The 574,810-nt window shown below is 50.8% G+C and overlaps 4 protein-coding genes across 7 annotated transcripts; 1 reads left to right on the plus strand and 3 right to left on the minus strand.

The window, feature by feature from the left end:
* Positions 1-8,691: 8,691 nt before the first annotated feature.
* Positions 8,692-9,210, minus strand: ASCL4 (achaete-scute family bHLH transcription factor 4). The gene has a single exon (XM_062201984.1). It carries the CDS (start codon positions 9,208-9,210, stop codon positions 8,692-8,694), a length of 519 nt encoding a protein of 172 aa, XP_062057968.1.
* A 12,257-nt stretch (positions 9,211-21,467) lies between these two features.
* On the plus strand, positions 21,468-55,600 carry PRDM4 (PR/SET domain 4). 3 transcript variants are annotated; one of them, XM_062202961.1, is made up of 11 exons: positions 21,468-21,612; positions 25,218-25,351; positions 28,224-28,409; positions 30,217-31,011; positions 34,800-34,949; positions 36,145-36,263; positions 38,035-38,120; positions 39,319-39,446; positions 43,025-43,339; positions 45,729-45,897; positions 54,036-55,600. In XM_062202961.1, exons 2-11 carry the CDS (start codon positions 25,219-25,221, stop codon positions 54,346-54,348), a joined length of 2,394 nt encoding a protein of 797 aa, XP_062058945.1. In that variant the 5' UTR covers positions 21,468-21,612; position 25,218; the 3' UTR covers positions 54,349-55,600. The 3 variants fall into 3 exon arrangements, with proteins under 3 accessions (XP_062058945.1, XP_062058944.1, XP_062058946.1); XM_062202960.1 differs by lacking the exon at positions 21,468-21,612 and adding an exon at positions 22,298-22,449; XM_062202962.1 differs by lacking the exons at positions 21,468-21,612; positions 28,224-28,409 and adding an exon at positions 22,298-22,449.
* Positions 55,601-83,991: 28,391 nt separating this feature from the next.
* PWP1 (PWP1 homolog, endonuclein) lies at positions 83,992-109,234 on the minus strand. The gene is made up of 15 exons (XM_062202963.1): positions 109,060-109,234; positions 105,937-105,995; positions 105,622-105,803; positions 101,694-101,779; positions 101,499-101,595; positions 99,481-99,591; positions 98,543-98,673; positions 97,845-97,906; positions 96,223-96,319; positions 94,013-94,074; positions 92,562-92,673; positions 87,340-87,430; positions 87,122-87,243; positions 85,639-85,744; positions 83,992-85,005 (listed from the first exon to the last, which is right to left on the minus strand). Exons 1-15 carry the CDS (start codon positions 109,129-109,131, stop codon positions 84,896-84,898), a joined length of 1,500 nt encoding a protein of 499 aa, XP_062058947.1. The 5' UTR covers positions 109,132-109,234; the 3' UTR covers positions 83,992-84,895.
* A 25,611-nt stretch (positions 109,235-134,845) lies between these two features.
* On the minus strand, positions 134,846-422,425 carry ABTB3 (ankyrin repeat and BTB domain containing 3). Of its 2 annotated transcripts, XM_062202964.1 has the most exons (17): positions 421,219-422,425; positions 243,451-243,600; positions 228,669-228,873; positions 196,180-196,332; positions 172,999-173,164; positions 170,580-170,669; positions 168,552-168,653; positions 166,560-166,653; positions 166,306-166,441; positions 165,465-165,685; positions 163,792-163,970; positions 151,179-151,284; positions 149,794-149,896; positions 148,319-148,400; positions 142,092-142,160; positions 140,985-141,098; positions 134,846-136,921 (listed from the first exon to the last, which is right to left on the minus strand). In XM_062202964.1, exons 1-17 carry the CDS (start codon positions 422,357-422,359, stop codon positions 136,712-136,714), a joined length of 3,321 nt encoding a protein of 1,106 aa, XP_062058948.1. In that variant the 5' UTR covers positions 422,360-422,425; the 3' UTR covers positions 134,846-136,711. The 2 variants fall into 2 exon arrangements, with proteins under 2 accessions (XP_062058948.1, XP_062058949.1); XM_062202965.1 differs by lacking the exons at positions 228,669-228,873; positions 243,451-243,600; positions 421,219-422,425 and adding an exon at positions 196,471-196,676.
* Positions 422,426-574,810: the final 152,385 nt, after the last annotated feature.

Below are 574,810 nucleotides of genomic sequence, written 5' to 3' on the forward strand. Positions count from 1 at the left end.
CTGCTGGGCGACATTTCGGTCAGAAGCCTCGCTCCCGGTGATACACGGGGTCATTATCCACCTTTGGAGACGATAATGATCACTTTGGGAGCTTTGAAGAAGTATTTTGCTAGACAGAAACAGTTCAGAAAAAAATAAAATTTAAAAAAAGGTATTTATTTGAAAGACATAGTAACAGAGAGAGAGAGATTGATCTCCCATCCACTGGTTCACTCCACTCCCCCAAATGCTTGCAACAGCTGGGGCTGGCCCGGGCTGAGGGCAGGAGCCTGGAACTCCAGCCAGGTCTCCCATGTGGGTGGAAGGGGCCCAAGCACTTGAGCCGTCATCTGCTGCCTCGCAGGTGCATTGTAGCAGGAAGCTGGATCTGAAGCAGAGGAGCTGGGACTGGAAGTGGTGTTCTGACACGGGGCGCCGGCATCCCAAGCAGCCGCCTAACCCGCTGCGCCACCGCCCAGCCCAGAAAACTCTGGACTCGCACCATCTAACTTGGTTACAGCTGGGAAATGCTGACACCCTGAAAGTGGGTCAGAGGATCCTCTGGGGTCTCTTTTATGAGGACACTTATCACAGTCGTGGGGACCCCACCCTCGTGGCCGAGTCGCCTCCCAAAGCCCCCCATACCATTACTGTCAGGGGTGGGGTTTCAACAGAGGAATGTGGGGGACGACACAAGGAGACATTGCAGGCCTGTCACTCCTGCTGGCAGGAGGACAGGGTTAGGTGCAGGTGCTCAGGGTTGAACTTGGCCTGCCCCTAGATGAAAATCTGCCTGTGAAAGCAGCAGGTGCCCTCTCTCCCGGCCCGGATGACCTAAGGGCCTCCCAGGCAAACTCCTCCGGAGCCGGCTCCTTTTCCTGAGTGCGTCCTGCTTCTCCTGCCATCCCGAGAAATGCCACAAAGGGGAGGAAATTAGTACTGTTTTTGTCCCTCTTTATGGCCCTTGATCTAATGCGTTTGCCTTGACCGGCTGCCTTGCTGACAGTTTTCTGCGTGAGAAGGAGTCTCGTTTTAACGTCAGAAGCCACAGACCAAAGGAAATTAGTACACTATTGAGCACCCATCATTTGCTGCCAGGCTCTTGGGCAAGCTGGGCTGCCTCTGTTATCGTTATCTCACATAATGAATGCCGTCCCAGAGGATATTTGTGCAACCCTCTGGCCGAGTCATCAAAAACTGTTCATTCGATGCTTTTGCAACCAGCCAGCACCCAAGGAAGAACACCAAGCTTGGCCAATCGTGCGCACACAGCCTTGGCATTGTCTCTGTCTCCACCACCTGCAGCAGGCAGACCGGCTCCGTCTTCATCAACGACTTCAACACCCACCTGTGTCTGCGCTCATTCCCTTCCAACCCCCTGTTCTCCCAGGGTTCTGTTCTGTTCTGTTCTTTCTTTCTTTTCTTTTTTCTTTCTTTTTTTTTTTTTTTTTTTTGACAGGCAGAGTGAATAGTGATAGAGAGACAGAGAGAAAGGTCTTCCTTTTTGCCGTTGGTTCACCCTCCAATGGCCGCCGTGGCTGGCGCACTGCGCTGATCCAAAGGCAGGAGCCAGGTGCTTCTCCTGATCTCCCATGCTGGTGCAGGGCCCAAGCACTTGGGCCATCCTTCACTGCCTTCCCGGGCCATAGCAGAGAGCTGGCCTGGAAGAGGGGCAACCGGGATAGAATCCGGCGCCCAACTGGGACTAGAACCTGGTGTGCCGGCGCCACAAGGCGGAGGATTAGCCTGTTAAGCCAAGGCGCCAGCCTGTTCTTTCTTTTTAAAAAGATTTATTTATTTATCTGAAATTCAGAGTGAGAGAAAGAGAGGTTTTCCACCTGCTGGTTCACTCCCCAAATGGCCACAACGGTCAGAACTGGGCAGATCCAAAGCCAGGAGCCAGGAGCTTCTTCCGGGTCCCCCACACCAGTGCAGGAGCCCAAGCACTTGGGCCATCTTCTACTGCTTTCCAAGGCCACAGCAGGGAGCTGGATCGGAAGTGGAGCAGCCGGGACTGGAGCCAGCGCCCACATGGGAAGCTGGCCCTGCAGACAAAGGCTTCACCCCCTGTGCCACAGCGCCGGCCCCGCACCCAGTTCTTTATTCTCCCCGATTCCTGGCACCTTCCGCTGCGCTGAATTCAGGCTCCTTGACACCTCGTCACCACGGTGTCTGAATCAGCTCGACTTGCTTCTCCTGTAAGACCTCGGCGCCATCTTTGAGTCGCTGTATTTTTTTCCTCCAGCTGGGGCCTCACGCCGTCAGCTCGCCTCCTGTATCCCCCACGACATGCGTGGAGAGGGGCAGCCTTCAAGGATGCCCCAGCTTCTCACCTCCCACTGCATCTGTCACGTCCTTACAGAGGTCTCTACAGATCCTTAAAGAGCTCAACCCGACGGGTTCCCATCATGCTTAAGCTGCCTGACACCGCTGATGCACGGGCTGCCGTCAACCGTTCCCTTCTTATGACACCCCCTTCCCAGCTAACGGCTGTGACCTCATCCCAGCCTTGTTCTCCTTCCAGCTCCTCAACCTTAGCCCTCTCTTCCTCGGCCACTCCCGCCCGGGCTGTCCTCTCTTCTCACCAGTAGCCTCCCTTGCTGGCCGTACCACCTCCCATCACTTCCTAGTCTGGCTCTCAGCTCCGCAGGGCTCTTTGACCTCCCCCATGACCTTGAGGTCAGCATTTCCAGTGGATGAGGGCGGAAGTCTATTGGTACTTTCAGTTCAGCAGCACCAGGACAAGACCGGGAGGGAGTTCCCCATATATGGGACTTCACTGGCGCCATCTTTAACTTCTCCTTATCCCTGGGCCCAACCTCTGAGTTGCCAAGAGAACTCCAAAGAATTTATGGAAAAATAGCATTAAAAGTTATGTCTATTTTGGTGCAAAAACATTTTGAAAGGCATGCACAGTTTTATCATAATACTCATTTTCCAGGACTCTTTGAAGGTCCCTGGTGCCAGTTCTACCCCCACTGGCTCTCAGTCCACGCCTTCCTTTCCATTCTCATTGCCTCTGGCTTAGTGTAGGCCCTGACTTCACTTCCCCTCTCTATTATCCAAACACTGTTGGTCTGCTATTTCCTGCCGCCAAAGTCAAGTGATTCTGAACCACAGCACTGAACAATCCACCCTCTCTCCAAACCAATATGTGTGTTTGTGTGTGTGTATGTGTTTCTCACTAGTTCTCATTGGTTAAAAAACAAAGTCCCAGCTTCTTTAGCCTGCCTTTCCAAGCTGTCTCTGCTTCTCATTTCTAGTCTCCTGTCACTCAACCTCTACTCTGCACAATCCCCGCCTACTCAGCAACTTTGCTCCCCTGACCACAATTCTCACCCCATTTCTGCTTATCAAAGGCTGCACCCCCTAAAGCCGTTCCTCCTTCTTTTCTACTTGCTTGAAGCTGGGACAAGTCCCTCTTTCTCCTGTGCCCTCACAACAGTGTTTTTCCATTTGGAATCATTTGCACCCCTTGTACATTTTTTTCCTACTATTGAGCTGAAAGGGGTCTATTTTCCCACCAGTTTTTCTGATTACTCATTTTTTATTCAACAAAAAATTAAAACACTTGCTTGACTTATTTTTTATTTTATTTACTTATTGTTTTAGTTCATGTACTTTATTAACTCTTCAAACACAACTGCTTGTCTTCAGGTTTGTTGAAGCAGTGAGTCAGCCGACACTTGCCATAGTGTCTGTCAAAGTGGCTGGCCATGAAACATCCAACACCGGGGTGGGGTGTGGCACAGCACATTAAGTCACCACCTGGGACACTCATGTCCCATATCAGGGTACCCGGGATGGAGTCCTGCCTAAGCTTCTGGCCCAAGTTCCCGCTAACGCACACCCTGGGAGGCAGCAGATGATGGCTCAAGGACCTGGGTCCCTGCCACCCACATGGAAGACTCAGATGGAGTTCCAGGCTCCTGGCTTTGGTTGGCCAGCCCTAGCTGTTGCAGGCAATTGGAGAGTGGACCAACAGATGGAAAGTCAATCTCTCTCTGTCTGTCACTGTCTTTCAAATAAATAAATACTTAAAAAAAAAAAAGAACCTACTGGTCTTAATGGCCTTCCGAGGAAAAGGACTGCTTTGGCCATTCTCAGCCACCATACCGCCTCAGGACAGCCAGCTTGAGCTTAGCTTCTTGCTCTGTACTTACTCTTGGGAGGGGGAGTGGTGTGGGACCCCCTCCTTGGCACCACCACCAGGTCTGCATACATGCAGAGTGGACTCCTCTTCAGTGCGGTGGTCACGCTGCTTGTCCATCTTCCTTTGCCAAGTGGGAGGAGAAGTTCCTTCCTGATCCTGGATCTCATCTTTTCTATTGTCTCTGTGGGATCAACTCTGAGAGTAGTGTTTTCCCTGTAAGGTTTTTATGGAAATCTGCATCTTGGCCATCCCACCACACATGGCAGGTTGGCAAAAGCTTGCTTTAAAAGAATAAGAAAATCAAGCGTTATCAACAGCAACTACAACTAAGAAAAGAAAAAAAAAAGAGTAGGAGCCGGTGTCGTGATGTAGCCAGTGTAACCTGCAGTGCCGACATCCTATAAGGGTGCAGGTTTGAGTCCCAGCTGCTCTACTTCCTATCCAGTTCTCTTCTAATGCACCTGGGAAAGCAGCAGCAGATGGCCCAAGTCATTGGGCCCTTGCACCCATGTGGGAGACCCAGAAGAAGCTCCTGGCTCCTGGCTTCAGCCTGTCCTATCTCTGGCAGTTGCGGCCATCTGGGGACTGAACCAGCAGATGGAAGACCTCTCTCTCTCTCTCTCTCTCCCTCTCCCTCTCCCTCTCACTCTCTGATTGAAAGTCTTTCAAATAAATATATCATTCCAAATTGGAAGAAAAAAGAAAAAGAGTAGGCAGCAACTCCAGGGCTGGCTCATTGCAGTGGGAAAAGAGAAAGCCACTGTGCTGTGTGGCAGGAAGCAGGCACGCCTCGTGTTTGCCCAGCTAACAGTGCACCTGTCAGCCGCATGGCATGTTGGAGCTGGAGGAGGCATAAGATCGTGCAGTGCAAGCGTCGCGTGTCCTAGCATAGAGAACTGAGACCACAGAAGCTGGGGACTTGCCCAGGATCCCACCTCGGTGAGTGGCCAAACTGGATCCAGTGCTGGGACCAGGGCACACACCTTGTCCCACCCGCGACAGCCCCTGCTTCGCTCTCAGGGATGGGCTGTCACAGCATTCACTCATGGCTGTGAGCCGCAGGGAGTGTTCTAGAAGTAAAAAAGTGCAATCAGGGGATGTGGGCTGAATGGACAAGAAACCAGGCGGGATCTTGGAGGACGTGTAACCTCTTCTCCTTTCATGCAGGCTTCCTTTCCACAAAACGCCTCCCACGCCGCAGAACTCACTGGCAATGTATGCTACTCTTTTTGAAAGTCAAGTTGTTCTGTGGTTAATGAAATGATCCTTCACAGGAAAATGGAGAGAGAGAGAGAGAGAGAGAGAGAGAGAGAGCTCCCATCCCTTGGTTCACTCCCCCACATGCCTGTGACGGTTGGGGTTGGGCTGGGGCCAGAACCAAGAGCTCAGAATTAATCCACATCTCCCACCTGGGTGGCAGAAACTGAACTATTTGAGTCGTCTCTGTGTCCTCCTTAGGCCTGCATTAGCGAGAGGCTGGAATCAGGAGGCAGAGCTGGGACCCGAGCAGAGGTCCCAGCACAGAACACAGGCATCCTGAGCAGCGTCTTCACCGGGTCAAATGTTGGGCCAACATTTCAGAGGGCACCATTCCCGACCTGCGCTCCTCCTGGAAGCCATCAGCATGGCTCCAGAAAACTGCCTGTTTTTTTTTTTTTTTTTTCTCTCTCTAAAAAGATTAAATGATTCAGATGGGATTTTATTTTCTTTCTCCAAATCATTGCCTTATTCTCAGAATGGCTTCAAATAAAACCATAAGAAGGTTCCCAGCAACTTGGTTGATGAGATTCTCCGTAGCTCAGCCAGGAAGGTAACTGAGGTTTTCTCATTTTGCCCCCCTAATTGGTAAACAGACCTCACTTAGGTTGGCATCACCGCAACCCCCACTGGGAAATCAATCTTCCTGAAGACCAGACTGGATGCATTGCAGAACTGCGTGAAGATTTAATTGGCTAATGGACCAGACACAGAAAGAGCTGTTCCATCTTGCTAGTTCAACCCAAAAGGCCCTCGTTCTTAAGCAAAAAAGGAAAGCTTGGTCATGAATCATTGCCCAGCATTTACCTGTGCAGTCTGAAACAATGGAATCCCATTATAAGTCATCATTATAAATATTAGTAATTACATGTTTAACATGGATTCAGCATTCCACTGGTTGAGTCACGTCCCCTGGAACCCTACCATAGAAGGCAAAATCCTAAGAGTGTGACTACTCTGCCCCTCTTCTGAAACACTGAAGACCCCACACCAACTCCGCTTAGAGGTCATTACCACACCACAGAACCAAGAAACAGCCCTCTTCCCGAATAATGAGAACACCGCCCATGCAGCAGATGACCAAGGTCCTTCTGCACTTAGGGGGAACAGCACACGCTGGGAAGGAAGTTGAGTTGCAGGGAGGTTAAGTTGTGCTTGCTCAGTTTCCCAGGCAGCGAGTGACAGAACAAGAGGAGCATGGAGAGAGAGGGAGAGAGAAATCTGGGGCTTTGGGGTCGGATGGATGGAAGGCGGGTCTCAGTCCAACCAATCCTAGTTCCAGGCATGTAACCTCTTTGAGCTTTATTAGTCTCTCTGTCCTTACCATAAAATGTATAATAGTCACTCTGCAAATTTATGAGGATTAAGTAGGACAAAATGTAAAAGGCACATAACAAAGTTCCTGGCATGTTCACTGAACAATAGCTTCCCCAGCGGGTGCACCTGTAAAAAGTTCTCCTCGTCTATTTCCAGTCCTCTCCCCAACCCCCACTCCTCTCACCAAAGCTGGCACCACTCAAAGGGCCTATTAGAAAACAAATAGCAAAAGGAGGTTCATCTTCACATATCAACAAGGCGTTTCACTTATCTACAGAATTCTTAATTGTTTCTTTTTCTTTCTTTCTTTCTTTTTTTTTTTTTTTTTTTTTTTGACAGGCAGAGTGGATAGTGAGAGAGAGAGAGACAGAGAGAAAGGTCTTCCTTTTTGCCGTTGGTTCACCCTCCAATGGCCGCTGCGGCCGGCGCATCTCGCTGATCTGAAGCCAGGAGCCAGGTGCTTCCTCCTGGTCTCCCATGCGGGTGCAGGGCCCAAGGACTTAGGCCATCCTCCACTGCCTTCCCAGGCCATAGCAGAGAGCTGGCCTGGAAGAGGGGCAACGGGGATAGAATCTGGTGCCCCAACTGGGACTAGAACCCGGTGTGCCAGCGCCGCAAGGCGGAGGATTAGCCTGTTAAGCCATGGCGCCGGCCAATTCTTAATTGTTTCTTAGAGGGAGAAAACACCAAAGGATTTTTTAAAAGACTGGTAACAGGGGCAGACTTTGTGGTGCATCAGGTTCAGCCGCTGCTTTGAATACCCGCATCCTATATGGGCGCTGGTTCGAGACCCAGCTGCTCCAGTCCCATCCAGCTCCTTGCTAATGCGCCTGGGAGGCAGCCGATGACGGCTCAAGTGCTTGGCCCCTGCCACTCGTGTGGGAGATCCAGATGGAGTTCTGGACTCCTGGCTTTGGCCTGGCACAGCCCTGGCTGCTGCAGCCATTTGTGGAGTAACCCAGCAGATAAAAGATCTCTCTCACTCTGCCTTTCAAGTAGATGAAAATGAATACATAAATTAACAACAACAACAAAAATGGCAATAGCCACAGTTGGCTAAATAATTTCAATAATACCCTCATGATGATTAAAAAAAAAAAAGTTTGAGAATGTACCAATCCCAATCCATCCTCCATGTCCCACATCCCTTCCAACAGCTGGTTCAACCATCAGTTTTACTAAATCAGGTAAGTTTAGTAAAGTCACCATGTCACTTTAAGAAAAGGTCGCACAGAGTGAGAACTTCAAAGGAGAATGCGAAGAAAAGGAAAAATTTTTAAAGTTTTCTTACAATTCTGAGTCCTCCCCCAAAGAGATCATTAACAACCCAGATATTTTATTAGCCGCCAAATGCTATATAGAGTTTCCAGTGGGCGCTTGTTGGTACAAAGACATCTATCACGTGCAGAGGTCTTCTTGGCCATTCACATGTTCACATGGCCCAAGCATGAGCTGGAGTCCAGGGGCACGCGCTGGCCGCGTGCTCTCACGTACCAGCCAAGCGTCCCCGTTCCCCAAAGCAAGGCAATGAAAAGTCCACAACTCCCACAGGAAGCCACGCAGGAAAGTGTTCCTCTCATCCTAAGCAATTTTTATTTTCTTGGTGGCTGGGTCTTTTTCTGGTTAGGGTTTAACATCTCTGTAAATAATTTATCCACAAAACTGAGACATTCCAGTTGTCTTTGCCCAATCGTGTTCAGAATGAGGTGTTCAAGATCTGGGACAGTTTGCATTTCAGAAGAACAGGAAAAGAATTTCCTTAATAAGCACCTTGAAATTGCCAAGTACTAACCCATTGGGGGAAAGTCCCCCAAATGTCAAAATACCCTCCCTCCTCTCCCCGCCCCAAGCACGCGTGGCTTTTCCTTAAGACGCAGGCCTGGTGCAACAACCAGATTCAAAAGGCGCACACCATGCGAGCGAGCCTTACAAAGAGACCTCGCGCGTGCGGCACGCCGGGGTCCGCGCCGGAGCGCCGGGGCCTGCTAGCTGCCCGCCTCCTCCGGCTCGCTGCTGGGCGACGGCGCCGACGAGGCCTTGGACTCGCCGTCGCTGTTGCACTCGGCCCTGCGCTGCGGGGCGGCGGCCGCCGCAGCCTCCGGGCCCGAGGCGTGGCGCGCCAGCTGCTCCTGCAGGTGCTTGATGTAGCCGATGGCGGCGCGCAGCGTCTCCACCTTGCTGAGGCGCCTGTCGGCCAGCTCGCGGGGCAGGTGGTCCCGCAGGCGCGCGTAGCCCTCGTTCACGCAGCGCACCCGCAGCCGCTCGCGCTCGTTGCGTTTCCGCAGGAAGGCGGGCTCCAAGGCGCAGTCCAGCGGTGGGGGCGGCGACGGCCGCCTGGGCGCGCAGACCCCGTGCGCCCGCTCCCAGCACGCGGCGTCCAGGCGCCAGGAGACTCCCAAGTGGTCTCTTAGAGGCAGGCGGGGCAGGGTCCCTGGCGTGCCCAGTGGCACAGCGCGCAGGGGGTACGGCAGGGTCAGCAGTGCGGCCGGTGCACGGGTCTCCATCATTCGCCGACACGCACACAGATCACCCGCAAGCGCGTAATCTCTCCAGAGAGGACAGCGAGGCTGGTCCATCCAGACCGTCTGTCTGTGGCGAGCAAGCTAGGTTCCCGGGCAGGCTTCGAGGACGCTTCGCATGATTCCCCAAGTTCAAGGCACTCCTCGATTTTGTTTTAAAGATTCAGAGCGGAGGTGGGAGGTAGGGATGGAGGATCTCCCTAATCCACACTCCCAACCCCGGCTGCCCTCTGATCTTATTTCAAAAGAAAGGGGTCCCTCTCCGGGTCCCTTACCTGGATATGCGAGCGCAAACCAAACCCAGAGTCATCGTCCCAAAGCCACCACAGCTGCTCCGCGCCCGCAATCCACCGCCCTTGGGCCCCGGAGCAGAGCGCGGGGCGAGCTTCAGGCGTGGAGAAGAGCTCCTCCCAGGAACCCACAGGTGTCCGAGCCGCACGTCTCCCGGGAAATCAGAACGCGAGCGCCGGCTGCGGTTCCAGGTCTGAGGATGTGTTTGCAAACTTCCACTCGCGCTTTCATTCCTGGGCGGAGCAGGGAAGAGCGCATCAAAGCGCAGGCTGCTCTCTTGCGGTCGGAAGATGTGTGAGTCCAGGAGGAGCGCGAAACCAAACCTTTTCAAACCCTACTGACAGAGAGAGAGAGAGAGAGGAGAGAGAGAGAGAGAGAGAGAGAGAGAGAGAGAGAGAGGAACGGGAAATATAGATGCACTTTAGCCACAAGTACAAGGCGCGTCGCATTCTGTCCCAGCTTGGGTTTAACCAGGGCGCTTTGCGTACTTATTGCTACTTTTGAAGAGGACATCAAAAGACAGCGCGGTGACAGACTCAGCCAGGCAGTCATTTCTCGCAGTGCTTACTGTAAACACAGCTCAAACGCCGCTTCCCGACCCCTCCTAATCCCACCCAGGATGTAAGGACGCAGACTTTCCTTCGCACAGAGTATTTTTCCATTGTCTTCTTCTTGGTCGAATAAAAGGTATAATCTATTTTTCTCGCGGTGGGGGTGCAGGAAAGCAACCTGTGAAAGGTGGAGAGCCCCCGCTCCAAGGAGAAAGGATGACGGCTTTGAAGACTGGGCTTTTCAACACACAACCAAAACCCGAATCATTAATCCATCCGTGGCGGTAAAGGGCTTTGAAGATCAAAGGGTCATTAAACATCCAACTGTACCGGTTAATGTCAAAGAATGTGTTATCACTCTGAAAATCAGATTTCCTCTTCTGTACACCAGCACATGAAAGGCGTCTTTCCACTTTAAAAGTCCCACTTAAAAACCGGAGAAGACACCCCCTCCCCGGTGATCAGATCTTCTGCCTACTCTTCGGGAGCTAAGGGGTCGCCCTGACATGTTTTTTTTTTTTGACAAGTCCTGTGTTTCCCTGTTTACTCTAAGTGATCTGCCTGCAGCAACGGGGAAAACATCTCCATCAAGGCAAATGAAACAGAAATAATTATTCCTTTCAGGCCCAAGTCACATTTTTAAAAGGTGTAGCTTTCCCGACAAAGGTCATCCCAGCAAAGAAGCTGGATGTCATCAGGATTTCTCCATAAAAACCGGGATGTCGCTTTCCTGTTAGGAGAAAAACCCACCGGAGGCACAGGGAGGGCGCCGGACCTCACGGTGCTCTCTGGGGCCATGTGAAGGTTTTGACCTTAGGAACGAGAGGAGGGTAATGAGGTATTCTCAGCAAAGAGGAGCTGTATTTCCATCCCGGCATATATGTGTAGAGCGAAGAGCAGATGGCGGGAGAGCATTAGCAACCAGTTTTCATTCTCTTAAAGAGATTGCTGGGCCGGCGCCGCGGCTCACTAGGCTAATCCTCTGCCTTGCGGCGCCGGCACACCGGGTTCTAGTCCCGGTTGGGGCTCCAGATTCTGTCCCAGTTGCCCCTCTTCCAGGCCAGCTCTCTGCTGTGGCCAGGGAGTGCAGTGGAGGATGGCCCAAGTCCTTGGGCCCTGCACCCCATGGGAGACCAGGAGAAGCACCTGGCTCCTGCCATCGGATCAGCGCGGTGCGCCGGCCGCAGCGCACCTACCGCGGCGGCCATTGGAGGGTGAACCAACGGCAAGGGGAAGACCTTTCTCTCTGTCTCTCTCTCACTGTCCACTCTGCCTGTCAAAAAAAAATTAAAAAAAAAAAAAAGAGAGAGAGAGATTGCTAACATCCAGGGCAGGATTTGAAGAAGGGTGAATTGCTGGAAGCTTTTGGGATTGCAACTATTAAGATTCATACGGTATACATACATACATACATATATATGTATCTCACATGCCCTTTAATCTAATCTTCCCCCACAAATTTTGTCCTACAAAAACAAATGCACCATGAGAGACTTATATGTGCACTACTATTGATTGTGGCATCAGTAGTGATGAAAAACGGAAGTAGCCTGAATGTTCATGGAGAGGGTTAATCTTTGGAGGTTAATCTTTGGAGAACATGACACTATTGTTAGGAACAAGGAGTAAGATCTGTTGGCATTGCAGTTATCCATAATGAGAAAACGGAGTTATGTCTGCAGCAGGAGCAGAAAGCAAACACGTCGACATGCCGGGTAGGTCTTTCTGTGTGTTTGTGAGCGCACAGAGACAGAAGTGAAAAGTCAGACACTGAGCCCCGTTGCCTAAAAAATGGTGGCACTGTGGATGCGAGGGGAGGTTGGCTTTGCTTCTGGATCGCTTCACTGTTTCTTACAAGCAAAACCTATTGCTGTTTTCCATCTGCATTAGGTGAAATGTAATTTAAGATAATAAGGAAGAAAATGTAGTGTAGGACTCTCTGATCTGACCAGTGGGGTTATTGTTAGAATGTAAAGGTCTTGGAGCTGATTGGCTCCACACATAGCCTATCTCTGAAGGAAAAACATATCTGCAAGACTTTTCTTTTTCCTCCAATGCCACAATAAAAAATGGCCCGAGCTTGACCCTGCAGGAGTTCCTCTTGTAGGGTCCGAGCAGGGTGTGCGTGATGTCACTGCGTGGTCACAGAGAGCACCAGCAGGTCTTCCGATGGCTTTTGGAAAGCACGGATGCCCTGGAAGGAAGTGGCTTTCCCAGGGAGCGCAGCGTGATGTATCTGGTGGAGAGGAGGGGCTGCTACAGAAGAGATGGAAAGAGCAGGTGCCGAGTCCCGGTCGCTCTCCACTTCGTTCCGACTCCGGTGAGTGTTTTCCCCAACGTGCAGGTGTTTCTCCCAAGTCTGGCCCGCTCACGTTGCAGATGCGCGAAACCGCCCAGGGCACTTGTGCGCTCCTATCTGGATCTGCTATGGAAGAAACAGGGATCACTAACCCGCGGGCTCCACAGATCTCAGCTTATCTCTAAGGAGGAGGGAAAACTCGCACTTCTCCAACTCAGGCCGCTCAGCACCTGCTTGAAACACGACAGGTGAAGAGACGGAAGTCTACTCTCTTTGATGTGATGGCGCCTTACAGCTTTGGGTTTCCTTGGCTCAGGGCGCAAACCTTTCTGGTTCCAAATCTGCAATTTGCATCCATGACCACAAGAGGGAGCAGGGATCCGTGTATTCTGACTTCCTGTGAGACCTAAGATTTCTCAAAGCTGTAGATAGCTAAATCTCACCCTGATCATCCAAGGGGACTCTGTTCAGTGATAGCTCAGGAATGAACTCTTTGTATCATCACGTGCAGCATGCGTCAGATACAACTAAACAGCTAGATTCAGAAGACAAGCATGGACCACAGCCGGCATCAGGTTCATTTGGAAGGAAAAAATTGTGGGAAATATGGAATTAAAAGATAAGTTGATTTTGGTGCAAGTGGTTTTTTTGAAATCCATGCATACAAAAAGCCTCCAAAAGTTCACGAAGAAGGGCCGGCGCTGTGGCGCAGTGGGTTAACGCCCTGGCCTGCAATGCTGGCATCCCATATGGGCACCGGCTCATGTCCTGGTTTCTCCACAGCAGAAGATGGCTCAAGTGCTTGGGCCCCTGCACCTGTGTGGGAAACCCTGAAAAGACTTCTGGTTCCTGGCTTCAGATGGGCCCAGCCCTGGCAGTTGTGGCCATTTGGGGAGTGAACCAGTGGATAGAACACCTCTGTCTCTCTCTCTCTCTCTCTCTCTCTCTCTGTCTGTAACTCTACCTCTCAAATAAATAAATAAATCTTTACAAAAATAAAGAGTCTTCCTTCCCAGGGAAGGCCAAAGCATGCTTGTCCATCAGGCATTTATACATAAGTCAGTCCAGATTCGATTTACAAATCAGATAATTACATTAATATAAGTGATGTTGTTTAATGACATGGTTATATTTGAACTCTATCAGGTTTCCAGGGAAACAGCAGAAAGTTAGCTAAAGGTCCAACTGTTGGGTAGGACAAAAAAGTTTCACTAGTCCTTCACTTATAGCGGTACATTCTCTTTTAGTTTTATATTTGTCTATTTTCACTTTATCTGAGAGGCCAAGAGACAGAGAGAGATGGAGAGAAGTCATCCATTTGCTCTATTCTCTCCCCCAAATGCCGGCAACCACCAGAGCCGGGCCAGGTCAGAGCCAAGAGTCAAGAACTCGATATGGGTCTCCTGCGTGGGTGTCAGGGACCCAAGTACTTGAGCCGTCAAATGCTTCCCTAGGTTGTGCACCTAGGAAGCTGGATTGGAAGTGCGGGAGCCAGGGCTCCAGTGAGGCACTCCGGTATGGCATGAGGGTGCCCCAGGCAGCATCGTCACTGCTGCACCAAATGCCCAGCCACATCTCTTTTAAAGATATTATAAGGTGGGGCTGGCTCTGTGGCATAGCAGGTAAAGCTGCCGCCTGCAGTGCCGGCATCCCATATGGGTGCCAGTTCGAGCCTGGCTGCTCCTCTTCCGATCCAGCTCTCTGCTATGGCCTGAGAAAGCAGTAGAAGATGGCCCAAGTGCTTGGGCCCCTGCGCCCACGTGGGAGACCCAGAAGAAGCGCCTGGCTCCTGGCTTTGCATCAGCCCAGCTCCGGCTGTTGTGGCCAATTGGGGAGTGAACCACCAGATGAAAGACTTCTCTCTCTCTCTTTGGCTCTGCCTCTCTGTAACTCTGCCTTTCAAATAAATAAATAAATCTTTTTTTTTCTAAGGTACTATAAGGCAAAATGTATCTTTTTATTTTTTATTTGAAAGACAGAGTTACAGAGAGAGGTAGAGACAGAGAAAGAGGTCTTCCATCCGCTGGTTCACTCCCCAGATGGCCGCAGTGGCTGGAGCTGCGCTAATCCGAAGCCAGGAGTCAGGAGCTTCTTCTGGGTCTCCCACGAAGGTGCAGGAGCCCAAGGACTTGGGCCATCTTCCACTGCTTTCCCAGGCCATAGCAGAGAGCTGGATTGGAAGAGGAGCAGCCGGGACTAGAACCAGCACCCATATGGGATGCCGGCGCTTCAGGCCAGGGCTTTAACCCACTGTGCCACAGCACAGGCTCCTATAAGGCAAAATTTAAAGTCATATATATCTACAGTTGATTACTGTTTTTGTCTGTTCTTCTCAAACGTGATTCGCATCTTAAACTTGTCCATCTTCAGTCTGTTCTTTGAAGAGCTGGTAAAAACCCATCCTAAAAACCGCTTGAATCTTCCCCAGAGGCAAATTTTCAGTTTCCTTTCCAGCTCCTTCTCCCATCACTGTTGGGATTTCAGGAGGACGTCAACAGTGTTCTCATCGCTCCCTCTGGAGTTTCCACCCTCCTTTGTGTGTCGTTCGAGAAGTATGGTAGTTTAAGGTTGGTCCCTGGTGACCTCTAAATTGGCTTAGAACGCATCCGTTAAATTAACCTCAAAGTGTGGTCAACCCTAGGACAAAAATGCATTCATTCCTGACTCTATTTCCTGTCTCTGATGAAGACCATTCTTTCAAAAATTAGTTTATTTTGAAAAGCAGGGCGAGACAGGGAGACAGAGAGAGATGGATTCCTTTCATTGGTTTACCCCCAAATGCTCAAGTGCCAGGAACAGGCAGGAACCCAATCGTTGGAGCCTCCCACTGCCTCCCAGAGTTCGTGGAGAGTTAACCCAGAGTCTATTATCTGGAGTCGCGAGTTGGAGCCAGAACTCAGACCCAGGTGCTGCCATATGGGATGTGGGCGTCTCACCTACCATCTTAACTATTAGACCAAACACTTGCCCCTAATGAGGACCATTCTGACATGGCTGGCCAGAGGTTATGCAATCAAATAAATTGTCAACAGAATAATTCTCCAAACCCAGAAAAAATAGGCATAAATTAAAACCTTCCATCTGCTAGTTCACTCCCCAGATGACCACAATGGCTGGAGTTGCACTGATCCAAAGCCAGGAGCTAGGCGCTTCTTCTGGGTCCCCGACGTGAGTGCAGGGGCCCAAGGACTTGGACCATCTTCTACTGCTTTCTCAGGCCATAGCAGAGAGCTGGATCGGAAGAGGAGCAGCCAGGCTCAAACTGGCACCCATATGGGATGCCGGCACTGCAGGCGGCAGCTTTACCTGCTGCGCCACAGTGCCAGCCTCACTCATCGATGATTATGAAATGCAGTCAGGTAACCTCTGCCATGGCTGAGACCATCTCCATCCCCCCGGGAGTTCCCTTACGGCCCTGGGTAGGCGACCTCATCCCCTTAACTCGTCCCCGGCACCTGACCATCACATATCTGCTTTCTATCACTGTAGTTTTCTCTTTCCTAGAATTGCATAAAATTGGCCTCCTGTGATATGCAGTCCTTCGTATCTGCTGGTTTGCACTCAGCATCATGAGGCATTTGCGCTCCATCCGTGTGTCAGTCGCTCACTCTTTGTTGCTGAGCAGAATTCCACTGTACAGGTGCCTTGTAATTGTTATTCCTTCTCCAGCTGATGGACATTGGGATTGTTTCTGGTTTGGGGCTATTACAAATAAAGCTGCTATGAGCATTTGTGTACAAATATTTTCCTACAACCCGTGTCTTTATTTCCCTTAATACCCAGGAATGTAATTACTGACTTATATGGTATAAGAAATTGCATGTTGTTTCGTTTTTTTAAAGATTGAATTCATTCTATTTTATTTTTCAAAAAGAGTGACAGGGAGAGAGGGAGAGACGGACAGAGAAAGGGCACAAGAGCTGGCCAGGCCAGGCTGAAGCTAGGAGCCAGGAGCCCCATGTGGATCCTCCCACATGAGTGAGTAGGGACCCAGCGCTCCAGCCGTCATCTGCTGCTTTTCCAGGAGTTTAACAGGGGGCTAGCTCGGAAGCAGAGCAGCTGGGACTGGAACCAGCGCTTCATTATGGGATGTGGGTGCCCCAAGGGGCAACTTAACCCAAAGATGCTGCAAAATGCCTGTCCCTGCCAAGGTGTTTTCTAAAGTGACCCCAGCAGTTTGCATTGTCACCAGCAGATAATGAGGATCCCAGTTGCTCCATATCAACACTGACACTTGTTGTAGTTGGTCTTTATTATTACTGTTATTTGTTTATTTATTTTGAAAGTCAGTTACGGAGTAGGGAGCAAGAGAGAGAGAGAGAGAGAGAGAGAGAGAGAGGTCTTCCATCCACTGGTTCACTCCCCAGATGGCTACATTGGCCGGCACTGGGCCAGGCCAAAGCCAGGAGCCAGAGGCCAGGGGCTTCATTGGGGTCTCCCACATGGATGCAGGAGTCCAGGCACTTGGGCCATCTTCCACTGCTTTCCCAGGCAATTAAACAGGGAGCTGGATTGGAAGTGGAGCAGTCAGGACCCTCACAGGCACCCACTTGAGATGTGGGCACCACAGGCAGAAGCTTACCCTAGTGCGGCCACAGCACCTGCCCCTATAATTGGTCTTTTTAACTTTAGTCATTTTAGTAGCTGTGTTAGCTCACTGTGTTTTCATTTTATTTATCTGAGAAACAGAGCAAGAGAGACAGAGACTGACATTTCCCATCCACTGGCCCACTCCCGAAATGCCTGCAAGTCGGGGATTGTGCGGGAACCAGCCGCACAGGTGGCAAGAGCTGAACAGCCTGGGCCATCAAGGCTGCCTCCCAGGGTCTGCATCAGCAGGGAGCCGAGGTCAGAAGTCAGAGGGGTACTGAGCCCAGCCACTCCAGTGTGGGCTGTGGGTATCTTAATTGGCATCTTAAATGCTAGGCTGACCGCCCACACCCTTCGTTGTGTTTTGATTTGCATTTTCTCAGTGGCTAATGAAGTTGCACATCTTTTTGTGCTTAATTGCTATCCGCATATCTTCTTTGCTGAAGTGGGTGTTTAAATACTTTCGTCCCATTTTAAAAAATTTGATTACCGTTTATACCTCTGGCCTCTATTTTTGCTGAACTATGGAATTTTTACTAGCGGAACTCTCTCTTTAGTTAGTTAGTTTAGTTAGAATTATGTACTTAGTGGTGCATTAAGCCAGTGAGTATAATCTGAGTTACAAATGTTATCTCAGAAAGAAATCAAAACAAAAACAAGAGTGCCTGTGCATATCAGTTTTGCTACACATATAGTTTTTTTGTTTTTTGTGTTTTTTTTGTTTTTGGTCAGACTTGGTTCTAAATCTTTATCAGATTTTTAAGAGTGAGATACTACTGTGGCTTTAATGATTTGTGATTATTTTAAAATTTACTGTATGTGAGTGAAACAGACATCTTTTCATTTGATTGTTTATAGCCCTCGCCTATATTTCTGCTGAACTATAGTGTTTGTACTTTTTTTTAAAAAAATATTTATTTATTTAAAAGGCAGATTACAGAAAGAGAGAGAGAGATCTTTCATCAGAAGCCAGGAACTTCCTCTGGGTCTCCCACACAGGCGCAGGGGCCCAATGACTTGGGCCATCTTCCACTGCTTTCCCAGACCACAGCAGAGAGCTGGATCGGAAGTGGAGCAGCTGGGACTTGAACTGGTGCCCAAACGGGATGCCAGCACCGCAGGCGGCAGCTTCACCCTCTACTCCACAAGGCTGGCTCCTATATTGTAGACATTTCAAGACAATCAGTTTTAATGTTGATAAAGTTAGATTTGTCAATTGTTTTAGTGGTTTGTGTGTCCTATCGAGGTCACAAAGGTTTTCTGCTGTACTGGCTTCTGTAAGGATTTCAGTTTTACCTCCATGTTTATCTGTCTTGATTTTTATATACACCTCTGTGTGGCAGAGGCCACCCCTCAAGATCTGACCAATGAAAAAGAAACTTACCCAGGAAATGAAATGTGGTCTCTTTCTGCTTGCCTGGGAGTGCTCCAACTGTAACCTTTTCAGGTTCTGCCTGAGTAAAGAGCAATGGTGTTAACTGTTGTCAGACCTATAGCTTCAACTATGTACGCATGGCAACAGTGTATCAATTCCTGTGCCCCCCCATTAGAACATCCAATCAAATGTATGCATGTCGTCATATAAGGGACACACAAACTAACACATATATAAGAAACTAGTTCTCCTGGGCTGGTGCTGTAGCTCAACAGGCTAATCCTCCGCCTAGCGGCACCGGCACACCAAGTTCTAGTCCTGGTCGGGGTGCCGGATTCTGTCCCAGTTGCTCCTCTTCCAGGCCAGCTCTCTGCTGTGGCCTGGGAGTGCAGTGGAGGATGGCTCAAGTGCTTGGGCCCTGCACCCCGTGGGAGACCAGGAGAAGCACCTGGCTCCTGCCTTCGGATCAGCGAGATGCGCCGGCCACAGCGGCCATTGGAGGGTGAACCAACGGAAAAGGAAGACCTTTCTCTCTGTCTCTCTGTCTCCCTCACTGTCCACTCTGCCTGTCAAAAAACAAAACAAAACAAACAAACAAACAAAAAACTAGTTCTCCTTGTTCCTGCTCAGCCGTTTTGGATCTGAATCCCACTGAGTCTTACGCCAGCATAATAAGTTAAGGCTGGCCTTGGTGTCTTGTCTCTATTCATGTATCCGCTACATTTGAAATTAATAAAGCTGTTCAGAGGGGCCGGCACTGTGGCGTAGTGGGTAAAGCCACCGCCTGCAGTGCTAGCATCCCATGTGGGTGCCAGCTTGAGTCTTGGCTGCTCCATTTCCAATCCAGCTCTCTGCTATGGCCTGGGAAAGCAGTGGAAGATGGCCCAAGTCGTTGGGCCCCTGCACCTGTGTGGGAGACCCAGAAGAAGTTCCTGGCTCCTGGTTTCAGATCAGTGCAGTTTCAACCATTGTGGCCAGTTGGGGAGTGAACCAGCAGATGGAAGACCTCTCTCTGTCTGTCTGTCTCTCCTTCTCTCTCCGTGTAACTCTGACTTTCAAGTAAATAAATCAATCTTAAAAAAAAAAAAAACTGTTCAGAAAGAACAGGCAATAAAACCATAACACAGTCATTGATAGGATACGTCACCAGTCTCTAGGCCCCAGGTTGGATGTGACATTTCATGGCACACTGTCTCTCGCTGACTTCTGAAAATCTGACTTTGTTGATTTAGACTTCCATTTGTGTCAACAAGGAAGTAAAATCGAGGTGACCTGCCAACATCAAGGAGTTAATACCACTCCTGACTGTTGTCCCAAACCTTGTGCCTTTGCCCTTTCACATTAGATTGAATTTTATTAAAAATTTTATTTGAAAGGCAAAGTGACAGAGAGAGAGAGAGAGAGAGAGAGATCTTCCACCTGCTGGTTCACTCCCCAGATGGCGGTGGGTGGCAGGGGCCCATGTACTTGGGCCATCTTCCAGTGCGTTCCCAGGCACATGGCAGGGAGCCGGATGGGACGTGGAGGACAAGGGATGTGGCACCAGTGCTCCAGTATGTGATGCCAGCATCGCAGGCAGCCGCTAAGACACTGCGCCACAACGTTGGCTTCAGACTGACTTCAAAAATCCCTGGTCTGCACACTGTCACAAGTCAGGACCTGTGTCTTGTTTCGAATCTCTCTCTCTCTCTCTCTCTCTCTCTCTCTAAGTTTATTTATCTACAATGTGAAAGGCTGAGCGAGCGAGCGAGCAAGCGAGAGATCTTCCAGCTGCCGGGGCACTCCCCAAATGCCGGCATCAGTCAGGGCTAGGAGCCCAGAACTCAGTCCGTGTCTCCCACGTGGGTAGCAGTGGCCCGTCATTTGAGCCACCGTCCGTTCCTTCCAGGCACATCAGCAGGAAGCTGAATCCCAAGCGGAGAGGCGCTGGGACTGGAGACAGGCCCTCGGCCTTGCGACGCGAGCGTCTCCTGCAGCCGCTTAAGCGGCTGTGCCCCCGCCTCTATCCCCGTTTTTGGGCGTCATTCAATACATGTTTCTAAATGACAGGTTTCCCGGGACTGCGTCGCCAGGCCGCCTGCTGTACCCCCCGGGCTTGGGACCACTCCCAGTACGCCCAGCGGTTAGCAGGGCTTAGCAGGACACAGAGGGGAAGGAAAACAGGAGAAGGAAATTTGTACAACCCCCCCCCCCCCCGGACGCCATCGTTTAGGATGCACATCAGGGAAACTAGTCAGTCTGCAAGTGTAACATATGGCGGGAAACATCCGGGATAGAACCCAATTCCCCCTGGGTAACGCTGCCGATTTCCTGGGCTAAGTCCTCTATTTTGAAAATTTTGGGGTCTTCCGTGGACCCCTAGTAGGGGCATTCCACGACTGAAACCCCGAATCTGCGGGACTTAGAGGCCTCAGGACACACCCCGGCGTGCAGAGCCGCCCCGGCGGCGTCCCACAGCAGCCTCGGTCGCCTAGCAACCGAGGGTCGACCGCTCGGCGCTCGACTCGTCCGGGCCTGATCGAGAAGCGGCGCTCCGGCGCGAGCGTCTCCCGGCCGGGTCCCTGCGGTGCGCACGCGCGAGGCCGGGTCGGGCTGGGGGTGGGGCGAAGAGGCGCGCGCGGGCGGCTGGCGGGGCGCGGCGGGGAGGGGCGCGCGCACGGGGGGCGGAGCGGCGGGCGCGCCGAGTGGCTGAGGAGCCGGAAACGCGCCGCGGAGGGTGCGCTCCGGACGAGGCGGCGGGCCGGGCGGGGCCGGGAGGGAAACGTTAGGCCAGCGGCCCTCGGGCCGCGGGGGTCGAGCGGGCGGGGAGGACTCTCGGGCGAGCGCCGTCCGGATGAGGAACAAAGCGGTGGGGCAGGCGCGCGCGCCCCCCGCGCGGCCGGCAGGTGGGCTGCGTGCGGGCCCGGGCGGGCCTGCGGCCTTCGGGCAGCGGGGCCTGCAGCCCCGGGGGCGAGGGGGGCCGGGCCTGCGGCCCTGCAGCCTTTGGTGACCGCTCTTGTCCCCACCCACCCCAGGTTGGGCGGCCTCCGGTCCGACGCTTCCGCAGGACAGGCCTCGAGGGAGCCGCGGCATGCCCCAGCCCGTGGCGCGGTGCGCGCCCGCCGGCCCTCGGGCGACGCTGCGCGGCCCCGGGCGGCCCCGAGGACGGCTGGCCGCGGCTGTGCAGCGGTCGTAAGCAAGATGCGGTAGCACGTGAGCCTGGAAGGCAGCGCCCCATGCCGGTTCCCCGCCGCCCGAGCGCTCTGTTCTCTGACACTTGGCCCCAAGCAGGTGCATCACAGGTGGGTAGGCAGGTGGGGTCAGCGCCGGCGACATCTTGGGGAAAAGTACGGGGAACGACTGGCCAGGGTGGATGCCTTTGTTTTTGTTTTTGTTTTTGTTTTTTTCTTTTGGTGCCATTGGGAAGTTTACAGGTGCTTTTTGCGAATAAGTTTGTAGGAAGCGAGGACTCCAGAAACGGTTGGGTTGAAATATGAATATTTTTTCCAGATAGCCACGGTTTTATTGTTAGCTGGTCCACGCCTTTGTGCCTGTGTCTGAGTGTTTAGTCCTCTCTTTACCTGGATTCCAGAGTGGTTTTTAATCTCATCAGCACGCCTGGCTCTGAGTTTCCCTGCTGACCACGTGGCTGGGTTGATAGAGTGGGCAAATGAAGCCCTTAACTCGGCGAACTTCGTGTGGATGTTTTAAAAGCACCGTGAGAAACTGGGCCAGGACCCCTACAGAAGCAAAACAGAGAAATCTTTTTTTTTTTTTTTTTCCAGGACCCTTTCAAAGGCTGCAGGGTTAGAATGAGGAAGATCAAACATATGTTCCTTGAAATGACTGAAACTTGCATTCTGCAAAGTGGCCACATTTCAGTTAGCTTCTTACTCTAAGGAAAAGCTGTGGAGTCAGCGACTGGGGAAATGGCTACAGAGGTCAGTTAGAAAGGCAGAAGCTGTGGAAGTTTGCAGGAATGGTTTAGCTGCCCACCGCGTGATGATCCCAGACCTTCCCGGATTGCTTCTTAGACTCTGTGTGAGAGAAGTGGCTAAGAAGAGACGAGCGCCTTGGCATGAGAAAATCCTCAGAGGAGCCTGTGCTGCTTCCTCCTCATCCTCCGCCCGCTCTCTGGGGTACTGCTTAGTTACCTTTGGTTTGTGGCTGCTGAAGTCATCACATTTTAGCGACTTCCCAACCAAGCAGAAATCTGCTGAGCCTCTCACATTCAACTCTGGTTTGAACTGGTTTGAGAAGGCTTAGGAGGCAGCCTTGAAACACCATTTTGATCTTTATCTGGAGATTAGGTACACAGATGGATACTCAGAAGTTTTCTGAAGGGGGGGGGGGTTGAAACTAGAGACTTTGGATGGACATTTTAAAATGATCATAACCAATTTGTTGTAGGGCATTATGGCTCCAGTGATATTAGTGTTGTAGTTATGGGTGTAGCTATAAAAACATTATAGGAAAAGTCCATTTTAAATTAGGTCAAGCCCAGAACCTTTCAAAATGAAGGTAGGTCCGGTTTCTGTAGGCTACGAGGATTTGTTTTCATTGTTTGCCAGCCTAATAAGATGCTGCTGTGGTGTGCTGTCCCTCATAAGGTGCACCTCATTTCCTGTGTGCTTTTACCTGTCTTTCAGGTAAGGATGAGAGTTGGCATTATTCCAGCCAATCAGAGTACTTGAGAGGGCCACTTGTGACCTAGGTTGGCCTTGTGTTCTTTATGATGTCTGAGAGCTTAGTTTTATGACATAATGGCCAGGAATAAGGGTGAATTCTGTGGATGTACAGGAAGCAGGTGTGTGTGGGGCTTGACGTATACCTCACAATATAAAAAGGTGCTCTTGTGTTGGGACTGTGTGAAAGGCAAGATACTTCTGTGGTTTTTCTTTTCCTGATTGTTGTTAAGAGCTTGGGTGTCTTAAATGAGGTAGGTCTGGATTTAAATCCTAGCTGTGCCTCTTTACTAGTTGTGAGATCTTAGGTTGAGTTTCTTAGCGTCTCTGAGCCTTTGTTTCCTTGTCTTGAAAGTAGAAGGAAGAATCGTACCCACCTCACAGTAGTTAGGGAGGATTAGGAGAGCGAGTTACCTGTGAACCACTTAGCCCAGTGCCTAGCATGTGGTTAGGGTCATAAATGTTAGCTGTTGTTATTTTCAGGTTGGCTGGTTAATAGCATTGCCATTTTTTCAGAATTAAAAACCTATTTAGGGCCGGCGCCGTAGCTTAACAGGCTAATCCTCCACCTTGCGGCGCCGGCACACCAGGTTCTAGTCCCGGTTGGGGCGCCGGATTCTATCCTGGTTGCCCCTCTTCCAGGCCAGCTCTCTGCTATGGCCCGGGAAGGCAGTGGAAGATGGTCCAAGTGCTTGGGCCCTGCACCCGCATGGGAGACCAGGAGAAGCACCTGGCTCCTGGCTTCGGATCAGCATGATGCGCCGGCCGCAGCGGCCATTGGAGGGTGAACCAACAGCAAAAAGGAAGACCTTTCTCTCTGTCTCTCTCTCTCTCACTATCCACTCTGCCTGTCAAAGAAAAAAAAAAAAAAAAAAAAAAACCTATTTAGACTTGCTATCACTGCTGAGGAGTATGTAGTTTTATTTATTTTTATGTTTGAGGCAGAAAAAGCTCATGCCCACAGATTCACCCCCCAGATGCCTGGGATCTTGGAGGTTGTGAGAGGCCTCCTTTGGGTAGCCTGTTGGCTAGCCTCTCGGGATTAAGACAGCTCTAAGACAGAAGCCTCTCAATTCTGACTTGGAACACTTTTTGATAATAACCTCCGTAATGTTGTTTTCAAATCAGTGTTATTTATTCTTGAGACTTTTTTACAAAGGGACCTCAAAAAGTTTGTGGAAAATCGGCATTCTCTTTTAGCTCCATGTTTCCGTGAACCTTTTGAAAGCCCCCTGTAACTGCTGTGCAAGCTGGATTGTATAGAAAAGATTCCTCTATTCTTCAGCCTGACGAGTGTGGTCTGTAGATTTAAGCACTTTTGAAATGTGTTTTGCAGGATGTTCTGTGCTCTTCCACTGAACTGCTTCTTCCTTCCTTCCTTCCTTCCTTCCTTCCTTCCTTCCTTTCTTTCTCCCTCTTTCTCCTCCCTCTCTCTCTCTCTCAAGATTTATTTATTTATTTATTTGAAAGGCAGAGTTACAGGGAGAGCAGAGGGAGAGAGAGCTCTTCGATCTGCTGGTTCACTCCCCAGATGGCTGCAATGCCGCAGCTGCGCTGATCTAAAGCCAGGAGCTTCTTGTGGGTCCTCCCATTTGGGTGCAGGGGCCCAAGGACTTGGGCTATCTTCCACTGCTTTCCCAGGCCATAGTAGAGAGCTGGATCGGAAGTGGTACAGCTGGGACTTGAACCAGTGCGCGTATGGGATGCCTGTGTCCCAGGGTTAACCTGTACCACAATGCCAACCCTCATTATACCACTAATAATCTGAATCAGATTCATTATTGCTTCAACTCCTGGTAAGGAGTTTAGATCAGTTAAGGTTCTTAAAGTAGATTAAGACAGGCTGCCTAAAAAAGCAATGGTTTGAAGTAATAAGCTCTTGGAGAAGATAGATGTTGTCAAAGGGAATGCTTGAGTGATTCTAAAAAACGGTCATTGCCCGTGTGGTCTAAGCATTGCTTTATATGGTGTGCAGTGGATTTGGAACAAGACAGACCCCAGGTCAAATCCTGTTCCTGCTCTATGATGTTGACTGGAGATAGTTCCCGTCTCTGACTCCCAGTTCTTTGCTGGTTAGACTGTGACACTGGCTGTCTCCGAGAGTTGTGAGCACAGTTGCTCAAGCCTCTTTTCTCTATCCCCAGTGACTCAGGCTCTGTAGTATCTTAACACAGTCACCAACGTCATTCTGTTGCCTAACCTTTTGTATTTCTGTTTCCTAGGATGAATGAAATGAACCTGAGCCCAGTGGGGATGGAGCAGCTGACTTCATCCTCTGTGAGCAACGCCTTGCCAGTCTCAGGAAGTCACCTGGGGCTGGCTGCCTCCCCCACGCACAGTGCCATCCCTGCCCCAGGTAGGTGGTCGGGGGATCCACTGCATGGAGCCTGGAGGAAGCCAGTGCACTCTTAAGGGGCAAGGGAGAAGTCAGGCAGTCAGTCATGCAGGGCAGGTGGCCCAGAATGGAAGGAGGCGTCTGTAGCATCTGCAGTTCTAGGGAGAAGCGCTTGTTTCTCGTGGTCTCTTTTGGGTTGGTAGCCTTTTGTCCAGAGCTGTAGTAGACTTGGCCTTTTATCTAGGGTGACCCGTTTGGCGCTTACCTTGGCTCTCTGTCCCTGGATTAATAGAAGGGAATCAGTTAAAGTCACTCGTGTTCTGGGGAAGAGGTGATACCAGAGACAGCTCCTGTGTGGAAGTCCCCATGAACCTCAGTACTCAGAAGGACAGAGCAGGAAAAACTCATTCTTCCCCATCGCTGTACTTTTTTTTTTTTTTTTGGACAGGCAGAGTGGATAGTGAGAGAGGAGAGACAGAGAGAAAGGTCTTCCTTTTTGCCGTTGGTTCATCCTCCAATGGCCGCTGCGGCCAGCGCATCGTGCTGATCCAAAGCCAGGAGCCAGGTGTTTCTCCTGGTCTCCCATGCGGGTGCAGGGCCCAAGCACTTGGGCCATCCTCCACTGCCTTCCCGGGCCATAGCAGAGAGCTGGCCTGGAAGAGGGGCAACCGGGACAGAATCCGGCGCCCCAGCCAGGACTAGAACCTGGTGTGCCAGCGCCGCAAGGCGGAGGATTAGCCTGTTAAGCCATGGCGCCGGCTCGCTGTACTTTTAAAACCATTTTTTTCTGCCTAGTTTCATTTTCATTTCCTGTTAAAATGAGTAACCTGTTGATAAGTATCTGTGACATTGTAATAATTGGACTTAAAATAGGAGCTAATTCTGGGTGGTATTTTATGTATTTATTTTAAATTTTACCTATTTTGGAATCAGAAATAGAAGGGGGAAAAAGCGTGGAAAGCAAGTGAGTGTCCTCCAGTCGTCTGGCTTCCTCCCCAAATGCCCACAATAGCCCTTACTCGGGCTGAAGCTGGGAGCCGGGAACTCAAGTCTAGTTCTCCCGCCTGGGTGACAAGGACACAACTGCTTGAGCCGTCACTGCTGCCTCCCAAGGTGGGCATTAGCAGGAAGCTGGAGCCAGGGGCTGGAGCTGAGAGTCAAACACAGGTACTCCAGTGTGGGCCGTGGGCACCTGAACTGTCTTAACGGCGAGGCTAAGTGCAAGACTGATCTAAACTAGGATCACTTCACATTCCTTAAGTCCCGTAAAAGAAAATCTTTAAAATTATTAGTTGTTAATACAGTTGTCTCTTAGGCATTCCTTTTTAAAAATGTACATTTTTACTAAGGAGGAAAGCTTATTAAAAAATCATTGCCCCTCCAGGGGGCTGGCACTGTAGCACAGCAGGTTAAAGCCCTGGCCTGTAGCACCTGCATTCCATATGGGCTCCGGTTCAAGTCCTGGCTATTCTACTTTTGATTCAGCTCCCTGCGAATGTGCCTGGGAAAGCAGCAGAGGATGGCCCAAGTGCTTTTACCCCTGCACTCCTGTGGGAGACCTGGAAGAAGCTCCTGGCTTTGGATCAGCTTAGCTCAGGCTGTTGCAGATATTTGGAGAGAGCACCAATGGATGGAAGACCTCTCTGTCTCTCTCTGTAACCCTGTCTTTCAAATAAATAAAATAAATATCAAAAATGTAAAAAAATTGCCCCTGGTAAAAATATGCAAATCAGTACTGCCAAGTTGGTGAGTATTCATTATGCTACTTAGGCACAGTACGAGTCACTGCAGCTTTTGGCAAGTAGATATAATCTAAAATTTAAATTTATTAATTGTGAAGTGTAGACTATGAAAATGAATATGTACAGTTTTACATATGACTTGAAATTATTTTCCAAGTAGAAGCATAGCTGTGAAATTTTTTTTGAAGAAAATATTTTCATCTAAAATGGCAAACATAGGAGCTGGCATTGTGGTGTAGTGGGCAAAGCCACCACCACCTATGATGCGAGCATCCTGTGTGGGTGCTGGTTTGTGTCCCAGCTGCTCCACTTCTGATCTAGTTCCCTGCTGATGGCCTGGGAAAAAGAAGAGGATGGCCCAAGTGTTTGGGCCCCTGCCACCCACGTGAAAGACCTGGAAGAAGCTCCTGGCTCCTGGCTTTAGCCTGGCCTAGCCCTAGCCATTGTGGCCATGTAGGGAGTGAACCAGCGAATGGAAGATCTCTTTGTCTTTCTCTCTCTCTTTCTAACTCTTTCAAATCTTAAATAAATAAAATGGTAAATAAAGTTAAAAAAAAATGTCATTTACTCAAGGACTGCTCCTGAACACTTTATGTTCTTTGCATTGTTCTGTATATAATTTTTAAACTAAGTTTTTTCCTAAGGATTTATTTATTTATTTGAAAGGCAGAGTTACACAGAGAGCAAGCAAGATCTTCCATCCACTGGGTTCACTCCCCAGATGGCCACAATGGCCAGGACTGGACCAGGCCAAAGCCAGGAGCATTGGAACTCCATGTGCAGGGGCCCAGGCACATTAGCAGGGAGCTGGATGGGAAGAGGAGCAGCCAGGACATGATCCGTTGCTCATATGGGATGCTGGCTTAACATGCTGCACAACACTGGCCCTAGGTTTTTAATCATAGATGAAATGTTTTGTTGTGCAGGACCAGTATTGGCAACTGGAAGATCAACTTGACATTTTAAAAGTAACTTGAGAACTAATACTTTGTTTAGCCCTGTTTGTAGATGTTTTTATAACTCTATCTAGGGATAAAAAGGGCTACTAGGAAAGACTTCTATCCATTTGCAGAAACCTTTCTAGGAGTTCAGCCACTGTTAATACAATTTTTCAGTACTTTCTTTTTGAGAAAAAAAAATTTTTTTTGTAGGCCTGCCAGTGGCAATTCCAAACCTGGGTCCCTCCCTGAGTTCTCTGCCTTCCGCTTTGTCTCTGATGCTCCCGATGGGCATTGGCGATCGAGGGGTGATGTGTGGGTTACCTGAAAGGAACTATACCCTACCTCCACCACCTTACCCTCACCTGGAGAGCAGTTACTTCAGGACTATTCTACCCGGTACGTGTTACAGTTTGTAACTTCTCTTCTTAATTGAGTAACAGTTCTTCCTGTTTGTCTATTAGATATTAATCTCTTGGGGAGGGGAAGCTTTGTTTATATTTGTGTACTTTTCCTCTTAGGATGTGCATGTAACACATTACTAATGCAGTAGTTTGACTAAGATCATTTCTTCATTCACAGAAACATTTTCTCCTGTTCTGCAGTTATGCTTGTTGTTCCTACCAACTACCAGTCCTGCTAGGATGTCATTGTTTTTTAAAGTTTATTGAATTCTTTCTCTGGTATAAAAATATTATATATTCATTTCAGACAATTTAGCAAAGAAAGAGGACAGGGAACCACTCCCAGTCATCCACCCATCTTTTTTGGTGTACTTCCTTCTTTTATTTGGGTGTGTGAGTTTTTACTGTTTGTCATAACTGAGGCTGTGTCCTGGGGCAGGCATTTGCCATAGCAGGTCAGACACTTGGGACACATGCATCCCATGACAGAGTGCCTGGGTTGGAATCCTGGCTCTGCTTCTGATTTCAACTCCCTGCTCATGTGTAGGAGACCCTTTGTCTCTCTGCCTTTCATATAAATAAAAAACTTTAAAATACAATTTAAAGAAAGACCGCATTTTCCATACAGTTTTCATCTTTCCTTTATTATTATTATTTTTCTTTGCTTTTACAGTTGTTTTCCCTTGCTGGTTTGCACAGTTATCCTTTTTAATGACATGTTGCTTTCTATTGAATGGATATTTCCTGGTTTATTTTACAGTCTTTATTCTTGCGCAGTTTGTTTTTTCTAGGTTTTTATTATTATTGTAACTAATGCTCTGCTGAATGTCTTTGCCAATAATATTTGCACAATGCATTTACGGAAGATATTGCAAATGCAATTTCTTGTACAAGAGAACATTAGCATTTTTGTTCTTAATGTACACATTTTTCAAAGGGGTTTCAGCGATTTATACTCCCACTGGCTATGCATTTAAGACCATTTCATGGGGCTGGCGCCGTGGCTCACTTGGCTAATCCTCCGCCTGTGGTGCCAGAATCCCGTATGGGCACCGGGTTCTAGTCCCAGTTGCTCCTCTTGCAGTCCAGCTCTCTGCTGTGGCCCGGGAGGGCAGTGGAGGATGGCCCAAGTGATTGGGCATCTGCACCTGACTTCGGATCGGCGCAGCACCAGCCGTAGTGGCCATTTGGGGGGTGAACCAACTGAAAGAAGACCTTTCTCTCTGTATCTCTGTCTCTCTCTCTCTCTCTCTAACTCTACCTGTCAAATAAGTAAAAAAAGGAAAAAAGACTGTTTCACCACACTCTCAAAAGTACAAGTTTTCAAATTTGTTTCGTTTTTATAACACAGGTACGATTGTGACTTACTTTGAATACTTTAGTGTGCTGTGATAGTTTAATGAGTTGAAATTGATTAGATTTAACATATTTAAGTTTTATTTTCACATGAGACATCTTTTAAACCATTTTTCCTTTTAAATGGTTCTTGTAAAGCAAACTTTAACATCTTAGGACTCAGGAATTGCAGCCATGTATGTAGTAAAACAGTGTTTAAATGATTAATTTCCAGTCAGCTTCAAAGGGTTGTTTTTTTAGGATTTCTGAGTTTCAAGGTAAAAATTCAATTATGATATGTGTATGTTGCTGTTTATAAAGTATGTACATATTGGTTAAGGAATTAGGAGATTATTTTAACTTAGTTTTTATTTGTAAGGAAAATAGCTTATAAATAGCAACTTGAATTCCGTGTATTTAACAATGTGCTAACAATTCTCTCATGTCTCGCCTTTTCCATTTCTTAGGCATTTTGTCTTATTTAGCTGACAGACCACCTCCTCAGTACATCCATCCCAACTCTATCAATGTGGATGGCAACACAGCGTTATCAATTGCCAATAATCCTTCAGCGCTAGATCCCTATCAGTCCAATGGAAATGTTGGATTAGAGCCAGGCATTGTTTCGATAGACTCTCGCTCTGTGAACACACACGGCACCCAAAGTCTTCACCCCAGCGATGGCCATGAGGTGGCCTTGGACACAACCATCACCATGGAGAATGTTTCCAGGGTGACCAGCCCGATCTCCACAGACGGAATGGCGGAGGAGCTTGCGATGGATGGTGTTGCGGGCGAGCACCCCCAGATCCCAAACGGCTCCAGAAGTCACGAACCTCTGTCTGTGGATTCTGTGAGCAGCAGCCTTGCAGCAGACACTGTAGGACATGGTGGTGTGATACCTATCCATGGCAATGGCCTGGAGCTCCCCGTGGTCATGGAGACAGACCACATTTCAAGTCGGGTCAGCGGCATGTCAGACAGTGCCCTCAGTGACTCCATCCACACCGTGGCCATGAGCACCAACTCTGTAAGCGTGGCACTCTCTACCTCACACAACCTCGCCTCCCTAGAATCCGTTTCCCTCCATGAAGTTGGCCTCAGCCTAGAACCTGTGGCTGTTTCCTCCATCAGCCAGGAGGTTGCTATGGGGACAGGCCATGTAGATGTGTCTTCAGACAGTCTTTCTTTTGTACCACCTTCACTGCAAATGGAAGACTCCAATTCAAACAAGGAAAACATGGCAACCTTGTTTACAGTTTGTGAGTGTGCTTAGCCTTTCTCTTGTGGAAATGCTGGTATAAGGGGCTGTCATTCCTGAGAAGTTAGTCACAAAATCTGGCATTGACTAAGGAAGTAGAGAAAGCAACTAGACTTCGGAACCTCCGTTGTTTACACTAATGTGGGGCCTTTCCTTGAAGTAACCCACAGCATACTTCTTGTTTGCATCCTCCTAAAGAAAGGAAACATGAAATGGTCGTTTCTGTGTTTTACAGCTAAGCTTAGCTCGACAATGTAGAGAATTGTAGCGGTACACTTCAGTAAAGCTAGTCTGTGACACATCTTATATTTTTCAATATAAGACCCACAAAACATTAAATCATTTTTATTTTTATAGCCCTATGGGAAAATGTAGGTGGATATAAATGCACTTTTTTCCTTTGGTTAGAATGCATATAAATTACTGTAATTGGGCATGTAGAAGGTCTTTTTTAGTGGGCAAGGACAAGAATCATATAAAAACAGTCATCTGTTGGTGTCACTGTGTGTTTCATTCATGCAGGAAATGTGTTGTGCACGCCAACCTCTGTGATAGATGCTAGGGACAGAATGTTCTCCAGAGGCAGTTCAACCTGTAAGGAGTCCAGAGTCGTATGGGAAGCAGAGGGAAGTAAACAAGCTATTGCAGTACAGTGTAAGTGTACGATGGTTAAACGCTGTGCTCAGGTATCCTGAAGGGGAAGACCTGAACCCCAGGAGGTGATGTACCTGTTACCACCTTCCGTGTGTGCAAGGAAGATGCAGGCATTTGGGAGTCAGGAACACAGGAGTTATCATCCGTAAGACATAGAACTAAAGCAACCATGAGTGGTTCAGAATTTCTGAAGCATAAAAAGGGAGGTGATGAGGAGCGGGGTCACACAATGAGAAAAATAGGAGTCGGAATGCAAAGGTTCTCTGAGGACCAGCTGAGAGTTGGGGTTGGTTTCTCCTGCAGTGACTGAAGTTGCTAGAAGCATGTAGGCTGTGAAGGTGGTGCCGTCATTTGAGAGAGGAGTTTCTAGCCTGTAGTAGAGATAATTAGGATGAGGGAGAGTAGAGCATCGTTACAGAGAACTCAGGGCTTGTTGGTTAGATGAAGTGGCGGGGTCGGGGAGGTGGTGTTGAAAACCCTAGTTTGCGGCACGGGGTACTAGGTAGATAGGATAATGAAAGGTGCAGGATGAGGCGATTTTTTTAAGGAGTGATGGCGAGTCCGTTTTTAGACATGTTGATGTCAGTGTCTGTAAGATACCTGGTAGAGATATCTAAGGAAAAGTCAGACTCAACTGTGTCTGAACTCTAGCAGAGAGCTCTCTGTCTGGAAATACGGATCATCAACATTGAGATGTTAGCTATGACCGAGTAAGTGGGATGAAATCATCCAGTCACAGTGTGGACTGAGCAGAGGGTTAGAAATGGCACGTGCAGCAGCAGAGGAAGAGCCCCCAAAGCAGACTGAACAGGAGGAGGCTCAGGACAGTATGGGGCATTAACCTTTCAAAGTATCATTTATGATTTTAAAATATTTTAATCTAAGAATGTAATTAGTGTAAGGCTCATTAATGTAACAAAAGAGGTGGCCTAAATATGCCAGTTACTCCTTAAGTGGGTAAGCAGAACCTCTTTTTAAAATAATGTATAATTTACATTATGATATATACAATTTGATGTGTTTTAGTATATTCACAAGGCTGTGAACCATCTAACTTCAAAACATTGTAATCGGGGCTAGCGCTGAGGCACAGCAGGTTAAACCTTGGCCTGAAGCGCCGGCAACCCATATGGGCACCGGTTCGAGACCCAGCAGCTCCATTCCCGATCCAGCTCTCTGCTGTGGCCTGGGAAAGCAGTGGAAGATGGCCCAAGTCCTTGGGTCCCTGCACCTGCATGGGAGACCCGGAAGAAGCTCCTGGCTTCGGATCAGTGCAGCTCTGGCTGTTGTGGCCATCTGGGGAGTGAACCAGCAGATGGAAGACCTCTCTCTCTGTCTCTACCTCTCTCTGTAACTCTGTCTTTCAAATAAATAAAATAAATCTTTAAAAAAAAATTGTAATCACTCCTTAGAGGAACCTCATACCCATTAGTCACTCCCCATCCCCTCCTTTTCTCTACTTTTTTTTTTTTTTTAAGATTTATTTATTCATTTGAAAGTCAGAGTTACACAGAGAGATAAGGAGAGGCAAAGAGAGAGAAGTCTTCCATCCACTGGCTCACTCTCCAGTTGGCCGCAATGGCCAGAGCTGTGCCAATCTGAAGTCAGGAGCCAGGAGCTTCTTCCAGGTCTCCCATGTGGTTGCAGGGGCCCAAGGACGTAGGCCATCTTCCACTGCTTTCCCAGGCCATAGCAGAGAGCTGGATTGGAAGTGGAGCAGCTGGGTCTCGAACCGGTGCCTATATGGGATGCCAGCAGTGCAGGTGGCAGCTTAACACGCTATGCCACAGCGCCGTCCCCTCTACTTTTTTTAAAATTTATTTAAAAGAGGAGAGAGAGAGATCTTCCATCCACTGGTTCACTCCCCTAATGGCCACAATGGCCAGTACTGGGCCAGGCCAAGGACTTGTGCTTTTCTCCGCTACTTCCTCAGGTGCATTAGCAGGGAGCTGGATCAGAATAGGAGTAGCCGGGACTCGAACCAGTGCCTATATGGTATGCTGGCACTGCTGATGGCTGCTAAACCTGCTGTACTACAGTGCTGGCCCCTCCTTTTCTCTGTTCTTAGGCAACCACTAGTTTACTTTCTTTGAGGGCTAGCCTGTGCTCGATATTTCATAGACATGGAAACATGATGTGTAGCCTTGTGTGCCTGGCTTCCTTTACTTGGTGTATGTAGTATGTGTGATCTTCATTTGTGTCGTGTAACATGTATCGGTGCTTTCATTTTTATTGCTGAATAATATTCCATGACAAGGCTGTATCATGTTTCATGTATCCACTTACCAGCTGATGGACATTTGCGTTGCTTCCACCTGTGATCTGATGACTAATGCTGTTGTCAGCACTCACGTACAAGTGTTTGTATAGACGTGTTTTCAGTTCTCCTGGGTATATATCTAAATGTGGAGTTGCTGTGTTTAACTTCTTAAGGAACTGCCGGACTTGTTCCCAAAGTGGCTGTACCATTTTATTTTACATTCCTAGCAGCACCGTGTGAAGGTTCCAGTTTCTCCCCATCCTTGCTAATACATAGTTTCTTTTTTGTGATAGCCATCCTAGTGGGAGTGAAGTGACATCTCATTGTGGCTTTAATTTGCCTAGTGACTAATTATCTTACGCATCTTTCATGCACTTAATAATTTTTGGTATATCTTTGGAGAAAACACTGTTTTTTGCAGTATGAAAATTGAATTTGGAGATGGTTCCTTTTCTTGAGAGAATCCATTCTCATAGTATGATGAGTCCAAGGATTTTTTTTTTTTTTTAAGGCACAGTTAGAGAAAGGGAGAGACAGCAGAGATACCTTCCATCTGTTCACTCTCCAAAGACAGCAATGAACGGCTGGGCTGGTCTGAAGCCAGGAGCCTGGATCTTCTTCCAGGTCTCCCACGTGGGTGCAGGGGCCCAAGCACTTGGGCCATCTTCTGCTTTCTCAGGCCACAGCAGAGAGCTGGATGGGAAGTGGAGCAGCCGGGACTCAACCTGTGCCCGTATGAGACACTGCATGAGGATGCTTAACCTTCTATGCCACACCCCAGCCCCAGGAATTTGCATTTCAATAAGAAACCACATGATAACTGGTAGTCTGCTTGAAGGAAACATATTTGTGTCTCTTACATTTGCTCTCTGCAGGGTGTACTCTGTGTGACCGAGCCTATCCCTCAGACTGTCCTGATCATGGACCAGTGACTTTTGTTCCTGACACTCCAATAGAGAGCAGAGCGAGGCTTTCTCTCCCAAAGCAGCTTGTCCTCCGCCAGTCAATTGTGGGAGCAGAAGTTGGTAAGCAACTTGGAACCATAAAGCCCCATCAGGTCTCGTCTCTCTAGGGCAGAGTCATGAAAGTGGATACGTATAATCTCTGATGTCAGTGTATGGCGTAAGGTTGAGAGTATTTGTCTTGTCTGTGGTGAAAGTTTATCGGGAAACTCGACCTTTCTTAGAATCAAAATTGGATAGAGAGGATCTGGCCCAAGTCTGTGAAGACCTTATTTTCAGCTCTCTTGTTTACCAACAATTATTCTAACAACACTTGAAGCTAATTTCTTAAATGGAAACATGGAAATTCACCACTGTTGACCTTATAAAAGGTATATAAATTTATATATTCCTTAGGACTAAGGAATATGGCTGTTAGAATCTACTTACTCGTGTTTGAATTTAAAATGTCTTCTGAGTTACTGTGCCATTTCTTAAGAATAAGAAATTAGGAGGCCGGCGCCGTGGCTCACTAGGCTAATCCTTTACCTGTGGCGCCGGCACCCCGGGTCCTAGTCCTGGTTGGGGCGCCGGTTCTGTCCCGGTTGCTCCTCTTCCAGTCGGGCTCTCTGCTGTGGCCCAGGAAGGCAGTGGAGGATGGCCCAAGTGCTTGGGCCCTGCACCCGCATGGGAGACCAGGAGGAAGCACCTGGCTCCTGGCTTCAGATCAGCGCGGTGCACCGGCCACAGTGGCCATTTGTGGGGGTGAACCAACGGAAGGAAGAGCTTTCCCTCTGTCTCTCTCTCTCTCTCTCACTATCTAACTCTGCCTGTCAAAAAAAAGAATAAGAAATTAGGTATGTTGTTATTTCAGCTGCAGCTTTGGCCTAGGTTGTTTGACAGTGCTAAAGGGCTTAGATGTCATAGAACAGTGGTTTAAGCACTGAAGTTTTTAGAAGCTTGATTTACTTAATAGTAACTTCTTTATATTTTTATGGTGGAATGATTTTTTTTCTTCTTCCTTGTTTTTTAACTCCAAAATAATATATTTTAAGATATGGTCATATTCCTTATGTATAAAACTAGAATTTCAGGTGTTTCTGATATTGGTTCTTACCCTGTGTTTCTTCTGAGCCCCATTTAATCTGTTCATTACATGTTATATGTTCATAGGCTAGAACCACAAGGCTAACTAACTCTCAGGATTGCTGGCATATTAGTTCTTCAGATTCTTGCCTGTAAATTATTGATTGTGTACCTGGTGTCCTTCCACTGATAGGTGTGTGGACTGGAGAAACCATTCCTGTGCGAACTTGCTTTGGGCCTCTAATTGGCCAGCAGAGTCACTCCATGGAAGTAGCAGAATGGACAGACAAGGCAGTTAACCACATCTGGAAGGTCAGTATTGATGACTCTGTGACTTTTTGCTGTTTTTATTATGATGAGGTATAAAAAAGTGATAAAGTCAAAATTAGCTAGAGGGGCTGGCACTGTGGTGTGGCAGTAAAGCTGCTGCCTGCAGTGCCAGCATCCCATATGGGCGCTGGTTTGAGTCCCAGCTGCTCTACTTCTGACCTAGCTCTCTGCTATGGCCTGGGAAAACAGTAGTAGGTGGCCCAAGTCCTTGGACCCCTGCACCCATGTGAGAGACCTGGAAGAAGTTCCTGGCTCCTGGCTTTGGATCCGCACAGCTCCAGCCGTTGAAGCCATTTGAGGAGTGAACCAATGGATGGAAGACCTCTCTTTATCTCTGCCTCTGCCTCTCTTGAACTCTGCCTTACAAATAAATAAATAAATCTTAAACAGAACAAAAGCAAAATGAACTAGAACTGATAGGAGCCATTCACCTATTTTCTTTAATATTACATCCTTTCTGTTAGTCTTGGTAGCCAGATTATACAGTGATACACCAGCTGTCGAAAATAGAGGATTGAGTCTGGCATTGTGGCACAGTGGATAGAGGCAATGCCTGCAATGCTGATATCCCGTATGGATGCTGGTTTGAGTCCCAGCTGCTCCACTTCCAATCCAGCTCTCTGCTAGTGCTCCTGGGAAAGCAGTGGAAGATGATCCAAGACCTTGGGCCCCTGCACCTACATTGGATACCTGAATGGACTTCCAGGCTCCTGGCTTTGGCCTGGCCTGGCCCTATTGCAGCCATTTAGGAAGTGAACCAGCAAATGGAAGATCTTTTCTCTCTAACTCTCTTTCAAAATAATGAATAAATCTAAAAGAAGGAAGGAAAGAAAGAGAAAGAAGAAAGAAAATAGGATAAACTGTTTTAGTCTCCGTTTTGTGAGAAAATCCAATGGTTTTAATAATTTTACACATTTTAGTTAACTAATGGCATCTGAGGCCAAAGACTTTGTTTATATGATGACAATCTTAATTTTTTTTTTAAAAAAGGTTTATGTATTTATTTGAAAGGCAGGGTTACCTGAGGGGTAGGAGAGGAGGAGGTCTCCCATCTGCTGGTTCACTCCCCTTGTGGCTGCAACAGCTGGAACTGGGCCAAACTGAAGCCAGGAGCCAGGAGTTTCTTCTGGGTCTCCCACACGGGCACAGAGACCCAAACACTTGGGCCATCTTCCTCTACTTTCCTAGGCCTGCGCCTGGCACCACAAACGGCAGCTTTACCCACTATACCACAGCGCCAGCCCTGACAGTCTTATTTTGTAATCAACTAAACCATTCCTCAAGCATTCAGTTTGGGGGACAATTCTAGAATTAAAAGCTAAGATTATTTCTGTTGTTTTCCATAAACTGCTGTTCGTATGTTTACATAGAATCTCAGTCAATGAATTGGGAATGATGCTTGCAAAATTGAAGTGAGAGGAAGGTGAATCTTGTGATAATTGGAGAGGTAGGGTGCCACTGTCATAGAGGCCGTAACTTTGAGGTCCAAAGTAGAAGACAGAAGAATGCCTGGTCTAACGGGAAAAGTAATGGGAAGGCATGGTCCTCTGCCCATAGTAGAAATTCCGTTATCCAGTGTCTACTGCGTGGTAGGTGATGACAGAGGTAGGAGAAGTAGGCCAGTGTTTGGTCTTCTCCAGCCAGCACTTTATATACTGGAAAATGAGGAAATGAGATGATTACTGGCTTAAATTTACGTTAATATTTTATCACTGTCAGTTCATTTGACATGGTGTTTGTTTTCTGGTGACAGATATATCATAATGGTGTCTTAGAATTCTGCATCATTACAACTGACGAAAATGAATGTAATTGGATGATGTTTGTGCGCAAGGCCAGGTAAGAGTAATCTTGGGTGAGACAATTACCATTCAGATATTTTTCAGTAGGAAGCTTCATAGAAAGTAGGGAAGAGCCAAAAGAGCCAGTTTACACTGGTATCTAGTCATACTTCAAACCTAAGGCTTTTCACTTTCTTCACTCCGGTAGTGGTTGATGGAGAGTATAAATCAGAATAGAAAAGACTGACCTTTTTTTTTTACAGGCAGAATTAGAGAGAGAGACAGAGAGAAAGGTCTTCCTTTTTCCGTTGGTTTACTCCCCAAGTGGCCGCTATGGCTGGCGCATTGTGGCCTGCGTGCTGCGCTGATCTGAAGCCAGGAGCCAGGTGCTTCCTCCTGGTCTCCCATGCGGGTGCAGGGCCCAAGGACCTGGGCCATCCTCCACTGCACTCCCAGGCCACAGCAGAGAGCTGGACTGGTAGAGGAGCAGCCAGGTAGACTGTCCTTTTTTAAGAGCTGCTTATTCAGCTTACTAATGAAATAAAAATGATTTAATCATCATTGAATTTGCAAGTTGATGCCTTCTCTTTATATTGGCTATTAGTCAACTTCCTAGGCTGTTATTGGAGTGAATTCTTGTTCACCTAGCTGTTTGTCCTTTTATTTATTTATTTATTTATTTTTGACAGGCAGAGTTAGAGAGACAGACAGAGAGAAAGTTCTTCCTTCTGTTGGTTCACCCCCCAAATGGCTGCTACAGCCGGCGCACTGCACCGATCTGAAGCCAGGAGCCAGGTGCTTCCTCCTAGTCTCCCATGCGGGTGCAGGGCCCAAGCACTTGGGCCATCCTCCACTGCCTTCCCGGGCCACAGCAGAGAGCTGAACTGAAAGAGAAGAGCAACCAGGACAGAATCTGTCGCCCAAAATGGGACTAGAACCCAGGGTACTGGCGCCGTAGGCAGAGAATTAGCCTAGTGATCCATGGCGCTAGCCCTGTCCTATTGTTTTTTGAGGCTTTGTTTTATTTACTTTTTACTTCCAATAACAAACTTTATCTGACCGTAAAAGATAATCAGCTAATGTACTGAAGTAGGAATCTGTAAGTCCCTCCCAGTATGTAAGATAGGGAATTACAGAATGATCCACAGAGAATAGTTCTGTGCAAGCTTTCAATAAGGATTCTACTAGAAGGAGATATGATATTTCTAGTGTACATTTCAGAGTAAATATATATGATCTATTTAATGATATCTTAGGAACCGGGAAGAACAGAATTTGGTGGCTTATCCGCATGATGGAAAAATCTATTTCTGTACCTCCCAAGACATCCCTCCTGAAAATGAACTGCTTTTTTATTATAGTCGAGATTATGCTCAGCAAATTGGTAAGTTTTTCTTTTTTAAAAGATTTATTTTATTTATTTGAAAGAGTTACAGAGAGGTAGAAAAAGAGAGAGACAGGTCTTCAATCCACTGATTCACTCCCTTAATGGCCGCAGCAGCCAGAACTGAGCTGATCCAAAGCCAGGAGCCAGGAGCTTCTTCCGGGTCTCCCATGTGGGTGCAGGGGCCCAATCACTTGGGCCATCCTCCACTGCTTTCCCAGGCTCATTAGCAGGGAGATGGATTGGAAGCAGAGCAGCTGGGACCTGAACTGGTACCCATATGGGACATTGGTACTTCAGGCCAGGGCTTTAACCTACTGTGTCACAGCGCTGGCCCCAACATATTGCTAAGTTAGTATAAGATTTGTTTGTGATGAATATAACATAAAATCACCAAGAACCCAGAATAAAGTTTTGCTAATGATTTATATGTCAGCTGAGGTAATCATGAGCTTTGTGTAGAGGGACTTAAAAAGTTCATAGAAAATGGAATTAAAAGATAAAACTAAAAAAATATAGACTTTATTTCTCAATGTTAGCTCCACAAGTTCAGGGTCCTTCTGTAAGCAGTAGAAGCAGCCATTTAGTCCATTGCTAACGACTGGGCGCCCTAGAGCTTTTGCTGTGTCATTGCAGCTGTTTTATGTTAACTGAAGGGCAATGCACACCCTGGAAGCATTTTTTTCTAAGATTCAGGAACAAAAAGAGGTCACAGAGGTCCAGCTGGGGGCTGTAAATATCAGATGCCTAATGATTTCCCATTGACACTTTGGCAGAGTTGCCCTTGTTGAATGAGAGGAATGAACAGAAGTTTTGTCATGGTAGAGGACTCTGATGAAGCTGACCAGGAGGTGTTTTTCTGTGAAAATTTTGCTAACCTTCTCCAGGCATTGTTTAATAAGCAATTATTTTTTTTAAAGATTTATTTATTTACTTGAAAGTCAAAGTTACAGAGAGAAGGAGAGGCAGAGAGAGAGAGGTCTTCCATTCGCTGGTTCACTCCCCAGATGGCCACAACAGCTGGAGCTGTGCTGATCAGAAGCCAAGAGCCAAGAGCTTCCTCCGGGTCTCCCATGCAGGTGCAGGGGCCCAAGGCCTTGGGCCATCTACTGCTTTCAACCAGGCCATAGCAGAGAGTTGGATCGGAAGTGGAAAAGCCAGGACCCAAACTGGCGCAAATATGGGATGCCGGCACTTCAGGCCAGGACTTTAACCCGCTGCGCCACAGCACCAGCCCCTAATAAGCAATTATTTTTCTTGGTTCTCCAGAAAGTCAGCAAGCAAAATACCTGAAGCACTCTAACTGTTCCTGTCACCTCTGTTTTGACCACTCTGCTTTTGCCCTGATTAGACTACTTCTCCCTCTTGGTTTCTGTTGTTTTGATTGTGCTTTGTCATCAGGACGGTACTGGTAAAGCCTTGTTTCCCCTCCCTTTACAGTTCTCTAAAGAAATGCTTCAAGATCTTCATCCCACTTGTTTAAAATTTCCATTGAGAGCTCTGCTCTTGTTTGCGATTGATTTGGATGCAACAGTTTTGGCACACATCAAGCAGAAAGTTTGCTCCACTGTAATTTTTCAGACAGAATTGTGTAAGCTGAACCAGTTGATGTCTGCAGTGTTGGCTGTTGTTTCGACTTTTTATTGTTGGTTCTCTTCAGTTAGGACATGAACAAGATTAGTTTTTTCTTTTTCCTTTTTTTTTTTTAAAGATATATTTACTTGAGAGGCAGAGTTACAGACAGGGAGATACAGACAAGAGAGATCTTCATCAGCTGATTCACTCCCCAAGTGGCTGCAGTGGCCAGAACTGGACTGATCTGAAGCCAGGAGCTTTTTCTGGGTCTCCCACATGGGTGCAGATGCCCAAGCACTTGGGCCATCTTTTACTGCTTTCCCAAGCCATAAGCAGAGAGCTGGATCAAAAGAGGAGCAGCTGGGACATGAACCGGCGCCCATATGGGGTGCTGGCCCCACAAGCAGAGGCTTAAGCTACTCCACAACGCCAGCCCAAGATTAGTTTTCTCCTCCCAGATGGCTGTGGATGGTCTGCTGCTGTGGGGTTCAGCTTCTAACCTCAGCATTGTCTCTCTTGTTCCTTCTTCAAGTGAGCTAACCGTTTGTAAACTGTTGATTTTGGAGGGAGAGGATATTGGCCCCATAAACTTGGCACAAAGTATCAGTGATTGCACCAATTTTTTTTTTTTTTTCTGAAAGATTTATTTATTTGAGAGGCAGAAAGAGAAGGAGAGAGGGAGAGGTCTTCCATCTGTTGGTTCATTCTCCAGATGGTTGCAACGGCTGATGCTACGCTGATCCGAAGCCAGGAGCCAGGAGCTTCTTCCCAGTCTCTCATGCGGGTACAGGGGCCCAAGGATTTGGGCCCTCTTCCACCACCTTCCCAGGCCACATTAGAGAGCTGGATCAGAAGTAGAGCAGCCGGGACTTGAACCAGCGCCAATATGGGATGCTGGCACTGCAGGCAGTGGCACCTCCACCCCCCCCCCCTTTTATTGTTTTAGATTTATTTATTTATTTGAAGGGCAGAGTTAGAGCGAGGGGGAGACAGAGAAAGATCTTCCATTGGTTGGTTCACTCCCCAAATGGTGGCAATGGCTGGGGCTGCCTAAGCTGAAGCCCGGAGCTAGGAACTTCATGTAGGTCTCCCATGTGGGTGGCTGGAGCCAAACACTTGGACCATCTTCCACTGCTTTTCCCTGGCCACTAGCAGGGAGCTGGGTCGGAAATGGAGCAGCCATGACTTGAACCAGCACTCGGGATTTTGGCATCACAGATGGTGGCTTAACCCTCTACTCCACAATGCTGGCTCCAGTTGCACCAATTCTTCTATCTCAGCTTCACCATCAGTTTGAAGTTTGTTCCTCCTTCAGTTTTCGCAGAACTCTTGTTGTTCTAATAGGGGCTCTTTTCAAACCGATGTCTTAAGTTTTCCTAGTTCCTCAACTTAGATCCTGTACAAACATATTACAACAAGTTTGTACACATTTTGGTATAATACTTTTGAAGTTCCTATGTAGTTTTTTCATAATACATGTTTCCATGAATTTTTTGAAAACCTCTTTATATATGAAAAGCAGGCTGTTAGCCTTATATTTTCAGTGTTAAAATCTGTGAGGGTCTTCACAAGCCAATTGTTAGCAGACAGTATTTGTGAAATGATCTTTATGCTAGGACTTGGATTTGTGGCTTTGGAGTTACTAAGGCAGCTTTGCAGATGAGTGCCATTGAGATGAAGTTTGGTAAAGACAGCGAATTCCTGTGATTTGATTTTACCTGCATAACCTTTCTCTTTGTATCATGGTATTTAAGAGTTGGTGCTATAAAATCTAAATACTTTGGGAATGAGGCCTGATAATCCAGTATTTACTTTGTTCCTGGTTTCTTATGCAAAGACTCTGGAGATAGAGCATTGATTTTAGTTTTATAGGTGGTAGAAAAGTTAGAAATTTTGGTAGAAGGGGGAATTGCCAGCAGCAGTTGTTAATATTGAGAATAAGTTTTAAAACTTAAGCATTGGGAGACATTAAGTCTTTTTTTTTTTTTTTTTTTTTTTTTAAGGTGTTCCTGAACACCCAGATGTGCACCTCTGTAACTGTGGCAAGGAGTGCAGTTCTTACACAGAGTTCAAAGCTCATCTGACCAGCCACATCCATAACCATCTACCTAGCCAGGGCCACAGCAGCAGCCACGGGCCAAGCCACAGCAAAGAAAGGAAGTGGAAGTGCTCGATGTGCCCGCAGGCTTTTATCTCTCCTTCCAAACTGCATGTCCACTTTATGGGTCACATGGGAATGAAGCCCCACAAGTGTGATTTCTGTAGCAAGGCCTTTAGTGATCCCAGCAACCTGCGGACCCACCTCAAGATACATACAGGTAAGGCGTATTGGACCACTAGAGGGGACTTCTTGCAGCACTTGCAGATGCAGTAATGGCTTTGCAGAGAGATGGTATTGCAGCTGGAGTTGTGCTGTGAGCTCAGAGAAAGAGTCCAGGCGGCTGTTGGCAGGAACTCGCTGGGTGCTAAGCCTTAGTGAGATAACAGAAGTTCCTTTCAGGGTATTACTTCCAGTGACTAAGATGCTGCGTGTCCCAGGCATTGTTATCACCATAGTCGGAAGGTGCTTGGAAAAGGACAGTTAATCAGGAACGTGTCGGTGTGTTTGGGCTTAAAGCAAAGGGGATTCTGTAGGAGAACCTGAGTTTTCTGTTCGAGCTCACAGCTGGTCACACGCCAGAGCCTGTTTTTCTCCTTTGATCTCGCTCCATAAACACTGCCAAGATTTGGTTTTTGAGCTTCTGTTTTCTAAATCGCATGCAAACTAGCCCCCCCACCCTTTTTTTTTTTTTTACCATATAGTCTTCATACATACTGCAGAATAGCTGGTGAAGCTTAGTTTCTTGGTTGGATCGTTAGTTCTTTAAATCTTCAGAAAAAAAAGTTTCTTCCTCATCCTTTTGCATTAATCCTGAGTGTTTGACCGGAGAGCAGAGGATACACAAAAGCCTAAAATTCTGACTTTTAACAAGAGATTTGTCAAATCCTTTTCTTTTCCTTTAAGATTTGTTTATTTATTGAATGTCACCGTTAACAGAGAGAGAGTCGATCTTCCATCCACAGATTCACTCCCTGTATGGCCACAGTGACCAGGGCTGGCCCATACTCAAGCCAGGAGTCATAAGCTTCAGATTTCCTACATGGGTGGCAGGGGCCCAACCACTTGGGTCATCTTCCGCTTTTCTCAGGCCATTAGCAGTGGACTGGATTGGAAGTAGAACAGCTGGGACCCAAACGAGTGCCCATCCGGACGGGATGCCAGCATTTTAGGCGTTGGCTTCACCTGCTACGCCACAATGTTGGTTCCAACCCAACTTTTTAGAGAGATCCTGTTTCTGAGTTCTTGGATTTTTATTTCACCCCTGGTTTTTGAGGTCATGTTACATGTTAAAAAAGAGAGCAAGAATAAAAACATGTTTGCCAGGGTGGTCATTTGGCATAGTAGTTAAGATGCCTGCATCCCACCTTGGAGATCCTGGCTTGAATACCGGGTGCAGCTCTGGTTTTCTGCCAGTGCAGATCCTGGGAGGTCTCAGTGAGCCCCTGTGGCTGGGTTCCTGCCACCCAAATGGGAGAACTGGATTGAGTTCCTGGCTCCTGATGTTGGTCCTCCAACTATCGTGGGCATCTGAGATGTGTGAACCAGAGAGTGGGAGTGCACGCTCTGACTGTCTTCTCCCTGGCCTTTGTCTCTCTGCCTCTCAAATTAATAAATTAAAGTTTTTAATTTTGCCTACACAGTATGGAGAGTTCTTTAAAAACTGGAAGTAGAGCTGCTGTATGATTTTAGTAGTCCCACTGCTGGTTATATGTCTGAATGAAATGAAATAAATTATCAAAGAGATACCCGTACTACACTATTCATAGTAAGATAGAAAATCAAGCATCAACAGATGAATGGATAAAGAAAATGTCATATGCACACACACAGAGCAGAGTATTATTCAACTGCAAAAAATAATGAAATTTCATTATTTGCAGTAAAACGTTCGGAACTGAAGGTCAATATGTTACTTGAAATTAGCCAGATGTAGTTAAATATTTTCTCTCACACAGAAGTTAAGTAGAAGACTGAACATAATCTGATTACTACTGGCTAGGAGGGGTGGGAGTTTGGATAACAGGTACCAAATCGGTTAGATAAAAGGATTAAGTTCCTAATGTTACACAGCACCATGGGGCAACTATAGTTGGAAGTATCCTATTACGTATTTTCTCAGTAAACAGAAGAAAGGAGCTCAGGGGCTCCATTCACAAAGTAACAACAAAGGAAATGTTAATTATCTTAATTTGATCTGTACACATTGCAGACATGTATTGAAATATCATACTCTGCCCTATAAATATGTATAGTTCATATAAGTAAAAAGGAAAAAAGTTTGCCTGTAGACAAGTATTAGACTTCATGATTATTCTTTTGTTTAATAGGTAGAGCACCGGTATTATTTTTTTCAAATTTTATGTCAGCTGTAATAAATAACAATATGATACACACACATAAATTTAGGAGGTCAGCTTTATTAGCTTCTCTAGCTTTAGTTGCAGAATATGAATTCAGTGGTTCTGAGTGGCTTTCGGGAGACAGCCCTAGGGAGCGCCTTCCCAGTGTGAGTCAGCTCTGCTTGATTTCTGCCTCTGTTGCTGTCGCATGCCCGTGCCTGTGCCTGTCTGTGTCTTGACACCTTGATGACCCGGGTTCACTTGCAGGTCAGAAGAACTACAGGTGCACTTTGTGTGACAAGTCTTTCACCCAGAAGGCTCACCTGGAGTCTCACACGGTCATCCACACGGGCGAGAAGAATCTCAAGTGTGACTACTGCGACAAGTTGTTCATGCGGAGGCAGGACCTCAAGCAGCATGTGCTCACCCACACACAGTAAGTGGCCCTCCAGCCAGCAGCTTGCCCACTCGAGCGGCCCCGGCCACGCCCACCGCCGCGAGGGCTGGGGAGTGCTGACTTCGTTCCTTGGGAAACACTGCCTGTGACCCACAGAGCCAAGCAAAAATCAGGACACCGAGATCTTGACTATCCTGGAGGTGTTCACCATCATCTCATTTGTTTTTTAATTTAACAGATATTTTTCTGTACCTCCATGATGCCTAGCATTATGGTAGGAGGTAGAAATAGAGATTAAAGATGTGTCCTTGTCTTTATAAAGAGCTGGATGTTCAGTAAGAGAAACAAAGTAAGAGTGGCATCCTGTTGGTTGTTAGAAAAAGCACTGCCTACTGAAAGACCCTGGCAGAGGGGCACCTGTGCCAGCCTGGGGGGGTCTGGGACAGCTTCTTGGTAGCACGAGCTCAATGGTAAGGAAGATAAATCATTCAGGGAGGCCAAGAGGAAGGAGTCAGAATGGTGTTCTAGATGGGAGCGTGAACGCAGAAAGGACTGGAATTCAGGTGGCCATGTGAGGTTAGAACATCGTGTGCACGAGAGGGAGATGGAGAGACAGCGGCCACGTCATGGAGGGCCTTCGTCCTACTAAGAAAATTAACTTCATTCTGGAAACAGTGGGGAGTTGCTGAAGCATTTGCCATGCCCTCCACCACCCTGCAAACCAGGAACTGTTCTGTGCTGTGTGTGTCTAGTTGTGAAAAAACTAACCAGCCCTTAACGCTTTAAACCATTTTAACGTCATATTCAGTAGTGTTAGTTACATTCATGTTGTGCCAATGCGGAAGACGTGTTGTGAGATATCCCTTCTGTAGAGATGATTGTACCAGCAGGGCACAGGGTGATTGAGAGAGGACGAGGCCAGACATTTGGAGGGACCGGTTAGCGGCTCCTGGCACAGAGCCAAGTGTATGAAATGTGCAGGCTGCATTGGTCACAGTGGTGGTTGAGAGAAGAAACAGATTTTGTGGTCTCGAGTTTGCAACTTGTGTTAGAAGCAGCAGCCGTGTCGTCAGCCTCCGTCTTCACAGGAGCTTTCTCTTCTTGCTGGGGAGCCTGCGTAAGCACCGCCCTCATAGCAGCTCCGTGTCTGCTTCCTAACCAGGCCAGTCTCCTGGGGCCTTGGGGTGCAGACAGACTCTGTGGAGCCTTCCTCTGATTTATTTATTTATTTGTGAATTATTTATTTATTTGCAAGTCAGAGTTACACAGAGAGGGGAGAGGCAGAGAGAGAGAGAGGCCTTCCATCTGCTAGTTCACTCCCCAGCTGGCCACAATGGCCGTAGCTGGGCCATTCTGAAGCCAGGAGCCAGGCGCTTCCTCTAGGCCTCCCACGTGGGTGCAGGGGCCCAAGGACTTGGGCCATCTTCTGCTTTTCCAGGCCACAGCAGAGACCTGGATTGGAAGAGGAACAGCCTGGATTAGAATCCGTGCCCATTTGGGATGCTGGCGCCCCAGGCCAGGGCATTACACCACAGCGCTGGGCCCCGTTGCCTTCCTTTTGTTAGCAGGAAATAATCCCCTCATGGAGGCCCTGCTCTCATAACGGGGAAGCCTGCTCACCTCCCTGGTGCCCCCTCCTGCTGCAGCTGAGAGCTTCAGCCTGTGTGCTGAAGGGGAGCGAGCGTTCAGTCCCGAACACTGCTTGGTATAATCACATGGGGAATGTGGAAAACCCTGGTGCCACTACCTCTGGGGACCTCCTAGCCTGGAGCGTTTTAAAAAGTTCTGCAAGTGACTCTAACGTCCAGCAGGGCTGGGAACCCCTGAGTTCTTCCAGTAGTAAGACTGCCTTGCACAGACTCTGCCGGCTGGAGACATTGCTTCTCCTTGAGTTCCACAGTTGATACGGTTTTGTGGGGAAGTTTTGCTTCATCAGGCTGATGTCAGCCTCTCTCCTTTTCATTCTGCATACACACCCAGAAGTCACACTTGCGTGTTCAGTATCCCTTTAAATCGTCAGCCTTTCATTCAGTTGATGGTCACCATCAAGTCCCCAATTTTTTTTTTTTAACATTGATTTTATTTGAAAGGCAGAGTTACAGAGAGGCTGAGGCAGAGAAAGAGAGAGGTCTTCCATCTGTTGGTTTACTCCCCAGATGGCTGCAACGGCCGGAGCTGTACCAATCTGAAGCCAGGAGCCAGGAGTTTTTTCCGGGTCTCTCAGGCAGTGCAGGGGCCAAAGAACTTGGGCCATCTTCTACTGCTTTCCCAGGCCATAGCAGAGAGCTGGATCAGAAGTGGAGCAGCCACGACTTGAACTGGCGCCCACATGGATGCCGGCACTGCAGACAGTGGCCCCTCATGTCCCCATTTAACTCTTCTTCATCAGACCAGATGTCCCTGGTTTCTGCCACTTACATCACCTCGGTGTGTGTCACAGTGGCGCCCAGCAGTGAGCACGGGATTCCAGATGTGATCTGTGCAGTGAAGAGTGATGGGGACTGGCCTCCAGTGACCTTGGCTCTGTTTCTTCAGATGATGCTAACTGTGCACTTACTTGCCTTGGGCTACATCAGCATAACACAGTGCAAATTCTGTTGGGATTAGTTGTATAATTCTTTCTTGACATTTACGTTGAGAATTGACTCCATCAGATACTGACCAACAAAAACAGTTGTCTTAACAAATGTGGATGAGGAAAAGCGGTAAGTAAGCCTCTTTACCAAACTCCCTCGCAGGAGAAGGAGTTTTTGCACTGTCAGAACGTAGCTATGTAAATTATATAACAAACACTGTTCACCCAAAATATGTTTGAATGGGATGCCAGGCTTCCTGTGGAGATCATTGCTGAAATTTCTAGATGTTTGTTTATTCTTATGGGCATTTCAAAGGAGATATAGCAGTGTTTTCATTTTTTCTGTTTTTCTTAAAAAGAAAATTGCAGCTCTAAATCCAAATACAACAGAAATGTATCTTCCACAGTGTTCCTGAGAGTGCAGCAGGGACTGGCACTGCCCTGCCCCAAAGAAAGAGAAACTTAGGAGCAAGAGCAGTGACGCCTGCTCCCTGGGGCATTTCTTACGGCCGTTTCATGCCTTTATGATACATTTCTGCAGCTTTGTGCATCCAGCCTTCACAAAGCAGTTCTGGGCTGGCGCTGTGGCTCACTAGGCTAATCCTCTGCCTGCGGCGCCGGCACCCCGGGTTCTAGTCCTGGTCAGGGCGCTGGATTCTGTCCCAGTTGCTCCTCTTCCAGTCCAGCTCTCTGCTGTGGCTCGGGAGTGCAGTGGAGGATGGCCCAAGTCCTTGGGCCCTGCACCCGCATGGGAGACCAGGAGAAGCACCTGGCTCCTGGCTTCGGATCAACGCGGTGCGCCTGCCGCAGCGGCCATTGGGGGGATGAACCAACAGAAAAAAGAAAGACCTGTCTCTCTCTCTCACTGTCCACTCTGCCTGTCAAAAAAAAAAAAAGCAGCCCTGATGCTGCTGGTGTCCACTGGGCAACTCAGCTGCACACGTCCAGCACTCAGCTCTTCCCCACAAACTTGGTTTCCCAGTCTTCAGCAGCTTAATGATTGGCACACCGTCCACCCAGAGGCTTAGGTCAGCACCATACAGTCATCCTTAACTTACCTTTCATTCTTTCATCATTCGACGGTCACTTTGTGCAGACTACTGGTGTCTCTTGTGTAGACCACTTCAGCAGGTCTGCCAGCCACACTGCACCTGCTCTCAGCTCTGTGCATCCACTCCCCAGCACGGAGACACACACCCCAGCAGTGTATTCTGTCCATACTGACAGAGTTCAGTTTAGACAGAGATCAGATTGTAGCCATCCGTGTTCAGTGCCCAGTGCTTCCCATCCTTTGTGTTGAGAGGTCTTTGCAGGGCCGGCGCTGTGGCGTAATGGGTAAAACCGCTGCTGTAGTGCCAGCGTGGCCTGGGAAAGTAGTAGGAGATGCCCCAAGTCCTTGGGCCCCTGGACCCACATGGGAGACCTGGAGGAAGCTCCTGGCTTCGGAGCAGTGCAGCTTCGGCCATTGTGGCCAATTGGAGAGTGACCCAGTGGATGAAAGACCTCTCTGTCTCTCTGTGCCTCTTGTGTGTAACTCTGACTTTCAAATAAATGCATAAATAAATTAAAAAATAAAAAAAAAAGGTCTTTGCCATAGTCTTGAGTCCCCGCATGATGTGGTGGTGTGCTTGACCACGTCTTCTGCTCCATCTTGGGGAGGCTTTTCTCCTCACACTCTGCTGTAGCCACACAAGCCCTCCTCTTGCTACCACTTGGATATGCTCAAACCATTGCACTCTTGGGGCCTTTGCACTGTACCGCCTCTGCCTAGAAACTTCTCCCACTCATTCCTGTGTGTCTTCCTCACTCCATTCAGGTTTCTGCCTGGATGTCGTCTCAGAATGGCCTTCCTTGGCTTCGTTTTCGTAGGCTATGTAACATTATGCTTTTTTGTTTACCATGTAGCCTCTCCGCTAGAACGTAAGCTCCCGGAGGCAGGGATTGTTTACTTTCATCCTGCAGCTGTAAAGTCTGCAGCAGTACCTGGTACACTCACACTGGTTACCTAGGACATAGGCAGTGGTACCTGGTACGTACTCACACTGGTTACCTAGGACATAGGCAGTGGTACCTGGTACGTACTCACACTGGTTACCTAGGACATAGGCAGTGGTACCTGGTACGTACTCACACTGGTTACCTAGGACATAGGTAGCGGTACCTGGTACGTACTCACACTGGTTACCTAGGACATAGGCAGCGGTACCTGGTACGTACTCACACTGGTTACATAGGACATGGGCAGCGGTACCTGGTACATATTCACACTAGTTACATAGGACATGGGCAGCAGTACCTGGTACGTACTCACACTGGTTACATAGGACATAGGCAGCGGTACCTGGTACGTACTCACACTAGTTACATAGGACATGGGCAGCAGTACCTGGTATGTACTCACACTGGTTACATAGGACATGGGCAGCAGTACCTGGTATGTATTCACAGTGGTTACATAGGACATGGGCAGCAGTACCTGGTATGTACTCACACTGGTTACATAGGACATAGGCAGCGGTACCTGGTATATATTCACACTAGTTACATAGGACATGGGCAGCAGTACCTGGTACGTACTCATACTGGTTACATAGGACATGGGCAGCGGTACCTGGCATGTACTCACACTGGTTACATACGACATGGGCAGCAGTACCTGGTACGTACTCACACTGGTTACATAGGACCTAGGCAGCAGTACCTGGTATGTACTCACACTGGTTACATAGGACATGGGCAGCAGTACCTGGTACGTACTCACACTGGTTACATAGGACCTAGGCAGCAGTACCTGGTATGTACTCACACTGGTTACATAGGACATGGGCAGCGGTACCTGGTATGTATTCACAGTGGTTACATAGGACATAGGCAGCAGTCCCTGGTATGTATTCACACTGGTTACATAGGACCTAGGCAGCAGTACCTGGTATGTACTCACACTGGTTACCTAGGACATAGGCAGCAGTACCTGGTATGTATTCACAGTGGTTACCTAGGACATAGGCAGCAGTCCCTGGTATGTATTCACAGTGGTTACATAGGACATAGGCAGCAGTCCCTGGTATGTATTCACAGTGGTTACATAGGACATAGGCAGCGGTACCTGGTATGTATTCACAGTGGTTACATAGGACATGGGCAGCGGTACCTGGTATGTATTCACAGTGGTTACATAGGACATGGGCAGCGGTACCTGGTATGTATTCACAGTGGTTACATAGGACATGGGCAGCAGTACCTGGTATGTACTCACACTAGTTACATAGGACATAGGCAGCAGTACCTGGTATGTATTCACACTAGTTACATAGGACATGGGCAGCGGTACCTGGTACATACTCACACTAGTTACATAGGACATGGGCAGCGGTACCTGGTATGTACTCACACTAGTTACATAGGACATGGGCAGCGGTACCTGGTACATATTCACACTAGTTACATAGGACATAGGCAGCAGTACCTGGTATGTATTCACACTAGTTACATAGGACATGGGCAGCGGTACCTGGTACATACTCACACTAGTTACATAGGACATGGGCAGCGGTACCTGGTATGTACTCACACTAGTTACATAGGACATGGGCAGCGGTACCTGGTACATATTCACACTAGTTACATAGGACATAGGCAGCGGTACCTGGTACGTACTCACACTGGTTACATAGGACATGGGCAGCGGTACCTGGTACGTACTCACACTGGTTACATAGGACATAGGCAGCAGTACCTGGTACGTACTCACACTGGTTACCTAGGACATAGGCAGCGGTACCTGGTACGTACTCACACTGGTTACCTAGGACATGGGCAGCGGTACCTGGTACGCACTCACATTGGTTACATAGGACATGGGCAGCAGTACCTGGTATGTACTCACACTGGTTACATAGGAGATGGGCAGCGGTACCTGGTATGTACTCACACTGGTTACATAGGACATAGGCAGCAGTACCTGGTACGTACTCACACTGGTTACATACGACATGGGCAGCAGTACCTGGTACGTACTCACACTGGTTACATAGGACATGGGCAGCAGTACCTGGTACATACTCACACTGGTTACATAGGACATAGGCAGCAGTACCTGGTACGTGTTCACAGTGGTTACATAGGACATAGGCAGCGGTACCTGGTACATATTCACACTAGTTACATAGTACATGGGCAGCGGTACCTGGTACGTACTCACACTAGTTACATAGGACATAGGCAGCAGTACCTGGTATGTATTCACAGTGATTACATAGGACATAGGCAGCAGTACCTGGCATGTACTCACACTGGTTACATAGGACATGGGCAGCAGTACCTGGTACGTACTCACAATGGTTACATAGGACATAGGCAGCGGTACCTGGTACATATTCACACTAGTTACATAGTACATGGGCAGCGGTACCTGGTACGTACTCACACTGGTTACATAGGACATAGGCAGCAGTACCTGGTACGTACTCACACTGGTTACATAGGACATAGGCAGAAGGTCAAGTTCTCATTTGAGCTTCACTGAAGCTTTGGACAAGTTACTTCATTGTGAATAACATTTCCCATCTGTGGAATTAAAAAGTTGGATTCAACTGCTGGTTTTCAGACTGCTCCAGAGAATTCCACAGGCTCCACAGATTCCTTGAGCGCCTTTCCCTGCAAGGAGAGGATGATAGAAATGTAAAGGAGCCCAAGATCTGGAACTCTCCACTGCACCCCAAACTCCTTCAAGAATTTCAACTGTTCTATCTGTTTCATACAGTCTTTTATTAAGACATAGGGTTCAGTTGCTTAAAAAAAGGATAAAAATTCCTGGCCTGTTTGCTCTAAAGTTTTCAGACGGGGTTTGCTCAAACCTTGACACTGTTGACATTTTGAGCTAGGTCATTTGTTGTAGGGCTGCCCTGGGTTTTGTAGGATTTCTGGCAGCATCCTTGGGCTTCATCCACCAGCTGCCTGTAGCACTGCCCCTCACCAGTTTGGACAGTCGGGTTTCTCCAGACATTGCTAGAAACATCCACCATGGCCAGATCGCTCCTGGTTGAGAACAAGTCGGTAAGAGGACAGAAAAATGACACTTTATAAAAGTGGTGTTAAGGGAAATACAAATTAGCACCATAATGAGATCCCTGCATGTATGTGCTGGCTGGTTGGCAGACCCTCCCAAGTTTGAGTCTGGAAATTTCTGGTGGGCGTCTGGGGCAACAGGAGCTGTTGCATGGCTGTTGGAGGCGTACGAGGACCCAGCTGCGTGGGGAGATAGTTTGGCATACCCAGTACATATTATGGTCTATTTGAGAATAATACACCACTGATACACCAGCTTGAATGAATCTCAAAAGCATCAATGAATGAAAGGAGCAAAATACATAAGAAATATATACAGGCTGCCTCATTTACATAGAGTTCTGCAGTGGCCGCCTCAGCCTGCGCTGTTTAGGCTGTGCAGACGCTTCGTAGCTCTTCCGTGCAGCTCCTGTGGAAGAGCCTGCCTCTGGAAGTAGGAGCTGCTCTGACAAAGGCCTGAGGCTCTGCAGAACGCGTGTGTGCCTCGGTTATCATTTGTAACCCCAACGCTAATGTTGTTTTGTGTTCCTCTTAGGGAACGCCAGATCAAGTGTCCCAAGTGCGATAAGCTGTTCTTGAGAACAAATCACTTAAAGAAGCATCTCAATTCTCATGAGGGAAAACGAGATTATGTGTGTGAGAAATGTACAAAGGCGTATCTGACCAAATACCATCTCACCCGGCACCTGAAAACCTGCAAAGGGCCTGCCTCCAGTTCCTCGGCACAGGAGGAGGACGAGGAGGAGGACTCGGAGGAGGAAGACCTGGCCGAGCCCGTGGGGACGGAAGACTGTAGGATCAGCAGTGCCATGTATTCAGCAGAGGAGTCCCTGTCTGCCCACAAATAGAAGAGCCTCTGTGGATGGAAAGTACAAAGGGAAAAACACATGTAACAGTTACCTACCACAGTGGCTTTATGTAAAACGGTCTGGGTCTCCTGTCCCGCCAGCAGTCAGAGCAGACTGGGAGCGGATAAAGCACTTACGGAAGTGTATGCTAATGAAACACTTTAAAGCAGATTGGGAGAGAGAGCATGTGTCCTGTTAAGTGTGGTTAGGGAGGAGAGTGTCAACTTTTGAGGTCTGTTTATGTGATCGTCTGGAAGCTGCCTTCTGCCTAGACAAGTCAGAATTATTCCACATCCTCCCACTGTTCCTTTCTCCTCCCAGCCCTGTGGCTGAGTGCGTGCTAAATTTGGTCTCCACCCGACAGCCATCCCAGTTGCTGATTGTGTTTGGGACTGTGGTGATCTGCGCTCATCCAGAACAGGGTGCGACGTGAGTGTAAGGGTGTTAGCCTTCACTACCGCGAACAAGCATAGAGCAGCACCTGAAGCCTTGCGAGTTGGCAGTGATCTCGCTTCCCAAATTTTCATCAGTCAACCAGTGGGCAGTGATGGAGAGAAAAGGAGAGACATGTGGCCACTACCCAGGACCGTGTCTTTGGTGGCAGCAGGTGAGTCACCTGGTTCTTGTTTCAGAGAGATCCTTAGAGGCGTGGTCATTGTCTCTCTGTCTCCAGTCAAGCCTCCAGCTGTTCACAGGGGACGTGGAGATAGAGAGCCCAGTTCATGCCTGCTGGATGGTCTCCTGACAGCAAGGACCTCAGGGCTCGCCTGACATGGGTGGTACCTCCATGGGAGGGGAAGAAGGGAATGATCTTTGATGTTCCCCATGGAAACTGTCCAGACACTACTAGAATGTTGCCAGGTCAAAGCTACGAATGACTCGAGGCGCACTGGTGCATTTTCGAGGTTGTCTGTGCTGAAGGACCTCACAGATAAGCATGGAAGATGCCACAGGATTTGACAGGTAAAGAAGGCCTGATGGCCACCCAGTAGGCCAGCTTTCAGCAACTCAGCCCAGTTACTTGTCCATCCACGCGGTTGCTGTGACTCACGTGCATATTCAGCTTTTAGCAAGAAGAAGAAGCAACGCTAAGAGTACAGGGCTGGTGGAACATGCTCTCCTGCTCAAGGCACACCCTCTGGTCTGGAGCAGAGGACTCTGGGAAGGTTTGCTGCTAATGTATTTATGGAATGAATGTATTTCATTCAAATCTGTATTCCTCTAGGAAGGATGAAATAAAAACTTTTTTAAAATACTGGATTCTTTTATAATCTCGTTTTGTGTAGGAAGGAGACGAGTGGGTTGTTTAGGGGAAAATCAAGTACAATTTGAGTTTCTCTAAGGTTAGGGCGGGAAGAAAAGTGTTGGCGTTGAGGCACAGGTGGAGAAACCATGGCTGCTTGGTTGGGACACTTGCATCCCATATCCGAGCGCCTGGCTTTGCGTCCCACCTCTGCTGCCATACAGCTTCCTGCTAACGCACGTGTTGGGAGGCGGCAAATGATGTTCCAGTACCTTATCCCTGCTGCTCACATGCGAGACCTGGATGGAGCTCCTGGCTCCTGGGTTTGGCCTGGCTGGGCCCTGACTGTTGGGAGCATTTGGGGAGTGAACCAGTGGACACAAGTTTTCTCTCCTCTTGCTCTGCCTCTCAAATATTTTTAAACAGAAGAAAGCATTTCATGAGTATTAGTGTTTAGAGATTGTGTTCTAGTTGTTCCTGTGCAATGTGCTGAGGCAAACTGCAGCCTCCTGCCCTTTCCCCAGAACAGAGGCTTAACTGCTTCCCTCGGAGAACTGCACGGCTCTGCAGCTGAAGGCAGGGGTGCTGCTGACACGGGCCCCAGAGCCTCGGCCAGCTCTGATGCCAGGGCAGCTCCAAGCCCAGCCGTTTCCTAGTTACCCGATGGCAGCTACCCCCGTTTCCAGGAAACCACGGGAGTGCTGGACCTACTTTCTTCCTTTATTCAGTAGCAGATCTAGGCTAAATTTCTTAATTTCTCAACATAGAAATGCTGCCTAAGACAGCGAAGCCTAATGTTAAAAAGGAAGCCTGGAAAACAGTTTTAAGTGAGACTGTAGTTACTGCTAATTATTATCAACTGTCTGTTCCATTGTGTACCTTAGTTATTTATTTGAAAGAGTTACACAGAGGGGAGGCAGAGAGGTCTTTCATCCGCTGGTTCACTTCCCAGTTGGCTGCAACAGCCTGAGCTGTGCTGATCCGGAGCTGGGAGCCTCTTCTGGGTCTCCCACACAGTTGCAGGGGCCCAAGGACTTGGGCCATCTTCCACTGCTTTCCCAGGCCACAGCAGAGAGCTGGATCGGAAAGGAAACAGTGGGACTCGAACCGGCACCCCTTTAGTTTTATTTTTGTAATAAGGTTTTAGTATGTATTCACAAATCAGTATAATGGCCAGTTTTAATGTTACACATATGATGAAACAAAAACTATAATTTCAGCAAAACAATGATTTTTACATAACTAAATCACCTGACAATTCAGCCTTCCATAATTATGGGCCAACTCTACCCTCTGAATAGACTAGTTTATCATCCTAGCAGTTTTCAATTGAATATTTTTTATTTATTTATTTATTTGAAAAGCAGAGTTAGAGGTGTCTTCCATCTGCTGGTTCACTCCCCAAGTCATGGCAAGAGCTGAGCCAATCCAAAGCCAGGAGCCGGGAGTGTCTTCCAAGTCTCCCACATGCGTGCAGGGGTCCAAGTCCCTGGGCTATTTTCCACTGCTTTCTCAGGCGCATTAGCAGGCTGCTGGATCAGAAGCGGTCCATCTGGGACCCAAACTGGTGCCCATATGGGAATGCTGGCACTGCAGGGGGCAGTTTTACCCACTACGCCACAGTGCTGGGCCCTATTGAATAGTTTCTTAATGCTTCTTTCTGTGACCCAGGACTTAAAAGAAGATCTGGCAGCTGGAACCAGATCACCCCAGGATCAAGGATGGCAGGAGTGGGATAAATGACCCCAGACATGATGCCCGGTCGACTTACACATTGTGCCATTTGCTTGCCTTCAGAGCGGTCTGGCACTCAGGGTCAGGTTCAGAGCCATTTGTGTCCTGTCGCATTTCAAATGTCCACTGCTGTGATACTGAGTAGGCTATGGGGGAGGAGGGTCAAAGAATCATTCCCAACAATGATATGAACGTTTCTAAATTTTTAGTACCAAGAATTAATTTCTCAAATGCAAATTCATAGAAGCTATCCAGCCAGCCACTAACAGATGCATGGGCATGTTTGTCATCGAAGAACTACTGGACTTACAAAACCACAACTTATATCTCATTTAAAAATTATTCATTCCCCTGTTGAGTATGCAGGTAGGTAATGGAGATGTGGGTTAAAGAGTTTTACCAGACACTAGGAGGATTCTTCCCTTTCAGCCAACATGTCCCCATTTAAATCACTTTTGCAAGTCCGGGCTTGTGGGCAGAGAGCAGTGGTTGAAAGCCCTTGAATATCCACGTTTCTGTGTCTCTGCCTGATACCAGAAGAAGTTCAGCTGAAGGCTGTTCAGCTGACTGAGGACTCCTGGGCGTAGCCACCGAGTCTCAGAATGCGGCAAGAGCATCACAATGCTGGGTGAACAGGGCGGACACCAAACGTACAGAAGAAGGCCCGGCCCAGGTGAAGACACGCAAGGCAGGGAAGACTTTAACAGAACAAGTGCTGTGCCTTCGTGTCTGCCGTGTAACAGGCAAAGAATTTGGAGTCTAGTAAGGCCTACAAAGCAACCGTGGGGAGATGGCGGAGACACGTCATCTGGCCATGCGGTATCGGCTTGCCGATATCCAGCCACCAGGACAGCCAGCGGCAGGTGTGTCAGGTGTGTCAGGTGTCACTAGTGATACCAGAGAACATGAAATGGAAAAAGCCTGGCTCAAGTGGGCGAAATGAAGGAACTTGGCCCTGGTCCTGGGCAATGAGATTGAAGCGCAAAACCAATAGGCTGAATAACAGAAAAGGCTGACAGCAAAGATTGTACTGACGTCGCCAGTGCTAGAGCAAGGAAGCTCCTTACCAGCGAAAGCCGCTGCTGCACTTCGTCATCATTCGTTCGCTTCTCCAGCTCCTCCTCCAAGTCATTACCCCTGCAGAGTTGGACATCTTGGTTCTATGCTCTTCTACTCGGGAGATAATGTAGAAGATGCAGGTGTCCCAACCAAGCAGCCATGGTTTCATCACCTGTGCCTCAATGCCAACACAGCCCCCTACGTTTTAATTTTTTTTTATTTTACCGTGAGGGTAGATGGCTACTCAGCCCTCCTGGCGTGTTCTCTCTCAGTTCACTCTTAGTTGGTCCGCGCACCTCACATACAGTGTTTTCAGCCTTCTCATTTCCGTTAGTGGGCTCTCTTGCTGTCCACATGGAGAAGCTTTGGCAAAGAGCCATGAAGAAGGCGGCTGTAGGTGGTGGTGGTTGGTAGGTTGGTTTTGCTTTTGTTTTTGTCACGGGAATAGGGGCAAAAGATAGGGATTGTTACCCACCACAGGCCACAGAGCAGAAACTGCCCAGTTTGGTCTCAGTTTTAATTTAAGTTGCAGTTAGTGCCAGCTGAGGCTAGTGTTAGGTTTTGGAACTTTTACCCACAATATTTTTGACATATATGCAAGTAAGATTTTGAAACCTCTGCTCCAAAGAGAATGGAATGAGGTTTCTTAAAATGAGCCTAATTTCTATATTCTTAGAGATTCACATACGTACATAGACTTTGTGATCCCGTTTCATACTGCCCCATTCAGGAATATTTTGTATAAATTAATGTTTTTTTCTTTTCATAGTATTAGTGGTATCATGGTCCCATTCTAAGCCCATTAACCTCAAAATTTGTCAATAGTCTTTGATGTCGATTCCACCTAGAGAGCTAACAGAGCCTCTCACGACAGAAGCCCCTTCTTATGTCATTAATCTTTGAAGAAAAAGAAATGTGAATATCTGTATCATGAAGATTTCTCTCTAAAGCAGGGCTTAAATTATTTTTGAAAAGTTTGACAGGTGTATCACATGAATTCAAATTTGCCTCAATGCCAGGAATTGTGTTTAGATAAGAAAAAAAGAAGCTTACTTTGATCTCAGGTAGACAATGGTTAGACTGCTTCGAGTTTGAAGTAGCTGTGGACTTTCAGACCCCCACGTGAACCGTGGGGATTGTGCCATACCTAACGCCCTTCCTGAAAGCCCTTAAAAACTTCCCGGCGTCCTGGCTGAAGGCAGTCGTCCTGAGGCAGCCATGTGCCGTGCCCAGTGTAAGTGGTCAGAAGTGTGGGGTAGAGCAGCAAACTGTGGCTGTACTCCAGCGCTGCCGCGTGCCGGCTGGAGTGACGGTGACCCCATCTCTGTGCCTCCGCCGCCTGTCTGTAGGAGGGGGTTGCTATTTCCCCCTCGCGGAGTTGTCCTGCGTAGAGCGTGGTGCACGTGAAGTCCGTGGAACAGTGCCTGGCGGGTATCAGAGCTTCATGACAGCTGCTATCCAAAACATGACGTCACTTTTGAACTGCGTTTCAAGTTTTTACTGTGCAAATTCTAGCTGTGCTTGAGGCTAGTCTCCAAAGCTTTTTTTTTTTTTTTTTTAAGATTTATTTACTCATTTGAAAGGCAATGTTACAGAGAGGGAGAGACAGAGATCTTCCATCTGCTGGTTCATTCCCCAGATGGCCATAATGGCCAGGGTGGGGCCAAGCTGAAGCCAGGATCCAGGAGCTTCTTCTGGGTCTCCCACATGGCTGCAGGGGCCCAAACACTTGGGCCATCTTCCACTGCTTTTCCAGGTGCATTGGCAGGGAGCTGGATCGGAAGTGGAGCAGCCAGCAACATAGCGCTTTACCCACTTCGCCACAGTGCCACCTCCTCCACAAGTTTATTGAGCGACTCTCTGGACTCTTGTCTTTTTCTATTACGCTTTCATGAATGATCCTTGAATCTGGGAACTTCTTGCCCACGGCTCGCCCATGTGGAGCTGTGGATTTCGAAGTTCTGATGATCCTGTTTGAGAACAGTAGTCCCAGGGGTCCAGGAGGCAGCTTCGCAGGCCGCACGGTCTGGTGGTGCTTACTGGCAGTTGTCAGTGCCCGACCCGGAGGGAGTTGGGGAGGAGTGCTGGGCGCTGGTTTGCCTCTGGATACCGCCTTCTCCTCAGTGTCTCTGAGGCTGTCCAGGCCTTAATGCTCTGAACATTTTCTTAAGTGAACTTGTGGATTGTTTTGTATCAAACAGGTCAGGTCTTCACCAGGTCCCTTACTCCTCTGATAAACCCCAGATTTCCTGGTGCCGATGATCTGAGACTGGCACACTTCCCCTCACACAGCAGAACCAAGTTCTGAGTGAGAGATCCCCTCTCTGCCAGAAATGTACTGTTGGCCGTTGGTTTTCAGATCCAGAGATCCAGGCTTTCAGAGCTGCCGTCATTTCAGATAGACATCGATCCATCCTCCCTCCCTCCCTCCTCTCTCTCTCTCTCTCTCTCTCTTTCTCTCTCTTCCTCTCTCTCTTCCTCCCTCCCTCCCTCCCTCTCTCTCTCTCTCTTTCTCTTTCTCTCTCCCTTCCTCCCTTCCTTCCTTCCTTCAGCTTTATTTATTGGAAAGGCAGAGTAACCAAGGGAGAGACAGGTCTTCTGCCCACTGGTTCACTCCCTAAATGGGGGACGACAGCTGGAGCTGGGCTGATCCAAAGCCAGGAGCCAAGAGCTTCTTCCGGGTGTCCCATGTGGGTGCAGCGGCCCAAGGACTTGCTTCGTCTTGCTTTCTCAGGTGAATTAGCAGGGAGCTGGGTCAGAAGTGGACCAGCTGGGACTTAAACCGGAGCCCATATGGGATGCCGGTGTCCCAGGCAGAGCTTTCCTGCTGTGCGCGTTGCCGGCCTCTGCATCTTAGTTGTAAATGATGTTCTACGTTGTCCTCACAAGATGAATAACATCGGGCCGGCTCCTCTGCCAGGGTCCTACTCTGCGCCTCCTGTGCCCATTGCAGGTGGCCTTGTGCTCTGCTGCCTTGGCACGCGGCCACACCGACAGGCAGGATGTTAGGAGGTGGGGCCTGGAGCCCTGCCGCCCTCTCCAGTCGGGCCTTCGCTGCAGGATGACGCTCTGTAACCTTGGCTCAGCCTCGGACCCTCCCTGTGCGTCCCACTGCAGGCAGGGAGCCGTAAGCACTGCCCTGTCCTCCTACTGCGTGGCTGCCGTTAGCACACGGCCCACAGGGGACAGCAGCTGATGACGCCTCGGTGGCACCTTAGTCTGCATGTTTCATTTTAGCATAGCTTGGACCTGCTGTCGTGCCGGCTCATTGCATCTCACTGCTCCCTAGCCTAGCTGCAAGAATGCGCTGGAGCAGCGAGATAGATCGCTCCGTGGGCCACTGCTCTTACGTCTTGGAGACAACTGGCGCTTCCCTATGAAAGGTGAATCGCTCAGGAGGGCGCGAGGTAACGTAATGTTCTGTTAGGGATTTCTTCAAGATGCTCCACCCAGGTAGAGGAAGCGGCCAGGCTACTTTCCACCTGAAATCCCTGGCGTGCAACTCGTGTGTTTCACTACAAGAAAAGCAGAATCTTTTCTTTGGGAAAGGACCATGTTGGACTTTAAGGGGTGGGGGCGTTCAAGAAAAGCACTGGCCTGCGGCTGGGAAATCCAGCGGCAAGCCGGGAGCCGTCGCTAGAATGAAGAGAACGCAAGCGTATTAAGCTCCCACTGTGTGTGAAGTGTTTCGTCTTCACAGTGACCCAGTGAAGTAGCTTTTGGCTTCCTTCTACCAGGGTCACAGCAGGGCACAGGAGTGAGCACCGTTACTAAGGTACAAGATCAGAATTTGAAGTCAGGGCCAGCGCTGTGGCGTAGCAGGTGAAGCCGCCGCAATCCCACATGGGCGCCGGTTCGAGTCCCAGCAGCTCCACTTCTGATCCAGCTCCCTGCTAATGGCCTTGGAAAAGCAGCGGAAGATGGACCAAGTGTTTGGGCCTCCACCACCCATGTGGGAGACCTGGAAGATCCTGGCTTCTGCCTTCAGCCTGGCCCAGCCTTGGCTGTTGCAGCCATCTAGCAAATAGAAAATCAATCTCTCTCTCTCTCTCTCTCTCTCTCTCTCTCTGTAACTCTTTCAAATAAATAAATACATTTTTGGAGCCAGCACTGTGGCACAGTGGCCCTGGCCTGAAGTGCCGGCATCCTACGTGGGCACCAGTTCAAGGCCCGGCTGCTCCACTTCTGTTCTGGCTCTCTGCTGTGGCCTGGGAGAGCAGTGGAGGATGACCCAGGTCCTTGGGCCCTGCACCCACGTGGGAGACCTGGAGGAAGCTCCTGGCTCCTGGCTTTGGATCGGCACAGCTCCGGCTATTGAGGCCAAATGGAGAGTGGACCATCTCTCTCTCTGCCTCTCCTCTCTCTGTGTAACTCTGACTCTCAAATAATAAATAAATCTTAAAAAAAAAGATGTAGGAGTTTTTGAATGCTAGTTATTATATAATAAATAAATAAATAAATACATTTTTAAAAAAGTAATTCAAAGGCTGGCGCCGTGGCTTAACAGGCTAGTCCTCCACCTTGTGGCGCTGGCACACTGGGTTCTGGTCCCGGTTGGGGTGCCGGATTCTATCCCGGTTGCCCCTCTTCCAGGCCAGCTCTCTGCTATGGCCCGGGAAGGCAGTGGAGGATGGCCCAAGTCCTTGGGCACTGCACCCGCATGGGAGACCAGGAGAAGCACCTGGCTCCTGGCTTCAGATCAGCGTGATGCGCCGGCCGCAGCGGCCATTGGAGGGTGAACCAGCGGCAAAAAGGAAGACCTTTCTCTCTCTCTCTCTCTCTCACTGTCCACTCTGCCTGTCAAAAAAAAAAAAAAAAATTCAAAGTCAAATCTCCTAGTTCTACCGTGCCGGCTCTGAGTGTGGTTATAAAAAGCCACGTTACCCTGGGGAAGTCATTCTGAGTCTTCCAATTGCTCAGTGAGACCTGAGAAACGCCCGAGACTGTGGGTGCCTGACCGCTTGTTGGAACACTGGGAGGAGGATTCTGAAAACACCAATAGGGAGGCATCCTGGCTGGCTGAATGTTTATAACCAAGGCAAAATCATGCCACGTCAGACTAAGCCCAATAGGTCTGAGAGAGTCAACAGCAATTCAAAATAGAAAAGACCAAAGACGGATCACAGTGGAGCCCCTAGCGTGGCTGGGGAGATGAGGGAAGGCTCCTTGGAGGAAGTGGCATTTAAGCTGAGCTTTGAAGGATAAATGCAAATTAACCAAAGAAAAAAAGAGGTTTTCCATAGAGAGGGGAAAACAGGGTCATTTGAATGCTAGAAGTCTCTATCCGGAGAACCAAACAGCACACTCGGCGGCAAACTTTAGACATATTTCCATGAGAAGGATGTGATGACTTCGCCCACACAGGAGCTGTTCCACAGGCACCACGAGACAAGTCACATAACCTATCCCTTTTGGCAGACGAATTGTCTTCCTATCCAGCAATGGAGAAAACTGAGAAGGTGTAAGAAGTGAGAGCTGAAGGAGGTGCCCAGCACAGAGAGAGCAAGAAAACCGCAGCGTCTCTTCTGTATCTTAGGAGTAACCAGCTGCAAAACACAGGCCGTGTGTCCTATTCCCCTGCGGGTTTTTTTTTTTTTTTTTAAAGATTATTTATTTGAAAGGTGGAGTTACAGAGAGAGAGGTTTTCCATCTGCTGGTTCACTCACCAAATGGCCACAAAGGCCAGAGCTGGGCTGATCCAATGCCAGGAGCTTCTTCCGGGTCTCCCACGTGGGTGCAGGGGCCCAAGGACTTGGGCCATCTTCTACTGCTTTCCCAGGCCATAGCAGAGAGCTGGATTGCAAGTAGAGCAGCCGGGACTCGAACCAGCGCCCATATGGGATGCCAGTGCTGCAGGAGGTGGCTTTACCTGCTATATGCCACAGTGCTGGCCTCTCACTTAAGTTTTAGAAACATAAAAAGGCAAGAATAAACCCATCAGCTGGTGAAGTCTATGGAAAGAAGATAAACGTCAATGAAAGGCATAATAGGCCAGAATAAATGGAAAGCTGTACCATGAAGCTAAATGGGACAGTGGTGATAACTGTAACTGTCTTTGTCACTATCAATTCAGTAACACCAATACCCCAAGCTTAGTAAGTTCAGTTAATTTGAAAAGCAAAGCATAAGAAAAGCCAGGAATTTTTTTTTTTTTTTTTTTTTGGAAATGGTAAACTGAGGGGAACTTGTCCTATTGGAAACTACAATGTTCTAAGGATATAGCAATTTTTAAAAATTGTTACTGGTACAGGAAGTAGAAAAGAATCCAGTAGTACAGACCACAAAGTCTAGAGTAACACATAAAAATTTGTCCTATAGTAGAAAGTCTGCATTTGGGGGCCAGCACAGTGGTGCAGTGGGTTAAACTGCCACCTGTGGCTCTGGCATCCCATACAGGTGCCGGTTCGAGTCCCTGCTGCTCCTGTTCCAATCCAGCTCCCTGCTATGTGCCTGGAAAAGCAGCAGAGGAGGATCCTAGTGCGTGGGCCCCTGCACCCACGTGGAGACCCGGATAAAGTTCTAGGTTCCTGGCTTTGGCCTGGCCCAGCCCCAGCTGTTGCAGCCATTGGGGAGTGAACTAGCAATGGAAGATATCCCCCTGCCCCCACCCTCCTGTCTCTCTGTAATTCTGTCTTTCAAATAAATAAATAAAAATATTTTTATAAAAGAAGTTGGCATTTCATCCAGTGGGGAAAGAATGGATCCATCATTAATGGTGTAGGGATAATTTGCTATCCACAGGGTAAAATGTAAAAATTTTTTAAAGATTTACTTATTTGTTTGAAAGGCAGAGTTGCAGAGGCAGAGAAAGAGAGAGAGAGAGAGGAAGTCTTCAATCCACCGATTCACTCCCCAGTTGGCCGCAACGGCCAGAGCTGCGCTGATCCAAAGCCGGAGCCAGGAGCCTCTTCCGTGTCTCCCATGTGTGTTCAGGGGCCCAAGCACTTGGGCCATCTTCTGCTGCTTTTCCAGGCACATTACCAGGGGGCTAGATCAGAAACGAAGCAGCTGGAACTCCAACTGGCACCCGTATGGGATGCCTGCCTTGCAACTGGCGGCTTAAGTGCTGAACGACAATGCTGGCCCCAGTAATGTCCACTCTTAACCTAGCTTTGTGGAAAGGGACACTGTTTGGCTGGGTGTATTTACTAGTAAAAATTCTTCTGGGAAGTAATTGGCAATATTAAAAATTTAGAAAATATATAATTTTTTTTTTTTTTGACAGGCAGAGTGGATAGTGAGAGAGAGACAGAGAGAAAGGTCTTCCTTTTTGCCGCTGGTTCACCCTCCAATGGCCGCTGCAGCTGGCGCACTGCGCTGATCCGAAGCCAGGAGCCAGGTGCTTCTCCTGGGCTCCCATGCGGGTGCAGGGCCCAAGCACTTGGCCATCCTCCACTGCCTTCCCGGGCCATAGCAGAGAGCTGGCCTGGAAGAGGGGCAACCGGGATAGAATCCGGAGCCCCAATCGGGACTAGAACCCGGTGTGCCGGCACTGCAAGGTGGAGGATTAGCCTGTTAAGCCATGGCACCGGCCTAAAAATATAAATCTTGATTCAGTAATTCTTGTGGAAATCTATTGTATGTAAATGCTCTCACATGGGCAAAAAAAGGTTTGAGGCAGGCATTTGGTGAAGCAGTTACACAGTCGCTTGAGATGCCCATATTCCCTACTGGAGTTCAGGGTTCGAGTCCCGGCTCTGCTTCCTGCGAACGCACACCCTAGGAGGCTGTTGCGTCCCTGCCACCCACATGGAGAGACCTCCATTAAGTCCCTGGCCTCCCACTTCTGCCTGGCCCTGGCCCAGCTGCTGTAAGCATTCGGAGAGTCAGAGGGTGGAAAATCTAAAATCTCTCTCTGCCTTTCAATTAAAAAAGTTAACAGTCACTTAACAATGTGCCTTGGAGAGGGCTGGTGCTGTGGTGCAGTAGGTTAATCCTCTGCCTGTGGCGCCAGCATCCCATATGGGTGCTAGTTCTAGTTCTAGTCCCAGCTGCTCCACTTTCGATCCAGCTCTCTGCTGTGGCCTGGGAAAGCAGTAGAAGATGCCCAAGTCCTTGGGCCCCTGCACCCATGTGGGAGACCTGGAAGAAGCTTCTGGCTCCTGGCTTCGAATTGGCATACCTCCGGCTGATGTGGCCAATTGGGGAGTGAACCAGCAGATGGAAGACCTCTCTCTCTCTCTCTCATTCTCTGTGTAACTCTAACTTTCAAATAAAGAAATAAAAATCTTAACAAAACAAAACTCGTGTTGAAGTTTAATCCCTGGGGTCTGGCACTGTGGTGTAGCTGGCTAAGCGCTCCACCTGCGGCGAAACCGTCCATATGGGCGCCGGTTCTAGTCCCAGGTGCTCCTCTGCTGATCCAGCTCCACCTGCGCGGGAGGCCCAGAAAAAGCTCCTGGCTTTTGATCGGCCCAGCTCCCGCCCTTGCGGCCACCTGGGGAGTGAACCAGATGGAAGATTCTCTCTCTCTCTCTGCCTCTCCCCCACCCCTAACTCTGCCTTTCAAATAAATAAATCTTTTTTTTTTTTTAAAGGAAACTTAATGCCCCTGGTGAGGTACCGAAAGCGTGGAGACTTGTTCTGACTGTGGTACTCGGAGGTGCGCTCTGTGGGGGGTCACCAAGGTTAATTGAGACCGTGGGGCGAGGCCCTAAGGCAGCACGACTGTGCCTTGTTAGGGGAGGGAGAGGCAGCTGGGCCTGCGCCCTGCTTGCCCCGTGCCGCCCGTGCCGCCCCAGGACTGCCGGGAGCAGCCCTGCAAGCCGCCGCCGGATCGGGGGCGGCCCGGCCTTCGGAACCGTGAGCAGAGTTAGCGCTGCAGGGTGCGGACAGACACCCTGACCCCGCTGCTAAAATCCCCCTTGGGCTAGAGGTACTCGTGCGGGACTTGTGCGGGAGCGGAGCGGCGCCGGGGCCTCTCTGTGCGGGCTGAGCGATGCCGGGGGCGCAGGGAGCTGGGTGGTGCCCTGGCTGTCGCTCGCTGGCGGTCGCGCCTGGAGCCATCGCGCCCTCAGCCATCCCACGCGCCCGCCGTCTCTGCTGCCCAACGCGCTCCTGTCGCTTAAGCCGGCTCTAGATCTGCCGGCTCTAGATCTGGTTGTCCGAGGATCGGGATCCTGATGATGCCGTGGCTCCAACACCGCGGGGAGCAGATCGTGGAGGAAACGGAGGCTCTTGAGTTCGATATCTGGTCCGGCAGCAAGGCTGCGTTTCCACGTGGGGGATGGGAGACGGAACAGACCGCGGCGCCTGGGGCTGGAACACGGGTTGGAAGGGCACCTGTGAGCACCTGTGGTGAAGAGAAAGTCAGTAAACCCAGCGGGACCGGAATTGTGCCCCTCCTGTCCTGGTATGGCATCCCCGGAACCCTTGGACACTTCTCCCCGATGCTTTGCTGTTCGTAGCAGATTCTTACAGTCCTGTTAGGGTAGAAGCTTTGCTTTCTAGGGTTTGACTCTGTAACAGTCCCCCGGGGAGTTTGGGGGTGTCACCCGGTGTTGGGCCCAGGCAGTGAGGAAAAGGAGAATGGGTAGTTACCTGGGGAGATGGCCACCTGAGTGTTCATTGCAGGAAGTCTGGGAAGCCAGCACCGCCTGTCAGAGCGGGGAGGGGGTTGGTGGGCTTGGGGAGCTGGTGCTCCTGCCTCCCAAGTACTGACTGCCAGGTGAGGACCTGCTGCGCTGGACCTGGTTTGAGTTTGCAGGTCCCGAGCGTGTCTGGTTTCTCTCTGGGTCAGTCCTATGGCTACAGATGACAGTGGTTCAGGGCAGCCCCGCAGCTGCCTGGTGTTCTGGTTTGGCCGATCTGTGTGCCAGGAGGTTGGTACGTTACCTATACGAACTGTGCCTCGGTCTTCACGTTGTCTGTGTCTTCTCTTTCACTTTGGCAAGTTACATCTGCCAGGAAATTGTCCAGATGAAGTCACAGAAGGGTGTTTTCAGTTTCTGAGTAACTAATGAATGCCCACTGATTCACTCCTCAAATGTCTGCCACAGCCAGGGCTGGGCCAGACCAAGGCCAGGAGCCTGGAGCCCCATCCAGATCTCCCCCGTGGGTGGTAGGAACTCACGCATGTGAGCCATCACCTGCTGCCTCCCAGGTGCGTTAGCAGGGGGCTCGGCTGGAAAGCGGAGGGGCTGGGACTTGAACCTGCAAGCTGATATGGATGCAGGATACCCGGCTGTGCCACAAGACCCACGCCCACCTCTCCCCACCGCCAGCACTCTGAGCGCCTTCATAATCCTTCTTCTGACTCCGGGGGCGGGCATTTCACCCACCCCCTTTCCTCTGGGTGCTGTCACTAAAGGATCACTGTGTTCCTTGTCTCCAAGGACACTGTGCTGCCTCGCTCTGTCCAGCCTCTCGTGCCCCTGTGTGGACACCTGTGCATCTGGCCATCCGTTGTCTCCATCACTTTCAGAGCGGCTGCTGTGGTAGAAGCCTCCCCTGAGGGCAGGGGCCGTCTGCGGGGTTGGGGTCCTGCGGGCGCAGGCATTTACTTCCAGCAGCTGGTGCTGCACAAGGGTCCCCTGGAGTCAGGGCGCTCACTGGTGTCCCTGTGGTGGCAGGGCCATGCCAGGAGTCACGGTAGCATCGCCCCAAATCCTGCAGGGGGCGTGCAGGTCTTGCAGCACCGGCAGCAGCAGCAGCCCCAGGTGTCAGCAATGCTTGGGCACCCACCTACCTCTTCTCCTCTCGTGCTGGGGGACACTGGAGTGAGCAGCGCCCTGGCCCTGGCACTGCAGAGTTCGCTCGCACCTGGAGACCAGTGCGCACAGGGGTAGTGCCAAGGCCCTGCTGCCAGGGGCTGGGCGCTGAGATGCACTCCTGTGCTCTTTGCTGCTGTACCCTCCAGTGGCGGGAGTCTTGCTCCTTGCTGACGCCCTCGGCGTGGGGAGGGGTGGTGGAGGCAGTCCCTTGGCTGCCCAGGAGCTGGGTTGTACCCAAACCTCGAGGCTCAGGGCCCTGCCCTGTTTTGTGGGTGCACCCCAGGCCTGCATGGTGCAGGCATTGTGGTGCTCGGATGCTAGGGCAGGTCTAGAGGCTCCAGCCGCCAGGACTGGCCGAGGATAGCGGCCGTCAGGCTTTGGGACTCAATGCAGCAGGCCCAGCACGCAGCTTCAAGGCCAAGGCCTAAGCTCCCCGGTCTGCCCTCCCTCCAGCAGCCTGGAGTCTTGTTCCACTGTCTGCTGAGCTTGGGGGAAGGTTGGTCAAGGTGGTGCCTTGGCTAAGGAGCATCCATAGTCTCAATCTGCAGGTGTTCAGGGGAGGACTTGGGCTGTGGGATCTTGTCCACAGGGGGCTCGGTACTGGATTTCAAGACTAGAATCTTGACTTCATTTGCTCTGCCTCCCGCAGGCATAGGGAAGGTACCTCTCCATGTTGTGCTCCGTGAAGCTGGGGAGGAGTGAGGTGTGGGTCTCCCTGCCTACTTCCGGGCAGATTTTCTTACTGTAGCACTAAAAGCAGGCCCTGTGCTCTCACCTGGCTTCCTGAGCTCTCACAGAGCTGGCTTGGTGGTGAATAGCTGTTTAAATTTATGTCTCTGGGGGCTGACACTTTGGTGTAGAAGGCTGAGCCTCTGCCTGCTGCACCAGCATTCCATATGGGCGCCTGTTGGAGTCTTGGCTGCTCCACTTCTGATCCAGCTCCCTGTTAATGCACCTGGGGAAGCAGTGGAAGATGGTCCCAGTGCTTGGGCCCCTGCACCCATGTGGGAGACCTGGAGGAAGCTCCTGGCTCCTCCCTTTGGCCTGGTCCAGCCCCAGCCATGGCAACCACTTGGGGAATGAACCAGCAGATGGAAGCTCGCTCTCTGTCCTCTCTATCTCTGCCTTTCAAATAAATAAGTCTGGAATAAAGATTGTTGTGTCTCTGTGGGGAGATAATTGTGGGATCCTCTGACCTGTTCTGCTTCCGCCTACTTTTTGCTTGTGAGATTGATAATGTGTGGTGTTCCTTAGTATTCTAAAGAATCAGGTTTTCACTTTGATGATTTTCTATACTGTTTGTTTTCTAAGACATTAATTTCCATGACTAGCCTTCTATCCACATTTTTGAGCTGAAATTACTGTTTGAACTTTTAAGTGGCACTTGAATACTAATTTTCAATTTTCCTGTTTATAAAATGCATTGTTACAAATCTTATACAGCATTAGTTACATCTTATGATTTTTAAAAAAGATTTATTTATTTGAAAGTCAGAATTAGAAGGAGAGCCAGAGAGAGATCTTGTATCCGGTGATTCACTCCCCAAAGGGCCGCAATGGCTGGAGCTGGGCCATTCTGGAGCCAGGAGCTTTTTCCAGGTCTGTCATGTGGGTGCAGGGGCCAAAGCACTAGGGCCATCTTCTGCTTTCCCAGGCCATTAGCAGGGGGTTGGATCGGAAGTGGAGATTCAGTCCAGCGCTCATATGGGATGCTGTCGTCAGAGGTGGAGACTTAACCTACTCCACAGTGCCCGCCCCCTTCCTGGTCCACTTTGTCATTCAATTAAAGCATTTTCTAATTTCTGTTGTGCACTCTCCTCTGACTCATGGTTTATTTAAAAAAGTTATATGACTTCCAAATATTTGGAAATTGTCTAGTTAATGTTTTCAAATTGATTTCTAGCTTAAATACTACTAAGTAATTTTAATTCTTTAAAATGTGCTGATGGTTGGGGCCGGCATTTTGGCACAGTTGTGGTAAGCCGCTGCTTGCAATGCCAGCATCCCATATGGGAGTGCCGGTTCAAGTCCTGGCTGCTCCTAGTCTGATCCGCTTCCTGCTAATGCTCCTGGGAAAGAAGCACAGGATGATCCATGTACCTGGGCCCCTACCACCCACATGGGAGCCCAGGATGGAGTCCCTGGCTCCTGGCTTCTGCCTGGTCCAACCCTGGCTGTTTTGGCCTTTTGGGGAGTGAACCAGGAGATAGAGATCTTTCTTTTTGTCTCTCCCTCCTTCCCTCTCTCTCTCTGTTGTTTTGCCTTTGAAACAAATATCTAAAGAAATTCAATACCTAGTTCATCGCTCTGCATGCTGTCAATTTTAGGTTCTATGTGCACTTGAAAAGAATACATATTTTGTTATTCTGTGTGTGCTGCGAATCACAATTAGACCAGCTTTATAATCAAGTTGTTTAGGGCTCTGTCCTTAGAGAGTTTTTTGTCTGCTTTTCCATCAGATGCTGAGAAATGTGTGCAAATATTGTCCATTCTGATTATAGATTTGTCTTTCTTTTAGTTCTGTCATTTCTGCTTATTTTGAAGTTATATTCTTAAAATTTATAAAACAGAATCTGTCAATTTGATGGACTCTTTTGTTATGGAAAGGACTATTTTTATGCTAATTTTTTTGACAGAGTTAGACAGAGAGAGAGAGAGAGAGAGACAGAGAGAAAGGTCTTCCTTCTGTTGGTTCATCCCCCCAAATGGCTGCTATGGCCATTGCTGCGCCAATCCGAAGCCAGGAGCCAGGTGCTTCCTCTGGGTCTCCCACACGGGTGCCGTGGGCCCAAGGACCCAGGCCATCCTCTACTGCTTTCCCAGGCCATAGCAGAGAGCTAGATCGGAAGTGGAGCAGCCGGGACTCAAACTAGCCGGCACTTGGGATGCCAGCACTTCAGGCTGGGGCTTTAAACCCGCTGTACCACAGTGCCAGCCCCTATTTTTACATCTTAAAGTTTATTTTCATATTACAATAGCTGCATCACCCTCATTTTAGTGTTTCAGTAGTATATAATTTTCTACTGATAGTCAACCTTTCTATTTGTATCTATTTAAATATATATCTATTTAAGGCTTTTATTTTATTTTTTTAAGATTTTTTATTTATTTGAAAAACAGAGTTAGAGAGGTAGAGCCAGAGAGAGAGAGAGGTCTTTCATTCCACTGGGTCTCCCCAAATGACCACAATGGCTGGAGCTGAGCTGATCAGGAGCCAGGAGTTTCCTCCGGGTCTCCCACACATGTGCAGGGGCCTCAGAAATTGGGCCTCTTTTACTGCTTTCCCAGGCCATAGCAGAGAGCTGGATCGGAAGAGGAGCAGCCAGGACTAGAACTGGTGCTCATATCAGATGCCGGTGCTTCAGGCCAGGGCTTTAACCCGCTGCGCCACAGCACTAGCCTCGTAGCATAGAAATTTTAACAGGCATCCCTGACTTTAAATTAGGGCAGCATCAACACCTTCCAAAGAATTTAAGATTAAATACTTATTAGGGGAGTTTAGGAGACCTTAACTTTGAGTCCTCTGATCTTTTTATGTTGTTAGGCATTTTAATTTTACAGACTTTTTTTAAAAAAAGGTTTATTTATTTACTTGAGGCCGAGTTACAGATAGAGACAAAGAGGTCTTCCATCCACTGCTTCACTCCCCAAATGGCCCCAGTGACAAGAGCCAGGATGATCTGAAGCCAGGAGCTTCTTCCAAGTCTCCTTTGTGGGTACAGAGGCTCCAGGATTTGGTCCATCCTCCACTGCTTTCCCAGGCCATCAGCAGGGAGCTGGATTGGAAGAGGAGTGACTGGGACTCGAACAGGCATGGGAAGCTGCCGCACAGGCATATGTTTAACCCACTATGCTTCAGTGCCAGCCCCTTTGCAGACATTTTATGCCCTACCTAGCACTATTTATATAGTTGTAATGTTAAATTTACTCATCTTGATCATCACTCTTTCTGGCATTTCCATGTTCCCATCTGGGATCATTTTGACTCTGCCTAACTGCATGTATTCCACTCCCCCCTTCTTATTTTATTTGAACAGGAGGGAGAGGAAGGAGGGAATTCATCTTCCATCTGCTGGTTCACTCCCTGAATGGCCGCAATGGCCTAGGCAGGGCCAGACTGAAGCCAGGAGCTGCTTCTGGGTCTCCCACTCGGGTGGCAGGGGGCCAAGCACTTGGGCCATCTCCCATTGCTTTTCCAGGAGCATTAGCAGGGAGCTGGATGGGAAGTGGGGCAGCCGGTACCCACGTGGGAGGCTGGCATCGCATGCTCTGGCTTTACCAGCCGCGCCGGCCGTTCCCACTTGTGAGCCGTGAGGAACGATGCTGCGGCTGAGCACGTGCACGTGGCACTTCGGCGTCTGTGTGTGCGCATGCCCGTTCTCTTGGTGTGCACCTGGGAGTGGAGCTGCAGGCCCGTACGTGAAGTTGTGTGGCTGTTTAAGAAACTGCCAAACTGTTTTCCAGAATGGCTGCACCACATCTCTTCTCCATACAGGAGCTTTCCAACGTCCTCGCCCACACCTGTCCAGTGTCTTTTTGGTTATAGCCCCCGAGTGGTGAGAAGCGGGGTCTCACGCGGCTTTGATTGGCATTATCCCCATGACCAGTGATGTGCAGCATCTTTCCAGGTGCTCACTGGCTTGATGTCTTTCATCAGTTTTGGAAAAGTTCTCAGCAGTAATCTTTTATTTATTCATTTATTTGCATGCATCTCATAAATACATTAGGAACATAGTAATTCTTCCCACCATACCTGCCCTCCCACCCACTCTCCCACCCCTACTGCTCTTCCCTCTCCTAGTCTCTGTCCTGTTTTTCATTAAGATCTATTTTAATTTAACATTTTATTACTTTATTTTATTTTTTATTTTAATTTTTTAGTTAATTTTTAATTTTTATTTATTTTATTATATTTTATGTTATTTTAGTCAGAGTTACAGAGAGAAGGAGAGGCAGAGAGAGAGAGGTGTTCCATCCGCTGGTTCACTCCCCAATTGGCTGCAATGGCCGGAGCAGCGTCGATCCATAGCCAGATGCCAGGAGCTTCTTCTGGATCTCCCACACAGGTGCATGGGCCCAAGTCCTTGGGCCATCTTCCACTGCTTTCCCAGCCCACAGCAGAGAGTTGGATTGGAAGTGGAGCAGCTGGGACTTGAACCAGCACTCATATGGGATGCTGGCACTGCAGACGGCAGCCTAACCTGCTATGCCACAGTGCCAGCTCCTATTTTCATTTAACTTTATATACAGAGGCTTAGTTATATTCTAGGTAAAGAATCCAATGCTTTGTCTGAGAAAGAAGAAGAAAACAACAACAAAACCTGTTTGCCAACAGTCCAGGCAAGTGCTGTTCAGTTACTGCATTTCGAAGGTGATTTCACTTTTTTTTTTCCTTTCCTCTTTGCCCTTTCTTCTCCTTTCTTTCCTTTTAGAAACTTAATTATCTTTAAAAAAGAACCCAAGAATAGTACATATTTTGTGAGCTATTAGACATAACTATACTTATGAAACACAAGAATATCCTCTACTTAATACATTAAAGGAAGTGATTCTTGAGAACAAGTTTTACTATTGAGTCTCATGATACAACCCTTTGAGGATAGAAGTCCTGCATGGGAAGTAAGTGCACAGTGACTCTAGTTGTTTATTTAACAATTAACACCCTTAGGTATGATGTCAGTGATCATCCGAGGCTCTTGATATGAGCTGTTTAGACTATGGAAGCCTTTTGGATCCACAACTTGGCAAGGCGATAAATGAAGTGGAAGTTTTCTCCTCCCTTCAAAGAAAAGTATATCTTTCTTTGATGACCACTTCTTTCCACTGGAGTCTGACCCACAGAGATCCATTATGTAGAACATTTTTTGCTACAGTGTCTTGGCTTTCCATGCCTGAAATGCTCCCCTGGAATTTTCAGCCAGGCCAGAATGCCTTAAGGGCTGATTCTGAGGTCAGAATGCTAAAGTGATTGTCATCCTATGAGTCTGCTTTGTGGACTGCTTCCCATGTTGGAGCATTCACTTCTTTTTAATTCCTTTTTTTTTTTTTTAACAGATAGAGTTAGACAGTGAAAGAGAGAGACAGAGAGAAAGGTCTTCCTTCCATTGGTTCACCCCCCAAATGGCTGCTACAACCAGAACTATGCTGATCTGAAGCCAGAAGCCAGGTGCTTCTTCCTGGTCTCCCATGCGGGTACAGGCGCCCAAGCTCTTGGGCCATCCCCCACTTCCTTCCCAGGCCACAGCAGAGAGCTGGACTGGAAGAGGAGCAACTGGGATTAGAAGTCGGTGCCCATATGGGATGGGCAGGCGGAGGATTAACCTAATGAGCCACTGTGCCATCTCCTTTAATTCTATTATTATTACCAAATACTTAGTCCTATTTACATTTTTTACCAACCAGCTTAAGGGAATTTGGGGTTCTATGACAAGTTTTTAAACTGTACCCCTAGAAGTAAGTCCGTATCATACATTTCACAATTACAACTTTAGAATCTTGGTAATTTTTCCCACTGTGCCTGCGCTCCCACCCATACTCCCACCCACCTTCTTCTTCCCTTTCTTATTCTTACTCTGATTTTTTACTAAAATCTATTTTCAATTAATTTTATAAAAATTTGGTTAACTCTATTTTAAGTGAAGAGTTCAGCAAATAGTATGAAAGAAAAAAAGATAGGATAAAGAAGAAGAAAAATAAAAACTGTTCAACAGTCAAGACAAGGACTGTTCAAAGTCATTGCTTTTCAAAGTGTCAATTTCCTTTCTATAGGTTGACTTTTAGGAGTTCTATTAGTTATTACAGGTCAGGGAGAACATACAGAATTTGTCCCTGTGGGACTGGCATATTTCACTAAGTATGATGTTTTCCAGTTTCATTCATTTTGTTGCAAATGACCGGATTTATTATTCTTATTTTCTTTTTATTGCGTGTAGTATTCCAAGGTGTACATATCCCATAATTTCTTTATCCAGTCTTCAGTTGATAGGCATCTGGGTTGATTCCATGTCTTTGCTATTGTGAATTGAATTGCAATAAACAATGGAGGTACAGATAGCTCTTTCATACACTGGTTTCATTTCCCTTGGGTAGATTCCCAATAGTGGCATGGCTGGGTCATATGTTAGGACTATATTCAGATTTCTGAGGTATCTCCATACTGTCTTCCATAGTGGCTTTACCAATTTACATTCCTAGGGGCCGGTGCTGTGGCACAGCAGGTTAACGCCCTGGCTGGAAGTGCCGGCATCCCATATGGGTGCCAATTCAAGACCTGGCTGCTCCACTTCCGATCCAGCTCTCTGCCATGGCCTGGGAAACAGTGGAAGATGGCCCAAGTCTTTGGGTCCCTGCACCCGCATGGGAGACCAGGAAGAACCTCCCGGCTCCTGGCTTCAGATTAGTGCAGCTCCAGCCATTGTGGCCAATTGGGGAGTGAACCATCAGATGGAAGACCTCTCTCTCTCTGCCTCTCCGAATAAATAAATAAATCTTTTAAAAAATTTACAATCCCACCAACAGTGGATTAGGGTATCTTTTTCTCCACATCCTCACCAGCATTTGTTGTCTGTTGATTTCTGTATAAAATCCATTCTACTTGGAGGTGAAACCTCACTGTGGTTTTGATTTGCATTTCCCTGATGACTAGTGATCCTGAGCGTTTTTTCATGTCTGTTAGCCATTTAGATTTCCTTTATTGAAAAATGTCTGCTTAAGTCCTTTGCCCATTTCTTAACTGGATTGTTTGCTGTTGTTGAGTTTCTTGATTTCTTTAAATATTCTGGTTATTAATCCTTTATTGGTTGTATAGTTTACAAATAATTTCTTCCATTCTGTCAGTTACCTCTTCACTTTGCTGAATGTTTCTATTGCAGCACAGAAGCTTCTAACTTTGTAATCCCATTTGTCGATTTTGGCTTTAATGGCCTGGGTTTTTTCCAGATTTTTTTTCCCCCATGAACTCTTCATCTCTGCTGATGTCTTGTAGGTTTTCCCCAATATTCTCTAATAATTTGATGGTATCGGGTTGTAGATTTAGATCTTTTGTCCATGTTGAGTGGATTTCAGTGAAAGGTGTAAGGTATGGGTCTTGCTTTATGCTTCTGCATGTGGCAATCCCATTTTCCCAGCACCATTTGTTGAAGAGATTGTCCTTGCTCGAGGGATTGACTTTAGCTCCTTTGTTAAAGTTAAGTTGGTTATAGATGCTTGAATTGGTATTCTGTTCCATTGGTCTATTCATTTGTTTTTGTACCAGTACAAGGCTATTTTGATTATGACTGCCCTCTGGTATCTCTTGAAATCTTGTACTGAGAGGCTGGCACTGTGACATAGAGGGTAAAGCCGCCACCTGCAGTGCTGGCATCCCATATGGGTGCCAGTTCGAGTCCTGGCTGCTCTACTTCCAATCCAGCTCTCTGCTGTGGGCTGGGAAAGCAGAAGATTGCCCAAGTCCTTGGGCCTCTGTACCCATGTGGGAGACCCAGCAGAAGCTCCTGGCTTCAGATTTGTTCATCTCCAGCCATTGTGGTCATCTGGAGTGAACTAACAGATGGAAGACTGTGGAGAAATTAGGCACATGAGGCAATTCAAAGATGGCGCCCAAAGGAAGTAAGGTGGGTGGAACACAAAGTTGTTTACCACCAAAGCTAATTGGCCATGCAACATCAGGGGAAGTGATGACAACTGATGATGACTGTATAGACATATGACTAGTCCTATAAAAAAATCACCCCACAAAATGATCTTTTTAAGTGATTGGTTGGTCCTTATGCCCTGCCCCAATGATTCTGCAGTTTTGTGCTTTAAAAGGCTTTGCTACACGTGCAATAAATGAGTTCCTGCTTGACTTGACTCCCCGCTGTGTCTGACAGTCTCCGGGATTGCGAGGCTGGGAAACGTGCGAGCGGCGCGCTTCTTTCCTCAGGCCCAGTCTATCCTTGTACGGGTGGACTAAGACCCTGCAGAAGACCTCTCTCTGCCTCTGCCTCTCTGTCTCTCTGCCTTTCAAATAAATAATCTTTAAACAAAGAAATCTGGTATTGTGATGCCTCTTGCTTTGCTTTTGTTGTAGAAGATTGTTTTAGCTATTCAGGGTCTCCTGTGTTTCCATGTGAGTTTCAGCATAATTTTTTCTGTATCTGAGAAGAGTGTCGTTGGTATTTTGATTGGTACTGCATTGAATTTATAAATTGCTTTTAGTAGTATGGACATTTTGACAATACTGATTCTTCCAATCCATGAATATGGAAGATTTTTCCATTTTTTTGTATCTTCTATTTCTTTTGTTAATGTATTGTAATTCTCATTGTAGAGATCTTTGATATCCTTGGTTAAATTTATTCCAAGGCATTTGATTTTTTTGGTAGCTATTGGGAATGTGGTTGATCTTAACAGCTCTTTCTCAGCCATGGCATTGTCTGTGTATACAAAAGCTGTTGATTTTTATGTGTTGATTTTTATATTCTGCTACATTTCCAAATTCTTCTATGAGTTCCAATAGTCTCTTAGTGGAGTCTTTTGGATCCCCTATATATAGGAACATGTCATCTGCAAAAAGGGATTGTTTGACTTCCTCCTTTCTGATTTGTGTCCCTTTGATATCGTTTTCTTGTCTAATGGCTCTGGCTAAAACTTCTAGGACTATATTGAAAAGCAGTGGTGAGAGTGGGCATCCTTGTCTGGTTCCAGACCTCCGTGGGAATGCTTCCAACTTATCCCCATCCAATAGGATACTGGTGGTGAGTTTGTCATAAATTGCCTTGATTGTGTTGAGAAATGTTCCTTCTATTTCCAATTTGCTTAAAGCTTTCATCATGAAAAAGTATTGTATTCTGTCAAATGCTTTCTCTGCACCTATTGAGATAATCATATGGTTTTTGATCATTTTGTTAATTTAATGTATCACATGGATTGACTTGCAAATGTTAAACCATCACTGCATGCCAGGGATAAACCCCACTTGGTCTACTTGAATGAGCTTTCTGAGTTTTTGTTGGATTTGATTGGCTAGTATTTTGTTGAGGATTTTTGTGTCTGTGTTCATTAGGGAGATTGGTCTGTAGTTCGCTCTGTTTGATCTTTTTCAGGTTTAGGAATTAAGGTGATGCTGGCTTCATAGAAAAAATTTGGGAAAATTCCCTCCCTTTCAATTGTTTTAAATAGCTTGAGAAGAATTGGTGTTCTTTAAATCATAAAATTCAACTGTGAAGCCATCTGATCCTGGGCTTTTCCTTGTAGGGATGGTCTTTATTACTGATTCGAGTTCCGTCTTGGTTATTGGTCTGTTTGGGTTCTTATGTGTTCATGGCTCATTTTAGGTGGTTGTATGTGTCCAGGAATCTATCCACTTCTTCTAGATTTCCTGTTTAATTGGGCCAATGGTGTGTCAATTGTTTATTTTTTTAAAACACTAGGTCTTCATTTTGTTTTTTTTTGTATTATTTTATTGATTTGATTTTGTGGATTTCTTTTATAACTTTAATTATTTATTTCCTACTAGTTTTGGGTTTGGTTTGCTGTTTTTCTAGATCCTCAAGATGCATTGACAGCTCATTTATTTAGTGCCTTTCCAATTTCTTGATGTAGGCACCAGTTGCTATAAACTTTCCTCTTAACACTGGTTTTACTGTATCCTATAAGTTTGTTTTTTTGTTTGTTTTTTTATAGGCAGAGTGGACAGTGAGAAAGAGAGACTATCCTATAAGTTTTGATATATTATCATCTTCATTTTCTTCCAGAAATTTTATTTCTCTTCATTCTTCAATGATCCACTGTTTGTTCAGGAGCATCTTGTTCAGTCTCTATGTTTTTACATATGTCCTGGGGATTCCTGAGTTGCTGATTAGCAACTTCATCCTATTGTGGTCCCAGAAGATATGGTATGATTCCAATTTTTTTTATTTGCTGAGACTTGCTTTATGTCCTACCATGTGGTCAATCCTAGAGAAAGTTCCATGCACTGGAGAGAAGAATGTGTGTTCTGTGGCTGTAGGATGGAAATCTCTGTAAATATGTAGGTCTATTTGGTCTATAGTGTTGATTTTGTTTCCTTGCTGATTTTCTGTCTGGTTGATATGTCCATTGCTGAAAGTGGGGTATTGAAGTCCCCCATTACTATTGTATTTGAGTCTATGTCTCCCTTTAGATCCATTAACATTTCTTTTAAATAGCCAGGTACCCTGTAATTAGGTGCATACACATTTATAAGTCACATCTTCCTGTTGAATTATCATCACATAGTGCCTTTCTTTGTCCCTTTTAACAGTTCAGATTTTAAAGTCTATTTTGCCTGATATTAGGATGGCAACATCGGCTCCTTTTTTGGTTTGTTAGCATGGATTATCTTTGCTATCCTTTCACTTTCAGTCTGTGAGTATCACTGGTGAGATGTGTTTCTTGTAGGCAGCAAATAGATGGGTTTTCTTTTTCAATCCATTCAGCCAGTCTGAGTCTTTCAAATGCAGGCCATTTGCAGTCAGGGTGACTATTGTTAAGTAATGACTTTGCCCTGCCACATTTCCATTAATAGCCCTATTTTTAAACTTTGTGTTTCCTTTGTGCATTTACTGGGCGATTTTCTACCTTCACCTTCTTTTGTAGTGATGTCCCTGTTTCTGTGTGTAGCATATCCATGAGCATCTTTTCTGTGGCTGGGTAGGTAGTGACACATTCTTAAAATTTCTGTTTGTAATGGAAGGTCTTTTTTTCACCTTCATTCATAAATGAGAGCTTTGCAGGGTACAGTATTCTGGATTGATATTTTTTCTCTTAAGACTTTGAATTCTCTCACCATTCTCTCCTAGCCTGTAAGGTTTCTGATGAGAAGTCTGCTGTGAGCCTAACTGGAGTTCCTCTGAATGTAATCTGGTGATTCTCTTGTGAACAATTTAGAGTCTTTCCTTTGTTTCACTGTGGAGAGTTTTACAATGTGTGATGGTGAAGATCTTTTATGGTCGTGTCTGTGAGTTCTATGTGCTTCCTGTTCTTGGATGTCCCCTTCTTTCTCCAAATTGGGGAAGTTTTCTGGTATTTCATTAAAAAGGCCTTCTAATCCCCTTTGCATGCCCACAAGAACTCCTAGGACCTGTAGGCTGCATCATTTGATAGTATCTTGTAGATTTCCAACACTGTCTTTTAAAGTTTCCTATTTTTTTGTTTTTGGTCTGACTGTAAAATTTTTCAGATTTGTCTTCTAGTTTGGATATTCTTTCTTCTGCCTCTCCTACTCTGTCAAGACTTTCCACTGTGTATTTTATTTGACTGATTGAATTCATTTCTAGTATTTCACCCTGATTTCTCTTTAATATCTCTACTTCATAGGAAAAATTTTCACTCCTGTATAGTTTTCTTTAGTTCGTGAATTTGCTTCTGATTGCTTCTAAGTAATCTGGTGATTAGGCTTCTGAATTCTGTTTCTGGCATTTCCTAAATCTCTTCATCTTCACCTTCTAGTCGAATTGTAGTGTTCCTTTGGGGGGAGGGGGTGGCCTTATAGTGTCTTCCTTATTTTTTTCCTTTGTTGTTTTTTTTGGCATTTGTGTATTTTTTTAAAAACTGTCTGGTGGCTTTTATCTTTGGTCCGTGTCTCTGTGGCTTAGTTGGGACATCTGTACTTCCAGTGAAAACCAAGAGATGTGCTCTGGGTGTGGCCAGGATGTTCTGTTCAGTATTCTAGGGTGAAGCAAGTATCCAATGTTAAGACCCCCCCACTGGGTTTAGTAGCTGTGCTCTGGTTATCTGGATGGAGAATGGTCACATCTGTTGGCGTGACCTGCCCTTCTCCTCACAGCTCTGGGATGCTCCAGCATTTGTCCCTGGTGTGCTCAGCACTCATTCACACTGCTTAATGAACTGCACATTTGATCTGTGGAGTCTTCACTGTGAGCACCGTTCCCTCTGTTACAAGCTGCTATAGCTAACCGAGGAGCTCAGGGCATGTGGAGACGTACTCTGTAGCTGCCCAGGGCCTAGCCATACTTTGTCTCTTATGCAGTTTTCTGACTCAGCTCCCATGGTGGGTTTTCCCTTCTGGTTAAGTCTTTGGATGGTGGGCCTGCAGAGCCCCTGCCCACTGGAGGCCTGCTCACTTCTTGGTGGTGGGGGTAGGATATTGCCATAGGCAGGGCTTCCCTCTCCCTCTTCCCCATTGCCAGGCAACTGGTTCAGTATAGCTTGCTTGGAGAGGGAAGGAGTCTTCTCAATTGTTGTGGCCCTCGCTGTTTGGGTGGGGGGTGGGGGGTGAGGCGACCCCTGATATTGCTGGGCACATGCACTGGAGATAGCCACCTGCCTGTGTCCTAAATAAAATAAAATGGTGTGACCCTTCTCCCAGCTGGATGCAGGCCTCTGCTGTAGCTGGGTAGGGGGGAGGTGTGCCACCCTCTTCCTGCCTCTGCTGTCCCAGGGGCGCCATGGGCCCGAGGACTCCCCTCTCACTTGGTCAGGGCCGGCGTTCTCCCTGGGCCCAGGCTTCTGCTTTTTTGGTTGCATATTTGCTCTTCTGGTGCAGACAGACCTGGATTGTATCTGTTTTCACTGGGTTTCCTGCTGTGGTTGTCCCACGGCTTTATCTTGAGCATGTACTTTCTCCCCTTTTGAAAGCTCATGTCCAGTGTGAGCCCAGTGTATGAATTTCCTAATAGGTCTGTTTCTCTCTTGGTCCTAATATGCTTAGTAATTTTTGATGGGATGTGGAAATCGTAAATGAGAAACTAGAAGCTGCAGACGAAATGATCGTTTCCAAGCAGCCAACCCTGGCCAACCAGAGTACAGACCCTCAGTCCAGCCAGACTGAGTGAGTTTAAGGCTGGGATTCAGGTTTTACCAAGTGGGCTCTACTTGGGTTTACAGTTTCCAAGGTGTAGTGTGGGTCAGAGTGAGAGGGGCCAGGGTATTTGTAGAGATCGTCCTCCTAGGGATCCCTAAGTTTGTTTTGATTTTTTCAGACTTGTGAGACTGCCGAATGTTTTGCTGGACCTTTCAGCTTCTTTATTTTTTTTGGTGACGTTTCTCACCTTCCACAACAACAAAAATGGGTAAATGCCTGGGAAGAAAACCAGCACACCATGAAGGGTCATCCTTGGTGTGCTCCCTCTCTCAGGATCTTTGTCACATCCTGGCCCTCCAATGACTTATAGATGTTGCCTACATTGTCTTCAGCTTCTCTTATTCTCCGTGTCAGAGCTAGAAATGGGAAGTAGATAACAAGTAATCTTTAAACTCCTGTTCTGGATGTTTGTACAGATATTTGTCTGTTTATAATTTACTTATCTTAAAGTCTCCCTTTCCATTTATTACATCAACTTTATTGAAAATGTTCATGAAATGGAATTGACTTTCTTGGAAAAATTGAGGCATTATGGTTACAGCTGTATAAACTGCTATATAAGTTATTTCTATTGTATAAAACAACTGGTCTCAATGAATTTGAATTCATTATAGCCTACTTACCTCTAGGGAGAATTTGTTAAAAGAAGACACTGCTTTCCCTTTGACACACATTGTGACTCCACGGCATTTCCACACGCCACAATTGTGACAAAGCCCTGGTGAGGAAAAGGCTGCGGCACAGAAAACCCACGGCTCAGGCAGACTCTCACCTAAGAACAATACACTCATGGGGTAGGAGGTGATGGGGAACGCTTTCCTCAGTCTGCCTTCTTTTGACTGCAGTCCTGGCTTGGGTCGGAGTCCTCCCAGTACCCAATGCCCAGGCCAGCACAGGGTCCAGATCCACTCTAAGCAGCCAAGTGGACTCAGAAGCATATTCTCTTGCCTCTGACCCCACCCCCTAGCCCCGGCACTTAGCATTCATCAGGCCTAGTCCTTTCGAGGTGGAAGTCAAGTGTCAACCGCACTTTACCATTTAACCAGAGGACTACAGAAAGCAGTACAAGTTCTTTACTTCTGACACATAACTGAGTCTTGAAAGGCCAGGAAAGATGCATTTGTAGAGCGATTCTTAAAACATCAAGTGTGAGATGGAGTTAACTAAGTTTAAATACATAAGAGGTCTCCCTCTAGCTTCCATTAACCATGAGTGATCCAGGGCTTGTTTTGAGAATCAAAAGCAAAGTCAAAGGAACCAACACTTCAGTCAGCTGGCCTTTCTGGAAAAAGAGGTTTTGGTGAACCTAAGTAGCTACACGTGTGACCTTCCACGCTGTTAGCACTAAGATGATCAAGGTCCCACTCTCCCCCTCAGGAATCACACAGGACATACCCACAATGGATTAGGGCCCGATAGCTCGTCTACCCCATCAAGTTAGGGTCGAGTGTCTTCAATGAGATCTAAAAGTAGTGCCTGCTACAATTCACACTTAATAAAAAGACAATCTGTAATTAGACTTGTCCCCTGTGAGGTAGAAAGCACGGACTACTTTTGCACATTAAGTCTCAAGCACTAGGCACGGGAACAGGCATGCAGTGTTGGAGAAGAGCCTGCCTCTTCTCTTTGGTAACCTGAAGGCCACGTCAGTAATGAACGGCAGGCCGTTTTTAATCAACTCAGTAGCTCACGAGCATTACTTTGTGAACAGTCAGGGGGGCGAGAACCGTGTTCACTCTCAGCCAAATGCCCTTTCCAGGGCCAGGCTCACCCATCTTAAGATTACAGGGTCTCCTCCTCTTAACAGTGAGAATAAGCATGTTTAAGGAGTTACTTTAAAAACCTTTTTATTCTCTTTTGAAGGGGCATGTCTACCCTCTGGCTGCACCCCAGGCAGGAGGCGCTGAGCTGTTTCGGTCACTCTGCACGGCGAGCACTTGGAGGCCGGCTTTCGGAGAAGCGCTGTGCTCTTCGTTAAGACTCCATGGGCGTATCCAAGCTCCTGCTTCCGAAAGGGCCGCTGCCAGGGGAACTTCTCGCGCTGCCGAGAACAAGCCGCTCCCGTCTTCCAAACGCTTCATTGACTAAAACACAGTAAGTGCTCAGGAAATCAGCAGTCCGTGATATAAAGCGACTACATGTGGAGAAGAGCAATGATGTCTCTATGCTGATTCTAAAAATAAACACTTAAGTGCCACTTTATAAAAAGAAAAGTAACCTGGAAGTGAATCCCCACTTGCAAGGGTGCTTTTTGTACTGTCTTCTCCTAGATTCATCTCAGCTGCTTTGATAATGGAGATCCTATCTCTCACAACAATGACTCTTTTATTCTACTCTTGATTACTTCTATTTTCTTTCTTTCATCTTTGCTCCTATCACTGACCAGCTCACCGTCTTTGTCTGTAGGAGAGAACTCTCAGATCCCTCTGCTGGGAGGGCGGAGTCAGGAGCATACAGTGTAGAGACCGCTCAGGGCAGGTGCACTCACGGGGTAACTGGGGGGGCAAGCGCCTCTCTGAGCCCTCACCACACGTCCCTCCAGCCTTCTTAGAACGTCTCTGTTTTCAGATCTTCTACTGGCATGGACAATGTGAAGACAAAGCTTTGTGTACATGAACACTGCAAACCACACGGGACCCTGTCTTGCCACCCATGTAATGTACGTGAGCCACACATTCTGCTGAGTCCTAGAAGGACTAACACAGAAAGATTCTCACCTGAAGAGACTGTGCTTATGTCCCAGACTCGAAGGCCTTCTTTCTGACCTCCAAAGGCGTAAACAAACGGCAGATCAGGGCAACAGGAGGAACAGAAGAGCACTCCCTGCGGAGAAAACAAAGTCAGTGACTTCGATTTTTCCTGAGAGCTCATTACTCTGGAACAGCACTCTTCCTGGTAAGGACCTACCCGAAAAGCTCCCCGAAACCAGCTCACAGATATTCCCCTGAAGCCCACGGTCAGGACCGGGATATTAGTGTGGTATGAAGCTGTTTAAGCTCAGCCCCATGGCCACCCTATGAGGACATGGGCATCCTCTGACCACTCAGGTATCTCACCATTCTGTCTTAAAGAGATTGCCACAAAAATCTAATGTGTATTTCCAAAACCTTCACTCTGACAGTGCTACCGCAGGGCACAAATAGTAATCATTTTTAGACCTATAATGTTTTCATTTTATGATAATATTGAAGTATGATGGAAAATATTAACATGAAAAAATGTTAGTAACTCAGTGAAATAACCACTGTATTTTAGAATACAATCTGTTGGGGGCCGGCATCCCATGTGGGCGCTGGGTTCTAGTCTCGGCTGCTCCTCTTCCAGTCCAGCTCTCTGCTGTAGCCCAGGAAGGCAGTGGAGGATGGCCCAAGTGCTTGGGCCCCTACACCCGCATAGAAGACCAGGAGGAAGCTCCTGGCTTCGAATTGGCATAGCTCTGGCCGTAGCGGCCATTTGGGAGGTGAACCAACGGAATGAAAACCTTTCCTCTGTCTCTCTAACTCTATTTTTTTTTTTTTTCAATTTTTTTTTTTTAATTTGACAGTCTGTTGGATTTGAAGATAAGCATGTTTTCTGGGCTGGTATTGTGGCATAGTGGGTTAAGCTACCACCTGCAATGCCCCTATCCCATATGAGCACTGGTTCAAGTCCCAGCTGCTCCATCTCTGAGCCAGCTCTGGTTTCAGCCTGGCCGTAACAGCCATTTGGGGAGTGAACCAGCAGATGGAAGATCTCTCCCTCCCTCTCTTTCTGTGACTCTGCCTTTCAAATACATACATTTTAACAATGTTTTCCGTAAGCTACCTTCCCCTGAGCAACTAATACACATGTACGTGATTTTCAACGGCTATGTGGTGGTCTGTAACCTATCGAGCTTAGTGCCTCGCACACAACAGGTGTTCAATACAGAAAAATTCCTGGTTCTTTTCTAAGCAGCAGGATTTCCTAGGGTGAGACAATGGCCGCTTCACCTGTGTCCTAGAGAAGCCCTCTCCCCCTCCTTTCTCAATAGCTGTTACTCATGTGAAGTAGAAACTGACCCTCTGAGCCTCTCTTCTCCCAGAATGGTTTGAAGTCCCTAAAACTCCCACCACAATTAACTTCCCAACTTGCCCACATTCTTTACTACACAGATTCCCAGAGAAAGACAAGCAACACAGGTGAGAAACAGAAAACTAAGAGACCCAGGGAAAGTCTTACCATTTTCATGTCCCGGGAATGAACGAGACTCGGCCTGTCTCCCAGTATGTCCCAGATCTTCACGTATTTGTCTGCTGATGCAGTCACAAGACAGCCCTTGATCTGACTGCTGAGATCAAGCCCTAAAAGGAAGACAATGTTAATTCAGAGACTCACCTTGAAATAGATTTACTTCCTCACAAATTAATAGAAATCAAAGAAATACTATTCTTACTCACCAGAGATTTCATCGTTATGTGCATTAAGTGTAAAAACCGGCTTGTCCGAACGTGCATCCAAATTATACACAAAGCCGTCATCCGTGCTGGCCTGCAGGGGTAGGATGGGGACAGCCACGCCACGTGACCACAGACTCAGCGGTGGACAAACATGCAGCGTAAACGTGACTTACCTGCGGAGCTGACTCAGGATTAACGCGGACAGAAAGAATTTACTTTTGGAAGAGCCATGTGTTGGCTCACATGGACCACCTCTGATATGTTCATTACGTAGGCAGATAGGCGTAGGAAGCTGTAGTGAACGGACTGGGACGGGACCCAGCCGTGTGGAAGCACAAAGCCGAGGGTAACACCCACAAGGCAGAGGTGACAGGCCCGGGAGTGGAGCATGGAGGGAGCAGGTTTCCACAGGTGGAGGCAAGAGGCAGATGCGCTAGATGTGCCGGGGACCATCTCCCCACAGAGAAACCAATCTGTAGTGCACTCATTCTTCAGGTTCCCAGCATGAGAGCCGAGAAGCCAGGAGAGATACCACAGTGCCTGGACTAAGTCTAACAGTGAGAAAAGATGCAAGGAAGGAGGCAGAAAAGGTGCCACTTGCTCACATCGCCCTTCCCCAAGCTTCACGCAGCGCATGTAGAGAAAGGTACCTTCCCCTCTGCTTGGGAGAGGCAGAGGGGGTTAGGCTGTCCTTACACCTGAAACTCAAAACCAGGCTGCTACAGCCCCGTGGCTCCTTTCCCCAGGCGACACCTGCAGACTGGGACTTCGGACTCTCCTTAGCCAGGTGGCCAAGGGACCACTCCATCCTCCCTCCCCCAACCTTCAGCAGAGCAAGTGTCCAGCCACTGGTGAGTGAGGCAGAAAGGTAGTTTAGGGCTGCCTTGAAGCTCAGTGTTAGGCCTGCAACAGGGGACCCAGCACCAGAGAGAGCCCAAAGGCCTCTATTCCCAGGCCGCACTTGGCAGACAGAACTTCTGGATCTGCCATGGAACCAAGGAGACCTGCATGCTGGAAGGACAAGTACTTCAGCCCACATCACTGGACCACCCCAGTCCCAGATGGGGACTCTTGGCCCCAGCAGCATCACCTGTGACTGGCTGCAGTGACCTTGGGCTCCAATCCACCTCAGCAGCAGGCTACCCAGAGTGAGATGGGCCTTGCTGCACTGGTCTTGGCAGACTGTGGCCTCGAGTGTGACCTAGCACACCAGAGCAGGTGGCCACACTACTGCTCATTTCACTCCTCCCCCAACCCTGGCAGTCTAACCAGTGATGTTTGCTTGGGGGAAGAAAGGCCAGGATGCTAAGACATCACACAGAAAGCTGGGGATGGTGCTACAGTGACCCTGCCCATGTCCCTGACAACATGGGAACCCAAGGGGTCCCTCCAGGACCCCAGCCACAGTGGGCTAAGGGCTAGCAATACCAGATCCCACCCTGAACACTGCTCCCAGAAGCTATGCCCCAAGCCCCCACTGCCGCTACCATCAGTTCCTGTGGGAGGACGAATACGGAGACTATACTGCAGCATCCACCCGGAAGCAGAATCTACACAGCCTACCGAGCAAACACCACAGCCACGTCTTCAGGAAAAAGCCTTTTACAATGGAAGCTACTTGCTGAAAATGAGAGCGATACCTCATCTGCCAGAGGTCAGGTATCAACGAGGGACACAAGTAGGACAAAGCAGGCACTATGATGCCCTAGAGGAACATGACGGCGCTTCAGGGACAGTCCAGAGGGAAGATGCAACGCCTCATAAAATTCAACACAGTGCAAGGATGCCCGAAGAGACACAAGAGAACACAGACACAGCTGAATGAAAACAGGAAAACAAAGCATGGCATGAACAAGGAATTCACCAGAGAGGGAGGGGGAAATCCTGGAAACCATCACACAGAAATCCTGGAATTGAACTCAGTAAGTTAAAACAAACAAAAAAACCCAAAACACAGTTCAAAGTCTTAACAGGCTAGATCAAGCACAAGAAAGAATATCCATACTACCCAACACGATTTATAGATTCAATACAATCCCCCCATCAAAATAGTAATTATATTCTTTACAGAACTACAAAAAACAATCCTAAAATTCATATGGAAGCACAAAAGAACCAGAATAGTTTTGAACAAGGTTGGAGGCATCAAAATGCGATTCCAAGACATTCTCTGTTAAGCACAACAACGTAGTACTCGCAGAAAATCAGACACACAGACCAATGGAACAGAGTAGAGCTCTCCCATGTGAATCCACACACATACAGCCAACTGATGCAGGTGCCAAAACACAGCAGAAAGGAGGCCTCTTCAATAAATGTGCTGGGAAAACTGGGTATCCACAGGCAGAAATCTGACACTAGCTCCCATCTCTGACTTCAGAGAAAAGTCAACTCAAAATGGAGGGTTCTGTGGCTGGCCCTGTGGCATAGTGGGCTAAGCCTCTGCCTGCAGTGCCGGCATCCCAAATGGGTGCTGGTTCATGTCTCAGCTGCAACGCTTCCATCCAGCTCTCTGCTTGTGGCCTGGGAAAGCAGGAGAAGATGGCCCAAGTGCTTGGCCTCTGGCACCTGCATGGGAGACCGGAAGGAAGTACCTGGCTTTGGATGGGCCCAGTTCTGGCCATCACAGCCATTTAGGGAGTGAATCAGCAGATGGAGGACTTTTCTCTGTCTCTTACCCTGCCTCTCAAATAAATAAAATCTTTCAAAAAAAAAAAAAAAAAAAAAAAAAGGAGTGTTCTAAGACCTGATACTATGAAGCTACTAGAAGAAAACAAGGGAAACACAAACACAGGTATAAGCAACAATTTTTTGGCTAGGACCCTCAAAACAAAAGCGAAAGAAACTAGACAAATGAGATTATATCAAACTAAGAAGATTCTTCACAGTAAAAGCATATGATCAACTGACAGAACAGGGAAAATATACCTGCAAAGTATTCACCTGACAAAGGATTAGTATCTAAAATATATAAGGAATGCAAAAAACTTATTAAAAAATAATCCAGTTAAGAAATGGGTGGAGCATATGAACATGCACTTTACAAAAGAAACACAAAGTGCCAACAAACATATGAGGGGAAAACCCAATTATGAGCCATCAGGGAAATACAGATCAAGGTGGGAGTGAGATATCTCCAGTAAGAATGGCTGTTATCGGGGGTTGGTGTTGTGGCGCAGTGGGTTAAAGCCCCAGTCTGCAATGCCGGCATCCCATACGAGCATGGGTTCAAGTCCCGGCTGTCCCACTTCTGATCTACTTCTCTGCTGTGGCCTGGGAAAGCAGTAGAAGATGGCCCAAGTGCTTGGGCTCCTGCATTCACACAGGAGACCTGGAAGAAGCTCCTGGCTTCGGATCAGCTCAGCTCTGGCTGTTGTGGTCATTTGGGGAATGAATCAGCAGATGGGAGACCTCTCTCTCTCGCTCTATCTCTCTGCAACTCTTTCAAATAAATAAATCTTTAAAAAAAATGGCTGTTATCAAAAATCACAGAAAATGTTGGCGAGAATGTGGAGAAAAGGGAAGGGTTATACAGTGTTGGTGGGAATGCAAATTAACAAAGTGATTATGAACAGTACGATGTTCCTCAGAACACTAAAACCAGATCTGATAGATCTGTGTGACCCAGCTGGCTCACTTCGGGGTATACATCTGAAGGAAATGAAATCACCTCTCGAGGTACCTTCACTGCAGCTCTATGCACAGCAATCAATAAAGTGGAATCCACCGAGGTGTCCACTGATGGATGAGGAGATTAAAATGTGGTAAATACTTGTAATGGAATATTATTCAGCCATAAAAAATAGTGAAATCCTGACACAGCAGAGTGGACAGAACTGGAAGATAAAGTGAAATATGCCAGACACAGAAAACCAAATGCTGCACGTTACTGCATGTTCTCTCCCAAATGTAGACGTTAAGGAGAAAATCAACCTGAACTTAGAAAGTGGTTACTAGAGCGGGGAACAGTGAGAAGATACGGGACAGAGGGAGAAACGGGATACAGGATAGAGGGGGGCTGGGGAACCAGTATCAAAACAGTGAGGTAGGAGTCAGCTCCAGTGGCCCACAGCACTGAATACAGAACTGGAAGAGCTGCTGGCTCCAACCTAAGAGGTAAGGACGGGGAAAGTTGAATTGCTGGTAGGCAAGTTTACACTGTACACCTGTGGGGAAACAGTATACTATATTCTGTAGCACATATAAATAATTTTTTTAAGAGAAAATTAAAAAGAAAAACAGCCCTGAGTGGACAGCAGAGGCCCAGTGAAGACAGGTAGCCTAGGTCTGGGCTGGGCAGGAGCCCAGGGAATGGGAGGAGCAGAACAGGAAGATGAGGGACGAGAAGGAACAGGCAAGGAAGGGCAAGCAAAGACGACAAAGGCCGGCCGCAGCAGTCCTGATGGCTGGGCGGCACAGACGAACGGAGAGGGCAGTGCCCTCCTGAGACCAGAGCCACCCCTCACCCCTGACTGCGGAGAGCCAAAGTACAGCCTGCCACTGGCCTCCCCGGCATTCCACCGCAGGTGACTGGGACCCGTCCCCCGGCTTCTGGTGCTGAGGGTGCAGCGGTCAGAGGACGTGCTCTTGGAATCAGCACTTCAGGACCTTTAGTAAATCTTTTAAGGAAGCTGCTTTTAGAAAACTCTCCGTCCTTGGCTGCTCTAGGAAAACTGGGAAACACGGATGCGTGACAGCATCGTGTTCGACCTCCCTTCCTGATCAGAGGTGGTAGTTCACTTCTTCATGGACTGACACATAACACCACATGCAAAATGCCTCTGTGCAGACAATAAGGGTGATTACGGAAAGGTTTCACCTGCTATTGGCATTGGGCAGTCTATTAATTACACAGGCTCATATTCTGCAGACCAGAGCGCCATTTACGTACGAGCATTTAAACAGAAGACTTTTTCACTGACTCAAGCCACTTAAAAAAAGCAAAGAATAAACTATATATTTCAAAATACACTATAAATAAAATGATCAAAAGCATTAAGTAACCATAAAATGTGGCATACTCTGATATGGTCAGCGGTTACAAATCATTTACATATTCACGTATTTCTGTGTGATTGCTAAAACATTTTTTCAATACTAGTACCCAAATAACTCAGACTATTACTATAGTAAAAGCTTTTCAGAATTTCTCCACAATGGAATTACAGAAAATAACTTGTTGGTAAACTGAAAAAGCCAAACAATAACATGCACACTCTTACCAAAAAATGACAAGGTGAGAAGTGATTCCAAGTCACTCTCTCAATCTGCCCGCTGAAGCGCCACATCCGATTGCTCTCATCTGGACTCCGGCAGTCATACAAAGCCACCGACCTGGACACATTCGGGCAAAGTTAGGCTCTGAAGAGTCCGGGCTTCAAGTCTCTTTATGTGTAATGAAATGGTAATAAAATAGTATGGCAACGTCAAGATTCTACTATTGGAAGCCTGCCATAAGGTTCTACAACAAGGGGCTGACTCTGTGGCACAGGTTATCTCTGCCAGCAGCACCGGCATCCCGTATGGGCACCGGTTCAAGTCCCGGCTGCTCCCTTTCCGATCCTGCTCTCTGCTATGGCCTGGGAAAGCAGCAGAGGACGGTCCTAGTCCTTGGGACCTTGTACCCATGTGAGAGACCTGGAAGAAGCTGCTGGCTCCTGGTTGGCTCAGCTCTGGCCGTTGCGGCCATTGGGGAGTGAACCAGCAGATGGAAGACCTCTCTCTCTGTCTCTCTCTGTAATTCTACTTCTCAAATAAATTAAATTGTTAAAAAAAAAAAAAAAAGGTTCTACAACAATGTAGAATACAATGGGTTGAGTTTCACTCACTGGCGGATTCTGGTTCTGTCCGTGAAGGCACTGGCGGCTCCCTGTGAAGGAGCTTTGTCCTTTTCCAGCTCCAGCCCTACATCCACAAGACTCCTGTTTCCAAAGTCTAGGGCAGCTTCTAATTCCCCTTCCCTGGAAGAGCAGAGCCAGACACCTCAAGTCTGAGCCACCCTTCTGCTCAACAAGTGGGAGACCAAGGGACACTTTGGTAATGCTGCTTGAACGAGAAGACTGTGGCAGTCCCAATCCTTCACCGCCCTGTATCCATGTCCTTTGTCACGTGACATGGATTTTTTCCCATAAAGGCAGAGTACATTTTGCCACCCTACGGACCCCTTGTTGGTCAAGAGAACAAGGCAGAGTGTACTGATCTTCGCCTAAGCCTCCAGGGCCCTCGGCAGCTCTGTTGTGCTTCCAGCTTTGCTGTGAGAATGAGCATCAGCCAGCCTGCTGGTGGCAGAAGAGTGAGGTCCCCTGGGCCCAGCCTAAAAAAGCCACAAGGAACATGGCTGCCAGTTGAGTCCAGGCCAGATTACCAACCTCAGAGATGTATAAATGTTTATTAGAATAAATGTTTATTGGTTTAAGCCACTGAATCTTGGGGTGGTTTCACACCAAAAGCTAACACATCCTCTAACAGTCAAACTGCCAGTTCCTACAGTTATGTTAGCAACACAGAGTGACATGCCCTTGCAGACTGAAAGGACACAGTGGAAAAGGAAAAAGTAGTGCTGTCAAGTTCAAAATGCAGACACAATAGTAACACTCCTATCCTATCTCAGCACCAAGTGATGCTTTTTGAATAGATTCAGAAGGATAAAAGCAGAGTGGTAGTAATAGCTTACTTATCATACGATCCAGATATCAGCGTCTGTGCTTCGAACGGATGAAACTGCAGAGTCTGGACCTAAAGCGAGGAAAGAGCAAAAGAGATCTATGCGCGCTCTGGGTAAAATTACCTGGTTTGTAGCAAGAACTAACTGGCAGTGTTTCTCTAAGTTCTTCTCTTTGAAATTTGGAACATAAATGAACATAAATGTCCTGCCTACTCAAAGCAACCCACACTCCCAAAGAAAAGCTGGCACTTGGAGTGAGGGCCGGCGTTCAGGCGCAGAAGGTTAAGCTGCTGCCTTTGACACCAGTGTCTCAAGTGGGTGCCAGTTCACCTCCCAGCTCAGCTCCCTACTCACGTGCCTAGGAAAGCAGCAGAGGGTGGTCCAAATACGTGGCTCTCTGTCACCTACGTCAGAGACCCGGATGTAATTCCAGGCTCTGGGCTTCAGCCTGGCCCAGCCCTGGCTGTTACAGCCATTTGGGGAGTGAACCAGCAATGGAAGATCTGTTTCTGCTGCTCTCTAATTCAAAAAAATTCTCTAATTTCAAATAAATAAATTAATTAAAGCTAGTGCCGCAGCTCACTAGGCTAATCCTCCGCCTGCGGGTCCCAGTCCCGGTTGGGGTGCCTGATTCTGTCCCAGTTGCTCCTCTTCTAGTCCAGCTCTCTGCTGTGACCTGGGAGTGCAGTGGAGGATGGCCCAGGTCCTTGGGCCCTGCACCCCATGGGAGACCAGGAGAAGCACCTGGCTCCTGGCTTTGGATTGGCGCAGCGCGCCGGCCTTAGTGGCCATTTGTGGGGGGTGAACCAACGGAAGGAAGACCGTTCTCTCTGTCTCTATGTCTCTCACTGTCTAACTTTGCCTGTCAAAAAATAAAAAATAATAATAATAAATTAATTAAAAAAAGGAAAAAGCTGGCACTTATGTAGCATTCCTCAAACAGGGTTTGGAGGATATGCTCTGGTGCCTCAAATGTTAAGAGTTGTTCAGAAAAAAGGGGGAGTGGCCCAAATTCCACAAGCGCAGAAGCCCACCAGAGTGCATGAGCAGATCTGACTCCTGAGGGGGTCTGCAGTAATGAATCTATTTGTTACACTTGTAATCTTTAATATCCTTGTGGGGCTGATGCTGTGGCACAGCAGGTTATGTCACCCCATCAACACCAGCATCCCATATTGGTGCTGGTTTGACTTCCAGCTGTTCCACTTCTGATCCAGCTCCTTGCTTACGTGCCTGGGAAGGCAGCGGGGGATGGCCTGAGTGCTTAGGGCCCTGTATTCAGGTGGGAGACCTGGACGAAGTTCCTGGGTTCGTTGCAGCCATTTGAAGAGTTAATCAGTGGATGGAAGGATCTTACTCCCTTCCCCCACCAACCATGCCTTTCAAATAAATCTTAAAAAAAATTCTTAAAAAACAGAGCACTGCGAAGATCCAATGAGACAACATGTGAAAAAGTGCTCTGTAAACCACAAACAGCCATACATAAATACCTGGGATTACTCTGTTCCAGATTCCCTAGAATCTCTTTTATCTAATAAATCACACTTTAGGGTGGGTGTTTGGTGTAGCAGTTAAGACACTGCTTGAGATGTCTGCATCCTATAACAGAGAGCTTGGTTCAACTCCTCCTAGCTTCCTAATCTGTACCCTGGGGGCGGGGGTGTGCAGCAGGTGATGGCTCAAATATTTGGGTGTCCAGCACCCACATGGAGGACCCAGATTGAGTTATGGGGCTGCTGGCTTCAACCTGGCCCAGCCCTTGGCTGCTGTGGGCATTTGAGGGGAATACCAGCGGATTGACGATCTGTCTCTGCTTTTCAAAAATATAAAATCTATGGCCAGCGCCATAGCTCAATAGGCTAATCCTCCACCTGCGGTGCGGACACCCCGGGTTCTAGTCCCGGTCAGGGTGCCGGATTCTGTCCCGGTTGCTCCTCTTCCAGTCCAGCTCTCTGCTGTGGCCCGGGAAGACAGTGGAGGATGGCCCAAGTGCTTGGGCCCTGCACCTGCATGGGAGACCAGGAGAGGCACCTGGCTCTTGGCTCCGGATCAGCGCGGTGTGCCGGCTGCGGCGTGCTGGCCACAGCGGCCATTGCGGGGTGAACTAACAAAAAAAAGGAAGACCTTTCTCTCTGTCTCTCTCTCTCTCTCTCTCTCACTATCCACTCTGCCTGTAAAAAAAAAAAAAAAAAAAAAACAAAATCTAAAAAATCACACACCTTGTCTGTGTGCACGGCCAGGCTAGCTGCTGGTTTTCCTACAGACATATCCCACAGAATCACCGTGTTGTCAGCTGAGGCACTTGCCAGCACGTTTCTGAAAAAGACAAGAACAAAATTAAGTAATCTTTTAAGAATTAAGAGCATTAAGTATAAGAAAGGGATTCCATTTACAATAGCATCAAAAAGAATACTTATGAATAAATTTAACAAAAGAAATGCAAGACGAATATACTGAACACTAGAAAAGATGTAGCTATTAAAGCATACCTACAGGAGTGGACAGCCACCCCATGTTCACATGCCGGGAGACTTAGTACCAGCACAGAAACACCACATCTACAGACTGGGCTACACACTCATCTGTAGATACAGCCAATCCCTTCCAAAAGCAGCTTTTAAAGTTTTCTATTTTACAGAAATGACACGTTCATTCTGAAATTCATTGGACATGCAAACCAGTCTTGAAAAAGAATAGCAAAGTCAGAAAGCTCCTGATTTCAAAACATACCGCACAGCTACAGCCACCACAATGTGGTCCTGGCATAAGGTCACACATGCAGAGTCCAGAATAAAACCTGCACATTTACAGCTAATGATTTTTCACAAGGTGGCAAAAAAATCAAGTGTTTAGTGGGAGAAAGAAGTCATTTTAACAATTCAAGAACAACTGAAAGTCCTCAGGCTGAAGAATAAAGGTGGACCTCACACACACGTGTGTACACACACAAGCTCAAAATGGTTACAGAGCTAAAAGGAAGAGCTAATACAATAAAACTCTCAGAAGGAAACATGTTGGGAGGGTATGAAGAAATTGGAATCCTTGTGTGCAGGGCCAATGGGAATGGAAAACAGTATGCTGGCTCCTCAAAAAAAATTAAGATTCACCAGTAACACTTTTGGGTACCCACCCCAAAGAACTGGGTAGGAACTCTTCACACATTCGTACACGCCCGTTCACAACAGCCACGAGGTGGAAGCCACCCAGGGGTCTGCTGACGGACGGATGAACACAACGTGACAGCTCCACACAGTGGACTACCACCCAGACTCAGGAACTCGGACACATACCACCAAATGGGGAACCTCGAAGACACCGCAGTAAGTGAAACAGGCCAGTCACCGAAGGACAACTGCGGAATGGTTCCATTCACAGGAGGCACAGGGACAGAAAGCCCAACAGTGGCTGCAGGAGCTGGGCAGGGGAAGGACGACGAGTGTCTGAGAGTTCCAACAATCCTGCACCAAAAGCCACTGAACCTTCGCTGAAGAGTGGTTAAAGTGACACGTTTTGCTAGATAGATTTTACCATGATTTAAAGAAAAAAGATCCAAGACTATGTGGATGAGATGTGAAAACCAAATGAAGTGATGACAATGTTTCCTGGGAAGCATCACAACCCTCCTGCACCGTGGACACTGCAGTGCACTGGTCTCCAGCGGTGGCGGGCGGCGTACCTGTCGCCAGACAGGAAGGCACCTGCTGTGCTGAGCCGGCAGCAGGCACTGCAGGAGAGGAAGGTCCGAGGGACACGGAGCCCGCCACCCAAGAAGCAGAGAGCAGGTGCAGGCAAGAAGCCGAGTCCCAGTGGCTGGTCTTCCAGTCACTCCAGTGTTTCTTACCTGATGAGCTTATTCCACGACAGATCAAGGACAGCACCGGTATGCCCTTCTGCTGGGGAACTCTGCAATAATTATTTTAATTACTTTTTGTATTCCAGTTCCTCCATCAGAAAACTGGTCGTCTGCAAGATTCTTTAAATCTTAAGATTACTGTTTTTGATTTTACCCTAAGTTGCTTGAAGAACTAAAGAAACTGTTTCCTGTTACTTTAGGTGCCCATTACAAAAATTCTGGATAGTGATGAAAGTATAATAGTTCTCAATTTAGGTGCTTTAAATTCTACAACTATCAATACTGCCTGTTACCCCTTAAACAAACCCTAACATTAAGAGTTACAGGAAATTAATACATGCATATTTAGAATTCTACATAGTCAGGGCTAAATAGCAATTTTCTTCAAAGATCAAAACCAGAATATTAGGGTGAACAGCTCCTCTCAGTGTGGGGGAGGGTCACATGCTGAGAGTCGGGTACTGTGAGGAAGAGTAACGTACCAATGAAGGTTTTATGCAGAGAACTAAGTTTTCCTGGAACTGGCTTTTTGAATGCAGCAATTACAGTAACTTCATCACTACCCAGCCTGTTCTACCATGAGCGACGGGAAAAGTCAACGCTCTTATTCTTCCCCGCCCCCACCCTTCACCAGTGAACTTATCTCCACCTGGCATTAGGGTTTAAATATCTTGCAACTTTTTTACCTTCTTCCCTTTCTTTTTCTTCTTTTTTGAAAGCTTACTTCCAAGTGTGAAGACTGGCTCTAAGGAGTCCACTATGTCCAGGTCCCAAACTTCGATAACAGGGGTCATGTTTCCCACCGCAATGTAATTTCCTATAGGGGAAGACACACACTCACGATTCCAGGAAGGCAGAAAAATGTCTTTACTGTCATCCATTCCACTTGTATTAACTGAGTAAGGGCTTAGAGCAGGGCTTCATACACACACACACACACACACTCATTCTGCCTGTTAACACGCAGAGTGCATTTCAGGTAGTTCTGGGTGGGCCCTGTCTGCAGGTCTAAAGGCTCACAGGCGGTGCCACTGCTGTGCTGCGGGTCCTTGAACCACCATAAACGCTACAACTCCGGGCCCAGTGCCCCCACTTCCTCCTTCCCAGGCTGTTCTGAGGATAAGGATCAGGTTACATCATGCATGTGAACAAACTTTAAGATGTAAGATGTCAACTTTACCAGTGATCATTACATAGCGACCGAGGCAACTAACTGTGCAGATGTGCCTCGGAGGACTAACCTGATTGTAAACAAGCTTCTTTGTTTCAGTTTACCTGATGTTTTTGGAACGGGTTATACCACCAAACTCTAGCTGGTAGCATGAGACACGGCATACCATTCCATACTGGGTTTCTATAGTTCTGTAGCCCACAAGGCTTTCAGGACCTGGCCTTCAGCCCACAGTGGAGCAGCTACCTCCTGGGCTAATCTCAAATGTGGAAACATATGGACCCGAACAGCAAAGTGATACAGTGTTAAGAACTATGTAACACCATAAAATAATACTAACTTCAAATCAGCAACAACTCTGTGAGCACACAGATAACATGAACACATCATTTATGTAGCCAGGAAAAATCAGAGGACTAAGGATCCTTGAGCAACGTTAAGTTTTCCAATTACCCGTAGAATCATCTGGACTCGGATCAAAATTCAGCCACTCTACACTCAGAGGATACGCAGACAACAGGATATCATGGTGCACGTAAAAAGAGTCTTCTTCCTGATTATAAACTGAAAAAGATTGGGAAGAGAGATTTTACTGCAACAGAGTAAGAGCCATTGGAAATCACTCAACACACAAAAGCACAGACTCTCGTGCGACACACTTCATGACATTCAGAGGGGATCATCATTGCTAGGGAAAAATTCTACACATCTAACATATTCTCAACATCTGGCAGGCGTCAAAGAGAATACTGACAGAGTGCACTGCACGCTTGCCAGGTGAAGGGGCTTCCAGTTCATTATGGAAAACAAGCACTCAGCAAGTGTCCACAGGAGTACTTACCAATTTCTATTTTATTTTCTAAAGGGCCAGCTGATTATAAGCCAAAAAGAATAAACAGAAGCAGCACTGCTTGCATCCGCAACTCTAAATACTTCTGCACCCACATGGGAGACCCAGAAGAAGCTCCTGGCTCCTGGCTTTGGATCTGCCTGGCTCCAGCTGTTGCAGTCACTTGGGGAGTGAACCAGCAGATGGAAGATCCGTCTCTCTGTCTTTCCCTCTCTCTGTAACTCTGCCTCTCAATAATTTTTTTTTTTAAATACAGTGAAATACTGATAAAATAGTCATGCTTTTTATTAAGAAAGAACAAATCACAAAATAAGTTCACTGTTCTTTTCTGAAATTTCTCAGCCCTCTGCTTCTGGGATAGACCCTGCGTTGAGCAGATTCTGTGTAACTTCCTATCACACCATTCTACAAGAGTGCATGCTCACGGGGAAGGTGGTCCTGAGAAAAACCACCGTACAGCTGGCGACGACCTGCTGAGGCATCTTCTGTTGGCCACGTCAGTACTACGCTCTGACCAGCTTCAGCGTACAACCTGGGGACTATTCTTGAACACTGATACACTGGAGCAATCTGGAGATTCCCCAAAGCCCAAATAATAAAGTACACCTATCAAGACCGAAGGCGGCAGGCCAGTATTAAAGTACAATTGTTTTACTGAACTTCTTTCCCAACATCTCTCTGATCCTGAGTTCAAAGGAAAAATAATAAAAAATTCTCAGAATGTGTAAAAATAACAAAAAAATTGAATTTCAATTTTCAAATACCAGAATAGGTCTTAAAAAGAAAACTAAGGGCCAGTGTTTTTTGGCTGCTCCACTTCCAATCCAGCTCCCTGCTAATGCACCTGGGAAAGCAGGTCCCTGTACCGATGTGGAACACCAGGATGGAGTCCCATGCTCCTGGCTTTGGCCGAGACCAGCTCCAGCCACTTGGGGTTGAACCAACAGATGGAAGGCCTCTCTCTCTGTGTCTCTACCTCTCTCTATAACTGTCTTTCAAATAAATACAAAATAAATCTTAAAATAAATAAACATAAAAAACCTCCATTAAAATTTTCCAGGGACCTATTTCCATAAAAATGTCAGATTCCAGCTGGCGCCGTGGCTCAATAGGCTAATCCTCTGCCTAGCGGCACTGGCACACCGGGTTCTAGTCCTGGTCGGGGCGCCGGATTCTGTCCTGGTTGCCCCTCTTCCAGGCCAGCTCTCTGCTATGGCCCGGGAAGGCAGTGGAGGATGGCCCAAGTGCTTGGGCCCTGCACCCCATGCGAGACCAGGATAAGCGCCTGGCTCCTGCCATCGGATCAGCGCGGTGCGTGGGCTGCAGCGCGCCGGCCGCGGCGGCCACTGGAGGGTGAACCAACGGCAAAAGGAAGACCTTTCTCTATGTCTCTCTCTGTCCACTCTGCCTGTCAAAAAAAAAAAAAAAAAAGTCAGATTCCAAAGTGAAATGTCAGGCTGCACGTGCTGAGAACACCACCCAGAAAACTGGCAGGCTGTGCAGACCACGTAGCCAACTTCAGTGCGGCACAGCAGGATACAGCACATAGATCCCTACCTGCTACTATCGGCACTTCACTGTCACTCAGAAAAGCTTTTCATGAGGGATTCCTCTCACTCACCATGCACCTCTAAATTGCACTGCTCCTGTTCAGCTCGACCACAAACGATGAGATTGTCAGTGGGTTTAATCAAGAAATCTTCACGTTCATATTGTTCCTAGGTGGAGAGAAAAACAGTCATTGGCTTGAGGCAGATACCCTGTAAGCTTTTCAAACACTTAAAAATAGAATTAGAAAAAGGATGTAAGTATTTACGGTATCTTTCAGAGTCACATACGGGTCTTGGTCATTACTCCCGTACACTGTCAGCCCCAACAGCGACTCCCCAAGCGTCTCAGCATCTGTAATAAGAATTGTAAAGTGACACGAGTGAAATGGGCACCCTGACAAGAACATTTTTTCTAAGACATCATCTCTGGACTCCGACCGTCTACTTTATAACTGATCCTGGGACACCCGCAGCGGTCAGAGGACACACACACAGTGAGCGGGAATTTAGACGCCGTTCATGTTCGACTTTGGGGCTCATTTCTCATAGTCTCGGAACTCACAATCCTCCAGGGAACGAAGTAAGCCTTTCAGAGAACAGCCGAACTCTGCTCAGAGCCTGCTCCTGGCTCCTTGCACTCAACGTGCTAGCGGGGAACCTTGAGGACACGGAAGTAAGACAGCCCTGAAACACGGAACCGACGCGGAGTAGAGGGCGGCTGAAGAAAGCACACCGAGACAATGGATTTCAGTTAAGCTGGCTGCTCTCCTGTACGTATTCTCAGAACTGCTGATGTGCCTTATGGACCGGAAAGAAGGAATACTGTACGCTTTTTCCTAAAAATGGAATTTTTCTTTTATGGTACCTGCACAAGGGTAACACAGAATAGACCCAGAGTTCACACAACACGAAAGGCACACTGAGCTGTTCAGGAAAACAGGTAAGGAAGCAGGACGCGTGGGTCCTGCGTATCCGACAGGCACGGGAGACGGGAACTCCCACGCAGCAGGAAGAGCTGATGTAGACGCCTCTCTGCAGGCTGGGCTGTTCCCAGCACCCCGGCCCGAACACAGCTCTGAGGGTCACGGGAAGAGCCCCCTCTGCAGCCTGTGTCTACTGAGGCACATGGGAAAGAAAGGAGGCTTGGGAGAGGCAGGGTGTCCCAATCTCAGCATCACCTCTCACCAGCTGCGGACGCCTCTGCACGCTCTCTCCTGTTTCCTCCTCAGTGCAGGCCCTCGCTGCCTCTGGCCCAATTTCAGTTTCCTACTCTTCCAGGAAGAGAGTCAGACACAACCCATTTGAGGCATCCAGGCCATGTCTGCACATTTTCATGCTAACTCCTTCCCTCAACTGCATCTCCCCTAGCGCAGACTCCCTCATTTCTCCTTACCTGCCCCTTATTTACTGATTCTCCAGTGCCCAACACAGCCCAGGTCTCCACAACCGTCTTCAAACGCTCCAGCAACTGCATGGGCTTCGGACCCCCCGCAGCGCTCCCCACAACCCACACAGGCCTTGCTTTTAAAAAGGCTTCATTAGGGAAATTTTCAAACATAAACAAAGGAGAGAGGGTACAACAAAGCCTCAATCACCAAGGCTTGGCAACATTTTCTTAATATTTTTGTCTAACCTCCTTTCCCGCCATCTTTGGGGTTTTATAAAGAAGTCTGAGCACATTATTTTACTCAACACTTCGATATGAACCTCTGACAGAAAGGGCATTTTTTGTGCCTGCTTACAACTATTTTATGTACTATTTTAAATGTTATTTTGTCATCTCCAGAAAGTCTAGCACCAGGCCAGATATTTAATAAAGCTGGTAGCTTCAGAATCAGGCCACTGAATTCTTGTGCAAATCCAGGCGCTTAGGAGAAGAAACAGAACGTCCTTAGTTGTTTCTACGGCGCGCTCGGAAGGCGGCTGTGCCCACAGGGCTGTGCCCTCCACCCACTGGGAGAGGATCCCTCACGAGGAGACAGATCAGACCGCAGAAAGCTTCAACACGTCAAAATAAAGGATCACATGTTAGTAGTATACTGGTATAGATTTTCTTTGGTATTTTATATATTCTCCATTCCATCATGGGCAGCACAATTTTATTTACCACCATTTGTTAACTAGAAATCCTTCAACATCTCCTTCCCACACATAATGCAATGGCTGTGAATTTACTTTGATTTTGAGAACATTTGTATTAGGAATTAATCTTTTTTAAAAGATGTATTTATTTATTTCAAAGAGCTACAGAGAGAGAGAGCGAGAGAGCGAGAGAGCGCGCTTCCACCCACTGGTTCACTTCCCAGATGGCCACAATGGCCAGTGCTGCGCCAAGCCAAGCCATGAACCAGGAGCTTCTTCCAGGTCTCCCATGTGGGTAGCAGGGGCCCAAGCCTTGGGCCATCTTCCACTGCTTTTCCCTTTATGATGTTAGCAGGGAACTGCATCAGAAGTGGAGCAGCTGGGACGGGAACCAGCGTCCTTATGGGATGCTGGCATTGCAGGCGGCAGCTTAACCCTTTAAGCCACAGCTCTGGCCCCAAGAGTTAATTTTTTTTCTTTTTTTAAGATTTATTCAAAAGGCAGTTTCAAAGAGAGAAAAAAAAAAAAAGAGCAAGAGAAAGATTTTCCATCTGCTGGTTCACTCCCCAAATGGCTATAACAGCCAGGGCTAGGAAAGGCCAAAGCCAGGAACTCCATCCAAGTATCGGTTGTGTGTGGCAAGGACCCAAGTAGTCAGGCAATTTTCTGCTGTTCTCCCAGGCCCATTAGCAGGGAGCAGGGTCAGAAGCAGAGCAGCAGCCTGGTGTTCCAACATGGGATGCTAGTGTCACAGTGGCTTAACCTGCTGTCCACGACACCACCGCAAGAGCTAATTTTTTAAGTGTTAGATCATCTGTTTTTCTAATTGTATAACTTGAGAATTGTTGATTCTAGCTGTCAGAGTCCTACCAGGCTCCACTGACACAAACTAACTGGGATTTTTAAGTTAAACCACTAACTTACTTAACCTGCTCAGTGTGCCAAAGGTAAAAGGCTACTTCCTAAATCCTCCATCTGGGTGAGCGCGGCCTGCAGTCATGTACACCGGAGGACCACGAGGTAAGCTCGTCTAGCTACAGTCACTGCCTGGTATCCATGGGGACTGGTTCCAGGACCCCTGCTGGACACCAGAATCCGAGGGTGCTCAAGCTCCCGTCACAAGTCACTTAACGACAGGGTTCCTCTCTGAGAAATACACTGTTAGGAGGTTCTGTCACTGTGTGAACATCAGAGTGTAATTACACACACTGAAATGGACATGATGGTGCTGCGCAATACCGTCTTTTTTTTACAGATTTATTTACTTGAAAGGCAGAGTTATAGAAAGAGAAAGATCTTCTATCACTGGTTCACTGATCAAATGGCTGCAAGAGGCAGGGCTGGGCCAGGCTGAAGCCAGGAGCGTGGATCACCCACTGCACCACCACGATGCGGTCCCGGCAATGTAATCTTATGAGATCACCACTGTATATGCAGACTGCTGGTGAGCTTTACGAGCGTATAAAATGGCTTGGCATCTGCATATCATCTGTGCACATCTTCCTGCGTATCTCACCTCACCTCTAGATCACTTACAACACCTAATGTAAATCGTTGTTGTATTTATTATTTAGGAATAAGGACAAGAAAAAAGTCTATATACCTTTAGGAGCGGTGCAGCCGCGTTAGGCCTAAGCACATCTGTGACCCACAGCTGCCTGGAGCCACCGGCGAGGAGTTAAGGACGAGGAGGGCTGACTGACTTTACCGTCCTGCCTCAAACAAGCAATGCACTCGGCTCATGTTTCTCACCCACATCATTTCCACAAGGCTTGCACATGAACTTACAGTGAGCCTCCCGCTCAGTCGCCTCCTTCTCTTCCCACCTGTGCTTCTCTTGCTAATGTCTCAAAACGCACATACTCTGAGAAATGTGGATGCAGCTGAGGCAAGGGCGTTTAGACACAAGTTTAACGGTGTCCCAACAGGCTCAGGTGAATGACACATCATTATATGATCCTATTTGTTTTTTCAGATAAGCGGGTTAGAGCTTATCTTCTAAACTCACTTAGGAAACAGGAACCGATTCTTAGACTGACACGAGGGACTACAAAATCTCCGAGGAAGGCTTTGGGGGCACCACGGGCTCGATCCAATGCACCGAGCTCTAACCTGGGTCATCCTCGTCATAGTTATCCAAGTCGTACTCGGCCAGCTCGTCGTCGTCCAGCGCCCTGTCGTCCTCTGGGTCACCATCCTCCAGCGGCTCCCTTGGGCGCGCCTGCGTGCGTGCACTCTGCACGCCATCGTCTGGAGGGCTGCCTGCCTCCTCTTCCTCGCTGGCACCTTCTTCTCTAGGAAAATGATACCAAGAAGGAAGAGAGAGATGGCCCAGGTGGCCCCTTCCGCGAACAGGCGCACTCGGGCATCAGACGGAGACACCCTTCAGCCGGACTCTGCTGCGGACTGCAACAGTCCTGTACTCACTGTAACTTTTCCTTCGCTTCAGCAATGAGACGTTTCACTTCTTCTTTACTCAGCTCTACCTGTAAGAGAACAAACACTGCATCACAACGTATTTGAGGAAGTCATCAAAAGTCTTTTAAAAAAAAACTTTACAACAAATGTACAATATAACTACAGAGAGCCCACTCAGAAGCAAGGCCAGGAGTCTGGTATGGTTTGAAGTCACCCACGTCCCAGGTCACAGTGCCTGGGGTTGATCCTGGCTCCTCTTCTAATCCTGGCTTCCTGCTACTGCACACCCTGGGAGGCGGAAGGTGACGGCTCAAGTACTTGGGGTGCCTGTCATCCAGGCTCCTGGCCCCACCCAGCTGCGGTGGGCATCGGGGAGTCACATAGCAGATGGGGCTGGGTGCTGTGGGTCATCAGGTTAAGCCATCTGGGGCACTTCCAATCCAGCTCCCCATTGCGCCCAGGAGACAGCAGACGATGGCCCAAATACTAGGTTTCTGCCACTCAGGTGGGAATCCCGGACCCTGGCTTTAGCCTGGCCTCGCCTTGACTGCTAAAGGTAATCAGGGAGTGAACCTGCAGATGAAGATCAATTCTGTCACTTTGCTTTTCAAATCCATCCATCCATCCATCCATCCATCCATCCATCCTTAAGGGAAAGAGGGAACCAGATGGAAGATCTGTTTCTGTCTCTACCTTCTGAATAAAATAAAAAGTTCAAAAAAGAGACAAGAAGCAAACATGAATTCAGACTTTTTAAATTTAACATCAATGGAGTTCTACACATCTGAAAACTAAGATTCCTTCACACCTGTTTAAAAATCAAGCTCAGCTGGCGCCGTGGCTTAACAGGCTAATCCTCCACCTTGCGGCGCCGGCACACCGGGTTCTAGTCCTGGTTGCCCCCTTCCAGGCCAGCTCTCTGCTATGGCCCGGGAAGGCAGTGGAGGATGGCCCAAGTGCTTGGGCCCTGCACCCGCATGGGAGACCAGGAGAAGCACCTGGCTCCTGGCTTCGGATCAGCGCAATGAGCCGGCTGCAGCGGCCATTGGAGGGTAAACCAACGGCAAAAAGGAAGACCTTTCTCTCTGTCTCTCTCTCTCACTATCCACTCTGCCTGTCAAAAAAAAAAAAAAAAAACAAAAACAAAAAACAAAAAACCTTAAAAAAAATAAAATAAAATAAAAAATAAAAACCAAGCTCACTGTACTCTCTACATCTTAACAAAGGCTGACTTGTAATCAGCTCATCTGGTCTTCTCCCAACTATCCCTGACGGCCCCTGGCACCCCTCCCTCCCTTCCCCGTAGCCATCCCTGCACTGTCCCGTTCTCTTCCCTGTTCTCACTGCCTCACATGCACTCAGCAGGCTCACCTCTCTGCAAAGCTCACTGAAATGATCACCTCTGAGATGCTTATTCCAAACTTATACTCCATTTCCATTTTTCGAACAGCCTGTAAGACTCCCCACGTGAACACGTTTTGTCTTAATATAATTCAATACTGAAATGACTCTCCTTACTTCAAAAACACTCCCTTCAGCACCTTTAAAACACCAGCACTACGCTGTCAATTGCATGAAGACAGAAACGGATTTGTCACTCGACAGCTGAGCACACAGTTCAGTGCTGGGTCTGCGGACGCAATGCCCCTGGTTATACAGAAATCCTCTTGAGAAAGACATCCCGCCGTGGGATAAATTACTAGTCCTCAACTTTCAGTAAAAGAGACTTTGTCTAACTTCTAAGTTTTCCTTCCTACGGATTTCACAGAATAAACGGAACCCCTTGTCCAACAATGGTTTCCAAACTGGTCTGAACATGACAACCACCTGGGCAGCTCTTAACAACTTCAGGCTACCCTCGGCCAAGTAAATCACAATAGCTTTGCTGGGGCACAGCCATCGTTTTTTTTTTTTTTTTTTTTTTTAAGCTTCCCAGGTGTTTTCCATGTGCAGACTCCCCTGGAATCACTCTCCCCGTTTTCAAAGGTGTGTGTCCCTTTGTGGTTTGCTACAGGCTTTGAAAAGTTTATCCACTTTTATTTATAGTTCTCTATTTTTTTTAAAGCTTTATTTACTTGAAAGGTAAGGTGAGGGTGAGAGACACACACACACAGATGGATTCTCCATCTGGTTCACTCCCCAAATGACTGCAACACCAAGAGCTGGGCCAGGGCGAAGCCAGGGGCCTGGAACTGTCTGGCTCGCCCATGTGGGTGCAGGGCCCAAGCTCTCCCAAGCGTGTTAGCAGGAAGCTGGGTGGGAAGAGGAGCGCCACGGACTCCAAGGGTCGGGCAGCCAGCTTAAGCTGCTGCGCCACAGCCTTCTCCCTCTTCAATAACGTTCCTCCTTCAACAATGGCTAACGGGCTAGTTTTCTGTCCCTCTTCGCTAAGCATGGAGCGCTGGAGAAACGATGAGCGAAACAGCCTGGGGGCCGGGTGGGGGGTGGATTTACCCCTTGGCAGCCTGCGTCGACCCCTCATCCCCCGACCTGCGCCCGCACAGCGCCCCCACTCCCACACCTTCCCCAGCCCGCCTGGCTGGCTGGCCCAGTCACTTCCTTCCCCGCACCTGTCCCCTAGGACAACCCCCCCCCCCCCCCAACACACACACAGGTCAACCCCATAAAGCCGGACCGCTCTGCCTCGTTCTCGCCCACCCCGGGGGCCCTGGCCAACGCCTGGCCCGCAGCCAGCACCTGGAATCCGCGGATAAATGCCCGAGGCCCCCTGCCCTCTGCGACAGGCTCAGTCCTCCACTCCCGGGGGCTCCTCCGCGGTGCGGCGCCTGTACCGCTCACCTCGTCTCCAGGGATTACTGCTGGAAAGGCCTAATTCGACTCCCGACCTCGCGGCCGCCACCACCACCGCTCCCAGCCCCGCTCCTCCGGGCGCCGAGCGAGGAGGCTGGGGGAGGCGGGGCCGCCACACCTGCGCTCCCCTCCCACTCCCGCCTAAAACCGCGCCGCTGCTCTGACAAGCAGCGCCCGCGGACGTCGGGGCAGGGGCTCGGGGCGGCGGGCCCATCAGGCCTAAGCCGGCCTCACCGAAGCGGGCCAGGGCCGAAGCTCCGGGTCGAGGTTCCCCGGGCGGGGCTCAGCTGGCAGGGATGTCTCCGAGCCGTCGGGCCTCACCTTGTCCGGCGTCTCTTTGGCCACGCCGCAGCGGACCCAGGCCACGCACGTCACCTGGCGGCTGCGGTTCATGGTCTTCAGCGCAGGGACGTCTCAGGTTAAAGACCTCGCAATAGCACGGGGGCCCACGGCTCACACGGCGGCCGGCACACTGCGGGTTCCTCCAGACCGCCGCTGGGGCAGAGCGCAGGCGCGGTCTCAGCTCCGCCCCCGTCGGCGCGCGCTTCGACGTCATCGAGAGGCGCCGGACCGGAAAGCAACAGGGCGTGGAATCCACGTGGGGGTTCCATGCTGTGTGGAGTGGCATGAGGCGGATTTTCAGAATATGTAGGGATCGGTGTGAGGCAGAGTTCCACCAATCTTTTTTTTTTTTTTTTTTTTTTTTTACAGGCAGAGTTAGAGAGAAAGGTCTTCCTTTTTCCGTTGGTTCATCCTCCAATGGCCGCTGCCCCGATCCGAAGCCAGGAGCCAGGTGCTTCTCCTGGTCTCCCGTGTGGGTGCAGGGCCCAAGCACTTGGGCCATCCTCCACTGCACTCCCTGGCCATAGCAGAGAGCTGGACTGGAAGAGGGGCAACCGGGACAGAATCCGGCGCCCCGACCAATCTTTATTTTGCTTGGAATTCCAGACTCCAAGCTGACAAATGATAGGGGTGTGTGTGTGTGTGTGTGTGTGTGTGTGTGGTCTAAAGCTTTCTCCAAAATGAGCTTGTCGATTCAAGGACATTCCATTCCACTTTCATATCATTGACTGTTACTGACCCACCTCAGTGTACACAGTGGTGGTGGTTAGGGTGCAGGCACCGTTTACAGTGCCGTAATTTATCACCTTGGTTACTTCCTAATCCTGTGTGCGAGGTCTTATTTCCCTTTAACACGCGGATACACGTTCGTGGATTTCCCCGAAGCCACACAGCCAGGCCAGTAAGTGGTGGTAAAGTCATACCTTGGGGCTGGCGCGGTGGCTCGCTTGGTTAACCCTCTACCTGCGGCGCCGACATCCCATATGGGCGCAGGTTATAGTCCCGGTTGCTCCTCTTCCAGTCCAGCTCTCTGCTGGGGGGAAGGCAGTGGAGGATGGCCCAAGTGCTTGGGCCCTGCACCCGCGTGGGAGACCAGGAGAAGCACCTGGCTCCTGGCTTTGGATCGGCGCAGCTCCGGCCGTTGCGGCCATTTGGGGAGTAAACCAACGGAAGGAAGACCTTTCTCTCTGTCTCTCTCACTGTCTGTAACTCTGTCAAATAAATAAATAAGTTAAAAAAAAAAAAAAAAACAAACACCTTGACAGTAGGGACTCCATTTGGGAAGGTACCCCCCCCCCCCAACACACACACTGTGAGACTCTGATCTGAAACCATGATCTAAAAAAGTCGGACGGTAGCAGTCCACTACATCACACTTGGCAGATCATAAAAACCCCCTATCATGATCACTCAAGCTTGGAAGTGGATAGGCTGCACCTGGGTTAAAGATAAAAATGTAATTTGTCTATGTCCTACATATGATTAAAATCAATACCTGGACTAATGTCAAGATTATAATTGAAATTGTTAAGATTGTAACTGGTATTGTTAAGATAATTGATACTAGTTTTGCATAGGTTTTAGGCCAGCTTGACCCCGGTAACCATGTATTCCCCTCCCAATTTTGCAGTTTTTGCCTTTATAAACCCTGTTGCTTTGGGCTTCAGGGTCGAGAGTTCTTTAGGGCATGAGCCCACTCTCCATCATCAATGTGTGGTACTCCTTTGTTTGCACTCGCTCAGGTACAACAGTGTAGCTAGGATACAGATCCATACGATGTGATTCCAGATCCCTGGCTGCTGCCAGCGTGGTGCTTGTCAGCTAGGGTTAAAGTCACCTGTTAGAAAATGTCAGTGGCTGGAAGGTTTCAGAATAGAAAAAATTTTTTTAAAAAAGATTTATTTATTTATTTATTTGAAAGGCAGAGTTAAGAGAGAGGCAGAGGCAGAGAGAGAGAGAGAGAAGCCTTCCATCCGCTGGTTTGCTCCCCAAATGGGCCACAATGGCTGGAGCTGAGCCCATTTGAAGACATGGGCTGGAAGCTTCTTCCGGATCTCCCACGCAGGTGCAGGGGCCCAAGCACTTGGGCCATCTTCCAATGCTTTCCCAGGCCATTAATAGGGAGCTGGATCAGAAGTGGGGCATCTGGGACTGGAACAGGTGCCCATATAGGATGTTGGCACTGCAGGCACCAGCCCCCAGAATAGAAAATTTTAAATTAGAAAGATCTGGGTTTTGATTGCCTCCTTGGCTGTGTGACCCTGTCTGGGTCACCTGCCTTCTGATTTTCAGGTGTCTCCTGCCTCTGAGACAGGCAAACAAAAATACCAGGAGAATAGCTCTGGGGCAAGGAAGTAGTGGCAAAGATAAACAGGCAGTTAGAGATCTTCCCCCATTGCACTGTCAAAGGGGGTGTCCAGCTGGGTGTGTGTGTGTGTGTGTGTGAATTTGAGGACACTCATAATAAATTTATCTTCTCATACAGTATTTTATTTGGTTCTCATAACACTGATGAAACACGACCAAGGTTGTCTCCATGTTAAAGATGAGGAAGCCAGAGGCCCCGGTGGTCATGTGCCTGAGCTCACAGAGCTGGGAACTTACAGGGCTACACGTAGTTCTGCTACCAATCCCCTACACTCAGCCGCATATCCTTGGTGCTCTGCTGGCCTGAGGAAGGACCCTCTCAGGACTAAATAGCTCATAGTTTGGGAAGTCAGGTTAGGTGTTCAGTGACCTTTGCCAGAGCCCCTCTTCTCTACACCAATCTGGGGGTTTATTTGCTTTTTTTCTGAGTGAAAGGTGGTTTGGGGGCTGGCACCATGGCATAGTGGGTAAAGCTGTCTGCAGTGCTGGCTTCCTCTCTGGGTGCTGGTCTAAGTCCTGGCTGCTCCACTTTTGATCCAATTTTCTGCTATTTTTTGGGAAGCAGTGGAAGATGGCCCAAGTCTTTGGGCCCCTGCATCTGCGTGGAAGACCCAGAAGAAGCTCTTGGGTCCTGGCTTCAAATCAGCCCAGCTCCAGCCATTGCAGCTATTTGGGGAGTAAACCAGTGGATGGAAGACCTCTCTGCCTCTCAAATAAATAAATAAATAAATCTTAAAAACAAAAACAAGGTGGTCTGGCAGTGGTATTTTTCAAAGATGGCAACAACAAAATTGTCCTTATGTTATTTTCTATCATCTTGGTATTCCTCTATCAAAGCATGACGTCTAATTCTTCCCACCATCCCTGAATCTGGGTAGGCTTATGACGGTTTTAACTAAGAGTATGACAGAGGTGACCCTTCCAAGGTTAGGTCACCAGTGGGCCGCAGGTTGGTAGAGTGGAGCCCTGAGCCACCACGTGAAGTCTGTGCTGAGGAAGCTAAACCACAGGGAGAGGACACATGTGGGTGCCCCGGGAGACACCTGCAGCTTTGAGTTCACTCAGACAAGAAAATGAGAGTGCCTTCAGGTGACTCCAGCGCCCAGCCATTGTCTTGTCCCCAGCTTCCAAGGTTTCCCAGCAAGACCTAGGCCTGGTGAGGGGATACAAGCCATCCCCAGCATGCACCACCCAGTCTTGACTGACACAGTCTGCGAGTTCAATAAAATGGCCATGTCAACCATGTGTTCACCCTTACATATTGTAGTATTACGGCATATCACACATCACAAGGTTTACTATTCAACTGGTTTTATTTATTTGAAAGGCAGAGTTACAGAGACTGAGAAGGAGACCTTACATCCACTGCTTCACTCCCCAAATGTCTACAACAGCCAGGGCTGGGCCAGGCCAAAGCCGGGAGCCAGGGTCTTCATCCAGGTCTCCCATGTGGGTGCAGGGGCCCAAGCACCTGGGCCATCTGCTGCTGCTTTCCGCAGGCCATTAGCAGGGAGCTGGATTGGAAGTAGAGCAGCTGGGACATGAACCAGCACCCATATGGGATGCCAGCATTGCAGACAGTGGCTTAACCTATTATACCACAATGGTGGCCCCTATGTTTTTAACCTTACACACTATATTATCATGGTATCACATGTAACATAAAGTTTACCATTTCAACCATTTTTCGTTATGCAGATTAATGGCCTTCAGCACCAAGTCACTAAGCGTTGAGGTCATTTTTCACACGTAGCAGCAATGAACAGGTGGGAATCTGTGCTGTAACTAGAACAGCGCATATGAGCTGACTCATTAACACCTGGCTAGGCTTTGTCAGGTGGGCTCCCTCGATGTTTGAGTCTGACTATGGGCCTGTCCTCCCTGGAGACACCCCCCTCCACCAATGAGCTGGTCCCTGTCTGTGTTGGTGCTGTCCCCAGCACAGTGCCTCATGCAGAGTGAGCACTTGATACATATCTGTTAAGCCAATGAATAAATGACAGATCGAAGGTGGGCCAGGACTCCGGTTATTTTGGGCCTGCTAAACTTACCCTTTTCTGCTGGGCTTATTTCTCACATTCTGCCACTTCAGCCCAAGCTGTGAGTTCTCTTTTTAAATGAAAATCCCACTGCAGCTGGCATTATTAGTTCCTTCTAACAAGAATGGGAAGAGATTGAGCTTAGGTAGGTCTGTTCCTAAAGCTGATTCTTGGGAACTGATGAGCATATTTAACTCAGAAAAGCGTCTTTGCCAGAGGCCAGAAAAAAATGTGCTCAGTGGCACGTTGGCTATATTTATAGAACGAAAAATCCCAGAGGACTGAACCCAGGCCCTGCCAAGCTCTCGTTACAGCCTCTCGCCAAGTGCCAGGTGTAATTAGGCTCATAACCATTATTTCTAATTGGCCTTCAGTGCTGGGATGAAAGCCGAGTCCACACTGCCCTCCTCCCTCGGTGCACTAGGCCCTGTGTCCCTCTGCTTACTCCACAGTATTACCTGAGAAGGCACTGGAAGACTAGCAATAGCTACCTGTTACAAAGCGCTAGAGATTTACCACACAACCCCGTATGCAAAAACAAGACTTTAGTTTTCCAAAACTGAACTTCACCCCCATTTTCACAGGACAAGAACCGTGAGGGTCTTGTTCCCACAGTACTGTCCACACCCAGCTGGGCAGCTGGAACCACCAATGCTAACGGATGTCTGTTGAATAATTGAATGACATTAGATCCCAACCTGAAGTTCAAAGACAGTGGGAAAGACGCCCAGTGTCATGTGATCAGGAACTCCTGGTAGAAGAGACTTTCCTTGGGGCCACACACGTTATCTGGTCGACATGCGTCTGGATCCCTTCCTTCCTCCGTCTGTCAGGACTCTTGGAGGCAAGTGACAGACAACCCAGTTCTAACTGCCTTAGGCAAGACATGAGATTTATGTGCTCAGATGACTCAAAAACCTACAGACACAAACGGCTTCAGACATAGCTGGATCTAGGGGTCTAAGCTGTTGTCATCAGGTGTGACCTCCCTCCCATATGGGAGTCTCCGTTCCAACGTCAAGCTTTCCCCCGCTGCAGGCTTGCTGCGTTCTTACTACCTGGGGCACTGCAGAAAAGCCACTTCCTTTAGCTGCTTCTCCTCATCTCCCCCCTCTCTCTGGTCCTGGAGTGGTCACCACCCGCTATGCTCCGGAGAGGCTGAGGTTTTGCTTGGCTAAGCCTGAGCCAGAGAGGGAATTAGCGCTGGTGGAACAGCACGTGGACAGAGTGGGGAAGGCAGGTGCCACCAGGGGCTGGGCTGACAGGAAGAAACATGGCTCATGACATCCATCATTCTCTCTGGCCTCTTTGCACAGAGCCCAGCAGACAGGGAGCTGCAGACACAGACCTGACACAGCCCTTCGCTCCCAGGGAGTTCAGACCACAGTGCAGGACCAGGAGTCGTCAAGGGAACATGAAGTAAGAATGGGCAAGCAGCCTGGCTGGTGTCCCCCTGGCCCTGTTCACCTTCCAGCTGCTGGACAACAGCTGGAGACTCAACCGCTTCCCTTCCCCCAGAACCCCTGGGGCTCCCAGCCCCTTTCTCCTTGATGTCACCACCATCACCACCTCTTAGAAAAACTCACTTCGCCAAGCGTAAGGGGCAACGTTCTGTCTCCTGTGGCGCCCAGTTAACTCTTCAGCATTTATCTTGAGGTGAAATGTCAATTTCATGAGCTTTCCAACGCAACTGCTGCCCTGCCAGTTTCTCTAGGTGGCCAGCTGTGTGGAGGCAGGGTCACAAGCCCAGATGTGAGTTGTAGCCATATGAACAAAGAAGAGAGAGAGAGAGAGGGTTGAGAGCACAGGGAGCCCGGGTGCAGGGTGACAAATGACAGTTCTGATTTATGTTCCAGGTCATTGGAGATCCTGAGTGTAGTGTGCTTGGGGCAGGGTGCAGGAGCGCGGTGAATGTATGAACTATCGGGGAGCGAAGGCAGCGATGGAAGGGGAGTAATTTCTGGTGACTTGGGGTAGGGAACTGGCAGGTGGTGGGATCGAGGGAAGTGGGAGAAAGATGCCTTCTCTTAATGGGAAGATCTGTAAAAAATTTGTGGCCATGTTTAATCTACCACGGACGAGGACACTGAGGCCCGGGAAAAGGAAATGATTGATCTAAGACCGTGCATCAGGTCGGTGGGTGTCAAGATGGGGAGCAGTGCCTGCGTCTCCCACCTCCAGCCCTGGGTGGTTCCTTCCACACCCACACAAGCCTCCTTGGGAAGGGAGGACAGAAAAGTATGCCCACGGTAAAGCGTGCCCCAAAGCCCTGGATCCAACTAATCAGTCACATCCTTGCCACCTCAATCCCCACTGCGGTGGCATCCACAGAGGTGAGGGGACAGGGAAACAGACCAATGGTTCACGAGAAGCAGAGGAGGGAGCGGCTGGGCGCAGGCTTTGCTCTCCTCCTCACGGTGCACCTGACATCGCTTCAAAGGATCCGGCGCATGGCTCTTGCCACAGCGCATCCAGGCCCTGGCTAACCTCAGTCGGCACACAGGTCAGGCCCAGTGGACGCAGCTCACGTTTGCCTTCTCCACCAAACAGCATCCTTCCCATCTCAGCATTTCCAGGGCCTGCCAGCGGCTCAACACCAAATAAAGATCTGAGGAAGGAGGTGTGACCGAGTGTAGGATTCAGGCCAAAGCGGGGAGGGGGTGGCGGCACTGGAACCAGGCACAGAATCCACACTCTCCTGAGCTGGTTTTCCGGAGGCTGCTCCAGAAGAGCTTAACTTGCAACACAGTGTCGGAGGCCACCGGACAAACCACACGGAGACACACAGCACTCAGTCAATTCATCACCACGTTTATTGCCTCGTCGCGTTCCAAGCCAAAGTAGGGGGCCCGGCGATGAGGGACTGGAGGCAGTCTCCCTAAGGAAACCCTTCAGTCTCCAGCCCCGAGCACACAGAAAGACAAGGTTATATACCCCAGACCCCATACAGATAACATTCATTGTGTGCAATCATGCATAGCACAGGAACAGAGCAAGTTTACAAAGTAGCAATGATCAGGGTACAAGCTCTGCAGATAGAGCAAAGAACATCATAGACCTTCATCAGAAGTCACATCCTGCCTGCAGGAATGTGGGATGAAAAATCTTGTGCCTTTGGCCATCAGGACAATAAGCGCAGGAAACAGGATTAGATAAGGGACAGCCTCAGCCTGCTGCATCTCATGTCGGGCCAGGGCCACTGGCCCCGACAACACAGCACACCGGAAGCCGCAAGAATGCAGGTGGAGTCAGGGCTTTGGGACCTAAGCTGGGCTTTCCTCATGCCAATGCTAACTTCTCTGCCTAGGGGAGGGGGCTGCCCTCATGTTCTCCATCTGGGTCTCCCAGGTGGGTAAGAGAGGCCCAAGCACTTGGGCCATCTGCTGCTGCTTTTCCCAGTTCATTAGCAGGGAGCTGGATCGGAAGCAGGGCAGCCAGAACTTGAACTGGCGCTCATACAGGACTCCGGCATCACAGGCAACAGCTTAACCCTTTGTGCCACGACGCTGGCCCCTGCCCCCATTTTCTGAATGTGCAATGTATGACGAGGCATGTTGTTTACATGTATGTGCTTTGCTACATCCAAGGTTAGCTGCTAACTTTGGCTAGAACAGCCCTGGCAACCTGTTTCCCAGGGAGCTCTGTCTTCCCACTAGCGTCCTGACTTGTCACAAGTAAACAGAAAGCTTTGCTCCGAGCAACTCCCACTTGGAGCCGATGAACTGGCAACACCGCAAGCGATCGATTGTGATCGATTAGACAATGGGAAGGACGGCACCTCTGGACCTGTGCTAGGGATGGAACAGCTGGAATGCTGCCGTGTCCGCGTGGCTCTGAGGGCCGCTACAGAGCCAGGAGGTTGTGCTCCTGAGGACAGGACCACAACAGGTGCTTGGTGAATGTCAGTCAGATGAGCAAAAATTCTCTGTCCCTCATTGAGGAGCCAGATGCCGGCTCCTTTCTTGAAAACACCTGCGAAGCCCTGCATGCAGAAGTGTGACTCCACCTAGTGGACACGCCAGGGCTATGCCTGGCTTGTGGACCTTTCTCCCCGACCTGTGTTCTGCGGGCTTCTCCAGGTGGCTGTTCCCGCTCTCCCTGTTGGCACAGACTGCTGAGAGTGGCAGCACGGCCTTGCAAGAGAGCAGGCACCTGTCTGGAGCCCTGCCATGGGCAACTGGAGAAAGAAGCTACTGCGGGTCAGAGCGGACCAGATAAGATGAATTGGTTTAGAGCTGCTGGTGTTGCGCAAGACACTGAACCAGCCATCCTAAGGCCTGCTACTCCTCTGCTGCGTGGCCTTGGGCAACCCCCTTGTCTCCCTGAGCCTCTGCTTTATCATCTGAGAAGGCAGGGGCTGGGATCAGACCCAGCTGTGATGACTGAGCCCCTCCCATGTGCCCCCGGCCAGTTCTCAGATCCCAACACAGCCTCACTCGGTGTGCGGGACCACCCTGCTCAGGTTACTGCTGAGGATGCTTGGGCGTTAGCTTAAGTAAGAAGCCCAAGGCCTGATGGCTACTAAGGGTCAAAACCAGGATTTGAACTCAGATCCGACTCCAGTGCTTGTACACAGGATCTGTGTTGTCCCAACCTTTACCTTCTTTCCAAAGCCCTCTGCGATTGTACACACCTGCCACTTGGTCTCCTTTGGGTGCAAGATGTGGCCTCTGGGGCCAAACTCCCTCAGTGTGAACCCTGGTTGTATTTATGTACAACACCCCAGGCATGTGACCTTGGGCAGATCGCTTAATAAACTCACTCCATTTCATTGTCCCCATCCATGAAACAGAATGACAACAAAAACATCTTGTAAACACACATCACCTAGAGCACTCTGCTTGTCCAGTCTGCTTTAACTATAAACAACAGCATAAACACGGAGATGTTTTAACTATTATTTTCTGCCTTTGTTTATTGCTCCTTATGACACAGTCTGAAAGAGATGTAAATTTAGACTCTTAATGTTATGTCCAAGTGGATCATGTTTATATTAGACACTACAAACTACAGGACTGAAAATTTTCTCCCTACATTTAAAAAAATATATTTATTTATTTGAAAGGCAGTTTCATAAAGAGAAGGAGAGAGAGAGAGAGATCTTCCATCCACTGGTTCACTTCCAAAATGGTCTTAAAGCTGGGCTAGGCCAGGCTGAAGCCAGGAGCCAGGAACTCCACCCAGGTCTTCCCTGTGGGTGGCAGGAGCCCAAGCACTTGGACCATCATCCGCAGCTTTCCCGGGCTCATTAGCAGCGAGCTGGATTGGAAGCAGAGCAGCCAGGACTCCAGCCAGCACTTAGATGGGATGCTGGTGTTGCATGTGGTGGCTTAACCCACCTTGCCATGAAGCCGGTCCCCCAAAGCCTTAACTTTCAGAGCCATCTTTCCTAAGAATGAAATGGTTTTTATCTATTGCTTGGTAACACAGCTAATTCGTGGCCAGTGCCGTGGCTCAATAGGCTAATTCTCCGCCTTGCAGCGCCGGCACATCGGGTTCTAGTCCCGGTCGGGGCACCGGATTCTGTCCTGGTTGCCCCTCTTCCAGGCCAGCTCTCTGCTGTGGCCCAGGAGTGCAGTGGAGGATGGACCAAGTCCTTGGGCCCTGCACTCACATGGGAGACCAGGAGAAGCTCCTGGCTTCGCATCAGCACAGTGCACTGGCTGCAGCAGCCATTGGAGGGTGAACCAATGGTAAAGGAAGACCTTTCTCTTTGTCTCTTTCTCACTGTCCACTCTGCCTGTCAAAAAAAAAAAAAAAAAAAAAAAAAAAAAAAAGCTGGCGCCGCGGCTCACTAGGCTAATCCTCCGCCTGTGGCGCTGGCACACCAGGTTCTAGTCCCGGTCGGGGCACCGATCCTGTCCCGGTTGCCCCTCTTCCAGGCCAGCTCTCTGCTGTGGCCAGGGAGTGCAGTGGAGGATGGCCCAAGTCCTTGGGCCCTGCACCCTATAGGAGACCAGGAGAAGCACCTGGCTCCTGCCATGGGATCAGCGCGGTGCGCCGGCCGCAGAGCGCCTACCGCGGCGGCCATTGGAGGGTGAACCAACGGCAAAAGGAAGACCTTTCTCTCTGTCTCTCTCTCACTGTCCACTCTGCCTCTCAAAAAATTAAAAAAAAAAAAAGAAAAAAGAAAAGAAAACCACAGCTAATTCATAAAACTGTCAGAAGAACCAGTGGCTGGAAAGGGTGACTGCATATAGCGTGTTCTGAAGCCTTTTCTCACAAGGTCCCCCTGGTGAGAGACAGCAGGAAAAAGCCACCCAGTGGGCACTGCCATTTAACAGACCACAGCGGGCTTGACAACTAGCTGGAAGCTCCAGGCAGGGGAGAGGACATTTGGGGTGGGGGCAGTAAACGTCTGCGTGAATGACTATCAGAGGAGGTCTCAGACAACATGGGGTTCTTAAGATGCCTGAACACAGATAAATACCCGACACATTTCGAGGGTCTTCTTCCACATCTGACTCCCATTCCTTTCCCAAGTCCTGACCCTATATATTGAGGAGTCTTCATGAAACTTGAAGGGGACGGCATTGGAGTGTAATGGGTTAAGCCACCACCTACAACGCCGGAATCACATATGGGTGCCGGTTCAAGTCCTTGCTGCTCCACTTGCTGGGAAAGCAGCGGAAGATGGCCCAAGTCCTTGGGCCCCTGCACGCATGTGGAAACCTGGAAGAAGCTCTTGGCTCCTGGCTTTGGCCTGGCCAAAAATCCAGCCATTGTGGCTATTTGGGGAATGAACCAGAGGATGGAAGATCTCTAATTCTGCCTTTCAAATAAATAAAATAAAAAGCTTATGGTAGGGCCGGCACTGTGGCATAGCAAGTAAAGTCGCCTCCTGCAGTGCCAGCATCCCATATGGGTGGCGTTTGAGTCCTGGCTGCCCCACTTCCAATCCAGCTCTCTGCTATGGCCTGGGAAAGCAGTGGAAGAAGGCCTAAGTCCTTGGGCCCCTGCATCCATGTGGGAGACCTGGGAGAATCTTCTGGCTCCTGGCTTTGGATCGGCACAGATCCAACTGTTGCAGCCCTCTGGGGAGTGAACCAGCGGATGAAGACATCTTTCTCTCTCTACCGCTCTGTAACTCTGACTTTCAAATAAACAAATAAATCTTTTAAAAAAGCTTATGGGAAATGTATATTATGAAATGATTATGCTTAGATTTCAAAATTTTTTACACTTAAATAAACTTGTCTTCCAAGTCTAGTTTTCCATGAAAGATATGAAGGGCCTTGGTATAGACTGTTTTTGGTTTTGTTTCTATTATTTATTCAAAAGGCAGGTACAGAGAAAGGAAGAGACAGAGAGAGAGAGGAGAGGGAGGGAGAGGGAGAGAGAGAATCTTTCACGCCTCAAATTGGCTGCAATGACTGAAGCTGGGCCAATCTGAAGCCAGGAGCTTCTTCCAGGTCTCCCCTGTGGGCGCAGGGGTCCAAGCACTTGGGCCATCCTCCTCTGCTTTCCCAGGCCATAGCAGAGAGCCGGATCAGCAGTGCAGCAGCCAGGAATAGCACCGGCGCCCATATGTGATGCTGGAGTCGCAGGTGGCAGCTTTATCCACTACTCCACTGTGCCCCACTGCCTTCCTTTAAAGCAGCCATGTGATGACAGGGCAGTGGGAATCCCCAGTCAGCCCGAACGAAGGCTAGGCCGTTAATCTCAAGGCTGGCATTGCTCTGGCCTTGAACTTGGAGGAATCCTCCTCATAGTTCAGCCTGGAGTCTGCAGCCCCAACGGCAAACTGTTCAGTGTCCTGACCCCTGCTGCGCCAACATCACAGCCGCTGACCTATTTCCTGGCTTTGCCAAGAATCCCTCATGCACTGGGCTTTCTCAGTCTTTCCTGTGTCTGCTCCCCAAGCATGCAGGTGTCTTGGGGGGGGGGGGCGGGAACAAGGTTGTATATTCAGGACACAGTGGAAGCAGAGCCATGGTTCAGCTCAGACTGGCTCATTAGAGCAAACTCCATTTTTAATGGCTGTCTCAGCAGCAGCAAGTACATGGCTCTCTTGTCCCCCCTACGGAAGTCAGAGTTGCAGCCGGGCTGCGGCTCTGCAGGATCTGGCCGTGAATGTACCTTCTTCATCCTTAGCAGGAGAACAGAGGTGGCCTCTGTTCATTAGCCTCTGTAGGGGCTTTTCTCATGTAGAAAGCTCTAGAGGGGCCGGTGCTGTGGCACAGCAGGTTAATGGCCTGGCCTGAGGCACTAGCATCCCATATGGGTGCCAGTTCGAGACTTGGCTCCTCCACTTCCGATCCAGCTCTCTGTTCTGGCCTGGGAAAGCAGTAGCAGATGGCCCAAGTCCTTGGGCCCCTGCACCCACATGGGAGACCTGGAAGAAACTCCTGGCTCCTGGCTTCGGATTGGCACAGCTCTGACCATTGCGGCCAACTGGGGAGTGAACCATCGGATGGAAGACCTTTCTCTCTCTCTGCCTCTCCTCTCTCTGTAACTCTTACTTTCAAATAAATAAATAAATCTTAAAAAAAAAAAAAAAAAAAAAAAAAAAGCAAGCTCTAGAAGCAGTTGGGTCTTTGAAGTCTTTCTCAGCTCTCACAAGAGACCCAAAGCCAAACCGCTCAAATTGTTCCCTGGGCTTGGCAAAAGGTACAAAGTCTAGCCTTGTGGGAAGGAGAGTGCACCAGGGAGGCCAAAGGTCACCTCTCCAGCGTGATGAACACTGCTGAGCCGCTGCTGGGGCGGGATCCACCTCGGGGGCACTGTCCCCAGGAGCTTTCTCGGTTGACCAACGAGTTGGAGGACCCAGGGGTGGGATCAAAGCTCAGATCAGAGAGTGGTGAAATGGGCCAGGCCCCTCTCTGTGTGCCCCAGCACCCTGCTGAGCGTGACTGAGGCAATGAGTGAGGTGCGGGGGTGGGGTCCCCGGAGGCTGTGTGCCCACCTCCCGCACCTCCTCTCACAGTGAGGGTGGCCTGGCAGCAGTGCAGTCTCCTGGGATGGGTCCGCTGCATGTCAGAGAGCACCTGCACCTTCTGCATCACCGTCTCCCCCCACCCGAGATAATCAATACCCATTAATCACCAGTGGATCTGAACCGAATCCTTACACCTGTATCCCCCAATCAACACTCACAGCACAGAACTACAGCTAGAGGATGCTGGCTAGCGTGCCTCAGCCTGCAGGTTTTCTCTCCCTCCCTGGGAGTTACTGAATGATCACACTGGGACAGCAGTGGAGAGGGGAGGTGCACCTGACTCTCCCCATCTCCCCTTAAAGGAGGCATCTTAGCCAATACGTGTGGCGCACAGAAAAGGCTTAGAGTCAGACCGGCATAGGTCCATGTTCCAGCTCTTTCTGGCCTGGCTGTTTGTGCCACAGTGTTTCTGTCTGTAAGCCAGGAATAAAAATCCTTACCAGGCAGGGTGGTGTGTGAGGACTGAGAGAATGCCCATGAAGAAGGCGGGGTGGGTGCCGTGCAGGTTAAGGCACCACTTGGGATACTGGCATCCCACGTGAGTGCAGGTCGGAGCCCCATCTGCTCTGCTTCCGATCCAGTTCCCTGCTATGGCCTGGGAAAGTAGAGGAAGATGGTCCAAGTGTGTGGGCCCCTGCACCCATGTGGGAGACTTGGATGGAATTCCAGGCTCCTGGCTTTGGCCTGGCCCAGTACTGGCTGCTGCAGCCTTTTGGGGAATGAACCAGCAGGTGGAAGATTCTCTCTATTCCTCTCTAACTCTGCCTTGCAAATAAATAAACCAATCTTTTAAAAAAGAGGAAGGCTCGCTGCGATCTATTGAAAGCTCTCGACACAAGAGTTTGTAAGAAAGAAAAAAGAAAAAAAAAAAAAAAAACCAAAAAGAAAAAAGAGGAAGGGAAGGGGTAGGTATTGCGGCCCAGTTAGGATGGTGATTGGGACGGCCGCACCCCGGATCAGAGTGCCGTGGTTTGAGTCCAGTTCCGCTTCTGAGTCCAGCATTCCTACTAATGCACACTGGCACGGAGAAGACTGAGGCTCGAGTCCTTGGGTCCTTGCCACCATGCGTGTGGGAGCCCTGGATTAAGCTGCAGGCTCCTGGTTTCCACTTGGCCCAGCCCCCAACTCTTGTGGGCATTTGGAGAGTGAACCAGACTAGATGGGAAGTCTCTCTACCTTTCAAATAAGTAAATGCCATTGAAAAACAAAGAAGAGGAACCAAAAGTATAAAGGGATGGGAAACACCCCAGCCTGCAGAGCACTGAAAGAGCGCACGATGCTTCAGTCACACAGAAGTGCGTGGTGAGACGAGGCGGCCTGGCACCCAGGCACTGTTCCGATTGCCCTGGGACATAAGGCGGCACCTGCATGACAGTCACATAGTTCAGTTCCCCACGCAAGAGCTCAGAGCCAGAGACGTCTGGGCCCCTGGGCTCCAGGGACCGAGGCTGTCAAGACAGTATCACGGATCAAACTGGAATCTGGGGGTGACTCTTCACGCTCCTCGGTGTGGCAGGCGCGTGGCTGCTAGGCTGCCTCGGGCGAGGTGGCTGATGGAGCTGCTGCCGGCCTTTGGGGACCAAGGCTGCTGTGTGTGTGGTTTAAGCAATCAACACTAAGACTGGTGGCAGCCAGCCCCAGGGCAGGGCCAATCCCAGCTTCCCTCGTACCTCCCTGCTCTTAGGGCCTTTGGTGAACACAACATTCTGCATTAGGTTTTTATTTATTTATTTACCTCTTATTTGAAAGGCAGAGAGACACCACACACACACAGATTCCATCTCCTCGTTCATTACTCAAAAGTCTAAAAACAGCCACGGCTGGGTCAGGCTAAGGCTAGGAACTTGGAATTCATTCTGGGTCTTCCACGAAGGTGGCAGAGACCCAAGCACTTGGCCACCACCTGCTGCCTTCCAGGGTGCGCATCAGCAGGAAGCTGGATTGGAAGAGGAGCCAGGACTTGACTCAAGCACTCTGGTGTGGATGGGAGCATCGCAAATGCTGTCTTGAGCACCTGCTCTGGTGTCCCGCATGTTGACAGGGCTCTCCCTCCCCCCACTGCTGGGAGAGGGTCTCTCCATCACCCGCTGTGTTGATGCAGTGCCAGTCCCATTCTGCAGATGGGAAGGTGGGGGCTGACAGGGAAACTCACCAGGCACTTGACCAAGCTGCGGTATGACTGTCTTTTCTCTATTGAGTCCTTAAAAAAAGTTTATTTGAAAGGCAGAGAGAGAAAAAGAGTGCGAGCGAGCGAGCTCCCATCTGCTGGTTTACTCCACAAATTACTGCCAACGGCTGGGACTGGACTGAAGCTTGGAATTAAATCCAGGTCTCCCGCATTGAGTGCCACGAACCCCATCACTTGGGCCATGAACAGCTGCCTGCCGGGGTCTGTGTTAGCAGGGAACGAGTCCAGAGCAGGAGGGGGGCATCAAACCCAGGCACCCCAACATAGGACCGGGCAATCTTAATTGCAAGGCTCAACACCTGCCCTGTTGGGTTCATTTTAAAACACGTGGCGCAGTGGGTCAGGCCACCACTTGGGATGCTGGCAGGACACACCAGAGCGCTACTTCCAGCCCTGGCTGCTCCGCTTCTGATTCAACTTCCTGCTAACACGCCCGGGAAAGCAGTGGAAGACAGCCCAAGTACTTGGACCCCTGCACCACACGGGAGACCTGGATGGAGTTCCTGGCTCCTGGCTTCAGCCTGGCCTGGGCCTACTTGTTGTAGGCATTTGGAGGAGCAGTGACCCGGTGGATGGAAGATCTCCCTCCCTGCGTCACTCTGCCTTCCCAGTGAATAAATAAGTCTTTAGGTGCAAGTCCACACCGCTGGGCTTCAATCTTTCAAAGTGCCCCGTTCCTAACCCGAGCGCTTGACTGAAATCCTTTTTTCCCCCCTTTATAGGAAAGGAGCCCCAGTTTTCAGGGACGGGACTGCTCCGAGCTCCGGTCTCTCTCCCCAGCTGGTGAGGCTGCGTGGGCCACGCCTCCTCCTGTGGATTACATCAGTGAGGACGATGAATCGATCGCTGTCTCACTAACACGATGAGGAATCGGCCGCCGGCTGCAGTCAGAGGCAGTCCCGGGAAAACGCGGGCTAGGCCATTATGGATTCCTCGTAGGACACAGCAGGGCTGAGAACCGTCTCCTGAGCCAAACACATGATTCCTATCAGACGGAGGCGGCCCTGCGTTCTAAGGGACTCTTTTTTTTTTTTTTTGACAGGCAGAGTGGATAGTGAGAGAGAGAGAGAGAGAAAGGTCTTCCTTTTTGCCGTTGGTTCACCCTCCAATGGCCGCCGCGGCCGGCGCACTGCGCTGATCCGAAGCCAGGAGCCTGGTGCTTCTCCTGGTCTCCCATGGGGTGCAGGGCCCAAGCACTTGGGCCATCCTCCACTGCACTCCCGGGCCACAGCAAAGAGCTGGCCTGGAAGAGGAGCAACCGGGACAGAATCCGGCGCCCCGACCGGGACTAGAACCCGGTGTGCCGGCACCGCAGGCGGAGGATTAGCCTGTTGAGCCACGGCGCCGGCCTTCTAAGGGACTTTTTAAGTCCATCCTTTCCAACTGCTTAGACCCAAGGAGCGGCCAGCGTTTTCTGGACACTTCCTGCTGACGTGCGCTGTGAATACATTAATTTCCAATCCGGTTCTTGTCTCCTGCAGAGCTAGAAACACTACCTGGACACTAACATCTGTGCAATAGGAGCAGGGTGTATTTAGTAATGAGAGAGTAAACGCACCTTCACGCGTGGGTGTGGCCCGCCCCATACAGAAAAACAGCCAACGCGAGTGGGCCGAAGAGCTGCCCGTAAATGACAGGAACCCGAAAACGCTACCTCTGTGGAGTACAGCGAGGGCCGTCCGCAGGAGACAGGACGCAGTGGGCACAGCAGATACCAGACTGACACAACCAGAGCCCACGGCTGGAGGCACGCTGTCTCCCACCTTGCACCTCTTTTATAAGGAAGTGGGCGGGCCCCCAAGCGGATGTACCGCCCCCGGGTGGGGTCTGAGCATGCGCCCTGGTCCTGGATGCCACAGTTGCATCCTGGGAAGGTGGGCGTATCAAAGAGACAGCGTCAATTTTGTAGGGCTGATGGATTTTTAACTCACCCAAACTTTAACTAGTTGGGCCACATCGCTGTGGTGCGGAACTCACTACCCCTTCATCTCATCTTTGGGACGCTTTTAAAAGACTGTTAGAAGTCCTTGTTCAGGGGCTGGCGCTGTGGCGTGGTGGGATAAGCCTCTGCCTGCGAGCCAGCGTCCCATGGGGGCGCCCATTTATGTCCCGGCTCCTCTGCTTCCGATCCAGCTCCCTGCTAACGAACCCGGGAAAGCAGCAGAGGGTGGTCCAAGTGCTTGGGCCTCTGCACTCACGCGGGAGACCCGGGAGAAGCTCCTGGCTCCTGGCTTCGGATCTGCTACCTTCAACTATAGCGGCCATTTGGGGAGTGAGCCAGTGGATGGAAGATCTCGCTCTTTGTCTCTCCTTCTCAAATAAATAAATAAATCCTTTCTTTAAAAAAAGTTCTTGTTCATGCTTAGGTGAAATGTGAACCCCTGGAGAATTCATCACTGGAACAGCTCTTCTCCCTGGGGCCATCCTGAGCCAAGTTACTTCTCATCTCTGCCACTGACGTCTGTGTGTGGTGCTTTTCTGCAGCCTGAACACCCCCAGTCCCGTAGCTGCTCCCTCACCCTCTGCTTATTTCCTTCTGCTGAGCCTGCCGTCTCTCTGGGACCCTCATCCAGAGTAGGGGCCACGGGTCCTGTCCATGGCCACCCATCATCTTTCTATACGCGCAGGGAGCCTGCAGCACCTATCCTGTCTCCCTAATGCAGCAGTGAAAACGGAAGCTGCCAGCCTCCCCTGCGACTATGACGCCTGGTGGAAGCATCTGGATGAAACTCCGCGAAGGGCAGGGCCTGAGGGAGCGGGCACTTCTGCCACGCAGGGCAGGTGGAGGCAGGGGCACAAGCCCCCTCCTCCCGTAGGCTGAGTGCCCCCTGCGGGAATAGCAGTGGTGTGGGTGGCAGCTCCAGCTCCAGGAGAGGCAGAGCTGTTGTGACTGATTTCTGTTTCAGAGGGCAGCGGAGCCAGCAGTGACCTCAGCAGGCCAGTGCTGGGCCCCGTGAGAGATTGCTGAAGGCGGCCCTTTGGTTTCTCAGCCCTCTCAGCAACTGGGCGAACCCTCCATTCTTTGAATAGTCCCCTTTCCTCTTAAGTTCTCTGCAGTCGCTGACTGCCGGCGGCCTTGTCTCACTCGGGCCCTGCACTGCCTGCCTAGCTCCAGCAGGGATCAGCCCAGAGCCATCACCTCCCTCATTCTAGCAACGCGGCTTCTGTGAATGCAGCCCGTAGCTAAACAAACTCTTCTAAGCACTCACACCCACAGCCGACTTCCATGAAACCACCCATCCATCGACATCCTCAGATAGAAGGGGGAAGCGTTCAATCCCTGGTCCCAGGGAGTTCTAGAAAGTCAGACTTTCTCTCTGATTCGTTTTCCAAGGGAAAACAAATATCTGAACTCTTCCCCCACTCCTCAAACTCCATCTTTAATGTATGAGCGTGAGGTCTTTGAAGTGCTGAGAAACACAGTCATTCCCTCGACAAGGAAAGAAAATAATGAGTAATTACAGATAAAAGCCTGCCACCTTTTCTTCCTCCCCACTCACTCATGCCCCACGGCACACAAGCGACAAATCTCAAGGTCACCAGCTGCTCCGCTCAGCCCTCCCCACAGCCAAGGTGTTTTGAAGTGAACATGGAGAGGACAGCTGGCGTTCATTCCTCTCCCTCCTCCTGGGTGTGCCTCCCTCTCCCACCAGGGCTTCGGTAAAAAAACCTCTGGACACACTCTTAAATTAAACACCTGCCAGCCCTCACTGAAGACAAAAGGAGAGGTTGGGAGCCGGCCCTTGGTCCAGCGGTTAAGCTGCAGCCTGAGGATGCCTGGGTCTGAGTCCAGGGTCACTCGTGCTGGTGCACACCCTGGGAGGCAGCAGATGATGGCTCCGGTGCCTGGGTCCCTGCCACCCATGGATTATGTTCCGGGGTCCTGGCTTTGGCTTGGACCTGGGTTGTGTTCCTGGACCTGGCTGTTGCAGGTATTTGGGTGGGAGATCTCTGTCTTTCTGCTTTTCAAAAATAAATCAATTACCATTTTTTATTTATTTTTAAAAAAGCAGAAGCTGGCTGCTTGATGCTGTAGAGGAGAGGCGGGTCCCTTAGGTATATTAGGGCGTCAGTAAGCACCCAAGAGAACCACAGATCTGCTGTGGACTTCTGTGGCTGACTGTGGAACGTGAAGGTAGCACGAGCTGTGTGTGAGTTGTTCCCTAGGCTGACTTCAGATGACCCCTTTGCCTAGGAACATGGAATTTCAAATGGTTTTCTCAGATGGATTGCTAAAATGTTTCCACTGTCTGAGTCAGAAAGAAAGGGTCACAGTGACCCTCAGGCTGAGGTTCTAGAAAAAAGCCAGGCAACAGGAAAACAATCACGGGTCCCGCCGGCAGCAGATGCGGTTTGAGATGCCTCTCTGATCTCCTCACTCTGCACCTCTGCCACTCAAAGAGTCGGCCCCGGGCCGGCAGCACCAGCGGTGCCTGGACACCTGCTAGAAATGCTGACTCCAGGGAACAGGCGGTTAGCCCAGTGATTTCCCACATTAGAGCACATGAGGTCAGTTCCTGGCTCCTCACTGCACCTTCCTCAGGTGCACACCCTGGGAGGTAGCAGGTGACAGATCAAGTCCCAGGCCCCCACATGGGAGACCTAGATGGAGTTCTGGGCTCCTGGCTTTGTCCTGGCCCAACTCTGGTTGTGGCTGGCACCTGGGGAGTAAAACAGCAGGTGGAAGCTCTCTCTCCTTTCTTTTTCTCTCTTAAATAAATAAATAAATAAAATGAAGTGTTGAATAGGGACAGGCATTGTAGCCAGATCCCCAGGGCTCAGGGGACTGGAGTAAGTTTGAGAAACACTGCCCAGTACCACCACTGAGGTGTCTGTGAGTCACCTGGCCATGGGAGGAGGGGGATTGATTACAGAGCTGGAGACCATTTAGCCCGGGGCAGCGGGAAGGGCATGGGCCTCAGGGAGTCATCTCCCCAGCCACTGCAGGTGCAGGCATCACAGAACAGCTTTTCCCCCAGGCGGCAGGCACTTCCCCTCCGTATCTGCAGCAGGAGGATGACCCTCCATCCAGCTCTCAGGAGACGTAAGCGGCTTCCGATCCAGCTCCCTGCTAATGAATCCGGGGAAGCAGCAGAGGATGGTCCAAGTGCTTGGGCCCCTGCCACCCATGTGGGAGACCTGGATGGAATTTCAGACGTAAGTGGCCAGAGTGGCAGCTGCCCCAGGCAAGCGGTCCTGTTCCGTACTTCCGTCATCCCCTCGTGTTTGGCTGAATGCAATTGGGACACAGGGGGTGCTACTGAGCAAGCTCGTGAAACACCCAGCTTCCTTGGATGAGCGTCAGGTGATAAAAGCCAGTCTCCTAAGGCCGCTTATTGTGCGGTTCCATTTATAGAACATTCTCGAAATGAGGAGACCACAGAGGGGAGAAAGAGGAGCAGCTGCCCAGGGTCAGGGAGTGGTAGAGCGAGGGAGGTCTTCATGGTGATGGATTAGTGATCGTGGTGGGAGCTACACGGACACACATATCGTGCCAACAGCAATTTCCTGCCATTGCACACAATTACACGAGACGTGGATGACGATGTTGTGGGAGGGGATTGGGGTGAAGGGTCCACAGGACTTGTCTCTATGGTTGTTGCATTTTCCTGCAAATCTATGATTCAAATGAAAAAATGAAGACTCCACCCAAATCTGCAAAAATCAAAAAGGAAATGGTCATTGTGTGGACACAAGCTAGTGATACGCCGTCTTTATAACATGAGAGCCTTGTTCTGAGGCTTTTCCTTGGCTTCCTTCCAGGGGCCTGTCTGCTTACCAAAGGCATCACTGCTCATGTGGTCTGTTTTTCTGAGCCTGCCTGGGTACAGTCTGGAACGTGGTCAGGCTGATGGCGTCACTGCAAGGTGCTAATACATAAAGGGACTAAGGGGAGTGCCACACGTCCTAGCCTGTGCTCACCATGGGGCCAGCATGGAGAAGAGGCCCGGCCAAGGTCGCCCTTGGGATTTGCTGCCCAGGACACAGCCCCTCTCCTCCACCAACCAGCCCCGTCTCTTTGCAACTCTGCATCCCAGAGGTCTGAGGTGACATTAAAATTCAGAACTCATCCGAAGGTTAACTCTGAACAGCAACATCCAAAGAACGTATCAGCGACGTCAGGGCATCTCTTTTAATTGCCTATTCACGCGGACAGATTGTCTTTTCATATTCCGAGCTAAACTTGGAGATGCGCCCTTTCGCAGGGCAAGCGTCTTAGCTGCCTCATCAGTACCAGGACTAAAGTGCAGTGTGATTGCTGAGCACGCGTTCTATTTTTTTTTTTTTTCTTTCAACCAGGCAGGAAGTTTAAAATCTGCTGGGTTATTTTTAAAGAGGGTGAAAAATAGGCATCGTATCAGCTTCCGCAGTGGCCCTGTCCAAAGGCACGTGCTGTAGTACTCATGGCCTCGGCCAGCCTGGTGCAATGCGGTTGGATGGGGAGAGGGATTTCTCAGTGGCTGGAAGGGTGGGGATGGTGTCCACAGCCTCAGGGTGCAGCACAGGACACGGGGGCTCCTGTGGGACCCGTGCAGTTGGTGAGGACAAGGACCTCGGGAGTTTTCTGGAGTTGACGTGGAGTGGTTTGTTCAGTGTAGGGATCGGTGACTATCTTCTCCCTCCCCACAGAGCCTTGGTCTGAGAGTTGGCTCTGGAGCCTGCTGGGTCCCCTGTGGGCCTTGGAGCTCAGACATGCACTGTGGCAGTGCATCATGGGAGTCTGGATGAGAGCCTCACATTCCTGAGTCAACAAAGAATTTGGAAGGGCTAACCCTGCAGCTGTCATACTGCTAAGAAAGGAAACCAGCTCAACTTGGCTTCTGTTAGACTCAATATTTTTTCATAATATTTTTACTTATTTGAAAAGAAACGAGAGAGAGAGAGGGAGAGGGGGAGAAAGAGAAAGAAAGATATCTTCCATCCATTGGTTCACTGCCCACAGCAACCAGGGCCGGGCTAGGCTGAAGCCAGAGGCCAGGAGCTCCCATCTGGACTCCCATACAGGTGGCAGGGACTCAAGTACTTGGACCATCATCTGCTGCCACCCACAGTGCCCAGTAGCAGGAAGCTGGATGGGAAGCAGAGGCGGGACTTGAACCCAGGCACTCTGATATGGGATGTGGGTATCCCAAAGCAGCGACTTAACCCACTGCACCACCATACTGACGCTGTAAAAGGCACTGAGCTAGGAAGTACAATTGCAAAGCAAGCAAGCAAACAAACAAACAAAAAAAAACCCCTCAATATTGGAGGAATAAACCCAAATCCTCTGGAATAAGCTATAAAATCCTAGAGAATCGAAAACCATCATGAGAACTGCTGTAGTAGAAAGTTCTAGAAATGAAGGGCCAAATCGTTAACCTTCCTTTCCTGGTGTGAGCTGTCATTTTTTTCTCTTTGCCCTGCTCGGTTTCAGAAGATGGGAATACAGTTTCTGTGCGCCTAGCAGTGGGGGAATTCATGCACAATGCCTCCTTCAATCCTCCCAACAACGCCATTAATTACCTAGAGTGAAACCCAACTTTTCCAAAGCGGAACATGAACACCAGGGAGAGTGAGCAACCCGTGCAGCGTTTCAGAGCCGCTCGGGAGCTCAGCAGGGTTGGAAAGGGAGTTTCCAGGTCTGTGCCGCAGTCTGAGGCTCAGAACTCAGTGCTGTGCCATGCGCGTCTCCTTGAATGGACCCCTCCCCCTCCAGTGCAAACATTCAGGAAACAGAAGGCCAGCATCAGTGGGACTCTGCCTTGGGACCTGTCACAAAGGGAGGCAGGGAACAACAGTGCACTATAGCCGGCACCGCGGCTCACTAGGCTAATCCTCCGCCTGCGGCACTGGCTCTCCGGGTTCTAGTCCCGGTTGGGGCGCTGGTTCTGTCCCGGTTGCTCCTCTTCCAGTCCAGCTCTCTGCTGTGGCCCCAGAAGGCAGTGGAGGATGGCCCAGGTCCTTGGGCCCTGCACCCGCATAGGAGACCAGGAGGAAGCACCAGGCTCCTGGCTTCGGATCAGTGTGGCACTGGCTGCAGCGGCCATTTGGGGGTGAACCAATGGAAGCAAGACCTTTCTATCTCTCACTGTCTAACTCTGCCTGTCAAAACAAACAAACAAACAAAAAAACAAAAGGAGGAAGGGCTGGGTCTCGGGCACAGTGGTTAAGATGTGGCGCTGGGATGCCTGCACTCCACATCCGTGTGCCTGGAGCCAGGTCCTGGCTCTGCCTCCACTTCCAGCTTCCTGCGAGTAGACACCCTGCGAAGCCACAGGTGATGGCTTAAGTTGTTGGGTCCCTGCCACCCTATGGGTGACCTGGATGGAATCCTAGGCTCCCAGTTTCGGCCTGACCCAGTCCTGGCTGCTGTGGCCATTCAAGGGGAGTGAACCATGGCTGCGGCATCTCATCTTCCCCTGTCTCTCTGCCTTTAAAATCTATAACGTTTTTAAGAAAAAGAAGGTCGAAATGGTAGGAAATGAGTATTTCTGTGACTTTCATCTGGGACTCAAGGTGGCAAATGCAAGGTGCGTGGAGGGAGATGAATCCTGAATTCTGGAGAAACCACAACTAGGGACACGAGAGAGCTTTCATGCCCACGGCCTGAGGTCAGCAAAGCGCCGTGTGATGAGACAGACTCTACAAGACAGCACCCGGTGCAGCAACGCTTCTGCCCGGGGCCATGCAGGAGAAAACAACGTGAGTTCCGAACGCTGCATCTGAGAACGCAGAGTGCAAACCGAATCACAGCCTCTCAGGGCGGACAAGACCTCAGAGGTCCTCCCTCCTCCACCCCTGCTCCGATGCCGGGATGCACCTGCTTCTGGTTTCTGCCTGAGCCCCTCCATCGCGGGCACCCATGATGCCCTGATCTCCATGTTGGGGGAAGGCTTCTTTGGAGGCGTGGCACACATACATGAGTGTAAGACCCGTTACCTTGGGGGTGGGCATGGGAGCGAGGCTGGGGTCTCTGTGCTCCCTCCTTCCAGGGTCCCACTGCGAGCGGCAGGCTCAGAGCGGGGTGGAGCTTGTGCAGGCTATCCCCTCCCTCCAAATGCTCAGGAGCCCCGGGCAGGCTGCGCTGAGCTGAGGTCTGAACGTCAGAGCCAGGCGTCAGAGGTGTAAAAGGCAGATGTCTCAGCATTCACTGTCTCTTCTTGAAAGGAATACATCAAGTGGCTTGGTCCTTGCACCCCCAGGCCACCCAACACTAACCCCACCTTCTGGTCTCCTGGCCTGGCTTGCAGTTCTGGCCCCTGGCACTTGCTGGCTTGGGTTGCTTCTTAAAGGAGACCCAGACTCCAACCACTAAGTAGGGGTGAGCAGGTGCTCTCTGCAGGGGGGCATGTCAGCTCGCTCTTGGCCTCATTGGCTCCTGGGGGCGGGCTGTCCCAGGGGCTGCCAGGGGTGGGGAACCTTATTTCTGCCGAACGCCGTTTGGATATGTATAACGTCATTCGCGAGCTGCACAAAATGATCAGCTTAAAGAATTATCCTGCTCTAGGTTTACCGAATTTGGAGTCTCGCTTGCAGTTGCCCTGGCAGGGGGTTAGACCACATGACTGCACGGGTCTTCCACAGCCTGTGGGCTGGGTTCCCATCCCTGCTAGGCCTGGGATGGGCAGGGCTATCCATCTCCACAAAGGCCTAGGCTGGTCCACGCTGGGTCAGGAGCCAGAGCAGAGAGCAGCTGGGCACTTTGATCCCAGGGACGATGACACCCAAGATAGCTGCTTGCTTCTCTGGGATCCGGCCTTCCACCCTCTCCCTCCCCCAGCACCAACTCCTGCTGGCATTTGGAGGCAGTGGGCACATCCTGTTGAGATCACTTGTTTTTCTCCAGTTCCCAGCCATCATCAGGGCACACAAATGACAGCTGAGCTCTGCCCTTTGCAGGCAAAATGGTGGAAGGAGGTACTAGCAGTGGCCTAGGTAGCAGGCAGCACCTAGCAGCAAGTCCCCTGCCGGATGGGAAGGAAATCTGCACGTGTCCCCTACACCTGTGTGCGGCGCACTGGGCACTGCGGCTTGGTCATCCCCCCAGCCCAGCACAGCAAGAGCTCCCATCTCTCCAGGGGCTGCGTCCCCTTAACTTTCTGCAGAGCCACCTTTGTCAACCTCTCTGACACCGAGCAACACCCTGCAGCTGCACCTGTTGGGCAAAGGGGCTCCCGGGTACCATACAAACAATGCCCGGCTTGGGAAAACCATTTCTTTTAATGGCAGAGAAAGCACACCAAACCCTGACAGCAGCCCCGCGGGAGTCGCTGCCCACCTGCTATAGGCCCCACAGTTCACGGAGAAGCAGGGCGCAGCGAGGGAAACCCGAGCAGCGTCTCTGAGGCAGTGGAGGAGGCGGGCAGCCGCTTCGAGGCTTGCGCTGTGACCTCCATGCTCCCGGGACTCCTCCAGGGGCAGCCTTCCTTCCTTCCTCATTTGATGGTCAGGGCTGGGGAGGTTTGCGCATGGCCGCATGGAAGAGAGGCCTTGCGGTCAGCATCCCAGGAAAGCCACCACTGCAGAGACACGTGGTGGAGGCCGGACTCGACATGGGTCCTCTGGCCAATGGTGCGGGCAGCGAGGACAGGAGATGAACAGCAGCCCCCTGGGGATCAAGGGTCTGGCACAACTTCCCCAAAGCATGCTGGGAAATAGAGTTATCAGCAAAACGTTGCCATCCCAGAGACTGAGAGTCGCTCTCCCCGGTTCTCCCGCAGGGTTCAAATGAAAGACGAGAAAGGAGGCGGCAACTCAAACATTATTTGGAATTATTGTGGCACTTCACCGATCTCTTTTGCTTATATATATAGAATATACGGCAGAGCCAACGGAATCCTGTCTATATCAACTCTCATTATAGACAGCCCTCTACTGTACAACCTCAGGATACAGCAGGAATCCAGCCCATCATACATGTCTTGAAAAATAATCTAACAGAGTCATACTCTCTGGCTAGTAACAAACTATGAACATCTTCTGAGAAATACAGAGAAAACTCTGGGACTAAGAGTACATTCTCTGGCGTGCTTCTCCCACCCCGCCCCGCTTAGCATCATCTATGAGTGCATTTCTGTAAAAGCATCCCAGCATCATTCGTTAATTAGGAAAAGAAGTGGATATGCGAGTTTCACCAAATGGACTTTAAGCAACAAGGGATGAAACTGCTTTTTGTTGTTTTTTTTTTTTTTTTAACCTTGGCAAAAATGAAGCATACACAACGTTCACAGGTTTGGGCCCATGCAAATGCGTGATTTGTCATGTGGGGGTGTTTTACTGGCACCCCGAAACCACAATTAGCATGCAGGCTGTTGTCAACTACTGAATAAGAGATAATTATTGGCAGTGCACCTCTTTGTGTAACCATAATCACTAAGGCAAGATTATTTCATCTTGTAGAGAATATCAGTAATATTTTGTCGGATGCATGTTTATACTGTGGACCTGTGACTCACTGTTTAAAAAGAAAGAAAAAACAAAACAAAACAAAACAACAACCCTGAAACACAGATCCCCAAATACAATTCAGTTGAAAATGAACCGTTACACTTTTAGAAATATATTTTAAACTACAAGACTGCCCTGTTTGTGTTATGTTTTGAACGTTTTAAAAAGCTCCCACTCCTAAAAACGTGTCAGGTTCACTCCTCAGTGCCGGCAGTAGCCTCATCCACCTGCTGCTGTGCTCGGTGCTGCCTCAGTGGCAGCCAGCAGGGTCCTTGCTGTGTCAGCCGAGGCCTGCCGGGGTCACAGCTAAGTCCTCCAACTGTCCACCTGGAACCTGAATGGACTCTAGGCCTCAGTCCTGCCGTTCCACGGGAGGTCCCTGGCACCAGGCTCCAAGACCCAGGGGCGCTTTTGATCGGGGTTCGCTTGGCTGCCCTGTGGTGACCTTCACGCTCTGACCGGATCTGCAGACCAATGGGATGTCCTTTGCTTTTCGACAGGAACACACGGGAGCTGAATGTACTCCCTCAAGAAGAAGCCGAGGCAACAGAGGCAGCTCCTTGGCCCAGCCAGAAACCGCCGCCAGGTGGAATCTGTCTGCGTTTGGGTGAAGAGAATGCAGAGAGAGAACGGCCAGGTGTGCCAGATGTGCTGGGTGCACCGGGCGGCTCACACGACGGAGCCTTTGGACGACGACAAGTGGATGGACTGAATCCTGATGGCCAACGTCCTCTGCAAGTCCTGCAGCACATCCTGGCCCGTGCCCTCGCCGCTCTTGTCGTACAGGAGCTGTTTGAACGCCTCGTTCTCGATGAGGACCATCATGTTTTTGAGGAAGTAGCCTTCGCAGTACGCCGAGAGCTCCGTGACACCCAGAAACTGTGGGGGAGTGGAGAGCAAGGGGGAGACCGTTACGCCTCGGGAATGCCCCTGGCCGTCTGCAGCCATCACAGTGGCACACACCTGACAGGCAGCTGGATGCGCACGGGGCCCTGACTCCCTGCTGTAGCCGCACCCCGAGGGTGTCCCTGTGCACCCCTCCCAGGTCAAGGCTGGAGCCTGTCCCTCCACTCCCTGGCCTGTGCAAGAGCAGTCGCGCCTCTGGGCATCAGCTTTCCAGGCTGCAAACGGAGTGGGGCTGACCCAGGAGGATTGTGCGGGCTGACTCGGACCCAGAAGGGGGATGTGTCACCTCTGAGCGGCTGATCAATGATCGTGGTGAGTGCGCTCTCTGTATCATACGAATGTTCACACCGAGGCACAGACTCCTGGAGATGGGAGAGAGCCCAGGGAATCACGCTGTGATCCTTGCAGAGTGAACCCTGCTCCTGGAGGGACAGGGTGCGAGGCCTCATTGTACAGGTGGCCACACCAAAGCTCAGACTTGCTGTGTCTGAGGCCGTGGACACGGAGAGCCTCTGCCCTTCCCTTGCTTACTTGCCCCTTGCTTTGGGGATGCGTCTCACACAGCACAAGGTAGTTCAAGTGCAGGATTAATAATCAGAACACACACTTCATTCATAATACGTGGAGCGACTTATTGAATGGTGACTCCATACCGGCTACTTGCCTTATTAGCTCTCCATGACTAATTACTGATAGCACTGGGACTGGAGCCCCCATCTTCTAGACCAGAGGTTGGCAAACTGCAGGCCACATCTGCCCCTTGCCCTGACCTGTTTCTGTAAATAAAGTTTTATTGGCACATGGCCACACCATTTGTTTACAGTCTATGGCTGCCTTTGTACCACAGTGGCGGAATTGGGCAGGTCCAACAGTAACTGGTCAGCCTACAAGATTGAAAATATTCATCTGGTCATCACAGAACATCTTTGTGCTGACTCTTGCCCTACACGATCCTTATTCCGGAGGCAGAGACCATGCCCTACTAATGTGTTAGGAAATTCTGATGAATACAGTTCCTGGGAAATAATAGATGCTCAGTAAACACTTGCAGGTGACACTGCTTTGCACACCGGTGTCCTTTCTGTCACACTATGCCATTGAGTAGCTGGACTGCATCAGCTGAGGTTCAAACTGTTGAGCCAGCTTAGAATAAGGCCAGTAGAGGTCCCAGGGTCTAAACGGCCCAAGACAGCCTTGCTAGGAAAAAAAGATGGCTCGGAGCACGTTTATGGGTTTCATTTCTCACCTCTATAAAACCCCACAGCTGTCCTGAGCAATTAGGTGCAGCAGAAAGACCATGTTGCTGGGGGCCTTGTTGGCGCTGGAACATGGCTGTTAGCACCGAAACGCCTGCACTTCCTGGAGGCTCCAAACCAACTGTTGGTTTCTTCCTTTTCCACCTCTTGTACTAAACTCGCCTCAGTCAGCAACATCATCTGCCAGGGTGAATCCATGCGCTGTGTGCTCATTAGCAGGTGCTTCAGTGCCCTTCCTACAGCGCTGTCCTCCATACAGATATCCCGGAGGGCAGATGCTTGCTTGGGAAACACTTCGGGACATTGCCTGGAAGGTGGAGGCCGGTGTTTGTAACAGCCACGCCCTGGCTGCACTGGTACAGAAATGAGAGCCTGTTCCTCTGCCACAGGTGTTCCCAGGCACGCTCACGCGGTGTCAGCTGCATTATTAAATAACAAGAGGTGTGGCACACGCTCCCTGCAGAGGAGGCTGGGATGCGGAATGTCGGGGCCTCGCTGCGCAGGTGACAAACCACAGAGCGCCACCTCCATGTGCAACTTGAGCGACTGTGGCCAGGGGAGGAGGACCAAGGACCACAAGGCTGCAGAGCCACCAGTTTCAGATAAAAAAGAAAAACTGCCGTGAAACCAGACTGTGGTATAACCCTCACCTACCCAGAATGCCTAGGTGTGCATGTCTGTGTGTGATGCAGACTGACTTGAATTTTTTCTTTTTTAACTGATGGCCAGTCAGAACATCCTTGACTGTCAGGGATAATTGGGACCCTTTCAAACATGAGGTCAGACAGTAGACACAGGGTTAAGAACTTGTGCACTGGAGTGGGACACATCTAGGTTCCAGTCTTAGCGCTTTGTTCCTGAGTATGGAGCCCAAAGAGTGGAAAGCAGAGTCTTGGGCAGGTATCTGTAGACCCACTTTCATGCAACAGTATCTGCAAAGGCCAAAAGGCGACCGCAACCCACGTGTGCATCAACAGGTGAACAGGTGCAACATAGCAGAGGCACACAGTGGAAAACAACTTAGCCCTGAAAAGGAAGGAAATTTTGCAACCACTACAACACGGATGAGCCTTGGTGACATTAAACTGAGTGACATAAGCCAGCCACGTTCCTAGGGGCTGGGGTCAGGGAGGGGGAGCAGTGGGGGGTGTTCATGCTGAAAGGATACAGTGTTTCAGTTTGGGAAGATGAAAAAGTTCTGGTTGTACAACAATGTGCCTACCCTGAACCCCACACTCAAAGATGAGTCCAGTGATACATGTATGTCTATTTGACCACAATAAAAAAACCTCTGAGCACTAGAGTGAGCTTCACCTCTCTGTGCCCCTGTCCTGGTGACGTAGGGCAAGGATGGCATTTAGCCAACAGGGTTGTGAGGCGGACTGAAAAGGAGACACAACACGACCATGAGCACGGGAGTCGGCACGTGCAAGGTGCTGGTGGGACACAGCAAGTCCCGTCTCAGGCACAATCTGCTCCCTCACGATGAACACATTATGTGTGTCAGTGGTCACTCTGGACAGCTACGGACATGGGTGGCCCGTGGACTGGGCTCCAGCTGCACGCAGGAAGGGCATTTACTTTGCCTGAGTTAATCCCTGATCCTCCCTAGCAACTGTTAACCCTCCTGTGCCAGGCAGAAGAAACAAAACGAGGGCTGGCATTTGGCACGGAGGTGATGATGCTGCGTGGGCCACCGCAGCCTATACCACAGTGCCCGGGTTCGAGTCCCAGCTCTGCTCCTGGTTACAGCTTCCTCTAATGCACACCCTGGGAGGCGGCAGGTGATGGCTCAGATACTTGGGTCCCTGGCACCCACATGAGAGACCTGGATTAAGTTTTGACCTCCTAACTTTGGCCTGGTCCAGCCCCAGCTGTTGTAGGCATTTGGGGGAGTGAACCAGTAGATAGGAGATCTCTCTCTCTCTCTCTGCTGTCAAATAAACAAAAAATAAAAAAATGAAAAAAGAAACAAAATGAAGTGGCACCCAGACAATTTTTATTCTCCTTGATGCCAGCCTCTGCTGTGAGCGGGTGCAATCTGTGGATCCCAAAAGCAGCTGTGAAGTTGGGCCTCAGGGCTGACGTCACCCAGGGAGCTTGTTAAAAACACAGATTTCTGGGTTCCCTGCTACTGCTGCGGTCATTGGAGGTGAGGCAGCCATAGACTCCAAGGAGCCCTCCAGTGCTGCTCACCTGTTCTCTACCTTGACCATATCTGAGAGTTACCTGGGAGGCTTAGAAAAAAATGCTACTTCCCAGGCTCCAGCAGGGACAGGTCCCGGGCTGGGGGTGATAAGCGAGTACCCAGGTGATGCTCACGTGAGATCAGTGTTGACAAGAAGGGTTCTATCTAGCACAGTGATTCTTACCCAGCAACATGCATCAGAACCACCTGGAGCACCCCCGAGGCCTTGGGTGGCCTCCCTGATAGGTCCCTGATGCTGACGCTGCTGAATTGGAGATCACACTTTGGGAACCACTGTTCTAGAACCTTCTACCCAAGATGTCACTCAGACCCGCAGCAGTGACATCAGCTGTGGAATCTGCATGCAGTGAGCATGACGTGTGTGCGAGAACACACAAGCTCTGTTTGCAAACAGCTCCTGGCTTCCTCCTTTCCCCATCCCCTGGAGAGCAGGGAGGGGTGGGAGGGACGACATTTCTGGAGCAGGCAGCAGACCCTGGAAAGCCGCCCCTGCCCAGGCTCGGTGGGAACTCCTGGCTTCCGTGCCTGGGTGTGCGGGGAGGGGTGGTGTGGTGGGAGGCGGCCCGGTTACCTTGGCGTGGTTGTAAATGTCCACACAGTTGTCAGTGTTGATGCTTTTCGCACAGATAATCTCACAGTGTCGCTGCAGAGCCTCCAGCTGGAAGAACTTGGCTGCAGACAGGAGCTGAAACCCACAGAGAGAGCCTGTGAGGGGGAGGGGAGCGCAGGAAGAGGGGGCTGCAGGGAGCTAAGCCCCTGTCCAGGCTGGAGGAAATACAGGTGGAGGGGTGTGTGTGTTATTTTAAAGTGCAAAGGCGGTGTCAGAGGGACAAGGCATAGTGACAAACTCTGTGGTGGGGAAGGTGGCAGGAGTGGTTGGCAAAGGGAACCAAATTTATGCCTGTGGCAGCAAGAGGTACCCCCAGATCTCTAAAGCTATGTCCAGACGTACGTGTGAATGGTGTTTTCTGTCGGGGTGGGGAATCTTTATTCTGCCAAGGGCTATGTTTGAGATGTTTGATCCAAGCTCCTTTGCGGAGGGTAGTTGAAGTGGTTTTTTTTTTTTTTTTTGGCTTCTGGTTCAAAGCTCCCGCCTTTGATCAGGAAACCTGATAAGAGTTCCACTCCTGGAAAGGAGCAGGAGGAAACTTGGCCATGGGCAGAAGGGAGCAGAAGCAAGGCCCCTGGAGGAGGCTAGGCCGGCACAGGGCACGGGACACTCAGTGGGCAGATGGAGGGTGCTGTGTGGGTAAAGGATGGGCCACCTCAGTGGGGCTGGGTAGACTTGTCACCTGCTTACAGCTTCTACGTCTTGGAAGACGGCGGTGTTGCGATTTGAGGCATGTTCACAGTATACAATTCTGATGGCAAGGGAGAGGATATTTTTTGATGATAGCATTTGCGTCCCAGCTCTGTTCAGAGCTAGCGCCAGCCTCTCACTTTTCAGTTTCCTTCAGCTCCCCCTAGGTTTAGTAAAATCTAACGCTGTGTCTTCCTCAGGGCTACTAGGTGAACTTGCACCCCAGCTCCTCCTCAAAATCCCTCCTGTCTGGGAGGACTTGGGAGTCAGGAAGGCGTAACAGGCCAAAGCCTTCATCCAAACAGAAGCCCCGTGGGGTCCCTGCGGACTTGGCCAAGAGGTGCCACTAGCCTACCGGGAGCCGCGTCGGGTCCTTACCTCCATGATCTCGTTGTTTTTGATGAGAAGTGACTCTGGGCCACCGTAGTACAGATACTGCATGACCAGCTGCAAGACAGAGAACAGGCAGAGCCAAGCGTCACCTGCCAAACTCTGGAGCATCCATTCCAACAGCTGCCCGACTCCACCTGCCCATACCCACTGCTGCATGGGAAGGCGTCCCACTGGGAACGGCTCTGCGGGCCAGAGCTTCCCTGACAGCCTGCCACGGTGTCTCCCCACAGTTTCTGGGCCCTGGTCACATGTCCACTCCCAGGGCCAAATTAAACCACCCCCAAGCTCTGTTCTTCATGACTGCAGGGACCATCGTCCTGGACTTCCCTGCCCTCAAGGCTGTACACATGGTGTGGTCTAAAGGCCTGCACCAGCAGGTCACTCCTCCAGGCACACAGCCCAGTTTGACTCGAAGCCTCTTGTTGAGGTCCCCAAGAGCGATTCAGGATCCCAGGGGAACACTGGTTCCTACCACAACTTGGCAAGACCCCAGAGGAAGCAGCCATCAGGGTTCAGGGCTCCAACAATTCACCTACAGTGGGACTGACACACATCCAACTGTTCTCTGTGGGACCCAGGATGCCCAAAAGATACACAGAATTCCTGAGCTTTGTAAATGGGGCTCCCTGGCATGGAATGAGGCCTATGGAAGTATTTGCTGTCACCCCCTCCCATGACAAGCAGGTGTTAATTTCTAGGGGTGCTTACACTCTCCAGTTTGTGCCACTTTCCACCATTCCTTGTTCTCTTGCACCTGCCTGTATGACAAACTGGCTTCACCTGCCTGGCTCTCAGGGGCAGAACCTAAAGGCCAGCTCTAGCCCTTTCTTTGGTACTTGTGAAATGAGGAGCTTGGATTGGGCTGTCCTCTACAGTCCCTTTGGGCTCGGACATCAGCAGACAGTGGTTAAGAGCAAGGACCCTGGGGTTGGGCTGCCTTAGTTTCTGATCTGCTCTGCTATTAAAAGCTGGGAGATTACGGGGCCAGTGTTGTGGCACAGCCTGCGACATCAGCATCCCATATGAGCACTGGTTTGAGTCCCGGCTGTTCCACTGCTGATCCAGCTCCCTGCTAACGCACCTGGGAAGGCAGCAGAAGATGGCCCAAGTCCTTGGGTCCCTGCACCCACATGGGGGACCAGGATGGAGTTCCAGGTTCCTGGTTTCGTCCTGGCCCAGCCCCAACCATTGTTTCCACCTGACAAATGAACCAGCAGATGGAAGATGTCTCTCTCTGTAACTTTTTCAAATATATATATGTATATAGTTTTAAAGATTTATTTGTTTGTTTGAAAGTTAGAGTTACAGAGAGAAAAAAGGAGAGGCAGAGAGAGACAAAGGGAGGGAGGTCTTCCATCTGCTGGTTCACTCCCCTATTGGCTGCAATGGCCAGAGCTGTGCCTATCCGAAGCCAGGAGCCAGGAACTTCTTCTGGGTCTCCCACGTGGGTGCAGGGGCCCAAGGACTTGGGCCATCTTCTACTGCTTTCCCAGGCCATAGCAGAGAGCTGGATCAGAAGTGGAGCAGCCGGGACTCGAACTGGCACCCATATGGGATGCCGGCACTGCAGGTGGCGGCCTTACCTGCTATGCCACAGCACCGGCCCCATAAATATTTTTTTTAAAAGCTGGGAGATCTGAGCTAAGGTAGGCTGTGTGTGACTGTTTCATCAGTTGTTGACTGGGGATAATAGTATCTCCTTCATGGGTTGTGATGTGGATTTGTGAAAGATCACACTAAACAGGAACCGAATGAATGTGAGTATTAGGAACATTTTTGAGCTGATTTCATTCTTTAATAAACGCTGGCTCCTTAATATCCGCTGAGGTTGAAAAGCCTTTCCCCAGATGCTTCTGCCACACACTGCCACTCCCCACATGCTTATCTGAGACGCTGCAGTCGTGTGTGTGACAAGTAATTAACAATGTCGCTTATGAATTTATTACAACACATTTCACACAACACAAAACGCACCTCTTTCAAGTGCACAGGACAGGGCTGTGCAGCTGTCCCCTCAGGAGAATTCTAGAATGGTTCTGAACACCCCCAAAGCAGCTTGGGAGCTCCTGGCTGCCCCCCAGCCCCAGCAGTGATATTTCTCACTGCCTGCTCTGTACGCCAGTGCCTGGTACCGTGCCTGGCAAACAGCAACGATGTGCCGCGTGCATACTTTCAACACAAACACGCATCCTTGCCTCTCTCTCATCTCCGCACCTCCAGGCACTGACTCTGGGCTTTCGGGGAACTCTCTCCCTGTTGCAGAGGTAATGGCACATGGCTGGTGGCGGCTGTAAAATCACAGCATTGCTGACCCTTGCTTTTCCATCTTGATGGGTCACGGGCATCTAAAACACCAACTCAGCCACGGCTGGGATCTGGGCCTTATTAAAACTCAATGCAGGGGCCGGTGCTATGGTGTGGTAGGCTAAGCCTCTGCCTCTGGTGCTGGCATACCATGTGGGTGCCACTTTGTGAACTAGCTGCTCCTCTTCCGATCCAGCTCTCTGCTTATGGCCTGGGAAAGCAGTGGAAGATGACCCAAGTGCTTGGGTCTCCACATTCACGTGGGAGGCCTGGAAGAAGCTCCTGGCTCCTGGCTTCAGAATGGCCAAGCTCCGGCCATTATGACCAGTAATGAACCAGTGGCTGGAAGACCTCTCTGTCTCTCCCTCTGTCTGTCTGTAACTCTACCTCTCAAATAAATAAATAAAATTTAAAAAAAATCAATGCATTCCCCTAGCACCCCTCTGTATAGAGGCCAAACCACCATGACCAACAGCCATAAAAATAGCTCCCCCCTCCCATTTACAAAACGCTCCTCCATCACGCTGCCCTATGTCTTCAAGGTTGGACGGTCAAGGTGAAGATCCTGGGGCGAATGCAGGTTCCAAGGGGCCTGCCCAGGCTGCCTGCAGACTGTTAGCATGAGCCCTTTCCGCAAGGGCCAGGGCCCAGGGCTGGGTACTGAGCTGTTTTCCTTGGCAGCTGCCAGCCCACCTGCAGCAGGGACTCAGGGGGCATCCGCGGCCTCCCGAGGACCCCTCTTCCAGGTGCAGCCTCTGCTGCTCCCAGCTCGCCCCTGCATGTGATGGTCAACAGTTCGTGGCGAGGAAGAACCCCAAATACTCTCATTTATTAAAATCCTCCCGTTAGCATGGAAAGGAAGTGAACAAGCCACGGAGAGTCTCCTCCTGGGCTGGGTTCAGCCCTCCCTGGCCAATTTCAAGCCACAACCGAGGGTTTTCTTCCTTTATGGGCAAAGAGTTGGGCCCCTGGGAGAGTCCCCGGGGCCTGCTAAATCTTCCCTTCCCATTACAGTCACTGGAGGCTGATGTGGCCAGGAAACCGTCCCCGGCCAAAAGCAATTATGGCTGTGGGATTCCTCAGGGCCCAGTCTTTCCAATATCGGCCTCTCATGCACCTGCTCTGCCTGGCAGCCATTTATGGGGCATGGCCTATGGGTCAAGTTCGGGGTGCAGGAGCTTCCCCATTAGCCTCAGGCTTCATGGTGCCAGAGCCCCCTTCATGAGCACTGGGGAACTGACCCCTCTCCAACACCGCCTTGCGTTTCTTGCCACCAGCACTTATGGGCTGTGAGAGTCCTTCTGCAGGGCTGAGCGATTTTAGGGAGGGTGCAGGAAGCCACTGCAGGAGCTGGGCAAAGGGGAAACAGGCCTGTGGATGTTGAAGGTGGTCCCACCTCAGGGCTCTAGCCTCCCCTCCGTTCATCTCTCCCTCACCCACTGGGGTGGCTCACGTGGCTGGTGTTGTCTTTGCAAATCTCTTTGATCCTTTCCTCAACCTTTAATTCAAAATAAGCTCCTCTACAGGGTCTGGTGCTTAGTGGGGAGGCGGTTTATCACCTACCAGCAACCCACTCTAACGCGGGCGCTGTGTACCTGAGGTCAAGTGCAGTGGTTTCGGGTTCTCCTCTTTGATCTCTGCAGGAGCCCGAGACCTAGGGGTGATGATGGTTAAAAACGAGGCTCAGAGAAGGGGAGCACCTTGTCCTTGGTTATTTAGGAAGGATTCTTTATTTTCAAGTTTCAATCATAACCAAAGGAATCAAAAGGTGGAAATTTAGGCACCTTAATGGGCTTTAGGGGCTGCTGTGAGGTCATGGTGCCTTCCTTCAGCCCTCTGAACAGTACAATCTTGAGACCCAGAGTCAGGTTGGCAGGAAGGACCCCCTGCCTGGCACCGTGGCATCCAAGGCCTGTATTATGTGGTCCCAAGCTGCCTCTTTAGTCTCCCATTCGCATCCAGACCCAGCCGGATGGGCTAATAATGACTTCCTCCTTCTGTGCCTTGGTTCATGCTGCTCCTCCCCCTGCTGAACTCTCTCTCCCCTATTAGCCACATGGGCAACCTGCGGCCCAGGAAGTTGGGTGACCCACCCGTAGGCTCATGACGGGTGCTGATTTTAAACAGGGAACAGCAGGGACGATCTGGCTTCCAAGCCCAGCTCAGGCCCTGTCCCCTTCCCCAGGAGCCCAGCACAGCCTGTCCCATCACCACTCCTGGAGCTCCAATCTCCTGCCAGCCCGCCTGATGGGCCATCCTTCCTGGGAACAACTGACTGCTAAGGATTCTGTGATCCTCATGACAGCTCCCCCAATGCCGTCCTAGTCATACCCGGCCAGGGGGAATGCGGCTGGAGCGGACCCAATCTCTCTGGCTTTAGGCGCCCTGATGGGACTCGGTACTAGGAATACAGTCGGGGACATGAGTGGCTGTTGACTGTGAGACTGTCGCTGCAGGGCAGGACCTGTGACCCAGGCGTGATGGAAGGAGGGAGAGAGAGGGAAGCTGCGGGGCCCCTCGGGGCAGCCGCACAACCAGAACCCAGCATTAACGCATCAACTTCCCTCCAAGGGAAGGAGGCCAGGACATGTAAGTGGGCTGCCAGCAGAGAGGCCTCCCTTTGCCAGAGGGGTTGGGGTAGGACCAACGCAGAAACAACAGCAGATTCCCTAAAAGTCCACTGTGTGTGATCATGCTGGCCTCAACCGGTTTGGGGCCCTCGCACATGTGGTTCTCCTTGCCTGGAAGGTTCTAGACCCCTTTCTCAAGTCCTAGGCCTTGCTTTGGCTCATCTCCTGAGTATAGCTCCCAGCACCTTATCTAGGAGGCCTCCTCCAGTGTCCTTGGTCTGAGCTGCCACAGCCCATCGGCTCTCGGCTGCCTGCCTCTCACGCACTCCACAGGGGACTGTAACTGATGGATTTCCCAGAGGCTCCCGCTGCCCGTGTTTGCATCCCTGGGAGAGGGCATCCCTCATCCTCGGTCTCCAGCCCCCAGCACAGCGCCCAGCCCAGCAGGCTCGCAGGCAGTGCTGTGGGCTGAGCAGATGGAAGGGGCAGTGTCGGAGCGGCCCGCACAACGCACCGCAGTGACGCCAAAGTTTGGGTGTGTGGTCTGAGCATCCCCTGGGGTTGTGTGCTGGAAGCTTGGTCCCCAGGGAGGAGGTGTGGTGTGGGTGGTGTGTGGAACCTTTAAGAGATGGGCCCAGTGGGAGGTCCTTGGATCAGCCGGAGGTGCGCCCTCAGAAGGGACAGGGGGACCCCAGGCGCGCTCTGCCTTTCTGGTCGACAGTGAGATCTTGTGCCCCTGCATGTTTTCCCACCATTTGCCACATGGCCCTCAGGCGAGCCAAGCAGGGGCTGGCAATGGCGTCTTCCTTAACTCTCCAGAACTGGAAGCTGGCGGCTGGTGCTGGTTAGGCCACCTGAGAAGCCGGCATCCCATGTCAGAGTACCGGTAGGAATCCTGGCTTCTCCACTTCTGATCCAGCTCCCTGCTAATGCACCTGGGAAAGCGGCAGAAGATGACCCAAGTGCTTGGGTCCCTGCACCCACGTGGGAGACTTGGATGGAGTCCCTGACTCTTGGCTTCAGCCTGACCCAGTCCCAGCCATTGTGACCATCTGGGGAGTGAACCCGTGTGTGGAAGATCTCTTCCCTTCTCCATCCCTTTCTCTCTGTCACTCTGCCTTTCAAATACATAGATACATCTTAAAAAAAGAGCTGGGTGCCAAATAAACCTTTTTTCTTTATAAAGTTCACCTGCCTCTAGTATTTTGTTATAGTAACAGAACAGGGACCAATGCAAGGGACTTTTGCAAGTGGGTAATCCCCTCGTGCAGGTTTGGAGGTGGCCGCCCGTGTCCTGCGCTCATCAGCATGGAGTTCTGGCCCACCGCAGGGGCTCACCTGGAAGATGGGGTACTTCACGTAGCCAATCTCTATGCAGGTGCTGTCGTTGGTCGGCTTGCTGGAGAGAAGTGCTTTGAACCTGAACAAGACACGGGAAGGGAGGTGAGGCTCGCACATGCATCGTGGCTTACACAACCTCAGGCCTCCTGATGGTAGGAACCTGGGTCGCTGGCTCTGAGACACAGCCCTGATGCGGCTGCAGCTTTCTGAACGAGCCCCCCGCCCCCGGTACCATACCAGACTCAAACCGGAAGTTCAAACTCGGAAGCCATAAACAGGGCTGTGGGCTGTTGTTTCCCAAAGTGGGGGGGCTGAGAGAGAATGGATGCTTCTGAGAATGCTGTCCAGCTTACAGGGCCCAGGGCATCTTCCCTGAGCTTAAGTAGGGCCCTGGCTCCCCTCTCCTCTGTGCCCAGGGAGCTTGCCCCCTCCCCCGGCTCCTCGCTGGATCTCAGCTGTTCCGGCGGTCCCAGGGGGTGACCTTGGCTTTCAGCTGCACCTCCCAGGCCCTCAGCCAAGCTCAAAGCCACTTGAGGGTAGAGACCCTGCTCCTGGAGCACGGTGATCCTCAGTGGTTTAGAAGAAGCTAAGATGTGGCTCCAACTTTCTTTTGTTAATTAAACTTTTACTTTGGAGACCACCGAGCCTCAAGTCCGAAGGAGGGGACAGGGCAGTAGAAGAGCTAGCAGGCACAGGGTGAGCAATTTCCTTGTCCTGTTGCTACAAGGTGCTATTGTCCTGGGGCCGGCGCTGTGGCACAGTGGGTTGGGCCGCTGCCTGCAGTGCCGGCATCCCATATGGGGTCTGGTTTGAGTCCTGGCTGCTCCACTTCCAATCCAGTTCCCTGCTGATGGCCTGGGAAGGCAGTGGAAGATAGATGGCCCAATTACTTAGGCCCCTGCACACATGTGGGAGACCCGGATGGAGTTCCTGGCTCCATTACAGACATTTGGGGAGTGAACCAGCAGATGGGTGATATCTATCTATCTATCTATCTATCTATCTATCCCTTCCTTTTCTCTCTCTCTCTCTCTCTCAATTCTGCCTTTCAAATAAATAAATAAATAAAATCTAAAAATATTGTTGTCTGTTCACAGCAAGGGACAAGGAAGGTCAGGACCTGTGTGCTTTAGTGGCTTCTGCCCATGTCTGTTCCGTGACACTTGGAGAGTGGCCCTCAAAAGATAGCCACCTACGGAGTCTCAGGTTGTGCACTGCCCAAGCACTCTGGCTGAGGAAGCCAATATCCAATCCAAGCTCTGCCCCTGGTGTAGGGATCTGCCCACCCAGAAAAAAGGAGCGCCTTGCTCTAGATCAGTTATGCCAGCTGCAGCCCTGCCCTCTGGAATCCCTGACTTAGGAGAAGATAATCTGTCTGTCCAGTGAGGAGCTGCCAAGACTGAATTTCAAAACACAGGAAGAGCGGCAGCCCCGGGCCCTGTCCAGCTGCCTTCAGAGCCGGCCACACGTACCTCGGGGAGGCCGTGAACAAGAGCACCCTGTGGGCGTAGAATGGCCTTCCTTCCACCAGGAAGGTGACGTCCGACATCTCTTTGTTGTTCAGAAAGTGAGGATCTGGAAGAAGAAAGGGGAGAGGGGCTGTTTCAGTGGAAAGCAGGGTGGGGTTTGGATTCCTCACGTGGAAAATGCCCCAAAGACAGGGGCAGCGATCCACCAGAGCGCACCCTCGGGGGTGAGACACAAGCCCAGGGCCGGCAGAGCCCGCAAGAGGAACGGCCATGTTGTCATGGAGATTCTGTTACTCACAGGAAGTCCTCCCAGCTCCCTTGTGGTTGAAAGCTGTACCTCCCACAGAGCCTCACCCACAGGTGAGAAGGGCAAACACCTGCCACCTGTCTCCAGCTTGCCACAGTCCCCACCACTCCCTAACGTTTCCCACAAAGAACCCATTTCACTCACTGATGCGCCTATAGAGAAGTCAGCGAGAGACCCTCGTCCCTGCTCACTCTTTTCTTGCCTGTCCAGCAGGTCCCTGAAGAATGTGGCAGCATCAGTGACCTTACCTTGGACTGCTGTACCGCAGATGGAGTCACACGGGCTCCACACTCCACTGACAGTGACAGGACCCCCGTTTTCTTTCCCAGCAAGTCCTTCGAGCCCCCCAGGGCTGCCTTTTTCCCCTCACTTGCTGCAAACCCTTAGAATCCTAATGCTTTGCCGGAAAACCAGGCCCTTTTCACGGCAGGTAGAAGAAATCTCTGTACATCCCGGGGGAGGAGGCTTCCCCTCGCCCATAGCTACAGGCAAGCAGATTTTATGCTGTGCTGTGGAGACCACCCGGACAGGCACTCTCTCTCTCAAGGGGGTGTCTGACGAGACACCCACACGGCAGAGACGGCTGCCTCCACCCCTGGCTCTGCTAGTTTGGTCGGTCTTCATAATGCACTGCCTCAGTGAGATGTTAATGCACACCTGTTCCTATGTGGTCCCCAGTAGGGGAACTTCTGGTAACAGATGGACGCCATAGGCCTGTGGCCGTGGCTGCTCCGCGGCAGGTCGCCTTAGACAGCAGAGTTGGGGTAAGGACCGTGGTGCGCGGCCTGGCCCTCCTTTAGAAGCTACCTATGCGGGATGTATGTGCGATGGGGAGGCGTGGGCTGGGACCACAGGCGAGTCCGCTCACCCGAGGGATGAGGTGTTGGCGGGTCTCCCCTTCCTCATACCCAAGGTAATACACCCAGACAGCTGATTACATGGTAAAGGAGATACCTGCTCTCTGGCAGCCTGACTCCTCTCCTTGGCCCTCAAAACTGCCCCCCCTTCTTTTTTAGGGCAATAGCTTGCTTGTCTCCCCGCCCCCAAACAACACCCCAAGCTGGCAGAGGGCACCACTCACCCAGGCGCGAGGTCTGCTTCCGTTTGATCTCCGTGAGCTTGGGGATGGGGTACGGCCCGTAGCAGTGCGTGAAGATGACGCAAAGCTGCTGGCTGATCACTTCGTTCTGCCAAGAAAGAGGAGCTCGGGTTACCAGGGCTGTTTGTGGCCTTGGCCTTGGCCGTGTCGCTGCAGGTATGCGTCCCACAGAGCAGGAGGAGCCCACATATCTATAGCAGGTTCCAAGAGCATGGCCCAGGAGAACACACACTCCAACAGGCCCTGGATCGACCTGTGCTGTGCGGCCACTACTTGTAGTGGACTCACTGATGAATGTGAAAGAACTGAATGATTCGATTCTTTGATCTTGCCCTAATCCACTGGAAAGCAGGGTGGAAAAGAGGTTTTTTCTCCTAACCCACCTTGATCAATGCTCTCAAATTCTGGAAGCGGCTAATTCTGCAGAAGTTAGCAAGTCCTTCTGGGCCTGGGACTGTGTGTAGGTGTGTGTCTTGTCACCTACAAGACCGACATTGAGATTCAGCTTTCTTATGAACAGGATCCTCAGGCTGACGCATGGCCGGATCCCGCCGTGCTCAGCGGAATCACTTTCTTTAACCACACAGGGAAAACAGTCCTGTGATTCTGAACCCCAGCTGCCCTTGTTTGCCCAGGGAGAAAGGCACCTTCTTCTGATCCATCTTGGCTCTGCATGTTTTTTCCTGGTGCCCAATTAATCTCTCAGCACCTGCAGGTGTGCAGGGCGCAAGGCATGCACAGATCATAGCATTTTCCTGCTTTTTATTGGGTAAAGAGGATTGAAACAAGAAACTAAAAAAGAGAGACAGAGAAATATTTACACTGAGTTATGAAAAAGTAGGTTGCAGCACAGTTTGTACCATGTCTTTTTGGAACTAAAACCCTATAAATGTCCTTGGATTGACAGCTATGTATAGAAAAAGGTCTGGAAGAATTGTTACTTTTTGGGAGAGGATGATGTATCTCTTCTTTTTATTTGTGATTTCTTCAATAAACAAGTTCTCCTCTTGTGAAAAAGGAGTAAGTATTGTTTTGATTTCAAAACACGGGTTTGAGAGCACAGTGATGTCACTGATTCAAGCTATTCTACTTTTAAAAAATGATCTGGCAGGGCTGGCGCTATGGCATAGTGGTAAAGCTACCACCTGCAGTGCTGGCATCCCATATAGGTGCCAGTTCGAGTCCTGGCTGCTCCACTTCTGATCCAGCTCTCTGCTATGGCCTGGGAAGGCAGTAGAAGATGGCCCAAGTGCTTGGGTCCCTGCACTGCATGGGAGATCCGGAAGAGGCTCCTGGCTCCTGGCTTCGGATCTGCATAGCTCCGGCTATTAAGGCCAATTGAGGAGTAAACCAGCAGATGGAAGACCTCTCTCTCTCTCCACTTCTACTTCTCTCTTTGTATAACTCTGATTTTCAAATAAATAAATCCTTAAAAAAATGATTTGGCACCATAGTGAATACATCTTCTAAACAGCGAGGGCGGGGCCAGGCCAAAGCTGGAGTCAGGAGCTCAATCCGAGTCTCCCAAATGGTTGGTAGGGACCCAGCTACTTGGGCCATTACCTGCTGCCTCCTAGGGTGCACATCAGCAGGAAGCTGGAGCCAGAAGTGGAGCAGGCACTCTGAATTCAGCACTCCAATAGGGAATGCAGGCACCACAAGCCATAGCTTAACTGCCACACCAAATGTCCACCCCCAAGCTATTCCTAAAGCTACTTCCTGGGCTCCTAAGGCAGAAGGGAAAAGCTTGGCTTACGAAAAGGAAACCAAATTCTCTGATTAAAGTACATAGATTCCAGAAGACACAGCACCAAGCAGGTGTGGCTGTAACAGCCAAAGCGTGTTGAGTGCTCCTCTCACTCAATGCTTGTAAAAGTGATCACCGTCTCATGGTTTAAGGCAGTGGTTCTCCAACTGTGGTCCCCAGACCAGCAACACAAGCATCACTCAGAATCTTGTTAGGAATACAAATTCTTGGTCTCACTTCAGACTCCTGACACAGAAACTCAAGGCTGAGGCCTGGAAATCTATACCCTGACAAGTTTTCTGGGGAGGCACTTGCTTCCTTAAGTCTGAGAACCACATGTTTCATACAATGACATTTCCTCCTGGGCTTGACCCAGGAGGAATTATTAATTAATTATTAATTAATATTAATAAATATTAATTTATTTCCTGTGGCCTAAAGCCCTCACCCCTCAGAGTGTGCTCACAGCCCAGCAGCAGCATGGGGTGGGAGCCTGGGAGGAATGTCCGCTCTCCCCCGCCCCGGAATCTGCATTTCAGCATCCGGTGCAGGCAAGATCCATGCACGTTCGTGTGTGAGAGGCACTGCACTGGAGGCAGCAGGATGGGCCCCTGGAAGACTGCATGTCCTAAGCTTGGGACTTGTGAAAATCAGGAGCTGCTCTGTGCTTGCGAATATGCTAACTTACATGGCACACAGGACTATGCAGGGGTAATCAGTCCATTTGAGCTGCCAGAACAGAAGACCACAGCCTGGGGAGTTTCCAAATCACAGAAATTCATTTCTCATAGTGCTGGTGTTTGGGAAGCCCAGGATCAGGGTGCTGGCAGAAACGATGGCTAGTGAGGCCTGGTGAGGTCTGGTGGGGTCTGGTGAGGCTTTCTACTTCACACACGGCACTTTCTAGCTCTTATCTCATATGGAGGAAGGGGCAAGGCAGCTCGCTGGCGTCTCTTTCTGAAGGGCACTGTTTCTGTTCACCAGGGCTCTGCCCTCATGACATAATCACTCAAAGGCCCACCTTCTGACACCATTAGTTTGAGGGTTAGGATTTCAATGTATGACTTTTGGGGGGACATGAATACTCAGGCCACAGCACCTGCTAGTTAGCTGACCTTAACATAGGAAGATCATTCTGGATTATCTGCGTGAACTCCATGTAACCACAAGAGTTTTAGAATAGGGGCAGAAGCCGGCGCTGCAGCTCACTAGGCTAATCCTCCTCCTTGCGGTGCCGGCACACCGGGTTCTAGTCCCGGTCGGGGCACCGGATTCTGTCCCGGATGCCCCCCTTCCAGGCCAACTCTCTGCTGTGGCCAGGGAGTGCAGTGGAGGATGGCCCAAGTGCTTGGGCCCTGCACCCCATGGGAGACCAGGATAAGCACCTGGTTCCTGCCATCGGATCAGCGCGGTGCGCCGGCCGCAGCGCGCCAACCGCAGCGGCCATTGGAGGGTGAACCAACGGCAAAAAGGAAGACCTTTCTCTCTGTCTCTCTCACTGTCCACTCCGCCTGTCCAAAAAAAAAAAAAAAAAAAAAAAAAAGAATAGGGGCAGAAGAGGACTTTGGAAGGGAAAAGGAAGAAGAAGACAAAGGTGTTGGGGCCTGGGAAGGACCTGATGCTCTGTTCGTGGCATAAAGACGGAGGAGCCACAATGGCTGCTTGTGAGGGGTGTGGGTGCCACCCTAGGGGTGCAGGGTGAGCCCCAGCCAACAGCCAGCAAGGAAAAGGGATCCCAGTCCTGCAAACAAGGGAACAGAATTCTGCCTAGAACCTGAATGAGCTTGGAAGCAATTCTTCCCCAAAGCCTCCAGGAAGGAACAGATCCTGTTGACACCTTGAGTCTTCCCTGGAGGCCCAAGACAGAGCAGCCATAGCTCAGCCATACTGTGCCTGGACTTCTGAGCCACAGAAGTTGTGGGCTGTCTTAGGCCTGAACTTGGTATCACTGTATTATTGCCCGATAGAAATGAATCGTACTCATCTAAAGTCTACATCTGTTGCCCCATACTTCCTCATCTCTGTGACCCTCAGTGTGCCAGTCCCACCACTGGCGCTCGGTAAGTACCTGATGATCACAGGACAGAGGAGACGCGACACCTGCCAGCACACGGAGTCATGAACACCACTGGGTCTGCTCTTCTGAAGCTCATCCTGTGAGTCCTGCTGGTGACTCAGCTCTGTAATCCAGGCTGATACAGGTGAGGAGAAGCCATGTTCTGGACTCCAGTGGCCACTGCGAGGCCTGAGCTGCCTGAAGATACTTCCGTGAGGCTGTGTGTGTGTGTGGGGGGGGGCTTAATTTAATTCAGCAGGCATTTATTAAGCATTGAAGAAGTGTCTTGCTCTGTGGAAGGAGCTCTATTGGCCCCCATACAATACAGCACGAAAGGCAAGGTCTCTCCTCTCCTATGTCCTAGACTCACAGCTTGCCCTCATCTTGTAACTTCAATATATATCATGTAGCCTGAGAGAACATGCATGCAGGCCAGCCAAGTTCCAAATTGATGAACCTTAACTATGTAAAGATGACTTGGGGGAAGCATAGCTTACCACTGCCCAGGTGAGGGCTGCACCTGCTGGCTTCCTTCCAAAGAAAGAAAGAGGGGGAAAGAGTAGGTTTACAGTAGAGAAATGTGACGGTCACAGCCCCAGCCATGGGTCAAGGTCACCACCAACAGTGCTAACTCCTACAGATGGGATGTGCCCTTGATGCAATGAGAATGGCACAGGGTCTCTGTGGCCCTCCTCCCCCAACTCCACAGGCCCCGTCTAACCATGAGCAAAAGCATCAGACATATTCCACTAGAAGGCTGACCCACACGATGCATGATTGACCTCTATTCCTCAAAACCGTCAAGGTCATCAATGATCAAGAAAGTCTGAGGAAGCATCACAGTGCAGAGGCCCCCAGAGAGATGACAACTACATGCACTGCACCATCCTGGACAGAATTCTGGAGCAGAAAAAGAGACTAGGTCAGAACTAAAGAAGGGGCTGGTGCTGTGGCATAGTAGGTTAAGCATCCGCCTGCAGTGCCAGCGTCCCATTTGGGCACTGGTTCCAGCCCTGGCTGCTCTGCTTCTGATTCCACTTCCTGCTATGGACTGGGAAAGCAGTGGAAGATGGCCCAAGTGCTTGGGCTCCTGTACCCACATGGGAGACCTGGAAGAAGCTCCTGGCTCCTGGCTTTGGATCAGCCTAGCTCTAGCCATTGCAGTCACTTTGGGAGTGAACCAGTGATGGAAGACCTCTCTCCTGTTTTTCTCTCTCTGTTTCTCTCTCTCTCTCTGCACCTTTCAAATAAATCTTTATAAAAAAAGAACTAAAGAAATCTGAATAAAGTATAGAGCTTACCTATAACACTGGAATGATATTGCTTTCTTAAGGAAAACCACTGTCCCAGACTCATGGAAGCTGTCAGTCATTGGGAGAAGTGGGTGAAGGGGCAGTTGGGAGTTCTGTACCTCCTCTCCATTTTTCTGTAAAACTAAAACCATTCTGAAAAAGGGAGCTTATTTTAAACATCTGTCCAATGAGGAGACAGGGTCGTTAGGATGAAAGCCCAAGAAGCACAGGAGAGAAGGGTGGAGGGAGGGGTGAGGCGTGGAGTAGACACCTGCGGCTTCCTGCTACGCTTTATTCACTCATCTCCTGAGGCTGAGTGAAGGGATACTTCTCTCCCACCAGCCAAGCTATGCATCCCCTCATTCATCACATCGTCCTGCTAAGGTCTACTGAGCACCCACCAAGTGCTACGCACCTGCTAGGCCCGAGAGCCGGGCCCTGTGCGGAGGGTTACGGTACTACACCCAACACCAGCACCAAAACTTCTGCTGTGCCAAGGCTTTCTCTGGCTGCTTCTCTTTCAGAGCCCAGAGCCCTCAGGACAAACTCCCCGCGGTGTCCTCACGGTCACTGGTGGGCCCTGTCCACGGCTCCTCCTCAAGGTGGCTCACTCTGGCTACCAGACACCCAAAAGGAACAGGATGCCCAGGAAGGCTCCTTGGAGGGGCGGTGCTCAGGAGTATCAGGGAGCCACGTGTGTGTGTGTGTGTGTGTGTGTGTGTGTGTGTGTGAGAGAGAGAGAGAGAGAGAGAGAGAGAGAGAGACAGACAGACCTGTTGGGCCAGCGGTCAGGCAGGAACTGTGACATGGGGAATCCTCTGGGGTTGGTTGGATCAAACCCTGAGGCCAGCAGAATGCAATGGACCCACCACGGGGCCCACGTGCTCCAAAGTGGGGGTGTGGCATCAGGGGGCTGTGCTGGGGCAGGGGCCTGTGTTCCTCTGAGCGGCACATTTAAGCACAGGGTTTCTAGGCCATTCGACTAGCTTTTAACCCCTGAGTCAGCAATTTCCCAATTTCAACGCGATCCTTATTTCTTAACATCCTAAAATGTTATGAAATGAATGGCAGCTTTTACGGAGAGGAAGACAAACCTCACCCCATCAAATGTACCCATCCATTTTAAACTCAGAAACATTAAATGTGAAAGAAAAACAAAACCCTGTGTTTCAGAATCAAGGTTGTGTGGAATTACAGTCACTTTTCAGGGACCCCAACATTCAGCTCCCCAAATCTGGCCCTGTCCACGGTGGCCCTTCCTCATGGAGCACACCTGGCTTCTCACGGGCAGTGCACCTGTCAGTGCTGACACACACCTGGGTAAGGGGAGAGCCAGAGGCTGCCCTGCCTGTCAGAGTATCTGGGACCAGGTCTCACTTCTGCTCCCAATCCAGCTTCCTGCTAGTGTGCCTGCAGGCAGTGGATGACAGCCCAAGTGCTTGGGCCACTGCACCCATGCGGGAGACCTAGAAGAAGCTTCCGGCTCCTGGCTTTGGATTGGCCCAGCTCTACCCGTTGCAGCCATTTGGAGAGTGAGCCAGCAAATGGCAGATCTCTTTCTATCTCTCTCTCTCTCTGCCTCTGTCTCTCTCTATAACTCTTTTAAATAAATAAAATAATTCTTAAAAAAAAAGGACGTCTCAGTGAACATCTGTACTATCTTTAGCCCAAGGAGCAGAAAAGGAGCTCCCCAGAGAGGCAGGAAACTCTCAGATGCTGTACTGCAGCCTAGCACCACCTTGCTGGCAAAAGCCACACAGGGAGCCCAGACTTCCACGCTCACCAGGCCACAGCTGGGCATTCCCCAAACCCCTGCTGAGATGCTATCAGCGATGGCCAAGCAGAGGCTGAGAATTTTGTCCCCACACCCAGTAACGAGGCACCTGCCTTCCTCTCCCGGAGGCCAGTGGAGTCCACACAGGAGTTTGAGCTCCTTATAGCCCTGCAGCCACAAGGAGTTCCTCCCAACTCCCCCTTGGAGAGTGAGACCCTCACCACCACAGAGACAGAGGGGACCCTGGTGGGAGCCAGACAGCCCCTACCTCAGGTGGAACCTGGACCTCTCCCTCACCTGGCAGTAACAAGATGACAGTCACCCTGCCCCTGTCAGAACAGTGTCAAAGAAAATCAGCAAAGCAGAGATCTAAGGAACATCCAAGGTCTCAGGAAATACCCAGGGTTCCCTCAAAAACCACCAGAAATGCCAAGGGCCAGGAAGATCGCAAAGCAAATGAACGAAGACAATCAGTCAAAGCCAGGCCCAGGATGAAAGAGGATGAAAAGACAAAGTATGGGGCAGGAGGAAAGATTTGCAAACCGCACCTCTGACCAAGGACTAGCAACTAGAACATATAAAGAGCTCTCAGAATTCATCAGCAACAAAACAGGCCAAAGACAGGAGGAGGCATTTCACCGAGTGAACAAGCACATGAAATGTGCTCAGTGCTATTAGTCATTAGGGAGCTGCAAGCCACAGTGAGACATCAGTACAGACCCAGCCGAACGGCGGAAGTGAGGGCTCCCAACGGCAAGGGTGCCAGGAGCTGGTGGAAATGATCAATGCTAAGCCACCCGGGAAAGCAGTTTGGGGGATTCTTTATAGTCTAAACATGCATGACCCACACAACCTTGCAGCAGCATCCCTGAACATTTACCCCAGAAAATTGAAGACTTACACTGACACAGAAACCCCTGCATGCTACTCTGGTAGCAGCTTTGTTCATAATAGCCTCAAACTAGAAACAGCGCAGAGGTCCCTCAAGACTGAGTGCTCAAACCGTGGTTCCTCCCACCACAGAATACAACTCAGCAACAGAAAGGAACAAGCTACGGATACGTGCCACGACCAAACGGCGCTGAGTGCAAAACATCCGATCTCTAAGAGTTGCCCACCACAGATCCCATTGAAATCAAGTTCCTGAGAAAAAGGCAACAGAGACCACACACTTCCAGGGCTATGTCATTCATTGCTCATGGAGGAACGTCCGTACGTTCTGAGGCCCTGTGCAATCTGAGCTTTGCCTTCCACATTCTCCTTTGTCCCTCAGCTCACTGGTCTCCTTCCTGCTCCAACACATGGAGTACATTCCGACCAACAGCCTTAGCACCGTGGGTCCTTCCCTTGCAATATTTTGGCCCCAGATCTCTGTTCAGGTGGAAGCATTTCCTGTTCAGGTCGTTTAGATGTCACCTTCTCAGGGCACCTTCCTGAGTATCCTGTCTAAATCAGATGCACCTGCTCCAGCCCCAGAAGGGCAGCATCGCCAGCTGCATTTTTTAAAAGAGCACTGATCATGTTCTGATTCGTGTTGCTGATCTGCTGCCTTGTTTACCATCTGCAAGCTCCAGGAGGAGAAAGAAGACGTCTTTCCCATGCCCACTGGGCGCCTGGAACACCGTGGGGTATGGGCATCTCCTGGATGAATAAAAGCCCCGAGGAATGATGTGTGGGGAAAACGGGCCAGGATTCTCTTTAAACAGATGTGTTGCATACATGACTCTGCTGTCTTGCTCCCCAGGCTGTCCGGAGACACTGAATTCCTTTGAAGACAACGTTTGCAAGTGGGAGGCAGAGACCACGGAGGCAGCGAGATTGTGAGTATGGGCCCAATGTGCACACCTTAGGGGTGGGAGAAGGCTATGAGATGGCCACTGTGTGACTTACCTATAGGAACTTTACTCTTATCCAACACTCTGATGAAACCATATGTTTGTTTACACAAAACAGAGACATGATCTGAACAGGAATCCTTCAGCAGAGGGCAAGGGAACTGGCCAGTGTGTGATGTCCCCAACAAGGACGAGGGCGGGACTTTGCACCTGCTAGCTCCCTACATTTCTCTGCCACCACCTCCAGGCAGTGTTCTCATGCTTAACTCTGGGAAATCTTAACGCCTCTTTCTGTACTGTGGATGTGTAATGCCACAATTCACCAGTAGGGGTGCCACTGAAACCCAGCAAAACTCTGCACACTCCCACCTTACTCTTGGATGGGCCATCCTTGCTGGACTGTGACTTTCCAACAAGAAGCTGCCCCTGCCCTGTCTCTGGCTCCCCGCACTCTTGAGGATGAGTTCAGCTGCCAGAGGGCTTGACAAAAGTCCCTCCTCTTCCTGTCGCCCAGTTGTTGCTGTCAGAGTCACTGGTGACCTCCACTTCCCCACTGACCTGCTCCAATCTCTCCACATCAGACACTGGAGCACTGGTCCGGGGTCTCCCCAGCCCTGCAGGCCCATCAAACACCTGCCTCCTTGGGCCTCCGAGGGTCTGGGCACCAGGTAAGTCTCAGGTTGCTTTGTGCTACCATTTGGACAACTGTAGTTACCCTGAGTGGAGCAAGGTACTTGTGAGCTGACCTGGGCACCTGGGCATTGCTCAGGCACAGTGGTTCAGCCATGACTTGTGTTGAGAATAAAAAAATTCAGTCTGATTTCCCAACAAGCAATTCAGCAAGGGATGAGGACATCACTTCTTGAGTCGAGGACAGCCTGCGTGCCCCACACTCTAAGTCCTTCTCCTGGTGAGGTCAGGTTCTGAGAAGTGTGTCCTGTCTAATGAGCTGTCATGGACAAACAAGCCACAGCTCCGGGCTAAAGGAAGTGCAACGTTAATGGCCTCTGGGAGACAAGGGCTGGGTGGGCCATCTCATGTCACGGGGATGCCCGTCATGTCCAATTTCTTAGCTTGGGTGCTGATGACAGAATGTTCACTTTGCAAAAATTCTGGGGACTTTTCTGTATGCATGTCAAGCTGCAAAGTAAAATTGACTTTAAAAATCCATCAATTAGGTTTTCTTAATACACAGGATCCCTCAGTACATTCGGGAATTTCCTACTATTAACTGAATGGAAGTTAAAAATATAGGAGCACTGGTTCAAGTCCTGGATGCTCTGCTTCTGGTCCAGCTCCCTGCTAATGGCCTGGGAAAGCAGCAGATGGATGGCCCAAGTGCTTGGGCCCCTGCCACCCATGAGGGAGACCTGGGTGCAATTTCAGGCTCTTGTCTTTTTTAAGATTTATTTATTTATTTAAGAGGCAGAGTTATAGACAGAGAGAGAGGTCTTCTATCTGCTGGTTCATTTCACTCCCCAAATGGTTGCAATGGCTAGAGCTGGGCCTATTCAAAGCCAGGAGCCAGGAACTTCTTCCAGGCCTCCCATGTGGGTGGCAGGGGCCCAAACACCTGGAGAATCTTCCACTGCTCTGCCAGGCACATTAGCAGGGAGTTGGATCTGAAGTGGAGCAGCTGGGACTCAAATTGGCACCCTTATGGGATGCCAGTGCTACAGGCAGGTATTTAACCCACTGTGCCACATTGCCAACCCCCAAATAAATAAGTTTTAAGAAATAGACAAAATAAGCCCTCAAAATGAAAGAAAACTAGCCCCTGGAAACAGTTCTAGTAACATTTCCCATGTAGATGGTTTCTTAGGTAAGTTTGGTGAAACCCCTTTTTATTCATTTATCTATTTTTAAGATGGGAGGGGGTGAGGCTGCTCCTGAAACACTTTCAGCAGGTTCTGCTCTAGGTGGACTTGCTGGGCTCATTATCCTAGTGCGGGTGCACCTGCTCCCCTTTGTGGTCTCAGCGGGCCTTGGCATCCAGCACAAATCCAGCCTGCACGGGGCCAGAGGTGCTGGGCTGAGGGTGGGCGCTAATGAGAGCACCTGGTGGGGCTTGCTCTGGACCTGGACCAAGCTACTCTTCCTTACTGAGGGGTCCCCCTCCCCATTATCCGGAGAAGGCAGCTCCCTATGCCCTCTGTACTGTGAGCAGCCTGCCAGCCAGGGAACCCACTCCACCCTTCAGCTCACAAGCCAATTCCCCTAGGAATTTGCAGGCTCCATGGCAGACCCAGAGTTCCACAAAGCCTGTGCTGGGGCAAAGTGGCCGGAGGGTTGGCTTTGGAGCTTGATCACCTGCTGGGCTCCATCCCAGCTCTGCTGCGTGTCAGCTGTGTGACTGTGGGCAAGCCATTCACCCTCTCTGTGCCTCAGTTCCCCCTCTGTTAAATGGGGTAAGAATAGTACCTCCTTCCAAAGCTGCCTGTGAGGATGAAATGAGTTCATCTTTCCAACATGCCTAGATCAGTGTCTGGCTTGCAGCAGAACAGAAGATGTGTGTTTTAGCTTAAAAAAATCCTCCTTAGTGTCTTGGGGTAGCTCTATATAAGGAGGCTCCGTGGTCGGGCGAGTTTGGGAAACACTCCAGTCCCTTGGTGAATTCGGATGTTCAGGCTCCACAGTAGAGACATTGGCAGAGCCCAGGGCTCTTCCTAGGAGGGGGTGGGGGATCTACAGCTGGCTGGTGCCTGTGGACCCTGCTGAGGGGTGGGCTTCCACAAAATAGCTGGAAATACCCCCCGGGGACTCCATCTTTACGACATCTGCAGAGCCCTCACCCTGTGCCAGGGACGATTCGAAGGCATCGACTTAGGGCACCGACTCACACTCACAGCCACTCCAGGACGTTAGTGCAATCATCAATCCCATGTTCAGATGGGCAAACTGAGGCATGGGGAAATTAGGGGCTCAGAAGGCCAGTGAAGGGCAGAGGCAGGATGTGAACCCCTGAAGTGTGGCTCCAGAGTCCCTGTACTCAACCTCTGCACCACAGTGGCCCTCGTGCCCTGCTGAGAAGCCCGCGGGTAGGTGACAGGCATGGTACGACCTCCTCAGAGCCTCTGGGATGCTCTGGTCCTCCCCGGTGCTTGTCATGTTCTCGGTGCTGGGGCATTGGCCTTCAGTGGGCAGCCAGGGGATGAGAGCATCAAGGTTGCGCATGCTCTGTGCTCCCTGTCTACACACCCAACCAGGACACAGAGCCCATGAACAGGGACTGAGGGTGTCCCCTGGGGTGTTGCCCAAGCCAATGACCCCAAAGAGATTTTTCAGAATTAATCTTGTAACAGTCCAAGGGCAGGCTGATATTCGGAAGGGGTGGCAGCATTTCCCCATCGCTGGGAACACAGGCGTCCCAAGGGGTGAATCCTAGGGGGGTTAGGCGAGGCCCAGCCAACCTCCTCTACCTGGAGAGCTTCTCCCAGGGTTTGTCTAGGGAGCCGCGTCCATTGCCCTCTTCCCATGGTCCATCCAGGCCTGGCCTCATCTCAGCACCTCCGGGAAGCCCAGCCTCCCTTTCTCCCTTCTGAGCTCTCACAGCTCCCCGTGCCTGGGTCACTCCATTTAACTCTGCTTTATAACCACCTCTCACCCTCAAGGGGCACGCCTTGCTGGAACCAGGGCTGCAGCTTTACCGCACGTGGTTTGAATTAAGGAGATATTTGCCCACGTGCCCCAGTGCAGCAGGACAGAACAGGTGTTCCACAAAGCAGCTGCCCCTCGATGACTTCACAAGGGACCACAACCAGCTGGGGTGGTAACTGCGGAGACCCCACGTGAGGGCAGCATCTGGCCATGGGTGGGACCGTTCATATCCATGTGCCCCTGCTCACGCCCGCCGACCACTACCACCATCACAGTCTCCGACCTCTCTCGTACCTTGCTAGCTTTCAAGATCTCAAACATCAGGGGCAGGCCTTGGGTGATGAGCTCCTCCGTGTACTCCTCCTCCTGAATGGTCTTGAACTCCTTGAGCAAGCACTGGATGAGGGGCCTGCGGTGCTGCTGGAAGGCGATCCGCAGAGACTCCAGCCACGTGTGCAGTGTCCACGGAACACCTGCAGCGGGGAGAGAGGAGCCAGGGCCCGGGGTGGGGGTGGAGGGGGTGGGAGGGGCCGAGAGGGGAAGGCAGGCAAACAACCAAAAGAGCAGGCGTGTTTTTATCTGGAAATAAAAACAGGGTGTTTTTTCTCTCCCCAGGACATCAGCAAATTATAAGGCCAGGGGATGGACTCTCAAGGAATAGAGCCAGGGATTTATTTATTTATTTCCTAAAAGACCTTTCAGAAGTTGAAAGTGAAGGTCAGGTGCCTTAAGTACGGGCGTTCACTGCTGCACGCAGCTCCCAGCAGCAGGTGCTGCTCCTTATAACACACACACACGAATCGTGTGGAATATCGGAGTTACTATGCACGCCGCTCGTGCACATCATATGGTTCTCAGTTCCGAGTTTGTTGTTTCTGGGGCAGTGAGAAGACCTGTCCAGGACCAGGTGATCTCCATGCCCGGATGAGAGCTGATTACACCTGCTGGTGGTTCTGGACAGGATGGACGTTTACGGTGGAGGAAGAAGACATGGGGAACTACTGTGGCCGCTCTCCTGGGCAGGACAGCGTGAGCACCTGCAGCCATGCTATAACATCTCCTTCTTGCCTTCCTTCCCTCAGGGGAAGCCTCCCCAGCAGCCGAGTGCTGGAGCTGGCTTCTCCTTGCTCGTGGTGATGCACAGGTGAGGGAGAGAGCATATCTCACTACTGGTGCAGGGGCCTTTTTTCTGCCAAGGGCCATGTGGCTATGGATAACATCACTCGCGGGCCATACAGAATGATCCACTTAAAAATCAGCCTCTTCTACGATTACTGAAGTTCAAGTCCTGCCTGTGGCTGTCTTGGCAGGGCCAAACCAAAGGACTCTACATTGGCATAAATGTCCCACACACTACACGGCCAGTCTCCTGGGACAGTCTCATCTCTGAAATGGTAGCAGAGACCTCTGCTCGGTCCTGAGCCTGCCTCCCTCCGCCATGCCCTGGGCCTGGGGGCTCACTGCTCCAGCCTGCTGCTCCTGCGCTGGGACGAACGCCTCCAGACTGGGGAACGCTGGGCCAGCCTTGCGGCCCCGACATGCACACGAGAGAGCTGCCCCTGTGCAGAACTCCCTGCGCAAGGCTTTGCCCCTGAAGCACGACAGTCAGCAGCGACTCCTCCACCACTGGGAACCACCTGGGGTGATTGTTAAATATAAAGATTTCCAGCCTTTCTCCATCCAGACCCTCAAGAGCAGAGCCTCTGGGTGTAGGGCCTGGCAATCTGTATTCAGACAAGCTCCCCAGGTGATTGGAACCCCTGACCCAGGGTTTAGAGTTTGGGAAGCTGCTGTCTATGGGGACGGAAGTGTTCCAACCAGCCATGGAGAAGTTCCCTGGCCCCCTTGGTGTGTGTGTGTATGTGTGTGTGCACATGTGTGTGTGCACGTGTGTGTGTGCACGTGTGTGTGTGGCCTGGAGCCGGGCAGCAGTGCTGTGTCCAGTGCTGCAGGGCGCCCAGACTGACCTATGCTTCTGATATCAATTGTGACATCCACGTAGCCGTGCTCAGCGCTGTGGTACATGGCCTCCCGCAGGGCCCTCAGTTTGGCTTTGCTGTTGCGGCTGGCGCACAGCGGGGGCGGGGCTGTCTCCGCCAGGTCAGTCCCCTCGGCCAGAATCTCCTCCAGGGACAGGATGTCACTCTTCTCCTTTTCTGGCTGAGCGAGCAGTTTGCGGAACACATTCCTGTCAATCATAAACCCAGAGAGGAAGACACTCAGAGAGGGAAGTGGCTGTGCTGGGGTGGGGGCAGGGTGGGCAGGGGGCGAGGGAACCACGGGACCCACTCCAGGGCCACGGTTCCAGAGGCCTGACCACGGGCGCTACATTTGGGGGGGCGGGGAGGAGATGGTGGAGGGCATGACCAGCGGTGTTTCCTCGAGGGCAACTTGGAGCAAAGAAAACTCTAGAAGGTTCTAGAACTCTGCATTCCCTTCTCAGTGGCTTTACTTGGGGTTATGTGTGATACAACCTGATGGGGGCAGGTCCTGTAGGAGGCTTAGAGAGGAAGTAAGCACACGTGAGGGGCCTGGTTATTTCTTAGGTGGTTTCTGCACACTTTAAGACAGCTGCTGTGACCAGAACTGACCGAGAGTCAGGTCCCGCCGGCTGGGAATGGACAAGGCAAGGTGGCCTGAGCCGCTAGCTGGGCACCGCTGGGAGCTGGCCCTCAGCAGCCGGCTGGCGGCGAACGTCTCTCTGCCTCTGGGCCCCACATCCAGAGATACGATGGGTCTGGGCTAGGCCTGGGAATCTGCATTTTTAACAAGCACCCCTCGGGACCTTTTCGGCCCATCCTAGCCTACCTGTGTCCGTGGGCTGCAGCCTGGCTGAAAGAGTTCATATCACCCTGAGGGGTTGTAGAAATTCCATTCCTGTACATGGTTCCTATCAGGGGGTCCGCACCACGCTCCAACAGCAAACTAACCAGCTCAAAATTTCCTGCAAGCCCAGAGAAGGGGGGGTTTGTATAAGAGAATAAAACAAAAATCGAGACACAGGCACACGAAGAGTCGAGGTGGTGGAGCCCCCGGCCGGGGCGGGGAGCAGCGGCTCTTACCTACGGCGGCCGCGAGCTGCAGCGGCGTTTCTGAGTAGTTCTCCTCCCCGGTCTCCACCGAGCCTTCCACCTTGGCTCCAGCGTCCAGGAGGAGCTGCGGACGAAGGGTGGCCATTTGTGTAAAGGACACGCACCGTGAGGGGCACCCAGAAGGAGCAGTGGAAGTCAGGGGGATGCTGATCTCTCCCCTCCCTCCGGGTCAGGGACCCCGTGCACAGGCTGGAGGGCAACTGTATCTTGGAGGATGACCCCAGAGGCGCCCCCCCACCCCCGGCATCCCCTAGAAGCCCAGGCTGCCCAGTGTGGCCCATGCACAGTAGCAGCAGCAGCAGCCTCAGCTGGGACTTGTCAGGACAGCTGCTGCTGAGTCCCACCCTGACCCGCTGCATGGGAGTCTGCATCCAGCGAGCCCCCCAGGGCGCTTCTCTGCACAGTTTCTAGAAGCACTGGGCTAGGAGTCCTTGCACCAGAATGCTGGAAGACCTTCTTGGATCAGGTACACAAAGCCTCAGGGGGGATCAGGGCGGTCTCTGCAACCATGGACTTGCTAGAGTTCTAGAGGACTTTGGGGACCCCCTCCCCCTTGTAGATGGTGCTGAGGATAGTTTAGCCAACGTTAAGTTTTCTGGCCAGCAAGATCAGTTAGTGGCAGAGGGAGCTTCCTCTGACTCCATTCTGGACACTGCCTGAGAGATCTGGGCTTCTAACAGGAGGCGGAGATGCTGTCCGAGCTGAATTTCACGGTCAAGGTGCTGGCGGCCTTGCTGATGTGAGAGAGGGCAACCTTCTGCCATCTTCCCAGCCCACCTAGGCCTACCTGGGGCCACAGGCAGGCTGCTGCTGCCGACTTGCTGTTCTCTGACTCACTGTACCAGCAGCAGGGAGGTGCCTGACCCCTATGTGGCTCTGCTTGGCTGTCTCCCATACCCTTCCTGATGTAAAGGCTGGGATGCCACTCCCATTGAGGGATGGCACCTGTGCCCACCAGGCCACCATGCTACCCCTCTTTCTTGGATTCCTCTACCAGGAGGGGACCGGGCACAATGTCCCATAGGCAGAAGCCAGCTCTCAGGGTGACAGGTCACACACTCAGCCTCCCGAAATATGACTTTGGATCTGTCCTAAGGATTCCTATGACCCAGGAAGAGAGCAAAGGATTCCTGTAAAATCCCAACATGGCTCAACTGTGCAAGTGACGCTGTTCCCTGCTCTGCATAAAAATTCAGAGGTGTGTGCCGCATGCAAGGATCTGAGTTCCCCGTGTCCCCGGAGCGTGGCGCTGGCTCTTGGGTCAGGTGTGGTCGCCGATCTGGATGTTGATCTCTCTTTTCCGAGGCAGTAAACAGCATGTTTAAGATCTAGAATGGTCTGGGCAGCTACTCACTGAATGCTAACTCTACAACAGCTAGAGAAAGTGCAACCAATGCACCTGCTTGCCCGGAGACCTCTGATGAGGACCTGACACCACACCTGGAGCTGTTTCTGTGCCGGGGGTCCTGCCTCAGACCATCTGGTTCTGATGCTCAAGAAGTGGGATCCAGGCAGGTGTTTTTGGGAAACCCACCCTTGGTGAGTTGAATGCTTCTTCCTGTTGGTTGCAAACCATTAGATTCAATGCAAACATGGGGGTCACACTAAGGGGAAGTTTTAAGTTATTGACACCGGCCAAGTCTTATGTTCACGGTACAATGACCAAAATGGGCAAATCCACAAAAAAACAGCTGAGGTCTTGCCCTAGAGTCATCAGGAAGAACTGAGCAGGTTTGCCACTCTGTGTGTGAGGCTGCGTGTAGGTACGTGGTAGTTTCATATTGGTAAAAGCCGGGCCCTACAGACTGTTACATATAATACATGATTGTGACTATGCTATATTGAATTGCGATTAACCAATATGAATCTCTTAGGGAATATGCATGCTGGGAGAGATATAGATTCGTGTTATGGAAGAGGTAAAATTACAGGTCAGATGTGGATAGTGAAATACGTTAATACCTGAACTACAGGAATATGTCCATGCAACACAGCAAAAGTCAGAGCCGTCCAATGGCGGGTCTCGGGGTGGACGGATGGATATTTATGAGAAGTACTGACAACCTATAAACAAATTGAAGTTATTTTCAAAATGTGACCTTCACAATACTTAGGCTAGCAAATCTATCTGTGGCTGGACACGCAGGCTAAAGACGATGTATGGTCTTGGAAGGTGCCTGGGGGAAACAGTGGTGAAACCAGGTAGGGATTCTCGCCTGGTGGATGCCCCCAACACCTCTCTCACTGGAACTGGGCGTCTGTCCTGCTTAGTGAGAACAGAGAGACCGGCCATCGCAGGCCACATCTTGGAGGTTTTCACCCATCGGAGCAGAGATCAAACCACTCGGTGATGTTGTGTCCTGTGTGTGATGGGGGCCCCCCACTTCACCCTTGAAGGTGCCTTGGAGAGGCTGATCTGGCAGTCACAATGAGCCAGCTCCCCTGCCCGCCTTTCCACTGCCTTCTGCGGTGGCCCTGAGCGCTACAGGACATCAGGAAGCCGGAGATGGCGCCACCATCCCAACCACACTTTTGCGAGGCAGCCTCTCAGGGGCTCGGCTGCCCAGGCAAGGGCGTCTGCCTTGAGCTTTCCCAGTAGGGCAGATCTTGGCTCCTCCGCGGGCGGAGTGTCACTGCCTACTCACGGCTCCCCCACGCTGTGTTCATGTCACTTCTGTAGGCTTCCTGGTCGACAAAAACCCGTTCGCTAATGGAAACCTGGGCACAAAACTTCCCCTGGAAACATTGCAAAAGAGCTGGCTGAGCTTGGTCCTCCAGGGTGGGGAGGCAGAGACAGTCCTGGCTGAGAGAGGCGGCAGGGCGGCTGGGGACTTGCGAGATGAGTGCCCACACGTGGCTCCTCTCCCAAACACCGCTGGGGGCCCTTTGATGGGAGACCCATGGGGAGGGTCAGAGAAGATGCCCACAGAGCCCCAGCAGGACCCAAAGCTGAGGACCCTTTGCTGGGGGCTGCCTGGTGCCCCAGGACTCATCACTGTAGGGATGTGGGGAGCAGATTTCCCATATTTTGAACTTGTCCCATCCACAGTGGTTCTGTATCCAAAACAACACCCATGGTCAGCTTAGCTTGGATTCACCTGCAACTCACTACTAAAAGCACAGTATGAAGACTGCCAGGGCTTCCAATTCTGAACTAAAAACAGAGTCCCCAGGGGTACTGACTGGGGGGGGGGCAGCACAGCTGCGAGGGACAGTGGGGTCTTCAGACAGCAGAGAATGTGGTTAAAAAAAAAAAAAAAGGTGAGCTTCACCTATGGAGAGCCTTGGGGAGGGACTGACATCAGCTCTCCAGCCTACGCTGGGCACTCTCTGGACCTGTTCCTTCCACCAGCCACCTGAAATGGGTGCAATTCTCTCCTCCAATTTTACAGATGGGGACAGACAGGCTAAGCCACTTGCTCAAGTGTCAAGCAAGCCTCCAGGCCGGTGGTGGTTTCAGCCCTTGCCCCAAGTCCATCCGGGTCTAAGGTGCAGCATGGGAGTGAGCCCTCCTGTCCCCCACTGCCTCAAGGGAGCTTTAAGATCCACTTCGAGATAAGGCACAGCAGCCATAAGATGAGTCAACCGGGGTTTGGTAGGGAGGGATATCTCAGCTCAGGGACTAGGGACAGTGCTCCTCCTGCTCTAGGTTAGGCAAAGATGCTCTATGGTAGCTGATGGCTTGGGAGGACTCCTTCCGCCCCATCGCAGAAGGAATGCACGCTCAGAAGCGCCAGGAGCCTGGGCCTGCGGAGCCGTGGAAACCCGGTGCTCCTTGCAACTATGCTGTTTGCTTTCCAGTGAGACAGACATGCAGGCGGCTCCCTGGAGGAGAGTGGACCGGGGCCTCGGGCTGGACAACCTCGGGCAGCAGCAGCAGCAGCAGCAGCAGCGAGGACTGAGGATGACCTAGGAGGACTCGCTGAGCTGAGGGCCCTCAGGAGAAAAAGCCCCCCCACCCCGCCTTGCTGGTGCGCAGTGGCCTCTTACCTCCACATTCAGGTCAGCTCCGGCATCCAGCAGCATCTGAACCATGGCCTCGTCCCCGCGGACGCAGGCGTACATCAGGGGAGTCATGCCCTGCGCGGGGTTAGAAAGCAGAGAGAGAATGTTTACAAGGCGGCTGTGCTTGGAGGGCGATAATCGATCGAGTGGGGGTAGGGGTGGGGGTGGCCGTGCGGGTGCTCAGAGTCCAACCCAGGGGGCTGCAGCCGTCCACAGCCTGGACACTGAAATGGGGCAGGGGGTGCAGCATCGGAGCCTCTAGGCATGGGTCTGGAGGGTTTGCATGTGGTAGCCGCAGGGTGCTACAGACCTAAGGGTGTTTGCTAAAGCGAGTGTCTGACCACCACTTGGCCCCGTGGGACCCTCCTGGCTTCTGCAGTATCATTAGCCCCTAACAAGTGACCATGGTCTCCTTGTCACTGTTGTCTTTCACAGCGCAACAAGCCCCCTCTGGCCAGCATCAAGGGCACTCCACCACTGCCTTCCTACCAGACATTACGCAAGCAAAAGGCAAGCAAACTAGGCGTGGCCTCCAGGAGTGCCAGCGGCTTGTTACAAACCCCACCCAAGGAAGGGGTGGAGCTTTCCATCAACAGTGTTGCAAAGGTGGCTACTTTGTTCACACTGCAGCCTTCCCTCACTTTGTACACCCAAGTCATTTCTGGTTTGATTAGAGCCCAAGTTACAGCCAAAAAGGTAATGAACTTGTCTCTGGGTCCAGCTGTGCAAGTAACTCAAGAAATCACAAGGGAAAATCATACTGCTGAGGACATAAAATTGAAGCATTAGAAACAGAATCCAAAGGTCAGTACACTGAGAAATTTCTCACATTGTTAACAGAGGCGTATGTGCCTAATACATAGAGAACTTTTTCAAATAAGGAAGGAAAACCGTACAGCTCCACTGAAAAGCGGGCAAAGACAGATGAACTGCGCACATGGACATAGCTGGAAGGGGTGTGCCAGGGAGCAAAGTTTCTGGGAAAGTAATGGACCACTCACTGGGAACCTTAAGAAATGCAAGGTGTTTGGATCACAATTTGCACGCCTAAGAATGAGAAGACTGAATGAAGATTCGTGTATGTTTAGCCTAGCATTGTTAATAAGAGCACTCAGAAACAACCCAAACATCCAACACCTGACCTATGGTTAATGACTAAGCAATCTGACCACTTGGTGTAGCCATTCAAAGTCATTTTTTAGGAGCCAGCACTGTGGCATAGCAGGTTAAGCCTCTGCCTGCGGCTCTGGCATCCCATATGGATGTCGGTTCGAGTCCCGGCTGCTCCACTTCTAATCCAGCTCTCTGCTATGGCCTGGAAAAGCAGTGGAAGATAGCCCAAGTGCTTGGGACCCTGAATCTGCATGGGAGACCTGGAAGAAGCTCCTGGCTTTGGATCGGCTCAGCTCCAGCTGTTGGGACCATCTAGGGAGTGAACCAGTGGATAGCAGCTCTCTCTCTCTCTCCCTCTCCCTCTGTCTGTAACTCTGCCTCTCAAATAAATAAACTTTTAAAATAAAAAATAACAAATCTTTCAAAAAAGAGAAAGTAGTTTTTTTAGACAGAATATTCAAGGACATAACCAGGTATCTTTAATAAACTGAAAAATGCAAGACATAATGAAGCAAACAAAAAATTGTGGAAATACTTGAGTGTGAGTGTGAATGTGCATGTGCGCGAGTTGGGGTTAGGGCTCCTCGGTGTTGCTCAAGACAACCATCAGCTGTGATGAGAAAGGCGCCCCCCTGCCATCCTCTCTGGAACCTGCTGCCCGCCCTGCCCATGTGAGGAGGAGCGCTCTCTGTCCCTGGGGAGTTTCCATCAAGGACTCCCACTGAAAACCGCTCTTTGTTTTCTCTGACAGTGATGTCTCCCACCTGCCCCTACCTGGGTATCTACCTCCTAGTGGGGGACACCACCGCCTCTCTCTGCACCCCAGTTTTGGGAGGTGCTGCCTCTCTCAAGCGGTCCCTAGTTTGGCTTTTGTGCAACTTCACCATAGCCTAAGAGCTTGGCGAGATGTGTCTGGACCTGTCCTGTGCAGCCACAGGCAGGCAGAGGGCTAATTTTAACCAGGCTGGGAAAAACAGACTTGAAGGACATGTGCTAAATATAAATGATGGCCATCTGGGTGATGACACTACTTCCTTCCTGCAATAGGCACACTCTTTTCTCTTTTCCATGTCAGCTGCAATGATCATGTGCTACTTCTATAAAGATGAACAAGTGTATTTTTGTAAGATATCTTAAAAACAACAAAAAAAGAAAAAAGAAAAAAAAGGCAAGCAAATACCCTAAGTCACCAGCAGGGGGAGTCCCTGTCCAAGGCCGGAGTGGGGATTCAGCAACGGTTTCCACCTTGCCCGAGGGTGGTACCCCTGGAGGAGACACTGGGACCCTCTACCTGTTCGCTCATGGTGTTGATGCCATCGGGCCCCAGCAGAGACACTGCCTGCTTTACCAGGTCCGTGCGCCCACAGTTCAGCATCCGGAAGCCCAGGTCCTGTTTAAACTTGGCTTCGATGGCCACCGCGTCCAGCTTCCGGGAGGCACAAAAGCAGTCGTCGGCCCTGTGGAAGGGAGAGATGGTCATGGCAGGTGCAGCGGCTCCCTGGGGGGCTGGTCCCAGAGGACCCCAGGAGCAAACCGCTGCGGAGGCAGCACGTGGCTATGCATTGGCTTGCAAGTGCGCTGCCTGTTCCTGGGCACCAATTAAAATGATGGCTTCCTGATGCCTCTTGCTCCCTTGTCCTTTGTGACTGCTGCGGATCTGTCTTGTCTCTGCTCTGTGCCCCCACAGGGCACGGACTAAGCATCCTGACGGCTGGTATTTATCAAATGCTGGCCACGTGATAGGCACCCTGCTAAACTCTTCACAGGAGAGAATGATTGAATCCCCACATAACCCAAGACGTAAGGATGATCATCACCCGCTCTGGTGAGCCTGGGGGAACAGACACAGGGAAGCACGCAGTGGAGCCGGGGTTTGAACCCAGGTCGTCCGTTTGGAGAGCCGGTCAGCGTACCTACTGTGTCCCCCTGTCCCTCACTCACCTACTCTTTGTCAGTTTACTTGTCTGACTGCCCGCGCTAGGCTGGGGACTTAGGAAAGCAGAGCCCTTGTCAGTGGCTCTCCATCCCAGTGCCAGGCAGCACACAGCACATGGCGGGGTGTTAACAAATAACCTAGAATGTGCGGGCTCTTTGTGTTCAAAATACACAGGACAGAGAACTGGCCAAGGAGAAGAGGAGACGAGGGTGCATTTGGCAGGGGGCAGGGAAACTGCCCGCCTCCCAGCCAGACAGGTGCACTAACGCCGCTGGGGAGGGGAAATGGAGGAGACTCATCAGAATCATGACGGAGACATCAACTCTGCTTGTAAAGGGTGCTGCTTCCTTCTCACAGTCAGCTGATCGGTTAATTGTTAAATCGAATCACCAAGCATTTGCTCAACATCTGTCCGTGCCAAGCTCTACTCTCAGTGCCAAGCACACAAAGTTACCAATGTCACCGTCCCAGCCCTGGAAGCACCTACCCGGTCATGATTCACTGTGGCAAAAGCAAGGTTGGAAGTTACCAGAGATGCGCACCATTCCAGATCAAATGCCCTATGGGAGTAGAGAGAAGCTGCACCAGAGCCTGGGACATGTAGCAAGGCTGCTCACGGGGGGAGGGGCACCCCCAGCTGTCTTAAATAAGGAGGCAGGAGAAGAGAGGGAGGAAGAACTTTGGGCAGGGCCAGTCTGAGCCGAAGCTTGGAGAGGTGACATGGCAGACCAGGGGGTTTCAGAGTCTCTGGGGCAAAAACCCGGAGGTTGCCAGCGCCGCGGCTCAGTAGGCTAATCCTCTGCCTTGCGGCACCGGCACACCGGGTTCTAGTCCTGGTCGGGGCACCGATCCTGTCCTGGTTACCCCTCTTCCTGGCCAGCTCTCTGCTGTGGCCCGGGAGTGCAGTGGAGGATGGTCCAAGTTCTTGGGCCCTGCACCCCATGGGAGACCAGGATAAGCACCTGGCTCCTGCCATCGGAACAGCGCGGTGCGCCGGCTGCAGAGCGCCTACCGCAGCGGCCATTGGAGGGTGAACCAACGGCAAAAAGGAAGACCTTTCTGTCTCCCTCTACTGTCCACTCTGCCTGTCAAAAAAAACCAAAACAAAACAAAACAAAAAAAACCACCTGGAGGTGGAATGTGCCAGAAGTAGAAGGTGGAGAGGTGGGCGGGGCTCAATTAGAGAGGGCTTAAGGACTTAACCCTTAAGGCTTCATACTTTACCCCCTGGAAGTCAAGGAAGGCTCTTGGGCAGGCAGCGGAATGACACAGTTGGTTGGACAACCCTCTGAGAGGATGGAGGTTGCGTTTGTGGGGAGCCAGCTCTCGAGACAGGTGTGTCCTTGGTCTGCCATGGGGTTCCTGAGTGATCAGTCATCTCTGATTGCCAGACTGGCCTGGCATTGGAATCCAGCGCTAGGAGATGCTTAAGCCCTTAATACCAGATGCTAGCAGTTTTCTTCTCACCACCAGGGGGAGCTGATGTGCAGACAGACTCCAGAGACCAGAGACCTGCCGCTTGATGTTGAGATGGAGTTTGACCTGCTCACGTTCCTCAGGATCAGGAAGCCAGGCCAGGCCTCCAAAGGCCTGTTCCTGTGATGCCCTGGGAGGAGCAGTGGAAGGTATTTAGGGGCTCCCCATTGACCAGGACCTGGACTCCAGGATGAAGACCTCTGTGTGGCAGGTGGGGGCATGGAGCCCATCCCAACACCATAGAAAACCTCTCCAGGGAAGTCGGAGGGTGACCCCATGGAGGTGAGGCTGGGACTCGGCCTGGTTTCAGATCATGGTACCAGCAACCAAGACGTGCCCTTCGCTCCCAGGGCCCAGAAAGGGACTGAGCCTTAAGGCTTCTTGGCTCAGCTCCTGGGGGCTTTGCACTTGGGTCTCCTGCAGCTAGGGTTGCCAGAGTCCACAAATACAAACACTTTAGAAATATCGCCTGGGACCCACTCATACTAACACGTGATCCATTGCTTCTTGGGAATTGTAACTGAGCATCCCACCTTTCATCTGGGAAAGGGCAGACTTCCCTGACGGGGGCCCAGAAGGGACATGAGGTGAAATCAGGGGTCCCTCCAAAGCGTGAGACCCTTGGTGTGCTGGGGGGATTCATCCAAGCTACATAGAATCCCTAAAATACAGCTAAGGAAGACGCTCCAGGCAACATGAACAGCCGGGGTGGGGTCGGGGGAGTGGGCCAGAGGACCAGGGCCAGACCCTACAACATCCATCACAAGGCTTCCAGGGAGATGATGGTGTTTGTCTGGTTTTGCTTTTGTTAGCTGTTTTTAGGGTTGTAGCAAAAATCCAAAAATCATGGTCCAAAATAACATTATGGAGTTTCCTCCATTTTCTCTGTTTTCTTTAGCAGTTTTAAATTTCAGGTCTTCCCCGCCACCCCACCCCCAATTTGATCTGAAAGGCAGAGACAGAGTAGTTGGAAGGAGACAGAGCTTCCATCTGTTGGCTCACTCCCCGAAAGCCTGCAACAGCCAGAGATGGATCAGGCTAAAACCAGGGGCCTGGAACTCAATCTGGGTCTTCCGCATGGATGGCAGGGACCCAAGTACCTAAGCCATCACCTGCTGCCTCCCAAGGTATACATTAGCAGGGAGCTAAGTGGGAAGTGGACGAGCCGGGACTCGAACCAGGTACTCTGAAATGGGATGAAGGTGTCCCACGTGGCAACCTAACCACAGTGCCAAAGGCTTTCCTCCCCAACTCCCCCGCCCCAACCAGTGTCAGGGCCTATGTTTGTCTTTAATCCATTTTGAGTTGGTTTTTGTATAGGGTGTGAGCTAAGGGGCTGACTGCACTCTTGTGCCTGTGGATATCCAGTGCCCCCCTCGCCAAGTACTGGAGAGACTGTCCCTTCTCCATTGCATGGGCCTGGTGCCATTATTCTTGTGCAGACCTGGGGGAGCCCCTGGGAGTCGGGAACCCCCTGGTCACACCAAGTAAACAATGGAGCTGGTTATCGAACATGACCAGCCACCCAGCTAGCAAGCCAAAGCAGGTGAGGAACGTTTCCTACAGCAATCTTGGAAAACAAGGCATGCTCTTCAACTCTGTTTGTCAGAGAATTCAACTCCACCAGAAAACCCCTCCTTGCAGACTTCCTGTAAACCCCGCTCGCAGCTGCACAGATTCTTTCCACCTCCCTGCTGTAGGCCAACAGGACAAGTGAGTGTGCCCTCCAGTGTCTGACTTATTTAGGCAGGAATCTATCCAGCCAGTCACCTGGGGCTTTTCCACGAGGCGTCCAGCTTTGTGGCTTTCCCTCCAAGTGGCTTTCAATGATGCAATAATAATAAAAAAAAATCCTGATCTATGTAAGGAAGAGGCGGTCAATTCCTGTGATTTCTCAAGGGGCCCAGCCCCGAGAGACTGGCTCAATATCTTCCACCACTCCAGGGGCATGATTTCAGAAAAAGGTTTTCCAGAAGGCTCGCGGGCCTGAGGACAGCAAGTGACTGTGTTGCGTCTGTGCTGGGAAGGATGTGCCACTGGCTTGGGCAGTCGGTGCGTTCTGTTGGTCCCTCGATGCCTTCTGAGTGAGAAATGCCAGCCAGGAGGCTCCACACACACTGCTGCCTTTATTATTTTTTGAAAGCTGTGCAGAAGTTATGAGCGTGAATGCTGACATCTCACTTCCTGGCTTCAAATCCCAGCTCTGCGACCCAGTGGCTGTGTGATCCTGGGGACAGTCACTTGGGGTTCTCGCTTGGATCAAATGAGCTTAGTAGTAATATCTTCCTCAGGGGCTTTTTGGGATGAGATGTGAGAATCCAGGTACAGTGTTGGGAAGAGTACAATGCTTCCCACAGCATTTACATGAAAGATTAGCGATGTCACATCAGAGCCATTATGATTGGTGGCAAAGGACGGTACGGACTACTTGGAAAGAATGCACTGTATTTGGGGAGCGGTGCTGTGGCATAGCAGGTAAAGCCGCTACCTGCAGCGTTGGCATCCCCTGTGGGCACCAGTTTGAGTCCCGGCTGCTCCACTTCAGATCCAGATCCCTGCCAATGCCCCTGGGAAAGCAGCACAGGATGGCCCAAGTGCTTGGGCCCCTGCACCCATGTGGGAGACCCAGAGGAAGTGCCTGGCTCCTAGCTTTGGCCTGGCCCACCCCTGGTTATTATGGCCATTTGGGTAGTGAACCAGCAGATGGAAGATTGTCTGTCTGTCTCTCTCTGTAACTCTGCCTTTCAAATAAATAAATCTTATAAAAATTGCACCGGCCGGCGCCACGGCTCACTAGGCTAATCCTCCGCCTTGCGGCGCCAGCACACTGGGTTCTAGTCCTGGTCAGGGTGCCAGATTCTGTCCTGGTTGCCCCTCTTCCAGGCCAGCTCTCTGCTGGGGCCCGGGAGTGCAGTGGAGGATGGCCCAAGTGCTTGGGCCCTGCACCCCATGGGAGACCAGGAGAAGCACCTGGCTCCTGGCTTCGGATCAGCGCGGTGCGCTGGCCGCAGCGCACCAGCCGCGGCGGCCATTGGAGGGTGAACCAACGGCAAAGGAAGACCTTTCTCTCTGTCTCTCTCTCTCTCACTGTCCACTCTGCCTGTCAAAAATTAAAAAAAATAAAAATAAAAAAATGCACCATATTTGGGAGAAGCTGATGGGGGGGGGGGGTCTCCCAAAAGTTCATCAAAATACATATGATGAGCAAAGTAGGCATGGATTTTAAGGGTTTTTTTGCATTATAATAAACTGATATTTAAAAAAATATATATTTACTTGTAAGGGAGAAAGACACAGACACAGAGAGATCTTCCATCCACTGGTTCATTCCCCAATGCCTGCAACAGCTGGGGCTGGGCCAGGCTGAAGCCGGGCAGCCCAGAATTCCACCTGGGTCTTTCACAATGGGTAGCAGGGCTCCAAGAACTTCAGGTTATCACCTGCTGCCTCCCAGGGTGTGTAGTAGCGGGAAGCCAGAATCAGAAGTGGAGCTGGGACTCAAGCCCAGGTGCTCTGATGTGAGATTCAGGTGTCCCCATGGAGTCCTAATCCCTGCACCATGAACTTATCTCTTCATTCCACCTTCCGTAAACTTTCTGAAGCACCCTCATACAAAGACACAGAGACCACAGAGCACTACAAGTGCCTCCCACGCTCTCAGACACCCTACACCCTCTCCAGCACTAACACTGGTAGCCCACAGCCTGCGTCTGCAATGAAACTTCACAGGGAGAAGACTGGAATCACTTGGCCCAGTGGGTGAGCTCCCAGCTGTCCACTGCCCGGAATATGTACCCATTACCACGATGGCACAATCCTAGGTCCTCTCTCCGAGGATTCAGGCCACCTCCAAACTCTAACCGCACAATCCTCCAATGCCAGGGCAGGTCTTTCCCGGCCACCAAGGCCTTCTTCAAAGATCCTGGAGCCTGGAACCCCTGGGCCCAGCTGACTGCGGCCTCAGTGACTGGGCCTGGGGTGGCTTCCAGGATTCTCACTTCCTGCCTGTGAGCGTCTGCTCTCACTCATCTGTGCTCCCCAGCAGGTTGGTCATCTGCACCTGAGCCACTTCTGGGGCCCCTCTTGGGGGCCTGGCTGCCTGAGGGGGTTTGCAAGAGAAGAGAATCCACTCTCCCCTGCTCACATGGAAGGTGCCAGAAGCTTACTGTGGCAGGACACGGGTTGAGGGCTTTGGCTGTGTAGGGGTCATGGAATTCCTTATACCTCCATTCCAGTCCAGACCGGATTCATTCCTTAGGCAGCCCCACTGTGCTGTCTGGATCCTGAGGACCCAATATTTGGGTTACAGTGTGGCTCCCACAGGCCACAGCCAGCTTGGCTGGGAGACAGCAAAGATAATAACAGCAATCAGAGACACACTAAACACACAGCTTCCCTGGCACACTATAGCTAATACAATCGTAACAACTGCCATTGGCAGAGAGCTTTCCACCTGCTAAGCACTTCACATACAATAGCACACTTAATCTTCAAAATAATCCATCCAAATGTGGTTCTGTTATACCCACTTTACAGAGGAAAAGATTGAGGTCCCAAAGTCATATATCACTCACTCAAAGGCACACAGTTCGCAGGTGGCAATTCAACTCCTGAGCCTGTACTCGGATCTTGCTTAAGGCCTCACAGGGACCCCTAAAAGGCAGGGGACACTAGCGTTCCCACTTTACAGATGAGGAATGAGGAAATAGATGCTAAGAGGAGCTAAGCATCTGGGTCCAAGGTCACTCGGCTCCTTCTCCTTCCACTGCAACCCAAACCCGCCTCACTCCGAAGACCTGGGCTACGTGAGCCCTGTATTTGTGTGAGTTCCCACATTGTACCCCAGTCCAATTCCAAATAATTTACTATGGCTGGGTATCTACTGCATGCCCCGCCACCCACTGGGGTGCAGGGAGCCCCAAGAGGTGACTTCTGCCTGAACAGGCTGGGCAGGTGCCAGGGCTCCTTCACCTCCACGTGCAGGGCTCTCCCACAGGGCACAGGAAATGACTATGATGAAAAAAACTATACATGTGGATGTGAGAGCACCAGCTACCAGCCAGGGCCTAGGGAGGTGCTGGGCTATGGCAGCCAAGGTGTCAGCCCTGGCTACCCAGAGCTGTCTTGGAAAAGGGTGTCAAGCCAGCTTCGTGGTTCCTGCCTTTCCTGTCTCAGTGGGCATTAACAGAAAGATTTATGATCCTCAGGAGACAGTGATGTGGATTCCACCCCCTGGAGACTCAGGGACTCGGCGCCCGAGGAGGAGCGCATGCCAACACGGGACGTCTCCCTCTGTCTCACCTAGGGCGGGTTACGTCATCAGCGGCTGGGCTTCTGCATTCTCAGTCATCACGTGCGGACAGCAGGGCACGGGGAGTAAGTGAGACCGTGCGCAGGAATCTGCTCTTGCTACACGGGGACACTGTCTGCGTGTGGACATCCCCTCGGAGAAGTGGGACGTGTATGGCTGGGTGTGGCGTGGGCCACAGCAGCCACCTGCGATGCGGGAGGAAGGTTCCGGAAAGTCAACACCCCACTCGCTCTTCAGGAACTCTGGGGAACCTCACGGTGGCCGTGAAACCACATGGAAACCAAGGGTGCCAAGGGCGGCTCATCAAGCGCCTTGGCTCTGATACAATGGTATGGCTGAGTGGAGTATGGTGTTGAGGAGGATTCTCAGGTCTGGCCAGGAGACAGAGAGACACCTGGGCCCCGGACAGTCCTGAGAGCAAGTGTGAAGGCAGGCATGAGGCCAGGATACCAGGATACGGGCTCTGAGGACTATGGCTATGTGCTTAGTCTATCACCCATTAGCTGTGCGACCTTGGACGAATCACAGTTCTGACAGCATCAGTCTCCCTGTGTGCACGATGGCGGGGTGGGGGGGCTAGTGGAGCTTTTGGGGGCCTCTCCCACTGGACACTCCTTGGGTTTACCACACGCTTCCTGACGCTCTTGCATTTTCCTTCACTGAGCAACAGTTCTACCCCGCCATGTTAGCGTCTCTGTGTTTGCTCCTGTTTCCTGCAAACACCCATTACCATGGCCGAGATGACCACCTGGGAAAGAACCGCACGGCACAGAGGGCTAAGCGTCCCTGGCATCCATGCTCGACTTCGCCCCTGTGGTCAGATAGAACTACCTGCTGTCGCTGAGTTTTGGCTGGCAGCATAGCCACCCAACTAGGGGCTCCACTGCCCAGACTGCATGGCTAGCTCCTTGTGGAAGCACTTGGGAGGCAGCAGATGATGGGCCCAAGTACCTGGGCCCCTGCCACCCACAAAAGAAACCTGGATGGAGTTTCTGGCTGCTGTTTCCTCATTCTTGGTACTCCATATACAATTCTAGTCCACAAACCACATATATAGGAGGGTAGGGGCTTTCATTTCCTAGAGCTAGTGACACACTTATGGCTCTTAGGGACAAAAGCATGACAGTGCACCCTGGGTGTGTCACTTGTGGTGCTTCTAGCCTCAAAATATTCCATTGGTTCTCAAATAATAGTAATAGCAAACAAATACAGCATTTACTATGTGTCAGGAATGATTCTGACAATACATACAAAACCCACATATAAAATAACCCACACATACATGTGAATGACTATATGTGTGTATGATACATTTAAATACATACACATATACACTCATTCATGTATATTCAAGATTTATCTAATCCCCACTTTAACCCTACAACATTGACCTTTATTTTTTTTTTATTTATTTTTTTAATTTTTTTTTATTTTTTATTTTTTTTGACAGGCAGAGTGGACAGTAGAGGGAGACAGAGAGAAAGGTCTTCCTTTGCCGTTGGTTCACCCTCCAATGGCCGCCGCGGTAGGCGCGCTGCGGCCGGCACACCGCGCTGATCCGATGGCAGGAGCCAGGTGCTTCTCCTGGTCTCCCATGGGGTGCAGGGCCCAAGTACTTGAGCCATCCTCCACTGCACTCCCGGGCCACAGCAGAGAGCTGGCCTGGAAGAGGGGCAACCGGGACAGGATCGGTGCCCCGACCGGGACTAGAACCCGGTGTCCCGGCGCCGCAAGGCGGAGGATTAGCCTAGTGAGCCGTGGCGCCAGCCCTGACCTTCATTTTTTGGAAGCTAGGAAACTTGCCCAAGGTCACACAGCCAGCCAGTGGCAGAAGTGAGACTCGAACCCAGGCAGGCTGTGGCCCACTCCACTGCCTGTCTGTGCTATCACAGGCCTTCCACCTTCACTTAGATTCTCATCAAATGCTGCCTGGGTAATGACTACGAGATGCCATGTCCTGGCATGGGCATCAAAAACAGAAGTTTCCAGCCAAGTTCAAGGTTTCTCTGCCATTATTTCTCCGGAGAGTGCTCTTCCTTGACCTCAGCCAACAAGACCTGCTTCCTACCACACATACCTTTCCCTGCGGCTTTCTTGCCCACATGCATGCGGCATGCCTCACTTCACCATCTCACCTCCCCACCTTGCCTTCCTTGAAGTCATATTCTAGAAACAGTCCTGTGAAACAGCTCCTGCCCTGCACAGTCCAGAAAGACGGAGTTGGAAGAGATCAGGCAGCTCAACTGCTGACCTCCCGAAGATCTGGAAACCGGAAGCCTGCGAGGGGTTAACTCGTTGGCAGATCACAGACACATGGCTTTCTTCTAGACTTGCGGAGAACTCGCCACAGATACCTCTGAGTCTACAAAGGGCAGCGATTCCCAACCAGGGTGCTTCCGTCCTGCAGGGGACATGTGGCAGTGTCTGGGGACGTTTTTGGCTGACACAGCGTGGAGGTGCTGCTGGTGCCTTGTAGGTTACTGTGCAGGGGCTGCCAACCATCCTACCACGTACAGAACAGCCTCCTCCACATTCGCAGTGGAAAGAACACCCCAGCCCCAGACATCAGTGACGCTGAGATTGGGAACCCTTGGTGCAGGGCAACAACATGCTCTTGTATCATGTCATATACACCAAGCAGCTCCCCTTACAGGACTGTGTAAGTGGGACAATACAATGGTGCCTCCAGAGCCAGACTGTGAAAGGTGAACCAGAGGACCACGTGCCCGACTCCATCCTCAACACACTGTTCCAGGAAAGCCTTCATCAAATCGCCTTTTACAGGCTTCCAGTCCTCCCACCGACGACTTTTCCTTCTCTTTTCTTTGGAGTAGCAAAAAGAGGAACAGAATAAGAGTGTTTTGGGTTAAGTCACACCAAGATCTCAATGCACCTCTGAAGGAAGAAAAAAAATCATATTATTTCAGTAAATGGAACACGTAATGACTGCAAAGTTCCTGGGGGAAAATCTTTGTCTACAACTTGTGCCCACTTGCTGTTGCTGCCGCTACAAAGCACAGAGAAGAACCAGCTCTTTAACCCCACCCTGGATAAAGCAAAGCAAGTGCGATTTCCCAGCCTCCTTGCTGCCAACCCTGTCTGCTTTGCAAGATGGACCAAGGGAAGTGGAACCCGTCTCCTTCTTAGAAGTTGATACCCAGTTGGTAGCAAAATCCATTGTCTTATTCCCCCACAAAACAGAAATGTAAAGCCTTATGTCAAAAACCAGAGACTGCCAACACCCCCGGGAATGAAATGTGTGTGCTCAAAGGATGACAAGGCCCGATGAGTTTCTGGCTTTGGCATTGTGGTATATTTTTTAAGAGTCAAAAACAAGGCCCACACACAGAGAAAGGAGCCACCCTAAGGCTGTGAGTCCCAGTGCACCCTTATTGGCAGACACTGGTTATTTTCCTCTGGAGTTCTTTATCTCCACGCATTATTGTAGGACTTGAATTCTGAGCTGGGTACATGGCCACCCAGATAAAGACTACATTTCCCAGATTCCCTTGCAGCCACATAGGGTCATATGACTAAGCATTGGCCAATAGGAAGTGAGGGGCAATGGCACCTGGTATCCCTGGGGCACTCTCTGCCCTTCCACCTTCCCTCTTCCTCTTCTAGACAGATGTACCTCTGCTGGGTGGCGCTGTGCAGTAGAAGGCAGCTACATAGGGAAAGCAGAGCAGCAACAGGGTAGATGCTTGGGTCCCTGACATCATGGACTACTTAACAGTGTTATATGAGGGAGAGTTTTAAACTCCTATTTTGGGGCTGGTGCTGTGGCGTAGTTGGTAAAGCCACCGCCCGCAGTGCCGGCATCCCATATGGGTGCTGGAGTCCCGGCTGCTCCACTTCTGATCCAGCTCTCTGCTATGACCTGGGAAAGCAGTAGAAGATGGCCCAAGAAACCTGGAGGAAGCTCCTGGCTCCTGGCTTCGGATCAGCTCAGCTCTGGCTATTGTGGTCATTTGGGGAGTGAACCAGCGGATAGAAGACCCCCCTCTCTCTCTCTTTCTCTGCTCTGCCTCTCTGTAACTCTGCCTTTCAAATAAATAAATCTTTTTAAAAATTTTTTTAAAAACTCCTATTCCAGGTAGCTTGCATGTCTGCTGAAGCTGATAAATCCATATCCTAATTAACCCACCCACAGTTGGTTTCTAAATTTCAACCAGTTCAGTGAAGCACACAAAAAGTGCTAAGTATATGCCCACTACTGTGCCTTGTGCTGAAGGTTCAAGATGAAAGCGTGCACACTGTCCTCCGGAGAATTCTAGAAAGAACAGGTGGACTTCTTTGTAACAAATGTCACTAAGAAGCAACCCAGCTCTGGAGGTGTGAGGGCAGAACATTCAATGTTACAACCCCCAAAGGAATTCCCAGGAACACCAGCCCCATAAAATGCTCTCTGATGGGGCTACAGTTTTTTTTTGTTTTTTTTCTGGTGAACCTTTTAAGCTCTCTGGGCCTCTTGGTATCTGTGTTAACTGCTCAGCTCTGCTACTGTGGTAAGAAAGCAACCAGACTCAACAGAAGGGCGTGGCTGTGTAGTCACAAAAGCAGGCAGCAGGCAGCTTCGGTCTGCACATCTCTGCTCTGTAGTGACAGATTTAAATAGCAAAGCCATCTCTTAGAGATTTACAAGAAACAACAAACAGGAGGTGAAAAGCAAAGAACTTTCAAAAGGCACCCGCTTGACTTCATTTAAACTAGTGTTCCAAAAATTGATTGAACCTTTTGTCTAATGTGTCTTAATATCCCAGAACTGGCCTTTTGAATGGACTGTTACAAATACTGGCAGAGGAATTATTTTAGGTGCAAATGAAATATAGTCGTACAGTAGCCACCTACAAGCTCAGGATCCAGGCCAGCTGAAGACATAAAACAGTCAAAGCACAAAGGCTCCTGTTCCTCCTGATTACAAAATCTCTTCCACCTTTGGCAGGAGCACCCAATCCCAAACTTGGCATTCGGCATCCCTACACACGCTTTATACTCTGTACTATATATTTGAGCTTCTAACAATACATGCACTGCTTTGCATGTTGGGAAACTGTATATAAATGTTAGCATTTATACAAAAATCCCTCAACTTGATTTATGTTTTGCACAATATTTGGAAGTTAGCCATGGAATGTAGTTCATTTATTTTCACTGCTCCTGGGCTTTCTGTGACATGAACATACCATAATTTATTTATCCTTCTCCAACACATGGGGAGCTTGTTTGGTTCTGTCTTTGGCTATTATAAACACTGTGTGTGTGTGTGAACAGCCTTGTTCATGTCACCTGTTTCTGTATGGGAGCTTCTCTCTAGGGTGTAGACCTCAGAGCAGACATACGTGTTTTCAAGTTTATTGGAAAGTGAGGCACCATTTAATCAGAGTGCTCAGGATGCTACAGCTTTGCTCCCATCTAATATTATCAGGCTTTTTTTTTGTCAGTCTTATGGATAAGAAGTGCATGCCTGGCTATGGTTTGGAGTCGTGTTTCCAGGATAACTAGCGAGGTTGAGTCCTTTGCACGAAGTTCTTGGCCATTCAGTAGAGTGTTTCTAAACTAAGGCTTCACAGGGAGCGTTGCCATTGGGCAAGGCTGACAGACACAAGGGGCTGAATTCCTAAGAGGAGCTGGGGCTGGAGGCTGAGGCTTTCAACACAAACCCGTGGGCTTGCAGAGCCACCTTCTCATGCCCATTGAGTCTCTGATTGGTGCTGTCTTTCTAGTAGAGGGAACACAGGCTTTGGGGGCAGATGGAGCTAGGTCAGGTCCCAGAAGGGTCCCATTGTCCACATAACCGTGGGCAGCTTTCCCAACCTCCTGGAGCACCCGTCTCCTCGGGTGTGAAGAGAAGAAAGCCCTTGGGGGGGCAGGGAGCTGAGTGGAGTGGAGCAGGAGAGACATCCAGGACCACACCTGGGTCTCACAGGACCCCCAGTTATTCCCGTAGGGATGTGAGAAAGGACACGAGTGAAATCACTCTTTTCCTGCGCCTGCAACCTGCCTCAGTTTCCCCCACGGGTCACAGCATAACTGCCATGGTGCACATCAAATGTCTCACCACAAAACTCTCTGTCTGTAATTCTACTGCTTCAATAAATAAATAAAATCTTAAACAAATAAAAGCCTGAATACTTTCTGGAGCTAAAAGGACCTTCTGAGATCACTGCTAGGATGGTTCTTCACCGTTTATAGGATGAGTTAATGAACCGATGAAAAGAAACTTGACTTTGAACAAAACGGCACACATACACCCAATGCTGTGATGTCTGCTCCTTCATTGTCACCGACAACATTGGCTTATGTCCTGAGTACATAACTCCATAGTGAGTGACTGCTAATAAGATAATGCGCTCATGTAACTAACCTTTCAACCTGGAGTTTGACATGCTTGCTGGCACACGACTCAATAAGCACCTTGGGCAGAAATTTAACAGACCCAAAAGTGGGTGAAGAAAGAAAAAAATAAACCCCTGTTTCCCAGGAAGCCACATCCCATATGGCAAACCGGAGCTGCAGCCCCGGTTTGGAAGGGAGCCCCGAATGCCATTTTAGTTCTCCGTGCGGTTGTCAGCAGCCAATGTGTTTCTGTTTTGCTTTTAACACTTGGGAAGCTTAGAGCAAATTCCAAGTGTTGGCAAACTGTCTGCCATCTGCAGTCTGGTTCCTGCCCACACCAGGCTGCTGAAACTGCTGCCACCAAGGGTGCCGATGGCTTCTTAGCGCCTTCCCATCAGTCCACGTCTTCTCCGCCGGTGATGCAACCTGGGGCTCTGGTGGTCCCTCTCCAGGGCCCCCTCTTGGCCCCCTCCCCATCTCCTCCGGGCTCTTCTCTGACCTCGGCTCCCAGGTGGGCTCCTTTTCATCAGCCCCTCCCCCAGGCAATCCCATCCACACCCACGCCTTCCACGGCAGCTGTCTGCCAGAGCGGCCATGAAGCCCTCTCTAGCTGCGCCCTCTCCTCCGAGCTCCACACCTGCACCAGCATTCTCAGTGGCCTCCCAGCCTCCCAGTGCATTCATGTCAAAGCCTTTTTGGTTTTTTATTTTATTTTTTAACATGGGAATCAGTTCAGGAAAAGTCTGTTCACTCACAGTGCACCCACCCTTTGCATCATTCATCCATTCATTCGTTCAACAAATATTCTTTGGGCCTCAACTCTGTGCCAGGCCCCACCATCCAGGAGCCAATTTCTGTCCCAGCCCTAAAGAGAGAAGGGAGCCACCTATCAGAGAGAAAGTCTTTGCTGTGAGCCTTTCTTCTGGAATATTCCATGCCCTCCATTTCTCCCCTAGCCTCTGCTTGCTTGGGACACAGTCCAGCCAACCCAGGCTCCGTTTGCCACCTACGCAAGTCCTCTTCTCCTCCTGCTGTCTCCTCCCACCGTGGCCTCATCTACGGTGGCAGACGCAGTACTTATGGATGTTCACCTGCTCTGGACATGGTTCAGAAACACCAGCCAAGGACGACCTTCAAAAGCCTCCGACTTTACAGAGAGGAGAATGCCCGAGCACACAGAGACCCCGTGGAGGCACTGGGCGGGGGGACGTCGGCTCCCAAACCGGTCAGCCTCGCCTTAGTGGCCTCCTGCAGCCCAAGGGCTCAGCTTCCAGCAGGGCGAAGGGCCCGCCTAATCTCAGCTGGGCTACACACCATGGCCAGGCGGGTACACTCCTGCCGTCCTGCCGGGTATTTATCTCCTCGCTGGTTTGGTTTGGACCTTCATGGTCCAGACTGGAAGGAATAGGGGCGACAGCTGTTAGTGACTGAGTCACTGGACACAAGCACCGTGCGAAACTGCTTGGAGATGATTTCATCAGACCTCCGCACAACCTCAGGAGGCGGGCGTATTACTGTCCTCACTTTACGGACACAGGGATGGAGGCCCAGAGAAGTGAGTGGCTTGCCTTAGCTCACACAGCAAGTAAGAGGTCCAGCCAGGATCTGAACCCGGGCAGTTAGGTTGCAAGGCCTGTGTCCCTAACCACTGTCCCCTGCGTCCTAAGTGGATGCCAGTGTGAGAACTTTAAAGCCCTGGTGACCCCGCTCGGATGCAGAAGGGTGATGAAGGCTCACGCTTGGATGGACAACGGACATTTTCAAAGCCAATTCCATAACCATGGGTTCTCATGCAACACCTGTGTGCCAGCTTTGTTAAAGCCATCCCTGGCTGCACCCTCTCCCCAGCTGGAAGCCTCACAGTTAGCTGTCAACACAAACATTCCACGAGAGGGGACAGGCGACCTGCACAGGCTCCAAACTCTGGCAGCCTGGCCCGGGGGCCTCCTACCTCTGTCCCTGTAGTGTTAGGGGTTGACTTCTGTCCATCGAGGTCGTAACTCCGCTCCCTGTGAGTGTGACCTTATTTGGAGGGAGGGTCTTTGAAGATGTGAACTAGTTGGGGTGGGGTCACACTGAAGGGGGCCCCAGTCTAATCTGACGGCTGTCCTTGTGTGAAGATGGAGATCTGGAGATAGACACTGAACGAAGACAGCAACGGGATGATGGTGGCAGAGACACGAGTGATACGGCCACATGCCAAGGAATGCCCGGGGCTGCCAGAGCTGGAAGCAGCCTTCTGTGCCTGGTATCCCAGGAGCAAGAGGCTTATGGAGCAACCTGGAGTGAAGGGGAGACAGGATCTGGAGCTGCACCTCCATCAGACATGTCCCTTGGCCGTGTGCACGCAGACCCCTGAATCCTGTGCAAACACGATGCTGAGCCTCCTGCACAGGCTTCGGAGGGCGCACTGCCCTTCCGCACCTGGCGTTGGCACTGCTTCTGGCCTCCAGAATGGAGAGACAATAAATGCCTCCTGTGTTAAGGCACTCAGTCTGCGAGACTTTGTTACAGGAGCCCTGGGAAACCGATCCACCCAGCTTCCCCACTCCCCTCCCTGGAGGCAGCCCTGGTTATCCATTTTTTATCCACTCTTCCTGAGGCAGCCCAAGCATGCACAGCAAATACCCATGGGTGCCCGCACCTTCTGCACCGCTCCACGTGGCTGGTTTCGCTTGAGAACACCCAAGGCCAGTTTCTTTATTGTGATAAAATATACATAACACAGAATGTATCATTTTAACCATCTCTCGGCAGTTCTGGGCATTCAGTAATTCAACACCATCCATCTCCGGGAGAAACTGTGCCCGTCATAGCCTCTTCTCCCAGCCACCAGGGCCAGGTGAGTCCTTGCCACCCCTCACCAGCCACATCTGTCACCAAGTCCGGCCACTTCCCCTCCTGTTCCCCTCGCGTCCTTCCCCATCGCTCTGACCGCACTGCCTTGCTTTCAGCCCAGCTGTCAGCATCTGCTCTGGACCAGTCGGCTGCAGGCTCGCCAGCCCCTGCCTGCCTTGGCTCATCTCCCACGCCGCCACAGCCCCTCTTTCCAAAAGAGGAATCTGACGATCTGATATCATCTCCCTCCCGAGGGCCCAGCCCAAGTTCTTTGGAAAGGCATAAGAGACCCTCTCTGGGCAGAACTCAGCCTTACTTGTGCCTCTGCATCCAGTTCCTAGAGACCCTTCCAGCACGTCTTCCACCTCCAGGCCTGCGCATCTGTCGTTCCTTCTGTGTGCACTTAGTGCTCCGAGGCCCTTGCCCTTCTCTCCTCCCTTCTCTACCAAACACTTTCCTGTTTATTCAGGATTCCTGTCACATGGTACCTCTGCATGGCTGTCATTTCTGGCTCTCTCAGGCTCAGGTCTGTAGTGATGGTTAGCAGAGCAGTCCCCATGGTTTTCTCAAACTACCAGGGGATCTCTCTGACCATCTACCACCCATCAAGCACACAGTAGGGCAGCCACACAGTAGGTGCTGTGTACATGCTACGTGCAAGGCTGTCTCATTAGCTTGGCTCCTTGAGCAAGCCCTATAGCCTGCCCCTGACCTTGGGCATGGGGGGGAGGGCAGTCAGGCTGAAAAGCGATCCCCCTGGGATCATGGCAAGGGCAGCTCCCTGGTTTTCCAGGGGGCACTCATGCACTGACATGAACACAAGGGAGGCAGTGGCCCCAACTGGGTCACCACCGGCCTGCAGCATGGACTTGGATGTGTGCTGGGTGGAGGAGGGGCTGGTGTGCCGTGGGGAGCTATGGGATTTGGCCAGGGCTGTGGGAAGATGAGGGCACCCAAGGAGAGAGGAGAGAACAGCTCCTGACTGTGGGAGGAGCTGAAGGGCTTCCCAGAGCCCCACGGAGCCAGGTGCAGGGTCCAGGTGCCCAGTCTCTGCAGGGGACCTTCTGTGGGGAGAGAACGAGGGAGTCCAAGGTCTGGATTCAGGGGTCTGCATAGACATGGCTGAGGGGCATGGCTGGTGTAGACGCGGCTCCAGATCCTCTCTCCCTTGTATCCCAGTTTTCTCCAGAAGCCCCTTGCTCCTTGGGATGCCAGGGATTCCTTTAAGGCAAGGTGGTGACTCTGGCCTTCCCCTTCTAGGTCCTGGCTCTCGGAACATGGAAGGACTGATGTCCACCCCCTCCCCCTTCCTCTGTGCCCCTCCCGCTTCTCTGGTGTTCACACTCTCGCACACTACCCTGTGCACTGTTTTCTAGTGTTGACCACCTGCCCCCAGGTCAATCAGGTGCCTATGGACCCAGGGATGGGAAGGATGGCACAGCCACCTTCCCTTACTGGATTCAACCAACCGAGCATCAAAAAGCATCCAGAAAAGAAAACTGCACCTGTGCCAATCAGGTACCAACTTCCTTTCCGTGTAATGATTCCCTCAGCAATACATTGCAACAACTATTTACATAGCATTTGCATCGTATTAAGCAGTACAAGTCACCCAGAGATCATTTAAGGACCACAGGAGGATGCGTGGAGGGTCTGTGCAAACACAATGCTGCTTTACAGAAGGGACTTGCACGCGGATTTGGGTTTTGGTATTCTCCATGTTCCCTGATGAATACTGAAAGATGTTTTATCGTTGGGCACCAAGGGTTGGAACAGGATCTTCTTCCCAAAGGGCCACGACCTTTTACCATGTGTGCCAGGCAGGCCATGGGTACCTCATACACATTTGGTGAATGAACTTGAACATTCAATTGTCATGTGGGGCTGCATTTCAGGTCAAGTTACGGTGGCACAACATCCACTTCAGGACCCAGTTTGACTAATAACAAACACACACCAAAACCTCCGGTCTCTAGAGGTGCCCAGGAGACCTGAGAAGGGTTGCACGCAGCAGCAGGTGCAGCTCCTTAAATCCATCCCACATCCTCTACTGTGGTTCCCCAGCCCATGAAGCTGTTGTTACTCCCCTCTGTACAGAGGTTACACGGAGCCCTGTGAGACAAGGGAGGTGATTTGACCTAACTGAGAATACCTATTAGGGGTCCGGCACTTAGTAGGTGCTCAATAAATATAATAAAAAAGTGAAACAAGAACGTAGCAACCTAAGTCTCCCGGGTTCCACTCTAATACTCTCTGCCTGTTGTTACTTTCAGGTTTTCTATTCTCAGCGCAAAATCCGGTTTGAAGCACTTGCCAAAATATTATCCACTTTCTGAAACGAGCTCCTGGGTCTAACGGCGCCCAAGCGCAGCTGACAGGTGCCATTTATCCACTGGGAGAGGATCTGAGAGCACTCCTTGCCACCTTTGTCTTCACACAGCCTTCACAGCAGACAAACCACCCCTTACCACCACGGGGGTTGTGTTTCTCAACCAACAGTTAAGAACACAGAGGAAGCTGCCAAGATGTACTCACTCTTCTTCCTCTCTTTCCCTTCCACTGCCTCCCCCCTCCTCCCACCACTCTTCATCTCCCAAAGGACAAGAATAAAAAGGGGGGCGGGGCAAATCCCCCAGGTCTAGATGAGCTGATACTTTAATTAAGGGAGAATAAATGGGTCACCTCTGACAGCTCAGGGAGTGCAGTCGCTTAGCACGCAGCTCCTTTTCAACACCTGATCACCATGGTGAGCTGCACTGTTGCCGAGAAGAGACAAAGCGGAGCTCCGGCAGAGGCCGGCCAAGGTCACTGCCAACCAGCGGCAGCACTGGCGGCAGACCTGGGAGTCCTCGCCTCTGCGTGCTCCGTCCCGCTGGGATCCATCCCGGCTGCCTCCCGCCACGCGACCTCGGCCAGCTGGCAGGTCATTATGTGCGCTAATGGTGCTGACACTCCGGCTGCCAACACCAACTTCCCGAATGTGTCACGGCACCCAAGTCCCCTCGCCTTTCCAGAGCTGGTTATTTAGAGAGGGAAGCTCAGCTCTGACGGAGGCAGATGTCAGAGCTCACCTGGCATCTTCTAAGATGAATGACGGGGTAGAGGACAGGGACATGGGGACTGCGTGTCCCTCCCCTTGCCCAGGTCTCCATCCTAGACTCGTTCTCTGCCTCTGAGCAGCTCCGTGACCTTAGACAAGTTCCATAAACTCAGGGAGCCTCAGCCTTCTTGTCTGTGAAATGGGATAATAACACCTGCCTTGAACAGCTGTTGGGGGTGGATATACAGGTGCCCAAAGGACCGCCTGTGTGAGCCACAGAGGAGATCCCTGCTGTCTATTTGCTGGATGCATGGATGAATACAGCTCCGGTGGTCCTGTTACTGGCACACTGGAGACAGCAACTTCTACTTGATGCCACATGAAATGAGACTGGAAGACGTATGTAGACATGTATGTGTGTGCTGACTAGACGGGAAAAATAGGCACTCTTTAAAAAAAAAAAAAACCACCTGGTTTATCTTCTCATGGCACTCAGTAACGAAACTTGTAAGTCTTGGATTTAACTATTGAGGGAAGCTAAGGGCATGCTCTGTTTTAGTATTATCTTTGAAAACCGCTGCCAAATTGGATGACCATTTCGCTGAGATAATCAGTTCATACGTGGTCCACACCCAATCCTCATCCAGGAGACGAATGAATCGAGAAGAGACGAATGAATCGAGAAGAGATACGTGGCCAAAAACAGCCCACGGACTGAAACAGCATGGCCCTTCTTTGCGCCCTTGAGTGCTCTGGCCTCTGCGCTTCTCAGTCTATCCCGCGTGCAGGGCTGGAGCCTTGGGCTGGCCAGCGCTGACATGGGAAGCCTCGGTGTGACCGTCAGCTGCATGTGCACGTGGCCCCTCTCCATGGCCTCTGCTGGAGCAGCGGCACGGTGGCCCTTGAGCTCAGGTTCAGCCCAGGGAACGGGGAAAAGAAAGTGTCTGGAGGAGGGTGTTCGGGTCCTCTGAGAAGCCTTGGCTAGGTCCAGGGTCGGAGAGCAGAGGGATCGCAGGTGGATCGACCTGGGCGGGCTTCACAGCCAGCTCCTGGCTGTCACCTAACAGCTGTGTGATGGTGGGCCTTGATCTCCTGCTCCGGAAACAGAGGTGGCTGCTCTCCTGGATAACTGTGCTTGTTTTGAGGCTTTCCCAAATTATAAAGCAATGCCAGGGCCGGCGCCATGGCTTAACAGGCTAATCCTCCGCCTTGTGGCGCCGGCACACCGGGTTCTAGTCCCGGTTGGGGCGCTGGATTCTATCCCGGTTGCCCCTCTTCCAGGCCAGCTCTCTGCTATGGCCCGGGAAGGCAGTGGAGGATGGCCCAAGTGCTTGGGCCCTGCACCCGCATGGGAGACCAGGAGAAGCACCTGGCTCCTGGCTTTGGATCAGCGAGATGCGCCGGCCGCAGCGGCCATTGGAGGGGGAACCAACGGCAAAAAGGAAGACCTTTCTCTTTGTCTCTCTCTCTCACTATCCACTCTGCCTGTCAAAAAAATAAATAAATTTAATAAAAAAAAGAACTTTAAAAAAAATAAAGCAATGCCAGGGTTAAGCCTTTGTTGCTATTTTAGGGGTGGTAGAGACTTGGGGATTCTGGCTAGCAGTGACCACTTCGTGAGCATTTCTCTCCTTCTTGGTGTTGCCTGTGGAGGTGGTTCGTGTCCATGTGTGCTCTGGGAGGAAGCGAGGGAGGTGCTGCATTTAACACCTCCACGTTACTCATGGGAAAGCTAAGGTCCAGATAGGTGAACCAGGTTGCCCGAGGCTGCGCAGCTAATTAACCGTGGTGCTGGGGTTTGGAGCCAGGCCATGGGCAGCTGGAGACCAAACTCCTGACCTGTAAGCTTGGGGTCTCCCCAGAGCATGACAAACAGGGGACGCTTTGTCACTCAGCATCAGGGGAACACCTTCCCTCCTCCCCGACCCAGCAGCGTCAGGCTACAAAGGCAGCCCCAGCTGGGGCTGGTGAGCAGGAGTGGTGGAAGTGAGTCTGGGGGTAGAGGCCAGCCTAGGAAGCAGGGGGCAGAGGCCAAGCTGCAGAAGCTCAGCCACAATGGACGTCTGCCTTGGCACCTCCACCTGCTAGGTGCCCTGCCAATGGCTTCCTTATCTGTAAAATGGGAAGATTATGCAACCTCATGAGGCTGCTGCAGGGTAAATTAAAGTAGGCAAGAAACGAACACACAGAGGGCTGGTGCTGTGGCACAGTAGGCTAAGCCTCTGCCTGTGATGCCGGCATCCCATATGGGCGCTGGTTCAAGTCCCAGCTGTTCTACTTCCGATCCAACTCTCTGCTATGGCCTGGGAAAGCAGTGGAAGATGGCCCAAGTGCTTGGGCCCCTGCACCCACAATGGGAGACCCAGAGGAAGCTCCTGGCTCCTAGCTTTGGATCAGCCCAGCTCCAGCCATTGTGGCCATTTGGGGAGTGAACCAGCGGATGGAAGACTTTCTCTCTCTCTGTGTCTCTTTCTCTGCCTTTCAAATAAATAATAAATCTTTAAAAAAAAAAAGAGAAAGAAATGAACACACATCCCTTGTTGGAAGGGGTATCTGACACATAGTAGGTGCTCGAGAAATGGCCGCTGCCTCTCTCCCCCTGACACCTGCTATTGTTCTGGGTGACAAGGTGAGGCACAGTGGCACAGCCAGAGACCACTTAGCGAGAATCCTGGAGGCAGAAACACTTGGCAGTTAGAATTCACATGTGGCCTCCACCATCTCCTACTCCTGTGGCCTTGGGTGTGTCACTCCCCCACTTGTTCCTCAGTTGCCTTCTCTTTGCAGTGGGCACAACAGCGCTTTGAGAAATGAACTCCTCTGTGCAGCAAACAGTAAATGGCAGCACTTGGGACTCTGATCAGCTCCTGTGTGCTCGAGTGGGCCCGCACACCCTCCACCTGCCTGCAGAAGGCGCAGCACAGATCCCTGCACCTGGCCTTGGGGTGGGGCTACAAGGGCCTGGGAGGGAGGGGCGGGTCCTCAGCAGGTGCATGGAATTAGAAAACAGCTGGCAGAGTTAGACAGCTGCACAGGTAGTGACCTGGGAGCCCACATGGTGCGCACACTGCACACACGCACACACACACGCACACGGCACACACTCAGACTCCACTGGATCTCTGTGCTTTTCACCTGTTCAGTCAGGTTATGACTCACCTGAGTGAGCTGTTTTATTTCTCTTTCTTTGGATTAAAAAAAAAAAAAAAAGCCAGCCCCAGCCTGGGAGTCCCTGGGTAGCCCAGGACTATTTCTCACCTTGATGGGGCCAGGTTTGGATTCAGGCATGAGCAGTGCAAGGGCTGGGGGGCTGGCTCAGCCAGCAGCGATTTGACTCTGCCAGGCTTGTCCGGGAACCAGGAAGAGGGAGAGCCCGCAGCGGGCTGCCACCCACACGGAGCCCCTTCAGCCGCGCCGCCTCCCTGGAGCCCCGGGATCTGCCCCTCGTGCAGCCCGCGTCCGCCCCGTGAACCAGCGCAGCGGCGGCCCCGGCGCGCCCCCCGCGCCCCCCGGCCCGCGCGCGGCCGCTTACCGGAGCTGGCGCGGCTCGCAGTCCACGCCGGGCAGCAGCAGCCGCGCCGCCTGGCGTACGTCGTCGCTGTCCATGGAGAAGCTGCGGCGGTGGCCGGCGTGCGCCACGGCCACCCGGATCCACTCCATCAGCGGCGGCAGCACGAGGAAGGGCCTGCGGCGGGAGGCGGGGACGCGCGGTTAGAGCGGCCATGGCGGCGGGGGCTGCGGGCCCGGCCCCACCCCCGGCGCGGCTCGCCGCGGCCCCCCCCCACCTCCCCACCCTGCGTCCCCCCCCCTCCGGAGCCCCTGCCTCTGAATTCCCGCGCAGGGGGAGAGCCTTTGGAGGCATCCGGACCCCAGTGGAGACCCCGGGGCGGGCGCTTGGGACTCTTTCGGCCTCAGTTTCCGCATCTGTAAAAGGGGGCAGTGTGTCCAGGAGAGGGCACGCTGTCACTACTCGGTGACTCGTATCCCTGGGGCGATCATGTGAACACGAAGGAAATGAGTCACTTAAAGCACCAAGCACAGGGTCTGGAGCCAGCAGAGAGCCCGGGGTGGCCTGGTGTTCTTGCTCTGGGCTCCAGGATTCCCGGCCCAATCCTGAGATGTGGCTCCCGTCCCCCCGGCCTTGCTCTCCGTCATCCTCTGGAGCTGTCCCAGGACTCAGCTCTGCCCAAGCACGGCGGGGCCCAAAGGCTGAGCGCCTGGAAAAGGCACTGAGAAAGCCGGGCCAGCAGCAGCCTCCCCTGGAGGAGGAGCCAGGCTGGGCGCTGGCCCAGGAGCGGCCAGCACAGCTGGGCTCTGAGGACCCAGTCCTGCCCCCGACACTGGGAGCCTCAGGTCCCTCCCGTGCTAATACAACCGGGGAGGGGGTCCAGCTTGTGGCAAGCCTGAACTGAGACAAGGCCTCTGACCCAACGGCAGCTTCCCAAACGTAAACCATTTGAGCAACTTCTTGCTTCTCCCAGACGCTGTAAATCCTGCCCTCTCGCGTGGGCATTCCTGGGGTGAGACGTGGGGGCGGGGAGCTTTTGAAGACTTGAGTCCTGTCCTAGGATTCGGACTTAGCTGGTCCAGGGTGCTGCTGGACACTAGTAGTTTATAAAACCTCCCCAGGGGGCTGACACTGGGGCATAGTGGGCTAAGCCTCCGCCTGCAGTGCTGGCATCCCATATGGGTACCGGTTCGAGTCTTGGCTGTTCCACTTCTGATTGAGCTCTCTACTATGGCCTGGGAAAGCAGCAGAAGATGGCCCAAGTCCTTGGGCCCCTGCACCCACGTGGGAGACCTGGAAGAAGCTCCTGGCTCCTGGCTTCGGATCAGCCCAGCTTTGGCCATTGCAGCCATTTGGGGAGTGAACCAGTGGATGGAAGCATTAGCAGAAGTCTCTGTCTCTCCTTCACTCTCTCTCTAACTCTGCCTCTCAAATACTTTTTTTTTTTTTTAAACCCTCCCCAGGTGAATTGCATGTGCTTCAGAATGCTCTGGAAGGCTTGTTAAAAACGCAGGTTGCTGGCCCAACTCCCAGAGTTTCTAATTTGGTGGATCAGAGGAGGTGCCCATGAACCTGCATTTTGTTTTTTTATACAAGGTATTCATTTTATTTATTTGACAGGTGGACTGACAGAGAGAGAAACAGATGTTCCACCTGCTGCTTCACTTCCCAAATGACCACAACAGGCTGAGCCAGGCCAAAGCCATCCAGGTCTCCCATGTGGGTGGCAGGGGCCCAGGTACTTGGCCAGCATCAGCTGCCTTCGCAGACACGTTAGCAGAGTGCTGGACTGTCAGCAGGGCAGCTGGGACTCCAACTGGCGCTCTGATGTGGGACGCCAGCATCACAGGCGGTGGCTCAAACCCGCTGTACAACAATGAACTTGGCATTTCAAGTCAAGGACTCACATGGGTGCTGCTGGTTTGGGGACCACACTGAAAGAGCTCTCTGCTCTAAAGGAACCTGAGAGGGCCTGGGAATGACCTGGCGGGAGGCGGGAAAAACGCTGATTCCCTGGCCGTGTCTCCGGATTGGCTGATCATGTGGGGGCCATCCCTGGCTGCGTCTCCGGACTGGCTGATCATGTGGGGGGCCATCCCTGGCTGTGTCGCCGGATTGGCTGATCATGTGGGGGGCCATCCCGGCAGCCGCTTCTGACTACGCCCATTTTACAGCTCAGGAAGATGATGTTTATTGTGGCTAAGGACCACAAAGCTATGACATCGCAAAAGCTTTGGGGAGAGATGGGAGGCAGCCTCCAGTCACTGGACTAGGTAGCCCGGGTGCTGTAACCCCAGGTCTTGGCATGCACCTGCTGCACCGGGGAGCTGATCTCGCCCTAGAGCCTGCATGTTCACTCCTGGCCATGCAGCTCAGTTCCCTGTCTGTCGGGCCTGTGGCCCTTTAACTATGCACACCCCACGTACCCTTCAACTCCCATCTCCCCCTGGTCCTTTCCCCCTGATAACTCCAGCCTCCATGGACCTCACTCCACGGGGCTCCCCTGGCCTGCAGTAGCCCAGCTCTGCAGTAGCCCCACAAAATATAAATTCCACGAGGGAGAACTTCTGCCACTTTGCTCACTGCTCCAGCTGTGGCCCCAGGCCAGTGCCTGGCAGGCTGCAGGACTTCATAAATATTTGTTCATGAGACACTCTGGTTAACCGATCTCTCACTGGGTGATGCTAATAAAATCGAGTGTGTGGCCCCGCGGCCCCGTGGGGCAGACTCCCGGGGAGTGTCTGCCCGAAGCAGCCTGCCGGTTAGGCTGTCTGTCTCGTTTTCCCGTTCTTTCCATCACCGAAACTGAATCAGACACTCAGTAAACACAGGTTGGCTTGCAATGGAATTGGATTCCATGGTCTCAGGTGAGGATTCGCTTTTTGTCACTGCGTCTCCATCTTGGTTGGAAATCAGCCCCCACCACCCCCCATCCCCCACCAAGAACTCCTCTCTGGGCAGCTTATCAGAGGCGCCCTGCTCCTGTCTTTCCTGGGCGGGGTGGCCCCCCACCCCCCTGAGCCCAGGTCCCGGGAGGGCTGGGGTTCCATCACAGTGCTGGCTTGTGGCTCCTGCCTTTTATGCTGCAGGCCCAGCGAGTCCCAAGGCACCCAGTCAGCTCCTGATGAATTCTGAAGAGAAGCAAAAAGACACTCCGCTGCCTTCCAAATAACACCTTTTCCAAGACAGCCAGCAAGGCGTGGAATAGGATATTGGAACCCCAGGAGTCCAGCTTCCTCTGGAATTTTCGATGTGCCTATCTCTCTTTCCAACACTGCCTTCTCTTTGCCCTTCTGACCTCCACAGTTTATAAGCTCATGAATTCTTTGCCAGTAATTCATTAAGAAAGCCTTATCTTGTCTGTTCGGGGGCGGGGCGGGGACCAGCATTCGTTGTGATGGGTTCTTTGGGAGAGTCTGAGACATTGCATTATCCTGACACACATTTTAAGAGGACAGTGTTCGCTGCCTGCTACTTGATTCTGAACTTGATTCGAGAACCCGGGGCTGGAAAAAGTTTCGGGAGCTCCTGTGGGGTCGTCGCTGGACGGCGGGCATCGGGACCGTGCAGGGAGCTTGTGAACACGGCATAAGTCCTCACCTCACACCTAGAGTTTGGGGTCGATAGGTCTTGGGGGTGTGGCCTGGGCATGCGCACTCTGAATTAAGCTCCTGCGGGAATTCTGGGCAAGCCAGGTTTGTTCATCCCTGACCCTGGTGATCTGAGATGAACAGGGCAACGGGTCAAGCCTGCAGGGCAGGCGTCACCCAAGCCTTCGCTCCCTACGGTGTTTGGAGAGGTACTGGGGTGGGACGGAAGGCTCTGGAAGGAGACAGAAATTCCAAAGTGATCAAGTTAGCGCAGGAAGGATGCTGAGGCCCAGGCATGGAAAACAGGCATGGATGAAAAGGTGCAGAGAGATCTGGAGACGAGGGATTGACAGGGCTTGGGGAGCTCGGGCACTAAACGGGGTGGTGCGGTGTGCGGGCAAACCCTGCCTTGGGATTTTGCAGCACCGCAGCCCAGCCCTGGGTCTGCCAGTAGCTCCCTGACAGACTCTGGCCTTTGTCCCCCCGTGAATGTCCTACCGAAGGGCACAGAAAGAGGCCATGGCTGGACTTGGGGAATATCGAATGATAGGCACATTCAGAGCAAGTGTGTGAAAAGATGAAACTCAGGATTAGGCCACAGGAGCACACTGATGAGATGTCATCTGGTAATGTCACTTATTAATCCAACCCTCCTTTCGGGAGCATCCGTACACCAGGCATCGTTCCAGGGGCTGGGATACAGCGGAGAACAGGGCTCAGCAGGTCCCTATCTCACAGAGCTGCTAGCCTAACTGGGGAGACCGATAAGAAACAGAAACGGGGCCCACGTTGTGGTGCAGCGGGTAAGCTTCTGATGTGACACCTGCTTCCCATACGGGAGCGCTAGTTCGAGTCCCAGCTGCTCTACTTCCAATCCGGCTCCTTGCTAAATGCACCTGGGAAAGCAGCAGATGATGGCCCAAGTACTTGGGCACCTGCCACCCATGTGGGAGACCAGGATGGAGCTTCAGGTTCCTGTGTGGCCATTTGGAAAGTGGAGCAGCAGAAGCAAGTACTTCTCTCCCTCTCTCTCTCCTCCCCCCATTTCTCTCTCTCTTTCTCTGTTGCTCTTCCTGTCAAATCAATCAATCAATCAATCAATCTAAAAAAAAAAAAAAAAGAAACTCAGAAACCAATGCATAAGAAAGCAATGACAAAATTATGTCCAGTGGTTCACTGCTGGGGTGTCAGGGCAAAGAATACACAAGGTTAAGGGGAGGCTGCTTGGAGGGCCTCTGTAAGGAAGTGACAAGACCTTAAAGCTGAGAAGGAGCCAGCCATTTCTGTATGTAGGGGGAGAAACATGCCAGACAAAAGGAACAGACCGTGCAAAGGCCCTGAGGCAGACAAGACCTTTCCCTGCCCTTGACAAAGACTTTCACATCATCATCTTCTCACTGTCCTTTCCCACCCTGGCGAGCTGGAGGGCTAGCGGCGATGGGGTGCCTAGGATATCTGTGAGGAAGGATCACTGTGGGAGGCTGAATAACGGTCCCCAGAGGTATCAGGGCTGAGTCCCTGGAGTCTGTGAATGCTGATGGCAAACGATTCTGCTGCTATAATTAAGAGTCCAGGGAAGGCAGGATGGTCCTGGGCTCTCCAGGCAGCTCCTAAATGCTATGGGTCCTTGTAAGAGGGAGACGGAGAGAGATGTGAGACAGAAGGACCTAACACTCACACAAGTGGCTCTGTGGCTGGCTTCCAAGTCGGAGGCAGGGCCCACAAGTCAAGGGAGGCCCGGAAGGCAGCTCCGGAAGCTGCAGAAGGCAAGGAAACCGATTCTCCCCTCCGAGCCGTCAGAGGACAGCACCTGCCGACGCCTGGGTTTGTGCCTGGTGCCCCTGGTTGTGGACTTCTATCTGCAGCACGGAGAATCAGGGGTGGGGTGGAGAATGAACGTGTGCTGTCTTCCCCCAGTAAGTTCATGGCCATTTGTCACAGCAGCCCGAGGAAGCCAAAGCAGTCGTGGAGCCAGGGTACTGACGAGGCAATGAGGGCCGTCAGGGTGGGTCCAGCAAAGCAAAGGAGCCTGGGACACACAGAGCCCAGGGCCAGGCATGCACAGAAGGGTGACCATGGGAAGAGGCACTGAGAGGGCAGCCACCTGCAAGCCAGGCTCCCGAACAGTGGGAAAACAAATTCCTGTTGAGGCAGCACTAGGCAATGGAGACACGTGTTACTGCAGATTTCAAAGAAAGCTTGGGCAGGGGAGCCCTCACCCCAGGATACCAGGCAGGTTTCTGTCTGCCTCTGAGGGGCTCCGACCAGAAGTTCACGCTCTGTAGGGAGCTGACAGTTTTGGGGTTGACGTCCTGCAATCAAACGGCAATAGTGGACAAGTTCAAAGCTGTTTGGAGGACATCCAGATAGAAGCAGGGTTAGAAGCCTGGACTTTGGAGAGAGACCGAGCAGGAGTCGGATTCCAGCTCCACATGCTGGCTCTATGACCTTGAACAAGGCTTTGCAATTTTCCTGCCTCAGCTCTCTCATCAGGAAAATGGGTATAACAAGGGGACCCAATTCAGAGCTGGTGGCTGACTAAATAGCACCCCCCCCCCCCATTCATCCTGATCTTGGCACCCGTGAGCGGTGTCTTACCTGGGAGACAGACTTTGCACACATGATAAAGGAAGAGTCCTGAGATGACCCAGAGTTCCACAGGTGAGCCCTAACAGCAGGCACAAGGTCCTGAGAGGGACCCCAGCAGGAACCGGCCTTGCAGCCTCCTGGAGGCTGAGCCCGCACGAGCTGTTTTGAGCCTGCCCATTTGTGTGAGTGCTGCAAGCAGCCACAGGGAGCACATCCTACGTGGAGCTCAGAACTGGGTGTGATGACGCACAGAAGCCCGGCGCCAGGTCCCTCAGAAGTGCTCCCCATCATCAGCTCTCATCAGCATCCCCTACACGGTGCTCAGCCCGGCTCACCCTGCTCCCGGCCAGATGCAGGCAAAGGCCTCGCCACCCGGAGCCACGTGGAAGGAGGTTGCTCCAGCCTTTCCTTTAGATACTGCATAGCCTTGACTTTCCCCGTGGTAGCCGTTCCCCAGGCTGCCTAGGGATTCGGATGTTTGTGTAGGAACCACGGCTGAGTCGCTAGGAGGCACTGCCCTGTGCTGGTTTCTATAGCAATGCTCACCACAGGCTCACCCTGAATGCAGCAGGAGTAAGAGGTGGTCCTCACTGGTTACTATAGCGACAGCCCTCCTGTCGGGCGTGGCCAGACAGCAGCCGGCTTGGATGGGAAGAACCAGAGGGTGTGTTCTGGGGCAGTGGTTTTGAATCCTAATGTGCTCACCTGATTTTGGGAAAATGCAGGTTCCGATTCAGCAGGTCTGGGGCGGGGCCCGAGGGTCTGCATTTTGAGTGATCGCTTGGCAGTGACTGTGACTGCGGGTCCACGGGACACATTCTGAGTCATTGAGTCCACAGGAGCAGCATCAGGACTCAAGCCAGAAAGCAGGGAAGGTGGCCGCTGGGGTGGCGTCTAAGGCGGGGAAAGTGGGACCACACGTGACAAAGCTTCGAGAGGGGCCCGAGGCTCAGGGAACAGTGGGCTGGAAGAAGGACCGTGTCTGCACCCAGAGCTCCCCAGGAAAGCTGGGTCAGCGCATCAGATTGACTGAGCCTAGTTCCCAGTCCGGGCCGAACCGCAAGGGTGGCTGGGAAAGCCAGCGCTGGTTCATCTCAGCTCTGGCCACAGGGGCGGGCTGCTCCTCCAGCAATGCTAGCGGACCTTTTGTCTCGGGGAGTTGATTTAAACCGAACCACCATTCCTTTGTTGGAAGGAGATTTCGTATCAGGAGAGTGTCTGGTATCATCTCAGGAAGCCTTGGGGTGCTGGCGTCCCGTGTCCGCTTGGCGAGGTCGCGGTACCCTGACACCTGGCCTCAGGGTGGCCCTGCAGCTGTTTCTCCCGATGAGATTTACATTGGAATTGGCAGAGGGTGAGTAAAGCGGCACACGCGCCACCATGCGGTGGGCTCCGTCCAATCAGCGGGATGAGTCTTAGGAGAGAGAAGACTCCCTCTCCCGGAGGAAGAGGCCATGCCGCCAGCCCCAGGAAGGATCTGAGGGTCCAGCCACATCACGCCTCAAGCCGGCTGGCTTCCTCTGAGGGTTTTACAACTGCCAGTTCCGTAAGTCTGATCTGTATGCGTGGACGTATGTGTATGTATGAAGAGATAAACCAACAGGGCATCTATCTATCTATCTACCTACCTACCTATCTATCCATCCATCCATCCATCCATCCATCCTCTATCAATCATCTCTCTATCCGTCCTTCTCTCTCCCTCCCTCTCTCCACCTCAACCCAATCCAGTTGGATCTGTGACCAACAGCCGCCTGCAATGGGATTTAATTACACGCACAGGTGCAACCTCCTGCCCCCACAGTTGCCCCTTCTCCACTGCACATGACCGTGGAAAACTTGGGGTGCTGCACTTCCCGACACTGCCTGGGGACCCTGAAAGGAGGCATCCTGGGGGCAGGTCGATGCCTTCAGGGCAAAGTAAGCCCTTTTGTACCCAGAAGGTCAAGTCCTCTGCACCTGGGGCAGTGACGTAAGTTGCCTGAAGAGGGCACTGGGAGATTTCTGCCGATGGCACCTGCAGGCCTGCAAGCAACCACGGAAACTTCTCTTTGGCTTCTTCTTACAGGTTCTGCGGGATGTGATTGAGAGGGCTGGGGGGCTAAGGCGTGGGTCCAGGCGGGGCAAAAATGGTCACCTCACAAGGCCGGTCTCCTCCTTGCCCACCAATGGCTGCACAGAAGGGCTGCTTCCCTCCCACCCTCTCCTGCTTTCCCAGGCTGTGGCTCCATCTGGCTTCTGCCACTGTAACAAACCACTCCACCCCAAATGTGGTGCCTTCCAATTGCAACAGCTGGGCCTGGAGGCCCCAGGTCCAAAGTCAAGGTGACAGAAGGGCAGCACTCTCTCTGTGCCTTGCCCGGCATCTGGAAGTCGCTGGCATCCCTTGGCTTGTGGCTGCATCGCTCCCGGCCCTGCCTGCGTCTTCACATTGCCTCCTCTCACTCCAGGAGGGTCCAATCTCCGTGTAAGGACACTTGTGATGGGACTCAGGGCCAGAAATCCAGGAAAATCTCCCCACATCAAGGTCATGTCTGAACCACACCTGCAAAGCCCCTCCCCTCTCTTTTCCTTTATAGTGAAGCTTACCGGTCTGGGGATCAGGACCTGGTGGCTCTAGGGGCTGCTACGTGGCTATGCACCTGGCACCTGCATCTTAGCCTATCCCCCTGGGCATTTTCTCACGAGGTGCTGGGTCTGGGGGGTGCTAGCTCTGAGCTGCAGGATGGTCGGCAGGCCCGGTGTCCTTTGTCACAGCCCACGTGGGGTCCGGGTCCAGCACACCAGCCCGCCCCCTCCTCCTCCCTAGGTGATTGCTATTGGCTGTGCCACAGTGCAGCCTGGCTTACAGGCGTGGAGGCCTCTGTGGTGGGAAGCTGATCTCCCAGGGGGTGGGGTGATGACGGGGGCCCAGGGTATAAACGGCCCTGGGAGGGAAGCCACAGGCTCTGCGGGGCTGGCCAGGAACCCTCCTCACAGCCTCGGGCACAACAACAGACTGGCCCAGAGGTGGCAGAGGCGACCCGGCTTCACTCCTGGGCAGAAGTGGCTCGAGAGGCCTCCAGGGGCAGGGCTCGGCCTGGGTCAAGGCCAAGAGGCAGAGGCCAGGATGCGCTGCCGGAGTCAGGTGCGCCCAGCTCTGTCTCTGGAATGCTCAAAACCGAAAGTCCGTCAGAGCAGCTTGCGGCCTCGCAAAGGAATCCACCGTGCCATCAGATCCGGGGCCGGTGTGGCAGACAGGGGCTGCTCCCTGCACACGCGTGAGCCCGGTCACCACCCCTGGCTAGCTGTGGGGCATTGGGCAAGTGACTTAACCTCCTGTGCCTCAGTTTCCTTGTATGTAAGACAGGCACGTGCAAAGGCCCAGCGGCAGGCTGGGGCGTGGTGCTCGGGAGGAACTCAGCTTGGTGTGACTGGATCTGAGCGGGAGGAGAGCGAGCTGTGGAGGGAAAAGCCCTGGTGCAGACCATGCTCAGAGGGAGGCAGGGGAGGCGCCTGGCAACTTCTGGACTAGAACTCCAAGTTCCCAAGACTTGAATTCTTCCTCAGTTGGAGGAATACTCGAGAAACACAGGATGGACATAAACTTGGGACGTCTGACAAGCAACACTAGGAATGGTAGACAGAAATACCTCTGAGGGGGCAAACGACGGTTAGCCCTGACTCTGCTTAGAGTCGATGGGGGATATTTTCACACCGCAGCAGACTGCCGGCTGTCTCTCTGCACTTCTCCTCTTCCTCCTTAGTAAAAGAAAACCGCTGCTCTTCAGCTGGGCTCACGACCACCCTGCCACCAAGATGACAGTGCTGAGCCTCCCTCGCTCTTACAACAGGGATAAGGAGAAGAAGTGAGACTTCCAGGACAGGCCCTAAAGGGAAGCTGCCCAACCTCCTCCAGCCCGCCTTTATTCTAAGGCATGGATGTGGACACAATGGCTGGTGCATAAACAGCCAAATTGGACCATGAGGTCATGACTAGTGTTTTAACAATCCTAGCACTATTTATTTTATTTCAATGAAAAGTCTCAAATTACACTCACTCATGAAAGTAGAGCAACAAGATAGATGACTCAAGATTTCTGGCCAATGCTTAAGTAGCCATTCCTATTCTGGCTTTTTCCTTCCAGACTTGGTTCAAAGGAAAAATGAACTATCTTGTACACACACCTGCTCTTTGGGTTTCCTGTCTCTCATGGCTGCATCTAATTCGGTGTGGCACTTCTATCAGTTCCCATATAATTTCAGTCGTCCTATTTATCTATTTTATCTTTATGCTCATGGCTTTGAGTTTCTTTCTGTTTACAAAAAATGTGTACAAAGCTTTCCTTTAAATGGTTATTTTCTCAGAACTGCACACTTGTGGGGCCAGCACTGAGGGTAGCGGGTAAAGCTGCCACCTGCAGTGCTGGCATCCCACATGGGTGCTGGTTCGAGTCCTGGCTGCTCTACTTCTGATCCAGCTCCCTGCTAATGGCTTGGGAAAAGCAGCGTTGGATGGCCCAAGGGCTTGAGCCCCTGCACCCACATGGGAGACCTGGAAGAAGCTCCTGGCTCCTGGCTTTGGCCTGGCCCAGCCCTGCTGTTATGTCTTCTGGGGAGTGAACCAGCAAATGGAAGACCTCTCTCTAACTCTGACTTTCCAAAAAAAAAAAAAAAAAAAAAAGCCCTGTGCACTTGTAACCTTGGGACTACAATCACTCTGAGGAGCACTCTTGCTAAAATATTTGCTACAATGAATTGTGTTCATTTATTTGAAGGTGTAAACAAAGTTATGGGAAGTTGAGTTTTGTCCATCAACCATATGTAAACTTGTAAGGACAGCCTTGAACCTCTTATAATCAGCCCAACCAACAAGAATAACTATACAGATGCTCTTGGGGCCAGAAACACACCTTGAAGTCTTTCTTCTCGCAGAAGTTTTCTTGCAAGCAAGCAAAATATTTAAATTTAAAGATGAACACATCAGTTTCCAAACACCAGGCAGAATCCGTCTGTCCTGCGAGCCCAAGGCGGAGGGCTCGCGAAGGAGGGGCCCAGCGCGGCCTGGGGCTGCCTCTGCTGTCCCCAGCGTCCTCACCCCCAGGCTGTGGCTTTGCGGAATTGATTCTAGTTCCCTTGTAAGAAATCCCTTGACCTCACAGTACCCTGCGCTCAGCAGCGTGATGGGATTGGCTTAAATTTACGCTCCAGCCCCGCTCAGTCAGAATCCTCCTCCAAACGCAGACTCAAGACAGCTAAGACTCCCTGGGCCATCGGTACTGTCACAGAATAATCTGGGCTCTGTGCCCGTCCATCTGGGCCTCAGGGCCTCCCCAGGCAGACATACCAGGGAATGGAAACTTAAAATAACAGTACACTATTTTGAAAGACAGAAATAACAATATCGGTAGAAGGAAGTTAGAAAAGCACCTTGGAGGGTGGCTTCCGGTGGAACCTTCCGTCCAGGAGAACTTTCCGCTCTGATGGACAAGTCCTAGGACTGTGCTGCCCCACGGGGTCGCCAGCGGCCTTGTGTGGCCCCCGGGCAGTGGAAATGCGGCTGGCAGGACGGGTTAGTGGCCACTCTACTGGACCACACAGTTCCATGGGCTATCTTTTGGGTCAGTACTGGTCCAGACAAAAGTCCAAGTTGATGGGTCGGTGCTGTGGTACAGCAAGTTAAAGCCTCAGCCTGCAGTGCTGGCATCCTATATGGGTGCTGGTTCCAGTCCCAGCTGCTCCACTTCCAATCCAGCTCCCTGCTAATGCACCTGGGAAAGCAGTGGAGGATGGTCCAAGTCCTTGAGCCCCCGCACCCACGTGGGAGACCCAGAGGAAGCTCCTGGATCCTGCCTTTGGATTGGCTCAGTTCCAGCTGTTGCGGCCATTTGGGGAGTAAACCAGTGGATAGAAGATCTCTCTCTCTCTCTCTCTCTCTCTCCATTTCTCTGTAATTCTCTCAAATAAATAAATCTTAAAACATATTAGATGATGAGTTAGACAATGCCTTGGTGGCCAAGAACCTCAACTCTAAATTTTGTACTCAATGGCAATAAGCAACCTTATGAAAGATTTTTCTGATATAGTAGTCTTCCTTACTTTTTAACTTTTATTTATTTGAAACGTAGAGAGAAAGAGCACTTGTCCATCAGCTGATTCACTTCCCAAATGCCTGCAGCAGGTGGGGCTGAGTCAGGGGGAAGCCAGGAGCCTGGAACAACATCCGGGTCTCTCTTGTGGGTAACAGAGATCCAAGTCCCTGCGGCATCACCTGCTGCCTCCCATGGTGCACGGAAGCAGCAGCTGGAGTCAGCAGCAGAGGTGGGACTCGAACCCAGGCACTCTGATGTGGCATACAGACATCCCAAGCAGCAGCTCAACCCCTGAGCCAAACGCCCAGCTCTTCCTTATGCTCAGCGGCACGGCTTTTGTACTGTTTTTTTTTTTTTTTTGGTTCTGTTATAGTTAACGCACATGGTGTACCTCTTTAAGTCCAGTTCAGCATTAGATTGGCTATAAATGATGGATAAATAAACACAATCTGTCTCAGACAGCCCCAGTGTGCCAAGGATAGCTGGGATAATAAAGACGAGAAGGGCGCCACGCAGAATGAAAGGGCTCCTTTGAAAAAGCAAGGGAAGGAAATGGGCTAGAACTGCCCAGTGACTAGAAAAATAAAAAAGGAACCCAGAGAAAGGAAGAGAAGAAAAGAAAAATCCCCAGGAGCCTTAAAAACCAAGGCAGAGACGGGGGAGGGGGGGCGGCAAAGAGGCGGCTTTGGGGCCTGCACAAAACCACCACGTGGCCTTGTGGCGGATTTATGAGCTGTTCGTGTGCACAAGCAGGAAGCACACGTGCACCTGGCTTCTCAGGCTGCCCTCTGCCGAGTCTGGGGGCGAGGGATATCAGCCAGGAAGGAAGCTCGTGGTTCTGATAAAAGAAAGAAAATCAGGAGAGCAGCACGTGGGCGCTACCCAGGAAAGGACTCCTGGAACACAGGGCAGCTCACTCTGTCCACACACACTGGAAAGGAGAGAAGGAGAGGGAGTGTGTTCCTACCCACCCACGCTGGCCGGTCCTACCTTTCCCGGGAGGATCCAATGGCTCCTCTCTCTCGTGCCAAGGAAGGGGTTGAGTTCTGGGGCCAGCCCTAGGGTGGCAGAAGAACCGCCATCCAAAGCTCGCAACCAAGGAAGCAGCAGAGCCCTCCAGGCTGGGCACTGCCCTTGACGGAGCTGGCGGGGTGCAGGGTCTGGGCTCGGCAGGGCTGCAGGGCTGAATGGGCACTGGATGTAAGGGGGGCGGCTACTGTGCAGATGTCACCCACCCCTTGACGCCTCTTTCACCCACAGGTAATGGAGAGCAAATGCGGTAACGGTGGTGGGGGTGGGGGTGGGGTGGGGTAGGGCAGAAGTGCAATTATATGAGAGATGTGCAGTCAGACACCGTCTTCTACATCAGGCCCTTGAACACCTAGGTCAAGGTTGTTTCAAATGTAAACACTAGGCTAAGAAAAACACAACATCATCAGGTTCAGAAAAAAAATAACTGGGCAACAAAGACACCACTAACAAGTCAGGGTCCTGCCCATTTCCCTGAAGTCCTTCTGCCACAACTGAGGCAATACCACAAGATGCCCAGAGGGGGAGCTCCTGCACCCAGGCTCTGTGCACAGGTCGAGTTCTTACTGCTTTACCCATTAGACCCTAACACCTGTTCTCATTCTGCTTCCAGCTTTCCAGCCACTCGGTCTGGCTGTAGATCCCTCTGCCCAGTGCTGCGATGAGTCCAAGCCAAAGCATTGATTTACTCAACTCTGAGTCTCCACTCCAAGTGCCTGCCTTCCATCTGTCTGGGTATACGGCCCCCTCCTATCGCCTTCGACACCACAGACCCCTTTTCCCACGCATGGGCTCAGTGGGGGCAGCTCCTGCACTGGGTGTGCCTCAGGCCCACACCCCAGGCTAAGCAGAAATCAGGCACTGGCCTCTCCTGGACTAGCCAGGCAGGCTGCAAGCTCACATCGCACCCAGGTCACTGCAAAGCTTGGGTGGCGGCTCCTGTGTCCAGATCACCAGCACAGGGGTCCCTGGGATGCAGGAGCCATGCTATTCTCCTTTGGCTCCTCTCTGTTGAGTGTCCAGGGCAGAACCTTTCATAGGAGCAGAGGAGACCTAATTCTTGTCAAGCTGCTGGCTGTTTCCAAGAGTGCCTGCCGTGCAGCCAGACACTGGTGTGTTTTAGTCCCCGTGCTGCCAAATAAACGAACCAATGGCCAATGAGCTCTAGCTGCCAATCAGGAAATGGGAAAATCTGTGCCCTGCAGGCTTGCCTGGTACGCAGAAGGCACTTGTAATTGACAGCTCATTTTAGGCACTGAACAGTTGCATCTGAATTAGGAATTGGAGTGGTTCTGGAAGCCCCAATGGGACAAAGTGGGAGTCCTGATGGAGGCTCCAGGGAGCAGATCTCTACGCTGCATAAAACTCCCAGGAGCTGCGGCTCGGAGGCTGGGACAGGAAGCCGCAGGGCTACTGTCTTGGTCGGACTGTCCCGTGCACAGTGTGTTGTGTTCACTGTTTGTCATGAGGTTGGACCAGATGACTTGGGGAGCCCCTCGGAACTCTCAAAGTCCAGCCCTCCTTATGTAATGGATTGGCCATTTAAGATAGGATTGCTGCATAGGGGCTGGCACTGTGGCACAGCAGGTTAATGCCCTGGCATGAAGTGCTGGCATCCTATACGGGCACCAGTTCTAGTCCCAGCTGCTCCTCTTCCAATCCAGCTCTCTGCTATGGCCTGGGAAAGCAGTAGAAGATGGCCCAAGTGCTTGGGCCCCTGCACCCATGTGGGAGACCAGGAAGAAGCTCCTGGCTCCTGGCTTCAGATCAGTGCAGCTCTGGCTGTTGCGGCCATCTGGGGAGTGAACCAGTGGATGGAAGACTCTCTCTGTCTCTACCTCTCTCTGTAACTCTTTCAAAGAAATAAAAATAAATATTTGTTTTTAAAAAAGGTAAGATCGCTACATTAGTTTCATGATCATTGCCTGATCTTAGTTTCTCTCTTCAATCCTTTGGCGTTGCCGCCGGGAAGAACACACTCCTGTGTAGACCTGCTCTTCTGGTGAAGACATACATGCCTTGCTTAGCCTGGCCACTGCTCGACTGGCACCAATCTATTCTCAGTCTCTCATGCTCCCATTCCACACCTGTCTAGCACTGCACACTTTGATCTCAGCAAATGCCCAGCCATTTCTGGAACATCCCGTGTGCGCCCATCTCTGCCCGTCTTCCCCCCAGCTGATGAACTCTTCTCTTTCTACCCGCTCTACCCAGTGGAGTCCCCTTGATCTCCCAGGGTGCCGCTCAAATGTCGCCTTCTCTGAGCAGTGTTCTCTGAGGGCCCCCCACGCTCCCAGCACAGTGAGCCACCTGTTCCCTGTGATTTCTGTAGCATTCTGTGCATGGTTCTAAACACCACTGATTTGTAGCATATTATTGCTGCACCCCATGCTTTCACCACCATCCCCAACCACACGGTGGGAAGGCGCATAAATTTTGGATACTCCAAAGTGGCCCAGAGTAGCGCCTGTCACTCCTCACTATGACCCTGGTATGAATTTCCCGGTCTCTTCCAGCTCCTCCGCTAGGCTATCAGCTTCACGCGCGCAGGGCTTTAGCCTGCGTTCTGTATCCTGCAGGTGTCCGATCAACTTTGAGTGAATGAATGGATGTTTGCTAAGCGAAGGAATGAATGCATGACTGTGAATTTCCTTGGCAGGAATTGTGGCAGGCTTCCCACTTCAATCTGGGGGGTGGTTCCCTGGAATGGCTGAGGTAGGCTAAGGAGGAAGATAAAAATAGCAAAACGTGTGGCTTGTTTTCACTTGCATTAGGGTAGGAATTTCACATAATTAAGATTTAATGAGAACCAGGCTTGGGTAAAAACTATGTTAAGACTTAGACTCAGGATCCTGCCAACAGCCTAAAATTAACCCCAGGGGCTCTCGAAGACTTCAGAGTGTGGGGGAGACAGAAAGGAAGGGCCAGCATTAGGTGCCTTTTCCTCCCAGGTTCATACGTTGCCTGCACCGGATCCACCATCACCATGAAAACCGTCCACGTGGCAAGGACTGGCAGGAGTGTCCCCGGCCACAGGGCCCTTGCAACGCGTGCCAAGGCCGTGCTAGGACCAGAGAGCAGAGGCAGACATGCTCACGAACAGGGCTGAAAACGGCCACGTGGGGCTGTTCATGGGTAGTCAGGGCAGACTTGGGATACTGCATGGTCCAGGAGACTCAATTTGTGTTTGTTCAGTTCAACTCAATTTAATTCAGTCTACCAGTTACTGAGCTTCTTTAATGGCCTTGCAGGATCTCAGCTGGCTCACCCTGAACTTCGCCTTCTACCACTCTCCCCCCTCACTCATGCTGCTCCAGCCTCCTTGGCCTCCTGGCTGGTCCTTGCCCATGCCAGGAATGCTCCCACCCCAGGGCCTTTGCACTGACTGTTCTCTCTGCCTGGTGAGAGCTTTCCTCAGATAGCCACATGGTTTGCTGCCTTTCTTTAGGTCTCTGTTCAAATGTTACCTCCTTAGAGAAATCTTCCCTGACCACGCTGCCTAAAATAGTGCCTTGCAGGGACCTGTGATGTGGTGTCACAGGTTAATCCACAGGCTGCACTGCCCTGGCTACTTCCCTGTCAACCCAGCTCCCTGCTAATGTGCCTGGGAAAGCAGCAGAGAATGGCCCAACCTGTGCCCACATGGGAGATCTAGACAGAATTCCAGGCCCCTGGATTTGGCCTGGCCCAGCCCTGGCCATTGTAGCCATTTGGGGAATGAGCCAAGATGTATTTATTTGAAAGGCAGAGTTACAGAGAGGAAGCGACAGAGAGAGACAGAGAGAGAGAGATCTTCCAATGGTTCACTCCCAGGAGCCTAGAATTCTACATGGGTCTCCCACATGGGTAGCAGAGACCCAAGTACTTGGGCCACCTTCTGCTGCTTTTCCAGGTGCTTTAGAAGAGAGCCAAACTGGAAGGGGAGCAGCCAGGACTCGAACTGGTGCTCCTAAGGGATGTTGGTGTCACAGGCAGTGGCTTAACTTGCTGAGCACAACACTGGCCCCAGTATTTAATTATTTATGCTTTTCCCCTTGCTGCCTTCTTTCGCACTAAACTCCAAGAAGGCAGCTCTCTTGCTTGGCATATAGTAGGTGCTCTATAAATATCCACCGAACGGAGGAACGAATAACTAAGTACAGCTACGAAACAGCATCAACCCTTGGTGATACTGAGAAGTCCCGGACCTCAGGGAGCTGCTGGTCTACTGTGAAAAGCACGAGAAAAGCCGCTCTCAGGCCCACCACCCACGGGAAAGCTCTGTGACAAGGAAACACACCCAGTCTTCTGGCAGACAGAAGTAGGAGTGGCCACGCCAGCCGCAAGTGAGGCCTGGGGGCGCTGGGGAATCCTGTCCTGAGCATGCATGTGGGAAGGAGGAGGGTTGGCAAAATGAATCCAGGCCGAGGGAGTCCGATGGGGACAGGTCAGGCAGTTCCGGGGACTCTGTGTGGCCGGGGGCAGCTGAAGGGGGAGGTGGGTGGGAGGCGTGCTGGAGGATGAGCCCGAGAGATGATTGATGCTCGCAGTGGCAGAGCCATTCACGGAGCAGCGGGCACAGCTTGGGGCCCTCAGTACGGAGCATCTCCTTGGAACAAGGGTCTGGGCTGAGTTCCATGGAGGATGAGGGATTCGAGGTCTGGTCCACAGGGTTCATCCCAGCAGGGGGGGGTCTGGCATGGCCACACGGCCCTGGCTTTCCGGGAAAGTCCCGGTGGCATGAAGTCCGCTCGATTGTCCTCCATGACAGGTGCATACGTGAGAGTGAGCTCCTGACTGCTGACCGGGGACAGTGACCATCAGGGAAGGAAGCGCGAGGCGGGCCGCCGTGCAAAGCGCAGGGTGACCTGGGATAACAGTGCCCTGGGGTCTGCCAAGGGAGCTCGAGGGAAGGGTCCCAGAGGCAGTGGAAGCTGCTGTGTCATTGCCACTGTTTTCAGGTTGGTCCTTGGCCTCACCCATTTGCTGGTTTCCTTGTCCCTCTGCGCAATGCCCTGCTGTTCGGGGTGGGGGCGTGGCCAGGGAGGGGTGGGCATCTGTGAATGAGGCTGAGAGAGAACAATGCCATCCAAGACTGCACAAAGGGACCGGCGGGAGTCTGAACTCAGCAGAGGGAAGGGGTTGGAGGCCTAGGAGCCGCCCAACCTCCACCCCACTGCTACCCCTGCCACCCCACCCCCACCCCGCCCTCCACCGGCCTCTCGGCCTGGATTCCGGGGCAGGCTTGGACCTGCCTGGCTGAATCATGACTGGATTCCTCCCACCAGAACGAAGGAGGCCTTCACAGCGCATGTTTCTGATTCCAATGGAAAACACAGGACAGAGCTAAATAATCCAGAATTACGAGCCAGCAAACACGAGCATCAGGCCAACCCAAACCTGGGACTGGGGAGTCTTCCTCTTCCAGACTTGGCCAAGTGCGCGTGCAATGGAATTGGCACAGAGGGCGAGCTGACAGCTTGCCGTTGGAGGGAGCTGGCACGCTCTGGCTCATTCTAAACGCGATACAGGAAGATGGGTGGGGGTCCCCAGGGATGCCCCAGAGCAGCACCCTGGGGTCTCTTTGGTCATGCAGAGGATAGCGTGTGCCTTTCGGCAAACTGTGAGACTTTTCTGGAATCGATCTTGTAAAAGTAACTTGGGAAAAGCAACTCCCCTCCCTCTAGCTTTGCTGCGAGAATCTTGTGAGATCCCCAGGGAACAGGCACCCACGCGCTCCAAGATTCCCGGGAACCGCACAAGCCAGGTGGGCACCACTCCTCCTTACAGGGGCCGCAAGGCCTTGGCCCCCGGAAGAGCAACAGCGTGGGGCTGGGGGCCTGCTCCTGGCAGGGCTGGCTCCTCAGCAGGGACTCACTCACACAGGCCACCAGGGGCCCGCGCGTGAACCCTTTGGCTGTGCGTGAACCCTTTGGCTGTGCGTGAACCCTTTGGCTGTGCGTGAACCCTTTGGCTGCTCTACTCCAAACAGGTGATTATTTTTCTTTGACACCCTTTCCTTCCTCCCGGGGGTTTCAGTCACACTACTGTGGGTAGTTTTAAAAGAACACAAGTTGGAAACAACACAAATGACCAGCGACCAGGGAGCTGTTAGGCAAATGATGGGACATTCACAAGACAAGATACTCTGCAGTCATTACAAATGATGTTGGTGAACGTTCTGTGGTGGGAGCAGGGGACTCCTTCTGGTACACTATCAGGTGAAATAAAAAGACATAAAGTTATACACACTGTGTACAGCCGTTCTAATACCCCTGACTCCTTGCATTAAAGGAATCAAGAAAATATACGAGAATGATCATTCTGGTTACCTCTGGGTAGCGGAATTGGAGGTAATAGTAATTTCCTTTCTTATATGTTTCCGTATTTTTCAAAATTAAAAAAAGAGCATATATAAGTTTTCAGTAAAAAAAATTAGGCTAACATAAATATCTGAGTTCCTAGCATCTTTGGTTGTACCTGTGAAAAAAAAACACAGCACAGCCCCCGGGAGCACACACCGGAAGTGAGGGGGAGAATGTGGTAATGTCGTAAAACCCACGGAAGACGGTTGCCACAGAGAAGCCATGTGTGCAGAAATAGACTTGAAAAAATGTAGGACCAGCTCAGAGTGGGGCCGGCATCTTGGGGTTGCAGGTTAAGCCACCACCTCAGTGCTGGCATCCCACACGGGCACTGCTTGAGTCCCGGCTGCTCCACTTCCCTGCTAATGTGCCAGGGAAAGCAGCGGAGGATGGCCCAAGTGCTTGGGCCCCTGATACCCAGGTAGGAGAGCTTGAAGAAGCTCCTGGCTCCTGACTTCCACCTGGCCCAGCCCTGGCCGTTGCAGCCATCTGGGGAGTGAACCAGTGGATGGAAGATTCATTCTCTCTTTCTCTCTCATTCTGTCTTTCAAATAAACCTTTCTTTTTCTTTTTTTTTTTTTTTTTTTTTTTTTTTACAGGCAGAGTGGACAGTGAGAGAGAGACAGAGAGAAAGGTCTTCCTTTGCCGTTGGTTCACCCTCCAATGGCCGCCGCGGCTGGCGCACTGCGGCCAGCGCACCACGCTGATCCAATGGCAGGAGCCAGGTGCTTCTCCTGGTCTCCCATGGGGTGCAGGGCCCAAGCACTTGGGCCATCCTCCACTGCACTCCCTGGCCACAGCAGAGAGCTGGCCTGGAAGAGGGGCAACCGGGACAGGATCGGTGCCCCGACCGGGACTAGAACCCAGTGTGCCAGCGCCGCAAGGCGGAGGATTAGCCTAGTGAGCCGCGGTGCCGGCCTCAAATAAACCTTTAACAAATACCTGCTCAGGCCTGTGTCTGCTGGGGAAAGACCAGGTTCTCTGCTCTCCCCTTAACATGCAGAGCCCAGCCCCATGTTGGCTGCTGGCAGCGGCACCATTTTGAAGGCTGAGTGGAAGCCTGGGCTGGGGCAGACGGATCGCACGTGTGCTGCGCTCTGAGCACGCTTTGTCGTGGCAGGCCTCTCTACTCCCAGGCATTCGGCCCCTGCCTGGCCCTGCCCTGCTGCCTCGGCTCTCACTTTGCACTGGGCAGCTTCAAGAGTTCAGTTTCACTGATTTTGTCCTTTTTGAATGTTTTCCCCCCCCTGAATGTTCACAGCACCCTAGGCCCCAAACACAGGGCGTACCAAGAGCTGCCAGGTTGAGGCACGTGAGAAAGAGCTGCAAACCCTGGGCCGATGTGGCTTCCCTTGGGGCCACCCAGGAGAAGGGGGCAGGGGCTCTCCCTGGGAGACAGAGACCTGGCACTTAGGCAGCTGGGGACTTCTCTGTCTTAGGGACTTTTACAGGAACCTTCCAGATGGCGGCTTCCTCCCTCCCTGCTCCATCCCCTGCCGCCGTGTCCTAGGCTGGCCTTTCTATCCTCCACCCACTCAGCGCCAGGTGCTGGCAGGCGACCAGGGACAGGGAGCGATGATCAAAGCCCCGCCTCTGCCCCCGTGAGGAGCTCAAAGGCGGGCAGCGCAGACAGACCCAGCAGCAAATAGCGACTCTGGGGTCGTGTCGGGGCCAGGAGGTGGTCACAGGGTTTGGCTCAACTTCCAGCTCATCCGCTCTCCAACTTAAGCTGAGCGACCTTGGACGAGTCCTTGAACTTCCCGTCCCTCTATTAGCTGAAAAGTAGCAGAAGAAGTGGATTGCAGAGAGCGATGATGAGGCTTAACAAGGGTAACCAGGGAAGGTGGCGGCAGGGGCTGGCACACACTGGCACTTAGGATATAACTGTACCCCAGAGCCTCAGGGAGTACAGAGGAGGCCTTCTCCCACCAGGGGGCGCTCTGGCTGAGGGTTTACAGCAGGGGGCTGGGTGCAGCTGAGTGTTTTTTTTTAATGTCTTGGTTTGAGAGGAGGGCAGAGAGAGGCAGACACAGATATAGAGTCTCCACTCTTTCTGTTCCCCAAATGCTCAGGAGCCAAGACTGAAACCCAGGCACTTAGATATGGGATGTGGCCATTCCAGGTGGCATCTTAATTGTTGTGCCAAAATGTGCCCTCCCCTTTAAATTTGTATTTACTTATTTTATCTGATATGAAAGGCAGATAGACAGAGATCTTTCATTTGCTGCTTCGCTCCTCAAATGCCTGCCACAGCCGGGGTTGGGCGGGCTGAAGCCAGAAGCCAGGAGGCAGGAACTCCACCTAAGTCTCCTAGGTGCGTGGCAGGGATCCAAGCACTTGAGCCATCCCCTGCCATCTTCCAGGGTGCATGTGCACCAGCAGGAAACTGGACCAGAAGTGGAGTAGCTGGGACTCGAACCAGGTACCAGGAATGGGCATGTCCCAAGTCTGACCCCTGTCTTAAAAAATTGATTAGCTTTGGGGCTGGTGCTGTGGCGCAGTGGGTTAACGCCCTGGCCTGAAGCAACGGCATCTCATATGGGCGCCGGTTTGAGACCCGGCCCCTCCACTTCTGATCCAGCTCTCTGCTATGGCCTGGGAAAGCAGAAGATGCCCCAAGTCCTTGGGCCCCTGCACCCACATGGAAGACCAGGAAGAAGCTCCTGGCTCCCGACTTCGGATCAGTGCAGCTCCGGCCGTTGTGGCCAATTGGGGAGTGAACCAGCAGATGGAAGACCTCTCTCTCTCTCTCTGTCTCTGCCTCTCCTCTCTGTGTAACTCTGATTTTCAAATAAATAAATAAATCTTTAAAAAATTGATTTACTTCCTTATTCTATTTTCTGGCATTTGCCTTGTGTTAATGCTTCTCCCATTGGGCAAACCTTCAACCCTAACCCCATGGTTGAAGGAACAAAAACCTGGTGTTGCCTGTAGGCCATGGTTTTCTCCCACGCGCTTTCGTACTTAACCACCACTAAGGCACTGGTGCAGATGGGGCATGGCGGAGTCCCCTGTGGGTGGCATTGGGTGCTGGGGATCCTGCAGGGCCGGGGGCACAGGGGGCTCTGCAGCAACCCCCATTTGAACAGCCACGCTTCCACAGAGCAGCGGAAGGTCAGGCTGGTCTCCTCGCCGGCCGGCCTCAGCCCTGTGGATCCGACTTCAGATTTCCTCCGGGAGCCTCTGCCAGGGGCTCGCTCCCCCAGAATGCCTTCCTCACCTTCCAGCCCAAATGCCTGATCTCATCCATCTTTTGAAGTCTGACTCAAAGACTCCTTCCCTGCTCGCCCCCAGCAGTCTCTCTGTTCCTTCCTGCTTAGCACTTTCTCCACATGAGCTGCGCGGGGCAGCAGCCACGTGTGGTCCCGTGGGGGGCCCCCTCCCGGGCACAGGGCCTGACACACGGCCACACAGTGTCAAGGCTAACGAGTGAGTTCTGGAGCCAGGCTGCCCAGCAGGGCACACACTCCTGTGCTACTACTTCTGGGCCCTGTGACCTTGGGCAAATGACCTATTCCTCTAACTGTGCCCCCCTGCAGGAACCATTAGCCCCAAGCTGCTGGAATGAGGCTAGCGGCGCAGAGGACCCGCGATCTCAGCTCATGCAATATTTAAAGAGCCACTTGTAGCTAAGCTTACTGTACTGATGGGCCAGCTTGCATTCCTTACTCTCTGTGCCAGGAACATAAGGTTTTTCCTCCCTTTTCTCATAAAACAAAGAGAAGCCAGTGTTAGACTAGACCAGCCAGTTTAGTGGGATCCAGAAAAGACCCGGATGCTGGAATAAGCAAGTGCAGCAAATGCAACCAATCAGACTAAACCTGCACGTTGGGGGGTGGGGGTGGGGGAGGAGAGAAGAGTCGTTCTTAAACTTGAACCCCTAAAACTGTCACCTACGGTCAGGTGCAATCTCTCTTTCTAGCTGATCAAAAAATCCTGGGCAACCCGGTGGAAGCAGATAATCCCCGCAGGCCAGAGGGGTTTAACATCCCCAAAGCTGGTGACATTTAGGATCCACCCTGATGCTGGCCCCAGGCAGGACACCTTTCAGTCTCAGCTCTCCATGCACAGCCTGGCACTGATTTGCCAGCCTGGCGCCACAGCACAGAGCCATCCAGTTAGGCTAAGGATGATCACTGATTGTGGAAGCTCCCAGCCATCCCCCGCCGGCGGCTGTTCCAAAGCCGGCGAGGTGTGCAGGCTGCCTGCACCTGAGCTTTGGAACCCACTCATGTGGACAGACTGCAGAGGGGTCCAGCATCTCAGGAGTGTGGGGGCAGGGGGGAGGGCTCGCAGGGCTTGGTGCAGCCCCCAGCGTCTGCGAGATACCCATGAGGCACCTCTTAGGGGTTAACCTGGACCAGGAAGACAAAAGCCACTAGGGAAGTATTTCTTGCCCTTATGTAACTTGACAATGGGGAGTAAAGACAAGACACAAAACTACAAGACCTTGTCATTCACCATGGACCGGTAGCAGCAGGCTCATCTGGGAGCTTGTTAGACAAGCCTGGGCCCCACCCCAGCCCAAGGAATAGAATCCGCATTTTAATAAGATCCCAAGTGACTCCAGTCATTAAGGTTTGGCGGGTCCTGCTCCAGGATCTATCCAGGTTAGGAACGCCGTGACAGCCAGAATCATAATGAGCATTGTTTAGGAAAAGTTGAATGTGTGCTGAGTTTCAAGTGCTTTAGCCATAGTAACACACATTAGCTTTGTAACAGCCCTCTGAAGTAGATTCTAAGATTCTCTCCCAGGGTGCCGAGTGGTAGACCAATTTGCTCAAGGTCACACAGCTAATGGGAGTTGGAATATTCACCCAAGCATTCCGGCTCCAGAATAAAAAAAAAAAAAAATCCAGAACTTATTCCTCCTAAGTGGTGTATGCATTATTGAAATAGCACAATGGATCCCACAAATGCATACATGTATTATTTCTCAATAAAATATTTTTAAATATTAGGAGATAAACTGATGGCGCTATGAGGATCCTTAGTTTCCAAGTACTATTTTCCTACTAAGATATAATTCAGGGTCAAGGACTTAATTTTCTCCTCTCTAGAGAAGGATATCCATCCCTCCCTACTACAGTTGACATGAGGCTTCAATTAAACCCGTAAAATGCCTTGCACAAAGCATGGCACCAAGTAGATGCTCACTCTACGCAAAGAACTTCTGCCTCTACTGGGGACGACTGGGACGTCTCAGATCCGGTTCTGGTCTCTGCGCCTCCCTGCTCAGGGCCCCTCTGCGTTCCCTGGAGTTCTTCATGGCTTGATGCCGGAGCAGGTCACCCACCCGGCCTCCCCTCCAGTCTGCTGCTGCGTCCGACGCTTCCTCTACACCAGATCTCCCTCTGCCTCTCCACCTCCCAGCCCCGATGCTGCACATTCTGTTCCCTTAGGAGACAGCTCCCTTCCCAGCAGTCCCCCAGCACTCACTGCACACTTAGGATACTTGCAGACCTGCCCAAATGCACGTGACTGTGGGCGACTTTATCTTATTGTACCTCAGTTTCCTCGTCGGTAAAATGGGAAGACATAAGGCTAACTCCCGCCTCAATGGGCACGGTGAGGGCTGAATTAGTGAATACCCAGGAAGGACCTAGAGCAGGATCTAGTGCCAATCACAATCTCTTGCCATGTCAAAGAGGTCAGTCTGGATTGCAGGAGGCGTGGCTAGCCTTTTCTGGTTCCGAGCCACCTGCTACGTATCAGAGATTGGGCTCTCTCGTGGGTTACATCATCCGTCCTCAAAATGGCCCCATGAAGTAGGAATCACCTGGGCCATCGTCTGCCGCCTCCCAGGAGGCAACCCAGCAAGAAGCTAGGGTGGAGGCCAAGGAGCTGGGACTTGAACTGGCATTCTGATACGCGATGCAGGCGCCCTAGGTGGCAGCTTGACCAGCTGTGCCACAACGCCTGGCCCTGGAGCACCTATGTTTTAAACCCACTTCTGTTCAGTTCTGCAAGCATTTATTGAGCACTTACTATATGCTACGCCCTGAGCTAGGCCCTCATTGCTTTGTGCAGTCTGATGTGGTAGGGAAGGGCTTCTGAAGGAGGTGATGTTTTAAGAGGAACCCTAAAGTAGCCCCAGGTGATGATGCAAAAGGGAGAGAAACCTCCAAGTAGTGGGCAAAGGATGTTCAAAGGCACTGAGGCACTGCCTTGCCAGTCCTTACAGCAAAACAACCTCATGAACACAAGCACACAGCAGTGCTTAACTCCAATGGTTCCAGTTCTAGTCCTCCACCTTCTGCTGTGTGACCTTGGGCAAGTGATTCAACTCCAGTTAGGTTAATACACCTGGAGTTCACTTTACCTCATGCAAACTACTCTAATGTTTTAAATGCAACTCTAGCCCATTTTTTAGAAATGGAGGTTACAACCCGCAGTTGGAGTCTGCAAATGTTCTCTGGAAAGGATCAAAGACTATTTTGAGCTTTGTGGACCTTAAAGCCTCTGTCATGACAAATCAAGTCTGGCACAGAGCAAACGCAGCCATTGATCACATGTAAACAAATGAGTGTGCTCCAATAAAACTTTATGCATAAAAACAGCCCATGGGCCAGACCGGGCTTGCTGGGGGCACTGTGCGTTCATCTCTGCACCACTTTGATTTATTGGTCCACTCATGGGCTGTAACCTACAGTCTGAAACATATTGGGATTAAAACAGTTTTCACCTGGGCCAGATGACAACCAGTCACAGCAATGCTCAAGTTATAGGTGCGTCATTTTTTTAAGACAATTATTTACAATGCACCATGCTTTTTTTTTTTTTTTTTTTGCTTTGAAACTGTTTAAACAGTGGTTGAGATTGCAGGCCAGCCCTGCAGAAACCAGGTCTGCCAGTGGTCTGCTCTCTCCCAGCACATCCCCATTCACCCTCCAACACTGAATTCCTCCAGACCCCCTGGCCCTGGGTGGGGCCTTTTAGTGGACGGCACAGGGGCCAGCCTTGCTCCAGCCCTCTGGGAGAAAAGAGGCAGCATTCTTCCTCCGAACCCCTGCTTGGATGCCCGGGGGGGCGGGGGGCATCCAGGAGTCCGGATGCTGGAGCAGCATTGTGGTCTTCAATCATGGTGGATTAGCCGATCGGTTATGACTTTTCTGGCTATTGATGGTCAAAAATACTGAACATCTCTGTGGTCTGCCTTTCGAGTCAACAAACTAAATCCATTTTGAGAAATTTTTTAAAAAGGTGTGGGCTATTTGGCCAAGCAGTTAAGACATTGCCAATTTGCGATGTCCACTCCCATACTGGAGAGCCTGGATCTGAGCCCTGGTTCTGCTCCTGATTCCAGCTCCCTGATAATGTACACCCTGGGGAGCAGCAGGTGATGGCCCAAGTGGCTGGGTTCTCGCCACCCACATGGGAGACCTGGATTGAGGGGCAGATCCTGGCTGCAGCCTGATCCAGCCCTAGCTGTTGCAGGCATCTGCAGAGTTAGTGAGTGGGAGGTCTCGTCTCTTTGCCTTTCAAATAAATAAAGTGCGGAACAGTACAAATGACACACTTGTAAATGGGCAGATCGTGTTGGATCTTTGCCAACTTTCTCAGTGCCTAGAACTGCTGATGACATCACTGTGCTAGGAGAATGTCCCGTATCAAGGGTCCATGGTTCCGCAAGGTCAACATTTCCCTTCCCAGATCCCCTCGCTAGGGTGCAGACGTGATTGTAGAAGCAAGAGCTGACAGTGGGTGGTAGGAGGAGCGGATGAAGGTAGAGCCAGAGAGATTCCGATTTCAGAGACAGGGGAACAGAGGTTCTTCTGGGAGTGTCCAATGGCCAGCGTCAGTGGTGTGAGGTTGTTTGTGTGCCAGCACTGGTGGCTTTGAGATCTCTGCTGAGCAGCTGGGGGATGGCCTTGGGCACTCACCTGTGTACCCTGGAAACCTGGCTCTCTGGGTCTCAGTGGCCACCACAAGTCCTCTTAAGCTCTATGAAGCATTTAGACTCTTGGGACTACCACTGGCCACGCTTGGCCCAGCAGATCAGCACCTGAAATCACTTCCATCAGAATGCTGGCACCAGTCTGGCCAGCCATGCAGGGGCTATCTTCTGCCCAGGTGACACTCATGTCCAAGGACACGAGACCCACTGGGGGCGCTGTGGGAGCCTCCCTGGTTGATAACCCACACAATTCCTTGTAACAACTCTATAGAAATGGCTTCCAAGGTCCCTGGGAAGGACACAGCCAGTGAATTTAGGGAGCCTCAAGCTTGAGACCTCTGTCAAGTATCTCTGGTAGGGCCAGCCAGATATGATTCAACCAATGTGGGATCGTTCTGACCATAAGAAAAGTTGCCTAGTAACATAGTAGACACTGACTTTTTAAAATCAGGTTTCCAAGACAACGAATTTAAGAAAATTAACCCAAGGTCAAATCTCATGGAGGGAGGGTGAGGATTTGTTAACCTTCTGTCCCCACTGGGCCTCCCAGAGGTCTTCTCTCTGCTTTAAGCAGTAGGTTCAACTTCTGCCACTAAGTCTCCTGCTTGTATCAAGGGCACCTTGGCTCACCTGTGTTCCAATATACATTCTATAGTGGAAAAAAACCAGAGCGAGTTCTACCTCGCAGGCTGGGTGTTTTGCAATGCTCTGGGTGTGTTCATGGGAATACTTGAAATGTGAATCTCCCCTGTCACATAGGTCACAGATGGAAATATGGCCAGAAGTGATGTGCTGGACGCTGTTATGGTAGAATGAGTATCATGGAAGGTGTATCCAGGTGCCGGGGACTTCTGTTTGCCTTATTAACTCTATTTCTTCCAGTGTAAATTCTTCCATTTGTTATGCTTTTGCTTGGCTTTCTTTCGAGAGTTAGTGATTGGGGTTGAGACTGTGCTGGCAGTGGGCTCCACTTGTTTGGACAACCTGTTCCCAAAGGGGTAAGGGCTGCCCCTGCCTGGGTTCAGACTGCTTGGTTTCACAAGTGCAGAACCAACTAATTGTCTCAGCTTCTGAGTGACTGCCTGCTGTTTTCCTGGGCTTCAGCAGTTACCGAGGCAACAAAACACTCCTAGGTACCCTATGATGTTTTCACCTTGGGATAACCAACTATTGAAATCAGCCATGGCCAAAGCCATCTGGGGGTCACTGATATTTCCAGCACTGACAGAGGGGAGGTGAATCCCAGTGGCCTACTCTCAGAAGGGAGGAGTTCACCTTTACCATTACTATTTGGAAAATAAATATCATAGAGTCACACATCTCACAACATTTGTCTTGAGTTTTTTCGTAAATAAAAATATTGGAGAGACCTGAAAGATTTTAGAAGCTCAAGAAATAGTAGCCAAGGTTCTGGGAAAAGTTAAGACTAACAGAATTTCACATTAGCACTGAGCATCTTCAAACTCCCACATTGAACAAAGAAACAAATCAGGAACTTGCACAGCTGTGCCCACATGGAACAGTCAAATGTTCAGAGATGTTCAGAGGCACAAAAATTCTGCTTTTCGGTCAACTAATGTGTCCCAGGCTCTCTGCTGCACCCAGACGAAAACAAACAACAGGCAGCCCTTGCTCTATGAGAGTTTAGAGTTCAGTGGGGAACCATGGGAGCATCAAGGCCCTACTTGGCTTTGCCAGGAGATGGGTAAGGGGTTAAAGAGGTACTATGTAATTTGGCAGGGGGAGATCGGGGTATAGAGGTGGAGGGGATGGGGACAGAGATTCAAATTAGAGTGCTAACTCCCACTGGAAATCCTTGTGTGTGAGTTTTGGTACGGAGCTGGTGTAAACACTTGGCTGAAAACAGTTAGAGGCCCTCTGTCTTGTGCAGTTCCTCTGTGAGTGTTTTCAGATGCTAGACACCAAAGCACAGACCTTCAGAGAGCAGGAAGAGACAGCTACTTTAATGGAAAGCGTCACATGCAAGCTTCTTCTTTTTTTTTGACAGGCAGAGTGGATAGTGAGAGAGAGAGAGACAGAGAGAAAGGTCTTCCTTTTTGCTGTTGGTTCACCCTCCAATGGCCGCTGCGGCCGGCGCATCTCGCTGATCCGAAGCCTGGTCTCCCATGTGGGTGCAGGGCCCAAGGACTTGGGCCATCCTCCACTGTACTCCCGGGCCACAGCAGAGAGCTGGCCTGGAAGAGGGGCAACCGGGATAGAATCCGGTGCCCCAGCTGGGACAAGAACCCAGTGTGCCGGCACCGCAAGGCGGAGGATTAGCCTGTTAAGCCACGGCGCTGGCCACACGCAAGCTTCTATAGGGATGATGACAACAGCTTTACAGAGCAAGAACAACCAAAGATGTACAATATCAGCTACTGCTTGGAGGTGGGGGTGCCCCCTGTGCCACGCATGGCTGTGTGTGTCTTAGCTACGATACCTAATCCACTGCTTGGCCCAGTTCCCTAAGGATGGTCTTGCTCTCACTTTATAGATGACAAAGAGGCTCAAAGAAGTGAAATAACGCGTTCAAGTGCTCAGAACCACAAGAAGCTGAGCTGGGACTGACATCTGAAGATCTGACTCCCTAATCCACATGCGTGCCAGAGGACCAAAGCAAACAGGACTGGGGAAAAAAAAAAAAAAAAACGTTCAGTTCTGCTTCGTGCTTTGTGCTGACACTTGAAAATTCAACCAAGGAGAAGTGAAGGAGATAAACAGCTCCCACAGATCCTGGGACATGTTCTCTTGGTTTTCCTTTGAAGAAGCCCTCTTTAAAACTTGTTCCAGAAGGTTTGGAATCTTTAGCGGGTCTCCTCAGACTACACTCTGAATCCAGAAATGGGATTCAAGAAGGGAAGGTGGAGTCTGCATATCGGAAAGTGTAAGAGGAGCCACAGAGCTGTGTCGGTGGGCCAGGGAGGATGTCACGCCACGGCATTTATGTTCCAGCAGCTTCAGCCTGATGGCTGTGGGCAGGATGGAGCTGGTCAGGGGATCAGGAAGCCTCGCATGTAGGGAGGCCATTCAAAAATCACCTGCAGCAACCAAAGCAGGAGGGAGGGGCTTCTCAGCCACAGGAGTAGCAGCAGCCTTGGGAGAAAGGGACAGAGTCAAGACAGAGGCCTCAGACGTGGCACTCACTGAGGGGATGTGCTGGCTAGGTGGATGCAGGAGGGGCAAGGGACACCTGGTTAACTGACAAGGGTGACTAGGTCGACGGCGGTGCCACGTTTAGAGACTGGAGAGACCCGAGGAACAGCAGACTTGGGAAGAAAGACGATGAAGTTAGTTTTGGGGTGGTTGTGAGCACTGAAGGTAGAAATGTTCCCCAGGCAGCTGAAGTGATTGATTTGTTCAGGATTTCGTTCTACAAATATCTATGGACTTCGGTCAGCAGTGTACCAGATGTTGAGTTTGGCATTAGCTGTGGTTGGAGGGGTGTTCAAAGAGACATGTTCTCTGCCCCCATGGAGCAGGCAGTCAATAAACCAACACAGGAATATATTGGCAAAGACCAACTATGGAGCGTGTTCTGCAGAGAGCAAGGTGCTATGAGAAGAAACAGCTTGAGAGTGAGATGGGTCCATGGGAACCAGAAGGGAGGAGAAGGTTCTGGGGCACAGAGGAGGCAGCGTCTGGCCAGAGATGGAGTCCATGTGCGTGGAGATGGAAATTCTCACAGGTCAAGGCCAGTGGTTTCCATTCTCTCAACCCTTAAGGCTCGCACACAGAGAAAGCAATGTTTGGGTGTTTCTGACAGTTGCTTCTTTGCCCAGGGACCCTGGGCATTTTACCACCTCTCCAAGAGGGGTAGGTTTGCACCTGAAACTATGCATAGGGTGTGGATGATGGAAGACCTGAGCAATCTCTTGACAGGTTACTCCAGACTTGAATGAAACACTGATACTAACTGGGGATTCTTAAAAAAAAAACAAACAAAAAACAAGGCAACCTCTAGTCTTGCCATGCTCCATTTTCTTCCCTTAACTGAGGGCCAACAGTCTATCCTGGCAGAAAAAAAAAAAAAGCTTTTCAAAAGCCATTTGGAACCAAGAAATAGACAGGAAAACTATATGGAGCCCAAGATGGGAAATACGTGGCCATGTGCAAATAATATTGACGGCAACAGTCATCAAAGCCAACATTTGCTGTGTACTTACCTTGTGCTGGGCACCATGCAATTTATCTAGCTTTCAAACAGCCCTAGGATGGATTTACTCTCTGTACTGCTATTTTGCAAGATAAGAAATGGAGGCACAGAGAAGTGAAGGCGCTTTCTCTAGCCCTCCTGGGTTTGTAGGAGACCCTGGATTTGAACCCAGGAAATCTGGGTCCCAGGGCCTGTTCTGTGCACCACATCTACACTACTTACTGCAACTAAGGCCCGTGTGGAGGAGGGCCCAATGTGAGAGATGCTGGGGGGGTGATGGGTGGATGCATGGAGAGGGGAGAGGATGCCTCCAGGCTTCGTCCAGCTCTGGTTTATCACAGGGGAGGTTGAGGCACGGGGAAGAGGAGGGGCAGACCTGGGCCGCAGCAGAAGCCAGGTCTTCCCAGGACCTTCCCACTCCTTCATTCCCACAAGGGTTCTGCTACCTCTGCTGCCTGCCCCGCCACCTGCCCACCTGCGAGGCCCACTTCTGGCCAGGTCAATGCTTCTGGCCCTCGTCAGGAGCCACGGGGCAACCAGGACAAAGAGATGAAGGCAAGACCCACCTAGCGAGGTGCCAGCCCCATGCTGCCTTCACAGGGAAGCCACCCCACAAAGCAGGGCTCTTTCCCACTCTGGGGTCTGCAGGCCCCCTCATCCGACCCAGGCCATTTTTTCCTGAACTGGACCTGCCCTATGCAAACCCACTTCAGAGACCGCACCTGAGCCCAAGATATCCCCTCCCTGCCCCACGCCGGGGGCTGCACCCACCCACCACAAGGCTGTGTTGGTCGGAGGGGAGGGCCTCTCCCTGGCCGCCCAAGGCAAGGTAGGTCTTACCTTTCCACCTGGAGGTTGACTTTGGAAGGCTCCACGTTGGGGTTCTCCCATTCCATTTGCGGGCAGTGCATGAAATAGCAAAGGGTGTACAGGGCCTCGGGCTCCCAGTAGAGCGAGCCCTGCTTGTGGTGCAGCGGGGTGCCGTTGCCATGGTGCTTGGCATTGAGGGGCTGCAGGTGATGCATCGCGCGGGACACCAGGTCACCTGTGGACAGAAGGGAGCATTCAGACCTTCCGGGCAGGCGACACGTGCAGGAAGCTGGGCCTAAGGTCTCTGCAGAGACTCCGATCCCTGGGGTCCATGCCACTGAGGAGGGCCCTGGGACCGCCAGCTGCCGCATCAGGCACACAGGAAAGCACCCACTCATTGACCACGCGATGGTGGCAGCGTTCCCTTTGAACAACAGCTCATGCTCATTACCAGCCGGGCAGCAGGAATCTTTACCAATCCATACACCCACTTTACAGGTAGGAGAACAGAGGCCCGGAGAGGTTTCACTACTTCTCAAAGTCACACAGTCACAAGCAGCAGAGGCAGGACTTTTTTTTTTTTTTTTAAACATTATGTATCTGTTTGCAGAGAAAGAGAGAGACAGAGAGACAGAGAGACAGAGAGACAGAGAGAGAGAGAGAGAGAGAGAAACAGACAAAGAGGCCTATCTGTTGGTTCACTCTCCAAATACTCAGGAGCCAGAAATTCCATCCAGGTCTCCCAGGTGGGTGTCGGAGACCCCAATACTTGAGCCATCACCTGCTGCCTCCCAGGGTGCTCATTAGCAGGGAGCTGGAATTGGGAGCGGAGCTGGGACTCAAACCCAGACCCTCTGACTCGGGGTGTGCACAGCCCAAGGGGCATCTTGACTGTTGCACTGGACCTCCCTCCTCCCCCCCACCCCGAGCCAGGATCTGAACCCAAGGATTCTAGCTCGGGAACCCACACATTCCACTCTGCTGCTTGAGGCCAGGGGCTCTGCCTGTCTTCTCAGCCTTAGCCATCCCTGGAAAGTTCTTGTCTTTCTACAGCTCTCCCAGAAGGAAACGAGGCTTCTCCTTCCTCAGACTAAACCCGCACGCTCCCAGGCCACCTGTGCAGGGAGGATCTGCCTGTGGGAAACCTGGCTGGGCCTGGGATCCCCAGCTTCCCGGGCTGGGCTGATGTTTCCCAAAGCGGATTCTTCGTGTGCCGCCTTCTTGAGTGTAGCCTGATCCAAGCACCACCTGGACTCTCACCTCATTGTAAATGGGCTCATTTTGTTCCGTGTAAGCACTTCTGTCTATGAAGGACACATCCTGGCATCTTCATAAGTGGAAACTCAGTACCACTCCCCACACATACAACATCACTGTAAAAGTCCACGTGGTGGTTCTGCTTCCTTCTATTACAAACACCACGTGTTAGAGGGCTGTTGGGGCTTATATCACACGAGGCCTTTCTTCTAAAGTAATTAGGATTAAAATGGCTTTAAAAGAATTGCTGTATAATCAATGTCGTTTAACACCAGAGTACTTTAACACGTTCATGGAAAATGGAATCCAGAGATAAGTTTATTTTTGGCATAAAAAAATTTGAAATCCACATTTAGTTTTTTTTCCAAAGACATTTTTATTAACTTTTTCAAGACCTGTGGCCTGCATGGATGTCAACATTTTTTTGCATCAAAATAAACGGATGTTCTCAAGAAATACCATTTTCCATGAAGCTTTTGAAGGGCCCTCGTGTCCTGTGTACGTCCCACTCCAGAGCAGCCCACGGACAGTGGAGTGTGTGGCACGCTCAGCAAGACACCAGTTGAAGGCACCTGTGATGGTTAAATTGTCTGTGTTAACTTGGCCACGCTACGGCACCCACTAGTGCAGTCAAACGCCAGCCTCGATGTTGCCAGGGAGGTGTTTTCCTAAGCTGCAATGAAGCTTAGAGCAGTAGGCACTGAGTAAGTCAGATTACCTCCGGGCTGCGTGTGGATCTTTCCCGATGAGTAAAAGCCTCAAGAGGTAAGAGCGTGCTACCCGCAGAGGAAGGAATTCTGCCTCCGCGCCGCACCATCGCCGCTTTCTAGAATTTCCACCCACTGGCCTGCCTTCCGATGTTGGACTTCTCCCCATCTCCCGTGCCTCCCTGTCCTGCAGACACCAGACTTCCGGAGTCCTTCGCACCTGGACACGTGGACCTGTGTTCCAAGCCCAAGGAAGTGAGGCAAAGGGAGAGGCAGGAGTTTCTCCCATGAGGGCTTAAGGCCCACCTCCTAGGTTCCCGATTCCGGTCGGCCGGAGGCACCATGACCAAGGTCGATGACTGCCGAGAGAGCTGTTTGCGTCCTTGAGGGAGGAGGTGACCCTGAGCTGAGGTCCACAGAGCAGTGCCTCCGAGGAGAGCTGTAAGGAGCATGGGAGTTTCTCAGGTGCCTGGGTCCTAGGGCCCCGTCGGGACAGCCCCGAGAGCACACCGCAGTGAACTCAGCCCCGGGGGGCAGCAGGTGCACGGGCTGAGGTCAGGCGGCCGCTTGACTGAAGTAAAGGCCGCTCCGCGGGGCGGGCGTGGCTTCTGGGCATTCCCTGGAAAGACGGACGTGTACATCAGAGGGCTGATAAAGGAAGCTCTGGCCCCAGCAGTGGCGCAGGCTCCAGCCACGTGGCTGGGGGCCCACACAGAACTCAAGGGCAGGATCTGGGACACCCTCGCCCGCTTGCCTTTCTGCCTTCTGCCGTGGGAGGACCCAGCAACAAGCAGAGGAGCAGCCTCCACAACCCCAACCCTGCTGCCACGTTGGTCTTGGATTCCAGCCCTCGTAAATGACCTGTTCTCACGTATATTGTTACCAAAACAGGACAGAGGTTCCCCTCTTCCTGGCTGCATCTCTACCCAGCTCACAGCCTTTCTCTTCTCCCTCCATTTCCGGCAGCAAAGAAATGTAACCCCCAAGATGGGAAGAAAAAAAGGAGGGAAGGAGACACTGGGGATCTGCAGGTGGAAGCTGTGGGGGGCGGGGAGGGGGCGCCCTCGGTGAGGCCCCCGCTGCAGCCGGTTGGGAAATCCGCAGAAGCCAGCCTGGTGTCTGTCATCAGCCTTCCTGCCCTGCCCCTGGCAGAGCTGAGATGGCCTTGTCCCAAAAGCCAGGGAAGGAAGAAGGGCTGGGGCAGCTCAGCTCTGGGGTTGTGGGGTGTGGGCTGTGGCTATGGGGGATATCAGCAAACAGGAGGGTACTTCAACGGGAGTGTAGACAACTGGAGTTAAAAGGCTGGATTAGGCTGGCACGTGGCACAGGGGGTAAGCTGCTGTTTGCCACGCCCACTTCCTCTATCAGAGCGCCGGTTCAAGTTCTGGCTTCTCCCTGCAAATGCACCTGGAAGGCAGTGGATGAGGACCCAAGTGCTGCCACCCACGTTGGAGGCCAGGGTGCAGGTAGCCAATAGGCTTCTGACTTCAGCCTGGGCCAGCCCTGGCTATTGCAGCAGGTGGAAGATGGATTTCTCTCTCTCCCTCTGCCTTTCAAATAAATAAATCTTAAAAGAACAACAACAACAACAACCTGCTGGATGAGTTGTGCAGAGGGCTGGATTGGGCGCCGAGAGGGTGGCCAGACCTGAGGTGGCCTTGGCTGACCTTGCCCCCAGGGAGGAGCAGCTGGAAGGACATGTGGCCACAGTCACTGCCCCAGCTCAGTGCTCCTGGTCCTCCAGGGAGAACGGCGCCCTGCAGGAGCCCCGGAGTGGGCCGGGAGGGTGGAGGGGAAGTGGGGAAAGGCTTCTGCTGGGAAGATGGGAGCCCCCATGTCTCACCAGCAGGCTGGCCTATGGCCGCCGGAGGCAGCGGGGACAGCTGGAGTGGGAAGCGGGTCCCGACTGATCCTGAGTGTCTGCCCAGGACTCCTCTCGGAGGTACCCAGCAGTGGGAGACTGCTATTGTCACGGTCACCATCACGGTCATCATCACGGTCATCATCAACAGTACCAGCTGCCAATCACAGAGCGCCCACACTGAGCCGTTTCTGGCTGTCTCATCCAGGGGGCTGCTGCTGGCATTTGGTGAATGGAGGTTAGAGACTGCCAAACACTCTATAATGCACAGGACAGACCCTACAACTAAGAATTTGGTCCAAAAAGTCATAGTTCATGCTAGAGGTTAAGGACCCCTGTTTTCCAGGCAAGAAAAATGAGGTTACAGAGTGAGCAAGTGGCAGGGAAGATTCCGACCCTGGATCCGTCTGCCTCCAATGCCTGGGTCCCTCACCCCAGTTATCCGAGCCCTTCTTTCAAAGGCAGCCCAGGGCAGTCTTGGCCTAAGCACTCTCCCTCTTGCAATTTCGCAGGGTGTAGCAGAGGTATTAACACCTATGCCTCACTCCTGATTCAATAATTCCATTTCTGGGACCCTGTCCGAATGTACGATTCAAAATGCAGGCAATACTCACGCACCAGGATTGGCACCCAAACCTTTATAGAATCCCAAAATTGGCCAAACAAACGTTCAAAAATAAAGAGCAGGGTTAAACAAACTCTTGGACATCCACAGGATGAAACAATAAACTTAGCTGTCATTAAAAATGTTGACACGGAACGGCAATCTCACGAAAAAGAATCCTCACGTTCAAAGGCTAAGTGGGAAAAAAGTGAAAGGCAAAATGGCGCACGGGCATCCGGATTCTGTTATTAAAAACTTCGCACTAAGTAAATACCAGGAAAAAGAAAAACAGCCAAAGCACTGACCACGATTGCTCCGCCTCGTGAGCTTATGGGTGACGTTCCAGTCCAACTTTCTTGTAGTTTCTGGACTTGGATGTGCAGCCTGTGCTCCTTTTTCTATTAGCAGAATAATCAGCTTACTAAAGTGGTATTCGCCTTCCTGCATTTCTCCTTTAGGGTCAGGCTGCACACACTTAGCCTTCCATTCGGCTCTCTCAAAGCTTCCATTAAACAGTTCAAAACAAGACAAACCAAAAGACAGGGAGAAGAGGAAAGGGTTGGTGTTTGGGGCCCTACCTCAGCCCTTCACTTCCCCAAGGTGCTGCAAAGCCTGCTGGGTGGGGAGTGCTTCTCACCACCACCTGGGCTCACCCTGTATTTGCAAATTCCCTGCTTTACTCTCACTGTTTTCTCATCTTGGATGCACTCTCCAATGACTGAAGGAAGACCGTCAGACCTTTAGACTGTGACCCGATGCCACACCTCCCACAGAGCCCTCCAGGATGCCACTAGCTCCAGTGAGATGCAACCTTCCCCCTGCTCTCTGCTGGCTGTGGACCCACAACACTTGCTAATTAAGTCTAACTTGTTCCTTGTCGATTTTGTTGCATTTCATGGCTAATTGTCCACACATATCTGCTTCTCCTACAGAGCCTCCGGGGCAGAGAATGAGCCTCCCTCCTTATCCTCTTCCAGGGGGCAGTGTTGCTCTTGGGACTTAGACTGCCTGGGACCGAACCGCCAAGCTGCCGTGAACCCGCTGCATGCGGGTGAGTTACTAACCTCTCTGCACGTGGAGATGACCCAATGCACTTGTGTGGATTACATGCAGAGCACATATAAAGTACCTACCCTTGGTTTCTTCACCTGAAAAAATGGGGATAATGATAGCACTCAACTATTACATGAGGAGGTGCATATAAATACTTGAAGTGATTGGAATAGGGTCTGGTACATCTAAGGGATTAAGGGGCATTGAATATGGTTGTTCTCGTATAACCATCATCATCATTACCATAATTTCCATCATCACCATCACCACAATCGCCACCATCGTCATTCATCACCATTGTCTCCATTATCATCACCATCATCACCATCACCACCACCAGCATTATCATCATTGCCATCATAACCACCACCACCACCACTACCATCATCATTGCCATCATCACCATCACCACTACCACCACCATCATCACTATTACCATCACCACCACCATTACCACCATCATTGCCATCATCACCATCACCACCACCATCAACACCATCATCACTATCACCATCACCACCACCACTACCACCATCATTGCCATCATCACCATCACCACCACCACTACCACCATCATTGCCATCATCACCATCACCACCACCAGCATTACCATCATTGCCATCATCACCATCACCACCACCAGCATTATCATCATTGTCATCATCACCACCACCACCACCAACACCATCATCACCATCATTGCCATCATCACCATCACCACCACCATCATCACTATCATTGTCATCATCACCATCATCACCATCACCACCATCACATCACCATCATCACTATCACCACCACCATCATTGCCATCATCTCTGTCACCATCACCACCATCATTGTCATCATCACTATCACCATCACCACCATCACTATCATCACCATCATTGTCATCAACACCAACACGACCATCAGCTCACTCCCTTGATCAGAGGCCCCAAGGATGTCTCTGAGGAGGGCTGACCATGGGAGATAGAACTCCATGTCAGATCCTGGTCTCTATGTATTATCTGTTGTTCCCCCATCTGCCCTAAACACCAAATCCACTGTTACTCATTGCCTCAGGTTTGGCCAGCTACACGTCGGTCCTAGGAGCCTACCTGAGATTCACTTCACTAATAGCCCTGCTCCCAAGTGTCAGCCGTTTGGGACTCACTGTCACGATGTTGCTCATATGTGTGCATGGCTGGTACAACTTATTTACTTAATACTTTTCTTTAAATTGGCTCCTTTCAAACCAATAAATTCATTTTAAAAGGAAATTCTGTGCTGGTGCCATAAGTGGAAAACCAATATTTCTCATACTCATAAAAAATACATAGCAGTTAAAATTACAAAGTGTTTTGTGCACCCCCTGCCATCATCCTACGCCACCCATTGGGAAATGCTGCACTAAGACCGACCTGGATCAGGCTTGCCTGTGCAGCCCCCAGGAAGCTGGCGCTCCTGCGTGCCAGGCAAGAATGCCCTGAGACCAAGGTCACGTGGCCCACTGCCCAAACCCATGTTCAGCCAGCACCTCCACCTCCATCCCTACCCTTTATTTCATTCCTGGCCAGCTACCACGCACTGTAGCACCTTCTTAAAACTTCTGCAACCCTGGGGAGGAGGTGTCTTCACTCTATTTCCATGGATGGTCAAACTGGGGACCAGAATGACCAAGGCCCTCACTAGCATCATAACCAGTTGTTAACTCCCCTTTCCAAAACCCTTCCCTTGGAAGACAGATAAAGAGGAACACATGGAAGGAGAGAAGCAGGGAGGGAGGGAGAAAGGGAGGGAGGGAGGGAGGAGGAAAGGGAAGGAGGGAAGGAGGGAAGGAGGGAGGGAGGGAGGGAGATGTGAGAAAGAAAACATCGGATCACACGCAAAAGCTAGGAATGCAGTAATAAGATTTGTTTTTGTGGAAAAGGAGAGGAGGAGGGACAGAGATGGAACAGTGAAGGCTGAGCTCTGGATTCGGTGGGAAACTTGTCACTCACTCATTCACTTGTTTATCAAATATTCATTCAGTCCTACTGTGTGCTAGACCTTGTTCTGGGCTTTGGGGATGCAGTGATGCTAAAATCTCAGCTCTCATGTGATTTCTTATCTTAGTAGGGGAGACAGAAAGCAAATATGCCAGGCGCTAACAGGTGCCAAGAAGGGAATTAGGGCAGGCAGAGCTATAGAGAGTGACGAGGAGCGGGTAAGTGGGTGGGCAGTCACAGAAGGGTCTCTCTGAGGCGGTGACACTGAATGAGGTGCGGGAAGAACCTTGGGAGTGTCAGGAGCAGCAGGTGCAAAGGCCCTGTGGTAGAAGCATGAGTGGTACATTCAAAACATATCAAGAAGCCAGTGGCCTCTATCACCTACAAACTCATGAAGCACGGCTGACCTGGCATGTGACATCGGAGCCACCACGCCTCCTGCTTCACCCCCATCAAGTAATCAGCTCAGCCAATAAAGACACACTTTTCCAAAATTATTTATAATAATTTTGCAAAAAAGAAGGCAGTGGCAACTTTGCCGCCTGAGAAGGTTGCAGGTACACCCAGGAGGCAGCAGGAGGCAGCAGGGCCCTCTGATAATAGCACATCTGTATTTCAAACAAGGAGAGAGACTCTGTCCAAGCAAGAAGGGCTGTGTATGTGTATGTGTGCATATGTGTGCGTCCGTGTGTGTATGTGTGTGTGTTTGTGTGTATGTGTGGGTGCATATTGTGTGTGTGTGTTGTGTGTGTGTGCGCCGGTGACACTGAGGAGAGAGAACCCAGAAAACCTTCTTATGTACTTGTAAATGGGTCAGTTTCCATTGCCTACTGGAGTGGGGACCTGAAGTTCACAGTCTAGTGTGGGAAGACAACAGGCAGAGACATTTTGCAATGAAGCCCTCGTGTTTTTCCTTTAAAGAACTAGAAGCAAAGACTATGATTAATGACTGTCAGCTGGAGATTTAATTGCGTGCTTGAGGGCAAGGCTGGGGTGACAGGCGGAAGAGCCTAGCCAAGAGCTCAGAGGACAAAACATGGAGTTGGATGGGACTAATGTGGGAGCAGCCAGGGCCTCTGCTTCCCCATGGCCTCGGTGGGAGCCTGGGGTGCACCTGCTTCCCCCTGGCCTGCCCTGGTTCAGAAGACTCTAGGACAACAGTGAAGTTCAAGGCTTTGCAAAGTTCCTAGGGTTCAGAGCCTGTGTCAGTTTGGGGGCCTTTGTGGTATCTGGATGTAGCTGCCCTAATACCCTGACCCCTGAGTTTGTGAATTCAGTTCAACAGAAAACTGACTCCTGGAGCGGGTTCGGCCCAGAGCCTGAGTCACCTGCAGCATGGACTTCACCTTGGGCTTCACGGCCTCCTTCCGTTCAGGTCACTGCTTTCTTCCCTTGGCATCCAACTGCCACTTCCTGAGCTGAGGCTGATGTGGGAGCTGCTCAGAATACAGAGCAGAAGCAGAACGGGGGAAAGAAAACACGGTTTGAATCATGACTCTGCCATTTACCAGATGGGTGGCCTTGGGCAAGATGCATGTCCTTCCTAGGTCTCAGTTTTCTTATCTGTGAAATGGGAACAGTAATGCCTTGAATGTGGTCAAAGCAGTTTTATACACAGTAGGGGCCCACAAACAGGGAATGTGCCCTTTTTTTTTTTTTTTTTTTTTTTTGACAGGCAGAGTGGACAGTGAGAGAGAGAGACAGAGAGAAAGGTCTTCCTTTTTGCCATTGGTTCACCCTCCAATGGCCGCTGCGGCCGGCGCATCGTGCTGATCCGAAGCCAGGAGCCAGGTGCTTCTCCTGGTCTCCCATGCGGGTGCAGGGCCCAAGGACTTGGGCCATCCTCCACTGCACTCCCGGGCCACAGCAGAGAGCTGGCCTGGAAGAGGGGCAACCGGGACAGAATCCGGTGCCCCGACCGGGACTAGAACCCGGTGTGCCGGCGCCGCAGGCAGAGGATTAGCCTGTTGAGCCACGGCGCCGGCCGGGAATGTGTCTTCATCCCTAAGCCCTAACAGGCTGGACAAAGGGCAGTGGCTCTGGCCATTCCAGCTGAGAAAGGCAGGTCTGGATTTTAATACGATGCCCCGAGGAGAGAGGGAAGGGTGATGGGAGAAGAACCAGGCTGCAGGGCCGGCGGTGGCAGTGGAGGTCCCTTATCTAGGCACTTGGTCACTGGTGTGAATGTCCAGGCCGTTAGAGAACAGCATCCGCTCTGCAGCCCACAGAGCGCTCTGCCGATCTCGGAGCTGGACAGGGTGACCCAGTCCTGACCATGAACTTGACCTCCCAGCGGCAGCTCTCAGGTTGCAGCAGCTGCTGGCCTCCCCTGGCGGGAGCACAAAGAGGGAACTATGGAAGCCATGCCTGAGGAAGCCGAGTTCCATCTCAAGCCCTAATGCTCAGGTGTGGTGGGTCCTGGACAAGCTCTTGAACCCCCTCTTGCTTCCTTTCCTGTGTCATCAAATGGGGGTAACAACACATTGGATGTAATTCTTGTAAAGATTTACTCTAGTTCCCTAGTCCAAGAAGCACCAGCTGCTGTTATGATCATCATTAGCTGTGAAGAAGGGGCTCTGCTCCCTGCTAATGTGCCTGGAAACACCACAGATGATGGCCCACGGCCTGGGCCCCTGCCACCCACGCGGGCGACCTGCATGGAGTTCTAGCTCCTGGCTTCAGCCTGGTCCAGCCCCAGGGGGGGAGTGAACCAGTGCATGGCAGATATTCTCTCTCTCTGCCTTTCAAATAAATAAATCTTTTTTTTTTCAAAGAGGCTCTGTTCTTGACCTTGGTCAGCCAGGTTGCTGTTTCAAAAAGAATGGAGACGGCCGAGAAGGAATTCTCTTCATCCCCCCTTTGCTGGAAGAACTGCTTTCTACCGTTTGTCGGCAGAGTAACCTTTGAATCTGAAGAGCGGCTCTGTGGACACAGGGAAAGCAAGGCACGTTGATTCAGACCCCAGAGCAAGCCGGTCTAAGTTACAGTCGGATCAGAACGCAGGCAACTTCATTCCCTTCAGCTGCCGAGGAGACTGAGCAAAGCACTTCTGTGCACGCTGTCTACAGGGCTGGCCTGTGACTGCACCAAACCCAGCCACAATTAGCAACACCCACTTGTGGGCCCACAGTTCATATGCAAAAGTCAGCATGGGAGGGGGGTCACAGCCTTTAACTTACAGAGCAAATCACCCTTAAAAACAATTTCTGGCTGGTGCCGTGGCTTAACAGGCTAATCCTCCGCCTTGTGGCGCTGGCACACTGGGTCCTAGTCCCGGTTGGGGTGCCGGATTCTGTACCGGTTGCCCCTCTTCCAGGCCAGCTCTCTGCTATGGCCCGGGAAGGCAGTGGAGGATGGCCCAAGTGCTTGGGCCCTGCACCTCATGGAAGACCAGGAGAAGCACCTGGCTCCTGGCTTCGGATCAGCACAATGCGCCAGCCACAGCGGCCATTGGAGGGTGAACCAACGGCAAAAAGGAAGACCTTTCTGTCTCTCTCACTATCCACTCTGCCTGTCAAAACAAAAAACAAAAAACAAAAAATTTCTACAGAGCTGCTCCTGCAGGCTGCCTGCTTAGGTGACCTACAGGTTTGTTTAGCAAATCCTGTTTTGAAGAAAGCACCAGAATTAGCAGGACCCCAATCCAGGTGCTAGTGACTGGGAGGGGCCTTTGAGATATCCTGGGACAAGCTTTGAGACCCCAGGGGATCATGGGTATGGGTCACCTGGTGTGGGGACCTCCTCCAGGGTTAGAGCCACACAGCTGTGGTGCAACTCTGCAGCTAGATTCTACATTTCCAGGGTCATGCTCAGATCCTGGAAATTAACGGTGTCCCAAATGGGTGGCATTTCTTCTTAGAGCCACATTCTCCAGGGATACTGCCTGGATCCCCTGCATCTGAATGGCCTCTGAGGACATTTTTTAAAAGATTGACTGATTGATTTGAGATAATCACATGCGCGTGTGCACACACACACACACACAGATCCTTCATCCACAAGATCACTCCCCAAATGGCTTCAGTGCCGGAGCTGGGCTGATCAGAAGCCAGGAGCATATTCTGGATCTCCCACATGGGTGCAGGGGCCAAGAACTTGGGCAAGCAGCTGCTGCTTTCCCAGGGGAATTAGAAGGGAGCTGTATCAGAAGTAGAGAAGCTGGGACTTGAACCAGTGCTCATATGGGATTCTGGTACTGCAGATAGTGGCTTTACTTACTATGCCACAGTGCAGGCCCCTACATCATTATTTAGATTAAACTATTTTGATAAGCAGACACATAGAATGACAATCACTTTAAATAGCACTCTGACCTCAGAATCAGTCCTTAGGGCATTTTGGGCTGGCTGAAAAACCCAAGAAGCATTTCTTGCGTGGAAAGCCAAGACACTGTGGCAAAAAGTATCCTACATGAAGGACCTCTGTGGGTGAGACCCCAGTGGAAAGAAGTGGAGGTACTTTTCTCTGAAGGCAGGAGAGAACTCCCACTTTGCTATGACCTTGTCTAAATACTGAAGGGGTTTGTGGATGCAAAAGGAGCCTAGGCATCTCATGTCAAGAGCCTCAGGTGATCACTGATGTCATATATAAGAGTGTTAACTGTTAACAACAGGAGTCACTGTGCACTAACTCCCCCGCAGGACCTCTGTCCTCAAAGAGTTAGATTATGAAAGATAATAGTAAAACTTGTTCTCAAAGTTTTACTTTGTTTTAGTGTTTTAAGTGGAGGATATCCTTATATCTCATAAGCTATAGTTATGTCTAAGTGCTTGTAAAAGATGTATCATTCTTGGGTTCCTCTTTAAAGTTAATTAAGTTTCTCAAAAAAAAAAGAAGAAAAAAAAAAGAAGATACATACACTGATGAAATGTGATTGCCAAGAGGAAAATCCATGTCCCTCGGAAAACTATGCTGCATTCTTTGGAAAGATTCCACTAAGGCAAGGCACTGGGCAGCTCGTTAAATTAGATGAGACTATCACCCACATTGGGGCGGGCAGAGATCCTAAAACTGTTCCAGGATTGTACATTCAGGTTTGCTCACACATGTTTTATGTTCTTGCTCCACTTAAAAAAAACTCAGCCTGGAAGTTGTACATTGCAAACAACACGCTAAATTGTAATAAAGAGCTGATATGTTAAAAAAACTATTTTGATAAGTGAATTGAGATTAATAAAGAAGTAAAAAGATAAGTGAGTTGTAACATGATTGGCTTCCTGGGTAATCCTATGTATGTTAAGCATCTAAAACTACTACCCTAAGACAGGGGTCTTCAGCTTCACCAGATTGCCAAAGGAGTCACTGCACCCCAAAGTGAGATTGCGCAGGTGATTGGTGGTGGCGGAAAGGCCCCGTGGCTGGAACTGTCACGGGACTTCAGCGGTCGCAAGAGAACAGAAGTGCAACGCACAAACTCAGGGGCCAGGAAAGCAGCCTCCGGCGACCCTCAGGCTACTGGCAGCTCAGATCAGCTGCTGATGCCCTTCCCAGAGCTGCTCAGAGAAGGATGTCCGGCCTGGCTGTGCAGGGAATTCCTTCGGGAACAGGCCCAAGTAGCTTTCTGGGTTCCGAGTCCCTGTATGGTTCAGGATTTGATGGGATTTCAATACCAACTCCCACTGTATCATAATCTTGTTTTCTGAGATCCACGCCCCAGTGTCATGAGGAACTGACAAAGGAGATAAACTGTTGGACAATCAGCTGGGTCATAAACGCATGCAGTGTCGTGTTCCTCCAGGTGGTACAACAGTGTGGCCCTGAGTTGGGGACGGGGGCGTTGGTGTGGAAAATCGTTATACGGTTTGACCTCAAATCTGGGCCACCCCACTCTGGGGGTTCTCTCCTTCTCTCTGTCTTTCCCTTTCTTCTTGAGGGCCTGTTCCTTGTGCTGGGTTACATGAGCGACCCTATCAAATGCTTCAACTTTCAGGGAGAATTTAGCAGCAAGCATGGTGGAATGTGATTGGGGGGGGGCAGGGGAGGGGCTGGATACTGGGTTTCCTGCTGGGTCTTTGAAATGTTCTAGAATTGGTCATGGTTAGGTTGCCCACTAAAAACGACGGAATTATATCCCTTGCCTAAGTGGACGGTACACAAGCCGTATCTCAATGAAGCCGTGACTTAAAAACACAAAAATAGAGAGCAGTCGTGGGATGACATGTGCTGGGGACAGAAGCCAAGCGCTGAGGGGCACAGGGTTGTTTCAAGATGGACTGTCGGTTCTCCAGATCCTTGTGCTGAAGCCCCGAGCCCCAGCATGATGGGGGTTGGGGTGGGGTCTCTGGCAGGTGACTGGGGTTAGATGAGTCTGAGAGGGTAGGGCCCTCATGATGGGCAGTAGCCTTGAAAGAAGAGGGAGATCTCTCCTCCTCTCCTCTCCTCCCTCCCTCTCTCTCTCTCTCACATCATCATCATCATCACCATCATCATGGTGACAACATAGCAAGAGGGTGGCCACCTGCCTGTCCCCAGCCGTCACCAGGACCTGAGTGACGCTGCACCTTGGTTGCGGACTTCCAGGCCCCCACGACCATGAAAAAGACATGTGCACCTTCTCAGCCACTCTTGTGTTATTGCTACCTGTGCTGAGCAAGCCTGGGTCCTCAGGGTGTTATGATAACTTTAAATAGAGCTCAGAGAAAGCCTCATGGAGAAGGTACCATTTGATGGAGAAACCTGCAGGTCGCCCTGGTGCAAGCCACGTGGATGTCTGGAAGAAGAGCTGTTCAGGCAGAGAGAACAGAATATGCAAACGTCCTGGGGGTGTTCTTGCTATCGCCAAGGAGCAACAAGGGACCAGAGGGACAAAGAAGAAGAGGGTGTCTGGAGGTAGGGGTTGGGACACTGAAGATGGTGGCTTTTCCTACCAACCAGACTGGGACTTTGGCTCAGACCCCACCCATGCTTTCAGTGGACCCTGTCATGGAACTAAATTGTGGACAGCCACCATTCACAGAACTCTGATGGTGCCAGGCAGCGTGCAGACCGGGTCCTGGGCGGTAACTCACTGGACCACGAGCCAGGGGTGCACTCCGAGTTAGGGGTGATTATCTCCTCCATTGTCTAGAAAACGAAACGGAGACTCAGAAAAGAGTAGGGATTTGAGCTACATGGGTGGCACAGCCAGGAAACTTCCCAGGCCTACCGGGCTCTGCCTTCCTCACTCCCACGGGCACTGTCTGGTGTGCACAGCAGGTGTTTAATAAAGGGGGCCACCTGGCTGGTTCCAAAGCAGTGTCCTGAGGGGTTGGCACTGGGGTCGTGTGGGATGACAGAGAAACAGAGAGAGAGAGAGACAGACAGACAGACAGACACAGGCTACGATGTGTGCCCAAGGGCTGGAGAAGCAGCAGCCACTTACTCAGCTCCGCGATGCTGCCCACGCGGGTGGCCAGCAGGGACTGCTCGATGGTGCGCAGCTCCGACTGGCTGAACATGGGCAGTTCTCCCGGCTTGCTGGAGCGCTGGGGGTCTCTGTGAAGATTCAGGCTGTCCGGCAGGCACAGCACCCCTGCGGCCAGAGGCAGAGAAACAGCGTCAGTTTTCCGTCACCCAAGGGCGGTGCGCAAAACCCCACACGCCCCCAAAGTTCACCGCAGCTGGAACTGCAAAGCCAACATGGGGACCGACGCTCTGGGCTCCCTTTCGAAACGGATGTCCAGCTATTTGACTGTCCTGGGCTGTGACTGGGACACACACAACAGACTTTTCCCTTGGGCCTGGCAGCGATTCTACCCACCCAGAGATGCTCCTGGGGCAGCAGGTGGTCACTGCCCTCGTTCTCCCTTCTCTGCTGACCACGGCTTCTGGGGACTCGCTTTCCCCATCCCTCCCTTTCCATTCTATCACCATGTAGCAGGAACCTCAGAGCTTACTCGGGCAGACTAGTCAGCAACACTCCCTCTTCTGTTCGGCACCCCCTGCCCCGATGCAGAGTGCACATCTTTGCTTCCTGGGGCTGATCTATTTGGCTTCCTTTTGTCCAAGGTCAATGGACACAAGGGAACCAAAGGCCCAGGCACTGCCTGCTTCCTGGCACCCGTGCCATCATCACGTGAAGCATGTGCCTTGCTAGCCTGCTGGTCTAGGGTGAGAGACACACCAAGCAGACCCAGAACCAACCTGCAGCTTAGAGCTGCCCAGAGCGTCTGTGGTGTGTGCTCTGAGAGCATGGGGCTCTTTGTTACTCGTCATTCTTATTGTACAGACTAACAGATACACCCACCATGTACCACTCACAGAGCTACAATGACCAGGCTGGCATTGTGTTCCGTTGAGGACAGAGGATACAGTGATGGGCAGGGTGCCCATCATCCCTGCCTGAGTGATGCTGGAGACAGTGACGGGGAGGGACCGGTACTCACGCAACCACCGCACCACACACAAATAACAAAAGGATGACGTGATGTCTTACCAGGGACCTCAAGAAGCAGCTGATCATATACAGGGAGCATTTATTGAGCGCCTACTGTGTTTCCAATGCTATTGGGCATTTGGGAGATGCAAAAGAAGCAGAAGTCACATCTCAGTCATTTGCAAAGTCCCTGAAGAGATGATGTGGGGACAAGAAACAGGCACTGGGTGACTGAGACCTTGTCCCAGGGGGAGGGGACAGAATGCCCAGGTCAGCAGTTGCACCCCTTGCCCTGCTCACATCACAAAAGCTCAGCAAACAAAGCCCCTCCTTTGAGGATGGTCACTTTGTGAGGTGGTCCTGGCTCGCACCTCCTCGGGCCGCTGCCGCCCTACTGGTGGCTCCAGCCACACCAAGCTATGTAATTTTCACTGAACATTTAACCTCCATACTTGACAGAGGCAGAGACAGTAGGGAGAGTGACTACAGTGATGGCTTCCAGAGGAACAACGGGCAGTGGATGAGTGACACGAGTGACCACGAGATTTTACCGTTCCTATAGCCAGGAATCCGGTCAGGTGAATTTCTAAGCTTGTTCTCCAACCATTTTTTCCTCCAAACCCTTTTTATAAAGATCTATTTACTTATTTGAAAGGCATAATGACAGAGAGAGGTGGGGGAGAGAGAGCAAGAGAGAGAGAGGTAGCTTCCATCTGCTGGTTCACTCCCCCAAATAGCCACAACAGTCAAGTCTGGGCCAGGCCAAAGCCAGAAGCCAGGAACCCCGCCTCGGTTTGTCACACGGGTGATCTGGACTCTCTTCTGCTGCCTTCCCAGGCACACTGGCAGGAAGCTGGACGGGAGGCAGAGGAGCCAGGCACACCAATGTGGCATGCCGGTGTCGCAGGAGGCAGATTAACCCGCTACAGCACAACCCCAGACTCTCAAATGCTTCTGACACTGAGCCATGTTAGGGGGGCACATCCAGCCTAGTGGTTAAGATACCCACAGCCCACAGCGGACTACCAGCATCAGATTCCCGACTCGGCTTCCAACACCAGCCTGCTGCTCATGTGCGCCCCGCCAGGCAGCAGGTGATGGCTCCAGTCCTTGGGTCCCGGCCACCAGCGTGGGAGACCTGCACTCGAGTTCCCAGCTCCTGGATTTGGCCTGGCCCAGCCCCAGCTGTTGGGGAGCGAACCAGTGGATGGCAGAGTTCTGCCTTTCTGTCTCCCAAATAAATAATGAAAAATAAATTGAGGTGGCCTCAGTTCGAGAAATAAAAAGAAAACAATCTCGCATCATATAATATTTTGGTCGATGACGGCCTACACAGACAGCATAGAATTTAATCACCCGGGGAGGCGGTGGCTGTCTTAGTTTGTGTAGAAGCACTATTCTGCTCACATAAGGACAAAATTGCCTAACGATGCCTTTCTCCGAGAGCAGCCCTGGCATTAGGTGACACGTGCTGTATACCTTCTGTCAGCCCGGCACACACACAAACACCAGGGTTTTCATGTTTTGCATGACAATATTTCAAGACAAATCATAGCGACCCTTATCCGTTTCTCTCCTTTTCACCTCTCTTTTCTTCTGTCTCATGAATAAAAATGCCGGCCAGCTGCAGCACCAAGTGATTTTCCCAGCTGCCAACGGCTCACCACGGGCAGGAACTGGCAACCGTGGGCGCTGTGCTTTCAGGGAGATGAGACCCTTTCCCGTCACAGCTACGTCATCCTCTGGCACCCCCAAGCAGGGGCCCTGTGAGTCACCCATGCCTCCTCCCGTCTGCTCACCTGCCCAGACATGAAGTCAGAGGCTAAGCCAAGTAGCCGTTGCCATGGCAATGGATCTCGGGTCAATTCCTCACCCGGCATCCTTGATGTCTAATTCAGAGACTTACTCTCTCAGGAAGAGCTGGACGCAGACTGTACCGGCTGATCATGACCTGTGTGCCAAGTGACCTGGGTGCCAGGGCCCTGACCGCTGGGGAGAGGAAGTTGTCTGACTGGACAAATGACTCAAGTGTTCCCGAGGCATGGCCTTTCTCGGTATCTGCATTATGGCTGCAAGCTAAACCAGATTTGCATCTTTTAAAAGAAGCACATTCATTTTCATTTGATTTGAACGGCAGAGAGATACACAGTGACAGACACAGAGAGGCAGATGGAAAAAGAGAGGTTCCATCCACTGGTTCATTCGCCCAAATGCCCACAACAGCTAGGACTGGGCCAGGCTGAAGCCAGGGGCCTAAAACTCCATCTGAGTCTCCCACGTGGGCAGCAGGGACCCAAGCTCTTGAGCCAGGGTGCACACGAGCAGGGAGCTGGAGCAAAAACAGAGAGACCAGGACACAAACCAGCACTCCTACATGCGATGCAGGTGCCCCGAACGGTGACCTAACTGCTGGGCCACACGCCGGCCCCCAGATCTACATCGTAAAACACTGCTTCACACATGGTTGAGGCACGAGGGAACGAGACCTGGAGTCCGGAACCCAGACCTTCAGGCCTGGCTCTGCCACTTCTCGGGGCAGGTCCCAGAGCCTCTGGGAGCTTCAGTGTTGACTTCTGTGGAACGAGGGTTGTAGCCCTGGCCGTGTCCCTCTTACAGGGGTGCTGGGGATGGGGGTGAGTGAAGGGAGCGAAATGAAACAAAGAATGTCCCTCATAGTTGTTTCCCTGTGCTGAGCACACAGTAGGTCCTCAGCACACATTTTCAGAGATGCAGACCAGTCAACGTATCCAAACCCGGCTCTGGACTACTTTTTCATCACGAGAAGAAACAATTTCCTTTGAAATGATTCCTCCTTCTTTTAGATCCAAACTTGAAAACATAATTATTCCAAGAAGCTTTAAGAAGTAGATTAGAGAGATTCGAGAAGCCCATAATTGATCTATTATGCAAAGACTCCATATCAGGCCTTCCTTTGCCTTTTTTCTAAGACTCTCCATGGAGTATATACATAAACTGGGGCTATTTATTTATTTATTGGATAAAAATCAACTGGGCCAATAAGGTGGCCTCAGCACCATCCTTCAGTGTCAGGTGCAGGTCTGAGTTTGGGATTATTTATCAATTCCCATTACCGGAACCAAGGATAGCCTTGGCCTCATGATTAAGATCCAAGTTCAAAGACAGAGAGGACTCAGGCTCAAGTATGACTTTAACCAGACCTAAAGGAGAGGTCTTCCTGGGAGGGCAGGTACGCATACGCCAGGGTCCACAGTGGGCTCAGGTCATCACGATCTCCCTGAAATTCCACTACTTTGGGGTGTTGTGATTTGTGTGAGGGTACAGTACATTCAGTTCTCAAAAAGAGTCTGTGGAGTCTACAAAATGACCAGTCACCGGCCGGGGTTGTGCCATAGGGGTTAAGGCACCGCCCATACAAGCATCCATGCAAGCCCCGATTCAAGACCTGGCTGCTTTGCTTCTGACCCAGCTCCCTGTTAATGGGCCTGAGAAAGCAGATGGAAGATGGCCCAAGTACTTGGGCCCCTGGAACCCACGTAAGAGATGTGGATGGAGTTCTAGGCTCCTGGCTTCAGCCTGATCCAATGTCGGCTGTCGTGGTCATTTGTGGAGTGAACCAGTGGATGGAAAAAAATCCCTCCCTCTCTCCTTCTCTTTGAGTCATTCAGTCTTTCAAATAAAATAAATAAGTAAATAACAAAAATGACAAATCAATGCCTTTGAGTGTTTGTATTTCCAACGTTAGGTTTCTCTGATTTGGGCCTGGCCTAGTGGGGTGGTGGTGGGGATCGGGGGACAGAGGGTGCCGTGCATGTCCCGGGTTCCAACAGAGCTTGAGCTCAAACCCTGAAGCTGCTCTCTTGCCCGACCTTTTGCCTCTGCAGAGGAGCTAAACCCTTGACCGTGGTGCTCTAACAAGACAAGGTACTCAAAGCCTCGGCCCACAGCGAATGCCTGAGAATACACCGTTCCCACACATGTGCAGGGCTGTTTACTGAATGTCTGGCTTCACACGGCTCTGCGGATCATCCTTCCAAAACCTTGTGCAACTGGAGACTGACAGCTTTTGGGTGAGGTCATTCAGAACATAAAATACAAGAACGCTGCAGTGGCTGGGATTCCGGGCCAACCACGCCTGGCCTTCCACGTCTGATGCCGGCTAACCAGGGGTGTCTTGCTGTCTCCTGTCTGCCTCCCTTCCTACCTGCAGGGGTGGCTCCCTGGCAGACACAACAGCCTTGCTGTTCTGCGCATCTCCATTTTGCTGCTTGATCCTGGGGCTGGGGCTGCTGGTTCCCCATTGCTAAGGTGTGGCTGTGGCTTGAGCGAGTCTTGCAAGGGTCCATGTGCTGGAGGTTGGCTACTCAGTGTGGTGGTGTTAAGGGTAGGGGCCTCCCAGCCTTGAGGCCTTAGTAAGAAATAAATTAGGTCATCATCGGAGGCAGCACCCTCAGAAGGGATTAATGCTGGCTTTGCTGAGTTGGTTCTTTTGAGAGCCTCCTGTTATACAGCGAGGCCATCCCATGTGTTTGCCTTCTCTCGCCTGCACCCACGTTCCTTTCTCTGATTCCAGACTGTTGTAAGGGAGCCAAGGGGACCCTCTCCGGGTGCTAGTGCCATACTGTCTGGAGTCTCCAGAGGCCAGTCATGGGCCAAGGTAAACTTCTTTATTAGCTACCTAGCCTCAAGTATGTTGTCATAGCAACAGAAAACAATGAGGGGCCGGCGCTGTGGCGTAGTGGGTAAAGCTGTCACCTGCAGTGCCGGCATCCCACATGGGTGCCAGTTCAGGGCCCGGCTGCTCCTCTTCTGATCCAACTCTCTGCTATGGCCTGGGAAAGCAGTAGAAGATGGTCTAAGTCCTTGGGCCCCTGCACCCATGTGGGAGACCTGGAAGAAGCTCCTGGCTCCTGGCTTCGGATCGGTGCAGCTCCAGCTGTTGCCGCCAATTGGGGAGTGAACCAGCAGAGAGGATGATTCTCTCTCTGCCTCTCTTTTTCTCTTTGTGTAACTCTGACTTTCAAATAAATAAATAAATCTTTAAAAAAAACAATAAAAAGGAAAACAATGAGTACACCCCAAAGAGAAAACCAAGTAAACCAGCCCTCAGCATCCATCCATTCACCCCTGGGAGAGGAGGCAGGAGGGACAGCAACCGATTGTTATGGAGGACGGCCTGGGGGCCAGCCACTGCACCAAGCACTTTATGTATTTAAATCCAAACTTATTACCCTCATCTCGGCCACACTACAGAATAAAGAATCCAATATTTTTGAGAAATAGGCGAAACACTTAAGAACAAAGGCTCTGGGTCCAAATGTCCAGGGTTTGGTCCCTAATTGCATCACTTAATCTTATTTTTCTCTACATTGCCTACCACTACCTGATACGATATGATTGTCTATTATTTGTTTATGTAGAGTTGGTCTCCAGTACTTCATGTAAACAGCCAAGGGTTTATCTCCCCCAATGGCAGCCACAGCCAAGGTAGGGCAAGGCAGAAGGCAGGACCGCAGAACTTCATGCTATCTCCCACGTGGGTGGCAGGGCCCCAGTACTTGGGCCATCCACTGCCTTCCAGCAATGCTAGCAGGAAGCTGGGTTGGAAGTGCGTGTTGTTGGCAGCAGCGGTGGTGAGTAAGGGTTAGCACGGGAGAGTTGGAACCAGGAGATGGCCGTGTCTTGCTGCGCTGGAGTGGGACTGGCTGGGTGAGCCAGGGCACCCTGGACCCCGGCCTGAGCTCTGTGTTGTCTGGCCCTGTCTGTAAGAGATCAGATTCTACTCCTCCTGCCTGCTGAACTTGACCTGCTGGTCTGCAAAGTCACCCCTGGGGTTTAAAGTGGAGGGTGCTGGCCCCAGCCTCAGCTGGAAGGAGGCAGCGGGGCAGATGGCAGAGCAACCCTGGAGCAGCCGTCGGACAGGGCTGGCAGGTGCAGCTTCGCACCTTGCTTTCTTCCCATTGTGTGGACAGGCCTCTTGACGTGGCTGCTCTGAGCTTCAAACGCTGCACTGTCTCCTTCCTGGTGTGGCTGGGAGACCGTAATGGGATGATATATACGGACAACCTGGCACAAGAAGGGGGTCGATAAATGTTTGCCGGTAATCTAAGTTAATGAAGTTCTGAGAAGCTAAAGATTTAGGAATTCAATAACACAGACAGGGCCAGAAGGCGTGCTTTTATGGGTAAAATTATGAAGAAGCAAGAGAGGAAATTATCAGATTTTTCCTTTTAAATGTTTGTACAACTGGCTTGGAAACTTTCATTTTAAGAGACTTGGCAGCAGGAAACAAATTCAGGGCTGGTGTGGTGAACCCATTCATCTGTGAGAAGCAGCTCCTGGTCCAATTAGGATAAATCCAGACCTTAGTTTGTGTCTTCCCCAAGAATGTATTACATCAAAGGGAGCATTTGGAGGAAGTCTCCTGACAAACCACAGAAAGAAGCGAGACATAGAAAACACAGAGATGGAGAATTTTCAGAAAGGGACTGCAGGACCTGTCCAGACACCCGGAGCCGGAAGCACCTAAGAGGAATAATGCGCTGACCTTCTTAAAGGGACATGAAGCTGTTCATGGGTCACTCATTCATTCAACCACAAAGACTCCAGGACGCACTGCTGTCCTCAGAGCTCCCTGGTGTCCAGGAAGCAGCTTCTCCACCAACTGAGACACTACAGGAGGAAGAGCAGAAAAATGAGCCCAGGCTTCCACCGTGCAGCCCAGTGGCGCAAGTCCAGGTCCTCCTCGGAGTGTCAGGGACATCTCCCAGGGGAGCTCAATGCTGGAGTTGGAACCTGGGGGATCAGGTGCCTTATAGCAGAGATGAAAGAATTTGGATTGTTTTTTAAGATTTATTGTTTATGAGAAATGCAGAGTGACTAGGAGAGAGAGGGAGAAGCAGAGATATCTTTCATCCGCTGATTCCCTCCCCAGATGCCCACAGTGGGGCTCGACCAGGAGGAAGCTAGGAGCCCCGAACTCCATCCAGGTCTCCTACATGGGTGGCAGGGACCCAAGGACCTGGGCTATCTTCAGCTGCTTTCCCAAGTACATTAGCAGGGAGCTTGAGGGAAGTGGACCAGCTGGGACTTGTAGCAGGCACTTCAATATCGGATTGTGCACCCCCAATCTGCAACACCTGCCCCCAAGTTTGGATTCTGATGCTGGATGCTCGGGTTGACTCACGTTCTGCAAGTTCCCAGCAAGATCACGGCAGGCATGCTGCTGTCTAGCCTTCCTGGGCCTCAGTTTCCTTGTGAATACCACAAGAATCTTGGATGAAACGTAAGTTACTTTCAAAATGGTAATTCTAAAGATAGACACGCCCCCTTCAAAACCACTGTTCTCCACTTCCTGTGTAAGATTCAGAATTTTCTATTCGTTCTCATTCATTAATGCATCACTCACTCATTATATCCGAACCATGTGCAGGTTCTACAGGGGACAAAGTTGTAAGCAAAGCAACACACAAGTCCTACCTCCAGAGCTTGAGATCTGGCTGGGGACACGAACGCCATCAAGGGTCACACAAAGAAATCTTCCAGGCTCCACTGTGAAAAGTGTCAGGAAGGGAAAGAACGCATGTGTAGCCTAAGCAAGGTGACAGCTGCAGAACTGTATCCAATTTAATTTGATTTCATGTAATCATATAAAGTGACCTCCCCATGGTTATTAACAGCTGTTTGATTTGTGAATTGATGCTGAATAGTCTTTCCTTAATTTTCTATTGGAATACCTCACTCTTAGTGACATGTAAAAGTTCTTTGTATATTAAGGAAATTAGCCTTTGCCTGACATGGGTGACCCAGGCATATTTTCCCAGTTTGTCATCTGCCTCTTAAGGGTATATTACCAGTAGTTTTTTTTTTTTGACAGGCAGAGTGGACAGTGAGAGAGAGACAGAGAGAAAGGTCTTCCTTTTGCCGTTGGTTCACCCTCCAATGGCCGCCGTGGTAGCGTGCTGCGGCTGGTGCACCGCACTGATCCGATGGCAGGAGCCAGGTACTTATCCTGGTCTCCCATGGGGTGCAGGGCCCAAGGACTTGGGCCATCCTCCACTGCACTCCCTGGCCACAGCAGAGAGCTGGCCTGGAAGAGGGGCAACCGGGACAGGATCGGTGCCCCGACCGGGACTAGAACCTGGTGTGCCGGTGCCGCAAGGCGGAGGATTAGCCTAGTGAGCCGCGGCGCCGGCTCCAGTAGTTTTTTCAAGTAGAAGTGTTTCCATTCAATGCAGGCAGATGTATCAGTCTTTTTTCATGGGCTCTGGGTTTAGGTTATATTCAGGAAGTCCTTCCTCTATTCAAGGTTAATTAAAAATTAACCATGTTTTCTTCTGCTAGTTTTAGTTTCCTTTTCAATATTAAAATTTGATCTATGTGGAGTGAGGTAGGGATACAATTTTTGCTTTTCCCAAGTGACTAAGCAATCATGTCAATATTTGCTGAATAATCCATCTTTTCCCAACTGATTTAAAATAATTTCCCTTTATTGCGCCTATAGCATTTCCTATCTTACTGCACTGATTCAATTTTCTTCTGTGTCAGAACCAAACTGTTTGATCACTGTTGCTTCATAAATGTTTTTAAATCACGTGGGATTGGTCCTGTCTCCTCTTCTTTTTGAAAGTTATTTTGAGGGCATTTTTGTCTGTTTCTTTCCCGGATGAATTTTAATTCTCATCCATCAAGTATCTGAGTAGGAACGAATGGGTGAGGGCCCATCAGGAAGGCAGAGAAGGACATGATGGCCCCTGTGGGTGGCTGGGAGGTACAGAGCCACTTCCGACACCGTCTGGCTTCATTATTTGAATATTCAACACGTTCCTGGACATGAAGTTAGCTGGGCTTTTCCTGCTACCAATACTACAGTTCCACTCAGATTGGTTGAATAAGCACCAGTTGATCTAATGAATGAGTCCTGGGTAGAGCTCCTGGTGGGAAAGAAAGGTGTGAATGTCCTATGAGTGCCCCATTGAGGGATTCTTCCCAGTAGAGCAAGCAGAGGGGGCTGGGGAAAGGCAGGGATGACACCAGCTGTCAAACGCATCGCATGCCAAGGACAAACAGTCACAGGTTTGTCCCACCCCTTGGATGTCTGGAAGCCATTTCCAGGTAGGAGCGAGGATACCGTCTATGTTGGAAGCTGTTGTCCCTGGCAGGCTTCCAGCTGGAAATCTCTTTCTTCCACAGTGCAAGTGACGATGATTATTTATAATCATTATGAAGGTCCCCGAGGCGTGGGAGACCCCGAGTCACCCACGAAACATTAAATCACATTCAACCCAGCTTTCACGTTAAGTATATTTGATTGTACTCTAGGTCTTCAAAGAATGATTATCTTTAATTAAACAGCCTGACAACTGTAGAATTATTACCTATTTGATATGACAGAGTCAGGAACTACTCACTAGAATGTTTAAGAATCTGAAATACCCTATGGCCGACCACACAGAATGACAGACATGTGTATGCGGGTGTGTGTGTGTGTGGGGTGTGTGTGTGTGTGTGTGTGTGTTTCTACAGGCATACAGGAGACTGGGCCAGCATTTTGAGAGCTGCTTAAACATTGCTGTTGACACAGTGGACATGAAAATGGCACACAGAGCATAAACCTGCCATTTGCAGCCATGCACGTGGACGCTGATACAAATACCTACCAGGCCTTTCATAAGCCATCGAAAATGCAACGACTACTAAGTAGGCTTTTTTTTTTTTCTTTTCTTTTCTTTTTTTTTTTTAACAGGCAGAGTTAGCGAGAGAGAGAGACAGAGAGAAAGGTCTTCCTTCCGTTGGTTCACCCCCCAAATGGCCACTATGGCCGGTGCACTGCGCCGATCTGAAGCCAGGGGCCAGGTGCTTCCTCCTGGTCTCCCTTGTGAGTGCAGGGTCCAAGCACTTGGGCCATCCTCCACTGCCTTCCCGGGCCACAGCAGAGAGCTGGCCTGGAAGAGGAGCAACCAGGACAGAACTGGCGCCCCAACTGGGACTAGAACCCAGAGTACCGGTGCCGCAGGCGGAGGATTAGCCTAGTGAGCCACGGCGCCAGCCTAGGTCAGCTTTTAAAAACATTGGAATCCCATCAGGCCAAATCAGCAGCTGAGTGCCGGGCAGACTAAAGCACAAGAGGATGCTACCTCCCCGTGGGTCGCTGCTGTTAAACAAACCCCGCACTTGCGGCAAGGCTTGGGCCCTCGGGAGGGGAGCCCTAGCTGGGGAAGCAGGCCCCTACCCGCCATGCAGCTGGGTGAGGATTCTTCTGGGGCCATGCTTGCCCCAGCACCTGCTCAGGGCAGGGGAGGTGGGTGGGTCACAGCACGGAATACACAACGCAGTCCAGAGAAACTCAATGTTTCTCAGCTCCTTAGGATGACGGCCTCCTGCCCGTGCGGGAAACCCTCTGGAAACTTCCCTCCTGACCCCTGTACCCCTGTACTCCTCCCGGCTGTATCACCCATGTCTTTATTTTCTGTCTCTGGGGCCCCTCCCGGGGTTGGTCACTGCCTGGAGAGAGCAGATAGCTCGCCTGTAAGCGGGCTCCATATGCAAATCAGCCAGCCCAGAGCCAGCGCCCACCCACCTCCTCCGGGGGCTCTCACATCCAGCGCCACCCTCCACCTTTCCCGATTTCCTCAGGGTCTGGCACAGCCCCTCCACCTCCAAGTCCACTCCAACTCTCTGGGTTCGCCCATCCTACGCCTGCTTACCCTGTCTTGCCCGTTCTTTCTTGTGGAAACCACCAGAGCGGCGCTTGGCCACAGCCCCTGCTCCCTGCGCCCTTGACCTCCGACACCCTGGCACCCAGTGCTTCCTCCCCAGGGGGTGGTGTGCCCCTCCTCTTGGGAAGCATGTCTTTTCAAGGCGGGCCTTCCAAACTTTCTATGGATACAGGACATTTGCAAATACTCCACCCCATGCAGAGATACCTGCTCTTTTTTGGAAGATCGCAAACCATTGTAAGACCTTTTTATGCCTAAAGAACCAATTAGCAGTTGAATGGTGTTAGACTGTTTATTGCTCCAGATGGAGAAGCTTGCCAGGAGTTTGAAAGATGCCAGTACACAGCCCCCACGGCAGACCAATTAAGCCAGGATTTGGGGGAGCAGGCAGGGTCCAGGTGTTCTCCATGGTAATTCTAACATAACTCTAGGCTGACAACCTGAGTTAGGAGGTACCCCAAGTCTCGGTTGCCACCCTGTCCCCTCGACCCCTCCCCAAAACCACATTCACACCAGAAGAACCCCCTACCAAGTAATTCAGGGCCCCAAGGCACTTGTATAAGTGCCAGCTCATCGGATCCCGGGAGTGAGATATTCCAGTGTAGACATGCAGCTGGATAATTGAGGGTTAAATGGTGGCCCCCCAAATAAAGGGAGTACTTCCAAAAGTGCATGGAAAAATAGAATGCCAAGGTAAGTCTGGGTGCAAAACAATTGGCAACCCACACATAATTTTTTTTCACAATAGGCATTTTCCATCCAGGTTTTGAAGACCCTGCCTACATCTGTGGCTGGGTTCTGCACATGTGACCTTAACTGGGAACAGCTCTTGGCAGCCATCTCATGATTGTGGGGTGGGGGGTCCCACATCCAACGACACCATACTTGTAAGACGGGGCAGACGCATAGAGGACAGAGAAGCGACACAGGGAGGAGGCAAGGGCAGGAGGGATGCACCCCGGGACATCAGCAGCCCCCAGGAGGCAGCAGAGAACCTGGGGAGGGGGTCTCCCTCAGAGCCTCCACGGGAGCCTGCTGTGCCAACTCCTTGATTTACAAGTTCTCGCTTCCAGCACCCTGAGAGAATGAATTTCTGTTGTTTGCAGGCGCTGGGTTGATGTTCATTTATTACGGCAGCTCTAGGAGTGATTTCCCTGGGATTTTAAATGCTTACTATTGCCTGGACTAGAGCAAAGCTTTGAGTCCATGACCCATTCCTCCCCCCTACACACACGTGCGTGCATGTGTGCGCACACACACACACATTCAACAACTTTCAAAGGCTCCCCATTACCTAGGGGACAAGACTGAAACTTCTTTTTGTTGTTGTTTATTTATTTGCAAGAGAGCAAAGCGCGCACCTGAAGCAATGTGGTCTTGGCTACCCAGAAGCCTGCGCCAGACGAGAGAGCATGGGCAACCCAGAGGTGGGGATGGGGAAGCGCCCCCAGGTCACCCAGAGGCCAGGGGAGAAGCGGCGGGTGCTCTTGGGGGTCCAGGAGGGCTTCTTGCACCCCCAGCTGCTCTCAGCAGCAGAGCCAGGCTACAGTGGCGTCAGGTTCCACTGAAACGTCCCTGTCCCACCTACCAGGGCCCACTTGTAGAAACTCTTGGATCAGGGGGCCCAGATGATGGTTATGTGCAGATTTTTACTCTGAAGTTTTATACACAGATAGCCCCGCCCCTCTGTACACACACACACACACCGTTTTACTGTAACTCTACGCATGTGTGTGTGTGTGTGTAGTTGAGTGTCTTCCGGTACAAAGCCCTCGTGCCACCGCTGACACTTTTTGCCCAGGGGGACATTGTCAACAGATGTGATGATGCAGTTTGGAAGTTTGTGTTCTGCTGTTTAGAACCAGTGAGTCAGGAGATCGTGGGCCTTGGAAGCTGGCCAGTCTTAGCCATCACTAAGCCCAGCTCTCCACAGTCAGTCACACAGGTCTCCTGAGTGCCTACTAAGCGCCAGACCCTGGGGACAATTGGATGAACTGACAGTCCCTCTTCCGCAGGGTTCACGGTTAAGCCCTTTGTCTTGGAGATGAAAAACAAGGGCCCAGAGAGGGTAAGTAACTCTCCTGATGTCACACCGACACAGCACCGCGTTCTTAGCACTGTGGCCGGCAGAGTAACGGTCCCTGAAGTTGTCCACACCCTAGTCCACAGAATCAGTGAATGCATTCTGTTGCGCGGCCTGGGGAAATCAAGGCTGCCAGTCGCCTGACTTGCGGATAAGCAGTTGGCCCTGGATTGCCTGGTGGGCCCGCTGTAATCCCAGGGTCCCCTAGAGGAAGAGGCAGGGAGCAGGCGGTTCAGGGCCAGAGTGACGCGAGGTGAGAAAGACTTCACGAGCCGCTGCTGGCTTTGCAGAGGGCAGAGGCCACGAGCCAAGGCCTGGGAGAGGCCAGGAAACGGATTCTCCCCGGAGCCTTGGAAAGGAGTGCAGCCCTCCAACGCCTGTTTCCGCTCGGCGACACCGGTTTTGGGCACTCGACCTCTAAATCCGCACAGGAGTCAGCTTGGGTCTGCCGTCTCTACAGCAGCCACAGCCAACGCACACGCAAACACAAATGCTCCGGGTGCCCGATGCTGGCGTCTGGAACGGACACCACTTCCCTCTGGAAGCCCATTTCATTCTCAAGGTTGGGGTCTGTTTCCAGCCGGGCCCTGCCTTTCTCCCCACGGGTAGATGCCAGGGTTTAACACAGAAACAAAGAGATGGACAAGCTGCAGTTTTCCTAACTCTCCCTCAGCTCCAGCAGGGACGCCTCTCTGCCCCCAGATCATGGTCGCCGGTGTTCTGTTTACAGACGCGCCCCTGGCATTCCTATCTCAGCCCATTGAGGAGGAGACCTTGTGGGCCAGGGTGGCTCCCAGCCCACCGTGGGCTCCGGCCTCTTTTTCTCTCTTTCTGTTCTGGGCCTGTCTTCTGCTCCCAGGACATGCCTGGGCCTCGAGGCTCTATTGATGTGGAGGGACACAGGGCAGGGCCAACCTACGTGTTCTGGGGTCCCTGGAGGTGGGAGAGGTGAGGTGGGGATGAGCCACTTCCAGCACAAGGAAGGATGTGGCCACTGTCTCACGGGACTGGGGTGGGTAGCACGTGGCTTCTCAGGTGATTCAGAGAATCTGAGCATGGGTTTTCTAACACCAGAAAGCTGTCCCCTCCTGGGGGTGTGAGTGATTGTGAGAGATGCTTTGTCATCATCATTTAACCAGTCACTGTAAACCTTCTTAGTGCCAGGTCTGTGCGGGGGACATGGATAACGATGATGGTAGTGGTGGTGATGATGGTGACAATGATAGTGGGTGGTGATGATGATGGGGGTGGTGATGATGTAATGGTGGCAGTGTTGATGGTGATAATGATGGTGGTGGTGTTGATGGTGGTGATAATGATGGTAGTGGTAGTGTTAATGGTGATGATGGTGATGTGATGTTGATGGTGATAGTAGTGATCATAATGATGGTGGTAATGATGATGATGGTAGTGGTGGTGATGATGGTGACAATGATAGTGGTGGTGATGATGTAATGGTGACAGTGTTGATGATGGTGATAATGGTGGTAGTGTTGATGGTGATGGTAGTGATGATGATGGTAGTGGTGGTGATGATATAATGGTGACAGTGTTGATGATGGTGATAATGGTGGTAGTGTTGATGGTGATGATGGTGATGTGATGTCAATGGTGATGGTAGTAATGACAATGATGGTGGTGATGGTGGTGGTGGTGGTGATGTTAATGGTGATAGTGGTAGTGTTGATGGTGATGACGGTGGTAATGTTGATGTTGACAGTGATAACGGTGATGTGATGGGGATGGTAATAATGGTGGTGGTGATAATGGTGACAATGACAATGGTGGTGATGGCGATATGAGCTAACACATACTGTTTACCAAGTACTGTTCTAAGAACCATACATTCCAGTCCCATATCTTTATGGTGGTGAGTATGAAAAGTTGGCTGGAGGATGACTTGGCTGCTACCACCCTCGGCTCACATCTAGGGGCAGTGGTGAGCAGGGCAGAATGGAGGAGGCGAACAATACTTAGGATGCAGTGAGAAAGCACAGTGGTTAGGTACAGGGGCTCCAGGGTCAGTCTGCCCTGATTTCAATCCCAGCCAGTTACTTACAAATTCTCTCTGGCCAAATGAATTCCCTCTCTGTGCCTCGGTTTCCTCTTCTGTCGAGTGGGGATTATAACAACTGGGTCAACCTCATGAAACTGGGTGAGGATTGCATTTGCTGGGATGTTCAGGGCCTGCACAAGGCCTGGCTCCCGGGGGCTGCTCAGCAACTGAGTTTCTTGTGATTACAAGGCCCTCAGTAGCCGCTGTCCAGGACCCTCGAATGCAACCTTGGATGCTTTGGGCTTCTCTTGACTTCTCTCCCAGGCCAGTTCTCAGCGCCTTATTGCTGTCATCTTTGCTGCCATTAGAGACCCCGAAGTCCTTGTTTGTGATTGAAACTGGTTTCTTCCTTGGCATCCTCGCCTCTCGCCAGCCCTCTCTCATAGGGACAGCTGCAGGGGAGGCCTAATCGAGCAGGTGCCACTGGAACTGGATTAACAGGAGTGTCATCTTGGAAGAAAGAGCCGGCCTGGAGAGACGGAGATGGGGTGGGAGTTTTGGGGAGCAGCTGGGTCAAGGGATGGGGCTGCAGTTCTGTGGGCAGGAGGCCGGAGTACAAAACACCTTGAACCCTGCAGTCACAGACGCTTATCGTGAGTCATGCAAGGGTTGTGAAGCTTCACAAACCTATAATCATCTCACGCATCTAGAGGGCTGTATTGGCCCTCGTTGTGGTATTTGAAATCAGCACAAAAGGTGGTTAAACTAATAATGGCACCAGTAGTCATAAGGTTAGTGACAGTGGGGACAGTAGCAACAAAGTGGGGGCTGGGCCATCACCATCACCATTGTTCTTATAGCTGACTTTAAATGAGGCCTCACTATGTGCCATTCTAAAGGCATACTTAAAGGTCTTTTTTTTTTAATTTTTTTTTTTATTTTTTAACAGGCAGAGTGGACAGTGAGAGAGAGAGACAGAGAGAAAGGTCTTCCTTTTCCGTTGGTTCACCCTCCAATGGCCACCGAGACTGGCACACCGTGCTGATCCGATGGCAGGAGCCAGGTGCTTATCCTGGTTTCCCATCGGGTGCAGGGCCCAAGCACTTGGGCCATCCTCCACTGCACTCCTGGGCCACAGCAGAGAGCTGGCCTGGAAGAGGGGCAACCGGGACAGAATCCGGTGCCCCGACCGGGACTAGAACCTGGTGTGCCGGTGCCGCAAGGTGGAGGATTAGCTTGTTGAACCGCGGCGCCGGCCGAGGTCTTACTTCATTGAACTGACAGTAACCCTATGGGGTAGCTATTATTATCCCCATTTCCCTGATGAGAAAACAGAGGCAGGGAAGAGTTCCATGACCTGGGTACAGCTGTGCTGGAATCCAGAGGCCAGGGGCCAGGATGCTTACAAAAGGGTTGGTCGGTTTGGCACGGTGAGAAGCTGCCTTGACTCCAGAGAACACGGATGCCAGGAACCAACATCCCACAAGTTAGTAGCAACTGGAGATAGAAGAGGTTTCTCTAAGGTCTAGGGAGTACTCAGGGAGGGAGCCCCTGAGAGATGACAGTGGGGTCTGTGACTTGGAGGTTGGCAGCCAGGCCTGGCCTGTTCAATGCCTCTCAGGCTCCTGTCAAGGATGGAGTCCCAGGATGGCTGTGCCCATTTCTGATCACTCATGGGCCAAGGTCCCTGAACAGCACCCAGGGCTCCCCAGGAACCTCTTCTGCAGGCCTCCTTGGCCATCACCCTCAGGACCTGCGGGCCAGCCTGGCCCCTGAGCCCCACCGAGGCTGCCTGCCTCAAATCTGGTTGACCTACTAACAGCACATGAACATGGGAACACCACAGCCTGGCTGGGCAGGTGCAGGTGGGCCTAAGTTCCACCCACAGGCTGGACACTGGCCAAGTGGTCCTGCAAGAAACAATGGCTAAGGAAAAATGGAATGACCTCACCAGCAATGGGCTCCCCTGACTGCAAGTCACATCACTTTTCTATTCCCCTTCCCAGCCACAAGGAGAGGGGGTGGCGCTCCTGAGGACAGCTGGGGACGTAGAGGGACCTCAGCCTGCAGGAGAGAGGAGCCCTGGAGCACTGGGGGTCCTGCTGCCCCTCCCCCCCCCCCCGCCTTCCCCAGGTCCTTGGGAGGCAGCAGCCAGTCTGCCCCCCTCTCTGCATTTCCCTGGATCTGTGACAGCTCCCCTGCGTTCCCCGCAGGCCACTGGCAGGAGACAGAGCTTAAAAGACCTGTTTTGCAGGCTCCAGGGGGACCGCGATGCCATCTTTCCGTGCTTTGATTAAGAATGATCCTTGGGGCCCTGCTGTAGGGGAGGCTGAGCCCCCGATCAGTGCGGGATCCAAGGCTGGGAGCGGGGCGTGGCTGCCGAGCTGGGGCCCTCAGCAGGAAAGCGAGGCGCTGCCTGGGGATGGATGGCTGCTCCAGGCACCAGGAGGTGGTGAAGGCCAGAGGCGGGCCTGAGGGAATCATCTGGAATTCCAGAGCAGCGTGGGAGAGGCCCAGGCCCTGGAAACCCTTAGAACGTGAACAGGTGAGGGAAGCTGGTGTGCTCAGGCCTTCAGTGCTTTTTCCAAGACCTCTGGGTCCCCTTCAACACGTACAAGGCCGTCTCATGGCCGCAGCCACTTAGCTCCCTGGCCATCCTGAGCCCCCAGGCTGGGAGAAGCCGTCCCACCTTGGGCCTTATGCAAAACACCCCTGGCCTTTGGCGAATGAGCCAGGAGCCCCCTCTCACCGCTGGGGAGCTCCCCCTTCCTGGGTCCTTCTTTCCCCAGCCCCCTCCCAGCACACTGCTCAGCACCCTCCTCCTGGGAGCTTGAAGGGACTCGCTTTGGAGGCCCAGGACCCCAGATGCTGGCTGCTGACCGGGGGATCTGACAGTGCTTCCCTGGGGGATCTCTGCGGCCCACCAGGACCCCAGACCCAAGGCTCGAGGGAATTCCATGCTGTCCTTGTGCTTGGAGCTGAGCAGAACTGGGCTCTTGGCTGGCTTCTCTTCTTACTGTGCGGCTTTGGGCAAGTCACTTGACCGTTCTGAGCCTCAGGTCCTCCATTTATGAAATGAGGACTACAATGGCTCCCTTTTTGGGTTGCTATGAGGACTCAGATGTGTGGGCAGTGCAGTGTTAGCTTCCTAGGGCCGTCGTGACACAGTGCCACACATGCAGTGGCTTCAGCCACGGACATTGACTCACAATTCTGGAAGCTGCACAGCCAAGATCAAGGTGGGGGCAGGGCTGGCTCCTCCTAAGTGCCGTGAGGGTCAGTGTGTTCCCTGTCCTCTCTGCTAGCTTCTGGGCGATGCTGGCAACCCTTGGCTTGCAGAAGCATCGCCCTGGGCTCTGCCTGCATTTCCCATGGCGTTGTCCCTGTGTGCACGTCTGTGTCCACATTCCCCCTTCAATAAGGACATTGGTGATACTGGGTTAGGGGCCCACGCTGCTCCAGCACGACCTCACCATTCCTTGTTACGCCTGCCACGAACCCAATCCCAACCAAGGTCAACTTCAGAGCTACTGGGGGCTAGAACTTCCACATATGAATTTTGGTGGGAACATAATTCAAACCATCACCCCCACATGAAGGTAACAAGTAGAGGATGGGCTCTCAAGAAATGGCAAGGCCCTCTCCTTCCCCATTGAAGAGGGTCTAAGAGGACAAGAGAAGTTTCCAGCACTCTGTGGCTATGTACGAGTGCTGTCAGAGGCTCTGCCTCTGAGCTCCAGCCTGACTTTCCCCAAAAGGATGCCCTGCCTGGAATAACATCTCCAAGTCCGCATGGGGCTGTCTTCTGCTGTGGCCCGAGTATGACAGCGAGGGACAGAGCCAGGGCTCGGTAGGGAGAGGCCAGCCAGTCCTGGCTTTTCTCACTCAGGACTGTTAGTGGGGAGGCCCGGAAGAGCTGCCTCCATCCCCAGGAGATGCCCCAGGCAGTAGCGTGGCCTTTTCCTTACTGTTTTCTGTCATGGACAAGACTCCTCTATCTCATACCTGGGCCCTGGGGAAGCTTAGCTCAGTTCTCCAGCACTGGAGGTTAGTGTGCTTCCTATTTGTCTCATTTCACTTGAATCCTAAAGAGCAGCTCTGTGAAAACAGCACCTGCTAAACACTCAGTCTGATGGCACTTAGGAGCACAAAGTCTCTACCTGGAGCCCAGCACTGACCATTAGCCATAGGTGCAGGTGCACGGCTACCCCAGGCGGAGAAGTCAGCATGAGGGTTTTCCCCTGTGGCCATCCCCCACATGTGCTATCCTTTGCTGCTATACCACTGTCTTTGGTTGTGTTGAGCACGGTTGGTTTGGTTCCCTGCAGGAGGACTGGCAGGCGTCCCACAGTACCCTTAATGTGCTCTGCAGAAGATAGGAGTGTCATGGGAAGGATGCAAAGAGATAGTGAGTTAGGGGACAGTCGATGGCTTAGGGGCCTAGGTGGCAGAAGTGGGAGGGGTGGGGACTTGGCCCAAGTTACTCATTGTGCAGGAAAGGGCCCTGAGCCACTAGTGTTGTGACAGATCTTTGTGTGCTGTGGGGAAGGGGCTAACCTGGGACTCTGGAAGGGCCAAGTGCATCTCCTTCCATGTTCTCTGCCTTCCCAAGGGAGCTTGGGCAAGCCACATTTGTCTCTCATCCTTAGCAGTGTACCCAGTAAAGGAGAAAAATCATTGCTAAGCCTGTTTTTCAGAAAATGGCACATGGTCACTACATCATCACCATTAGGAGGTTTCCATCTAAATTCTCATCCACAGTTATCAAGTGATAGAAACAGAATTTTAGTCTGCTCAGAGAATAGCTGTAAAACTATAAAGCTGTACAGTTTTGCAGACATTCCTACAGACTTACTTCTAAGGGTACAGTTTAAAAATTTGTCTTGGGATTCCACGTCCCATTAAACTTGGTGCTAAAAATGCCATCTTAATTGTTAAAGTGATCACACTAAGTGTTAAAGTGAACATATAGATAGGATTAAGTTTTTTAAAGAGATCATATAAATAGAATCAAGTGCCTGGTAATAATAATAGATAGAATTAAAAAGGATAGAATGTCCAACATGGGAAGCAGTCCGCACAACAGACTCATAGAATGATAATCACTTTAAGTAGCACTCTGACCTCAGAATCAGCCCTTAAGGCTTCCTGGTGTGGCTGAAAAGCCTGTGAGAACATTTCAGGCATGGAAAGCCAAGACACTGTGGCAAAAATGTTCTACATGAGGATCTCTGTGAGTAAGACCTCAGTGGAAAGAAGTGGACATCACAGAAGGATGTACTTTTCTCTAAAGGGAGGAGAGAACTTCGGCTTGGCTTATGGCCTTGTCCAACTACTGATGGAGTTTGTGGACTCAAAAGGCTTCCATAGCCTGGTCAGCTCATTTCAAGAGCCTCGGGTGGTCACTGACATCATACATAAGAGTATTAATTGTTAAATTAACAACAAGGGTCACTGTGCAGTAACTCCTCATGCAGGAACTCTGTCCTCAGTGAGTTGTATTATGAGAGTTAACTGTAAAACCAGTTCTCAGCATGTGTGTGTGTGTGCAAATTGTTGAAATATTTACTTAGTATAGAGTGGTCTTCTGAGTACAAAGATAATTGAAAATAAATCTTAATGGAGAATGGGACTGGCAAGGGGAGAGGGAAGAGGAGGAGAGGTGGGAGTGGCGGTGGGAGGGAGGGTATAGCGGGAAGAATAACTACATTCCTAAAGTTGTACTTAGGAAATTTATATTCCTTAAAAATAAATTTAAAAAAGAATTAACTTATGTAATGTACATACACAAAGGGTTTTCAGGAAGTTCACAGAAAATTGAATAAAAGATAAATTCACTTTGGGCAAAAAAAAAAAAAAAAAGAAAGAAAGAAAATAGCTGCATCTTATAAATGTCTCCTCAAAGCCCCTGGATCTCAGCAGGCTAGCACCATGGTCAACTCACAGGTCAAATGGCTAAACTGGAGGAAAATGGTTTACTACTGTTAACCACTGGGTTCAGTTCTGGGAGGGCCAGGACTAAGCATCATTCAACACTACAGTGCCAGCTATTAGCTCAAGGCCTGGTAAAAATGAAATGCCTGGCTGCTGTTTATTGAAGGAATAAATGGATAAATGGCAAGTGAAATAATGAATGCATTTAAAAGGAGACTACATGCTTCTAGTATCATGTGTCCTGCTTGTTAACAGTATAAGCAGACCTGAAGAATGGAACAGAAAGACAGGGAGCATGCTGGGGAGTGCAATCATATTCACAGGACCACCAAGGTGCTGAGGCATGTGGCTACAGAGCCACTCACTTGGTTAATGAAAGGATGGATGGATAGATGGATGAATGGATGGATGGATGGATGGACAGATGGATGGGTGGATGGGTGAATGGATGGTTGGTTGGTTGGTTGGATGGATGGATGGATGGATGGGTGGGTGGATGGATGGACGGACAGATGGACAGCAGATGGACAGGTGGATGGGCGAATGGATAGATGGATTGATGGATGAATGGATGGACAGATGAATGGGTGAATGGATGGACGAATGGTTGGATAGATGGATGGATGGGCGAGTTAATGATTTTTTGAGAGCCAGCCTGATCCTTGGCCACCAAGACCCACCTATTCTGGCATACGGTCATTATTATGTGCATGGTAACTGTTGGGACGGTGTCACCCAGGTACAGCTCTGGAGTTCTAATCACAGCTCTGCCTCTCATAAGCTATGTGGTCCTGGCCAGCGATTCAGCCTCTCAGAGCCACTTTCCTCTACTACAAAAGGAGCTACCAATGGCTCTAGGTGGCTGTGAAGATGGAAGTAAGTGAAGCAATCAGTCACAAGCCTGGTCCCAGGCCTGGAACTGCTGCACATGGCTAATACCTGCCAGCACCACCCCGCTCCCCTATCCTGTGTTGTAGGCTGAGAAGCAAATTGCTTTAACCCATCAACTTCTATTTTGGTGGGGCCAATAATAGCTGCTTAGATGCCTTCAAAAGATGGTTATAAAAAGATGAAAGAGAATGAAAGTGCTCTGTAAATTCAGATGCACTGAGGGAAAGGACCATGGGCATCGGGTCCAGTGTGGTTCCTAAGGGGACTGGCGAGAGCTTCCTCCTGGTGAGTGTCCACATCCTTTCTCTGACCACCATCACTTGTGATTCTGCAGCCACGTAAGTCCAGAGGCCATACTAGGCCATCACAAGTGCCCACTCCAACAGTCCAGTTGGGATAATGTTCTTATCAAAAGAAGATGCCCTTCCCGATCCATTGCATGGACTATTTCCCGTCTCAGGGAAACATTCGAACACACACAGGCGCAAACCCACAGCCTCCTGTAGCAGCCTCACCAGCAGTAAATAAATCCGGGAATGTGGAGGTTGACCAAAGAAGAGTGCTCACACATTCCTCTGAGCTTGGAGGCTTCCCTCTGTCATGTCCAGGTGTCTGGAGCAGGATGTGATTAAAGAGTCTATGAACAGAGACCCACCTATGAGTGGGGCTCACTTTTGCAAAAAGCCTGCTACACCCTCATTATTGCATACAATGCGATTTCACCCAACTAGACTTAAAATGCCTCAGGCACTTCCCTGTGTAAAGAAACCCTGTGACACATCCTTAGAATATTTTTTTAAGGCTCTCCTAGTGGAAACGGCATGAGTTAAAGAACTATCCTGTATGTGGGGGACATCCAGGTTGCTTCTGTCTTAGACACAGACATCAATACACACACAGCTCCTGTAAGTCTGTATAACTCTGAAGATGGGGCCCCAGAAGCTGAAGCCCCGGATCAGAACAAGGAACCTTTTCCAAATGGTTTTTCACATATTGCCGTGTTAATCGTCTTAATTTTCTCAAGGTCATGGACATCCATGTCAGTCTCACTATGCCTTTAGCAGCATGAAGTACTATCAAGGCCAACTGTTTTTAATTTACAAGACTGCCAAAATCCCAAGCTAAAGTATAGGTTATGAACAGAGATCTTAAAGAGAGAGCTTATGAGTCTTTCTATTTCTTCTTAGAACTTGCAATCAAGTTCTTCTCTCTCTGACTCAAACCTCAATCATTCACTAAAGCTGATGGTTGCTTCTCTCAGAAGTTGTGTTAGTTGTCTTGTTGGGGCCAGTGCTATGGCATAGGGGGTCAAAGCCCTGGCCTGCAGCGTGGCATCCCCTATGGGTGCCGGTTCTAGTCCCGGCTGCTCCTCTTCCAATCCAGCTCTCCACTATGGCCTGGGAAAGCAGTAGAAGATGGCCCAAGTCCCTGGGCCCCTGCACCCAAGTGGGAGACCCAGAAGAAGCTCCTGGTTCCTGGCTTCGGATTGGTGCAGCTCCGGCTGTTGCAGCCATCTAGGGAGTGAACCAGTGCATGGAAGACCTCTCTATCTGTCTCTACCCCTCTCTGTAACTCTTTCAAATAAATAAAAATAAATCTTTAAAAAAAAAAGTTGTCTTGCATGTTTTTTTCCACTCCTTCAAGTTCATTCTCACTCAGACCCTCAACACCTCCTGCACCCCGTCTGGCTCTCCAGTGGTCTCCCTGAGCTCTTCTCTCCTGTGGGTTACTCTGCCCAATTCCTTTCCTAAAGTAAAATTTTTGGATGGTGGTGATGGTTGCACAACAGGGTGACTGTACCTGATGTCATTCAAGTGTACACTTAAACATGGATACAGTGGCTCATCTCATCTTACACATATTTTACCAGGATTAAAAAAAAAAAACTCGATTGTGTCCCTGCTCATAAATCTTCAGTGGCTCCCTGTGCCTTTCAGATAAAAGTACCACATGTGAGCCTCATGTGGTCACAACCCGACCACAGTCATCAGAAGTTACATGCAGGCTGGTGCTGCCCCAGACGGGCGCCATATTGCTCAGCCACCACACCATTCCCAGGGAGCAGAGGTTCTTATTATTTAGATGAAGGACTCAGGGCACACGGAGATGTTTTGCTTTTAAAATCACCTTTTTGGAAGTGTAATTTACCTACAACAAAACACCCACGTTCAGAGTGCAGCTTGATGAATTTCAGCAAGTGGACGAATGGAACTAGGACCATGGTCAAGTCCAAGAACATCTCCATCATTCCTGCCAGCACACAGAGCGTGCAGCTAGCAAAGGGTACAGTTGAGAACGGAGCCCAGAGCTGACTCCAGAATCCAAATTCGTGACTGCTCTGCCCTCCCAAATTTGCCCCTTCCTTCTCGGTCAGCTCTCCTTGAAGTCAGCACCTGAACTCTGCACCTTCCCCCTCCCCATCCCTGCACCTCTGGAAACACAGGGCGCCCTGCCTGCTGCTGCTTCACCAAGTCTCACCCTCTTGTGCCTTGCCTTTGGTCTCCACCCCCCCAACCCCACCCCAGAGCCCTTTGGCCTGAGAATGGGCCCCTTGCCCTGACCCCCTCTCGCCACTCAAGCCCTCAGCTGATGGGGTCAGACTCCTTTTATATTTTGGTGACTTTTCCCCCATTGTATTTTCTCTCTAATGGACCAGATGACCTCTGTGGGTCTTGCTGGCAATGGCTGCTTGCAGTTTTGTGACTGCCAAACTGGAGCTGATCAACCAGCCTGCAATGAAAGGGGGTAAAATTATACTTGGGGAAATGTTTCCTGGTGCCGGCACACTCTGTGCTGAGTTACCCCCGGAGTGCAATCAGGGAGCCTTGGACAAGGCAGTGCAGTCACATTAACCACCAGTGATGGGGGCGGGTAATGTCTTTTCTTTCTCCAAGGGACGGCTCCCAGCCAAGGAAAACAGACTTGGGCGCAGAGGGAGCCTGGGGCATGGAGACTTCTGTCTCAGTGGCCAACACGGTGCAGAATCCGTGAGCTTAGCAAGAAGGAAGGCCACCCGTGAATAAACCCAGAAGCACGTCCCAGCCCCAGAAAAACCCCTGGCTTCCCGGCCCACGTGCTGAGCTCAGCTTCTCCGAGGCAGGCCCAGCATTGGGCCCTGGGGAGCCAGGGATAAGGGGGGTGGCCTCCCTGGTCTCTGCCAGCTCACAGTCCAGAAAGTGAGGCCATGGCAGCCCCCAGCCACCGGGCGTCTGCTCTATGGGGCAAGGAAGAGCATTTCTGCTGGAAGCAGACAGACCTAGATTACCTTATAACCCGAGGGCCCAGGGCTGTGGCACTGTAGTCCCGCGTCTGGGAAATGGAGAGGATGACAACACCGACAGCCTGCAAGTGGTGCACAGAGTGTGTGTCCACACCACAGCCTGCCATGGTACCAGCCGTGTGACCATGACGGTGTGTGTCCACACTGCAGCCTGCCGTGGTACCAGCCCTGTGACCATGAGAGAGTGTGTCCACACCGCAGCCTGTCGTGGTACCAGCCCTGTGACCATGAGAACACTGCTCAACCCCTCCACGCCTTGGCCCCCTCGCCTGGGAAATGGTAATAACAAAAGTGCCCACCTGATCCATAGGGCTGCAGGGAAGGGGATGTAGCTAGAACAGTGCCTGACACGCCTTGTTCTGCCGATGTCAGACACAGCTGCTCCTCACGCTCCCATTAGGGGTCTGGGGAGAGTGCAGTTAGCTTGGCCCTGGGCTTGGTTGGTTACACAATCTAAGAGAATGTTCTACTTTGTTCTGGGAGTTCGTTAGATGGAATTAATGTGTGTGTGTGTGTGTGTGTGTGTGTGTGAGAGAGAGAGAGAGAGAGAGAGAGAGAGAGAGAGAGAGAGAGAGAGATGGGAGGGAGGGAGGCAGAGAACACTCACTGGTAGGAGTTAAGGCGATGATTTCTATCCAGGGCCAGACAGTAAATATTTTCAGGTTGGAGGGCCATATCATCACTGTGGCCATGACTCAGCTCTGCTGCTGACGGGGTGGCTATGCTCCCATAAAACTTCATCTACAAAAATAGGGACTCTGGCTATAGTTTGCCAGCCTGTGAGTCTGAGGGTTCAGGGGACACAGCCCAGATTTATGGCAGTGCGAGTTCTGGCCGCGCCACTCAAGATGCATGGATGCACGGTGCTTCTCGCAGGGCTGATCCTCAATCACGGTTCTTTCCCACCGTATGGCTGGGAACGGTTCTCTTAAAAATCCTTAAAGCCAACTAGCGGGGAAATTCATGCCCAGGTGATTGTCCATTTGTGTGTGTGTGTATGTGTGTGTGTGAGAGAGAGAGAGAGAAGGTGGGGAGAGAGGGAGAGAGAGGAGAGAGGGAGGGAGGAAGAGAGAGAGGGAGGGAAGGAGAGAAACAAAGCATTCTAACACCCACCCTTCCTGATTCATGCCCCTGGGAGCTGCAATTTCAAAAATGAGATGACATTGAATGCCATAAAGGCCACCTTTTCCAGAGAGACCTCCATAAGGACTCTCCCTGGAGCAAGGCAGAAGGCTGACTCTTCATAATCTCTTGTGAGACCCTCCTCCCCTTCACGCCACTGTCCGTTGTTCTGTGTGGAAAGCCCAGGCTGGCTGTTAACTTGTGCATCTGTCAGCATCGGGGCCACTCACTGGGTAGAACTTTGCAATGCTGTCTGTGGAACTGGGGTGGGGTTCACACGCGTAGTGCAGTGGAAGGAACACGGGCTTTGGAGTCAGACAGCCCAGGTTCAAGATCCAGCTCTTGCCCTTGACCAGCAGAGTGGTCTGGGGGCCCCCCTCTGAGCCTCAGTTTCTTACCTGTAAAATGAGTTGTCATGAAAGTTTAATGAGGTGTCTCAAGTAACAATGTCAAGCACATTATCGGGAATGCAAGGATTTTGTTTATTTTCATGTGTAGCCCTAGTCTGCAAGTCCCAAACACAACATGCTCCTAAATCTGAAACTTTCTGAGCACCAACATGATGCTACAAGTAACAAACTCCACACCTGAGCTCATGTCAAAATGACTAAAAATATTGCATGAAATTACCTTCAGGCTATGTGTAGAAGGTGTGTAGGAAGCACAAAGGACTGTTGTGTTTTGACTTGGATCCCATCCCCAAGCTATCTCGTCATGTGTATGCAAATATTCTCAAATCCAAAGTGTCTGAAACCCAAAACACCTCTGGTCCTGGGCAAGCCAGATAAAGGATGCTCAACTCACATCAACACCTGCCACCCCCCTCCCCCACTACCACCAATTTGCCTTTTGGCCCCAGATTCTAATATCTCTGCCTCCACAGCTCACATATTGTTAGCAGCAGGAATTTCGAATCAGAAAAATTCCTGCCATCCCAGCGTGCACTGGAGAAACATTTAAGAGTATAGGAAAGAGATATAAAGTCAGTTCTTCAGGTTATCACAGATAATTCTGACCGTTGTTTTGTGCCATCCTGGAACACTGCTTTCCAAAGAGGAAGTTATCTGTTGCGTCAAGAGAATATGCAACAAGAGAGAAAGAAATCAAAAAACAACAACTTCAGTTATTGCTCTACAGGTGCAATCCCTCTGGGCTGGTGGAGCGGCTGATTTACATGCAGGTGGGGTTGTGCACTGCCGAACCTCAAACAGTCTGCTGTTTTCACTGCCCAGGGCTTCCAGGTATAAAAACATACACAGAAATGCACGTGGACAGGCAGACGCAGTCACAGAAACAGCTTCTCTCAAGGAGCACGGGGCCGAGGGCCAGAGGAGGGCCAGTTGAAGAAAGAGCTTGCACACCAGGTGGCACTGGTGCCGTTGTCCCCTACGCCCCAACCTGTGGCAGGAGCAAGGGCTGGTCTCGGGATCTGGGGGCGCAGACAGCAGCTCTCCTCTCTTAGCTGGGGACAACGAAGAGCACACTCACTGGCTAATCTTTCCCCAGCAGATTTTGAAGTTCTTAAAAAACTGAGAAAGCAGCAGGTGGAAAGGTAAAAGGGGATGGATCTGGGACCGGAAGACAAGGGTTTGAGTCTTCCTTTGCCACATGCCCATCCTGTGAGTTTTGACCCCTATGGTCCTCAGTTTCCTTATCTCTAAAATGGGTACAATATAATTTACCAACCTAAGGTTCTTCACACTGAAGCAGAGAATGTATGCAGCCTTCCCCATCTCAGACGAGGCCTCCTGGACTCAGTGTCCAGTGGCATTTCAGACACAGCATCTCCCACCCCCAGCCCACCGCACCAACTTTGGCCCATCCAGCTAAACAACAACGCCATCTTGTGGGTCTCAGACCCAAATTCACAGGCTCAGAACACCCTCCCTCCCATCTGGAGCCAACTCCCCGATACTACACGGTTCTTTCCCTCACCTCTGTTGGGGGCAAATGCCACGCTCGCCAAGGCTTTGGAACACACTGATGCTGCAGCTTCTCCCAGGCTCCGACATCCCAGCCCGCTCTGCTTTTCCTAAGCTAACGTGGGCAGAGGCAAAGCCACATGGGTAGGACCTTGGAGGCGGCCACTCTGCACGAGGGGCCCATGGCAGAGCTGGGAAAGCAGGCCAGGTGTCAGGGCACCTGAGCTGAGCTACTCGCTGGCCGGCAGTGGTGGCCAGGGGTCCTCCGGCCCACGCATCACCATTCTGCCTCCTTCTGGGAAGAGCATCCCCCAGCTCCCTCGGGAGGCCCACCCCTCTCTGCTCACGCCCAGGCACTGCAGACTCCACGCTGTGTTGGTCCTTTCTCCTGGATCAGGGGAGGCCACATTCCCTAACTCAGAGCCAAGAAGGTGCCTTCAGGCCCAGTGAGAGAGAGGCACTTTTTTAAAGCTGCTAACAGACAGCTGGAGAATCCAACGCCCTTGCTTCCACAAAGGTCCGGGGAGAGGCAGAGCTGAGTGCAGCTGAGAGGCGGCTGGAGGCGGGACCCGACCACAACACACAGCCTGGATCCAGTGGTGTCTGAAGCTGGACCCTGAGCATTTCAGCTACTGAACGAGGCCTCGTGGCTTAACCTAGGTTTTCTGTCCCTTGCTCGAAGAGTCCTTCTGGACACACGGACACAGTCACGGGCAAGTCACTGACTTCGCTGCCCTTGGAGGGCTTCTCTAAATAGGGGGTGAGGGGAGCTGCTAACCTCCCAGGTCGCTCTAGCTCTGTGTCATGCGCCAGACACCCACACCACAGCCTGCAGCCCAGGTCCCAAAAGCCAAGGCCCAGGCCATGTGGGGCCAGTGCCCCTAGTGTGATGTCTGGGTCCCAAATCCCATTGCAGAGGGCGACAGAAACCCCAGAGCCTCCCAGGAACCTGCTCACTAGCAGGCTGGCCAGCCCTCAGCCTGGCCCTGCCCAGTTCTGTGCACCAAGGCAAGACTTCCTCCCCCCTCTGAAGCCAAAGTTCTCGTCCACGGCCTTGTATAAATTCAGGACTGGCAGTTCGTTGTGGAAGGGCTGCTCTGTGTATTTTAGGATCTCTCCCTGTGAGATGCCGGTAGCCCCCGCCGGGCCATGGTCGTGACCCCTGAAGGGTCCCCTGTCGGGCAAGAAGCAGCACTCTACAGAACACTGACAGGCCCGAGGCCAACACTTGGGTCCTGAGCCTAAAGTGTTCCCTTTGCCTCTACGCTTCCTTCTCCCCACCAAAATCAATCAATCGATCAATCGATCGATCGATCAGTTTCCTTTCTTCTCTCTGGGGTTGCTATTGGCTTCCAGGCACTGCTCCTGTCAGAGTCTGGGCCTCCCCTTCGGGTGTGGCCCCTGATGCATTGCAGTGGCTCGGCCCTGGGTTTGTGGACGTGAACCTGGCTTCCTGTGAGAAGCGAGATAGCCGGCCATGCTTGGCTCAAATGCTACCTATGCATACATGTGCGTGTACACACACACACACGGATACTCGTGCTATTCTACTCATAATGTCAGAGTCCTCAGACCCGTCGTAACCAGAGCCAGGACTTTCCAAGTTCATGGCTTACTATGCTTTCAGGCCTTCCAACGGCGCCCTGGAATCTTGGCCTCACGTGGCAGAAAGATGAGAGTCAGACGCTGGCTGCATTTGGGCTGTGTTGTGTGCTAGCAAGGCCAGAGTCCCTTCTGGAAAACTGGGACTACCTCATGGGTCTAGGGCTGTTACGGAGGACTGGGTGCTCTCCCAGTATGCAGTCTCCCTACCTTCCACGGCACCTGCCTCCCTCTGTGGGTTACCCTGCCGGGAGCGCTGCTGGGGACAGGAGCCTCCCATGGCTCCTTGTGGCCTACAGGACAGCATCTGTGCTTGTGCGTTCTCTGGAGTTTTAATCTTGGTGTCTCGGCTCATGCTGCTGCCCCTCTCTGGAATGCCTTTCCCCCTCCTCACTTCTGTCCAGGCTTTTTAAGGCCTGGTCCAAAGATCGTCCCCCATCCCGAGTCCCCATCACGCTTGGCCCCTTCCCGTTCTGTCTCTGTCCAGTTCCAGGGGTTTCTCTCCCAGGGCCCTCCTTCTGTGGGGTGGCTGAGAACAAGCCAGCTGAAACCGACTCTCCTGGCCCGGGTCTCGGATCCCACTGTCTTTCCCAGTTCCTCTCGGAGCCTTCTCTTCCGTGGCTGAAAAATGGAGCTAATAACAGTGCCTACTTCAAAGAAAAATTGCACGCATTAAACGCAGTGGCAGGCGCCAAGTCGACCGTAGGATCTCACGCAGGCTGTTTATGTCAAGCGCTCATCTGCGTGTGTGGCCCAGAGGAGGGGCTCCGTAAATGTCAGTGCTGTCATCACCGTCACCATTAGGGCAATGGGAGAGATTAGGGAGAAAGATGGGTCCCCAGGGCCAAGGTGAGATGATGATAACCAATTAAAGGACTCGTTCCACTGTGGCTCCCAGAGCAAGAGGAAATTAGGATCCCAAACAACAAACGCCTACCTAGCGCTCAGTATGTGCCAAGCACTGCCCTGAGCATCTATACCCACACACTCCAGCTCTCTCATTGCCACAGCAGCACTGCTGGGTGGGGCCCAGGGCTTTCTTTACTGCTGTGGACACCGAGACTCAGAGAGGCAGATCGCTCATCTGAAGCCACACAGCTGGGCTGGGATTCCTCCATACTGTGCTGGAGTCCCCTCCTGCCCTAACCAGATGTGAGGTCTCTCGCGACAGAGACTCTGGCATGGTTTTTCCAAAGGCATCGTGGACCAGGTGAAGACGATGGCACAGGTCACAGGGGAACCAGGAGGTGGCCTTCGTACAGGGCTGTCGGCACCTCCGAGTGTTTAGTCTGAGCTTCGTGCACAGCCGCTGGGAACTGGCTGCTGCTCTGCTGAGCAGGAAAACACCTGGAGCCCACATGTGTCCACCGTTCCCTGAGCCAAGCAAATAAACGCACACACAATCCTGAAGCCCAGTTCGTTCTCACAGCTACTGTAACCTACTTAGTGGGAAGGAGGCGGGCGGGCAGGGTTAGGAAGAGCCGCTCTGGGAAGCGATGCAGACAAATCCCACTTCCCCTGTTGATGTCCAAGTCCCGCAAGTGTAGACAATTCAAAGGTTGCTCCTGGGACGGTGTGGACCCCGGAAACCCAGACACTGGTTGGGTCCCTGGGGCTGTTCTGAGGGGGTTGGAGAAGGGGGAATCCAGAGCAGCTGAGGCAGGAAACCAAACCTGGATTCTAGAGGATGATGAGACCTGGGCCCACTCGCCAAGAGCTGAGATGAGAGAATGACGGAAGTGGGGAGATACACTGGACTGTTATCTGAAGTCCAGTCCTTCCAGAAGCTAAGACGTGGCCTCTTCATCCAAACTCTTCACATCATGGCAAAGGCCAAAGTGTCTAGTCGCTGTCCATTGCAACTTAGTTGGCCTGATAACTGGATTAATTCATTCTTTATAAAACTGGTTGGCTTATCAAACTTCTATTCAAACCATATCCAAGTCCATTATTTCAAGAAACATCTACCCTGGCTGGCGCCATGGCTCACTAGGCTAATCCTCCGCCCGTGGTGCCGGCACTCTGGGTTCTAGTCCCGGTTGGGGTGCCGGTTCTGTCCCAGTTGCCCCTCTTCCAGGCAGCTCTCTACTGTGGCCTGGGAGTGCAGTGGAGGATGGCCCAGGTGCTTGGGTCCTGCACCCACATGGGAGACCAGGAGGAAGCACCTGGCTCCTAGTTTTGGATCAGCGCAGCGCGCCAGCCGTGGCGGCCATTTAAGGGGTGAACCAACGGAAGGAAGACCTTTCTCTCTGTCTGTCCCTCTCTCACTGTCCAACTCTGCCTGTCAAAAAAAAAAAAAAAAAAAAAAGGCTGCTGGTCCTGGTCAAGGGGTTTGTATGATGCCCACTGACCCACAGGGATGGTATGACTGACCAGCTTTCCCTTTTCCCAACACCTTCCTGGGAGCTCAGAGCCCCATTTATAGCTCATCAGAGCGAGCATGTATCTGAGATGACTTCAACAAGTCCACAGGGAAAAATGGAATAAAGAGTAGGACAGAGCAGGTGTTTAACAGTGAAGATGTTAGAGTGGATTCCCAGCTCCAATTCCTGACTCCAGCTTCCTGCCGACACAGATCCTGGGAAGAAGTGGCGATGGCTCAAGTACTTGTGTTTCTGCACCGACCTGGGAGATCTGGATTGCGTTTCTGGCTCCTGACATCAGCCTTGGCCCAGCACTGGCCACTGTGGGCATTTGGGGAGTGGAACAGTGGATAGAAGTGATTTTTCTATGTCTCTGTCTCTCTGACTCTCACATAAACAGCTTTCTTAAAGTACAAATTTATTTTGGTGCAAACAACAATTTTGAAATTCATGCGTAGCTTTTTTTTATAATACGCATTATTTACATTACAAAGAAATTCATGCACCAAAATAAGCTCATATTTTAAATTCTGGTTCTTCATGAACTTTTTAAAGTATCCTCATATATAGAATGGCAAATCATTCATTTTTAAACATTTAAAAAGTTACTTATTTGAAAGACAGAGGAAGAGAGAGAGAGAGAGAGAGATAATCTCCCACCTATGTTCACTCCTCAAATGCCTGCACAGCTAGGGCTGGGCCAGGCCAAAGTCAGGAACAAAGAACTCAATCAAGCCTTCTACATGGGTGGCAGAGACCCAAGTACCTGAGCCATCACCTGCTGCCTCCTATGAGCAGGAAGCCGGAAGCGGGAGCAGAGCCGGCCAGGACTCAACCCCAGGCGCTGTGGTATGGGACGGATGCGCCATATGCCCGTCCCTGCCTTCATTTTCCAACTCATCTCATTCCTGGCTCTTTCTTCGTCTTCACCTTTGTCTCTCTTTGATCTCTGGCACCGAGTTGCATTCAGTTTATCTTGCCATCTAGTCTGTAACCTTGTAACCACCTGTAATTCTTTTGTATAAGCCTGAACTGACTTGATAAAATAGAATGAATCAGAACAAAACAAAAGTTTTGAGTCTGAATTTAAAAAGAATTTCAAGTCTACCCACATTGCAGGGTGCGATAGCCATACCACTCACACTAAGGCACACACAAAAAGCACCTTTAGGACGACAGGCGAACATTTTCTCTCCAAAGGCCCACCGAGGACGGATCAGTATTCTCCTGTCCATCACCGCAGCGGGCGGGGGCAGCACTGGCATCAGCCCCTCTGCCCACCGAGGCCCCTCCCATTCGAGGAGAAACCGCTCTACTTGGCATTTCCACACTAAGCAGCATCCAGAGGTTGTCAGCTTCCGCTCTCTTGCTTTTCCCAGTGATGTCTCTTGACCTCCTCGTTCAACTCTGCATCACAGACATGTGATGAAGGCGATAGCGGGAGAGAGGCCACGGACCCCCTTGACCTCTGCGTGCTTAGAAGTGGGAGATGGAAGCAGCCTTTGGCTGTCCCTCGAGGCCCGGGCACCAGCACTTCCACTTTGAAGCTGAAAGGTCCAGCACATTCAGACGCAGGGCACAGACTATTCAAATGTCCCCAAGGAGCCAGGGCAGCTGGACACAGCCGAGGTGGATTTCTTCCAAAAGATGGACACCCCTGCCCAACAAGGAAGCAGAGCTGCTTGTATTTACTTATTTATTTATCTGAAAGACTTTGACAGGGACAGAGATCTTGCATCTGCTGGTTCGCTCCCTAAATGCCCACCACAGGGTAAGGCCAGGCTGAAGCCAGGAGCCAGGAACAAAAGCTGGGTCTCCCTCGTGGGTGGCAGTGACCCAACTACTTGAGCCACCACTGCTACTTCCCAGGGTGTGCCTGAGTAGGAAGAGTAAGCCAGGACTTGAACCCAGGCAATCCGACATGGAACGCAGGCATCCCAAAGTGGTGTCGCCACTGCCACACCCAATGTCTACCCCAAGAGCCACTTTTCTTTGTTGAGCACCTACTAAGTGAAAATTCCTCTAGGCATAAGCCTCCAGACCCGAAATGAAATAAGGAGTAGGTATGTTGGGCTAAGCAGGCACACATTAGCAAGTTGGCGTGCAAGCCCAACCATGCACGCATACTGCACACATAGCCTACCCTGGTCCCCCAGACATATTCCCTGCTTCAAAGAGCTCCCAGTTCAGGGGCAGAGAGTGGAGGCAGACATGTGGCTGCATTTCTGGCTCTCCCTATATTCCACGAATCTCTGCAGAGGCCCTGGAGTGTAGCTCAGACACTGGCCCCCAGTGCCTGACCCCTCCCTGCCCGCAGAAAGCCCATCTTGATCACCTGTATCCCCACCCCCATCCTGGGTGTCTCACAGCTCTAGGGACTGAACTGATGTTAGGGACAGACCCGACATGCAAGTCGTGGTTCAAAACCACCTGCAGAATGGAAGAGCAAAGGCGTGAGTGGATAAATGAGTGAGCAAATGAGGCTGCCATTCCCAACCCGCACCCCCACCCACCGCGGCTGCCGCCCGGTAACACCACAGCTGTTACTCAGAGGGTAATCACGGTTAACGACCTCGTGTTGTGTAACTCAGAACGGCTACAACAGGATGTTTTGAAGACTCTCATCACAACAAAGTGGTAACTCAGAGGACAGGTAGGTAAGCTAAGGATCCCAAGTTAATCAGCACCCAGCGTATGAAGGGGCCGCACACCACACCATGCCCCACGAGGTGGACCATCGACCGTCAGTTTAAAAAGCCGGAGCAATTACGGAGCCAGGCCCGGCGTTCAGTGCCTTCCACTCACCACCTTCTCTAGTTCTTACCAGAGCTTATGAGGTCTGAAACGTTATTGCCTCTGTTTTGTATATGGCAAAACTGAGACCCTGGGAGATGACCTGACACCTCCAGGTCTCCCTTCCAGGAAGCACAGCCAGGGCTGAGCCCAGTCTCCTGACATGCCGAGGGGAAGACGAGGGATCAGACGGGTAATGGCCTGCGCGGTGCTCGATTTCAAACCTGGTAACTTCTGCTTTCATGATTTGTCAGGAAACTTGAGTCTCCAGATCACAGCCGAGGAGCAGGGCGTGGCGAGGGGGAGCCCCCGCCTGGCAGCTCCCGGCTCTCCTCTGACATCTCACGGCAACGGGCTGGGCAGCCGGGGCAGCCCCGAGCCCGGTCTGTTCAGCCTGGACAGCGCTGGGGCCTCGCCAGCCAGCTGGTCCTCGAGGCTCTGCCTCTCCCCCTGCGGGGCAGGGCCTCTTTCCCCGCTTCCAGCCTGGTGACCGAAGCGGCCGCTTGTCAATGCACAGTGAGCAAATCAGGGCTGCAACTGTGCGAGTGACGTCTGCATCTCACGCCAACCCGCTGAAACGTAACCCGCTGCTTTAACGCCCAGTCTCCAAGAACCGGGGTCTCAGACACCTGACACAGGGGCCTTCCAGGGCCTGGGGGCTGTGAAGGCCAAGGCCATGGTGGGGTGGGGTCCTCCCTAGAGGCATCGTGCAACCTGCAGCTGCTGTGACACTCTCTGCTGTCAACAACTCACCCCCAGTGTCTGGGGCACCCAGGCGTGGGGCCAGAGAACCAAGCGGCACACAGGGAAGGACTCAGGTTTGGTGTTAGCAGCCCGGGGCGGGGCGGGGGAGGGGGCATGACTCAGTTTTATCATTGCATTCTCTGTGCCTCAGTTTCCCTATTTTATTATTATTATTATTATTATTTTTGACAGGCAGAGTTAGACAGTGTGAGAGAGAGACAGAGAGAAAGGTCTTCCTTTTTCCATTGGTTCACCCCCCAAGTGGCCGCTACGGCCGGTGTGCTGCAGCTGGCGCACTGCATCGATCCAAAGGCAGGAGCCAGGTGCTTCCTCCTGGTCTCCCATGTGGGTGCAGGGCCCAAACATTTGGGCCATCCTCCACTGCACTCCCGGGCCACAGCAGAGAGCTGGACTGGAAGAGGAGCAACCGAGACAGAATCCGGCACCACGACGGGGACTAGAACCCGGGGGTGCCGGTGCTGCAGGCGGAGGATTAGCCTAGTGAGCCGCAGTGCCGGCCCAGTTTCCCTATTTTAAAAAATAATTTTTGAAGTTATTATTATTATTATTATTTTTTTTTGACAGGCAGAGTGGATAGTGAGAGAGAGAGAGACAGAGAGAAAGGTCTTCCTTTTTGCCGTTGGTTCACCCTCCAATGGCTGCTGCAGCCGGTATTTTTAAAGTTTTTATTTGCGAGGCAGAGAGAGAATAAGAGAGAAACACAGCTATACAGAAGTTTACTCCCCAAATGCCTGGGATGGCTCCAGCAGGGAACTCAATCCAGGCCTCCCACCAGGGTGGCTGGAACCTAATTATCTAAGCCTGCAGCTGCCTCCCTCTGTCTGCACTGGCAGGAAGTTGGAGTCAGAAGCTGGAGCTGGGACTCGAACCCTGGCACTTCACCCTGGGGCACAGGCATCTTAACTGCTAGGCCAAACACTCACCTCCTCTCTCCCTTCATTGAAAAAAAGACAGTAACAGTGCCACCTGCATAGGCTCCCTGTGCAGAGGAGAGAAGAGCTTGTAAAGTCCCCCACCAGGGGGCGTGGCACAGAGCCGCTGCGGGTTCTCCTTGCTACCCTTGCTCCCTAGGGGCTGCAGTGCACCAAGGGTCTGCCCAGACCCAAACTTCACCACCGTCCCTCTGCTGGAGGGGCCAAGGGCGGACATGGGGGCGACAGGCAGGAGGCAGGTGCAACAGGCCATGGGTAATGGAAATGGCTCCCTCTCCCCCTGGGTCCCACTGCGGGCCGCTCTGAGTACCTGCCTGGCCAGGTGAACTGTGTTGGGCATTTTATGCCCTGTGTCTTCGGTGGTCAAGACAACCTTAGGATCTGGTTCCTATACTTCCCACTTTACAGATGAACAAACGAGACCACTTTCTCACCACCTCGGGCCCAGGGAGGCACTGCCCCTGGGAGCTACTGACCAGACTCAGGAGTGTGACTCCAAAGCCAAGCAGGTTCACCTCCAAGCTGAGCGATGCTGGAGCCAGGTAGGGAAGGGGCATGGCGAAAAGTCACCCTGGTGGGGAAGGGCGATGGTGGTGCTGGGAGAGCTGAGGGAACCAGGAGGAGAGGCTGGGAGCTGGGAGCAAGTCGGGAGAGCCAAGCGCCCTTTCATGAGCCCCAGTGATGGCCAAAGGAAACGGTTCCTTCACAGTGATTCCCAGGCCTGGCTGGGGCCTATGCTATCTTGCTCCTCTCACCCTGGCCTGGACAATGTGAGTCCGTGGGAGGGGAGTTGACCAGATGTCTCTGTTAAAATCACCCCAGCAGGGCATCTGTAGCCCTGGGGTGGTGAGGGGCTGGGGGCCTGCACTGGAGGCTGGTACAATGTGCTAAGAAGCCAAAGCTGTGCACAGCTGTTCCCCTCGATCCAATTTATGGTACCTGTCCTTCCAGGGTCAAGGGCACCCTACTCTCTCTAGCTTTCTGGATGTCTCTGCCATGCCTGCCTCCCTGCTGTGGCCCTCCATTCCCTTCCCCACAGCCCTGGTCCAGCCATAGGCCCAGCCTAAGTTCCCCAGGGATGAGCCATTTCAGAGGAGAACAGGGCTCTGATTGCTTAATCTTTGCTCAAGCGTCCCTGCTTCCCACGGCTTTTAATCATTTGGAGAGTGCCTGCTGTTTGGAGCAGGCCTCCCTGAAACCCGCTGATGTCTGGCTATAAATCTTCCATGCTTCTCCACCTCAGGGTCTCTGACTCGGGGGTCACATCCTCATTAGAGAAGCCGTGCGCTAAGGTGGTTCTCGGTGCCCAGGGGTGGCTAGGAGGCCCTGCCCAGGGTCTGGTTCCAAATCCATGTTCGATCAATGTGTTCTGAGGGGACTCCTGGTACAGAGGCCTCAGCCATTCCCCTCCCAGGGATGTACCCAGCAGGACCTGTCACGGAAAGCATGTTCTAGAATGTTCTCAGCAGCATCAGCCGTGGTAGCCCCCAACTGGAAACAACCTAAGGTCCGTCCACAGTTGAACGCATAACCCGAAATGTGCTTTCCCCACCCAGTGCAATAAAGTACAATGGCGTGGAGGCATCTCACACATGCGACACTGAGCAGAAGTCCGACGCCAAGGGGGCACTGGGATGAGTCTATTTACAGGAAGTTCATGAACAGGTGGGGCAAATCCATGCTGCAGGAGTCAGCGAGGGGCAGGGATTAGGAGAGACACGGGGGGCTGGCTGTGCTCTGATTTTTTTTTTTTAAGATTTATTTGTTTGCAAGGCAAAGCTACAGGAGACACACAGAGAGAGAGATCTTCCATCCACTGACTCATTCCCCATTGGCTGCAATGGCCAGAGCTGGGCCAGGCCAAAGTTAGGAGCCAAGAACCTTATCTGGGTCACCCTGCAGGTGGCAGGGGTCCCAGCACTTGGACCACCTTCCACTGCTTTCCCAGGTGCATTAGCAGGGTACTGGATTGGAAGTGGAGCAGCTGGGACATGAGAAGTGGTAGCCATATGAGATGTCATATTACACTTGCATTACAAAGCAAACTGTACCCCAGAGAGCCTCATGAATAAAGAGAGACAAAAGGTACAAGGGGGCAGCACTGTGGTGCAGTGGGTAAAGCCACCACCTGCGGCACCAGCATCCCATATGGGCACCGGTTCGAGACCCGGCTGCCCACGTCCAATCCAGCTCTCTGCTATGGCCTAGGAAAGCAGTAGAAGATGGCCCAAGTCCTTGGACCCCTGTACCCACTTGGGTGACCCAAAAGAAAGTGCTGGCTCCTGGCTTTGGATTGGCCCAGCTCTGGCTGTTGTGGCCAACTGGGGAGTGAACCAGCGGATGGAAGACTTCTTTCTTTCTCTCTGCCTCTGCTTCTCTGAAACTCTGCCTTCCAAATAAATAAAATAAAAAACCTTAAAAAAAAAGTACGAGGGACCCAAAAATCTATCACGTGAGTCCTTTCTGTCATCACTTGGCTACCAGCCTGCCATGTCCTCGCTTGGTCCCTGGGCCTTCGTGGCCTCTGTGTCACTTCCTCTGTGGAGTGCGGGCGCTAGAATGAGATGGCCTCTCAGACGATCTCCGATGATGGAGACGGGGCACATCCGAAGGCCAAGGTCACACACCGCAGACAGCTCCGGTTTCCTCTAAGGACTCCACTGAAGGGAGTGAGACGAACCTTAGGTGCTCCTCGTGATCGCACCTGTCCTGAGCTCCTGTCTGCCCAGATGAAGAGCTCAGGTAAGCAGCTGCTGAACTGAATGGCTGATGTCCCCTTTCTAACCCAGGGAGGCTGGCTCCAGGGTCCCCTGCTTCTGACACTCCCCTGACAGCTGGCTGGCTGTGATTTGTCCTGGCTGCTGGAGAGGCCATGCTGGCTTCTCTCATCTCCCACTTTGCTCCACCCCCCTTTCCCTTCGTCATTTTATAGCCTAACCCACAGCTCCTCTCGGCCCCTGGCCTCCCAGACTGAAGAGGTCCTCAAGGTTTATCTGGATACGCAGCTCGCAGCTGCTGGGTGCTCCTTGTCACTGCCACTGTCACTGCCCTCGCTCTGGTCCTTCACAGTGCGAAGCCGCCCCCACCGCAGGAATAAAGAGTATGGGTGGGCCTTGTCGTCCCACACATGTGCGAGAGAGAGCCCTAGGTGTTTTCTCTGGGCCTCCATCCTTCCCAGTAATGGGCATCTACTTCTCTTCAGGTTCAAGAGCTATGACCACTGGGGCTGGCACTGTGGTGTAGAAGTTTAAGCCTCCACCTCTAGTGCTGACATCCAATATGGGCTCCGGTTTGAGTCCCAGCTCCTCCACTTCTGATCCAGCTCCCTGTTAATGCACTTGGAAAAGCAGTAGAAGATGGCCCAAGTCCTTGGGCCCCTGCACCTGTGTGGGGGACCTGGCAAAAGCTCTGGCCCCTGGCTTCAGCCTGGCCCAGGTTTGGCTATTGCAGCCATTTGGGGAGTGCACCAGCAGATGGAAGATCTCTCTTTCTCCCTCTCTGTCTCTGTCTCTCCCTCTTGCGGCCGGCGTGCTGCGGCCGGCGCACTGCGCTGATCCAAAGCCAGGAGCCAGGTGCTTATCATGGTCTCCCATGGGGTGCGGGGCCCAAGCACTTGGGCCATCCTCCACTGCACTCCCAGGCCACAGCAGAGAGCTGGGCTGGAAGAGGGGCAACCGGGACTAGAATCCAGTGTGCCAGCGCCACTAGGCGGAAGATTAGCCTATTGAGCCGCGGCGCCGGCCAGCTGTCCCACTTCTGATCCAGCTCCCTGCTAATGCACCTGGGAAAGCAGTGGAGGATGGCCCACATGCTTGGGCCCTTGCACACACATGGGAGACCCAGAAGAAGCCCCTGGCTTTGGATCAGCCCAACTCTGGCCATTGCAACCATTTGGGGAGTGAACCAGTGGAGGGAAGACCTTTCTCTCTGTCTCTCCCTCTCTCTCTCTGTAACTCTGCCTCTCAAATAGATAAATCAAAACAACCAAACAATCAAAAAGGAGGTCTGGCCAAGCCTGAGGACAGCCTTGGGTTTTTGCCCTCCTGAGTCTCAGTTTCTGCATCTAAGAACTGGGGAGGTTGTGTCAGCTCTGTCCAGGGGATGGGGGATTTACCAGGTCCCAGAGCACCAGCCTGGAGCCTCACTGCTTGGCTCCAACAAGGGATGATGCAGGGGAGAGCTCCAGGCACTGGGTGGGATGGGGGGTGGGGGGGATAGAGGGTTGGGAGTCTCAGCTCCTGCCATCCACTGAGCCTCAACAGGAACAGGTCTGGGGGAGCGAGCTCTTCCTCCATGGCACAGGGGAGGACAGGGAGGCACGGAGCACTCACCCTGCCGTGCGCCTGGGGATGGACAGGCCCGGAAAGCTGCTGCGTTCTGCGTTCCATCTTAACACCTGACCTTGCAGCTCATGAAGGAAGTCTCCAGCTCCGTGACTCCAAGGCTGTTTTGCAAATATCCCGTTTGTGAAATCTACACCTTGGGGACAAATCTTGTACCAGTCTCAAAGGACAGGGGACTTCAATAAACTTCACGGAAATGGAATTAAAGAGAAGTTTATTTTGGTGCACGAGAAATTTGAAATCCATGTGTAATTTTTTCCATAACATGCTTTTTTCCATGACCAAGGACTCCTTGTACTCACAGATTTCAATTTTTCTGCACCAAATAAGCATACCTTACATTTAAAAAACTGATTTCTTTAAAAGGTAGAGAGGGAAACAGACTGAAAGATGGACAGAAAATGAGATTGCTCATCCACTTGTACAGTCCTCAAATGCCTGGGAGCGTCACCCCCGTGGGTGGCAGGGACCCAGCCAGTGAGCCATCACCTGCTGCCTTCCAATGTGCACAGTAGCAGGAAGCTAGAACTGGAAGCAGAGCCAGGACTCCCACCCAGACACAGACACAGGGCGTGGGCGTCTTAGCCACTGTGCCAAACTCCTCCCCTAAACAGATCTTTTAGCTCCATGTTCTGCTTTGCGGATGGAATGTGATGAAGCGTGGAGGGCTGGGGACAGAACCTGCACCCACTTCCTCCACTCTCCTCTCTGCTCCTTCCACCTGCTGTAGGAGCCGCACTTCTGGAATCCTAAGATTCCAAAGAAAGGAGAAATGGACTCCTTTTCTGAAAATGAGTTGTACCCAGGCAATCCCTGGTGGTGTTATGCACTGTCTCTTGTGCCTAACTCTGCCTGGGCTGTGTGACTTTGCGAGGGTTGCCTAATTTCTCTGGGCCTTCATTTCCCCATGCAGTGACAGTATGGTTCGTAGCACTCATGTGAGGCTGCATGAGCAAAGATACATCAATGCTTACAATCACACCCAACTCAAGCATCAGCTAGGATTTTGCATTATTGTAACACACACTGATGAGCACCTAGCAATGACCATGCACAGTTCCATCCATCGGCCATTGAGCAATTTCTTATTCATTAAATAAATGCCTTTGTGCCCAGCATGCTCGATACCTCACATCTGTTCTTTCTGACAGTGACAACTGTCCTAAGGTGCTGGGAATAAGACAGCCACATCTCATCGGCCCTCTCCTGTCACCCCACCCGATTAGACCGAGATCTTATTTCACCCAGCTGGCCGGTGAGGCATCGGGCTGGCCTCAGCTTTCCAGATGGTTCGTTGCTTTCTCCCTGATTCTCAGTGGGTTTCCCCATCTCTGGCCATCATCCCAAGTAGCAGGGGCAGCCGCTCCCAGGAGAGGGCCAGCTAGCCGGAGCCAGGCACTGGGAGGGATGCCACGGGGCCAGGGTTGGTTAATTGTGTCTTTAATTAGCAGTGGCAATCAATTATGAGACCCTGGGGTGACCCCACAGATGGCAGCCTGCTCTGCTCTCAGTGATAAACCGAGAGCATCCTGGTCCATGCAGTGTGCCCACACTGCCTACTGTGACAGTCGTACTTCCTGCACCTGCTGCTCTGGGGTGGCTTGGCCCTTTTAGGACAAAGGACACAAGGGATAGGGAGTGTGGGCTCTCAGCTTTCCCTGGGACCCCAAGCTGGGTTACCCCAAGCAGATTCTTTGAGAGGAAGGAACCATTTAGAAATATTTTGCCAAGAAAACCTAATAATGATGACCACAGAAGTTGCCATTTCTGTAGGTTGAGGACTGAATACTGCTAGTGTGGTCCAGTGGTGCCACCTGTTATCACCAAGTACAGGTCCCTCATCAGCCAGTGCATGCTCCCAGATGGGTGCCGCTAGCAGCAGGGGAGCCTCCTCCCTCTGGCTTTGTGCTTCAGGTGGGTGGGGGACATCTCCCAGAGCCCCGGGGCGGGCCAGGCATTGTTCCCAGTGACTAACAGGTGCCACCTTCTCGGCTCTCACAGTGAGTCCCGGGTTGCTCCCATTTCAGGGAGGAGAAAATCAACTCTCAGAAACGTCTGCGGCCATGTACTCGGCCAAGGGCAAAGCCGGCACTTGAACCAAGACTGCCTGGTGCCACGTTCATTCTTCTAACCGCCATGGTCACGTGGGTGTTGGGCCTTGCGTGCTCAATTCAGCTTCCTCCTTTCTTTCCTGGATTTTTTTTATGGGGGTGGAGCCAGTTTTCTGTGGGCACCTCCTGTGGGGATCTGGTGGCAGGACACCCACTAAATGCCCCACAGGGAAGCCAGGTCCTTCAACACAGCCCTCACCCTCCTCAGGGAAACACCCTTGTCCTGAGTCTGCCTGCCTGGTGTGTGGGCCTATCTCTCCATTCATTCTCACCCCAGCAGGTGTGGAAGGAGGTTACTCACCCGCCCCCTGAAGTCCCTACACTTAACCCTTTCCATTCCACAGATGAGGAAGCTGAGGCCTGGAACAGCTGCACAACGTGGACAGGAGCCTTCGAGGTCACACAGCCTGGCTCATGTCTGCAGTGCCACATTGTAGCCACAACAGCTGGGGCTGGGTACCTAACGGCTTGAGACCTCAGCTGTCCACGTGATACAGGACAGCCTCCAGGCGGCAGAGTGGCTGTGAGGGTGAGACGTCCTACACCACGGGTTGGGGGCTCCTGGAAAGTGGTGCAGAGTCAGGTGCATCCCCAGGGATGCTCCGGATAAGACCGTTCACTCTGGCTTCCGTTCCCATGGCATCCTCCAGGCTTTCCACAGCTCTTCACATCATCAGAAATGACAGTATTTGTATTCATGGACTTAGTGTTTTTCCCTACCAGAACATAAGCCCCAAGACGACCTGGTCCATTTCTATATTCCCCATCCCATCATACAGCAGGCACTCAGTAAGTGCAGAAGCACTCGACACGGCATACTAAGAAACGAGGGTTCCCTTCCCTCCCCCTGGGTAGGAACCACACCCCCAGCTCATCTTCCCAGATGTCTCTGCACCCAGCCGGTGTCACAAGCATCGCTGAAGAGCTGCTGTGATTTCAAGGTCAACCCCAAGGGCTCCCATCCACAGGCTGCGGCTCGCAGCAGCTCTCACACTCGGTCCCTGCTAGAAACTGGAGCCCTTTGAAAGCCTTCCTGCTCACGGGCCTCTGAGCTTCCCCCCTGCCCAGCACCAGGGGAACTGAGCACCGTCCTCCTGCCAGACCCACAGAACCGACGAGCAAGCAGTCCACGCCCGGCCAGCGCCAGCTACCTGCCAAGGAGCTTTTCACTCTTAAGATCTTCCCCTCTTCCTCCTGATGACAAGCCCTGCCCCTTGCTGCCCGGCCTCCAGGGGCGCAGTCCACTCTGAAATCGGTGGACCTCAGCTCCCGGGCGAGGGAGGCGTGTAAGCAGCCCCCAAGTGTCTCAGGCCCAGGCTGTCCGGGGTCTCTGCGGGGGCTCCTTTTGCGTCTTCCTGCACACGGGGAATGGAGCCTCTTGGAGTGCTTCAGGGAGATGACATTAGCAGAGAGCTGGATTGGAAGAGGAGTAACCAGGTCTCGAACCAGCACCCATATGGAATGCCAGCGCTTCAGGCCGGGGCGTTAACCCCCTGCACCACAGCTCCGTCCCCACCCCTGTTCTTTGTTTACAAGTGGGCAGCAGAGTGGCTCCAGAGGAGGAAGCCCTGGAGCTCAGGTTGAAATTTAAACTCCCTTAGGAGATAGTACGAGGTGCAAACAGGTGGGACCTTGAAGACATGATTCGGGCTCTGATGAATTCATTGGTGTAATTAATAAATGAACACGTGAATCACTAATCTCAAGAGTGAGTGTGGGGGGCTAGCGTCGTGGCTCACTTGGTTAATCCTCTGCCTGCGGTGCCGGCACCCCAGGCTCTGGTCCCAGTTGCTCCTCTTTCAGTCCAGCTCTCTGCTGTGGCCTGGGAAGGCAGTGGAGGATGGCCCAAGTGCTTGGGCCCTGCACCTGCAAGGGAGACCAGGAGGAAGCGCCTGGCTCCTGGCTTCGGATTGGCGCAGTGTGTCTGGCCATGGCGGCCATTTGGGGGGGTGAACCAAAAGAAGGAAGACTTTTCTCTCTGTCTCTCTCTCTCTAACTCTGCCTGTCCAAAAAAAAAAAAAAAAAAAAAAAAAGTGAGTGTGCCAGTTAGGCTAGGTCGGTCTCTCTCTCTCTCTCTCTCTCTGTCATGCACACATACACTCCCCCTCTCTCACCAGATGACATCTGTTCCTCTTTGGAGCTCTGGTAGCAAGAAGGCCACCCCCAGACACAGTGCCTGGACCCTGGTCCAGAACCGTGAGCCACAGTCTGGCCGGCTCAATGCCCTCCGTCTCCAGCACAAGCCTGGATGCAGAGCAGGGCTCCAGGAAGTGGCCACCAAATGAAGGAGCGTGGGCTAAACAAGCACCCCGGAGAAGGGGCCCAAAGGGCGATGATTTCATTCCTACGAGAGCGTGAGAGACACAAACAGGGGAGGGTGTGTCTTCTGGGAGCGAGGGTCAGGGATGTTGACAAACCCTGAGAATACGCAAAGGCGGAAGGAAACAGAGGAGCCGGGTCCAAGAGACCAGGCGGGCAAGCGTGGAGGTCGGAGGCTGGAGACGGCACAGCAGCCTGCGGAGCAAGGGATCCCAGCGATGAGAAGAGGGCCTCAGGGCCAGGGCTTGTGCTCCAGAACCTGTCTGCCTAGCGAGACCCGGGCCACAGAAGTCTCTGTGCATCCCTGGGCCATCGTGGGTTATCCACAAGTGCCCTGGGAGCAAGTCCTCAGCACAGTGTGGCACACAGCACCTTCTGCCTGGGTGGGATGCACTTGGAGCGCTCACGATAACACAGGTTGAACAGGCTGAATCTGGAAACCTTTGCACACCACCATGACACCCCCAAGTGGAGAATTCCACAGGTGACCTCATGTGACAGGTCACAGACAACAGGTACACTAGAAATACTCTGTGAGGTCACTTTCAGGCCATGTGGATAAGGCGCGTATGAAACATAAACGAATTCTGTGCTGAGCCAAGGGGCCCCTCTCTGAGACAGACTTCACAATGCAGATGCAAATATTCAAAAATCCAAAAACGCTTCCGGTCCCAAGCACTTATGTGTACGTTCCCCCTCTGGTTGGTGCTATTACAAAGTGATGGGCGCTCAGCGGTCCTCACCATGATGTTCAAGGCCCCGCACGGGCTGGCTCTTCCCAGACTTCAACGCCAAATTCTCTCTTTACCTACTCACTCCAGACCCAGGGTTCTCAAACATCAGTCTGAGCTTGATGGACATTTGGGATCCAAGATCACTGCTGTGCACGTGTGGGGCGAGGGGCACTTCCTGGGCACTGTGGAATGGTTCGTGGCAGCCTGGATTGCCACCAGCGACGTCATCCACTAATGCCTCTAGACATTGTCCAACATCCCCTGAGCACAGGGATGGGAAGTACAACGGCCCCGATAGACAGCTGTTGCTCCAGGCACACTTATTCCTTGCAGGTCTTCAAATAAATGAACCCACTCAGACCTTGAGGTCTTAGCACCTGCTGTTCCCTCTGCCTGGAATGCCCTTCCACCAGATAACCCCATGGCTCAGCTCCCTGACTGCTTTCAGGTCTCTGTCAAATGTCACCACCCCCTCCCAGAGGCCTTCTCTGAGCACCACACACACACGCACGCACACACACACAGTGAGCCATCCAGGAGATGGGACCCAGGCCCACACACGACACCACTGCTGTTTCATGTACCCTGTACACACCCCTCACTGTTTCCTGGCCCACAAATCCCCTTTCTCCTCCCACACTACAGGGACGCCACCTCGGCCTGGAGTCAGATCTGGGAGCTGAGGGCGCGGTGCTGCTGCCCCTGAACCTGGGTCCGTCAGAGCCCTCCACTCTGCTTCCTCCTCCTCCCTGGCCTGACCTCGATGGGTCTCCGGGAGGGACTGGAGCCCGCCTCCCACCCACCCCCACGTGTTTTGGGTGACAGGACAGAGGCCCAGGCACGGGGCAGAAGGCCCAACTCTTCTGACCCCAGGCGGGAACGGTGTTGTCCAGAAAGAGCAAACCGAAAGACAGGCGGGCTGACCCCTCCCCAGAATGAGGGCAGAAGTCCCTGGCGGGACTGCTGAGGCGAGGGGACGAGGGTCTAAGAAGCGCCCAGCGCACGCCTGTTCAAGGAGGAGAGGCTCCATCGCTATCACAAGCCCTTGTCTCAGACACAGCGGACGTGGCTTTGCAGTCTGTTTCAGTTCAGGTCCCTGTTCCGTTGCTTGCTGTGTGACTCTGGCCAAGTGACTTAACTTCTCTGTGCCTCTGTTACCTCACGTGTAGCAGGGGAATAGTCACAGAGCCTCACGGATGGAATCGGATGCCACACATGAAGTACTGAGCAGGGTGGCCAGATACGGCGTCAGATACGGCCCTCTCACCACCGCCACCATTACCACACCATGCTCACCATCACTTTCACTCTCAGTACCACCACCAGCACTATCACCATCATCAGCAGTATTACTAACATCACCACCATCAGTACACCGTTCTTACCCTCCCCGTTGCTATCACTGCCACCATTATTACCATCACCACCACTATCACCACCACCACCATCACCATCATCACCAGCACCACTATCACCAACATCAGCACCACCATCGTAAGCACCAGCGCCATTTTGAACTCCCCGCGAAGTCCAGCGCATCACGGCCCACAGAAGCATCCCACAAATCTACTAGTTGTCTTTCAAGCCCTCATGCCTCCGTTTCCAGGGAAGCGTTACTCCCCCCTAAAGACCTTTTTAAGGGGCTATTCAGCTCTCAGAAACTGTTCTGAACATACGAGAAATTACAGAAGGGCTGCACAATGAACTCAAGATAGGTTCATTCACTGGATATTAAATTAATAATGAAATATCATCCCCTAAAGTCATGAACAGAAAAGTAAGACTTTAGATTTTCTGCAAATGAAGAAGATACAAAAATGAGGATGACTCTCAGGGTCGACTACTCTCCGCGCTGCCTTCTACTACAGGGATTCCTCCACGGAGGATGACGTATGCCCCAAGGACCCCACGGGGTAACCGCCCACCAGGAAGGGGCTGGGGCTCCCCGGTCCCCACGTGCCTGCTCTCAGACCTCCTTCTCCTCTCTGCCCCTCCCCATGACGCAAAATCAGAAGGAGCTCTCCAGAGAACCCTTGGCTCCAGTCGGCTCTCCTCACTTGTTCGGGAGCCCACCTGAATGCTGGCCACCCTTGGCCACGTGCCAGAAGGGGCGCGCTCGGTGAGACCAGGAGTGGCTTGCTCAGGGTCCCCGGCTCCATACCTGGCTTCTTCTCTGGGAGTTTCGGGGTTGATGGAATCTCTGAGGGGTGGGCTCCGGACCTTGGGCTTAGCCCCGTATCCTACCTCCCCCACTTCCCCACACTCAACACTTCTTTTTTAGGGCAAATCTGCAACAGAAACAAGGAGTTGAAAAATGAGGGGAGGGCATGGGGAGGACGCATCACTTTCCTGAGATAAAATGTAAAAAGCTGAGTGGCTTACCACTATGGAAATGCATTCTCCCCTCATGCAGAGACCAGAAGTACAAAATCAGAGTCAGCAGGGTCAGTCCCTTCTGGAGGCTCTGAGAGGGAACCCGAGCCTCTCCCAGCTTCTAGGGGCTTCCAGCAACCTGGGCACTCTTTGGCTTGTGGCTATCATCATCACTCCAGCCTCTGCCTCCAGTCTCTGTCTGTGTCTGAGCCGCTGTCTCTGCATGCCCTCCTTTTTTTTTTTTTTTTTTTTTTTTTTTTTAAGATTTATCTATTTATTGAAAGGCAGAATTCTAGAGAGAGAAGGAGAGACAGAGATCTTCCACCCACTGGTTCACTCCCCAAATGGCCACAATGGCCAGAGCTGTGCCATCTGAAGCCAGGAGCCAGGAGCTTCTCCCGGGTCTCCCATGCCGGGTACAGGGGCCCGATTGCTTGGACTCACCTTCTACTGCTTTCCCAAGCCATAGCAGAGAGCTGGATCAGAAGTAGAGCAGCTGGGACTCAAACCAGCACCCTAAGGGCTGCCGGCACTGCAGGCGGCGGCTTTACCTGCAACACCACAGCACCTGCCTCATGTCTTCTCTTCTCATAAGGACAGCAGGATACTCAAATCCGGTATGACCTCATCTTAACGAATTACATCTACAACGCCCCTATTTCCAAATAGGATCACATTCTGAGGTTCCAGGGGGACATGAATTTCAGGGCACACTGTTCAACCCAGTACAAGGGGCAATAATTTTAAGAAATAACTCAGTACCTTCTCCCCAGGGGGACTCTGAGTGCGTGACCCAGTCCCCAGCCTCCCAGCATAGGATGGAAAAGAAAGACGCTGCACCAGCAAGAGGCAATACTGTGGCTCCTCAGAGGGACAAGATCTTGGAGATTTCGGATCGTTTTCCCAGCCCGAATCTCAGGACAATCTCATAATGACCACAGAGGGAGGGACAGCGGGTGGACTTCCACATTATCCCATGAGTAAGCAGCTCAGAGAGGCTGGCCCCCGGCCTCGTGTCACACAGCTACCCAGTGTGACCTCCTCCAACTCCAGGGCTTTTCTCTCTCTGCATTTTCTTCCTGGGGGAAGAACATGGCTGAGCTTGCAACAGAAAACACGAGACTGGGAACCCCGCTGGGGGTTGGGGGCAAAACTGTCCCTCGAGGAAAGAGCAACTCCCAAGCACACTGAGTAGCAGGGAGACCACCAGCTTCCCCTTGGAATGAAACGATCAAGGGGCTGGTGTTGTGGCTTAGTGGGTCCCAGCAGCCCATGTGGGCTCCAATTCATGTCCTGGCTGCCCAACCTCCAGTCTAGCTCTCAGCTATGGCCTGGGAAAGCAGTGGAAGATGGCCCAAGTGCTTGGGCCCCTGCAAGGGGAGACCAGGAAGAAGCTCCTGGCTCCTGGCTTCAGCCTGACCCAGCCCTGGCTGTTGTGGCCATCTGGGGAGTGAACCAGTGGATGGAAGATAGATGGATGGATCTCTCTCTCTCTCTTTCTCTCTCTTTCTCTCTCTCTGTAACTCTGCCTTTCAAATAACTAAACAAGTAATTAAAAAAGAATCAAGAGAGGTCTGAGGTTGTTGAGTCCCCGTTTCTATTGTTCCCTCCAATAAGCTAAGCTCTCCCAGAATCCTGCTGCAGGCTGCATCCGCCCCCCAGCTCCAGAGCAGCTTCCGAGTTGGCTTAGAGACGAAAGGCAGGGAGGGGGGTTGCTTCACCAGCCTGCAGGGGGCGCTCCGGAGGCCCAGGCCCCGTCCTTTCAAGACCACATCACCCCAGGCTGCACGCTGGCTTCCTTTGGAATAAAGCACAGGCGCCGTGGCTGACGGGCTACAGTTTGATAGCGCGCCTCTCTGCCTTCACCTGCTCCGGCGTTGTTGCACCTGCTGCTCCCGCTGCCTGGAATATCCCTCCTGCAGAAGGGCTCACGGGCGCTTCTTCCCCTGCCTCAGGGCTCTGCTCAGTCATGTCCTTGCTGAGCCCATCTTCGCGCCACCTTTGTCTGGCACTCCCTAGCTCTGTCTGCTTCACTTTCCCCCAGGTCACCTCCTCCACGCAGTAATCTGTAATTTGGTTTACGGACGATCTCCACAGAGGGCAAGGTCCGAGGGTGCAGGGATTTTTGCGTGTCTTGTTCACCACGGCCGCTGGTGCTCAGGAACTATGTGTTGGGCCAGTCACTCATGAGTGTGAATTTACTACGGGACTCATGGTGGCAACGTGAAGAGGCTCTGGACTCAGACTCTCCGGGACTGAATCTCAGCTCTCCTTGTCTAACACGAAACCCCACATTACTGAATGTCACTGTCGGACCTCGGTTTGCTCATCTGTGAAATGGGGATGATGACAGCGTCTGCTCCATAGAGGGATGGGGAAGCTCAACTGAGGTGAACCTGAAGTCTCTGATACACTGACAACCCCATAGGCACATATCAGCTGTCATTAGGATGTGTTATTATTGCATTGCTTCTATTACATGGGGGCAGAACTCTGCAATGCTTTGCAGGGGAGGAAGGAGGTGAGAGAGACACGCCTCCTACACCCAGGACTGTAGAGTTCAAGGTCTCCACCATGCTATCAGCATCTACACCAGCACTTTGTGCTGGGCACACACTGAGCCTGCAGGAGGCAGCACACCAATCAGGAGAAAGCGCCTCATTGCTGTGGTTCCCAAGAGAGGTTGGCTCCACATTCTGGCCTCATCCGTGGAAAGCAACATAAAACTTGGTGGCAAGGGGAGTTGGGGGGAGGCAGCCAGATGAGGTGGGCTTCCCTCACTACTGCTGCTCCCTGGACATCTAAGGTTCAAGTCCCAGCTCTGTTCCCCACCCCCAACTGGGAGTCTCTGGACAACTCACTTGGCCACTGTGGGCCTCAGTTTCCCTATTTATATTGCAACAGATGTTAGCCCACCCCAGGTGTATCCTTCCAGCGATGACACTAACATCCCTGGTGGTCCCCAATGGCTCCTCCATGTTCAGTTCCCACCTTGACCCCTCCCACCAGAGTGTGAACCACCCCAATCAATCGGCATCGCTGGGGCTGCTCTTCTCCATCCAGCCCTACCGCCAGCCACTCAGAGTGTGGAACTTGGCATTGGCACCAACCGGGCTCTAGTCCCGGCTCTGCCCGTGCTCTCCGGGTGTCCTTATGCAAATCATTGTACTTCTCTGAGCCCTTTTTCTTCCCCTACCAAATCACAACACAGCCGCTCAATTCCACCAGGAGTCACGACCCTGAACTAGCACAGCCAGTGTAGCACACCCATGGCAGTGCAGACACCCACAGTGTGGGTGCTCGCTGTGCCTACACCTCCACTCACCCAGGCTGGGATGAAGGGGGGCGTTGGTCAGCCGACGGTGCAGCCTTGGCCATGAGAAGGAGAGAGAAGAGGAGGGCAGAAGGAGGACAGCAGCAGGGAACAGCTACCAACTACTTGCTCCCAACCTTGTGCAAAGTGAAGTCTATTTAAATCTTTCAGCTCTGCCCGTGTAAATCTTTACAATGGCACTATTCTAATTACACAGAGGGAGAAACTGAGGCTTGAGACGGTGCTCACCTAGCAGCTAAGACACCTGCGGCCCCTATCAGAGTGAGTGGGTTTGCTCCCCGGCTCCAGCTTCCTGCTAATGCAGACCTTGGGAGGCAGCAGGTGCTGGATGAAGAAACTGGGTTTCTGCCACTCACATGGGAGACCTGGATGGAGCTCCCAGCTCTCCACTTCAGTCTCAGCTCATCCCCAGCTGTATCGGGCCTTTAGGGAAAGAACCAGAGGATGAGAGTGCTTGCTCACTCACTCGCTCTTGCGCTCTCGCTCTCTTGCTCGCTCACTCTCTCTCTCTCTCCTTCCCTCTCAAATAAATAATAAAGAAAGCATCCGAGGCCCAGCAAGGTCTAGCCAGCTTCCCAAGGTCACACAGCTCTTAAGCGACAGAGACTTGAACCTATTTCCTTTGTTCTTCCTGTGAGAGAGGACATCCGAGCCACTGATTCTCTGGGTCCCTTCTGCCAAGAAAGCAGGCACAGGGCACGAGGTCTGCCAAGCAACAGGCAGCAGCGGCCATGCCTCGGGGGCCTGGGTGACACCGCGAAGGCGGTCTATATTGTCACTATCTGCCCAGAAGGACCCTGTCCCTGGCCAGGAGCTTGGATGGCTCTGGGCCGGCAGAATTCTTTCTGTGCTAACAAGATTGAACGCTATGAGTCTGCACCCGGAGACTCCATCCATTAGTTGATTAAAAGCCATAGATCAGGCTGCCTGGGACCCGCCAGTGCCATTATGAATAAGAAGCGTCAAGAAATCTTTCGGCGTAACCAATGTCTTCGAAATTGCCATGGTGACAGTTAATAAAACTTCCGAGTCTATCTTTCGGCCAGCCAGCTCTGGCTGCCAGGCAATAAAATTTGGGAGAGCCTTTGAAGCGGTTTGTATTTAAATGAGCCGTGGGTGCCATATCTCAAGGTTCCACACCCTCGGATTAAAAACAAGCAGTGCCATCAAAGCAGACTTGTCGGACTATTATTCCACGCTAACCCTAGCAGCTGTAAGCAACGTCAAGGTCTCCCTGGGATTACGAGGGGGTGGGGTGGGGGTGGGCAGGCTGACTCCTAGAGTGGTCACGTGCCAGGCCACTAGGGCCAGGCTGCCCCCAGTTCACATCCAGGCTCTGTCACCTCCCAGCTGTGTGACCTTGAGCACGTTACATAACTTTTGTGTGCTTCAGTCTCTTCATCTATAAAGCAGCAGAAAATGCAGCGACCACTCCAGGGGCTCCTCGTGAGGATGAGACAAGTTAACATGGGAGGTCTTAGGGTAGGTGTAGGCACCTGTCAAGCTCCTATCTGCTTCATTTACAAACACTTCTCATGTCTTCTGTCTCCTGTCTCTGGGACCCACATTCCCTGGGAGTCCCCTTCCGCGCAGACTCGGAGCCGCAGGTGTAACGAAATTCGGCCGAGAGAACGCAGTGGATATAACGGTGTCCGACCCGACTGAAGGCTAGGTGCAGACCTAAAGAAACCTTGCTCAAGGGGCTAGTGCTGTGGCATAGCAGTGGGGCAAGCTGCCGCCTGCAAAGCATTCCATATGGGCACTGGTTCGAGTCCTGACTGCTCCTCTTCCCGATCCGCTCTCTGCTGTGGCCTGGGAAAGCCATGGAAGATGGTCCAAGTGCTTCGGCTCCTGCATCCGCGTGTGAGACCCAGAAGAAGCTCTTGGCTTCAGTCTGGCCCAGCCCTGGCTGTTGTGGCCATGTAGGGAGTGAACCAGTACATGGAAGATCTCTTCCATTCTCTGTCTCTCCCTCTCTTGCTCCGTAACTCTGCCTTTCAAATAAACAATTTTTTAAAGAAGGGAATGCCATTAAAAAAATAAGAAGAAACCTTGTTCAGTTCCACTCCCGTTCCTGGAGGCCTAGGGTAGTGACAGGAACAGACCTGGGCTAACCTGCTACAAGATAGAGCCGGTGGGGGAGAGCCCAGCTGTCCCATGGAAGGCCATCCCAGACCAGCCTGCTGCCAACTGGCCCCCAACCTTGAGGGACAGCCCCACCCAGAAAGCAGAGTGGATCAGGGGCTGCATGGGGAAGCCAAGCTGAGACCAGAAGAACCTTCCAGATGCCCCCCTGACTTGGGAGCATCCACAAACACTTCTTGTTTGAGTCATTGTGAGTCTGGGGGCGGTGGGTTCCACAACCCCTAACAGACATGGGAACAACCATACTGACAGCTGGAGAAGGTATGGAGTAGACAGAGGTGAATTGGTGCCCTGTGCGGCAGGGAAAACAACACGGGACATAATCCCATCCCAACCAGGCCCTGCAGGATTCCCCAGAGAGGCAGAAGGGCCCGCCCAAGCGGCAGACCTGCCTGGCCATCGCACAGAGGCGTCCAGACACCAGGAACCTCAGCCTTGCTTGGGCTTGGAGAGAAACACGGATGTGAACGCTTTTCTTTCCCGTCTACTGCCAGTCTCCAATGAGCGTGGGATCTGCGCACGGGCTCCCTCCACGGTGAAGGGGTCGAGAGGGAAGGCAAATACGAAACCACGGTCTCTGAGGCAGACCCAGAGCTCACTCTTCTGGCGGAGTGATGCCATCATCTCTGCCACAAGCTTGCCCAAGGCCTCCCAGCTGGGAAGTGGCCCAGATGTCCTTGCTTTGGAAGCGGAAGCAAGGGGTTCGAATCCCAGGTTTGCCCCTCCCTAGCTGTGTGACCTCAGGCTCCATGGTTGAGCTCTCTGATCCATAAACTGAAAGCCCGAATGATGCAAGATTCAAGACAGTGAACAGCAGACGTTAACTCCACAACAGCGATTTCTCTTATTATTCTCCTCCCATGTACCCAGCCCAAGGCACGGGCATCCTCAGTAGCTTCCAGATGCCCTTGGACAAGGCACCCGATCTTGCTTGGCCTTGGCTTCCCTCTCTGTAGAAGGGGGCTGGAGGACAGCACTTGTCGGCAGGACTGCTGTGGGCAGGACTACAGAGCAGGTGCTCAGCATTTGGGGAGACCGACTCAGCAGAGGTACAGATATTAGAGGAAAGGGGGAGCAAAGAAAGACGTGAACGTGTGTCCCCTCCCCCAAGACATGGCCCTGGGGCCTGCGGTGTCTAACGAGGGGCCTCCCACTGCTGCCCGGGAAGGACCCCGGTCCCGAGAGGTGGACAGGACACGCCATGAATGAGAATGGCTCCCAGGACACGTGGGCTGCACGCGGCCTGTCCTCACTGGGGAACTGGAACCATCCGGCCTCCGTCTGCTGCCTCTGAGGCGAGTCCCACATCAGTCCTGGGCTCAGAAACCTGGGGGAGCCCATGCTTGCCTCGAGTGGTCAGCTTCTCCCACTTAGGAGAAAGCCAGCTGCTCAGGCACGCGGCCTGTGATGGCACACAGCTCCTTGTGCCTGCTGATACCCTGAATTCCTGATTTTTTTTTTTATTTATTCAAGAAGGAGAGAGAGAGAGAGAGAGAGTGAGCGTGAGCACTTTCATCTGCTGGTTTGCTCTGCAGATCCTTGCAATAGCCAGGGCAGGCAGAAGCCATGATGCCCCCGTGGGTGGCAGGGACCCAACTACTTGAGCCATCCCTGCCGCTTCCAAGGGTGTGCGTTAGCAGGAAGCTGGAGCCAGGACTGGAGCTGGGACTCCAATAAGGCACACGGGCATCTCAGCTGACATCTTAACTGCTGGGCCAAGCATCCCCTGTCCCCGGTCATTTTAACAAGCAGTCCTGCCTTCTCACTTCACACTGGGCCCTGTGAATCCTCTTAACTGTCTGCTTAGGGCCCAGTCATGTGCAGATCCTCTGCGTGTGTCCAGATCAAATCTGCATCAGCAGCGACCAAAACTGTTGGTCACTCAGTCAACAAGCATTTATTGAGCACCTACTGTGAGCCAGGTACAGGGCTAAGTGCATACATGTGAATAATCCAGGAAGTTGGCATACCCCAAATGTACATGACTTCTCTCTCAATCCACTCCCTTCCTTCTCCCATTCTGTCATCCGCCGTGTCACTCCAGCTGAAAACCCAGGAGTCATCCCGACTCCGCCTTCCCCCGCCCTCCATGTGCAAAGCAGTCCCAGGTCCTGTGGGTTTGACTTTGAAAATTCAGCCTCAACCTGTGCATTGCTCTTGCATCCACATGGGGACCTCCCCACTGCGCCCAGGCCACCACCCCCTCCTCGTCTGGCGCACAAAAGCCACTTACCTGCTCTGGCCACATCCACTCCAGCCCTACGCCATTCCTCCGCTGGTTTGCAGAGGAACTGAACCGGAAGCCAGATCACACGACGCCCTTGAGCCACTCGGAGTCCACTCCGGCTGTTACACCAAAGTGTCACCAACCGGGCGGCTTCTGAACGGCAGCAGCTCATTCCTCACGGCCGCGGCGGCCGGGAGGGCCGGGACCCAGGTGCCGGCAGATTCTGCCTCCCGCTGTGCCCTCACCCGGCGAGAGGAGCGAGGTCTCTCCGGATCTCCCATCACAGAGTCCTAATCTGGGGCTTCTCCCTCATGACCTAATCACGTCCCAAGGCCTCGCCTCCCGAGACGGTGACCTTGGGGTGAGATTGCAACCTTTTCAATCCATAGCACCCTCCACTCACTTGCTGGCACTCTTACTCATAGACTCCAGCCCCTGACCTTGGCTTCGGGCCTCCGGAGCTGGTCCCCCATCCTCCCTTTACGCTGCTGACCCCTGGTTCCTGGCTGTCCAGCCAGCCTGGCCTCCAATCCGTTCCCTGCACCTAGACAACCCTTTCCCATCTCAGGGTCTTGGCACATGCAGCTCCTTGGACCTTTGCTCCACATCTCCCCTTCCTGTCCCATCCAAAATGCCACACCTTCAGAGATGCCCTCCCTGAGCCCAGGGGAACAGCTTCTCAACTTTACCCTGCTACCCCATAACACATCTTGCCTCGCTGCCGCCCATCCCTATCACAATCTGTGAACACTTCATGGAAGCAGTTGTCTAACTCATTAAGAATCTCTCCAGGGGCCAGCACTGTGGCGTAGCGGGTAAAGCTGCCACCTGCAGTACCGGCATCCCACATGGGCACTGGTTCAAGTCCTGGCTGCTCCACTTCCGATCCAGCTCTCTGAAAAAGCAATAGAAGATGGCCCAAGTCTTTGGGTCCCTGCACCCGCTTGGGAGACCTGAAAGAAGATCCTGGCTCAGGATTGGCACAGCTCCAGCCGGTGCAGCCAACTGGGGAGTGAACCAGTGTATGAAAGACCTCTCTCTCTCTCTCTCTCTCTCTCTGCCTCTCTTCTCACTGTGTAGCTCTGAATTTCAAGTAAATAAATAAATCTTAAAAAAAAAAAGAATTTCCCCTCCTTGGCACATCCCTGTAAGGGCAGTGATGTCTGCACCTTGCCTGTCAGAGTCACTCTGACCCCCAACACCAATCCCAATGCTTGGCACATAGTTGGCGCTCAATACTTGCTTGCTTGCTGAATGAATGGGGAAACAAGCTTATGCTCTAGAGGGAGACACAGAGAAGCAAAACAACACTTACAATCTAATCTATCCTGGACATGTTCCAAAAGACACGAAAGACCCTCGTCTACTGAAATGGGGACCAAGGACGCAGTAGCTACAGTGGCGCCCCCTCCCAGCTTGGCTGTGAGCATCACAGGAACGAGTGTATGTACAGCGCTTTGCTCAGTGGCTGGCTGGCAGCAAACGTGCAATGCCCACTACCTATTGTATGGAAAATGGAGCTGAGTTTTGAGGGGCAGAGGGGAGTTCAGCAGAGAGGGCGAGGGGCGTGCCGGCAAAGGGACCCTGTAAAAGAGGAACGCAGGGCAAAGAGTGCAGGTTCTGCTGCGTGGGTACGGAGGGAGCAGAGGGAACCCAGCTGGGGAAGCGGGCAGGGGTCAGATCCAGGGTGAGGAGCCCAGACTTGAGTGTGACGGCACTAGGAAATGGCCGGAGAACTTTAAGCGAGCCATGATGTGGTTTCGCCAGCGTGCTCTGGCAGGTGCGCACAGGACGAGTCGGGAGGAGGGCAGGTGGAGACAGGGATGTGTTAATTCCAGGATGCTCAGCTGTCTGCTCCACACAGGGCTGTGGAAGTTCAGGGCTGTGCCCAGTGCACAGGGTGGTGCAGCGTCCCAGACAGCTCTGCCTTCTCCAGTCTCTGGAGCCGCAGCTGCCAACTGAGAAAGGAATGAGTTTCCCCACCTCGTGTTACGGGAGGGAGAGGAAGAGAAAAGCTATCAGAAAGAAGCAATCTCAACTCAGGACACAAGTCAGAGAAACCACCACCCACGGTGCCATATTTCTCTCTCGCTTTCATGTCACTTGTTTCAAGCCTATCAAAGCAAAACATGCTGCCCATGGTGGTTGCATAATATCACGGGGGCCACCATGCACTTTCTGTCGCCTTGCAAAAGGGCACCGTTTCTAACCTTGAATTCTGTGAGAACTCTTTCGAGTTATTTCACGTGCTCTCCTTGTTTCATTAATTACACAGATCTTTACCCAGACACGGGATTTCCTTCCATCCTGTTACATGCAAAGAGGAAAGTGGTCCAATAAATAAATGAGGAACGAAATGGCAAGAAGAAGAAGAACCAGAGAAGAGGGACCCCCAAGAAATGTCTCCAATCATTTCCTTCCATTTCCCATGAGCTGTTCATGACCCAGAGTCCAACCACCACGCCCTGATGGTCTGGGCAGCAAGGACTTATTACTAGGAAGAACACTGGCACTAACTGAGCACCTACTGTGCGCCAGGCACTGGGCGGAACTGATCGTCTCAGCTAAGCAGCCCATCGCTCCTTCAGAAGTGGACATTCACTGCTCCGATTTTCAGATGCAAAAACAGGGGTCCAAGAACAGAAAGATGTGGTCGGGGGTAGCACACAGCACACAGTCGTGGATACGATTCTGCCCATGGCCAGTGTGCTTTGGTGCTTACAGGAATTCCAAAGAAGCAGAGGAGAGGGGACCTACAGCCTCGCAGCTCCACATCTTGGGATGTCCCTCTGCTACTTGTCCCCTGTGTCATCTGGGACAAGATGCTGACAAGGCCCGTGCAGAACTGGGGAGCCCTGCTTCCTCGGAGCACGCCCCATCTGTCCAGGCCCCTGGGAAGCAGCTCTCTGCCCCCTCTGCTGCTGCTGGGCCGTGCTGGAGCCCAGCGCGCCCGAGTCTGAAAGCTCCATCCGCCAACCAGCCCCAGCCCTGCAGTTTCACCAATGGGAACCAAAGGATTCAGACACCAACAGGCCGCGGCTGAGGTCACAGGACTGGCAAGGCCCTAAGTCACCGGGCTCCAGCCAACGCCTCCTTTTATGCTTTGTCCTGCCCCGTACCTCTCCATACGAACTCCGATTTCCAGATACTGCTTGGATTCATTCATTCATTTGTTCATTCATTCACAGAGCGCCTCCTCTGTGTGGTCCTGAGGCCCAACAAGGAACAAGTACAGGCGCTGACCCGGCTCAGTTGCTCCTTGTGAATGGAGCTGCTGGTGCTTGCTTCGCAGGCCACGCCATAAGCTTGGAGTCTTGCTTTACATTTAAATTATGTGTGTCCCTGTCTCTTCTAATTTACTTGGAGGTTGCCCTCCTTTCTTTCTGGCATGCCGTGTTATCTCAGAGAAGAGAATACTCAAGACAGAGCACTCAGTAGACACGGGGTGGCAGGAAGAAGCTGCACTCGCATTCTGAAGATATGGGGGCCAGGCAGTGTGGCGTAGCAGGTAAAGCCACCCCCTGAGGCACTGGCATCCCATAGGGCCGCCAGTTCGAGTTCTGGCTGCTCCACTTCTGATCCAGCTCCCTGCTGATGTGCATGGGCAAGCAGCAGAGGATGGCCCAAGTGCTGGGCCCCTGCACTCACGAAGGAGACCCAGAGGAAGCTCCTGGTTCCTGGCTCGGCTCAGCTCCGGCCATTGCAGTTCCAAGCATTTTAAGTTTTTAAGGGGTGAACAGCTTTTAAAAGAATACCCTAATTCTGTGAGAGAGACGTGTCGTCCACTCAGGACTCAGCCTTTCTCAGTTAACCAGAACACTCTTTTCCAGAACATTCTGTTCCAGAGTATGGTTCCAGGCATCTGCTCCCTGCTGAGCCACAGCAGTGGGAGGCCAAAAGCACTGCAGGTTGCACTTCTCTCCAGCTCTCTAAGTCCTGCCTGGTGTTTCACACTGGTGGATACCCAAGAGGCCAGGTCCCTCAAACCTGCACCCCAGCAGGTGGCTGGAGGCCGGGCGTCCTGGAGTGAACCACGCCCCTTCTCTGCAACAGGGCTATTCCCAGCAGCTTGGCCTCATTTGAAATTCAAATGGCTTCAGCGCTTCCCTATTCCATTACCAGGTAGGAAGGCAGGGACAGAGGTCTCAGGTCATCCCAATGTAATATCAGAGTAGCCCTCTGAAAGAAAGCTGTGCAAGCCCCATTTGAGAGATGAGAAGACTGAGGCCCAGGCAGAAGCAAGAATCAGATTGACTGGAGTTGGAAATGCATCTCCCAAACCAGGCTCCATCACATATGCCGTACGACTTGCACAAAATACTGATCCTTTCAGCTCTGGCTTATTCGCCTGCAAAAACACAGGTCCTTTAGTGACTTCAGTGGTTGTAGGAGAATTAACTGGATTAAGGTGTGTAATTACAGCAGGTGCTGCGTGAGCAGCCACCTAGAGATTGCTTGCTTGAGGTCTGTAGGGAGGGCTGGGTAGGGCTGGCATCCTTGCCTACTAATTCCACACTCTGCCCCTAGGGGGTGCCACTCAGAGTTTGAATTCTAAGCTGGACTCCGGTCACTTGAAATGGCACTCAGAAAAAAAGAGAACAAGGATGGGGGAACAGTTGCCAAGAAATGAGAAGGCACAGGAACAAAAACAAATCAAAAACTCCAAACCAAGCTCAAGGCACAGCCTGCAAAGCACTCATCATCAGCTATGTAACTAGGTTGTAGGTCACTTGAGGCCAGGAAATTGTGTAATTTACATCTCTGAATGCTCAGGGCTTAGCCCAACACCACAGGAGGGAGATTTTGCTGAGTGAGCAAATGCGTATGCATTGACAGCCGAGCAAGTGGGGTGAGACCCACACCTAGAGACGGCCAGCTGCTGTCCACTAAGGTTTGAGCAATCTGGAAGGGAACTGGCCTTCAGCTGTGCAACTCTCGGTAGCAGGAGAGCTAACCAAGAGAGATGAGGTTCCAAGGTGCAGAGACATGGTCAGAGATGATGGCTGTATGAGTCAGCTTTCCAACACTATAACGAAATGCCCTAGTCGGGCTAACTTCATAAAGGAAATAGGCTTCCTTGGCTTACGGTTGTGGAGGTTCACAGTCTAAGATCAGGTGACCCCACAGGTTTGGCCTTTTTGCTGGCAGAGTCCCGAGGTGGCACAGGACATCACATGGTGAGAGATGGGGAGCAGGTGCATCCATCCATGTGTCCCTGTCTCTTATAAACCCACCAGGATCAGTTGTGGGGATTCCGTCCTAATGACTGGATCTAACCTCATTGCTTTCCAGGGGCCCCACTTCCAAGTGCCCTCTTAGTTCTACTGACAGAAGACTTTGGGGACTACAGTCTTGCATGAATTTGGAGAGAGCAATATTCAAACCACAGCACCAGTTTCTAGGGCTGTATCCAGGGAAGCTCTCCTGGCCAGCCTCCCTGCACATCACAGGTGTGTCCCTCATGCCTCTTTCTGGATCATTCTATGACTCCCTCCCACCCCACCCCGACACCTTGAAGGGGCTCTGCTCCAGCTCACTCCCACTCTCAGCACCTCACTAGCCCTCACAGAGAGCCCAATCTCTAGCAACAAATGCCTGCTCTTCATTTCCACACTGGTGATAACAATCTCTCTTTCTCCCCCAAAGCTTGAGTGCCTCATTTTGAGATTTATTCATTAATTTGTCAAACATTTTTGGGTGTATAAATGTGCATGGGTTTTGAAGACATAGTTAATTTCTTTCTTTTTAAAAAAGATTTGTTTGAAAGGCAGAGTTACAGACAGAGAAAGGGAGAGACAGAGAGATCTTCCATCTGCTGGTGCACTTTCCAAATGACTGCAACAGCCAGAGCTAGGCCGATCTGAAGCCAGAAGCTTCAGGAGCCAGGAGCTTTTTCTGGGTCTCCCACATGGGTGCAGGGGCCCAAGGATTTGGGCCATCTTCCACTGCTTTCCCAGGCCATAGCAGAGAGCTGGATCAGGAAGAGGAGCAGCCAGGACTTGAACCAGCACCCATATGGGATGCCGGCATCGGAGGCAGAGGTTTAGCCTCAGCACTAGCCCCCAATATTATTAATTTCATCTGAAATAGACCAACATGGGATTGGGAATCCACCTCCCTTAAGACTTACTGTGACTTCATTCACAAGTGACTGGTTTCCATTGGCCTCCTGTTAACTGGAAAGGCACTTTGTCATGTGTTCATTCATTCATGGATTCAACAAATACTCGATCAATATCTAGTCTGGCCACCAAGCCCAGTCAGGTGCTGGTTATCAGGTTAATGTGGGTCAGGGTGCTTGGTGAGCTCCCTCCCATCCTGTGAGCGCAAAGCCAGAATGCACCATCTATGACCCTGACCCAGGCACCATGATCTGGGACTTCCCGGCCTGTTGTGCATGCGCCCCCTGCAGCCTATGGCTTTTTGCTACAGTAGCCTGAACAGGCTGTGCGCGCCGGCTGCCCTGGGGATGGACGGAGCACACCCAGTCTAGGAGAGAAGATTCCAGAAGGCAAGTGGGCCAGGGCTCCCTCACCTCCCACCCCCTCTTCAATGCTCTTTACTTAAAAGTCCTCCTGGGTCTCCACCAGCACAATTATCTGGCAGGATTTACACGCTTGAAGCTTTTCATGAGTCCCTGATCACCTATCCTGGAGCCATTACTAGCTGGGAGGAGGAAAGATCTCTCGACAGCTCCATTTCCTAAAAATTCGGAGCCTGGTGAGCACAAGTTGTTGGATGCTGAGATGGCCCAAAAGCTAACACCCAAAGCACCCATCCTCCAGTGTTGTGGCAGACAACAAAAACAAAGCATTTGGTATCTAACAATCAAAAGGAAACGAAATCTATAGGCTTCTCTACTCTTTACAAACCAACTAGGTTATGGCCCAGAGAGGAGGAATGTGATGAGAGCTAGTATTCTTTATTACATTCTACATGACCCAAATTACTTTGAAAACTTCTTGCTTAATTAGGGGGGAAAAATCCAAAGTGAAAACATTCATTCATTCATTCATTCCTGTTCTCACTCCTCTATCCATCTAGCTCTGCTCACTGAGTACCCGCTATGTACCCTGGGCCAGGCCCTGGGGAGGCAGGCACAGGAGGATTCCTCACTGCCCTCCAGAATAAGATAATAGGAGTTTAAGAGCATGGTGGGGGTGGGGTTCTTCCAGGGCTCCGTAGGAGACTAACTAAAATTGGAACTCCGAGGGTGAAACCAGAATTCTGCATTTTAAGCAAACACCCGAGGTGATTCAAGTCTGATCATCCCCAGGCAGCAGAGGCAGGGTCCCTGTCCCTCCAGGCCCAGGCTCGCCAGCACAAAGCAGCAGGTGTCCAAGCTCACTGGGGTTGAAGCTGCACCGCCTTGCTGTGTGCTCTCAGCAAGTCCCTTCCACTCGCAGCCACACCTTCCTCATCTGTGACACGGGACACGGGACACGGGAGAAAGGCTACACACTCGCTGTGGTCATCACGAGAACCCAAAGGGGATGACAGGCAGCAGGTCCCTGGCTCAGGCATTCACGGGCTGCAGCTGTTATCTGTGTTGTCACCCAGGTGGGGCCTCACTCGCTTCCATTCTCCCTCTCCCTCCCTTTCCTGGTCTCTCCTCGCTCCTTCTTCCACGGGTGAATCATCGTCACGTGACACATGGGTTCCTGGCAGGTGGCAGATTCACACGTGACCAGCCCAGAGACAGTCCCAGGTGGAGTGCAGCCACACCCAGCTGAAAAAGGAAACCTAGGCATCAAGGTTGGGCTAAGTTCTCCAGATCAGACAGGAAGGAGTAGAGACAGAGTGAAGAAGGGACCTAGAACCAAGAAGGTAGGAAAAAGGGCTTCCCCAAGGAAGTAGCAAGGATGAGAAGTCTGGAAGCTCAGAGCCTTCCGGGCAGAGAGAAGAGCACAGGCAAGCGCCCTGAAAAGCAGGAGTGGCCTTGGGTGTTTGGGGAACTGAATGAAGTCACTGGGGTGGGAGGCAGTGGTCAGATGCACAGGGGGAGCCTCACCAGTGGGGGGTGGGGTGAGCAGAAGATGTAACGCCCCTCCCAGCCCTGGCATTAGAATGGATGCTGGCCACAGACTGAAGCAGGGCTTTGCAGATGCAAACGGGCCAGGTGTTAAACCCATCGCTGCTGGACTGTGAGGCGCTGTGAGGGGCAGGGGTTCCCAGGTAATGGACCAGATAAGACTTCTAATAACCAGTATAGCCCCACCAATGAATACCAGCTAAATATCAGGCCATCAAATAAATCCGAGGAAGGCATTTAGATTTTATTCTCGGCACAACGGGAAGCCACTGATAGGTAAAGCATGGGGATTAAGGCCGGCAGGTTGGCATTTTAAAAAAGCTCACTCTCAGCAAATGGTGAGCCTACAAAAAAGCCGACCAAAACAAAACAAAAAAGCCATGGAGACGCAGAGGAAGAAGATGGGGGTGGGGTAGGAGGAAATTTGGGGAGGAGAAGGATACACTTATTTGTGGTCTCCATAGCGGTGATAATGTCACAGGTGTATATTCATCCCCAGTATGTACAACTTTTAATACATCAGTCATACCTCGGTAAAGCCATTTAAAAATAAAGACCACAGGGGCTGCGCTGTGGTGTAGCAGATAAAGTTGCTGCCTGCAGTGCCAGCATCCCATATGGGTGGAGTTTGAGTTCTGGCTGCTCCACTTCCAGTCCAGCTCTCTGCTATGGCCTGGGAAGGCACTAGAAGATGCCCCAAGTCCTTGGGCTCCTGCACCCACATGGGAGACCTGGAGGAAGCTCCTGGCTCCTGGCTTCGGATCAGCACTGCTCCAGCCGTTGCAGCCATCTGGAGAGTGAACCAGCAGCTGGAAGACCTCTCTCTCTTTTTCTCTGTCTCTGTCTCTGTCTCTGCCTCTCTGTAACTCTGCCTTTCAAATAAATAAAGTAATCTTTAGTTTAAAAAAAAAAGTCAACTCTAACTTTAAAATAAATAAATAAAAAGCCTATTCTGAATTGGGTGTGGATGGACCACAGAGATTAGAGCAGGAGGGGAGATGGAGAGGAGGACTCTGTGCTGGACCAGGAGATGGGGGGTGAGGGCGGAGGGAAGAAGCAGGGAGGGATGGTGGAGGGAGACAGGCAGGGCTGGTGGGTGCAGCTTCAGCCCTAAGATGCCCTGGAGCCCCACCCCACTGATGGAATCCCAGGCACCCACAGCTGCTCACCAGACAGCAACTGATCCCAGACAGCAATCTGGGAGGCAGGTGGAGGTGAGATTTCTGGCCTGCAGAGGCCTCCCAGGAGCAAGAGGCCTAAGCCAAGAAGCGAGGGGCTAATGGGTGTAAGTGCTTCCTTGTGTTCCCAGAGCTAAAGTTCAGACCCGGCCCCTGTCAGATGGAGACAGCCAACCTCATTACTAAGCCAGGCATGCCTGGTTCAGGTTAAATTCTGCAGGAAACAAAAAACAGACATCTGAGTGCTGTTATCTAGAATGACAGAACCATTAAAGGCACGCAACTGTTAGCGCCTCATGCGTGTGGGTGACTGTCTTTATGTGCAAACAACAAACAACGCCGTTTGTTCTCCAGGAGACAAACGCTAGCCACACGTGCACGGCTGTTAACAGCCACAGTTGTAATTGAAGACCGGGGGATGCTTTATGGTTGCAAAACTCATGACCGCTTAGTGATTGCCTAAGAGTGCTCTGAGCAGGAGTGTTTTCTTCAGTGAACCAGACATCAAAGAAGTGGGTTTTGCGTGGCCGAGCAATGGCGCGGCATGCACAGTCGTGGGACCTGGAGCCACTGCCCTCTGAGAGGTGAGCTGCCAAAGCCTTTTCATGCCACAGTTTGCTTTCCTGCCAGAAACATCCCACGGAGGAGCGCGTGCCCGTGGGCCACTGTTCCCTCATCTGCAGTAAGAACCTGGGGGACACCCCTTGAACCCCAACAGGAGAGTGACAATTGTGAGAGCCATGTTAGAGTCCAAAAGAGAAGGCTGGGCAGAAGTTCTCATCTGTTGGAAGATGTGCTTCCAATGAGCACAGGGATTTGCATTTCCTGGTGCTGGGGCAGCAGGCACGGAAAGAATATTCCAACGCCTCGTGAGGCTGCAGCGCACAAGCTTCTGATGGGCCAAGGGGCAGAAAAGCCGGAGCAGGGCAGCCGCCCACAGCACCTGCCGGCTTCCAGCTGAGGGAAACATCACACTCCCATCCGGGAGGGGGCGCTGTCTGGCCCGGCAGTTCAAACGCCTGCATCTCATATCACAGTACCTGGGGGTCTGGCCAGCTCCTCTGCGTCCCATACAGTTTCCTGCTATTGTTCACCCTGGGAGGCAGCAGGCTATGGCACAAGTCATTGGGTCCCTGGCACCCACACAGAGATCTCCATCGAACTCCCGGCTTCCAGCTCCAGGCTTCAGCCTGGCCCAGCCCTGGTCACTGCAGGTGCTTGCTCTCTCTCGCTCGCTCACTCTCACTCTCGCTCTCACTCTCTGTCATCTCTCTGCCTCTCAAATCAAGAAATGATGTTATGAATAACAGCAGAAATCAGCCGGTAAGGTTCTGCCTGGTTGACACAAGACAAGTTTTGAAAGGCGAACTGGCTTCGGTGGCCTGCAAAGCGGCTGGCCGCAGCAGATCGGATGACAGGCAGTCCCCGCCACCACCTGCTGGTGCCAGGAGAAGGGGTGGCCTGTGTGCCCTCTCCCGCCCAATCGGCCTTCTCATTTCCAGGAAGGAACACACGGTATCCCCAGGGTGGAGTCAGGGACACTGGAGCAGTTCAGTGCCTGGAGCCCAGCTCTATCACCTCAGAGATGCACGGAGCCCAGCGCAGAGTCTCTGGGTCTCCTTCGAAGGCTCTCCCTCTAGGAAACATCCTCAGGTGAGACCAACAGGGACCAGAGGCAACAGGCAAAATGCAAATAAGTCTGCTGTTTGGACTGTCAGAGGTGGGCCAAGGTCAAAAGAAGGGAACCCCCCAGGGATGTTCGCATCCTAATCTCCAGGACCTGTGCGCGCTCCCTTGGTTGGGAAAAGGGTCTTTGCCGATGTGATAAGCAAATCAGGATCTTGAGGGGCTGAGCAATCCTGGATTGGCCACGTGGTGTCTTTGAAAGAGGAAAGCAGGGAAACTGGAGGCAGACACATGTGGCAATGTGGCCACGGAGGGAGAAACTGGAGAAGGAAAGACGGCCACCCAGAAGCGGAAGAGGCAGACGGGTGCTCCCAGGAACATCCTCCATGATCCTGACCTGAGCTTCAGAACCGCGGGAGAATCCAGTTCTGTGGTCAGAAGTCACTGGTGTGTGCAGATGCGTTACAGCGGTCACGGGACACTCTTGCACACTCATGCACACTCAGAGGACACACGTACACTCACAGGATACTCACTGCACCCACACACACTCACACACTCATGTACACACAGGGAACTCACACGCATGCACAGGACACAAAGGAGACTCACGCACACTCACAAACATATAGGACACTCACAGGACCATGCACCACACTCACAGGATCTCCCACACCAGAGTGCCCGGTTTCAACGCCTGGCTGCACTCCTGACTCCAGGTTCCTGCCAGTGCAGACCCCAGGAGGCGCTGGTGGCGGCCCAAGTAGCTGGGTTCTTCCCACCCACGTGAAGAGATCCAGACTGAGGACCCAGTCCTGGCTCCAGCCTTGACCCAGGCCCAGCTATTCTAGGCATCTGAGGAGTGAACCAGTGGATGGAAGCATTCATTTCTCTCTCTCTCTGCCTCTCAAATAATTTTAAAAGTTAATTAAAATGCTTATTATAAAAAAATCATAGATGGATCTCAAAAATTGTTTTTGCACCAACATACACTTATCTGAATTCCATTTTCCCACACACATTTTGGAATGTCTCCATATTCCCACTGGCCTCTGGTCAGGTCTCTTTCAGCACCTGTCACAATATTCCCAGAAGGAACACAGGGACCCGTCAGCGAGCTGCTGGAAGGCGGGGTTTGAGTGGCATGTCTCGATCCTCTTCCCCCAACACCACGTGGAGGGCGTTCAGCAGGCATATCCTGAGTGAAGAAATGACCCAGCGGAACTACCGCCTGCTCCCATTCCTTCACAAAAACCCCACGCTGGCGGGCGTCGGGGAATGGAGCACACGTGGGCTGGCAGTGTAGCGAGGAGCATTCCCGGAACCACAGACAAAACATCTGAAACTAGAAATCTGCCCTGTTCAGGATGGCACCCGTGGTGACAACTGTGAACTAATTAAAGGTTTTACAATTTAAAACTTTGGAGCCAGTGTTATGGTTTAGTGGGCTAAGCTGCTGCCCTCAATGCCAGCATCCCACATCCCATGGGTTCGAGTCCCAGCTGCTCCACTTCCAATGCAGCTCTAAGCTAGTGCACCTGGGGAAGCAGTGGATGATGGCTCAAGTGCTTGGGACACATGTGACATGGATGTCGCCTGATGTCCATGTGGGAGACTCAGATGGAACTCCGGGTTCCTGGCTTCAGCTTGGATCAGCTCCAGCCATTGTGGCCATGTGAAGAGAAAACTTGAACCAGTGGATGAAAGATCTCTCCCACTCTCCCTCTCCCTCCTCTCTCCCCCTCCCCTCCCCTTTTCTCCCTCTCCGCTCCCTCTCCTTCCCCTCCCCTCCCCTCCACACTCCCCTCCCTCCCCCTCCTTATCCCTTTCCGGATGGATATCTCTTCTCTCTCCTTCCCTCTCATCCTTCCTCCCTGTCACTCTAAATCTAAAGCAAATTTTAAAAAATCCAATGCTTGCCACGGTTCAAGGATGTCACAGCCACATCTAACAGCTGCCATACTGGACAGCACAAGCCTCTGTCCTCTGTCCTTGGAATTGCATTCTAAGGAAATACTAAAAGAAGAACAAAATATCCTGTTCAGAGGGTACCACTGAAAACAAAGGATGGGGGCTGGCACTGTGGTGCAGTGGGTTAAAGCCCTGGCCTGCAGCACCAGCATCCCATATGGGTGCCAGTTCAAGTCCTGTCTGCTCCACTTCCTATCCAGCTCTCTGCTATGGCCTGGGAAAGCAGTAGATGACCCAAGTCCTTGGGCCCCTGCACCCGTGTGGGAGTCCTGGAAGAAGCTCCTGGCTCCTGGCTTCGGATCAGCTCAGCTCTGGCCGTTGTAGCCATTTGGGGAGTCAACCAGCGGATGGAAGATATCTCTGTTTCTTCCTCTATCTGTAACTCTGACTTTCAAATAAATAAAATAAATCTAAAGCAAACAAATAAAGGAGAGCTGGAAGCATCCCAAAAGCTTCCAGGAAGAAGACGAATGAAGCAAGCAAGGTCAACACACAGGAAGCAATAGAAGCCCATACACTTGTATTCATTCACCAAATACGTGTGGAGCACCTACTACGTGCTGAGGCCAGAGATGAATGGCAGCCAAGGCACAGGAGGCCTCTGGTCTTGCAGGCTTTTCACTCCGGATACAAACAAGTCAGAGAAGGAGTAAGGAATGCTGTTTATATAAAGAAGAAATCGGAGGCACACAGGTCTGGCTCACGCTCTGCGGGATGGTGTGGAGTGTTATTGTAACGCGGTTGTGGTGTGTGGTTTCCGAGGGGACTTCAGCTAGGGCCAGGCCAGCGCGTACGTGAGGACCAGGTGGCCGCCTAGGATGCCACTGGCCACACACTCAAGAGCACCCCGTCAGCTATGCTCCCTGGGCAGAACTCACTATTTGCTCTTCCATGTTGCCAGCAGCCTTTATTCTCAATGAAGACATAGTTCTTGGATATTGACTTAGCATCTGTCTTCTGGGTTTGCTTGGCTATACAGATGGCGCATCTGACAATAAGGCAGGTGCAAGGCGAAGCCTTCCCTTAAGGGCTCCCAGGCGAGGCTGTGCAGACACTGTGGATCCCTTACCCCCATGCCCCTGAGCTTACCTCTATGCCCTTGACCTTACCGCTTCAGGGACCACTTCTGCTGACCTTCAACTGCTGGCACCTGTCTGGCTCAGCCTGTGAGCTTTCTTGTGCCATTGGAGCCCATTTCGGGTGGCAGGCTGGAAGGACCTCCTAGGGCCAGCTTTCAATCAAAGATGAATTAATGGATGCTGGTGTATAAATCCCCCAGCTGTCTTGCCTCACAGGTGGGCTAACTCTGAGACATGCAACCCACATGGCTGTCAGTTTCCCTCATGGGAATAAATTCTAGTGGCTCAGAGCAACAGCTGATGTTGTGGACTGATTGTCTCTGCCCACCCCCACCCCAGATCCATACGTTGTCATCCTAAACCCCACAGTGTGGGACTAGGAGATGGGGGTATAGCCCTCCTAGATGGGACTAGTGCCCTTATTAAAGGGACCCCAGAGGGGCTGGCACTGTGGTGGAGCTGTGAAGCCACTACCTGAGAGGCTGGCATCCTATATGAGTACCAGTTTGAATCCGGGCTGCCCTACTTCCGACCCAGCTCCCTGCTAATGTGGCGGGAAAGCAGCAGAAAATGGTCCAAGCATCTGGACTCCAGCCACCCATGGGCGAGACCCGGGTGGACTTCCAGGTTCCTGGCTTTGGCCTGGCCCAGCCCCACCAGTTGCAGCCATTTGGGGAGTGAACCAGCTGATGAAAGATCTCTCTTCTCCTTCCTCCCCTCCCCTCCCCTCCCCTCCCCTCTCCTCCTCTCTCCTCTTCTCTTTTCCTTCTCTCTCTCTCTCTCTCTCTCTCTCTCTCTCCCCGCCCTACTCTCCCTCTCTACAACTCCACCTTTCAAATAAATAAAATAAATCTTGTTTTTAAAGGAAGCTCTTTGGTCTTGGGTCTTCCTCCCACCATGCCATGATGGAATAAGAAGTGAGCAGTCAGCAACCTGGAGCAGGGCCCTCCCGGGAACCCAACCATGCTGGCACCTGACCTTGGACTTCAGCCTCTGGAAGCATGAGGCACACATCCCTGTGGTTCATAAGCCACCCAGCAGGGCACTTTGTAGTAGCAGCCTGAATGGACTAAGACAGCTGGCTTTGCTAGCACACTCTCTATGTGCAGCCTCCCTGTCATGACTCACTTCCCACTCATCCACTGTCACCTCCCTGAGACGTGGCCGGAGTGTCAGAGTCTTTGCTTAGGGTCTGCTTCTGGGTAAAACCCAACCTGTGATGAGACCCACCCTACTTAAGGCTGATACCAAGATCTATTTATTGATTTATTTAATATTCATTAGCTCTCACTCACCAGTTTACTTCCTAAATGCCCACCATGGCCAGGACTGAGGCTGGGCCAAAGCCAGGAGCCAGGAGCTCAATCTAAGCGTCCCTATGCAGGTGGAAGGGGCCCAAGCACTTGAGCCATCACTCGCTGCCTGCTGAGGTGCACATCAGAAGGAAGATGAATCAGGAGTCAGAGGCAGGAATCGAACCCGGGCACTCTGATGTGGGATGTAGGCATCACAGCTGTCAACGTAACTGCTGGGCCAAATGCCCGGCCATCATGAAGATTCAGAGCAGAGAGCATACTCGTAGAGGACACACACAGCACACAGTAGGCACCCAGCACACAGTAGGTGCTCAGCACATCTGACTCCCACCCCTCCAAGAGGCTGCCCCCTTGTCAGTCACTCCAGCTGCTCCTGGGGCCATCTCCACTGCCTGTCAAGTGCCGCCTGCGTCATGCTCTATGATTCCCCAACAGCTGTTTGGGTAATTGCAGTTTCTAATTATAACACATCTTTATGATTTGGATAAATCCATTAGAGACAGCCCCCACCTCACCCCTCCCCACCCCCACCCCCGTGCCTCGCCTCCTCCCTCTGCTCAGCTTGTCATGAATGTGTTCCTCCTGCTCCCTCCTTGAAGAAGAGGCAGGCGAATAGGTGTGCTTGCTAATGAGCGGGCTGTGAACAGGAAGCTTTTCACAACATAATCTCATGAGGATGATCACCAGGAGCCTGGGTCTCAGGCCGAGGCGTCCACCAGGACCTCGGGGGGAGCTTGTTACAGATGCAGAGAACCAAGCCTCTCCCGTGGAGCTGCTGGAACAGGAAATCTGGATGGAGCCCTGTGATTGCCTTTGAGAAATGTCCTGCAGGAATTCTGAGGCAGGGAGCCCACACAGCACACGCTTAGGCAAATGCAGTCCTTTTGTTCTGCTTTCCCTGCCCTGTTTCCTGGGTTCACCGGCTGGATCAGAGCCAACCCCACGCTTGCATCAACCAGCGTCTCTACGGGATGCCTGCTCCATGTCAGCCACAGAGCTAGGGGCAGGGACCACCATGGACACCGATTTGCACAGTGAGATCAGAGCCCCTGGTGGCTACATTTAGCTCACCAGGAACCAGTGTTAAACACACAATAGGTTCTCAGCAAAGACTTAAGGAATGCCAGGCCCTTTTCCTAGGTGAAGGAGGGGATAGATTCTTCGCAAGGAGTTGAAGGGCCTATTCCACTGAGGGCTCCATAGTTTCATGGTGACTCAGAAAGGTAAAAATGTACCTGAAGTCGTTACACAAAATCAGTCTATAACCCACTCCCCTCACGTATCAATTTCTCACCAGCAGAAACCAAAACCAACCAAACAAAAAAACCCTCTTTCCTTCTTTCCCAACTCCATCAGGCCCCTCCAGCATCAGAGTGACCTTTGACCTCTACAGCTTTCTACCTGTAAGGTCATCTCACTACACCAGGGAAGGAGGAACAGGTGGAGAAGCGTAATGCGAGCTCTGATGGGTGAGGCCAGGTGGACTTCCCTTCTACATTGTATCCCAGGAAAAAATAAAAAGGTCAGAGCTTGGGGGTTGTTGGGGATTGATATTTTTAAAGCACCTACTGTGTGCTGGCTGCCCTGCAAGTGCAGAGGAGAGTGAGCTGAGACTGCCTGCAGAATGGGAATGGGGTGACCGTGTTTCCTCTGGGCTTTGCCACTTCAGCAGTGCATAGACAGAACAGAGATCAAACGGAGTGAGTCATTTTCTAGCACAGAATCACAGTGCCCGCTTCCCCCACACCCACACAGACACTGGTCTAAGAGGCTTCCTCTTCCACTCATCCAGGTCACAGAGACCCAGAAGGAACCCAAGCTCTCCCCTGTCCCCAAGCGCACGGTGTTTCTGAGAATGGAGAGCCAGGTGGCATTTCCGCTGATTTTATAAAGCTAACGGAACCTTCCAACCCCATATGCGGTGGTTTGTTTTAAACATTATAGTAAGTCTTGACAAAGAAGTTCATTTTAATGATGAAATGCAGTTCAATAGTACAAAATAGATACCATAGCTCAATCACAATGACGGCTCAGAGGCGATGCATAAGAAATGATCTGGGTAGCTGACAGAAGCGTATTTCATATTTGCCACAGGACTTGAAAAACGAAGAGCACAGGACATTTTCTTAATGTTATGGGGGACTTTTCCTTAATTAGTAACATTATACCAAATGAAGGACCCATGTGCCACAATAGCGATATTCCCCCTAAAGCCAGATACAAGAAAAATGATCCACCAGCATTATTTTCTTTTACCATTATCCTGGAAGATGTAGTCAATACATTGAAGAAAAGATGGATGGATAGATGGATGGATGGGCAGGTGGATGGATGGATTGGTAGAAGACAGACAGACATTGGCAAGAAGAGGCACCAGCTGTGTTGGTAAGCAGGTGTGGTGGCTGTAGATTCTTAATACTGATGGTTGGAGTATAAATTGCACAGAATTTCAAGTGTTAGAACCCAACAACAAGCAACAAAAGCAGCAGCCCTCCTCACACCTTTGAATCCAGTAGTTGCACTTGTAGGAACCTGCCTTCAGAAAATAATCTGAGCTGCATGGGCAAATGTCATGTTCAAGGTTGTTCCACATGACGCTATTTATAAAAACGCAAAAGGACAAACAACACAAATGCCCAACAAAAGGGAACTGGCTACGTAAGCTCTGATTTCTCTAGGCAATGGATGGAACATTAAACAGTACTTCAATGCTGCAGTTAGATGAGACGTTCTCATTGTAAGAAGGAGGCCATGGTCACTCCTAAGCAAAAAAGCAACAGTGCACACAGCCGTGGAAGGCCTTTCGTGGGATACTACCATTTTGCAAATCACAGCTGGAAGCATAGGAAAGAGACTGGCGACTCCCACACACAAGTGAAAGGTGATTATTTTGGTGTCCTGGTGGCCTGGCTCTGTGTTTATTAGCAAGGAATTAGAAAATAAAACATGCAATTTATTTTTTAAATTTTTTTATTTTTATTTTTGACAGGCAGAGTGGACAGTGAGAGAGACAGAGAGAAAGGTCTTCCTTTACCGTTGGTTCAACCCCCAACAGCCGCTGTGGCTGGCACACCACGCTGATCTGAAGCCAGGAGCCAGGTGCTTCTCCTGGTCTCCCATGCAGGTGCAGGGCCTGAGGACCTGGGCCATCCTCCACTGCACTCCCGGGCCACAGCAGAGAGCTGGACTGGAAGAGGGGCAACCGGGACAGAATCCGGTGCCCCAACCGGGACTAGAACCCGGGGTGCTGGCGCCACAGGTGGAGGATTAGCCTAGTGAGCCACAGCGCCGGCCTAAAACATATGATTTAAAAACTGAGCAGACCCCATGTTGCCTGGAGGTACAGTTGCAGAATCTGTCCTATTACTGTCCTATTACAACCGCGATGCTTGGCAAGGCTTTGCCTGCATCTCAGAGAGTCACATGTGCAATGGATACTGAATGGTAGCCACAACAAAGCCTGCCCACAGACAATAGACAGGGTCACAGCTTTCGCTGAGCTATGGCTGACCTGGACCATGATTATCTGTGTATTAAAACCAGATCTACACATTCATAGCACAGACTATCCTGTGTGCTGACCGCGGGAGAAAAGCGAACCCATGGATCAAACTTCTCACAACCTCCCTTCCCCTAGGGGCAGCGGGTGGAGTTCCAGGAAACCAGCAATTCTGTGACGCTGACCCTGCCATCCAAGCCTGGCAGGTGAGGACAGAGCCAGCGCTTCGGAGAGCCCAGGACCTGCTGGGCGCAGGTGGGAAGACGAGACGGCTGTGCTTGCCACACTGCCCTTCCCTGCGTCCCAGCCAAGAGGGCAGGCCGCGCAGGAGCAGAGCAACTTCAACTTGGTGTGGGCTGAGCAGTGCGATCCGGCCCTTGTCTCAGTTTCCCATCCCAAGCCGGAAGGAGAAATAGCGGCCGTCAGCCCGTGAGCCCTGGGAAGCATGGAGCCCAGCGGCCGCACGGCAGCTCTGCCTCTCGCAGGCTCTGCCCAGAAAGCACCAGAACTGACTCAGCTCAGAAGCCAAGTGGAAGAAGAGAGCGTGGGCAGCTGATGGCGGGCCCAAAGAAACACCCGCCCCCCCATCTCCATCTCCATGTACCAGGCCCTGCTAATTTCAGGAGGTCCTCACCTTCCCTCCTCTCTTTCCCCACCTGCCTTAGACATGTGGACTGTGGCTTAGGGAAGCTACAGGGTAGCTGTGAACTGTTGAATACCTTACAATAGCTCAAGGACCTTCATTTTCTCACCTATAAAGGGGAACGCAACAGGTGCCGCCTGCACGGGGGTACTGAGGACCCACAATGGGACCAGTGTCATGGCTGGCACCGTGGCTGGTGCTCACTCAATGTCAGACTTCATTGTTTTAATTGGATTTTGTCTCTTTAGGGTGCACAGCATTTTAGCTTGGATTCCCCCAAAAGCAGGCAGTGAAGCGGGGACCTGGGTGGGAGCTGTTGATCTGGGAGGTGATCCTGGGAAGCACAGTGAAGGGTGCTGAGTGACAGGGTCACTGCTATGGGCGTTGGGGCTCAGTCCTGCTGGGGGTGGAGGCTGGGGACCACCTCCGCACTGCCACACTGAGAGGCAAGAGTGCCTGGTGTTTATCCTGCACTGACGGCTCCTAGGGTAACTCCCGGGACTTGCACCCTGCCAGGGGCATAGCTGGTCATGTTGCAGTGGCCAGAGGACACTCAGGGTGGACAGATACAGCAGCTGGCCCTGCACTGCCCAGAGGAGCACTTGCAGATGCCCAAGGACACGCGAGGGGGCCTGGCGGCCTCTATTACAGCAGCGAGGCTGACCACGTCAAAATCAGGGGGCACGTTCAGGGCTTAGCCAGGTGAGCTGGCTGGCCTCACTCCATTTCTGTGTATCCAGCTCTTCAACAAGTACCCACAGAGCACCCAGTGTGTAAGAGTCAGAGACGGGTGGCTCTGGGCACCCCAGGAAGGGACCTGGGCACGAGCAAAGGCCCAGAGAGGGGATTCGTCACAACGCTGAGGAGCTGGCAAGTGGTTGGGCACAGGCACGACCAAGGAAGGAGAGTTAGGAGCTGGCCTTGTGGCCAAGAGGGTTAAACCACTGCCTAGGACCCTGGCATCCCACAGTGGAGCACCTGTTCGAGTCCTGGCAGCTCCATTGCTGACCCAGCAGCCTGCTAATGTGTGTGGGAAAAGCAGCAGAAGATGGCCCAAGGGCTTGGGCCCCCGGCACCCGCCTGGGAGACCTGGATAGATTTCTTGGCTCCTGGATTCAGCCTGGTCCAATTGTGGCCATTTGAGGGGTGAACCAGGGATGGAAGATCTCTCTCTAACTCTGCCTTTTAAATAAACACCTTTTTAAAAAAGGAGAGTAAGTTAAGGCTACTATGGAGGACTCCAACCTGCACACGGAGGTACTCACACACTAGGCTAAGCCTCCAGATGGCTCCCTGGTGGTCAGCATCCAGGCCTGGCCCACATCACCCCCCCGAACAGACCCACAAGTGTGAGCTCTCAGGACTGGACACCTGGAAAGCACTGAGGGCCACTCCAGATGGCAAGAGAAATGCAGTGAGTGCTTTAGGGAGGCCGCCGTGGCAGGATGAGTAATGGCCCCCAAGAATGTCCACACCCCAACTTCCAGAACCTGTGTTACCTCGCTTGGCACAAGGCACACTGCAGATGTGAGCCGGTCCAGGATCTCCAGATGGGGAAAGAGTGCAGGGTTATCTGGGCAGGCCCAAGGCCACCACAAGCGCCCTTGTAGGAGGTAGGCAGGAAGGTCAGAGGTCAGAGAGAAGGTGATGTGATGGGAACGGGGCGATGTGGCCATGAGCCAAGGAATGCTGGGAGAGGCAGGGAAGGGATTTTCCTTTGGAGCTTCCAGAAGAACTCGGCACTGTTGACTTGGCCGGTGAAGACTCCTTTGAGACTCTGACCCCTAGGGCTGAAGGCAGAGGCTGCTGTGTTGCTCCAGGTCACAAAGTTGTGGTCGTTTGTCACTGCAGCAACAGGAGAAGGAGCCCAATGGCTGCGAGGGCCATGTGGGAAATGAGTGAACTTGAATGAAACTGAGCACAGAGCAGCTGAGCTGGGGTCTACCCACCCCCAGGTTGCAGGAGATGAGGCTCTGCGGGAGAGGCAGCAGCACTGGGCACGGGGAAAGTGGATCAGGAGAGAGGAGTTACGTGGATGGGACCCCCCGGGACTCAGAGGACTGGGGAGAGGCAGCGATGGGGTGGGGTTTCTGAGCAGAAGGTGCTAGAAGGGAGAGAGCGGGCTGAGTTGCAGGCCCCTGGCTTGCTGGTGTCAGGGCAGGGCTGACCCTCCAGCTCCCTGATGGCTGTCTTTGGGCACAGCTTGCATCCTAGCTGGGAGCCAGGCAGTGAACCCAGCCCCATCACGCTGTGCGAGAGATCTGGGGAGGGGCTCCAGGGTAATGTCTGTGTGTTCCCCTGGGGAGGTGGGGAGGGGCTCCAGGACAGAGGAGACAGGAGTTGAGGAGGGTGGGCAGCAGGAGAGGCCTGGAACACCCCTCAACCCTAGCTGAGGAGCTGAACCTGCCAGCACACCAGGAGCCGGCTCCAGGCCCCTTGCTTCAGCCAGTCCCAGCACGGGTTCCCAACCTGTGTCCCCCACAACCCGCAGGGACCAGGGGCTGCCTGCGGGCTCCATGCTCACTGGCAGCAGGCCACACCCCTCTCCTTCCTTGTCCCCGTCCACCTACCTTGGGCCTACCCAGACACAATGGGGCCAGCACGCCACGACTTATCCTTAATCACTCTGCACTGCTCCAAGAGGGCACATGTGGCCCAGCTGGGAAGTGCTGATGGCACAGCATTGAGGAGAATAGTAAATACAAAGGCAACGCCCGAGAGAGGCATCGAAAAGGAGATGCCAGCACTTATGCAACTAGGCCAGGACTCTTGGAGCGCCCGGGCCGCGGTGGGAGGGAGGCTGGGAAGTCCGCACTAGAAATGCACACGGCTTCTGCAGCGCAGGCGGGGTCCTCAGAGGGCTGAGCTCGGGCGTCACGGCTTGCCCAGGCTGCCATACAGCCCAGAGCTTCTCCCCTCTGCTCTCCACTCCACAACGTGGGGGGTGGGGGCAAAGGGCTGTGCTCCCAAGAGGACAAGGCTGGGGCGGATTAACACAAACAGAGCATCACCCATGCCTGGACTGGTGCTGGCTGCAGGGCCTGGAGCTCAAGGAGCCAAGATGTGGACATAAACGAGGGCTGTGTGGGCCTGGGAGGGTCTGATTAAGAACCCAGAGGGCCATGGTGACATCCATGCAAAGAGTGATCTGTTCCACCTGGGAGGTTTAGGACAGTCTTTTTTTTTTTCTTTCCCCTTATTTTCTTTGAAATGCAGAGTTACAGACAGAAAGAGGGAGAGACAGACAGAGGTCTTCCATCCACTGGTTCACTCTCAAATGGCCACAATGGCTAGGGCTGGGCCAGGCCAAAGCCAGGAACCAGGAGCTTCATCCGGGTCTCCCATATGGGTGCAGGGGCCCAAGCACTTGGACCATCTTCCACTGCTTTCCCAGGCACATTAACAGAGAGCTGTAGTGGAAGTGGAGCAGCCGGGACTCGAACAAACGCCCATATGGGGTATGTGCACTGCAGGCAGCAGCCTAACCCACTATGCCACAGCGCCACCCCCTCAGGACAGTCTTTATAGAAGAGGCCACTCTTTCTGGTTGGCTGGTTAGTTTGAGGTATCACAAAACATTAAATAACCTTTGTAATACAAACAATCCAGTGGCATTTGGTGCATTCACAATTGTGTGCAAATACCACCTCGATCTAGTTCTGAAACATCCCCATCACCTGGAAAGGTAACTTGTGCCCACTAAGCAACAGCTCCCATTCCCTGCTCCCTCCCCCACCATCTCCAGTCCCTAGCAACCACCCATCTGCTTCCTGTCTCCATGGCTTGCTCCTTCCTGGATGTATCCTATGAATGGAATCATGCAACATTGACCTTGGTATCTGGCTTCTCTCCCTTCACATGATGTCTGAGGTTCATGCCTGTGAGAGCAGGGATCAGAGATGCATCCCCTTTGATGGCTGGTTCCTGCAGAATGGAATTCTTGACCTGGTCTCCAGAAATGAGGAGCTGTGTACAAGACCCAGGGGGACGCAATTCCTAGTGGAGGCGGCGGTTCGGGCACAGAACACGAAGCTCAGAAGGCAGGCTGGGCCTTGCGGAGGGGCTGCGACTCCAAGTTCAGGTAACAGGAGCCAAGGTCGAGGGTGTGAGAGGAGCAGGTGCACAACCTAGGAATGACATCCTGGCAGCAGTGTGCGCCATGAAGTGGGGAGAGCCGTCAGGTGGCTTCTAGGGAACAGGACAGGGCCAGAGCTAAGGCAGGGGCTGTGGGGACATGGTGGGGACTGGCTGCAGCTGTGTTAAACAGGCAGGGCTGACCTACCTTGTACATGGAGGAGACAGCTCTGCAGGGCCCTGGGAAGAGCAGGTGCGGTGAGTGGCAATGGGGGAGGGCAGATGGAGTGCTCTGCTGTGGGGATGATGTTTTAGGGCTGGAGGAAGGGCAGCCAGGTAGACCCCTGCAGCAGCAGGTGGGTGGTTCGTGGGTCTGGACCAGGACAGGGGTCTGGGCTTGGTAGACAGGGGCTTCTGGACCTTGCTCTTTTATTCCTCACAGAGTCTCACGGGATGCATGTGATTCCCATTCTACAGCCAGCACCGTGGAGCCTCAGACCGATGAAGCCACACCCCCAAAGCCCCTAGCTAGCAAGTGGCCAAGTTGGACCTCAAACCCCTCCCTGAGGTTCCGGTGGCTCAGAGCTTTCCATTCAGTTGAGCTGCCTTTTAAATCGTCTCACTGTAGGTCCCACGCCACTCCCCAAACTGTAAATTCACAAGCACTTCCACGCGAGGACAGAGGTGGGCCTGCACGGAGCACAGAGCAGCAAGTCTGCCATCCTGAGGTGGGCGGAGCGGAGAAAGGGCAGTGGGAGAGGCAGAAGGATGCTGTTTTCCAAGTCAACACTTCAAATGCCCAAAGATGCAGCAGAGACGTGGCTGATCGGACCCCAGGGTTGTAAGGAGGAAGCGGCTGCAGATAAAGTAACCAGGCAGACGTCCCCAGGGTGGGGACACTGTGCTGTGTACATTTTTAAAAAAAACACTATTTCAGGGCCTGCTCTGGCATCCCGAGGTAATGCCACTTGCTGTTTTTCCTCCCTCGTCACGTGGCCCAGCTTATGGTGCCATGGTGGGGAGGAAGACGCGAGTGAAATAATTTCACAGGCAAATCTGGGGCTTCAGGGACCCTCTTAACTTGCAAGAATAAATCAGCCCCAGAGGCAAAGAAAACCCAGGCAAGAGCAAAACGACCCCAAGAACACATCCTGGGGAAGCGACCAGGCATCATCTGAGGCAGGAAAGGCCCTAGGAGGAGCTGGGATTCCAGCAAGCAAAAACAGCACCTGCCAGGGATGTTTCTTTAAATGAGGCCAGTTGCCATGGCCAAGGCCAAGCACCCCAGGCTGCCGAGGACCCGGCCTGGGGCAGTGTCAGGTTGTCACTGGACTTTTGTCTGAATAATTCAATGTGACTCAAATATCCTCTTCCGCAGAGAGCCTGAGGACCAGGGACATCCGGCGTCACTGGCTCCCTAGCTGAGCCTCCCTGATGTTGTCACAGCCAGCTCCTCACCTCCCCCCACCTCCCCCATCACCCATGGGAGTCTCCATTCTCCCTATACTGTATGCCGGATGCGCGATTCTCTCCGTTTGAATGGAAGAAAGCATGTATTGTTTCTGCTTTCTCTGGGCTCATCAGGGGGCTAGGGAACCTGTGAGTGTCAGCTGTTGGGGTTCAAGTTCCTCCTCCTGGCATGAAGAGATCTTGTTCTCCCATTGGGTTGTGTGGGAAGCACTCTGGAAGCTGGTATCCAGCACGCTGCAGTCATCATTTCTACAATTACTTTCCATGTCTCCAAGAAGCCACCACTTGAGATGCTGGCATTTCATCTCAGAGTGCCTGGCTGCTCTACTTCCTGTCCGTTTATCCACTAATGCACCTGGGAAAGCAGCGGAAGATGGCCCAAGTGCTTGGGTCCCTGCACCCACACGGGAGACCCAGAAGGAGGTCCAGCCTCCTGGCTTCAGCCTGGTCTACCTTGGCCATTGAGGCTATTTGGAGAATGAACCAGCAGACAGAAGATCTCTCCCTCTCTGTCATTCTGCCTTTCAAATAAATAAACTAAACCTTAAAAACTCTCTTCCTTATTGTGCCTGGGTGGTAGAAATCAGTGATTTTTGCGTTCCTCTTCCCCACGCCTAGTGATGCACACTTTGGGGGGAGGGCATGTTTCTCCCCTGCCCCAGGTGCAGACGGAGCACACGACAAGGCCTGGTCCATCCTCAGAGTGCCTGGATCAGGAACAGGCAGGTAACTTAAGGTGGGCGAACCGTCAACTTTACTGAAACTACTGAGGAAGAAATACTCCCTTCCTATGGCAATTGCCATATATAAGGCTCACATAATCCGGGAGCTGCTGGGGGGCTACATGTGAGGGGGTGAAGTCAAAGTAAAGTCTGAAAGGAAAATAACTAAACCCTGAAGAAAGCACTTGCACTCCTGGAACCAGCTATGCCTAAAACCCACGTATCGATGAACTATTCCAATACAGGAGCCAGCTGAAGGTGGGTTCCTGTTCTGACAAGTGAGAGAGCCCCAACCAATACAACCTGGTCCAGCGCTTTGGACAAAGGAGGCACACGTTGTGATAGCCCTGTGCAACGCAGCAGCAAATCTTGCAGAATCTGCCTTCAAAATACATCCCATGTCGTCCTGTCTTCTCATCACCTCCACAGCTACCTTCAAGGTAGAGACCCGTGCGTCTCTACTGGAAAAGCCCCCTCTTTGGCCTTGCTATGTCCCTCCAGGTCTCTCTGCAGCCTCTCTCTCCACTTAGCAGGCAGGCAGAACGAGCCACTGAAAGCCAAGTTCAGAGCATGTCACTCCTCCGCTCAGAACCATTCCACGGCTCCCAGCCCACTTGGGCTAAAATCCAAGGACCTTCCATAACCTGTGTGCCTTTTAGCTGCACCCAGCTCCCCCTCTGGCCCAGCCCCCATCACCCTGGGCCCAGTCCCTTGCCCTGATAGTGCTGGCCTTCTTCCATCACAGACACGCTCACGTCATGACCTTTGCACCTGCTGCCTCCTTGGTTTGGAGCTCTCTGCCCCAGTATGTTCCTGGCTCCCTCTCTGTCTAAATATCACCTCCGTGAGGCTCTTCCCTGATCACCCCCTCGAAACTAACCCTCCAAACCCACCCCCCTGCTCGCCTCACTCTCCTCTGCAGCACCCTCTCCTCGCTGACATCACATGACATATGGTTGGCCTGGACTCCCTTTTCTTCCCCCCAGCATAGGGACTCTGTCTTGGTGGCTCACTGCTGTAGCCAAGCGCCCAGAACAACTTGGCAGGTGCTCAAGAAACACCTGCGGGGAGCAGGGGCTGAACGAATGCGTCGTGAGTGGCCTTGGCCAATCAGCAGCCTCCCTGGCCCATCCATTTCCCCATGGGCACGATGATTGGATGAGATCTGCGGCCTTGGAAGCACAGTGCACTGAGATAGGGGGTGCAGGCGGGGCCTCTGGGGCCACCTGTGGCTCAGCAGCTCCACTTGTGCTGCTACATTTTGGGGTTCTACAGAAGAAACGAAACGTGCTGCCGTCAGCACGCGCGGCTCGGATGCTAAGCCACAAATCCACACAAACCCAGCGTTCCTTCCCGCAGAGGTGTTTCTGCACTTTTTTTTTTTTTTTGGAACATTTTCTCCTAGCAAAAGAGCTTTGTGGGCTGCTTCTTGGTGCCTTAAATTCTAAGAAAGTCCAAGTGGATTCTAGCTCTCTTCCTTAAAGAGGCTCAAAAGGATCCCTCCCTCGCGACACCTGCTGTGCAAGGTCCGGGAAGAGAAGTCCCAGGGCTCTGCGTGTGTAAAGAAAATCCCTCCCCTCCCGCCTTTCTCTCCTCACTCACAAGAGATCTCGCCTTCTCTTTCATCTCATGCAATTTGGAGAAACTGGCAAGTTTCTCTAAAACTACGGAGACGTTCAGTTTAAAAAGGACGCAAAGAATCAGTCCACGCATGAGGCTAATGGAAGCGCCTCTTCCCAGGATTCGCTTCCTGCCCATTCTTGCACCTTTTCTTGCAGGCAAAATTTCTCTCAACAGACTCAGCATATTGGGAGATGTATTGCAAAATAAATAAATAAGTAAACCTAATCCAGGGCAAAATCAACCTAGAGCAAGCATGAGACAATAACCCTCCAGGAAAGCGGCTCTCAACCTCTCTTCTCCTCCCAACGCCTTAGGAAGCTGGCAAAAGAGACGAGAAACGTCTGGAACCAAGGCTTAGGTCACCTGAACGGTGTGGACCTGCGCAGCTGCCCTGCAGAATTCCAGCCTTGAGGGCTTGGGGGAGCAATGGACGGCAGGCTTGGGGGATGGGAGAGACAGCCACAGACTTAAAGGCAGTACTTTGGGGGGAGGGGTCTTCTAGCTCCCAGGGTTGAGAGGCTTCTGCAGCAAGAGCAGGGACCGGCATCCACTGGGGCACGACAAGCCACCTCCCAGCAGACCCGGCCTCGTGGCGGGGAAGCCAAGAAGGCAGAGCCTTCAGGAGAGGTGCGGCCAACCCCCAAGGGCACCGGAAAGGTCAAGAGGGATGCTCCATGGGATTCGCCACCTGGGGTCCCTGCAGGAGCAGGGTCAATGGAGTCGCCGGGGCCTCTGCCATGGGGTGATGCTCGCCGGCCGTGGGGTGATGCTCGTGTGGAGAAAACAGCACAGGGCAAACCTTCCCAACACTCTGGTGTCCCCACTGCACACCCACCATGGGGGTCCATAGCCACCCTGCAACCAGGCCTGTGAAGGCTCTGCGACTTCTCCACTCTCAGCTCTGCCCCCCCCCCATCATCCTGATGTAGTGCCACTTCACCTGTGCCCCCTCCCCCAGACCTCAGGGCGGGGCTGCGCCTTTGCCATGCCGCTGCCTATGCCAGGAGCTCCCGGCTCGCACCTGTCTTCACCAACCTCAGGCTCCAGGGCAGCCTGTGTGTGGAAAAGCCCTCAAGTCAGGGCTGCAAACAACCCTGAAGACGAGGATGAAAATAACTAACACCTATTGATGACACCCTATGCACTAGGGTAACAGGCTAAGTCATGAGGGCTAGGCAGTTGAGGGCAACAGAATAGAGTGGCCACAGACAGAGCCCCAGGCAGCCTTCTCAGGGGAGGCAGTATTTCAGCTGGGAGCTGAATGAGGAGACTGAGTGGCCCTGGGAACATCAGTGAGGGGAAGAACAATTCAAGCCAATGAAACAGCACGTACAAAGGTCCTGTGGCAGCCACCAGTTCTGCACATTGGAGAAACAGAAACATAGCAAAGAGAGACACAACCTGGAGAGGTAACCAATGGCCAGATCATGGAGGGACATTAAAAAAAAAATCCAGGTTTTTGTTGTTTTTCTCAGTGCCTCACTAACCTGGACCAATCTTACACAGAAATAGCAGCTAAGCTCCTGGAGGGGTGAGACCCACAAAGCAAACCTCTCTCCTCCCTGCCCTGCTGCACACGGCCACGTGGCTCACGGACCACACAGCTGGCTCACCCGGGCTCTGCTGTGGTCAGGGCTCCCTGGGACTGCTCACACAACTCTCAGATCTGCCTCCGAGAGCTGGCGTCCTCAAAGTGCTTTTGTTTCTTAATTAATTTCCACCAACCTGCTCCTTCTAGCTGCATTGCATTATCAGGCCATCTGCTACCTGGGCAGATGCGACCACTGGAACCATCCCTGGGGCGGCCCCTGGCTTCTCACAGCAGGTGGGGCTGAGGACAAGCAGCCCCACAGTGGGCACCGGAGCTACACACCATGGGATTCTGGGAAAGATGTTAAAGCAAGTCTACTGATTTTTAACAATTTGGAAAACTACTGCTCCGAATCAGCCACATCGATCTCGCGCTGAATGTCTGAGCCTTACAGAAGGGCAGCGTCCCGCCCAAGGTCACGCACAGGGACTGCTGAGCGGGGGCGGGCGCTCTCGCCAGCTCTCCATCAGTTTCTAGGGCACAACATGTCACTGCTCCTGGGATGGCTTCGGCCCCGTGCCCTGCTGAGTACCACACGTGGCAGGTGGAGACTCTGAGAAAAGACCACGGAGCCCAAGGTGCATGGCCAGCTGGGGACACGAGGCAAGGCTGGAGCAACGTCTAACAGCCAGGTGCTGGTCTCCCCTGTCCTGCCAGTCCCCAGAAAGACAGCTTGGGAAGCAGCGAGGGATTTTCTAGAACTGCCCCCAAACGGTGCCTGTGCTGGGGCTCTGGGTCATTCCACCCATCTGCAGGAACACTGGTCTTGCAGAGTTGCAGGGCACCCAGCGTCACTGGGTACATCTTGGGTGCGCACAGGAATTAAACACAAGTTCCATCAGAAGAGGCAGGGGACCCAGCGTGTGAGGGGAAGCAGGATGAGCCGAACGCCACGAACTAGCACAGGAGGATGCTCAGTGAGTGAGGGCGGCCACCGCTGTGGGAGCAGGAGCCGTGCGTGGGCGCTGAGAAAGCTTCCCATACTCTCTCCCCAGGAGGCGTCCGGCAGCGGCATCCCAGGCCGGACGCCCATGCTCAGAGAGCTTAAGCTGCAGGTTGAATAGTGACCCCTAAAAGAGATGTGTCCATGTCCCCAAATGTGTGACTATGACCTTTTTTGGAAAAGGAGACTTTGGAGGTATAAGCGAGGATCCTGAGATCACCCTGGAGTAACCAAGCAGGCACTAAATGCAACACCAGCTGTTCCGGGAGAGACAGAGGAGGAGGCCGTGTGAGGACATGACAGGGACGGGAGGGCTGTGACCACAGTCAGGCAGCGCTGAGAGCCACCTGCAGCTGGAAGAGGAGAGCGGGGCCCCTCCTCCAGTGCCCGCAGAGTGGCTGCAGGCCCTCTGTCTGGTGTTGGCTTTGCAGATCTGCCCTCTGGAACTGGGACCGTTGTGGCAAAGCACCTGCTTTGCAGAGATGTGTTCTGGCAGCGCAGGGATGCTAAGACAGGCCTTGAGACCCTGCTGGCTCCAGGGATCACTCCCTTTGACTCCCATGGCTGGGCTTTGAACTGTGACCGTGCTTGGGTGCACACACGGATGGATGCACAGACGGCGGGTGGATGGACGAGGGCGCCTCACTCCAGCAAAACATCATCAAGGATGTTCTGGCCACGGGATAGAGGAGAGGGACATCCAGCCAGGGCAAGGTCCATTGCTAACTTTGGCTCTCAGGTGGCAAACTTGACACTGCATTCCGCCCATTCATTTTATCCTCAGGAAGCCAGAGTGCCAGAGAAAGTGAGGGTGAGGGGATGGGGAAGGGACCAGCAGGCCGCACAGGAAGAATCCCAGGGGGTGAGCAAAGGAAGCCACACCCTACCTAGAAAGAGCAAAGCTCCCAGCTTCTTAATGCACACACAGAACCAGGTATCAGAATATCTGAACCACTGATTCTGTAAAAGATCCCTGGGCCTTGGCTGCTGTCCCTTCCCCCGCCCCCCCAGCAGAAGCGGGGGGTGAGGGGAGGGCAGGTGCCACGGGGGCAGAGTGGGGGCTGGATTTCTAGCCCCTGCTCACAGAAGTCACCTGAGCCCAGCTCCCTGGAAGGGAGGGAGGCCTCTCCTGTGCTGGGTCTGGAGGCCACGTTACAAAGGGCACAGGGAGAGGAAGGGGGTGTAGAAGGGGGCGCTTCCTGCGGTAACAAACACACGTGCCCACACCTGTGCTGGCGCGCTGGGCTGCTCAGGATGCACAGGGGAGCGTTTCTGCAGGGCGCATTATTCCCCCTGCCACAGACTTCGGCGATCTGCAGCTCGGGCTGCCTCAATCACTTTAGACTCTGCAATGTTCCCAGCCTCCCATTTCTGCCTGGCTGTGAAACAGAGCGTAAAATGTCAGTCACCTTTCCCCGCCCCACCCCCCTTTCAAATCTCACAGTCATGTGACATCATAACAGATTTCAGACTGGAGCTGTCAGCGTCAGGACCCAAGTGGCTCTCGTCAGCCTCTGAAAGACAGGAGGCATCTCTGGTGTGATGCAAAGAACCTTGAACTTGGGGTCATACAGGCTGGAAGTTCAAATCCGAGTGCCACCACTTACTGACAGCCTGGTCCAGACAGAGGTTCCTAACCTCAGTGTCCGCCCACCCAGCAGGTTCTGGGCTCTGCTGCCGGGGCAGGCCCCACATGGCCGTGCTGGAGGACACGGGACACACAGGCGTGGAGAACCCTTGTTCGGGCGAGGGTCATCTGGGTACTGACATCATTCCTGGGCCATACAGAATCATCCACGTAAAAATTCCCCTGCTATGAGTTGATTGAACTTCCGGTCCTGCCTGCAGTTGTCTCAGCAGGGCCAGACCCTTGGATGGTGCATGGCCGGACATTCCCTACCTCCGTAACAAACCCACAAGAAAATGACCAAGTGGTGGTAGGTGCCACTCAGGGAATTAAAATGTGTGGCGTTGGAGGGAGTTGTTGATGAAGCTTTTGATGGAGTGGCTGCAGAAAGCTCCTGGGGCTGGTGCTGTGGCGTAATGGGTAAAGCCACCACCTACAGCACCAGCATCCCATATGGCTGCTTGTTCGAGTCCCAGCTGCTCCACTTCTGATCCAGTTCCCTGTAAATGTGCTTGGGAAAGCAGTGGAAGATGGCCCAAGTCCTTGGGCCCCTGCACCCACATGGGAGACCCAGAGGAAGCTCCTGACTCCTGGCTTCAGCCTGGCCCAACCCTGGCTGTAGTGGCCTTTTGGGGAACGAACCAGTGGATGGAAGATCTCTCTCTCTCTCTCTAACTCTGCCTTTCAAATGAATAAATGCATCCTTTTAAAGAAAAGAAAAGAACAACTACACCAAAAGCAGAGCAAGACCCACCCAAAGTGGAAGAGCTAGTGCCACGCTAGAAGCTCGGAGAAAAGCCACATGGCTGCAGGGCAGGCCCGGGGGATGCAACGACGAAGGATGTGGCTGGGACCACATTATGGCATGGTTCTCAGTGAGGGGGGAGGGAGGGAGGGAGAGAGAGAGATCTTCTGTCCGCTGGTACATTCCCTAGGGTTGGGCCATGCCACAGCTAGGAGCCAGGAGCCAGGAGTGTCATCCAGTCTTCTATATGGGTGCAGGGGCCCAAGCACTTGGGCCATCTTCCTCCACTTTTCCCAGGCCATCAGCAGGGAGCTGAAGCAGACGTGGAGCAGCAGGGACACGAACCAGCACCCACTGGCATGGTGGCATTGCAGGCAGGGACTTTACCCGCTACAGCACAATGCTGGCCCCAGGAGTGCATCTTTAATTTCTAAATGAACATGCATATAAGGAGGGCACACACATGCATTTTTGAGAGGGAGTGTATCGCTGGAAGCTTCAACATCTGCAGCATGGGGCTCTGGGAGAAGGGAAGGAGTCGGATGGAAAGGGGAGGACCAGCCTTCAGACTTTTAAGCAGAGAACATTTCAAAGCACCACTGTCCGAGGAATGGAGCTAGCATCCCCAGTCCCCATGATCCACACACTGTGCTTGAACCTCCACAAAGGTAAGAGGGAGAGGAGAGGAGGGGAGGGGAGGGGAGGGGAGGGGAGGGGAGGGGAGGGGAGGGGGGAGGAAAGGGGAGGGAAGGGGAGGGGGGGGAGGGAAGGGGAGAGAGAGAGAGAGGAAGCTCCCATCTGCTGATTCACTCCTCAAATGCCTTCAACAGCTGGGGCTGGACCAGGCTGAAGCCAGGAGCCAGAACATAATCCAGGCTCCCCACCTGGGTGGCAGGAACTCATCCACCTGAGCCATCACCACTGCCTCCCAGGGTGCACTGGCAGGAAGCTGCAGCCAGGAGTCAGATCTGGGGCTGAAATCCAGGCACTCTGATCCAGGACGCAGGCATCTTAAACTCCAGGCTGCACGCCCACCTCTGACACGGCTATTCCTGCATACCGAAACGCTGTGCGGCCAGAAGCCCCTAGAACTATTACCAATTACCACACTGTCCCCTACACTCTAACAGAACAAATTCACACTCACTTCAGAAGATTCTACTGGCTTCTAAATGTCAGCTCCTCCTCCCTCCCGACACATGCTCTCTCCTTAGCGTGCCCTCCTTTTCCGAGCCTTGCCTTCCTCTCCTCTCATATGCCCCTGACCACAGGCTAAGCAAATAATCTGCTTATGTCTCCCTTTGGAGACTCATAATGTACGTTATATCTTAAGTGTCCTGAGAAGTTATGCAATTATAAAAACGAGCTTAATGGGGTCTAATCTAGTGGCTCACAATCTGGCCACACACGGGAATCACCTGACTACTGCTACTTGCCCCCAACAGAGACTCAGAAGTGGTACCTGGGTCGTAGGAGCAGCTCTGGAAGCTTCCAGATGATTCCAGCATGCAGCCACAGAGGGGGATCTCCCTTCTATCACAGCACCTTCCAAACGTACCTGCCTGGAAGATGTCCTTTTACGTGACACCGCTCCATGTGTCCCATGGACCTGGGCTGGTGTCCTGGAGAACGCGAGCTGGGCCAGGCTGGACCAAGGCAGCAGTTTCCAGATTGGAATCAGCCGCGGGGAGCTACCAGCAGTTATGGATTCCAGCTGCAGCCCCAGCCGATCTGCAGCGGCAGCGCCAGGCATGTGGCTTGGGAATTGGAAGGTTTCACTCGGTCTCCAGGTGATTCGGATGCTGCTGCAGGCTTGGGAGCCCTTCAGCGAAAGAATTCAGGCACTGGATGGGGGGGGGGGACAACCAGCGGAGGATGAGGCCCCCTCAATTCAGAGATGCTCTATTTCAACAGTTTCTGCTCTTTCTAGCATCTCAACTCCACACTGCTGCCCCCAGCAAGAGCTCCCTCCGCAGGCACCAGGTTTCACGTTTGACTGGAGGTCAAGGTTGGGAGTGTCTTCCCTAACCTGTGTGTTACTGGCACAGCCCTTCCCTCTTTGGGTGCATTTTTTTTTCTCGTTTGAGAAACAACCAAATGCTCTGGCAGACCTCTGCTCAAGCCCCCGCCAGCCCAGCACTCCTTCTGTCAGGGCAGCTTTGTGAATGACATCATCGTCGGGGGACATCCGCACAAGCGGCTCCCTTCTCTGCCTCCGTCAACCTTACAGGACTCAGCTTAAGCGGATGGGCTCAGATCATGAGCTGTGTGGTTTGCCTGCCAAACCTCAGCCGCCCCGTCTGCAAAATGGGGAGAATTGTGCGATGCACTCCTCTTGGGCTGTGGCAGGAATAAAATGAAGAATTGTATGCAGAGGCTTAGCCCAGTGCCTGGTACCCACGGAGAGCTCAAAACATGGCTGCCACTGATGGTGGCAGTAAGGTAACGGAGAGCCACCCTGAGAACACTGCCCAGTGTTGTAATAAGATGCACATTCCCAAACGACACTGAAATCGCTTATCTCTCATGACAAGTCAGGGTTCCCCAGGGCCCTGGCACCCTTAAAGCAGGAGCCCACACCTGCTGTCCAAAGCACATTGTTCTGGGGCTCTCAGTGCCCAGAGCCACCAAGCTGAGCACAGCCAGGAGCGCAGAAAACCATAAACTACGGCATCCACTCATCAGCATGATTAGAACTCAGGCCCGCTGGGCACAGCTGGTCAGTCCTGCAAGGCTGAAGGACATGGTGGAGGGCAGCTGCCTGGCTCAGGGATGGCAGCTCGGAGGCCCACGGTCCCTGATGGCCAGGGAAACTGAGGAAGACAAGGGTGACCCTCACTGAAGTGCCATGAGGTACCAGTTGAAGGCTCTGAAGGAAGAGGGAAGGGGTAGCTAACATTTATGGAGCACCTACTGAATACTCCACATTCATTCTGGCAATGTGACCCTGCACGAGGTGCCTCACCTATGTTACAGCATGGAATGCACGTAACACCCCAGGAGACAGGAATTTGTGTCCACACAGAGGAGAGGGCAAGGGCAAAAGCATGTAGGCGAGGACCTGAATTTTAGATAGCATCTCATTTAAATTAAACACTGTAATCACACATGGCTAGTGGCTGCTGTGTCAGATAGCACAGTTCTAGATGCTCTTTACAGCTAACTGCATCTACCCTCAGGGCTTCATTTCCCATCTATACCCCGAGCGCTGCCCAAATTCTACTTCCAGCTTGAGCCATCCAACTGATGGACTAGCGTCCCTTTTATCCAGTGAGTCTGGAATAAACCCCTTGAGGTGCGTTTCCACTCTCCACTCGGCCTCTCTACTGCAGAGGGCATCTCGCTTCGCCCAGCAGCTCAGCCATCCTCCTATGTTCCCTTCTCCCTCCCCTCCAAGCCCTTCACTACAGCCTGTTAAATCCCATCTTCAGAATCTGTCCCCTCAAGGCCAGCACTGTGGTACAGCGGCTTCAGCCGCCGCCTGCAATGCCAGTATCCCATATCAAAGCGCTGGTTGGTGGCCCGGCTGCGCGTTTCAGATCCAGCTCCCTGCTGATGGCCTGGGAAAGCAGCAGAAGATGGCCCAAGTCCTTGGGTCCCTGCCATCCACATGGGAGGCCCAGATGAAGTTCCTGGTTCCTGGCTTCCACCTGACACATGCCTAGCTGTTACAGCCATTTGCGGGAGTGAACCAGCAAACAGAAGGTGTCTGTCTCTCCCTCTCTCTTCCACTCTGTGTATCAAATAAAATAAATCTTAAAAGAAAAAAAAAATCTGTGATTCTTCTCCATCTCTAAGACTGACCTGTGAGCTCGACACCATCACCCCCACCCCTGGCCCACCCACTTTCACGCTGGGTCCTCCACTACCACCCACCGAGCAGCCGAGTGAGCCTTACAGCCCACAAGCCCAGACTTCCTCCCTTCCCTGGCTCCTCCAGTGGCCTCTACAGCTCCCAGGACCCTTGGGTCTTTCCCTCCCTCTCTGCCCAGGCTTGCCTTCCACTCTGCCTCCTCCCTGCCTGGACCACTGCAGCTCCTCAAACCCAACACATCAGTATCCGAGCAGCTCCTTGCACTGGTCCCTCTGCTCAGAACTCCCCCACCCCGCCCCGTCTGCTGCCGTGCAGGCACCTGAGCCCAGCCCCTGCACGAACCGAGGTGTCCTGGGTGGCCGGGGCTTCCTGGGTGTGCCGCCTGCTCAGAGCACTGTGCTCAGAGGGGCCTGTGCTTGCTTTCACACTGTCATCACCATCTTGAGATTTTTTACCTTTTTTAAAAAAATTTTTAAACTTATTTGACAGGTAGAGATACAGACAGTAAGAGAGAGAGACAGGGAGAAAGGTCTACCTTCCGTTGGTTCATCACCACCCCCAAATGGCCACTACAGCCGGCACTGCACCGATCTGAAGCCAGGAGCCAGGTGCTTCCTCCTGGTCTCCCATGCGGGTGCAGGGCCCAAGCACTTGGGCCATCCTCCACTGCACTCCCAGGCCTCCTGGGCCACAGCAGAGAGCTGGCCTGGAAGAGGGGCAACCGGGACTAGAACCCAGCGCCCATATGGGATGCCGGTACAGCAGGTGGAGGATTAACCAAGTGAGCCACGGCAACAGCCCTGAGATTTCTTTCCTTTTGAACAGAAAGCCCCTCTCCTTCCATTTTGTACTGGAGCCTGGAAATTCTATAGCAGTCATGACCAGGGCTGTTGGCCACAGCTTGTATGCGTGGCCCTTCCCTGAGGCCTGGGATTCCGTGCAGCATGGCCACTGGGTTCCAAGTGCGGGGATTTTGAGAGGCCGAGAGAAAGCAGCACAGCTCCAGCGGAGTTGGACTCTGTTAAAAATGCACTGGGAAGCCTCCTGCTGGGGAAGCCCACCCGCACCCCTGCTTAGTGCTCCTGCAACATCAGGGTCCCTCCTAGTGGTGCTGGCCTATTGGGGGCTACAGAGGTCACGAGAAGACCACCCGTGTCTCACTCACCACTGTGCCCAGCACAGCAGCCGGCTCCCAGCCCAGCCCACAGCCTCACCCTTGCTGCAGACACACACTCCCGAGAAGTCACGGAGGCTGGAGTAAGCGGCAGAGCTTGGTGTGGAACCCAAACCTGGTGGTTCCGAGGCCCTCCCTCTTTCCATGATGCCAGAAGGCGGCAAGCGGCCCCAGGCCCAGAGGCTGCGGTGCCAGGCTCCAAAGTCAGCTGCGTGACCCCAAGCGGACTCTTTAACCTTCCAGACCCTCACTGTTCACATCAGTAAAAGGGGAAACTCTAGGGTTTGTGTAAGATCAAATAGCATCCACGTGCAAAACACTTAGAAGAGTGACAGTCGGTGCTCCCAATTATTAACTGCTCCCCAACCCCCCTCGACACAGCTGCTCCCTGCTGTCTTCCCAGCCCCTGCCACCCACAGACCAGAGCCCCCCAGCTCTGCCGAGGGTTCCCACCATCTCCTGACCATCTTCACGTCTGCCACCCACTCAGGAAGGCAGGGGCGGCCGTCCTCGGAGCTCCGGGTCTCAATACAACAGAACTAACCAACAACATCAATTTCCCTGAAAAGCACCCGATGCTCACTTGCCAAATTACGGCTCTTTGTGTCTTCCTTCCTCCATCCTGGGGGTTGCAGTTAAATTACCTTGCTCGGCCCCACCAAGCACGCCTGTCTCCTGGCAAAACGGCATACGTTGGGAGCCTGCGCTGGGGGTTTGCAGGTGGAGAGCACGGTGCACAGCCAGAGACAGCTCATCATATTAGGCCGGCTTGCCCCTCACGGTTCCGGCTGACAGTTCTATTTATTACATTGCAAGGACAGGTTTGACAGAGCCGGCCGGGGGGGGGGGGGCCTTCCAAGACTTTGCAGGTGCACCTTTCTGCACCCACCTTCCAATTTTGCACAGCATCCTGGGAGGAAAAGCCCACATCACATCTCCTGGCACCGAGAGGGAGGAACCTGCGCGTGCACACTTGGCCTAACTGGTGAGATGCCAGCACCCGGGTTCAGCTCCTGGCTCCAGTTCTACCTCCAGCTTCCTGCCAGTGCAGACCCCAGAAAGCAGCAGGTGATGGCTCCAGGAGTTGGGCCTGGAAACCCGGATGGAGCTCCCGGCTCCCAGCTCCAGCTCCGGCCCCGGGGCACTTGGTGAGGGTCCCAGCCAGTGGGCAGGCGCTCGCTCCTTCTGATGCTCTCAATCTCTTTCCCTGACTTCCGAATACATGAATTTTAAGAAGGAAGAGGGAGGGCTTGGGGGCAGCAGTGCGGAGTGATCTGAGTCCCTGGTCCCTGAGATACAGCTGAAAATTGCGAAGGCTCCGCGCATTGGAGCCGCTCACCAGCTACCTGCACACTGGTCCTCTCCTGGAGGCTCTTGGGAAGCCGGCAGATCCCACCAACGCCCCCACCCACACTCCCCTCTGCCTGTGCTCACTGCCCTCGCTGGGGGGGCTCGGCAGTTCCTCCCACCAAAGGGAACTAGTTCTCTTCCCCTTGATGCCGGGCTTGTCACGTGACTGCTGTTCCACCTGCCAGGGAAATGAGGCAGGCGGGTTGGCATCTGCCCCAGCCCACACCTTTCAGGACCTCGCATACTTGCCCTCTGCCCTCTGCATCACCATGACCACACCCCGGACAGATGCTGCTCTACCAGGCTCCCAGACAGACACGTGTGGGGCAGGTTTGCATCTAAATGTCAGCAGGAAGCCAAGCCCTGCCACATTTGTGTCTTGAATCAGAGCAGCCCAGCCAAACCTAGAATATTTCAGTGCACTAGCAAGCAATTATAGAATTGCTGTCTCAAGTCACCGGGTTTCTGGGTGCAGCATGAATTACTACAGGAGAGGAGACAGCACCCATCGTGTGCTACACGGTGTGCACAGCCCCTTACATACATGACCGCAGGTACAGTTTTATGCCCATTTTACAGGAGAATAAACTGAGGCTGAAAGAGTGACTTGCTGCAAGGCTGTACAGAGACGAGCACTGTTCTAAGCGCTTTGCATGGATTAACTCAGCGGATCCTCACAGCAGCTTCCTAGGAGGCCGGGATGGGAAGGAGAGGTCAAGCGACCAGCCCAAGGTCAAGTGGCTGGGCTGGTGTGGTGGAGTCAGTTCAGTTCTTCTCTCCTGGGCCCAGGGGCAGCGGGAAGGAGAGAAGCCCACTCCTCCACCTCCACACCCAGGCCCAGGTCAGGCCACGTGTTGGCTATCTGCTCCGCCCCTCCCTGGGCGTGCCCCCCCTCCCACCCTCCCCCGCTTTAGCACCGCCCCTCCCTGGGCGTGGCTTCCCTCTAGCACCGCCCCTCCCTGGGCGTGGCTTACCTCCTGTTTTAGTACCGCCCCTCCCTGGGCGTGGCTGCCCTTTAGCACCGCCCCCTCTGGGCGTGGTTCCCCTGCCCCGCTTGAGTGGCAGGGGTCATTTCTACAGTGGCTGTGGCCCAGGGACGCGAGGACTTTGCAGTGGCCGCCACTTCTTGGCTCTCCTGCAGGAGCTCCTGCGCGCAAGGCTTCCCCGGGCAGCAGTGCCAGTGCCGAGCCCCTGCCTGCCTCCACCGCTCCCACCGTGGCTGCCTTCAGGAAAGGATAGGGCTCAGGGAAGGAGATGGGCACCGATTTAAAGGAAAATGCAAGCAAGTACAAACAGGCACCATTCTGACCATTTAACGACCGCTTACTGTTGGATCCCTACACCGTGATGCTAATAGGCTGCTGTCATCATTACCCCCATTTACCAGATGGGCAAACTCAACCAAAGAGCCAAGATCACCTGCTTAATAATCACAGCCACTTATGGCACTTCAGGTGTGTCCGATCCTGTGCCAAACGCCTTGCCCGTATTAAATCATGACCACACTGTAGGCAGGTCCTGCTACACCCCCCGATGTATGAGGGAGAAAACAGGATCGGATTCAGTTCCCTGCCCCAAGGCAGCAGGTTGCAAGCAGAGACTGGTAGCCTGACTCCTAACTACCAGGCTATACTGCCTGTTGCAACACTACTATGGCAAAAAACAGGGCTTGGTGTTCGAGTAACTGGAGCACGATCCTGGCACACTGCACCTGCTCTGGGGAGGCCCCTTCCCTGTGACAATCCTGAGAGCGTGTTCTGTGCCCAACACCTATGCAGCCCATCAAAATAGCCCAGCCCAGCACTCAGGCCCAGGCCTGCCAAATCCTACCAGGTCAGAGCAGCTACTGCATACCCAGCTCTCCAGCGCCTAGCGTGGAGGCTTTTTAACATGGACTTACTTGTTTAAAGTCTCCCTCCCACACCCACCACGCAGAACAAACAAGGGCACTGACCCCCCGGAAAACCATCAGCCCACCCCTACCCCACCTGGCCTGCTTTCCAGATGAGAAAACCAAAGTTCAGAGAGGAAAAGTGACTTGCCCAAGGTCACACAGCAAAGTCGGAATCGATGTGGGACCAGACCCAGGAAGCTGGCATGGCCGTGGGTGTAGCCGGGGCTGGGGGTGGGGGAACCCAGCCCACTGGCTCTGGCGGTGCCATCTCAGACAGGTGCGACATTTTCCTCAGGTGCAAAATAAAATTAACATCAACGCCACCTAGGGGCATGGGTGGGGAATACATGAAAGGGAGGTCACACAGACAAGGGCCCACAGCAGGTGCTCCACCCAGCTCAGCTGTTCCACTGGCCTTGGAGCCCTGGCTAGGCAGAGTCCAGGGGTGCTAATCAGTTAGAACAAGGTGTCTGTCTGTCTCTCTCTCTCTCTTTCACACACACACCTGTGAGCTGTCACGATTTGCGGGGTCAGAGTCACTCCCGGCTACCACACGGGGACAGACGCTCAGTTCCTCTGGTTTATATCACATCTCACAGACACTGGCAGGTGACAGCCTCCCCTGGGGAATGCTGGGCTTTCAGGGTGACCTGGCCTTGGCTAAGATGGCTCAGGGACAAACACCCCCGAGTCTGCCTGGGGTGAGGCCACGAAGAAGGATGTGGTATCTTGAAGAAAAAGAGGGGCCCCTCCCATGGAGTGGCTGAACCTCGCAGGTGCAGCTACAGCCAGCCAAGGACATGAAGACCCACAACCGTGGGGGTGGGATCCTACCTTGCGGGAGTGTGTCTATAGGTGGGGCACCTGCTTCTCTGAGCCTGGATTCTCCTATGGCACAGAGCTGTGTGAAGAATCGAGGGGACAGCTGAGGTGTCCAGCACGCAGCCTGGAGGCCATCTCCAGTCGCACACTGGCACTCTGTCCTGGGACAATGACGTGCACACCACTCCCTGGACACACAGAGATACCAGGGGCAGTGTGAAGGGGGAAGGACACACAGACGCCCCTCGCGACAGGTGCAGAGGGGCCCAAATGCCCACTGCCGCGGTCTGCAAGTGTCCCCCAGAGTTCATGTCGGAAACTTGCCCGAGGCAACAGGGTGGAGCGGGACCTTTAAGAGGTGGGTAGGACATGAGGATCCTGTGTTTATGAATGAAGGGATGAATGAATGCTATCAGGGCAGGAGCGGGTTCCTTACAAAAGGACGGCTTTGGCAGCCTCTCACTGCCCCTGTGTCTCTCACTCCCTGGCCCTCCCGCCTCCCTCCCTGGAACCACTCGGTGAGATGGCCCTGCTCTGCTGCTGGGGCCTCGACCTTGGCCTTCCCAGCCTCTGCAGACCCAGTCTTGGGTCTGGACCAGGACCGCCCACCAGCAGGTGTGGCCCATCTAACCGGTGGAGGGGGTTCTGTCATCCCCACTGCACCACGTGCGAGCCGCCAGACGCAAAAGGCAGCATGTTGAGCGATTCAACGTCCGTGAAATGCCCAGAACGGAGGAACCCATCCAGACAGGGGCAGCTCAGGGGCCGGCAGGTGGGGGAGGGGCAGGTGGGCGTGACTACTACAGAGTGTGGGTTTTCTTTGTGAGACGACAGACGTGGGTCAGGATCACAACCTGTGAATATATATGATCAAATACATGAACAAATTAAAAGATGACTATGCTTACTTAAAAAAAAAAAACCACAGTTATGTCCACCATATGCAAATTCCTACTGTTAGGTTGCCATGAGGGTAGCAGTTTGCCTGTTCAACTACGAAAAAGCCATTTATTAAAGATTGTCTATGTGCTATGCCCTAGGTGAAGGCCCTGAGGATGGTGGGATTAACCGGTCCTGTCATCAGCCCAGGGTCCAGCATAGGGGGACACTTCACACAGGTGGCCCTGGCTGTGAGGTGAGACAGATCGCAGCAGGGTAGGGAGGAAGCGCCTCCTTGAGAAATCAGAGACGGCTCCATGGAAGAGGCTGCACCTAAGCAAGACTGTGAGAGCAGAATTCGGACATGGGAAAATCCAGGGATGGCATGCCAGGTAAGGCCCTGGAATGAGCAGAGGCGTCCAGGTGGGGAAAGAAAGGGAAGTCGTCTGACTGGGCTGGTGTGGGGTGTGGAGGGCACGGAAGTCTGGGGGGCTGGGGCTGTCCCAATCTCTCCATGCAGAGGAAGCCCTGCAGCCGTCACGCCAGTCCTTGGGGAGAGACGATGCTATTAGTCCCTGTGCTGCAGCCAGGAAAAGTGAGGCACACGGGGTGAAGGAACTCGCCCTGGGTCATAGGAAGGGGAACCAGCAGAGGCAGCCATGCAACCGAGCCCCGGAGCCCACAGCCTCAACCTGCCCTCCAGGGAGGGCCTGGATCATCAGGCCGAGGCCTCAGCTCTATTCCTTAAGCCTAGAGGTAGATAGGGATGGGCGTGGGGTAGGGTGGGGGCAAGCAGGTGGTCTCTGAAGTTCAGGTTGGAATAAGGCCCATGATCAGAGCTGATGCGAGCGTGCATCCTGGAAACAGCCGGAACCCCAAGGCCACCATTCTGGCCAGGCAGTTTGTGCACTGCTTAGTCCTACAGGGTGCAGCCACATAGGCTACACCGTGACCAGGACCATCTGGAGTTGAGCAGTGGACAATGTGGACAATGTATGCAGTGGCCCAAAGGAGCCTCTCAGTCTGGTGAATCCAACCCACCCGTCTGCATCACTCCAAGATCCGCCCACCCGATCAGCGGGTGCCAGAACACAGCAAGGCCCTGGCCTCACACCCTCTTGGGTTTGCATCCTGGATCCATGGGGAAGGGAGGGGACCCCTGACTCTCCCCATGACATGCTGTTCTCCTGTGCACAGTGGACAGCCCAACAGTGCCTTCCATGTGTGGAGCTCTGAGGGCTGCCTGGGCTGAGACACGCACAGCATCCCAAAAGGCTGGTCCTGGGGACCTAGGAGCCACAAGGCTGCAGGAGGCTGGACTTGGGGGGGGAAGAGCAAGCCCCAAGGAGGGCGCCCTGGCAGGGAGGAGGCTGTGCCATCCATCAGGGCTGCGGGTAGCAGTGAGAAAGTGGCTGCCTCCAGCGAGCCTCCCAGCGCCATTAATCAGCGCTCCCCAACCCGGCAGAAAACCCGGTGCGCATTGGTCCTGGAAGCTGCAGAAGTCCCCGGAGAGCCAAATCCAGCAAGTTGTTCACACAGCACTCCATCTTGCGGGCGCTGCCGGGGGGGTCGCATTCGAAGGCGATTCAGGGCAGCTGGGTCTCTATCGCACATTTTAAAGAGACAGAACGCGGTGTAGGGAGAAGGCAGTGCAGCCACACGGATCTGCGTGTCTGAAGGGCCGGTCCTGTACCTCCCCCTCTCCCCACTGCTCGACAGAACACGGCACGATCTTGCTGAGCAGACAAGTTCTTCCCAGCAGATGGGCCACGGGCCGCTGGAATACAATCTGGCTGCCATCGACTCTGTTCCCGGCATTCCATGGCGTTCCCCTTTGTTTTCTGGCATTTACTTCTGATCTGGGCAGAGGGCCGGGAAAGAGGGGCCCTGGCTGGCACCCCGGGGTGCACTCCTTGCCCTCTGGGATCGGCCACTTCCCGCTGAGCCCGACTGTAACACGCTTGTCTCAGGCCACCCAGTCTGCCTCCCCAGAGCTGTGCATTTACAGGGAAACCAAACAAGATACAAGGATGTGGCGCCGGGGCAGGGTGTTAGCGAGGAGAAGGTAACGTTTATTGTCTAGTGTGCCTGAATAGTTTGCAAACCTGACTTCATTTTATTCCCCCAACAGCCACAGGAGGTATTATTAAGGTGTTTGTAGACCCATTTGAGAAATGAGCAAAATGAGGCTCGTGGTAGCGGTGAAGCCACACCTTGGGCAGAGGTAGCCAGTAGGGAAGCAGTACTACCCATCCTCCAAGTTTCTGATGGATTCTGGAAATAGGTAGAGACGACTCTGGCTGTTTCTGTCATGTGTCATGTGGGCACAGGGATTCAGTTGCCACATCCCAGGGGTCCCCTAGCACCTCCTTTTACTCCCGCAACAACCCTAGCAGGCAGGTGTTAGGAGGACCACTTTGCAGTCAGGAAAGCAGAGGCACACATAGCTGAAGCCTCAGCCCAGCAGCAGTGTAGCCGGGATGTGGATCGGGTCTGCCTTTTCCCCGGCTGTGCCTGGCCACCTGGGTGGCAGGATGGTTCGTGATTAAGGGTCTCTGGGCTCCAGCGTCAGGCTGCTGGGATCCACATCCCAGCTCCGCTACGCACAGCTGTGTGGCTTTGAGTCAATAACATAACCTCTCTGAGCCTCTGTTTTCACATCTCTACCAGAGGGTCGGTACTACTAGCGCTCACCTCCCAGGTGTGTTACCGAGACGGCATAAAGCGTATTGAGTGACTTGCACGTGGTAGAGGCAGCAAATGATGGCTGCTGTTATGATGAGACCTTCATACACCCGCCTCCCTCCCAGCTAGCTTAGGAGTCCGGCCAAGATGAGACCCCACTGGGTAGAGAGAAAAGGTTCAGGCTAAAAATGCTAGGCTCATGGGATCTGAAAACAACAGAGACCCCTTTTACTCGTTGCTATTTGATTTTGCTTATTACGTGACTCCGTCCTGCAGAGAGCAGTGGTGTTCAGACTCCAGGAGTCTGGAGACCCGGGCTTCATCCCCAACGTGGAGACAACAGTAGGGAGCCAACTGCGGGTTCTGTACCAACGCCAGAGCTAAAGGACGTTTCCACGCCAGGCTCAAGATCAAGCACAATCCTTTCCACAGAATACAGTTCGCATCACGGGAGGCCTCCCTACCCGGCTGTCACTTCTGTCTCCAACTGTCCAAACCTCGGGCAGGGCCAGGCCCCTGGGCACACGCACATCAGCTTCTGGGCGTGCCAGGCAGGGAACACCCCCCCCCACCCCCACCCCCACCCCCCACCCGCCATCGGCCACTTGGGAACGCTGGCGCCCGCAGAGGTGTCTATTTCCCGTCATTACTGAGTGTTAATGCAATCACCCCAGTGGAGAGCCAGCTGGGAAGAACGCAGCGAGACCTCCTGAAAAGACAAGACGACGGCTACAGACGTCGCAGGCCGGCTGCTGGGCCTCTGCAGTCGCCTCCCCTCGGCTCCCTTGCGGTTGGGCTGCTTCTCAGCTCGGCCTTTTTTGTGCTCTTGCTTTCTGAGGCTGTGCTGCTACAATAGGCAGAGAATACATTGGACATGAAAGGAGCCCATTCGGGAACACGGCACAGAGGGCTCCCTCCTTTGTCTCCAGGTTTCCATGGGAGCCGGGATGCGGCCACGAAGTCTTGGCACCGCACGGTCCTACCTGTGATGCGGGTGTGGTCGTGGACCTGGCCCTCGAGGGCAGGGGCAGGGGTGGCCCTTCCCAGATGGCTGGCTGATATCCCAGCAAGCTCAGTGAATGCATTTTAATTTTTACACGGCCTTTTGAAACCAGGCTGCTTGGGAAGGCAGGAAGTAATCAATTCTCTGCCAATCCATTTTCCTTCAGGCACTGGGGTCTATACGGAAGAACCAGCAAGGGGACATTAGCTTGTGCCCAACACAGCAGTAAACCGGGGAGAGGGCCCCTCGCTCTGGGAACCTGTGTGCTGTGCCTCCCTAAGTAACAGCAAGGAACATGCACCCCTCACCACGTTCCAGACACTATGAGTTAAACACTTCATCCTTTTAAAAAGATGTATTTACTTACTTGAAAGGCAGAGTTACAGAGAGACACAGAGACAGAGAGAGAGAGATCTTCCATTTGCTGGTTCATTCCCCAAAAGCCCAAAACTCCAGGGCTGGGCCAAGCTGAAACCAGGAGCCTGGTGCACAGTCTGGGCCTACCCCATGCGTGGCAGGGACTTAAGTACTTGGGCCATCACCAGCTGCCTCCCAGGAGCATGAGCAGGCAGCTGGATCAGAAGCGCAGAGTCGCTGGAATGTGAACCAGGCACTCCCAGTATGGGATGTGGGTGTCCCAAGCAGCGGCTTCACTCGCTGGGCCACAACGGCGGCCCCAGGGATGCCTCATCTCACTGAACGCTCACACGTGCTGGGGAGCAGCGCCCAGTACAAGTCCCGTTTTTCAGATGGAGAGATTCTGGTTTGGAAAGGTGAAGTTGAGGGGAATGGTCACACAAAGGAAACTTGCTGCAAGTTTCACTGGACCCGCTCAGCACACAAAAACCAAAACAGAGAGAAATAACAATTCAGTGCTTCCCAACCCCACCTGGATAAGGGTTACCTGGAGTACCTATTAGAGTCGCAGGTGCCTGGGCCCCCAGCCCAGAGCTACTCAGTCAGAAATTCCAGTAGAGAAATTCCAGTAGAGAGGCCTGGTGGCACGGCAGGAGGCAGGATCACGAGTGGCCCCAGGCAATGCCAGCAGAGGCCATTTGAATATTTGTGACTTCCATGCAAAGTCAAGGTATGCAAAGCATGTGAAATCGGGCTCTCTGGCCTCTAGAGGGGTAGCTACTGTGAGATTACATGTGCTCCTCATCTTAGGCTGGGATTATGCACTAGTAAACCTGTCATAAGATGAAAATATCATTAAGTCTAAAATGCATTTAGAGGCCGCTGTTGTGGTGTAGTAGGTTAAGCCACCGCCTGCAACACCAGCATCTCATATGGGTGCCAGTGGGAGACCCAGATGCTCCGCTTAAAACCCAACTCTCTGCTAATGGCCTGGGAAAGCAGTGGAAGATGGCCCAAGTCCTTGGGCCCCTGGTACCTATGTGAGAGACCTGGATGAAGCTCCTGGCTCCAGCCTGGCCCAGCCCTGGCAGCTGCGGCCACCAGGAAAATGAACCAGCAGATAGATAACCTCTCTCTCTGTCTCTTCTTCTCCCTCTCTCTCTGTAGCTCTGACTTTCCAAAAAAATAAATAAATCTTTAAAAAAAAACAAAGAAAGCATAGTTAATATCTATAACCTACCAACTGTTCGAGCTTAGCCTAGTTTATCTCAAACACGCTGAGAACACTTCCATTCTCCTACAGTTGGGCTAACCGATGAACACCCCACACATTGACTGTCCCATGAAGCTGCCCGAGTACTGCCCTAAAAATGAGAAGCAGAGTGGATGCATGGTACGCTTTCCCACCATCGCTAGGCTGAGGCATCGTTAAGTTGAAGCATCGGGAGTCAGGGGCGTAAGGAGTGGGAAGCGTTGTTAGTACAGTTTACTTGGCAGGTGGTCCCACCTACTCTTGCCATCCATGAGTTCATGCCCAGGACGGAAGGCAGGCAGCAGCCGTGTCTCTGCTGCTTCCTCGAAGTGACCTGGATGGGCTGAGAATGAGACAGAAGCAGAGCCAGCTTCAAACAACAGAGGGACAAGTTTGGGACCTGGAGGCTGTGTCTCTGCTTGGGGAGCTTCTCAGGGCTCTTATTTCCACACTGCTCCCCTAACATCTTCTGCTGATGGCATCATGGTGTGTGACACACAGCGTGCAAACAGGTTAGTCTCTGAGCAGGTGCACAGCAGGCACCGCTCCTTTCCTCTCTCTCTTTAAAGAGCTCTGGCTCTCAAATGCAGCCTCTATACACACCGGCCACCTGCTTCACCTGCTGTTCAGCCAAAGCAGCCTCGCTGCTCCTAGCAGCGAGGGAAGAACCAGCTAGGTGGGTGGGGTTGGAGAATGCTGTGTGTGTTATGCCGGATGGGTGATGGAAGATATTGTCCTAGGTCATCCCGACTCTCGATGCATTGGTGTTAGACTGAACCGCCTCTACTCCCCCTCCAGGTAAGGCAGGACGCCACCGAAGCTGGGCTAGGACTGTGCAGAGCCCAGCCTCAGCGCTGCAGTCTCCAGGGGCTGGCACTCAATGTGTTCTGACTGCACTCATTCCTAGAAGGTGCCGGGAAGCCAAACTGTGCTTTATAAACTGCACCCAGCAAGTTGCTCCATGAAACAGGGCATGTGCAGCAGCCTTTGTGTAAGATGTAAACAATCCCCAATCCTCCTCCCCTCCCACTGCCCCGCCCCGCCATGCGCCCGCCCCAATTACATGGCCTCCTAAATTGCTCTTCCAAGCATGGCATTGAAAGGGAGGCCAGGCAGCAGGAGAACCGCCTGCCCAGGCAGCGCCCTGGAATGCAGGAGCCACGCAGGGGAAGGGAAGAGAAGGTTCCCCGTGCCCTGGAGCGCAGGCTGCACAGGCGTGCAGCAAGATCAAGTGCAGCTTCTTGGATTGGCCCTGGCAGCCGGCACGCGCACTTCCCCAGCGGCAGGCTCGGCTTCCGGCCAGCCCCAGGAGGAGCCACCCTGGGAACTTGCACTCTGGCTGCCTCTTTCATTTGGAAGAGGCCCACTTGCCCTTTCTGTGAGCTGGGAGATGTTCAGTCTTCCTCTAGAAACCAAGGTAGGGCATTGTGTGCCTGTGGTATCTCATCTCTGTAGGACAGGTCCATGGCCATGGCTAATTTGCTTTGAAACCTGACTCTACAGCAGTGGGGGCAGACAGGCATAACCGCTGGGCTTCAGCGAACAAACCTGGGCCTCCTGTGCATCCTGCTGCCCAGAGCCGGGTGACTCAGGCTTCTTCTCCCAGTGGGCACCCACCCCAGCCCCAGCCGAATGTCGCCGCAGAGCGCTGGTGCAACATGGCCAGGCTGTGTAATGACAAGGCCCGTGATCCACACAGAAGCCCTGACAGGAGCGACCCAGGACAGAGGCAGGCAGAGCCTGCTCAGTGTCCCTCTCCAGGCTCTCACAGCAGCCTGGGCTATCCTTCTAGAACAATTCCCACAACACGATTTGCATCTAGACAAAGAGAACAGAACATGGAGCCTAGGAAGAGACCCACATGCCAGGGGACTTCAAAAAATATTTTTTGAAAATGGAATTAAAAGATAAGTTTTTATGGGTGCCCAAAGCTTTTTGAAATACAGACAATGAGGGGTCTTCAAAAGGGGCGTAGCGGAAGTCTCTTATGAAAAAACTAGGCATGGATTTCAAAAAAAATTTGGCACCAAAATAAACTTATCTTTTAATCCCATTGTCCACAAACTTTTTGAAGTATCCACTCACATTAGTTTGGCATTGCAAAACAGGGTGGAAAATCAGGCCAGACAAACCAAGGTGCTGGGATCAATGACTTTCCTTAGGGGGAATAGATCAACGACACTCCCATCTCACTACACACACCAAAAAACCAAGTTCCAAATGGGCTAATGAACCACACGTGAATCCAAAACACAGGCTCAAATGTTATTAGATGGAACACAGCAGGGTCTTAAGACCAAAAAAAAGTTATAACAGTCAAGGAAAAGATCGATTTTACCATAAGAAGACTAACCACTGCTGTAAGACAAAAGCTTGTGAAGGAAGCTCAGTGGTAAGGAAGATTCTGGAAAAAGGCGTTCACAACACAAAAAGAATGGGTCCTTGAGTGGTATCCGGGGGACCAGCACTGTGGCGCCTTGGGTGAAGTTGCCACATGGGGCTCCCACATCACGTATCAGATGTCTGGGATGGAGTCCCAACTCTGCTTCTGATCCAACTACCTGCAAATGATGGCTCGAGTACCTGGGTCCCTGCCACCCCCACGGGAGACCCAGATGGAGTTCCTGGCTCCTAGCTTTGGCTCCGGCCAGCCTTGGCCGTTGCATGCATTTGGGGAGCAGATGCAAGATCTCTCCCCTCCTCCCTTCCTCTCTCTCTCTCTACTTTTCAAATAAATAAAACTTTTAAAAAACAGCTGTATCAACAACATTCATCAAAAAAATGCAAACTATCTAGCATGAGAAAAATGGGTAAAGAATGTTTTAAATTGTTATGTATTTATTTATTTGAAAGGCAGAGTGAGAGAGAGATTGATTTTTCCACTACTGGTTTATTCCCCCAATGGCTGCAACACAGGAGGCTGGGCTAGGCTTGCAGCCAGGAGCCAGGATATTCCAACCTGATCGTCCATGTGGGTGGCAGTGACCCTAGTACCTGAGCCGTGACCTGCTGCCTCCTGCTGCATCGGCAGGAATCCTGGATTGGAAACAATGTCGCCGGGACTCTAACCAGCACTCTGATATGGGATGCTGGCTGGCATTTTAAGTGGCAGCTTAACCCACCATGCCATAATGCCATAATGAGTAAAGAATCTAAACAAGTATTTTACCAGATAGGAGACTCAACTATTCAGAAAATATGGAGTAACATTCAACTCACTAGTGATCAGAGACAGGCAGACAGAAGCAAATCTGAGATGCCACGTCATACCCGATCCGATCCGGCAAAAACTAAAAGCCCAATGATACCAGGCAGCGGTGAGAATGTGGAGAGACAAGAACTCTCACGCGCTCCTCGTGCGAATCGCACAGGCACTTGGAGAACAGGTCGACACTGGCAGCCAGGCTGCAAACGTGCACGCCTTGCCATTCAGCAATTCCACGTCTAGGAATGCCTCCCTGGGAGCCCACAGACAGGCACCAACCCCGATCCCAGCCGTCTTTCCTGGGAAAGCAAGGGCTGAGAATTCATGGGAGCACATGGAGCCAGCCAAACGAAGCTGTGAACTCAGCATTTAGATACAGACGTGCCGAAAACCAACACGGGGTGAAACAACCGAGCTGCCCAGCAGTCTGGTGTCACAGACGTCAATGGAACACACATACAGAATCCATGACTTAATGAACACAGAGCAAGCAAAATAGACAGAGTGCAAGTCCACGGCCAAGTTCAAGATAAAGGCCGGACGGGCTGGGGGGAGAGGGTGGCTAACTAGAGGCAGTTCAGCTTTAGCTAAAATGTTTTCCTTCTTGGAGAAAATGATGCAAACATGAGAAATTATTAACTGCTGTTCATTCTGGTGGGTGTTTTTATATTTGCTGCATGTTTAATTATTGAAGAGAGTATTAATCCCCCAAGCAAATAAAACTAAAAGGCATCCTGGCAGTGCCAGGAGGAGGGTTTGCTGGAGTCAGGGGCTAACAGGAAGCATGTGTTGCCCAGCCAGATCTGCACCTTCGGGTTCCCCCCTAGGGTGGATGAGGCCAGGTCCTGGTCCCACCCCACCCCCCGCCAGAATCCCTCTGGGCCTGTGCTCCCAGGGGCCATCCCTCCAGGGGCTATTTCTGGTCACTAACCCTTTGTTCCACATGTGGTTCCTATGTTGCCTTCTGCCCCTTACTAATCTCTGTGTCTTGGCTGCTCCATCTTGTACAAAAATGGGACTCTGAGGACACGGGGTGGGAGAGGGGAGGAACCGGGAGTGGACAGGCCTGAACTGAAGGAAGTGACCAAGGCCAGTTCCTGCTGAGGCTGGGGGGCACTCTCACAGCCCCTGGGGAGTGGGGGTGACTTGGAAAGCCATGGATGGACACAGAAAGGTTTTCTAATGGGGCGGGTGGCAGCACCCCCCTGGGCAGGGGGGTACTTGAGATTAAGAAAATGCTTGGATGTGGTTGGCCCAGATGGTATGCCTAGAACAATGTGTAAGGCAGACATTCCTTAGACTTGATGTTTAAAAACTAGTTTGGAGCTATGGGTCTGGGGTGCAGGCAGGGCATGGAACAGGGGGTGAGGTCCACATCAAGGTCATTGCCAAATAGCCTAGAATCCTAGGTAGTGCAAGCAGGGGACCCAAATACCAATCCAGGAAACCGAGGCAGAAGCCCAGGTGTAAGAAACAGGCAAACCCAACAGCAGTGCAGCCAAGAATGAAGCTCAATACCCACGCAGGTGGATGTTTTGGGCTCCCACCAGGTGAGGACACCAGCAGTACTTCCATGGACTGATAAGGCTGTGGCTGGCTGCACATACACCTGCTGCATCAGTCAGAGATGGATCTGGGCCCAGCGTGCAGGTGGGAGGTGCCTGAAGCGCCATGGAGAGGCCAGAAAAGACAGGAAAACACAAAGGAACAAGGATCCCCAGTAAGACCACAGGACCTCTGCATAGTGTGGTCCTCCAGGGCCAGCCACAGCACTGAGGCCGGTTCTGCTGGGAGTCACAGGCCACTCCAACAGAAGCTTCCTAGCCCCCTGCCTCTTCAAGGAGGAATAATTTTTTTTAAAGAGAGAAATAGATCTCTCATCCACAGGTTCACTCTTGCAATGGGGTTAGGACAGGCTGAAACCAGGAGCCAGGAACTGAACCCAGGCCTCCCACATGGGTGGTAGGGACACAACTACTTGAGCCTTCATCTGCTGCCTCCCGGGGTCTGCATTTGTAGGAAGCTGGGACCTGCACTGAGGTACCCTGATATAGGAATGTGGGCCACTGAGCCAGCTCCTTTACTGCTGGGCCAAATACCCACGCCAATAATACAATTTCTGATGAGGAGGATGGATAATGGTGCCAACAGCTACCATTTGCAGAGAGCACGGTTTGTACAGCCACTGTTCTAAATGTTTTATAAGCATTGGCTTATTTAAACAGCCTAAGAATCCTGGGAGGAAAGTACTGTTATCTTGCAGAGGGCAACACCCAGGCACAAGGTTATAGCACAGGTTCCCAGTCAGAGCTGGGACAGGGACCCCATCAGCGGGCTCTACTCCCTCACAGCAAAGGGACGAAGGAAACAGCTCGTGTTTGAACGGCACTTTCATGTTTGCAAAAGCCCATCAGCATTCATCATTGCTTTCCTCATGGAATCCCAAGCGATCTTAATGCAGCGTGGCTGCACCCACCATTACCTGTGCAGCCGAGATGGGATGGGACAGACTGGGGAGCCAGGAGGAAGTGCAAAGCTAAGGAGATGCAAACTTGCCCAGGGAAAACGCGGAGTGGCCATTCTGGGTTCAGCTCTGCAACTCAGACACCTAGTATTTTGTGGCCTTGGGTAAATTGATTGTCTTCTCCAAGCCCTAGCATTGCCATCTCAGGTCATGTCCAGGAACTACTGGAAGGATGAGATGAGATGATGTAGACACTGCCTAGGTATCTGGCGGATGGGCGATAGGTGGGGCTCTGTGAGCAACATCAGCAAGGGAGTGTTTGGTGGAGCAATGGTTAATGAGCCTGGCTCTGGAGTCACGTGGTACTGGGTGAGCAGCAAGTCCTGCCAGCTGTGTAACCTTACAGGAGTGGATTCACCTCCCTGTGCCTTGGTTTTATCATTCATTCAACAGACACTGGCTGAGAGTCCGCTATGACTGGGGCACCGTGACAGGCAAGCGTCTGCAAAGTGGGGTGCACTGGGCAAGGATCCAATGACGCCCCCTCTGCAGGTGCCCGGCAGGTCTAAGTGGCTTTGCAGTAGCTCTGTAATGCAGAGTTCTCTGTCTTGCAGTTGCTGCACAGCCTGAAGGTGGGTGTTAGATGCTGATGGGCTTCCGGGCACTTCCCAACCCCCCCCCCAACACACCCCAACACACCTGCACCCCAGATGTGACCTGAGACCCAGAGTGGCCTTTCCCACCAGCTCAGCCTTCCGGCGAGAAAGCTCAGAGAGAGCTTCTGGTGACCTCATTACCAAACCACAAGAGATTTATTTTTAAGACAAGCAGCGACGATCGCAGGGGGCAGAGCAGAACTCCCACCCTTGCCTGATCACCCTGGGGCCCTCAAGGAAGCATTTCAGGAGTCAGCCACGCACAAATCGGAGGCTCCCCATGAGGGCGGCTCTCGACCCCCAACAGGCTCTCAGGCTGGGGGTGGCCTGTCACCTGCTCCTCCCTCCACCTCACTCACGGCTAGTCCTGAGGCAGGAGCCAGCTACCTCCCCCACTCCCCAGCGTCGTCTCCCTCGGCCTTTCAGCAGGAGTCCCTGAGTTGGAGACCCAGTCTGTACCCTCCACCTCCTTTCAGTAAACATACATTAGGCGCCACCGGTGTGCTTGGCGGTCAAGTCTTGTAGGAAAGATGGATGGTAATGGCAAATCAGTCCCGTGGAAGAGAGGAACAGAGACAGAACTAGGTTCCCAAGGTCAAGGAAGGGCCCTCTCAGAGAGTGAAGTTGACAGACAGCTGGGGATTCGATTCAATTCGATGCGATTTGATTCTCCAGTCGGGAGAAGACAGGCTCCGACAGAGAGCTGTGTACAAGCAGAGGCTTGGGGCTGAGAAAATTTTTGGTCCCTTCTGAGAACGGAAAGGCCTGGCCACAAAAGCGGGCTCGGGGGCCAAGGTGGTGGGAGGGGAGGTGAGGAGGGAGGCAGGCGCGGGACCACGTAGCACCTGTGGGCCATGGGGAACAGTCTGGGTTGTACCCACCTCCCCGGAGGGGGCCCAGGTCAGATCCTCGGGTGCAGACAGGACCCAGTTCCTGCAAGGGAGGGAGAAAGGCCAGGGAAGGATTCACGCAGGCTCGGGAGGAGGGGGAGGGCAGCAAAGCCTGTGCCTGTGCCTGCCATGAAGCCTGCAAAAGCAGAGTTGTGTCGAGAAAGGCTTCTTTCCTTATTGTGGCCAGCATTTATTGAGCACCAACTGTGTGCTATTGGACAGCATGCATTTGATCACAATTAGTGCATGGGGTCGGTACTGCCAGTCCCACTTGCAGGTGAGGACACGAGGGCCCAGAGAGGCTAAGTAACTTGTCTGCAGTCACAAAGCAGACAGGCGTCAGAACCCAAATCTGAAGCTAGAAAATCCAGGTCCAGAGACCAAGCAGTCCAGTTCGATGGCCCTAAGTGTTTCTGAGACATGGGACCCTGTGGATCGTCTTCCCAGAAAACACACTTGATGTGCATGTGTGCACACACACACATGCACTCACACAGAGGCCTCCGTGACGCCGACCCCTGGACCGGGGCTATGAACTCCTGGCCAAGAGCCTCCCCACAACGTGCACGTTGGGATTCATGGGATTTTTCATTCAAGATCTTCTGCTGGAACTGTCAAACTAGCTTCTTTTCTCTTCAATGGAACAAAGACACAGGGCTTGGGCAGAGAAGCCCTAGGGAGGAGTGAGGGGTGCAAAAGTCTGCTCTTGGGCAAGCTGGTGGTCTCCCTAAGTCCTGGGGTCTTCCCCTGCAGGATGACCTCTGACACAGGAGGGGTGGGACATATGAGAAATGAGGCAGTGCCTGCAATGGCACGGATATTCAGACGGCGTTTGTTGAAAATGCTCCCCCCATCCCAGCTCTGGCCAAGCTACTTTAGCTCCCGTCTCCTCCACCATCTCCCCCATCCCCCCAAATCAGCCTCTTCCACAAGAGGAGGGAAAGCCTGATGCTTGTGGTGCCCGAATGCACACTGCTGGGGTTTGCACCCAGCTCAATGACTCGAGGAGCTGTGTGAACACAGACAAGTCGCCTAACTTCTCTGTGCCCTGGCTTCCACACCCGCAAGACAAAAACGATGACGGCATGTGGCTCACAGAGTGGCCCGAGGGTTAAGTGGATTAATCCACATAGAGTACAGACACTCCTGTGTATGATGTATGTGACACAATTCAAGTGTGGTCACCCCAGGACTCAGGTCTTTCTTCCAAATCCCAATCTCCTCTTTCCCAATCATGATCATGAGTTGTTGCTTTATTTAGTGTGGTCAGTTTGGAAGAGGCAGGTGGATGAGAAGGTATGGCACCTTCCCAGAAGAGAGGGCATGGTAGACAGAACACCGGGATTTGGGGATAGAATTCAAGCTCTCCCGCTCACAAGCTGGGTGGCCATGGGCCAATTACTTACTTAGCCTGTAAGGCTGCTAAAAGGAGATCCTAGCATTGCCTTCCTCCGTCGGTAGGAGTGTTGAATACAACACATTGTAAGGGCTATGGTTTGAAAACAGTTTGTCCCCTCTGGAACACATGTTGGAGTTTCATTCTGATTGACAGGGTAGAAGCTGAATGGAACTATGGTGTTCAGAGGAGTGGCTTTTGAGACTACATGAGGCCCTCAGAGTAGAGTCCCCACAACTGAATACTTGTGGTGTTATGAGAGGAGAGAGCAAGAGACCAGAGAATAAGCACGTGAGCTCCCTGTGCCAGCCAGAAAGCCAACAGCTAGTGTGGCCCCTTGGCCTGGAACCTCCAGAGCCATGAGCCAATATAAACTTCTCTCGGTTAGAATTTACTCAGTCTGTGGCATCGTGTTGTCAGCAGCAGAAAATGAACTCGAACAGTAGGTCAGCCACACAGTAGGCATGTACACAAATCCTCATAGGCTCACCGCCCAGGAGCTGTGCAGAGGGAAAGGTCTCACTGTGCAAGCTGGGGTCCAAACATGGCCCCCTGTGCACCACCCTCTCAGTCCTTCCTGGTTTAGTCTCCTCCCACTCTGATTCTAGACAGGAGAAAGTGAGGCTTGACAGCTTCTGCTCTGGAACTTTTAGAAGCCCCGAACAACCATCCAACGACTGTCCTGAGAAAACCACAGAGAGAAACTGTGTGAAGAGACAAACAGAGAGGCCTCCAGCCAACTGCAGCCCCAGCTGCTGTCACTGAAGCAGAAGAACCACCCAGCTGAGCTCAGACAACACCCAGAATCTCTGAGATGAGACGGTCATTACCACTCAGATGCTTTGGGTGGTTTGTTAGACAGCAATTAATAACAAAAATACTCAATCCGGACAGGACTGCTCAAAGAGTTTGGGCTTCTGTGCCAGTCTCAGAATCCATGAACTAGGCAGGTGCCGTGGCTCACTAGGCTAATCCTCTGCCTGCAGCACCGGTACCCTGGGGTTCTAGTCCCGGTTGGGGTGCTGGTTCTGTCCCAGATGCTCCTCTTCCAGTCCAGCTCTCTGCTGTGGCCCAGGAGTGCAGTGGAGGATGGCCCAAGTGCTTGGGCCCTGCACCCGCATGGGAGACCAGGAGGAAGCACCTGGCTCCTGGCTTCAGATTGGCGCAGTGCGCTGGCCGTAGCAGCCATTTGGGGGGGGTGAACCAATGGAAAGAAGACCTTTCTCCCTGTCTGTCTCTCACTGTCTAACTCTGCCTGTCAAAAAAAAAAAAAAAAAAAAAAAAAGAATCCATGTACTAACAGGCTCCTATCACTGTGGGGACAAGTGTTAGCTTGGATGACTCCCCAGTGTGAATTAGGACTCTGCTGTTTATAAGCTATGTGATCCCTGGGGGCTGCTCCTGCCTATAACTCAGTTTTTCTTACCTGTGAAATGAGATAATAAGGCTGTTGTGAGCTTAAATGAGATAATGGATGCAATGTGCCTGTACATAAACATTAAAAACTTCAACTATTATGGGGGGAGAGATTGAAGGAGGTAGGTGTTTATTACCTGAGTAATACAACTTCTTTAAGGAGTGTTTGTTTATTTTTTTTTAAATGTCAAATACTGTTGGAAATTTGTGGAGATTAATCCTATAGCCTCTGGCTCCATTTTCCAACCTCAAACATTCAAAATTAGCTTGTGATTTTTGAAGTGCCCAGGTACAGTCCCAATTGCCATAGGTTAACACCCACCTGCAGCTCAGATCCATTTCTTGAGCACAGGAAATTGAAAAGTAGAACTCTGATTTTTAATGTTGACTTGCTCTAACATAGAAAAATGTAAACTTGATGCTTTTCTTCCCAGGAATACAAAACACAAAGTGGCCAAGCCCATTTGATCTTTGAAAATGTAAGAACTGAAAAGGAAAGCTTGGCTCCCAATAACCATCACTGCCAACATGGCCGTGAACATCACTTGTACTTGATCATACATGCCAGACGCTGCACACACTTGACATCTATTAACAGAGCCTGGGGTCAATTCAGGACATGAGGGTTGGGACAAAGGAAGAGCCACCAAAGGACCTTTGCACTGTGCAGAAGCCACTCACCCCATCCCTAGCACAGCCTCCAAGGGCTCACAGACAGCTAGGCCACGTATCCAGCAGGAGCGGAGGAAGTGGGAGCAGGAGGGGCAAGAAAGAGGAAGAAAAAGAGGAAGCAAAAAGGCAAGGAGGAGTAAGAAAAAGAGGGAGAGGAGGAGCGGGCGGAGGAGCAGAGGGAGGAGGGATAGAAAACCCTCACGTTGGTTATTGGAATGAGAACCAAATCGATGAGAAAGGCTGCAAAGCTCCTATAGGGATGCATATTTCCATCAGTGCTAAAGCGAAACTACACACGTAGTCCAAAGCTCCCACAGCCCAGGTGGGAGGGGCAGGTGTCGTGGGTTTTCAGAAGGAGGGGTGGCATTATTTGGGCCTAGGGGACTGGGCCGGCTCCAGGGAGGAGATGCTGTTCACTTAGCAGGGTGCCTGGCACAGAGCAGGTGCTCCAACAAACTGCTGGAGAAACAAATGAGCAGCCTTCAACACGAGACAGCCCTCCTTTGGAGCCCTGGAACACGTGTGGCACCGAGGGACTTCCTGCACACCTGTCCCCCCGAGCTGGCCAGGACCCTGCCTCACTGTTGCCATGAAGTCTGCAGCTCCTAGCCCAGCACCTGACACAATTTAGGGATTATCTGGCCAGGAGACAGAGGGACAGAAGGGACCTATGGGCAGGAGTGGACTCATGGAGCTGCTGACTGTTCCAAGTGGGTGAAGCCCACACCATTCCCTTGCAAATGCACACAAAAGTGTACACACACACACACACACTTTCCATTTCCTCTGACTTCTTAGCCTCCCAGTCTGAGAGGCCTAGGCCACTGGGACATGGCACAGAGAGAAAGCTGGGTGTGGCCAGAAAGGATGTAGCAGGGAGAGGCTGGGCGAGCCCAATCTGCCAGAGGTGCAAGAACGCCTGCCCTGGCCTGGTCTCTGACGAAGGCCAAGTGCACAGTCAGTCTTGTTGGCCCAGGCTGACCCTAGACCGAGCAGGCCAAATGCTCTTTTAGGCTCTAGAAAAGTTACCCAAGCCTCCAAAGACAACAAGATTCTTCCCCCAGGCCAATGCGATGACCCCAGTGGGACCACGCGCCCCCATTACATTTGCTGCCGTACCTGTACAATGGGCTGGCATCGGTGGCATCTCATCTGAATAGTCATTCAGCAACAAAAACACATTGAGCTCCGCTGTGTGCCAAGCCCTGGGGTAGGCACTGGGGATCCAGCTACTGACAAGGGAACAACGTGCCCAGTCCAGGAATCTCCCAAACAGCCACCGGCAACAGGTCAGCAAGGATCCAAGAAGTTCTAGGATCCAATACAGTTCCAGGCAGCCCTGTGAGAGTGCGGAACTGACCGACTGAGACCTGAAGGAGGAATGGAGTTCCCTAAGTGAAAGGGAATGGGGTAGGCTGTGAGAACAGCCTGTGCAAAGGCCCTGGGGCGAGAAGGGGACAACCCTGTGAGGTGGGGATAAGGCTACAGCAAGACTGTGTGCCCATTTCACAGAAAAGGAACTGAAATCCAGAGGTCACACAGCAGAACCTGGACCAGAACTCACACTTCTCAGTAGTTGGTGACACTGGGTCTGTGAAACTCAGTCCTCAAAGATCCAAGACACCCTTCCCCGGCCAGCTGTGGTCCTGGCTCAGGCTGGGCTGGGTGGGTTACTGGGGGCAGCAGGGGCTGGGGGCAGGGCTGTTCACACAGGCTTCTCAGGTCAGCAAGGAGCAGGCAGCGTCACATGATCGGGCAGCAGCGACAGGGCTTGGGGCGGGTGCACGTAGCCCTTGGCCCCATGAGCTGTCATCCTGGCAGAGCTGCTCTGATTGGCACCTCCAGGGAGGCAGGGGCGGGGCTGGGCAGGTACCAAGGTAGGAGGTTTTCCAAGGAACCTCGGCCCTGCCAGGCAGAGCCCTGCTGAGTCAGCACACACCACGCCTCGGAGAGGCTTCTGGGAACCCCACCCCAGCTGGCAGGAAGGAGAGACAGGCATCCAACCCTGACGGCCACGACCAAGCCTGTTGCTTAGTTATATTCAAATAATGAACGTGTGTCCCATGCTAGAGACAGAACTGGGTGTGGCCCCCAGCAGGGAGTGCATGGATGTGTAGGGCACAGGCTCGTGGGCGTTGTCCAGTCACCATCATAGCACCTTGCTTCGACACGTGCCAACTCGTCCCTCATCCATCCAGCCCACAAGAATGGAGCCACGAGGGATGGAGCCCGTCCCGTCTTCCTTCTCTCTGTTGCACCTGGCCTCAGTACGTTACCGTGGGATGGGTAAACAAGAACAAATGGGTGACTGCCCGCAAGGAGGGATGGAGATGGGGGAGAGGGGGCTTATTCCCCAGGGAGTGGGCATCAGTCCTGTGAGAAGGGGACCAGGTGGTGGCTGGGGACAGGCAGAGGCAGTCCACAGACACACAGCACTGAGAGAGTGTCCCACTGTCACCTCCGTGTCTAGAGATGGCCGCTGACTCCACGGAGGAGGCTGTGGGACTTCCTGCCAAGTCCCCATTCAGGTTCAAGGCCCTCCGCCCACAGTGCCTGACTCAGCCCAAGGCCACACCCCTGTACCCAGCAAGAAGCTGATGTGGGCTCACACACGTCTGGCCGCTGTGTCAGGCCTAGGGCCAGGGCTGCAGGGCTGGTCCAGTCTCAGGGCTCCCCGTGGAGTGGGCAGAAGCCTGTGCTGTGAGTGTGTCATGCTTCAGTCCCCCCACCCCTCCCACCTGGGCAGTCTGACATTCAGGGCCAATCCAGGGGCACCCACAAAACACCCCTGCAGGTGCCTCTTAGGTGTTCTCTCCCAGGAAACCCAACCTCATGGTCTCCCACAATGCACTTCGGAGACCAAGGAAACCCATCCAAGGTCCTGGGCCAGTGTCTGTTTGTCCCTCCACTGAGCCGTGGGGTGGGACACGGGGGCAGCGTCCTGGTTCCTGATCAGAAATGGCCACGCGCTGGTTACGCATGCTGTGGGCTCTGGAGCCAGCTTCTTGCCTTCTAGACACATGGCTGCCCAGAAGGCTTCTCTATTGCACTGCAAGACAGAACTCCACTTCCCTGGACATTGCACACAGCCATACCCAGAAAGCCTACAGAACATGACCTGGCCCTTGGCCATCGCCCTGGACACGTTCGCTCTCAACAACTGTTTTATTTGCAAAGTGGGTGCTTGTCTTTGTGCACCTGTAGGGACCAGCAGGCCTGCGCACCTGAGCCTGAGCTTACTCACTGGGTGCACACCTGGGAGGCGGGAGCCTGGCTTGCTACTGCAGGCTTTCAGAACGAGAGACCCTGAGCAGGTGGAAGACGCAGTTACCATCTGAACCGTCTGGAACTTGCTTATCACTAATTCAGATCACCTAGGGACCCGCCGTGTCCATAAATCAGCCAACCACAATCGGCCCGCCCAGGCAAAGCACAAAGGGGACAATAATCATCATGTATATTTATGCAGTGCCTGTGTTCTGCAAAGCTGCCAACAGTTGACAATCATTAGCTCATTCATCCTGCAGCCATCTCTGAGAGGCAGGCTGGGGGCAGGTGCCCCTCCCCTGCAGCAAGCAGGAAAGTAACATTGATCATGATAGTGGACACTCATAGCCACTCGCTATGAGCGGGGCCCTACAGCCAGGGCCTCATAAATATTAGCTCACTTAGAACTCCAGGATGCTAGTGTTTGCTAGGGTTTGGCTCCTCCAAAACTCATGGTGAGGTTTCTGATTGACATGTGGTAGTGCTGTGGGGTGGGGCCTGGGGGGGGGAGGATGCTGGGGTCCCTTGTGAATGGCTAAATGCCTGTGTCACCTGAGTTCTCCTCACTCCCCCTGGCCTGTGAGAGCAGGCGGTCATAAAATGAGGCTGCCTTCAGGGTTCGCCTTATCTGCCCAAGGCAGCTTGAATTTCTGCTTTCCACCATGAAGCGAAGCAGCATGGGGCCCTCGCCAGAAGCTGGGAAGGTGCTGGCACCGCCCCCTTGGACTTTGCAACCTCCCGAACTGTGAGGCAAACCAAGCCTCTGATCTTCATAGACTGCCCCATCTCGGGCACTCGGTGACAGCAACAGCAAATGGACCGGGACGCGATCGTCACCCTTGTTTCACGGAAGAGGAATGCAGAATCTAAACAGGGCACAGAGATTGCCCCAGATCACCCGGCTGGCAGGGACCTGCAGCCCTCACTACTTACCACGCTGCCTTCCAGAACACGGAGCACACAGGCACCACCAGGGCACCAGAGGTCAATGCCAAAGGCAGACGGGCAGACGGCAGCCGCCGAGCCGATGGTCCAGACCCAGCCACACAGGTGGGGCACCAGAAGGAGGCCTGGAGGCCCAGATGTTGGGAGTGTGTCTGTGCCCCCTAAACTCTCAAGCTGAACTTGCCCCCAACCCAGAACCCACCAAGGTAGCCCCAGCAGTCAGTTGGGGTTCGGCCTGAGCAAGCCACAGAGGGGGAGCCCACAGAGCCCTGGGAGCAGTGGAGGGAGAAGGGGCCACTGCAGGAACGAAGGGACACAGAGGTGCCTGTCATTCTGTCCATCTCAAGGACCCTCCCACCCCACGATGGGTCCAGGCAGCAGCTACATGGATCTTTTAATAAAGAAGTCAAATCTCATCGTGTCCCTGCTTGAAACCCTCTTGGTGGCTGTCCACTGAAGTCCTTTCCCTTGACAGACAGCCACTTGAGTGGGTCCTGGCTCACCTCTCCCCTCCCCTGCTGTGTCCCAAACACACTGACTTTTTTTTTTTTTTTTAAAGATTTATTTATTTATTTGAAAGTCTGAGGTACACAGAGAGAGGAGAGGCAGAGAGGTCTTCCATCTGCTGGTTCACTCTCCACATGGCCGCAACAGCCGGAGCTGCGCCAATCCAAAGCCAGGAGCCAGGAGCTTCTTCTGGGTCTCCCACACGGGTGCAGGGGCCCAAGGATTTGGACCATCTTCCACTGCTTTCCCAGGCCATAGCAGAGAGCTGGATTGGAAGAGGAACAGCCAGGACTTGAACTGGCACCCATATTGGATGCTGGCGCTTCAGGCCAGGGTGTTAACCCACTGCGCCACAGCGCCCGCCCCTGCCTCTTTGGGCCTCAAACACAACCAATTTCATTCCAAGTAAGCCTCCTCCTCCTCTGGGAAGCCCTTCCGGGATGCCTAACCAGGTCACCTCTGCACATCCCTCTTTTTGACCTAATCACTAGCAGATTTGTTCTTGTTGCTTTACTTTCTCACCTAAGCTTTGCTCCCCTAAGTCCTGTGCCAGCGTGGTCTTTACAGTATCCCCCAGCCCGGAGAAGAGCAGGAAGTTCAATACTTATTGACGGAATGACAATAAACACCACTTCCGAGCAGTTAGTCTGTGCTGGGAACCACCTCTGAGACATTTGTTTTATTCTCCCCACTGGGGCTGGACCTATTATCATCCCCACTTTACAGACGACACTACCGAGGCAGAAGATATTTGGTAACTTGCCAAAAGCCATGCAGCTGATACACGACAGAGCCAGGCTGCGCATCCAAGCGGTCTCCACACCACAGAAAATGGCCCCCAACTCCTGAACACCACAAAGGGGCCTTGGGTAATCGGATCCTTTCCTGCCTCACCCGTTGCCACTCCCAGATGCTCACCCTCAGCTCCAGCCCTGCAGAACCTTCTGGAAGACCTTGTCCTCTCGTCTCTGCCATCTGCCCTGGCTTATTCCCCACCTAGGGCGCTCCTCTTCCTGGACCCACTCTCTCTTCATGGTGCAGGTTCCAGCCCAGGGAGCCCTGCGGGAAGCCACTGTAGACCCCATGGACGTGGCTCAGGTGTGCCCTCGGCACTTGTACCGGCTCTGCAGGCAGCCCGCTCTGGTGGGCGTGTGTGTTGATCTGTCTGCAGGGCTTCCGTGCCAGATGTTCACCGCGTGCCTACCACTGCCCACAGCTCTTCCAGGAGCTGCAGAGGCAGCAGTGGGAGAGCCAGTCTGCAGCCACACACAGCTAACTTCCTAGGGGAGGAGACCGGCGAGAAACAAGCAAAAATACAACACGATGCCAGGGAGAATGAAGGAGGCAGCATAAGGAAGGAGTCAGCGCTGGGGGGTGGGGTGTGGAGGGGAGTGGCCAGTGCCTTCCCTAACCCAAATGTCCCCAAACATCTTGCATCACACATATTGCACCCCAGTATGCACATATGCATTTAATTACTGGTTATCTCAAATCTATAATTATATATAGTATATTGTTATATATTACACACAGCATACTGTTGTGCTACTATATCCTATAGTTTATTATAAAACATACACAAACTATCCATATAACAAAAGCATGAGAAAAAGTTAATAGCACGAGATGTTCTGGAACATTCTTCAAGTCCCCCCCATCCCCACACACCACCCTGTACACCTCTGTATGCATGTACCCTGTCTTGGGGACTTTGGTGCTGGAAAGTTAGCTCAGTTTAAAAAGGAAAAAAATGCAAACAAAGAAACAGGGCCACTCCCTGGTCCTAGCTAATTACACACAGCAGGCGCCCAAAATTAATTTAGCAAATGTCTCGGGGCGGGGAGTTCAGTGGATGGGAGCTCAGTCAGCCTCAGACAGCTCATTTCCTAATGCCGGGTCTCGGTTTCCCCATCTGTAAACACAGGCTGTGGGGCTAACCCCCCAGGGCCCCTGAGAGTCTACGCAGCAAAGAAAGCCAGGGCCAGGTCCACTCGGCCTGACACAGAAGGGGCCGGCATGCGGCCAAGTTCAGTGGCTGATTTTTCCTGATGTATCCAGAAGGGGCAAAATGCGAAGAAGCAAAGGGACTGCATCCCTCATCCCAGCAAGTGATGCAGAAGCTCAGGAGAGCGTGGACACCGTAAAGCACTCCTGGAAACAAGAGCTCCCTGTGTTCCTAACTCTGCAGGACAAAACACAAACCAGCGAGCCACTGATGCCCATTCAGGACCCCAGGTCCGTCTACCAGGGCTCAGTTCACAACACACCTGCCAGTGTGGAGACCCCTGAACCGCTGCGCTGCAGCCCGGGGCTTCTAGGTGAGTCCTTCAGGGTCAAAGACCAATCATGGCACGGCATCGCACGATGCCAGGGCGGCAGGGGGCCCCTGAGAGCTCCATGCCGCTGGCCAGCAGACACACGACTGGGGGCCGGCTTCCTTTGGATCGCAGCCAGACACAACACCGCGAGGTGTCAAGGTGGACGTGAGTAAACACACTGTTCAGCTGAAGAAGCTGAGCTCAGAGCAACTGACCCGTTCCAGAGGCCCAGAGCAGGAGTAGAGCGGAGGCTCAAGGCCAAGGCTTCCCAGCAACCTGCTCCATGGATGCCCGTTCTGGAAGGCTGGGCTCAAGGCTGGGCTGAGGCTTGTCGTCTCTGTCGCCGACTGCGCCGCCAGCACAAGGAAGGGAGAAAGGCAGAAAGGAAAGGGTGGAAGAGGAGGGAGGGGGAATTCAGGGCTGGTTTGTCTGCTATCACGGAACATGCACGCAGCTGCACGACCTACAGGCTCCTTCCTCCCCTAGGAGATACAAACTGTGCCTCCAACGCAGCGTCCATCTTTGCGCCCAGCAGCCGGTGGGCCGAGAGGAATCGGAGGCTCACAGAGGCAGTGAGCTGCCCACGGTCACGCAGCAGAGAGAGAGGGAACAGCCAGGGAGGAGTCAGCTCCAACAGCTCTGGGGCTTAACCACAGCCCCACACTGCCTCTGCCGCGGGGACCGGGGCCGGCTTCTGACATCGGAGCTGGCTCCGTCTGCTACTCTGCACCGTGACAGCAGGGGAGACTGGCACGTCAGGTGGTGGCAGCAGCCCAGTGACTCCTATGTCACAGCCTCCTGGGGGAGCCCCAGTGCCTTGTCCACAGCACAGGGCATGCAGCCAAAGGCTCATCAAGGGGACATTTGCACAAATGACTGGAGACATCGATTCTCATTTCCGAAGAGAGAAGGAGCCGGCGTGGTTGTGGACGCCGGCGTGAACAGTCAGGAGGGGGATGCGAAAGGGAATGCTGGGGAGATGGGTGGTGTGCAGAGGCTGCGCCAGCGCACTCCAGTGGGGTAAGAGTCCACAAGGGGGCAGGTTGGGGTGTTGAGGCCGGAGTCAAACACGTGGCAAGGTGGGCTTCCCCAGGGCGAGAGACAGGCAGAGGATGGAGGCGCCACCACTTGCGTGCTGAGATCTTGGACAAATCACTCCCAGAGGTTTGCCCCCCCCCCCAACACAGGACTACCAGCATGCCCAGCTCACAGCACTGTGGATGCAATACAATCGTGTGGACACACTGCTTTCCACACAGAGCCTGGCGTATGGTCAGCTCTCAATAAACAGTAGCAATTGGTGGCGGTGGCACAGTCACGCTAAATGTCACAGAAAGCGAGGGGAGGGAGAGAGGTGAGCAGGGGAGATCTGGGGGTGGGGGTGGGGTGGGGGAGCAATCACATCCTCCCCCCACCTTAAGTGACAAGAGGTTAACAGAATGCCTCAACATAGCTAAGCCAAAGACGGTGGTGAGGGACAGCCACCTACCTACCGCCACCCTGCTGAGTCACAAGCATTTTCTGGACAAGGAGCTGAGTCATCAGTTAATCCAGCCCCTGGCACTGGCTTTGCACAAAGGCAGTGCTCCACTCTTGTCTGAGAACTGACAAGTGATTGGGTCCCTGGGGTTCTTAAGGAGACTCCAGTCTCTCCTCCCCTCCTTGTTCAGGGCCTTTTACCTCCCTCCCCACTGCTACGTTTGTCTTCTGCCCACACTGCCGAGTATCCACTGTTTGCCACAGTCCTTCCAGACTGCAAGAGGTATTAAAAGAAGCCTGGGGTGGGGGGTGGGGGGGACAGTGCTGTGGCATAATGGGTTAAGCTGCTGCCTACAGTGTCAGCATCCCATATGGGTGCCAGTTCAAGTCCCGGCTGCTCCATTTCCAACCCAGCTCTCTGCTATGGCCTGGGAAAGCAGTAGAGGATGGCCCAAGTCCTCGGGCCCCTGCACCCATGAGGGAGACCCAGTAGAAGCTCCTGGCTCCTGGCTTCGGATTCGCATAACTCTGGCTGCTGTGGCCATCTAGGGAGTGAGCCAGCAGATGGAAGACCTCTCTCTCTTTCTCTGCCTCTGCCTCTCTGTAATACTGCCTTCCAAATAAATAAATAAATCTTGGAGGGGAAAAAAAAAGTAGAAGCAGCCTGGGCCAGGGCTGTAATCGAAGCGACCAGACTGAAACACTGAACAACCCAAAAGTGAACTATTTATTACACAGAGCCACACCCTACTGCCCACCCAGACAAGGCCTTTCCCTTGCCTCTATGTGAAACCTTAAAAGGTTAACCCCATTTCCGCCTTTTTCACCCCAGACTATGCCCAGCAGGCCTTGCCCAAGAAGACCTGGTGTGGATTTAAGCAGCCTAGCAAAGCAGGGAACGTCAGGACTCAGAAGCACAGGAGCAGCTCTCCGGCCTCGGACGAGGTTGCCTCCACCTGGACATCATGCAACTCTTCTCCCAGCACACGCAGGGCCTCCAGGGTCCAAGACACTTCCACAGGGAGCCAGGGGAGGGGTCCAGGAGGCAAGCTGGGTTCCCCAAGAAGCAGAAGCCGAGACAGATGGGGGCAGCATGAGGGCGCATATGGCATACTCAAGTAAAGCGCCCCTGGTCCCAATCCCTGGATTAGTCAGTTTCCTGCCACTATAACAAGTTACCCAGGATTGGGTACTTTATAAAGAAAAGAGGTTTATGCTTTTGGAGGCTGAATTCTAAGATTGGAGAGCTGCATCGATTCAGCCTCTGGTGAGGGCCTCGTGGTGGGATTGTGAACAGAGGGAGGGATCACTCAGAGAGACAGGAAGCCAGAGAGGTGGGTCTCACCGCCTCTTAACATTGCCATCCTGGGGACCAGCTTCCAACACGTGAACCCCTGAGCACCCAGCTCATCCAACCAGAGAACCCCTGTAACAGGGATGGATGAGAAGAAGGGCTGGTCAGAGGGGGACTATGGGGCTATGAGGCAGCCTTGGGTGTGGCCTCAGCCGGTCTGCTGGGTGCCTAGGTCAGGGTGACCCCTCAAAGTCACCCTGGGCTGGCGAATGCAGGCTGGGTCTTTGCATCTCTATGTCACTCTGTCACTGGCCACGGCCTACTATGGGAGGGCCCAGGAGCTGCGTCAAACAGGGGAGCCTCCCACAGTGGGCTGAGAGCAGAGGGGACCCGACCCCTGGGAGGGAACAGGCAGAGCTGGACGGTGCAACTTCTGATCCAGGGCAGCCCCAGGCATGGCCACAGCCATTTTTTTTCTCCATTACAGAACAAGGGGGTTGAGATGTTAGGTTTGGGACTGAGACACGCCCGGGTCCTGATGGAGAATCCACCCCTTGCACCTCTCAGCGCCTCATCTGTAAAACAGGGCACTAACAGCACCCTGCACCTTCAGTGGTTGTGCATGGATGAAATAACGTGTGTGTCTGGCCTGCAGAAACATCAAAGGCAGGCAGCAGGGCAAGGGCTCCCCTGGGCCCACAGCAGCAGGATCTCTGTTTCTCGGGCTCCATTTCTCGGGCAAATCCATTCATCCATTCAGCACATACATAATCCAGGCCTACGATTGTACACCAGGCACAGTTCTAGGTCTTGGCGACACAGTGGTTACCAAAACAGAGGGATCCTGCCTCTCACGGAGCTAAAGAACCAACATCTACAACACAAGCTCCAAGAAGGAAGTGGCCAGGCAAGATGACAGGGTGGGGGTTGGGGGGATGGGTAGTGAGGTAGGGGGAGGGGAGGGGAGCAGGTCCCAGCAGCTGTGGGGACAGGAGTCCCAGGGCTGTCTGGGGGACATGATCTGGGCAGAGGACCCACAAGCACAGGGGTCAGAGTTGAGAAGTGCTGGGCACATTTAGGGAATGTGGCCAACATGACGGGGGGTGGGGTGGGAGGGCTGGCCATGGGGCTAAAGGTGCGGCCAGGCCTGATTGGGCTGCTCCTGCGAGTTCTGTATGTGCAGGGCAACAAGGAGGCTCCTAGCAGGTCTGCAGCAGTAGAGTCAAATGACCAGGGCACACGGGGACCCATGCAGCATCAGGCACACAGTAGGACTGCAGTCAATGCAGATGGAACCAAGCGTGGCACCAGGCACACAGTAGGACTGCAACCAATGCGGAGGGAACCAAGCGTGGCGACAGGCACACAGTAGGACTGCAACCAATGCGGAGGGAACCAAGCATGGTGGCAGGCACACAGTAGGCCTGCAGCAGGGATGACAGTGGTGGGGGGAGCGAGAAGGACCACTGACAACAAGTGACGAGGAGCCTCCAGACGCCATCACCCCGCTTTGCAGCGACAGCTCTGGCCATGCGGTGGCCCAGGACTCGGAGCCACAGCTGGGAGGGACAAGCTGAGAGCTCCACTCTTCTCTCTGGGGCCCTGCCAGCCCAGGCTGCAGACAGGGCTCTCCTTGTGTTGCTCTCTTTTTAAAGGGAAACCCTTAACACTTCCCCTCGGCTGCGTGAAGACAGACCTCAGGCAGCTGCCTCGGTCAAGGCCACCAAGGAGCCCGTTGTTCAGCAGCAACGAGGGGAGGCCACAAGACTTTTTTCCCCTAAGCCCACGACTTCCTCCACCCCAGAGCATCCCGAGAGGAAGTTGCCAAACCTCAGGTGAGTGAGCCTGGATGTCAAAGCAGGGGGAGGAATCAAACAACTCACAGCAGGGGGGCGCTGCGCCTCAATGTCTTAGCTGGGTGCAGCCTGCAGGGGGGATGGGGGCGGGGGTACGTGAGAAGATTCAGGGGCCGTGCATAAGTACTGCACTGGCTGCAGCCTCTCTGCCTCCGCCATGGTCCAGGGCTCTGCTGGCCACACACACACTCTATGCACATCACACACGCTTCAGGGTGGGGCTGCCCCTGGTGGCCAGGTGGAGCAGCCACCGCTGGGCAGCCACGGCCAGCAAGAATGAGGGCCCACTGGCCGCCCAAAGGCAAAGATGTGGAAGGTCAACTTTGGCCTTGGTTTGTGGGGAGGGTCCTGGCCTGGGGGAGTGGCGGGGGGCGGGCATGAGCAGGTCTTAAACTCCCAGTCCAGGGCAGGAGGGACTACTTCGTGGCTCAGCAGAGGGCCCACGCTGTGTGCAGAAGCCGCAGGAACCGGGAAATGTAGGTTAGACAAGTAGGGCAGCTCTGGAGCCGCGGCTGTGTCTGCTGTGGCTGGCGGACAGGGGACGTGCAAAGGACAGGACCGAACACACCTCCAAGTCTCTGATTTGGGAAGGGGAGCGGGAAGGCGGGGGGGGGGGGGGGGGGGATGCTCTGTGATCAGGCTGCAAGAGGGGTGTGGGCCGAGGACCTGGGAGCCAGGGGGCGCCACCAACCTCCCGTGTCCGCTCCTGCAGCAAAGAGCAGAAATCACCATTCCCACCTGGAGGCTCACCCCGGCTCCTCTGCCCCCAGACCAGCGCGCGATTTCCCGGCAGAGTGCGCTCCACGGGAGGCGGCCCTGAGCTCTCTGTGTGGAATCAACCCCAGCACTTCTCCTCTCTGACTTTTCTTGTGCACCCAGCTCTTCCACAGATACTGATCGTTCAGGGAAATAAAGCCACAGGCTGGGGGCTGGGCAGGTGCTGAGTTGTGGGATCATCCCTCTCTCTCGAGGGCTACAAGGGAAGAAAGCACCGGAACAGACAGCCCAGGCCCCCTCCCGGCTATGACACCTTGGGCCTACAGCTCCAGCGGCCTCCATTTCCATCTCTGATCTGAAAAATGGAGAGACTTGGAGCTGCAGCTGTGGGGTGAGGAGGCTGGAGGCACCCAGGGGTCAGGTAGGAAGTGCACACTGCTCTGCACCTGGAGCTGATCCAGATGCTGCACAGATCTCTCTGGGCCTCACCAGCCCTCTGCAGGGTGGGGCACGCTCTGCACAGAGGCGGCCGTCTACAGGGAGAACCGAGCGTGGCGTCAGACACACAGTAGGAATGCGATCAATGCGGAGAGGACCAAGTGCAGCATCAGGCACACAGTAGGACTGCAGTCAATGTGGAGAGAACCGAATGTGGCATCAGACACACAGTAGGACTGTAATCAATGCAGAGAGAACCGAGCCTGGTGTCAGTGGGAGTGTGATCAATGCAGAGAGAACCGAGTGTGGCATCAGGCACGCAGTAGGACTGCAATCAATGTGGAGAGAACTGAGCATAGCGTCAGGCACACAGTAGGAGCGCAGTCAATGCAGAGAGAACCGAGCACGGTGTCAGGCACACACAGTAGGAGATGCGGAGAGAACCGAGTGTGGCATCAGGCACACAGAGGGAGTGCGAGGAGTGCGATCAATGCGGAGAGAACCGTTCTTTCAACACACATACATGGACTGCCAGTTACCCCGTGTTGTTCCAGGCCTCTGGCTCCTGACCAGAGGTGCTCTTCCCAGCTCCGAGGACATTCAGCAATCTCTAGAGCCATCCTCGGGGTCAGGAATTGTGGTGACTCGGGGGAGGGGCACTGCTGACACACAGCAGGTGAAGGGCAGGGAAGCGTCAGCACCTAACCGTGCACACCCGGCCCGCCACGCCCGTGGTGCTGAGGCTGAGACACAGGGCTGACGGCCGTGAGCCAGAGCCAAGGTCCAGGAACTCCATCACAGGGTCAGCTGACGACAAACCACAAGGAAATGTCTAAGGGTCCCCAGGCCAAAAGCCCCCTGCAGAGTCAAGTTGGAGGAGTTGGAAAGAGAGCAGTGGGGTCCTCACGGTCCCCCTCGTTGAGGACACAGGTCCTGCCCTCTGTTCCACCTTCTCTGTGCCACACTCTTGCTGGAACTGAGCTGAGGAAAGAGCCACGTTGAACCGGAACTTGGCTCAAGGGAGGAGGTGGTTTCCTGTCTTCTGAAATTTACATGAGACAAGCTGTCCCCGGCTCTGTTCCGGTTTGGGGCAGGAAATGGGTTTAAACATGCCAGCACCTTTCATTCTGTAGTTGCTGGCTGGCTCTTGTTCACAGCAGGAAGAGGGCATGTACTACAGGCACGCAGCGCGGAGAGGGGAGTTGCAAGCCCTAAAGTGGATCCTGAACACAATTTCAGCACCATCCTCTTCCTCTTCCTGGGAAGACAGACCCACCCACGCATTGATCTAATGAATGCAATGCGTATGGACAACAACCCCGGGGCGGAGCTGGGATGATGCAAAGATGTGTCAGCCGCAGAAACTGCGGGCGGGCGGCGCTCCGGGGTGAACAAGAGGATGGGTGCGCTCTCTCAATCTGCCTGTCTCTCCCTTTCTCTCCCGCCCCACTCTCTCTTATTCCCTCTCTCCCACTCTCTCTCTCCCAAATAAATTTTTTTAAAAAGATGACTCAAATACAGTTTCTTCTCCCAAGCAACCTATAGAATAGTTTAAAAAAAGTTAAAACATACACCTAATAAATGATATTTAGTACAAGCCAATTGGAGAGAATTAACAAGGATCAATGAAGACGACTAGATGGCCACTTACATGGAAAAAAATAGCTAAGAGCTTTGATGTAACATGCCAATCGGATCAGCAGTGGGCGCCTAGAACAGTGTTGAGTAGGATTCTGAAGTTCTACTGCACTCAGTGAGAAAAAGGGCCACCGGGGTGACTCATGTCTGCCGCGAACAAAGGCCCAGGGAAGACATTCTGAGGGTCTGCTACCCAAGCTTTAGAGGAAACCAGACAAACAGAAAGGTAGCTTTCGGAGAGAGTTACGACCTTCTTCTTAACATTTACCATAGAAATACAATAAATAGACTGCACCGTCCCCATGGCATGGGAAGGCTAGTAAAAAAACACTCAATTTCTCATTTATCCTGAGTGTCCATTCCTTTACCTCCTCGGTTCTAGGAATATTTAACAAAGAATAAAGAGGGCAAGGACGTGTCTGCTAGTGGATGAATACTAGAAACCGCCATCGAAAATCAAAGGCAGGTGGCTCTGAGGCAAGGCTGGGCTCCGGGGCTCATGGCCCCTCCATGTCCTCCCCCAGGGCTGTCCAGAGGTGTGGCAGGAGAGCAGCAAAACTCCGCCCAGACCTGGCCATGCCCGGCAGCCCCTTGCTTCCTGGGCACCAGACAGGGCGCGTGAGATGGCCTCACACTGCCCAGTCCTAGAGCCCGCTTCGAACAACAGGTTTGGTTCAGGCTCCCTGAAGCTCCTTTCTCAGAGGCCCTGTCCAGAGCCCTCTCTTAGGAAGACGCGAGCGGCACAGCCCAGTCCACCAGACACAGGATCTCGTCTCATTCCAATACAGCACAGTTCCAGAATGATCTCCCTGCTTGTCAGTCAAGCTGGCGCTGAGCCAAAGGCAAGCACGCAGGTCTCAGAATCCAGGGAGAGTGCTGGAACTGGTTTATTAATACCACAAAGAAGCACAGGGGAGGGGGAAAGAACGTTCTGGATTCTCTGTGCCAGCAGTAGCTTAAAACACAAAGATGCAGACAGAGGGGCTGGGGGGTGGGTGGGTGCTCTCCGGGAACCCCTGGGAGGAGGGAGCCTGCCTCCGGGAAAGGGGGCAGTGATGGCCCTTCTTGGCCAGTGTGCCAAGTCACGAAGACCTGTCTCCTGGACTTACAGCCCTATCAGGCTTGGTGACAGAACAGGTGACACATCTCAGTGATGACCAAGGGATCAAAAGCTTAAATCACAAAAGGGGGGGGGGCGTGGAACTCCTTTTCTGAAAGGCAGCCAAAGACCCCCCCCCCAACAGAGCCAGCCAGAGTGGCCTTCAAACCAGGCTACTCCCCATCACTCAGGCTGAGCACCCCCACCAGGCCGCCCATCCCAGAGGCTGAGTGCCTAGCCTAGGGCCCGGGGACCCGGCTTTAACTTAGCATCATGTTTACCCTTCCCAGGGAAAGGGCCGAGAGGGGAAGGGGAGCTGAAGTGGAACACAGAATGTCCCTAAAGCCCCCACGCACACAGCCAGTCCAGCAGCCCTCAGCCGGCTCCTCCCACACTCCAGCCAAGCACCTGCAGTGCACTGGGCCCTGTCTCCAAGGCGCGTGGGGCAGCTTGGGTGGGTGGGGAGGCAGCAGCACAGGTGTTCCATGGAGACCCTAGCCGGGCCTACAGATGTTCTGCTGCGATGGCCAATGGGCAGCTTCTGTGAGGCCACATGGGATACCGCAGCCACACCAGAAATAGCCAAGTGGAAGTCATGGGTTAACAGGTAGGAACAGGGGGCGATGCCATCAGGGGGTCAGAAGCAGTGTGTCTCCCATTTACAGGCACTCTGGTGAGGCCAGAAAACAGCTTCATCACTGCCTGATGATGACGATCAAAGGGGAAACAACATTTACGGAAAATTGTGCTTTTACGCATATTCTAGTATTTTTCAAAAGTATGTATTATTTTAATTTGACAGGCAGAGCAACACAGAGAGAGGGGAGAGACAGAGAGAGGAGAGAGACAGAGAGAGAAAGCTTCCATCTGCTGATTCACTGATCAAATGCTCACAACAGCCAGGGCTGAGCCAGGCTGAAGTCAGAGGCCAGGAGCTTCTTCCAGGTCTCTCACATGGGTGCAGGGGCCAAAGCACTTGTGCCATCTTCTGCTGCCTTCCCAGGTGCATTAGCAGGGAGCAGAGCAGATGGGACCCAGACAGGCCCTCTGATATGAGATGAGGGCATTGCATGCAGCAGCTTAATGTGCTATGTGACAATACTGGCCCCAGTATTTCATTCTTACAACAATCCTAGGAGATGCACACGATTACCCATTTTAAAGATGGAAAAACAGAGGCTCTGAGAGGCAGAAGAAGTTGCTCAACCCCACACAACTGGTAACTGGTGGAACCAGGATGAGCCCAGCCTCATCAGATTCCAATGTCCATGTCATTTCATTCTCACCACTTCCCAAAAGGAACCACCCAGGCACCCCTACTCACAACACACCAAACAAATTCTGCAAAACAAAACGTGGTCTGTTTTGTTTTTTGGATGGTAAGGCTCAGAGAGCTCAGGACAAAATAAAAAGCTCAGAAACAAACCCACGTAAGAAGAATTTGATTTGGGAGCAAGTGTATCTCTCAAAGGAGAAAGGAAGAATTCCACAGTAACGTTGAGAACACTGGCTCGCGAAAGGAGCTCGGATCCCTCCCATATACCGTATACAGAGGTAAGTGGATGAAAGCCGTAAATGCGATTTTGAACACTGATCTTGAACAAAATCACCAAAAAAAAACAAAAAAAAAAAAAAAAAAGGGGGGGGGGTGAGATATATCTGATTAAATCAAAATAAGAACTTCTGGGGTGGGTGCTGTAGGACCGCTGGTTAAGCTGCCACTCGGGACGCACACAGGGCATGGCAGATACAGCCTCTCCTGCCCTTCCAATAAATAAATACACTTAAAGAATGAAGAGCTTCTGTCCAACAGAAGATACGATGGACAATGTTAATAATAGGTGACAAAGTGGAAAAAGACACCGGCCAGGTCGATACCCGATGAGAGACTGATAACCTAGTTACATCAGAACCTCCAACAACTCAACAAGGAAAGACAGGGAACGCGGTAGAAATACCATCCCTGAATGTGCACCAGCGGTTCACAGACGTGGAAACCCAAACGATCAGCAGATAGAGGGAATGAGGACCCAACTCACAGCTAAGAAGAGAAATGTAAGGGAAGGCAGTGGTGAGACTCCACATTATACTCGACAGAGGGACAGAATCAGCACGTGGACTAACACCGGGCATCGGAGGGGACGTGGGTGAGGAAGAGCATTCGCGCACTGCTGGGGAGGCCAACTGGCACGGCTGTCCTAGGGATTCCTCCGGTAGCAAACGCTCAAACCTGTGTACATGCAAACTGTATGACCAACACACCCACTGCGAGATACAGAGCCCAGAGAGAGTCGCCCAGTTCCATAAGCAAACGAGTAAACACTCATGTCAGCATTATTATCTGCGGTAGAAGGGAACAGGAAACAACCATTTGGCCACCAGTCCAGAATGGGTAATGGGTACATACTACGTGCTACCTGCTAACATGCTCCCCAGCTCCAGAGTATGAGTCCAGTTCCCGCCTGGGATGGGCCATGGACTTGCTTTGGCCATTTCTGGACAGGAGGCTTTAAAAAGCCGTGGCTTTTGCCATGCTCTGGACAGACTCTTTATGAGCCAGGAAATAACTTGCTTCAGCCTCCCCTTGCCATGACGAATGAAGGTACCACCAACCTAAATCCCCAAAGCAAAGCCCCTCTCGACCTGATGGACAAGTAGGGTGGCCAAGCAGTAAGGCACTGGTATTCGGGTGCTGTCAGGACAGCGTGACTTGGCCTGCCTTGATTGGATCAGCCGTGTAGCCATCAGACACGACAAACTAGACATACTGCCAGCACCATGCCGGTACATGCAGAGCACGCAAGGACACAGGGGGAAGGCGTGACAGCTCAGGCTCCCAGGCACCACAACACCTTCAAAAGCCAACACTCCGTGTCTGACAAAGACACAACATACTTGCCCAAGAACAAACACTGGACACTGTGGTTGGGTACCAACTGGGGAGTGGAGTTTACAGATGAAGTGGAGAAAAAAAAAAAAAAAAAGAACTAAACCAAGAAACAACCTTGCTTGAGGATGATGAGTGTGTAGGTCTGAACAATTCAGCTCCCTGCTACATCTGAGATCCAGGAAGCATCCGGGAGGAGGGAAGGTGTAGCTGACCTTCGCTGGCTGACTTTCAAACCCTTCCAAACGATCGGTCTCCTACAAGCACAGAGCCTCCTTGCTCCACCGAGTTTTAATTGACCCCAGTGGGTCTCCCCCTTCCCACCTCTGTGGTTCTCCTGCCTGGCTGGCATGGAAGGACAGATGACGCACACCCCCAGCAGCCTCTTCGCCCTGATCTGAGGGGAGGTGTCTCCCTAGAGGGGGCAAAGCAGCTGACAGTCTGACGGGGGAGACAAGCAGTGGGAAGCAACCCCTGTGGCACAGCCCAGGAGAATGCACTTCATCCCCTACATACCCCACCCCTGGGAGCAGCTGTGGAAGGCTCCGGCTGCCTATCTTGCAAGGTCTCAGCCAAGAGCAAATGGCCAGCCAGAATGGCCGAGTGCACAAGCCCATGAGTCCTGCTGAGGCCCACACCCCCATGGCTCTCATTGGAGTGCTCTCAGCAACCCCGGATCATTGCTGGGGATGTGGGTTCCACGAGGAGGCTGGTTTGAAAACCCACTCTCTAGCTACATTCTGGCAAGGACGTACAGAACAAGAGTCAACAACAGCTCAACCTGAATAGCTCCCCAGATGGGCTCCTCTCCACCGCTGTTGCTCCTGGGTGTAGAGGGAAGGGGACAGGCATGGGATCAGACAGACCTGGGCCTGGGTTCAGGGGGTCCCCCAAGGAGAAGCCATAAGTCTCTTCACCAGACTCTAGTCTCTTCAGAGCAGGTCCCTGGGATTATCCGATTTGATATCTCCAGCATCTCATCAAATGTTCATTGAGTCAATAAAATAATGCACAAGTGAATTAATGAAGAAATGAAGTTTGTTCTAATGATAGCCACGTTACACATCTTCGGTTTCCCTCAGCATCAAATCCTTTCACCTACAAACCTCCACCCCTAGCACTGGGTCGGCACAGTAGCGCTTAGAGATATTTGTCGAGCCGAACTGATTATGTTTCTTTTGCGCTTCTTTTCCAAACAGCCAACTTAGATAAATGCAGTCATCCCATTCAAGGCACCACCCTCAGAACGCAAATAGTGAGCATTGCAACAATCAAAACTGCAGCCCTTTATTCGGGCCCTCCCATATTCATTCCCAAGATCAATCCTCCACTCACCCCTCTCTTCACTTGATCTTGGCCAAAAGGCCGAGAAGCGGTCACCCCTCTCTTATTATGTTCTTTATATAGGTAAGTAGGATAAAGCCCAAAAAAGGTTAGCGATCAGCCTACAGTTTCTGCAATGCAAGCTAATCAATGGGGAAGGAACAATAGAATGAGAAAAGCAACATTTTGCAATCCTCGTTGTAATCATTGCTTCGGGTAGGATCACAAATGGATGCTAAGCCCTTTGTGAGAAGGGCTGCTGGGCCACAGGAGAGTCAGAGTGTCACTCCCAGACTCAAGGGTGAAGGGTACCTTGACAAGGACATCTTGCAGCCAGCAGCTCCAGCCGCAGGGTCGTGGGAATATCTCCAACTTGGGGACACGGCCAGATGTGAGCGCTCCTGATGTGATGCAGGGAGAAGCACCCGGCAACACCTGTCTGGGTGCCTGTCAGACATGTTTCGTTTTAATACAACCATGCAGAAACCACCAGCTGAATCCAGAATGTGAGACATTCCATAAGACCGTTTTTCTTCAAAGAGACGTTCCCAGACTTTTTGTCTTCTTAAAATAGTCATGAAAACATATAGAGACAACAAGTTAAGGAGCAGGCATTCAACTCATAGTTGAGGCACCTGCACCCCGCATAGCAGGCATTTTGCACCACAGCTAAGACACCTGCACCCCACGCAGGGGTTCACAGGTTCGATGCCCAGCTCTGGCTCCAGCTTCCTGCCACTGCAGATCCCAGGAGGCAGTGGTGATGGCACCCTTGTGGGAGACTCCGTGTTGAGCTCCTGTCCCAGTCCAGCCCTGGCCACCATGGGCAGCTGGAGAATGAACCAGTGGATGAGAACTCCCTGTGGATCTGTCTGGCTCTTTCTCTCTCTCAAAAAAGGGAGGGGCTGCTATTCTAGATTATAAAGGACTTGGACTAAAGAGAGTAACCAAATGTAATGAACTGGCTCCAAGATTTTCTTAAAAATGATCAAAGTCATTCTTGGGACTTCTGAAGAAAAGACAATAAGGACTGAGTGGCAGATGATATTATGGAATTAATACCCATGTTCTTCCATGTGATAATATTTTTGTGTTCCCTTTAAAAGTCTGGGTTGGTAATGGCCTTGGAATGATGCGGGAGGAAGTCCACGTTCTTAGGAAGTGCAGCAGAGGCTCGGGGCGGAAGAGAAGAGGTGAAGAACCGTGACGGCTGAGGCGACCTGAAATGGTTCTGCCAAAGAGGAAGTGGGTGGGTGGATGTGGGGGTGCAGCGGGGGGCAGGATGTGAAACCAGGTGAAATACTAGCAGTTGGTGAAAGAGATGCAGGGTGCACAGGTATTTATCGCACGGCTCCTTCAGCGTCTGTGCAGGTTTGGGATATCTCCACTAATAACACGCTGGCAGGAGAAACAAATAAGCCCTGTAACTCAGAGGCCAGGAGCACCCAGGTCACCAGTGCACTGTGCAGTAGGCAACTGAGCACGGATCCCCATGCACCCAGAGGGGAGCCCTGGGGGTGCCGGGGAAGGCAGTTGACTTTGCATTTCACTCATTAGAAAAAAAAATTAATTCTGTTGAGAAGGTACCCGTATATACTGGATGTAGACTATAAAATGAGGTCTATTTTCCACTCCATTTTCATTTTAATAGTAAGAGACATTTGCTAAATATCCCATTAGAGGCTGAAGAAAAGGCCATCCTCCACTCGGAAGGTGGCATTTTCGCTAATTGTGTTGCTGGTTAAGGACTGAAGAGGGAGGGCAGCTCCCAGGCCTAAGTGCTGCCCACCCTCCGGGCCTCTCCCCAGCAGGCATGACTAATCAATCACCGGATGCTCTTCTCTTCAGCCCGAGCCTCGGCTGCAGCCTCAAAGGTTATCCCACAGAGTTGTTTCCTGGTGTGAGGTTTTTCCTTTTTTTAAGACAGTAGAAGAAAAGGAAAATGTTCCTGCTTCTATGCCCAAGAGATGCATTACATCAAAAAGGGTTTATATAAGACGCTTTCTCTAGAAAATAGCTGTCTTCAAGTTTCCTGATGCCCTCCCTTTGTTATTCACTCAACAATCATCCGCTAATCGCCTACTGTGTGCTGATGCCTGGGGTGCCACGCACTGAAAGATACTGACCAGAGGTTTAGGTGGGGACACAAAGCAAGGTGTGGCCAGTCAGCTGGGCAAGGGGGAGACAGTTTCAAAGAGGAAGTGGCATGGTTTCAGAATTTTCTAGAACAGTGAGTGTGGCCTGAAATGTGCTCACAAGAGCAGTGGCATCAGGAATGTGTGGTGTCTCTGCAGGATGTGTTCTCCCTAGTGTGGCTTCATCAGCTCCCAGGGGCACCTATGGGTACCAAAGCCAACTGCTGGTGGATCCCAGGATGAGGTGTTGCCCAACCCCACAGACACTGCCGAGCTGCGAGTGACATCTGACCTTTCCCTCCATAGTGGTTCTGTCGCTTTGGGTGGCCTTGCTGGCTCCAGCAGGTGGGGCCATTTACTGTCCCTGGAGACATGGGCGGTTGTCTGTTGAGAGTGTGCAATCCCAAGCTGAACCTCCCACTCCAAGTTCGTAAAACACCTCACTCCTCGTATCTGAAATTCCAGCTCATCCTGGGAATGACACTGTGGGGAGGAATCAGGGCCACAGACACCAACATTTACTAAGCACCTACTATGCACCCTAATTAGCAGGTGTTTACATCAACTCATGCAAGCCCCAACCACTGTGGGAGGCAGGGAAGAATGGAGGTGATACCTCAAATGGTCTCCTAAGTTGCATGAGGATCAAAACCCGACATAATTGGGAAGTGAAGAGGAAAAAATCTGTTCGGGGGATGTCTTCTCTGAGTTCTAAGTGCACATATACATGACCCCCCTTAGACTCCTCCCCCCAAAACTCTAAAAGGTCTGATTACTCCCATTGCACAGATGAGTAAGTTGAAGGTTCAGAAAAGCTTATCATCACCCAAATAACAATTACTATCCACAAACTAAACTTCAGGCTCACGAGTGCTTTGTATTCATTATCTAATTATCACAGCAACCCTGTGAAATAGGCATCCCTATGACCATGCTATCTGTGAAGCCACTGAGTCCAAGCAAAGTTAAACACCCAGTCAAGGACAAACATTCAGCAGGCGTTGGCTCCGGGATCAAACTCAAGTCCCCCAAACTCTAAGCCCCTGATCTCAACCATTGCCAATGCCACCTCCCAAACGTGTGCCACCCACCAAGCACCATGATGCTAGAGCCACCATGGCCATCGGTGAGCGGCACGCACCACTTTCTGGGAGTCCACCTGGACCTTGGAGCAGGTGGGAGCTATTTCTTGGGTCCAGTGTAAAAGGGGAGAAAAAGCAGTCTCAATAGGAATGAAAACTTGTCTTCCTGCTTATCTGATGCTTGCGTCTGCCAGGCACGGTCCTAGGGCAATGCGTTTCCCTCTGCTCGGGGCTCTTCCCACCAGCTTGGGGTCACATGTGGCCGTGCAACCTGCTCTGGCCAATGAAGGACAAGCAGTGAGTCATGCCACTGCCTTGGAGAGCCAGTACCTAAGTCTCTGTCGTGTGTCTTTGAGGTTGCAGTAAGGATGGAAGCACTGTTGGTTGTGTGAAGGGCTGTAAGGTGGAAGCACCCGGGAAGATGCTGTGGTCACATAAGGAGGGGGACTGCTCTGGGGTCACGCAGATCTGGAGCGAAATTTGCAACAGTGGAAATAAACAGTGGATGCGAACACCCTCTGAGACTTGGGATTTGTCTACTAATGCAGCGAAACCTAGTTTATCCTAATAGTCAACAAATCCTCACACAACTCTATGGGGGGTGAGGGTGCCATTGAACACCCTATTTCACAGACAAGAAACTAAGGCACAGAAAGGTTAGGTAACTTGTCAAAGACCACACAGCTAGTATGAGACTTGGATTTCAAACTTCATCAGCCCTTCCATCTCCTCACCAACACTCCCGCCAATCAGAATGGTCACACATCAACATCAAGGTCTATACATTTCTTAGCATGCCTCAGCCAATGTTTAAAGAATAAGAGAATCAGAACAACATATAATTAAAGAAACATCAAAATTGCCCACTTTAAAAAAATTAATAAAACCAGCCTGGTTTCAGCTTGTAAGGCAGTTAAAACTAAAAATGGGTTTCAACAGAGGTGACTTTCTATAGGGAACTGCCTGGAACATTTGGAAAGACAAATTCGGTCTCTGTCTTAATCTCAACTCCTGAGTGTTTATCCTGTAGGACAACTGGAACAACTAAAAATGTAATTAGTGCTCTCCTCTCTTCCCCCAAATTACGTGGCTTCCTTCTAATCAAAATGATTATTTTCTTAACAGAGTCCCCGTGCTCCTCCTACATCAAAGCAGATCCTGAGGAGTTGCTGCGATCCTAAATCCAGATGGACCCACCAGCAACCTGAGTTGGTGAATTGCAGTGTGTGTCTCCCTCGGCCCTCGGGGAAGCAAGGACACTTGTCTCCATCCTGTGCGCTCCATCGTAATTGCTGCCCGAGGCAACCAGGGACACGTGGTCAAGTGGCTCCTTCAAAAGCAATTAGTGAAGTCCAGGGGAATGAGCGTGGTCAGAGGGCCTGCCCCAACCGTGCCATAGCAACCTGGGGACAATGACAAGCTGGCGGGCCTGGTCCTTGCCTGGCTCATCCCCCAAGTTCAAGGGCTGTCGACGCTTTGGAAGTCAGGCGACTCTGAGAGTGGGAGGCTGCAGGAAGGGCCGAGATAGAGTGGCTCCTGGTGGCTGACGATGCGAGTTCTTTTTCACAGAATTGTTCACATCTGAGTGTCTTCTTCCGAGAAATGTCTATCCATAGCATTTGCTCATTGTAAATTGTGTTACTTGTTTCTTGTGACTGAATATTAATCTATTCTGCATGTTAATCCTTTGTTGAAAGAAAAGCTTGCAAACATCTTTCCTAAAATGATCTCTGGAGTCAGGCTGCCTGGGTTCAAATCCCAGCTTCTGCAGGCTGGCTGGAGCTCTGGGAGGGGATGTTTGCTTCTCAAACCCTCAGTTTCCTCTTCTGCAAGATGGGTATGCACAGAACGGCTCTCTTACTGTCAGGAGCATCAAAGAGCCAACGCGAGCACACGGCCTGGCCCAGAGCTCCACACAAATTAGCCTGGGGAACCCTCCTTCTGCTCGCGTGTGCAAACACCCCTGCATTTCTCCCCCAACCCCAGCTTACTCCGAAGTGGTCTGGAAGGAGCCACTGGGCAGCCGGCTCAGCCCTCCTCTCATACGGGAAGCAGACACTCCATGACCTCCTGCTCTGCCCGTCCCAGCATGGACGCTCACATCCGATGAGCTGCGAAGTGCAGCCTTCGGAAGCCAGATGTCGCTGCACACCTAAGCCGCTGCCATGGTCGGTTTGGGGGGCTGGGCGCCAACCACAAACATTTATTGCTTACGGCTCTGGAGGCTGGGAAGTTCCGGATCAAGACGCGTGCAGAACTGGTGGCCACCTTCTAGCTGGGTCCTCTGCTGATGGCAGGAGGGCCAGGGGAGCCCTCTAGGGTCTCTTTTATAAGGATGCTAATCCCATCTATGAGGGACCCACCTTGGTGACCCAATCCTCTCCCAAAGGCCCCACCTCCCAGCACCCTCATCCTGGGGAAAATTCAACACAAGTTGTGGGGGGAGGGGCACACAAACATTTCATCATCAGTGGCAGCCATGTTCTCCTATTCACCTTCGTAGGTGATACAAGTGGCATTGTGCCCTCCCTCTCCTGGCACATCCTCTGTCTCCTTGAGCTGTATCAGAACTGGTGTAGCAAAAGGTGTGACTATCGAATTCTCTCGAACTTCAGTGGCTGCCATTGCAGTCTTTTGGGTGGGCATTCAAGGCCTTTCAGGAGTTGGCTGATCAAACCCAGTGATTCCACATGTCGGGGTGTATGTCCAGGACATCATCAATCATATGCAAAGGTGACACGGCATGTGACAGCGGCTCCAGGGTTCTTTGCAGAACCACAGAATGAGACGACCAGATGTTCAATACGACGGAAGTGACCACAGATGGGCGTTCTGCAGCCACGTGTGACGGTGCTGTCAGCGCGTGCAATGGCAGGGAGAGGAGTTCACACAGGCAAACAGACCGTGCGGACGACGGGGTTCTACTTTGCGAGGAAAACAGAAATGCATACGAGGGTTTGCAAAGGAAATACTCCAAGTCATGACCCCTGCTTTCTTCTAGGTGGTGGGATGTGGGCCACTGACCTCCGTCTTCAACTGTCTCCTCTGATGGGAAGATATTTAGAAATAGGCAAAGAAGGGGTTTCGCACTCTTCCAAAAGCAAGGTGCCCAGAGCTCTCCATCACAGCGCTTAGCATCTGCGGACCCTCCCCAGGGCCTGGTCACCCGCTGCAGACAGACATCAGCTGACCGTGCCTGGGCCTGGCAGAGCCCAAGGCACGTGTGGAGCGGTCAGTGCTGGCTGGGGAGAGGCGGTGGTGACCACAACAAGAAGAGCTCGGCGCAGCCCAGAAACGCCGGTCAGGATCGGGCGCCTAGCACATGGGGCCTTCCCCACCCACAGAGTTGTGCTAAGAGCTCAGCACGGCATTCAAGGCCTTTGTGATCTGGTGCCAGCCCTGCCTGTGCACCTTCACCTCCTCAAACGCCTATCCCACCGGCCGGGATGCAGACCAACAAATTCTTGCCACGCCCCAAATGTCCACACCCTCAGCCCTCAAAGCTCGAGCTGTTTCTCTCCTCGCCTCCCTGCACGACCACTTCCGATAGACCCTTACTCATCTTGTGAAGCCCAGCTCAGGGGCCACCTCCTCTGGGAAGCCTTCCGTCACCGTCCTTCCCACTGTACTTGGTCCAGACCCTGATTACACCGCAGTGACCTCACAGGGCGACTGTGACATGTGGCTGTGTTATTTTAGGTGTGTGGCTGTTCTCCAGCAGCTTGTGGAGGGGGGAGTCCTTTGAGACCAGACACTGTCTTGTATCATTGGATTGTCACAACCCAGAATAAGCAGGGGGCAATGGGACAATCTCATGTCTGGTTCAGACCAAACAGGGGTCAAGCCCCAGTCCTGGGCAAGGTAATTAAACTTCCTGAGCCTTGACATTCTTGTCTATAAAATGGGAAGACAATACCTCCACCTGATAAGATTAGAAAGCAGGTCTACGCCAGGCCCAGCACACAGGAGAGGTCGAAACCTGAATGCTGCCATCTCTGGCCGGCCTCAGTCCCTCGGTACAAAATCGCCCAAGATGCAAAAACAAAGTCTTAAAGTGACAGCTGTGCTGCCTGCCGGCTGCAATGCCTGTCTCCAAGAGCCTTTAATTGCAGCATGACGTCACACGAGAGGGAGCTGTGGTCCCTGCACCCAGGGCTCTGCGTCACGCGGAGCCCACACCCTGCCCACGCCCCTCTTCCTGCGAACAGCAGTGTCTCTGGGTGCCCCCGAGCCCACAGGCACAATTTGCAAGAGGGCAGGTGCCCCAGAGTCCAAGCACACACAGCAACCACACCCGGACCTAATGGGCCATCATTAGCCCTTCTGAGGACAAATGACAGGCCGGGAGCAGGTGTCCCACAGGCGTCTCCACCCCTACACCCATGATGGCATCTCACCGCCGCCGGCCCCGACTCCCGGGCCTCCTACCTTTTGCCTGGCAGTCACCCGGCCCCAGTTTGAGCACAGGCCGGTGGCTGACCTCTGCATTAGCCGGAGCGTCGACTTCCAGACACTGAGACAGGGCACTGCGGTTAGGTGTGCTTCTGTCTCCGAGGCACCTGCTGCTGCTTACGGCCTGTCGGGACTTGGGGAGGGGGGAAATGGACTCTGCAGGGGGCGTAAGGCCTGGCCTGGCAGGACACCGGCAGTGGCCTCCCATTTTAGCCGCCTTTAGAATCCCCCAGGGAGCGTTCTTTTTAAACCAGACTGTGGACTCCACCCCTAGAGCCTCCAGCTCACTGGGGCACTTAAAAGACCACACTTCTATTTATCTTTTAAAAGACTTATTTATTTGAAAGGCAGAGTTACAGAGAGAGGGAGAGAGCTCTTCCATTCACTGGTTCACTCCCCAAAGGGCTGCCATGATCAGGGCTGGGCCAGGCCGAAGCCAGGAGCTTCTTCCAGGTCTCCCACATAAGTGCTGAGGCCCAACACTTGGGCCATCCTCTGTTGCTTTCCCAGATTAGCAGGAAGCTGGATCGGAAGTGGAACAGCCAGGACTTGAACCAGCACCCGTAAGAGATGCGGGGGAACCACACTTTAATATTCATCATGTGAGACAGGATCCAAAATCCTTCCAAGGCCTGACTCCCCTGCCCCACTAGGTACCTGGACTTATCTCCTACCCTTGCTCCCTTGTTCAAGCCACTTCAGCATACCTCCTCACTATTCTCCATACATGCCTACTACATCCCTGCCTCAGGGCCTTTGCACATACCATCCCTGCTTAGAAGGCCCTTCTCTGGCTATCCGTATGACTCATTCCCTAATGTCTGTGGAAGTCTACTAAAACATCTCTGTCTCAATGAGCCCTCTCCTGCCATGCAGCTGAAATCATCACTTAACTGCCTCATTCTCCGCTTCAGGTAGCACAGACCCCTTCCTAACATGCCATGTGTTTTATATCATGGATTTTATTTGTTTATTTATTTATTTATTTATTTATTTATTTATTTATTTATTTTGACAGGCAGAGTTAGACAGTGAGAGAGAGAGAGACAGAGAGAAAGGTCCTCCCTGCGCTGGTTCACCCCCCAGATGGCCGCCACGGCCGGCGTGCTGCACCGATCTGAAGCCAGGAGCCAGGCACCCCTTCCTGGTCTCCCATGCGGGCGCAGGGCCCAAGCACCTGGGCCATCCTCCACCGCCCTCCTGGGCCACAGCAGAGAGCTGGACTGGAAGAGGAACAACCAGGACAGAATCTGGGGCCCCAACCGGGACTAGAACCCAGGGTGCTGGCGCCGTAGGTGGAGGATTAGCCCAGTGAGCCATGGCGCCGGCAAATATAATGGATTTTATTTTTATCTCTGCCCCACTCCCACCCCGCCCACTGGCATCTGGGCTGTATTACTCCAGGACAGGAGCTACTGTGTCATTTCTTTCTCTATCTGAGCATAGTGACTGATACATTGTAGGCAACTGAATATAGTGGGAGGGAGAGCGAGGACCAGAAGTAGGGATGGGAGGGGAGAGGGAGGAGTGAATTTCACAGGCGGGGTACATATTCTAATAATTACAGGGAATCGGCAACACAGGTACGGACTTGGTGATTTTGCCAAGTAAGAGCTTTAAACCCAGAAACAGCAACTGCCCTCTCCTCCACCGACAGAGCCTCAGGGGGAACCAGGCCCCTCCACCCCCCAGCACAGGGCAGCGGAGTTTGTGCCTTTAACTCTGAGCAAACGCTCGAGCTGAATCTGTCCTTTTTAACCCAGCTCCCGCGCCTACAGCCAGATCACCCGCGTCTGTGGCATGAGAGAATCCAGTCCCATGCTTGGCACATAGTAGGGCCTCAATAAACACCGGCAGGGGTCACATCACTGCCAGCAGATCTCTGACTCACCCCAACACCCGCCACAGCCCTGCGCCCCTGACCTTGGCCAAGGCTGCACCGCTGCCTTCACCAGTACAGGACACAGGGGGCAGAATTTGTCCGGGAAACCAGTAGGCATCGGCAAGGAGCCAGAGGAGAAGACAATCGGCACGTGGCCCGCAGGGTGGGGAGCCTTTTGGCAAAGCAAACGAGCAGATGCTGGCCGGTCCTTGCACATGAAGGATCAAAGTGGCAGGAAGGGCCATCCTAAGATCACAGCATCCACAGCCCACAAAGCAAACGCGTGGGGCAGCCGGAAGGGCCTCACACAGAGACAGTCGGCCTCCCAGCAATGGCATGGGGGCTGCAGCCGGCCCGCTGGGCCCCAGCTCCCCACCCCACCAAAGCAGTTGCCTTCTGATTTTTCTCCAAAAAAGAAGGGGAGGCACTGCCCATCCTCCATCTTCCACTGTCGAATTTCATTCATTCTGTCATCTGCTCCTTCCTCATTCAGCAAATGCCTACAATAGACTGTTACTTATAGCGCTTGGTGCCAAGGCTACGGAGATGGAGAAACACAGCCCAGCCCAGCTGTAGTGGCTCGAGGAGGGAGATGGGCAGCCCCTTGAGCAAATGGCTGTCCGCCATGCTGTCTCCTACACCAGGCACGGCCAGCCCATCACGGGGGGGACCGGAGCTAGTTTTCACCAGCAGACAGACAAATGTTTGCAGTTCGAGTTGTATGTTTATAGATTCTAATGTGCATTTAACCACGTACCCCCACATCAAAGCCTGTGTTTTCGAGGTTTTCTCGTGCGGGACAAGCCTCTGCTGACTAAAACAAGTTCATCAGACACTGTTAGACACATAATGCCCCAGGGGGCGGGGGGAAGGTGCTGCACCCAGCACTGAGGTTCAGAACTCACCGAGTTCAAATCCCTGCTGTGCTGCTGACCGCAGCGGGACTCTGACCCAGGTATTTCACCAGCTGCAACCCTGATTTCTTCTTGCATCAAGTTCTCACGTCTACCTCGGAGGTTCTGAGGTCTACAGCGCTGCTGGACCATGCAAATTCATTATCCTTTCCTTATCTTTGCACTATATCCTCCCTGAGTCTCTAGCAGACAGCTGAAGCCATGGGAAGGGGGACGGGGGAAGCAGCAGTCCCAAGCTGCAAGCCTGCAGTGAGGAGATGAAAGCAGATAAGGGAAGAGGAAAATGGCTCTATCAGTCCGAGGAGCCGCTGGGGCTCCCTGAAGAGAAGACAGACAGCTGGACAGCGGAAGGCCAGGCTCCCAGGCACCAGCTGTCCCAGGCGGTCCAGCCCGCACCTGCCTTGCTGGGCTGTGGCCCACACATGCTGCTCCCCATGAATGGCAGGCCAGAGCCACAGGAGAGAAATTCTAATCCCAGGTGGGTGTCTGCCCCCTACACAACTCCAGCTCACAGACTGCAGACCCAGCCCTGTAGCTCAGAGGGACGCACAGAAGGAACAGGCCGGGACGTGCGGAGGTCCCCCAGCCTATGCAAACCCCTTGCAAGGAGAAGGGGCTTCCCCTGAACCTCCTGCTAAGGGCCCTTCAGGTTTTTGCTGAGCATCAGGGCAGGGCTTCCTGGGAAGGTGCATCTTTCTCTGCAATGGAACACACTCCTGGGGATGAATGTCAAGTGCACTACACAGGCAGAGGAAGGCACACTCAAAAGGCTACCTGATGTATAATTACAGTTAGCATGTTCCGGAAAAGGCAAAGCTATAGGGCCAGAGAACAAACCAGTGCAGTGCCAGGGGCTAAGGGCACCATCCATAGGAAGCCTAAGCTTCACACACACAAGGAGGGCTCTAATCAAAAATACCGATAACAGCCAGTGTCCTAAGGCAAGTAATACCACAGGTAACAAGGCGAGACTGGAAACCTCAGACAGTGTTCAGCGGTTGCAAAATGGTGCAACCCCTGTGGTCAGAAGGCTGACCACTTCTCAAGAGACCACACATGGCACAACCACGTGACCCAGCAATTCCACGTGAAAACCTGGGGCCACACAAAAGCTTGTCCATGAGTGAGCACAATAGTATTTTTACTAATAGCCGAAAAGCAGAAACAACCCCACACATCCCAACTGACAGATGTATAAAGCACAGTGTGTCCACAGAGTGGATGTGACTCAGCAACAGAAAGCAATGAAATGCTGAGTCATGCTACTACCTGAACCAGCCTTCAGATGTTAGACTGAGGGGGCCAGCGCTGTGGCATAGCAGGTAAAGCTACTGCCTGCAATGCTGGCATCCCATAGGGGCTTTATCAGTCCAAGGAGCTGCTGGGGCTCCCTGAAGAGAAGACAGACAGCTGGACAGTGGAAGGCCAGGCTCCCAGGCCTGGTTCATGTCCGGGCTGCTCCACTTCCAATCCAGTTCCCTGCTAATGCGGCTGGGAAAGCAGCAGAGGATGGCCCAAGTGCCAGGGCCCCTGCACCCATGTGGGAGATCCACATGAAGTTCTTGGTCCCTGGCTTCATTCTAGCCCAGCCTCGGCCATTGCAGCCATCTGGGGAGTGAACTAGCAGATGAAAGATATCTTTCTCTCTGTAGCTCTTTCAAATCAATCAATCAAAATACTTACTTATTTTGAAATTCAGAATTATAGGGAGGGAGATTTTCCATCCACTGGTTCACTCCCCAGATGGCCACAATGGCCGGGGCTGGGCCAGGCAGGAGCCGAGGGCAGGGGCCAGGGCTGGGGCCAGGGCCCAGGGACTTGGGCCATCCTCTGTTGTTTTCCCAGGTGCATTAGCAGGGAGCTGAATCAGAAGTGGAGCAGCTGGGACACAAACCGGCACCTACATGGGATGCTGGTCCTGGTCTCAGCTTAACCCACTGTACCATAGCACCAGCCCCAGTAAATAAATCTTGAAAAAGAAAAATGAAAAACATCATACTGAGTAAAAGAAGCCAGACACAAACCCAGATAGTACATGATTCCATTTAGATAACATGTCCAGAACAGGAAAAAATCCACAGAGGCAGATGGGAGATGAGTGGCTGCCAGGGCTGTGGAGAGCAGGGGGCAGAGCAGGCTCCAGACCTAATCCTGGCTCTCTCAGTAGGCTGGGGCGCACAACACACACCCCTCAGCTGCATTCCCCCCACCCCAGCCACTTCCGCTCCAGATAGAACATCCTCTCTTACTAATGAGCACCGGCGACACACAGGGCCATCAGACATCCTTAGCACTCAAGTTCACTGCCTCCCCAGGCCCTGCCACCTCCTCCCCGTGTGCACCCCGCTCTCCGGCCCTGCCCCTCCCTTCCTTCCACACAGCCTGCAGCCAGGGAGAAGGCTCCCAACACCAAGGCGATCTCATTACTCCCCTGATACCAAGAGCAGCAGCGTAAGCTCAGCAGGTTCCTTGGGAAGAACTAGAGAAAGCTGGGCCAGGTAGTGGGCCTATGGTTCAGATGCCTGCTTCCCACACTGGAGAGCCTGAGTTTGAGTCCCAGACCAACTCCTGACTCTGGCTTCCTGCTGTTGTGCAGGGAAACCCAGATTCAATGCCTGGCTTCAGCCCCAGCTGGGGGCTGTTGCAGGCATTTGGAAAGTGGACCATGAATAGGATCTCTTTCTTTCTCTCAATGCCTCTCGCATAAATAAATAAAAATTTAAACAAAAAGAACTAGTAAGAAGTGGCCTCCTCCAGGCAGACCTAGGCTCTGCACTGCAGGCCATGGCTTGGTGAGTAGGCGGGCCTGCCTTCATTTGACACTCTTGTACAGAATACAACCTGGGTAACCACCCAGGGCAGCCCTACCCTTCTGTCTGCCCAGTGCCCTGACAACAAACCCGAGTCCTCGCAGGGGTGCTTGAAGTCCTGCCCGACGTGGCCCATCTATCCCTGCACCCTCTTCCAGCTTCAGGCCATTCGCTGCACGCCCCCTGCACTCACATCCCTGGGCAGTCAGCTCTGCCCAGCCCCCTGGCTGTGTTCCATGTGTGCCCTCCATCTTGCCCAGATGGCTCCTGCAATCACCCAGCTCTCTCCACAGGTGTCCCTCCCTCCACCAGGGCCTCACCTGACCATACTGAGTTCTGGACAGGGTGCCCTGTCGCCGCCTGCACTTCCATCCTAACAGCTGTGTCTCCCAGAAACTACTCCCTTCCAGGGTGGGAACCACCTGTTTACGCACCTGTGTGCCCAGTGCATAAACTTGGCTACCGATATGAATGACTGAATCACAGAAGAAGTGCGTGAACGAAACCAAAGGGTGTGGCATGTAAAATTTCAAACCAGGAAGAGACCAACACTTTGAGGGGGGTCCCATGGTTATCCTCTGGCTACACATAAATCGCTGTCCATGGGGAGTGGCCACAAGGGCCAGGCCCATCCTCTGCCCATCCCAGCGAGCAGCGGGACCCAGCAGGAAAGTTCAAGGGCTTGGCACGCAGAAGGCCTGGGGCCATTTGTTAGCTGTGTGGCCTCTGCGAGGAGCTTCAGGCACCTGCTGCTGGAGGCAGGGGAAGAGGATCAAAGGGAGGCCGGATGAAAAGCACAGGGTGCAGGGCCCACACTGACTAATTGATGAAAGGCTGGGCAAATCCTTTCCCCGTGGGCCACCCCTCCTTCTCCTCAGCCCCAGGCAGCCGGGACTCCTTCTTCACGTGGCTGCTAGAGGTGGCTGCGAGGACTCCACGCTAATCCTTCGGCTGCTAGGGTTTTTATAACAAACCTGGCCATGGAAAACATCCCACGCCACACGGGGCAAAGGGGAGGGACCACCGGTGATGCTGATTAGACTGCATTCAACCCCAGGCCATTTGCAAAGGAAGGCAAGGCTGCACCTGGCAGCTGTCACCCTTGTAGAAATATTCCTCAGCTCTTCCCTCGGTTTTTGGATGCTCGCAGCTTTACCCGAAGAGAAGCCTTGGGTAAATTTGAGTTTGGAGCCGGAGAATCGAGTGGTGTGACTCTTGTTGGATCCCTAGGGGCAACAGCAAATCTGCATCCAGGCCTCCAGGGACACAGACTAATGAATTAGTACCATTTTATCTGAGAAATGCACAATCCACAAAGTCAGAGAACAATGCAATTCTTCCCCCTAAATTAGCTTTCACTTTATCTCGAAATGGCCTTTGGGAAATCAGTGGATGGAATGGACTGTCTGCCTTCTGATTGGCAAAGGTCACCCTTTGCTTTGAGAGGGGGAGAAAACCGAGTTCTTCTTCCCGGATTGTTGGATGGAAAAGCAAACTCGAACCTTCTGTCTCACTTGACGCTCTTGCATTTTGTGCACATCATGGCATCAATCCCATGGTCACCGGGCACATCTGATAAAGCCTGCCAGCAAAGATGAGCCTGGGTTTTTCTGAAAAGCCCCGACAGAGATAGATGCCTGTGTTTCCAGAGCAGTCTGTGCACACCTCTGCATGAGTCCGTGTACCTTGCACATGTGTTCCTCTTGCTGCTCCACCACTACCATGCGCTCCTCGAAGTCAGACACCTTTCCTATTTTTAAAAGAGATTTATTTATTTGAAAGACAGAGTACAGAGACAGAGGAAGAGATGAGAGAGAGAGAGAATCTTCCATCTGCTGGTTGACTCCCTAAATGGCTGAAACAGCCAAACCTTGGCCACGCTGAAGCCAGAACTTCATCTGGGTCTCCCACATGAGTGGCAGGGCCCAAGCTCTTGGGCCATCGATAGCTGAACTCTTAGGTGCATTAGCAGGGAGCTGGATGGAAAGTGGAGCAGCCAGGATGTGAACCAGCGCCCATATGGGATGCTGGTGTCACAGGCAATGGCTTCACCCACAGCACCACAATGCTGGCCCCTCAGGCATCTTTCTTATTGAGCTCTATTCCTGGGTAAGGTTGCCAGTTAGAAATACAAGAAGCAGGGGCCCAGCACTATGGCTTTATCCAAGCCATCACCTGCAGTGCTGGCAGTCCATATGGGCGTCAGTTCGAGTCCTGGCTGCTCCACTTCGCATCCAGCTCCTTGCTAATATGCCTGGGAGAGCAGTAGAAGATGGCCCAAGTCCTTGGGCCCCTGCACCCAAGTGGGAGACCTGGAAGAAGCTCCTGGCTCCTGGCTTCAGATCAGCCCAGCTCAGGCCATTGCAGCCATTGGGAAGTAAACCAGCGGATGGAAGACCCCTCTCTGTCCCCGCCTCTGTCTCTCTATAACTCTGCCTTTCAAACAAAATACATCTTTTTTTTTTTTAAATGAAAGAAATACAAGAAAGACAGTTAAAACTGGATGTCAGATAAACACAGAAGATTCAAGGACAAACTTACATTACAAAAACCATTCCTTATATAGCTGGCACTCAAATTCAGTAGGCATCCTGTCTCCTCCCCCAACCCCCAAAAGGTAGAGAGAGAAACAATCAGAGCTCTCATCTGCTGATTCACTCTCCAGGTGCCTGAAAAAGTCCTGGGAGCCAGGCACTCGACCCAGGACTCCCATGTGCATGGCAGAAGCCCAACTACTTGAGTCCCCGTTGCCGATTCCCTGGGTGCGCATTAGCAGGAAGCTGGAGTCAGGAGTCAGAGCTGGGGCTGGAGCAGAAGCAGCGGCAGACCCGGGAATGAAACCCAGGGATGCCAGCCTGGACGCGGGTGTCTTAACGGCTGGGCCCCAGCATCCTTTTTATTTGCTGATCATCCTATACCCAGGGCATTTTTCTCACCCGTTCTTGACAACTCTGAAGTGCAGGCAGCATACCCACTTGACAGGGGAAGAAACAAAGGCTCAGCAAGATTAAATAACCTGCTGAGGCGACGCATCTAGTAGGTGGCAGGGTTGAGTTTGAAACTCTGCGTTTCCCTCTGCAGGCTCAATGTATGTTTTGGGAACAAGCGAATGGATGCAGGGGATGAGCAGCCAGGGGACCTGTTGTGCACCTTCCCCTGAGTCATCCTGGCACACTTCCTGATTAGTGGAGTCACTGCCCGTGATGCCACTGCCCTACATTCCTCTTCTTGGGAAAGGGCCAGCTTTTCTGGGACAACAATGATGCTGCGGATAAGGCCAGGTTCTCCCTAAGTGAAAACAACCCGCCTGGTGCCAGGAACAGCGGCGGCGGAGGCATCTGCACGGGACAGGCGCTCAACTCGAGACACATCACCCCAGAGCCCAAGGCTGGCGGATGACCAGCCCCTACCCATGGCTGACCAGCGTCCATGCCCCCACAGCTCAGGGCAGGCAAAGAGTACAGGAGAGGGCGTCCCACCCTCGCTGTGGGACCCCAGAGAGCCTACAGCACAACTAAGCAGGTTCGCAGGAACAGAGGAGCCCCAGTGCAAGGGGGAGAGGAGGGCCAGGGGGCTTTCAACATCTGGCTCTCAAAGTTTTTCCCTTTACGTGGAACTCTGCCAAGAGCGCCCCTCACCTCTGCCTCAGCGCCATGGCCCGAGAGAGGCCCTCCTGGCTGCCCTGTCTGAAATGCTGGCTGAGCCCCAGCATCGCTCAGCACCACCTAAAGCCACAGCAGCTATTTCAGTGCTAATTTGCTCACTGCTGGTCCCCGTCGGGGAACATAAGGTGCATACAGAGGCCTCTCTTGGCGGTTTTCTGTTTTCCTCACCACCGTATCCTCAGCAGCTAGAATTCTGCCTGGCACACAGGAAGCACTTGGGACAAAGTTGTTGAATGAAAAACTGAAGAGCAGACTCTAAACACACACACATGGCTTTAAAAACTTCACGGAAATGTATCTTAAGAAAAAAACTGCTCATGGATTTCAAAAAATTTTTGCACCAAAGTCAATCTACCTTTTAATTGCACTTTCTACACCCTAATATCACAAGATACACGTAGATGTGGCTGTATACATATATTTATATATATGCCTGCAGAGATATACAAAGAGATACATATGTGTGTAGTTACCCACATACACACGCATAGATGGTCCCCAATGTAAGATGGTTCAAATCATGTGTTTTGACCTTACGCTGGTGTGAAAACAACACACATTCAGTGGAAACTACACTTCAAAGTTCAAATTTGGATCTCTTCCCAGGCTGGAGATGCGGTCAGGAGAAGCCAATGAGACTCCATGGTCAGCGAGACATTGGGTAGCTGGGGGAATCCCATGATTATCTACTCAATGACTCCGTCAACCCACGATGGAGCTGTCCAGACGTAACCTCATTATAAATCAAGGTGCAGCTATGGGTGTGTATATCAAACATAACCAAGTAAAATTTACCCAGTAATGAAATATGAAGGGGTTTCCTGGGGACCCCATCACCACACACTGCTCCTCTCTCTCCAGTGCACAAACTACCCATCCTTCAAAATCCAGCTCAGTTGCCTCTTTCCTGTGAAGCCTCTGTGACTGTCTCCCGCTCCTCCGTGTCTGGGCCTCTCTTTCAATTGGTTGATGCATTCACTGTTGTAGTGATCACCCCCCATTATCATCAATTGTACAGCCTGATGTCCTTCCGTGGCCACCTCCAACCTCCAAAGAGGCAACAACTTCCATCACACATGCTTTTCAGAGGGTAGATTTCTTCCTCCTGCATGGAAAGTGAGCGGGCTTTTGTGACCGTTGTGGTCAGTGATGCAAGTGACATGCCAGTTTTGGATGTCTCCCTCAAATGGCCTGGAAGCTTCCAATTCCTGCCTCTTGGAAGCCAGCTACTAGGTAAGAGGGCTTGAGACCTCCACGCTGAAAGAAGCTCACGCCATGTGGAGAAGCCCTAGAAGATAAGATGCAGAATCAAGAGACAGGGGTCGGGGCTGGCACTGTGGCACAGCAGGTTGGGCCACCACTTGCAACCCCGGTGTCCCATTATGGAGTGCCAGTTTGAGTCCCAGCTGCTCCACTTCCAATCCAGCTCCCTGCTAACGTGTCTGGGAAAGTAGCAGAAGATGGCCCAAGTGTTTGGGTCCCTGCCACCCATGTAGGAGATCTGGAAGAAGCCCCTGGCTCCTGGTTTCAGCCTGGCCCAGCCTTGTCCATTGCAGACAATTGGGGAGTGAACCAGGAGATGGAAGCTTGCTCTCTCTCTCTCTCTCTCTGTCTCTGTTTCTTGCTTTCCCTGTTACTCTGCCTTTCAAATAAAAAAAAAAATTTACAAAAAGAGATAGGAATGAAAAAGCATCCAGGTGTCAAGCATGTGAGTATATAAGCCATCGTGGGAGTGGGTCCTTTTAATCCCAGCCATCCCAGCTGAAACCACACCCATCACAGATGAACTGCCCTGCTGAGCCCTTCCTGGTTTCCCGCTGCCCAGAACTGAGAACAAAATAAAATCATTGCTTTAAGTCACTTTGTTTTGGGGTAGGTTTGTTATGCAGCAAGATTTAACTAAAACATCCTTGAAGACAGCAACCATCTTCTTGAACTTAACATTTCCTAGCCTTGCTCATAGCCAGCCTAATAAAACCTGGCTGAGAACTGGCCAGTACCGAGTTAAACATTCCCCATGTTAGGAGGACCGATTCAGCTAATAGAGCCAAAATGTCCTCTGAGATTACTACAGCTACTTCCTGGCCCGGGTAAAAGTGGTTGAGAAGAGGAATATTGTATGGTGTTCTAAAAGACAGACGTTCATAGGGATGAAATAAAATGATGATTGCCTCCAGTGAATTTTAAGAATATTGCCAGTTGTGGCAGTCACTGTAAAAACACTGCATAAAAAGTACCCATGTGGGGGCCTGGTGCTGGCAAGCCCTGACATGTTTCTTCACCCCCTGCAGGACCACAGTGGAGACATGAGCCCACGACCTCAGTTAGCCACCTCCAAGCACTTGGGGACAGTCTGGCAAGGCAAGCTCTTTGTCTTCTATACAAAACAGCACTTTCATTTATTGCCTAAAAAGTTCCAAGCCGCCTCAATTTGAAGGGCTTCCTGTTCCATGCTGTCTCTTCTAACAAAGACATGTGGACACAGGATGCTGTCTCTGGCCATCACAAAGGCCACCCCCTGGCCTGGGGTACTTCACCCCCTGGGTCCCCTAAATCCCTCTGCAGGGCCACGTCCACAAAGTCCTCACCCAAACCCACACCCTCCATCTTCCCCAAGAGCGATTTGTTCTTATCACTTGTAACCGAAAGAACTCAACGACACCAAGCTGTTTTTACCTAAGGACAGAAATCAAATTTCCTTTCAGTTCTCTCTGCCAGGCAAATCCGAGCAGCCTCTGCCTTCAGAGAGCTCTAAAGCCAGGGAACAGAGCATCTACTTGCTTTATGAGTGGCATCAAAGTGTCCGCTTATTTACAGAGGGTCTCCTGCCTCCAGCACACATGGTTTTGCCACCTTTTCAACTCCAAGACGGTCCAAGGTCACTTGCAAACAAGCTATTCCACACACATCTGTACACACTCCCTAGTTCATTTTCTGTTGCTGTCATAGAAGGCTCAGAGTCACTCGTTCAGAAGGAAGGGGGTTTATGCCTTAGCTCGTGTTTCCAGGGTCTGGAAGTCCAGTATGTGGCAGCTGCCTCAGCCTGGGGCATGGTGCTGCTTCACAACACAACAGGAAACGCAAAAAGGCAAAAGGTTCTGCAGAACACGCCAAACACGAGGGGCGGCCTCGCTTTCTAACAACCTGCCACTCCCCAGAGAAAGGCATTCGCCCCTTAACGGTGGTGCCTCCCTCCCAATGCTACCACAAAGGCAATCACATTTGAACCTGAGTTTCACAGAGGTCAAACCATATTCAGAGAAGGGCCGACTCCACTGCCCCCATCTCTTCGTCACACCCTGCTGCTTAAGATGTACAAGTGATGACTGAGCTGTCGCAGCCATCTTGGTACCATGAGGCTACCTAAGTCTGGAAACTATGTGCTAAGGATGGCAGGGCCGAAAGACAAAAGTAGCTTAGACCGAGTAGGTCTGCTGTCCTGGCCTTGGACTGCCCATCTGCTGTAAACTGTTGTAATGAATACAATCAACTTCCTACTTTATATAAGCTACTATGAGTTCATTCTCTGACACCAATTAGCAGCCAACCACATGGCATCATTTGGCCGACATATTGAAATCAAATGTTATTATTGATCGAAAATGGCACATTCACCTCCAGCCACCTTGACAACCAGAAAGCTCTAACTGAACGCATGGGTGTGCCTTCCAATTAAGGGAAGATTGATGAAGAGACATCTCCACTGAATGGAGCACAGGAAAGAGACCCCAGAGCCTGGCTTGCCCTCCAGGAGCTTACAGTGTAACGGACAGACATAGCAACAGGTTTCCTACAGCCTGAGGACACCTGGGAGCCACTGCCCAAGCACAGGCCATGGGAGCGCAACAAAGGCAATGCGTGCCTGGGCTGGGGCAGTCCCAGCAAAGCGAGGGGCTTGATTCGGGGCGTGGAGCTCAGAGGAGGAGAGGAAAGGAGCCATTCCAGGAGGGCAAACTGCTGGAGCAGAAGCTTGGAACTAGAACAACAGTGCTGAGGTGACAACGCGAGCTCTGCCTGGGAGGAGCAAGGTGGGGTTGGGGTGGGGGTGCCAGGAAGAAGAGCTTGGACCAGACTGATTGGACCATGCTGCCAACAGGGACGTAACAGTATCAGAGCAGGACTGGGCGACCTGGGGTGCCAGGGGGCATGGGCAAGGACAGGGAGAGGGTGGAGAGTGGGAACAGGTGAGGCTCCAGGAAGAAGCTGTGGTCTACATGTAGGTTCCTGGGTGGCAGTGGCCAGTGCAGTAATGGGATAACAGTGACAAGAGCATCACCATGGTCCTTGCAGCTGAGAGCCACTCCGGACAGCCAGAGGGAGGAGCAGGCTAGCCACGCATCATGACTGCTTCCCCCACTCTTCCAGGTAGGCTTCTGGAATGGCAGCTGGAGCCTGAGTGCCTCTCCCATCCTACTCCGTCCCCAAAGAGAAACAATCTGAATGCAAAGCAAGATGCCAGCCCTGGTCCGATGGAGTCTGGGGTTCTGGACACAGGATCGTGGTGGCGTGGAACAGAAGGGCTCTCCCCTGACATCAGGAAGTCACAGTATTAGAGGACAGCTGGGCTCCTGGAGCAATCTTCAGGAAGAAACCTCACCCACTGGCGTTCACACTGGGTTCTACTGGGCAGAGACTCATCAGACCAGAACGACTTTGCTTTCCCATGGTTCACAAACTGAGGCTCCCAGCAAGACTGGGTCCGGACTGAAGAGTCACTGCCAAGTCTGGAAACCACAACTAGACTCCCGTGCTCATTTAACAGACACAAGAGGCCACGGCCCACAGAACCCCTCAAGCCCATTCTTCTGAGTCTCATCGTTCTCGGACTTACTCGGCCAATGGTTTCACTGCCCGACCGGCCTCTTGGGGATGCAGCTGGACCTCCCCAGCTTCTGGTACAAAAGCTGCCACAGGGGAGGTGTTCCATGAATACCTGGGACAAGGAGCTATGGATGCAGGGGAGTGGAGGTGGCCCAGTCTATCAGTGGGCAGCCATGGTTACTCACTCCAGATCCACACCCGTGGCTTGGCAGGGCCAACCCAGCGCAGGTACGCGAGCTAGGACATGTGCTAAAGTAACGGTCTCTGCTCCCTGGAGGGGAGGAGGGGAACCCATGACAGGGCTTGCAGTCTGTGCCCGGCTTTCCCACAGCCACTGTCTGTAGCGCAATCAAAGCCGCTGTCTGTGGCTCACTCCATCCTGGATTTCAGTAATGATGCGGGCTTCCCAAGGGCACCAGTTGTGCCGTGTTCATCTTTGTCGCTCCAGCACCCAGCCTGGCCAAGAACAGGCCGCTCGGGCACAGCCTTTCTCTGCTCTTCAGTGGATGCCTGCACTTTGTAAACATTCGGCAAATCTTTGGAAAACACACTTGGGGCCGAGCGGATTGTAAAGTGACTTAGCTGCAAAGATGCTCCAGCCTGGGAGGTCTCAGGTGCCTCTCCCAGGGGTGTTTTTTTTCTTTGCCAGGTGCTCATTTTTTTCTTCTTTCTCCACTGGGGAGCTTGGCCACTTAACTGCCCCTGAGGGCTGCATTGATGCTTCATGGAGCTGTCGGAAAAGGGGCCAGCAGACTATAAAAACAGGAACCTCACCCCAGGGCCCACATGGCATTCCTGTCCCAGCTCCAGATGTCTCGACCCAAACATCTGCCTATCTGAACTCAAGAATGATACCTGGCACCATCCACAGGGTAACACGGGGAGGTAGGAGGAGGCTCACTTGTTGATTTTGCTTAAATTTTGGACTAGATTCTGTACATTGTTGATAACTGCATAGCAGGTGCATGTGTGTGCAACAGGGTTAGGTCAGGGAATAAAACTCTCCAAATGACTTTTCAGGGGCCCATCTCAACTGGGGACCTTTATGCCTTACACATAGGATTTTGGTCCTCAAGGCAACTGTTTTTGAGACTTCTCAGAACCTCCACCCCACCCCAGCAAATATCCGATGCCTTGCAGTGAAAATTATCAGCTACAAAACATGAAATCTGCAAAGCCATCATCAATAACTATAATTAAGTGGCTAAAACCCCTAGCATGAGCCGGCGCCGCGGCTCACTAGGCTAATCCTCCGCCTTGCGGCGCCGGCACACCGGGTTCCAGTCCTGGAAGGGGAACCGATCCTGTCCCGGTTGCCCCTCTTCCAGGCCAGCTCTCTGCTGTGGCTAGGGAGTGCAGTGGAGGATGGCCCAAGTGCTTGGGCCCTGCACCCCATGGGAGACCAGGAGAAGCACCTGGCTCCTGCCATCGGATCAGCGCAGTGCGCCAGCCGCAGCGCGCCTACCGCGGCGGCCATTGGAGGGTGAACCAACGGCAAAAGGAGGACCTTTCTCTCTGTCTCTCTCACTGTCCACTCTGCCTGTCCAAAAAAAAAAAAAAAAAAAAAAAAACCCTAGCATGAAATCAACGTCATGAATTGTTGACTTCAATATTCATGCCAATTTCATTACATTTGAAAAAAAAAAAAGTAAGGGTTGCCTAGATTTTTCTCTTTTTGCAGGCAGTTTTGAGGACACATGACAACGGCAGAGAAATCAGAGTCCCCCATCTGATAAAAGGGCAATCTGTACACAGCCAAGTAATTCTGAATGCGAAATCAGCACGCACTTCTCACAGCTAGAAATTGAAATCTCGTGAGACGCGTTTGAATATGACATCGGATGGCACCTCCAGAGATAAAGGGCTACAGTTAACGAAGAGGATCAAATTGCCAACGAGACAGCCTGAACATCTTAGCTATCAAAACTCGACCCAGGTTCAGAAGCTACTGCCAACGCCCAGGTTCTGACAACGTGATGAACTGATAGAGGCACACACACAGGCGACCCACACACAGGTACATGCACACACACAAGCACACAGGTGCACACCTCCATGCACGTGCGCACACACACACAGGTGGCCTGCTTGCTGGGTACCACCTCAGCAGCCCAGGCTTCCTATTGCTTCAGCCCTAGGAAAATACACTGCAGCTTTGCCTGATACACTGTGTCCAATCAACAACCTCCCTCTTCTCGTTCCACAGGAAACTCATTTTCCTTTAAAGGCAACACGATGACTGATTCAGCTCCATAACGGAGACCGTGTGAACAGACGATGTGAGGATCTGGAGTGATGACAGTCCTTTCAGTGGAAGACTTTGGGCACAGTGAAACCCAAACACAGGACAGATGTGCAGACACGTCGCCCACTGGGCACGGCCCACTGCAGCACGGAGGGCCTGGGAGGTGTGGGAGCGGTGATTCCGCAGCTGAGCTGGGCTCTGTGCGCCTCTGCGCTGTGTTTTTAGACAGAGCTTGATCGGGCTGTGGCACACGAGCTCGCTGCAGGGAGGCCCACTACAGGGAAGACTCGAGCGGCCAGGATGCAGGCCTGCTGTTTCCAGACCGGGGGGGAAGCCGGCTGCGGGGCCCTCTGTGTTCTGCAGAGCCCCGCAGGCACATGGCTGATCCAGAGGCAGCTACCTCCTCCTTTCAGAATGGCCATTCCACGCACTTGAACTCCAATAGCAGCATCCCAGGCCCTTATCAAAAACGTTCTGGGAGAGCCGCTTCTGAAACCTCTCATGGCTGAAGATGGCAGTGGGGAGCCAGACTCCCACTCAAGGTTTCATCAGGGCCTCAGAGTCTACAGGGGGGAGCACAGAACAACTCCATCTGTCCAAGAGGTGGGGGACTGCCTCCATGCCCTGGGGCTTTGTACTGCAGTTGTGCTGAGCCAATACAGGCACAGGCACACGCACGCGCACACACACACGCATGTGTATGCCTCCACACGTGCTACCCTGGAATATCCAATCCAGGCTCTCAAACATTGGAGCACCAACAATTTGCAAAGAATGACTTAGGGCAGCACACAAAGAACACCAGATTGAGTCCAACAGATGCCCGGGCACTTGGTAACTGTGGGCAAGATATCTCACCTTTCCCTTCCTCCATTTCCTCTTTTCTTTAAGATTTATTTATTTATTTGAAATTCAGAGGTACAGAGAGAGAAGGAGAGACAGTGAGAAATCTTCTATCCACTGTTTCACTCCCCAAATGACCACAACAACCCGGGGCCAGGACAGGCCAAAGCCAGGAGCCTGAACTCCATCTGGGTCCCCAGTGTCAGCACAGGGAATTAAGGACTTGGGCCATCTTTCACTGCTTTCCCAGGTGTATTAGCAGGGAGCTGGATGGGAAGTGGAACAGCCGGGACACAAGCCAGCATCCGTATGGGATGCTGGCAATAGAGGTGGTGGATTCACCTGCTATACCACAATGCCCACCCCTTTCACTTCCTCCGGTATGAACCGGGATGCTAATGCCTACCTACCTTACTATGTAGGACTGCTGTGAATATTAATAGAAATAATTGATAGGACTTCGTACGGTGTCAGGAATCATTAGTAATAAGGCATACTGAGATTCAGGACAGCCTGAATCATAGGAAACACTTCCTGTCTTTCCATGGCCCCTCCTTTCAGTTCCACACACTCGGCAAGTGAGTTTGGACCCTGGAGAAAGCGGAAGAGGAGGTAGACCCGAGTGATCAATGGGAACATTAGGTTAAACTGGCTTAGGTTGAGTATTTGATTCACTAAGTGTCACACTATTCTGGGAAAAAAAAAAAAAGTTCTGGTTCTTTTCAAGCACAAAACTAGATCTTGTGCATGGTGGGTGCTTTTTCTGTTACCCAAGAGCCTGGCACTAAGTAGGCCCTGAACCATTTCCAAAGTGAGGGCTGGAAGGAGAGATGGAGAGAGAACAAGAGCACCAAGAACGACTCACAAGGGAAATCAGGCACCCGCGCTGTGGCACAGCGGTTAAGTCGCCATCTGCAGCGCCAGCATCCCATTCGGGTGCCAGTTCAAGTCCCAGCTGCTCAACTTCCAACCCAGTGCCCTGCTAATGGCCTGGGAAAAGCAGTGGAAGATGACCTGAGTGCTTGGTTCCCTGCACCTACATCGAAGACCCGGATGAAGCTCCTGGATCCATCCTGACCCAGCCCTGGCCGTTGTGGCCTTCTGGGGAATGAACCAGTAGATGGAAGATCTTTGTCCGTCTCTCCCTCTCTCTCTGTAATGCTTTCAAATAAATAAATAAATCTAAAAAAAAAACACACACACATAAGGGAGATCAGACAAGTGGTTGCTTTACCTTTACAATCCCACATTGCCAACCTGATTAAGTCAAAGGATGGTCCACCTGTGGCCGATGACCTGCCCAGCAGCCTGAGCACTTGACTACACACAGTCTTAGTGTCATCAGAATATTGAAGGGATCTTCTTTCTCATTAATATTTACTTATTTCATTGAAAGGCAGAGTTATAAAGAGAGAAAAAGAATCTTCCATCTCCTGGTCTACTCCCCGAACAACCACAACAGCCAGAGCTGAGCCAGGCTGAATCCAGTAGCCTGGAACTCTATCCCAGTCTCCCATATGGATGGCAGGAGCCCAAGAACTCAGGCCATCTTCCACGGCTTTCCCAGGCACATTAGCCGTGAGCTAGATACAAGTAGAACAGCCGGCGCTCAAACCAGCGTTCCTATGGGATGCCAGCATTGCAGGCAGCGGCTTAACTCGCCGCAGCACAACATCAGCCCCAGGGATTTTCACTGTGTCACGCTGGACCCTTGCTACAAGCAGCCAACACAGTTCATGGGTGGGCCTGGTGGTGCCAAGACTGGAACTCCAGTACCTGCATCCTTGCTGCATAGCCCTGAGTCCCCTGGGTTTCTCAGTCATGGGGTAGAGCTAGTAACACTTGAACTTGAACTTGTGTCCAAGGGATTAAGTGAGATAATACTGGGCCAGCGTTCTGCAGAGCCTGGAGCAGGGTGGACTTCAATACATGGGAACTGGTGTTCATCACAAGCAAGGAAAGAGAATCATATCTTGTTTCTTCCATCCTGGAGCAGCAGGGCCGTGTGGAGACACCACCCTGGGAGCACACAGGGCTGAGAGCCAGGCCCACAGGTAAGTGAGGCCTCCCACCCCTTAACGCTCAGCACCTGCTGCTGCCCACCACACTTGCTCACCTGCGGGCTGCTGTGTGGCCCCCTGCACGTCTATTAAAACCCTGGTTCTCAGGGGTCTGGTTTGCAAGCTCCATGTGCTGCCTGGTCTGACGGCAGTGGGGCTGCAGCGGGAGAACCGAGGGCTTCTTCCAGCTCTCAGATCCCAGAGTCCACGCGGACACAGCTTGCGTTCGACTTTGAATTAGCGCAAAGCGCCGCCTTGCAGGCAGGAAGTGGGTAGAAAGGGGTCATGAGCACGCCTTTCTTTTCTGTTCTTCAAAGAGAAGCTAGGTTTAAAGAGGAGAGGTTTTCAGGGCTGAGAATTTAGAGACAGGGAGGAAGACTCCCAGCCAGTTAGCCAATGGTTTGCTATGGGTTTGCCTATTAGGACAGATAACTCATGTGTGGTCCATTCCACAGGCCACAGATAGCGCCTCGGTGCCCACCAAAACATGGCAGGGGGGCGACAGCAGGGAATAAAACAAACACCCCTGGTGGCGTGGGCCACACTCTGTGGCCTCACCCATCACTGAACAAATGCGACCCTGTGTCGCGCTCTGCTGTGACGATGGACAGGTTAGTGGACTACTCAGTAGGATCGGATTACAAGTGATGGATGGTGGAGGAATGATAAACCCACCCACAGCCACCGTGTATGGAGCCCTCGATGCCACATGAGGTATTTATAAACATGCTGTTCTAGCTCCCAAACATGCCTATGCAGCGGGGACTCTCCCAAGGGAAGACACAGAGGCTTAGAAGGAGAACTTGCCCAGGATGGCACAGCCAGTCAGAGGCGTTCCAGGTCTTGAAAGCAGGCTCTCTGACCACAGGCCCTTGGGGCTAACTACCACACAGCGATGCCCACTACCACGCAGCGATGCCTGCCACACCATCTTGCAGACTTGCTATTTCATTAAAGAAACAACTTACACAGCGTGAATGACAATATTCCAAAGTCACCATTTGCCTACCTACAGTAGGGCTGGGGGATTCTGGGAGGGCTCTTTTCTGTCGATGGAAAATTGGTGTAGCCACAAAACTCCCGAGGAGCCACCAGCACCAGCACCACCGCCACTCTGCTTTAGATAGAGGGGCAGCGGGCGTTACACCTCAGACCTCGAAGAACTATTGATGAATACAATGGCGTCGCCAAATGAGAGCAAGCACTTGGGTGTTGAGAGTTGGGAGGCGTTGACTGGCAGGGGTTATTTTTGGTTCAGAGACGGCTTTGATGATTTTAGCTCGGCTCCCTTGAGTCAGAAGTGCCACCTGGGAAGTGAGGCTGCAGCAATGAAGGGGACACAAAAAGAGCTTGGCACCAGAGGGGGAAAAAATCAGAACCACAAATAATCACGGAGAAAGGAAGAGGAGAGACCTTCAGGTAGGAAGTCTCTGCCACTTGGATCCTGAATCTGCTGGGCTCATTCCCTTCCTTTCCTCTTCCATCTCTTTGGGTCCCGGAGCTCCACCAAGGTTCAAGCACAGCCCTTACCTTTCTCCTCCTCCCCACCTGGCCTCACTCAGCTGCTTCTCGGAGCCCAAGAAGGACACACTCTCGAGCCTGTCTCAGTGGCTAAAGCCAAAGCCCTGACTCACGGAGGAATCCCAGGTCCCCGGGCAGCCCGAGCCTCACACAGCATCGGGGCAGGAAGGATGGTTGTGCTCACCATCCAGGCCATTGCTTTTCAAACTCTACACGCTTTAGGCAAAAGGACAAGATACACAATGCCAATCAAAGGGGAGCAACTCTGATAGTGTGGGTGTGGGTGGGGAGTCTTCCCTGATTACACACCAAGAAGTCCCGGAGGCCCTTTATGAAGCCCTAAGGCTCAGGACAGCCCAGAAGGAAATCGCCAATTTAGTGCACGCACGCACGCACACACACACACACCACCCCCCTTGATAAATGACATACCGAGGACATGTCCCCTCCTTTCCCTCGAGAGAACACCACAAGCATCCTTGGGGTTCCCTTTGGCCAGTGTGGGTCCCAGTAAGCACATCGCACTGCTTCCCGGGGGCCTGAAACTGTCCCCAAGAAAGGGCTGCAGGCAGAGACCGCCACAGCCTGGAGCGGCAGTGGGCCACTTCCTCTCCCCAGACATTCTTCCACCGACTTTCGGGGTACCCCTACTGTGCCTCCTCTGCTGGTTCTGTCTCCTGCCCAACTCGAGCAAGGCCCCGTCATTGGTGCTCCTGCCTCTTCTACACTCACTCCCCTGGTGACCTTAGCCGCCTCACGCCTTTTAACACCATTCACATGCTCTCAGCTCCCGAACTCGTACAACCAAACCATCCTCTCTCCTGAAAGCCCACCATGGTTACCCAGTTGCCAAGTCGCCATCTCCTCCTGAGCATCTCAAAGGCACCTTGAACTCAGCACGTCCCACACTGGACTCCTCGTCTTTCGGCCACCTCCCCTCCTGCTCGGTCCATGCCTTCTCCATCTCATCCAATGGCAACCTCACCCTTCCAGTTGTTTCCACCAGATCCCCCTGAGTCACCCCTGACCCCACACCCTGCACACCAACACCGTCTTGTTGACCTCCCTCCCTTTAGCGATGGCCAGAAGCCAAGCACTTCTTAGTCCACCTTATCCACCACTGCCACCATGGGCTCAGCCACCAGCCTCTCCTGCCTGGATATCATCGGAGCCGCCACACCCCGCACTCTCTGCCTTCACCCTGGCTCCCCTGTAGTCTATTTCAAACCAGCAGTCAAAGGGACCCTTCTCCATCACAAGTCAGACCTGCCAATCTTCTGCAAAACTCTGCATGGGCTTCTCAGTTGACCAAGAATAAAAGCCAAGGCTACAAAGGCCCATGAGGATTTACCCATCCTGGCTCACCGCCCACCGTCCCTCTCAGCCCACTCCCACAGTGGTGTCTTAGCTATTCCTGCCCCAGGGCTTTTGCACTGTCTGTTCCCTCTGTCTGGAACACCCTCTCCCCACCAGGGACCAATACTCTCAGCTCCTTTGCATCTCTGCGCCACTGTCTCCTTCCCCAGCCCACCATCCCCAGCCCTCCCAACCCCTCTCACTCTGATTTATGCTTTTCTGTGGCACATATCACCTCCTAACGCCTCTCGCCATTAACTTACAAGGCACGCTTATCACGAAGAGCCTCCCCCTACTGGACGTAAATCTATGAAGGGAACCATTTGTGGAGCACTGTTCTAACTGACGACTCCTTTGCGCCTCCAAACCATTCTGGGAACCAGGTACATTTACCATCTCTTCCGTTGGTTCACTCCCCAAATGGCCGCTATGGCCGGCACTGCGCTGATCCAAAGCCAGGAGCCAGGTGCTTCCTCCCAGTCTCCCATGCGGGTGCAGGGCCCAAGCACTAGGGCCATCCTCCACTGCACTCCCGGGCCACAGCAGAGAGCTGGTCTGGAAGAGGAGCAACCTGCACTAGAACCCAGCGCCCATATGGGATGCCGGCGCTGCAGGTGGAGGATTAACCAAGTTAGCCATGGCGCCAACACTGCATCTTCTTAACACCAGGCCTTTTAAGTTGCTCTGCCGCTTTGTCCCGCAACTTCCTCATCTGTAAACTAGAGGTGAGAATGCGCAGACCCCTCAGACAGCTCAAGGATAAATGAATGCAAAGACAAGTTCATGTGGGTGCAAGACATTTTTGAAATCCATGCATTTTTTTAAACACATTTTCCATGAATTTTCTGAAGTCCCGCCATGCCCTCTCAGAGTAGCTGATGCCCTCCATTAACTTGCACGGCACCAGGGTGCGGAGAACACTCAGCCCGCGTTGGTGCTGACTGTTTGCACGTGCTGAACTCCACAGCTGTCCACATCACTGCCTCACTGGACACCTGCACGTGGTGCTATCACTCCAATTCCCGTACAGGGGACTGAGGTTTAGAGAGATCAGGAGCGAAGGCCACACAGCACAGGTCCACCCTCCTAGGGCCAACTCTGTTGAGGCCTTTCTTGTCCCAGAGGGCTCAGGTACCCATGGCCCCCAGGACAGGCCCCCTGCAGCCAGGCGCAGTTCCAAATCCTAGGACCAGGGGAGGCTGTGACACCACCAGCTTGCTCTGGGTCTGCTTCCCTAATCCACAGCTCCCGTGCTGGGAGAAAACAGAGAACAGCGCCAGATCAGCTACAGCAGGCAGAGCCAAGTGGGGAGGGGACGAGAGGCCTCACATCTGCCCTCTCCCCTATGCACCTGCTCCAGCGAGCTGAGGAAGAGGCTCTGTGGGATTCATCACCTGACCCCCAGAATGGCTGCTGCCGGTGGCAGCTGCGGGAGGGTGCGATCGCTTCCAAAGAGATAGGAAGAGACACAGGATCAGAAACACTAATGGGGGGGAGGGGTCCACAGGGAGAAGGGAGACTTCCTGCTCCCCGTCTTACCTGATGGCACAGGCTCCAAGGAGGGAAGGAAGACCACGCCCTAGCCATCCCATCGGTGCAGGCTTCCCCATGGCCTGTGCCACTACCACAATCAGGTGGGCGAGCTGCACAAGGCACCTCCGCGTTCCCGAATGTCTGATGCGGCACCCACCGGCACCCCTGGAAACACAAGGGAAGGGCAGCTCCCCTCTCCCGGGCATCGCCTTGGATCTCACTCCCCACTCTCAGGAGGCTCCGTCCCCAGCCAGCGCTCACAGGTGCAGCTTTAAATTTCTGTGATTTGTTGTGGAGAAACGAACCCCACCTGCGACCCACAAGCTCCATCAGCGCAGGAAGGTGAGCCCAGCCCCAACCTTCAACATGAGCAAAAAATACAAAAAAAAAAAAGGCTGGAAAGGGCTGAGTAGGGGGAGGGGGAAGCTGGGGTGCTCCCTGGTACTTGGAATTCTCCGAGGTATCAGAGAAAGAGAAGGGTAATTTCTACGCTTCTCCTGCACATCATGACTCCCTGGGTAGTGCCTGGAGCTGGGACTGGGAAAAACAATGCCACATGCCACCCAGAGAAAATCGGTTAATCCGTGCCACCTCAACCTCCAAGCCCCGTGCTGTTTTTTTTAGCTTTCAATCGCCTCTTCTCCCAGCTGCCTCTCTGATTTGTTTTCAGATGTTAATGCACGGGGGAACTGTTAATTTGATTCTGCATTTAGCGCACCTGATCTTCACAGTAATTGCTTTCATTGGCTCAGCCACACTCTAATGGGGTGCTCCGCAGGCTTCCGGACGGCCATTTATTTTTCTGTGAGCTGTGCAGGAAAACCGGAGATGTTTCAGCCTCATCATAAATTCATCTCCAAACTGCTGTCAACGACACAGGCTCCCTGCCCCCTCCGGGTCCCAGGAGGGAGCCCTGGCAGAGACGGATGCACCGCAGAGGATGAGCACTGGGCTAAGAATCCATAAACCGAGCAACTCTGGGCCAGGCGGTGCCCCGCGCTGGGCCTCAACTGTCCCATCTGTGAAATGCGAGACTTGAGTCAGGGGCTCCCCTGGGGTGAGACGCGGTGTGGCGAGGGGAAGGCACTCTGCCATTTACTGCCTTAGTGACCCTGGGGAGGTGACTACACCTCCTGGCCTCAGACTCTTCTTGTGCAAGATGAGAGTGATCACAACACCTCACCTAACCGGCATTCCCACGCTCCCTGCTCCTTCGCAGTCTGCTCGCTGCACGCCGCCGCTTACAACACAAACCTGGTCGTAGACTCTCCCTCCTTAAAAGCTTTCAAGGGCTGTCTGGTGTCCTTGGGTAAAGACAGATTTAACTTGGCAGATGCCTGCTCTAATCTCTTCCAGGGCTTCCCGTGCGTCCCTTGCTCATTCTGGCCACTCCTCTCTGCCACTGGCCCTTTGCACATACTGTCTGCGTTCATGGAGTGCTGTTCTTCCCACATTTCCCACCCGACTGGTCATGCTTCAGCCTAATCACACTTCACTTCCTTAGCGAAGCCTCCTCCCACCTCTGATCACATCAAGAGCCTCAATAAAGACTGATAGCCCTGGGGATCTCTCCCAGGTAGCAACCATCACAATTACAGCAATCACCTGTGTGTGATTATTTGCTAAATAAACTCAATGCATCACAAGTCCGCAAGCTCCACGTGGGCAGAGGCCACATTGCTTAGTATCTAACGCAGTGCCTCAGAAGCACTCATAGCAAACAGGATGAACCCCGCAACGGCCAACACGAAGTAATCTCTGCATGCCTGGCGCCTCCCAACAGCCCTAAGAATTAGGTTGCATGATTGTTCTCATCTGACAAAGGAGAAGACCGGGTCAAGAGAGGGAGGTAACTGGAATCTCACAGGTAGTAAGTGCCCGATCACCTGGAACTCTGGTTATTTACATGTGACTTAAAGCCCATCACTCACTCCCATCACTCACTCGCTACAGAGGCGGCGTCCAAGATGCAGGTGTTAAGTAGGGAGACTGGCACTGATTCAGCACTTAGCAATAAGCAATAACTGCCAAGAGATACCGAGTGTTACGGTGCGGCCAGCACCACCCCAAGGACTTTTACGTGGATTAATTCATTTTGCCCTCCCCACCACCCAAGCAGGGTGCACTGCCATGTTCCCTGTGAAACAGGAAAATGAGGTCAGGGAGGATTCACGGACTTGTCCAAGGTCACCTGGCTCCCAGCTGGTGGAGCCAGGCTTCGAAGCTAACTCCGGAGCCCAGGAGAACCCTGGGAGCGCCAGGCTCGGTCTCTGCCACGCCGCATCTCCACGTTCCGTTCCACCAGCGAGACGGCATGTACCTCCTGGGCACTGGTGCGCACAGGGCTGTCCGCTGGAGGCCACGAGGCCAGCCACGGCTCCAGGGTGATGGAGCGCTTTGGTGGTGGAGGCTACACTGGGATCTGAAGGGCAGCAGGGCAGTGTTTCCAGCAACTCGCCGGTGTACAAGTACAGTCGGAAAGAAACAGTGGAGAGAGGAAAAACACGACCATTCCCAGAGCCCAAACAGTACGAGAAAACCCTGCAAAGACCTCCAGGTGAAAGAGATTTCAGATCAGCGAGAAGGGAGCCTGAACGGCTTAAAAAAAAAAATGACCATTTATTACAAGAGGATGCTTCAAGACATTTGTGGGAAAATGGAATCAAAAAAGATGCTTACTTCGGTGCAAAAAAAAAAAAATTTTGAACTCCATGCACAGTTCTTTCAGAACATGCATTTTCTACAGATTTGTTGAAGATCCTTTATATACATGGATTTCCAAGGAGAAAAAAATTACCAAAATAAGTGCATCTTTCAATTCCATCTTCCACAAACTTTTTGAAGTCGTTTCCCATGTAAGGGCACCCATCAAACGGAAACACCAGCTCCGGCTACAGCCTTGCCCTGGAGCCCACCTGGCCCCCAGTAGCTCCAGTGTCCTTCTAGGACCCCCTTAGAAGTTTTTGGAATCCAGACCTCACCACTGGGCTGCAAGGGCTCGGGCACAGGCTCTGGGGCCCAGATCCCAACTCTGACGCTTCGGAGAGGTAGCATCTCGAACAAGCTCCGCTACACTTCCCCAGAACCGTGTGGGGATTCAATGAGGTAGGTAGGGTGTGTGGAAGGCCAGCGCAGGGGGTGGTGAGCAGACAGCTGCATGAAGCAATTTCCCCGAAGTGCTCACTGTTTCAGAGCCACACTTTGCCCAGACCTGGGAAGAGCTTCCCACCTACTCATTGTTAATCCAACTCCCTTCTACACAGGATGACACCATCAGCCATACTGCAGACAAAGGCTAACAGGGCGTGCAATGAATGAGAGCCTGAGATGGACATTTCACAGCCATTGTGTCATTTGCAAGCTCACATGCTATGCGGCCTGAATTCACTGAAAGCCAGACTGCCTCAGTCAAATCTGGCCTGGCCACTTCCAAGCCATGGCACCTTAGGCAAATGCATCAAGCTTGCCACTCCTCAACCTTCTAATCTGCAAAATGGGGATAAGAGCACCTGCTTCCTAAGGGTGTCCAGAGGTTAATTCTCTACTCACATTTGTACCGGCTCTGGTAGTGTGGAATTACGGCTGGCAGTGTCCGCCCAACCAGAGACCACAATTCCCAACCTCACTGTATGGAGCCGAAGCCATGTGGCTGGGTTCTGGTCATTAGAACATGGAAGGAATTGATGTGCCCACAGCTAGGCCTGTGCTATGAAAACCTCCCGCACTCTCCTGCATCCCCTCTGTCATCCCCAATCAGCAGTTCCAGCAGGCAGAATCCCTCTACCAACTCCCCCCACCCGCCTTACCACCAGCTGAATTCCATAGGAGTCAGAGAACAACTTGGATTGGCTCTTCCCCTAAGATGCTAGGATTTATCTAGCCATCAGCCAGCATCACCCTAACTGCTACTAAAATGGGCTCTTCTGGCTTGGAAGTCACTCAGAGGCTGAAAAACTGGGGACACCCCCCCAGGACATCTGGTTAAACTGTCACCTACGGTAACCTAGGAAGCAGAGCTCACTCCTACTGAGCCTCCAAGCTCTAAAGAAAAGAGGCGGGACAAACAATGGTTCCAGACTCTGCTGAGTTTTCCTGGCCCAACTCAGCAAGGGATGATGGAGAGAGAGCAGCTTGGGCAGCAACTCGCCAGTGTACAAGTACAACCAGAATGGAACGGTGGAGAGACGAAAAAGACAACCATCTCCAGAGCCCAAACAGTATGAGAAAACCCTGCATGGGCCTCCAGGTGAAAGAGACTTCTGACCAGGGGCATCAGCTTCTCCTGTGAGCCTGCTGGCCTCAGGACAGCTGTCATTAATTAGAAAGAGGAGGAGGGGTATGGAGACCGGGAAGCAAAGAAATCATCCAGGCTTGAGAATGAGGTCTAGGAAGTAGCTTTGGGTGGGGCCACTGTGACACCAGGAGTCACAGATGAAGATCTTGCTCAACTCTGACCTCAGAATCAGCCCTTGAGTCATTCTGGCCTGGCTGAAAAGCCCACAAGAGCATCTCAGGCATGGAAAGCCAAGACATGGTGGCAGAAAGTGTCCCACATGAAGGACCTCTGTGCGGGAGACCCCAGTGGAAAGTGGTCATCAAAGGAGGTACTTTTCTCTGTAGGGAGGAGAGAACTTCTGCTTTGTGCATGGCCTTGTCCAAATACTGACGGAGTTTGTGGACTCAAAAGGCTTCCATAGCCTAGGCAGCTCATGTCAAGAACCTCAAGTGATCACTGACATCATACATCAGAGTGTAGTTAAATTAACAACAGGAGTCACTGTGCACTAACTCCCTATGCAGGACCTCTGTCCTCAAAGAGTTGGATTAGGAGAGTTAAAACTTGTTCTCAAAGATTTATTTCATTTCAGTGTATTAAGTGAAGGATATTCTTAGGTCTCATAGTTATATGTGAGTGCTCGCAAAAGATGTATCATCTTTGGGTTCTTCTTTAAAGTTAATTAAGTTTCTCAAAAAAAAAAAATGCCTAAAAAATGTGAAATTAACTTGGAGATGCAATGACTTTGAACAGCCCTTGTCTCCATGGTTGAGGAAGCTTTTTTTTTTAATACAATTTGTTAAACTCTTTGCTTAGTATAGAGTTAATCTTCTGTGTATAAAGTTAATTCAAAATAGATCTAAAAATGAGACTGGGAATAGGAGAGGGAGGAGGAAGAGGGGTGGGAGTGTGGGTACGGTGGGAAGAACGTTGTATTTATAAAATGCATGGTTTGTATACCTTAAATAAAAAAGTTCTTTGGGAAAAAGAAAAAAAGAAAATCCTGCTCAATTGTTGAGACATTTGCCTTTGCAAAATCCATAAGCCTGGATTTTTAGAAAAAAAAAAAGTCTTGGGGCCGGCGCTGTGTTGAAGTGGGTTAACGCCCTGGCCTGAAGCACCGGCATCCCATATGGGCGCCGGTTCTAGTCCAGTCTGCTCCTCTTTCAATCCAGCTCTCTACTGTGGCCTGGGAAAGCAGTAGAAGAGGGCCCAAGTCCTTAGGCTCCTGCACCCTCTTGGGAGACACAGAAGAAACTCCTGGCTCCTGGCTTCGGATTGGCAAAGCTCCGGCCGTTGTGGCCAATTGGGGAGTGAACCAGTGGATGGAAGACCTCTCTCTCTCCCTCTCTCTCTCTCTCTCTCTCTGCTCCCCTCTCTCTGTGTAACTCTGACTTGCAAATAAATAAATAAATAAATCTTTAAAAAGAATAAATAAAAACGTCTTGTGCTGTTACATTAAAACATTCCTTGGACCTCTAAAAGGTCAAAGTTACAAAAGACTCAGAGGCTTCAAGGAGGTCATGCTCCCTAAGACCAACAAGAATGGACAAAGAAAATCCTCCCCTCAGGCAGAGGCGGGAGTGTGGGGAGAACACTGAACCAGGAGACCCCTCCCAGAGAGCAGAGTGCGGATCTTCATGTAGGAACCACACCCACTGCAAGTGTATAGACACGCAGCGCCTGTGTGGCCACAACTCCTCACTGCTAAGGGCCAGCGCTCACCGTGGGTCTCCCATGGTCCCCTTTTCCAAACGGGAGTCCTGTCGTGGCTCTCCTGCCGTGTTCTACTACACTATGTGGATGCAGGGGGCAGGCAACATGGGTGTCTGGTCAGGGGTCCCTGGACCACAGAAGCCACGCTCAGTGCAATGGATGTGACTGCACCTTGCCCGAAGATCGTGAACTTGAAGTTGGAAACAAGAGACCAGATGGGATTTGGGTGCCTCCCTTAGGGAAAAGAGCATGTGATGTGTGTGTGAGAGGACCCGCAGAGGGCCGATGACATATGGGCACCCACAGTGGAGGTGTTAGCCTGTACCTCCTTCCTTAAGACCCTCCGTGTTCCTTTCCTTCTATCAACAGGGTGGGTAGCACTGAAGACAAAGCCAACCCCCATGACTCAATCTTGGCACCTCAGTGGCCTTCTCACCTCCTCCCGCCCCCACCCCTTCCAATCAGATCTGACTAAGGAATGACCTCCTGCTGGGCTAAGCTACTGCCATTTGGGGTTGTCTTTTACAAGGGCTGATGCAATGCAGGAAACACCTAGCGCTCTTCACACAACGCCTGGCACTTAATCAGTAATCAGCTACACGAGTGTGGCTCTGATGACTACAATACCCATTTCACAGATAGGGAACCTGCAGCTAACAGGTGTGTCCGACCCCAGAGCCAATTAGTTTATCCCTCGTGCATTTACCTCTCAGCAGATGATAATCAGCCCCACTTTACAGGTGAGTCTGGTGCCGGGCTCAAGGTCACAGTCAGAATCAGTCTCCTTCCTATGCCAAGACCCACAGCACCCAACCCTTGACATCCCCCCCCCCCCCCCCCGCCCCAGGCTTCTTAGTGGCTCCCTCCTGGCTTCCTTTTGTTTCCCTGTTTCAGGAAACACCCAGCTAGCAAGCGCCCTGGCACTCAACTGGCAAGTCTGCGCAGCAAACCAAATAACCCTCTGCTGACCCAAATTCCTAGTCTTAATTTACATTGAGCCAGTTAATTAAAAACGTGCTCCGAGAGCACAGACGCTGCGGGGCTGGCTCCCGAGGCAGCGTCGGCCGGCCTCTTCCGAGATGGGCTGCTCTGATGAGGATTTTTGTTCAGCACAGCAACACCGCCCCCTGGAACAGCATATCCGGCTCCGGGACACGAAAAGTGCTGAGCAAGCATTTGATACAAACTCAGGATCCACAGGTCTAAAGGAGAGACCTGAAACCCAACCCCCGCCCCCTCCCCCCAAGCCAGTGCCGGCTTGGGTTAATTAATGTTTATAAAGCGACTGGGGATGCCTGAAATGAAGGAAGACTATTCAAAATCCCCAAAGCAGCACTATTCTTGCCAGCTCCAACAATCTGCTGCGTTAAGGAAGCCGTTATTATCTACCAAGCGCCTACTGTGTGACCGGTGTTTTCACAAACTGTATCTGATCTAATCCTAGAATGGCCCTCTGTGGGAGGTTTGGGTTTTCTTCCTTTTTTCATGTTTTTTTTTTGTTTGTTTGTTTTTTTTTTAATCTTCACTATACAGAGGAGAAAACCAAATTCAGCGAACATCAAGCCACCTGCTAGAAAGCGGCAGAGCCGTGATCGAGTCTGGATCTTCAAGGGCGAGCTCCTCCCTTCCCCTGCTATCACACCGCCTGGCTTCTTCTAGGCTTCCCTCCAACTCCTTCTGCCTGTAAAACACAATTTCACTCAGGAAAACCTATGCTTTTTTTTTTTTTTATAAAACGTACATGTTTTGCAAATGCACAAATCTTAAGTTCATGATGGCATACGTTTTGACAAATGCATGTATCTCTGTCCCCATACCCTACCAACATCAGGGGTCACCCCAGGAAGTTCCCTGGTACCTGTCACTAAAGATGCCTTTTTAGTTATAAGACACAAATAAATAAATAAGCTATTTTACTTTGACCAAAACCATCTTTCTGTGACCTTGGCCACAGGGCTGTGCCCAAAGGATCAATCCCTGAGGTAGCTATACCAAACTATTTGGCATGGGAATATTAAAAAAAAAAAAAAAATCCAGGTAAACTTCTGTGCCCTGCTGGCTCCATCCACACTGAGCCCTTGGGGTGAGCTGATCTGGAAGTGATAAAGACAAGACACATCATTGCCTGGACTGTCGCAACTGCCGCCATCATTTTAGCTGCATGATGTCTCGGGACCAGGCTGTAACAGGCCTCGCAACGTGTCATTTCATTTCATCCTCATAATTACTACCTCTCTTTTATAGTTGAGGAAACTGGACTCAGAGAGGTTAGGTAGGATACCCAAGAGCACAAAGCTAAAACATGATAGCCCGGAAATTCAAATCCAGGCGGTCTGACTTCAGAGTTCACTGCCTCTACAGGCGCTGGCCAGTTTTAAAACCCCGAGACGGAAAGGGCTGGTTACATGCACGCAACAGTGAGGATCATCACAGAGCCAGTACCAGGCCAGGGAAGACGGAGGGAGACGGAACAATGAACAAGAAAGGCGGAGTGGCTGCTCCTAGGGAGCCCTTGCCAAACATTCTAAAGCCAAGTCTTCAAGCCAGAGAGTGAGCTGGCCAGCTCCAAAGGGGCGTAAGGTTCAAGGGGAAACACACACCAAGGCAGGTGGAGCGCTTCCGCCTGCTCCTCATTTACCTGTGGCAAAACCAATCCAATCCCAGTGTTTAAATCCACAGAAATACCAGCGTTGCCCGGGTCTCCCAGCTGACAATGCACACAGCCCCACAGGGGTTTCAGATCACCACGAAGTTCATGCCTTATAGCACACGGGTGTGATTTTTCTTTGGACAGCCCATTCGTGCATTCCCTTAGCGACAATTATCTTCTGTTTTCTGTAGGTAGTCTCAGGGCTGCTCAGCAGAGCAACATCAGCAAATGAGAAGGGTGGACAGGTGCAGAGATGGCACGAGAGGCACAGACCAAGGTAGAAAGACTTGCAAAGACGAGCCAAGAAACTTGAAATGCAAGAGCTTCTTTCAGGACATCACTGTGTTACAGATTAGCTTGCTCAACTCAACAGGCATCCAACTGTGTGCCAGGCCCTTTCTCAGGCTTTGGAGAAGATACAAAAAGCATGCAAAATGCAGTACTCCCAGTTCCACTTGCTAGGAGCAAGGATGGGAAACCAAGGATGTGAGGTGGTGCAGTGTCTCTGTTCTGTGCAGGTGCTTAATGCCAGTAGGATGGCAGGGAACTTGTGTGCAAGATTCTCAAGCTCCCTGTGCCTTGGTTTCTGCCTCTGGGTAAGGAGACAGTCGTAGTACCTTTTCGAGGGAACCCTGAGAATCCACCGGGTTGAGATCAGTGTTGGGTCCATGGCTAGCTGTTCCTAGGTGCGAGCCCCTGGAAACTGCTCAACCAATATTGGCCAACAAAATGAATTCACAACTGGATAAGTGATGCTACTGAGTTGAAGGCGGGGCGGAGGGGGTGGGACCCACCACCTAAAGAATGCTCTCCTTAATACGGCTTGCAGATCAGAAAGACTGCCATGCAAAACAGATAGGTCTGGTGTTCAATGTACATTTCTAACAGCCACAACATTACTCACTCCTCGATAACCTCTCCTGCCGTCATGATCCGCCGTTCTACACAAGCCCAGAGGAAATGAGATGAAGAGATCACAAACGAAATGACAGCGCCTTCCACACCAGAGAAGGCTGCAGAGGCCCTGGAAGCCAGCAGCTGAGCTCTGTGGTGTGGGAAAGACGGCAAGGCCCAGCAGCCACACACCGGGCCTGCCCACAGCAGCTCTGCGGGTTTCTCCTTCCCTAAACTATACTTACTCGCAGAAGGACCAACACTGTCTTTAAGATCATAAAAGTCGAACTGACTCGGAAAAAAACCAGCGGCTGCCAACACAGACAGACCTGGGGTGGGGCAAGGAGGGCAGGTGTTCCCTCCGTGACCCTCCCTTTGCAGTTGGGGCAGCCCAGGGACAGAGAAATAAACTGGCGCAGACCACAACTTGCAGAGAATGACAAACAGGAGGAGCGGGGAGCCCAGATTTCAAGATGGGAGACTCCTAAGGAAATGGGGCGGCGCAGGTGGGACAGACAGTCCATAACCTGGGCACTGGGAGCACGTGGGGGGTGGGGGGCAAAGGGGGAGACGACAATGCCCCTCTTTGCTCTTTGGCTAGGGTAGGGTCCAAACCAGGGACCACCCAGCCCCCAGGTGCTTGGGTTCGGCTGGTGAATTCTGCATTCTGGAGAAGCATGCCCAAAGCCCACTGCCTCCTCCCCAGGTGTTTCCATTCTCCTGTGTGGAGGGGGAGGGGAGGTCTCGGCGGCTGCGCCCTCGGCAGGAAAAGAGACCCCAAAAAGGCAAGGGGATCTACGACGCGGATCCCGCCACCCCCAGGTGCTCTGCGCCTTCCTTCCCCTCCCCCACCGAGGATGCCACCCAGGCGCTGGGGGTCCAGGGCTGCCGCTCGCCGCCGCGCATACAGCAGCCCCAGGCGCGCGCGCGCTCCCCGCACCCTCACGCCCTGGGCATCCCCGGAGGCCGCGCCGCGCCGCGCCCGCCGCCTCTCGCCGTCGGCCCCGGGCCAGCGGGCATGCAGCAACCTGAATGAGATCCGCCCAGGGAGGCTGCGTGCCTCTCGGCTCCCACCACCACGCAACCTCCGGCCAAACCGCTGAATATGTAAAAAAGTTTGATTTCGCTGGTAGCGTCTCCAGTTACGCTTCTGCCATTTCCTGTGGAAAATTGAGGCTTTGAAGTGCCTAGCTCCGGCTTTCGCAGACGGCTAGCACCGCGACGCCCACCCCTCCGCCGCGGGAGCTGCGGGTTCGAACCTACCCAACCCTGGCGCCCACAATAGGGGGCTACGGAGAGGGGCGGCGGAACCTGCTGAAGACCACGCCCTACGCTGGCCATCCCCCCCTCCCTAGCCCCCTCTCTCCATCCGCCCTGCCTGGGGCTCTGGGGGCGCCCCGTCAGCCAAGGGATGACAGCCTCAGCTCCCGGGCGGAAAGCGGCGAGGGTCTGGGGTCGGGACTGGGGACTCTGTCCACTGCGCAGCCCCCACCCTCGGGGAAAAAAAATTGTTCTGGAATAAAACTTGGGAGCGACGAGTCCTCCTGGCTCCCCCCCCACACACACACACACACCCCATGGTTTCCAGGCCCAGCAAGCTCTCGATCGGTCTGCTTTTCCCAGCGCGGGGCCCTGGCTCCCCCAAGCACCCACGGTGTCCCCCGAAGGCGTGGGCGAGGCATGGGAACCAGGTGGCGGGGAGAGCGGCGCGCCTCCGCCCAAGTCCTAGAGAGCCAAACTCGTGGGCACAGAAGGTGGCATCTTCAAGGTCACAACAAGCAGGGGTCCTGGTAGAAGACCCGACAGGCGCAAGGCGCAAACGATCCAACCTGTTCCAGACATCAGTGCCTGGTTTAGTCTGCGGCCGTCCGAGGGCAGCCGCCACCCGGCTCCGCCCCACCTCGAGGGCGGGCCCGCGGGCTCCCGGACCGAGGACCTCAGCTGCAGCGCAGGTCCCAAGCGCAAGGAGGTCGCTGGCAGTCCCCAGCCCTGCAACTCGGTTCAGAGGGTGGGGCCGCGGCGGGTGGCCGGGAAGGCGCTGCGGGGTGGGGGGGTGGGGCCCGAGGCAAACTTGCGGCGCGAGTTGGCCGAGTTGGGCGCGAGGGGGCGGCCACTTACCGCTGGCGTTCTTCCCACAGATGAGGTGCTGGTAGGGCTGTAGGAGCCCCCAGATCTCTGAGTCGTTGTTGACCGTGTGCTCCAGCGTCTCCACCGTGAACTTGGGCGCCTCCTGCAGCGCGTGGTGGTGGTGATGGTGGTGGTTGGCGGCGGCGGCGGCGGCGGCCGGCGGGACTGCGGCGACGGTGGTGGCGGTGGCGGTGGCGGCTGGCGGAGCGCAACAGCTGCTGCCCCCGCTGGCGCTGCTGGCCGCGCTGCAGGCGCCGCCGCTCGCCGCTCCCGCTCCCGGCGCCTCCCGCTCCTTCTCCGCCGCCGAAGCCGCCCCGGGGCCCGAGCCGGAGCCGGGGCCGGGGCCGCTACAGCTGCGGGGCAGCCCGGAGGCCACCACCCGCGCGTAGATGTCCCGGAAGAGGCTCTCCATGCAGGCCGTCAGGTAGATGGCGGCGTGCTCGTGGATACGCAGCGCCACGCGGCTGTCCACCATCCAGCGGTACACGCGGCCCACGGAGAAGGTGAGGCCGCAGCGCGCCGACTTGCCGCGGCCCAGGCGGTCGCCGCCGGCGCTGCTCATGTTGTAGAGGGACAACGCGGCCAGCGCGGCCGCCGTGCAGTGCGCCGCCAGGCCCCAGGACAGCACGATCTCCATGGCGCTCTGGATCTCGTACTTGGTGCACTTGGCGAAGCGCAAGCTCAGGCGCTGCGCCTCTTTGGCTATGCGCACCAGCGCCCGGCTCACCAGCATCGACAGCTTGGCCAGCGCGTCCTTCGGCAGGCCGCCGGGGGCCGCGGGGCCTGCCCGGGGATCCCGCGAGCGCAGCAGCAGCGCCTCCAGCTCCTGGAGCGTCCAGGGCACCTCGTCGAGGTCCGGCAGCAGCCGCGAGCAGTGCTGGCCGGCGCAGTCCAGCCCCTCGGAGTCTTCCACCAGGGCAGTGTTGACGGTGTCAAAGCTGTTGTGCCGGCTGTGCATGGAGTCAGCTAGAGGCGGCCAGCAGCTCCCGCCATACGGGGACGCCGGGTGCGAGTCGGAACAGCACAGAGACAAGTTGGAGGAGCGCACAGAGTCCGCCGCGCCACCATAACCCGAGTCCAGTGTCAGATCCTCCAGCGTTCGCACCACGGGCTTCTTACCTCTCCTGGCCATCTCTGCGCCACTTCATGCTGCGGCCGCCGGGGAGTCGAGGCGAAGGAGCGGCGAGCGGCAGCGGGCGCCGGGGGCGCGCGGGGAGAGCCGAGTCCGCGCCGCCTCGGCTCACTTTCCACCAGCCGCTGCCACCCCGTGTTACTACTTCCCGCTGCGTCTGCGAGCCGCCGCCGCCGCCGCCGCTGGAATACACCGGGCAGCCCCCGGAGTCATCTTCCAGGGTCCGGGCTGGAGCTGGGGCGCGCCGAGGAGCGTGCCAGGCCAGGAGGGAAGCGCCCGCCTGCACTCGCCCCCCGTCTTCCCAAATAAAAAAAAGTGCCTGGGCTGCTCCTTCCTGGGCCCGGAGGGGCGCAGAAGCCGCCAGGTGTCGGCTCCGGCGTTTGCAGGACGGAAACCACCGCAGACGCTGCCGCCGCCGCCGCAGCTCCGCGGGCTCCGGGCTCCCGGCTCCCGGCTCCCGGCTCCCGGCCCCTGCTCGCTCGGCGCCCGCCCGCCCCGCACTGAAGCTCGGCGGCGGCCGCGGCGGCTGCAAACCCTGCCGAAGCCCAGCAAACCCCGGGCAGCCAGCGGGGCTGGCGTATGCAAAGCAGGCCCAGCGGAGGGCCAATGGGATCAGAGGATGCTAATTACCTCGCGCTTTTTTTTTTCTTTTGGTAAAATTCCTCCTCCCCACGCGGCCCCGCCCCTACACCACGCCGGGCCACGACCGAGGCTGCGGGAAGTGGGGAGCCGCCGCCTGGGAACTGGGGGACCCGCAGGAGCACAGCGACGCGGAGGCCGCTACCCTCCGGCTGCCTCTCGCCTCCGGCCCCCGCGTTGGTGCCAGGACCGGAGGCTGGTGGGTTGGGCAGGTAATGCTCCCCCGCGTTTCGGATTTCACTTTTCTTATTATTTTTTCTTTCCTAGTTCCTGTATTTTCCCTCCCTCTCTCTACCCCAGAACCAATTAATGCAGCCTTCGTTCATCCCTAGATTGCTCCGGGGTGGAAAGCAATGATCCAGGCGAGCAGAGGGGCCCAGGCGATGGCCGCCACTGGGAGGCCCAGGCTCTGGACGCCAGGCACCCACCGGTCACCAGGGCTCGTGAAGTTCCTTTCAGCAGCCGGGAGGGCCCTGTGCCACCCTTCAGTGCCCTCGGGCTGTGTTGGAGGGAGGGCTCTCGCTCCACGGGGCTCCCCTGGTGGACAGTGTTCCAGATAGCTCAGTCTTAAACAGGGTCCGGTGGCTCCGAGGACCCTTGTGATATGGGTGCGCAGTGTAGCTGCACTTCTGTGCCAGAGGCACTGTGTTCTCTTCCCCACTCATCCCGGTAGAAACCAGGTCTTAATCCCCTGTGGGGGCCGGCGCTGTGGTGTAGCCAGTAAAGCTGCCGCCATATGGGTGCCAGTTTGAGTCCTGGCCACTTCACTTCCAATCCAGCTCTCTGCTTTGGCAGTAGAAGATGACCCAAGTCCTTGGGCCCATGCATCCATGTGGGAGACCTAGAGGAAGCTCCTGGCTCTTGGCTTAGGATCGGCGCAGTTCCGGCCGTTGTGGCCAACTGGGGAGTGAACCATCGGATGGAAGACCTTTCTCTGCCTCTCCTTCTCTCTCTCTGTAACTCTGACTTTCAAAAAATAAATAAATCTTTAAAAAAAAAATCTCCAGTGGACAACGCCCCACCTACTGCCTCTCAGCTTAGGGAGCCCGTGCAGATCCCCCAAGACCAGCATTGTTGTGTCCCCTGCTCACTCTGCCTCCTGGGGTTGCTGCTTTCCGGACCCTGGCCACGCTAGGTTACTAGTCCGAGTACTTAGAGCAGGCTCTGAATAAATATTGTTCATCAGGGAAGGAAGGATGTGCCTTTGAATGCTGAGCAGTAGCCACCAGGTACAAGATTAGGTGCTCAACGCCGTGAATCATCAGGGAACTGCACCTCAAAACCACCCCAATGAGCTGTCTCCTCACACCTGCTAGGATGGCTACTTAGAAAAGCCGGGAGATAGCCAGTGTCGGTGGGCATATGGAGAAAAGGGAACCCTTGCACACTGTTGGGGAGAATGTAAATAGGCACAGCCATCCTGGAATTAGGCCTGCGAGACCCAAAGGCAGTAAGATCCCTTTCTCAAACAGATATCTAAACTCCTGTATTCATGGCAGCCTTGTCGTCACAATAGCAGAGCTATGAAAACAACCAAAGGGTTCCTACATAGACAGGTGGGTAAAGAAATGGCACGTGCATGTATGTGTGGGTATCCATGTGCAATATGCACAATGGAATATTATTCAGCCTTTAAAAAGAGGGAAACCCTGCTGACCCTGGAGGACATTCTACTAAGGGCAATAAGCCAGACACAGAAAGACGCACACTGTCTGACCTCACTGATCTGTGAATCTAAAAAGAAAGAAATTGAGTTGACCTCCTGATGACAGAGAAGGATGGTTCCCAGAGGTTGGGGACTGCAGGGAAAGGAGAGACACTGGCCAAATGTCCAAGGTGCCAGCTGTAAGGTGGATCAGTTCTGGGGACCTGCTGTGTGGCGTACCGCCTACGGTTAGTCATTCTTTACTGTACACTTGACATTTGCAAAGAGATCTTGCTGCTTCTCACCACCCACACAAAGAAAGGTAATGGTGAGGCAATGGATTGTTAATTAGCTTGATTGTGGTAATCATTTGTAATGTGTACATGTTTCAGAACATCACATTCTATACCTTAAACACAGACAAGAGTTTGACTTCAATGAAGCTGGCGGTGGCAGGAACCAACACTCTCTCAGACAACCCGGTGGACAGCCTCAAAGCCCCCATCATGCTGTAGCTACCATCCTAGCACTATTTTAACTTTCTACCAACTGCTCTCCTTCCTGCCTGCCTCTTCCCTCTCCAAATCCCCCAGTCCCAGACTCTTCAGAAAGACCAGTTCCCATTTCATCATTCCAAACAACTACCCTGTGAAAAAGATTCACAGGTTCCCCCCTGTCTTACACATAAAGGTTTTGCTGATGCACTGGCTTCCAGGGACCACCGCAGCTCTCCTTCCGTGACGTTCTGAATCTTAGAGGACCCTTGAAGGATCTCAACCCTGCCTTCCTCTCTGGCCTCTTACCACCCCTCGCCCCCAGCAGCCTCCTGAGCACACTCCCACACCAACGCACACGCAGAAACATGCACACACACGCAGACATGCTTAGACATGCGCACGTACACACACACTCGCCTGTGTCCCACGCCAGTCAGCCAGCATTCACTCGCCGCTTTCCAAGCGAGGGTGTTGTCTCTTCCATCTGATACGCCTTTGCAGACGCTGCTCGCTCGGCTGGGGACACTCCTCTCCACCCTTCGCCACCCTGCAAGCCCCTTCCTTCACATCCTCTAAGATTCCGCTCCAAGGTTCCCACGGTCAAGTTTTCTCTACGCTGACTCCTCTGTGCTCAGCCCACACTGAGGAACGGTTCCCCAGTCCTGTGGTGCGGGGCCCTTTGCTCTTTTCTGCACGTTTCCCCGGTGGCCTCACGCCCCCCTCGCCTTCAGTTCCCACCTATGCACTGATGACATTGAGTGCTGGCCACTCAGCAGAGCTCAGGCAGCAAGAGGAAGCATGCATGGGAAGAAAGGGACTGGAGGCAAGGGGCTTCGCCTCAATTCCGTTTCTTCCATGGCAGCAAGTTGACTCGAGTTCCAGTACAGCTTCCGCTGCTTTTCCAATCGTGCAACCTGAGGTCACTCATTCAATCTCTTTGCACCTGATTTCCTTGCCTTTGAAATATGCAAAATAATCACACCCACCTTATGGGGTTGTTGGGGGTTAAATGAAATTTTCCCTATATAGGATTTGGCACAGTGTTCCACGTATGATAACTCTATAAACGTATTATTATGTTCTACATTTTCCTATTTTCTGCAACAAATGCTGATTTCTTAGAGCACTGGAAGAAAAAACTAGCAAATGCTGCCTATAAAATCCAACTTATCCTTCAAGGCTGAGTGGAAGGAGGACTGGCCATATCTCAGCAGGCATGCACGCCCTTTCTCTTATGTTCTGGGTGCTATGTGCTTGGCTTCTCTCCCTTACACACAGTGCACTCCACAAGCAGGGCTGTTGGTCATAATCTAGTGCCAGTGCTATGGAACATGTTCCCTGGTGTTAGGGATAAACCAAGCCTGCACCTGTTCAGCTCACAAAAGTTAATCCTTCTCAACAACACTCAGAACTGATGGTAAGTGACCCCTACCCCAAACACTGACAATAATAAATACTGTGGTGCCGCGGGTTAAAGCTCTGGCCTGTGGCACTAGCATCCCATATGGGCGCCGGTTCAAGTCCCAGCTGCTCCACTTCCAATCCAGCTCTCTGCTGTGGCCTGGGAAAGCAGTGGAGGATGGCCCAAGTCCTTGGGCCCTGCACCTGCGTGGGAGACCAGGAGGAGGCGCCTGACTCCTGGCTTCGGATCAGTGCAGCACGCTGGTCGCGGTGGCCATTTTTGGGGTGAACCAGCGGAAGGAAGACCTTTGTCTCTCTCTCTCTCTCTCTCTCTCTCTCACTAAAAATAAAATAAAATAAAATAAACAAACAAATAGATACATTACTGTCTTTAGAAAATCCCATGTCTGCAAAAAGAACAAACATTTCAAAGAAAGTGTAAGGCATCCCAAATCCCATCTTACGGAGCTAACAAACATTAGCAGTTTCTTGCATTTCCTTCTTGTCTTGATTCCCTCCCCAAACCTAAACACGTATATTGTGTAATATAGTTGGGATTATTCTGTAAAGTATTTTGCATTCTGATATTTCCTCAAAAACATCCTCAAACTTTATAATATTATCATTTTCCCTTATGGTTAAATATTCATCCAAATATTCTTTTTTTTTGTGGCTACAAAATATTCCATTATTTCTATCTTAATTGGTATATGGATTCCACATATGGTTGCATCTGCATAGTACCTCTCTTCAAAACTATAAGTCTGGTGTATGTTGTCCTCTAGAAATGCAAGCAGATAATACATAAATACTAAAGATGAAAGTAAACAGAGAGTAGAAATTAAACGGCTGGGACTATTTTGCCTAGCGAATTGCCAGAGATTTATGTCAGTCATGGTGAAGGCATGTCATGGCGGGGTAGAGAGTGATCAAGTTCTTGGAGCGAGCTTGCTAATATACATGAGCACTCCTGTGACTTCCCTCTGATGTTCCCAGGGCACCCCTTGCACATTTTCCAAAAGACCACAGGATGCTCTTGGCAATTACATCAGTGGGCTTTTCATGACTGTAACCAAAACCCCTAAGAAGAAGAGCTTCTGATTCTAATACTGGAGGTTCACAGTCCGAGGCCAGGTGGTCCCTTTCATCCGGCATCTGGTGGGGTCCCGTGGACGGTGGAAGTCATACAGAGGGGCATCCAGGAAGCAGGAGGAGACTCTAGGCCCAACTGGGCTTAGAAAACCAAACTTCTCACAAGCACTGCTTGCCAAGGGCAGGCCCTGAATGACCAGAGTATCGCCTGCCAGCCACCATAATTGGATCAAGCCTTTATCCTGAATCCATCAGCCATTAACATAAGACTTCCAGGGTTCAAACATCTGCCTGAGCTGGGACCAAGTCCTGCTCCAACCCTAACAGTAATGTTGTTTTCACAGAGGACTTTGGGAAACAACCCAAATGTCTTTCAATAAGGTCAGGTGAAATGAATCATGATGCATTCCTACGAGTGAATAGCAAACAGTTGCAAAGAATAATGATGGTGACCTTTATTTACACAGCATATTGGTTATGGAAAAAAAATTTAAATAGGTTTTGGACGAGCACGTAAAATATGATCCTACTTATGTAAAATGCTTCGTGTAGAGCTAAATACGTACATATGCATGCAAACTTGCCTGAAAGGACAGAAACAACAACCATAACCAGTTTGTTGGGTTGCTGGTGACTTTGAAAAAGAATTTTGTTTATTCCAGTGCTATCACTGATGAGCTCTTTTTCTTCTCCTTTTAAACTTCTGAGCTTTGGACAATAAACAAGTATCATTTTTACCAGAGCCACAGAGTTACTTTCAAAAGAAAGTAAAAGTATTTTCTGTCCATTATTCTGAATCCCTGTTGCCAAAGTGCTAACACAATACTTTGCCCTTCAGCAATCTAGAAACCAAATTGTGAGCATTGCAACTAATCCAACAGCTATAATGCAAACCAGTCCCAGTCAGCTGAACTCACACATGTTCAGTTCTTCATCTCTTGCTTCTCAGGCATCCACCACGTAGGATTGTACCAAGCTGTGCCACCGGGGATTCAAGTTTACTCCACTATTTCCTGGCTTTCTAACCTTGAGTAAGTTCCCCAGCCTCCCTGTGCCTAACTGTGTCTCTGTTTTTCACCTTTAACTGGGGATAAAAAATACCACATTCCTCAAAGCCTTAAATGAGATATCAGAACAGGGTCTGGCCAGCATTGCTAATGCTCAATAGACTTGGTTACTTTTATTATAGGTCAGGCACAGCACTGGTTGTATGCTAAGGGAGCTCAGCTTCCCTCCTGGAAGCTACCAAAAACCAGACATTACCAAGAGCTGCAGGTGCAGTGAGTTTCAGAACAGGGGAGGTTCGAGAGCTACACACATGAATGCACACACGGCATATGTTTCACGGTGCCATTTCTCAGAAAGCCCCTTGCGAGTATCAGCGGACCCCTAAATGCACAGGCAGCGTGGACAAACCTCAGCAGCAATCCCTTCGCTCAGGAAAGCATCTTTGCTAGTGGAAGGCTCTGTTACTGGGCAGAAGATTACAAATGAGTCCAATTTCAGTTTATTCCAAATCAGTGAGGGATGTATGTGCCCACGTCTGAACTCTCTCCTGAAAGATACAATTACAATGTCAACAGGATCGCTCGCTCATTTGCAAAGTCAATAGGTTGCATAACTCACAGAGCTTCTTAAAAAGGGCGACTTTTTCAAGCAGGGGGTATAGTTGCACCTGTTAACAGTAGGGGAGGGGTTCTCAGCACAGATATCAATGTGGGCAAGGGGTCATGCATCCTTTAACCAGTTGGTAAGCCTATTAGTTCCCTCCCTAGCAAAGTGCACATCTGTGTGTAAATATTATTTGTTTACAGTCGGCATACGATATCTGGGGCTCATGGGCCCCAGATTCCACCCATGGACCCCCGCGTGGACCATGAACACGATAAGCATTGTAATCTCGGAAATTTACTGAGAGCAGGCTTTGTGTCAGGCAGTGTTTTAAGCACTTTCCACATAGCTGGTCCCACTTAAGAGGTGAGAAAACTGAGGATCCAACAAGTTGAATCATTTCCCCGAAGTCACAGAGCTATGGAGTCATTGACACAGATGTCTAACCCAGGCACTCCAACTCCAAAGCCCTCTCCCTGAACCAACACCACAGAGCTGTGATATGGGGCAGGGGGCCATCAAGTGGACCGAAGAGTTTCCAGGAGGGGCTTCTAACCAAGGCTGGGTGCATCAGAGACAGATTTCCGGAAGCACTGACATGAATACGCAGACTTTAAGGATGAGTGGAAATTAACCAACCGTGGAAAACATTCCAAAAAGCAGAGATTGCCTGTGCAATGGTCCTAGGGCAAAAGAGCATTCATTCACTTGGAAGAAGTGGCAGATGTTCAGTGTGGCTGAGCTCCGAGGTGAGGGGAGGGATACTAGGGGATAAGGCTGAGGAGGAGGGCACAAGGCAGTCCACAGGCCTGAAGAGCTTGGTACGGAGTTCAGGCCTAATCCTGAAAGCAGTCAGGAGACCAGGGCTAGCGGACGACCCTTCCTTCCCTGAACTCCCCAAGCCAGTACACCTGCCAGCTGGCAGCTCACCTGGGAGAGCAGAGGCAGGGCCGCGGGCACACAGAGCCAACCCTTCTGTTCCCATGGGGCCAGGGAGCATTCAGAAAGGGTGCTCTCCACGCAGAAGCACACGTCTCCCTTTCCTTAGCTCCACAACCTCCCTCTCTTCTGCTCGGGAGCCACGCAACACCACCTGGGGTTCAAAACCCAATTCCCGCTTATTCTGTCATGTGCTGGCTTTTGACTTCCATCCACAACATGGAAATAATGGTGCTTACCTCACTTTGTTAGATTTCATTAACATAATGCACTCAATGTGCCAGGTTTGCTCCTCTGAGAGCAGCTGGTCACTCGTTACGGAGTAAAGGGGAAACACACACACACATATCCTGTATTGGTCAGGCTAGGCTAGGCTGTACTTCACTAACAAACATTCCCCAGAGCTCAGCGGCTGAAAACCAGCAGATGTATTTCTTGCTCAGGTTACAATGGGCAGTATGGATCAACGTGCAGGAGGTAAGAAGAACACTGTGACTTTTATGAAAGTTTTCTCTAGAAGGGCAGGTGCAACTACCTCACTTCTGCTCCTGTTTCACTGGCTACAGCCAGTCACGTGCTCTCAGGGACTAGCAAAGGCACAGCAAAAGGCAGTCTTCCCATCCATCCAGAAAGTACTGTGGCATATTTGTGAGCCGTCAGAGCAGCTACAATGAGTGCAGCCTTCCGCTCCGGCAGGACTGTTACTCCACGGGAAGTCGCTTTGTTTCACTGGCAGACCTTGGAGGTCACGCTGACCTTCCCAAGTTCATCATCAGCCGACAATCTGGTCTGTTAAAGTCTTGGCGACTCGGAGCGCAACAACCAAGCAGGGTAGCGCGTTTCTCTGGTCTCTGCAAGCTCAGGTGTGAGGGCTAAGTGAGGGGGGGGGCCACTCCCCACCTCCCACCACACAACCCGCCTGGTCTCTTGGGGCTTAGCCCAGACTTAGCCAATCAGCAAAACTCCCAGCTGAGTCAACTTTCCCTATTATCATTTCTCACAGACAGGTCCTTCTCCTTTGGAGTGTGTGTCCTGGTTTTCAATTATGTGTTCTTATTATGTGCTTAATATCTGTCATCCCCGACTCAACAGTATGATCCCTGAGGGTGCAGACTCATTTGTCTTGCTCCCTGCTGCAAACCCATTGCCTAGCACATAGTAGGTGCTCACGAAACACTTGTTGGAGTAGGTAGGAGTCCTAGCACAGACTCCGCCTTCAACATGATACAGCTGTTGTTATTTTCCACCTGAAAGTCTCCATCTCCTAAGCAGACTCTGATGGGGGTGAGGAGGGGGCGGGGCTCCATCAGGGACTGGAGGAAACAGGCCAGTCCCTTCTCCAGTGGCTGACTGGAACACCAAAGTCCTCCACTAAGATGTGAGCTCTGCAAGGACACGCCACTCTTCTGTCCCCAGCTCCTAGGGAAGTGCCCAGCACTTAGCAGGCACTTGGAATGTGTTTGCTGATTGACTGCATGAGTGAGTGGAAGCCACATCCCAAGCCACACCATGTCTTCTCCATCTGCAGGTCCCAAGGCCAGGAATCAGCCAAATATTGCTTGAGTGACTGCTTTGTCCTCCTGTGCAATTCTACAAACAGAGAAGGAGTCTGTGTGCACTAGGAACCTCTGTAGGTGAGGTGTGCACCTGTCAGAGCCCAGAGTGGAAGAGAAACCGCTCTGGGCCTGTTACAGAGAGGCTGGGAGAGGCTAAAACCATAGGGAGGAGGCCGCCGGGAAATTGGCCTCAGCACCCCAAGGCTGCCAGGACCAGGGAGCAGACGGAGGTCCCAGAGAGCAGAAGTTCCCAGGCTGTCTGAGTGATGGGATCTGGAATCCCAGGGACCGCTGAGCAGGGGGAAGCAGCTCCGTGGTGGGCGGGGCTGAGCAGGGGAGGCAGCTCCGTGGTGGGCGGGGCTGCTTGGCGGGAGCCGGGCTCACAGGTGAGACACAGCTGCTGCTGCCAGGAAACCACCCGAAGCAGCAGAGAGGGACCGCCCCCTGCCCATCTTCTGCCAGTGCCTCCTGCTGGCTTAAACCCTCCATGCTGCTGGAGGGTGGGCCACGGAGCAGACAGAGCGGAGCAGAAGGCCCGGTACTGTCCCTAAGAGAGCATCCCAAAGAATTCGGCAAACTGTTGGAGGAGGAAGCTTCCGTTCTCTCCCCTGACCCTGGTGAAACAGCTCATCGTCTCCTGTCGGGCCTGTTCCCCAGAGCCCCGCACGTGGTCTCCCCAGCGCCAGTCTCATTTGCCCATCCTGATTTACTTCCTCTCCTCTGCCTGGGTCATTTTCCTAAAAGAGCTCCCATTACCATCAGAAAGGAGTGGCGCTGGTCTCTTTCCAACCTCATGACTGCCATCTTGCTCTGGGCACCGGCTCCCACACTCCCTAAAATATAATAACAGTTCCCTAAATACAGTGTGGACTGACTCATGCTGTTCCTTTTGTATTAAATACTGTTCCTTCCTTCTTGGTTATTTTTTGGCCCATTTTACTCCTAAGCATCCTTCAAAACCCAACTCAAGTGTTGCCCAACTGACTTCAGTAGGAACTACCATACTCCTGCTCTACCCTATAAAACAGCCCCGCTCTGCTTCTCTATAGCATTGAGCATGTACCTGCAGTGCAGCCTTTATTAATCATTATTCACTGTAATTATAATTAGCAGCTTTCAGCTATTTTCTCAGTAATTAAGATACTTGAGGTGGTAAAGATCAGTGCCAGTGGCGGGCTGTGTGATCCCTGGATAACTTTAACAAACAGTATTTCTATTCATTAATTTTTTTACATGAGAAAAACCATAATGCTACATAACCTCACAGGATTATAGCAACATGATGCAATGCATGTTGGGTTTTTAGCACTCTGCCTAGCAAGGAGACAGCATCCAATAAATACCAGCTACTGCTCCTTAATCCTAATCTGTTAACCAAAAAATGGGATCATCCTGCATAGATTGATATGTAATCTACTTTTTAAATTCAAGCATATCGCTTTTTTTCTGTCCTCACATGCTTTCATACATTTTTTCCAGTGTTCCATTTTGAAAAGTTTTTCAAGAGAAACATTGATCAATGAACACGCCATCCACCCTTCACCTGTGCTATTACTAACCTTTGCGTGCTCTCTCCCTCCCCCCTCTCGTATCTGTCTATGTAATATATGTGTGCTTTCATCCCTAAATCATTTTAGTAAGCTATAGACGTCATGACACTTCAGCGGGTCTCCCATAAGAAACTCTAACACCATGATCACACCCGAGCAGTAGCACTGATATGACAATATTATCCAATAATACATAGTTCACTCTCCAATTGTCCCCCCAAATGGCCCTTAGAGTGATTTTGTTTACATCATCTGTAATGACTGCACAGAATTCTACTGATTGGATGGCCAATAATGTGCGCAACTAATCTATTGTTGGACATTTAGTTCCTTCCCAGTATTGGACAAATGTGCACAGCTTGGAAAAAAAATGTATCTTTATAGCTATTTCTTTATATCCCTGACTCTCTATTTCTATGGGAAAAATCTCCACCATGGAGTTTAGTCCAAGGCCAGGCAGCTTGATGCACGGTGCTAAATAGTCACTCTGAAGACTGCACCAATTTATTCCCATCTAACAGTGTACAAGTGTGCCTCTGTCTCCACTCCCTTGACATTGCTTGCTATTAATATTTTTATGCTGTAACTCTGATAAGAGAAATAATAGCAGTTAACACTTTTACACTATTGCCAATATGCCAGGCTGTTCCACATGGCAGGTATCAACTTGCCTAGTCCTACAACAGTTCTGTGAGGTTCACTTGACAGATAAGGAAACTGAGGCACACTTTCAGCAGCTTACCCAAGGCCACACAACAAGGAAGCAGCCACCAGGCAGCTTGAATCCAAGTCCTGTGCCATTATGACATCACTTCTCAATAAATACCATTTAGTTGATCACCTTTACAGTTGATTTTTTTTTTCCTTAGAGGTCTTTCCTATCTTTGCCTGTAAGAATTCTCTGTGTATGTCATTTCCACTTATCCTCCCCTCCCCGCCCCCACTTTAGTTCTAAGATGCCTGTCCTTTTTAAGTGGGTTTTGGGCCAGCCATGTGGCATAGCAGGTGAAGCTGCCACCTGCAGTGTCAGCATCCCACATGAGCGCTGGTTTGAGTACCAGCTGCTCCACTTCTGCTCCAGCTCTCTGCTATGGCTTAGGAAAGCAGTAGAAGGTGGCTCAAGTGCTTGGGTCCCCACACCTGCGTGGAAGACCTGGAAGAAGCTCCTGGTTTCTGGCTTTGGATTGGCCCAGCTCTGGTTGTTACAGCCATTTTGGGTTGCCTCTGCCTCTCTGCAACTCTGTCTTTCAAATAAATAATCTTTTTTCAAAAAAGAAATTAAGTGGATTTTAATGAATTACTTGTAAAAATTACAATGTTAACATGTCCTCTATCCTCATGACTTGTCATTTGTCCCCTTTATTTTGCTAAAAGATTTGTCAATTCTTCCCTTTAAGGTTGGTATGTTAGAGATGTCTGCCCTGTTCTCAAGAGGAGAAATATGACCCTGTATTTTATGCCATCACATTTACTTTCTTTTTTAAAATATTTATTTATTTATTTGAAAGAGTTACACAGAGAGAGGAGAGGCAGAGAGAGAGGTCTTCCATCTGATAGTTCACTCCCCAATTGGCCACAACGGCTGGAGACATGCTGATTGAAAGCCAGGAGCTTCTTCCGGGTCTCCCATGTGGGCACAAGGGCCCAAGGACTTGGGCCATCCTCTACTGCTTTCCCAGGCCATAATAGAGAGCTGGATCAGAAGTGGAGCAGCTGGGTCTCGAACCGGCACCCATATCCCCATGCCAGCACTTCAAGCCAGGGCATTAACCCGCTGCACCACAGTGCAGGCCCCCACATTTACTTTCAAAGCTTCAATCCATCCCATTTCTCCTTACCTTGGCTAACACTGATGATTGCCTTACTTCTTTCCTTTTTATTAATTTTCATTTATTCAAGAGGGAGGAAGGGGAGGGGGAGACAGGGAGAGGGAGAGGGAGAGAGGGCTTCTATCCACTGGTTCAGTCCCCAAATGCCCTCAACATCCAGGTCTGGGCTGATCCAAGCCAAGAGCTAGGAACTCAGTGTAAGTCTCCCATGTAGGTGTCAGAGACCCAACTACTTGAGCCATCATAGTTGCCTCCCAGGGTTCACAATGGCAGGGAGTTAGAGTCAGGAGCCAGAGCCAGGGATCAAACCCAGGCACTTCGATGTGTGACATAAAGGTCCCAACTAGGCTAGGCTAGTGCCTATCGGCGGTGCTCTTATTTGGAAACCACACCCCCACATGCTTTCTAGGCATAGAAATGGGCATTTCTTGCTTCGTGAAATCTAGGAACATCACGTGAATGCCCCAGGAGAGGTGCACCAAAGACAGAAGAGGGTCTCCCTTTCCCTCTGTTGCATAAATGTGGTACCCCTCTCCTGCTTCCCGCACGAACTGTGGAGCACTTGACACGTGGCAGGCAGTGCAGACCACGCCCTGGCTTGTCTGCAGCTGGCTGTGGTGGAAGGAGCTGTGGCAGTCTAGGGAAAAGCGTGCCAAGAATTCATTTTAATTTGAAAGACTTTTTCAGGGCTCTATTTGTTGCAAGCAGCCTTTAAACATTTTAAACACAGTCCAGTGAAGTGTTTCAGGCACAGTTTCAATACTGATTATGTTTTTTTTCTCCTGGAGGACAAAGCTTTGCTTCAGTACACACGACTGTCTGCAGCAAACCTTCGATTTTAACATTCGATTTTAACATTCGCCAGTTCCATTCTCTCTCCTCCGCTCTGTGCCCAAATCGTGTGCCTGAAACTGTTACTCACAAAATGAAACAATGAGCAAATTTCCAAGTCTGCTGCTGGAGAAACAGTAGCAGCATCGCCCGAGCAACAGTTCAGTCCTTGCATTGGATAATCAGTCAGTGTTTGCTAAATTAATTAGTGAAAGTGTGCACGGGGCGTGGGGCAGAAAGCCCGGCTGTTAAGCCGATAATGAACAAAGCGGGTGTACTCTGGCATTTTTGGAGCGAACCTTAAGCCTTTAAAATGACAAGTTTCAGGCATTTGTTCATTTAGCTAATAGAGAACTTTCCAAGATGTGCTCCACAAAACATTAGCCTCAGAACGCAGAGGGAAAGAACGTTTAAAAGTTTGGGATCCTCTGAGCACTTTCTTCCATTTACAGAAATTCACGATGAACATTTGCCTCTGGAAGCAGAGAGACCTGCTTCAAGGAATCAGCTCCCTAAGAGCCAGAGTCAGCTCCAGTGGATCCTCAAATGTCCCAAGGAGGTCACAAGGTGCTCGTAGGTATTTATTGAGTAAATGAAAGAACGTGCCAGTTATGGGTTGCTCTGTAAAGAATTCTTCCAGAACTTAGCACTGTCAAACCACAAACAGGATTTCACAGCTCCTGTGGGCCAGGGGTCTAAGCAGAAGCCGGCTGGGGCCTCTTCGGCGGGATCTCCCAGGGTCACACAAACGGGGTGCTGTGGAGCTACAGTCCCCTCGGCTGTGCTTTGGGGAGGTCCCATGTCAGAGCCCTCAGATGGCTGTGTTCCTTGTCACCCAGACCGCTCCTCACAGGGCACTTCTCACAGAGTGAGAAGGCCGTCTCAACCTTATCTCAGAACAGACGCCTTGCTCCCTGGTCATACTCTGAGTGTCAGAAGGCAGGCAACAAATCCAGCTCCCAGCACAGGGGACCGTGTGACACAATGGTCTGAACACCGGAGAGGAGGACCGTTGGCATCTCAGAGGCTGCCTACCACCGAGAATGGCTGAATGAATCCATCTTTTGGTACAGTTATTTGGTCCCCAATTTTTTTTTTCTAGAAAAGCACTTCAGGAAACATGTAGGACTAACATGTATTGAGCGCTAAGTGCAAAAGCATAGAAATAAATAAGACATGATTCCTTTATTAATTCAATCTTTGAAAGATTTACTTATTTGTTTGAAAGGCAAAGTGACAGAGAGAGATCTTCCATCTACTAGCTCATGCCCCACATGACTGCAGCAGCCAGGGCTGGCCAAGCACCAAGTCAGGAGCCTGGAACTCCATCTGGGTCTCAGGCACGGGTGGCAGGGACCTGAGTATTTGAGCCATCACCTGCTGCCTTCCTGAGCTCTTTAGCAGGGAATGGGGTTGGAATCCAAGAAGCCTGGACTGGAACTAGCACTCTGCTATACATAGTGGGTGTCCAAGCAGAAGCTTCACCCACTAATTCATTTTTTTGTAGGAAATAAATACGCTTTGAGTATCTAGCACTGACTCCTTGAAGAGGTTAGAGGCCAACCCAAATCCAGCAATTTCTAGACTTCATTGATCAGCAGTACAAATTGCAACTGAGAAACCAGGGGACAGACTTGGTCATAGGTGTGGGCTTCTGACTGGCCAGCATATGTCCTCTCTTGGGTGCCTTCTTGAAGCACTGGGCATGTGCTAACCTCGGCCAGCGGGCGGCTCCAATAGGATTTTTTTTATTATTATTATTTGACAGGTAGAGTTACAGACAGTGAGAGAGAGAGAGAGACAGAGAGAAAGGTCCTCCTTCCATTGGTCCACTCCCCAAATGGCGGCCACAGCCAGTGCTGTGCCAATCCGAAGCCAGGAGCCAGGTGCCATCCTCCACTGCTCTCCCGGGCCACAGCAGAGAGCTGGACTGGAAGAGGAGCAACCGGGACTAGAACCGGCGCCCATATGGGATGCCAGCGCCGCAGGCGGAGGATTAACCAAGTGAGCCACGGCGGTGCCCCCCCCCCCCATAGGATTTTTAACGTGACTCAGATGGCAGAACTAGGGAGCAAACCTTCATGGTGGTGGCTTTGGAATCTGTGGAGTCATCAAAGCTGATCAAAATTAGGAAACTTTTCATCCAGAATGCCCAAGAGACTTCCCCTTCCCCACCTGCTAAGAGATCAGGAAGGCCATCTGCCTTGGTCTGCTTAGTCAAGTGTGAGGGAGGGAAAAGCAGTGCCTGCTGCATCCCAGAGCGGCTCTCAGGGCTGAGGTGCAAGTGGCCTCATGCTCTTCCCTTTTCCTTGCTCTGGGATCAGGGAACTGCGAACCTCCATCAGCCAGGGACCTTGAGTACCCGCGACCAGCACAATCACCCTTCCAATCAGTGGACACGCTGGAAAAAAGAGAAATGAACTTTTGTTGTTTAAGACATGGAGCAGCAGGGGCTGTTTGTTACTGTGGCATAACCCAGCTGATGTTATAAAATGGGTTCTGCCAGCAACATCCTTCCAATAAATCCCCTGCTTGTTTAAAGTACCCAGGGCAGGCTTCTGTTGCTTACAGCCAAAAGCCCTGCCTAATACCAATCCCATTTCAGCCAGCAGAAATCTTTTGAGCCCAGTGTGCCCTTGACTGCCCTAACCATAGGCAGTGCAGGCAAGTTTGAGACTGGAACTCAACAGTGAATAAGACAGACTCCCACATTTCAAGCAATTGACAATGTCATTAAACAAATAATATGCACATAAAAGAAGCTAGCTGTGGAATGTGAAACAAGTATGTGACAATGAAGGCACGTGGGTGTGTTCTTTAGTTAGAGACTTACTGAAAAAAAAAAATGTAGATAAAAGCAGGGCGGGTACATTTTAATTTCTTTGAACCACCCTCCACTTACCAAAATTAAAGACTCTTGATTTGAGTAATGTTTTCCTAACATAGCAGATACGATCGTTGCAACAGTGCCTGGCACACAGTAAGCATGAAGCATGTATTTGTTGAGGGAATACATGAATGGACAAATAAATAAATGAATGGCATCAAGGGCGTGCGCATCGGCTTCAGTGTCAGCAGCCTAGGGTTTGGGTCTCACCTCAACCACTTGTTACCTCCTGCACAGCTTCCTTAAGATTACGGAGGCTTGCGACAGACCCTTCTAGAATCCTCCCCAGAAAGGAAAGGCTGCTCTTGCTTTCACAAGATGGTTTGCATAAAGGAGGCAAGTGGTAGGTGGGACGAAGGCGGTTAGACACCCGCATTGAGGTACCTGTGTGTGTGCACCTCCCAGCATGCACCTCGCTTCACTGATCAACTTGTATAGAAATAGCAGCTGAAGCTGGCACAGGCTGTGCACTGCCTAGGGCTGACACTCCGCAAAGAGCGTGACACTGGGTTCAGGGAGCCATGACACTATACCACAGAGGAACTTCGGACCAGCCTCTGGTCAAAATCAGCAATTCTGCCCTTCGCACCTTTCCATAGTCCTGGAAGTCCTTCAAGTTCCGCCCTTGTTTTTCTCCTAGCTAAGAATAAAAAACCAAGGACCGATGCATCAGATGCTGTAGGCCACCTGCACAATATCCCTCTCCTCTCTCTCCATCCTGCGTGAGGCTGCGTTTCCTACCCTCCCCTGCATCTGAGGCTGCCTCTGACTCAGGTCTGGCCAAGGAGGCAGACACAGCAGTGTGCTGGGCGTTCCTAACAAGTTCTGCTTTCCTGGAGAAAGCACCTCATCGTCTCAGCCACTTGTTGCTTTGACAGCCTTGAACATGAAGAGGAGACTGGGAGTGCATGAACCTCCCACACTCATGACACCAGCATGGGGAGAGAGAAAGGTACCTGTGCAAGGGTGCTGGGAAGTCCTGCTGGAGGAGCCAGGGGCTCTGGTGCTATCATGGAACCAGCCTGCCATGAAGACCACTGGGCTGGTGCTGTGGCACAGTGGGTTAATGCCCTGGCCTGAAGCGCCGGCATCCCATATGGGCACCGGTTCTAGTCCCAGCTGCTCCTCTTCCGATCCAGCTCTCTGCTGTGGCCTGGGATAGCAGTAGAGGATGGTCCAAGTCCTTGGGCCCCTGCATCCACGTGGAAGACCCGGAAGAAGCTCCTGGCTTCGGATCGGCACAGCTCCAGCCATTGTGGCCATCTGGGAGTGAACAAGGGGATGGAAGACCTCTTCTCTCTGTAACTCTGTCTTTCAAATAAATAAAATAAATCTTGAAAAAAAGACACCACTGTTGTTGGAGTTCTCTGTCGTACAGGGACATTCTAAACCTTTCAGGTTAGATTCACCAATGTGACAAGCATTTCTCCGAACACCTACTATGCACAATGCACTGTTCTAGTTCTTGGGGACATAGCAGAGATACTAAAAAGAAAAGACAAAGATCATTGCCCTAAGGAGCTTGCCTTTGGGGTGATTGGGTTATATTAAAAAAAAGATACATAAAATAGATACTAGGCTAGGGAAAAGCCCCTTGGAGAAACACAAACAATGGACGTGCAGGGTTGCAATTCTTCATGGGCTGACCAGGAAGTCCCCGATGTGAAGGTGAGTATCCGAGATCAAGACTTGAAGAGGTCGGGGAGCAAGTACTAGAGGGAGCACTGCAGAAGAGGAGGGAGCTGTGCCAAGGCCCAAATGGAAGGAGGCGTGACAGGTTAGGGGAAAGGTGAAGAGCCTATCGAGGATGCCACAGAGTGATCCAGGACGAGACAGGGTCTTCAAGGTGACAGCAGAGTGGGGATGGGGCTCCTGTAGGGCAGCAATGAGCAACCTCCTCCCAGGGAAGGCTGGTGGGAAGGGTTTCAGGTTTGCAGGATACATGGTCCCTGCTGCACCTGCTCAATTCTGCCCTTGCAGCAAGAAAGCAGCCGCAGATGACAGAAACAAATGAGCAAGGCTGTGCTCCAAAACTTTATTTGCAAACCAGGCAGCAGGAGGCTGGATTTCGCCCTAGGGCCACAGTTTGACATAAGGCCTTGTAGATCAGTGTAAGGACTCTGGGTTCTCTTGGAAGTAATTTGTTAGGCACTGGAAGGAGTTAAGCCCAGAGACACAATCTGAATTGCATTTTAACAGAATGGCTCGCTGTTGGGTAGAGAATAGAAGCTGAGGAGTAGGTGGCCCAGGTGAAAGCAGGGAGGCCAGGTAGGAAGTTATGCAGTTACACACACTCATGTCAGGTACGCTATTTCCAGGGGTTCCAAATCACGGAAGGAGTATGACTTATCCAACCCACCGCAGCTCATACATCATTCATGGCCCAGCTCCCCTCCAGAACCAGGAGGGCCCCCAGTGCTTTGCAACCTGATTTGCCAAGCAGAACGTGGAGAAGTCTTCATCTAATTGAAACAGTAGGGGGAGATTTTAAGTAGGCAACACGCAATTAGCCAAATTCGAATAGACCCAGGACACCAAGGCTCACCCCTCCCACCATGAAAATGAAATAAATAAATAAAAATAAATAAATAAATAAATAAGCAACCCAACTCCAAGCTGAGATGATGGGCAGAGGACCCAGGACCAGCGTATTTTGCTGGCTTCATGAGGGAACAGGTTCATCACCAATATTGAGACTTGGACAGCAACAATGGAGGGATTTCCCTCCCTTCTATTTCCCTCCCATCACGCTGGCCACGGGATCCAGGAGAATGCTGGTACGGCACAGTCATGTCCACATCAGGCTGGGCCTCTTGTGGGTAGAGATCTTGGTAGATGGGTGGGGTAGGGGAAGGAGGTCGGCAGATGCTGTTGGCACCGACTCCCCATCACCACCCATTTCTGCGTCCACTACAGGAAGTCTGCTGTGAGCAGCTGAGACCTCCAGGCTCACTGGGTCCTTTCCCTGGAGATGACTCTATTGGCCCACACCATTCACAGGGTCTTAAGTCCCCTTATCAGATAGGGTGGCTGTGAGAATGTGCCTCTCAGATCCACATGAGCCCACCTGCTGTGCCCATCCCTGCTTGAGGGATGGCCCCTTTCCACACGGGATGCTCCCAACCAATGACTAGGCAAAGTGGTCTCTGGATGGCAGGCTTGTTCCTGGGGGCCACAGACTCCTCCCACAGGTAATTTAGCCTTGAGTACCACCTGAGGGCCTTGCTGAACTTCCCTTAGAGCTGTGCTGATGCCTAAGATACATTCACTCAACCAACATCCCCCCCCCTTCCTCCTCCCTCTTCTTTTCCCTTTCTCCTTCCCTCCCTCCCTCCATCTCTCCCTCCCTTCCTCCCTCCCTTCCCCCTCTGCCATACCCAGGGTCAGGCCTTCCTAGGCCCCTGATGGCTTTCCCAGCCTCTTCCAGATCCCTCTCTGTCTTCCTCATGGCCATTGCTTTCGATAAATTTCTAGTACCCTGAGTCCTAATTTGACCTCTGCTTCTTAGAGGTCCTAGATCAATGCACAATTAAGGCATGGGCATGTGACAGAATTTTGGCCAATAAAATGCAAACAAAAAAAAATCTAAGGTGGAAAGGAAGCTCTTGGAAGCTTTTTTTTTTTGTTGTTCTTAGAAAGGGGACACAAGGCGAGATCTTTTTTTTTTTTCTCTCTCTCTCTCTCTTCAGAACCAGAGGTGGGTCCAGATTTTATAGGGCCTAAAGCTTACATAATCTGAAGCAACTGCTTTTTTTTGAAAAGGATACAAAAAAGTTCATGGAAAAATGGGGTTAACAGATATTTATTTGGGTGAAAAAAAATTTTGAAATCCATGTGTGTGGGGAAATTTTCAAAAAGTTCATGGAAAATGTGTATTGTGGGGGAAAAAAAACTTCATGAGTTTCAATATTTTTTTGCACTGAAATAAACTTACCCTTGAACTTCATTTCCATGAATGTTTTGAAGTGCGCTCCTGTATTTTACTTTTCCAAATTTCACAAGTGTATGCGATCATCTGAGCACACTGTGAGGTCTTGAAGGGGTCTGTGACAACCAAGGACACTGAGGCTTAAGTTTCATTGGCTTCAGGTAAATCTGCCTCTGCCCCTCACTGTGTGATGCCAGGAGCTGAGGCAGCCATCCTGGGACCATGAGAGCAGCTAGCCCAATAAGGGTGAGCGAACACAATGGAAGGAGCGGATCCTTGTTGCCGCTCAGCTAAATGACTGCCCAACTCTGAAAACGTTAGCTCTGGATTCCAGACTCTGAGAATAAGTCCTTATTCTTAGAATGTTGGGCTTTTGGCTTTTTGCGGCCAAAGGCACCTTCACTGATATAGATTTATTTCCAGAACGGTTTCTACTGCCAACCCCATCCCCTGTTCCACGCTGGATGAGGAAGAGTGATTTGGGATCAAAGCAGGAGAGGCAAGATAGTAACCGCATGGCAATCAAATGTGCACAGCCCATGTTTCCTTAGAAAATCCAGAAATTGTCTAAGATCCCAGGGACGCGTGGATGACCAAGAGTCTGGGAGAACGGTGAGTGTCCCGAGGAAGAAGTGATCTCAGCTTTGGTGGTGACAAGGAGTGCTGCATCCAGGAAGAGAAACCAGGACAGCGCCTCCCTCGGAACCGGTCCGGGCCGTCGCGGCTGTCATCACGGTGGGAGACAACCCTGAGAAGCGCAGCGGATGACAAAGCGCTGGCATCACCCCACAGAACTCCACGGCGCACACAAAACCCTCCTACCTGAGCTGACATAATGTGTTAACCCGAAAACTGAGATCTTTGTGGGTCAGCTAAGAATAGTCCATGACATGGATCGGGCCTGGTTTTATGGCAGGCATGGGGCCAGCTCTTCACATAGAGTTTTGTTGAATCCTCTCAGCAAATTCATGGTAGAACTGTCATCCCCACTGATAGACAAGGCAATGGAGGCTCAGAAAATGGAGTAACTTGCCTAAAGGCACCCAGCGACAAAACTCCGGAGCCAGAACCCCAGGGTCTGTGCCTTTTCTCACCTCCTTTTCCTCTTCCTCAAGGCTCTCACAATCTCCCCTAATTTTTTAGATGCAAGACCCATTGGGAAATATTTGCAGCTTTGTGGACCACACAGTCTCTGTTACCAGTCCCCCACCCTGCCCTTGCTGTGCCAAGGCAGCCACGGATAATACGTGAGTGTTAGAGTCCACTAAAGCTTTCTTTATGAAACCAGGCAGCGGGCCCCACTCCGCCTGTGAGCCCTTGGTTGTTGATTGCTTACTTCTCTTAGCACTCTTGTTGATTCTATCCCCTCCCCCTCCACGGCGTCCAGTCCTAGTGAGAGACAGCATCCAGAGGACTCCAGTTCGGCTGTGACAGCAGAGTTGGATAAGCTGCTGCGAAGTTATAGAAGCTTTAGTTCCCTGGGCCCCTCCTCAGGCCCTGGCAGGGCAATGGGGTTGCATGGTTTCGTAGGTTCAGAATGAGGATCCCTTATCGAAGATGCTTGGAGGGGCAACGCTGTGGTGTAGCAAGTAAAGCTGCCACCTGCAGTGCCGGCATCTCATATGGGTGCTGGTTCAAGTCCTGGCTGCTCTGATCCAGCTCTCTGCTATGGCCTGGGAAAGCAGTAGAAGATGGCCCAAGTCCTTGGGTCCCTGCACCCATGTGGGAGACCCAGAAGAACTCCTTGCTCCTGGCTTCAGATCGGCACAGCTCTGACTGCTGTGGCCATTTGGGGAGTGAACCAGCAGATGGAAGACCTCTCTCTCTCTCTCTCTTTCTCTCTCTCTCTTTGCCTCTGTAACTCTGCCTTTCAAATAAATAAATAAAATCTTAAAAAAAAACAAGATGCTTGGGACCAGAGTTGCTCAATCTATACATGTACATACTAACCTGCATATGGAAGCTACTTGAATATTTCTCTCTCCTATTTTCCCTCTGCCAGGTGGCACTAGAGCAGTCATGGAGATTTGGGGTGGGGGCGGCCGAAGGGGAACTGGAGTGAGGGGAAACATGTGGTTGGAGTCCAGTGGGATGTTTACGGGTTTGCAGTAAGTTGTGTGTATGTTCAGGCTTATGCTTGCAGCCCCAGTGTGGGCATTTCTTCTGGAACATTCCTACCATCCACTGTGACACTCGTGATACCGTAACCTGGAGGAGCCGAGCTGGAGGGCTTAAGGTGCTCTAACAACAAGCAGCAGTGCCTTGGGACTGGATGTGGGGGAGGAGAGAAGTAAGGCTTAAAATGTAGGCACACAGAACCTCATCTGTGCAAATTCCTGTAATCGTCAGACATGTAAAATTCCAAGTGGAGAACTGGGTTTTCTTCCATGCTTCATCAATACAGAATTTCTCTCTTCTCGGAAAAATGCTGGATAATGCTTCACATGCAATTGTAAAAGCCCGACACATTTTTTTTTATAGTTATTGCAAATGATCACAAGGTGCTTAATGAATATTAGCTTATTTTATTTCATTTTACTCTCATTGTTCTATAAAAATGAGTGGAAAATAGGAAATTGATGGCACTGAAATGAGTACTAAGGAGGCTGTGTGTCAGGAACGTAACGCTATTAATAGGATAAGTGAGAGAGCGGCTAGCATTTGGCGCTCACTGGTCCGAGCCGGCTGGCCCATGTTCATTTGTGAAAGACAAGCACGGGCGCCACATCACCAGTGGTGATGCAGAAATCAGAAGGCCACGGCGCTCTTCCAACTGGGAAGAGAAGAAAAGGGTGGGGGAGAAAGCTCCCCTCCTTCACCTCTTCTAACAGGTGGCGCACACATGCTCAGCAGCTTATTGGAATAAAAGTCAGCCCTGGACAAAGACACTTGATTCCCCGATGCTCGGGTTTTTTGTCTGTAAAATGGGGGGTGGGAATACAATGATTGTGAGGCTTCCATGAGGAAGTTTATATGGAAGTGTCTAGCAGAAGACTGTATGGAGATCCCTTGGAAAGTTGGAAATAGACCTACCATGTGACCCAGCCATCCCACTCCTGGGAATTTACCCAAAGAAAATGTAATCAGCATATGACAGAGTGATCGGTACCCCCATTTTTATTGCAGCTCAATTCGCAATAGTTAAGATATGGAATCAACCCAGATGTCCATCAACTGATGGATAAATAAAATGTGGTATATGTACACTATGGAATACTACTCAGTCATGTAAAGAATGAAATCCTGCCTTTTGCAACAAAATGGATGCAACTGGAAACCATTACACTTAGTGAAATAAGCCAGTCCCCAAAAGACAAATACTATATGTTTTTCCTGCCCCGTGATAACTAATAAAGTACAAAAAAAAGTAATGTATAGGAGTGAAATTGAAATTTTGAGATTCGATGGTTGCCTACAGCCCTCGCCTGTAACATTAAGGAACAATATTTTCTTCTTCTAACTCTGTTAAAGTCTTTAGTTAGCATATGGTTAATCTTATGAGTACAAAATAAACCAAAAGTAGATCATTGTCAACATTAAGAGAAAGAATGAGAAAGGAAGGAAGAGGGAGGTGGGAGCAGGGGCAGGAGGGAGGGTAGGGCGGGAAGTATCACTATGCTCCTAAATCTGTACATAGGAAACTTGTTCACCTCAAAAAAAAAAAAAAAAGTGCCTAGCAGAGGGTCAGGCCCCTGGGGGTCCCAACACATGTGGTTCTCTCCGCATGCCTGGTGTTGGACATGAAGAGATCAGTGGGGCAGCCCTGCAGGCTGTCTGGCCACTGTTGGTCGATGTCCGGCCATTTCTCAGTAGGGCCGTTGGCTCAGGGATGATGCTAAGTAGCTCACTTGTGCAAGAGCCACTCGAAGCCTCCACAGTAGCTGCAGACCTTCAGTCTGCACGAGGAGGTCTGGCCAGCCTGTGCCGCCAGGGGCACAGCCCAGAGGGATGAGCACTCCGGGGAAGGTGGGAGAAGCAAGGGAAGCACTCGCACCCTATTTGGGAGAAAGGAAATAACGGGGATCCCACCCTTACTTAGTGACCCTGACCTCGATCCCGTGAGACATGGATCTAAGCCACGTGCATTTCACCCACACATCTATCCTGCAAACTGGAGGTGACTATCCCCATTTTATCATGAGGTCCCTGAAGCACACAGATTCCAAGGGACTTGCCAAAGACAGTGGCAGAGCAGGGCTAGAACCTGATCCCTTGAATCCAGCTCTGGTGCTCTGGGGCACTCACCCCTGCCCCATGACTGATGCCATGGCTCTCCCACCTGCTCATGGCAAAGGCTTTGGGATGACTTCCCTGATCTCCCTACTCCCCGCCTCCCCCCCCCCCCACCATGATGAAAGACATTCTGTAATTTTGCTCTGGTAAAGCTGCTCTCAGTGATCAGCTGAGCATCTAGAAAATTCTGTCCAAAGACACTGCAGTGCCTCTGAGAATGTAGGACCTTCCACTCAAAGAAGACAGCTAGACCTCTATTTTTTTTTTAAAAAAATGATTTACCATATCCCCTCCTAAATTTACTTAATTTTTTTTTAAAAGAATGATCTGGAAGGAAATACTCTATATCAGATCTTCACCCATTCACTCACTAATTCACTAATTCATTCATTTATTCAAATGTGTATAGAGTGCAAACTACGCCTCGAGTGCTGTGCTGGACACAGGGAGACAACAGTGCACATGGCGGATGAGGTTTCGGTCCTCCCGACTTTGGCACCCCAGCAGGACAGACAGACAGACAAAAGCACAAACAAGCAAAAAAAAAATTACTGCCAAGGGTGATGAGAGCTGAGAGTAGGAAGGCAGACAGGGAACTGGGATGGAGACTCCAACATGGGGTCCTGGTGTAGGAAGATGGACCACGCCCCGCCCTGGAGGAGGAGGAGGAGGAGGTGGGGGGGAGGAGGAGGAGGAGGAGGCCAACAGAGAGTGAGGGGTGGGGAAGGAAGCTTTCTAGCTAAAGGCAGCAGCACGTGCCATGCCTGGGGACAGGAGGTCTGCCAGTGTGCCTGGAGCGCCTGGAGACACACAGTTGTCAGGGACTGGCTAAGGGAGGGCTTCGCAGTGATGCCAAGGAGCTTTGCTTTGCTTTGCTTTGCTTCGCATGTGATTTGTCCTCCGAGGGTCCATGGTTAGGAGGCTTGGCCCTTAGTATGGCGGTGCTGGGAAATGGTACGGAGCCTTTAAGGGGCGGGGTCAGCAGGAGGCTGCTGGGTCACCGGGATTGCAGCCGTGAGGTAGTTCTGGGACGCAGGGTTAGCTCGTGTGGAGGGTCAGCCATTGTGAGCACCACTGGTTCACTTCCTGTGTGGGGATGTGCTCTCTCCCTCCCGTGGGCGCTTCCTGCCATGACGTCATTGGCCACTAGATCCTCACCAGAGGCCAAATCAGTGTGGTTGCCTGAGCCTAGACTTGCATGCCCCCCAAACCGTGAATGAAGTAAACCTTTCTTTATAGAATTTGCCTAACTCAGGTTTTTTGCATTAGAGTAACAGAAAATGGACTACTCTAACCTCGGGGTTTATCCTGTCGCCACAGGAAGACACTGAACTCAAAAAGCATTGTTTCCCAACTGTATTTTAATGGAGTAGCAAATGAATCGAAGTGAGAAACTTTGAATGTGGATGTTCACCTTCAGGCAGTCTGATTGTGTTAACCGCCCCTATTCCTCACCCTAACTCCATATCCATGCCTTTTGCTATGTGATTTTCCAGTGCCTCCTAACAGAGACTTAGCTGGGCCAAGTGTGTGATTTTTGTAAAAGCTAAGGGACTGTTAGCAAATGGGGTGCAAGAAGAGACTTGAAAAATCACTTGCATGTTTCCACTTGCTCAGCTACCACGACGAAACATATCCGGCCACGCTGGAAGGAAAAAGACATGTAGCAGGACTGCGACCCAGTCACCTCATTCCGGGCCATCCTGGGTCAGACAGCAGCAAGCCAGCCCCCTCTCCTCCTTGAGTGAGCCTGCTCAGGGCGGCCGTGCTGGTGCAGCCAGTGCACAACCGACAGCAGGCACGGCAGTGAGCTCAGCCAAGCCCAGAAGGGCTGAAGCAAGCAGAGTGTGCGCGAAGGGATCGCTTGTTGCCGTGTGTCATTGAGGTTTTGTGGTTGCTTGTTATTCAGCCCGAGAGCGGCACTGGATAACTGATCTGCACCTCAAACTCAAACTGTTAAGTCTGAACCCCTGAAACCTCAAAATGGAAAGTTCAGATGGCTCAGTTCTTTGTAGTGTACACGCTGGGTCTTTAGGGTCTGCTGTTTGCCACCTGCCAAAGCTTGGAGGAGATAGTTCACTTCTCCCAACCTAGTTTCTTCATGTGGACGATGAATTTAAGGATCACGTCAATCCAGTAAGTCTGGGTGGAACCAAATGGGAAAATACTATGTAAGTGCTAGATTCTCTCTCTGCAATTTCTTTTGACGAGTTACCATATCCCTTCTTGGGATGTAGGGATTTAAAATGCTTTATATTTGTTTATTTAAAAGGCAGAGGAAGAGAGACAGTGAGCAAGACACAGCAAGAGAGAGAGAGAGAGAGAGAGAGAGAAAGAGAGAGAGAGAGACATCTTCCATGCCTGCAACAACCAGAGCTGTGTCAGACTGAAGCGAGGGTCTGGAAACTCAATTCAGGTCTCCCACGTGGCTGACAGGGACTCAGGGACTTGAGCCATCACCTGCTACTTCCCAGGGTGTGCATTAGCAGGAAGCTGGAATTGGAAGCAGAGCCGGGAGTCCAACCCACACACTCCTAATGAGACGCAGGCATCCCAAGGAATGACTTAGCCAGCACGCCAAGTGCCTGCTCCTCTCTGTAACTCTTAGTTTTTGCTCATCAACATCTTCGTTTATGGAAAACAGAAAATGAACATGAACCAGAAACCAAAGCAGCTGTGGAAAGCACAGCACGGGGAAGAGATACCAGGACTTGTCCAGAGCCTTGCGTTGAGAGCGCTCCCTGATTAGTGGTTGACTCTCCTGGAGGGATAAACCAGAGGAATAACATGCTTTGGTTGCAGGAGACTTTTTAGGTGCTGCTGGACTACAAAGCATCAGCAGAGGCCAAGGTCAGGCTAGTGGCACCAGAGGCCCGGAAGTGGCCGCCTGGGCCAGTGTCATTCACACAGCACAAGGAAGCCACCAGACAGGGTGTGAGGCTGACAGTGGCTGGTTTGGGGTGAGGACAGTTCTCACCACTCAGGCAGCAGTGGGGGCTAATCCCTCCTCTGCTCTGAGCCCACCTCCTGCTTCCTGGGAGCCCCTGCCCCCACTGCTTTCTTCCCTCTCAGTGCCCAGCCTCTCCACTGTGTCTTTCTTAGGATGTGAAGGTCCTCTCCCTCCCCCACCCACCTTCCACCATCTTCTTCCCAACTCTGCGCGTAGGCTTTGCTGCTCAGAAACATCTAACTCCATTTTGCCTCTTGCTCTCACCCCTAGCCATCAAAGGCTTCTATAATCCTATCCCAGAGATTTTATGCCCTGAATTCCTCCCACTTCTATCACCTCCTTGTTATTTAGACTGCTACGACCTTGGCTTTGAGCCTTACTAAATTTAATTTAGAATCTAATTGCAATGATCACTGGTCTCTCTCTTCACTAATCTGCATTCCATATCATTTCTGGACTCTCTTCTCTGAAGCTCAGCTCAGAGCCTGGCTGTGTCCAAAAATCTCTCACTGCCCACAGAAACGATTTAAACTCTCTGGATGGCTTCAAAGTCCTTCTTGCATTGATCTCAACCAGGTTTCCAATTTTATTTCCTGCTACTGTCGCCCATGAATCCTGTGCTCCCATCCAGCTGAATTATTCTGTTTTTCCTTGAGCCAACTCAGGGCTTCAATACCTCCAGGCCTTGTTCCTGCTGTTCTCCTTCCCTGACAACCCATCCCTGCAATTTCCACACTCCTAAATCCTACCCGATCTTCAAGGCCCAGCACAAGTACCTCCTCCTCCATGGAGCTTCATTTTATTTTCTCAGGAGGAATGTATCATTCCCTTCTCTTTCCCTAAAGATGGATTCTTTTGTACCTTTTAGTATAGATCTCCCTTGTTGAACTGTGGGCTTCCTGGGAGTGGCATTCATCTTTGTTATCGCCACAATACACAGTACAGTGCATTGCACAAGGAAGCTACCCAATGAATACTTCTGGAACAAATAAATACATGTATTTAAAATGTAATTAGCTTTATCATGGCAGCCAACTGTCATAATCACCAGCAATTTTGCCATATGGCAAGGTCATGTTGATCACAGTAGTTAACCTAAGAGTTGCAAACTCAGATGGTACAGGGGCCAGGCCAGTAATAGAAGTGGTAAACAGTCTGGGTAAGTACTTGGGCAAAATGTTGCAGAGTCTGCCACGTTTACCAGGGGCAGCTGCTACCCAGAACCAGCCAACTGTGGGTCCAGGATTATCAGAGATTATTAGAGAAATGCTAGCAATATGATTATTTAGGGGCTGGCATCATGGTGCAGCAGGTTAAGCTGCAGCTTGCAATGTCCCCGTCTCACAACAAAGTGGCGCTTCAAGTCCCAGCTACTCGGCTTCTGATCCAGCTTTCTGCTAGTGCGGATGGGAAGGCAGCAGAGAATGGCCCAGGTACTTGGACACATGCCAACCACATTGGAGACCACGATGGAGTTCCTGGCACCTGGCTTTGGCCATTTGGTGAGTGAATCAGCAGGTGGAAAAATTTCTGTGTGTGTGTGTGTCCCTTTCTCTCTGTTGTTTTGCCTTTCAAATAAATAAGTAAATCTTAAAAAAAAAGAAACGTGAATTTGTATATGAAATCCTCCAGTTTAAAAAAGTTGGCAACTAGCTCTATTTTTAAACAACTGGCCTGCCAATTTGAAAGTTCTGGGTCTAGGAATGCTGTATTCTGTTTAAGTGAAAATGCTATGTAGCTGGCTTGCCAGGTACAATGTACCCAGGCAAAGATGGTCGGCTCCCAGGGACTCAGAGCCTCCTACAATGCACTTCCTGCTGGCTCCAGGGTCAAGTCAGCAGGGGTCTTGTGGCATTCCCACATTCAGGTTTCTCATTTCCAACACCAGCCATCGGGGCCCACAGAGAAGAGCTTGCTGGGGACAAGAACGCTCTGCTTGTCTGGAGTCTGCAGACCACTGCACCGCTGTCTTCCCACTGCACCTAGTCCTGGGGCTGCCCTCACTCTCCCTTAATCGCCAACGGCTCTGCTGGCCTCCCGGCAGCTATCAGAGAACCCCAAGGCCGGTTTCCCAGCGCCTCCAACTCTGTATGATCTCAGTGGCTGGCAGGATGCAGACTTCAGAAACTGAGGGCCAGACATGAAACTGCCTGCCCCCCACCCGTAAAACCCCAGAGAGTTTGTTTAGCATCATTCTTATAGGACTTAGTAATAATCGTTATGGTAACAGCGACTCTGCATTGAGCACCTTAAGCTTGGCATTTTCACAGGCTTGTCAGATTCCCACGGTGATCCTGCAAAGTAGATAATTGCATCAATCAGGATATTAATGCCTTTAGGACAATCCCCAAATTCCAGTAGTTAATCCAATGGAAGTTTGTTTCTTGCGCACGTCACAGTCTCCTGTGTTCGGGTTAGGAAGGGGAGCTCTGCCCCGTGCAGCCCTGCAGGGACTCAGCATCCTCCCCTGCGCCTCCCCCCTCCCTCCAGCAGCTCGGGATTCCTCTCTTCAGCCAGCACAGGGCAAAAGAGAAGACAAATTGCACACGGGATATTTTCATGGAGCAGGCCTGGAAGGGACTCACATCCCTTCTACTCACATTCTGTGGACCAGAGCTCAATCACGTGGCCACACCGAACTGCGAGTATAATCTGGCTGTGTGGCCAGGAAAAAGAGGGAGACCAGATGCCTGTGAGCGCGGGCACCCTCTGCCGGAGCACTCATCCCCCTTTCCCGGATGAGGGAAATGAGGCTCAGGGGAGTCAAGTCGCTTGCCCACCATCATGTCCAATGCAGTGCCAGAGCGGCTCCTAAAACCTAAGCTGCCCTGGCATGGACATCGGCCTCCCTCCATCACTCCACGTGTCCTGCTTTGCGTCTGCCTTCTATCTCTACTGCTGGCATCAAGGAGTGGGACAGACCTCCGCCCAGAAGATCCTGAGAATGTTTTATGGCCATATCCCCATGGGACGTTGCCTTATCTCTTGAATCTTTGAACTTCTCTAAAGAGGTGCACACTGCTTCGCTCTAGGAGAGGAAAAGGAAACATACAGGCCCTAAGTCCTGTGCGCCACACCTAGCCAAGGTTCACCTGGGCCACTCTCAGACCGGCGGGGCACCGTTTCATCCTGGAGGTTAGCATGCATTCTGCTTGTATGTTGCTTCTCCTGCCCCCAGTGGCTGGAAAACACAGTCAATGTCATATTTCTAGAATGTTCCAGAGCTCCAACATGGACCTGTGCCCATCATAAATGCCTATTAAGTGGATGGGTTATTTTCCCAGTGTTAAGGTGAGTCGCAAAGTCCACACAGATGCCACGATATTAACTGCGTGGGGGAACTGGAAGCATAATTCGTGATAGGAAACTTGGGTTACTCTTTCCTGAACCACTCTGCTCCCGTGCACCAAAGCTTGGCTAGAAACTGCTGTTGTGTGCTCTCCTGGCACGCAGGACTCATGTTCTTCCTTCGAGATTCACACACCACGTTTTTACGAGTTCCCCGTGTCCCTGTTGGTCTCGTGTCTGCCTGCCCCCAAGACGGCAAACTCAAGAACCTTCCCTCTTACACATTCTTAGGTGCAAATGCCGTCAGCCGCGGTCGGACTGATCCGGGCTGGGTCCCACCGCGCCTGACTCCCAGCTGGTGGTACATTTTCTCCTGGCAATGACAAAGCAAAGAGGTCATGAAAGCCGTCTCTCGGCTTAGTCTTGGAACTGGTACATGGCCACTTCTGTCCGTGCTCTGTTGCCTGAAGTGCGGTATCTGGCCCACGTCAGCCTCAGTGAAGATGGGAAGGTGACACTCTCCTCTCCCAGGAACAGCAGATACGCTATGAAGGAGGAATTTCAAGCTCTATTACAATGTATCTCAGGGCTGTGTCTCCACCGCACTGCACCCCAGGGCTGTTCAACAAATCCTGTTTGGATATCCTGAATCAGTTCATCTCTCTGGGTTGAAAGACTGAAACCACTGGTTGGTGAAGATGAACGAAGCTGCAGCATCACGCAGTAAGAGGTCGACTGGTGTGTGTTCTTCCTCAATCTCCCCGCACGGACCAAGCCGGCAAGCAGGTGGAGTCCGCGGGCTGCTCACGGGGCAGACAGAAGCAGCCTGGAGCAGCAGGTGCGTCCCGTCTCGTGTTCTTGTCTCAGCCAGGTGAGGAGAGAAGCCAGGTGCGGAGAGACTCGAGGGAGGAAGCTGTACAGGTGGCAAGCGCTGGCCATGGATTCCTCATGTAACACAGGCACACACACCGCACACCACACACCACACGCATACAACACACACACTACACACCACACACACCCCACACACAACACACATACACAGAACACACATCACACACACCACACATACCACAACACACACACTACACATGCACACAACACACACACTATACACACTACACACCACACACATATAACACACACACTACACACCACACACACCACACACACTACACATACACAGAAAACACATCACACACCACACATGCACACAACATACACACCACACACATACCACACATACACACCACACACACTACACATACACACCACACATACAACACACACACACAACACACACCACACCACACAACACACCAAACACACACCACACATACACACACAACACATACCACACACATACAACACACACACACAACACACACCACACACACACCACACAACACACAACACACCACACACCACACATACACACACAACACATACCACACACATACAACACACACCCACCACACACCACACATACCGCACACACCCCACATACACAAAACACACATCACACACAACACATATACAACACACATACAACACACACAACACATACACCCTACATACACAAAACACACCACACACACCACACATACCACAACACATACCACACACACACCACACAACACACCACACACATAACACACCAGATACAACATGCACACACTACACACCACACCACACATACAACACACACACCACACACACATAGAACACACATCACACACACCACACACACATAGAACACACATCACACACACCACACACACCACACATACCACAACACACGCAACACACACACAACATATACACCACACACACAACACACACAACAGACACCACACACACCATACACAACACACACACACCACACACACAACACACAACACACACACACAACACACCACACTCACACAGTCACACACACACACACATACACACACTGCTCCATGGCCTGCTTCGGAGAAGGTGCAATAGCTTCAGAGAGATTAACTCCTGGGTGCACCTGAGGCAGGGAGAGCCAGCCCCACCCAGAAAGGTCCCCAGGCCCTAGGAGAGGTGCACAAGCAGAGACCTGGGGACAGCAAGCGTCACCTGGGGCTTGGACAGTGAGGACCCTGACGCCCTCAGCCTCCCAGACCCTGTGAAGACCCTGGAACATGAAAAGCCCTCAGTGAGGCCTGGGAGTGACTTCCCCTCCTCCTGGTGGAGTAAGGGCCCAGTGTCATAATTAATCTGATTTAAAAGAAATAGAGGAACTCGACTTCCTGGACAACTGAGTTAGAGAACAGTCATTCACACCATTAAAGTGTAAAAAGTAGAGCTGGGAATTGGTGAACCAAGACTCATTGAAAGCCTATGACGATAATAATAGTGGTTAAATATTTCGAGGACATTTGTTACCATTTTCATGGGAAACCTTATAATTCCACACAGAGGCCGGTGCACAGCCCCAGGGAGAGGCACCGCTAATGGAACAAAGAGCCTTCCCCCTCGTCTTGCAGGGTTTGGAGAGCTCTTTTGTAAAACCCACACAATCCCGGATTTCGAACTTAAATTAGCAATAATGTTTAAATTATGCAGGTTCCCAGCTGTGCTGCGATGTTTGCACACTTTCTAGGAAATGACTAATTATAATTAGTGCTGAAACACAAAAGGAGAGAAGGAGCGGTGTGGGCTGTTTTCACTCACTGATGCGGGGTTGTTAGTTGAAGGACAGGAGGGAAATGAATGCTGCTCTCCACGCTAGCTGTGAGAAGATGCATTTAGATGTTCGTGGGTCCAGCAAAGAGGCCAGACACCGAACAATTTCCAGTGCAGGAATCTGCCGTCAGCTAGGCCCCTGATCAGGCAGGCAGTAAGGAGTAGCTGCTAGGAGAGAGCCATCAGCCGGGCTGGGCTCCTGTGCCGGCTCTGTCCCTCACTGTTTGTGGAAGGTCATTCACTTCTTAGGGTCTCACTTTCCTGAGCTGCGACATGGAGCTAACAATACCTAAATAGTTCCTACGTTTTTTTCTGCAATATTTCCTTCCCAAGACAATAGCTACTGCACAGTGCTTACAAGTTGGCAGGCCCCAGACTGCAGCCTCTGGATTTGGGGAGGAGAGAAGAAACGTAGGGGGAGGTGGCATTGTGCTGGAGTGGGTAAAGCCACTGCCTGCAGCACTGGCATCCCATAGGGGCTCTGGTTCGAGTCCCAGCAGCACCACTTCTGATCCAGCTCCTTGCTAATGCACCTGGGAAAGCAGCAGAAGATGGCCCCAAGTGCTTGGGCCCCTGCACCCACATGGGAGACCCGGAAGAAGCTCCTGGCTCCTGGCTTTGGACTGGCCCAGTCCCGGCCATTGCAATCATTTGGGGAGTGAATCATGGATGATCTCTCTCTCTCTCTCTCTCTCTTTCTCTCTCTCTCTCTCCCCATCTCTGCCTTTCAAATAAATACATTCTGAAGAGAAAGAAGAGGAAACATGGAATCTTTGTCCTCCGCGCCCCTGGCCACCCTGCTTATCTTTATCCTGGTAGATTCCTCACTGATCACCCTCCCTAGCCCTTCACCTTGAAGGACAGAGTCCCGGGCTTGTCCACTGCTCCCTGTTGCAGCCCCAGCACCCACCATGGTGTCTGCACTTTGTTGACACTGGATAAATGTTACTTACATGGAGGAAGGAAAAGAGACGCCCTGTCTCATGTCAATAGAAGATGACTTAAGTGTACAAGCCTCGCCCCATCTGCACCACCAACTCAGGACAAGCAGTGCTTCTGACATGTCTTCCGTCCTTCACTACGGTGCCCGGAAATTCTGATTGGGTAATTATTCCTGTGTGTTCCCATGGATGATCATTGAGCCTCTGCCACACTCAGGCTGAATAACTCTTTTTATTTTTTTTAAAAAAGGTTTACTTATTTATTTGAAGTCAGAGTTATACACGTGCACACACACACACAGAGAGAGAAAGAGAGAGGAGAGACATACAGGAGAGACAGAACTTCCATCTACTGGTTCACTCCCCAGATGGCTGCAAAGGCTGGGGCTGGACTAGGCTAAAGCCACACCCAGGAGCTTCATCCAGGTCTCCAATACGGGTGGCAGGGGCCCAAGCACTTGGGCCATCCTCCACTGCTTTCCCAGAGGCATCAGCAGGCAGCTAGATCGGAAGCAGAGCAGCTGGGACTTGAATCGGCACCCATGTGGGATGCCAGCACGGCAGATGGTGGCCTACCTGGTTGGTGGCTTGAGGAAGGTGTGCATGCTGTCTTGTGGGACTTACACTGGAAGGGAGGGTGAGGTCGTTAAGTCGTCCAAGCAATAAACATTCAACTTTGAATTATGAACAGGACGACAGCACCCACTGCAAGCTGTCTACTAAACACCTGCACTTCTTTCTTTTCCCGACAGAACTTTGGTTTGATTTGGAGGCCATCTCCCCAGATCTAAGTGATTCATCATAACTCAGCTGGGGTGGACTAAACTGCCATGATGCTTCCATTTCTCTTTGTCAGTTACTGGTCTAGATGGACATGTGACCCAGGTTGGCCAATAGGCTACAATGGGGAGTCAGCGAGGGGGCTGCTGGGAAATATTCTGCCAGATAAAATAGAAAGCTAATTGAGGGAAAAGCCTTTTTGCCTCTTCCCTTGTCCTGCCTGCCTGTCTGGCATGTGGCCATGTGATCCTGTGATCCTAAGGGGACTCATTTCCAACACAGTGTTGATGGCAGAGCTGGTGGGCTGACTATATCTGGGCTCCTGATGGTGACTGTGGGAGGCCAGAGATGCCCAGTGAGTCGTCTTCTTCCCTTTCTGAGTTCTGAACAAATTGAGCAGACAGACCATGGAGAAGAGGGGACGATTTCATCTTGGCTGCTGATAAATGCCAGGTCTGTGGCTATAGCGTAATGAGAGAAGCAATTGTGCCCCAGTCCTGAGTCGGGCAGATTTAGTGTCTAGTTCCAGACCCCACCTGGAGTAGGGAAGAGGAAGTGCCACATGGGGCAGGCTCCGTCCCCAGAGGAGCTCTGCTACACTTATCAGACCGGCACTCTGCCTCCCAGGGGATGGAGTAGATGAAAGCCAAGAAGGAAATCAGGATTTCTGATGACCGAGCTTCCTTCAGATGGAAGGAACCATCGGGAGTGGACATGAAGCAGCCAACCCTCACCCCAACCCCACAGCTGATGACTTGCTTCATGCTTCTTACTGGGTGACAACTACGAAGCCCATTAAGGAGATGCCTTGTGGTCGGGTGTTCTGTTCACTGCTGTCAAAGGCATCCTAAGTGGTCTGAACAGCAGAAAGGAAAACCAAAGAACAGTGAGAGGGACTGTGCAAAAGGGAACTTCGTTTTGATTTGACTTCTCCAGGGGTGGAAGTAGGCAAGGGGGTGCGTCTCCAGTACTCTAAACTCATGCCACTTCAGCAGACCCTGCAGGATGATGGGGGCATACTCCCTCCTGCCCAGACTCAGCAGCTGCGAAATCTTCAGACACAGACACCCACATGACAGCTTTCACCTCTAACAGCAACTCCAAGTGCAGGATTCCCCAAACCACACGCAGGTTGAATACTTTTTTTTTTTTTAAAAAGATTTATCTATTTATTTGAAAGTCAGAGTTACAGAGAGAGGAGAGACAGAGACAGAGACAGAGACAGAGAGAGAGATCTTCCATCTGCTACTGCACTCCTCAAATGGCCTCAACAGCCAGGGCTGGGCCAGGCTGTAGCCAGGACCCAGGAGCTTCATCTGGGTCTCTCACATGGGTGCAGGGGCCAAAGCACTTGGCCCATCCTCTGCTGCTTTCCCAGGCGCATCAGCAGGGAGCTGGATCAGAAGTGGAGCAGCCAGGAGTCAAACCAGCACCTCTATGGGATGCCAGTACTGCAGTTGGTGGCTTAACCCACCGTGCCACAGTGCCAGCCCCTTGAATAACTCTTAAAGGACTCAGAGGAATCACTGATACTTGTGGTTATTATTATTACAAAGAATGGATACAGATTAACATCCACCAAAGGGAGAGGCATGATGGGCAGAAGCTGGGAAGGCTGCCAATGTGAAGCCTGTGTTCGTCTCTCCCTGTGGAGTCAAGACATTGATCTCCAGCATACATGATTCTTCCAGCATTGATCTGTGACACCCACACAGAGTACTGATGTCCAGCAAAATCCACCTAAACCTGATGTCTAGAGTTTCTGTTGGCTTCCTTTACATAGGCATTGCTGAATGACTGGTTTTAGTGTGCAAGTGGATTTTCCTAGGTGGCCAGCACCTGCCCTAAACAAAGATACTCCTATTGGGTATGACATAGAGGACCTCCAGAGAGCAAAGGCCAAGTTCTTTACTTCACCATCTCCACACTACGATACAGATTCTGGATTATACCCTAAGCACAATGGAAGCCACCATAGGATGGCTCAAGGGATAGTTGAAAGCCAGAACTATCATTATGAAGCCCAGATGTAGTCCTTGTTGGCTTCCAATGAGCTATGTGACCAAGGTCAAGTTGCTTCCCCACTCAGGACCTCCATTTCTAGGTGATGGCGGTTGAGCTAGTCTCTGAGACGCCTCCCAGTGTGCACACCCCATGTCTTCCTTACCAGCTTCTTTTCTGATCAGCAGGTTTTCCTTGGGGCAGTCATTCTGTCCCTAAGGTTCTAAACCTGGAAACTCTTGGCATTTGAGGCATTCTTTGTTCTGGGGACTGGATCCTGGTCCTTGTAGAATGTTTAGCAAATTTCCTGGCTTCTAGATGCTAACAGTAACCAGTCCTTTCAATTTCTGGCCCTCAAAACTCTCTGATGTTGCCCAAATGTCTCCTGGGAGCAAGCCTGCTCATTGCAACAATCACTATTTAACTGAAAGTATTTGAATAATTGGCTTAAAGGCAAAGGGGTAGGTATCCTTACATGACTTTGGGCCAGTAGCCACAGACCCCTGGGCTTCTGCTTGGGGATGGGGTGAGGACTGGGTCTTAATAAATGATGAATGACTCCCAAGAGGAAGGGAGGGTCATCAGTTCCAGCAAGATTTACACACCTTGAAAACCTGCGTAGTACAATTCCAGGAACCTCCTCCTCTGCTCTCAACTTGCTCGCAAGTGATTATTTGGTTGTACTTGCATTTTGTGAATGAAAGCAAGATCCCATTCATGGGTCTACCCACCCTTCTGCAAAAACAAATTCATTGTCTTGCCTTGCAAGGACGAAGATGTTTCCCCTGGGCTTTGTGTCAGAGCTGATTCAGCCACTGCCTTCCTTCAGAATTCTCCACCCAGTTTTGGGCTCTTTGGACCAGGCCCCAGCACATACTCTCCGAGTCTGAATTACTATGCACTGTGTCAGCCTCTGCTCTTGCAAAGAATCAGCTCTCCGCCAGCTTTTTCTTTTCTGAGCCATCGACTCTGTGACAGGATGGAGCTCTCAGAATTGGAATGAATGCCTGAGAGCAAAAACCACTTGGACACTGGAGGCTGGGTTCTGTAATTGGCGTCTCATGGGGATATCTGGGACGCCACAGCTCCCTCCTTCAACTAATAAACGTTCCTCCCACTTTTGGGAGAACCACTCCTTGTGAAAGCCACAGAACGTTCCACGTTCTGGTCACTGGGGCTGCCACAATCACACAAAATGATCACCAAGTGGGACAATTTTGGAGTGGGCATTTAGCCTGTCAGTGGAGATGCTCATGTCCTCTATCAGAGTACCAGGGTTTGATACCTGGCTCCAGCTCCAGATTCAAGCTTCCTGATAATGCAGAGCCTGGGAAGTAGCTGCGATGGCTCAGATCAATGGGTTCCTGTCACCCATGTGGGAGACCCGGATTGTATTCCCAAATCCTAGCTGCTCCAGGCATTGTGGACATTTGGGGAGTAAACTAGAAGATGGGAGCGCTTTCTCTCTCTCTCTCCCTCCCTCCCTCCCTCCTCCTGTCCTGCTGTCCTCCTCCTCCAGCTTCTCCTCTTCCTCCTCCTCCTCCTGTCCTCTTCCTCCTCCTCCCCCCTCTCTCTCACTCCCTCTCAATTTTTTACAAAAATTTTAAACAAGGGCCAAATTCTTCTGGTAACAGAGATTAGTTAATGTGACTTCACCTGAAACAATCACTATCCAGTTTTTATATTTAATCTGGTCATAGATTTGACCTTGGAGTTGCTGGCGGCCAGCTACCTAACTCAAAGGAGAAGAAAGCCCCCAACAGGGAGAGCAGAGCAACAGGCAGAGAGGCAGCCCAGCTCCTGTGCAGAAGTCCTTGCGTCCAGCCCACTCATCTCTGTGACTGACCACGCAGGATGAAAAATGCCGTGTCCTTTCCTACCCCATGCTCTTCCAGAATTTTCTTAATCTGGACTGAATTTACCTTCTATTATTTACAGAAAATTCCTGACCACCACAGATTAATTAAGCTGCAGCCCCTACCCCATGTCTACAGTAATACTGAATATCACAACAGAAAGGAAGAGTTCCACTCACCGATTCATGGGATCATTCAATGGTTATATGTCAGTTGTCTACTAGGCCAGGGCAACTTAGCAGGGATTAAGAGTGTAGTTTAGGAGTCAGGTGCTGGATTCAAATTCTGACTTCACCTGTGACACTGGGAGAGTAAACTTGCCAAGCCCTGACTTCCTCTTATTTTTAAGAAGAAGCTAAATGCATTCACAGCTGGTTGTTGGGCAACATAACCCCTTTCACAAGTTCAGCGGTGACCCTGCCATATTCAGGGTGCTTACGAACTGATAATTCTAAATGTACGCATCATGCGCTCCAGAAAAATCGGGGGATCTCCCAGGATCTCCCAGGATCACCCAGTCATCTGAGGACTCAACCTACTCTGACTTACTCAGATTTATGTTTCCCTAAAGAATCAAATCATTTAGCTCTAGGTCACTACCCATTACTTTGAAGGGGTCGTAACTAATTTAAATATGAGACATTGAGGCCACAATTATGAAAGCTTCAAAATCCTACTGACACCCCAATATCAATTCTCTTGCTTCAGTTTAAGCATCAGAAATTCCAAGTTGCAGTGGCTTAAGTGCACAGGGCTTTATTTCTCTCAGATAACCAAATGTTGCAGGAGGCAGTTCAGGCCTGCTGTGGGGACCCTACAATGCCATCCAGGATCCAGGATCCTCCTATCTGCTCTATGCATCTCTAGCTTTCATCCTCACAGTCACAGGAAGGCTGCTAAGCAGCACTCCTATATTCCAGCCAAGGACAATTAGATGCAGGAAGAGCTGGTGTTTATATCAGAAAAATGAAAGCCTTCCCAGTAAAAGCTTATTAGATCCTGTGTCAAAATATAGCCACAGGGAGTCTAGGGCAGTGATACCATTAACTGAATATGCTGTCCCCTTGAAGAAAATCAGGATTCTTTAATAAAGAAGACAGAGAGGGGCCGGTGCTGTGGTGCAGTGGGTTAAAAGCCCTGGCCTTAAGCGCCGGCATCCCATATGGGCAGTGATTCTAGTCCCGGCTGCTCCTCTTCCGATCCAGCTCTCTGGGAAAGCAGTAGAAGATGGCTCCGGTCTTTGGGCCCCTGCACCCATGTGGGAGACCCAGAAAAAGCTCCTGGCTCCTGGCTCCTGGCTTTGGATCGGCGTAGCTCCAGCCGTTGCAGCCATCTGGGGAGTGAACCAGTAGATGGAAGACCTCTCTCTCTGTCTCTACCTCTCTCTGTAACTCTGTCTTTCAAATAAATAAAATAAATCTTTTTTTTAAAAAAAAGAAGACAGAGAATAGGTGTAGGAAACTAACAGATCCTGCTAATTCTCTAAGCCTCCAATGGGCAGCTGGTCAACCTAAGCCCCAAAGGCCCTCGCTGTTCCTATCCTCTCAAATTCTTAGTGACAGACAAATATTAATTGCATATTTATCCAACAGCTTGCCAGAGACTGTGTGAAGGAAGCAATGTGAGATTACAGAACTAGTCAGAGATGGCTCTGCATTGAAAGAATTCTCCCAGGAATGAAGATAGATTAAAACCAAATTATTACCATAAGAATATGAGGAATGGGGTCGGTTCACAGAGAAACCTGGGCACAGCCCTGGGAGAGGCGGCTGACTCTCCCTGTCCAGGCACGTCCGGATAAGCTGCACAGCGGCTGTGACCTTTGGCCTAGCCTTGAAGAGTGAGTCAGACTGCCAGTCAGGATAGGCTGTGCTGTGCTGTGCTGTGCACAGTATCGCATTCCCGGATCTCAGGGAGTTAACACAATGTAAGTGATTTCATCTCCACACCCGATGGAATGCAGCCACGCCAGCTTGCAGAGCTCTCCCAAGTACCTCTCCACCTGCTGGAGGCTCAGAGAGTCCAGGTTCTTCCAGCTGGCCACTGAGTGAGAGAGAGCGTGTGGAGCATCGTGACCCCCAGACTGAACTACATCCCCTGTGAGTGTACTCTCCATTTCTGTTCATGTTCTGTTGGTGAGTTCTAGTCACATGGTCCCCACTCAGATGCAATGGGTGCTGGGAAATGTGACCTCCCACTGGGCAACAACTCTGCCCTGTGAAAAGGTCACGCTAATTTCATTGACAAGCCACTGTCTACTGCTACTGTAGGAGTTTGCTAGGCAGAGGAGGGAGTTACACGGCACTCGAAGTGCAAAATCCTAGAAGTATAGGTTATGGGAGGCACATACGGTAAGCTGGCTGTGACTGGGTTTTGGATATAAGGGAGGTGGCAGTAGGTAAAGAGGGGTCTGGAAAGGTAGAACTGATGTGGTAGGGGAATTCTTGAAAGATCTCAAATTACACGGGGTCTTTTAAAAGTCATGGAGGGGTGGGTATTTGGCATAGCAGTTTAAGATGCTGCTTTGGGACACATGGCAGACTCATAAAGTGACAAATGCCCTAAACAGCACTCTGGCCTCAGAATCAGCCCTTAAGGCATTTGGATCTGGCTGAAAAACCCATGAGAGCATTTCAGGCATGGAAACCAAGACACTGTGGCAAAAAATGACCTACATGAAAAATCTCTGTGAGTGAGATCCTAGTGGAAAGAATGGGCCATCAAAGAAGGAGGTACCTTTCTCTGAAGGGAGGAGAGAACTTCCAAATTTGATTATGGCCTTGTCTAAATAAGGTCTGAGTTTGTGAACTCAAGAGGCTTCCATAGCCTTGGCAGCTCATGACAAGAGCCTTAGGTGATGACTGATGTCATAAATAAGAGTGTCACTTGTTAAATCAACAACAGGAGTCACTGTGCACCTGCTCTCCATGTAGGATCTCTGCGCTTAATGTGTTGTACTATGAGAATTAATGGTAAAACTAGTCTTCAAACAGTACTTTATACTTTGTGTGTCTCTGTGGGTGCAAACTGTTGAAATCTTTACTTAGTATAGAGTTGATCTTCTGTATATAATTAAAAATGAATCTTAATGTAGAATGGGATGGGAGAGGGAGTAGGAGGTGGGATGGGAGTGGGGGTGGGAGGGTGGGTATTGGGGGAAGAACCACTATAATCTAAAAATTGTACTTATGAAATTTATATTTATTAAATAAAAGCTTTCTACTAAAAAGAGATGCTGCTTTGGATGTCCTTGACCTATATGGGAGTGCCTGGGTTAGAGTCTTGGCTCCATTCCTGATTTAAACTTCCTGCTAATGGATAGCCTGGGAGGCAGCCGTGATGGCTCAAGTAGTTGGGTTCCTGTCACCCAGGCAGAGGCCTGGATGGAGTTCATGTTTCCTGGTTTTGGCTTAGCCTAGTTCCAGTTGTTGCTGGTATTTGGGGAGTGAAGCAGTGGATGAGAGCCCTCTCTCTTTCTGTCTTTCAGATACATACACACATACATAAATATTTATGGAAATTACATATTATGAAAAAACCGTATGTAGGTTTCATTTTTTTGCACCAAAATAAACTCATCTTTTAATTCTATTTCTCTATAAACTGTATGACATACCCACACACATGATAGGAATGTGACTTTTTCTCATAGAGTGGGGAGACAGAAGTTTTACATCTGAGCAAGGATTTTGAGACTAAATGGAGGATGGATTTCAGGATGCACAGACAATGTCTGAGAATCAGATGCAAAAGTCTGAGTGGGAAATGATAAAAGCCTGACCTAGGGCAGTGGCCAGTGACTGAACAGGAGAAAGCTTTGGGAAGCATTGAGGAGGTAGAGTTGCTGGGATTTCTCAACAATGGAGCGGGGAAGGGAAGCTCCAGTTACATTCAGTGGGCCACACTCAAACAGGACTCTGTCCTGTGTACCCACCTGATTTCCACTACAGTGACCTATGCTGCTCTCTGGGGAACTCAAAGAACTCCTTTTCCCCCCTTGCCAATTTGGAACAAATCCATGCAGCCAGGATGTTAGGCTGTCGCCCTGTCCTCAGAATAAGCTATTCTACCCCTGAACTCTTTTTGCTCAGTAATTCGATAGCGTGACAGAAATGTTTGGGGGCAGAATAGCACGATGGCTAAGAGTGTGCAGCGAGCATGAAGCTGCCTGTGTTTGCAACCCAGATTGTCCAGTTACTCTGTGCCTGAGCAAGGGAAAACCTTTCTGACTTTTAATTTCTCCTGAAAGGAGGCAATGAATAATATCTACATCATAGGATGTTATAAAGGTTAAGTGAAAGGCTCTTACATAAAACACTGCAAACACTGCCTGGCTCCTGCAGGCATTCACTGAGCGTCCACTGGCTACTGTTATTGGCGAACGAACACCTCATAAGCAGGCAAGCACAGTTCTAGATGCTGCTGCACCACAGTTCTCTTTCCAGGATAAAATCCATGCAAGAAAATATTCCTGCACGTCCCTTATGGCTTGAATGTGTCTCACAAAAGTTCAGGGGTTGGGGACTTAACCCCCAGATTAATATATTGATGGTATTTGGGAGGTGCTTAGGATCAGATGAGATCATGAGGGGAGGGTCCCATAGAAGAGAAAGACAGACCCCAGCTATGATGCAGCAGGAAAACCCTCACCAGACGCTGGTGCTGGGCACTTGGATCCCCAGCCTCCTAGTTTGTCTGAGTCAAATAAGCATCCATTCCCTATAAATGACCAGGCGTGATCATGTACAAACCGAAAAATAGGCTAAGACAACCTCCTTGCTTATCAACCTTCACTCTTCATTCTAGTACTTTCCATTAGACCTAGGCAAGTAAGCCCTGCTCCTTGGAGAAATTTGTGTATCAGAATCATTGAAAAAATACACTTGATAAGATAAATAGATAAGTATAAACACATTTAATAAAATATATAAAATTAAAGGACACACAGTCACCTCTGCCACTCAGTGCTGATAGAGAACAAACCATAGCCCTGAACACCTGCTCCATGATCAACATTGCTCAGGCTGCTGGGAAAAGCTTCTTTATGTCACCTAACAAGAGATGGCCATGTCCAAATGACATGAGAGTTCGTAGGCTGTGTGGCAGGTGTTGTCAGAGAGGGGTAGGCCTCTGAGATGTAGGAAGAGCAGAAAGGATGGAAATGTTTACGTAAAGCAAAAGACAAATGAAATAACCTATCCATTCTTTCCTTTCAGATAGCACAAATGACATATGTTCTTGCACAGGTTGAGTGTCCATTGTCTAAGATATTTGGCAACACAAGTATTTCAGATTTTCTTTCGGATTTTGGAACATTTGCTCTACATAAGGAGATATCTAAGGCACGGGATGCAAATCTAAACACAAAATGTATTTTCGTGTCACATTTACATCTGGAAGTAATTTTCAAGGAAGTGTTAAAATAGAAGGAAGGGAAGCAAGACATTGTTTTGAAAGGTTCTTAATAGCAACACCTGCTTAATGGTGCCACCTTGCTAATGCTCTTGACATGGGTAACAGAGTGTTCCCCGCGGTTCTGGGTGGGGATGGTGCCATGCTGTGTTCTCCCCTCAACAACATCTGTTGCAAGGTGGGGCAGATGGTTATACAGATTCAGCCAGAATAAACATTAAGCTAAAGAGAGGGCTTTCTGATGAAGAGCTGTTGGAAGTGAGGGCACCTTTGAGAAGCTCTGAGCACACACAATGCTGCTTCTCAAAATTCCTCATGTTAAGGATTCTGCCTTTTTTTTTTTTTTTTTTTTTTTTTTTTGGTAACTAACAGCAAGCACTGGGAACAGAGAGTTTCCATGTCCTTTTCTTCATTCTGTTAGGGAATCTTCCCAACCTAATTCTGATTCTATCTGGTTCCAGCCTGTAGAGCCCGGGGCCTCCTGCATGACAGGACACGGTAAATGGTAACAGTTGTTAGGTAGGAACCTCCTTTCCCTCCTGCTTCGAGTTTCCAGGTTGAGGGACCACCGAAAAAGCAACACTTCTGCCCTGTCTCCCAGAGGAGGAGCGAAGCATCTGATTGGTGAGTTGTGTGAGGTGGCCGAGCATGCTCAGTTTCACCCCACGCTCCGGAGCTCTGGGGGCCATTTACTCACGAAGCCTTGTGGGCAGCTCCACGCCCATCGGTGCTGTGGGAGGTGCTTGCGTGTGGGGAATTCAGTCAAGTACTGGGAAGTGTTAGCAAGCAATGGGGCCCATCTAAGCCATGCTTATTGTCTTACCGGTAGCACCACTGACATTTTTAACTCCATCTGCCTAACTCCTTGGGGTTTCTCTCAATTAATTAGGAACTTGGGCAGGGAGCAAGGGCGTCATTTATTAGCTCTCTAAATTCCCACAGTAGCACCATCTTATTCAAAGCCCAGGCCATCTCAGTTTGGTTCAGTTCTTATCACACTCTACCCCCCCCCCCCAACCCTCCTTTTCATTTTATAAGAACACCAGGGCTCGTATCATTTCTTTCCTATCCCCTGCTACTTCACACTTTCATGCCTTTGCTTATGTTATTCCATCTGCCTGTGTACCCACTCACTTCCACCTCGCTGTCCCAGCTACTGATGCTTATCAATAAATCTGTCCTAATCCTCATTTCAGGGGACCTCACATCCAGGAAGTCTTCCCTGTCACCTTCCCCCACTGCAGACTCGGTATGGGATTCCCATAGTAACAAAACTCTGAACTGAACCTATTTACCAAGTTGTTTACAAATCTCTCTCTCACGCTCTCCCTCTCCCTCTCCCTCTCCCTCTCACACTAGATTGAGTTTATTGAGTGGAGATTAAATGTTCTGCATTTTTGAATCCTCCAGGATTTATAATTTTCCCCAGAAGATATGTACCGTGAATTGTGCGTTAGATCAATGCAGGCCTCAGTCCATAGTGACCGATACCTAGTCTTGAAACCAGGCTGACCCAGAGAGGGTATTTCTGCCAAGCCCCAGGAACAGAACCAAGCTTATAGTCAAGGACTCAGGGTCAGACATGCAGTCCACAAAGCAATGAGAGTGAGAGCAACGGGACCAGCGGAGAGGAGGATGAAGAAGCTGTAAGGAATGGCCCAAGTACTACAGAGCTAAGGCTGAGGGGCAGGTGAGTCCTGGTGTCAAGTGCGTGGTCTGGGGAGGAGACGGAAGCTTGAGGCAAGGATTTGGTGATAGTGGAGTGCAGGGACAACCACAGGAGTGCAAAGAAGGAGGTATGGAGCCCGTTGCCAACATTGCTGGTAAAAACTGAAAACAGGCATCGTAGACAAGGCTCTTGCTTTTCCTGGGAGTGACGTTCCTCATTTATGGTTCTTAACAGCATGGTCTAGGTCACTCCTAAGTCCCCTTCCAATTTGAACATATGATTTTCCAACAATCATCCCATTGTATGACTGGAGAGACTTCTATTGGATGAATAATGTATAATTTTATGCATATGTAAAATTTGCATATAAGTATATACTATGTGATATATGATTTTGTCAGCATTTTATTCCATTTAATCAGACAAAGGTGTTTCTTCTATTTGGACCTCAGTTCTTCTGAAATCAGTGAGATCAAACTAAATTATTTTGGAGACCCCTACCAGACATAAAATACGTATTGTGCTAGGATTTTCTCTGTTCATTAAACACCTACTCTTTGCTCCTCTTTTCTTGATTCTGTAGTAGTCTCTGTTCTGAATGAGTACATAATCAATCTGAAACATCACCACCGTCAAATGGATGAAAAGAAAAACCCACGTCATTGAATAAGTCAGTGATAGACTAAATGTTATAGAATTCAAGGAATGGACAGAGATGAGGGAGATGAAGAGGGATGGAAGATATCAGGGAAGGAGTCCAGAAGAAATTGAATCTGCAAGGGCCAACAGGTGGAAAGGAAGGGAGGGGTGGATGGATGACATTATTGTTAAGATGCACAGCCCAAGCAGCAGTAACACTAAAACCGATCACGACTCTGGTGGGTGCACAGTGGGAGCTTGCTGTGCTGGAGTGGAGAAAGGGGAACGGGATGGAATGAACGCTTCTTATGCTTCTGCTTGTGCTGATGTGCTGGGGCGTCTCTCCTCCTACAGGCCTTTGCTCTTTGAGGCATCTCCAATGAGAGCTGAAGGGGTGAGCATAGGACCGTGTTTATACCGAGTGACCATCTCACATCCTGGCCACAGATACGTGGACTATGGCTGACACTGGACTTGAGGTCACCCAATCCAGTTCTCCTCCCAGAAACATGGTCCTAGGACATAGAAACGCTGAACAGGAGGAGTTCCAGGGAGTGGCTAGGGAAGGGGAAGTAGGGAAGAAGGGCAGGGAGGGGAGCTGAGGAGATCAGACAGCGAGAGCAAAGGGGGGAGGGGAAGTGCACGGAGGCAAAGATGGGACACAGCCAGACCAGTGTGGTGGCTCCCGGGAGCTGGAGTGTGTCCCTGGATTCTCACCATCCACTTTCTGGATCTCTCCTGAGGATTCTCATTTCCTATTCCTCGATGTCCATTAAACTAGTGTAACTACCTTCCTTTTACTTACACTAGAAGCAGCCTTGACCAGGACAGTCTGTTCCCAGATATTTTTCCAAGTCAATCCTCATAGTAATTCAAGGAAATAGGTGTTATTTTCACATTATCAGTGTGGTACAAAGGCTGCGAGAGGCACCGTGACCAGCTCTAGCTCTTAGCTAGTGATGGTCGAGCTAGACGTCAAATCTAGTCCTGTCCAGACCTAGAGACCTCCCACTTCACCACAGATTGCCCCGAGGGAGCTCTGTCAGTGTGGGAATCAACACCAGCCCCCAAGAACCCTTTCTCTGGAACCACACATGACAATTGCAACCCTGGGGATTATGCTGTGTTTATTCATGGTCAGTTTGAGAGCCTTTAGTCATTCTAAGACTCTCTAGTGGAGGCTGAGGCTCAGAAAGCTTATTTCAAATTCCCAAGTTCAGAATTTGTAAGAAGTCTGACACTGTATTTGTGACTCAATGAATGAGTCAAATTTGAAGCAATTTTGTCTTCAAGAGAATATTCGAGTCTAGTAAATAAAAGGAAGCTGGTTCAAATTACTGGAATTTTCTAAGCTGAGAAGATTAAGGAGTTCTTTAGTTTGGAGCTCAGCTAAGTAACTGATTCATTCTAAGTAATTTCCATTGAGCAGGGGCCATGCCCAAGTCTTATATTTTTATAACTGATTACAGATAACCTTCTTTATGCTATCTATGTTCTAGTCATACTCAACCCTTATAATCCTCTCAAATATTATAGTCCTTGAGCTTCTATGTCATAATATGTGTGAAAATTCATTTGCCCCCATTTTTCCAATGGAAAACTTCATTCTTCCTTCGGGATTCGGCTAAAGCTGTCCCCTCCTCCCTAGGGAGTCCACTCACTTTGTTTCCTGCAGGTTGGTAGCTCTTTCTACTGAGTGGCCAGGAATGCTTACCCTCACTCTCATCACTGGTCCTGACTGCTTCTTTGCTGTTTGGGTCTGCTCTTATCTCTGCTGTGCCAGACTGCTCTTTCCTGTCTAATTCTCACTTCATTCCCCAACCCTCATTGAATGGGAAAGTGACTGCTTATCTGATGACTCCCTGGTGCTGATTTCATGAATGAATGAGGTTGCCGTGGTCAAGATCACCCCATCCCTCCTGTTCATGGTCAGGACTTTCCTAGCCTCTGCCATACCAACAGAGGGACTGGGCTGTGAATCAGGAAACTTCATTCTCTCCAACTTCCCTCTGTATGGTTGGTAAAGTAAGAGAACAAGGAAGGGGCCAGCATTGTGGCACAGTGGGTAAAGCCATCACCCATGATGTCAGCATCCCATGTGGACACTAGTTCAAGTCCCAACTGCTCCACTTCTGATCCAGCTCCCTGCTAATGGTCTGAGAAAAGCAGTGGAAGATAGCCAAGTGTTTGGGTCCCTGCTACCCACATGGGAGACCTGGAAAAATCTCCTGGCTCCTGGCTCCTGGCTTCAGCTTGGCCTGGCACTGGATGTTATAGCCATCTGGGTGTCAACCAGTGAATGGAAGATTCTCTCTCTCTCTCTCTCTCTCTCTCTTTTTCTCTCTGTCTCTTCCTCCCTCCCTCCCTCCCTCCCTCTCTCTATGTAACTCTGACTTTTAAACAAATAAATAAACTTGAGAGAGAGAGAGAAATGAACAAGAAGACAATGCATATGACAAGATCAAGGCAATCCTGCCTTGTAAGTCCAGCCATCCTCCCTTCCTTCTGTGCCAACATCTTCACCTCACCTCTTCTTATACAGTTAAAACCAGGTGGTGTGTGCACCACATGCTAGGTTATCTTTTTGGGAGAGGGAAATAGAAAGTCCTACTTCAGTTTCCCAGTTGAAGTTGTGTTGAGTTCTGTCTACAAGAGAATCCCTAGTTTGCAGGAGGGGTGGTAAGGTAGCTGACCACTTACCTATCCATGAATCAAGTAGAACTTTCTCTTTCGTTTAGATAAGTTTCCTTGTTCTATAAACTCTAGATTCTTGCAGTCAGAATTCTGGGTCTAGGAGACCCATGGGGTGGGGTTTGGCACTCAAATCCAACCTCACAACCTGTACCACATACTCCTTAGTGATAGATAATGCTAGCTCAGTGATTCTTGACCCTGGCTGTGTACTACAGCCAGCTTATCTCCTAGAAAGCCCCATGACTCTAATGGGTCCCTGGAATTCAGAACCTGGAAGCTAACTCTCCTTGCCATGCCATTCATCCAAGGGCCTTCAGTTTTACCAGGAAGCAGTGCCAAGGTTGGAACATTAGTTTGAGTGTCCCCAAAGACCAATGGGTTAAGGGCTTGGTTCCCAAAGTCTTACAGTAATGGATTAGCATCAATGGCTAATGGGTTAAGGGCCAAGATTCAATCCAGTTGTATCTGAAGGTAGAACCTTTGGGAAGTGATTGGGTTGGATTAGGTTGTTACGGTAGTTTTACAACAAGAGACTTGGGCATGGAGAACGAGGGTGCACCTGTCCCTGACTGTATCCTGGCTCACCAGGGATCCTCCCTCTGCCCAGTGTTGGTCTGTGAACCCTCAAAACCATGAGCTGAAATGAGCCTTCTTTCTCATCAGTAGCTTATCTAGACTACTTTAGTTACAGTGATGAAAGGCTAATACAAGCAGCAGGAAGGAGCTACAGGAATCAGATTTAAGTAGAGCTCTGAGTGACCTTGAGTTACCTCACCTCTCTGTGCCACAGCCCTGTCGGCTGTAGAATAAGAGGTTTCACTGGGAGCTATTGACATTTGGGAAACATGGACACCTCTGAAATTATCATGAAAGCTGTAGACCTCCCTCCCCCCAGATCAGACATTCGTCTACTCTCACACATTTGCATTCAGCTTCTGGGGTTCTGGGTCCCCCCCAAGACTGTAGCCTAAAGGGTCCTTTCCAGTTTCCAGGTCCCTCATCCCAGACTCTAATCTATTGCAGAGGAGCATGGGGCCAGCCAGACTTCACTCCTTTCTCACTCTTGCTCAAAATACATGTGCTGTGTCTTTAAAACACTAGCACCGGTAAGAAGCTCACACAGTGAGGAACGCATGGCCTCTGAGAACAACCAGAGGGTTGGGGGAGTGCAGAGTCATACTTATTAGTCTAATATTTACTTGTTAGGCACCAGATTCTGGGCTTGTAGTGGTGAACAAGACAAAAATCCCCACGTGTGTGGTATCTATATCCTGATGCGGGATTTGTAGCACCATCTCACACCTAGGGCCACCACCACGACCACCACCAGTGCTGTCGTCGCTGTAGTTATTGTCATTATCATCATTATGAGAGACTGGTGATGGAAAACTGTTGGAAACCAAATCAGCTTGGGCAGATTCTTACCATAAACACATGAAGAGTCTTCAGAAAGTGGGGAGTGGGGGGAAATGAGATTAAAAGGGAAGTTTAGGTGGAGGCGTTTGGCACAGTGGTTAAGGCATTGCTTTGGATGCCCACATCCCATATCACAGCATTTGGGTTCAAGTTTATCAAAAAAGTGTGTCAAGAAAAAAGGATGCACAGATGTCAACTTTTCTGTGCCAGAATAAATATATCTTAAGTTTGAATTTTTTTTTTTTTTTTATTGAGAAGCAGAGAGACAGCTCTCATCTGTTGGTTTAGTCCTCAAATGCCTGCAACAGCTGGAGCTAAGCCAGGCCAGGTGGGGAGCCAGGAACTCAACCCGGGACTCCCACATGGGTGGCAGGGGCCCACCTACTACGGCCATCGCCTGCTTGCCCTTGGAGGGTGTGCATTAGCAAGAAGCTGGCATCAGGAGTGGGCCAGGATGCAAACCTCATACTCCAATAGGACATCCAACTAGCATCAGAACTGCTGGGCCAAATGCCCAGCCCCCACATTTATCTTTGAATCCATTTGTCCATACACTTTTTGAAGTGTTTGTGTGTGTGTGTGTGTGTGTGTCCCCTTTTAAGCACTGCTTCAGCTACAGCCCATAAGGTTGGATATTTCCTATTCTCATAACTGTTCCCTTCTGTTTTCAGATGTCCAATGTGATTTTCATTTTTGATTATTTTGAAGTACACTGCTTAACTCCCAGATATCTGGAGATATTCTAGCTGCTCATTGTTATTTATCTCCAGCCCAATTTCCACCATGGTCAGAGAGCGCATTTCAGTCCTTTGTAACTTTTTGAGATTTGCTTTAAGGCTCAGGATGCGGTCAGTTTTGGTAACTGTCCATGTGCACCTGGAAAGAGTTTATATTCTGCAGGCGTTAGGTCTAGTGTTCTATATATATGAACTAGGCCATGTTTTATAATCATGCTGACTTTCTTGTCTCTTTGTTCTGTTGCTTATGGAGGAAGTGACTACTAAACCTCCAACTATGCTGATGGATTTGTCTATTTCTCTTCCAAGCCCTGTCGTTACTGCTTCCAGTATTTTGAGGGCTTGTTAATAGTACATGCAAACTTAGAATATTTATGATTTCCTGCAGATCTTACCTCTAGTACTTCCTCTGTCATTAAAGTCTGGTTTTCTGATGTTAATATAACTATTTCATCCTTTTTATGTTTTGTTTTGGATGGCATTACATGGTATAGTTGCTTCTTGTCTTTTTACATTCAATTCTACCTTCATACTTAAAGTATGTGTTGTAAAAAGAATAGTTTCATTTTTTTATCCAGTTTCACGGTCTCTGATTTTTAACTGAGGTACTAAGCTTTCTGCAAGTCTTGCACAAATTAAATAATTTTGCCACTTCCTGGACAATCCAGGGAACCTGAACACTCCATTTACTACCCTCCCACCTGTGGTACTATTATCACCCTGTATTTTAACCCTGAACATATTTTAAACCACATAATACACTGTTAATGTTGCCTTAGATATTCAATCTTTATGTAAATACACTCACCTATCTATGATTTCTGTTAATATTTTTCTTCTGTATTATGATACTCCCATGGTATCATTTGCCTTCTGTGCTGTGGCACAGTGGTGTGGCTGCCCCTTGGGATGCCCACATCCCATGTAGGAGAGCCAACTTGAGCCCTAGCTTCTTTTCTTCTGATTCACCTGCCTGCTAATGTGCTTGGGAAGACAGTAGCTGATGGTCCAAGTACTTGGGTTCCTGCCACTCATGTGGGAGACTCAGATGGAGTCCCAGACTCCTGGCTTCATCCTGGCCCAGCCCTGGCTGGTGCAGGCATTGGGGGAGTATCTCTCTGTGGCTCTGCCTTTCTCTGTTGCTCTGGCTTTCAAGTAAATAAATTAGTGTTTAAAAAAATAGAATTCCCTTTAATTTCTTTTTTGGTGAGGGCCTGCTAGTAATGACTTTTATGAAAGTCTTCATGTCACTTTTATGCTAAGGGTCACTGTTAATGGGTACAGAAGTGTAGATGCCAATTATTATCTTTCCCCATTTTTTTTTTACAGGCAGAGTTAGAGAGAGAGAGAGAGACAGACAGACAGACAGACAGGTCTTCCTTCCGTTGGTTCACTCCTCTAATGGCTGCTACAGCCAGCGCTGTGCCGATCTGAAGCCAGGAGCCGGGTGCTTCCTCCCGGTCTCCCATGCAGGTGCAGGGCCCCAAGCATTTGGGCCATCCTCCACTGCCCTCCCGGGCCACAGCAGAGAGCTGGACTGGAAGAGGAGCAACCGGGACAGAATCTGGTGCCACAACTGGGACTAGAACCCGGGGTGCCAGCGCTGCAGGCAGAGGATTAGCCAAGTGAGCCACGGCGCCAGCCTCTTTCCCCACTTTGAAGATGTCCCCCACTTGTCCTCCTTTTATTCTCTGCTTCTAAGATGATACATTCATTGCTGATGTTGAGTAATTTTACTACAGTATGCCCATGTGAGACTCCCGTCCTATTTATTGTCTTTGGAGTTCATAAAACTTCTTAAACCTGTGCTACAATGTCTTTTGCCAGTTTTGGAAAGGTTTGAGCCACCATTTTTTCATACACTGTGTGTCCCATTCTATCCCTTTTGTTCTTCTGTGACTCCGACTACTTCTTGGTTCTACTTTTCTCTCTGTCCCGTAGGTTTCTTAGGTGCTTTTCTACATTTTCCTTGTTTTCTACCTCCATTTGTCAGTCTAGATGTTTCCTTCTATCAAATTCTTTAGGTTACTAATCCTTTCTCAGATCTTTCTGACCTGCTGATGACTTTCATATGTTGAGCTTTTTTTTTTTTTTTGGGGGGGGGGGCTATCTTACTTTCCAGATCCAGAATTTTAATCTGATCATTTTTTTTTTTTTGACAGGTAGAGTGGACAGTGAGAGAGAGAGAGACAGGGAGAAAGGTTTTACCGTTGGTTCACCCTCCAATGGCCGCTGCAGCCAGCGCACTGCGGCCGGCGCACTGCGCTGATCCAAAGCCAGGAGCCAGGTGCTTCTCCTGGTCTCCCATGCGGGTGCAGGGCCCAAGCACTTGGGCCATCCTCCACTGCACTCCCAGGCTACAGCAGAGAGCTGGCCTGGAAGAGGGGCAACTGGGACAGAATCCGGCGCCCTGACCGGGACTAGAACCCGATGTGCCATCGCCGCAGGTGGAGGATTAGCCTATTGAGCCGTGGCGCCGGCCCATCTGATCATTTTTAAGTTTCTTTATTCTGTGCTGAAAATTACCACCCTCCCAGCGAATGCACTAAATACCTCTATGTCAGTAATCGTAAAGTATAACTCTAGCGTCTTTATTATCTGCTGGTTTTTCATGTTGTCTGAATTTCTTTTCCTAATGTTCTTTGGACATTTTTCTCACCTCCAAGTGAGTCTTGTAATTTTGTGTTGAATATGAGATATTATATGTAAGGCTCTGGCTAGTTCTCTCCTTTGCTTTTGGCAAGTAGCTCGTGAAGGCAGACTGGCCCACGTTAATTAGATCAGAACTGAGTAGATTCCAAGCCCGCTTCAGTTTCTGTGAAGACTGATGCTATGGATTGGGCAGGATTCGTGCTGAAGTCCTGTATTAAGTTAATGTGGTAAAGCAGATGGCTGAGGGACAAGGGGGACACTTGATGTAACTACGACTACTAGGAGGTGGGCTCAGTGAGAGGTCTTTGGGTCACTGGAAGGTAGTCCTTGAAAGAGGGTTGGGATTCAAGCCAAGGTTTGCTTCTCTCTCTGCCTCCTGGCTCATCACATGATTGTTCTGCACACAGCCTGCCATTGCCAGCCTCCCCCAGACTGCCCAACCTTGGACTGTGCACCTCCAAACTGTGAGCCAAAGCCAACCTTTTCCTTCTCAAGAAAGTCTAAGTGTCATATGGGCACTGGTTCATGTCCCAGCTGCTCCTCTTCTGATCCAGCTGTCTGCCTATGGCCTGGGAAAGCAACAGAAAATGGCCCAAGTGCTTAGACCCTGCACCTGCATAGGAGACCCAGTAAAAGCTCCTGGAACCTGACTTTGGATTGGCCCAGCTCTGGCCATTGCAGACATCTGGAGGGGTGAACCAGTGGATGGAAGACCTTTCTCTGTCTCTCCCTCTCCCTGTCTGTAACTCTACCTCTCAAATAAATAAATAAAACTCTTCAAAAAAAAAAAAGAATCTCAAGTAACTAAAGGCTGACTATTGCATTAGTGAGTCCACATTCCTAGATTCTAAGTTCTGGGAGTCTCAACAGCAGGCACTATGCAAACAGCATGGCTTCCTCCCTTGGTAGGCCCTAACCCCAGTTTTCTCTCCTTCCGTCTAATAAGACTGTCAGAAGGGATGCCCCGTTTTTCACCTCTCAGTCTTTTCTGTCCAGCTTCTCAGTATTTTAGATTCTGCTTGTCAATCAGCAGATGCCTTAGATGTCAAGTTCATTGCTCTGTGCTCCACTTTCCTCTAAGGTCAAAGGCTTCTCCGTCCTCTCAGCCTTAGTTCTCCAACAGTTTTGGAATGATTTTTGTTTTGTTTTGTTTTTAAATTTCATCTCGGGGCTGGCACTGTGGCGCAGCAGGTTAACGCTCTGGCCTGAAGCACCGGCATCCCATATAGGAGCCGGTTCCAGACCCAGCTGCTCCACTTCTGATCCAGCTCTCTGCTGTGGCCTGAGAAAGCAGTGGAGGATGGCCCAAGTCCTTGGGCCCCTGCACTTGCATGGGAGACTGGAGGAAGCTCCTGGCTCCTGGCTTCCCATCGGCACAGCTCCAGCCGTTGCAGCCATCTGGGGAGTGAACCATCAGATGGAATACCTCTATCTCTCTCTCTCTCTCTCTCTCTGCCTCTCCTCTCTCTGTGTGACTCTGACTTTCAAATAAATAAATAAATAAATCTTAAAAAAAAAAGAAGGTGAGAAACATCTGTACCCAATCCTTCCTGTTAAAAATTTTTTTTTCATCTGGCTTTCCTATTTGTCCTTGGTGGGAGAGTTGGCATGAAACAAGGTAGCTCTTATGTGAACCTTCAACAGCAAACATTTATAAAAAGTTTAATATGTGCCAAGCACTGCTGTACACACTATGTGTACCTACTCATTTACACATCACAACAGGAACAGGTGTTTAGTGCAGTGGGCAAGCAGCCACTAGGGGCGCTCACATCTTGTATCAAAGTCCCTCCACTTAGCATTTCAGCCTCCTGGTAATACACACACTAGGAGGTAGCAGATGATGGCTTGAATACTTGGGTCCCTGCCACCCACGTGGGAGACTTGGATAAGGATTCAGGCCTCTGCCTTTTTCCTGAAAAAACCTGGCATTTATGGAGAGAACCAGCAGATGGAAAATCTTTGTCTTTCTTTCTCTCTGCCTTTCAAATAAAATGGAAAAATCACAATAATTCTAAAAGGTAAATTCTCTTATTTGGTCTGCTTTATAAAGAAATGGTGTAGAGAGCTGAGCACTTTGTCTAAGGCTCTGTGGTGTAAGTGGTGCCTCCATGATGCAAAGCCAGGCAAGCTGACTTTACAACACGAGACTTGGCCATAAAACCATGAACCTCTTCATTCTCAGGGGATCCTTGTGCATTTGGGATGCATGAGGTGTACCTAATGCCTCGTACTTAATATGCACTTCATTTGAGTAATCAGCGTAGGTTTCTGTTACTTGCCATCAAATGATTTCTGCCTAAACTCTGTCGACAAGTCACCTCTCCCACCAAAAATGGTCCATTGGTATAAAATGCTCTAGAATCCTTTCCCCAGATAAACATATTTTACTCTCAGGGCGTCTCCTTTGTTATCCTTATGATCTAATTTACTTCCTTCTAAAAAAAATTATCTGAGAAGCAGAGACTCAGAGAAAGAGAGCTCCCTTCTACTGGTTCATACCTCAAACTCTCAACAACAGCTGGCACTGGGCCAGGATGAAGACAGGAGCTAGGGTCTCAGTGCAGATCTCCCACGTAGATGGCAGAAACCTTACATCATTGTCTGCTGCCTCCCAGGGTCTACAGGAACTTGGAATCAGAAGACGGAGCTGGTTGTCCAACCCAGGTTCTCCAATGTGCGACACAGGCATCTTACCCAGTGTCTTTTTTTTTTATTTTTTGACAGGCAGAGTGGACAGTGAGAGAGAGAGATAGAGAGAAAGGTCCTCCTTTGCCATTGGTTCACCCTCCAATGGCCGCCGCGGTAGGCGCGCTGCTGCCGGCGCACCGCGCTGATCCGATGGCAGGAGCCAGGTGCTTCTCCTGGTCTCCCATGCGGGTGCAGGGCCCAAGGACTTGGGCCATCCTCCACTGCACTCCCTGGCCACAGCAGAGAGCTGGCCTGGAAGAGGGGCAACCGGGACATGATCGGTGCCCCGACCGGGACTAGAACCTGGTGTGCTGGCGCTGCAAGGCGGAGGATTAGCCTATTGAGCCGCGGCACCGGCCCTTTCCCAGTGTCTTAACCACTAGGGCAATGCCCACTCTTACTTGCCTTGCTTTTAAAATAAAACTAACTGGATGATTCCTTTATGCTTGGTTCCAGCAAATTTATCCATGAGAACTAAAGGATATATTAAAGGTAAAAGTCGGCAGCCTCAGTGAAGGAACAAAGTCCTCCATCAAGGTGAGAATTCCACCAGGCTTGCATTGCAAGCCCAAAGCACAGCTGGAGCAGAGAGGTAATTGAGCCAGCTGCTGGGAGGAAGCAGCCACGTCTCCCCAATTCGTTAATCTGCCTCCCTCGGCTATGGGAGGGACTCGGGGCTCCCATTTTAGCAGCATGAGGAAGCACACCATTTTTGTACACTGCTCCGTCAAAGTCCCCTCCTGGAGCCTTTATCTATGAAACTAGTAATAATACTCAAGGGAGCAGTCCCTGTAGCTTCCCAGAGTCTCGGCTCATAACATTTAGCCAGCTGTTTATTTTTTTTTTTCACTATTGGCCAAACATGGTACCCAAGAGTGAGATCTTTCTTATTTTATTTTACTATTATTATTGAGGCAGGGGACTCTATTCTGGCTCATATCAATGCCTCAATGCCTAGAAATGGAGAGAAGCCCAAAGAAGAGTGTGTGTCTGCTGGGGGAAGAGGAGAGGAGAAGAAAATCTCTCCAGGGAAAAGGACCCTTCAACCATGGTGGGGACATTTCCTCGAGTGGGGAGAAAGGTGGTAGACATTCGTCTTGCCCAGTGGATCTGCTGTGCCCTGGCATTTGGAGAGAAATCTTGTGGCTATCATGTGTTAGATGGTCTGTATGTGTTGTCTAAATGACCTGTAAGGCAGGTATTCTTAATTCTAGTTTTACAGATGAGAAAATGAGATTAGGAAAGTTGTCTAATTGGCCCATTTAATGTATAAATGATGAGACCGGGATTCTAACCCAATGTTCATACTCTTTCCCAAATGCCACCTGCCTTCTAGCTTCTCTACTGTCACACCAAAACGGTCACCAGTATCTTTAAAAAAGACATTTATTTATTTATTTAAAAAGCACTTACAGAGAGAGGGGGAAAGACAGAGATATCTTCCATATGCTGGTTCACTCTCCAAATGGCTGGTCTCCCTCATGAGTTGCAGTGGCCCAAGCACTCAGCCATCTTCTGCTACTTTCCCTGGTGCATTAGCAGGGAGCTGGATTGGCAGAGGAGCAGCTGGGATTCGAACTGGCACCCGAATGGGATGCTGGTGTCACAGGAGGAAACTTAACTCACTGTGCCATAATGCTGGCCCCAGTCATCAGGATTTTACAATGAGGTCAAATCTACAATAGAAAAGAACAGTGTCTCCCCCACAAAACAAAGATAAACAGCATGATGCTATTCAAGATTATTTAACAAGATTTTGAGTGGGAAGCTTCCTAGTTCCTGACGTGGACAATGAAGACTTGCAAATAATCAGCCTAAACAAATGGTTTTGTGTCTGCCAGGAAGAGGTTCGGGGAGGCCTGGGGAGGGAGACACAGCCCAGAAGATTCTGGGGTGTGGCACTTAGGGGCTTTTCCTCCCATGGTGAATGAGAGGGAGGCTTTCCCATCTCCCAGCACAGCAGTTCTCAAAGCTTGAGTCACAGACCCTTTACACTCTTTCAAGTGATTGATGGCTGCAAAGAGTTTTTGTTAATGTGGGTTTTATCTATGTATGCTTCACAGTATTAGGAATTAAAAGTAGAGCTTTAAAAAATTAACTGGGGGCCAGCGCTGTGGCGTATCGGCTAAAGCCACCACTGCCTGTGGTGCCGGCATCCCATCTAGGTGCCAGTCCAAGTCCCAGCTGCTCCACTTCCTATCCAGCTCTCTGCTAATGGCCTGGGAAAGCAGTATATGGTCCAAGTCCTTGGGTCCCTGCACCCTCGTGGGAGACCAGAGGAAGCTCCTGGCTCCTGGCTTCCCATCAGCGCAGCTCCGGCCATTGTGGCCATCTGGGGAGTGAACCAATGGATGGAAGACCTCTCTCTGTCTCTGTCTCTCTCTGTCTCTCCCTTTCCCTCTCTCTTTCTGCCTCTGCTTCTCTGTAACTCTGCCTTTCAAATAAATAAATAAATCTTTAAAAAAAATTAACTGATTTCAAAATAAACCCATTACATGTCAACATAAGTAAAATTTTTGAAAGATAACTATATTTTCCATTAAATGAGAAAATTTGCATTATTTGAATATTTAAAATCTCTTTAATGTGTGCTTAAATAGAAAGTGGCTGATTCTCCTGCTTCTGCATTTGCTCTGTTGCATTATTTTGCTTTCATTGAAATGTATAAAGCACAGCTGGCCTCACACAGATATGGGGTTGGGAAAGAGGAATATTTTCATAGCCTTTTATATAACCCTGGATATTCTTCTTTGATATTACATCAAAACTTAACAGGTAGTCATTTCTCAAGGATTAAATTTTTAATATGGAATCTGAAATCATGTCAACCTTTTTATTCTGTATTACATTAAAATTCCTTGGTCTACCTTGTACTCAGAATGGATCGTTTACTCACTTTCTGTGACATCATCTGTTGATTGGTCATTTGGAAATACTATGTAGATCTTCTGATTTGATGCATTTCATTATAATTGTCAAAGATCATATTGATGGGGCTGGTGTTGTGGCACAGCGGTTTAAGCCACTATATGCAATGCCCTCATCCCATATTGGAGTGCTGGTTCAAGTCCTGGCTGTTCTACTTCCAGTCCATCACTGTGCTAATCCTCCCAGGAAAGCAGTGGGTTATGGTTCAAGTACTTAAGTTCCTGCCACTCCTATGGAGTTCTGGGCTCCTGGCTTTGGCCTGGCCTGGCCCAGCCCTTGTGTCCATTTGGGGGGTGAACTCCCAGATGGGAGAGCTCTGTCTGTCTCTCTGTCTCTCCCTCTCTCCCTCTATATGTGTTACTATGCCTTTCACATAAATAAGTCTTTAAAAAAATCACACTGATGATCATCATCCATGATACCTTCAGAAAATCCTTTCCTGAAGCACTGGGAGTTATCAGACTCGTGGGTTCAGGTGCAAATTCTGCATAATTCCAATTTGTGCTTGAAAACACAACCTTTATCCTTAGGCAACCCGTGCTGTCCATTATTTTTCTGGGAGTGACAAGCTCTCTTTGCACATTTTCAAGAAAATAGCTGCCAAATACCCAAGTCCCTAAAGCAATGGTTTGTATGTCAATCATTCTTTGGATTAACAATGATGCTTTGTGGAAACAGAGGCTAATTCAGCTCAGCTGCAGAAGTGTTTTTTCTTAAGACAATAGTCATACTTGGGCAAACAGTATCGTGCTGTTTGTGTACTTTCCATTGCATTGCAAAACATTATTATGCAGATAAATATTCAAGGGCTGAGATATCCTAATTTAATAATTGTTACTCTAATCAAGACATTCTTAAGTGAAACTGATTTTGTTTTCCACCCATGAGTGCATGATGGTGAAGAATCCAAAGGCTGGTGGTACATTTGGGAACCATTGCCTTCATTCAAGCCACGGTGCTATCAGCAAAACCCATCATTAACTTGTATCAGTGCAAAAGTCAGCACAGTAGAAAAGGCAGATAATATGTATTATAAAAAATAATTTTGATCTTGTTAATCCTCCACAAGGGTCTTAAAGACCCAGGGAAGTCTGTGGATCATGTTGTTAAGTCCCACAGTTCTAGCAAATTAAGAGCAGGGGAAGCTAAAAAAAAAAAAAAAAAAAAAAAAAGTACTTGCAAGAAGTGGAGATTGGCTCCCTCTCTGGATGCGTGTGGAACTGCAGTCAGTAGGCTAGCACTGGCCATCAGGGATGAGGGAATCTCAATAGAACTTGGCCCTGGATTTTTGAGAGGGCCTTGGCATTGGATTGTGCAGTTTTGCCCTACATTAGGACACTTGATTGAGGGGGCTGAATAGGGGTTTAGGATCAAGGAGAAAGGGGGATTTTTTGGTAATTTGTCTACACAGTTGGGTACCATTTTACAGTCTGTACAAGGCCTGGTATAGATGAGAGGCAGCTCTCAGGGGCTTCCCACCTGGAGATTTCTGAAGGCAGAAGAGTGCCTAAAAGAAGAGACCTAGCCCATGTGGGCTACTGTAACGTAAATACCATCTGCTGAGTGGCGTATAAGCCATACAAGCTGATTTCTTACACCACCCTAGCAGATGCATTGTCCACTGAGGGCCTGCCTCCTGGATCACAGGCAGCTGTTTTCCACTGGGTCCTCACATGGTGCAGAGGGCAAGGCACTGCTGTAAGGACACTAATTCCATTCACGATCCCCTGATAGTCAATGTATCACTGGTCTTGGAAGCTCCCACCCCAGTCCAGCCATCTGAGAGTGTAAAGGAGGATGTCAAAAATTCCCAGGGCCACTGCTGTGGTGCAGCAGGTTAAAGTCCCAGCTTGTAGCGCTGGCATCCCATATGGACACCAGTTTGAGTCCCAGCTGCTCCACTTCCTATCCAGCTCTCTGCTATGGCATTGGAAAGCAGTAGAAGACAGCCCAAGTCCTTGGGCCTCTGCACCTGCATGGAAGACCCAGAAGAAGCTCCTGGCTCCTGGCTTTGGATTGGCACAGCTCTGGCCATTATGGTCATCTGAGGAGTGAACCTGTGGATGGAAGTCCTCTCTCTTTCTCTCTTCCTCTCTCTCTGGCTCTACCTCTCTCTGTAACTCTGTCTTTCAAATAAATAAAATACATTAAAAAAAAAAAAGAAATTCCCAGGGCTCAGTGTCAAGCATCAGAGGGTGAGGAAGGGGCAGGAGATGTAGGGCCAGGCAAAGCTGCTAGAAGAAGGGAGGTCTGACAAGGTGAGGGTTCCTGGCAGGCTAGAGGGCGCAGGGACAGCAGACGCAGCAATGTGACCTCTGGGATCCCATGCAAGCCACCTATGCCAAAAGCACTGCATCAGACAGAGAAGGCCAAGGGCATCTCTCCACCCTCCCCAGCACATAACCCATCTCCTCCTCCTCCTCACCCTCACTATCCTGCAGGGAGAAGACTCTGGGGAGGGGAAGGAAGTGAGCCAGCACTGCTCCGACCCTCCTCCCATCCCCTCTGGGCCCACCTTACAAAGCCTAGGTACCAGGAAGAAAAGGGAGCAGTGGCTCACAATCACCATGTCTGAGTAGGGCCAGCCAGCGGGGCTGAAATGGACACTGAGAATATCAGCTTTCAACCAGGCTGAATTGAGTTTCAACTGCCTGATGTGTCAAGAAAATTATTGTATCAGCTCGTGCTCTTGGTAAGGAATCTACTCCTGAGTGGGGAAGGAAGATTTCATGCTGTCTAACCAGGGGTAGTGAAGAGAAGAAATAACTTTCATGTTTATTCCCCCCCAGAGCTGAGACTCCTCCACATTTTAAAAGAATCTGGCTAGAAGGTGCAATGATCAGGATTCCTCTCAGCTAGCCATCCTGAAGCACCCACAGGAATAAAAATGAGTGTGGTCTCTCACTGTCCATGGCGGCTTAGAGAGGCTCCAGGCAGTAGTGCAAGGAACACTGGGTAGCAGGAAGATGCACAGCTTCCATCTGCCTGCAACCCTTGTTTCCATTGCGCTGTACCTCTCCAGCCCATCTAGGGGTGCCAATCACAGTTCCTTGCTTGCCCTTTAACCTCAGAGGTGGACACGGGACTCAGCCTTGGCCAACTGCGGATTCTCGTTTCCTTGCTTCCAATGATCAAGCGTAATGTGTAGGACACAAGGCTAATCAGACCCCCACTCAGTGATTGATCTATGGTTGTCAGTTCAGAGAGTTAGTCTCTTGTTTTGTTTTGTTTTTCTAGAATTACGGAGTGCTAAGGATGAACTAAGTCTGTGGCTGAAAGGGGCTATGTTTAGTGGATAAAGCCTCTGGAAGAAAGAAGAACTGAGAAGATAGGGCTGGTGCGTGGAGGACCAGTGTGGATGGACAGATTGCTGATGCTATCATTGGATCCTCTGATTCACCCCTGATGAAAATCCAGACACCAACTCCTGGACTTCCAAGTTTGGGGTCTATCGCTCTTTGGGGTTAAACCAGGCTGAGTTGGGGTTGTGTTGTCCTTACTGGTCAAAAACATCCGAATACATTGGCTTCTCAAATTAGCTTTTGCAATTAATAACATACGAGTGTGGGCGACTTACAAAACTTTATAAATTAATTCCTGTATTTGTTTACTCATTCACTTGTCCGACATTTATCGAGCATATAATAAGCGCTAGACACTGCACTTTGGCACTGAGGATGAAGGATGAAACTATTTGATCCATGTTTGTAAGGAACTCACAGTCTTTTGGAGATGAAAAATAATCACAAAAATCAATGAAGAAATTGTTTGAAAATTCCAAGGGAGTATACAGAAAGTACATCCACATAAATCTGTCTGGAAGCATTGGGCAGTTCTCTGAGCCTGGAGCTTGCTGCCGGGGAGATGAGAGCTTGCCAGGCAGAGAAGAGCATCTTGCATAGGTAAGGCTGGGGCTAATGTAGGAGGCCTCCAGCAGGGTGCGGAGGGCAGGGAGAGGTGCGCCATTGGTCAGGAGAGATGGACAGGGACGGGTCATGAGCCATACCACCTGCAGGAGTTTTCACCTTCATTTTAAAAGTCACAGGGAGAGGGCCGGCTTGTGGCACAGTTGGTTAAACCACCACCTGCAGTGCTGGCACCCAGTATGGGTACCAGTTTATGCCCTGGCTGTTCCACTTCCCATCCAATTCCCTGCCAGTGCTTGGACCCCTGCCACCCATGTGGGAGACCCAGATAAAGCTCCTGGCTTTGGCCTGGCCCAGCCCTGGCCATTGTGGCCATCTGGGGAGTGAACCAGCAGATGGAAGATCTCTCTGTCTCTCCTTCTCTTTCTGTGACTTTGCCTTTTGAATAAATAAACCTTTAAGAGAAAAAAAGTCATGGTGAGCCATTGAAATCTTGGCAATAGGAGAGAGATGGGATGGGACTTGAAAGGTTAAAAACCAACAAACAAGAAACAGTAATTCCAGATGACTGAGACAGACCAAGGTGGGAGAGGGAGGGATGAAGTGGTGGTGGGAGGTAGCAGTGGGGGAAGGAAGCTGTTGGAATTGTCCAGGTGGGAGATGGTAAGAGCCTGGGTTAAGGAAGTGGGTATGTAATTGAATAGAGGGACCATGGTGGCTCTTTGGAGATGGGTAAGCAGGCTGAGGGTTGTTCGTGGATTTAAGATAAGAATAGTCCTTGCATCTCCAAGATCCATGATCTTTTGTGAGTCATGAATCCCCTTGAGAATATTATGAAAGCTCTGCCCTCTTCTCAGAAGTATAGACATGCCGGGCCAATACTGTGGCACAGTGGATTAAGCCGCTACCTGGGACGCTGACATCCCATAAGAATGCTGGTCTGAGTCCCGGCTACTCCACTTCCGATCCAACTCCCTGCTAATGCACCTGAAAAGCAGAAGACAGCCCAAGTACTTGGGCCCCTGTCACCCACATAGGAGACCCAGATGGAGTTCCAGGTTCCTGACTTTGGCCTGGCCCAGCCCTGGTCATTGTGGCTATTTGGGGAGTGAACTAGTGGATGAAAGATTTCTCTCTCTCTGTCTCTCTCTTTTTCCCCACCCCCTTCTGTCTCTCCCCCTCTCTGTAACTCTGCCTTCCAAATAAATAATAAAAAATATGAACATGTATAATAATAATAGCTAGCATTTGCTAAACATTATATTCCAGTTGTTGTTTATTGATCTTCATAGCAAACCTGTGATTTCAAATTGTCATTATCCCCATTTTATGGGTAAGAACTCAGGGAGGTTCAGAAACTGGTTCAAGTCACACAGTAACAGCAAGCTCAGAATTTAAACTCCAGTCGTCTGACACAAGCTCCAGGATTTGTGCAGGCGCTTCACATTTCTCACAGAGGCTTGCCTGTGTTGTGCCTACAACTCAAAGAGCTCATAGATTTCTCCACCTCCAGCCCACCCACTGTCACTTAGAAGTCCACAGAATCAGGGAGCAGAATATTTGCTGCGTGTGAAGTCCTTGGGAAACTCAAAAGAATGAGCTCAATGTAAGAGAATCTCCTCATTGATTCGGGGGTCCCTCCAACCCACCTCCTCTTCCTGAGGTCGCAAGAGGCCAGCCTTCCACCCTAACCCCATGTGAAGATGGCCCTCCCTCAAGGAGTGCTTGCAATCATTTTTCCTAACAGATTCTTCATGAGATGTTAATGACACAGATCCAGGGTACGTCTGTCTAAAGCTGTGCTTTCTGTGGGAAACATGAGCTAGATTTTTTTCACGTCCCTTCCCTTTTGCCCATAGTTGAGGGCATACTGTCCTCATTGAGGCACGCCCTCACACTAACCACCCGCCAATTAGAACACTTTCCAAATTGCCCGAGCACTTGCATTTCTGATTCCCAAAAGCCTCCAGTGAGGAGGATCTGTACCCAGAGTCTTTCCTCACTGTGCCAACTGCTATGCTGGGCACACGCTATTCCAGCCAATACTCATCATAATTAAGCCATCGAATGAATGAATCCAACATTGCTCAGGCACTCACATGAATGATTTATGAATTACGATGCTCATTTTCTAGAGGCAGAAAACGGAGACTCAAGGAGACAAACATTTCCAAGACCTCGCCTCTAGAAAGGGGCAGAGTCAAGTGAAACCCTCCCAGGCCGGGCCCTGGGGCTCACCTCCAGCTGAGAAAGCTCCCACCTGGGCCAGACTCCACCAGCTGGCAGAGGGGCACATGTGAGATGTCCTGCCCTGAGGCCGGGCCCCTGGCAGCTTCCCAGAAGTCAACGGGAAGCAGCATTTGCCATCTGCCTTTGAAAACCATTGCTGCTGCCAGGGTGGCCTGTCATGCACTCTTAGGACCTAGCTGCACCTTCCAGTTGCTGTTAACATCTTTTAGCCCTTTGCAGGAATGGTGGTTATAGCCTTTTTGTAGATGTAATAAAATACTGTACTGCCTGTTACTGATTCCCAGAGCACTAAGGAATCCTCTCCAGTGGGCTGTAGCCAGGGTGTATCTGCACTACTCTGTGTGCTGTCAAAGTTGTCCTGTAACGAATTTTAATCTCCCTGCATATTTGAAGAAACAAAGCCCAGTTAGATAAAGAGGCTTGGCCAAATTCATGCAATAACTTGGGAGGGGGGAATGGTTTCCCAGTTCATACCTGCATGAGAGAAATACAAGGATCGTGGTTCCTCAGATTCATGTTTCTTAACAGGTAGAGAGAAGAATCGTTAGGGAAGCTTGCTAAAATGCAGAACCCCAGCCTCCACTCTTGGAAATGGGGATTCAGAAGCTCTTGACAGGGCCTGGTAATCTGCATTTTGGAAAGTGTGCAGGCGCCCCCTCCCCAAGCGATGGTGGTGCTGAGATTCACCAGGCTATGCTTGCGAGTTGTGCTCCAAACTCTGCGCCGCATGGAGTAGGAGGAGGCTTTCTCATAGCTTCTCCATGGGCTCATGGAGTACCTGAAACGTGGCAGTGTCCAAGGGAACGCTCCAGGTATTATGTGAGCCCCTGTGATATGGCCGGGTTCAATTCTGTGCACCTGGGCTATGTCAGCAGAGAGACAAAAATACAGAAAAAAAAATCTCTGATTCAAGAAGCTTAAATACAAGCAGGGGGTAAAAAAGCAGTAAACAGGCCGGCGCCGCGGCTCACTAGGCTAATCCTCCACCTTGCGGCGCCGGCACACCGGGTTCTAGTCCCGGTCGGGGCACTGATCCTGTCCCGGTTGCCCCTCTTCCAGGCCAGCTCTCTGCTGTGGCTAGGGAGTGCAGTGGAGGATGGCCCAAGTGCTTGGGCCCTGCACCCCATGGGAGACCAGGAGAAGCACCTGGCTCCTGCCATCGGAACAGCGCGGTGCGCCGGCCGCGGCGCGCTACCGCGGCGGCCATTGGAGGGTGAACCAACGGCAAAAGGAAGACCTTTCTCTCTGTCTCTCTCTCTCACTATCCACTCTGCCTGTCAAAAAAAAAAAAAAAAAAAAAAGCAGTAAACAAATCAAAAAGGTTTAAATAAATGACATACAAGTTGAGCATCCCTAGCTCAAAAATCCAAAATCTGCAATTCTACAAAATCTGAATCGTTTTGAGTACCAATGTGATGCCCTAAATCTAATGGCTCAATAGGTACAAAATTATTTAAATAGTATATAAAATACCCTCAGACATATGTGGACATAAATGAATTTCTCATTTAGATCTGAGACCCATTCCCGCGATATCTCTTTGTGGATGAGGGTACTTTAAATGCTTATGGAAAATAGAATTAAAATAAATTTATTTTGGTGCCAAAACTATAGAAACCTGTGCATATAAGCAATCCTCAAAAAATTCATGGAGGAGCCAGCATTGTACTACAGAGGGTTAAGCCTCCGCCTGCAGTGCTGACATCCCATATGAGTGCCAGTTCGAGTTCCAGATGTTCCACTTCCAATCCTGCTCTCCACTAATGCCCTTGGGAAAGCAGTGGAAGATGGCCCGAGTGTTTGAGCCCCTGTCACCTACATGGGAGATCCAGATAGAGTTCCCTGCTCTCGGCTTTGGCCTCACCTAGCCCTGGCTGTTGCGGCCATTTAGGGAGTGAACCAATGGATGGAAGTGCCCTCTGTCTCTCTTCTCTCCTCTCTCTCTCTGTGGGTGTGTGTGGGTGTGTGTGGGGGTGTGTGTGGGTGTGTGGGTGTTTCACTATAGAGCAAATGGGGAGGGAAGGGAGAATGAGGGAGGGGAAGTTTTCCAGAGGCCTCGAGGACCCTGATGTTCATCCCTCCCTTAACCGTAGGCTATTTCCACCTCAACAGTTAAAAAATTCATGAGAAATACAGTTAATACAAAATTTGCCATCTTAACCATCTGTAGGTGGATCACGGAGTGACATCAACTACAGTCACACTGTTGAGCGACACACATCTCCAGAGCTTTCTCATTGTCCCAAACTGAAGCTCTGTGTTCGTCAAACGGTAACGCCCCATTCCGCACTCCCGCTCACGAGTCACCAAACTCTGCTTTCTGTCTCTATGAACTTAACTATTCCAGGGGCCTCGCATAAATGCAATCACACTTTTATGAAGAGCTTATTTTTCTTGGAACAGTGTCTTCAGCATTCATTAATGTAGCATGCATCCAAAGTTCATCCATTTTCAGGACTGAAGAATATTCTACTATATGTCTATGCCATATTTTGCTTATTCGGTCACCCATCAGTGGAAAGTTTGCACCTTGTGGCTACTGCAAATGCTGCCGCAGACAGTGGTATACACATAGCTGTCTGAACTCCTGCTCTCAATTCTTCTGTGTCTCTACCCATGGGCTGAATCGCTGGGTTATAAGGTATGTCTGTTTTTAATGTTTTGAGGGACTTCATACTGCTTTCTATGACAGTTTTACCTTTCCAACAGCGGGGCACAGGTGTTCCAGTTTCCCTTTGGCTGGAACACTGATTGCTTCTAACAGACTAAGGTAGAAGTGACAGATGTCACATCTGACATAAGGTTATAAAGGCGCTTGGCTCGGGTGCTCTCTTGGTTTGCTGGCTCTGAGGGAAGCAAACTGTCGTGTTCTAAACCACCCTAGAGAGAGGCTCAAGTGGCAAGGAAGTAACCCAGGGAGCCCAGAACCAGTAGGCACCTGAAACCTCCCAACAGCCCTGTGTGTGTGTGTGTATGTGCGCACGTGCACACACGTGTGTGTGTGCCCAGAAGTCTCAACTAAACAGTGCCCAGGTTCCTGACTTGCAGGAGCTGTGACATACAAGGATACTTCGGAAGGGTTGTGGGAAAACAATTAAAAAATGGTTAGGGGCCAGCATTGTGGTATTGCAGTGCCAGCATCCCATATGGGCACTGGTTCAAGTCCTAGCTACTCTACTTCCAATCCAGCTCCCTGCTAATGTATTAGGGAAAGCCATAGAGGATGGGCCCCTGCACCCATATGGAAGACCTGGAAGAAGTTCCTGGCTCCTGGCTTCAGTCTGTCCCAGCCTCCATGATTGTGGCCATTTGGGGAATGAATCAGCAGATGTAAGGTCTAGGTCTCTCTCTATCTCCCCCTCTCTCTAACTCAGCCTTTCAAATAAATAAAAATAACTTAAAAATAAATAAAAATGTTTAGGCATAAAATGTTTTGAATTCCACACATAAGTTTCTCATAATATGCATTTTCTACCAATTATTTGATGACCCTTCATCGTAAGTTTGCCTTGAACTGCTGAGTTTTGGGTGTAACTTGTTGCAAAGCATAGATGGCTAATACAGTGGGTCTAGATAAAGGGAAAGAGAGAGGGAGGGAGGACAGAAGGAAGAGAGGAAAGGGGAAAGGGGGGAGGGAGGAGACAGGTTTGAATGCTATTGACAATGACCTTGTGGAAGGAAAAATCCAGAAGAGAACAGCTGAGGTGGAGCCCTGCGGGGGCAGAGAAAGGATGAGATTGGACATGCGGAAAGAGAGGTGGACTTGAGACAGAAGCAGAAGTTCACCTGCAGACTGTGAGAATGCATTCCATGGAGAAATATTATAGAAACTCTCTGGCTATGAATTCAAACTGAAACCAGCAGGAACTTAGTGGGATTTTTCTCCAGTTAGGTCAGCACCACAGGTCCAGAGTGGAGTAGGTCATGCTGAATTTAACCAGGGTTTGTTTTGCCAAGAAAGGATGGCAAAGCTGGGGACAAGGGAGCCACAGGCAGTTCCAATATTGACTGGTCATGGATGGTGGCATGGTGCATTGATAAGTCGGAGTTCCTGGGACAAAAAGGATTGTTGAGTTGGGGTAGTTTAAAGAAAATGGTTACAAACCAAGATCAGGTGGGGCAAGTATTGTGGCACAGGGGTTTAAGCCTCTGCCTGCAACAGCAGCTTCCCATATCAGAGCACCAGTTGGAATCCTGGGTGCTCCACCTCTGATCCAACTTCCTTGCTAATGACCTGGGATGGCGGCAGACGATGGCCCAAGTACTTGGGCCCCTGCCACCCACATGGGAGACCCAGATGGAGTTCGTGGCTCTTGGCTTTCAGTCTGGACTAGCCTCTGCCACCGTGGCCAGCTGGAGAGTGAACCAGTGGGTAAATGATCTCTCTCTCTTTCCCTCCCTCTTTCTCTTTCCATATCCCTGTCTGTCGTCTACCTTTCAAATATATAAATGAATAAACCTAAAAAAAAGAAATCAAAACTAGGGATGAGGTGCAGTTATAGGACAGAGCTATGGAAAAAAGGACTCAGATAAAATAGGGGAGAAGTGATTGGAGAAAGAAGTTCAAGGAACTGAAACCCCAGCATGTCAGGCGGTAGGAAGGAGACACCCCAATATCTTCAACATAGAGGCCACTGCATATTGCAATGCTGAGGGCTGGTAGCAGTAAGTTAATGTATACATTAACAACTTCATTAATATATTAATAAGTAAGCAGATTATTAGTGAACATTTGCGTTTTTACAGTGAAGTCATTTTTAAAAAATAGCACCAAAATAGTACAAACTAGATCTTTTTTTTTTAACTTTTATTTAATGAATATAAATTTCCAAAGTACAGCTTATGGATTACAATGCCCCCCCCCATAACTTCCCTCCCACCCACAACCCTCCCCTTTCCCGCTCCCTCTCCCCTTCCATTCACATCAAGATTCATTTTCAATTCTCTTTATATACAGAAGATCAGTTTAGTATATATTAAGTAAAGATTTCAACAGACAAACTAGATCTTAATCACGGCAAAGATTATTCACTCTGTACTCTCTGCTAGGCACTATTCTCAGTGCTGGAAGTGCGTCCACTCACTCACTCTGCGCCACAAACCTACGAGGTGGGAGCTGCTATTTTTTTCATTGTACAGACAAGAAAAGCAGCACAGAAAAGTTAAGTCATTTGCCCAAAATCAAAGTGCTTATAAATGACAGGGTTGAGGTTTGAGCTCTGTAGTCCAGTTGTGGAGTCCTTACTCTTATTTATTTATTTTCCTCTATTTAAAGAGGCAGAGAGAGAGAGCGAGGCAGATAGGGCTCCCATCTGTGGGTCCACTCCTCAAAAGCCTGCAACAGCTGGGGTTGGGCTGGGGCTGAACCTTGGGGCCAGGAACTCAATCCAGGTCCCCCACAAGGTGGCAGGGGCCAAGCTGCTTGAGCCCCCTTGGGTGGGCAATTGCAGGAAGGAAGCTGGAGTCAGGAGCCAGGCACTCCACTGTGGGACCTGGGCATCTGGAGCAGCATCTCGACCGTTAGGCCAAATGCCTGCCCCCGGAGTCCTGATGATTAACTGCTAAATTATCCTGTTGTGCTCTCCTCCCTCAATTCCTTCTTCTCTAGAAAGTTCCAAAGCCCTAGAGTCAGCATCGTGCAGTTTGTTACTTCATTGTGTTTTGCCTTGAATGAATCAACACACTTTTCTTGTGTTCTCCCCTTGCATCTGCAAATAGGAGCTAAGATCCATCTGTAATTCTCACCGCCCTCCCGCCCTGATCGCAGGGCACGCATCAGCACACCGCCACACTTGCCCGCTTGTACATGTCTCTGCTATGACAAAGCTGGGTACACAGTTGAGCGCCTTAATGAGGGCAGCAGAGGGCGGGGACTATAAGCAAATTCTTCTCCCATCTGTTAGGCTCAAGTCCTGGCTGTGCAGCCCCATATGCAGGGTGAACTTGGTCAAGTTCTTTGCTTTGCTAGGTTTTAATTTCCCAGTTGGAAACTAGGGACCATTACTTCCTGACAGAGCGGTGTGAAGATAGCAAGCACGTGTTCGATACAAGCTGTTGTTCTTGTTCGTCATGCTCCTTCATCTCCCATCGCTCTCGCCCATCCAGCCCACTGTCCTGCTTGGAAGACCTTGACCTTGTCAAGCTATTGCTTGCCCTCTTGCCCTTCCCACTCACTAGGTCTTCTGCCTAAGTCATTTCGTCCTGTATTTTCTTTTTTCTTTTTTTATTTTTATTTTTTATTTTTGACAGGCAGAGTGGACAGTGAGAGAGACAGACAGAAAGGTCTTCCTTTTGCCGTTGGTTCACCCTCCAATGGCCGCCACGGTAGGCGCGCTGCGGCTGGCGCACCGCGCTGATCCGATGGCAGGAGCCAGGTGCTTCTCCTGGTCTCCCATGGGGTGCAGGGACCAAGGACTTGGGCCATCCTCCACTGCACTCCCTAGCCACAGCAGAGAGCTGGCCTGGAAGAGGGGTAACCGGGACAGGATCGGTGCCCCGACCGGGACTAGAACCCGGTGTGCCGGCGCCGCAAGGCGGAGGATTAGCCTATTGAGCTGCGGCGCCGGCCTCGTCCTGTATTTTCATAGGATCAGCTCTTTTGATTCAGGTCTCCGTCCCCATGTCACCTCAAGGAGGTCTTAGCTGATTATCTCATTGAAAGCTCACTCACATGTACAAACACACACTTTGCTCTCATTATCTGTAAGCACTGACCACTATCTGTAACTATTATAAATATTATCTGTCTCCTTTCCTGCAATATAAACACCAGGAGGCTAAGAATTTAGTATCTCTTGTTTGTGACTCTAATCCAGTGTCAGGCAGAATAAAACACTCAATAAATCTTTGCCGAACGAATAGCTGTAACTCCTGATAAAGACCCCTGGTAGTTGAGTGTTTACTCTGTGAAAGGCATTGTGCTAAGTCTTTGGTATGAGTTGCTTTCATTTAACCTTCACAAATAGCCTAAGAAATGGGTATGATGGTGCCTAGACTTATGCAAGACGCCCATCGGAGGGCGGGACGGGAACTTCGCATCCTCAAGGTCACGCAGTAGGTGACGGAGCGCCAGGCTCCATCCGCAGTCTGTGGGCAGAGCCGCAGCCCCGGCCCCTGTGTGTTTCAGGTACAAGGCTTCTGTCTTTCCCTGCCAGAACTTGTCCTCTCCATTCCACCCCTGCTGCCGGATCTGGCGCTCAGAGGGGCTGCTTTTGGGTCCATCAGGGAACATCTTGGAAGAGACCCAACACGGCTCCGTGGAAAGGAGCCCCAGCTGGGCTGGGAGCATCAGGCCCTGAGAGGCCCCCGTCGGCTCACCCTCTGCCTGCTGGCAACCCCACATGGCAGACACTGATTCTGTAGAGAAGCCAGCAGGTGCTGGAGCTGCTGAGCCAAGGCTCCCAGCAGGCTCCTCAGCCGTCACGGCCTCCCCCTGCTGCCCCTACCTGCCAGCTGTCCCGGAATATTCGATCTTTCCGGGAGAGGCCAACCTGCTTCTCTACCCCTTGCCTCTGAACATTCTGCCCCCCTGCCTGGCGTGCCTTTCCTGCCTCCTTGTCCTCAAGCAAACTCCTGCTCATCCTCCAAGACCCAGCTCAAGAGTCACCTCCTCCATGAAGCCCTTTCTGATCTTGCCCAGGCAGACTGGACTGCCCTCGTCTCCTGTCCCCCCAGCAGAGGGATGGCGTGGGAGGGCTTGGAGCCAGGCAAGCTAGATGCTCCTCTTCTTGTCAGCTGTATGACTTCAGCAAGTTATTTAAACTCCCCAAGATCAAGTTTTCCCTTCTGCAGAATGGGCATGATACTAGTCCGTACCTCGTAGTGTTGGTGTGGGGTTTCACTGAGACAACTCACGTCAAGTGCACGTGCGTCCTACGCAGTGACCCCACAGTAAAGGCCAGCAATGTTCGGGAGGAACGTTACCTTTCTCTGAGAACCCACGTGCGTGGCTCTCTCCCTCACTACACCAGTTCTGCCCCCAGTCTGGCCACCTCCCAGGAAGCAGGCATTGAGCTGGGGAGGACAGAGCTCTCCCTAAACTTGAGAAACAGTGTGGTTGTAATGCGCTCTCTCTCTCTCTCTCTCTCTCTCTCTCTCTCTCTCTCAGATGGTAAGGCTGGGGATGAGCTGTCAAGCTGCCCAACCCCCTCTCAGCTGGCAGCCCCTGCCGCCCTCACCTCCTGAGTCATGGGTGCGAAATCGCCTGGGAAAGCGGGTGATACCAGTGTCTGGAAACCCTCGGGGCCCAGACCAAGTCTGCCTCCGCCTCATGGGGGTCACGTGCCCGGATTAGTTCCTGAGGACGCCTGTAACCAGACCCTGGTGCCAGGGACAGCAGCCACGTCACCCCACGGCCTGGGGCTCAGGTTTCTTCCCAACTTCCTGTGCCTTTGGTGGGCATGGCTGGGCCCCGTGCTGAGTGGCTCCATGACTCACTACAGTGGGGTTCCCAGGCTTAGAGGGGGCAGGCGCCATCCCCTCCCAGCTCCTGCCGTCCAGTGCCCTTCCCCCCTCTCCCCTGCCCTTCCCATATTGCCTCTTCCAGGAAAAAGAGCCCCATTTGAGCCAACATGCTTTCCAGAGAACTTCTTAAGTCCCCTACATTAAGTAGGGAATTAGTGTCTGTCCTCTTGAAAATAATCTTGTCATGGGCCAGCGTTGTGGCATAGCGGGTAAAGCTACCACCTGCAACACCAGCATCCCATGTGGGCACCAGTCCATGTCCCAGCTGCTCTACTTCTGATCTGGCTCCTTGCTAGTGGCCTGGAAAAAGCAGCGGAAGATGGCCCGAGTGCTTGGGCCCCTGCCATCCACATGGGAGCCCCAGATGAAACTCCTGGCTCCTGGCTTCAACCTGGCTCAGCCCTGGTTGTTGCGACCACTTGGGGAGTGAACCAGTGGATGGAAGATCTCTCTGTGTGTCTCCCCCTCTCGCTCTGATTCTACCTTTTAAATAAATAGATGCATCTTTTCTTAAAAATAATCTTCTCATTACAAAAGTAACACACGCTCTCACAGACAATGTGGGAAATGTGGGGACATTTAAATAGAGCACTTGGGGGTGGGTGCCTGGTGCAGTAGACGAGATGTCGCTTGGGATACTCACACCCCACATCCAAGTCCCTGAGTTTGAGTCCTGGCTCCACTTCCTGCTAGGTGCACCGTGGGACGCAGCAGATAATGGCTCAGTTAGTTGGGTCCCTGCCACTCATGTGGGGAAACCTGGATTAAATTCCTGGCTCCTGGGCTTGGCCCAGCCCAATCAGCACTGACTCTTGCAGGCATTTTAGGATAGTGGAAAACCTTTCTCTCCCTCTCCCTCTCCCTTCAAATAAAATGAAAATAAAAATTTTACAAATAAAAAATATTTAAACCACCCATAATCTTATAGCCATAATAGCATTTTGTACATTTCCCCCAGACTATGACGTGTGCTTACGCATACATTTGTACATCATTAATGCCACACCACATATTAAATAGAGATTTGTGTAGACTGGGAGGGATCTTCTGTGACATATGTCATCTTTCTTTTTACCTCAGCCCCTCTCATAAAAGAGAGAGAGGTTAGTGTCCTGGGGCACTGGATCCAGGAAAAGTGAGAACCTAAAACAAGGAATGGCCTGCGTTCTCAAGGTTATGCTGTCTGCCTGCACAACTGGGACCAGAGCCCAGGTCTCCTGGGTCCCCGCCAAGTCTTCTTTCTACCAGAAGAACAGTTTCTGGTCCCTGTGCCAAGTCTAGGAAATGTAGAATCAGATGTCTTGCATTGTTCATATTTTTTTACCCAAAGTCCAAAGACAGAAAAATGCTGACACATTTTCATGAAGCATATTTGAAAATATACAGCAGGCACTGAGGGAGTGAGGAACCCCTCTATGGCCTTGAACTTGAACTCTCACCCCTGCTGACCCATTCTTTAGTCAGGGTTTCAAGCTGCAAACTGAAGCATGACTTATCTCTGTCTCATCCAGAAAACGAATTCAATCAAGGATCCCCGGTACATCACAGAATCTCCAGAGAGGCCAAGAACCGTGTTTGGAAGTCCCCCAGCCAGGAGCAGCCAAACCTAGGGGTGACCATGACATGTTTTTTCCACCGTCTGATTCAGGCTGTGAGCAGTGGAGGGCAGGAGGCGGCCTCCACGGCTGTTCAGGAGCGTGTTCACGGGATAGCAGCCCAGTCCAAACTACGCTGGCTGCAGCAGGGCGACTGTCTCAGCCAGTCGGCTTCCGTGATGATGCCGCGTAACAAACGATTCTCAACCTCAACAGCAAATACTTTGTTTCCCATTTGCGGTTCAGTCCGGTCTGTTACAGGGAGCTTCATTCTAGGACAGAGGGTAAAGGGCAAAGGCTACCTAAAGGGCATATCATCTTGTGGGAGGGAACAGACCCCAGTGGGCCAGTGGAAACTCACCATGCTTCTTTTTTTTTTTTTTTTTTTGACAGGCAGAGTGGACAGTGAGAGAGAGAGACAGAGAGAAAGGTCTTCCTTTGCCGTTGGTTCACCCTCCAATGGCCGCTGCGGCCGGTGTGCTGCGGCCGGTGCACTGCGCTGATCCGAAGGCAGAAGCCAGGCGCTTCTGGTCTCCCATGGGGTGCAGGGCCCAAGCACCTGGGCCATCCTCCACTGCCCTCCTGGGCCACAGCAGAGAGCTGGCCTGGAAGAGGGGCAACCGGGACAGAATCCGGCACCCTGACCGGGACTAGAACCCGGTGTGCCGGCGCTGCAAGGCGGAGGATTAGCCTATTGAGCCACAATGCCGGCCACCATGCTTCTTAAAGCCTTTCCCTAGATGGTTCAGGGACACTGTCACTCCCGGAACTGGCTCAAAACAAGTCACAGCCCAGCTCAGGGTCAACAGGTCTGGAGAGTAGACTCTGTCCCCACCATGGGAGGCACCGTGCAGCCACGTGACTACAGGTGTGGACTATATCACAGGAGGAAGAGAAGAGACTGCTCTCCTGTCTCTGTAGAGCTACCACCCTCCAGGCACAGCCCCTTCGGTTCACATCAGTGACACGGCGCATTGCAACTGCCGGGCCCTCTGTCCATATTGCCTCTTGCAAATGGAGGCATTTGCCACCGTCTTTACCATAAACTACTTTTCTGCTTCATGCGTTTCCAGTTCATTCTCCAAAGCAGAGGCATGGACAGCATCCTGGATACCAAGGATCCTGGAAAAGCAAGTTTGTGCTTTCTACCCAGGATGGAGGCGAGATAGCTAAGTCATTCAGGAGTGACCGGTTCATTAAATGGGAAGCTTCTCCAGGTCCAGGTACTGGGTGGCCAGAAGGAACAACAGGTGTCCACTGCACCCACCTTTCCCAGAAGACCTCAGGGGGCGCAGGACCCAGCGCAGCCCTTTCGCCTCCAGCGGCCCGCCCCTCTCCTCCATTCTCCCATGTACCTCCTCCCACTCACAACCTCTGCCCTGCCTCCTTTCCTCTGAGGACTAACACAGAGACTGCTGGATGCGCCCAGAACCCCAGCTCCCTTCTTCCTTCCACTGAAGAGTCCTCTTGCTTCAGCCAGGCGCATGGACAACCCCCTGCAGACTGCGCTCCCCTGTTCCGCACGTAGCACTGTCTGGCCCCGTGCTTAAGTTCTGACCAATGGATGTGGCGGATGGGATGTATGAACAACAGCTAGGCCACACCTTCTAAAAAAGAAAATAAATTTATTTTTATTTGAAAAGCAGAGCTACAGAGGGAGGAAGAGAATCTTTGACCTGCTGGTACACTTCCCAAATGCCTACAATAGACAGGGCTGGGCCCCGCCCAATTTTGGGCTGAAAACCTCCAAAACCATGAACCAAAGAAGCCTCCTTCCTTCATTAATAGCCTACCTTGGGTATTTAATTATGATAAAAAGCTGACTAATACAATTTGAGAGTAGAGTTTGGGATTTGATTGCAAACATATATTTCATATAGAGGTGATAACCAAAAGCGTATGTTCAACATATTTTTCATTCACTAACTCAGTTATTTCTTTTTACTGTGTACATGACACTCTCCCTGGTACTGTGGGAAGTAAAATGTTCTGTACTCAAGTATCTTACAATTTAGTGAGAAAGAGGGAAAACGGCCAACTAATCCATGGCAGAAAAAAAAAAATGAATGTGAAGAGAGAGTGTAGGGAAAATATTGGAGAAAAAGAGGTTACCAGATAAAAATGCAAGCTATCTAGTAAAATTTTACCTAAATGTATGCAACATTTTTTGTATAAGCAGGCTCTATGAGATATTCAAAACATACTTATATTAAAAATTATTCACTGTGTGTTTGAAGTTCGAACTTAACTGGGTATCTTCTATTTTGTTTGCTAAATCTGGCAACTCTAAACTCAGGAAGACCAGGGGAGACATTAGGGAGGAATTGACATTTGAACTGTGCCTTAGGGATAATGACTAGTGTTTCAGCAGGTGGATTATTTAAAGCCATTCCAGGCTGAGAAAATAAGAACAAAGGATGAGGTTGCGAATGTCTGGCGCATCTTGGCAACTGCGCGCTACAGTTTAGTGAGTGATTCATCGAATCTGGCCATCACCTCAGTAGATCAAGCCAATGGTGAGCCTCCTGACAGGTCCTGAGAAATAAGCAGCCACATTGCAAAATTCAAGACCTAGGGTCTGAGATACTCTGTGCAGATGGCCTGAACTTGGAATTCAGCCCCAAAGTAGGGAATCTAAAGAAGGGTATAGTGTTAGAACAGCGATGTTCTCTTCTAAGAGGAACAGGAATCACTACCCAGATCTTCTTTCTTTGCCAATTATCACACCACTTGTAGGTTCTGCTCAGCCCCCAGGGACCACATCCACCCCCTCACACCTAGGAATGGCCCCCAGGCATGTGTTCAATGAGACCCGTGTGTCCCCGTACCCAAAGATGAATGGATCAAATGTCCATATGTGACTGAGGTTAAGCTGATTGGAATCCATCCCCTGAGTGTGTAGATTGGTACTAGAAGAGTCTAGCTCATTCTGAAGCAGTGTCTTCCAAGGAGGGGTTAGAGCTATTCATGATGCTAGAACAGCACGGTCTAGTCCCAACAACGGCCCCATGAACAGCGCTCACTGAGTGTGATGACACTAAAAGCCTGGAGTTCCTTCCCTTCTGTGTTTGATAAGCATAAGTTGAAAAGTTCTCTGCCAGGTGCTAAAAATAGATATGGTGTCATATTGTTAAATACTCCAGCAGGGTAATAATTTCTTTTTGTTCTTTACTAACTATTCCTAAGCCATTGTCAGAGTAGGCCTGGTCACCAAGGGTCCAAGGCAAGGTGCTGCCTGCCACCTGCTCTCTGGATCACATGCTGGTCCCCCTCTCTATATTTATTCTCTGGAACAGTGGTTGGTACGTATTCGCATCCCCAGGAGCTCTCTGCTCTGTTCCTGCTCTAAGCTGTGCAGGCTGCTGTTTGCATTATTGATAAGGAGGCAGAGAATCTGAAAGGTCAACACAGCCAGGCTGCCTCTGATACCTCATTCAAGCCTTGGCTTGCACACCAAGGCGGGCCTCATGATTCTAGCCGGGTGAATTTGAGATTTAATGAGACTCATCTGGGCTTGAGCTGGTTTTGCTGTGGTCCCTTGGAACTCACACTGAATAGGATTCAACAGACTTAGCAGGTGGACTCTCTCTGGCTAAAATGAAAATTAATGGGCTACAGTGTCTTGCACTCATGGATCAGGAAATGAGTCAGGGAAAAAACGCTAAGGGAGTTCAAGACACAAAAGGGCATCTCTGCCTGCCTCAGTGTGGCCTCCAGGCATATCAGCTTCGGTGTAATTGTGCAAGGAGGATGCTTTGAATTGAGAGACAGGAAAAGACCACAAAGAGACGAGTCACTCATTTCCGGGGGTGGGGAGCCGGTGCGAAAGCTGTAGGGGATATGGTGTCTTTCTCCTGACGTCCTCCGGCATCTCACTGAAACTGGATCCTGTTTCAAAAGTCCTCATTAAAGCCCTCCTTCCTGCAGTGTTTACAGTAGAAACTCCCAACCAGGGGAGGTGCAAGCAGTCCCCACATCCCCCGGGGGTGCAGGCAGAGGCGACTTTCATGGCTGTAGCCTAGGGAGGCCAAGTCACACAAGACCAGCAGCCCAGGTAGGACACTGGCTCCAGCACCCTCGCCAGGATTCCAAGGCTCCTGGAAAGTCCCGAAGGGTCAGCTTGCCCCAGACTGGGTCCTCGCCCAACTGGTGAAACCCAAGAGTGGATTTGTGATGAAAAAGGTAGTATATCCTCTCGGTCGTAGCTAGGACCTGTATGTAACGGAAAGGCCCCCGTTCTCTGAGCCAAAGTAATCTTTTATCGGTGCCCACATTTAGCGTCTTTCTAGGACAAGGATTTTCATACTCCTTATTTTATGTGAGATTAATCTTATGTTCCATTTTTCATACCAGGCTCCAGGGAGCATTAGCAGTTTTCCGCTTTGTAAAGATTTCCTTCATTTTTCATCCAACTCAAAGGCGCCTATTCTAAATGGTGAGTGTCTTTTGTGTCACATGAGCATTCCTTAAACTATTATGGAGAGCTTTTTACAAGAAGGTATTGTCAGTTGACTGTAGCTGCTCCCAGAGAAACAATCTTATCAGGTGAGATGACATCCCTTGCAAGGGCTAATACTCAGTGTCTCATAAACACTTAATCAACCCAGCCATTAGACAGCAAAGCCTTCTAAATGATCAATGAATCATTACAACAGGCCAAAGCTCAAGTGAACCGCATACGTGTGATTCATCCATGAGCTCCCATGAGAAAATGACCTGGAGAAATTCTCAGAAGGGTGGTGACCCCAAGATACCAGGAAATGGGAACCCCTCCCCAGCTCAGGACCTAGCTCCAACATGGAAGAGGAGGCTTCTCAAAGCACAGTGAGTGAGCCTATGGCTTCGTATCTAATCAATGTCAGGAACCAGACTAAAAAGAGATCCATCTGGATTCAGACCCCAGCTCTACCACTTACTAAGGTGACCTGAGACAGTTCCTTAACCTTCTGCTGGTTCAGTCTCCTTGTCTATAAAATGAGAATAAAAGTAGCTCTTACCTGATGAAGTTGTTACAGAGTTCAATGAGTACCAATGGCAATCCCAGGAGCTAACTCGTTCAGCCAGGAAACACAATCTACTCTAGGTCTTTGAATTCAGAGGAATTTAATGCAGGAAGCAGGTGAGAGCAGAGATGACAGAGATTAGAAAGCAATCAGATGCCCACGAGGGAGCTCAGAGCTGAGAAGTGGGGGAAGGCTGCTAGGGCTGGAGGTACTGCTAGTAGGGAGCCATTCTGGAGGAGGTAAAACCACGCCGGGTCTGACCTAGAGCCCCAAAGGAGGTGCCACGGGATGTAGAGAGAAGGAAAGAGCGAGTGTGGCCTGTCTCTAAATCCTGACTTCCAACCTGCCCCAAGAGCCCCCAGTGGCTGGAGGTTTCTAGGACTTGTGGAGTGAGGGGACCCAGGGAATCCAGTTCCCTGGAATACAGAGCAGATCAAGGGAAGGTCAAGGGTAGGTCTGAGGGTAAATGGGCAATTACCCAGCACGAGCTGACACTCACTGCACCTTTGCCATTAGCTAGGCACCAGGCTGACTGCATTATATGGATTGATTCATTTAAACCTGATAGAACAAGGCAGAGCAGGGTTGAAGTAGCCAATACATGTCAGATTTATTACTGAAGTAATTAGTATGCAACCAAAAGAAAATAATGGCATGGGGCTGAATTCTCCAGGCTGAAAGTAAATTGAGGGAAAGAACTTCATCTGTAAGTCACCCACACATTGCATAGGTGCCCTGTCTTTACTGGTCACTCTATGAAGCGAGATGAAATTGGGCAGCCATGAAATCAATGAAATGACTCCAAGAGCTATCTCCCACCCTTGCTAATGACTTCTGAGGCTAGTTCAGACACTCCTGCCCAGCTTGTGCTCCCTCAAGATGACCAATATGCTAAGTTACCATGGAAACACCCATCATGTCCATGAAGCCCACTTTGTTTTTTTAAGATTTTTTATAAAGTTTTTATTTAATAAATATAAATTTCAAAGGTACAACTTTTGGATTATAGTGATTCTTCTCCCCATACCCACCCTCCCACTCCTACTCCTGTCCCACCTCCTACTCCCTCTCCCATCCCATTCTTCATTAAGATTCATTTTTAATTATCTTTATATACAGACCAACTCTATACTAAGTAAAGATTTCAACAGTTTGCACCCACACGGACACACAAAGTATAAAGTACTGCTTGAAGACAAATTTTACCGTTAATGCTCATAGTACAACTCACTAAGGACAGAGGTCCTACATGGGGAGCAAGTGCACAGTGACTCCTGTTGTTGATTTAACAATTGACACTCTTATGTATGACATCAGCGATTCCATTATAGTAACAGAAATGGGCTAAAACAGGCACCAAGGATGAAGCGCCAGGGGCAAGTGCTTAGCCTAGTGGTTAAGCCACTGCTTGGGAGGCCCACATTCCATATTGGAGGGCCGGGGTTCAAGTCGTAGCTCCACTCCAGTTCTAGCTTCCTGTTAATGTATACCCTGGGAGGCAGCAGGGGTAGCTCAGGCTCTTGGGTCCCTGTCACTTATGTGGGATACCCAGGCTGAGTTCCCAGATCCTGGCTTTGGACTGGCCCAGCCTCTACTGTTGCAGGCATCTGGGGAGTGAATCAGCAGATTGGAAATTGATCTATTTCTCTCTCTGCCTTTCAAATAAATATTTTTTAAAATAACTTTTTTTAAAAAAGATTACAGTCCTGAAGCAGACCTCTGCTTGACAAATTGGAGTAAGAGCACAAAGGCCATGCTGGCTAGAGGGTGGTGGACATGGGAGAGAAAGGCAGGAACAGGAAGTGGAAAAGACTGGAAAGGCAGATCCAAAAGACCTTGCGGGCCATGTGAAGGGCTTTGAACTTCATGTTCACTGTGACGGGAAACCACTGGAGGGTTTTACACAGAGCAGGGACATGAGCTGCCTGATGTTTTCAAAGCATCACGCTGGCTGCTGTGTGAGAAGAGGAGGGGAGAGCAGGGAGTTTGGGGGAGGCGGGAGAGGAGGTTACTGTTGTTGGGTTTTGGATACATTGCAAAGGTAGAACAAACAGGCTCATGTTGGACCAGCTGCAGGTGTCAAGATGAAAGGGGAGTCAAAGAGAACCCCACATTTCTTTTAAACAAGCCACTTCACATTGGCAAACATTTGTAAGATGACGGGTAGGTAGCTAAGAATAAAACATGGTTGATCGGTTGATGTACTACTCAGAAAGAGAGAGGCAGACACCATCCCAGATGATTCTCTATGTAGGGCCTAACGTGTGAAATATACAGGAGCTGGGTTTGGTGTTACGGTATACATACTTGGGAACCCAAGAAGGACCAAGAGGGCTTCCTAGGGAGAAATGTCCATAGGAGATGAAGAAGGGTTGGCAGGCCAAGGTCTTTCCAGGGAGTGGAATCCAGCCTGGCTGAGGCCTGGAGGCAGGGAACTGAAGAAGGCAGCACTTGGTATGACTAGAGGTGAATGTGCAAGACAGGGCAAGGAGGAGACGAGGGCCGGAGAGTTTTCCCCTGAGGACAGGGAGAGCCATGGCTAGGGGTGGCTCCTGGTCAAAGCCAGGGGATCTGTGATGAAATACGGGCATCAGGCAGATCATTCAGGAAGCCTCAGTGTGGAGAAAGGAGCCCCGAGATCAGGAAGGCGGGCTGCCTGGGCTCCTGGATCATTCAGGAAAAGTTGTTCAGAGGCTGAATGAACACCATAGCGACAAGGAACCGGAGCAAAGACGCGCTAGAGAAACGGGGTGATAGGCAGGTGTTCAGGACTGATGGATGTGGGGTGGCTGAGGGTGGTCCAGGATATTGCCCAAGTTCTTGATGTGAGTGGCTGATGTGGAAAATTAGGGGGAAGGGGGATGGGGGTGCTTGGACACACAGAGTTGGAGCTGAAGGGCACACCCAAGGGGGCTAGCGCTGCGAGCATTAGACGGCAAAGCTGATGCTCGAAATAAGACTGGAAATAAGGACATGTCCTTGTCACTCTGTCCCAGGGGCTCTGTAAGTCAAGTCTGATTCACTTCCCTCTTGGGGGTCCTTTACATCTTTGAGGACAGTCAGGATACTGAGCTGCCTCAAGGCTAAACGGCCCTGGTGCCCACCCTCACTGCTCACTTTGGGGCAGTAGAGCAGGGCGGATGGAAACCTTGGCGCTCAAAGCACGCTCTGTGGTTCAGCAGCATCGCTCGGGAGCCGGGAGCAGTGCAGACGCTCAGATCCATCCCAGAACTGCTGAATCCAAGCCTGCATTTTAACAGAATCCTGCCGTGGACTCGGGCAGAGTGCTGGACTCACTGCTCTGATTATTAGCTGCACGCAAGAACATTACTTAACCTCTGTCAGCTGGGAACCTACCCCACAGTGATGTTATAAAGGCTGAAATAAAACAATGCAGGCAGAGTGCTCCATTGAATCAGGGCCTTAGTGAGTGTTTATTCTTGCTGACAAGGCTCCTGCCCCCTTACGAACCAGCCTCCCCTTATCACCTCCAATGTGGCTACGCTCCTGCTAGAGCAGGGCACCCAGAGCTGGGTGCAGCCAGTGACTGTGGTCTGGCCAGCCCTGGGGAAACTGGGGTAGTTCATTCCAGATGCCCTATGTTTAAAGCTGGGGACTTCCGGTGTCATAGAATAGAGTCAGTGGCATCTAATGGTTTAGAAGAGAGCTAGGGAGCTATTAACTGCCTATGCTTCAACCCTGCCTGTTAGGCTCACCTGTAAAAATGGGTCATAAACCAGAACCTACCCTCAGGATTATTGTGAAGTGTAAGTGACTTCAAACACTTCCAGTAGGACCTGGGGCATACCACGATTCATTAGCAGTGGTCATCAGTAAAGTGGCATTCTAGAGATCTGCAGAAGTTGATCTACCCAAGCCACAACAGCTGAAGAAGTGAGGACTTAAGCCTGGAGACCAGGTCCCTCAGTGCATATCTGTGTCCTCTGCTCACACAGCTAAGCCACAGGCCATGGGAATGGTGTCATTGTGCAGTGCTCAACCCACACAGCTGTATGCAGCTGATTTTCCTCTCTGCGTGTAGAGCATCAGAATCTAGCTGCCTTTGTGTGTGGTTTGGAGGGGGAGGACCTGCTGTCTACATTCACAGAATCTTAATGTCTTCCAGTTTTGCTTCAGGTCAGTTAAACCGTTCTGTAATTATGACTTAAATATGGAGTTCATTTCAGTGACAAACAATCTTGATTTTTTTTCAGGTGCCTTGCTGCCTTAAGTCTTAAAAAAAAATCAGTGGCAGGGATTTCACCCAAGGACCTGACACCAAATTATTCATTTCCCCAACTTGTCCTGTAAGTGCTGGCAAAGCAGCAGGGAACTCCTCCTAGCCTCCGGGCTGTTATAAACTGGGGGTTTGCAGGGGGCTTGGCTGGGGCAGAGGGGTCCCCATGAGTGAGTGATGAAGGATGATGGCTATCAAGCGCTAGTGAGCATCCGAGCGGTCATTCCTGAGCCCCCACCGCAGAAAGCTAAAGAACAGATCACTATAGGGTCCAGCTTTGGCGGCCAATGTAATCCCATACAACACTTGCTTTATAAAAACAAAAGGGGGGAACGTTAGTGAAATGGCTCCATCTTATCTAAAGGCATCCCAAGCCCCCGATGCCATCTTGGCTTCTCCAGGACCCAGCCTGGCTTACTAGGAGTCAGGTGCCAAATGGCCTGATCATAAGCAACAACCCCATCCCCACTCTAATGGGATTTGCTTCTCCCGCTTCTCCACCCCCTGCAAGAGGACCTGGTTCCCCACATACATGTCCTCTCTCTCTCTCGGCCTCTCTCTTTTGAACTTTCTCTTCTTCTTTGACCTCTCGCTCCAGCCTGTCAAGTTTCTACCACCCAACAATAAACCTTTCCTTAAAAAAAAAAAAAAAAAAAAAAAAACAGGGTCCAGGAGCTGGCATTTGAATAAAGACCCCAAGTGCTTCTCCAGAGCCTCTGGGGCCAGCATCGTGATACAGCTTGTGACACCTACACACCGTACTGCACTGCTGTTTTGCGCTCTGCTTCTGCTCCAGCTTCCTGCTAATGGACCTGGGAAGGCAGCAGGTGATGGCCAAAGTGCTTTGGTCCCTGCCACCCATGCAGGAGACCCAGATGGAGTTCCTGGTGCCTGGCTTCGATCTGGCACAGCTCGGTCTGCTGTGGCCATTTGGGGAGTGAATGCAGTACATGGAAGATCTCCCTTTCTCTTTCTTGCTCTCTTCTTCTCCCTCTCTCTCTCTCATGCTCTGCATTTCCAAGAAAGAACGGAATCTCTTCAAAAAACAAAGAAGACCACCACTCTGAGAGAAACTTCAGTGTGGCATAGATTTAGGGAAATGTCTTTGGATTCAGATGAGGGTCAAGCTTCCCTGTGAGGTCTTCACTTCCCTAAGCCTGGGCTCTCCTTAGCCGGAGCTAATAATTGAATCCACTTCACAAGGTTGCTGTGAGGATTAAATGAGATAAAGCACAAAAGGCACTTAAATGCTGTGCCTCAATGGTCTGGGAGCGCAACAGATGTTAACTCATTATTCTTGAAAAACACTCGAGCCTCTTGATTAGGAACACAGATATTGGAAGAAAATAGAACTGGTCTCAAAATCTGTTATGCTGTTCACAAATTGTGTGACTTTGGTTTCCTATGCTATTAAATAATAATAATAAAAAAAAAAGGAATGGGGAGACTAATACAGCTCCTCCATCATGGAGTTGTAAAGACAGATAACACAGGTCAAGTGCTGACAACACAGGTCAAGTATGGAACACGGTGCCTTGCATAATCCTTGGTGCTGCTCCTTAAGTATCTCTCTGGCTCTCCTCCTTCTGGGCCCATGGTGGGGGTGTGCCTGTGACCTGCTATGATGTGACCCTGTGGCTTGCTCTGGCCAATGCAGTGTGAATAGAAATGGCGCACCAGTTCTGGGCAGAAGTTCTAAGAGATGCTGTGCAATTAGCCACGTCGCTTTGCTCTGCTGGGGACAGTGGAGCACAAAGCATGATGGAGCCTGAGAGTCTATATGGAGCACAGGCTGCCTGAGACACCCAGTGGTCATGGAGAATAAACAGGAAAAAGACTTTCTTTGTGTTAAGCCATTGGGCTTTCGAGATGTTACAGTATAACCTAGTCCATGCTGTATAATAAGCCTGGTGCACAGTAACCTCTCGAGTTATTTTCACCTGTGACTTTTTTTTTTTTTTTTTTTTTGGATAGGCAGAGTGGATAGAGAGAGAGAGAGAGAGAAAGGTCTTCCTTTGTCATTGGTTCACCCTCCAATGGTCGCCGCGGCTGATGCACTGTGCTGATCCGAAGGCAGGAGCCAGGTGCTTCTCCTGGTCTCCCATGGGGTGCAGGGCCCAAGCACTTGGGCCATCCTCCACTGCACTCCCGGGCCACAGCAGAGAGCTGGCATGGAAGAGGGGCAACCGGGACAGAATCCGGCGCCCCGACCGGGACTAGAACCCGGTGTGCCAGCGCCGCTAGGCGGAGGATTAGCCTGTTGAGCCACGGCACCAGCCTACACCTGTGACTCTTATAATCATTGTCCTTGAGTGGCTTACAACTCAGGTGGAGACTTGAGAGAATGAATATTAAAGAATAAGCCTTCACTGCTTATGAGGAGTGCTAAATAAATGTGATTTTCAATATAGTACATTATAGAAGGCGGTGAAAAGAAAGAGACTGTGGCTTGAAATAATTAGAAAAGGTCTGGTTTTATATTAAACCCAAATTTCCCGAGACTTTAATTTTTGTTCTAAGTAAAAAGAAATTTAATTCCTAATGTGTCTTGTCATATAACCTAGACCTTGAGTTCTTGGGAAGAATTTTGAATTGAATGTTTAAGCAATTATAGCAATGAGAGCCTCTCAGAGTGTTACCTACTTTCATTAAGTCTCAATTTCCAAGACAGATGTCTTCTCTTTCAACTTTTCATTAAAGAAAAAAATAGAAAAGAAAAGGAAGAAAGCAAGAAAGTCCAGTGACTGGCTATGGGATCACTCCATGTTTTGTTCTCTTCCCCTCGCCCCCGTGATTGGAAACAGGCGGGTTTGGACTCTTGTCTGCTAACACATTAGGATTCCAGGAGGTCTAAGCAGTGGGACTTGGAGGAGAAAGCTGCAGCGGGGAGAGCTGTGATGGGCGATGTTATGACATGCGTGTTATTTTGGTTTCCATCGATAGTGCTTGGCTCACCACTCCCATACCCTCATTATTTCCTAAATGGGTAGAACAGTCAGATGAACGTGGTTGTTCTTTGTCTTGGTTCCTGAAGCAGCTTTGGGATACTTTCAGATGACAGAGGTGGAAGCTGGTCTGGTGTTAGGATGTGGGGACTCTGGGGACCGCAGAGGCAGACTGGAAGACAGGGTCTGTGTGACCCTCCCTGGCCCTGCTCGTGCCTGCTGCCTTTGCTCCCCAAAGCAGGCCAGGGAAACAAGCCTTCTTTCCCCGAGTGGGGTTATAGAAACAAATCTTCCCTCCCCTTTCTGTCCTGGAACTGGCCTTAAAGAAATTCTCAAGCAGGCTTAAGTTGCCTCTGGGGATACCCACATTCCATATCAGAGTGCTTGGTTGGGTTTGAGTCCTGGCTACTCTGCTTCTGATCCAGCTTCCTGCTAATGTGCACCTTGGCAGGCAACAGATGATGGCTCAAGTACTCAGGTTCCTGCCACCATGTGGGAGACCTGGATGGAGTTCCAAGCTCCTGGCTTCAGGCCGGTCCAGCTGTTGCAGTCCTTTGGGGAGTGAAGCAACAGATGGAAGATGGATCTCTCTCTCAAATAAAATGAAAATAAATTAATTTTTACACTTTTTCAAAGAAATTCTCTGTGCTTCTTTGTCCAGTCATGAGATCCCCATTCCTGAAAGGGTCCTGTCCCATGCCAGGAAGGAAGGAATGCTGCAGAGAGGCCAGGAAGAATCTGGACAGACAGGCCTGGCTGGGTTACTCGCTCAGCCTCTCAGCATTAGATCATTCTCTTTGTCCAGCACATTTCTGGCTGTCCATGCTTCTGGCTGTCCATGAAGTCACCATAAAAACCCAGAAGGATGGGGTTCAGAGAGTCTAGATGGCTAAACACATGGAGATTACTGGAGGACAGTTTGCCAAGAGGGAACATGGAAACTCTGTGCTACTTCCATATGCCCTGCCCAACCCATCTCCTCACATGCATCCTTTGTAAAATCCTTTACAATAAACCAGTGAATGTATGTGTTTCTTGGGTCCTGTGAGCCACTCTAGCAGATTCCACCCAAGGAGGGGGTGCAGGAACCCAAGTTCATAGCCTGCTGATTCAGAAGCATAGGCATTGGAAGTGGGGGAGGTCAGCTTTGGGGACTAAGCCCCCAACCTGCAGGATCTGACGGGATCTCGAGGTTGCCAATGTCAGAGTCAAACCGAACTGAATCACAGGACAGCTGGCAGCCACTGCTACAGCATTGCTTTCCTGGTGTTGTGTGTAGCAGGAGAAATTAAGTCTGAGCTTGCCTTTCCCCCACACCTACCCCCAGAAGTTGACAGGCACAAGGCACCAAAAGACCAGGTAAGAGCAGCCAAAGTCAGAGCCCTGGAGGAGAGCCAGGTGAGTGGGAGGGACGGTGCCACCATGGGAGGACACAGCCATGAGCAGGGACCTCCTGCACGCTGACGCTGCCTCAGCTCCCCTTGCACACAGCAACCATCGCAGGAGGGGTTGAGGAGGACAAACAGCCCCGTGCATGCTGGAACTTTGGGTAGACGCAGCCAAGAGAGGAGGTAAATGGAGGCTTTCCCCAGAAATTGGGAGGTCTAGAGCAAAGTGAGTTTAGGAAACGAAAGTGCTCTTGTTTTTTCATATAAGTAAAATTTTACTCCAACACATAGGAGGGTGCTTCAATTAGTTCATATAAGGTAGAATTGAAAGATATGTTTATTTTAACACAAAAACTTTCTGAAATCCACGCAAACAAGGGGTCTTCCAAAAGTTGATGGAAATATATTTAAAAAAAAAACTTGTGCATAATTTTAAATTTCTTTTGCACCAAAATAAATGTATCATTTAATTCCATATTTCCTTGAACTTCTTGAAGTACCCTGAGTTTACTTGTGATCATATCAGTGAAATTACAATGACCATCCCACCCACATCTGAAGAAACACAGATTAACCCACGGACGACACTGCTCCATCCTCACAAGACCTAAAACAGCACTTGTAAATTCCACCGTTCTCAAATGTTAAATGTGCACTGGAATCCCCTGGAGGGCTTGTTCCAGTGCTGATTCCTGGGCACGTACCCAGACTTTCTGATTCAGGGGATCTGGCGTGGAGGGCTTAGAACCTGACTTTCTAACAACTTCCCAGGTGTAGCACTTGCTATGGGTCCAGGGACTAGACTTTGAAAACCACTAATTCATCCAAATCCAATGTTCAACTAACTCTTCCTTCCTATGGTTTCTCCAGTTGATATGAAACCCTTGCAAATGAAATATCATACCACACAGCTGTAGCTATTTTGTCTCGTCATCGTTGTCATCACTTCCGGATCCATCTCTTTATCTTCATCATGACCATTGCTGACATTTACCATGAGCTGGCCTCATTGGATCAGCGCAAATATGTGATTCCTAGAGCGGGCATTTGGCCTAGCTCTGGTCATACTGATTAGGATGCCTCCTGCATACCTGGTTCAATCCCTGGCTCTGGATCCTGACTCCAGTGTCCTCCTATTGCACACCTTGGGAGGCAGCAGAGATGGCTCAAGTAACTGTGTTTCTGCCACTCACATGGGACGTCTGGACTGAGTTCCCAGCTTTGGGCCCCTAGCCATCGTGGGAGTGAATCAGGGGATGGGAGTACTCTCTCTGTATTCTCTCTACTTCTGTCTTTCTGGCTCTCTGCCCATCAAATCTAGCTAGCTAGCTATAAAATTCCCATTTCCCAGGTGAAGGAACTGGAGCTTCCACGAGGAACTTGTTCACAGTTACAGAGCCCCCAGGTGGCAAGGCTGGGTCACACTGGGGCTCCTGACTAGAAGCGCAATTTCTAAACCACTCTTGCACTTGAACAATGCTCACTGTAAGAGGGCAACGGAGGAGGCTCCAGGGTCCCAGAACTGGAAAGAACAAACATAAACCACTGACTATTACAACACTGCATGTTAGTGGTCCTTAAGCCATCATTTTTTTTTAAGGTTTATTTATTTATTTGAAAGTCAGAGTTACACAGAGAGAGAAGGAGAGGCAGAGAGAGAGCGGTCTTCCATCCGCTGGTTCACTCCCCAATTGGCCGCAATGGCCAGAGCTGCACCAATCCGAAGCCAGGAGCTTCTTCCGGGTCTCCCACGTGGGCGCAGGGGCCCAAGGATGTGGGCCATCTTCTACTGCTTTCCCAGGCCATAGCAGAGAGCTGGATCAGACGCAGAGCAGCTGGGACTTGAACTGGCACTCATATGGGATGCCAGCACTTCAGGCCAGGATGTTAACCCGCTGTGCCACAGCACTGGTCCCCCTTAAGCCATCTTGGACAATGCCATCTTGTGTTTCTCCCAAGCTTCTATCCCCACCACCGTCTCATTTATACTGCAAAGCTCTCTTCCCTTTTTGGAGCCCAAAAGCATCTAGCTGTTTCCTATCCAAAGGTTGTTCAGGTCTTTTGGTTTTCTGGTCACTTTCTCAATCAGCTCCCTGGTAGCGGGAGAGGGAGGCCTGCTTGCTCGAGCACCTAATTAAATTGAAGTTTGCCAAACAAATCACCATCTCCTCCGGAGAGACAGCGTATCACTGTTGCGAGCAGAAGCAGCTGTCAGCAATTATGTTTTAAATAGTAGGGTTTGTTTTTCTGTTTGATATGCACGGTTTATAAAAGCTCCCTTGCATGGAGAAGCGAGTCCAGTGATGAACTTGAATAAGAACACCCTGTGTCCAAGTTGACCTTCTGCAATCTGGATTGGATCCACGGGGCATTTCCCAGGTCTTCCTCTATTCCAGCCCTCTGGTGTGCTAGTCTGGAACCACCCCGGCCTACCTACATTCAAGTGGCCTCAGCAGTGGGAGCAAACCTCAGATTCAAATTTAAATTGAAAAAGAACACATCACGGACCATGAATCACATTAGGGAGCTGCCAGCAACCTGCTCCCTGTCTTCTCCCCAAGATTTTCTACTCTGGGTGTCACACGGAGCAGAACAAAGTCATCTGAGTCCTTCCGGACAGGAGAACGTGTGCATTTTTGCTCTCCCCAAGACCTGACTCAGTTCTGCTCCTGGGAACACAAGTGGAAGAACCCAAATGGGAATGCCACTACTCCTTCTTCTCCCTTCTCTCCTTCCTCCCTAGGGGACAGGGGCACATTCTAGCTGGGCTCAACTCTGTATGGGGAAGGGACACACATTCCCAATGCCAGGCAGCTGGGAGTGCTGGGGTAGCAGGTGGTGGAGGAGGGGGAAGTTAGGCATAGGGAAGGGAGAAAATAGACACTGGCTGGCCAGTGGTCTGCAAAAGCAGTTACTGGTTAGTTCTTGGCTTCCAGAGCCCTTGGCATTCTCCAAGACAGACTTGCTAAAGAGCACTGATTTTATCTCATGTATCTCTTCCCTTTTTATCTATCTATCTATCTATCTATCTATCTATCTATCTATCTATCTATCTATCAGAGGGAGGAGGAGGGAGAGAGAGAGAGAGATCTGCTGGTTGGCTCCCCAAATGGCTGCAATGGCCAGGGCTGGACCAGGCGGAAGCTAGAAGTCTGGAACTCCAACTGCACCTCCCACGTGGGTACAGGAGCCCAGGTACTTGGGCCATCTGCTGCTGCTTTTCCAGGTGCTTTAGCAGGGAACTGCTGGATTGGAGGCAGAGTAGCTGGGAACTGACCTCTGATTGGGGACACCAATATCACCCACAACCACTTAACCCATTGTACCACAACACTGCCATCTCCCCAACATATATACATTCTCTCTCTCTATTTTCATGATTAAACTATTTTATAATTAATATTTCATGATTATTAAAATATCCTATTTCATGATAAAATATGTGCTTACTACAAAAATATTAAAAGTGAAGAATAAGAGAATAAAGATCTAGCTGTCCAAAAAATACATGATTCATATATTTTTCAGTATTTCATAAATATTCAGATACTTATGTATATCACCCAGATATTTTTCCTATATCTAAATGTATAACTTTCAAAATAGAGTTGTATCATATTGTGTGTACTGTTTCACAACCTTTCTTCCCATTTCATAGTAAACTGTGGATCTCTTTCTAAATCAATCAAAACACACATCCATCCTTCCTCCTGTTGGAACCTGATGTAACAGACAATTACAACTTATTTAAACTGTTCCATCTTGTTGAAGTCAGGGCTGGGCTAGAGTTCTCTGCCCTTCCCACCCCACCTTCCCAGCAAATTAACATGCAGTAGACCCCCTTATCCACAGTTTCACTTTCTGCAATGGACCATAGCCTGAAAATAATACATAGAAAGTTCCAGAAAGAAACAATTCATAAGTTTTAAATAATTTAGTACATTGTTATAACAGCTGTTTTACTACTGGGTATTACTGTTGATCTTTTACTGTGTCTAATTGATGAATTAAACTTTATCATAGGGGCCGGTGCTGTGGCGCAGTGGGTTAACACCCTGGCCTGAAGCACCGGCATGCCATATGGGCACCGGTTCTAGTCCCGGCTGCTCCACTTCCGATCCAGCTCTCTGCTATGGCCTGGGAAAGCAGTAGAGGATGGCCCAAGTCCTTGGGCCCCTGCACCCATGTGGGAGACCTGGAAGAAACTCCTGGCTCCTGGCTTTGGATCGGCTCAGCTCTGGCCATTGCGGCCAATTGGGGAGTGAACCAGCTGATGGAAGACCTCTCTCTCTCTGTCTCTCCTCTGTGTGTAATTCAGACTTTCAAATAAATAAATAAATCTTTAAAAAAACTTTATCATAGGTATTCATGAGTATAGATAGGAAAAAACCAGTATATATAACAGTACTTCAAAGAGTTTGTGGAAAATGGAATTTAAAAATACATTTATTTTAGTGAAATCCAGTTTTGAATACATGCATAATTTTTTTCATTATATGCATTTTTCATTAACTTTTTAAGACTCCTCATATGGGGTTGGGTACAACCCAAGGTTTCAGGCAACTCCTGGGAGTCTTGGAATGAATCCCCAATGGATAGAGGGGGACCAATTTTCTCCCCATAGCTGTTACACGTTCCCCCTACATGGGCCTCTTGGGTCTCTCTCCTGAACCTCTCCATCTCCTGATAAGATCTTTGTGGGTGGAACCATGACCACCACACATCCGAATCCCTACAGCTTATGCATCCTGGCTGCCCACTGAATGATGGTCCACCACCACCCCAGGCTACAGAAGAACTTAAGTACCCCTCTCCTCTCCAAGAGTTCTCCCACCTGAGCTGATCTCCCATTCTAATGATTGTATGTCTCACTTTCTCTCTCCCCTTGCATTCTCCTCCAGCTTACATTGGCTAACACACAATCTATAATCTTCCTTTTTTTGTTAATCCTGTTACTCTTATCCTCCTGTCTCTTCCCCACCACACAATATACACACCCATGTCACACCCCCACCTCCTCTAACACATCTCATACTCTCACCCCGCACTCACACTCACTCCCCCAGCTGGCTACCCATGGCAAGTGAACTGGACCCCCACCTCCCATCCCTCCCCAGCAAAAGACAAAGAGCCCCCAGAGAAATCAGGCTGAGGGAGCCTCGGATGGCTGCCTGCCTGGTTGCTAAGCTGCCGAGGGGCTAATGTGTCCAGAGTCCAGAGCTCAGGGATTCCCCCCAGACCCTCAAACAGCACTGAATGGGAGCAGCTGAGAGACAGAAAAGAAAAGGATAAAAAGCAATGAATGCTACCCAGGATGCCCATGGTGCTAAGAGGAACTGGGATTCCGGATACATCCACTAACCCTTTACGTCACTGAACAGAGACGGGACTACAGGCCGTGTCAGAATGGCTGTGATCAGGCAGTCAGGAGGATAACTAGGGAGCTGGGAAAGACTAGGAGTTTTGGGGAGCACTTCTGCCAGTTTTCAGAAGAGTGTTATGGGGCTTTCTCCAGCTGGAGGGACTTGTCTGGGTTCTGACTTGTCTTACCTTGATCACTTTTCCCAGAGAAACCTCAGAGCTTCCAGATCTCACCAGAAGAGTTGTGCATTTACTTGTCATTGCCTCCACCAGGAGAATGGCAAAGGAGGGGCTCCACAGGTGCAGGGGGACTTCTATCATGTGGTGGGGTGACACCAGTTCACCCAGGGCCAAGTCCCACCTCTGCTCCTAACTACTTGGGTGACCTTAGACGACACACACACTTTGCATCTCACTCTCTCCATCTGTGTAACCGGAAGATCTTTTTGAGTTCCCAACTTCTATGTGAAGAATGGCTTTGATTTAGGGAGCAGAGAGAATAAAAAGGAAATGAGGAGTAGGCACTTGGTGCTGATTGGAAAGGCCTCATCCCAGTTCCACTTCCAATTCAGCTTCCTGCTAGTGTGGACCCTGGGAGGAGGCAGATGATGGTTCAAGTACTAGGATACCTGCTGGGGCCAGCATTGTGGTGTGGAGGGTAAAACTGCCACCTGCAATGCCAGCATCCCACATAAGCACTAATTCATGTCCCAGCTGCTTCCCTTCTAATTCAGCTCCCTGCTAATGCTCCTGGAAAAGCAGCAGACAATGGCAAAGATGGCCCAAGTGTTTGGGCTCCTGCACCCACGTGGGAGACCCAGAAGAAGCTCCTGGCTTTAGTGGAGCCTACAGCTGGCCATTGCAGCCATCTGGAGAGTCAAAAAGTAGATGGAAGATTCTCTCTCCCTCTCTCTCTCTCTCTCTCTCCCTCCCTCCCTCCATCCCTCCCTCTTTATCTGTAACTCTTTCAAATAAATATTTAAAAAAAAATACTAGGATACCCGCCACCCATATGCGGAACCTGTATTGAGATCTTGTCTCCTGGCTTCAGCCTGGATCAGCTGGACTGTTGCAGACATTTTGGGAGTGAACCAGCAGCTAGAAGATCTCTAATGTCAGTTTCTGCCTTTCTCTGTGTCTTTTCAATAAAATGAGGGGAAAAAAAAAATAAAAGAACTTGCAAAAGGTGAAAGATCTTTGCCCCCATCTGAACAAGCATAACAAACTTTAGCTGGGCACAAGACCACCCAGCCAGAGACAAATTTCTGAGGGTCCTTTGTGGCCTTCGTCAGTGTGAACCAATGGACCACATTTTCCATGAACTGTTCAACAAAGACCCCATGTAATTTAATAGTATCACCAGGTAAACAGAAACAGCAATGAGACTGCATTAAAGGAAGACAGGCTGAAGACGTGACAGACTTACATCTGTACTCTCTTACTGGCCAGCTCTGCAATTTTAAAAGAGTTATTTAGTTCTTTGAGAGGCAGAGTATCAGAGAGAGGGAAACAGAGAGAGCGAGAGAGAGCGAGAGGGAGAGAGGGAGCGAGGGAGTGAGGGAACGAGGGAGAGAGATAGAAGGGGATCTTCTATTCGCTGGTTCACTCTCCAAATGGCCACAATGGCTGGGGTTAATCCAGGTAGAAGCCAGGAGCTAGGAACTCCATCTGGGTCTCCCATGTGAGTGTCAGGTCCTAAGCAGTTGGGCCATCTTCCATTGCCTTCTCAGATGCGTTAGCAGGAAACTAGATCAGAAGTGGAGTAGCCCAGGACTCAAACTGGTGTCATAGGCAGCAGTGTAAACCATTGTGCCACAACAGGGGCCCCATGGCTCTATGACCTTTCCCCATCTATAAAATAGAAAAATGCTCTCTTATTTGGCGTTATTATGAAGCCTAGAGATCAAGACAGTAAGTGAGAGAGGGTGCTCAATAAATGGGCATGGCAGTGATTATTCAAAAGATGTCACTGGAAGAGCCAACTCAAGGAGGCCTGAGGCAATGGAACCCCAAGTGAAAGAGGCAATTTTATGACTTTCAAGTGTGGGGCAAAGGCTCTCCACTTCCCAGCCGCCAGCACCCCCAGGTGCCACTCAATTTGAGCCAGCAGGCAGCTAGCAAAGTGACTAAGAGCCCAGCGGGGAACCAGAAAAGGAAATATTTTAACATGAAAGAGTGACTTTTGTGGGGCTGGGATCAGGGGACATCTCTTTCTGGTCCTGGAATCAAGAAGAAGTGTGCCCAATGGGTGCTGTAAATTGTATCCCTGATCAAGTCTCCTTCTTGGCCTTGACTGCTGGAAAACGCAGAGCCAAGTGCATGGGTTCACTGCAAGCAACTGCAGGCTGGTAAGACAGGCACTGCTGTACTTGCTTTATTCCTGACTTCATTTTATGTCGCTAATTTGGATTATTTTTTCTCTATCTCAATCTTCTAATTTGTATTGTTTTATACTATTTTTTGTGAATTGCTATCAGACTCTTAAATTTTTACTTAGAACAAAGGATGGATGGATGGATGGATGGATAATAAAAGCATCTTTGAGTAGGCAAGGGTCTCACAAGCCATGTAATTCAATTTAGCTGTTTGCTTTGTAACATCCTTAACAGATGTCAGTTCAGTTGCTTCATCTTGATATTTTCAGTGATTCAAATTTCCTCACCAAATAAAGCAGTCCATTCCAGATGTACTATTAGAATATTCTGGCTTACAAAAAGTTGATCTGTTTTCCTATAGGAAGTAATGCTAATCATAGCAAGAAAAGACAGTTTTTTTTTTTTTTTTTGGACAGGCAGAGTTAGAGAGAGAGAGACAGAGAGAAAGGTCTTCCTTCTGTTGGTTCACCCCCCAAATGGCCGCTACAGCCGGCGCACTGCGCCGATCCGAAGCCAGGAAGTCAGGTGCTTCCTCTGGGTCTCCCATGCGGGTGCAGTGCCCAAGCACTTGGGCCATCCTGTGCTGCATTCCTGGGCCACAGCAGAGAGCTGGACTGGAAGAGGAGCAACCGGGACAGAATCTGGCGCCCCAACCGGGACTAGAACTCGGGGTGCCAGTGCCACAGGCGGAGGATTAGCCAAATGAGCCTCGGCACTGGACAGACAGTATTGTTAATAAGAGAAAAAAAAAAAAGTAAAGATATGAGTAAGATAGAATGTTAGCTCTTATTCTCACTGGATCACATTAGTCCCAAATGATCTATCTTGCATTTTATAAATACAGTACTCACAAACAATCTATGTTTTTGTTTCTGCTAGTACTCAATTCAAGACTTATCTAATTCTGTTTTTTGTTATATATATATATATATATATATACATGTATATATGTGTATATGTATATGTATGTATATGTGTGTGTGTGTGTGTGTATATATATATATATATCTGAAAAGCAGCATGGCAGACAGGGAGAAACAGAGAAAGATCTTCCATCTGCTAGTTCACTCCCCAAATGGCCACAACAGTTGGGGTAGGACCAGGGCAAAATCAGGAGCCTGGAACTCCATCCAGGTCTCCCACATAAATGGCAGGGGCCCAAGTTCTTGTACCATCCTCTACAGTCTTCCCAAGCACATTAGTAGGGAGCTGGATTGGAAGCAGAGTGACCAGGATTCAAACCAGTGCTCCAATATGGGATGCCAGCATCGCACACAGTGGCTGCTTAACTTCCTGCACAGCAACACCAGCCCCTCCAGTTCTGTTTTATAAACGAAAGCCGAGGTATGTCTCCAGAAAGGGAGAAGACGACCCACAGAGCGGGAGAAAATACCTGAAAATTATACACTCACACACACATGTATCAATAAGGGAGCTGCATCTAGAATATAGAAAGAACTTTACAATTTTAAAACCACAATTTTAAGATGGAAAAAGGATCTAAATAGACATTTCTCAAAGACAAAATGTAAATGGCTAATAAGCACACAAAAAGATGCTCAACATCATTAGGCACCAGAGAAATGTAAATCAAAACCACAGTGATAGCTCTTCATATGCACTAGGATGGCTATACTAGCAAAGACAGATTTTAAATACCAGCAAGGAATAATGCCAGTAAAGGAATTGGATCACTTGTACAATATTGAGGGAGTGTAAAATGGTACAGCCTCTCATTCCTCAAAAAGTTCAAGAGTTATTGTATGACCCAAGAATTCCACTCCTAGGTGCATGTCCAAGAGAAATGAGAACTTGTGTCTACAAAAACAACTTCTTGTACACAAATGTTTATAGCTGCGTTATGCACAATTGTGAACACAACCCCCTTGTCCATTAACTGATGAATGGATGGATAAAATGAGGTATATGCATGCAATGCGGTAACTTTTAGCAATAACAGGAAATGAAGTACTGACACATGCTACAGCACAGATGAAGCTGGAAAGACTGAAACCAAGGCAACAGGAGTCAGTCACAAAAGATACATAATGGACGCTTCTATCCAGATGAGATGTCCGGAATAGGCAAACACGTAGATACAGAAAGTAGATTAGCTATTTCCTAGGGCTTATGGTGAATTAGGGTACAGTATGTTGGGGGGAAACAGTGATCGCTAATGGGCAAAGAGCTTCATCTTAGCATGATAAAAATGCAACATCGATGGTGGTAATGACTGAACAACTTTGTGAGCATACTAAAAACCACTGAACTGTATATTTTAATTAGACGAGTTGTATGGTATGCAAATTATATCCCAATAAAGATATCAATTTTAAAATGAGGTGCAAATGGTATATCTATCACTTTTTTTCTTGCAAACCAAAGAAATCTATGGTTGGTAGTTTAAACAGAAACAGGAATCTATTGACTAGGGCTTCTGGGATTCTCATAGACTCTCCAGGAAGGTCAGGGTATCAGTCTCCAAACTCCACCTTGAGAACTATGCCACTCCAGCCACCACGCACCCAAGACTCCACAGCTGTCACTGATGAGGCTTAGAACTGCCGTCAGCTCCCCTCCATGCCACCTGCCAAGATCTGGACATCTTTGTCACCACTGTTTACACAAGGCTTCCTCTTGACGCTCTCTTTTGAAAAGAAATGTAGTGGAGGCCACCCGATTGGCTAGCCTAGGTCCTTTGCCTGCATCACAGCTGCAAGGGAGGCTGGGAAAGTGAGCTCCAGCTTCTCCCCTGGAGGGTGCATATGGGGGCTCTCCTTTTTACCTTCCCCTCTGCTTTCCACTGAGTAGGGTGCATGTGAGTCTTCTTCCGCCCATTTTAGGACTATACGTTCCATTTTTGTTCTGACAGTAGTTGCACTAACTTAGGACCCATTTATGATTCTTACCTTAATGGTGTGCTGCAGACAATTTGCACACATCTGTTCCCTCCTCTGCACTTGCTGGCCTCACCTTTGTCGTTGGAATGCTGTCATAGTGGGGTATTTATTCCACAGCAATTGTCAAATGCTATAAATCATGGTTTTCCCCCAATCCAGAGAACCAGCAGTTAAAAAGGTATGAGCACACCTCTATCTTTATCCCTATTGCTATCTAAACCATCAATGGTGACAAGTATTTTAGCACAGTTATACCCAACGTGGGATCCACAGGCCTGTGCCGGCCTTCAAACTGTTTATCATCTGCAACAGTACCAAAACTGAGCGTCATGGAGAGCAATTTGGAAGTGCTGTGACATCCAAACGTGTGATTTTATATTTTCACAGCAGTATCAGCTCAGGAAGGATAGGCAATTGCAAACTGCTCCTTTATCACAGGTTGTCTGAGAAGCACTGATTTAGCCCACCCTTGTGGTTCACCGTTCTATACCTATTCTGGGGTGATGTTTTCTTCCCAGATATTTTTTGTTATGGGGTGTAGGGCCCAAGCACTTGGGCCATCCTCCACTGCCTTCCCAGACCACAGCAGAGAGCTGGACTGGAAGAGGGGCAACCGGGACAGAATCCGACGCCCCAACTGGGACTAGAACCCAGGGTGCTGGTGCCGCAGGTGGAGGATTAGCCTAGTGAGCTGCGGCGTAAGAGTCCCATTACCTGGTTCCAGATGGATTCCTCGCCGGTTCTCGCCTCACACCTCTACAGATGGCTTCAGATGTTTCTGCTTGGGTTCCACTGTTCTGGCTTCTCCGTGTTCAGTCTCCTCTCCCAGCTGAGGTGGAATGAAAGGGCTGAAAAGAAGCGCAGGGCTTAAAAACAAATAAACAACAACAAAAATTCACACGGATTATATAATAGCTCTTCCTGTCTTCCTCGTATACAAAAACAAGGAGATACGCACACGCTTTGAACAGTGGTTTCTGCGGGTGTAAGACAATGGTAGGTGCCATGTTCTTTTTGCATATCTGAATTTTCTGCAGTGACTTTGCTTATGCTATGAAGAGGAAAACAAGTCCAGGCCCTCCTTTCCTGGGTGTGATGGACTCTCCAGGGGTTTTCCTTCTGATGCCCTCGTTCCCTTCAGAAGAAATGTGCAAGTCCATACACTGTTCCTAGAAAGTCATCAGATCGTTGTCTTGACACGCTAAGAAATTAAATCCAGACACTGAGTTGTCTTACGGAGCTGTGATATGTCCTCCCTCCTCCAATTTCCTGCCAAATCCTACAGATCCTACATTTCCTGAGAAATTATTCTAACCTTGCAGAATGGTTTGCTGCAACATAATTACAAATATTTTCCAGAGATGGGCACAATACATGTATTAAATAAACCCTGGGTTCTTCTGATGTGAGGCAGGGACCTTTCTGGGCTTATCTTTTGCATCTTGAACACAAGCACTATGTGAACTATTTTGGATTGTGGTCAGACTGGAAGTATTTCAAGTATTGCAGGAGGAGGATTAGCCAAGTGAGCCGCAGTGCCTGCTTATCCAGGGACTTTGAACACATATACTATCACCTCATCCTATTCTCAAGATCACTGAAGTACTAGTAATTAAATAAATTTAAAGTAAACCCAGGGATAAGCGTCTGGCTCAGTGGTTAAAATGTCACTTGGGACACCCATGTCCCATGTTGTACTGCCTGGGCTGGAGGCAAAGTCTCAGCTCTGCTTCTGACACCAGCTTCCTGCTACTGTAAACCCTGGGAGGCAGCAGGTGAACCTGAAGTACTTGGGTCCCTGTCACCCATGTAGGAAACCCAGATTGAGTTCCAGGCTCCAGGCTTCAGCTTGGCCAGGCCCCAGCTGTTGCAAACATTTGGTGAATCGGTAGACGAGCCTTCTCCATCTCTGTCGTTTCTCTTTCAAATAAAATGAAAATAAACAACTTTAATCATTTAACAAAAATGAGTAAGTCAGACTCATTGTGATGTACTTTTATATCTGTAAATCATGATGTAGTTATTTAGTACTATTATCCAAACCAGAAAAATTTATGGGAAAGTTGGCACTCTCATATGCTACTAATAGAAGCAAAAACTGGTATAATATTTCTAGAAAACAATTGATCTCTGTGCATAAAAACTATTAAAGATGCATGCACCAGCAGAACTTGCTGTAACAAAGAGAAATGGTAGGCAAATTCCAACAACAAGAAAACTGGACAACATTATTTAAAAGATGATCATTTCACAGTTCTGGAAATTGACCAAAGGCAAGCAGGAAATTTAAAAGTACTTATGTATGAAAACCTGCTGCGCTTTGGGTAAAAACAGAAGTCTATGATATTCTTACTTGGAATTTTCCCATCTCCCCACTGTGCTGTGGCACAGTAATGTAAGAATCCGTGCGTATCAGTATGAAGACACTTAGAAGTTCAAGGGAGCAGAACTTTGGTGTAGCAGCTAAAATGTTGCTCAGGATGCCTATGTCCCATACTGGAGTATCTGCGTTCAAGTCCCAGCTCCACTCCCAGTTCCAATTTTCTGCTAATGCATACTCTGGAAGGTAGCAGATGATGGTTCAAGCACATGGGTCCTTGCCACCCAGGTGGAAGACTTGGACTGAGACCTAGGCTTCTAGCTTCAGCCTGGCCATCCCCAGTTACTGTGGATTTGGGGAGAGGGGGGCTGAATCAATGGATAGGAAATCTGTTTCTCTGTGTCTCTTTTTTCTTCCCTCACTGCCTTTCAAATACATAAAAATAAACATTTATTTTTTAAAGTTCACAAAAAAACAAAATGAAAATGTTTTGATGTAACAAAATAAACTCATTGGATAATTTTTTCATAATGTGAGTTTTCCATGAACATTCTGAAGATGCGCTGAGGCCCACTTAAGTTGGAGGGAACTTGAATTTGGAGTGATGGGGGGAAACCCATGCTTTGAAGTAAAACTAAGAAATCTAGTAAGAAAGAAGCAGGGAAAACCTGGTTATGACAGCCCACAATTGCACTGCTGGTTGAGGTAAGTGGCAGAACAGGGGACTAGCTAGGAATTTAACAAGGGTATCCTGGAAAGAGTCACTGTGGATGCTCAGTAAGCTCTCCACACATCCTTGGCTGACTGGGAGCCAGCACACTAGTCCATAGATCCTAGAAGTCCAACTCCCAAGTAGCCTAAGCACAAAGACATCTTCACCTCTACACATAATTGTGAAACCACTGAAAGACAAAAACAAAGAAAAACTCATCACCTACAGGAAAACAGGAGCATGATTAACAGCTGATTTCTAAGTAGAAACAATAGAGGGCACATATATGCAAAACTGAAAGAAGTTGAAAGAAATAAGAAAGAAAAATAAAAGAAATAAAAGAATAAGATATCAACAAGAATTCTACATTCAGTCATATTACCCTTCACAACTGAAGGCAAAATGATGTGGTTTTTTTTTTTTTTCATATAAACAAAGATAAAGTGTTTCTGGAAGGAAATACTAATGCAAGTTCTTCAGACCAAAAATAACACCAGATGCTAATCTGAATGAATAGAAAAAAGTAATTGATAGTGGGCAAATATAAAAGACTCTAAAAATATCATGTCTTTTCCTGTCCCTTAAAGCCTCTAAAAAGACAACATTATCTAAGTAACTATAACACCAGTATTTGTTTATACTACGTAGAGAGCAAGTTAACATATATGGCAATAACAGCACAAAGAAGGAATGAACTGGAGATGTAGTGCAACAAAGTTGCTTTTACTCAAATTAAGCAAAAAATAACCTCAAGTAAAATGTGATAATAGGATACAAAGAGTCTTCAAAAGTTCATGAAGATGCACATTATGAACAAACTATGCACTAAAATAAACTTATCCTTTAATTCCATTTTCCCATTAACATTTTGAAGTGTCTTCATAAATGATAATCAACATGTAACACACACACACACACACACTCCTCACTTAGTTTTCACAGCAAACTCTCAGGCAGCTCTTGTTATCCTTTTAAGTTGGAAGAAAACGGAGCCACAGATCAAAGGACTGGAAAAGTTCTCTTATTACTCATTTTAGATACTGGAAAACAATAACTGAATCTCAGCTTGAGCCATGACAAAATTACACAGCTAAAATCAGACCATAAACTTTCCATGAGAAGGAATCATTATTATGATGTCCAATCCAGAACTTCTTCATTGCTTTAATGCTTTCTTTGGAAGGAGGTGTTGACAGAAATAAATTTATTTCCATTCTGGTAGCAAGTAACAAAAGTTAAAAAGAAATGGTGGATCTCTTCCAACAGCTTGTCCAGAGGTGCTTGGCCTACTTTCTCCCTCCATGGAGTGTGGTACTTTAAAAAGGTGATTCTCAGAGTTAGACCTTAATTTGGATTTGAGTAAGTGCAAGCCACAGTGTTCTGCCCATGTAAAGAGCTTAATAAAAATCGTTCAAGTCCGTTTGTTGCTGGATTTAAGGCAAAAATTGCAAGGTTAAACATAAAAACGTAAAAGCATCAAGTTCTACTTTTGGAATCTGGATCTCCAAACATTGAAAGATATGTTTGAGTGTATTCAACATCGTATAACGCCTTTTAGGAACCAGGTACTAAAAATACATGTGCGGGTTTGGTGAACAGCCAGGGGAAGTTAAAACATGTAGTTAGCTGTCGGTGATGTCATGTGGCGAGCACTTGGCATAGATAGAATGCAAACTCAGAGTTGTTAGACTCCTGAGTTGAACTGTATTCCGAGTAGACTGTAGACCTAAGGGGGTCTTCAAAACATTTGTGGAAAATGCTTATTACGAAAACAAGTCTGCATGCTTTCAAAAAGTCTTTGCACCAAAGTATACTTATCTTTCAATTTCATTCATCCACTATGTTTTTGATGGAGCCTTGTATCTGCTAGATTCTATAATACATCCTCTGAAAATTATAGCCATGGGTGTCCCTGCCTCTGAAAGCTTGTATCAACCACATGTACTCTTAGAACATTCCCAAATATCTTTAAAGTAAGAAAACCACCTTTGTATATCATATCAATTTCAACTAAAGTCTCTAAGTGAAAGGGGGTATCTACCTGCTGAAGTTGGAAGACTTAAACCTGGTATCATGTTAAAGTAGCAGATGGCTATGGGAATGCCTGGACTTTTAAAAAACACTTTTTTTTTTGAAAAGCAGAAACAAAGACTGACAAAGATCTTCCATCTGCTGGTTCACTTCACAAATGCTCATAAGACCTGGGGCCAAGTCAAACTGAAGCCAGGAGCCTGGAACTCAGTCTGGGTGTCTCACACGGGTGACAAGGACCCAAGTACTTGAGTCATCACTTGCTGCCTCTCAGGGTGTGCGTCCCCTGGAAGTGGAGGCAGGAATTGAACCTAAGCACTCTGATGTGGAAGGCCAGTATCCTGAGTGGCATCATAACCACGGTGCAAACAGCCATCATGGACCTTGTCTAGACCTCAAGGGGCTCATGGTTTAAAAGCAGAGATGGGAGCCAAGCCCACCACCCTGTAACCCAACATTACACATGCTAGAGTGACAGCAACGAGATGTAACATTCCTGACCTCTGACACGGCATGGGCACTGCCCAGCCCAGTAGAGCCGACCCAACTTGTAAACTACTGGTGTGGCCATGAATTCCTACCAGGGGATGTCAGCTTTGAAACAGTAACAGGGACTGGCACTGTGGCATTGGGGGTAAAGCCGCCACCTGCAGTGCCGGCATCCCATATGCACAATGGTTTGAGTCCTGGCTGCTCTACTTCTGATCCAGCTCTTTGCTATGGCCTGGGAAAGCAGCAGAAGATGGCCCAAGTGCTTGGGCCCCTGCACCTGCATGGGAGACCTGGAGGAAGCTCCTGGCTCCAGATCAACTCAGCTTCAGCTGTTGCAGCCAAATGGGGAGTTAACTAGTAGATGGATGATCTCTCCCTCTCTCTCCCCCTGTCGCCCTGCCCCCCTCTCCCCCTCTCCCCCTCTCTTCTCTCCCCCTCCCCCCCCCTCCCCTCATGCCCCTCTCTCTTTGTAACTCTAACTTTCAAATAAATAAATAAATTTTTAAAAAAGAAAGAAACAGTAACAGCTGGGAGAGGAGGAGAGATTTACAGCAAGGTAGTTCTTATTAATTCAAACTGAAAAATGAGTTGCATTTCACTAGATAAAGCAGAGCCGAAAGGGCATTTTGGGAAAGACTAACATGAACAAAGGAAAGGCAAGAAGGCAAGAAGAGCCATGGGGCTGGGAAGCGGGTGCCTAATGCGGATGAATAACTTGGCGTGTCCTTCCAGATCCTACCACAGATGAACACAATGTGACTGTACTATTATTGGAATTTAATTAGGTTTGTAAACAGCTGGCTGGCCACTGTCTCCGCAGACTCACGCAGAGATCGCCGTCGGCCAAGCCTCCTCCCCTGCCCCACACCCCCCGGTTATTAGAGAGCCTTGCTGGTTCTGCAGCTAGCATCATTTCTGTTTGTGGAATTTTTTTAAAGACTAAAAAGTTGGTTTTTTTAAAATTTGTTTGAGAGGCAAAGAGAGAGAGGGGGGAGAGAGGAAGTAGAGGAGGGTGGCAGGAAGGGGAGTGGTGAAGAGGGAAGGGGGACAGAGAGAGAGACACTCACATCTGGTTCACTCCCTGGATGGCTGCAACAGCTGGGGCTGGGTGGTGCTGAAGACGGGTTATCAGGAATTCAACCCAGGGCTCCCAAGTCGGTGACAGGAAATCAATTACTTGACCCATTACTGCTGCCTCCCAGGCTCTGCATCAGCAGGACGCTGGAGTCGGGCATCCAACCCAGGCACCTGGGAGTCTTAACTGCTGCACTAAACACCAGCCTTTTTTGAATGTTATCGTGTTGGTTTGGATCTATTTTCCCAGCCTATAGAGGTCTCTCTAACTCTGCTTTGTGTCCCCATGGATTTAATAAGTTGGGTTCAATAGGAGAGACCCACAGAGAAGCCTGTTGGCTCTTCCTTGTTTAAAATCCATCTGTGGCTTTCCATACACTCCTCTAAGCTTTAGTTTTCTTATCTGTGAAGATAAAGAGTATGATTTTAGGGACTGGCGCCATAGCGTAGTAGGTTAAGTATCCACCTGTGGCACCGCCACCCCAAATGGCTGCTGGTTCAAGTCCCGGCTGCTCCACTTCCAACCCAGCTCGCTGCTGATGGCCTGGGAAGGCAGTGGACAATGGCCCAAGTGCTCAGGCCCCTGCAACCACATGGGAGACCTGGATGAGCCTCCTGGCTTCGATCTGGCCCAGCTCCAGCAGTTGTGGCAATTTGGGAAGTGAACCAGCAGACAGACGACCTCTCTGTCTATCCCTCTCTGTCTGCAACTTTGCCTCTCAAGTAAATAAATAAATATTTTTTTTTTTTAGAAAAGTGTGGTTTTATGGTCTTGAAGCTTCCTCTCTGATATAACAGTCCTGGAAGCCACGGGAGGTGTTCCATGCCCTGCTAAGTCTCCTTCCAGTGGCAGCCAACGCCTACAACCCAGGAAAGTCCTGGTTTCCAAGGCACACTGCGGAAAGTAGAGGCAATTGTTCTGAGTTGATCAAGGGCAAGGAAACAGCTTGGAAAAAATTATCCAGGCTTTGATTCTGTAAGAGGGTACCCAGGTGTGGGTGTTGTGGTACAGCCAGTTAAGCTGCTGCCTGGGATGCCCACAGCACCTATCAGCACTGGTTCCAGTCCTGGCTGCTCTGAGTTTCTGACTCAGCTTCCTGCTAATGCGCATGGGAGGGAGCAGATGATGGCCCAGGTGCTCGGGTTCCTGCCACCCTTGTGGGAAACCCGGATAGAGTTCCTGGCTCCTGGCTTCAGCTTGGTCCAAGTCCTAGCTGTTCTGGGCATCTGGGGAGTGAACCACTAGATGGAAGGTTCTCATTCATTCATATTCATTCACTCATTCATATTCTCTCTCTCTCTCTCTCTCTCTCTCTCTCTCTCTCTCTCTCTCTCTCTGCCTTTCAATAAATAAATAGGCAGGCACCATGGCTCGATAAGCTAATCCTCTGCCTGCGGTGTCAGCACCCTGGGTTCTAGTCCTGGTTGGGGCACTGGATTCTGTCCCCGTTGCTCCTCTTCCAGTCCAGCTCTCTGCTGTGTCCTGGGAGTGCAGTGGAGGATGGCCCAAGTGCTTGAGCCCTGCACCTGCAAGGGAGACCAGGAGAAGCACTTGGCTCCTGGTTTCGGATCAGCGCAGCGCACTGGACGCAACGCGCCGGCTGTAGCGGCCACTTGTGGGGTGAACCAACGGAAAAAGGAAGACCTTTCTCCCTGTCTCTAACTCTGCCTGTCAAAGTAAATAAATAAATAAATAAACAAACAAATAACAAGTCTTATAAAAAAAGAAAGAGAGACCCAGTAACGTCAACCTCAAGTGAAGATATGAAGACACTTAGAACAATTCTAAAGAGAGGAACCTAGCCTGGCACTGTTTCCAAATTCCAAATGTAGGTTAGCATTTTTTCCTGGAGGAGGAGTTTGATCTTTAAAGAAACGAAACCCATGATGTGATACTTGTGGCTCCAGCTCCCACCAAGCTCAACTGGAAGTTAGCGACTTTCGAAGGTGACCTAATTGCTTGGCTGGGCAATTCTTGTGGAGGGGAATCCCAGCCTCGCCGGCCTTGTGAGACTTTTCTTGAAGTGGATTCCAAGGCTGCCTCTGAAAGCTTGTCCTCACTTCGTCCTAGTGAGAGGAGGGCCCTGCGACGCCGAGCAGGGAGTCTGGAAGCACAGTTAATAGATGAGTACACTTTAATATTTGGCTGAAACACATGATGGGAATACTTTTCATTCTTAAAGGATCTAGTTTTTCCCTTTTGGTGTAAAAGGATTTAGCGGCTCCCAACTTTCTTCTCAAGGGCACGTTTGCAGGGTTCTGAGACCACCAGAAACCACTGCTCTTTTCTCACCCCCTGCAGCAGCCCATTGCGGCTGACTCCAGAGAACAGAAGGACAGGAGGACCTTTAGGAAGAGAGGAGGTGATGGAAAGAGAAACCCAGAAACCCGGATGACTACAATTTGCTGACGCTGCTAGAACAGCAGGTGTCTGAACATCGCTTGGCAAAAGCCAGATTTCTGGAACCAGCTGCACGGCCTCCAGCTGGAGTGCCTTACCCTCTCTGTTCCCTTCTCGTCTCCAGGCTGCTGTGTGCGGCTGCTGAGTGCATCCCACCAGCTAAGACATGTGAACGCATAGAGTGCGGCCTGGCTAATAGTGACTCGCAATAAAGGTTGTATACACACTACTTACACATTTCTGTTTATTTCTAATACATAAGCAAATACTAATGCCACCTTCACACACATTAGGATCACTATTACATTAGGGCATGCCAGAAAAACAGGACCACTCTCCACCTATCTTTACCTACACCTTGATGGGCAAATGTAGACACAGGTATGGATACGGATGGTTTAAGAGCCATCTGCTGAAAAACTCTCACTACTCAGAGGAGTGCTGGTCTTTTTGTCCTATGTAGGCCATCAATGAAAGAGATGAGGCCACCCACATTATGGAAGGTGACCTGTTTACTTGGAGTCCAGCCATTTCAATGGTAATCTTCTTTTAAAAAATTATTTATTTGAAAGTCAGAATTACAGAGAGCGAAGGAAAGAGATCTTCCATCCATTGGTTCACTCCCCAAATAGCAGCAATAGCCAGTACTTGGCCAGGCCAAAGCCAAGAGCCAAGTACTTCTTCCAGGCTCCCGTGTGGTAGCAGGGACCCAAGCACTTGAGCCATCTTCTGCTACTTTTCCCAGGCCATTAGCAGGAAGCTGGATCACAAGTGGAGCAACTGGGACTCGAACTGGTGCCCATATGGGATGCAGGCATTGCAGGCAGCAGCTTTACCCACTACGCTCCCTTAAACACTGACCTCTTTAACTGGTCCTCCAAGAAACTCCCAAAATAATGTTTGAGCAACTATCTGATGATTGTGGCCCAGCCACAATGACATAAAATTAACCATCACAGCTATTATAATAAAAAGAAAAAACAGAAAATGAGTTTTGGCAAAGATGGAGAGAAATTGGACACTCCCACATTGCAGATAGGAATATAAAATGCTGTAGTTGCTGCAGAAAACAGAATGGCTTCAGATTACAGATAATGTTACCGTTTGTTCCAGCAATGCCATTTCCAGGTATACATACAAAAGACTGAACAGCAGGGATGTGAAAAGCTATTTTGTATACCGACATTCATAGCAACATTAATTACAATGGTGGAAAACAACAAGAATGCCCATCCAAGGATGCATGGATAAACAAAATGTAGTATAGTCACACAACGGGATGTAATTCAACCTTAAAAAAAAAATGGAATTCTGGGGCCGGTGCTGTGGCATAGTGGGTAAAGCTATCACCTGCAGCACCAGCATCCCATATGGGTGCCAGTTCATGTCCCGGCTGCTCCACTTCTGACCCCGCCCCCTGCTAATGGCCTGGGAAAGCAGCAGAGGATGGTCCAAGTGCTTGGGCCTCTGCACCCACATGGGAGACATAGAACAAGATCATGGCTCCTGGCTTTGGATTGGCCCAGCTCCAGCCACTGTGGCCTTTGGGGGAGTGAACCAGCAGATGGAAGATCTATCTCTGCCTCCCTCCATAACTCTGCATTTCAAATAAATAAATAAATCTTTAAAACATGTATTGAAGAGCTGGCGCTGTGGCATAGCAGGTAAAGCTGCCGCCTGCAGTGTTGGTATCCCATATGGGCACCAGTTTGAGACCTGGCTGCTCCACTTCTGACCCTGCTCCCTGCTAATGTGCCTGGGAAAGCAGCAGAGGATGGCCCAAGTGCTTGGGCCCCTACATCCACATGGGAGACCTAGAACAAGCTCCTGGCTCCTGGCTTCAGATTGGCGCAGCTCCGGCCGTTGCAGCCAATTGGGGAGTAAACCAGCAGATGGAAGACCTTCCCCTCCCTTCCTTCTTTCCCTCCCTCCCCCCCTCCTCCCTCCCTCCCTCCCTCTCTCTCTCTCTCTCTCTCTCCATCTCTCTCTGTGTAACTCTGACTTTCTACTAGTTTTTTTTTTTTACTAGTTTTTTTTTTAACTTTTATTTAATGAATATAAATTTCCAGTGTACAGCTTATGGATTACAATGGCTTCCCCCTCCCATTACTTCCCTCCCACCCACAACCCTCCCCTCTCCCGCTCCCTCTCCCCTTCCATTCACATCAAGATTAATTTTCAATTCTCTTTATATACAGAAGATCAATTTAGTATAAAGATTTCAACAGTTAAGAACTTGGGCCATCCTCCACTGCACTCCCTGGCCACAGCAGAGAGCTGGCCTGGAAGAGGGGCAACCGGGACAGGATCGGTGCCCCGACCGGGACTAGAACCCGGTGTGCCGGCGCCGCAAGGCGGAGGATTAGCCTACTGAGCCGCGGTGCCAGTGACTTTCAAATAAATAAATAAAGTCTTTTAAAAAAAGTTTTGAAGTTCTGACATATGCTACAATACAGATGAACTTCAAAGACATTCTGCTCAGACACAAAAGGGCAAGTATCACATGACTTCACTTATGTGAGGCATCTACAATAGTCAGGTACGTGGAGACAGAAGGAAGGAGCGTGGTTGCAAAAGGTCACGGGTAGGGGACATGGGGAGCTACTGTTTAATGAGTACAAGGTTGAGAATGGGATAATGAAGCCCTGGAGATGGACAGCAGCAATGGCTGCACAACTATCTAACTACACTTAATGCCATGGGACTGTGCACAGGAAAATGGCTAACATGGTAAATTGCATGTTATGACACTTTAACAATTTTAAGAAAACAATCTTCCGCCTTGCGGCGCCGGCACACCGGGTTCTAGTCCCGGTTGGGGCACTGGATTCTATCCCGGTTGCCCCTCTTCCAGGCCAGCTCTCTGCTATGGCCCAGGAAGGCAGTGGAGGATGGCCCAAGTGCTTGGGCCCTGCACCCACATTGAGACCAGAAGAAGCACCTGGCTTCTGGCTTCAGATCAGCGCGGTCCGCTGGCCGCGGCGGCCATTGGAGGGTGAACCAACGGCAAAAGGAAGACCTTTCTCTCTGTCTCTCTCTCACTATCCACTCTGCCTGTCTAAAAAGAAAAAAGAAAAAAGAAAACAATCTGATACACCTTTAGTTATCAAACACTCGCTCTCCCCCACAACTATATATCAATAAGCCCTATCCAACCCTATTCTCCGTGACATTATTTTAGGGACATTGGAAGGGACTTCTTGTCAAGCTAGCACCACAAAGCCAGCATATTCAAGCTAGAAGGGACCCAAAGAATGCTCTATTTTCTCTTCTTAAAATGAGGCAACTGACATCCAGAGAGGACAAATGACCTGCCAAAGGTCATTTGGTTAGGAAAGCAAAAGTAAAAATAACAGCCAACATTATTGAAAGTTTCTCATGTGATATGCTTGATTCATGGTGCTTTTTACTTCATAACTTATTCGCGCATCTCATCATCCAATGACAGAGATCTCCACCTTACAAATGAAGGCAGAGAGATTAAGTGAGCAGCTGTCACATCATTAATAATATAAATATAAATATGGTTCCTTGTTTGTAGGTTCAGGCCTTTCCTGTGATGTCACTTAGAAATCCTTCACCCAGCTGGCATTCCCACCCTGCCCGACCCCTCCCCACACACTCAACAATATCTAGAAAGGGCCCTGCCTTTTTCAGAAAACGAACCTCAAAGAGTTTTATCAGATCTTTTCCAGGAAGAACTGAAAAGATTTGAGGAACGTTGCTCTCTGAGTTGGAGACAATAGGGTGCCAAGGAATGAGAGAGAAGAAAGGAGGGAGCTTGAACCCTAAATTTAGGATCACCCTGTTTTGATCAGAGCAAACCCGGAAGTCAGCCAACTGCTGTTTCACTGTAGACAAGGGAGGACCAAGTGGTAAAGGTGAGGGGAAATTGTAGAGGTCACAGACTTTCCTGTAAAAGGTCTTGGTGGGGGCGGCACTGTGGCATAGTGGGTAAAGCTGCCACCTGCAGTGTCAGCATCCAATATGGGCACCTGTTCAAGTCCCGGCTGCTCTACTTCTCATCCAGCTCTCTACTGTGGCCTAGGAAAGTAGCAAAAGATGTCCCAAGTGCTTGGGTCCCTGCACCCTCATGGGAAACTCACAAGAAGCTCCTGGCTCTTGGCTCTGGATCAGCTCAGCTCTGGCTGTTGTGGTCATTTGGAGAGTGAACCAGCAGATAGAAGACCTCTCTCTTTCTGTCTGTCTGTCTGTCTCTCTACCTCTCTCTTTCTCTCTGCCTCTGCCATCTCTGCCTTTCAAATAAATAAATAAATATTTTAAAAAAGGTCTTAGCGGGCCGGCGCCGCAGCTCACTAGGCTAGTTCTTTGCCTGCGGCACCAGCACACCAGGTTCTAGTCCCGGTCGGGGCGCTGGATTCTGTCCCAGTTGCTCCTCTTCCAGTCCAGCTCTCTGCTGTGGCCAGGAGTGCAGTGGAGGATGGCCCAAGTGCTTGGGCCCTGCACCAGCATGGGAGACCAGGAGAAGCACCTGGCTCCTGGCTTAGGGTGTCACAGAATTCTGAATTTCATGGGGCAGATGCAAGATCTCATAGGGGTGCTGCCCCCCAAACCTTCATACCTGGTAGCCTGCTTGGAAGGCATGCTCCTCCAAAAACTTGGTGTTGGAAACTGAATTCCCAAACTCTTACCTTCATGGTATTTGGAGGTGGCCCTCAGGGAGGTGAAGAGGAGTAGATGAGGTCAGGAGGGTGGGACTCACGCTGGCATTAGTGGCTTTGTAAGAAGAGGAAGAGAGGGGGCCGGTGCTACAGCGTAGCAGGTAAAAGCCACTGCCTGCAGTGCTGGCATCCCATATGGGCACTGGCTCAAGTCCCGGCTGCTCCACTTTCGATCCAGCTCTCTGCTATGGCCTGGGAAAGCAGTAGAAGATGGCCCAAGTCCTTGGGCCCCTGCATCCACGTGGAAGACCAGGAAAAAGCTCCTGGCTCCGGATTGGTGCAGCTCCGACCATTGTAGGCAACTGGGGAGTTAACCATCGGATGGAAGACCTCTCCTCTCTGTCTCTCTCTCTCTTTCTGTCTCTCTCTCTCTCTCTCTCTCTGCCTCTCCTTCTCTCTGTGTGTAACTCTTTCAAGTAAAATAAATAAATCTTTAAAAAAAAAAAAAAAAGAAGAAGAAGAAGAAAAGGAAGAGAGGAAGCGAGACCTGGGCTAGCACACTTGCTCTTTCTCACCTTTGATGCAACACAAGCCCTGGGCCAGGTGCCAGTGCCACGGTCTCGGAGGTCCAGCCCCTGGAACCGTGAGCTAAGTAAATCTCTCTTCTTTATCAGTATCCACTCTGTCTGTTACAGCAACAGAAAACGGGCTAAGACAGAGCCACCACATGGAACAGGCTGGGCGTTCAGGTCAACAGCTGCCACCCACTGTGTCCTGGTGTCCCCTCCACGCCCAGGCACCCTCTCCAAATAAGCTGGCTGGCTGTGAGGAGCAGCTGTACAGAGCCCCAGTTCACTTCCTGCACAAGCCTGGCTGGATCCCACAGGGTCCTGTATAAGCACAGGATGTAAACGCTGGGCAGACTTGCTGTTCATTCTCACTGGCTTGGGAGGAGTGACCCTTGGGGTCTCTCAGCTCCAATCACAGGAAGGAGGTGCTCCACCTCTGAAGTCTTTGAGACCCCAAGGATCGCCACGGTATGCTCTGTGGTACCTTGTGCCCATGAACTAGACACCATGATACCACCCCATTTTATAGGCAAGAAAACTGAGGCATGCAACAAAGAAAATGATAAGAGCCGGGCATTCCAACCCAGGTAGTCTAGCTCCAAATTCCAGGTTCTTTGCCACTACATGTTACTCCCTAAAGGGTTTTAGGTAAGTGAATCCCAACCCGTGGCAGCGCCACTGAATTATTGCAATGAGGCTGTGAACACACATGGCAGGCAAACAAATATGTAATACTTAAAGTATTGATGTGCAAATATTTTTCAAATGTATACAGATGCTGTTTCAAAGAATAAAAATATCAAATATCGAATATATCATGGTTTTTACTCATTTTATAGTTTCTAGATCATAAATACAGGGGAGAAGTCACAGCCATGCTCATATATCCAATTACAGTCTTCTCTTGCCTTATGTTGAGACTCTGATATATTTGCTCTTCCCTAATATTTTAGAGAAACATAAATCAGAATAAACAAGTACAAATTCTAAATAAATATGACTTAAATTTTTTTATTGAAGAATAACATTTGTAGAGAAAAGTGCATATATCATGCAGGAAAAGCTGTGCAAATTTCACAAATTGAAACCACTGCATAATAGCATCCAAACCAAGAAAGAGAAGGTCTCCTGCCAGACTTTCTGAAGACCCTTGTACTTCCTGTCATCACTCTCTGACCTTTCCCAGGGGCTCTATATCTATTTGTAGTGGGTAGAATTGTGTCCCCTAAAAGATATGTCCAAGTCCTAACCCTCATTATCTGTGAATGGAGCTTTTTGTTTTGTTTTTTTTTTTTTTTTTAGAAATAGGATCTTTGCAGATGTCATTAAAGATGAGGTCGCACTGTATTAGGGTGTCGTTGCAAGAAGAGAGGCAAAGACACGACACACAGGGAGGGGTACACCAAATGCAAACAGAGAGACACAGTGCAGACGGCTATGGGCCAAGAGCAGAGAGGCTGCAGTGAGGGAGCTCTGTTCTGAGGATCGCTGGCAGCCACCGGAAGCTGGAGACACAGGAAGGATCCGCCTGTGGAGCCTTGAAAAGGAGCCTAGCCTTGCTGACACCTTGATTTTAAACTTGCAGCCTCCAGGACTGTGACTAATTTGCACACAACAGGATGTTTAGTAACATCCTTAACCTCAACCCACCAATGCCAGAAGTCATCAGCAGAAATCTCTCTAGACAACATCAAAAATCCTGGAAGGCACGGGTAGGGGTAGAGCAAAAATCACACATCCACAGAGAAAGATTCCTAGTGCTAGCGTGAATGAGGTTCTGTTATCTACAACCACAAGAGCATGGACTAAGGTCTTTGCTGGAGAAGGCTGGGCTGGCCTTGAACTACAGCAGATAGGGTATGAGGCAGAGAATCGAGCCTCTTAGAGAAGATGTGAAATTGAGAGAAGCAGGGTCAGAGCCTCAGAGGCTACTAGAGGAAAGATAACATAATTTTAGAATAAGCAGCTTCTTAACACTTGAAGTATTGATCAAATCTCTCATTATTCTAAATTAAATTTAAATGAGCTGGAACACACATCTGCCACATTAGCAGAAATAACTATTCTTTGGTTCCCTTTTCCATCTTGCTTATCTGAAATAAGTGCTGGGGGCTTCAGCAGCCCACACTGGTTCTAATTCAGGGATCTTCAAATTTTACAGAGCATGAAGTATCATCAAAGTCGCTTTGAGACTGTCACTCTAATGTATGGGTGTATGTATGTATAAGCCACAGATGAATCCATTATGCTTTCGTATTAGCTGGCTTTTTTGTGACTACAATGAAATAGCTGAGACAACTTACTTGTAGAGGAAAGAGGCTTTTTAGTTCACGATTCTGAGGCCAAAGTCCATGGGGAATTCCTCATGGTGGATGGTACAGTGTACTCGGAAGGAGGGTCACATAGCTAGTCTTGAGGTAGAGAGAGGGGTTAGGCTCAAACTTGGACTTAATTTATAGTCACACCTCCCTAGAGCTACCCCCCGACCCCGACCCTGACCACCACCTCACCTCCTGAAGGCTCTACCACCCAACAACAGCTCCACCCTGGGAACCAAGCTTTTAACACCTAATAAACGAACTAGAGCAATGATGCTTAAAAAAAAAAAAAAAAAAAACACAGCAGACATCAACACTTTGTAGTCCATCAGTGATTGAATGGATAAGAAAATTCAGCATGTTCAAACAACAAGGCATCATTTGGCCATAGAGAGAAGGGAACTACTGATAGATTCAGTAACACAGATGAACTTGGAAAAGATCAACACCAGCGGAAAGAACCCAGTCATGAAGCACCACACCACATGGAGTATGACTCCATTCATGGAAAAGTCTATAGGGAAACCTATAGACACAGAAAGATGAGTGGTTGCTGGGTGACAGGAGGGCAACAGCGAAAGGGCAAAGCATTTCTTTCTGAAGTAAAGAAAATGTTCTACAATTAACTACAGTGATGGTTGCGCATATTTGTGAATATACTAGAAGCCATTGAATTACACACAGTGAACTACGTAGAATGTGTTTTTGAAACTGTTTTTGAAATCTATATAAACGAAGTTCTTCCCCTCCTCACCCCTTGTTTTGTGCCATACTCTCTTGGGGAAGCATACCTTAGATCAGACCCATGGTCGCCACTGTCTTCCACTGCCACATGGTGACGCTATTCAAAGCTGGTCATCCCAACACATACCCAACATGACTAAAATTAAGACGTTTTTCAAGACTCAGCATCGGCAATGATGTAAAAAAAAATGAGTGAAACTGTTAGATTCATACACTCTTTGTAGGAATGTAAATTGGCACAATCACTTTACTATTAAAACTAAATATGTGCATAGCTTAAGTCTCAGTAATTTGTTTCTTGGGTTTACCCAACAAAAATGCAACCACATGGGCATCAAAAGACATGCACAAGGATGCTCATAGCAGCATTGTTAATAATAACCTCAAACTGCAAACAACCTCAGTGTCCATCAACAGCAGGATGAACAGATAAATTATGATATATTCATACAATGGAATTCTATTCAGTAATGGCAATAAATGAAATATTCCTAGCCAGCGCCGTGGCTCAACAGGCTAATCCTCTGCCTTGTGGCGCCGGCACACCGGGTTCCAGTCCCGGTCGGGGTGCCAGATTCTATCCCGGTTGCCCCTCTTCCAGACCAGCTCTCTGCTATGGCCCGGGAGTGCAGTGGAGGATGGCCCAAGTGCTTGGGCCCTGCACCCCATGGGAGACCAGGAGAAGCACCTGGCTCCTGCCATCGGATCAGCGCTGTGCGCTGGCTGCAGCACACCGGCCGCAGTGGCCATTGGAGGGTGAACCAATGGCAAAGGAAGACCTTTCTCTCTCTCTCTCTCTCTCTCACTATCCACTCTGCCTGTCAAAAAAAAAAAAAGAAAAAGAAAAAGAAATATTCCTACATGCAATCAATGAATGAATCACATGAAAATTACTCAAGAAAAAGAAGCCAGGCACAAAAGAGCACACACCAGGGTGGGCATTTGGCCTAATGGTTAAGACACCTGTTTCCTGCGTCAGAGTGCCTGGGTTTGATACCTGGCTCCAGCCCCTGACTAGCTTCCTGCGAATGCACACCATGGGTGGCAACAGCTAATGATTCAAGTAGCTGCGTCTCTGCCATCCATATGAGAGATCTAGACTGTGCTCTTGGCTATCTGCTGCACACTCCTGTCAGAAATTCCCCTACTGGTGCTGTGGCATAGCGGGTTAAGCCACTGCCTGCAGTGCCAGCATCCCATATGGGTGCTGGTTCAGGTCCCAGCTGCTCTACTTCCAATCCAGCTCTCTGCTATGGCCTGGGAAAGCAGAAGATGGCCCAAGTCTTTGGGCCCCTGCACCCGCATGGGGGACCCGAAATAAGCTCCTGGCTTCGGATTGGCACAGCTCCGGCCGTTGCGGCCAATTGGGGAGTGAGCCAGCTGATGGAAGACCTCTCTCTCTGTCTCTCCTTCTCTCTCTGTGTAACTCTTTCAAATAAATAAATACATCTTTAAAAAAAAGAAAAGAAACTGTCCCTAGGACTCTGGTAGCTGAGTATCTCCAGGTTGGCCACAGCAATGCCTTCTGGTTGTGGAAGGGCTGCCACATCCTGTGTAAGGTGCTGTGGATCCAGCATCTCCTTTGATCCTCACAAGGACCATCAGAGGGCAGGTGCTGTGATCACCCTCACCTGCCGCATGAGGAAGCAGGAGCTGACAAAGGGTTTGCCAAGGCGGTTCGTTCCCGTCAAAACACTCAGCAAGGAACTCCATCCTCCCCATGGCTCCTAACTGAGTCACTTGAACACGTCCCCAAACAGGGAGCGGCTCATACTGTTCTTGCTAGACATCTAAACTCAATTGCAAACATGCCAATAACCATTACACAAAGGGTCTTCAAAAAGGGGAAGAGTGTTATGAAAAAATTATGCTTAGCTTTCGAAAATTTTTTGTAACACAATAAGCTTATCTCTTAATTCCACTTTTCCATGAGCTTTGAAGTTCTCTCATATGAGAACATTTGATAAATATTCAAGAGAGACAGAAGAGGGACAAAGGAGAGATGGAAAAGCCACTGCGTGCGGGGAGCAGGAGATAGAGTCTGGCGGAGGTATTTGGGTGACCCTGAGTGAGCTGTCAGGAGTTGGGTAGGTGGAGATGGGCCAGGGGCCCATGGAGGTGAAGGCAGGGAGGTGGGAAATGCCAGGGATGATGATTGGAAAGCACTAGGGGTCTCTTTGGGCTGGAGTGGGAGGGAGGGAGCATAGCAGAGTAACTGAGAAGTGATATTGGGGGCAGCCTAGGGGCAATGTGATCGTCAATTGCGTGTTTCACCTCAAGTGGACCATGGGGTGCTCAAACATCATTCCAGGCTTTCCTGTAATAGTCTTGTTGGATGAAATTCACATTTAAATCAGTAAACTAAAGAGACTAGCGCTGTGGTGTAGCAAGTGAGGCCATCATCTGCAGCACCAGCATCCCATATGGGTGCCAGTTCTAGTCCCAGCTGCTCTACTTCTGATCCAGCTCCCTGCTGATGCACCTGGGAGAACAGCAAAGGATGGTTCAACTGCTTGGACCCCTGCACCCACATAAGGGACCCAGATGAAGCTCTTGGATCCTGGCTTCATCCTGGCCCAATCCTGGCCATTGCAGCCATTTGGGGAGTGAACTGGGAGATGGAAGATCTCTCGCTCTCCCTCTCCTTGTGTAATTCTGACTTTCAAATCAATCAAGCAATAAATAAATCTTTGAAAAAAATAAGTAAACTAAGTAATACAAATTGCCCTCTCTTATGTGAGAGAGCCTCATCCAATCAATTGCAGGCCTGAATAGAACAAAAAGGTTGACCTATCTCCAAGTAAGACAGAATTCCTCCTGCCTGACCACCCTTGAACTGAGACATCAACGTTTTCCTGCCTTCAGAATCGAAGAGAAACATTCAGCTCTCTCTGAACCCTAAGCCTGTTGGCCTTATAACTCAACCACACCTCAGGTCTCCTGGGGTTCCAGCTACCCAGGTCACCCTGCAGTTCTTGTGTCTTGTCAACCTCTACAATATCTATCCATTTATCATCTATCTATATCTTTATACCTATATAACTATATCTATATATATATATCATCTATCTATATATCTATATATCTATAAATCATCTTGCTGGTCTTCTTCATTACTTTTCTCTGGAGAAAGCTGATGAACACATACAGAAAAGTTACTGACACTGAACTGGGAAAACAATGGAGAAAAAGCAAAAAGAGTTCAGTAGGTCGACACTGGAAAGATGAATTCAGCAGCAGAATGAGGCATTCCATCCCGGGGGAAAATACCTCTTCCATCAGCTCTCAGTAGTTGGGAAGATCTTTGGTTAATGGGTTGGTCGGAGACTCCTGTGGCCTCCTGGTTCCACAGAAATGTTCACATCACATACAGGGCACACACACCTCACACAAGCAAAGAATTCTGTCACGTGGTTTAAATTTTTTTAAACTGCAAGAGCATCCAATGGAAAGTTCCCTCATCTACTCATCTCCTTTCCCCGAAGAAGCGATGTTCTCAGTTCCCAGCAGTACTTTGTGCACATATATGCAAATATTTTCCAGTTTTACAATCAGTGGCAAAACAGACACAATCTTTGTGAAGCTTTTTTGCAGTTGACAGTGTATCTTGGAGACCATTCTCAACCCATTCATAACAATTTTCCTCTCTTTATGGCTCTATCATACTGCACAGCAAGGAGGCGCCATAGCTTTACCTAACCGCCCCCTGGGGATGGGCATTTCATTTGTTTTCGTTCCTTTGCTGTGACAAACAATACTGCAATTTTTAACAAGCGAACTTTGTGTGTATGCCACTTGAAACATAGACAAGCATTTAGGGGACAAAGGTCAGTGGTTGTCATTCCCTGGCTCAATACCCTCCATTGGCTTCCTGTCATGCTCAGAACCTTATTTAAAGTTCTTGCCACAGCTGCTGGAATCCTAAGTCCCTCCTGCCTGTCACTGTCCTCCAGCCCCATTGGTCTCCTCGCTGTTCCACAAACAGAAGCTCCTTCTCACCTCAGGGCCTTTGCATCTGCAAGTCCCTCTACCTAGGAGATCTGCCTGGCCCTCTCCCTGCCTTGGTCAAATCTTCGCTCAACAATCTTCCCACAGAGGACTTTCCTGACCCTCTACTTGAGGTGGGCCCTCCATCATGCTTAGTTCCCCTTCTCCATCCTGTTTTGGTCAAAGCACTTACTACTACCTGAAACTACATTTACATGTTCTTCATCTCCTACTCTCCTCGATAGAATACAGTCTCTGTGAGAGTAGGGACTTGGTTTCATTCACTGGTATCTTTACAGCCTCAAGAACACTAGTTTCCACATGTTAGTAGCTGCTCAATAAATATTTGTGGGAGGAAGAAAGAAACCAAACATTTGCATTCTCCATCATTAAGGGAGATACTAGGTCTCTGTAGCTCTTTGCTGCATCTCACTCCTCTTAGCAAAGTTCTTGGCCCCTGGGAGTTCAGGCAATGTACACAGGAACCTCAAAAGTTCACAGGAATGTGGAATGAAGAGATATGCCTATGTTGGTGTGAAACACTTTGAAATGATACATACAGGGGTCTTTGAAAAGTTCATGTAAAAATCTTATTATGAGAAAAATATGCATAGATTTCAACTGTGTGTACCAAAACTTATTAAGATTTTTCTTCTTTATTTTCACTTTATTTGAAAGGCAGAGAGACAGAGATTGAGATATCTTCCATTGACTTGTTCGCTCCCCAACTGCCAGCAAAAAAACCAGGACTAGGCCAGGCTGAACCCAGGGGTCTGGAACTCAATTTGGGTAGCCCACATGGGTGGCAGAGAGCAAAAGATTGGAGACGTTACCCATTCCTTCCGGTTTGTGTATCAGCAAGAAGCTGGAATCAGAAATGGGGCCAGGACTCAAATCAAGCACTCTGACATGGGATGAGGGGGTCCCAACAGGTATCCTAACCACTGCCCCAAACACTCACCCCACACTTCTCTCAATTCCATTTTTCCAAGGACATTTGACAATATCCTTGTATTCTGTGCTGTAAACTGCTTGTGTTCTAGTTAGTTCTTGTTGTTTAATTTTTATTTCTTGGTCATAACTTTAACTCTGAGATCCAGCTGGACTTGGAAGGGAGTAAGGAAAATGGAATCCAAAGAACTGCTGCAAGAGCACAGAGGTTATAGGATTTTTTGAGCAGGTGGGATGGGGGTGCTCTCCTGAGCTACAGAAGGAATGGTCTGGGGCCAGTGCTGTGGTACAGCGGGTTAAAGCCCTGGCTTACAGCACCAGCATCCCATATGGGTGCTGATTTAAGCCCCGGCTGCTCCACTTTGATCCAGCTCTCTGCTATGGCCTGGGAAAGCAGAAGATGCTCCAAGTCTCTGCACCCACATGGGAGACCCAGAAGAATCTCCTGGCTCCTGGCTTCAGATCAGCTCAGCTCTGGCCATTGCAGTCATTTGGGGAATGAACCAACAGATGGAAGACCTCTCTCTGTAATTGTATTTGAAATAAAATAAATCTTTTATTTTTTTTAAGAAAGGAATGATCTGATGGTTAAAAGAGAAACCAGATGTATTACAGTTGTCCACAGTTGCCTGGTTATTCCTGTATTAGTTTCCCTTTCACTCTAGATTAGAAATGCTCTAAGGTCAGGGACCCCTCTTTAGGCCCCCACATTACCTAGCCCAGAGCTTTGGGCATTGCAGGCCATACACTTGTTGCGGTTTATGTCTTTAAAGTGAATGGCACCTGCTACGCACCTACAAGACACTCCGTCAACATTTTTAAATTACTGCTGAACATGTCCACTTAAACTTCCTGTTACTGGGTTCCTTATGAAGAAGGAACACTCACTCATTAAACAAGAGAACAACTCCATGGGCAAGATTTTACCCTTATCCCGATTCACTGGATGATGTTATGTTTGCAGCGTTAGACCCTGTTATCTGGCTGTGCCATAATAATTTTGTTGAATACAGAATCGGATCCACTTGTGATGTGATTGCATTCGTTTGAAAGTGCCACTTTTGCCATTTATAAAGGATATATCTTTGCACTAGCAAATTTCAGGACATCTTGCTTCAGAAAGTTGTGCCTTCAGTGAAATACAATAGCCTTGATGAGAAGCATTTTCCGGAACAAGCAAATGAAAGAAAGAAGAGTCTTTACTTTTGGCTCCAAGGGTCACAAGAGATTGAAATGATCAAATACTCTTGCCCCTCGTGAGAGAGATAAAGAGCTGAGCTTAAGCTGTTTCATTACAGAGGGAAGCAGAGAGTGGAGAGGAGAGGAGGAAGAGCATATTCACGTTATTTAGCTAATGTCCCAGGGAAAACCCCGGCAGGCTGCCTTAGTGTGCTCGGGCTGCAACGTCTGTCTGGAGAATGACTTACTCCAGGGCATCAGGGGTGGTCCAGGCACCGAGGTGATGTGGGCTCTTGTCTCATCAAGACATTTGCTTGTTATACACAAAACTTGGGAGAATTTGTTTTCTCTCTGATTCCAGGGAAATGGAATTTAGTAACAGTCCGCGGAGAGAATTTTCTAGAACGTAATGACTCCCATTATAAGCCAAAGGCAAGATGTTAGCTCAGGGCGGCAGGATAATGAAATTGGTCATTAGCAGCTGGGAAATACCATTCCTGCAAACCCTGTTTGGCTGAACCACGTGAAATCGAGGGCGGGGGATAGGGATAGGGGGAGATTATAGATTATAGATGGCCATCTTAGCCTGCTCTCGGCGATCTGTGTCGCATAGTGAGAGCTGGGTGTTATCAGTGTGACCTGTTTGTATGAAAACACAAGAGGCTGCGTGAAGCGGAAAAGAATCTGTAAAAAACCTGGAAGCAATCTGAAGTATGCACGTGTTCAAGGGTGACTGGATTTCTGAGGGATGGGCTGGCATTCTCACCCATGAGGAACGTATGCACCCATCGCAAAAGGAAAATGATTACCCACCACCATCTAGGAATTAGTTTACCACAAGGAACTACAGGCTTTTTGCTTAATGGCTTTGAATTGCAAAACATCACACACACAGAGAAACTTGATCTTTATAATGGATCAAGTTCTTAAAGATAAACATGGAAAATATACAGCACATATTTTAATTCCAATACAACATGCAGACCCCAGTCTGAGAAATACTGTGTCGAAGAAGATCTGGCTTCTGTCAGCTTCAGCTTCTATCATATGGTCTCTGGCTTATAACTGACATTTTTGGAATAAGCCTAAAAGTATGTTAACTATTACTTAGAGGTAGAAGAGGAAAATGCATACGAATGTGGTGCATTTCTTTAATATGACTTTGCTTCTATTTCTGTGAGCACTGCAACATCAGGTTTTGTTGGGGGGGGGGCATATGTTTCCCTGAAACATGGCCTGATTCAGTGTTACAGGTTACAGGCCTCAATTAAGCAGAACACTCAGGGACACACTGAGTGGTCCTAACTGGAACTTTGGTAGTCAGGCATAAAAGATGAAGTGCAATGGTTCATGAAACTCAAAGGCATCGAAGTAACACTACCCTGGAGTTGCTCTTACTGGTTCATGATTGCCAAGTGTGCTGTATGCAGGAATTTTGTGAGCTGGTTGTCAAAGTGATGGTAGCTTGAGATCCACAGTGGTGGGAACATTTACGCCAGGGACACTGGCACGCGCTGCATCCCTTGGCTATGAGAGTCACCTTACCATCACACACCCACTGCACAGAAGGATTCTTAAAGATATGCAAGGGGCCAAGGGAAGCCCAGGAGTCCAGGCCAATGGACAGGTATGCAGTAGTCAAGAACATTGGCCTTAGAGTTGGGCAGACAAGGTTCCCGATCCCAGGTGGCCAACTGCAAGGCCCCAGCCCAGTCACTCCCCTGAGCCCAAGTCTTCTCATTTCTAAGATGTGATGGGAGTCACTTCATGTGCTTATGATGCTTAGGTACAACAGTGTGTACAAGGGTACTGCAGAGAGTTTTCACATGGGAGGCTTGGACTGACTTCCCAGCTCCCAGCTTTGGCCTGGGCCAGCCCCAGATGGGGCCAGCATTTGGGGAATGAATCAGCCAATGAGGCAATCTCTCTCTCTCTTTGTCTGCCTTCCAATAAGTAAAGATAAAAAATTTGGGGGGATGGAATTAAAAGATAAGTTTATTTGGTACAAAAAGTTTGAAATCTATGCACACTCGCACATAATCATAGCATCACCTAAAGATACTGTGTTAGCACCCCATAGCCACGTGGCAGGCACATGTGTGCTGAATGAATCCATTCCCAGTGCACACTGTTAGAGGCCCCCAGATCTCTGAGTTCAAGCCATTTCTGGTTCAATTCTGAACACTCCTTTGACTTTCCTTGTCTTTTAGCTCCTATCTGCCTGTTTGTGCTCTTGCTCAAGTTGGTTGGTTCATTCTCTCCCTCCGCCCCGCCACCTCTCTCCTTCTGTCCAAGAGTCCTCTTGTCCTGAACTCTGAGGCCATGGAAGAGGGGGGAAGGCAGGGGTCAGCGCTGTGGCATAGCAGGCAAAGCCACTGCCTGCAATGCCGACACCCTATATGGGTGTCAGCTCGTTTCCTGGCTGCTCCACTTCCCATCCAGCTCGCTGTTGATGGCCTGGGAAAAGCAGTGGAAGATGATCCAGGTGTTTAAGCCCCTTGTACTTAAGTGGGAGACCTGCAGGAGGCTGCTGCAGCCATCTGGGAGGTGAACCATCAGATGGACAATCTCTCTCTCTCTCTCTGTCTCTCTCTAACTCTGACTTGCAAATAAATTAATAAATATTGTTTTAAAAAAGGGGTGGGGGAAGCTGATTCATCTGTAATCAGTATGTTGAACAGCACAGCTGGTGACAACCAAAATACAACTTTACATTTGTCTCCCACTATCCCTTTCAAAGTGATTCAAGGAATGGTCTCAGTTCCTCAAATGTTCAACACTGTTGTCATTTGACCCAGCAATCCCACTCCAGGTATATATCAGAGAGAAATGAAAATGTGTCTATTAACATTCACAGCAGCACAAAAGCCAGAAAGTAGAAACAACCTAGGTGTCCATCAACTGATGAACGGAAAAGCAAAATGTAGTCATCGCCATATAAAGGACTATTACTTGGCTGGATCACAGAATGAAGAACTGGTTCATGCTATGACATGGTAAAAAAGTTATGCTTAGTGAAAAAGCCAGTCACAAAATACCATATAGAATATGATGCTAGGGGCTGGCTCTGTGGCATAATAGTTTAATTCTCTGCTTGCAGTGCCAGCATCCCATACGGACGCTGGTTCTAGTCCTGGCTGCTCCTCTTTGATTCAGCTCTCTGCTATAGCCTGGGAACAAAGTGGAAAATGGCCACTTGGGCCCCTGCACCTGCATGGGAGACATGGAGAAGGTTCCTGGCTCCTGGCTTTGCATTGACTCGGCTCCGGCCATTGTGGTCACTTGGGAAATGAACCAGTGGATCAAAGGCCTTTCTCTCTGTCTCTCTCACTGTCTGTAACTCTACCTCTCAAATAAATAAAATCTTTTTAAAAAATATGATTCTATTACCAAAAAATTCCCAGAATAATCAAATCTGCAGAGAGTGGATGAGTGGCTACTTAGGGTTGGTGAGTTTGAAGGAAAATGAGTGACAACTGCTAACAGGCATGGAGATTTCTCTTGGGAGTGATGAAAATGCAGTGAAACTGTGTGGATGGTTGCAACAGACTTAGGGTACAGAAGGAGAGCTCCTTTATCCCTTGCCTTCTATGGGGACAGGGAGGACTTGCATGGGGCCTCCCTCAAGAACTCCCCCAACAAACCTCTCCCGCACCCTGACCCTTTTTATATCTTGGGTGCAGTAAGGGGATTCGAGGACCACAGAATCATTCCTAGAGGTTTGCTTTAGAAATTGTGCACCTGGAATGTGGTTCCTTGACCCTGTGACACTCAATGTCATACACATCAATGGGCATAGGAAGCACACAAGCCATGACTACCTGTCCCTTGTCCAGATTCCTGGGAGGTGTCAGCTCTCAGGGGACGGCCCTATTTAGCAACTGACCTGTAAACCACGGTGAGAAACCTAGGGGACTCTGCAACCTTCTCAAAAAGTTGCACAGAGGTACCTGGGCTACACAGAGCAATGCTGAGGGTGGGAGCAAACCAATCACTTAACTGCTTTCTTCAACTGCTACCCACTAAGAGCACAAGCTCAGCAGGCAGCCACGTTAATCTTCTGAATCTCAACATTGTCATGTAGAATGTCACAATACATTTCTCAAATTCAAATACGATCTACTTCCAACCACCCCCAAAGTCCTCCTGGCCGGTAGGTGATATTTTAAAGAGGATTTTCTCTCCTCTTTCATCAGGCAATTCAAGACTTCTGGAATTAATGAGGCCAGAAACCTGAAACAGGAGGCAACCCATTACATCTCAGTGGTCACCAGCTTTCCCACTGCCCCCTTCTGCTGTGTCTGGGTCTCCACCACCATCTCCTGGCAGGCAAAGTCTCAGGGGCATTCAGGCATGGCATCCTGCAGCCATCCCATCTCTGGGGCATTCCAGGCATCAGTCGACTGCACCCCATCCCCAGCTTCTCCTTCCTGACCAAAAGCTCATCCCTTTGCTGGTTCTCCCCAGTGTTGGCCTGGCTATCTGGAGGGTAAGGGGGAAGCAGATGCCGACCTAGTTTTGCATGTGCTGTTCTTAATAATTTACCCTGTTACAGATCCAGCAGACTGTGAGTCTCACCACTTGTGATTGATTATTAATGATTCAATAGAACAACTCCAGACATGAGGATAACTGGGTGGACGCCACTGTGGATCCAAAGCTCAGGTAAGAGGGCAAGCCGGGAAAGGAGACGTGGCAGGGAGGGCTCATCTTCAATGCCCTACATACCTGGAGGCCCACGATGCTGGACAGCTGGTCTTGGCTTCTGTGAACACATTTCCTGTTGCCCTGCCCCCACTGGTCCAGGATGTACCTTTAAGTTACATCCCATGGTGGAGAGAGCGTGGGAATACAGATATCCTGGTGGCCAAGTCACACGGATGCTGTCCCCAGTCCCAAGCCAGCCCCTGACTGGAGTAAATTTCAGATTTAGAATTTAAAGCAGAAAGAAAACAATGGCTACTGCTTTGTGCGCCCTGAGAAACAAACTACCTAGGCCTTTGCCTCCCTCATGGTTTATCAAAAACTCTCTGCTCCATCAGCCTGCAGACCACCCTCTGAAAGTCCCTCCCATCCTCTCCTGGAAATCTCACCTTGTGCCAAGACCACTCTCCTCCTCACAGCCCCTGGAAGTCTCTGTGGGCCAGGTCAGCCTGAGGGCTTCTGGCCCCCTCTAAACCCTCGGATTGCCACTCCATGCCCCACCCTGGCATTCAATTCAGATCAGCTTTTATGTTAAGGTCTTACACAGGTTATCTCCTTGAAGCCAGAGTCTGTGTTCCCTGGTTGATGCTCCAGTCTCTTCTGGCCCCATAGCCTGGCCCATTGCATTAATGATTACCATTCCTGCTACTATTCCTACAGCCAGCATTTGGCCATGACATCCTAGGGGTCAAACAACAAACTAAGCGCTCACAGGCATCCCTTCATGAATCCTCACTGCAACCTTCCAAAGTGGGGAGGGGGATCACCCGCATTTCCTAGGGGAAGAATGAGGGGCTTCCAGAGACTGAGTCTTAGCTCGGGTTCATCTGACTCTCTTAGTGCCCAGGAGCTGCTGTCAGATGGCAGGGCAGGAATGGAAGGCAAGGGCTACTTGCTCAATGTTCCCTTATATGTGATCCGTAGTCCCAGGGAAGACTCTGGAACTCAGAGAGGGCCATGCCCCAGTTCCACCCACAATTTGTCCAGGCAGAGAGTGGTATCAAGGCAGGATCCCGGGCCCTCAGGCAGGCGCGCTTTCTTCCACAGCCTGGTGCTCTGCTATGTGACAAAAATACTCCTTTTTGGAAACTTAGCCTCTTTGTACTTCTCTACTGTAGAACAAACTACCCTTTAGCAGAAACCAAAATAGTCATTTTCTGTGGAGTAGATAATCACTCACTCCAGTAAACTAAAACATCATACTGTGGTTAGAACAGGAGAAATGTGGGAAATCTCTTGCTTTCTCTCTCTGTATCGATGTAAAAAAATACACACACGAGTCTGTGTGCACACTATGTGTATACACTTCCTGTCTGCCACTCCTGGTCCAGCCTCCCATCCGCTGTAGCTCTGACCTCTTCTCACAGATGAGAGCACAGCTCTAGTAGTTCCTGCACTGACTATTTATCATCTTTAAATTTTTTTTTTTTGACAGGCAGAGTGGACAGTGAGAGAGAGAGAGAGAAAGGTCTTCCTTTGCCGTTGGTTCACCCTCTAATGGCCTCCGCGACCGGTACACCGCGCTGATCTGAAGCCAGGAGCCAGGTGCTTCTCCTGGTCTCCCATGTGGGTGCAGGGCCCAAGGACTTGGGCCATCTTCCACTGCACTCCTGGGCCACAGCAGAGAGCTGGCCTGGAAGAGGAGCAACTGGGACAGAATCCGGCGCCCCAACCGGGACTAGAACCTGGTGTGCCGGCGCCGCAGGCGGAGGATTAGCCTATTGAGCCACGACGCAGGCCTCATCATCTTTAATTTTCAAGATGGACATCCTGCAAAACTCCTGAACAATGAGACACTGAGGGGAAGGGGACGGGAGAAATGGCTGGAGCCGTACTCCTCCCAGTATTGATCATGCTCCATAGAGGGGTCCGTTCAAGACCTTTACTGAATGCTAAAACCTGCCAGATGCTCTGCTCAGTGGCAGAGGTGCACCTGTGAATAAGATTCAGTCTCCAACTTCAGAGGCTAATGACAGAGGAAATGGACCTGTCAAATGGAAGATTATGAGAAAAATTATGAAGACTTCAGATATCAGAGGAATCATTGCAGGGAAGAACTTTCTGGAAACAGCACACATAGCAGCCAGATCATCACAGAGCAGGGGTTCACATCCCAGCTCCGTGAACCAACTGACTGCACTGTGCCTTAGTCTGTGCACCTGATAAATAAGGTAGTATTCATATATACAGTCTGGAGTTGTTGCTGGGATCAGAGGAGACAACACATATCAAAGACATATCGCAGTGCTTGATATGTAGTAAGTGCTCAGTGAACTGTAATGAAATAAAGCCAGACAGGAGCTAGAGAGAGAGGGACTGGAGAACTGATTTTTGCAAAGGTAGTTGGAAAGACCCTGAAGAGCTGACACCCAAGAGGTGAAGGAGAGAGTTACCCAGAGAGTAGGGACAGGAAATGCAAAGGCATATTAGAGGAAGAAAAAACATGTGTGGCAGCTTGAGGGGATGATAAGAAAGGGATGGGTGGTAGGAAGACAGTAAAGAGGCAGCCAAAGGCTGGATCGTAAATGGGAAGATTTCCAGTTTTGCTTTGAATGTGGGTTTTGAGCAGAAGAGTGCTTTGATCTGATATTGTGGATTGTGGGAAGTGCAGAACAGACATTAGGGTACCAGGAGTGGACGCAGGGAAACCAGTTAGGAGGCGGGTCCTTGGTTTGGCAACAAGACCAGAAATGATGATGATTTGTGTGGTGGTAATAGGAAAGGCAGGGAGCAGCAGATTGGAGCTATATTCTGAAGATACAGCTCACAGCTGTTCATTCACTCATTTGCTTATTGCCTACTTCTGGCAACAAAACATGATCTCCACCAGGGCAGAGACATTGAGGTTTTGCTCATTATCATTTTTCTTTTCATTGCTCTCTCCCTAGTTTCTAAAATGGCAGCTGATATATAACTGGCAAACATTTGTTATGTATTAGCTTCATGAATAATACATTGAATATAGGGTGTGGGGGTCAAAATGATTGCACCCTGTGGATGACTTTGCCCACATGTCCCTATCCTGATCAGAACCAAGGGTCAGCTTTCATTCTAAGTGAATTATCTTCTCATCCAAAAATGACAGGATGTGACCTTGGAAGGTCATTTAATGCAGCCCTGTGACCTCAGGTGAGTATAGAAACTCACACTCCTTTGACTTATAAGGCAAACTGAGGGCCAGCGAGCCGCAGTGACTGACCTAATAGAATTCAACATAATTCTGCTAAGAGATACACTTCTTGTACACTTACTATTTATCAGGCCTTTTGCAAAGTGCTTTATCAAACACAGTTACTTGTAGTAGTAACTGTTGTCATCCCCATTTCTCAGATGAGGAAAATGTGATGGTGACAAGGTCACACAGCCCAGAAATAACCCAGCCAGGAACAAAACCCAGGGCTAGGTCATGTTAAAGCTAGGACCATAAACAGTTTCCCAGAGTCATATAACTCACTGTAGTATACACAGGAATAATTGGCTTCTGTGGATTCCTTCCCTAACTTAGTTGGTCTTGTGACACCTTGGACTTGGTTTCTATTAAGGAGAGTCAATTCAGTATTTTCCCCTGACCCTGGTTTTAATCTCCCCCACAGATAGATCACTTTTAATAAAATGTGTAGTAAGTTAGCTTGAACATGTGATGTGCCCAGTTAGAACCGACTGCAAAGATCTCTGGAATTGATTGCTATTGTCTATTCAAAGGATTCAGAAACTATTATCTTTTCAATCATTTATGCACAAATCATTTATGCACAAACCTAGAAGTTGGATAACCTTCCCATGGACTACATAGTTCACTGGCTGTCTTTAGTTAACTTTTTCAATGTTTCCATGCATTAAAAAAAAAAGATTTATTTGAGAGGCAAAGTTACAGAGAAAGGGAGACAGAAAGGTTTTCCATCTGCTGGTTCACTCCTCAAAGGCCACAACCACCAGAGATGGGCTGATCTGAAACCAGGAGCTTCTTCCAGGTCTCCCATGTGGGTGCAGGTGCCCAAGCACTTGGCCATCTTCCACTGCCTTTCCAGGCCATAGCAGAGAGCTGGATCAGAAGTGATGCAGCCAGGACACAAACTGGTGCTCATATGGGATGCTGGCGCCACAGGCAGAGGCTTAGCCCACTGTGCTACAGCATGGCCCCTCCATGCATTTTTTTTTCCCAAAGATTCATTTATTTCATTTCAACAGAGAGTTACAGAGAGGCAGAGGTGGAAGTGGGGTGGGGGGGGGGTGTCTTCCATCCACTGGTTCATTCCCCAAATGGCTGCAATGGCCAGAGCTGAGCCAATCTGAAGCCAGGAGCCAGGAGCTTCTTCCAGGTCTCCCATGCAGGGACATGGGCCTAAGGACTTGAGCCATCTTCTACTGCTTTCCCAGGCCATAACAGAGAGTTGGATGGGAAGTGGAGCACCAGGACTCGAAGTGGTGCCCATATGGGATGCAGGCACTGCAGGCAGCAGCTTTACCCACTATGCCACAGTGCCAGCCCTACCCCATGCATTTTTAATGACATTAAGACCATTCACTTCCAGCCCTTACCTATCATAAATTTTACATGCAGCCAATAGCTAACACTGGACTAGTAACTTAGAAAAAGTATGGTATCAGTTAAAGAGCTGCATTTTGTTACAATCTGTTATATTCAACCTTTATAGGAAATTGGCTTTATTAAAAAAATTAGATGGCTTTTATAAATGATTTAACACTGGGGTTAAATTGTGACTTAGCAGGTAAAGCCACTGCCTGCAATGCTGGCATCCCATATGGGTACCAGTTCATGTCCCAGCTGTTCCACTTCTGATCCAGTTCCCTGCTAATGGCCTGGGAAAAACAATGGAAGATGGCCCTAGTGTTTGGGCCTCTGCTACCCACCGGGGAGACTTGGAAGAAGCTCTTGGCTCCTGGTTTGGCCTGGCCAAGCCTTGGCCATTGTGCTCATCTTGGGAATGAATCAGGAGATGGAAGATCTTTCTCTCTGTCCATATCTCTTTGTAATTCTGACTTTCAAATAAAGAATCTTTTAAAAAAAAGATTTAACACTTTTGACTACTAGACATGTGAAATAGTCATAAAACTAAATAATTAATATCAAATATATATAAATATATAATCAGGAAGGGCAGGCATAGAATTTTAACACATGATTGATTATGGACCTATTGCTTATACCAAGCAACAGAGAATTTTAAGACATGACAAGAATAAATTACATGTAGACAGTCGAGACAGGGATTTTCCATTTTCTATCATGGAGAGCTCAAAAAGGCCAATACCATTTGGTCTTCATCAAGTCATGGTAACTATTTAGTGCCAGGTAGGCTCATTTGAGAAAGACGTACTAGAACCAAGGGTGCTTTTTTAAATTTTTTTTTTATTTTATTATTTTTTTGACAGAGTGGACACAGAGAGAGAGAGAGAGAGAGAAAGGTCTTCCTTTGCCGTTGGTTCACCCTCCAATGGCTGCCACGGCCACTGTGCCTCCTCCTGGTCTCCCATGGGGTGCAGGGCCCAAGGACTTGGGCCATCCTCCGCTGCCTTCCTGGACCACAGCAGAGAGCTGGCCTGGAAGAGGGGCAACCGGGACAGAATCCGGCGCCCTGACCGGGACTAGAACCCAGTGTGCTGGCGCCGCAAGGCAGAAGATTAGCCTATTGAGCCGCGGCGCCGACCCCAAGGGTGCTTAAAACTACAACACTAACAGCTAATATTTTAAGGTGCTTAGCTCTGCCCGGTACTGTTGTAAGCATTTCAAACATCTTTGATCAATCCTCCCAGCCACTTGGTGAAGCAGATAGGGACAATGTGCTATGTGACACTGAGTGATTTATACACGTACCAATGAGTCTATGGCTGAGCAAAGATTTGGGTGCAGGTAGTCTGGTTCCAGGTTCTTAACCACTGTACTTCGGTGTCTCTCAACAATAACACAAAAATTTAAATAATATTTCAAGTGTATAGTGTATGCTAAGCCTTATCACCGAGTCACCTTTTGTCTCATTGAGCCATTCCAACAGCACAATGAAGTGGAGTGTGCTAAGCTCAGAACTTGAAGAGGCTTAGATTTCTCTTACTTGTCTCTGCTTTCCTCTCCCCACTGAGATGTTGGTATGTAGAGAAAGCAGTTGGACAAACACTTGAAAACACAGACTCCCAAGACTGGACAAGAATTACAAACAACTAGGCCCAGCTCTAATATGAGGTTTAACCTCTTCTCCAGTCTTATGGAGCTTGAACCTTCACTAACCCACTGTCACTTCCAGACCTTTCACTCTGAAGGGGAAAAGTGAACTGTTTTTAATTAAAAAAGGAAATCTTGCAGCTGGTATTAGGACCCTGGTTGGGACATTCACATCCTGTAGCAGAGTACTGGGTTTGAGTCTTGGCTCCACTCCTGATTCCAGCTTCCTGCTTCTGTGCACCCCAGGAGGCAGCAGGTGATGGCTAAAGTAATTGGGTCCCTGCCATCCATGTGGGAGATCTGTATTGCATTTCGAGTTCCTGGCTTTAGGCTAGCTGAAGTAGGCATTTGGAGACTAAGCCAACAGATGGGAGCTTTGTCTGTCTGTCTCTCTGCTTCCAAAATAGATTAAATAAATAATTTTTAAAGGAGGGGTTGTCTTTTTTTAAAAGAAGCAGAAGTAAAAAAAGATGAAGCTATTTAGCAGAAAGAATCTATGAAAAAGAGCTATGATAATTCAATCTTCTTTAAAATTTTAAACGTGTATGTTAGAGGCATGTGTGCACACATACACACACAGAGAGAGAGAGAGACAGAGAGAGGGAGAGAGAGAGAGAGAGAGAGAGAAACTTCTACCCACTGGTTTATTTCCCAAATGCCTACCATGGCCAGGACTGGGCTGGGACTAAACCCCAAAGCTGGGAATGCAATCTGTATCTTCCACACAGGAAGCAGGAACCCAGTTAATTAACCCAGTTAATCCCTACACGAAGCTGAAGCTGGAATCAGGAACTGAAGACAGGTATCAAATCCAGGCACTCTGGTGTGGCACACAAGAAAGTAACCAGTACCTTAACTGCTGGCTAAATGTCCACCCTATTTTAATTTTCTAAACCACATGAAGGGGCCGGTGCTGTGGCTTAGCAGGTAAAGCTGCCACCTACAGTGCCAACATCCAATATGGGCACCGGTTTGAGTCCCGGCTGCTTCATTTCTGATCCAGCTCTCTGCTGTGGCCTGGGAAAGCAGTAGAAGATGGCCCAAGTGCTTGGGCCCCTGCACCCACATGGAAGACCTGGAGGAAGCTCCTGACTCCAGATTGGCTCAGCTTTAGCTGATGTGATCAATTGGGGAGTGAACCAGCAGATGGAAGATCTCTCTCTCTCTCTCCCTCTCTCCCTCTCTGTAACTCTGCCTTTCAAATGGATAAATAAATCTTTAAAAAAATAAACCATATGAAGCTGGAGGGGAGGAAAAGGTAGAGATAGTTAAACAATCCAAACTACCAAAAAACCAAAATGACTGATAGAGATGTGTCAAGAGTATCAAGGGTTGCACAGCCAGACCCGGAACTGAAACACATTACTTTCACCCACATCCCACATGCCAGATGCCAGTCACATGGTACAATCTAATTGCAAAGGAGGCTGGGAAATGTAGTCTTCCTATATTACCAGGAAGAGGTAAGAAAATAGACTTTGAGAGATGTTATCTAATTAAAGAGACTTCTACAATTCTACCCCTGGATTTTCACTTAATATTTGAGAACGAAGTTGTATAAATGAAATAAATGAACTATACCCATAGCATATAACACTATTCCCAATATACTGGTGGAGGGCAATAAACATTTGTCAAATGAGTGGATGAATTAACCACACAGATTGGACTCCTGGTTCCCCGAGTCTGGGTCAAAGAAAGAGGAGGAAAAGAAATTCCTCTTGACCTGGCTCCTGAGTTTCATTTCTTTCCCAGAACTTTCATGGTTAACGGTTACCTTGAAGGGCACAGAATGGAGGAATTGATTCTTGAACATAAGAAGGCCACAGGTTCAGTTTTCCTTTGAAACTTGGTATGTATGTAGCTTTTAGCAAAGCCTTTAACCCCAAAGGAACTCAGATTCCTCACATATATGTGGTGGTAAGAATCAGTATACAGAGACCACCCAGGTGCTCACCAACAGGTGCCCACCTTCCAGAGACCATCCAGGTGCCCACCAACTTCTTCCTGGATAATAGAACCCCAGTGTTTATAAATGGCAGTATGCCCAGCCCCAGAGGATTAAATGATTGGTTTAAATCAAGAATTCCTATTACCTTCTTTTTGATACTTGTTGGCATATAGGTAGACTGGCAATCAGGTTATGTCCAATGAAGCTAAGTGGAATTTTGCTAGAGGTCTTCAGGAAAAAAACTGTCCACCCTGATAAAAGAGAGTATGCATGAGGAAAAGGCCCTTTCCACTCCCTTCTCCTTAGGGTGCTCAGATGCAAGACTGTGATACTTGGAGCTGCTACATCTTGCCTAGGACCTTGACAGAGACACTGTCGATGTGCTGCAGATCCACACAGAAAGGCTGGAAGAACCAGGGTCCCCAATGCCATTGCTGAGCTTTTGAAACAACCTGGAGACAAGCTATTTCCAGTCTTAATGTCACAAGAATAAAAATGCACTTCTATTGTTTAAACCATTTCATTTGCATATCCTGTTACTTGCAGCCAAGAACATTCCCACTGATACAAAGTAGGTCCACTCCAAAACTGTCAGTCTTCAGTAACATTTTAAAAGAAAAAAAAAAGTGGAGGCAATTATCTGGAACATATGAAAGGAGAGAGAAAGTTTAAATGGGGTAAGAAGCAATTGAAGGTGGCTAAACCTAGATATATCAACCAGGTGACAAGCATGGCATAAAGAGCTTAAATGCAAATTAGAAAGCCCATAGAAAGAGAAAATTGGGCCAGGTCCCTATGGAGAGGGAAGAAAGCTGGTGCAAGCCTGTAGGAACAGAATTAGAGAGTAAATATAATTTGAGCAAATGTGCAACTTTATTAAGAAGCAAATGACCATAAGAAAAGCCTTTTGAAATTATATTCATCCAAAGCAAGTGGGGCCATTTGATAAGTAAAATGAACACAAAAACAGGTGATTTAAAAATAAATGATCCCTTCCCATCTAAATTTTACGCATCTGTGGTTGCTTTTTTTTCTGGTAATTGACATCTTTCCAGAAAAGATTGCTTATGGTCAGATGATTAGAACAAGTTGAAAATCAAGCCAGAGTAGGGAATAAAAGAAAGAATGTCTACAGTCTTACACAAAACAAAGCTATTCACTACCTGTTTCTAGTTCTGTAATTGGTATTAACCTTTTCTTTGAAAATCCATGAGCAGTCCCTGGCACAATATCTCAGATTTATAAGGTACCTCTATAAATATTAGTTACATCTGATTGTGTATACATATTTCAAGTGATTCTGCTCTATTTAGAGCATAATCAGAACTAATCAAAGGGTATCAGTTAGCAATGACAAGCAAAAACACTTCCAGTTTCTTCTAGAAGGGATATAAAGACCTTAGTCCCTCCGCGGAGCAATACATCAAATCTAGAATCCTGGAATTTGGGTAATGCACAGAAAGTTGTAATAAAAACAAATAATGTTTATTGATTATTCACTATGGACACTACATCGTGTAACTTCATTTTCTCATTTAATCCCCCTAATAGCCTCTGAGCTAGGAACCTTTATTATTTCTATCTTATAGAAGAAATGGAGAATGAGGATCAGGGACCTCACCAAGGTCACTCAGTTTAGAAAGCAGAAGAACTGGGACTCAAGCCCAGTTTTCTCCAACTCAAAAATCCCTGGCTCACCTCTCTGCTCAGAAACCATGGCCTCTCGGGAAAACAGAAAGAAGAAAAGGAAGAACAGTTCTTTAACAGTCACGGCTAGAAGAAAGTGGCTTCTTAGACACAGGATCAAAGAAGTGTAGGCTGGGAGAAGGAACTGGAAATCGAACAAAATCTTCCTTGGAGAGCGGAATTAGGGAAGGGAGATGACTCAGCACGGAGCTGGGATAGAAACCAGTAAAACAGAAAACAAAATGCAAGCCTGTAAAATAATCAGGGAGGAAAAAGAAGTGGGCCAAGAAGAGCAGAATTCCAATATCCAATCTATATGAATTTCTCTGCTAACACAGAAAATCTCAAAACGAGCTTTTGCCTCCTCTGCCGAGTTTGTCCTTGAATTCAGCTTTTTTTGATATCTGATGGAATGCTCATCCTGCAGAAAGCAAACATTTGATGGCTCCTCCACTTGTCCTGTTGGCAATTTCTTCTGATAGGAGATCCAGGGGCGTGTGACAGGGTGGGGACTAGGCTGATGAGCCCAAATTGCCAAAGGGCAAGAACAAGAGGTGGGAAGCAAAGCCAGGGCAGGTAATCAAGACTGAGTGCACAGAGACTGGCAAAGCCCTACCAAAAAAAATCCAGAAAGCCAAACCCCAAATCTCCAAGATATAAAAATATGCTAAGAATAATTTTTAAAAGGATACTTTAACTTCTACTGAGATCTGCTGCTTGGGGCTGGAAACATTGAAACAAAGAAAGGGCAACAAATAGAAACAAATGACAAAAGCAAATTAGAATAATTTTTTTTTTAACAAAGAACAAATGTGTGAATGGGGAGTAGATACTTAGCAGGTAAGATACTCACATCCCACCTCCAAGTACCTGGGTTTAATTCCCAGTTCCAGCTCCGCACTCCAGCTTCCTGCTAATACAGACCCTGGGCAGTAGCAGTAATGGCTGGAATAATTGAGTTCCTGCTACCTGCATGGGAGATCTGGATTGTGTTCCTAGCTCTGGCCATCTCGGGTATCTGGGGAGGGAACCAGTGTCTGCCTGTCTCCCTTATTCTTCTGTATTTCCATCTCTGCCTCTCAAAAGGGGGGGGGGTGGATTTGGAGTGACCACAGGAGATGATGCAGAAACCTTGGGCTGGCAGTAACAGATATTACTGTCACTTGACCTGATGGGACCAGGGGAGACAGAGGATACCAGACCGTGGAAGGAGAGTTGCTCATATAAAACACAGAAGCTTGAGAAAAGCAGGTGTCTTTCATAGAAGGATGAACAAACCTAAGACTACTTTGCAGGAATGCAGCCTGTGGCACAAAGCCCTGACCTCCTCTGCTCTCCCTTTCTATTTTCCTGCCAGACTTCCCACTGGCTAATCCCAGCTGGGACCCAGAGGGTTGACAGCCCTTGAATGTAGGACAGACAGGAAGCCTCTCAGGGCACAGTGGAAGGGGTGTGATCCACAGAAGATAGCTGGCATTTTGCCTCAGTGACTTGTTCCATCTAAACCCATCACTCAAGTGGGCGCTACCTAGGAGCCAGACATATCTTTAAAACAGAGTCTCCGATCCTGTCCCGGTTGCCCCTCTTCCAGGCCAGCTCTCTGCTGTGGCCAGGGAGTGCAGTGGAGGATGGCCCAAGTGCTTGGGCCCTGCACCCCATGTGAGACCAGGAGAAGCACCTGGCTCCTGCCATCAGATCAGCGCCGTGCGCCGGCCGCAGCACGCCTACCGCGGCGGCCATTGGAGGGTGAACCAACGGCAAAAGGAAGACCTTTCTCTCTCTCTCTGTCCACTCTGCCTGTCAAAAAATAAAAAAATAAAAAAACAGAGTCTTCCCAACATGTCCTTGTCTCCTAACTCTTGTGTTTCCTTAATAATACTGATAGTGGAACTCTCCTCTAACTCGGCAAATATTCCTGAGACTTAAGGGTCTTTTTTTTCTTCTTCTTCTTCTTTCAAGATTTGTTTCCTGCAATGGTCAGGGTTGTGCCAGGCTGAAGCCAGGATTCATGAGCTTCCTCCAGGTCTCCCATGTGGGTGCAGGGGCCCAAGCACCTGGGCCATCTTCTGCTGCTTTCCCAGGTGCATTAGCAGGGAGCTGGATAGGAAGTGGAGCAGCCAGGACTCGAACCAGTGCACATACAGGATGCCGCATCACAGGCAGAGGCTTTACCTGCTACGCCACAACACCGGTCCCGAGAAGCCTTTTCTTTATAATGGAACATGTTTTGAGGGCCTCCCTAGGTTTTAGCGGGGGGTAAGAACAACAATACATTCGGTTAACTAGAGGTGTCCAGCAGAGACAACCAACATCAAAGACACGTTTCCCTTCTATGCTGTAACCTTATTCCTGGGAAGCACTCAGCCAGGGACTCCATTTCGTAGACTTGCCTTCTTCTAGATCGGGGGTGGGGCTGGGGGTGTGTGTGTCAAGTGACTAGTTCCAGCCAATGGAAAGAGAGCAGAAGTGACATGTGACTCGGGAGCCAAGGCAGTTGGTTAGCTATGTGCTGCGACTTCATGCTTCCTCTTCCACAGTGACATCAGTCAGGCGTGAAGACGGCAGTGTCACAAAGTGGGAAAACGCGAACCCTTAAATCGCCACTTACACAGAAGCCACTCAGGAGAGCTGCCTGACCAGGAATATCCACATTCTGAAAGCAACAGTAGGGACTGGACTGGTTGGAGTGGGGAACCCTGAATGTGATCTAGGTCTCACAAGTGGGTGGAACTCATCCACTGGAGCCACCACCAGTGCCTCTCAGGGTCTGTATTAGCAGGGAGCTGAAGTTAGGAGATGGAGACAGGTATCAAAGCCAGGCACTCGGACGTAGCAGGCATCTTAACTGCAAAGCCAAATGCCTACCCAGAGAAGTCTGTGGTGTGAAGAGCAGCTGGTGTTTTGTCACAGCTGGTAGCCTGTCCTGACTAAGGTAAGGGCCTTCACCCTCTAGTTATCTGTAATCCTACTTTCAAATTCCCCTCTCTTAGCTTCACATTACACTAACAGGAACAAAAGACTGGAAAAGAGGTGGGTGTTATGGTGCAGTGGGTTACACCCCATATCCAAGTGCCTGGTTCAAGTCCTGGCTACTCCAGACTTCCAGTGCAGCTTCTTGTTAACATACTTGGGAAACAGCAATGATGGCCCAAGTGCTTAGACACTGGCCACCCACGTGGAAGACCCAGATGGAGTTCCTGGCCCCTGGCTTCAGCTTTGCCCATCCCCAACTGTTATAAGACTTTGGGGAGCGAACCAGCAGATGGAAGATCTGTTTCTCCCTCCCTCTTTGTTATTCTGCCTTTAAAATAAATAAACCAACCTTTAAAAATGAAAACAGACTGGGATAGAAAATTATCTCCTAGCAATCTTACCAATATTTTACTATTTAACCATTTAGGGTAGAAAATATTTGCACTGGTATTTTTGCAGTTACAAGACATGCAAATTATTTTCTTTCTGTTAAATTGCCAGAAATTACAGAAAGAATATGGTGTTTGTAGGACTGGAGTCAAAATGCTATGACCATTTCTGCTGCCTGACCCTTAGCAGGTCCCATCGGCTCTCCTCTGTCGCACAAGGATATTAATAAAGCTTCCTTGTCAGGCAGGCAGTTGTGAGGATCAAATGAGCTAAGAGACACAAAAACACTGTGTTCACTCTAAAAAAACCTTAGACCATATCAGTTCTCCTGTCCATGAAAAAGAAGTCAAGTTGCATCTGCCTTGGGAGATCCTTCTCTCTGGTATTGTCAAGTGAGTCCTTCCTCCAGCCCCCACGTCTGCCTTCTCTCTCTGAAGGTCAGGTTCACTTCCTTCCACACTCTCACCTCTAGTAACATCAAAGCACAATTGGAGCTTTGACACAGGAAGAGTGATTTTTTTTTTTTGAAGATTTATTTATTTGAAAGTCAGAGTTACACAGAGAGGAGAGGCAAATAGAGAGAGAGGTCTTTCATCCATTGGTTCACTCCCCAATTGGCTGCAACAGTGGGAGCCGTGCCAATCCAAAGGAGCTCCTTTTGGGTCTCCCATGTGGGTTCAAGAGCCCAAAGAACTTGGGCCGTCTTCCACTGCTTTCCCAGGCCACAGCAGAGAGCTGGATCGGAAGTGGAGCAGCTGGTCTTTAACAGGCACCCATATGGGATGCTGGCGCTTCAGGCCAGGGTGTTAACCCACTGCACCACAGCACCAGACCCAGGAAGAGTGATTTTTAAAGATGGGTCCAAAAAAAAATTTGACAGAAACAACACCTACACATTTCAGTACCATGGTTTACAGCAAAACTCATTCTTTGCCCCTGGCTGTAGTTTTACACTGAAGATGTTGAATTTGTCATGGACACACACACACACACACACACACCATATCCAAATGCCTTGGTTTCTATTCTAAGTAGAATATGGCTTTATGAGGTTTTAAATTTCCACTACATTTTTTTTAATCACTGAGTTTTTTAAAAACAACTTAAGACATAAACATATCTACTTCAATCCTGCTGTTTTATAAATGAGGAAAGAGAAGCCCAGAAGATATTCCATGACCCAATTTAAGCACCACCTCCTCCAATAAACTTTCCCAGTTTTCTCTTCTCCCTCATAGGCTGAATGGAGTACCCTCCCTCTTTCACAGAATTTGCTGGTGATAGATGGTACTAGGTTCTCAGCTCCTTCTAGGAAGGGATCAAGTCTTCCCCTCTAGGAACCCCTGACCCTCACATAAACCCCCAGCCACCTTCTGCTTGTCTCCCTGGCCAAAACTATGTCACAGGCAAACTCTAGCTGCTAGGGAGACTGAGAGGAAGACCACAGCTGTGCCTCACTACCCAGGGGATTTGTTCCAGAATCTTCCTCCTTGTGGTACTGGGATCGTGAGATGCTCAATCCCCATATACAGAAGGGCATAGTACTTGTTCAGAACCTACACACATCTTTCTGCATGCTTTCAGTCATCTCTAGATTACTTGAAATACTTAGTACAATATAAATAGTTGTTACACTGTACTCTTTAGGGAATGATCACAAGAAGAAAGTCTGTACATGGTCCACACAGATAACAACCATTGTAGGCCTAATTACATATACACAAAGGAGAGGAGTCAAGAGGTGAACCATGCTCCAACAGGGAGCTCTGGGGAGGGACTGAGATCAGTGAAATTCAAGAGGCTATAGCAGGTTGTACTTATACCTCACTTCTTTCACAGAGATTTGGCGTAGTGTTCAATGCACAGAAAATTCAGATTTTGCTCTTTTGGAACTCTGGAATTTTCTTCTTCAAATACTGTTGATCTGCTGTTGGTTGAATCCACTGGTATCAGATCCATGGATATGAAAGGCCAACTAGGAATACTGCCTCTCCAAACAAATCAGTTTGTGTTGGGACATGGATATTCACAGGGTGTCAAATGTAATATTGTAGATGCTCTACAATAGCTGTAGACTGAATGTCAGTGTTAGGTGTTCAAGACTGAACAAGTGAACTGCCTTAAGTTTACCCCAGTGGTAGATTAGAGGCTAGGACTTAGAGATGCTGAGTTCTAGCCTAAAGCTCTTTCTACTATTACTTCTGTATCATAAATCCATTATTAGGACTATTTTGTCCTGCCTTCAGGAATCCCTATTTGCTCTTTGTGGTATCTGATTTTCTCTAAAAGATGTATAAAAATTCTATTGGCAGTTTTATCCCCAATTCCTCTGTAGTATTTACCCAAATACTCAAGTAATAGGAATGTGACATTGATGGGAATCTAATAAATATCAGATTGGGGTTTTCCCAGTTTTTGACTTTTACTTACTTCTAGCCTCAAATTTAAGATGACAGGTAATTCTATCTCACCCAATACTACAGAGTTATTAATAACTTGCCCTGCTGAATAAATCAGAGTCCCTGAAAAAATGTGGAGTAAGCATTTGTTATGCACATATGGGATTTACCAAGTTTCTGCATTTGAAGGTCTAATATTAGGATTCACATGTTGTGCAAGGCTTTGCAAAGGAAAAGGCATTTCACCTCTTCTTGACTTTGAAAATAGGGTAGACTTCGCATGCAAACTAGCCTATGTGAGTATAGTGATTTTAAACAAATCACCAAGAAACAAAGTTTCAGTAAACTCTAAGACACATGTTCCCAGGATATTTTCAAAAGCAGAAAATAAAATTAGGTGCAAGGATTTACATGGTCTAGTGGACCAGGAGTTAGAGTCTCCACTTTCAGTTGGACTGGGTTGTCATTAGCAATGTGACCTTATGAAACCCCTTCCACATTTGGGAGTTTTAGTTCTGTCATCTCTAAGAGGAGAATCTTATGCCAGGTGGTCTCCAGTACCTCCCCAGTCCCCATTCTGTATCTAAATTCAATGACTCACTCCATTCCTTATGCACAGAGACCCACAGAGATCATTTATAGAATCACATGATGGTCAGATCCTGAAAAGGGCATGCTAACCTTTTGCCAGTGGTATAACTGGCTGTGTAGATGATAATTTTTAATTTATCACAGAATCATGACTTGGGGCATATTACTATTTGTTTGCAAAATCAGACCTGTCATCATTGGGAACATAGTGCTTTGAATTTTGCTCATAACATTTCATCTTAAGTATTTGTCCATATTTCCAGAGTCTTCCTAATTATAATTTTGATGTTGTCATATTATTCCACTTGGTTGATACACAACAAATCTGGAGTCTTCTTTCCCTGCCTCTCACTCTACATCCAATTCCTGAGCCAAACCCTGCCAGGTCTTACCTTCAGATTATACCCAGAATCTGACATGTCACCACCTCCGTCACAGCCATCCTGACCTGTCACCTGCATTACTTGCATGGTGCTCAGGTAGGCATCTTGTCTTCCACACTTAGCCATGGCAGTGAGTATTTAACACACTGCACTGGGAGGAGAGGTCCTTTCACAATACTAAGTCACATTCTGTCTCAACAACTTTCTATCTTAGAGTAATCCAAGGGCTTAGGAGTCTGCATGATCTGGTTCCCCTACCATATTCCTGATTTCATCATCGACCCCTTTCCCATGCTGGCATGCCCCTGCTTTTGCCAGCCTCAGTCCTGCCACAAAACCTTGCGTTCCCTGCCACCTCTGCCCAGGATGCGGCTCCTCACTGCTCCCTCTTACGATGTTCAGGTCTCTGATCAAAAGTCATTTCATTAGAGAGGTCCTCCCTGACCACTCTCCACAGCATTCTCTACGTCTCTCTGTAGTTGTGTGACATTGATCACCACTTGACACAGTATTTATTTGTTTATATTTTTCAACCAACACCACTGACACCAAAGTGGGAAACCCATGGGGGCAGAGACTTGGTCTGTGTTTACTGCTGTAGCCCCTAGGTCCAGAACATTAGGTGGTCAGCAAACATTTAATGAATCCATTCAATCCTTTGATAAATACAGAATCTCGAGTTATGAGTTCTGTAGTAGAAGATTCAAGAGAGAGAGTGTTAGGAAGTGAGAGAAGAAAAACAAAGGAACCACATTGTGAAGATCCCAATGACTTGTTGAAAGTTTTTTTTTAAAAATATTTGAGAGGCAGAAAGAGAGAGCACTAACTCCCCCCATACCATCTACTGGTTCACTCCCCAAATGCCCACAATGGCCAGGGCTGAGCCAGACCGAAGACAGGAGCAGGAAACTTAACCCAAGCCTCCTTGGATTGACGGAGCTCCAACAACTTGAGCTATTACTTGCTGTCTCCCAGGGTCCAAAGCAGAGAACTGGAATCAGGAATAGATCCAGGAATCGAACCCAGTCACTCTGATATGGGATGCAGCGTCCCAACCAACGGCTTCACCTCTAGGCCAGACACACACCCCTAAAGCTTGACTTTCATCATCGCCTAATCAGGAGCCATAGAAAAGCTTTTAACAGGGGACGGTATTGTGGTGTAGTGGATTAAGCCACTGCCTGCAGCGCTGGCATCCCATTTGGGTTCTAGTTTGTGTCCCAGCTGCTCCACTTCTGATCCTGCTCCCTGCTAATGCATCCTAGGAAAGCAGCTGAAGACAGCCCAAGTACTGGGCCCCAGCCACCCACGTGGGAGACCCGGATGGAGTTCCAGGTTCCTGGCTTCAGCCTGGCCCAGTCCCAGCTGTTCCAGCCATTTGGGAAGTGACCCAGCAGATGAAAGATCTGTCTCTCCCTCTCTCTCTCTGTAACTCTTCTTTTCCAATAAATACATTTTTTAAAAAAGGAAAAGAAAGGCTTCAACCAAGCAAATGGCAAAATCATACCTGCATTCAAAAATAAACTCTACTAATGATTGACAGAATACATTTGACATGAAGGAGATAAAAGGCAGTGAGGAGGCTACTGCAAAAGTTAATGAAAGACAGAAGTCAATGGAAGACAAAGATTGGAAATAGAAGCACCATACTGTGAAGAAATACCACTTTCAAGTACATAACAAGAACAACTGTTGGCAGGAACACAAAGAGATATTTATACCCCCATGTTTGCAGCAGCATTATTCACAGTAGCCAAAACCTGGGAGCAATCCAAGTGGTATACACTCACAGTAGAATATTACTCAGTCTTAAAAAGGAAAGGAATTCTGACACATGCTACAATGAGAAGGAGCCTTGACAGGATGCCAAGTGAAGGAAGGCAGCCATGAAAAGGTAACTCCTACATGGCTTGACTCATAATGGTCGCCAAATCCACAAAGAATGTACAGTGGTGGTTACCAAGGAGTAGCACAGGAGAAGGTGGCGAGGAGGGGCAGTCATCATTCAATAGGTACAGTGTTTCAGCTTTGCAGGACAGAATGAGTGGTGGTGATGGTTACACAGCAACATGACTACCCATAATGCCCTGTGCTGCACACCTGAAACACCACAGTTTATCTTGTATATAATTTACCTCAATTTTAACAAAGAGCCCAACCACCCAGCCCAGGGAAAAAAAATACATAGTGAATTTGAGAGAAATAGTGTCTGTGGGAGAGGTGGCTGTGTTCACCCCCATTCTCCTTCCTGACCGTCATCAGGAACAGGACTTTGGTTTTATCCAGTGAGGATAGCAACATGTTCTGCTCAAAGTCAAGTCTATAGCCAGGGAGATAGAAGCAGGAACCTTGGGGTAGGACATTCAGGGGAGTTCCATGAAGACTAACAACATAGTGGAGTGCCTCTGTTTCATCTCCTATCTCTTTTTCTTCTTCCTTTCTGGAAAGTGGATATGATGGCTGGACCTCCAGGAACCCTACTGGGCCAACAGAGGTACTTTGAGGATGAGAGATGCCATACCTTCTCCAAAGTGCTTACCTACAAGCTTCTCATGCATGCACGAACAAACCTCTACTGGATGGTAGTTAGGGATCTGCTATTAGCAGCTGAACATATCATCTTATGTCATCTTATACACCTGACCTTGATGGCAGTCTGCTCAGGTCTGGGCTTCTTTAAGAGCCAACCCTAAAATATTGCCATATTGAAAGCACTGAAAACGCCAGCTGCTTGGGCAATGTTAGCTGGGTTGCTGTTGACTGGAATCCCTGAGATAGTAACCGGGGCCTTGTTTTACTATTCAAGATAAGCTTTAAGTTGCAAACATCCATAAGAAAGATGTCTTACGGACTAAAACTTGCTCTCCGAGCCTGTCCTGGGCGACCGGGGATGGGAAAGTAGCACGCTGTGGATGAGCACCTGGGACCTATTAAAGGTATCCTTAAAGGGGCAGGAGCCCGAGGCAGCACTAAGCCATCCATCCAGCACCAAGATAGCCAATATTTCCCAGCTTCATACACCTGCCTGAGGGGTGGCCCAGGTGAGGGGCCAATGGCAAAAGGACTAGTGGTTACAGAGTATGCCAAGCAAAATAGCATGCACTGTAGTTACATTATTTCATTTAATTCTTAGAACATCCTTGTGAGGCTAGGAGGTTTTATTATCCTGTTTTTAAGAAGCAGAACCACAGAGAGGGTCAGTGAATGTGATACCTGAAATCTGAACGGAGATCCATGCTCTGTCAGAGCCTCAGCTGTAACTAATGAAAGTTACTAAATAGTAACAGTAAAACTATATTAAGCACTTATGTGCCAAGCACTTTACATGTTTACTAACAACCTCATGCAGTACAACTCATGTCCCCACTTTATAGAAGAGGAAACTGAAGCAACGGAAAGCTAAGGAACTCACAGTCCATGAAGTGAGACAGTGAGAGACTTGGGACTTGAACCCAACTTACTCTCACTTAAGTTCACAGAGGGGCCAGCGCGGTGGCAAAGTGGGTAAAGCCACAGCCTGCAGTGCTGCCATCCTATATGAGCACCAGTTCGAGTCTTGGCTGCTCCACTTCCAATCCAGCTCTCTGTTATGGCCTAGAAAAGCAGAAGATGGTCCGAGTCCTTGGTCCCCTGCACCCGCATGGGAGACCCAGAAGAAGCTCCTGGCTCCTGGCTTCAGATCAGCGCAGCTCTGGCCGTTGCAGCCATCTCTCTCTCTGCCTCTGCCTCTCTGTAACTCTGCCTTTCAAATAAATCTTTTTTTTAAAAAAAGTTCAAAGAAAATGGAATTAAAGAATGAGTTGATTTTGGTGCAGGAAAATTTTTAAAAGCACATGTACCTTTTTCATAATACACAATTCCATGAACTTGAACAAGTTCCATGAACTTTCATGTCTTTTTTTTTAAGACCCCACACACTTCTGTTAAAAGCAAACACCATATCAATCCATCTATGAGAGTACTACCACCACCCAAGAGATAGGGATATCCATTGTTCTCATTTTACAAATTTGGAAACATGCAATGCATGTGACTTACCCAAATACAAGAGAAATCAAAACAATAGTCCTAGAGAAAGAGGAGGCCCACCACTCGTTCTGCCGGGGTTTAGCAGAGAGAGGAAGGATAGAGCTCCCGTACATAACTCAGAGCTCATGAAGGTCCCCCCACGGCAGGGAGTTGGCACAGGTGAGATGCTCACATCCCATGTGGGAGTGCCTGGGTTCAATCCTGGTTCCACCTCCAATCCTAGCTTCTTAATAACGCACAGCTGGTAACGGCTCAAGTCGTTGGTCCCTGCCACCCTCATAGGAGACGTGGATTGAGTTCCTGGCTGCAGCCTGGCCCAGCCCCAGCTGTTGTGGGTGAGCCCACTGATAAAAGGTCTTCATCTCTCCCCCTCCTCTCCCTCTTCATTTGAAATAAATACAAAAAAATTTAACCACATGTGTGTGCGTGTGCACACGCGTGTGCGTGTAAAAGCTCCCACAGTCCTCAGACCTGGGGCACTTGGAGAATGCTACAGATGAAACTTCTCGCCTGCACTTGGACCGAAGCTTCATTTTTCACTCCTGAGGAAGCAGTCACGGCAGCGAACGCCTGGGAACAATGTTCGGGTGGGAAGGACTCAGGCGCTGGGGCCAGAGGTGCCGGGTTGGGAAGGAGGCGCCATGGATCACACTGACATCTGAATGAGCCCCTGGCAAGAAGGCGAGCGGGCGGAGACCAGCGCGTTCCCACCGCCAGCATCGCCCGGCTCTCAGCTGCCAGGCGGACTCACCAGGTGACTGCTGCACACAAAAGAAAGCTGGAGCTGAGGCTGGGAGTGGCTCCGGGGCACTGGGACGCATTTCCCCAGAGGCACCCGGGACCTCAGGAGAGATGGAGGCTCCCTTCCCGAGTGCTCCAGATGGCAGCTGGAAAGTCTCTGCGGCTGTGCTTGGAGCCCCTCTCGGCCAGTGTTGTAAGGGCCCCAGCTACACACCGGGGCTCTGGTTCTTGGCGGGTGAGCGCTTCCTCCACGTTACACCCCACCCCCACCCCCATCACCCCTGCTTGAAGTTTTTAATAGCAGTCAATGCTGAGACGGGAAGGAGAGATGGAATGATTTTCTAACCCTCAGTAGGTAGAAATCAAGATTTGTAAACAGCTTGAAGGCAAAAGCCTTCAAAATACATTATTTCGCTCATTTCACTTGGGAATTTATCTTAAGAAACATGAAATGCAAACCATGACTGGTGTACAAGAATATTGTAGCAGATACTTTTTTTTTTTTAAATCTGCCCAGAACTCCTTTACCTTTCTAGAAACTTCCATCTCCCTATGATTCAAATGATGTCTTCTCACCCAGCCCCAGCCCTTGGCCACCACTGATGGGAGGAAAGCAGGTTGGGCACCTGATCCAAATTATGCCTGTTACCAAGTTTCCACCCCCAAAACTGACCATCATTTATTGGTCCAGGGGTGGCCAGTTATGTGTTTTTGGGGTTTTTTTTTTTTTTTCATTTTTTTTTTTGACAGGCAGAGTGGATAGTGAGAGAGATAGAGACAGAGAGAAAGGTCTTCCTTTGCCGTTGGTTCACCCTCCAATGGCCGCTGCGGCCGGCGCATCTCGCTGATCCGAAGCCAGGAGCCAGGTGCTTCTCCTGGTCTCCCATGCGGGTGCAGGGCCCAAGGACTTGGGCCATCCTCCACTGCCTTCCCGGGCCATAGCAGAGAGCTGGTCTGGAAGAGGGGCAACCGGGACAGAATCCGGCACCCTAAGTGGGACTAGAACCCAGTGTGCCGGTGCCGCAAGGCAGAGGATTAGCCTGTTAAGCCACGGCACCGGCCATCATTTTTTAAAAATACTTATTTATTTTACTTGAAAGTCACAGTTACACAGAGAAGAGATGCAGAGAGAGAGAGAAAGAGAGAGAGAGAGCTTCAATCTGCTGGTTCACTCCCCAGATGGCCACAACGGCCAGAGCTGCGCCGATCCGTGCTTTCCCAGGCCATAGCAGAGAGCTGGATCAGAAGTGGAGCAGCTGGGTCTTGAACTGGTGCCCATATGAGATGCCGGCACTGCAGGCGGCAGCTTTACCCACTACGTCACAGCGCCGGCCCCCAGTTATATGTTTTTAAGTTGGGTTTCTCACTTTAACCCGAAATAAAGTAGTGTTTGTTGCAGTGTTATTCATGATAGCGAAAGTCTGAGATGTAGTTACCTGCTAATGCATAATAAATAAACTATTATGCCTATAAACAGAACACAGTATTACGAGTGCCCTCCTCAGCATCACATGCTATAGAAGATAATATCTTCTGACTTGGGCTTCTCCCCTGGACCCCAGACTTCTATATCAAGCTGTATTCGGATGTGTAAAGGGCATCTCAGAATCATAGGAAACAGAATTCTTAATTTCTCCTACACCCTAATACCCCTGGAACTGGCTCCTCCCCACAGTCTTCCAGTCTGAGTAACTGGCACCACGTCCACATTGTTGGCCAGGCCCAGATATTAATAGCAGCTGTCCCTGCATGGCAGAATTACAGGTGGTTTCTGTTTTTCTTTGCACTGTTGCATGAGCAGCATTGATCAAATGAAGAATCAATCATATTAGAGAAGGAAAGGATTCAGGAGCGAAGGAAGATTAGATATGGATGCTGGAGTGAAGGTATTGGGTACAAAACAAAGATCTAGTAGGGGAAAAGACAGTAGACTGCAAATTACAGAATGCAAATATCCTTATGACCGAGAGGTGCCCAAGAGCAGCCAGAGTTTGATCAAATGGAGCAGCACGTGCCTAAGTGACAGAGACAATTACAGCCTTGGCATTATTGCGAGTGCTTAGCCAGACCATAAACTTTGGCAAGGTAAGAATGACATCTGAAACTCAGCTGAAATTCCTTCTCCTTAGGATTACTCCTGAAACACCCCCAACAGTCAGAGCGAGACAAGGATGCAGGACTTGGTTCGCCATTCCTCTCATCTCAGAGAGCTGCTCCGAAACTTAGCCAAGGTCAAGTGCAATGAACGTCTGCAAGGTCAGAGGAGCACACAGTGCAGTCTTAGTGTCTTCTGCACCCCAAGCCAGGACACTTAGAAACAACTAGAATTACCATATAAGGCAGCAATTCTGCTTCTCAGCGGCAGGTCATCTAAGCTTAAGGTCTTGGTTCTAAGCCTTGAAATTCTGCACCAGGATAATCTTCCTTTATCTGTACCTGTGCATCAGGGCCAGAAGTTTTTGGTTTCTATCTGTTTAGGGGCCTTCTATGGGCAAGGCTAGCCATGGAAATCTGTATTAGGGTTCTGCAGAGAAGAGCCAACAGGATGTGTGTGTGTGTGTGTGAGTGTGTATGAAAGAGAGGGAGAGACAGAATTCCTTATCTGACATGCTTGGGACCAGAATTGTATCAGCTTG

Source organism: Lepus europaeus, chromosome 10, assembly GCF_033115175.1.
Source record: "Lepus europaeus isolate LE1 chromosome 10, mLepTim1.pri, whole genome shotgun sequence".
In the NCBI taxonomy this organism is placed as follows: Eukaryota; Metazoa; Chordata; class Mammalia; order Lagomorpha; family Leporidae; genus Lepus; species Lepus europaeus.

Bases quoted from the DNA above. Each gene is read 5' to 3' on its own strand.
- ASCL4 (XM_062201984.1), bottom strand. From the start codon at position 9,210: ATGGAGACCCGTGCACCGGCCGCACTGCTGACCCTGCCGTACCCCCTG.
- PRDM4 (XM_062202960.1), top strand. From the start codon at position 22,313: ATGATCCCAGACCTTCCCGGATTGCTTCTTAGACTCTGTGTGAGAGAA. The intron at 25,352-28,223 runs GTAGGTGGTCGG...TTTTTTTTGTAG, and splicing joins CAGTGCCATCCCTGCCCCAG to GCCTGCCAGTGGCAATTCCA. The intron at 39,447-43,024 runs GTAAGTTTTTCT...TTTTTTTTTAAG, and splicing joins AGATTATGCTCAGCAAATTG to GTGTTCCTGAACACCCAGAT.
- PWP1 (XM_062202963.1), bottom strand. From the start codon at position 109,131: ATGAACCGCAGCCGCCAGGTGACGTGCGTGGCCTGGGTCCGCTGCGGC. The intron at 99,592-101,498 runs GTGAGTGAGAGG...AATCTTTTTCAG, and splicing joins GTGCAATTTAGAGGTGCATG to TTTATAATCAGGAAGAAGAC. The intron at 94,075-96,222 runs GTGTGTGATTTT...TCCTCGCTTTAG, and splicing joins TGGCCGTGCACACAGACAAG to GTCCAGACTCTGCAGTTTCA.
- ABTB3 (XM_062202964.1), bottom strand. From the start codon at position 422,359: ATGGCCAGGAGAGGTAAGAAGCCCGTGGTGCGAACGCTGGAGGATCTG. The intron at 165,686-166,305 runs GTAGGCTAGGAT...TATGATTGACAG, and splicing joins GCTGCAGCCCACGGACACAG to GAATGTGTTCCGCAAACTGC. The intron at 141,099-142,091 runs GTAAGGACCCGA...TGTGGGTTTCAG, and splicing joins AAAACAACGAGATCATGGAG to CTCCTGTCTGCAGCCAAGTT.